This window comes from Saimiri boliviensis, chromosome 7 (assembly GCF_048565385.1).
Source record: "Saimiri boliviensis isolate mSaiBol1 chromosome 7, mSaiBol1.pri, whole genome shotgun sequence".
NCBI lineage: Eukaryota > Metazoa > Chordata > Mammalia > Primates > Cebidae > Saimiri > Saimiri boliviensis.
The window spans coordinates 119616048-120166183 of NC_133455.1; the positions used below are offsets into that span (position 1 = coordinate 119616048).

General features: G+C 45.2%; 9 protein-coding genes, 1 long non-coding RNA gene and 5 pseudogenes across 46 annotated transcripts; 8 read left to right on the forward strand and 7 right to left on the reverse strand.

Annotated features, from left to right (window-relative positions):
* The first annotated feature begins 1303 nt into the window (after positions 1-1303).
* Positions 1304-45009, forward strand: CLEC2A (C-type lectin domain family 2 member A). Of its 4 annotated transcripts, none has more exons than XR_012518604.1 (8): positions 1304-1519; positions 6315-6505; positions 11672-11740; positions 15089-15255; positions 20890-20993; positions 24306-24403; positions 36343-42625; positions 44394-45009. XR_012518604.1 is itself a non-coding variant. In XM_074403303.1 (7 exons), the coding sequence occupies exons 2-7, from the start codon at positions 6451-6453 to the stop codon at positions 44402-44404; spliced, it is 504 nt and encodes a 167-aa protein (XP_074259404.1). In that variant the 5' UTR covers positions 1304-1519; positions 6315-6450; the 3' UTR covers positions 44405-44960. The 4 variants fall into 4 exon arrangements, 1 of the variants encoding a protein (XP_074259404.1); XR_012518605.1 differs by having other exon boundaries at positions 6343-6505; XM_074403303.1 differs by lacking the exon at positions 36343-42625 and having other exon boundaries at positions 44394-44960.
* On the reverse strand, positions 28127-43881 carry KLRF2 (killer cell lectin like receptor F2). The gene is made up of 6 exons (XM_039461775.2): positions 43707-43881; positions 39955-40050; positions 36539-36586; positions 32042-32190; positions 31354-31475; positions 28127-28323 (listed from the first exon to the last, which is right to left on the reverse strand). Exons 1-6 carry the CDS (start codon positions 43774-43776, stop codon positions 28179-28181), a joined length of 630 nt encoding a protein of 209 aa, XP_039317709.1. The 5' UTR covers positions 43777-43881; the 3' UTR covers positions 28127-28178.
* Positions 45010-54874: 9865 nt separating the features above from the next.
* On the forward strand, positions 54875-75832 carry CLEC2B (C-type lectin domain family 2 member B). 3 transcript variants are annotated; one of them, XM_074403304.1, is made up of 7 exons: positions 54876-55372; positions 62750-62822; positions 65931-66050; positions 69287-69364; positions 71388-71551; positions 74539-74642; positions 75634-75832. In XM_074403304.1, exons 4-7 carry the CDS (start codon positions 69292-69294, stop codon positions 75740-75742), a joined length of 450 nt encoding a protein of 149 aa, XP_074259405.1. In that variant the 5' UTR covers positions 54876-55372; positions 62750-62822; positions 65931-66050; positions 69287-69291; the 3' UTR covers positions 75743-75832. The 3 variants fall into 3 exon arrangements, with proteins under 3 accessions (XP_010343377.3, XP_074259405.1, XP_010343378.3); XM_010345075.3 differs by lacking the exon at positions 65931-66050 and having other exon boundaries at positions 54875-55372; XM_010345076.3 differs by lacking the exons at positions 65931-66050; positions 69287-69364 and having other exon boundaries at positions 54882-55372.
* Positions 75833-116299: 40467 nt separating this feature from the next.
* On the reverse strand, positions 116300-134681 carry LOC101031087 (WAS protein family homolog 2). 6 transcript variants are annotated; one of them, XM_039461583.2, is made up of 11 exons: positions 134605-134681; positions 129057-129210; positions 120676-120787; positions 120330-120476; positions 120017-120153; positions 119639-119774; positions 118830-119031; positions 118586-118741; positions 117715-117873; positions 116891-116959; positions 116300-116750 (listed from the first exon to the last, which is right to left on the reverse strand). In XM_039461583.2, exons 2-11 carry the CDS (start codon positions 129203-129205, stop codon positions 116617-116619), a joined length of 1401 nt encoding a protein of 466 aa, XP_039317517.1. In that variant the 5' UTR covers positions 129206-129210; positions 134605-134681; the 3' UTR covers positions 116300-116616. The 6 variants fall into 6 exon arrangements, with proteins under 6 accessions (XP_039317517.1, XP_039317519.1, XP_039317514.1 ...); XM_039461585.2 differs by lacking the exon at positions 134605-134681 and adding an exon at positions 134490-134544; XM_039461580.2 differs by lacking the exon at positions 134605-134681 and adding an exon at positions 133975-134072.
* Positions 134682-154576: 19895 nt separating this feature from the next.
* Positions 154577-161892, reverse strand: LOC141585195 (uncharacterized). Its single transcript, XR_012518608.1, has 3 exons — positions 161568-161892; positions 160213-160323; positions 154577-156651 (listed from the first exon to the last, which is right to left on the reverse strand). It is a non-coding gene; the product is annotated as an uncharacterized LOC141585195 (long non-coding RNA).
* Positions 161893-161896: 4 nt separating this feature from the next.
* IQSEC3 (IQ motif and Sec7 domain ArfGEF 3) lies at positions 161897-272256 on the forward strand. Of its 12 annotated transcripts, none has more exons than XR_005577201.2 (15): positions 161899-162633; positions 195245-195328; positions 222587-222866; positions 235565-236640; positions 238382-238543; positions 253520-253642; positions 254003-254169; positions 258402-258541; positions 259688-259813; positions 261583-261682; positions 261868-262029; positions 265121-265213; positions 267250-267299; positions 267384-268444; positions 270724-270807. XR_005577201.2 is itself a non-coding variant. In XM_010345017.3 (15 exons), exons 1-14 carry the CDS (start codon positions 162080-162082, stop codon positions 267456-267458), a joined length of 3192 nt encoding a protein of 1063 aa, XP_010343319.2. In that variant the 5' UTR covers positions 161899-162079; the 3' UTR covers positions 267459-267463; positions 270724-270806. The 12 variants fall into 12 exon arrangements, 9 of the variants coding, with proteins under 9 accessions (XP_074259406.1, XP_039317692.1, XP_010343319.2 ...); XR_005577202.2 differs by having other exon boundaries at positions 270741-270792; XM_010345017.3 differs by having other exon boundaries at positions 267384-267463; positions 270724-270806.
* An 11869-nt stretch (positions 272257-284125) lies between these two features.
* SLC6A12 (solute carrier family 6 member 12) lies at positions 284126-309430 on the reverse strand. 6 transcript variants are annotated; one of them, XM_039461742.2, is made up of 17 exons: positions 308680-309430; positions 308286-308401; positions 306406-306494; positions 304182-304452; positions 300484-300618; positions 297608-297748; positions 296307-296394; positions 294970-295102; positions 292870-293004; positions 291951-292054; positions 291425-291549; positions 290868-290980; positions 290218-290355; positions 289312-289414; positions 287387-287487; positions 286731-286901; positions 284126-285185 (listed from the first exon to the last, which is right to left on the reverse strand). In XM_039461742.2, exons 4-17 carry the CDS (start codon positions 304393-304395, stop codon positions 285042-285044), a joined length of 1845 nt encoding a protein of 614 aa, XP_039317676.1. In that variant the 5' UTR covers positions 304396-304452; positions 306406-306494; positions 308286-308401; positions 308680-309430; the 3' UTR covers positions 284126-285041. The 6 variants fall into 6 exon arrangements, with proteins under 6 accessions (XP_039317676.1, XP_074259409.1, XP_039317675.1 ...); XM_074403308.1 differs by lacking the exon at positions 308680-309430 and adding an exon at positions 304605-304704 and having other exon boundaries at positions 308286-308650; XM_039461741.2 differs by lacking the exon at positions 308680-309430 and having other exon boundaries at positions 308286-308650.
* Positions 309431-314173: 4743 nt separating this feature from the next.
* On the reverse strand, positions 314174-362204 carry SLC6A13 (solute carrier family 6 member 13). Of its 8 annotated transcripts, none has more exons than XM_003934463.4 (15): positions 362152-362204; positions 349917-350123; positions 333324-333458; positions 332246-332386; positions 328858-328942; positions 328124-328256; positions 327178-327312; positions 321103-321206; positions 319953-320077; positions 317992-318104; positions 317545-317682; positions 316687-316789; positions 316092-316192; positions 314932-315102; positions 314174-314624 (listed from the first exon to the last, which is right to left on the reverse strand). In XM_003934463.4, exons 2-15 carry the CDS (start codon positions 350116-350118, stop codon positions 314502-314504), a joined length of 1809 nt encoding a protein of 602 aa, XP_003934512.1. In that variant the 5' UTR covers positions 350119-350123; positions 362152-362204; the 3' UTR covers positions 314174-314501. The 8 variants fall into 8 exon arrangements, with proteins under 8 accessions (XP_003934512.1, XP_074259411.1, XP_074259412.1 ...); XM_074403310.1 differs by having other exon boundaries at positions 314261-314624; positions 314870-315102; XM_074403311.1 differs by lacking the exon at positions 362152-362204 and adding an exon at positions 355868-355929 and having other exon boundaries at positions 314261-314624; positions 314870-315102.
* On the forward strand, positions 337550-338043 carry LOC104652423 (large ribosomal subunit protein mL43 pseudogene; annotated as a pseudogene).
* LOC101033815 (thioredoxin-related transmembrane protein 2-like) lies at positions 352352-353459 on the forward strand (annotated as a pseudogene).
* Positions 362205-366984: 4780 nt separating the features above from the next.
* On the forward strand, positions 366985-367657 carry LOC101053553 (sodium/potassium-transporting ATPase subunit beta-3 pseudogene; annotated as a pseudogene).
* LOC101034134 (ADP-ribosylation factor 1 pseudogene) lies at positions 367562-368734 on the reverse strand (annotated as a pseudogene).
* Positions 368735-381453: 12719 nt separating this feature from the next.
* KDM5A (lysine demethylase 5A) lies at positions 381454-482730 on the reverse strand. Its single transcript, XM_010345024.3, has 28 exons — positions 482073-482730; positions 478504-478581; positions 476363-476485; positions 461725-461895; positions 456570-456704; positions 451163-451268; positions 449882-449973; positions 449101-449259; positions 447536-447655; positions 443109-443267; positions 434614-434795; positions 433861-434023; positions 432344-432463; positions 428699-428893; positions 421742-421923; positions 421232-421356; positions 420562-420712; positions 419105-419219; positions 415286-415641; positions 409704-409842; positions 405645-405824; positions 404476-404637; positions 401645-402196; positions 401128-401271; positions 397233-397392; positions 395545-395765; positions 392876-393286; positions 381454-385901 (listed from the first exon to the last, which is right to left on the reverse strand). Exons 1-28 carry the CDS (start codon positions 482235-482237, stop codon positions 385695-385697), a joined length of 5073 nt encoding a protein of 1690 aa, XP_010343326.2. The 5' UTR covers positions 482238-482730; the 3' UTR covers positions 381454-385694.
* LOC141585196 (heterogeneous nuclear ribonucleoprotein A3 pseudogene) lies at positions 463340-464571 on the forward strand (annotated as a pseudogene).
* A 13087-nt stretch (positions 482731-495817) lies between the features above and the next one.
* Positions 495818-537543, forward strand: CCDC77 (coiled-coil domain containing 77). Of its 4 annotated transcripts, XM_010345025.3 has the most exons (14): positions 495818-495903; positions 500814-500867; positions 502955-503050; positions 503995-504048; positions 507907-508138; positions 514794-514936; positions 522042-522138; positions 523893-523965; positions 525494-525582; positions 527152-527300; positions 532979-533198; positions 535555-535680; positions 535786-535938; positions 536675-537543. In XM_010345025.3, the coding sequence occupies exons 4-14, from the start codon at positions 504011-504013 to the stop codon at positions 536819-536821; spliced, it is 1467 nt and encodes a 488-aa protein (XP_010343327.3). In that variant the 5' UTR covers positions 495818-495903; positions 500814-500867; positions 502955-503050; positions 503995-504010; the 3' UTR covers positions 536822-537543. The 4 variants fall into 4 exon arrangements, with proteins under 4 accessions (XP_010343327.3, XP_010343330.3, XP_010343331.3 ...); XM_010345028.3 differs by lacking the exon at positions 503995-504048; XM_010345029.3 differs by lacking the exon at positions 535555-535680 and having other exon boundaries at positions 536675-537542.
* The last annotated feature ends 12593 nt before the right edge of the window (positions 537544-550136 follow it).

Below are 550136 nucleotides of genomic sequence, written 5' to 3' on the forward strand. Positions count from 1 at the left end.
TGGAATCGCACCCCTGAAGCCCGTGGCTTGGGTAAAAATACCTGGAGGATCTATGGTTGCTGTTATGTTTGTGTTATTAATTTGTCTTATTTCTCTTTGCGTAGTCTACAGATGCAGATCCTGAATCCTTCAAGAAATAGCTCATCAAGATAAAGCTGTACTTGCTTACCTAGCTTTGCAGAAAAAGAAAGCTGGAACAGGTTAGAGCAAATTCTGATGTGTGTGAGAAATCATATTGTTTGCCGAGAGCAGCAGCAAGGAAAACCTAGTCAGCCCCCCAAAGTGGAAAACTGCCTCTCAAAGCAGAAAATGGCTCAAAGCAGAAAATGGCTCAAAGCATTATAAAACAGTAACCAATATGAATGTGTCTCATGCCAGATGAATTCGTTCTTCAAACACAAGAAATGTGACTCCTTCCTTTGTTCTCTCTAAAGAGTGCTTTCTAGTTTATCTTTAACCTATAGTAATCATCCACTAGCTGCCTGGTTGTTTACCTTTAACCAATGAAAGAACACAGAGCATCTGCTTGTAAAACTTGTCACTGGAAGTAAAGAATAAATACGTGGATCAGAGTCGACTCTGGGCTCTCAGCTGGAAATGCTGTGAGACCCCTGGTGTTCCACTCTGGACCCAACTTTTGCTTCCTATCTCTGTGTCTATTTCTTAATTCCTTCAGCATCGCCTGGGTTAGGGTCTCAACAGCTGAGCTGGTCTCGGCACCTGGGATTATAGTAAATGGTAGAAACACATTTTAAACTCAGCTGGGTCTCACAAACATTACCGACATTCAAGCAATACAGAAAATAATATTGACAAATAGATGTTATGTTTAACATCATCGGAAACAAATGTCACCATCTCTTTATTCTCTCCTGGGCTGAGATTTAATAGTGTATAAATTGTGTTAGCAGGTTAAATGCAGGCTTTGTTAAATTGTAATTTACATGCTGTACAAGAACAATTCAATCCTAATGATGAAATTTTTATCAAACTGTCCTGAAATAAAAATAATATTCAAACGAGTCAGAGTGCCCAGTGAGGAAGATTTGACAGGTAAAGAAGAAAAGAGAAAGGAACAAATAATGGGCTATTGGTTGAAATTTATGAACATGAGGAACAGAAGTTTGAATTTTTTTTTTATGGTGAAAAGATATACATATATTTAGAAATAGCCAGCTGGACTAAGTTTAGATGATCCCAATTTTGTTGGCAATATCCATAGCACAGTCATCAGGAGCCAGTCGAACACATGCCTTGGGTGTTGCAACACCTCGGGGTGTTGCCCTTGATCACATCAGCGTCATAGAGCTTCTTCACAGCCTGTTTGAGCTGGTGCTTGTTGGCTTTAACATCCGCAATGATCACAAGTGTGGTGTTGTCTCCTGTCTTCTTCATGGCGGACTCAGTGGTCAGCGGAAACTTGATGATAGCGTAGTGGTCCAGCTTGTTTCTCCTGAGGGTGCTCTTCCGAGGATATCTGGGCTGCCTCCGGAGTCGCAGTGTCTTGGGCCGCCGGAAGGTGAGTGATGTGCAGATCTTCTTCTTTTGTGTGGCTGTGGACACCTTTCAACACTGCCTTCTTGGCCTTTAAAGCCTTCGCTTTGGCTTGGGCTTTAGGAGGGGCAGGAGCTTCCTTCTTCGCTTTTGGCGCCATCTTGTGAAAAGGAAGAAGTTTGAATATTTTTAAGTATACTTATTGGCTAAATAAGTAGATTTCATCCCCTTCCAATTTATTCTGAGGACAGTACCCAGAATGAACATACTAAATGTGTGTCAGATCACACTACTATTCTACTCAGGATAATTTTCCATCCTCCCTTTTCACTTAGAATATTAGCCAGACACCTCAGAATGGCAAAAACAGAACAACCCTGTCAGTACTTAACTAAAATCTTCTCTCACTACTCTCCTCATCCAGACACAGCTGCCTTCCTCACTCTTTCTGGAATGTGACACACCTGCTTTAGGATATTCTCACAATTCCACCAGGATGATGCTCACCCATATAGCCACATGGGACTTTTCCTCTTCAGAGTTCATTTACAGTTCACCTTTTCAGTAATACTTACCCTGACTACCCTATTAAAATTGCAGCTAACACTCCTCAATCTTGACATTACTAATCAATTTTAACGTGGCTCATCTTTCATCTTTAGCAGAACTTATTATATACTGAAATATCACACCATTTGTTTATCATCTTTAGGCTTTATAGTATATTTAATCTTTCTGGAATGGAAACCCACAAGTAAAGGAACCTCTGTCTATTTTGTTAATAGATGTATCTCAAGCACCCAGAAAAATGCCAAGTAAAAATTAGACACTCTGTAAATGTTGAATAAGAGAATGAAGAGTCAAATGTGTGCATATACATAATTCTAAGGCAGCAGTGATGTGTGTGTGTATATCTCTAAACGTATTCTTAATGTATATTTGAATGCATTTTTGTTTGTTGGTTGAGATGGAGTCTAGCTCTGTCTCCCAGGCTGGAGTGCAATGGCGCGATATCAGCTCACTACAACCTCCACCTCCAGGGTTCAAGTCTCTTGCCTCAGCCTCCCAAGTAGCTGGGATTACAGACACCTGCCATCACGCCAGCTGACTTTTGTATTTTTAGTAGAGACAGAGGTCTCACCATGTTGGCCTAACTTCAAGTGATCCACCTGCCTCCGCCTCCCACAGTGCTGGGATTACAGGCAGGTGTAAGCCACGGCACCCAGCCAACATCTCTATATGGATTCTTGGAGAATAAGAAGTATGAGATCTTTGTCTGATTTCTATGAAAATAGTTTCTTCCCAAAAGACTCCTAGGAGAAAAGGTGACTTATCTGAATAGTGGGTTTAAGTGAGGAATTGGGCCTGGTTCAGCCCCTAGCTCCATCCTACTCCAGATCCACTGTCTGAGTGGAGCATATTCTATTCTGCACGGGCACTGAGTGCATTCTATTTTGCTATCCAACGCCTTCCTTCGGGAGTAATGCCGATTCCTGGGGAGGTAATCTGTCTCATTTGCAGAAACAAAATTGGGAAGCCCATTATTGTGTGCATTTAGGCCATATTCTCCCAACATCAACTTTTTTTTTTTTTTTTTTGAGACCAAGTCTTGCTCTCTTACCCAGGCTGGAGTGTGAGTGGCATGATCTCATCTCACTGCAGCTTCCGCCTTGAGAGATGGAGAAATGCAGGCTAAAATTCAGTCACTGTTTTACTTAAAGTAAAAGAGTTAATTTTTTAGTGAAGCAATTGACTTAATGACTGGCACCTATTATTTTCTACTTTTTTCTACCCCCTTCAAATCTAGACTTCTACATTAAGAAAGAAAAACAAGATAAAACTAAACCTAATGTAAAAAAGAATGAAGTGAAAACAGTGAAATAAAAATGAGAAAACTAAAAGAGAAAATTAATGGAAACAATACCTGATGTTTTGGAAAGATCACCTTTTTTTTTTTTTAAGACAAAATTTCACTTTTGTTCCCCAGGCTGGAGTGTAAAAGCACAATCTCGGCTCACAGCAACCTCTTCCTCCAGGGTTCAAGTGGTTCTCCTGCCTCAGCCTCCCGAGTAGCTGGGATTATAGGCATGCACCACCACGCCTAGCTAATTTTGTATTTTTAGTAGAGACTGGTTTTCTGCACGTTGGTCAGGCTGGTCTCAAATTCCTGACCTCAGGTGATCCACCTGCCTCCACTTTCCAAAGTGCTGGGGTTATAGGCATGAGCCACTGCACCCTATTGGAAAGATCAACTTTTATCCAATTCAAAGATGGATAAACATATAGCCAGATCAGCAATCTACGAATAGAAGAAAACTTCCTCAAGCTGATAAATAGGATCTTCAAAACCCTATACCTGGCATACCTTATGATAGAAGATAATGGTTTTCTCCTAAGACTGGAGACATTGCAAGAAGAGGAAATCTCCCTCTTATAATCAACATTTATGCTGGTGCTAGCAGGTAAATAAGGCAAGAAAAATAAACAGAAGAATATTGATTAGAAAAGAAGTAAAATGGGCCTTATTCACAGTGGCATAAATGTCTCTGCAGGAAATCCAAAGGAATCTACAAAATAGATAAAAGAACAAATAAATGAATAGTTCAGCAAAGTCTAAAGATGCAAACTCAATAAACAAAAATAAATTACATTCCTACATTGTAACAACAGACAATTGGAAATTTAAGTTAAATATATAATACCATTTGCACAGGTATCAAAAAAATAAAATATGTGGGGATAAAATTAATGATGTCTGTGCAAAAGTTCTACACTAAAAACTGTAAAACATTGCTGAGTACAAATTAAAGGAGATTGAATTTTCATCTAAGTGACAAAGTAATTCAAAAAAGAAAGAATCTTTTCAGCAAATGGTTCTGAAACAATGAGATATTCATGTTTTGAAAATTTTATGTTGATTTTTACCTCATCCCATATGCAAAGCTTTTATCAACATAAGCAAGGAACCTAAATATGAGAGCTAAAACTTCAAAATATCTGGGAAGAAATGGGATAATGTTTGTGATCCTGAGACAGGCAAAGGTTTCATAGTGAAGGCACAAAACTCATAAATCATGGAAAAAGTCATACATTTGACTTTCTTTAAAAGGAATACTTATCAGTCGATAATAGAAAACCCAATTAAAAATTGGCAAAGTATTGGACAAGTATGGCACCAGGGAAGACATATGATCAATATGCACATAAAAAGATGCTGAACATGATTAGTCGCTAGAGGAATGTAAGCTGAGATCATATGAGAGATCAATGAATATATAGTAGAATAGCTGAAATTAAAAGATAAACAATAACACGTGGTGTTGATGGAAACCGAAACTCATATACCTACTTTGGAAAACAGTTTGACTGCATTTTTTTTTTTTTTTTTTTTGAGATGAAGTTTTGCTATGTTGCCCAAGCGATAGTTCAGTGGCACAATCTCTGCTCACTGCAACCTCTGCCTCCCAGTTTCAAGTGATTCTCCTATCTCAGCCTCCCAAATAGCTGGGATTACAGGTGCCCATCACCACACCCGGCTAATTTTTTTTATACTTTTACTAGGGCAGGGCTTCGCCATGTTGGCCAGGCTGGTCTCAAACTCCTAACCTCGTGATCTGCCCATGTTGGCCTCTCAACGTGACGGGATTACAGGCATAAGCCACCACGCCCAGTCTTGACACTTTTTTTTTTTTTTTTTTTTTTTTTTGAGACGGAGTTTCGCTCTTGTTGCCCAGGCTGGAGTGCAATGGTGCAATCTCGGCTCACCGCAATCTCCGCCTCCTGGGTTCAGGCAATTCTCCTGCCTCAGCCGCCTGAGTAGCTGGGATTACAGGCACGTGCCACCATGCCCAGCTAATTTTTTGTATTTTTAGTAGAGACAGGGTTTCACCATGTTGACCAGGATGGTCTCCATCTCTTGACCTCGTGATCCACCCGCTTCGGCCTTCCAAAGTGCTGGGATTACAGGCTTGAGCCACCGCGCCCGGCCAACACCTTTTGATAAAGATAAGCATACTTACCTGATGCGGCAATTCAATTTCTGGGAATTTACCCAAGAGAAAACTTGCCCTCACCGGAATGCTTGTGTACAGCAGTTTCATTGATACTAGTCACACCCTAGCAAGAAAAGTCCATTAACTCGTGATGGTATAGACAATTTCTGGTACAACATACAATAGGAATGGCACTCAGAAATAAAAGCGAATGAACTACTTACCTGCACAACAACTTGAGTGAATCTCAAAAGCATTATTATAAATGCAATAAGCTGGAGACAAGACACTACATATGATACCATTCATATAAAATTCTATGAAAGGGGCCAGCTGTGGTGGCTCACACCTGTAATCCCAGCACTTTCGGTGACTGAAGTGGGAGGACCACTTAAGCCCATGAGTTCAAGACCAGTCTGGGTAACATAATGAGACCTAGTCTCTACAAAAAATAAATTAGCAGGGGATGATGGAGCATGACTTTAGCCCCAACTACTTGGATGGGTAGGGCAGGAGGATCACTTGGGAAAAGGAGGTCAAGGTTGCAGTGGGCCCAGTTTTCCCCACTGCACTCCAGCCTGGGCAACAGAGTGGACTCTGTCTCAAAAAAAATAAAAGTTTCATGAAAAGAAAAACTCTGTTGATATAAAGCAAATTAATGCTTGCCAGGGACCAGGGTCAGAAAAGATAATAATTAGAAAAGGGAAAAAAGAAAGATGATGAAAATGTTCCATAGCATGGTTGTCGTGGTGTTTACATGATTGACTGCATGATCCTTTTGTTATGGATGAGTTAATTTTAACATTTTAAATTATTTCCCTAAACCAGTCTGCCTGCTTTTATCTTTGATCTCAAGTGAGTACTGACAGTGCATCCGACAGAAGTGAAGCTTCCTCGGTGCATTCGACAGAAATGAAAACGTTCTATTCCTTTCGCACTGATCTCCATCAGTTAGAACATTGCCATGGTTGAACCAGAGCTACGGGATGGCAGATCTGATGGCCTCATTCGTCGGACAAGTAAGTTGTATTGAGTGAATGAGAAGGAAGTAAAGGAGAGATAAAATAAAATACAGGACAGCTTAAAAATGTGAACTCTTTACTTATGGTGAGTCTACTAATAAGTGAGGCATGGGGGAAGCATTCTGGAGCATTGTGAAAGACTACCAGAGCAAGTAGAGTTTTATTTCTGGAAGAGAGGGTATAAGCTTGTGTATAAGAAGGTTCAGGGGGAGAATTTTATGCTGCGTGTATTGTATCTCAATAAGGATGTTTTCAAAATGTACTTTCACCAAAAAAAAAAAAAAAAAAAAAAAGGTTGCTTAACACTTTTATCCAGAATAAAAAGTAAATGCTTCACTCTGGAAGGAGGCTTGATGATTGTGACTTAACAAGACTGAAATGAGTTAATTAGTAGAATGGAGGCTGATTAAGAATGAGTAAGACCTATGACAGAAAAGAAAATAATATAAAATACAAAATAAAAGCTGAGAGATATGAAAAATAGAAGTAGAAATGCCACCTTTTAGATAACAAAAATCTGAAATGGAAAGAGAGAGTAAAAGAATAGTTGATAGGAAATATTTGAAGAAATAATATTCAAATATTTATTCAGTATCATTTATTTAAATGATATTAAAATAATATCAAAAGTGTGCAAACAAAATAGATTTAAAACATGCATCTTGGAGCAATAGAGTGAAATAAAAATATACAAATTTTAAAAATAGAAGTAATAGGAGAAGTTAATGAAAAAAGAAGAAATGAGAAAGATAAATGGTGACTATTAGAACAGACTAAAGAACTAGATGTCTAAAAGTTTGCAGAAGAAGATACAATAAAGGAAATATCAAAAAACTACAAATAATCCCCAAACCCACAAATATTACAATTAAATAAAACATTATGGAAATAATTAATCAATTATTGTGGGGAAAACTCTGTTTCCTTAAAAATTTATAGATTGAAGCTCTAACCCCCATACCTCAGAATGTGACCTGATTTGGAGACCGTGTCTTTACCAAGTTAAAATGAGGTTAATAGGGTGGGTCCTAATTTAATATTGCTGGTGTTATCATAAAAAGGAAAATTTAGAGACAGACTCATACCCAGGGAGAATGCCATCTTCAAGCCAAGGTGAAAGGCCCGGAACAGATTCTTTCCTCACAGGCCTCACAAGGAACCCATCCTATCAACATCTTAATTTTACACTTCTTGTCTCTAGAACTGTATGACAATACATTCCTGATAATTTTAGCCACCCACTTTGTGACAGCTTGTAATGGCAGCCCTAGCAAACCAAAACACTAATGCATTTATAGATACAAAAAAAAAAGACCATAGATGTCTAAAAAATATAAAATGCCAATATGTAATGAGAATAAAGAATTATAGAATTGTAGAAATTAAAGATAAATAAATTGAAATGGCAGTTAAAATAATCTACCGATCTTTTAAGGAATAGCTAATTTTTCTATTGAACATCCTTCAAAAAATAGCAAAATGAGAACTTTATCTCGATTTAATAGACTTTTTGATTTCTAAACAAGGTCAGAACAAGACAAAAAGAAACAAACTCATTTTCTTATGAAATTAGAAGTACAAATCCCAAGAAAATATTTATTTACTATATACAACAAAGCTGTTAAAAATTGATATTCAAGTGGATTTATCTTAGGAATGCTTTGATTTCAGAAAATCAGTACAAGCTATCTCATTTAAAAGTTTTGAAAGACCACACGATTATTCAGTAAGTGCATTTGATAACCATAAGAAAGCATTTGATAGCATTCAAAGTCTATGTAAGTCCCTCTGGGGAAACAAGGAATAGAAAAACTGTTTCTTAAATTGCTAATGTTATATGTTAAATTTATACAGCATTTTTATAGTGCTTAATAATGAAAATTTAAACATTCCATATATTCTCGCTCATAGGCGGGTGTTGAACAATGAGAACACATGGACACAGGGAGGGGAGCACTACACACTGGGGTCTGTTGGGGGGAAATGGGGGAGGGGCGGGGGGTGGGGAGGTGGGAAGAGATAGCATGGGGAGAAATGACAGATACAGGTGAGGGGACGGAAGGCAGCAAAGCACACTGCCATGTGTGTACCTATGCAACAATCTTGCATGTTCATCACATGTACCCCAAAACCTAAAATGCAATAAAAAAAAAAAAAAAAAAAAAACAAGTAAAAAATGTTGACTGTAACTGCTACTGTTTGGTATAGTGTAGGGCAATGCTAAAGGTGATCACCAGAGATATAAGAAGACAAAAGAAAGTACAGAGGAAAAGGATTGCAATGGAAGAGTTGCATCTGCAATATTTTCAGACAATTTGACTATATAAAAATAAGTACCGGGGAGTGTCATGGAGGCCTACGAGCAGGTCCAAAAGGGACATGCATTTTAATTAAAAATAAAAACTGCTAGAGATTTCCCAAACGCTCGTACATTTTTGTACTTCAACCGGTGGTGTAGGTGTTTCGGTTGCTCTATAGCCTAACGCTTGACACTGTCAATCTTTTTCATTGTAACAATGCACGTGACACAGTCATATTTCATTGTGGTTTTATTTTGCATTTTTCTTGCGACTAATAATATGGAACATCTGTTATGTGCTTCTTGGTCACTTGTGTGTATTCTTTCGTATTCGTTCAAGAATTTGGTTCATTTTTTCATCAAGTTGTTTGTACTCTATCTCTAAATTACAGACCTTTTAACATTTTAGTATACTAGTCTTTTTTGGTACACGTATTACAAATATTTTCTCTCAGTCTGTAACTTACATATTTATATTTATAACAGTATCTTGTAACTTGAAATGAGCAAAAGTTTTAAATCTCTTTTCTTTTTCTTTTTTTTTTTTTTTTTTAATTAATTGAAACAGAATCTAACTCTGTCACCCAGGCTGGAGTAAAGTGGCATGATTTCAATTATTGCTGCCTCCACACCCTGGGTTCAAGGGATTCTTTTTCCTCAGCCTCCCGAGTAGCTGGAATTACAGGTGCCCACCATCACGCCCTGTGAATTTTTCTTATTTTTAGTAGAGATGGGGTGTCACCATGTTGGCCAGGCTAGTCTCAAATTCGTAACCTCAGGTGATCTTTTGGCCTTGGTCTCCCAAACTGCTGGGATTACAGGCGTGAGCCACCATGCCTGGCCCTTAAACTTCAGTTAGGTTCAATTTATCATTTTCTTTTAATTTTATGCAGTATTTTCTCTGCTCTCTCTAAGACATCTTTACTAATTCTCATGGTCACAAACAACTTACTTTGTTTTCTAGAAATTTTATAGTTTTAGGTTTTTATGTTCAAGTCAAAGATACATCTTAACTAACTGTTGTAAAATGATGTTGTACTATGGTAAAGTCTTTTTTTCTGTTATTTTAATAACTTTTGTGTAAGGTGTGGCTTTGCTCATTACATTGCTTTGTTACCCTTGAAAAATTATTTAACAATATATGTGTGTGTCAATTTCTGGACTCTTTATTGCGTTTCATCCATCTATACACCAATCTTTTCCCTCAAAACACATTGTCTTCATTATTGGAGTTTTATATTAAGTGTTACATTACTCTTTTGAGTGTCTGAAATTTGTGCAGTGGATTTTATCTTTTCCTCTTCCTTGTTCTTCATTTTTCTCTAATCTTGAAAACAAAAAAAGAAAATTCATTTTATATTTTCTCTTTAGCTATTGTTTCTCTTGATGTAAGATAAATTACCAAACTCTTCTTCTTATCAAACATTCTCTTTATAAATATCTTAGAATCTGGCTTCTCTCAATCCTTTCTTGCAATTGCTTTGTTACACATTATCTATAGTCTGGTGATCATGAAAACTAATAACTTTTTTAGTTTTCATTCACTAAGGCTGCTTTAGGCTCTGAAGAAACAGAGAAGGCTTATAACTTCTTTTTCAATTTTTCTTTCTTCAAGTCCTCTTTTCTAATATTTGAACATATGTATATATATAGATACATGTGAAGCATATATGCATACAGGCATGCATACGTGTGTGTATATATATGTGTGTATATATATACACAGTATATGTTTATGCACATATACACTATATACATATATAGTCATGCTCTACGGAACAAGGTTTTGGTCAATGACAGATTGCATAATGACAATGGTCCCATAAGATTGTAATGAAGCTGCCCTGTAAAGGTGTTTCATTTTTGATCTTTTATGTGTATTTTTTACTGTACCCTATGTTTAGGTATGCAAGTATTTAACATTGTGTTATAATTGCCTACAGTAATTATTACAATAACATGCTATCCAGGTTTGTAGTCTAGAAGCAACAGTCTGTAATATATAGCTTAGGTGTTAGTAGGCTATACTGTCTAGGTTTGTGTAAGTACACTCTATGATGTTCACACAATGACAAAATCACCTAAAGGCACATTTCCCAAAATATCTCCCCATTGCTAAGCCATGCATATATATGTATATACACATCTATATATACATACATATATATGTACACACTCATTCTTCCTAGATTGTTTCTACATCTACTAATAATGCATCAAATACAATTATTTTATCATTAATAGAATTATTATTTGTTCTTAACCTCATAGCTTTTCCATGAGTGGGAAATCCTGTGTCTTCTCTAATTTTTTCTGCTTACCACAAATAAATAAATTATGGTCTTTATCTTGATAGTCTCTTGCTCAAACACACTGTTTCTTTCTGTCATGGCTTAAAAAATAAAGAAAAAAATATATCATTTAAAATCTTCTGTCATGACCATGTGACTTTTTTTTTACTGTCTTCCATTTTATTGCCTTATATATCTGATATAAACATTTATGCTCATCATGGATCTTTTGATTATCTTTATGCTCTTTTGCTTACAATCCCCCATTCAAACTATTTCCACCTTTTGAGTAACCTTTCCTTTCCTTCCTCATTCCCCTAAGACTAAGTGGTTCTCCACTCACCCTCTCTCCGTTTGAACAGCTATAGCAATCTTTTTTTTTTTTTTTTTTTTTTTTTTAGTACTTACCTTCCTTGCACTTTGTGATGGTTTTCTATTCTTTATGATTTTGAGATGCATATGCTTTTATTGAGGATTTTTTGATTGATAATTATGAGGGAGAAATACACCAGTAATAATATCCAGTCGGTGTTTATTTAGAAATTTTATAATATGTGTTTATTTAATTTGCAGTTTGCAAGATGAAGATTTGCCTTTGTATATGGGCCCTGATTATTATAGTGCCGATTTCTACAATAATAGGTAAGTGGTTTAATTCATACACTTTCTATGGTTCTTCACACCTGAGAGGTCCATTTCTATCTCAAGCTTAACTCCAAATCTCCCAGACCTGGAGTAATTAAAGGGTTTTGTAGTGAACTTGTCCTCAAGTTTTTACCAGTACAACAGGTTTTACCATAATCCTTGCCTCTCCCTAAAACACTCACAGTCTCACAATAGAATTATGTTCTTGACTTTATAGTTCTTCATATTTAAGAAAAATAATCTTAAATTCTCAGATGACCACCTGATGGCAATAGCAATAGCTATGTTACTGAATTGCCCGGGATTCAGTCTGGGTCCCATTGCTCACGGCACAGAAAGCCAATCCCCAAGACGATGACTATTACCAGGGAAAAAGACTTTCTATTTGGGAGATGGCAACACGGAGAATGGGAAATCAGTCTCAAATTCACTTACCCAACTGACTAAAATTAGGGGTTCATACAGCAGGAAAGAAAGGTAACTATGTGTGAGAAAACAAGAGTTAGGGAGCAATAAAAAGGAGGAGTGGGAGTTGATCAATAGGAATTAGGGAGGGGCAGAAAAGAAGAGTGGGTCAACAGCGAGCAGGTGGTCGGTTAGGCAGTCATGACAGTGAGGAGTTGGGCATCTCATTGTCTGGATGTGGTGATCTGGTGACTTTCAGTTTCCTGATACTATCTGGGAGGCCTAAGGGTCAGATTCCTAAAGAAGGAACTCAAATAAGACAAATGTTAAGTTTCAAGCTTTAAGACCAGGAGGATCAATTTCTATATTTATTTTTTTTAACCCCACGTAAACATCAGTTTTATGGACTTGTTACAGCTAATTTTCTTTTTAAGAGTTTGTGAATTTGTAAGCCAATGTTAAATACACTATATTCTGTTAATTGTATTTAATCCTCATTAGACTAGGACACAGATATAAGGAAATCCATTTACAGACAAAAAATATACAGGACAGAATGAGTAAGTTGCCACTCACAAATAATAAATTCCAGACCTAGGATCAAAAACCTTGTTTGTATAACTGTAATGCATGATACATTTTAAAAATCATGCAGCGATACTTCCATCATTGTAGCATTCCTTTAATTTCTTTTAAATCAAAAGTAAGTTATGCCACTAACCGTTGTTCTATAAAACATTTACTTATTTCTATTAGTTGAGAGGCAAAATTTTACCTCTACCCTCTCAGGGTTTTACTGCTGGGCCTGAGAATGAAATTGGGCACAAGATACATCAACTTGGGCAAAACACATGCATTTATTTAATATGAGTTTTACGTGACATGTATGTCTTCCTTATGAAAGCCTAAAGATTCAGTTAGAGTTGAACATTTAGATAATTAAACAAAAGGTAATGAATTATGAAAATGTGGCAAGGAAAGGGGGTTGATCTAGGGTAACTAATTGGGTGGAAAAGTGACCAGAAAGATAAATGTTAGTTTAAACAATGTTGTTTGTACACATTTCTTTTGGTCTCAGCTACCTATCCTTGATTATAAGACTGTTACTTTCCTTCTGGTATAGAGAGGCTATCTTTCACGTAGGTATTTTATCTCCTGCCTGTAAGAAAAGAAGGAAGTTCAGAGTGTTTTGTCTTGCATCTGCTGTTTTGTAAGTGCCTTTAACTCAAAATCGTTTATATGCTAGAGTGACGTATTTCAGGGCATCATGTTCTGAACTCTTTACTATCATATTAAGTTAAATGAAAAAATGAAGAAATAATGGCATATGTGACTTGTTGCAAGATTGTCTCATTGTAGGAGTTGCAATATTTGTAAAAATGAAGTTGTTAAATTTCCTCTGGGTACTACGGGTTTATTTGTGAAGTGGATCCAAAGGTGGAATAGCCCTCAGCACTTGATTTTCAATACGCATGTTTTGCTTAATTTAGCACTTACATTTGGCTCAGTTAGTGCTTAGCACTGCTGATTCTTGTTTGTTTTGTTTCGGTTTGGTTTGGCTTTGGTCATTCTCAAGAATACTGATAGTCTTCTTGTTTATAGTCTCTTCTGTCACTGCAGTATTAGAGCTTAATGTTATTGGTGTCCAAACATCTGGAAGTTAAATGTGGACAAGAGTTTCTACAAGAAGTTTTTTTAATATTCATTTACCTGTTGATTAAAAAGAGCAGAAAGACAAAAGAAGATATTTATGTGGCCAACGAACGTATGAAAAAAAGCTCATCATCACTGGTCATTAGAGAAATGCAAATCAAAACAACAATGAGATACCATCTCAGATCAATCATAATTGTGATTACTAAAAAGTCAGGAAACAATAAATGCTGGCAAGGCTGTGGAGAAATAGGAACACTTTTACACTGTTGGTGGGAGTGTCCATTAGTTCCATCATTGTGGAAGGTAATATGGCGATTCCTCAAGGATCTAGAACCAGAAATACCATTTGACCCAGCAATCCCATTACTGGGTATATACTCAAAGGATTATAAGTCATGCTACTCTAAAGACACATGCACATGCATGTTTACTGCAGCACTGTTTACAATAGCAAAGACTTGGAACCAAGTCAAATGTCCATCAATGACAGACTGGATAAAGAAAATATGACATGTATATACCATGGAACACTATGCAGCCATAAAAAAATTGAGTTCCTTTGCAGGGACATGGATGAAGCTGGAAGCCATCATCCTTAGCAAACTAACGCAGGAACAGAAAACCAAACACCGCATGTTCTTACTCACAAGTGGGAGTTGAATAATGAAAATACATGGACACGGGGAGGGGAACATCACACACCGGGACCTGTGAAAGGGTAGTGGGTAAGGGGAGAGAGAGCATTAGGATAAATAGCTAATACATGCAGGGCTTAAAACTAGATGATGCGTTGATGGGTGCAGCAAACCACCATGGCACGTGTGTAACTATGCAACAAACCTGCACGTTCTGCAGATGTATCCCAGAACTTAAATCAAAAATTTAAATTAAAAAAGGGCACAAAGAAAGAGAGTTGAAACACAATATGTTTTACACCCTGCATAGTGTGTGTATCCACTTCTGAGCACTACAACAACAACAAAAATACATCATGGTGGAGTAGGGAGTGCAGGCTCTGGAGTTTGCCCTACATTTGAGTTTGCCCTACGTGAGTAGCACCATTTCTCAAAATAGAAGCCAGGAAAATAGAAAAAAAAAAAGCATATACTGCTTGATCACTAAATGATCTTCCTTACAGATGGGGGAAATTAATTAATCTTCATTCTAGGGGTGAAGCTAATTTACAGGTCTCAAACCATGGAGGTAAAAAATAAAATTAATACAGTAGAATGAGTAGAAACACTTTTTAACTTATGCTTTATCTTCTTTCTTTCTTTTTTTCAGGCATACGCTCAAACTGTGCTAAACCTGTGGCCTGTTCAGAGGACTGGTTTGGAGTTAGAGATAAGTGCTTCTATTTTTCTAATGATACCAGAAATTGGACAGCCAGTAAAATGTTTTGCAGTTTACAGAAATCAGAACTTGCTCAGATTGATACACAAAAAGATATGGTAAGAAAACAGAAAAGTCTTCAGTAATTTCAGAGATTATGTTTTTATGAAAAGAGAATGAAAGCAATAATAGCTAACACTATAATACAACTGAGCCTTGAACAGTGTGAGTTTGAACAGTGTGGATCCACTTATACATGGATTTTCTTCCCTCTGCCACCCTTGAGACACCAAGAGCAGCCCCTCCTCTTCTTCCCCACTCTTCAGCCTACTCAATATGAAAACAATGGGGATGAAGACACTTAGAATGCTTCACTTTCACCTAATGAATAGTAAATAAATTTTCTCTTCTTTATGATTCCTTAATATCATCTTTTCTCTAGCTTTGTTTTTGGTAAGAATACAGCATATAATTCAAATAACCTACAAAATATGTGTTAATTTGCTTTCATATTATCAGTAAGACTTCCAGTCAACAGTAGGCTACTAGTGGCTATGTTTTCTGTTTTAGTTTTCTTTTTAAGAAAGGGTTTCACTCTGTTGCCTAGGCTGGAGTGCAGTGGTGCAGTCTCAGGTCACTGCAGCATTGAAATCCTGGGCTCAAGCAATCCTCCCACCTGAGCCTCCTGAGTAGTTGGGACTACAGGTGCACACCACACTGGCTAATTTTGTTTATTTTTTGCAGAGATGAGGTCTCACTACATTGCCAAGACTGATTTCAAACTGGGCTTAAGCAAGCCTCCTTCCTCAGCCTCGCAAAGTGCTGTAATTAGCTTGAGCTACCATGCCCAGCATGGTTGACTTTTTGAGGAGTTAAAAGTTATATACGACTTTTGACTGCACAGGGGGTCAGTGCCCCTAACTGCCACATTGTTTAAGTCAACTGTATATGACAATATATGCTAAACAGTGTTCTAAGCACTGAAACTTATGTAATCTTCTAGTAACCCCCATGAAGGAGTTATATAACTCTCCCTACTTTAAAGAGGGGAAAGTGGGTCACAGAAATGTTATGTAACCCAGCCAATGTTACAGCTGTAAATTGTTGAGCTGGGATTTGAACCCAGGCAAGATGACTAGTGATGCCATGTCCTTTACCACAATGCATACTGTTTCTGTATCTAAATGTCTTCATTAAATTTTCTTAGATTATTAAGTAGATTACTTTTTAAACCATTTCAATTTGCATTCTACCAAGCATAGACTGAAAAAAATAAAATACAGCTCTTGAAATTTAGAGACAAGGATATGAAGGAAATATGTGCACTTTGAAGAAGCGAGTGAATTAATGCGTGGACTCTAGGGACATGGAGTAAGAAAACAGACTAGTTAGTTTTTACAGAAAAGCTGGGGATTGGGGAGTGGGCAAGATTGCCGGCTGGAAGTAGTTGGTGTGCACAGCTTTCACGGAGAGGAACTGAAGTGGTAAGTAAATACAGCACTCTCAACTGAAACATCTGGGGTACACGCAATGGAACTCATCATGGAAACCACTCAACCCATGGACAATGGAGAAAAGCCAGGCAGGCAGATGGCCAACCTGGGAATGACACAGAGCCAGGGGAACCTCTCCTTGCCCAGGGAAGTGGTGAGTGAATGTCCAACCCCAGGATCCCATGTTTCTCCCATGGATCTTTGCAACCCTCAGGTCAGGAGATCCCCTTGTGAACCAACTCCACCAGGGCCTTCAGTCTGACGGAGCTACCTGGAGCCTCAGGAGAGCAGTCACTCAGGCACGTGCAGAGACCTGGGAGCCTTAGCCAGGCTTTCCAGGCTTCCTAGCAAAAGTAGTTGCAACTCCAGCAAAGAGGGAGGTTATACACTACCTTACACGTCCCTAGTAAAGGGGCTGAATCCGGGGGGCTGAGCAGCGACATTCTGCAGGACCCACTTCCATGACACCTCACAGGATAGGACTTACTGGCTTGGAATTCTAGCCAGCCATCAATAACAGCATTACACCACCCTAAGACAACTCCTAGAGGGAAATGTGGGCCTCCATCTTTGCTGTTTGGGTGACTTAGCCATCCAGCCTTCAGGCTTTGGAGAGTCCATGTTGACCAGGGGCGGAAGTGGCCCCCCAGTACAGCATAGCTGCTCTGCAAAAAAAGTGACCAGACTGCTTTTGTAAGTGGTTACCCAATCCCATTCCTCCTAACTTGGCAGGGTATCCAATCAGGGTCGCTAGCCACTTCCTTCAGGTGTGTTCCGGCAGGCAATAGGTATGTACCTGCCAGACACAGAGCTCACAGAGGGAGGGGCAGGCCACCATCTTTGCTGTTTTGCAGGCTTCACCATTGGTACCTACAGGTATTGGAAAATCCAAGGTGAATAGGGACTGGAGATGGCCACCACCATGCCACGGCAGCCCCAGGAAAAAGTGGCCAGGCTATTACATGGGTGCCCATCTCCTTGTCTCTTCACTAGGAGGGTCCTCCAGGTTTCAGTCTGCAACCGCCCCTCTCAAGAGCTGTCAAGCCAGTAGCAACTCTGGAATGTCCTGGACAGAGCCTCCAGGGGCAATGAAAACCTCTCTGCCACTGCCTCTGCCCTGGAACCACCCTTGCTGCCCTCAGATTAACGAAGGAGCAGAGACCCTAAGTCTCTTATCCACACCTCCAGTAAGTTGCAGGAGAGGAGGCCAGGCCATCTTCACAGGCTCTGCCCACTCACCTTGACCAGACATGGAGCCCCCAGCTTGGGCCCGCAGCACAGACTCTCCATCCTAGGCTGATTGCACTGAATGATTGCTTACTTGTATCTCTCTGGAGTGAAGCTCCCAGGAGAAAAGCAAAGGACTGTTGGCCTTAACTACTACTAAGGTCCCTTCCATTGCTGCCTCAAAGTTGGGGAGGAAACATAAACACTGAGATCACCCAAGAGCTGCAGTGGGCAGCCTAGGAGTGCCAGGCCACAATCTACAGCCATCACTCACCCCTGTGAAAACATACATGAAAGAGGTCTGTTGACAGTACTAAATATGCACTGCAGTTAAAGTAACACCCACAGAGAGATGAGAGAATTAATGCCAAACTCCAGTAACTCAAATAGCCAGAGTGTCCTGTGTTCTCCAAACAATTGCCTCAGTTCTCCAACAAGAGTTCTAACCGGGCTGAACTGACTGGAGTTGAATGATATTGAAGGATAGAAATTCAATGCTATTCCTATCAAACTACCAATGACATTCTTCACAAAACTAGAAAAAACTATTTTAGAATTCGTATGGAATCATAAAAGCCCCCAAATAGCCAAGGCAATCCTACGCAAAAAGAAGAAAGCTGGGAGCATCATGTTATCTGACTGCAAATTATACTGCAGGGCTTCAGTAACCAAAACAACGTGGTACTGGTACAAAAACAGGCACATAGACCAATGGAACAGAATAGAGAGCCCAGAAATAAGGTCACACACCTGTGACCATCTCATCTTTGACAAAACTGACAAAAACAAGCAATAGGAAAAGAGCTCCCTATTTAATCAATTGTGCTGGATAACTGGCTAGCCATATGCAAAAGATTAGAAGCAGGACTCCTTTCTTATACTATATACAAAAGTCAATTCTACATGTAAAACCCAAAACTATAAAAAGCCTGGAAGAAAACCTAAGCAATACCGTCCTGGACATTGAAACAGGGAAATTTCATGACAATGACAACAAAAGCAATAGTGAAAAAAAAAATTGCAAAAATTGGTAGGTGGTATCTAACTAAATGTAAGAGCTTCTGCACAGCGAAATAAACTATTAACACAGTAAACAAACTGCAGAATAAGAGAAAAATTTTGCAAGCTATGCATCTGCCAAAACAAAGGAACTTAAACAAATTTACAAGAGAAAAACGACCCTATTAAAACTGGGCAAAGGACATAAACAGGCACTTTTTAAGAGAAGACATACATGCCGCCAACAAACATATGGAAAAAAGCTCAGCATCACTGATAATTAGAGAAAAGCAAATCAAAACCACAATGAGATATCATCTCGCACCAGTCAGAATGGATATTAGTAAAAAGCCAAAAAACCACAGATGCTGGCGAGGTTGCAGAAAAAAGAGAACACTTATACACTGTTGGTGGGAGTGAAAATAAGTCCCACTACTGTGGAAAGCAGGGTCGCAATTCCTCAAAGAGCTGAAAGCAGAACCGCAATTGTTGCGGTAGTGTTTACATGATTGACTTTATAATTCTTTTATTATGGATTAATTAATTGTTTTGAATGTCTTCCCTTAACTAATAAGTCTGTCTACTTTTATCTTTGATCTAAAATTACTACTGACAGTTAGGATTATATAAGAGTCACGTTTAATTAGTTAATTGCTTAATACGGAAGTTTGTTCAGTACTTATGTAAATGATGTATGTAAAAAACTTTCTGGTTCTCTCCTGTTGATCTCAATTAGCACATTGCCGTGATTAACCCAGAACTATGTGAGACAGACATGACAGATATAATTATTGGGTAATGGCTCAATACCTGGGTGATGAAATAATCTGTAAAACAAACCTTCATGACACAAGCTCACCCATGTAACAAACCTTCACATATACCCCAGAATCTAAAATACAAGTTAAAGAACAAAAAGCTGATGAAGAGGTTTGTGGTTCAATAGCAAAAAGCTGATAAAGGAATGACTAAACCCATCACTTAATACATTTCTTTCAGTAAATTATATTCATATAGAAGTTAGTTTCATATCTGATTATGTTAAAAATACAGTATCAGTGACATTCATATTATAGTATATCAAAGTAATTCACTGGGTTTTTCTATTCTAATAGTACTTACACTTTCCATTAAACTCCTCCCCCTGCAATCCCTCTTCTATGATTTTTGGAAAAGTACCTGTGCACACAAAAATATATATAAACGTTAGTTCTCTATCATTCTTGAAGAAGATGCTGTATCCAATCTCATAGAATTTGCTAAGGTTTTATATTGTCATCTAGGCAAATTTAACATCCTATTAATTGATAGCCTATGTCATTCAATCTGTGACTAGAACGTATTAATGGTTTAGGAATTTGAACTTGAAGGAAATAAACTCAAATACGGTTTTGTCATTAATTTCCAACTAGAGACATGGAAGTTACCTTTAAAGATATTCAGAGTGTAGCTCAGCATCAATTACCTGATTATAGTCCAACTATTTGAAGATACTTAAGATGCAGAAAAGCAGGCCCGGCGCGGTGGCTCAAGCCTGTAATCCCAGCACTTTGGGAGGCCGAGGCGGGTGGATCACAAGGTCAAGAGATTGAGACCATCCTGGTCAACATGGTGAAACCCCGTCTCTACTAAAAATACAAAAAATTAGCTGGCCATGGTGGCGCACGCCTGTAGTCCCAGCTACTCAGGAGGCTGAGGCAGGAGAATTGCCTGAACCCAGGAGGAGGAGGTTGTGGTGAGCCGAGATCGCACCATTGCACTCCAGCCTGGGCAACAAGAGCGAAATTCCATCTCAAAAAAAAAAAAAAAAAAAAAAAAAAAAAAAAAAAAAAAAAAGATGCAGAAAAGCAAAATGAAAATCTTTCTGATAAAACTAACAAATATCAACGTCTGTGCCGTTTGTTATTTTAGAAGCCTCAGGGAAGACAAATCAGAATGTGAATCCTAAAAGATGGAATAATTGGGGTGTGAAGCATGTTCAGCAATGTACTGTAACATTTTAAGTAATTGATGATTCCCTTTGCTTTGTGAAAGGAATTTTTGAAGAGGTTCGCAGGAACAGATATGCACTGGATTGGACTAAGCAGGAAACCAGAAGATTCTTGGAAATGGACAAATGGCACCACATTCAATAATTGGTGAGTTTCCAATGTATTAGGAATGTTCTTATTCTGATGTTGCATAAAAATGTTTAAACCATTTTCAGTTGTATTAATATAAACAAATCTTTCTCTATTCTATGTGTAGTTAACTTCTCAGTCTTCTATCTATGACATGGGCCCTTTCACATTGAAGCACATGCTGGAGTAAGCCATTTTCTTCTCACCTTGTTAAATAACACACGGTGAAATTTTCCATTTTTATTTTTATTTGTTATTTTATCTTTATTGTCAAGCTCTTGCTTTACAATAAGCTCTTGCTTGACAATAAGTGCTCTTTTGCTAATTCAAATTCAACTATTCTGCCAATTTTAAACCCAAACTCGTATTACTTGTACCTCTTTCCAGCTAATTAAGTTTATATAAGATCTCTTTGTCTTTAAAGACCTTATAATAATTGTCTTTAACATTTCAAATGTCTGCCACAATGAATAGTATTTATTTTTATTTATTTATTGCTTATTTTATTTAATTTCTGTAAACATTTCCTGAGTGAATTAAAATTGTTAAAAGTGTTTCTTGGGATAAAACAGTTTCTTGTCTTTAGCTTTCCAAATGTTCATCATAAACAATATTGTATTTATTTTTTAAGTTTTTGATTTTTTTATTAGTTTACTTTTTTATTTATATATATAACTGTTTCTTAGATACATATGTATTTCTGCCTTATTATTTTAGTTAAGTGCTAGATAAGAAAAACAACCAATAACATAAATATTGAAATATGCAAGACAGGACAAATTGTATTTATAAATAAGTAAAGATTTGGTTATCAACAAAGAAAACTAATTTAAAAACTATATATATATACATATATATAATTTTACTGTAAGTTCTGGGATACAAGTTCAGAATGTGTAGGTTTGTTACATAGGTAAGTATGTGCCGTAGTGGATTGCTGCACCTATCAACCCATCATCCAGTTTTTAAGCCCCACATGCATTAGCTATTTGTCTTAATGCTGTCCCTCCCCTCACCCTCTCAACTCCCTGACAGGCCTGGGTGTGTGTTGTTCCCCTCCAGGTGTCCATGTGTTCTCATTGTTCAACTCCCACTTATGAGTGAGAATATCCAGTGTTTGGTTTTCTGTTCCTGTGTTAGTTTGCAGAGGATGATGACTTCCAGATTTATCCATGTCCCTGCAAAGGACAAGAACTCATTCCTTTTTATGGCTGCATAGTATTCTGTGGTACCACCATGTATCACATTTTCTTTAACTAGTCTATCATTGACAGCCCATTTGGGTTTATTTCATGTCTTTGCTATTGTAAATAGTGCTGCAGTAAATATATGTGTCCGTGTGTCTTTATAATAGAATAATTGTATTCCTTTGGGTATATATCTAGTAATGGGATTGCTGGGTCAAATGGTATTTCTGGTTCACTATGGTTGAGGAATCACCACACTGTTTTCGACAACGGTTGAACTAACTTACATTCCCATAACAGGGTAAAAGCATTCCTATCTCTCCTCATCATCACCAGCATCTATGGTTTCTTGAGTTTTTAATAATTGCCATTCTGACTGGCATGAGATGGCATCTCATTGTGGTTTTGATTTGCATTTCTCTAATCATCAGTGATGCTTAGCTTTTATATATATATGTTTGTTGGCTGTATAAATGTCTTATTTTGAGAAGTGGATGTTTATATCCTTTGCCCACTTTTTGATAGTTTTTTTTCTTGTAAATTTGTTTAAGTTCCTTGTAGATTCTGGATATTAGACCTTTGTCAGATGGGTAGATTACAAAAATTTTCTCCCATTTTGTCAGCTGCCTATTCACTCTGATGATGCTTTCTTTTGCTGTGCAGAGGCTTAGTTTAATTAGATTCCATTTGTCAATTTCAGCTTTTGTTGCAATTGCTTTTGGTGTTTCAGTCATGAAGTCTTTGCCCATGCCTATGTCCTGAATGGTATTGCCTAAGTTTTCTTCTAGGGTTTTTATGGTTTTGGGTTTTACATTTAAGTCTTTAATCCATCTTGAGTTAATTTTTCTGTAAGATGTAAGGAAGGGATTCAGTTTTAGTTTTCTGCATATGGCTAGCCGGTTTTCCCAGCACCATTTATTATACAGGGAATTCTTTTCCCATTTCTTGTTTTTGTCAGGTTTGTCAAAGATCAACTGGTTGTAGATGTGTGGCATTATTCCTGAGGTCTCTGTTGTGTTCCATTGGTCTATATATCTGTTTTGGTACCAGTACCATGTTGTTTTGGTTACTGTAGCCTTGTAGCATAGATTGAAGCCAGGTAATGTATGCCTGCAGCTCATTCTTTTTGTTTAGGATTTTCTTGGCTATATGGCCTCTTTTTTGGTTTTATATAAAATGTAAAGTAATTTTTTTATAATTCTGTCGAGAATGTCAGTGGTAGTTTGATGGAAATTGGATTGAATCTATAAATTACTTTGGACAGTATGGCCATTTTCATGATATTGATTTTTCCTATCCATGAAGATGAAATGTAAAAAAAAAATATTGTAAGCCGTCTCTTAGGTTTCTACTGCAGTATATTTCAAAAGTACCAAATAAATATAAATCTTATTTTTACTTTTTGAAAAAGTACATCTGGGCTGGGTGTGGTGGCTCAAGCCTGTAATCCCAGCACTTTGGGAGGCCGAGGCAGATGGATCACGAGATCAAGAGATCGAGACCATCCTGGTCAACATGGTGAAACCCCGTCTCTACTAAAAATACAAAAAATTAGCTGGGCATGGTGGCGCGTGCCTGTAGTCCCAGCTACTTGGGAGGCTGAGGCAAGAGAATTGCCTGAACCAAGGAGGCGAAGGTTGCAGTGAGCCAAAATCGCGCCATTGCACTCCAGCCTAGGTAACAAGAGTGAAACTCCAAAAAAAAAAAAAAGAAAAAGAAAAGAAAAGAAAAAGTATATCTACTAAAATTAGGCCAGAAAACTGAGTTTTTTAAATTTCAGAGATCTTTGAATTTGGCAGACACTCTCTTTCTTTCCATATAGAGAGGAAGAAAGGAAAGAAGGAAGGAAGGAAGAAAGAAAGGAAACAATGGTTTTGCCCCTGTCTATTATGTGTCTGTCTGCCTATCTACAAATTGTTTTAAATAGGGTTACAGATTTTAACTCCAACAAACACTTAAAACACTTATATTCAGTCTTATTTTTCCTTAGTATGCCAGGTATTTTAATGTAGCATATGAAGATGGGTGGGTATATTTTCTGGGAACTCACTGTTTGGTATATTTCAAATCATTCTACTCTTAACTGTCTTTTTGATTACAGCTGTAAGTGATTTCCAGACTGATTTAGAGTGTTCTTTTTCAGGTTTGAAATTACAGGGAATGGATTCTATGCTTTCCTGAATGTTGATGGAGTCTATAGTTCCAGAGGACTTATTGATATCAAGTGGATTTGCAGCAAACGTAAGTAGTTTTATTTTATTTTAATTTTTATTTCAGTAAAAGTTGTTTTTCTAATTTTTTTTAACTTTAGATTCTGGGGTGCATGTGCAGATCATGCAGGATTGTTGCATATGTATGTACATGGCAATGTAGTTTGCTGCCTCTGTCCCTCATCACCTATATCTGCCATTTCTCCCCATGTTATCCCTCCCCAATCTCCCCACCATCCCCCCATCAAAAAAACTTGAAAATAACTGTCACACTTCTAAAATAAAAAGAAAAGTTACTAGAGGGATTGTTGGCAAGGTAGCCGAATAGGAAAAGCTCCAGTGGGCAGCTCACAGTGAGAGCAGTGCAGAAGGCAGGTGATTGCCGCATTTGCAACTGAAGTGCCTGGTTCATCTCATTGGCACTGGTTAGACAGTGGGTACAGCCCAAGGAGGGTGATCCCAAACAGGGTGGGGCATCACCTCACCTGGGAAGTGGGATGGGTTGGGGAACTCCCTCTTCTAGCCAAGGGAGGCCATTAGGGACTGTCACTAGAATAACCAATGTAGAGAAGAACATAAACCACCTGATGGAGCTGAATAACACAGCATGAGAACTTCATGAAGCATATACAAGTTTCAATCAATCAAGTGGAAGAAAGGATATCAGAGATTGAGATCAACTCAATGAAATAAAGCTAGAAGACACATTAGAGAAAAAAGAGTGAAAAGAAATGAACAGAGCCTCCAAGAAATATGGAATTATGTGAAAAGACCAGCTCTACCTTTGATGGGTGTTCCCAAAAGTGACTGGGAGAATGAAACCAAGTTGGAAAACACTCACTCTTCAGGATATTACCCAGGAGAACTTCCCCAACCTAGCAAGGCAGGCCAACATTAAAATTCAGGAAATACAGAGAACACCACAAAGATACTTCTCAAGAAGAGCAACCCTAAGACATATAAACATCAGATTCACCAGGGTTGAAATGAAGGAAAAAATGGTAAGGGCAGCCAGAGAGAAAGGTTGGGTTACCCACAAAGGAAGCACATCAGGTTCACAGCGGATCTCTCAGCAGAAACCCTACAAGCCAGAAGAGATTGGGGGCCAATATTCAACACTCTTAAAGAAAGGAATTTTCAATCCAGAATTTCATATCCAGCCAAAGTAAGCTTCATAAGCGAATGAGAAATAAAATTCTTTATGGACAAGCAACTGCTCAGAGACTTTGTCACCACCAGGCCTACCTCGTAAGAACTCCTGATGGAAGCACTAAATATGGAAAGGAACAACCAGTACCAACCCCTGCAAAGACATTACAAATTGTAAAGACCGTCAACGCTATGAAGAAACTGCATCAACTGAAGGGCAAAACAACCAGCTAGCATCATGATGGCAGGATCAAATGCACACATAACAATACTAACTTTAAATGTAAATGGAGTAAATGCCCCCAATTAAAAGATACAGTCGATACTCATCAGTGTGCTGTATTCAGGAGACCCATCTCACATGCAAAGCATAGGCTCAAAATAAAGCGATTGAGGAATATTTCCCAAGCAAATGGAAAGCACAAAAAAGCAGGAGTTGCGATCCTAGTCTCTGATAAAACGGACTTTAAATCAAAAAAGATCAAAAGAGACAAAAAAAGGCACTGCATAATGGTAAAGAGATCAATGCAACAAGAAGAGCTAACTATTCTGAATATATACGCACCCAATACGGGAGCACCCAGATACATAAAGCAAGTTCTCGGAGACCTACAAAGAGACTTAGACTCCCACACTATAATAATGGGAGACTTTAACAAAGAAATGGCATAACTATAGTCATGTGCCTGGTCTATTATTCCACCAAATGCTTAGAAGGAGTTAAAATCCAAGGAATAGAAAACACATGTGATAGATGAAGGAGGCAGATAAGGGAGGAGCTTCAGAGAATCTCTGACTCACCCCACAAGTGTTTACATCAGATGCTTTTGTGCAGATGAGGGATCCTGCACAAAATGGACTGGGGGCCTGCTTGCACACTGGGAGAATGGGGTGGAGCTACCAGGAATTCAAACCTTATGCAGGTAGGGGAGCCTGGCCTCTTCGGCTTGCGTGTGTGGTGGCCTAGTATTCAATATGCCAGCTGGGACTGTTGGCAGGATGCCTTCCTACACTTTTTTTTTTTTCCTGAGCGCTTTCTTTTGATAAATTCTGCTCTCCTCACCTTTCAGTGTGTCCACCTACCTAATTTTTCCTTGTGTGACAAGAACCTGGATTTTAGCTCAACTAAGTCGCAAAAATCCTGCATCACATAGAAAAAGTGACAGAATGAGATTAAATTTAATTTTTTAGTATACTGAAAAATAAGGTTTTTTGGTTTTCCATTAAAAATAAAACCCCCAGAAACAGAGAATAACATGCTAGTTTCCAGGAGCTAGAGGGAAAGGGAAATGGGAAATTGTTGCTCCAAGCAGAGAAAGTTTTATTTATGCAAGATGAGTAAGTTCTTTAAGAGGCTGGGCGTGGTGGCTCACGCCTATAATCCCAGCACTTTGAGAGGCAGAGGTGGGCAGATCACTTGAGGTCAGGAGTTTGAGACCAGCCTGGCCAACATGGTGAAACGTTGTCTCTAGTAAAAAATACAAAAATTAGCTGGCCATAGTGGCACATGCCTGTAGTCCCAGCTACTCGGGAGGCTGAGGCATAAGAATTGCTTAAATCTAGGAGGTGGAGGTTGCAGTGAGCTGAGATCACACCACTGCACTCCAACCTGGGCAATAGAGTGAGACTCTATTTCCAAAAAAAGAAAAATTAAGAAATTATATTTCATGTTGTGTTCTTATAAAACTAAAACCAGGTAGACACAAAGACCATAAGGACATATTTGGAGGTGATTAATAGGTTTAGTAGCTTAGCCGTGGCAATGGCATTTCAGGTATATACAAACTCACCAGAAAGTATACATTAAGTATGTGCAATATTTTATATATCAGTTTGACCTCAATAAAGCTTTAAAGAATAAATATATTAAAAATAAAAATGAGTTATTATATTTTTTTAATTTTAAAGCATTACATTAGCATTTTATATTTGGATAGAAAATGAAATAATTTGTATTTCACTAAAGAAAAAAATAGGTACTGTTAACATCCATACATATTTCTTTCAATTCTTTATTTACATGCACAGATTTGTTTTTACTGTTGTTAAAATATTTGGCCACATGACTTTATTTTATTTTATTTGTACAAATTTAAGAGATACAAGTATAATTTTGTTACATAGATATATCACATAGTGGTGAGGTCTGAGCTTTTAGTTTATCCATCACCTGATTAGTTTGCATTATATCAATTAGGTTATTTCTCAGCACCCACTCCCTACCAAACACTTCAGGCTACAATACACAAATGAAAAATTCACAATTATTCCATGCTTCAAATATTATATTTGTACATAAGTTACTTCTTTCTTTCTCATCTAACACACAGCACATATAGTTAAATAACATTCCTTTAAAGTTGTCTTATTCTATGCTATTTTAAATGCAAAAAATATGAAACTGTTAAATAACTATTAGCTTTTTATTTAGCTTTTATTGTACAGCCATGGAAAAGACAAAACAGAAATCCAAGAATGGAGTAAAAGTTCTGTTCAGAAGTTGTCTTGAGAGTCAATTTAGGACAAAATACTTTTCTCCTTTTTAGGTGGTGTCTGTTAGCAGAAACTTTCTTTTAGAAACTTTACCTAAAATACCCAAGTCTTTAAAATCTGGCTCTGCTTTAACATGTAAGGTATTTCTACATTTTGTTGTACATTTACACACTACTGGTTCTATTGTGTGTCAAGATCGCATCTCTCTGGCAAATGCCATTAAATGTGGAGCTACAGTCTTCAGAATACACCTGCTTTCCTGTGATAACAGCACAGCTCCTGTCATCAGTTGGTCCAATCACCGAAAACCTAAGAGATAAAGAATAGATATTTGAGCATCTATCTTAAAATGATGATAGTATCTTTTTTTTTTTTTTTTTTTTTTTTTGGCGTCTGAGCTCACTGCAACCTTCCACTCCCTGGTTCAAGCCATTGTCCTGCCTCAGCCTCCCAAGTAGCTGAGATTACAGGCACTTGCCCCTACACTCAGCTAATTTTTGTATTTTTCATAGACACGGGGTTTCACCATGTTGGCCCAGTTAGTCTCGATCTCCTGACCTCTCAAAGTGCTGGGATTACAGGCATGAGCCACTGTGCCCGGCCCAATGTTGGTATCTTTTAAAGTTTTCTCCAGCCAAACTTTTATAGGTAATTCTTCAGCAGCCAACATTTTGCACATGTTTTAGAATGGAATTTTCATTGTTAATACAGCCTCTTCTCTTTCCTATCTTAGTAACAACGCCATGCAAGCTCAAGCTAGACTAGAAGACATCCCAGCTTCTTCCTTACCTCTCAAACCTCTCATTGTATGTACCTGCAACACCTGAGTATTCTATTTCCAGATTATCCCTGCTATCCATTCACTTCTCCCCGCTTCTCAGTTTAGACTCAAGCTACCGTTATCTCTCCCTCGTCTCTAGTCATAGCCTTCGAACTGACCGTAGTTGCAATTTTGTCTCCCATCTATTCATTTTCCACATAGCAGCATAAATAATTTTGTGTACAGTAAGTAGATGCCAAAATAAATGTTTTCGATAAAAACTACACAATGATAGGGCCGGGTGTGGTGGCTCACGCCTGTAATCCTAGCACTTTGGGAGGCCAGGGTGGGTGGATCACTTGAGGCCAGGAGTTCAAAACCAACCTGGCCATAATGGTGAAACCCCATTTAAAAAAAAAAAAAAAAAAAAAAAAAAACTACGCAATGATAGATGTGCTATAACAATGTGAACTGGGAGGCAGCCAGCCACCCAGGATTTTGTTTAAGTCAAAGTAAAACCTGTTAGATGACTCTTAAATTTCTTATATAACTTCCACAATATAAGGTAGGTCGATGCATGATGTATGAATGGAATGACTGAAGAGAGCTATTTCATGAACTATTTTTTCTAGTTACTAATGATAATTTAAGAAAATATAAACTGAATACTATTATAACCACCTGCATGTGTGTTTTCCTTTAAATGATAAGCTTTTAAAAGGGATATGTTACCTTTATAGTAATACTAGTTTCCAAAAAAGTAAAAAAAAAAAAATTAAAATAGTATGAATTATAATAAAAATTAGTAAGAAATACTACTTATTTTTCAAATATTGTATTAAAAGCAGATCCAGGAAATGTATACAACTTCATATGTTAGTTTTATGTTTATGAAGAATGATAATAAATGTAGAACAGATGTACCTAGAAGTAGATAACTATCAACTGAAATGAACTATCACTCCTCGTTCTTTGCTTTCAGCACATCTCAAATGTTCCAGCAATATGACTGATAAATGAAAGTACAGAAGAAAATGTCTAAATGTGACACTTCCGAATTTGAAAGCACTCTTACATGCAATACCTCATGTTGTTCACAGAACAATGTAAAGAAAGTACCATTGTTCTTTTAATACTGATATACAGGTATCAGGCTGGGAGTGGTGGCTCACACCTGTAATCGCAGCACTTTGGGAGGCTGGGGTGGGTGATAGTTTGGAGCTGGAAACCAGCCTGGGCAACATGGAGAAAACCCGTCTCTACAAAGCACACAAAAAGCCAGAGGCCGGGCGCGGTGGCTCAAGCCTGTAATCCCAGCACTTTGGGAGGCCGAGGCGGGTGGATCACGAGGTCAAGAGATCGAGACCATCCTGGTCAACATGGTGAAACCCCGTCTCTACTAAAAATACAAAAAATTAGCCGGGCATGGTGGCGCGTGTCTGTAATCCCAGCTACTCAGGAGGCTGAGGCAGGAGAATTGCCTGAGCCCAGGAGGCGGAGGTTGCGGTGAGCCGAGATGGCGCCATTGCACTCCAGCCTGGGTAACAAGAGTGAAACTCGGTCTCAAAAAAAAAAAGTTAGCCGGGTGTACTGACACACACCTGTAGTCCTAGCTACTCTGGAGGCTGAGGCGGAAGGGTTGCATTATCAAGTGAGCTATGATCATGCCACTGCACTCCAGCCTGGGCCACAGAGCAAGGCTCTGCTAAAAAAAAGAAAGGAAGGCAGGAAGGAAGGAAGGAAGAAGAAAGGGAGGGAGGGAGGAAGAAAGGAAGGAAGGGGCATCAACATGTTTAGTTGAATTTTTGAAGGCCAAAATTTTTAAATTCATGTTTTCTGATTTCAACTTTAGACCTTTCTACATATTCCAGCTGCTTTTATTTACAGGCGAATTTTGTCTTTGCATTTGCCATATAAAAAGATTTGCATAATATTATTTCAAATGAGATTTAAATCAGTTTAGAAATTTAAAAATTATTATGAAGTTTGGACAATTAAAATGCCAGATGACAAATGCTTTCCATTCCCATTGTTCAAAATCAGTTCATATAAAAGAAGAGAGGAAGCAAAAAAACAAAAGGTAGGGGAAAGGAAAAAAGAAAAGAGAGAGCTAGAAAGGAAAAAAAGAAAACAAAATTAAAGATGAGGGAAAATGGCCGGGCGCGGGGGCTCAAGCCTGTAATCCCAGCACTTTGGGAGACCGAGGCGGGCGAATTACGAGGTGAAGAGATCGAGACCATCCTGGCCAACATGGTGAAACCTCATCTCTACTAAAACTTAAAAAATTAGCTGGGCGTGGTGGCGTGTGCCTGTAATCCCAGCTACTTGGGAGGCTCAGGCGGAAGAATTGCTTGAACCCAGGAGGCGGAGGTTGCAGTGAGCCAAGATTGTGCCACTGCACTCCAGCCTGGCGCCTGGCGACAGAATGAGACTCTGTCTCAAAAAAAAAAAAAAAAAAAAAAAAAGATGAGGGAAAATGGAGAAAGAAGGACAAAAAGAATGGAAAGTAAGGAAGTGTAATTTAAAAAACAATTCTATCAATAAACATTATCACCCCTCCCTTACAAATAACTACTCACAATTGTGGAACTAAAAAGCGTTCATCTATCCACATCCATAGGTTTCCTTGGGATGTAACACGTGTAACATGTAATCCAATCCAACCAAAATGCCCAGGTTTTAAACTCTTCTGTATGAACTTCTGCAGAGAAAATGGTGTATTTATTCATTCATTTGTTTAAACAAATTTTGATGTCTTCTACAGAGTAAATCTCTGTGCCAGGCATTAATAAAATATATTTTTATATACATTAGCATTTTCATAAACAAGAGTAACTACCTTACGGCTAATACATGTTCAAAAGCAATGACAATAAACCTCCCATGCTTCTTCTTTTTTTTTTTTTTTTTGAGACAGAGTCTTGCTCTATCACCAGGCTGGAGTGCAGTGGCGCGATCCCGGCTCACTGCAACTTCCATTTTCCTTTCAAGCAATTCTCCTGCCTCAGCCTCCTGAGTAGCTGGGACTACAGGCACGCACCACCACGCCCGGCTAATTTTTTGTACTTTTAGTACAGACAGGGTTTCACCATGTTGGCCAGGATGGTCTCGATCTCTTGACCTCCTGATCCTCCCGCCTCAGCCTCCCAAAGTGCTGGGATTGCAGGCATGAGCCACCGCGCCAGGCCCCTCCCATGCTTCTTAGACAGTGAACCTGCATCTAGCAAGTTTTTCCTGTGCAGTTAGATCCTGTTTTTGATTTCTCACCAGCTCATCCAAATTTTGAATCACCAGTAAATGCGCCTGTAGCTGTGTGCAGTCACGTTGACTCTCTTTCCACGTTTTAAAAGAAGTTGAAAAATAGTAACATTTCCCTTGGTTCAACAGCCAGTCATTTGGGCACAAATAATTATGACCTGAAGAAAACATAGGGGAAAATTAATTAAACTTTATAGCCAATTGGGAAGATATAAATATTATCAAATATGATTTCTTGGAAAATAGATTTTTCCACCTCATTTTTTTGTCATGAAAGAAGCAGTTCTATAAAATGAGAATAATTTACTAACCTCTCTATTTTCTGGAGTTGGACAGGGTTTTGGAGTAGGTGAGAGCAAAGTTTGTGGATTCTGATCCCCATAATCAGAGGAAGCAAATTATAACACTTTTGACAGTTAATTACCAACTGAAAAAGTAAAAGCTTATTGTTTAATTTCCTCCACTATCTGGTTCTAAGTCCTTTGACATTTCAAGATTGTCTTTGCAACCTTTATTTCATGTCTGTGAGATTACTTACAATTACTGATGCATTGGGTACTTATTCTCCTGTGCTTTTCATTCATACTGTTACCTTAGTCTTGAATAGCCTCCTCTTCCTTCTTTACCTGCTAACTTTTTCTTTAATGTACAATTATATTTCCACCTCAAAAAGGAAGCCTTGAACCAGTCAATTTCTGCTGTCTGTAAAACTCAACACTAGGTATCATAAATGATATATTTGCTAAAGCAAGGGACAAATAGTTTACATCCTAGTCACTTGTAAACATCTCCATATCTTCCACATGACTGAAAAGTTTGTGAGGTGAGACTGTCATATTCATCTCTGAATCTCTTATCATTCAACACTTTGTATATAATAAACAATTGTTGTTGAATGTTGAATGGTTGGACTAAATATTTTAAGTTAAAGCATGTAATATTTTCATTGCTAATATTTTAGTATGTCAACTGTAAGCCTAAAATTTTATTTAAAAATTAATTTTGGAAATTAAATTGTATGTCCAGCCAAGCTTAAAAACGTAACCTGAGTAGGTATAACTTAAAGAAGGTTATTATGACCTAAATTTAGATTTGTGAAACTTCATATATATTCTTAACTCATTAATACATGCTATACCAGGGCAAGTGTTGCCAACGCTGAAAAAAATTATCATTTAAAAAAGTTGTGAAAAGATTGAGGATAACTGAATTGTAATTTCAGTTGTACAAATACATATTTGTTTGCTAAAAGGTATAAAATGACCTCTAATATACCTCTCAAGTTACGATTTGAGAGGGGATATTTATTCATGATTATTAGTGAGAAGGTGTCATTTAGATGAAATAATTTTATTATGTAGATATTGACACACTGGTCAATGAAGTATTACTGCAGTGCTGCAAAACACAATAAAAATACTCCAAATGATCAGTGTAGCATGGTGAGGATGCTAACTGTCCAAAAGAGTTATTGTAGGTAACTCAGCTTTAAGTGTTATTTTCTGTAAGAAGAAATACAGGTTGAAAATAGAGAAAAGTATTTATTGAACAACACTGCATCAATTGCTCTCTTAGAGGCTTTACATAATAATAACAACATGCACATACTGCTGTTGTTGTGGGCCAGGCAGGTTTCTAAGCATCTTATATACATCCAGTTTTTAAAATAACTTTGTAGAGTTAACTGACACCAGAGAAGTATGAAAAGGAAAAATCAGAAGATAAAAAATTATGCCCAACCATGACCTACCTTTTGACAAATAAATGGCAAAGAACAAATAAAAGGAGACAAGGATCTATAAATTAAAAGAGGCATATTCTATAAATGATCTATAAATTCAAGAGGCATATTAACCAAATGCAATTAAAGTCTTTGATTATAATACTTAGAAATCCAATGAAAAGAAAAGAAAGACATTTTGCTATTAGAGGATATCAAGAAGTTACTGCTAATTTTGTTAGGAATTGTGGTAGACAGAATTTCAAAATGGCCCCTTAGATCCAGCCTCTGGTGCACATGACCTTTGTAATTCCTTCGTGACTGTGGGTAAGACTGTGAATATGATGAAATGTCACTCACACAATCAGGTTACATTAGATAGCAAGATGACAGGATTTTGAGAACAAAACAAAAGAAGGGTCCCCAGTCTGTTGATTTTGAGTTAATCTATGGAAAGATTATTCCAAGTAGTCTGACTTAATAAGATGTAAGTCTTTGAAAGAGGGCTGAAGCCTTCCCTGAAGAGAGAGAGAACTCCTGTTGCCTTTAAAGAATTCAGCTTCCATGTTTCAAGAGGGTGTATGAGAGAGACACATGGCAAAGAAATGCAGAGGCCTCCAGAGGCTTAGAGGAGTTATGGCTGAAAGCCAGGAAGAAAGCGATAACCTATATCCTACAACCACATATAATTGTTCCAGCACCATAAGAGAGAGCTTGGAAGAGGAACCTCAGCTCTAGAAAGATGGGTGGTCTGGCCAGCATCACATCTACACCGCACTCCCCGTGAGACCCTGAGCAGAGGACTTAATTAAACTGGGCCGTGACTCCCAACTCATGGGAACTGGGTGGTAACCAGTATATGTTGTTAAACTGCTGCGTGTGTGGTAATTTGTTATATACCGATCAAAAACAAATGCAGGAGTTGCAGTGATACTGTGATTGTGTTATAGCAAAAGACATATTTAGCTATGAGTCACATACAGAAGTATTTAAATATTAAATGGTATGAGATCTAGTCGCTATTTTAATATAATCTAGCTTGGGGATGGGGATGTGATGATGGTGGAGATATAGATGGAAAATACTGATGTGGAGATGGAAAATATTGTACATTTCAAACAGGTACAAGGAGATTTATTATATAATTCACTCTACTTTCATTTATATTTATATAATACAGATTTAAGTATATAATAAAATAAAACCTTATTAAGTAGGTGTCATTATTACTCCCAATTTACTGATGAAGAAATTGAGATATATAGAGATTGTTTAACCCTACGTACTGATACAACATATAAATATCAGAACTGAAATTCTAACACTGCTAGCCTAGTTCTACAGCCTATGTTCTTTTTTTTCTTTTTTAATTACTGTACTTTAAATTCTGGGATATATGTGCAGAAAGTGCAGGTTTGTTACATAGGAATACACGTGTCATGGTGATATGCTGCATCTATCCCCCCATCATCTATTTTAGGTATTTCTCCCAATGTTAGCCTTTCCAAATGCCCCCACCCCCTGCTGTCTTCCCCTAACCCCCCTACCTCCCAACAGGCTCCAGTGTGTGATGTTCCCCTTCCTGTGTCCATGTGTTCTCATTGTTCAACACCCACTTATGAGTGAGAACGTGTGGTGTTTGGCTTTCTGTTCTTGTGTCAGTTCTCTAAGAATGATAGTTTGCAGCTTCATCCATGTCCCTGCAAAGGGCATGAACTCATCCTTTTTTATGTACAGCCTATGTTTTCATCCACTGCACTACACTGCCTCCACACTGTGTTAGTGTATTAGTCAGAGTTCTTCTTAGCCACAGCCAATGGTGTGTGTGTGTGTGTATGCGTGTGTGTGTGTGTGTGTGTGTGTGTATGAGAGAGAGAGAGAGACAGACAGAGACAGAGACAGACAGAGACAGAGACAGAGAGAGATTTAAGGTATTGGCTCATGTAATTGCAGGGGTAGGCAAGTCCAAAATGTATAGAACAGGCCATCAGGTTAAAAACTTGATATTATATCTTCAGTCTGAAAGGAAAAATTGATATTATATCTTCAGCCTGAAGGCAGTCTGGAGGCCAAAATCCTTCTTCCTTTGGGGACCTTAGTAGTTTTTCTAAGACTGAACTGATTGGTTAAAACCAACCTACATTATGGAAGATAATCCATTTCATTCAAAATCTACAAATGTAAAATCCAATTTCATCTAAAGCATATCTTCCCAGTGACATCTAAGCTGGTATTTAACAAACTGTCTGGGTATATGGCCTAGCCCAGTTGACACACAAAATTAATCATCACAGTTTGTTCAATCTACATGAAACATTCTATGATATAGTTATTATTATAATATCCCCATTTGAAAATTTAAAAACTGATGTTTAATTTGCCTAAATTCATGTGATCGGTTGGCTGAAATCTCTTGATTCAAACATAGGTCTATCCCAAGCCCACACGCTTCCCACTACAACCCACAGCCGTTGCACACCGCACCTATCACTGGTTGCTTGATAAATACGTGGCCAGTTAGGTATGGCAGGAAATCCACTATCATCCTGTTGTTGACTCACTAGGAAAACCCCTATTTTCTTCCTTCTAGAAATCACCATAACCCTCCTTCCTTTCAACCATCTGATATGCAGCAGTAGCACTGAGGAAGAGGATGTGCTTTCCAGTCCCAACCTTCTTCACCAGCGCTGTTGGCTTAGTGTGAAACATGAGTGAATGCAGGAAGAGGGAAGTCAAAACTACATTTATCCCTAAGAGTAGCACGTAACAAACAAAAAGAGCATTACCTGATAGACTGCTGATATTTACATTCTGAGAGAAATCCATTTTTTCACCTGTACTCAGTGCAAAGAAAAGATAGGAGAAACATTTAAAAATTAAAAGCACTCTAGATACATGAGAATAAAGTACCAGCACAAAATGGAGGCACGCTAATAAAAACTGTGAGTTTCTCTTCTCCTATGGGTCCACTCCTCTTCTTTCCCAGATTTAACTACTTCTCACCATATCTATTTTTACTCCTTTAAGTGCAAATCGCAATTCTAAATAATATGTGCACTCTTAGACTTCATAAAAGATGTTACATTTTTGTATATTATTTTCCTTTTTTCATGGTCTTTTAAAATGATGTTCTTACAGGCATGAGCTCCAGCACCTAGTCTTGATCTTATTTGTCCTTGTTATGGGCCAAAAAAAAATCTTTTGACCATATCATTAAGTTCCTTCAGCTTCCTAGTTGCATTATTTATAGTGTGTTTTCATATGGATGGAATTCATTGCTGGCTAGGAACACAGAACAGTTGTTAATTTGAAAAGTCTTTTAATTGTGTTCTTGGGCTAGCTTCATTCTATCTAAAATTAGCCACCCATCTCCCATGTTCTTTTTTGCTGTTGTTTTTCCAAAAGAATGACTAGGAAAAATATTTACTTGATTACTCTTGCTTTAAATCTAAGTTAAAATCAAGATTGCTGATAACTTTGAAGGCATTGGTACAGTAGAATGCTTTTAGGTACATTTAAAAATCTGATGCTGGCTGGGAGTGGTGGCTCACGCCTGCAATCCCAACACTTTGGGAGTCCAAGGCAGGTGGATCACCTGAGGTCGGGAGTTCGAGACCAGCCCGACATACACGGAGAAACCCTGTCTCTACTAAAATTACAAAATTAGCCAGCATGGTGGCACATGCCTGTAAGCCTCCTACTCAGGAGGCTGAGGCAGGAGAATCACTTGAACCCTGGAAGCAGAGGTTTCGGTGAGCTGAGATAGCACCATTGCACTCCAGCCTGGGCAACAAGAATGAAACTCTGTCTCAAAAAAAAAAAAATAATAATAATAATAATAATAATAAAACTGATGCTAATTTGCTTTGGGGGAAAACTATTTATGTAAAACCTTCCTTTAGGATTATGTTTTTACTCATAGTGTTCTGAAATTCTCTATCTATCTATCTATCTCATCTCTTTCTATGTATTAGCTACTTTGGTGTCCTGTTCTGAACTTAGTGGGTTCTTATAAGCTGAAAACTCAGTTTTTTTGTTTCCCTTTTACTCTTGAAAAATTGTTTATATTACTTTTTCATTATTTTATGTCTACTTTTTCTTCCCACTTATTTTCTTCTTCTGGAAGCTCGTTAAAAGAGCTATTGACCTCCCTGTATAAACAAGTGAATTTTGGTTTTCTGTCTCAGATAGCCTCATATTTATTTATGGTTTTTTTCCTGACATTTTGCTCTATGCTCTGGGATATTTGGTTAGCTATCATGACTTTTCAGAAGAAAGGGCACAAGAAATAGCCAGGCTACATAGTAGACCTATACACTACTCCCCCCTCTCACTCCAGAACCAAAACAAAGGGTATACATCTTAGTGCACCAACCACCAGTCCATAAATCAGGAGCTAGCTAGCTCTAACTATATATCTCACTGTTTTAGAGAGTTCTTTGATTTTATTTTATTTTTTTATCATTTTTTTTTGCATGATACAGAGGCAAAAGCCACTGTGTAAATGGACCAACAGATTGGCAAAGCACCAATCTAAAAGAGCATGGCTTAGAAAGTCTTTCACTTAATTACTTTGCTTCATTTTTTTTGTTTCAAAGTTTATTTTTAAATTTAATTGCCAATAAGCATTTCATGTATTCAAGAATTACTTTGTTTTAGACCTTCATTTACCCTCTGACTCTCCTCTCTGAAATGGAGCCCTGACTGAGCTTAGCCATGATGAACAGCTTCCGTCTACACTGCAGCTGTCTTTTACGCTTTAACTAAGGTTGTCTCCAATAGCATTATTCTATCCATCTTTCCTTTCCTTTAAAGTTTTCTTCCTTTTCCATTCTATGTGCTTTGATTAATTTATTCTATTTTGTTATCATTTCTTGTTCTACGGATAGATTCTTGGGAGAGAGGAGATATAAATATTCATGGTCAATACTCCATTTTGACTGGAAGACATGGAAAATTTTAAACAGGTCAAAATCCAAGGACAAATTTTATAGAAACACACGTATTGTAATTGTTACTAATTTATTAGAATAAAAAATATGGCTAGAAAAAATATTTTTCTGACTAGTAATTCATCAACATGTCAAATTTTATTGATTTCTTCCCAATAGCATTTCTCTTTAAAAAAAAAAAAAAAGTTGCATCATTTATGTCATTTTACCATTTATACTTTGTCGAAGAGAAACTGATTTACAAGAGAATATGTTGGCCTAAAAAGATCATACTCAGTGTCTAACAAGCAACTATCTACTCCTGAATTTTAGGAGCATTTTTAAAGCCATAATAATTAGAAAAGCTAATTTAACTTCTTAGAATTGCTGGTTAACAGAAAGCAATGCTTACTTAGATAGATTCATAAGAACTAAAAAATAATCGTTTAACATTGAATGTTAAATAAGTGAAAATTTTCCGATTATTAGTAATTGATTTCAATGTAGCATTGAACACATTTGAGGTGTATGATTGATATTCAGAGAAAAAATACATTAAGTAGAATATATATTTGGTCTGAGAACAGTCTGACATCTTTCCTTGTTGTATTAGGAAAAACACAAAATTGCCCAATTGCCCAATACAAAAATACTTCTTACTAAGAAATAAAGAATCTTCTACCCTAAAGAAGTTGCTTTAGGACTCACCTATTTTTGGAAATTTCATCTCAAAAGCCCCTAAAATCTATTTCCTGTCACGTTATACGTAAGACAGTACTTATTTTAGCTCACGAGCTTAAAAGCAAAACAAAAAAAAATCAAAGAAACTATGAATTTCTTTGGTTGTTCAAATAGTATAGCTACAGTATACACATATAAATACTACTTCAGGAAGAAAAAAGTCTGAAAGTCTACCTAAAATGGTTTTCAAAGGGGTCTTAGAAAAGCTATTTAAATACTGACCTCACAAAGCAATACCAATGAGCATATAGTCTTTTAGAAAAAAAAATTACTAAATTTTTATTATAAGATAATAAAGTCAACCTCTATTGGGGGTTCTTTATAAGAAAAGATGCAGAATAAATGCTAATTTTGCATTTAAGCATTTAATTTTTTAATGTAATATAATTTTATAATGTGATATATACCACTGGTCTGTTTAATTTACCAATTTTGGGCTACAATGTATATCTTATCTTGGCATTAAGAAGAATGAAGGATCAATGTTTATCTTCTGAAAATGTTCAAAGAAATAAAAGTTCATTACTCACGCCAGAATAGGTCAGTCATTGTCATAATGAAAATAAGGATCCCAATGCATCCAAATATGAGCAGAAGACAGTAACATTGTAGATATAGGGAGAAATCTGAAATGTTGAATTTTATTTCATGAATTTTAAAATTCTTGTGATTTTTCACTTTATAAACATTTTTCTGTTTCATTTTTATTACAGAGATGATTCATATTCATTTTGGATATGTCATTAGAATTGACGATGAAATGAAAATTTAAAAATAAAAAAGTCAATAATCCCAAACCAAGGAGATACTACTATTATTTAATGTTTTGAGTTGTACTGAAATGGCTTTGTTAATTATTTGGTGGTGCTTTTGAAGACCTAAAAATGATGTCTTGAATTCCATATATATTATAGATACAAATAAATATGATATATAGTTATATAAATTATATATAATCTATTTATTACAACATATTAATATATAAAATATAAACATGCACTGTAAATGTATATAATACATTATTTTATATTTGTAAATTATATAGAAAGAATAACATAGAATATACATATCTATTTCAGGCACAATGATGTGTTTTATTCAATTTAGTGAATCACTGTAAGAAATAAAAGAGGGATGACAGATACAGGTGAGGGGACGGAAGGCAGCAAACCACACTGCCAAGTGTGTACCTATGCAACAATCTTGCATGTTCATCACATGTACCCCAAAACCTAAAATGCAATAAAAAAAAAAAGAAATAAAAGAGGGAAAGAAATATTTATTAAAGTTTTCATATATAACAGTCACTGTACTGGGAATATTCACAGTTTATTTCACCTAATACATGTAATACGTTATATTTTTCTGGATTTGGCTTTCTAGACAGGAATCAGTTTCAGCCTAGGCAGTATTAGATCTCCAATAAATGATACTTATAAGGAATCTATGCTATAGTATTTCATTGCATTAGAGTTGACAAGAATATTTTCCTTACAGATAAATAAACAAGTAACCTCTAGAGAGGGTAAACAGGAACATATATATATATATATTATAATCCTCTTTCAATTTTATCTACTTTCTTCTACATATTAGCACTTTTGAATAAATTAGATGTATACACTTTTTTTCACAAAATTATGACAGGTTCCTTTTACAGGCAGACATCATATGATTAGTATCTCAATCTAGAATTATTCTAGTCAATATGCCAGGCTAGTGGACAAAGAGAAAGCAAAGTAATTTGAGATACTCTGATAATTATTCCCTAGTTTTTATTATTTTATCTATAAGCAAGCCCTTAATTTCATCATCTTGGTTGTACATTTCACAAAAAATGCGTCTTCTAAGTCATAATAAAAGTACTGTTTTTCATATCTAATTACTGTGTGAATGCCTTACTTCAATCGGTTTTATGGATTTACTGCATATATACTGATTATAGTATATACTTAGAGAATTTACTACATGTAGTATACCTTTTGAAATTTACCACTCAGTTCTTTGTATTACTAATTCCAAAATAGTTTGCTTTCTTTTTCCTACCTGTACATATTTCTACTGTTCAAGGAAATATGGAAAGACTTCTACTCAACTGAAAATCATCAAAATACATTTCTGTAATTTTATGAGGAAATACCAATTATAGGTATATGCATCTGCAGTTAACTGGTAATAAAGAACAAGGCCCATTCCATACATGCCAGGGAAGGAGACTTTAAAGTTCTTGCCAAATAAGATATATTAAAAATCTAACAATAGATCAAAAGTTAATATTTTTATGTAAGCCATGATTTACATACTGTATCAAGCCGGTGAGCAGAGAGCTGAGTACCTGACGCTCAGTATCCTGGCCTGTCCTAGCAATGCTTGGCTAGATGCCATTGGCTTACATGGGGCTACATGAAGAAATTGCCCTTCAAAATCTTTTAATGCTACTATTGCAAGAACAATAATTGTATTCTTTTATGTGCTTCATGAGAACTCAGGAAAATATTTTTTTTCTGAATTAGGATCAAGATTAATTATATCTATCTTAAGAAATAGGTGTCACTTTACCTTATACACAATGTGAATTAAACAACTAGTTGAGATAAGGATTCCCTTATCTCAATGAATCTTTCATGGATCTAAATAATCTATCTCAGACAATTTATGACCATTTTTATATTTCTTCTTATGATCAATTTTAAGATGTAAAAAATATTCAAGCTTCTCAACAAGGAAGCTTAGAAGCAAATGTATGGCAAGAACAAACATGCCTACAGTAACCTTTCTGGCCCAATTTATTTTCCCACCCCTATCTTTCATTTATAATTTAAATGGATATTATCTTATATTTTATGTATCAGTACTCAGATTTTAAGTCTCTGTACATATTTTTGTATTAAAAAGTAGTTTATAGATTAAAAATAGTAAATTTAGTTTAACATCCACATAAAAGCATCATTAGGTAGATTTTTCTTATTATAAATCAATGTACTGAGATTTAAGACTAAATGCTTCTTCCCAGAGCTGTACATTTAGTCTGTGGGCTAGAGGGTCTGACTCATTTTTTTTTTTTTTTTTTTTTTTTTTGTGATGGAGTCTCACTCTGTCACCCAGGTTGGTGTGCAGTGGCATGATCTCAGCTCACTGCAACCTCCACTCCCTGGTTCAAGTGATTCTCCTGCTCAGCCTCCCAAGTAGCTGGGATTACAGGTACGTGCCATGACACACAGCTAGTTTTTTGTATTTTTAGTAAAGACAGGGTTCCATCATATTGGCCAGACTGGTCTCAAACCCCTGACCTCAGATGATCCGCCTGCCTCAGCCTCCCAAAGTGCTGGGATTACAGGAATAGCCACTGTGCCTGGCCTGACTCAGTCAATTTAATACCACTGATATTAACTTTTGCTGCATGGAAGTAAGTTACTATTGAAAAAGTAAACATTTGTTTCATGGTGTTAAAACATGGGGGAAGGGGGTTTGCATTTGCTAGATATAAAATGAGATAGTACACCAGAATGTTCGATACATATGGCAGAACTGCCACTGTGGCTGGTAATTCTGATTTTCTGGCCTATGTCATCTTAACTTAGGTTTTGACTATTTCAACAAGATTGTTTTCAAAGTTCCTTTTAGACAAATTGAATTCAGGCACCGGCATGTTGTTCATCAAACTTGTCTATAGAACCTGTAACAGAACTTAAAAAAACAAAAACCAACCACAGAGCAGCCCTAAGGAGCCAAGATTAACCTTTTTTTTTTTTTTTCTCCCTCTTCTCTCATTCCCAGTAGATTGTTCTACCAATCCTATAGAGTTTTTATGAAGATTAAAACCAATATATAGTATGCTTTTTTAAGCTGTAAAACACTACAGGACCACTGTTACTCTCACCACCACCACTAGATCTTACCTTCCAACTGTAATAGGCAACTTCACGAAACATGTTTTCACAGATACCATACCAAGATAAGTGTTTCCATGGACTTTAAGCTTTGTAGGAAGAAGTTTCTGTAAAAACACAATTTTTCAGCCTTTTCTTTGAAAGTTATTCTCTTTCTTATGCTACAACACGCAGGATTAGCATTTCTCTTACCTCATGGCTCTGAAAATGCTGCGTTTTTATTGTTGATGCTTTCATGAATCTAAATAATCTATCTCAGACAATTTATGACCCTTTTCATATTTCTTCTTATGATCAATTTTAAGATGTTAAAAATATTCAAAGATAATTCTCTTCCTAGAAGAATAATGCAATTTTAAACTAAATGGGGGAATGGGGAGCAATATTCCTACCTTTAGATTTCTGCTTGGATTTACAACCATTCTTGAAATTCAGCATCATATACCCATCTTCATTCTCCATCTCTTCAAATGTTTAATATGTTATTATCCAGAAGATAGCACAAAGGAAATGGAAACTAATCTCAATCTTGGATATGTCTCTTTAAGCCCAAGATACCAAAAGAAACTAAAAGGAAGACCAAAACTGGTCAAAATTTATTCAGACTCAGATGTCTAAAACCACACAGGATGTGTTGGTAAATGAAAATGGACATACGCTTGCTAATATCTGGCTATAATTCTGTGTATTTCAAGATAAAGGTAGCTAATACGTACTACTCTTTCCAACAAATGGACTTGTGTGTACCTGCCATTTGCATGTGGTATATTAGAAACTTAATGGTGAACAAGATAGACGTACTTCCTTCCTTCATATTTTTTATAATCAAGTAAGAGAAAAAATAAAATAAACCAAATAATCTCTAACAAAACAAAACCAATTTCTAGGTAAATAAAAATTCAAATTTTAAATTAAAATAGTCATTTTGCTATTTGGGACATATTTGATTCGTAGGGTCCAAATAACAATGGTTGGATGGAACAAAATAGTGAAATAAATGATCAGCAAGTCTCAAGTTAGTGACAATAGGAATCGCTTTAAAAGAATTTAACTTTTTTGTCTGTTTGTTTGTTTTTCAGAAAATGCCTGACAGATTTGCCTTCAGTAGGTGTGACAGTTTACTTTGTGTCAACTTGGCTGAGCTGCAGAGTCCAGATACTTCTGTGAGGGTGTTTTTGGAAGGGATTCATATTTAAATTGGTGGCCTTTGAGTAAAGCAGATTTGCCTTGCTGTGATTGGGCCTCACTGAGTCAATTGACGGCTTGAATAGAGCAAAAAGACTTATCTTCCCTGAATGAGAAAGAATTCTCCAGCAATGGCCTTCAGACTTTTTTTTTTTTTTCAGCGTTCTTTGAAATGTATTTGACACCTCAAAACCTAAGACAATTTGTCACCCCTCCCCCACCATATCAAACATAAAATTAATGACTTTGCCCCAAAACTGATAAGAGCAGTGTTATTTAATGTCTTAGATGAAATAAGAGGGGCTACGAATAGTTATGGATTCTCGGTTAATAAGAGGCTCCTAAGTGGCAACGTTCTTAATACACCTCTTTATCTTGTCAGGAATTTTAATACCTCCAGCTGGAGTCCTGTTGTGCCTCCAGGTAGATCTCACTTGTTCTCACATAATCAAAAGCACCTGGTGCCCTAATTCGTGAGTGAGAGATTGGCACCCAGGAGTTGCCCCCTGGGAAAGAGTTGGCCTTCAGACTTTATCTGCGACATTGGCTTTTCCTGATTCTACAGACAATAAATAGACTTTGCACTTGAATTGAAACACAAGACTTCCTAGGTACCCAGCATGTCCATGCCCACTTGCAGAATTTTGACTTACCAACCTCCATAATCACATTCCTTATTTTATATATATATATATATATATATATATATATATATTTTTTTTTTTACTTAACTCTCACACACACACACACACATACACACACACACACACACACACACACACACACTCACTCACTCACTTACTAATGGTTCTGTTTCTGCTACATGGCCACTCAATGTCAAATCATTGATTAAACACCAGAGTATCTGGGGAAAGTGACTGACTGTTTCCCACAGCACATGCTGTGTCCACCTGATTACTGAGTCTCCTCCTCAACACTGGATGTCACTTGTGAGCATGTACATGGGAATACATATTTACACACTCCATGTCCTTTCTGCATGGTCTCTATATGTACCTCTTAGCTTCTCATTAATTTTTGTATTTTGTTCTTTTTGAGTTTCTGATAAGGCATCTCACCTATTAATTTCTGATGAGACCATTTAGATTACTTCTCTGAGTGCTTATCCTTCCTGTCAGGTGAACAACCAGACATATCACCCAAACTTCAGTTCATTGGGAAGATTTACCTTCACTTCTGTCTTTCACAGTCTTCTTCTGAATGGGATTACAGTATGGCATCTATTTCCAGTTGCCATCTTTCACATATCCACTTCTAAACCTCGTTTTTCAACTACTTCAGTATAAGATCATACAGAACGCTCTTCCCCATCCCCCAACCCGGATCACAGGTATGTTTGAGGTGGAGATGGCAAAGGAATGTGAACGTGTGCCATCGGAGTCTGAGTCACCTGCTCATGCAGTTTACTGAGCTTCTTCGGAGCTGCTCAGGCCTGGCCTCCAAAATGCCACAATTATGTTTATGATAAAAATGCTTCTGTGCAGTTGTAAACTTAGGGTTCATTGGGTCAAAGTGGTCAAGTTGGATCAATTTCATGCTAGTGGACATAATATCTTATAAAAATATGTAGAATATTTACTGCTTACATTTCACCAGGAATAGTTAGCATGATTGCATCAATGTAATGAATCTATTGTATGCAACCAGTTGTGAGGTATATCATGTTGGGAGCTATAGCAAGATGATTTAGTTCTCTCTGGCCATCTTATAACAGAGATCAGGAGTGCTGACATACACCTGGGCAAGGCAGCAAAGAAATATTTGTTATTTTTGTTTGTAAATACAAGCCGGAAACCATCACAGGATCTCAGCATTTCCCCAGTACATAGTTGTTCAAGAAAATGACTGAAGTTTCCTCTGGTTTAGGTGTTGGGGAATAAATGTCATAATTATACCTGTGATCATGTTACAATGTCCTTCACCAAGAGACTCAACCTATCTCCTTTCCAGTTGAGTGGTTCCTGGTCTGGGAAAAGCTTTGCCTACTAACTGCATTGAAGTCTGGGGATTGGGTAAGACACAATGAGTCTCCTCTCTGAGAATATGTGCTAAGTTTCCAACCAACATGCATGGATTTTTCCTTAGCATATCAGCAGCTCCTTAGTGAAATATCCTTTCTTTTTTCTTTTTCTTTTTCTTTTTTTTTTTTTTTATTTCCCAAAACTTCAAAATAAGCTAATCATTGTCACAGATTTCTGTGGCTGAAAACTCTGGCTTATTACCTCTGGCTTATTGTGTCAAATTCAACCCCTTGACCTCTAAAATCAAATTATTACCAGTGATACCAGAAAGCCTGATTTCCGCTATAGCATCTCCCACTACATCTGTAGTCAACAGAGAACAGTTGCCACAACAGATCGTCACCAGTTTCTCTCACCACAGCATTCTCCACCCCTTAAGCTTCCAAAAAATCAACTCACAGAACTGGCCTTGAGGAGAGGAAATCAAAGCCTAGAGGAGACTGTAGAAGGGAGATCAATGACTGCCTAGCCTCCTGACTGTATAAAATGTGGTGACCTTGAAACTGCTCCCCCACACCCATGCTGAACTCCAGACCCCTCAGTTCTACCCCAGGGCCATCAAGTAGCTTCAGAAACTTCTCTTTTCTTTACCTTCTATGCCTGGGCTAATTCTCTCAGTATGAGTCTAATTCTCTCAGTATGGGTCTAACAGATTTGGTGGGATTGAATGCTGAAGTATTTTAGAGTATCAAAACTTAAAGATGTCTAAAATTTACATCTTAATGTTTTTCCCAAACTAGATTTATCCAGTGTTTTCTACATAATTAGTAATGAAATTCTGTCCATTTAACCCCCTGCACATTTCCCTAGTAAATTCATTACTTCCCATTTTAAAAGCCATCATCTTGGCTCAACCACCATGTGGGCTGACACTATTCCTTCATGGCATTTAGTCTCCTTTTGCCCTCTCCCCTTGTCCCATGAAAAACAAAAGAGTATTTTTAAGGGTTGAGATGCTTAATAAATGTGATGCCCAAAAAATCCAAAATAGACATAGAAAATGTGCATCTTTTACAAAGTTCATATCCTCATGTATTAATTGGTTAATAAAAGGAAGTCTTTATTCTCTACAGAAATGTTACAACTTTACACTTCTGAAATTCAGAATTTCCAAGACCTATATGAGATTATTATTTTAGTCTTATATAGGATTTTTTTTTTAAATTGAGACAGGGTCTTGTTCTGTTGCCCAGGCTGGATGCAGTGGTGTGATCATAACTCACTGTAACCTTAAACTCCTGAGCTCAAGTGATTATAGAAACATTTTCAATCTGATAGGCTGTCTTATTGTTTCACTGTATTTTTTATTTTATTTTTGAGACAGTCTCTCACTCTGTCACCCAGGCTGAGTGCAGTGGTGAGATCTCGGTTCACTGTAACCTCTGCCACTGAGTTCAAGCGATTCTCCGATTGCAGCCTCCCAAGTAGCTGGGATTACAGGCACCTGCCATCATGCCCAGCTAATTTTTTGTATTTTTAGTAGAGATGGGGTTTCGCCATCTTGGTCAGGCTGAACTTGAAGTCCTGACCTCGTAATCCACCTGCCTCAACCTCCCAAAAGATTACAGGTGTGAGCCGTCGCGCTCGGCCTGTTTCAGTTTAGATTTCTTGAATTTTCATTCCTTTCAGACAACTTTGGATACATTAACTATGTATGCCTTTTTATGGGTAAACTATTTGTGCCTCTGTTCATTTTCTGTTACTAATGTATTTATGACTATTCCACCATGTATTTTCATTCATATATTAATTCATTCAATAGGACTTTTTGAATATGTTATGCTACAGGCACTATTCTAACTACTGAGAAGACATCAACAAGTAAAACAGAAAAACACCTCTGATTTCGTAGCTTCATGGAGCTTTCATTCCAGTGGCAGAGACACATTACTCACTGCCCAGGAGTTTATGTATGTTTTAAATGTGGGTTACTTTCATTGCTTTATGAATCTCAGTTCGTGGGGCTATAGTGTAACCATAGTTCCTTTAGAGCTTTCATCTGCATCCAGAACAGACCTTCCTAAGAACCAACTCAACTTTATTCCTGGTTTATCAGCAGGTTATAGGAAATATCTTAAACAGCCATAGACATGAGAGGTGCCAGTGAAAGAGTTGGATGGTATTATTTCAGAAGCTTGCCTGTCCTCTCTGGTTGGCATAGGGGCCTTCAGCTTGCCTTTTCATTCAGAATCTGCCTGTGCTGATTCTGGATATACCAATTCATCTTATAATGAATTGCTGCTGGGGGTGCTTGAACTTATTTGGTGAATCTTACAAGTTTCTTTTTCTTTCTTTTCTTCTTTTTTTTTTTTTTTTTTGAGATGGAGTCTCACTCTGTCGCCAGGTTGGAGTGCCATGGTGGAATCTTGGCTCACTGCAACTTCTGCCTCCCAGTTCAAGTGATTCTCCTACCTCAGCCTCCCTAGTAGCTGAGATTACATGCACCTGCTACGAAGCCCATCTATTTTTGTATTTTTAGTAAAGACAAGGTTTTACCATGTTAGCTAAGCTGGTCTTGAACACCTGACCTCAAGTGATCTGCCTCCCTTGGCCTCCCAAAGTGCTGGAATTACAGGCACGAGCCACCATGCCTGGCTGGGTTTCATTTTGTTAATGGCAGTTTGGAACATATGTATGCCTGATGACTCAATTTCTACAAGGTCCAGTAGCATGCCAGGAGCTATTTCACAAAAGCTCTATAAATACTTAGGTATAATTGATCTGGTCTTGCTCTAGGGCTCAAGGGATCAGTAGAAATTGTTTCACCTGTTAGGACTTGGCCATAAATTCCACAGAGTTTTTTCTCACCATTGATACCTCTGGTATCACAGTGTGCGATAAGTTGCATGGCTCCAGTCATAGAGATTCTTCCACTGCAGCGGATTTGTGGAGGAGTCCACACTTACTCTCTGAGCCATGATAGGAGCCTTGCAGCTCTTTATATCCCCAAATATATATGTCAGAATTCTATTCCCAGATATGAACAATGATTCCTCAGTATCCAGTGAGGCCTACCAGACATTGTGTCCTCTGCTTTTTTAAAGAGATGCCCCAGCATGCACCAAGTCCCCGTAAACCTAAAAATTTCACTGATGTGATGCAGCGGCCATTCAATCTTTATTGTATTCACAACTCACTGCAGCGTACGCATCTTACTGCTTTCTCATCTGGTCCAATTTGAATAATGTCATTAGCCTAGTGAACTAGAGTTAAACTTTGTAGGATGTCCAAGCAGTCCAGGTCTCTTCACTGTATTATGATACACAGTGGGAGAATTAACAGATCTAGGGTAAGAATATAATAAGTATTTACTCATATCAGCCCTAAATAAATACCAAATATTTCTGGTACTCATTTCTTAAAGAAATTAAAAATTAATTCTTTTGCCAAATTAGTGACCATATTTTTTGTACCTGAGAGTAGGGTAATTTGATTTAACGAGTATACTACATTTGAATCAGCAGCTACACTTGGAATTATTGTTTGATTGAACTTGCAATAATCAATTGTCATCATCCAGAATCCATAGAGTTTCTGTAAGAGCTACACTGGTGAATAAAATACAGATAAATGGATACCAGCATCCTTGCATCTTTGAGGTATTTATGGGTGGAAATAACCTTTGTCATTAAATCTATAATTCAAAATTAGTTTGGGTTTACTATCATGCCCAGTGGAGGGGAGAACAGTTTCAGGAGCTTTGGTCTTTCTCATCACAGTATGTACCAAGCTGGCCAAGGAACCAATGTAAACTTTATACCAATTCTTAATTATGCAATGCCCAATTACATGTTCAAAGGCCAAAGAATGTCTACTGGGTGAGTCCTTGGGCCTAGTGTGAACCAGACATAAACAAGTACTCTATTACTGGGACTCCATAAGCTTCTACTCTAACAGGAGGGTCATGATCCTTTCTTGAGAATCAATGTCAACCTATCCCTGCATTCTGTAATCCTAGAAATGTATGTCCTAGATTTTTTTCCTAGTTATTCAAATAAATGGCCATGAATCTTGAGAACTGATGTGTGCTCCCATCCAAACACATATGCTGAAGATCTAACTCCCAATGTGACTATATTTTAAGATAGTATCTTTAGGAGGAACCTAAGGTTAAATAAGGTCATAGGGATAAGGCCTTAATCTCATAAGACTGGTGTACATACAGATAGAAGTGAAAATATCCGAGAGCTCTCTTTTTCTGCATATACACAGAGAAAATGTCATGTGAGGACACAGTAAGAAGGCAGTAGTCAGCTCCAGGAAGGGAGACCTCACTGAGCATTAACCTGGCTAACACTTTGATCTTAGGCTTTGAGTCTCCAAAATGATGAAAAATAAGTTCTTGTTGTTTAAGCCACCCAGCCTGTGTTATTTCATTATGGCAGCTTGAGAAGGCTAATGTAAGTCCCACCGGGGATGGACTGGAGGAGTACTTACCATTTACTCTAGTCTGGGTGTTGAAAAGGGCTTCCTTTTAACCATGATTTCTCCCATTATTGGGTCCTCTGTCAGAAAACTGGCTTTGGCCAAACTAGATTGGGGTAATAGTTTATAAGTTTTGAGGACACGATTGCCCTTAGCCTACTAGTCATCTACCTTTGATTTCTTTCCTGTTGTACATGTCCAGGAAAGCCAGTGGCATACTTGCAAGAGCTGATTGTTCAATTTCCGAGGGTTTTTGAGCCCATTGTTAAGCATAGTTATTTTTTTAAATTACGTGATCTAAACTTTCAGTTAATAATATTAAAAGCAAAAACATAAAATATAAAAATAATATTAAAAGGTACTTTTTCACCAACTGTAAGGTACAGGAATGTGCTTTGGTCAAGAAGCAGGCTGAGACAGACATCCAGGCAAATGACTCAGTGAGTCTGGAGCGTAGACATGTAACTCCACGTTGTATAGCCTGTTTGTGTAAGCTCATGCTTGCCTGGAAGCCATGGAATAAATACAACAACCCTGATGATGCTGTACAGTCACTCTTGGGCTTGGCTTGGCTCAGCATTGCATGGCATGGCATGGCATGATACGGCTCACACTGGTGTCCAAAAAGAGAGTAACAGTACTGACCCTTCTAAAGGAGAGCCAGTCGCCTTGAAGGTGAGCAGAGGGGAACCAGGAACTAGCTTGTACCCAAAGGGAAAGAGTTCACTGCTGGTCCCGACAGAGCTGGGCTTGCAGACCAGGGAGTGCTGCTGCAGGTGTGGGAGCAGCAGGAGCCACAGAGCCGGAGCAGACAGCCCAGATAAAGGCAGACTGTGTGAGATGAGAGAGCTGCTAAATAAAACTCCATTTCACCTGCCTATGGCCCCCAAGTGTTCTTTCAGCTATCGTCCATCCACCCACTCCCCCCAGACCTCAGCATGGGCTGGAACCTAACCCGGGCCATGACATTTAGCATAGTTGTGGACCTAACACCAAGCTAATAAAACAATTACTTAGAACCCATCAATTTGTGATGATTTTTAGTGCATTTTGCTGTTATCCACGCATGAAATTGTTAACATCTGTTACATCTGTATAGTGAAAATAATAACTAATGCTGTACTACTGCACGTTAATTTCCAACTCTGTGTTCAATGATATTACCTGGGCACCTTGAAATCAGCAATGATGGGAATAAGCACATCACAGAAATCAGCTGGTGTTACAGACCAGGGCTTGTTGTGTGTGTGTTTTTCTCTGTGCCACCAGTTGTTAAAGAAAAGCACAGAAGTAGAAGCACCTTTTTGCTCTCTGTATTATTTCTGCGAACATTGAGCTTTATCTGACATTGCTATAGCTCTGTGGGTGAGTAATCCCAGCTGCTATTGCAGTTCAACCCTTAGTACCACAATGGGGCCCACCTTGTTTCATAGTGGAGCTCTAACACTTGGCCTTTTCTACTTTAAACCTTGTCATTCCCAATACTTCTCTGAATCCACTTCTGTGGGAACATCTCCTACTGTAATCTTTGGCACGCAGAGGAGAGTCATGCTAAGCTTCTCAGTGATGTTTCAGTAAGTCCTTTTACCAGTGCCTTCCTTATGGTGCTGATGATACCATCCCATAGAACAGAGTCCACTGGTGGATTTCCTGTCTTTATATAGTTTATCCACTGTAGCATGCCCCTTCTCTGTGCATTTTTATCATTTCTTCAGCTGCCTGCCATGGGAAATCTGGAATGTTACTCTACATAACATGAGCCATTGCTTTCTCCAATCTTCTTGGAGTTATTTCAGCAGTGTATCAGCACTGTCCACAGCATGTATCCAAGTTATGAAATTCTATATTGCAACTGAATTCCCCATGTTGATAAAATCTCCCTTATCCAGCTTTATGTTTCCCTTATGATCTAGCCACTCTCAGAATCCAGTCCCATTGTATACACTCCAAGTTGTTGTTATTATATATTAATTAGGTCCAAATTCATTCTTAGTATAGCCTTTTATCTTCCTTATAAGCTTAACACACAACCTTATTATTGGCCTTATGACCAATAACAAAGAAAGGAAAGGAAGGGAGAGTTGTAAGAAGAGTGTGAAGGACGCAATATCTTCTTTAAGTAAGGAGAAAGTCATGACCTCAACGAGGGAGAATATGTAATTTTGTCAGGATTAGAGAGTACAACATTTAAAAGATTCTAGATTTTTTAAATTTTTGAGAAAAACTTTTTGAGAAGGCACTTACAAATGATGGAAAGTATTTTTAATACATTTATCTAAAAATGGAATTTTTCTATATTATTTTACAACCCTTTTTACTTTTTTATATACACATTTTATGTGTATCTATGTTTCTCTCTATATATATTTGCATATATGTACAAATAACCATAAGAAAACAAATAAATCCATAAAATAGGCAAAATATTTAAGTAGGTTATTGAAAAAAGATGTATGAGTTGCCAGTAAGCACATGAGTAAACGCTCAATATAACATCAGAGATGTACAAGTTAAAATCACATTTAGATTCTACTACACACCTATGGATAAATTTAAATGGTTAAATTTAAAAAGATTGGGCATATCTAATGTTGCTATTGTTGTGGGGCAAATAGAACCATTCAATATTAATGTTGGGAATAGCACAACTTTTTGGGAAAATGTATGTTTATAAAATAAAACATATATGTTCTATCTAACTTAGCAGTTTCACCTCTAAATATTTCTTCAAATGATTTTAAAAATGTGTCAACAGAAAGACTTTCACATAAACGTTTATTTTGCCCTTTCTTATGATATCCATGAAATGGAAAAAGCTCAGTGTAGTAATGGATACATTTTATTATAAAACGGATAAAAGTTATTATATGTCTATACAATGAAATACTACTCAGTAATAAAAACTAATTAACTGCTAATCTGAGCAGCAACACGGATAAAACTCAAAAACATTGTGCTCAGTGAAAAACATCAGACTTACCAGAATTGCCAGTTGTATCATTCTATTTACAGAAATGTCTAAAACCAGCAAAGCTTCCTACTTGGCTGCTGCCTGGTTTCAGGGGTGAAAATGAACTGCAAGGCAAGAGCAGAGAACATTTTGCCGTGTTGAAAATGTTTTATATCTTGACTGTTACATCTTGACTGTTTTCCTTTTTGGAACAAAACTAAATTTCACTTAACTATAACTGTGTAACCTCTATATTTTTCTGTACATGCATTTCTAATAGTTCTTTGGAAACAATCTTTTGTTAACAACAAAGGTAGAATATATTCCATTTCCTCAAAAATTTTCTGTCTTTTTTCTGTCCAAAAATGAAAAGAGCAATTTTGTTATCTGTCCTTTCCTTCTGCAGTTTACTTTGCATAATTTCTTTCTGAGAGCTGACGGAAGTGACCAGAGGTATGTGTAAGGACACCCAGAAGTGATTAGACCTTTGTTTCTTATTCTCTTCACATTTTCTTTCTTTTAATTCCTTCATACTACAGTTTCTTCTCTATTCTCATTTCCTTTTTCCTCTTCAAGTTTCTCTCTCAGAACAAATGCAGTGTTAATTCCAAAGCTGCTCATGGGATGCTGGCTGCTTCTCCTCATCTCCTCCCTATTTGTTGAGCAGGAACACAAAATCACTGGAAAACTGATTCGAGCAGATCTGAAAAAAAAAAAAAATGTGGCCTCGTAACTTAGCAAAAGCGTAATAGCCACATGTTGCATGTTGATGATAACATTCTGGGCACTTCGTTACTTCTATTTTGTTTTTCTCCCTGTGTGTGCGTGTGTGTGTGTGTGTTTCCACACCTACATGTGTGACTGTGCAAATATTTGTCTTTGAGAGAGAGAACAGTTTTTGGTTTTCTTTCAGTAGCCAAAGTTTAAAGTATTGCTTTTTCTTTGATTCTATCACTTTTAAGGTGATCTTTCTTAACACAAGACAATAAAGCAATAGTGTCCTAAAGAATGCTGTTGGATTAATCAGTATCAGCCTCTCCTGCAGCTTTGAGTGGATACCAGTTTTGAACCACTAGTGGATGAATCAGAAAACAGCCACTTGAGTAACTTTGTGTTCTGTTGTTCAGATGAAAAAGAAAGTATGTGTTTGTTCTTCAACTTTGAATTTTTATTTCACCAACTTCCTTCCTCTTTGACAAGTCTTTTTGGTCAAGAAGACAGCTGTGATTAACAAGGGTATGACTAATAGATTGTCACATGGTTACTTCTAGTTTGGGAAATGCTGCTTAAACTTTCAGTGACTTTAAAAGTGGTATAACTCTAGTTTTGCATCTGTGCTGTAAAAGCAAGAGTAACATTTTTATATTAAACAAAGTTATAGCTTTTAAGAAAGGTTCTGGAAGATATGACACAAAGCTGCTAGCAGCAAATCAAGAAACGGATTAAAAGAAGAAAGGTAAGAACATTTCTGGTTGTTCAGAATGAGTGTTATTTATCAAAATTGTGATGCATAATGTTAAAGCTTTTGAAGAAAAGAATTAAATTCTGTGCTTTATTATGGGAAACTAGAAAATTCCTTCTTATAACAGGATTGAGATTTGTATATGACTGTTTTGTCTTAATAAATTCACTTACTTTACATTGTCTGCATTATAATGGAGAAGGGTTAACCGTGACTTAAAACTGCTCAAGATTTAGTTTCACTTTCACCAAATATTTTATAAAATACTTGCAAATTTGTTAAATATGATCCTGATACTCATAATTTTCAAAATGTATACATAATATGAAATATTTAGCCAATATTTCTAGTATTTTTAAAGATTGCTTTATTGGATGGTATAAAGACAGACCAGGCTTTAGGAGTACTTAATAGAAAAAATATATCCCTTTCCTACTCTTACTAAGTAATTGCTAGTACTCCGATATCCACGGAGATGTCTTTACCAACCCTAGGAAAGATACGGAAAAAAATGTTCTACAAAATACACTTACAAAACAAGCTAGTAGCACTGGTTTTATTAAATAGCAAGTTCAGATTATGTAAGATCCTAACTAAATCTTTGGGATTTCAACAGGGTTTATTTATGTCGAAATATATGGAGGAGGAACGGCTGAAAATAAGTGCATTCAATACACTATCTATGATTTAGGGACTATGATGAGCTTTAAGCATTTCCCATTTGGCTGAATGTCAACCTACCAGTGTAGGCTACAGTCAAAAAAATTATTGCTGTGGTACGTTAGAACACATACTTTATCCTTCCTCCCTTATTTTAGCCAGTTTTATAATTCTGTCTAAAGTTAAATAAAAGAGGTTTGGGGGTATAAGATCAATATTTCATGGTAGCACAAAATATCATCCTAACCAAAAGCTTTAAGAATGCCTTCCAGCCACTAATAATACTGGTGTAATTTTCTACTTTTAATCAATTGTATAAATTTATACATTGTATATAAATATATTATGTAATATATCTTATATATGAATATATTTTAAGTTACTGAATATAATATATTCAGTATAATATTGTATATATTATATATGTGTATATAATCTGAAATTATGAACATCATTTTAATAGTAGTAATTTAGGGCAGCATAATACAGTTAGTTTTTATATACATTTTAACAGATATTTTATTTGCTCTGCTTATCATAAAAATCATTTATGAATTTTTCTATAGCTATTAGCTAAGAAAAATAATATTTTGTTTGATTTTAAATGCATTGGTCACTCTGTATCTTTCTTATATTTCCTTAGAGATCAGAATCAAACAGAAAATGGTTGAGTCACTGAAACTTCTCTATGGGAAAAACAATTGCAGTCCTTGGCTGTTTAGATTATCAAATTGCATATAGAACTATTTTAGCTACACTGTTAATTAAATCAATTGTTCTTGAACTCTCTGGGGAAGTGTCCTTTTATATATAGCTTCATCAAACATTAAGAAGGCTCAGCAACTTTGAAATTCATGTTTCAATATCAGCTTCAGAGTGGGAGATCACAATTTTTTAGTAGTTTTGAAAGGCAGCTATGCTCACCACATTCTACCAATGCCACTAATTTTTTTCATAACTCATGTAAATAATTGCAGCCTCCTACATAAGTATTGAGAATTCAGTGACAATGAAAACATTCTGGGAAATAATAAAAATAACGGCAGTGAAAACAATTTATACTGAGATTAAAAACTCGATTTCAGAGCTCAGGAATAAATTAAATAGAGAATGAACACATAGCAGGTTTAAATTTGTACCTACATATTCAGAAGTGCAATAATGTTCAATTCATTAGTTATTTAAATAAAATTCATGTCACTTCAAGTCTCCATCTCACTGAGTGGACAGGACAGGTTACTTTCTCTTATTTGGTGGTATTGAGAGTTAGAGGTTTCTTTCAAGTTTATATGAAGTTTCCCAGGTTTTATAAGACACCAAAGTGTTACAATGGTCTTCGGTCATCAGTTTTTACTGATTATCTCTGAGAAGACCATGTTCCAATATCAATGACCTCTTTGGGTCTAGCTCTGCTATTTTGTGCTGCACTTACAACAAAAGCCACACCGTCTCTTTGCCACATTAAAAGTATATCTTTTTTGAAGCTGGGGGTCATCTCTACTTAAGATCTAGCATCTTTGTTGATAGCATCAAGTCCTTATATGCTGATATCTAGCCAACTTTGCAGTGGAAAGGGCTCCTATTTTTCCTTTCCACTGTATTTGTATTTGCAAATTGTGATTTCTCACACGATCAGGATGTGCATTGCCCGTCTTTCTTCCTGTTAGCTCAGAGTTATTTCCTCTTGTTAAAATCCCTCCACAATTCTCAGAAACATTACTTCAATAAGCTAGATTTTTTAAGTTGAAAAGGCCATTGGTTTAGTAAGCAGCTTGGGGTTTTCTTTTCAAAAGTCATTCTGGAAGAAAAAATATCAAAATGGCCTGACTACCTTCTACAAATAAGGGACATGAAACCGACTAAAAAGAAATACTTCTGCTTGCTGCAAATATCAGTAATCTTTACACTCTTAACATACACACCATGATTAAATATTTAAAAACAGGACAACTATAACAAAAGAAAAAAATAGCAAAAGTTACCTTTTATTTAACTAGACTTCCCGTTTTAACTAGACTTTGTAAAAACACAACACATATATGCTCTTTAATTTGGAAAAAATAGAAGTGGATGAAGAGACATAGGATCAAAGGGGGTATGAAAATTCAATTATATGTCACAAATGTTTGATCAAGATTTTAAAATCATGATATCTCTAACATTAATACCCCTCTTTACATTATGCCAATTTATGGGCAGAAAAATTGAAAGACTTATTGACATATTTACTTGATTTGTGGCATGGAAAAGGGGGAACGAGTTCCTGTCTTTTTGATACCTAAGGTTTAAAGAAAATTAATAAATAATTCCTGAAATTAACAAGGTTATATATGAAAGATGATAAAAAACATCATCAGAAAGAGCTTGGACTGAAGTTCTCAACTGAGTCATGTACAATCCCAAAAAAGGATGACCATCATATAAACTTACTCTGTTTCTTCGCTTTCTTGATCATTGCTGTACTAAGATAGGGTGATTACATCTTCAACCTCATTACTCATTATTGTTTCCTTGAGGTTTCCGTTTTCTCATCATTCAATCTTGGTAGATTGTGTTTGTGTAGCAATTTATTCGTATTTTCTAGAATTTCCGATGTTTAGCATATAGTTTTTTATAATAATCTCTAATGATTTTTTGTGTTTGTGTGGTAACAGTTGTTGTTGGTGGTGGTGGTTGTGGTTTGTTTTTAAAAGAGATAGGGTCTTGCTATGTTGCCCAGGCTAGTCTTGAACTCCTGAGCTCAAACAATCCTCCTACTTCAGCCTTCCAAAGTGCTGGGATTACAGGCATGAGCCACCATGCCTGGCCCTATATAATATCAGCTGCTTTGTCTCCATGTTTTTGTTTGTTTGTTTTTGTTTCTGATTTTTTTATTTGAGTTTTTTATATTTTTTCTCTGTCTAGCTAAAGGTTTGTTGATTTTATCTTTTTTATATTTTGTTTATCTTTTCGTAAGACACCAAAGTGTTACAATGGTCTTTGTTCATCCGTTTCTGCTAATTATGTCTGAGAAGACCATGTTCCAATATAAATCACCTCTTTGGGTCTAGCTCTGCGATTTTGTGCTGCACTTACAACAAAAGCCACATCTTTTGTTTTTGTTTCTTTATCTTCTATGTTGTACTTTTAGTCTCATTTCGTTTATTTCTGCTCTGATTTCTATTACTTCTTTTCTTCTACTAATTTAGGTTTTGGTATGTTCTTGCTCTTCTAAATTCTCAGAGGTCATCATTAGGTTATTTATTTGAAGTCTTTCTACCTTTTTTTAAAAAAGCATTTATTACTATAAACTTCCATCTGTGTACTGCTTTTCTGCATACCACAGATTTGGGTTTATTGTGCTTCCATTTTCACTCATTTCAATAAATTTTTAAATTTTTCTTCCTAATTTTGTCATTGACTCTTTGGTTGTTAAGGAGCACGTTATTTAATTCTCATGTATTTGTGTGGTTTCTGAGGTTTCTGAAGTTACTGACTTCTAGTTTTATCCCATTGTGGTAAGAAAAGATATTTGATGTGATTTCTACCCTTTTGAATTTATTGAGACTTTTATTTGGCCTAAAATGTGGTCTATTCTGCAGATCGTCCCATGTACTGATAAAAAGAATGAGTATTCTGCAGCAGCGCTTCTGTACGTGTCATATATTTGGTCAAGCGTGCAGTGTAACTCCAATATTTCCTTGTGATTTCATGTTTAGATGATCTGTCCATTACTGACAGTTAAAGTCTCCTAATATTATTACATTGCAGTCTACCTCTCCCTTTAGATCAATGAATGTTTGCTTTATATACTTGAGAGCTCTGAAGTTGGGTTCATAGATTTTTTAAACTATCATATCCTCTTGCTGAATTGACTCCTCTAGCATTATATAGTGACCTTTGTCTCTTGTTAAAGTAGTCTTCGATTTGTAGTCTATTTTATCTCATATAACTACTCCTGCTTTCATGGTTTCTAGTTGCATGAAATATCTTTGTTCATCCCTTCACTTTCATTCTCTGTGTGCCCTTATAGGTGAAGTGGATTTCTAGTAGGCTGCATACAGTCAGGGTTTTTTTCTTTACCAGTTCAGCCCCTTTATTCCTTTTATAATTTTTATTTTATTTATTTATTTTGTGAGACAGTCTTGCTTTGTTGCCCAGGCTACGGTAAAGTGGCATGATCTTGGTTCACTTCAGCCTCCACCTTTTGGATTCAAGCAATTCTCCTGCCTCAGCCTTCTGTGTAGCCAGGATCGCAGACCTCTACCACCACACATAGCTAAGTTTTGTATTTTTAGTAGAAACAGGGTTTGCTATGTTGGCCAGGCTGGTCTTGAGCTTCTGATCTCAAGTGATCCGCCTCCCTCGGCCTCTCAAAGTTCTGGAATTACAGGCATAAGCCACCTTACCTGGCCTGCATTTTATGCCTTTTAATTGGAGAGTTGACTTCATTTAAATTCAGTGCTATTATTGTTAACTAAGGATTTATTATGGCTATTTCGTTGCTTGTTTTATGGTTGTTTTTAAATTTATCTCTGCTTTCTTTTCTTATGGTCATTCTTTGTGGTCACATAATTTTCTCTGGTAGTATATATTAATTAGGTGCTTTTTATTTTTAGTGACTGTATCATAGGTTTTGTGTTCTGATTACTATGAGGCTTATAAAAACATCTTATAGATATAACAAGTTATTTTAAAGAGATAACAACTTATATAATAAAGAAAAAAATAGAAACAAAACTAACAAATACTTTTACTCCACCCTCATATTTTTTAATATAGTTGTCTCAACTTGCATATTTTTATTGCTTACCTCTTAACAAGTTTCTGCAGCTATTATCGTCTTTGATAGATTTGTCTTCTGATCTTCATACTAGAGATGTGAGTAGATTGTGCATCACAATTATAGTATTAGAGTATTCTGGGTTTGTCTATACATGTAATTTTATCAGCGTATTCTATATACATTCAGCTGTTTTCTTTTTGCATGTTTTTTTCTTCTAGGTTGAAAAACTTTCTTTAGCATTTCTTATAAGATATGACTGGTGGTGGTGAATACTCTCAGTTTTTGCTTGTCTGGGAAAGACCATCTCTTCTTCATATTTGAAGGATGGCTTTGTAGGATACAGTGTTCTTAGATGGCAGGTTTTTATTTTTTTCAGCACTTAGGAAAACATCATCTCTGTTCCTCCTGGCCTGTATGCTTTCCACTGAGAAGTCTGTCGTCAGATAAATTGGAGCTCCTTTAGATGTTATTCGCTTCTCTTGCTGATTTTAGGATCCTCTCTTTGTGCTTGACATTTGAGAGTCGGATTATTTATTATATGCCTAGGGGTAGTCTTGTTTGGGTTGAAATCTGTTTGGTGTTCTCTGACCTTTATCTACCTGAATATCTCCTTCTCAAGATTTGGAATGCTTTCTATTATATTTCTTTGAATAGGTTTTCTACCCCTTGCTCTGGGTGCACTCTCTCTTGAACATCAATAACTCTTAGCCGTGGTCTTTTCCAGTAATTTTTTTATAATAGGTAGGCATTCTTCATTCATCTTTATTCTTTTCTTTCTCCTTTTCTTATATATTTTCCAAAGCCCGTCTTCATGCTCATTATTTCTTCTGCTTTGATCCATTCTCCTGTTGAGAGACCCTAATAAAATTTTCAGTTAAGCAAATGTATTTTTCAGTTCCAATATTTCCTTTTGATATTCAAAAAGTATTTCAATTCCTTTGTTAAATTTCTCTGATAAATTTCTGAATTTTTGTGTGTTATTTTAGAGACCACTGAGTTTTCTTAAAACTACTATTTTGAATGCTTGGTACAAGTGCTCAAATATTGCCATCTCATTAACGTCTGTCTCTGGTTCCAACTTTCTTCATTTGAGAATATCACAGTTCCCTGTTTGCTGTTGTTTCTTATGGGTATGCATCCATATTTTTATGTTGAAGGATTTTATATGGCTTGTTTTGGTTTATAATTGAATATATTTATTTAAGTGTTCCTTGTAATTTACCTGTTGATTGGGGGGGGGGGCTATGTTTCTGCCTCCTTTTTATGACTACATGGTACCTTAACCCATGTTTGCCTTGATCCTAGTAAACAATCAGAGTGCCACCCATACCAAATGGGAGAGGTTCCAAAGGGGTATGCCAGTGGTGTTGGAAGACTGACTAGGATTCCAGCCCACAGGACTTGTGGAACAAACTTCCTATAGCATAATGTTGCTTGGCAGCTCCTCTAAATTGACATCTTCTTTGGCCAAGTAACAGCAGAGTTTCTGGTACTGGGGATGGTAGCCTTGCCCCCCTACTTTGTCTCTGCAGAGATATGTCTCCCTTCAGGGCACCCCTGATTTTCCCAAGTGTTAAGGCAGGTGGGCAAGTTTCCTGCCAGGAAACTCAAGCTGGTGGGGAAGCTGGTTATCCATCTTGATCTCATGTTTTCCAGTATAGAAACAATGTTTCCATGCACTTGGGTACCAGGAAGATTACAGTGAGAGGCATCATAGATATGTCAGTCTAGTTCCCTTATTATCTGTAGGGAGTTTTTGCTTTTTTCACTTTTCTGTGCCTCTAAGGACTGTCTCCTCATATTTGAGTTCTGGGATATTGCTGGTGATAATCACAGCACTGAATTTGTTGTTGTTGCTTTCTGTGGGGGGCATTAAAGCCAATTTGCTTTTATACCATTATTTTGGAACAAGAAGTCTCCTAAATGTTTTTATGTTTATTTTTCAGGTGTTCTGAGCAGACATAAAAAGTATTTTATAATCAGTGCTAATGATATCTAATTATATTGTTGTAATGATCGGTAAGTTATATCCTTTATTGTATTTTTCAGAGCTATCTATATATGATTCTATTCCTTTTTGTCTCAATCATGATCTTTTCTCAGTATCTCATTCTCTTTTCATTATTCATAATAACATTTAATTGGTAACAATTAATCAATTTTGTTAATTACATGACCTACGTAAGGCATCAGGAGATACAAAAATTATTATGGTAAAATTATTTACCATGATAATCTCACTTTTGTTCAACACTTTCTTGTCCATGTTAATGAGTATGTTGACTTCTATGGCTATAGGTTAGTTGTGGCTATTAAAAAACTTTATATAAATATGATCAAAGTTAAATACCTATAAAATACAGTATGCAATTTGCATGAATCATAAATACAAGCACACAATTTGCATGCATCTTTGTATCTTTTTCCTTTTATTCAACATTATGTTGGTGTGATTTTTCAATGTCATAATATATAGCAGAAGTTCATTCTTATAGAAAACATTGAATTTTTTTAATAAAAATGGCCAGATAGTAAATATTTAAGCTTTGTTAGACATACAGCCTCTGCTGCAGCTGCTGAATTCTGCACAGAAACACAGCCATAGAAAATGCATAGACATTGACCATGGCTGTGTGTCAATAAAATTGAACATGGAAATGTAAATATTATAAAATTGTACGTGTCACAAAATATTGTTCCTCTATTAATTATTTTGTTTATTTTTAAAATATAAATTATATTTTTAGCTGGTGGTTGTACAAAAACACAAAGTGAGCTGATTTAGCCTCAGGCTGTATTAGCAGTTGTTTACTATAGTACATTCACTGCTAGGTGTATACCACCATATATTAATCTTTTCACTTGGATGAACATTTGGATTGTGCCACATTTTGACTATTGCAAATTAGATGGTTTTGAACAACTTCATATTTTATATTTGTCTTTTTAATGAATACTGAATATAACTTGAGATATAAGAAGATTTATTAAGCACAGAATATTCATAGATTAACTTAACTATATTTTACCATAAATTGTAGATAATCTCAGCAGAAGTGTATGAGTATGCCAGTTGCTCCATGCCATGTCAATGCCAGAAGTTCTGGACTGAGGCATGGACAATCCCAAAAAGGATGACAGTCATGTATATATATATATATATATATATATATATATATATATATATATTCTGTTTCTTCCCTTTCTTGATCTTTGCTATACTAAAGATAGGAAGATTACATCTTCAACTTCATTACTCATTATTGGTTCATTGAGGTTTTCTGTTTCCTCATGGTTCTATCTTGGTAGATTGTATTTGTGCAGCAATTTATTCATTTTTTCTAGCGTTTCCAATTTTTAACATATAGTTTTTTGTAATAATCTCTGATGATTCTTTGTATTTTTGTGGTATCAGCTGTTGTTGTTCGTGTTGGTGGTATCTTAATAGAGATAGGATCTTGCTATGTTGCCCAGGCTAGTCTTGAACTCCAAGGCTCAAGCAATCCTTCTACCTCAGCCTCCCAAAGTGCTGGGATTACAGGCATGAGCCACCTTGCCTGACCCTATGTGATATAAGCTGTTTTGTCTCCATTTTCTTTTGTTTGATTGTTTTGTTTGTGATTTTATTTATTTCAGTGTTTTTCTATTTTTTCTTCATCTAGTAGAAAGTTTGCTGATTTGTGTATCTTTTTCAAAAAGTGGTTTTTTGTTTTTATTTTCTTGATCTTCTATGCTGTTCTTTTATTCTCATTTTGTTTATTTCTGCTCTGATTTCTATTACTTCTTTTCTTCTACTAATTTGGGTTTTGTTATGTTCTTGCTCTTCTAAATCCTTTGAGGTCATCATTAGGTTATTTATTTGAAGTCTTTCTACCTTTTTTAAAAAAAGCATTTATTACTGTAAACTTCCTTCCATGTACTGCTTTTCTACATACAACAGATTTTGGTTTATTGTGCTTCCATTTTCACTTGTTTCAATAAATTTTTAAAATTTTCTTCTTAATTTCATCATTGACTCTTTGGTTTTTAAGGAGCACGTTATTTAATTTTCATATATTTGTGTAGTTTCTGAGGTTTCTCCAGTTATTGACTTCTAGTTTCATCCCATCGTGGTAGGAAAACATACTTGATATGATTTCTACTTTTTTTTTAAATATATTGAGATCTGTTTTTGGCCTAAAATGTGTGGTCTATTCTGCAGATTGTCCCATGTACTGATAAAAAGAATGAGTATTCTGCAGCAGTGCTTCTGTACGTGTCAGTTGGATATATTTGGTCAAGCGTGCAGTGTAACTCCAATATTTCCTTGGTGATTTCCTGTTTAGATGATCTGTCAGTTACTGAGAGTGGAGTGTTAAAATCTCCTAATATTATTACATTGCAGTCTACCTCTCCCTTTAGATCAGTGAATGTTTGCTTTATATTTTTGGGAGCTCTGGTGTTGGGTCTATAGATTTTTAGAACTGTCATATCTTTTGATGAAATGACCCCTTTAGCATTATATGGTGACCTTTGACTCTTTTTAAAGTAGTCTTTGATTTGTAGTGTATTTTATCTGATATAAGTATAGCTATCCCTGCATTTCTTTTGTTTGTTTGATTTTTGTTTTTTGGGGGTTTTGTTGTTGTTGTTGTTGTTTGGGGTGGGGGACAGTCTTGCTATGTTGCCCAGGCTGGAGTACAGTGACATGATCTTGGCTCACTGCAACCTCCACCTTTTTGATTCAAGCAATTCTCCTCTCTCAGCCTCCTGTGTATCAAGGATTACAGGCATCCACCATCACACCTACCTAAGTTTTGTTTTTTCAGTAGAAACGGGGTTTTGCTATGTTGGCCAGGCTGATCTTGAGCTCTTGACCTCATGTGATCCGTCTGCCTTGGCCTCCCAAAGTTCTAGGATTACAGCCACACGCCACTGTACCCGGCCTGCATTTTATGCCTTTTAATGGGAGAGTTGACTTCATCTAAATTCAGTGTTACTATTGTTAAGTAGGGATTTATTGTGGCTATTTTGTTGCTTGTTTTATGGTTTTTTTTAAATTTATCTCTGTTTTCTTTTCTTATCATTCTTTGTGGTCATATAATTTTCTCTGGCAGTATATATTAATTAGGTGCTTTATATTTTCAGTGACTCTATCATAGGTTTTGTGTTGTGATTACTATGAAGCTTATGAAAACATCTTATAGATATAACAAGTTATTTTAAAGAAATAACAACTTATATCATAAAGAAAAGAATCGAAACAAGGTAACAAATACTTTTACTCCACCCTCACACATTTTTTAATTTAGTTGTCTCAACTTGCATATTTTTATTGCTTACCTCTTAACAGGTTTCTGCAGCTATTATTGTCTTTGATAGATTTGTCTTCCGGTCTTCATACTATAGATGTCAGTAGATGTGCATCACAATTATAGTTTTTAGAGTATTCTGGGTTTGTCCATACATGTAATTTTATCAGTGTATTCTATATATATTCAGCTGTTTTCTTTTTGCATATTTTTTTCTTTCAGGTTGAAAAGCTTTCTTTAGCATTTCTTATAAGATATGACTGGTGGTGGTGAATACTCTCAGTTTTTGCTTGTCTGGGAAAGACTATCTCTTCTTCATATTTAAAGGATAGCTTTGTAAAATACAGTGTTCTTAGATGGCAGGTTTTTATTTTTTTCATCACTTAAGAAAACATCAGGGAGAGAGATCCAAGATGGCTGATCACTAACAGCTCAGGATTGTAGCTCCCAGTGAAAGCACAGAGAACGAGAGGATGCCACACTTTCAGATGAATTTTTGTTGCTCACAAACCAGAAGATTCCCAGCGGAGGAGCCCCTCGGGTCGCCAGTGTGACTCTTGTGGCTGGTGTGGTGGTTTTGCCGGTGCCTGGGCACTGCGGTTCTTGGTGCGGAGTCAGAAAAGCACCATCAATCTTAACACTGCTGTTTTAGCCAGTGTAGTGGGTTGCTCAGATTCCAGCACTGGGAATCAACAAGTTGGTCATCCACTCAGAAACCTATTTAGAAAGTTGGTAATTACAAAGACGACAGACGGATAAATTTATAACAAAGGAAAGAAACCAGCCTAAAAAAGCTGAGAATACCCAAAATCAGAACGCCTCTCCCTCTACAGGGGATCAGAGTTCCTCATCAGCAACGGGACAAGGCCTGATGGAGAACAAGTGTGTTCCATTAACAGAAGTAGGCTTCAAAAGGTGGATAATAAGAAACTTCTGTGAGTTAAAAGAACTTGTTCTAACCCAATGCAAAGAAACTAAGAAATTTGAAAAAAGGTTTGATGAAATGCTAAGGAGAATAGACAATATAGAGAGGAATATAAGTGAATTAATGGAGCTGAAAAACACAACACGAGAACTTCACAAAGTATGCACAAGTTTTAACAGCCAAATTGATCAAGCAGAAGAAAGGATATCAGAGGTCGAAGACCAATTTAATGAAATAAAACAAGAAGACGAGATTAGAGAAAAAAGGATAAAAAGGAACGAGCAAAGTCTCCAAGAAATGTGGGACTATGTGAAAAGACCTAATCTACGTTTGACAGGTGTACCTGAATGTGACAAAGAGAATGAATCCAAGCTGAAAAAATATTCTTCAGGATATTATTCAGGAAACTTTCCCAGCCTAGCAAGGCAGGACAATATTCAACGCCAGGTAATACAGAGAAAGATATTCCACAAAGATATTCCTCAAGAAGACCAACTTCAAGGCACATAATCATCAGATTCACCAGGGTTGAAATGAAGGAGAAAATACTAAGGGCAGCCAGAGAGAAAGGTCAGGTTACCCACAAAGGGAAGCCTATCAGACTCACAGCAGATCTCTAAGCAGAAAGCCTACAAGCCAGAAGAGAGTGGGGACCAATATTCAACATCCTTAAAGAAAAGAACTTTCAACCCAGAATTTCATATCCTGCCAAACTAAGCTTCATAAGTGAAGGAAAAATAAAATCTTTTGTGAACAAGCAAGCACTGAGAGATTTCATCACCACCAGGCCTGCTTTACAAGAGCTTTTAAAAGAACCACTACACATAGAAAGGAACGACCAGTATCAGCCTTTCCAAAAATATACCAAAAAGTAAAGAGCATCAACATAATCAAGAATTTACAACAACTAATGGGCAAAAGAGCCAGCTAACATCAAATGGCAGTATTAAGCTCACATATATTATTATTAATCCTAAATTTAAATCGACTAAATCCCCCAATCAAAAGACAGAGCCAAACCCCATCGGTATGCTGCATCCAGACCCATCTCACATGCAAGGATACAAAAGACTCAAAACAAAGGGATGCAGAAAGATTTACCAACCAAATGGAGAGCACAAATAAATAAATAAATAAAAAGCAGGAGTTGCAATTCTTGCCTCTGATAAAATAGACTTTAAAGCAACAAACATCAAAAGAGGCAAAGAAGGACATTACATAACGGTAAAAGGATCAATGCAACAAGAAGAGCTAACAATCCTAAATATATACACACCCAATACAGGAACACCCATATATATAAGACTTACAAAGAGACTTAGACTCCCACACAATAATAGTGGGACATTTCAACATCAGTATTAGACAGATCAAGACAGAAAATTAACAAGGATATGCAGGACTTGAACTCAGATCTGGAACAAGTAAACTTAATAAACATTTATAGAACTCTCCATTTTAAATACACAAAATACACACTCTTATTAGCAACACATCACACCTACTTACAGGTTTAAATGAAATATTGGTTGGCTGCTTTTTTGTTATTTTCTTCCCTCACTTTTTCCTGTCTCCAATATTAAGGACAATTATTGGTATAAAAGAGGTTTTCAATACCCATTTTTAGACTGCATTCTAGCCTGGACAATAAAGCAACACTTCCATTCTCTCTCCCTCTTCCTCTTCCTCTTTCTTCCTCTCTTTCAGCATGCTGCTGCTCAGTAGCCCCTCTAAGTTGACAACTTCTTTGGCCAAGTAATAGAGCAGAGTTTCTGGTACTGGGGATGGTAGTCCTTCCTCATCACTTTGTCTCTGCTTGTCCTCAGAGGTATATCTCTCTTCAGGCATGCCCGATGTTTCTCAAGAGTTAAGGCAGGGACAAGTTTCCTGCCAGAGAAGTCCAGCTTGTGGGAAAGCTGGTTATCCATCTTAATCTCACATTTTCCAGTATAGAAATGATGTTGCCATGCACTTGGGTACTGGGAAGATTGTGAGGAGGGGCCTCATGGATATGGAAGTCTAGTTCTTTTATTATCCGTACAGAGTTTTTTGTTTGTCTTTTCAGTTTTCTGTGGCTCCAGGAACTGTCTCTTTCTCGTATTTGAATTCTGGGATATTGCTGGTGACAATCCCAGCACTAATTTGTTTTTGTTGTTGTTGTCGTTGTTGTTGTTTTCTGAACGTTGGCTTTCATTAAAGCCAACTTGCTTTTGTGCCATCATTTTGGAGCCAGAAATCTCCTAAATGTCTTTATTTTTATTTTTCAGGTTTTATGAGTAGACATAAAAAGTGTTTCATAATTGGTGCTATTTTAATAATATCTAATGTTATTACTGTACTAATAGGTAAGTTACATTCTTTATTTTGTTTTTCAGGATATTCTATGTGTGATCCTATTCCTTTCTGTCTTAATTATGATCTCTTCTCAGTATCTCATTCTTTTCCCATTATTCATGATAACATTTAATTGGTATCAATGAATATATTTTATTAATTACATGATGAAATGCCAACTAGAAAAACCAGCTTAAAGAAGAATATAAATGACTTGATGGAGCTGAAAAACACAGCATGAGAACTTTGCAAAGCATGCACAAGTTTCAATAGCTGAATCGATCAAACAGAAGAAAGGGTAGCAGAGATTGAACACCAACTAAATGAAATAAAACACAAAGGCAAGATTAGAGAAAAGAGTGAAAAGAAATGAGCAAAGCCTCCAAGAAATATGGGATTATGTGAAAAGACCTAATCTACATTGGATCAGTGTACCTGAATGTTATGGGGAGAATGAATCCAAGCTGGAAAACACTCTTCAGGATATTATCCAGGAGAACTTCACCAAGCTAGGAAGTCAGGCCAAAATTCAAACCCAGGAAATACAGAGAACACCACAAAGATATTCCTCAAGAAGAACAACCCCAAGGCACATAATTGTCAGATTCACCAGGGTTGAAATGAAGGAAAAAATGCTAATGGCAGCCAGAGAGAAAGGTTGGGTTACACAAGGGAAGCCCATCAGACTAACAGTGGATCTCTTGGCAGAAACCCTACAAGCCAGAAGAGAGTGGGGGCCAATATTCAACATCCTTCAAGAAAAGAACTTTCTTTCTTTTTTTGAGATGGAGTTTCGCTCTTGTTACCCAGGCTGGAGTGCAATGGCGCGATCTCGGCTCACCGCAACCTCCGCCTCCTGGGTTCAGGCAATTCTCCTGCCTCAGCCTCCTGAGTAGCTGGGATTACAGGCACGCGCCACCATGCCCAGCTATTTTTTTGTATTTTTAGTAGAGACGGGGTTTCACCATGTTGACCAGGATGGTCTCAATCTCTTGACCTCGTGATCCACCCGCCTTGGCCTCCCAAAGTGCTGGGATTACAGGCTTGAGCCACTGCGCCCGGTTTTTTTTTTTTGTTTTTTTGTTTTTTTTTTTAGAAAATAGGCTTTAAACCAAATCAGCATCCTATTTCTAACTGGTAGCTGGATCAATGCCTTTAGAGTGAATACGGAAAAACTAACACCGTATCTCATCCTCAAGGTCTGTTTCCTTAGAATTATGTTTGGTACCAAAAACTGATTCAGTCTGGGTATGTTCCAGAAAACAAACACATATTATGAGAATAAGGCTTTAATATAGAAATTAGGGATAACATGAATGTGGGAAGATCTGGGACTGATGCATAACTGAAGCCTGGGGCTGTGTAGCTGAAAGAGAAATGATGACTAATAATGTTGACGCAATGCACTAACGCATTTGGAAGAAAGCCTAAGAAGCTAACAAGACTGCAACAGGGGAACACATGGAAAGACCTGTGAAGTTCCTATGCTCATGGTCTACCGAAATTATATCTTCTTCTTTACTTCCAAATCTCATGTGAGTTCCATTCAATGGCTAGCACAAGGCTATACAGCGATGGTGATACCTAGCTGACAACAAACGATTCAACTTACTTTGTATTTTGTTTTATTATTTTTGTTACTTCTTTGTAGATTAGATCATGTATCTAGATTCATTACTGATTAATACAAATTATTATTTGGATTACTCTTAGATAATGCTAGAATTTCATTTTGTTTCATTTACCCAGAAATGGAAAGGGTACCCTACTCAAGTAGAATCATTCTGGTGGCTCCTGGGAAGCCTATATATCACTGAAGTTGAAGTTGAAAGAAATTTAAATGCCGTGATATATCCTAAACTACTGTCATTTGACCTAACAGGACAAGACATAAAATTTTTTCAACCTGTCATGTGATAGTTATACAAATTTCATAGTGACCATAATCTTTTACATTAAAATCCTGTGTCCAGTGATCTCAAAATACATATTATTCTATATAGTCCTTAAGATATATATTTGTCTCATTTCCAGTTAAACCAACTCCAGATTCTCAAAGATTTTGCCCATATGATTGGATTGGTTTCCAAAACAAATGCTATTATTTCTCTAAAGAAGAAGGAGACTGGAATTCAAGTAAATACAACTGTTCCACTCAACATGCTGTCCTAACCAAAATTGACAGCAACGAAGAAATGGTAAGTAATGTACTATACATTCTTTGTGAATTATCTTGAGTTGGAACATTAGAAATATTCAAATACCATTAAAATTTTGCAATCTTTTCCCTCATGCCTACCTATGCACAATATTGAAGGTGTTAATATGCCATGTGACATAAAGGTAAAAAACCTAGTGGTACTTTGAAGAATATAAGACTGACATCAAGTGGTAGACTTAGTAACTATCTTTATTTTAAAGAGTGTACATAGAACACAATGTTTGGAAACCTTTTAAGAGCCAGTACTCCACCAAAAAAGGAAAATTGTTTGAGGAAGGAGAGGCTTCTCCATTCTACTTCCTGAGAGAAACTTTGCTCTGACTTCCCCATTTTGTTTTGCTGCCTGTCTCTGAGGTCCCATGCAGCTTCCATTGGAACACTCTCCACCAGTAATGCAATAAAGAGGAAAATCAAAGTTTCCTCCTACACCAGAGTATAAATTTTCGGTGAGCATGACCATGTCTTCTCTGAAATTTTATACTTATCATTAACTGCACAAAATCAGGTACAAATGAAAAGTCTAACGAATCCTTGTTGAATAAATTTTGATTTACATGACAAAATCTTTATGAGTAAAGAGGTTCTCCAAGAACTTTAAAACGGGATTCTAAAACCACACCTCTGCATTCGTGAAATTTGTTCTTTCCCCTAGTCACTTATATTGTAAACATATATTTTTACTTACCTTTGTTTGGTCTCTTTAAGAATGAAAAGAAAGTATAAGAGGTAATCTAGCTTGATTAAAAATATTTTGTGCAAATAATTGGCTACTGAGAAGTAATTCAGTGAAAAGCAGGATAGCACAAGAGTCCACCTTGTTAAAAGACAGTTGTGTGTTGCCTTTGTGGTAAACAAAGTTTATTTACGCGATCTGCCTGAAGATCGGTTCAAATTTAAAGGCATGTGAATCAGACAGGGCCAGTTTATAGGTCAGTGCAAGGAAACAAAACTATTTTGCAAGAAACAAAAGGTAATAAGATGTTGAAAACTAGATGGATTAGGAGTAAATACTGTAAATCAAGAATTAAAGTGCGCACTTCACGTCATAGGGCTTCTTTAGTTAATAGTATTGCTGCTGAATTTTGCAAGACTTGAAAATGAACATTCTGAGAAATCCTCTGACTGTTCTTTACAGTTCCTCTTGGGGGAAAGAAAAGCTATGCAAGCAGCAAGATGGAAAAATAATGAATGTTAATAAAAGGAAACATGAAGAAATGTAAAGACAATCAATATTAGAATAAGTATATTCACTATAGGAATATTGTCAGTGAAGACTGACTAAATAGTGAGGATCATGAAATGTAAAGACCCGAAGTACATAAAAATAATCTGTTTTAAAGTTAAAAGAAATCTTCAAATGTATCAGGGAATAATGCTTGTATTGTTTGGATGAAGAAAAAACACTGATCATAAAATATCCTAATATATTTTGAAGATCACAGGTTACTACTATGTAATATATACATTGGCAAAATTTAAGTGACAAACAGAATGAAGTAAAGCTGTCTGTGGAGTGGAGAAGAAATTTACATAAGAATAATGGATTATTTAAAAGAGTTTAAATGTATATTTTAATTACAAAATAATATGAGATAAAGTTTGTCTTACAAAATACTTTTATATCTATTTCCACCTATTTAGAATTATTTCAGTTCTAACAAAGGGCTAAAATGGGGCAAGCTTTTACTGAACAAATAATGTTAACATTTTTCATAGAGCAGGCCTGGGAAACACAGCTCCCAGTTCCCTGTCACCAAGACCACTCAAGCTCTCTCCTGAAGCCTTTCCCGAAGTTCCTTCCTGAGTCTAGGCTATGAATTACCCTCTTTTCCTTGGGCATCTGCATTTACATGGAATATTCTACTCCTCTATTGGAGCACATTCTGTATCAAAGTTTCCCTTAAAGACTAATATTTATTTTCTGTAAATTCCAATTTCACATTGTATTCATTACACTCACAACTTCTCCATATCTAGTAGAATATTTTCTAACATTATGTTTACATTATTTTCCTCACTATAAATTAAGGCCTTTGAATGTACGACAGTGTTTTTATTAATCTGTTTATTTGTAAATCCAAACTTAGCCCAACTGATTAATTTTTTTCAAATTGGTTTATGCAATGCTGTGAAGATAGTGTATTAAAATGCCAAAAGCTACAGGCGTCACTGTTGGGGTAGATGGGATTTGACTACAGGATTGTGATTTGGCCTAACTCCTTTATATTTGTCTTAAATTGAAAAGTAGAGTGATACAATGTGAAGCTTATAGTTTCCAAGCCATTTAGCAGCAGAGTAGCCTCAAGGACTTTCTCATATAATTCTATGATTAAAGAAAAATGTCGAGGTTATTAGTAAGTTAAACAATGCATCAGCAAGAGAAATGTCAGGAAAAAACATTGTATTTATTTCTGAATGATGTATTTGGAAATTTAAATGTTTAGCAGAAAAATAAAATTTGATAATTAGATTCTAAAGAAACTGGATATATGAGGGTGTGTGTGTGTATGTGCGTGGAGTGTTTACATATGCAGTTTGTGGAGATAAACTGAAGTAAGAAATAAGACTAAAATGAAGCTACTACTGTTTACTGGGAAGTGGACAAAGAGTATAATAAATATCTGGTAATTAGAAATGCTATGCAAGGACTCAGTTTCAAACCTTGGCTTTCTAGTAGCTTACAGTTTGGAAATTGTGAAGGGATAGATATTCAAATTGAATATTTATCAATTTGGAATCATATCTAAAGAAAATGTATCTCACATATTTTTTTCACAAATCAGAAAACCTAAGGTCAGAGAAAAAACAAAGCAGTTTAAAAAAAAATTCCATAGCTATTTTCTAGTGAAGCCAGGAGTTGAGCTGTTGTTGCCTTGCACGTCGCAACCTACAGAACAGGAGGTACACAATAGGTTGTAGTAAAAATTGACGCGTATGATTTTGAAATTCATTTTGTCTCTAAAGGATTTTCTTAGGCGACACAAATGCAGTTCTGATCACTGGATTGGGCTGAAGATGGCAAAAAATCGAACAGGACAATGGGTAGATGGAGCTAAATTTGAGAATTCGTGAGTTTCTTTCTTTCTGGAATAACTTAAATTTAGATAGTGCAGCCTTCTCTAGGACTTATGCTTTAGCTAAATTTCTCTATAAATTTAGAAATTTGTACATGTTACTAAGATGAAGGAGATATTAAGTATATATTGAGATTTACTTAAGGAATCAACCATGAAGGTTGGAAATTAAGATATAAGGGAACAAATCTCCTAGTTGGCTATTTTGAAAATAAAGACCTGAGATTCATATACACAACTACCTCCACCCCAATTTGAACTTTTGTCTAATTATAAACTTCTTGTCCAATTATATGCCTCTTCTTTAAACTTTTTATTGCCGATTTTCCGATGTCTTTTACAGATCAGTTTCAATTTGATGTTCATTTTAATCTGGTTTCATTTGCAATTTCACTATTACGCAATTTGTCCTGGACTTCACATCTTAGCGTTATAATTTGGAAAATATGTGTACACACCCTAAATGGTGACTCTCAGTCACTTAGCCACTTAGTTTATGTTTCTCAATAGAAACACTACTGACATTTTGTGCTGAATACTTCTCTGTCGTGGAAAAGGGGTACTTTTCTTTGTGCATTGTAGGATGTAGGCAGCATCCCTGGATTCTACCCACCAGATGACAGAAACTATCCACCCTACTCAACCTCTTCCTCCATTTGTAACAATAAAAAAAATCTCCAGATATTGTCAAGTGTTTCTTGGTTTGGAAGCAAAATCACCCCTAACTGAAAACCATTGGTTTATATGAACTGGTAGCTCCACTGATTACATGTAACTAACCTAATGCCAGTTTAACACAGACAAATTCTTGGAAAAGAAACTCTTTTGATCCAAACTAGTATAGGTATCTCAACACTACTAGCAAGAGAGAACTGTGCCATAGCATACCTTTCAGCACTTTAGACAGGGAGAATCTTTGTTTAAGGCTGTCAGTGGGCAAGGAAGAAATCACATGACTACATAATGGCTAATTCCTTTGTTGCAGGTTTGTCGTGAAAGGGAGTGAAGGATGTGCCTACCTCAGTGACGATGGTGCAGCAACAGCTAGATGCTACACAGAAAGAAAATGGATTTGCAGGCAAAAAATACACTAAGTTAATGTCTTAGATAACAGGGAAACAAAAAGTAAGATTATTAAGGATGAAACAAACAAGAATTGTTTTAATTAAACAAAGTTGAAGTTTTGTATCTGTCTGGTTAATTTATTCCTATGAATCAGGCTACACATAAAACCCACTTCAAACACTGGCAAAAATGGTTACAGGTATTCTGCTGAGTTTTTTTTTTTTTTTTTTTTTTTTAACTTTAAGCCTGAAAATGATTTTGGAGCTCAAGGATAGACATGGCACTTTGACAGGACTTTCATATCCAAATCTGAAACAATATGAGTACCAGAATAGGAGATTATAACCTATTAAACAAAATGTAAAACTGAGAGTCCACAAAGATATAACCGGAAAGATGAAGTACCTTCTGACAGAGCAAGAATTGCACTGAACAATGTCACACAGACAATGGCTATTTTATCCAAGACTATTACCACAGGGAAAAGTCTGAACTAAAATTTTAGTTCAGTCTGAACTAAAATCTCTTGACATGCCTTTAAACTTTGAGAATCCATTTGTAACTAAATTTATCTAGGTGATTTTGTTTAATGCCAAATACACAAAAACCAATTAAAACTATTTAGTTCAGTGTGAACTAAAATCTGCCAAAATAAAATGGGGTGGGGCGTTAAGAGTGAAGGTGAGGAGGAGATCATACACATCCACGTTTGCTAATTGGCTTTACCCAAAAGAAAATTAAACTTTCTTTGATCTGCAAAAGCTGATGAAACAAATGAGGTCATTCTTGTCATATGCAACTAAAGCAGAGTAGACTGGCCAGGGGGAAAAAGCACTCAGGGCACATAGCATCGCTTCAGAAATATAATTCTCCACAAACCTAGCTGCTAAATGGCCTGTTGCAGCCTAAAACCAGTTTTATCTAACAGCTACTAAAATAACTTGCTGTGACTGCAAGACTGGTTTTACCCACCACTGTCACACACCAATCAGAACTTGCCAGCTCCTCAAAACTTTACTAGAGCCAGTAAATTTTCTTTCAAAACAATACGTAACTTTCTTTTTTTAATAACACCTCCAATCTTTGTTTTGTTCTTTAGACAAACCAAAGACCCCCTGGTCCCTGCGTTTAGGCCAAATTACAATTCTCACCTCTCTAATAAAACATTTTAAATGCAGAGATCTGTCCCTATATTTTATTTTGATTTTGACCTACTTGGTGTCAAGCTGTGTTCCAAAGCTGATTCAGTTTGGGAGAATCACTGGTCCACAGCGCTAGGGCATGACATACTTAACAGGGACTCACTGACTCCCATGACTCTACTGCTTCTGCAGGTTGCCTCATTTCTCCCTGGTGAGTCTCTTGGACTCAACTCCCAATTTTAGTTGACTTCTGTTTTATTTGGATTTTGGTTGGAGATGTCTTTCTACCTCTGATTGGGAGATCTCCTGTTAGGGAGGACTATCTTCCTCCTCGCAGATTTCAGCTGGGAGGTCTGGGTGACAGGATTTCTCTTTTCAGGTTGAAGCCTCGACAACAGCATTTTTCTTTTTTCCTTCAGTTGGAGAAGGCAGCTGATCTTCCTTCTTGGGTTTATTTGGCCTTTTCATAATCAGTGCTTGCATTTAATTGGCTTTTGTGTATTTGGCATTAAATAAAATCACCTAGATAAATCTAGTTACAAATGGATTCTCAAAGTTTAAAGGCATGCCAACATATTTTCTGGGACTCCAGCTGGTAACATATTCAAATATTGCAGAGACCATTCAACAGTCTATTCTTAAATCTAAACTAAAAGACCACAGCTATAAAATTCTGTACTCCAAATAAGCCTCATATCTTAATTGAGTGCCTTGCTACAAAACACTATCTTAAAGCTAGCTGACATGTTTTCCTCTCCAGGGCTTTCCCTTTCTCTTGTAATTTGTCCTCTTTATCTTTCTCTAAGCTAAACTGTTTTTCCAAGCTCCTCAGATATTCTGGTATACTGGTTATGTACGCAGAAACACTTGGGGCCAGGCACGATGGTTAACACCTGTAATCTCAGCACTTTGGGAGGCCGAGGCGGGCAGATCACGACATCAGGATATCGAGATCATCCTGGCCAACACGGTGAAACCGTCTCTACTAAAAACACAAAAATTAGCCAGGCATAATGGTGCATGCCTGTAGTTCCAGCTACCCGGGAGGCTGAGGCAGGAGAATCACTTGAACCCAGGAGACAGAAGTTGCAGTGAGCTAAGATGGCACCACTGCACTCCAGCCTGGAGACAGATTGAGACTCTGTCTCAAAAATCAAAACAAAACAAAACAAAACAAACCAGAACAAAACAAAAATGCTTGAACACTTGAAAGTCAGAAAAGATAAAATAAAATCATTTTTATTTTTATGCTGTTTCTTAAAAGCAAATGGTGAAATTCCCATGTAAGAGACACTTTTCTTGTACTAAAAGGAATAGCAACATTATTATAACGGAAGACAAGTAGTTGAGACCAAGAAAATACAATATGAACCTTGTTAAAATCTTTTGGGAGCCTCCTCACATGATTGAGTCACATTCTCAAAATTAACTATTCCTTGTCTGATCCAAAATGTTAGTAACCGACTCAACTGTCTGTCTCCAAAATTTAGTTCACGGCCTTTGTAAAATTGCTTCTTGACAAAGCCAAACTAAAAGAAAAACTTAAGATTTAACCTTATCCCATTTTGTCAAAGAAAAAAAAGATTTAGACTCAAATGTTTTTAATCAACTGATGAGTTAATATGTTTTACTATCTTATGACTGAAATCTAAGCTATAAGATCTCTTTCTCTATATAGGTATATGTTTAGAAGTGTTTCTACATATGTACATAAATTACATTATATATTAAGTCTAAATGATAAAATGTGCTGTCGTTGGCCAGAAATTTCTTTAAAAATTTTCTTAGGATAAGTGGGCACGCATATAAAATACATTTTAATTACACAAATGTTTTATTTAGTTCACATGACTTAAATCAACTTCAAATAAATAGATTGTTTTTAAGTTGTTAATAAAATAAAATTCGAAATATTTTCAAAATTGTCAGCATACATTTTTGCCTGAGTTAACTGGTCAGTTTTATAGTTGCCCCTACTAGATATGTTAGTCATAAACCTATAAACCCAGCCTCAAACAAAATAAGGTTTGTATAATTTTTGATAAATAAGATTAATTCAGTAATTGATATTGAATTAATAATTTAGTAGGGTTAGAGTTACATTTAGGCATTAGTAAGTTAAAATTTGATTATTATTAGTTAATAATATATTTAATTAAAAGTTAATTACATTTTAATAAAAATATATTTTCTGAGTTAACAATGAGGTGTACATCCATTTAACTCTAAGCTTCTTACTTAAACATCTGATATTAACTAGCTACAAATTGGTTAATAAAAAGTAACTTAAAATGAGTAGCTCTAATATCTACATTTTCATAAGTAATCCAGATATAATTGTTAATAAATAAGTAAGTTGGATAATTACTAATAAAATAAATGTTTGTGAATGAAGTTTTCATATAACTTAAAATCTTAAAAGTTACCTTATGGTAAGTTAACTATTAGGTACTCATTAAATGTCTGGGTAATACTAGAATACGTTAAAAAATTAAAACAAATTGTTAAGTTTCTTCTAGCATCTTAAATTTTATAAAGTTATTAGACTTTTATAAAAAGATTTATTTCTCTTTTACAAAAAAAGATTAGTCTTCTTTTAAAAAAAGATTTGTTGGTCTTTTATAAAAAGACATAATATCTAGGTTTTTAATGAAAATTTAAATTTTAAAAGGTTATTCTGTATGAAGAAATCTTACTAAGATAAAATGATTGGTTGCCCCAAAAGAAAAAAAAATTATAAGACTAAGACTGGAGGTTTTAAAAACATTATAAAAGGTCTAGACAAGTTGAAGAAGAGTTATGAAAGATGGGTGTTAGATGTTTTTTGTGTGATTGAGTTGAGATTGAAAAAAAAAATTATGTGTTTTTCTAAAAAGTAAACATTGGTATCAAGGGTGCACTGACACCTGACCAGAATCTGATCCTCAACATTTGAAACTACAAGATTTTCTTAAAATATGTATTTGCTCTTCATAAAGTTGCAAGAGGTTTGATTTATAAGCACAAATCATGTGTCTTTAACAGCCTTATTCTTTTTTTTTTCTCTATAAAAGGCAGCTATTTTTTTTTCTTTCTTTTTTTATTGCATTTTAGGTTTTGGGGTACATGTGAAGAACACGCAAGATTGTTGCATAGGTACACACGTGGCAGTGTGATTTGCTGCTGTCCTTCCCTTCACGTATATCTGGCATTTCTCCCCATGCCATCTCTCCCCAACTCTCCACTCGCCACTGTCCCTCCCCTATTTTCCCCAGTGTATAGTGCTCCCCTCCCTGTGTCCATGTGTTCTCATTATTCAACACCCGCCTATGAGTTAGAACATGCAGTGTTTGATTTTCTGCTCTTGTGTCAGTTTGCTGAGAATGATGGTTTCCAGGTTCATCCATGTCCCTACAAAGGACACAAACTCATCGTTTTTGATGGCTGCATAATATTCCATGGTGTATATGTGCCACATTTTCCCTGTCCAGTCTATCATCAATGGGCATTTGGGTCGGTTAACAGCCTTATTCTTAACTACAGTTTCTGTTTCTGCCATTTCTTTCCTGGAAATCTATTCCATTTCCCTCGTTACAGGTTAAAAATGCTTTCGTATTCATTTACCTAATAATTTCACTTATTGAAATAAAAGTTGCATTTCCAAATTTCTCAGATCAATATCCTAGTGGTTGAACTTTTGCTGTATCTCACTGCACGTGATGTGCAGGCATACATCACTACCTTAAGTGTTAATACCATGGAGAAACTTGAAAAGACCTTTTGCCTTTTGTCCACTCCAGCAACTTTCTTCCTCTGGCTCTAACTTTGCTGTTACAGCCTGACAGTAAAATACTTACCATGAAAGACTAGAAAAGCAGTGTTTTTCTCCAATATAATTTGATTTTGTACTCTTTGCTTTTCTTGATATATCTCATTGTTGCACTTATAATGTTAGACACATTTTTTTTCTGTGTTTGATTAAATTCAAGTGTCCTTTTCATCAGGTCCAACTTCCAGATTACCTAAATGAACACTTTATAAGGAGAAACAATTACACTGCAAAAGATATGACTTGACCCTAAGAGTTTACGTTTCATTAAAACAAATTTTGTGTTGCCTTTATTAGGTTCTTAATTACTTAAAAAACTGAGCTTTAAAATGATTAAGATTTTTCCATTCATGTAACTTTCTATATCACTCTGGTTTAATGAGTTACTATTTTACAGTGACCTGTGCTTCTGTTTTAATCAAGTGGTTTTTAAATTTATGCATGATATTTATATACATTTATGAGATACATGTGATATTTTGGTAGATGAATAGAATATATAAGGATTAAGTTAGGGTACTTAGGGTATCCATCCTCTTCAATGTTTATTATTCTTATGTGTTGAGAATATCTCAAATCCTCTCTTTAGATATATTAAAATATACAGTACATTATTGTTAACTATAGTCACCATACTCTGCTATAGAACATTAGAACTGATAATGTTCTTATGTCATTTATTTGAAATGTTTTTACTCAAATGTTTTGTCTTTCAGGTATAAAGAAAGTTTCTCTCTTAAGCTATCTATAATTTACAGTAATTTGATAAAATATATTTTTTTGAAAAAAGATAAAAGCATTTGCTATTTTTTCTCCTTACTTGATTCCTTCAAAATTTTAAAATGTATTTTTTGGTATTCTTATGGCAATATGGTTATTTACATTAAGTTATTTACAGAAGTCCAATAAAATTCTGCTCTATCTTAATAGCAGAATACAATTAAAACATAAGTTACATTACCAAGGCTTTGTCTGAAATGTCATATTTAACAATATCCATAACATGCTTAACTTTGAAGGTTCACAGCCTTACACTGAGTATATAAAAACTGTTACATACTAGGAGTCCCAAAGACCTTAAGACTATAAATAAAATCTAAAGTTTGCCTTAGTTTGGCTTTCTAGCTTCAAGAGTTTTTAAAATCTGATATTTCTGTATAATCAATGTAGAAAAGAAGTTACATTTCTAGAAAAAAACCATAATACATCTGTTGTTAAACTCTGTACATTGTTTCTGAGTTCTTGTTATCCATCTCTAGACTAGACAAAGCCATAAATTATTCTACATTCCTCTAATCCAACTTTTTTGCCTCAAAGTACAAAAATGAGAACTTCTCTGTTCCTAAAGCCCAATAAGCTGAAACTAGACAAATTTTAAAAACACATCTTGTGCCTAATGTATGGATCACACAAAAAGTTTACCAAATCACCGGATGCCATAATCAGAGACATTCAAACTGTAAACAGGGATGAAAAGTTGATTTTTTTCATGCTGTCTTCAGCTTTTCCCAAGATATTGGAACAAACTCCACACCATGAGGAACAAAACGCTACATGTTTTCCTCCTTAAGGTTTTTCATTTGGCAAGATACAATAGTAACTAAAATTCACAATTAGTAACAGTTTTTTAAAAAAAATTTAAGTCTTTAAATGCTGTAAAATTGATACATTTTGCTAATTGATACAATTAGCCGAGTGTGGTGACCTACATCTGTGGTCCCTGCTACGTGATAGGCTAAGCCAGGAGGATCACTTGAGCCCTGGAGGAGGAGGTTGCAGTGAACTGAGATTGTGCCACTGCACTCCAGCCTGAGTCACAGAGTGAAACCTTTTCTCAAAAAAAAAAAAAAAAAAGAAAAGAAAAGAAAAAGAACTGTCTTAATTTGGTGGCTTGGGCTGGATGCAGTGGCTCCCGCCTGTAATCCCAGCACTTTGGGAGGCTGAGGCAGGCGGGTCATCTGAGATCAGGTTCGAGACCACCCTGGCCAACATGGCAAAACCCTGTCTCTAATAAAAATACAAAAACTAGTTGGGCATGGTGGTGCGTGCCTGTAATCCTAGCTACTCGGGAGGCTGAGGCAGGAGAATCACTTGAACCCAGGAGGTAGAGATTGCAGTGAGCCGAGATCACACCACTGCACACTAGCCTGGGAGACAGAGCAGGACTTCTTTCAAAAAAAATTTTTTTTTGATGGCTTGGTGATGGGGACTCTAAGTCTAAATTCAGGGGTATAATTATCTGAGAGGTGATTACAGAAGCTCTCCTGGGAGGTAAAGAGGCAGGAAGGGAAGGGGTCCTGCAGGGGGCGCCGGCGAGCAGGTTCAACGTGGGCAACCAGGAGTGGGTCCCTTCTCAGGGAGGTGGCACAGAACGTACAGAACAGTTGTCCTACCTGAGGGTGGAGGGAACGGAGGCATTTACAGCCAACTCTCCTTCCGTCTGTGATTGAGGACAGCTCTCAAGAGAGCCCTGTGGCCCAGTGATGTGGTCTCCTGTGATCAGAACAGCTGTCAGCCAAGCAATGCAAGTCTCACAGGTGGGACTTGATTGGCCAACCATGGCTGCCTTATTTTCCCCACGACTCTCCCAAAAGTATTCAGTGGCTTTTAAAATTTTACTAGAACCTGCCGGGTGGGCATGGTGCTCATGCTTGCAATCCTAGCACTTTGGGAGGCCAAGGCAGGAGGGTTTCTTGAGCCCAGGCGTTTGAGACCAGTTAGGGACATATGGCAAAACCCTGTCTACCAAAAAAAAAAAAAAAAATAGAAAAATTAGCCAGGTGTGGTGGCATGCACCTGTAGTCCCCAGCTCCTCGGAAGGCTGAGATAGGATGATCACTTGAGCCGAGGATGTGAAGCTGCAGTGAACTGTGATTGCACCCCAGGCTGGGAGGCTGAGCCAGACTCTGTGTCAAAAAAAAAAAAAAAAAAAAAAAAAAAAAAAAAAAAAAAAATTACCATAACCCGCAAGGCCATGTGACCTTAAATGAAGTTTCCTCATGTTATTAAAAAATCATGCTTTAGGCCAGGCACTGTGGCTCACGCCTGTAATCCCAGCACTTTGGGCAGATCACCTGAGGTCAGGAGTTCAAGACCAGCCTGGCCAACATGGTGAAACCTATCTCTACTAAAAATACAAAACTTAGCTGGGCAATAGTGATGCATGCCTATAATCACAGCTACTCAGTGAAGGTGAGGCATGAAAATGGCTTGAACCCAAGAGGCAGAGGTTGCAGTGAGCTGAGTTCATGCCACTACTCTTCAGCCTAGGCAAAAGAGCAAGACTCCACCTCAAAAAAAAAAAAAGTAAAATAAAAAATAAATAAAACAGGTGGGGTGTGGTAGCTCACGCCTATAATCTCAGCAATTTGGAAGGCCAAGGCAGGCACATCACCTGAGGTCAGAAGTTCGAGATCAGCCTGACCAACTTGGAGAAGACCCTTTTCTACTAAAAATACAAAATTAGCCGGTTGTGGTGGCGCATGCCTGTAATCCCAGCTATTTGGGAGGCTGAGGCAGGAGAATTGCTTGAACCCAGGAGGCTGGGGTTGCGGTAATCCAAGATTGTGCCATTGCACTCCAGCCTGGACAACAAGAGCAAAACTCCATCTCAAAAAATAAATAAATAAAATAAAAATAGAGAGGAGGCAGCTAAGGCACAGAGAGGCTGAGGCCCAGGTCCTAGGTCACACAGCTTTGAGGCGTCTTAGCCGGCCTCGATTATCATTTGATGAATTAATGCTTAGAGGTCCATGATGTCCATGCCAGTCCATGTTCCAGCTGCACCCTTAAGTCCTCCCCGGCCCAGCTCATGATCATTACACTTACTTCTTGTCCTGATCGCTGGCTCCAGAGCCCCCAGACCCTTCCAGACTCCCAAGCTTTGTTGAGAGCTTCTGTTGCTTGGCTCAGCCCTCCCCATTCCCCTGGGGGAGACTGGAATCCACTAGCAGGGGACATGTGGGCAGAGGCTTTGTGTGTGTGTGTGTGTGTGTTTGTGTGTGTGTATGTGTGTGTGTGTGTGTATATGTGTGCGTGTAATTTTTATTTTTTAGAGACAGGGTCTCATTCTGTGGCCCAGGTTGGAGTGCAGTGACATGATCACGGCTCACTGCAGCCTCGACCTCCTGGGCCCAAGGGATCCTCCTACCTCAGCCTCCTGAGTAGCTGGGACTACAGGTGCACATCACCCTGCCTAATTAATTAAAACAATTTTTTTTAGGCAGGGCGAGGTGGCTCACACCTGTAATCCCAGCGCTTTGGGAGGCTGAGGCAGGAGGATCATTTGAGCCCAAGAGTTCGGGACCTGCCTGTGCAACATGGTGAAACCCCAACTCTTAAAAAAAAAAATACAAAGAATTAGCCAGGCATGGTGACATGTGCCTGCAGACCTAGCTACTCTGAAGGCTGAGGTGGGAGGATTACCTGAGTCCTAGAAGCCCAGGATGCAGTGAGCTGATTTTGGCATTGCACTCCAGCCAGGGTGTCAGACTGAGATCTTGTCTCAAAAAGAACTTTTTGTTCTTTATTTTAGTCTCAACTATGTTGAGCAGGCTGGTCTTGAACTCCTGAGCTCAAGCAGTCTTCCCAGCTCGACCTCCCAAAGTGCTGGGATTACAGGCATGAGCCACCACACCTGGCCTGGGGGAAGGCTTTGAAACTCCCTGCTCTGCCCCCATGGCTGTCACAGACAGATGGAGGTGGCAGAAAACCAGGAAGGAGGAGGTTGGGGTGGGAGATTTGGGGTCTGGGCAGGTGGTTGGGGAAGAGGGAGGCCAGCTGTTGACCCTGCTCCAGGCTGACCTGACCCCACAGGGCCGGCTGCCTCACTCCCTAGACTGGGGGTTCCTGGGCAGCACCCAAGCTGAGGCCTAGACCAGCTTTGGCATCACCTGCCTCAGGGTGGGCTCTGAGGAACTGGGGTGCTGGGTGGATCTGGTGAGGGGGTGGAACTGAGGCTGGGCACCCCAGGGTACCTCTTGCCCAGCTCTCCATCTTTGTTTCTCAGGAGGCCTCTGGGCTCTCTGAGGATATCTGGGTGGTCTCGATGTCTCTGAATATTTTTTTGTTGTTGAGACAGTCTCACTCTGTTGCCCAGGCTGGAGTATAGTGGTGCAATCTCAGCTCACTACAACCTCCGCCTCCCGGGTTCAAGCGATTCTCCTGCCGAGTAGCTGGGACTACAGGCCCGTGCCACCATGCCCAGCTAATTTGTATTTTTAGTAGAGACAGGGTGTCGCCATGTTGATTAGGCTGGTCGAGAACTCCCGACCTCTCAGGCAAGCCGCCCCCCTCGGCCTCCCAAAGTGCTGGGATTACAGGCATGAGTCACCACGCCCGGCCTGGATGTCTCTGAATGTCTCTGAAAGTCTCTGGAGATCTCTGAGGGTCTCTGAGGGTATTTGGGAATTTGGGGGTTTTGCAAGCGTCTCAAGGTTTCTGTGAGGGTCTTTGGGAGTCCCTGAAGGTCTCTATATATCTCTGAGGGTCTTGGGGGTGTCTGAGGTTTTCTGGGTGTTTCTGAATGTCTATAGGTGTCTCTGCAAGCCTCTGGTGGTCTCTGAGTATTTCTGAGGGTGTCCTGGCATCTCTGAGTATCCCTGGGGGGTAGACTGGTGTCTGTCTGGGGCCATCTCTGGGGGCTGCCTGGGAGTGTTTGTGTGGACTGGCTGGCCCTGCCTGGAACTCTAGCCCGGGACGGTTTCAGGTACATTGTGGGGCAGCAGAGGGACCACAGGGAGGTGGCCTCTGAAAGTTCCAGGCTCCCTTCAGCCAGCGAGGGGACAGTGGAGACTTGAGCTGCCCTGATTCTCAGAAACCTGCGTGTAGCCAGCTGGGGCTGTGTCAGGAAGGTCCAGACTCCAGGGTTCCCAGACCCCAAGACTCTCAGACCTCTGGATCCCAAGACCCCGGGATCCCCAGGACCCCCAGACCCCAGAACCCTCAACATCCTAAGACCCTCAGACCCAATGACTTCAAACCCCAGGGCCCCCAGACTCCAGGACCCCCAGATCCCAAGACTCCCAGACCTCTGGATCCCCAGATTTCAGAACCACCAGACCCCTGGGTCCCCAGTCCCCAAGACTCTCAGATCTCTGGATCCCCAGATCCTGAACCTCCCCCCACACACCCCCACCAAACCTCCATATCCCAAGGACCCTAGCCCTAAGGCTCCCTAGATCCCCAGACTTCAGGACCCCCAGACTCCAGGACCCTTAGATTCTAGGACTCCCAGACCCCAGGATCCCCAGACCTCAGAACCCCCAAAATCTCAGGACCCTCCAAGACCCCAGCTTCCCCAGACCAGTCTCCAAAACTCACTATCCTGGACCCCAGGCCTGCCTGCCTTCACCACCTGCAGCCTCAGATCTGGCACTTCCTCATTTCTTTATTTCCTTCTTTCCTAAGAGGCATCAGAGGTGGACTTCCCTAGTAACCTCCCAGGGCATGGAGGGCGTGCAGCTGCACAAGGCTCACTGCTGGCTGGGCTCCTCCATCCCTCTGGTCCTTAGAGGCCGCAAGAGCTCCCCTGCTCCCTCAGTCTACTGAGGACACAGTGAGAAGAGATCATCTGCAAACCAGGAAGCAATTCTGCTGGTGCCTTGATCTTGACTTCCCAGCTTCCGGAACTTTGAGGAATAAATTTCTGTTGTCTATAAGCCACTCTAGTTTATGGTGGATTTGTTATAGCAGCCTGCACAAACACTTGGAGACATCTGCTCTCTACCCAGGGCTGCTGCCACCCTCCCACTATGGGGCCTTTGTACATGCTGTTCCCACTCCTGGATGCTGTTCCCTACATACCCTTCTCCTTACTCCCTAAGGGCTTCCTTGATTATCCCATTAAAAAATTACTTCTGGCCAGGCGTGGTGGCTCACGCCTGTAATCCCAGCACTTTGGGAGACTGAGGAGGGTGGATCACCTGAGTTCAGGAGTTTAAGACCAGCCTGACCAACATGGAGAAACCCAGTCTCTATTCAAAATACAAAATTAGCCAGGCATGGTGGTGCATGCCTGTAATCTCAGCTACTCAGGAAGCTGAGGCAGGAGAATTACTTGAACCTGGAAGTCGGAGGTTGCAGTGAGCCGAGATCGTGCCATTGCACTCTAGCCTGAGCAACGAGAGCGAAACTCCATCTCTAAATAAAAATAAATGTACCTGCTTATTCCACTGTCACTGGTATCCTGTCTGTGGCAGACAGGCTGGACAAAGCCTCAGCTTCCATTCAAACGCATGCCTAGTGGATGAGGTAGGCAACCAAGGCCCAGAGGGGCAAGCCTCGTCAGCATCATGGTCACCAGAGTCTTTTGAGAATGCCTGGGTCCCCCAGCAACACGGCAGATAGGGGCCTGGGAGGAGTTCCTTCAAGGCCATCTCCCTGTCACTTCTCTAGCTCCCTTGGAAGGCTATCATGAGACTTTTTCACTGCCATCCAGTTGCGGCATTCCACATAAAATTAACTGGAAATTAACCTTTTTTTTTTTTTTTTTTTTTTTTTTTGAGACAGAGTCTTGCTTTGTTGCAAGGCGCCAGGCTGTAGTGCAGTGGCGTAATCTCTGCTCACTGCAACCTCCATCTCCCAGGTTCAAGCAATTCTCCTGCCTCAGCCTCCCGAGTAGCTGGGACTACAGGCATGTACCACCACACCTGGCTAATTTTGTATTTTTAGTAGAGATGGGGTTTCACCATGTCAGACAGGATGGTCTCGATCTCTTGACCTTATGATCCACCCAACTCGGCCTCCCAAAGTGCTGAGATTACAGGCGTGAGCCACCGAGCCCAGCCTAACCTTTTTTTTAGAGACAGTGTCTTCCTCTGTGGCCCAGGCTGGAGTGCGGTGGTACAATCACGGTTCACGATGGCCTTAACCTTCTGGGTTCAAGTGATCCTCCTGTCTCAGCCTTTCAAGTAGCTGAGACTACAGACATGTGCCACCACACCCAGCTAATTTTTTTTTTTTTTTTTTTTTTTGATACAGAGTCTCACTCTGTTGCCCAGGCTGGAGTGCAGTGATACAATTTCGGCTCACCACAACCTCTGCCTCCTGGATTCAAGTGATTCTCCTACCTCAGCCTCCCAGGTAGCTGGGATTACAGGCATGAGACACTGAGCCTGGCCTATCTTTAAATTTCTATTGAGAAATAACTCACATAAAATAAAAAAGACTGATCTTAAGTGTTCAGCTCAGTAAGTGGCTCATGCCTGTAACCCACAAATTTGTAAGGCTGAGGTGGGCAGATCACTTAAGTTCTGCAGCTGGAGACAGCACTGGGCAACATCTCTACGAAAAATACACAAAAATAGCCAGGCATAGTGGTGTGTACCTGTGATTTAAGCTACTGAAGACACTGGTGGGAGGATCGTTTGAGCTCAGGATGTTGAGGCTGCAGCAAGCCATGACCACGCCACTGCACTCCAGCTTAAGTAATAGAGCAAGATATCGCTCTCTCTCTCTCTGCACACACACACACACACACACACACACACACACACACACTGTCTGCACACACACACACTTTCTCTCTCTCTCTATGCACACACACACACACACACACACACACACACACAAATATATGAAAGAAGATAAAATGCTGAGCACAGGTCTATTACTCAGCAATTTGGGAGGCTAAGGTGAGCAGACAGATGACTTGATTCAGGAGTTCGAGACCTAACTGGGCGATATGGCAAAATACCATCTCTACCAAAAATGCAAAAAATTAGCCACGTGTGGTGGTGTATACTTGTGGTTCAAGGTACTCAAGAAAATGAGGGGGGAGGATGGCTTGAGCCCAAGAAGTTGAGGCTACAGCAAGTCATGATCACGTGCGTCACTCCAGCCTACATAAAGAGTGAGACCTAATCTAAAAAAAAAATACGAGAAAGAAGAAAAAAGGGCTGTGCACAGAGGCTCAAGCCTGTAACCCAGCACTTTGGGAGGTTGAAATGGGCAGATGACTTGACTTTAGGAGTTTGAGACGAGACTGAGCAACGTGATGAAACCCCATCTCTACCAAAAATAGAAAACCCTGGCCTAGCATGGTGGTGTGCACCTGTGGTGTGCACACCATGTGTGCACCTGTGGTCTCAGCTATTCAAGAGGCTGAGGTGGGAGAATCACTGAGCCCAGCAGGTTGAGGCTGCAGCAAGCTCTCATCCCGCCACTGCACTTCAGCCTGGGTGAAAGAATGAGATCTAATTTAAAAAGAAGAAGGAGAAGGAAAAGGCCCGGGCACAGTGGCTCACACCCATGCACAGCACTTGGGAGACAAAGGTGGGCGTATCACTTAAGTTCAGAAGTTTGAGACCAGACTGTGCACAGACTCAAACTTCTAAATAAACAGAGCCAGACCTAATCACAAGACCACCATCTCTAGTAAAGCCCCATCTCTGTTACAGATACAAAACACCATGTCTATTAAAAATGCAAAAACTTAGCCAGGCATGGTGGTGGGCACCTGTGGTCTCAGCTATTCAACAGGCTGCAGTGGGAGGATTGCTTGAGCTCAGGAGGTTGAAGCTACAGCAAGCCATGACCACGCCACTGCAGTCCAGCCTGGGCAAAAGAGCGACACCTAATCTCACAGGAAAAAAGAGAAAAGCATAAAGGACTGGGCACAGTGTCTCACACCTGTAGTCCAGCATTTTGGGAGGCCAAGGTAGGCAGATCAACTGAGTTCGGGAGTTTGACACCAGACTGGGCAACATGGGAAAACCCCTTCTCTACCATAAATGCAAAAACAGCCAGGCATGGTGGTGTGCACCTGTGGTCTCAGCTATTCAAGAGGCTGGGGTGGGAGGATCACTTGAGCTAAGGCAGATGAGGCTGCAGCAAGCCGTGATCATGCCGCTGCACAACAGCCTGGGTTATAGAACAAGACCTAATTTCAAAATAATTTTAAAAAGAAAGAAAGGAAAAGAAAAAAGGGCTGTCCATAGTGACTCGTGTCTGTAACCGAGCACTTTGGGAGGCTGAGGTGGACAGATCACTTGAGTTCAGGATTTCAAGACCAAATTGGGCAACATGGCAAAACCTCATCTCTACCAAAAATCCAAATAATTAACCAGGCATGGTGGTGTGCACCTGTGGTCCCAGGTATTCTAAAGGCTATATAGTGGGAGGATCACTTGAGCCCAGGAGGTTGAGGCTGCAACAAGCTGTCATCAAGTCACTGCATTCCAGCTTGGGTAACAAAGTGAGAATGAAAACAAACAAACAAAATGAACAGAAAAGGCTGGGCGCAGTGGCTCAAGCCTGTAAAATGGCATTTCAAAAGGCCGAAGTAGGCTGATCACTTGAATTCAAAAGTTTGAGACCAGAGTGGGAAACATGGCAAAACTTCATCTCTACCCAAAATACAAACAATTAGCCCGGCATGTTGGTGTGCAGCTGTGGTCCCAGCTATTCAAGAGGCTGAGGTGGGAGGATCGCTTGAGCACAAAAGATTGAGGATGCAGCAAGCTGTGACCATGCCACTGCACTCCAGCCTGGGTAACAGAGCAAAACCTAATCTCAAAATAAAAACAGAACAAAGCAAACAATAGGGCTGGGCACAGTGGCTCATGCCTGTAGCACAGCAGTTTGGAATGTCGAGGTGGGCAGGTCACTGAGCTCAGCAGTTGGAGACCAGACTGGGCAACATGGCAAACTCCATCTGCACCAAAAATACCAACAATTAGCCAGGCATATGGTGTGCGCCTCTAGTCCCAGCTATTCATGAGGCTGAGGTGGGAGCATTGCCTATGCCCTGGAGGTTGAGGTTGCAGCAAATCGTGATTGCACACGGCATTCTAGCCTCGGTAAAATAGCAAGACCGAATGTCAATAAAAACAGAAAAAAAATGAAGGAAACAATAGGTCTGAGCACAGCGGCTCACAACTCTAACCCAGCAATTTGGAAAGCTGAGGTGAGGAGATCACTTGTGTTCAGGAGTTTGAGACCAAACTGGGCAACATGGCAAAACCACATTTGTGCCAAAAGTACAAAAAATTAGCCGGGCGTGGTGGTGCACACGTATGTCTCAACTCTTCAGGAGGGTGAGGTGAAAGGACTGCTTGAGCCCACAAGGTTGAAACTGCAGCAAGCTGTCATCACGTCACTGCACTGCCACCTGGGTAGCAGAACGAGTCCTAATCTGAAAAGAAACAGAAAAATGAAAAAATAGGGTGGGGCACAGTGGCTCATGCCTGCAATCCAGCACTTTGGGGTGACAAGGTAGGCAGATCACTTGAGTTAAAGAATTGGTGACCAGACTGGGAAACATGGCAAAATCCCATCTCTACCAAAAATACAAAAAATTAGCCAGACGTGGTGGTGTGCACCTGTGGTCCCAGCTATTCAAGAGGCTGAGGTGTGAGGCTGGCTTGAGCCCGTCAGGCTGAGGCTGCAGCAAGCCGTGATCAGACTACTTCCCTTTAGCTTGGTTGACAAAGCAAAACCTAACTTAAACACACACATGCACACACACACACCCAAAAAAATAAAAGAGGAAGAAAAAGGGCTGGACAGAGTGGCTCATGCCTGTAATCCAGCAATTTGGGAGGCAGAGGTGGGCAGGTCCCTTGGTTTCAGCATTTTGACACCAGACTGGGCAACATGGCCAAACCCCGTTTCTAACAAAAATACAAAAACTTAGCCTGACGTGATGGTGTGTACCTGTAGTCCAAGCTATTCAAGAGGCTGAGGTAAGAGGTCACTTAAATCAAGGAGGTTGAGGCTGCAGCAAGCTGTAATCATGCCACTGTACTCCAGCTAAGTAACAGAGCAAAACCTAATCCCAAAAAAAGGAGGGGCACAGAGGTTCATGCCTGCAACCCAGCACTTTGGGAGTCTGACATGGCCATATCACTTGAGGTCAGGAGTTCAGGACCAGACTGGGCAACATGACAAAACTCCATTCCTACCAAAAATACCAACAATTACCAGGTGTGTTGGTGTGCATCTGTGGTCCCAGCTACTCGAAAGAAAGAAATAGGTGGGAGTTCACTTGAGTGCAGGAAGTTGGGGCTGCAGCAATTTGATCACACCGCTACACTCCAGCCTGGGTTACGGAGTGAGACCGAACATCCAAAGAAAAAAAAAAAAAGATTAAAAAGGGCTTGTCACTGTGGCTCACAACTGTAACCCAGCTCTTTGGAAGGCCAAGGTGGGCAAATCACTTGAGTTCAGGAATTCAAGACCAGACTGGGCAACATGGCAAAACCCCATCTCTGACAACAATACGAAAATATAGCCAGGCTTGCTGGTGTGCACCTATGGTCCCAGCTATTCAAGTAGCTGAGGTGAGAGGATCACTTCAGCCAAGTATTTCGATACTGCAGCAGGCCGTGATCATGCTACTGCTCTTCAGCATGGGTAACAGAGGAAAACCTAATCTGAAAACAAATACGCATATAAAATAAAAATATAAAGGAGAAATAGGGGCTGGGCACAGTGGCTCACACTCGTTACCCAGCAATTTGGGAAGCAAAGGTGGGCAGATCACTTGAGTTCAGGAGTTTGAGACCAGATTGTGTCCACAGTGCGGGGCCGCGGGCGCAGGGCGCTGGGCGCTGAACGACCACCGGCATGGGGCTGAAGCTGGCTCCCGCTGTCCTGCAGCTGAGCAGGGCCCTGGTGTCAGCGGCCTTGGGGACTCAGGCAGGCTCAGAGGTCGCCACGTCTGCCGCCGAGCACCCTGTGCAGGAGGCAGCTGCAGCTGAGCCCACGGTGGAGGCCGGTAGGGCGGTTTTCAGATGGCTCGAGGGTCCGCCAGTGCACCGCCCTCCCACCCTAGGAGCTACTCTGGTTTGGCCTGAGCCCAGAGCTCGGGGATGCAGGCGCCGGGCACCCTGCAGTCACGAGATGGCTGAGAGCTAGTGCTGCCCTCCTGCAGCTGCGGAGACCTCCTGAGGGACACTCCAAGGCGGCCTCGGGCCCTGGGTCCCCAGCTGCTGGTTACGGCAGGCGGAGCTGGGGTTGCCGCCGCTTCTGCCGCGCCGCGTGCTTGTGGCAGCTGCAGTGGAGCCCGCGGCAAAGGGTGGCGGTGCAGGACCCAGACCTGAGTGAGCCCGGAAGGTCGCCGAATACCCCCTCCCACCCTCAGATCCGCTCCTCTTTGGCGACTCCCAGAGTGCTGGGCGGCGGGTCTGGGCACTGTGCGGCCACTGGACTGGGGCTGAGCGCCACTTCCTGCCCTCCTGCAGCTGCGTCTTCACCGCCTCCGTTAGGCCCACGGTGGCGTCTAGCCCCTGGTTCTGCGCTGCTGGCCGCCGCGTGCATGTCCACGGTTGTCACGGCTGCTGCCACGTGGCTGCAGCTGAGCCCATGGCGTCGGCGGGCAGGGCTGGTCCCAGCAGACCGCCCTCCCAGCCTAGGGTCCCTCTTTCTTGGCCGATGCACAGAGCGACGGGTGGCGGTCGCTGGGTGCTGTGCAGCCGCTGGATCCTCGAGGCCAGCTGGTGGGTTCCTGCTTTCCTGCAGCAGCAGGGCTGACCGCCTGTGTGAGGAGCCGCAGAGGCTTCTGGCCCTGGGATCCTCGCTGGGCGGAGCCGGCGGGCAGCGTCGGGAGTTGTCACTGCGGCTGCCGCGTCGCCGCATGCAGGTGGCAGCTGCAGCCGAGCCCACGGCAGAGGCCGGCCCCAGGCGGCCTGAGAGTCGCCCAGTGCACCGCCTAGGATCCATCTTCCCTGGCCCCGCCCAGAGCGCGGGGTTGGGGTGCTGGGCGCTGTGTGGCCTCAGGGATGGGGCTGAGCGCCTGTTCCCGCCCTCCTTCTGGTCCTTTTTGTCCCCGATCCAGTGAGGGTTGCAAAAAGTAGCCACGTGTGCACCTGTGGCCCCAGGTAGTCAAGAGGCTGAGGCCGGAGAATTGCTTAAGCCCAGGAGTTTGACGCTGCAGCAAGCCGTGATCACATCACATCACTTCACTCCAGCCTGGGTGACAGAGGGACACCTAACCAAAAAAAGTAAAAAAGAGGAGAAAAGGGCTGGACACAGTGCCCAAGCCTGCAATCCAGCACTGTGGGAGGCAGATCACTTGAGTTCACGAGTTTGAGACCAGACTGGGCAACATGGCAAAACCCCATCTCTTTCAAAAATACCAAAAAAAAAAAAAGTAGCCAGGTGTGGAGCTGTGTACCTGTGGTTTAGCTATTCAGGAGGCTGAAGTAAGAGGATCACTTGAGTCCAGGAGGTTGAGGCTGCAGCAAGCCGTGATTATGCTGCTGCACAACATCCTGAGTTACAGAGCAAGACCTATTCCATAAAAAATAAGAAGAGAAAAAAGGGCTAGACACAGTGGGTCACACCTATAACCCAGTATTTTGGGATGCCGAGGTGCACAGATCACTTGATTTCAAGAGTTTGAGACCAGACTGAGCAAGATGGCAAAACCCCATTTTTACCAAAAACACAAAAAATTAGCAAGGCATGATGATGTGCACCTGTGGTCCAAGGTATTCAGGAGGCTGAGGTGGGAGGTTCTCTTGAGCCATGAAGGGTTAGGCTGCAGCAAGCTGTGGTCACATTGCTGCACTCCAGCCTGGGTGACAGAGTGAGACCTGATGTCAGAAAACGAGAGAGAGAGAGGGGGAGAGAGAGAGAGAGAGAGAGAGAGAGAGAGAGAGAGAGAGAGAGAGAGAAGACAAAATGGCTTGGCACAGTGGCTCACACCTATAACACAGCATTTTTTGTGGCCTGGGGTGGGTAGATCACTTGAGTTCAGGAGTTCTAGATCAGAATGAGAAACATGGTCAAGCCCCATCTCTATCAAAAATACAAAAACTTAGCCAAGCATCGTGGTGTCCACCTTGGTCCCAGCTACTCAAGAGGCTCAGCAGGAGGGTTGTGTGAGCCCAGGAAGTTAACACGGCTTCAAGCCATGAGCACATCACTCCATTCCAGCCTTGGCGACAGAGAGAGACCTGATCTCAGGAAAGAAAAAAAAAAGAAAGAAAGAAAAGAAAAATGGTCTGGGCACAGTGGCTCATGCTTGTAACCCAGTACTTTGGGAGGCTGAGGTGGGCAGATCATTTGAGTTCACAAGTTTGAGACCAGACTGGGAAACATGGCAAAACCCAACCTCTACCAAAAATACAAAAAAATTAGCCAGGCATGGTAGTGTGCACCTGTGGTCTCAGCTATTCAAGAGGCTAAGGTGGGAGGATCACTTGAGCCTAGGAGGTTGCGCCACAGCACTCCAGCCTGGGTAACAGAGTAGGACCTAATCTCAAACAAAACAAAGAAACAAAAAGAAAAATGGACTGGGCACAGTGGCTCACATTTGTAACCCAGCATTTATGTGTTTTTGTTAAAGATGATGGTCTTTTTCTTTTCTTCTTTTTTTTCTTTCTTTCTTTCTTCTTTCTTTTTCCTTTCCTTTCCTCTTTCTTTCTCTCCTTTCTCTGTTTCTCCCTCTTTTTCTCTTTCTTTCTTTCATTCTGTTTTCTTCTTCTTTTTTTTTTTTTTAGATTAGGTCTCGTTCTGTTACTCGCTGGAGAGCTTTGGCCCTGCTCAGAAACATTCACTGGCTTGGACGACCCCTTCTTAGCGAGAGCTGGGGTTGTATGCAAGGTCCCCCTCTGAGCAGATAACCCAACTTTCTGTCCCAGTATGCCCTTCCCAGCTCATCTGTCAATCCCTAAGGCTATGCAGCAGCCAGCCCCACCAGGCCCTCAGAGCACTGGAGCCTCACCCACCTCCTTAAGGGCAGGACACTGATCCACTTCCACACCTCCAGCAGCTGCTCAGAGTGTGTGGCTGTGGAAAGCCAGGGACAGGGGGGTCAGGGTGGAAGTGAGAGGAGGAAGATGGAGGGACACGATCCGGGTTTGCCTGCTAATCCCCTACTGCCCTGCCCGGTTCACTGCACGACCCAACTTGGCTGCTTGCTTCTGGTCTCTCCCCACCGAAGCACCCTTCACACTGCTTCCTGCTCCATATTTCCAAGACACTGCTTTTGCAATTCCACTTCTCAGTTCCACTCCTGTTTAAAAATGTTTCAGTGACTTGCAACTTGCCTACAGTAATATGAAGTCTAAACTTACTAAATTGTTGTTTAAAACCTTCTACCATCGGACCCTGACTGACCACCAAATGCTGTCACCTTCTATTCCTCCAATGGTGCTTCTTCAAGTGGAGGACTCGTACCCTAGGAGTGCGCATGTGTGGGATGGGGTTTGAAGCAATAAGGTAAAACTTGGTGTATCTTCATTCTAGAGATGTCGATTTACCAGACAACAATTACTTTAAAACATTGTTTTTATGCTAAAACAAACACAGCTGTTATACGGTAGAATGTATCATTTACAATAATTTCAAAATTAAAACTTTAAAGGCCTTCTCAGTTCTGTACATGCACTGACCACCCTGACACTCCAGCAAAACTGAAGTTCTAGGCTGCTCTGGGCTGGAGCAGGTGCCATGAGTGTGCGTCAAAGCAGCTGGACTTACCAGGGAAGGTCAAGGAAGGCTGCCTGGAGGAGCCGATGTTTCTGCCACAATCTTAGAGTTGACTGGGAGCTGGTGACGTGAGGGGAAAGAGAATTACAGGCACAGGACAGCATGTCCAAAGGCCCGAGGTGTAGAGAAAGTCCCTGCTGGGGTCTGAGAGGGATCCAGCTTGCTGCCTGAGGGGCAGGGAGAGGACAGCAGCCCACCATGTCCCCTAACGCTTCCAACTCATAGCTTGGGTTGAGGGTACTGACACCCTTTCTCCTTTCTCTGCACGTTTCCCCATCCACAGACCTGAGCAGCTGTGAGAGACTGGGCCTGGGGTTTGCCTGGGGGAGTTTCTGAAGAAGCAGCACCTGCTGCTTCGGTGGGACCGGCTGCTGGGAACGCCCAGGGCTCATCAAGAGTGCTCAGCAGATGCTCAGATGGTGTTTTGCTAAATTAGCTGAGGGAAGACTGTTTCCTTTCTCTCTCTCTCTCTCTCTCTCTCTCTCTCTCTCTCTCTCTCTCTCTCACACACACACACACACACACACACACACACCCCAACAGATACACAGTGAATGAGGATGAGGATGACCTGAAGGAAGAACATGTAGCTTAGGTAAAATGCATGTCCTGGGCTGGTGCTGTGCTGGGGCCCGTGGCCCCGGACTCTCTACCCCTGGGAAGGAGGCTGGAGTTCTCTGGCCTCTTTGTTCCTATGGATGAAGGAGGAGCTTCCAGCTCATGGTCTCTAGTTGCTCCCTTGGCTGGCTAGCCTGGGCCCTGGGGAGACCTCTCCTGGGAGTGGGACCTGGGCTTGTCACCCCAGGGCATTGAGCAGCAGCTGTTCTGGGCTGGCTTCTGAGTGGTTTCTGTCCCTGATGGGTGGTGGTGGAAGGTACGGGTAGGAGAGGCATGCGTGCCCTGCCCTTTGGGTCTCTCATGGTTCTCCCTTGTCTGTGTTTCCATTTGCATGGAGCGCTGTGGGGTGTATATGATGTGACATTTCTCAAATTTAAACGTATTTGGTTTCATTGATTTATGACTTTTGTTTTCTGTCCGATGTAAGTATTTTCTCTGTATTTTTCTCTTTTCCTTTCCTCATTCTTGTCGTAGAGGAGTAGAGAGAGAGTATTCTGCTCAGCCTCCCTCTTCTCTTTTGTGAGAAACACCCCTACCCTAATGGAATGGGGACTTTTTTCCATGGTAAGAGTCACCATTCGGGAGTTCACACTGTCCCGAGATTGGCAAACCCTCTCAGGCAGTTGATTGGAGGCTGGGTATGACTTGCAGAAGGAGCTGCCTCTAAGACATTCCCTTGAACCTCTAGAGCTGAGGGTGGCTCGGGACCCTTGGGCCCCTTGGTAGATGAAACCTGATGTGGGACATCACTGTCCTGCCTCAGCTTTGTGCACCTGCAGCCACGCTCCCTTTCCCTCAGCCTCTCGGGCCTGGCTTGCCTTGATGTTAGAGAATAGTTTGGGAGTTTTGGTCCCCTCTGTGAAGCCTCTGTCTTTTTCTCTGCCAGGTTTATTACTCCTGTTGGACACACTCCCAGCTGGCCCAGTTTGTGCACAAGGTACAGAAGAGCTCCTTTGGCAAGGACGTCTGGCTGGCCTTTCTCAGTTCCCGACAGGTAAACAGCGGCCGTCCTGCTCCATTCCCCTCGCCTTTGTCTTCCTTGTCCAGGCCTGGAAGACGCTGGGTCTGCGGCAGGCTGAACAGTGCAAGGTGCAGCCCTTCCCTGGTCTGGCAGACAGATCACTGGAAGGAAAGGGATAGGTGGGCAGGACAGGTCCACGTGTGTTGCTTGAATGTCCACACTGTTTTCCATAGCAGCTGTACGAGTTTACATTCCCACCAGCAGTGTAGACGTGTTCCCTGATCACTGCATCCATTATATATATCACATATATTCATATATATATATATATTCATTCCTTTTATGGTCGAGTAGTATTCCATCATACACACACACACACACAATGTATTATTCCATCCAGTAGTATTCTATATGCATATATATGTATATATATATGATATGTGTATATATATATATATATATATATATATATATATATATATATATACATGTATATATATGATGGAATACTACTTAGCCATAAAAAGGAATGAATTAACAGCATTTGCAGTGACCTGGATGAGACTGGAGCTGATTATTCTAAGTGAAGTAACTCAGGAATGGAAAACCAGATGTCATATGTTCTCACTGATGTGTGGGAGCTAAGCTATGAGAATGCAAAGGCATAAGAACGATACGATGGACTTGGGGGAAGAGTGAGGGGGATGAGGGATAAAACACAACAAACGTGGTGGAGCGGATGCTGCTCGTGTGACAGGCGCACCAGGTTCCCACACATCTCCACTAAAGAACTCACTCATGTAACCAAATACCACCTGTACCCCAATAACTTATGGAGAAATAAAATTTTGTCAAAAGGAGTGAGTGATGAAGCCATTCGGTTTTCCAGTTTTTCACTTTCATTTTTTTCTATGAGTATTCTTTCATCTTTCTATGAGTATTCTGGAAACTTTCCTAGCAATAAAATTGCTTTTATTTTTGTTACCCCACCTCCACTCCCTAACCCTCACTTTAGATAGGCGGGGTCAAGCCCATTTTGCAGATGAGGAAACTAAGGGTCAGAGAGGTTATGCAACTCTTCGAGTCACACAGCTGGGAAGTATCAGCTCCATGAGCAGAAGCCAGGCTGCTTCCTGGTGCACCAGCGGTTTTCAGGGTGTTGTGTGGAAACTTGGGGCCCCCCAGGGTCACCTTGGCAGCATGGACAAGGCTAAGCGGGGGTTACCGTCTCACCCAGCCCTGCCCTTGATTCACTCAGGAGTCAGGTCAGCCCCGGTTTCCTGTGTTTCATGTATTTGACTTTCCATGTAAACTCTTCAGGAAAGCATCCATTGCTACAAGCCATCTCCTGAACGTCCCTACACACAGTCCAGGCAGGAAATAGAGGCACTGGCATCAGGAGCTTAGTATTGGGCAGGTGAGGCTGCTACAGGGGAGCCCAGCCCTGCTCAGATCCCCACATCTCCCATCACAGCTGGCAGGGCTGCCCTATCAGATGCTGCTGCAAGCGGCCACCAGTAGGCTGTGGGCATGCAGCTGCAGGCCAGGTGGGGATCACGGATGAGGCGCGCACCCTGATCAGCTCCATCTCAGGCACACACAGTGTGGAGGGCAGTGGCTCCCAGGTACGTGTCTGCCATGGGGCAAAGGGATATGGATGGTTCCTCTAGACACCTGAAACAGGAATTCCTCTGGAGGTGGAGTTTGCTAGGGGGTACACTGAGTCAGGGCAGTGACCTCATTGGGGGCTGACCATGGCTTTCCTGCGCAACCCAGAATGCAGGGAACCCCGCTCCAGCAGAGTGGCTCATTTCCCTGCACCTCACCAGCCCTCATGCTCCGGAGTCCCTCCAGCCCTGGATGCCAGCAGCCAGTTCTGTAAGCCAGGGAGATGGCATGAGCAAGGCAGGAGTCCCTCAGGGTCGGATCTTGTCACTACTGATGTTGCCTAAAGGGGATTGAACAGAACAATGCTGAAGATCAGCGCAGGCCCCACCTGCTGACCTATCACGCGCCATGCATGGCATCATGTCTCTGGTCTTCACACTGACTCTGCCATGGGGGTGGTACTCCTGGTTTACATTGAGAACTTGGAGATTTGGAGATGGTTAAGCCATGTCTTAAGGTCATGCTGCTCGTGAGTGTGGAGTTGGGGTATACTCACTTGTTTCTGACCACGAGACCCCCACGGCATCTCACCAGCTCTACTGACCTGTGCCTGGTTGAATTGAGGCCAGGATGTGGTGGTGACCCTGAACCATCACTCTATTGACTCCAAGTCTCAACCCAGTGGGAAGTGGCAGGGCGGGTCAGGACTTGAGGGAGTCCACCTCTTGCCTTCCTCTAACCCACGGTGGACACTGGAGCAGAGCTTCCCTTCCTTCCCCTCTCTCTCAGCTCCCACCAGCCTACAAGCCACGGAAACCCATGCCTTTTGTCTCCACCCAGCCCCCACTTTTCCCCTTGGTGGCTTCCTGTATGTCTGGGGTCAGCATCTTCTAGGCATGTCTAAGAAGTCAGCAGTACAGCCCTCGGCTGCTCGCCCAAAGCCTGATTTGCGTTCTCTCCCCAGCTCTGCCAGACCCATTCCCAGCTGCTGCAGTACATGGAGTGAAACAGGTAAGATGCAACCCCCTGAGGTACAGGGACAGTCCCTCAGCCTCAGTGGCCCCTGTGTCAGCCTCTGAGAGGCAGCACTTTGGTTCCCCTCTGGCCCGGGCTGCAGTGGGGTGGAGCTGCATGCCATTCGTGTCCTGGGCACATCTTGGTGTGGGCTATGCACAGACCTGGGAGGCTTCGGACTGACCACTGGCTCTGAGGCCTGGGGCCGTGGCAGCCTGCTTTCTGCGAAAAGATTTGTAGTTTGTGACCCAGTTTCAGAAGCACTGGGCAGCAACGTCTCTGCCAGGGCAGATGGGGTGGGTCATCATCGGGGCACCACCTCTTAATGTCCATTGGCTTCTCAGGAAGCATTTGAAGGCCAAGAACCTGATGCACCGGAAGCAGATCCTGTATTTGCTGGAGAAGTTCGTGGTCATGCTTGAGGGGAGACTCCTATCCCCTCCCCCTGCTGACCTGCAGGGCTGCTTTTTACTTGGATGCCCATCAGGACACCTCAGTTCTCTGTGGTTTTGTTTGTTTGTTTGTTTGTTTGTTTTTGGGACAGGATCTTGCTCTCTTGCCCAGGCTGGAGTGCAGTGGCTCAATCTCAGCTCACTGCAACCTCCGTTGCCTCAGCCTCCCAAGTAACTGAGACTACAGGCACGAGCCACCATGCCCAGCTAATTATTTCTATCTTTAGTAGAAACTGTGTTTCACCATGTTGGCCAGGCTGGTCTTGAACTCCTGACCTCAAGTGATCTGCCCTCCTCGGCCTCCCAAAGTGCTGGGATTACAGATATGAGCCACCATGTCCGACCAATTCTCTGTGTTTTTAAGAAGGGCCTTGGTCATTGATTTAACAAATTCTTATACTTTATAGCTTACTTAGGTTGTCTGACTTGAGCTTCTTTAGACCTGTGGGTTCTTTGCCCATGTTCTTTGCCCTTTTTATTTTGCCAGGCCCTGCTCTGTGGGGATAGTAAGGATACAGAGCCAGAAGAATGCACAGCGTTTCCCTGATAGGCGTAGTGCTGTGGGATGTTCAGACCATTTGCAAATGCAGTTTTGCGTGCCCTGTGAGAAAGCAGAGCCAGCATCTGAACCCTCATTGATAGATGCATAAACTAGTGCTCAGAGCAAGGGTTGCTTATGGCTCACAAGCCCAGCATGAGAGTCTGGGATCTTACAGCTCCAGCTCCCATGCCACTGTGCATGTTTCTGCACAGTGCTTCGTTTATCATGGGGCAGCCACTTGGAAGGCATCTGTGCAAACAGAAGCCGCAGAAAGCCTGTGGGAGCTTCTCCTGGCGGGAGCTGGCCTTGCGCTGCTGCTCTGAGCCTCCAGCCCGGCTTTGCCTCAGGCTCACCACGTGGTCTGGCCAGCTCCTGTGTGCTCCCTTGCCCTGCATATGTTGGTCTGGCTGCTGTGTCCTGGCTTCCTGGAGGGAAAGTGAAAAGCATGAACTTACAGGGCTTTCGGTTCCATGTGCAGGTGATACAGACAGGAGACAGGGAAATACTGGATCGAAAAGGGTGGTTCCCTGGCAAAGGCCCCACCCTCAACCCTGAAGACCCATGGCCCTAAACGAGGACAGGCATATCTGGTTTTGTGCCCAAAAAGTTGCCTTTTGGTCCCCTATTCCCTGCATCCTGCCCCCATATAAACCCAAGACCTTCCTGGGCACAGGCAAGTGGCCGAATGTCAAGACCTGCAGACCAGCAATGACAGAATAATGCAGCAGAGAAACGGAGAAGAGGAGGGACATCTGGACACTCAGGGGAGTTTGGCTGGGGGCAGTAGGAGAAGAGTCTTGCCCCTGGGCAGCCCAGCCCCAGGGGAAGACCACCTTCCTACTCCAACCCCTCTTCCGACTCCCCATCCATCTCACTGAGAGCCACCTCCACCACTCAGCAAAACCTTGCACTTATCCTTTGAGCCCATGTGTGATCCAATTTTTTCAGGAAACTGGGCAAGAGTGCAGAATTCAGAAGGCTGTCACACTGGCCCTCTGCCCTTCAAATAAGGCAGAGGGTCGATTGAGCTAATTAACAACACAATTAACAACACAAGCAGCCTGCAGACAGCACACTGAAAGAGCTTTGTAACACATGCCCACTTGGGCTGCAGGAGTCAAAGACACCCAACTCTAGACCCTGCCATGGGCCGAAGCCCAAAAGCGCTTGCCCCAGCCTCTGCACCCGCCCATCTGCATGCTCCCGCTAGGGGTGTGAGCAGTGGGGGCCAGCCAGTAGGTCAGCCACCCCCCTTACACATTCTGCGAGGGGCGTCGGGGAACTCCGTTTCACAGGCGTGTGAGTCAGGTGTGGGAGGCTCCTGGACCGCCTGCCCTCGCAGTGGATCCTTTGTATGCTACAAACAGCAAAGCAAAACTGTTCAATATGGATGCTGTTCTTACGTGATGTGCACAGCATGAAGGGAAAGAAGATAGGGAAGGGGGGCCGGAGGACCACCATGCTGACCTGTTTGGATTCTCTTTTTTGTGGAATATTAAGCAAAAACCCAATACACAGAGCCTCTCACAGGCAAGTAAGAGAGTTGCTGTCGGAGGGGCCAGAGCTGATCTGAGCCGCTTCTGAGCTTCACCCTGGGACTGAAAGCTGAGGGCGCAGAGTGAAGCTCCCAAGGCCCTTCATGTGTTTGCTCGTAGGGATGGAGCTGAATAATCAATGCCTCTCTCTTCCAGAGCCAGATCGACAACATCAACCCGTTCACCTTTCCACATTCCACCTCTGATTTCCTTGTTATCACCACCTGTGCAGAGTACTGTGTTAAGATGATGGACGGAAGAAAAAGCAAATTCCTTCTGTTCTCAAGCCATCTGAGGGTCTAAAACAGACATGTAATTACTTAACCCTTAATGCAGAGTGCCTGCAAGACAAAAGTCACCTTCCTCTAGGGTGAAGGCCACAGGGATGGGTGAGAAAGCCACCCTTCCTGGTGCCCCATAGCACAGATGAGGACCCCAGATCCTCTCCGCCTCCCTCCCTCTGCAAACACAGCCTCCCTTGGGCTTTTGCACAGAACTGGGGTGTTGATTTGTTCTGTGTGACCCATTTCTCATATTCCAACTTGGGCCTTGGGTCTGGCTGCAGCCTCAGACTCTTGTTGACTCCAGGCCTGCGTACCTGGCACTCCCCTGGGGGGAGCGTGGCCACTGGCGCCTAAACCCTAACCTCCTGACTCGACTCAGCCACAGTGGCAGCCCCTGGGGATAGGGTCCGGCCTGTGTTCCAGGTGGTATGCTAGGCACAGTGGTTCTGCACTAGGATATTCTATGGTCCCTGGCAGGGAGAGGAAACTGAGGCCCAGGGAGGTGACTTCAGGAGGATGGCGTGCACAGGCTTCCCATGAGTGAGCCAACAGTGAATGGTGGAGCCAGCCTCCAAACCTGGCTGCGCTGATTCGAGGCCTTGCGTTCCTCCCATCTTGGCTGCCTTTATCCTTGAAGTCAGCTTTCCTCCTGAATTGCCCATATGGGTCATTGTCACTGCCATCATCCCTCTCAGACAGGCTGGATCCAGGTCATCTTTGATGCCTTTCTGCCCTGTGTCCCACGCACCTGTGACAGCCGCCAGGCAGTCCTGCCTCCCCACCCTTCTCCCACTGCGGGGACGTGGGCACAGGTGCTCCTTCCCTCGCCCTCCCTCTGCCCCCCTTGCTTTCCTTCTGCCCACTTCTTCCTATGGGCCTCATCACCCACCATTGTGAGAATCTTTGTCAAAGGCTGTCACTCATTTTAGAAACCTATAAAGGCTCTAAACCTTTCATGTCTGCATCCCAAGCTAAGATCTGTCACCAAACCACACGCATGGGTGCCATTAACTGAACAGCACTGCCCCTGCCCGTGAGCAGGCCCCAGGCTTCACCTCCTCCATGCCTTTGCTCACAGGAGTTCCTTTCTTAAACTCTTACTTTTTCAAGGCCCAGTTTAGATGCTGTCACCTGGAAGGAAAGCCAAGGGGGCATACATTTTCCTGAACAACCTTAGAGAGACTTGAAAGCGGCAGAGACACATTTGAGAAGAGCGTCTCCCCGACTTGGGAGGGCACTGTGCTGTGGGCAGGGGCAGTAGAGAGGAGTGGCATTGGAGAGGGAGGACAGGTTGGCAGCAAGGGGCCCAGGACGCCTTGGAAGGTGGGAGTGGACCGCGCTCCCTGGGTGGTGGAGGTGGAAGTCTTTTTAAAAATTTAGATGACAGCTCACTCTGTCTGCACACATGCCTACAGCTGGGCTGGGGTTTGCAGGGGCAGCGGCACTGTGAGAAGAGCACAGTCAACAGAGAGATGCCTGCTCCACTGTCTTGTGGGCCTGAGCAGGACCCAGCTGCACCCCCACCCCGCTGCCCCTCACATGCATTCCGTCTCTGGCCTTGGGGAACTCCAGAGTCCCCTGCATCCCCACCCTCCTTGGTGCAGCAGGCCTTGCTGGGGTGGCGGGCTGTGGGCTGCAGGCGTCTCAGGCCAGGCAGAGCCTCCAGTTCACTCGGCCTCCCTCTCATGGCTGCTCCTCATTTCTCTCCGCTGCTCTCTCATCCCACCCAGCTATTTGGCTTCACAAAACAGTACGGAGCGGTGCTCTCGCCCAGGGAGCTCAGCATGAAAGGATTCTTTCCTTCTGCACCTTCCCGGGTTAGGAGGAAGCAGGGCAGTGGGCACTGGCCTGCTGTGACTTGGGCAAGCAGTGAAGGCAGACGGGAGGGGACAGAGGGGCTGGGATGGGGATCCTCTCGGGCAAGGGTCCCAGAGAAGCTTGTGTTGGGGGTGACTGGGCTTTGGTTTGGGTCACGGTTTCGTCATCCATGAGCCATGTGACTTGGATAAGTTTCTTTCTCTCTCAACCTCAGTTTCCTCGTGTGAAAAGGGAGCAGATAGTACAGCCCACTTAGCGAGGTGGTTGCCCTGGAGATTAAATGGGATTTAAGTTAAAGAAAAAGTGCTAGTGCTTCTGCGTCAGACACGGACCCACCTGGGACCCCCTTTGCTGCGACAGTAGAAGTGTCTGCTGGGCCTGCCCTCACCTTCTCCCCACAGGCAGCCTCAGTCAGAGGCTCCTGCTCCTGAATCCAGCTGTGCACTTTACCCGCGTGGTGTGGGCACCACCTGGGGGGCACCAGGCAGCCGGCGAGGACACCTGCCCCAGCCTCTTGTGCCCCAGGTGTTGGGATGAGACAGAGCCTAGGGGGAGATGTACCATCGGTCCTGTTCTCTCCTGGGGCCCCGAGCCAGAAACGGTCAGCTCGAGAGGGCCCATTTGTGTCCACTGGGGGGCACTGCTGTCCTGTCTTACTGCCGCGCCTCTTAGGCGTGAGATCGCGCTTCTCCAGAGAAAGCTGTTCTGCGGTTTCAAACTCTCACTGAGGTGGCTCAGTGCCACTCCCTTCCCGCACGCACCGTAGAACTGGCAAACTTCTCTCTCCTGTACACTTAACTTTTAATATCTATTTTTATGAAATTATTCTATTTTCATTGCAGAAAGCACAGATAGTCAAAAACAGAGAAAAAAATCATAATTCCACTTCAAAATGGTTCATGTTGGTATATATCATAATGGTCTTCCTATGCAGAATTTTTATATATGTGGATACATATTTTTAAAATGAAACAAAGTGGTGTTTCCTCCACGTGCTGTTGTTGTGACTTGCTGTTTTCACTCAGCCGCTAAGGGTCATACACGCACCTCACTGCCAGCGAGCACGCGTGTGTTCCGCTGCAGTCCGGCCGCTGGGTTCCAGCTACATGGAGGTGTCGTGTTTCATGTAGCCACCGCTCTTCCGTGAGATCTGCAGGCTGTGTCCAGGTTTTCCTCTGTTTTAAACAACATGGTGATAAACACAACCGCATCTTAGCGCGGCGGCGATTCCATCTGTTGTACTGGACCATCCTCGAATTGCTGTGAAGAAATACCTGACACTGGGTCATTTATGGACAAAAGAGGTTTAATCGGCTCATGGTTCTGCAGGCTGCACAGGAAGCACGGCAGCATCTGCTCGGCCTCTGAGGAAGCTTCCGGAAACTTACAATCACGGTGGAAGGTGAAGGCGGAGTAGGCACAGCTTACGGCCACTCTGGAGCAAGAGAGCAGGGTGGGCAGGATGGCGGTGGTGCTCACACTCGGAAACAGCAGATCTCACAAGAACTCACTATGATGAGGACAGGACGAGAGGATGGTTTGGGTCATTCGTGAGAAGCTGCTCCCATGTTCCAGTCACCTCCCGCCGGGCCCTACCTGCAAGACTGGGGATCACAATGCAGCACGAGATCCGGGGGGACAGAGATCCAAGCCCAAGCCATATCACCATCCTAGCAAAGGGCCTGCGGGATGAAGGGCTGCTGGAAGTCCTGGATCAGCTGCCCGAGTGTTTTATTTTTATGTTTTTGTGTGTATAGACCCATAGTTGTGTTCATCCCGCACGTTAACATTGTTCACAGTCCCTGTTTGCTTCTGACACTCAGGTTGTTTGGACGCTGGTGTGAGAGCCGCTTCCTGCTAGCTCAGCTCCTCCCTGTGGCCCAGCCGGTCTCGCCTCGAGCACAACAGAATGTCCTGGGCTCCCCATGGGCGTCCTTGTCCTCACACTGGACTCGTTTCTCCAAGTTGCCCTGATTTTTTTTTTTTTTTTTTTTGAGACAGAGTTTAGCTCTTGTTGCCCAGGCTGACCCACACTGGACTCATTTCTTCAAGCTGCCCTGATTTATTTATTTATTTTCTTTCTTTTTCTTTCCTTCTTTCTTTCTTTCTTTCCTTTTCTTTGAGACAGAGTTTCCCTCTTGTTGCCCAAGCTGGACTGCAATGGTGCAATCTTGGCTCACTGCAACCTCTGCCTTCCAGGTTCAAGCAATTCTCCTGCCTCAGTCTCTCAAGTAGCTGGGACTACAGGCATGCACCACCATGCCCAGCTAAGTTTTTGTATTTAGTAGAGACGGAGTTTCACCATGTTGGTCAGGCTGGTCTCGAACTCTTCATCTCAGGTGATCCACCCACCTCAGCCTCCCAAAGTGCTGGGATTATAGGCATGAGCTATCGTGCCAGACCACCCTGGTTTCTTTTTAATGGGGAATGATATTTAGAAATCAAGATGTGGGTGCTAGGGTGTTTGTGGTGCTCCTGGGTCATTTCAGTAGACAGATGTAAGAAATGTGTTTTCAGAATGAGTCCATATTGGTATTTTTAAATAAAAATCAAAGAATTCATTTATTTGACCTTATATTGTATTTCTTTTTCTCTTAAGCTAAACATTCGTGGTTTTTTATATTAACGTAATTCTTATCTACTCTATCCCTCAATATACATAAAAGTTTTGAATTCATAACACTAATATTACCTGTAACAATAAACCTGATTGAAGTTGCGTTTCTTTTTTGCTCTTAGAGTGTAACCCACTAAGGATGTGTGGTCCCTGGGCTGTAAAGTCACCTGAAACCAGGCTTTTCTTGGTGTGCTTCTGTTGTTGGTTTGAGAGATAGCTAGGCTGTTTTTGTTTCATTTTGTTTTCAGTTTTAGAATTTGCTTTATTTTTGTTTTTAATTATAGTTTTAAAATATGCAATTAACTTCTGTGGTTCAAAAGTCAAAGCTGGAGAGAGATCCAAGATGGCTGATCACTAGCAGCTCGGGATTGTAGCTCCCACTGAAAACGCAAAGAACGAGAGGACGCCACACCTTCACATGAATTCTTGTTGCTCACGCACCAGGAGATTCCCAGCGGAGGAGCCCCACGGGTCGCCAGCGCGACGCTTGTGACCGGTGAGGCGGTTTTGCCGGCGCCTCGGAGTGTCGGTTCTTGGTGCAGAGTCAGAAAGGCACCATCAATCTTAACGCTGCTGATTAGGTCGGCACAGTGGGTTGCTCAGATTTCGGCGCTGAGAATCAATAAGTTGGACGTCCACTCAGAAACCCAATTACAAAGACGGTAATTATAAAGACCACAGATGGATAAATCTACAACGAAGGGAAGAAAACAGCCAAAAAAGGCTGAGAATACCCAAGATCAGAACGCCTCTCCCTCAGCAGGGGATCCCAGTTCCTCATCAGCAACGAAACAAGGCTTGATGGAGAACGAGTGTGTTCCAATTACAGAAGCAGGCTTCAAAACATGGATAATAAGAAACTCCTGTGAATTAAAAGAACTTGTGCTAACACAATCTAAAGAAACTAAGAACTTTGAAAAAAGGATTGACGAAATGTCAACAAGAATACAAAATTTAGAGAGGAAAATAAGTGAATTGATGGAACTGAAAAACACAATACGAGAACTACGTGAAGTATGCACAAGCTTTAACAGCCAAATTGATCAAGCAGAAGAAAGGATATCAGAGGTCGAAGACCAACTCAATGAAATAAAACTAGAAGACAAGATTAGAGAAAAAAGGATAAAAAGGAACGAGTAAAGTCTCCAAGAAATATGGGACTATGTGAAAAGACCTAATCTATGCTTGATAGGTGTACCTGAATGTGACAAAGAGAATGAATCCAAGCTGGAAAACATGTTTCAGGATATTATTCAGGAAAATTTTCCCAACTTAGTAAGGCAGGATAATATTCAACTCCAGGTAATACAGAGAACACCACAAAGATATTCCTCAAGAAGAGCAACTCCAAGGCACATAATCGTCAGATTCGCCAGGGTTGAAATGAAGGAGAAAATACTAAGGGCAGCCAGAGAGAAAGGTCAGGTTACCCACAAAGGGAAGCCTATCAGACTCACAGCAGATCTCTCAGCAGAAACCCTACAAGCCAGAAGAGAGTGGGGACCAATATTCAACATCCTTAAAGAAAAGAACTTTCAACCAAGAATTTTACATCCAGCCAAACTAAGCTTCATGAGTGAAGGAAAAATAAAGTTTTTTGTGAACAAGCAAGCACTCAGAGATTTCATCACCACCAGGCCTGCTTTACAAGAGCTTCTGAAAGAACCACTATACATAGAAAGGAACAAACAGTATCAGCCTTTCTAAAAAATACCAAAAAGTAAAAAACATCAATATAATGAAGAATTTACATCAACTAATGGGCAAAATAGCCAGCTAATATTAAATGATAGTATTAAACTCACATATATCATTATTAATTCTAAATTTAAATTGACTAAATTCCTCAATTCAAATTCAGGCAATTTGGACAAAAAACTAAAACCCATCAGCATGCTGCACCCAGACCCACCTCACATTCAAGGATACACAAAGACTCAAAACAAAGGATGGAGAGAGACTTACCAACTAACCAGAGAGCAAAAATAAATAAATAAAAAGCAGAAGTTACAATTTTTGCCTTTGATAAAATAGTATTTAAAGCAACAAAGATCAAAAGAAGCAAAGAAGGACATTACATAATGATAAAAGAATCAATGCAACAACAAGAAGAGTTAAAGGTCCTAAATATACACGCACCCAATACAGGAATACCCAGACATACAAGACTTATAAAGAGACTTAGACTCCCACACAATAATAGTGGGAGACTTCAACATTAATATTAGACAGATCAATGAGACAGAAAATTAACAACGATATCCAGGACTTGAACTCAGATCTGGAACAAGTAAACGTAATTAACATTTATAGAACTCTCCACTTTACACAAAATATACACTCTTATCAGTACCACATCATATCAACTTAGAAGTTTAAACGAAATGTTGGTTGGCTCCTTGTTTGTTACTCTCTTCCCTCATTTTCTTTCATGTCTCCATTATTAAGGACAGTTATAGGCATGCCCATATTTAGACTGCATTCTAGCCCGGGCAGCAAAGCAATACCCCCATTCTCTCTCCCTCTTCTTCTTTCTCTTTCTTCCTCTTCTTTATTCTTTTTCTTATTATTCTTTTTCTCAAAAAAAAAAAAAAATACAAAATTAGCCAGGTGTGGTGCTGCATGCCTGTAACCCCAGCTACTCCGGAGGCTGAGGCCAGAGAATTACTGAAAAAAAAAAAAAAAAAAAGTCAAAGCTATATTAAAAAAATCTATTCAGGAAAGTCTCACTCCGACCCTTCTCTTCAGCCTGTTCCCCGTCTCCAGAGAGAATCATCAGTTTCACTAGCTACTGGCCTGTCATTCCAGTATTTCTTTTTTTTTTTTTCCCCAAGAAAAGCATGTATATGTCTTCATTTTTTCCTTTCCTGCTTTATTTATGTTGGGGTGTCCAATCTTTTTGGCTTTCCTGGGCCACACTGGAATAAGAATTGTTTGGGGTCCACATAAAATACACTAACACTAATGACAACTGATGAGATTTTTTAAATTCCAAAATAAAAAATAAAAAATTCATAATGTTTTAAGAAAGTTGATGTCCTGGGCTGCATGCAGCCCATGGCCATGGGTTGGACAAGCTTGATTGATATGGAAGGCATCTTAGCTGCCCAGGCCATTGCTCCCCTAGTGGGCTGCGTGTTCTCCGACAGGCAGATGTAGCAGAGCTCATTCAGCCGGTACCCTCTGGATAGGCAGGCACACGACTACAGGGAAACACGCGGAGCGTATGCTGTTTGGTATTTGTGGCCTGTATCTTCTCAGTAGACTCCTATGGGATTCCTGGGTTTAAACGTGTAAATATGTTTAATTTGTTGACTGCCATCTGATTGCCCTCCACAAGAATTGTTCTGTTCTGTATCCCACCAGCAATGTCCAGGGATGCCTGTTTCTCCGCAGAGTGGTTACTTTTGGATTTTTGCTAGTCTAACAGGTGAAGGGCTGGAGATTCTTATTAGTGGCTGGGGCTGGGGCCTGGCCGTGTGTATGTCTTTACATTTCCACTGACAATTTTGCTGCACGGCCAGGGTTGAGAATGACTGTGCGAATTTGCCGGATTTCCTTTGCTGTTCCTGAGCGTGGTTTAAACGAGGCTGCCTGTACCACGTGTCGTTCACCACGTTTCTGTTAACTTGCCGTCAGCCTTTTCTTTGACCTCTTCTTTCTGTTCACATGTACTTGCTGTACCTTAGCCCAGACTTCCCATTTCCTTTCCCCTGGCCCTTTGGGAGGTCACAGGGTCCTGATGCTGCGCTCTTGGTCTCCAGGTGTCTGCCTTCTGGCAGCAACTGCTAGCCTGTGCTGGGGTGGAAGCTGAACACTGTAGTGGGGTTTTCCTGTGGAGAGGAGCCACGCCCAGGGTGGGACGGGCCAGTGTTCAGGTTCTGGCCCCTTGTCTGCATGTAACCTCATACTGTGACCAGGCACGGGGGCGAAGGAGACCCCGGGATGGGAGCCTCACCCTTCGTGTGTTCATCCAGGCTCTCCTGCTCTGCTCCCTGCTGCCCGCTGCCCAGTATGACAGCGGTGATGGCCAGTGGGTGAGCACCGTCAAGTGCTGCTCCTATGCTGGAAGATGGGGAAATGCCCTTCCTGAACTGTGCCTTGCAAAACACCTGCATCTTCAGCTTCCAGCTCTTCCCAGGGTCTCACCGATCACGTGATCCCTCCAGACAGCATCCTGCCCCTTGCATCTGCAGAAGGATTTCCAATCAGCCTCTGGAATTCACGTTCCAGCAGAGAGAGCTGCCCTAGGTGGTCAGTCCCAGCCAGCTCACCCTGCCAAAGCCTGGGCTCGAGCAGGGAAGGGGTTTCCAGGGCAGGGGCGCTCTGGCACACCCTGAGTATTTTCAGGTGTTTGAGAATCTGCACTAGGACATCCACTACAGAGCCGTACAGGATAAGCAGCGTCAATCTAGATGATTATGGAGGAAAGTGTGAGCTTCCCCACCCCTGAACCCTTAGGCTGCTAAATTTTCTTAAAACCTCCAGGCATCCCCTGAGGATGCCACGCATGAGAAAGCTGCTCATTCCCTTTGGCTCTCTTGCCATAGGCAGGGATGTGGGGACTGGGGGGCATCTCCTGTGGCATGCCTGGGGCATGCAGTGCCTGTCATTGTGGTGCCCATCAGGACCCCAGAGTGAAGAAGGGAGGACTCAGTGCCAGGGCAATAGGAAGGCCCCCCAGGACGCTAGTGCTGTGACGTGTGTCAGAAAGGCACAGTCAGCAGCAGCACCTGGGTGTGTTTGGTGGGAGGTGGCACCTTCGAGTCCTCCCCACTGGCTGCAGTGATGCCCTGGGTCTCTCTCCTCAGTTTTGACCCTCAAGTTAAGATGCCATTTGTGGGTGGCTGAGGGGTTGCTCCGTGGGGGCTCCCTCTCTTCCTTCCTTAGATAGACAAGGTGTGTGTGGCCTCCTCTGTAACTTGTGTGGTGTGGTTCCTGGAGGGTTAGTCTATTTCTTCCCATCCTACGAGTCCCTGCGCCAGGTCCGCTCCCACTGGGAGAACGGCAGCCTGCTGGGCCACCTGGCAGCTAGAAAGAAGGTGAGTGGCCCATCAGCCAGCGCTCTCACTCACAAGGACAGTGCCACCGAGTCCTCTGGGAGCTCTTGTGCTCATCGAGTCAGGACAGGCTTCTAGCTCCTCATCCCCACCGCTCCCAGTTCCTGACTACAGAGGATTTCCCCAAAGCCCCAGGTTGCAAGGCTCTCCTGTCCCCTGGCCAGGAAACACAAAGCTACCAGCAGATCTGAGACCCAGCACCCTGAACCCATCTCTGAAGACGCCCTCTGCCTCCACATATTCCAGGAACCCAAGAGCACACACCAGGTGGAGCAGGTGCCACTCTCGTGTTCCAGGTGCATTCAGGTGCTGGCGTAACTCTGAGGCTTGGGCCTGAGACCTTGGTGGGGAGGCAGCTGGCAACGTTAAGAGTGTCATCTAAGCTTTGGCTCAGCACCTCTGGGCTGGGTGTCTCTTACCAGGCTGTGGCCAGGAGAGAGGCTGGGTGATAGGGGCCCTGCTCCTCTCTGTGGCTGGAGGAAAGATGAGTGAAGGGATCAACTTCTCTGACAACCTAGGCTGGTAAGTAGCGCTCATCTTCTGAGCTGTGATATGTGGCCGACCCTCCTTCCAGCAGCTGGGCCCTTACCTGCCGTCTGCTGCCATCAGAGCCAGGCTGTGACTGCTCAGACTAGCCAGTTAGAGAGAAGGGGCTCAGCAGCTCTGGGTTTGGCCCTGGGAGAACAGGTGGAAAATCAGGCCGGCCATCACTGTAGCAGGACACAAATCCATTGGCCTAGACGGGATCTGTCAGCTAAACCAGCTCTCTCTGAGTGGTAGGTGCAGAGTTGGGAGGGGCAGAGCTGCGAGCACAGATGAGGAAGTGGCAGAACGGAGCAGCTGGTGATGTGTGGGTGACGATCCCAGGCTCCTGTCTCCCCCCAGGTGTGTGGCGATGGCAGGTATGCGCTTCCCCAACATAGGTCTCCAGAGCTGCAGAAGATGATGGCCTACTTGGATCACACCCTTGTGAGTGTCCCCAGTGTTGCAGAGGATAGGACGAGAGTGGGTGGGGGGTGGGAGTGGCATCATTCCTAGCACTGACACAGCTGGGCCTTTCCTGCTGGTCCAGCATCTCCTGTCCCCTCCGGAGGTTCAGATGCCCCTCCACACCCTCTTGATCTTCCCTGTGATGTCATCTGGACCCCTGCTGCTTGCGTTGGCCAACAAAACCTCCGGGTCTGGCTCCAAGGCCTGGCAGGGTCTTTTCCCAGGGAGAGCTCCAGGCAGGCAACAGTCCTCATGGGTCATCCCCTTCACCCCTAGCCCAGAGCCCCAGACCAGGCGTCCCCAGGGAAGGATCTGGTGGAGCAGCTTTGCAAGAAGGCCATCAGCCAGTCCACAGCAAGCCTGGCTGCCTCCAGCTGGCTGGACAGATGGGGGCTGGAGAAGGGGAGAAGAGGAAAGGGGGTTGCCTGCCCTGTCTCCCACCTGAGGCTGAGGAAGGGGAGGGAGATGCCATGGAAACGTGCTGTCAGGAAGGCAGCTGTAACTCAGAGCTCTAGCCTCCTGTCCCATGAGGGCAGGGCCATCGGGCACCAAAGGGATTCTGCCAGCACAGTGCTCCTGGACCAGTGATACGCCCGGCCCCGTCCTGGCCAAGTTGCCAGCCTGGATCCGAGCCTTCATGGAGGTCACAGCGACCTTTGGTTCTGCCATTGCTGCCATGTGGAAGTTCAATCCTCCCTTTTCCTTTCCCGAGAGCCTCCACCGCCCCAAGATCACATTCTCACTGCCTTCTCCCTGCCCAGTTCCACCGGGAGGAGTCGGCCTCTTCCTGATGGGCAGCTGCACCACTGCCTGGCACTGCGCCCTTCCTTTGCCCGGCCTGCTGGAGACTGTGTTTGTCGTGGGCCTGGTCTGCGGGGATCCTACTACAAAGGTGAAAGCCAGGAGTGTGCCGGAGCGCTGCCAGGACCCAGGCACAGGCATTAGTGCCCACAGGTGGAAACAGGTGAATCCTGAAGGAACCTGGGTCCCGGCCACCCTTGAGGTCTTCCCAGGGCAGCTCCCGTCTCTGGAATCGAGTGTCGTCCATCCCATGTGGCCAAGGGCCAGGCTTCTCGCTGGGCCTCTGCAGGAGGCTGTAGGGGCTGCAGCCTCTACTGTGGCATTTCTGTCCTGACCACCTTCTTAAGAGCTGAGATGGAGCAGGCCCATCTGCTTCTGCCCTTTTTATAATAGATGAAGTTAGCTGCCCTGGACTACTCACCATCTAGTCTCAATTTTAAAAGGTCCCCAAGGCCACAGGGCTGCCGCCTGGGGGCTTGTCACCTCCCTCACCTTCTTCCTGAGTCACTCCTTCTGCAGCCCTGCCCGCCCAACGTGCCCCACAGCCCTCCCCGGATTTCTCTCTCCCTGGCTTGGTGCCACTTCCTGCAAGTCGATGGCACCTCACTCCCTCTCAACCACTTGAGCAAACTCCAAGACACCTTCTACCACTGACACCAGCAATGATGCCAAAGGCTACTCGGCTCTCAGCATGACTATTTTTAGAGACCCCGTGTCTGCCACTGAAAGCTTTTTCCTGTGGGAGACTACCCCTCCCCCCTGCAACAGCTGCCCCTGCTGACTGCACCTCTCCTCCTCTGACCCCAGGGAAATGGGTCATGGTCAGCTGAGATCTTCTGCTCCTACTGCCTAGGGACCAACAGGGGCAGGAGGAGAGTCACTGACCCCGAGACGTTTGCATCCTGCACAGCTAGCGGTCCTTTATTAAAAGTGCACTCTTGGTTTCTGCTCAGTTCTTCTTCGATTTGTGCTGTTTTTTCTGGAAGCCTCTTTAGGGAAGAGGAGAACACCCTGGTACAGGCTGGGTGGAGCCGTCCCCCGGTGGAGCACAAGCATACAGAAGCCCCCGCCCCAGCCCTGTGGCCTCAGGCCAGCCTCTTGCTCCCTGAAGGTGGTCCCCGCACAGTCCTGGGACAGTTCCATCACCGCCCCCTCCTAGGGCAGCAGGTCTGAGGAGCTTGTCCTGGCTGTGTCCAGGTTGGAGCAATGGCCCAAGTCTAGGATTCCCAGTCGTCCTCATCCTCCTCTGCCTGGGGCTGCTGTGGTGGTGGCAGAGGAGGGATGGAGTCCGACACGCGGGCGAAGGCTCCTCCGGGTCCCTCACCAGCCCCGGGTCCTTTCCCAGAGATGCCTGGAAGGAAAAGGCTGAGTGAGGGTGGTGGGTGGGAAACGCTGGTTCCCCCAGCCCCCAGAGACTTAAACATAGGAAGACAAAGGCAGGAGAGAATTACAATGTGCCGGCCCAGGGCGGGCAGCGGCCCTGCCTCCTACCCTTGCGCCTCATGACCAGCTTGTTGAAGAGATCGGACATCAAGTCCCCACCTTGGCTCGTGGCTCTCACTGCAATGGGAAAGCCAGAGTGAAGGGTTCAGTCACATGAAACCCCAGCTCCCTGCCCGCACCCTCACGACACTCCCCAGCCCTCCAAGGCCACTGTTTCCCAGTTAGCTCAGAGCTTCGGTCTATCCCTGACCCGACACTGGACACTGATGAGAAAGCGCTTACGTTTGAGGAGCACTCTCCCAGCCACCCTCGGGGACAGGGCCAGGGTAGGCAGCACCGCTGCACAGGTGGGGAAACTGGCCCAGAGAGGGGAGGCAGCTTGCCTGGGGTCACTGAGCAAGGCACAAGCAGCGCTGGGCGCACGCTCAGAACCACAGTGCCCAGGGCACTGCTGCAGCATGCGCAGGCATCACATCACACCAGCGTCTGTGTTCACAGCAGGCGCTACCGGTAGCCTCAGGAGGCCTCAGGTCCATCTCTAAAAATATCTCAGGAGGCCGTGGTGGCTGACCATTGCCTTGGACCAGCCTCGGCAGTCAGGGAAGATTCTCCTTGTCACAGTTGGAGCTGGTTGAGCTTATCGAGAGGACAGCTCCACTAAGGCTCCCAAACCAGGAAGGAGCCATGGCCCAGGCAGGAGGGCTGAGGACCTTGGGCGGTGGCCCGGGGCTTCCAGCATGTGCCCTAGGGGAAGCAGGGGCAGGCTGGCAGGAGCAGGGGCTGGGCAGAAAGCACCCTGTGGACTCTGCCGGACGACAGGCAGAGGCCTTTTGTCCGAGGCCCTCCAACCGCAGGCTCCGGGGCCCGCTCACCTTGCTCCTGCTCCTTCTGCTTCTTCTTCTCCAGCTTTCGCTCCTTCACGCTGCGCAGCTTGGCCTTGCCGATGCCCCCAGCTTGGCGAATGGACTCTAGCAGAGTGGCCCGGCCGCCAGAGGGGTCGACCACTTCCCTGGGAGCTCCCTGGACTGGAGCTGGGAGGTGGGTAACAGGACAAGGAGGAAAGGCTGCTCAGGCAGGGCTGGGGAAGCTTATCATGTCCAAAAGCCCGCTAGGAGGGAGGGCACCTCCCCTCGAATGAGGCGGCCCGTGCTGGGGATGCTGAGCCTTTGGAGACTGTGCGGGGCCTGGGCACACAGGACCTGGGCACTGACTTCTGCAACACCTGAGTGCAGGCGATGTGTGTGCAGACACTCCCTGCCCCTCTCCAGCCCCCACCCTGCAGAGCTGGACCCCCAAGCTAGCCATGCACTGACAGTCTCAGCTGCACACACGAGCCAGCAGAGGGGTTTTGTGCCACTTCTGGATCCTAGAGACAGATGGGAGATATAACGGTAAAGCTGAACTGATGTCATTTCAGGGACACCGAATCATTTGTTGCTGTAGTTTGTTATTAGACCTTCTTTCCATAGTTTGTTACGAGGCCTCTTCTTTCCATTGGTTTAACTCGGAATGGGGAACCCAGAGCCTCACTTGTCCAGCCCCCCTCTGCCCAGGAGGTGAGCATTCCAGAGCTCTACAGTTTGAAAACCACTATTTTGTGAACCAAGTAGAACAAGACATTTGAAATGGGAACTATTAAAAACAATCCAGGATTTCTGACCACTTGACAAACCCACAGACAATCCACCTGAGTGCACCAAGCACACCAGAAACGAGCAGGTGTCCTCAGAGAGCTGCTCCCACCTGAAGGAGGCGCGCCGCTGCCGTCGTCCTGCCTGGCGCCCGGGCCTACGGGGGCCACGGCTGAGGGTGGGAGTGGGGGTGCACTGGCCAGCACCTCAGGAGCTGGGGGAGGTGGTGGGGGCGGTGGGGGTGCTGTGAGCACCCCATCTTCTAGGTCTGAAAGAGAAAGTGTGGGGTGTCTAGGGAAGAAGGTGTCTGAGCAGGGAGGTCCCTGGCCCAGCTCCCATCCCAGCACTCAGCTCACCTGGCTTGAGAGGCTCAGCTACCTCAGTGTGGAAGGTTGGCAGTTCTGGAATGGTGCCAGGGGCAGAGGGGGCAATGCCGGGGCCCAGGTCGGCACTGTACATGAGGTCGTTGGCAATGCCGGGCAGGTCGGGCAGGTAGGATGGCACATCAATCTCAGGTACTTGGCCCAGGTCTGGCACATAGAAGTAGTTCTCTGGAACCTTCAGAATTAGGTAGGGACATGTGAGAGGTGACAGAGACCTGCAGGGGCATCCTGCAAGGCCTTGTGTGCACCCCCAAATGGGTGGAATAAATGGCTCAACAGTCTTGCCTGGAGAGGGGCCCTGGCAGGGCCCCCAGCCACTGCACCTGTCCCCACCCCAGCCAGCCCTGTTCCTCCCACCGCAGCCACTGCACCTGTCCCCACCCAAGCCCTGTTCCTCCCATCTCAGCCACAACTGTCCCCACCCCAGCCCTGTTCCTCCCACCCCAGCCCTGTTCCTCCCACCCCAGCCACCACACCTGTCCCCACCCCAGCCCTGTTCCTCCCACCCCAGCCCTGTTCCTCCCACCTCAGCCACCACAACTGTCCCCACCCCAGCCCTGTTCCTCTCACCCCAGCCACCACAATTGTCCCCACCCCAGCCCTGTTCCTCCCACCCCAGCCTTGTTCCTCCCACCTCAACCACCACACCTGTCCCCACCCCAGCCCTGTTCCTCCCACCCCAGCCCTGTTCCTCCCACCTCAGCCACCACAACTGTCCCCACCCCAGCCTTGTTCCTCCCACCCCAGCCCTGTTCCTCCCACCCCAGCCCTGTTCCTCCCACCTGCTGCTCCAGCTGCTCTCTCTTGCTGATGGACAAGGGGGCATCAAACAGCTTCTCCTCCGTCTCCACCCCCAGCATCACGTGGGTCTTTGTTACAGCACCAGCCAGGGGGTCCAGGAAGACATACTTCTTGTACCTACAGGGGCGACGTGGGGGTCAGGCAAGCTGACACCTGCTGTCCTGAGCCCACATTCCTACCTCTCCCACACCATCAGGGGCACAGTGTGCACAGTGGGGTCTCAGGCCTCCCAAGCCAAGCCACCCAATTACCTCCTGGCTCCCAGCCTCGATGTTGTATCTGTGTCTGATGCCCTCGGTTCCCACTAAGCCAGGCCGGGCCTCCCGCCCACACCCCTCGGCCCTGCCTTCTGGCCATACAAGTTCTCGGTGGTGTTGAAGAGCAGCAAGGAGCTGACAGAGCTGACGTTGCTGGGAAGACCCCCAAGTCCCTCCTCTGCATCATCCTCGGGCTCCGCCTTGGCACTCACGCACACAGGAAAGTACTTCAGCTTCTCCTGGGAGGGCCGGGGGGCCAAGGGATAGTGAGTATTTAGTGCTGGGCCAAATCGGCTCCCACCCGTTCCCAGTCAGCCTCCTCTGCGGGACAGAACCCTATGGCAGCCCCGGCTCGTCCCCAGCATCCAGGCCTCCAGGTGTGTGACAGGCCGTGTGATGTGCCTGGCCAGCAGACCTGCAGGGCCCGCTCGTCCAGGGTGCGGTGCTTGCTCTGGATCCTGTGGCGGGGTCGTCTCTGCAGGCCAGGGTCCTGGGCACCTGTGAAGATGGAGCCATATTCCTGCAGGCGCTCTGGAGCAGGGTACTTGGCACTGGAGAACACCTGTGGACACAGGGACAAGTCTGAGGGGCCCCAAGAGGCTCAGACGGCTAGGCTTGCTTGGCAGGAGAGGGTGGGGTTGGGAGCCTGGGCAGGAGAAAAGCCCAACGTACGGGCAGCAGGGCAGAGACTGGGCAGCCTCAGAGGCACGGAGAAATGGAGGGACAGCCCAGTAGCCTCAGGACACGGGTATGGGGGCTACCTTGATGGCCTTCTTGCTGCCCTTGATCTTCTCAATCTTGGCCTGGGCCAAGGAGACCTTCTCCCCGATGGCCTGCACCTGCCTCCGGCTCTGCTCTACCCGCTGGGAGATCCTGCCATGGAGAAGATCACAGAAGCTGGGACTGCTCCCTACCCCTGCACACCTCCTGCTCCTAACAGCAGACCTGCTAGGCCAGCCCTCAGGCAAGGGCTCTTAAGTCAGGATCACCTGCTTGCCAGGGCCGAACTTGGTGCCATCCAGGAGGCCTCTACAAGGACAATCTGACCTGCAGGATCGAGGAGTTGACAGTACTGAGTTCCCTGCACTCTCGGTAGGGACAGGCAGCCACCTGGTCCTATGCTGGCACCTGCACGTGCTATCTGAAGGACAGCCTCCAGGGCACGCAGAGGATGGTATTTACACACGCACACATGGCTGCTGATGGGGCAAGGCAGTTCACAACCCCTCACGATCACGTGCAGTAGACAAAGTGGCCTCTGCAGAGGGGGAATCGAGACCGGAGGCTGAGAATGGCAAGGCTGGAACTGAGTGTTGTCGCCTAAACGCAGAGGAAGAACTGCCCCTGCACATAGTGAACAGCTCACTGAGCAAGCCCTGGGTCCCGACTGCGGCCACTGGCTCTGCATGGTCTAGCTCCTCACCCGTTTCCATCTCCCCTGGTGCGGGCTGGGCCCAGTGACACTGCTGCCCTGCTGTTCCCCAGATGCGACAAGTGCATTCTCGTGCACTTGCATCTCAGGGAATGCCGTTTCCGCAGACAACCCTGTGGCTGGCTCCCGGTGGGCAAGGCCCAGGTGCCTGATGCTTTAAGGCACATAACCTCACTTATGCTTTTCCACGTTGTTGGGCCACAGCAAGGCCGTTCTCACTGCCAAGTTAACTCTGATGCGCGTGTGACACACCATCCTCCTGCCAGTCACCTCTGTAGCTCCCCTACCCCCAAGAACCCAGCCCTTGCCCACAAGGGCCACACTCCACATTCAAAGAAGCCTCAGCATTCACCTGGCACGAGCGAGCCTGTGTAAGGCACAGGGATGAGACAGCAGAGGCACAACTGGGTTCATGAGGAAAGGGAGGAGGAGGACGTGGGATGGCAAAAGGGTTGCAGACTCTGGGCTAGGGAATGCTGGGATTTCTCTAAAGGTTGGAACGAATGACCTGGAATTGACCCACCAAGCCAAAGCCACTCCCACCAACTTCAGAAGGCCTTGGCCCGAGAGAGCCAATTTCACAATCCAGGGGTCCCCATCTCCTAATGAGTCTGCCCTGATTACTCCAGGGGCTCAGGCATGGCAGGGCTGGGAGTACCAACAGGCACCCAAGCAGCTTAAGTGTTCCATGACAGACCAGTATGAAGGTAGCCACCATTCGGAAAGAAAAAGGAAGAGCATCGTCTCCTCCCAGTGAGGAAGCAGGGCCACCACCCAGCTCCATCTTTTCTGGCTGGGGAGAGGCCATCATCTGCCGTGAGGGGTCCTCCAGCACAAGCTGTTTTAATTCACTCCAGTTCCCACGGCAGCCTCATTCTGTCCCTGGGTGCTGACACAGTCTTCAGTAGTTGCATAAGCTCTGTACTCAAGGTCCACAGGGGTAGTGGGAGGAAACTGGGACTGGGGAGGGACAAAGGTTGCTCCGTCCTGGTGCTGCCATAGAGGAGAGAATGGCTGATCACTCAAAGTTGCAAACTCCAAGCTCAACAATGAGCCCTGGCAAGTTTCTGGAATGGATTATTAAACAGAGAGTCTGTAAGCCCTTAGAAAAGGCAGAGGTGAGTCCCAGGGGCCAGCATTGCTCAAAATGCACAACATTTCTCTTTGTAACAGGGTTATTAGCCTGCTGTGCCCGGGGAAAACTTGTCGCACAGTGCATCTTGAGTCAGCACGGATTTTGACAGCTTCTAACAAAACCTTGTGGACAAGATGGAGCTATGGGGGTTGGAGGAGAGAACATATGGGAAAAATCAGAGCCAAATGAACCACAGCCCCAAAGGGCACTGTTGAACAATGGTCTGATTCCAGCCTTGCATGGAGAAATATGGCAGGGCGCTTCCAATTCATTCAACACCCTAGTTAGAAAACTGGGGCTAGCACAGAGGGGTAAAACGATCTGCACGATGGCATCAAGGCTCAGATAATTTTTAAAGGCCAGAGGGGGGACTGCAATCACCAGGATGACATTTATAGGGAACAAATGTAAAGCTCAACATTTAGGGTTTAAAAATCAAATGCACAAATATAGAAGGTGGAGGGAACTTGGTTTAGACACAGTTCAGGTGAAGAAAGACCTGGAAGCTTCTGTTAACTATAAGCTCAGTAGAAGCTAAAAGCATGTTAATCAGCATAAAAAGGCAGTGAGCTCTTAGGGCTCAGTGTTTGCCCTTCATCCTTCTTCCACTCAGCAGGTACCATGCAGTCTCTTGGAGGCACCACAGAAAACAGGGCCCTGGACTCGTGAACGAGTCTATGCCAGGCACAGTCTCAGCCACAGTCACATCCCTTTAAACTGGATCTACAGACAGAGGACTCTGACCTCCCGTACGGACTGCCCTCTGTCTCATTCACTGCTACGTCGCTAGCACCTGGGACGGGGCCTGATGCGTAACAGCCGCTGGCTGAACAGAAAGTGACAAATGAGCGAACATTTCAAGGAAGGTGATGAGGATGATGATGAGTGAGAAACTGCCGACATATGAAGATAACTGAAGGATGTTCTGGCCAAAGATCAGATGACTTCGAGAATATGATCATTCCTTTCAAGTATCAAAAATATCAAAAGGGCTGTCGGGTGAAGTGAGTAAACTTCTATCAGGAATAGTGGGCAGAGTTGCAAGGAAACAGAGCTCTGTGCTGTTTTTAAAAAAAATGGCAACAACTTTCTAATAAACTGCATCACTTTGAAGAGCAATTAGGCTCCAGCTCACAAGCACCATGCAGGGTGCTCCAAGGGTGAATCCTCCCTGAGGTGGAGGCAGAAGACATGATCCTGGGGCTCTTTCCTTAACCAGAAGCCTATGAGACTAAGGAACGGCATGCTTGCTGACAGAGCTTCCGGACTGTCTATTATCTCATGGTCACAGGCCACGGTGCCGAGGACAAGTGCAGATTCAGGGTCAGAAAGGTTGCAGCATGTCTGCTATCTCTGTGGACTGACAGGATGGTCTGGGAGGCTGTGTTGGGAAGGCCTGTAGGCCTCACTGGGGCCAGGGCATTGATGAACAATGCCAACCATTAGGGTGGGGGAATGGTGCCATGAGAGCCATTTATTTGCCATTCCTGGTGTAGACACCCTTGGCTTGGTGGCTACTTCAAGGTAGGTCAGTTTACAAGCTCAGTGCTGAAGCCATATCCTCTGGCACACTCACCCAGCAAGAGAGAGGAAGCTGCTCTGTGGGCATCAAGGACAGAACTGGCTCACCCAGCCTGCTCTGCGCGTGGTCTCACTAAGGGTCCATCTTCCTCTACCTCCCCTGGAGAGGTCCATCTCCAAGCATCCCTTGATTCCCGTCTCCCAACTCCACCCCTTACTGTTCAGTATCTTGAGTGCATTCCATTTGACAGCACAGTGCTGGGGCCGTGGGAGCCAAAGACGAATCAGACAACATAGATCCACTCCCAAAGAGACTCAGGCCTCTCGGGTAAGAGATAAGCATCAATAACCACAGCACCCCACGGGCCTGGGTTTCACGTCTGTTTAGCAGCAGCGCGACCCTGGGGAGGCCACTCACTGGTCTTTGCCTCAGCTACTTCCACTGAAAAATAGGAATGGTCCCTTCTACATCATGTGATCCCTGTGAAGGTGACAAAGAGCTGATGATGGCCCATCACCATCAGCACACCAGTCCCTAGAGGCTGTGGGGAGGAGGAAGCAGGGAGCACCCTCTACCACTCCAGCTCCCAATTCACTGCTTCTCCTCCCCTGCCTGTCATGACCCCAGGGAAGCAGATCCTGAACCTGTGCTCTTGCCTTTACCTTTATCTTCTCCACTCTGGGATAATTAAGAACGACTTGCTAATTATGCAGTGATCTAGTGCAATGTGTAACCTTGGGGGCCACCAGGTGCCAATCAGTAGAGAGAACAGGGGAGAAGGATGGAGGAAGTGAGGACGAGGGGAACGGGGAAAAGCGGAAGGGGAGAAGACGAGGTGGGGAGAAGGAAAAAGACAGACATGGAGGAAAGGACCCAGAGCTTTGCAGAGAAAATCACGCTTCCCAAGGGAAAGGTGCTGGGCAGTGGCACGGCCTCTTGGGTGAAGAGGTGGGGCAGGGGCTGATCGGCAATGGCAAATGACAGCATCCAAACTTCCACACACAGTCTGTTCCTTCCTCTTCCTCGTGCCATCCCGACTCCCTCCTGCCTTGTCATCTATGTCATGGGAAGCAGGTGACATATCTGGCCCGATATTTTGGGGGCCTGGCTTCTCCCAGGTGAAGAGGGGACAGATGGAGGGGCAGAAAGAGGGGGCAGGAAGGGGCACAGCTAAAGAGAGCCTGGGAGGTGCTTGTCATTCCCTCCAGTCTGCACACTCCCGGCTGCGGCAGAGCAGGAGAGAGCACAGCCTGTAATGCTAATTTGCCAGGCAGTCACCTGCCTGCGCCACTAGGCACACGCACCAGTGAGGCCAGGGACTGGGCTGTGCTGGGGCCTGAGATGGGGTGGGAGGGAGAGAGAGTCTCTCTTCTACCCACCTGTTTCTTCTGTGCAGGAGGGTTCTAAGCAGGAGGAGCATGTCTAAGGGGAGAGATTCAAAGTTGGTCACATCCCCACCAAAAAAGCTCATGAAAAATGAAAAGTCCACATGCTTGTCCAGTGCCACAGAAAAAGGGCAGGTGGAGGAGGGGAGGTGTCAGTGCTCCCCACTCCATTCCCACTCATCATGACTCCTCCCTTTCCTTCATCATCGTTCCCTATCTGTCACCATTTCATGTCGTCCATTTCCTCTGAATGTCTCACCTGGCCCTCCTCAGTAGCAGGTCCCCTGTCTGCAGCCTCATCCCTGCCACATCCTGACTACAGCAACAGCTTCTGGGTGTCCCTGGCATCCACTCTCTCTTCATGCCCCTTCCGTGACGGGTGCCTGATGAACCTTCCCCAACTCTTCTGTCCCACCCCTGCCCTGCTTGAAACCCAGTCACTGCTCCCTAACACTCCTGAATCAACATAAGTCCTCTCCTGAGTACTCCGTGGACCTTAACTCATTCATCCCAACTTTTCACTCATTACTTTGTCCCACACACTGCCAGGGAGCCTCCCATGGCCCCGTGGGGACACGGAGGAACCAAGGCAAAATTCCTCAGCACCATCCAGAGGCCTGGCCCACAGGCTCATGGGAAATCAGCCTCTCATGCCCTGTGAGCTGAGTGCAAGGGAGAGGCAGCACTGCCTGTGCTCCCCTCCAGCCCCTGTGCAGGCCGGCCTTCCCAGCAGACCATCATATACCACGTTCCAAGCCACACTGAGGCTTCTCTCCAAGCCTGTGGCCCCCATTTCTAGACCCCATTAGGGCAACCTGCACGCCTACCTCTCTACCCTGCCTTTCTCCTCCAGGAGCCTGCCCTGTGTGGAGGAGGCACGCGGCTTTCCTCTCCAGCACCTATTTCCCCTTTACTCAAGCAATGGCCCCGTTTCCTCTGGGGAATCTACCTCTCCTGCAGGCTTACACCCTGAGCTTCAAGTGGGTGGTTTGAAGAGCTCCTTGGTCTAAGCCAAGTGGCATGTCATAGTCCCCTGGCCCCAGCAATGGATTCTGGGACAGACACAAGGACCAATCCAGGTGAGTGTGGCCTCTAGAGGAAGTGGGGGACACAGGAGAGCATTTTTTCCTGCTGAAACTGACCCTGCCATGTCGCCTTGCCACCACGAGAGCATGGCCTGTCTGAGAATGCAGCCAGACCCAAAGAAGCAAAATGACAAGGAAGGAAAGCAAAGCCAGGCCCTGATGACGTCATTTTAGCTCTAACTCCAAGGGCTACCCTACTGGTTACTTTTTGCTTAGCTTGCTTTGGGGAGTTCTGACAGGTGTGCCACCAATTCTTACTGATTTCTCTCCCTTCTAGACCTTGAGAAGCCCACATGGTCCATGCTACACAATTAACAATTAATCTCACCCTACATGTTCCCATTCCAGCCTCTAAGCTCTTTGAGGACACAGTGTCTGCCACATAATTGATGTCTCTTAAAGATCCAGCATGATGTGGAGCACATGGTGGAGAGATCGACGCAGTGACCTGGAATGTGGCGTGAGAGAGCCGGGACTCAGGCCCAGTGCTCCTGAGAAGCATCTTCCCCTCCCTGGGCTGTGCCAGCAACTTGAGGGTCCCACACTCAATGAATGCAGCACTCCACTCCCCAGAAGATGCCTTCCTGCCCTCTCCTCATCCCATCCCTGGGCAGGGGACATGCAACTGTCTGCAAGGTGCCAAGTACCAGGACGGGAAAGGAAAGACACCAAAAATCCAAGGCTGCCCTCAGAGAAGGGCAACCATGCAATCCCATCTTGGTGAGGAAACAGAGTTTCTGAGGGAATGGTTTTGGCCTCCATTATAAGCACTGAACATGAAGTAGCCATAATCTGGAGCTGATGGCTCTTTAAGACCTGCATCCTCTTGCCTAGGTGTCCCTTGGGCACATTTATCACAATGATAAGCACAAAAGGTGCATCCAACAATTTCTGTAACTACTGATGACAGGTTCATGAATGGCAACTGAGTCCAGTGGACAGGTCAAGATTATCAACAGGGAAGAGCTAGTATTTCCTCAAATCTTCTTAGGTGCCAGGCACTGTTCCATTCCTTTGCATGTTTTCATTCATTTAGTCTTTAAAATAATTCTACCAGGAAGCTACCATTATTACCACAAGTTCACAGACAGAGGGGTTGAGTTGTCCAGGGTTACAGAGGAAGCAAGCAGGAAAGCCAGATCTGAGCCAAGGCATCAGCTCCAAGGTGACCCCTCAGCCACTGCAGTGCGTGACCCCTTGGTTACAGGGACATTCTTGACAAGCTTGGGGCAAGCCGGTGAGTCAGTGGGGGAGGTCATTCAGGAAGAGGTAAGCTTCCAGTTGGCGACAGAAGAGGAGGCTGCACAGTGAAGGATCAGGCGCTCCAGGTCTGGCAACAACCAGGGAAGGGCAGGGCAGGGGTGACTTGGACCATGTGCGGGACCTGAGTCAGGCAGTCACATGCTTCCCACTGGGGTCCACCATGTGAGGCACTGTGTGGGATCCCGGGAAGAAGACCAAGCCTCATTTCAGGCTGTTCATGGCCAAAGACAGGACCTGTGCATCCAACAACCGCTGGGACCTTTGCCAGGAAACAGCAAACATCACTCACTCACTCATATTAGATAAACACTGAGTGAAAAGTCACCAGAGCCCAAGGACTGTGCGAGGTCAGCGCTGCTGACACAGGAAGCCTCAGCCCTCCAACTCGGCTCGCTCAATGGCCGCTCTGGGCTCCAGCCATGCTGGCTTTCTTTTAGGTCCTCTGCCTCTGGGCTACAGTTCATGTGCTTCCTTCTTTCTGGAATTTTCTTCCTGACCTACCCAACTCAACCCTCAGACTTTACCACAAATGTCATTTCCTCACATCCCCCTTCCCCTGACCCGAGACCAAGCCAGGACGAGCCTCGCAGCACCCCATCTCCCCTCCACAGAGGCGGTAATAACCCACAGAACCTGGGGCCATGATCTGTGGCTTTGAACCCTGGCTCTGTCACTTGGCCAGGTCTCTCAGCCTTTCTGTGCCTCAGTTTCCTCATCTATAAAATGGAGATGACAGCAGTGCCTGCTCATGAAGTGTGGCGAGGGCTAAATGAGTTAATGCACTCAAATCAACGGTGGTGCACGGTTAATGCTATATAAATCACAGTGATTACCAAATATTATCAACAGGCCTTGTCACAACTGTTACTGAAGAACGAATCATGCATTGGTTATTAGGTCCTTCTCTCCTGCCAGCATGTGCGCTCCAGCTGGAGAGGGATGCTGCCTTATCCATGGCTGGATCTACAGAGATTCTTACAATGCCTTGCACACAAACACTATTGGGTAAGTATTTGCTGGATGCAGGAAAAAGTGAAGGAATATGCCCCCCAGATGGGAGGAAGAAAATGAGTCAGGAGAGCAGAGCCACCACAGGAAATCAGGAGGCTAAGTGGGGTGGAGGGGAGTGAGCTCTCAGACTCTCAGGAGCAAAACCTTCCAAGCTGGGCTCTTACCTCAGCCCCTCCCACACAAGGAAGCCAGATGGGTCCCCCAGTACCAGGATCTCCCCTAGGGGGCTGCTCCCAGAGGGTATGTTGCTGGGACTGCCCAGGATAGGGATGGTCCTCTGATCAGGAGGAGGTGGGTGGCAGCACCCACCTGCTGAAGATGTCTCCAGAGACCTTCTGCAGGTACTGCAGGGTGTCCGCCATCTGCTGGACGGCCTCCTCTCGCCGCAGGTCTGGCTGGATGAGGGGTACGGCATACGTCTGACCTGCCAGGGAGTGCTGAGTCTTCACAGGAGTCATGGTGCCTGTGGGTGGGATCCAGAGCATCAGAGCTGCCCATGCCCACCTGCACCCACTCACTCTAATCCAGCCATGAGTACAAGGCTAAGGAGTGACGAGAGCACACACACAATTCTCCTCAGAAAGGAAGGAGAGGCAACACAGCCCTCATCCCAACCATGCACACAGCTTCAGCCTGCACAAACGGGGAGAAGGGGACACAGCATTTGGTGGGAGGCCAGGAGCACACCGATGGGAGTCTGCTGACGCCTGTTGAGTGAATGAGGGAGGGGGAGGGCAGGACCAGGGACTGGGGAATTGGTAGGGCCAACGGAGTTCAGAGAAGGTGCAACATTTCTGACCCCTTACAAGGTGCTTGGTAGCTGCCAGGCACCCTTTCCATACACTGTCTCAGTTCAGCTCCCCACCTTGGATAAATAAGAAAGAAATCTTAGTTGTAGAGAAAAAAAGAGGCTGAAAACCAAGGGATGGAAATGGGGCAGTTGGGGAGATGCCTGATCAACTGCCAAATGGTACCCAGTTCTGGAAAAGCACAAAAAATGTGCACACATGGGTTCTTCTCACTTTAACTCCTGAGAATTTGAGGACTGCTCCTGAAACAGACTGGGCAGTGGCTAGTGACTCTAGGTATAGGGGTGTCCAGCCCTGCTCACCTAGATAAGAGCTTAGGGGGCCTTAGAGGAAGGAGGTGCATGTGGGGGTGGAGGACAGGAAGGAAAAACACTCCTGGAATTGCAAAGTGAGGGCAGAGTCTATTTATATTGGGTTTAATTAACTCTTCTCCCTGGTGCCACTAAAGCAGCAATCACACTGCAGACGGCACTGATTTGATTGGCAAGAGATGCACCAGGCAGAATATTAAGGGACCAGGCCCCTATAAATAGGCCGAATCACAGCCCCTCACTGGAAAACGGTAAGGAAGACATTAATCAGCCCTGGCACTATGCCCGAGACCTGCTCTCCTAAGCACTACAGTGGGGCCTTGGTTGCAACACAAGTGGGTGGGGCTGGTGAGTGTGGCACGAAGGGCCTAGGTTTCATCTGAGTTTAAAATGCTGTGACACTGGGTAAGCTGCCTCCTCTGAATCTGATCCTTTCTATTTTCCATTCTCCAGACTGAGAACCAGCACTGCTGAGATGTGGTTATTCCCAATAATAATTTGTATATTTTACATAATGCACCGCACGAACATCTTCACCCAGCTGAAGCTTACTCCTTTGCTCCCCTGCTGGCTTCCCCAGCCCTTCCTTCTACCCTCCTCAGGCCAGCACTGTTCATGATCTGAGGCGACCATCCTGCTCTTCAGCTTTTTCTCCAGCAGTGAGCTCCTCCTTTGTGTACAGGCTTCCCAGATCTCTACTTGGCTTGAATACTCATCAGGGCCCAGGAGTTACTCCTCACCTCCCACTTCTTTTTCCTCCAATCATATAACTAAAGCATGGCCAGCTGATGCCCAGCCATCTGAGAAGCCTAACCCTCTGAGACCATCACAGCCCTTGCAAGAATGTTCCTCCCTCCCCTTCTTTGTATTTATACTGACGCAAGTTTGCTGGCCATCCTAACTTATTTCTGTGCCTCAGTTCTCCCATGTGTAAGATCACAAAGAGGGTGAAGGTGCAAGATGTTTCCTGTGCGCATCCTAAGATGAATTCCTTGTTTGTGTGTATGCTGTTTGCTCACACACACGTAAGACTACATACACAATTCTCCTCAAAAAGGAAGCAGCAAGCCCGTTAAAGAATGGGACTGAAGGCTGGGCATCGTGGCTCATGCCTGTAATCCCAGCACTTTGGGAGGCCTAGGTGGATAGATCACCTGATGTCAGGAGTTCAAGACCAGCCTGGCCAACATGGTGAAACCCCATCTCTACTAAAAATACAAAAATTAACTGGGCATGGGGGTGCACGTCTGTAGTCCCAGCTACTTGGGAGGCTGAGGCAGGAGAATTGCTTGAACCTGGGAGGCAGAGGTTGCAGTGAGCCAAGATCGTGTCATGGCACTCCAGCCTGGCAACAGGGCAAGACTCCGTCTCAAAAAAAAAATAAAATAAAAAGAAAGAAAGGGACTGAATACACCTGATAAGTGGTTTACTTTCTGTCTGCAAACATCTACTATTATTTATTAGGTACAGGCCATGATCACAACAAAGATGAGTAAGACAGGAAGATAGTCTCAAAAACAATTAAACTCAAATTAAATTCACTCTAATCCAGCCATGAGCACAAGGCTAAGGAGTGACAAATCCCTTTTGGGGTTAGGGGAGTCAGGATAAAGCTCTTAGCAGAATGTGTGCCTCTCAGCCGAGTGCGGTGACTCACGCCTGTAATTCCAGCACTTTGGGAGGCTGAGTTGGGCAGATCACCCGAGTTCAGGAGTTTAAGACGAGCCTGACCAATATGGAGAAACCCGTCTCTACTAAAAATACAAAATTAGCCAGGTGTGATGGCACACACCTGTAATCCCAACTACTCAGGAAGCTGAGGCAGGAGAATCACTTCAACCCAGGAGGCAGAGGGTGCAGTGAGCCAAGATCAGGCCATTTCACTCCAGCCTAGGCAACAAGAGCGAAACTCCATCTCAAAAAAAAAAAAGAAAAGAAAAAGAATGTCTGCCTTTCTACCAGGTACAGGAAAGAAGGTGCAAAGTCAGCATTCCGGGTGAAAGAAACAGCTTGAACAAAAGTGTGTAGGGGAACAGCAAGTGTGGTCTTGAGTGCTGAGGGTACAATCGTCCTTGGGGAAGTACTAGAAGAATGATAAACAGAGGCCAGTTTGTTAAAAAAAAAAAAAAACACTCAAAATTAAGGTTAGGAGTTCAGACCCGTGCCAGGAATGAAATCCTTAGGTCCGTGCTGTCCAGTATGGTAGCCACCAGCCACATGCAGCCACTGGGCACTTTAAATGTGGACCGTCTGAATTGAGATGTGCCGTAAGTGTAAAATATGAACCAAATTTCAAACACTAGGAAAAAAGAATGTGAAATATCTTATTAAAATATTTATTAAAATATTTTATGTTGATTATATGCTAAAATAACCATATTTGGGATATAGTGGATTTAAAAATGTATTACTAATTTCATCTGTTTTTTACTCTTAGAAATCACATATGTGACTTAAACATTTCTTTTCTTTTTCTTTCCTCTCACTCAGTGTCCTGTGAGTCCAAAGAAATGAGTCTCTGTTCTTTTCGGGCAGGAGATATCCTAGAATGAACTCCGACCTAAGCATCAAAATTAATCATCTAACATTATCATTTTATGGTCCCTTCTTCCTATATCTGGTAGCTTTTACATGATCATGAAGATAACCTTATTGTCCCTCTTTCAGCAGATGGCATTTTCTTATGCTACGATATAGCTGCTAATAATACCTGCATATGTCAGAACGGCCGTGATTCCTCAAGAATCTCATTTAACTCTTAATATCAGTGAATTACCATCATCCCCAATTTTAGTTAAGGAAATGGGGTTAGAAAGACCAAATCACATTTTTTTTCAACATCAAAACACTAGCTTGAGATCAAGCCCAGATTGGATTTGTCTGAATTCCAAGCTTTTCGTTATTTATTGACATGTTTTGTTTTCAAAGTATCAAGTCACCTAATCTTGATACTTTGCCTTTATGTAAAGCTAAATTAGATCTGTTTTTGATACTGAGTGAAGAACAAGGGAATCTAACACTAATCAGCCCCTCCTGTGTGGTAAGCACTTTTGTTACTTTAGTATACATCACCCCAATTGTTTTGTCTTCACCACACACTTTAGAAGTAGAAGTGCTATTTTTACAAATGAGAAAGCCCAGGCACAAAAGGGTTAATTGGCAATCACCTTTTGAAAAGCCTGTGGTGCTCATCAGAAAAGGTGACATCACCTCTTATTTAGTGGACAGACAAAAAATACCTGAGAAGAAGGGATTTTGTTGGGGGGAAACGTTGAAAAATTTATCAAAAATCGTCTTGTCTAAGAGAGTTTTATAATGAGACACCCTAGCTCCTCAGTTCCACAGTGGGTAACCAATTCATTCTAGGTCTGTGACATTTCCTGTCTATTTTGTTACTCTTCAATCGATTCCACAAACGCATAAATATTATTTAATAATCGTGTTTTTCTTCCATCTATGTCACGTTCATCAAGTTTTTTCTGATTCTTTTTAAGTGACAAAAGTTGCACATGTGTATCGCACAGTATTTCTAGTGGACAGCACCGCTTTAGAGAATGTGGCGTAGACTGCGCACTCCCAGGAAAATGCACTCACCGCACGGCTCTCTCGGAGCCCTCCCTGCAGACCGTTCTCTCACACCCCACTCCAGGGTCTCTACCCGAGTTACAGGCCTCGCTGTACGCCCCGGGAACCCAAAGCAGTGTCAGAAAAGTGGGATCCCCTACTAGGGCCCAGGCGCTCCGGGCGGGCAGGAGCTGCGAAAGAGCCCCGCAAGGCTTCCCAGAACCCGGCCCGGGAGGGAAGGCGCGGGAGTGGGGAGGCGGAACCGGGACCCCGCAAAGCCCGGGTCCCTGCACCCCGCGGGCCTTGGCCTCTCCGCTAGGGCCAGGCAAGGCCGGGGCGCAGGGGCCGGCTCCAGGGAGGAAGTTCCCGGAAGGGCCCAAGACGCCTCCCAGGCGGTCGGTACCCAGCTACGGAATGCGGAGTGTAGGCGGCAGCCAGGAAGCGGCCGTGGGACACAGGCTCGGCGGGTCCCGGGCCCTCCCACCCACCTCTCTCCGGCCCCTCCGGGTCCCCCACTTCCCGCCGCCCCAGACGCCTCCTCACCTGCGCACCGCAATCCCGGAAGCTCCTGCCACCGCTTCCGCTCCGTCCGAGCCGCCGGGTCCTAGAGCCTCCGGTCTCGGCCTGCCCGCGCCTCCGCCCGCCGCCCGCCCACGCCCCCGGGTCCTAGCGCCGCCGTCACCCTCCGCGGCGCCATCCCCCCTTCACTGGCTGTCCCTGTGCGTGGCTCCGGTACCCGGTCGACCCAGAGCGCTGGCCTGGCCGGCAAAGTCGCGAGCCTCGGCGCGGGACTCACGCGCACTCCGAGCTCCCGACGTGCACACGGCTCCGATCTCTTGTTTTCCCCACGCCAGGCAGCCCCCACCCGTGCCTTCTGCTCTGCAGACCCTCTTCCCAGGGCTCCGTCCTCTGTCCCCTCGCTGCCCTCCCCTCAGGCTCACGCCGGACTATCCGCCAGCCTCGCTCCTCCGGGCAGCCCTCGCCCGGGACAGGACCCCCAGCCCAGGCCCAGGGCCCAACGCCCCGACCGGTTTCGTGCGTCCCCCAGCACACCTGACCTTGTCCTCGCCTCTGTGAGCAGCTCCCTTGTGGTCCACTTAGTTCCCGTCCCCCTTTAAGAATTAAATAGAGAAGCCAGAGGTAAAAGTACAGATATCGGATGGGTCCACCTACGTGAGGTGCCTAGAACGATCAAATTCACGGAGACAGAAGCCGCGGCCGCCAGGGATGGCGGAGCTGGGCAGCTTGTGTTCAACGGGCAGAGTTTCAGGCTGGCATGGTGAAAGAGTGGTGGAAGTGAATGGTGGCGATGGCGGCACAACCATGTCAACCTACTTAATACCACTGAACTGTATGCTTAAAAATGGCTTAGATGGTGAGTTTTAGGTTATGTATGTTTTACCACAATTTTTTAAGAGCTAGTGAAAAGCTGGTTCAAAGAAAGAAAATAGGCTTTTGTTAAAAGTTAAATATATAAAAAGAGCATCAGTCCAGAAGTCCAGCAGTAGTCCCTCCTGGAATCTGCTGGCTTGCCCCAGCATTTTTGGCCCTTGCCTTTTAGGGTTGCCAGATTCAAATACGGGATGCCCAGTTACTTTGAATTTCAGATAAAGAACGAATAATTTCTTAGCACAAATATGTCCCAAGCTTAGTTTGGGACATACTTCTGCTAAAAAATATTATTGGTTGTTTATCTGAAATTCAAAATTAAGCATTTTCTATTTTATTTGCTACCTCTGGCCACCCTACTCTCTTCCTAATGCTCGCTCACTCTCCCAGTTTTGTCCTCCTTCCCTGCCCCCTCATCTGGGGGAGCTGGGTCGAGTGGTAACAAGAACATGCAACTTCTCACTGGCTGCAGCGTGCGGCTCCCCACCAGCAGTAAGGAAGAGATGGGTTCACCCATGTTGTAGACAGAATGTATAAGCCCTCCCCAAATTCTTATGTTGGAGCCCTAACCCCTAATGTGATGGTAGGTGGAAATGGGCTTTTGGTAGGTAATTACGGTTAGATGGGGTTGTGGGGTGAGGCCCTCATTTTGGGTCTGGTTAAAAAAAAGAGAGAGAGAACATTCTCTGCGCCCCCCCAATCCCCGTCTTTCTTTTCTTACCAAGTTACCAAGTGAGGATGCAAAGAGAATGTGGCTGTCTGCAAACCAGGAAGAGAGCCCTCACCAGGAACCAGTCCAGCTACTACCTTGAACTTGGATTCCCAAGCCTCCAGAACTGTGAAGAATAAATGTATGATTTTAAAGTCACCCATTGTGTGGTATTTTGTTTTGATTAATACAACCTGAAAACATTTTCCCCTCACCTCTCCTACCGCCCCCACCCCCACCCCGCCGCCCCGAGCAATATCTGAGTAGCTTAAGGTACTCAGGACACAAGAAAGGAGAAATGTCCCATGCACAATGTGCAGCCCTGCCTGGGTGAAGCAGCCTGGCACAGAGGGAAGCACACAGGCTTGGGGCTCTAATTCAATGAGATTCAATGAGTTAACATATTTGAAGTGCTTAAAATGATGCCTGTGTCCATAGATTAATGATGAAAATGTTTTGGAACTATGTAGAGACACTAGTCTCTAGTAGTGTCATTGTGAAACACTAGTTTGCACAATTGCAAATATACTAAATGCCATTGATTGCTCATTTTAAAATGGCCAAACTGATGTGACCCTGGGCAAGCCATGAATGGGGCTTCAGTCACCCCATTTGTAATGGGGTTGAATTGTGCTTGCCTTGCCTCCTTTTGAAGGCTGCGGAAAAAGGATATCAAAGTATTTTATAATCTGGCTAGGTGTGGTGGTGCATGCCTGTAATCCCAGCACCTTGGTAGGCTGAGACGAAAGGATTGCTCGAGCTCAGGAGTTTGAGACTAGCCTGGGCAATATTATGAGATTCCATCTCTACAAAAATAAGGCCAGGTGCAGTCGCTCACGCCTGTAATCCCAGCATTCTAGGAGGCAGAGGTGGGAGAATCACCTGAAGTCAGGAGTTCGAGACCAGCCTGACCAACATGGAGAAACCCCGTCTCTACTAAAAATACAAAATTAGTTAGACATGGTGGTGCATACCGGTAATCCCAGCTACTCGGGGGGCTGAGGCAGAAGAATGGCTTGAACCTGGGAGTCAGAGGTTGCAGAGAGCGCCACTGCACTCCAGCCTGGGCAACAAGAGCAAGACTCCATCTCAAATAATAATAATAATAAAATAAAATAGCTAGGCATGGTGTCACACACCTGTAGTCCCAGCTACATGGGAGGCTGAGGCAGGAGGATCACTTGAGCTCAGGAGGTCGAGGCTGCAGTGAGCTATGATTGTGCCACTTCACTCAAGGCTAAGTGACAGAGAGAGACCCTGTCTCAGGAAAAAAAGTACTTGATAATCTGTAAGGTTTAGTTCAACACAAAAGGAAAGTATATATGCTCCATGATGCCTGTGAATACACACACACAGCCCATCACATACCAAGCCTGGCTGTGCCTGCTCACAAATGCACTGCTAGGCACCACCCTCAGTTCTAGTACCCCACCAGCCAGTTCACCCTCCAGATGGTTCACCCTCAACTTCATAAAAGTTCTCTACCTAATCTACTACTGACAGGCTCACCCCAGACCTAGTTTTAAAGATTTCCTAGGAGCTGGATTGCAAAGACTTTTACCCTAAGCCCCTGGAGCTGCAGTGGGAATCCCTGACCTCAGCCTAGACAAAGAACAGCTGCAAGTCATTCTCATGCATGGACACGGAAGCCCCGCCTGCCTTTGCTGGCCAGTTGGGCTGAGGGGGCCTAAGGAATGAAAGCTGCAGGGTTGGTCCCTGGAAGTCTTTTTTTTTTTTTTTTTTTTTTTTTTTTTTTTTGAGACGGAGTTTCACTCTTGTTGCCCAGGCTGGAGTGCAAAGGCACGATCTCGGCTCACCGCAACCTCCGCCTCCTGGGTTCAGGCAATTCTCCTGCCTCAGCCTCCTAAGTAGCTGGGATTACAGGCACGCGCCACCACGCCCAGCTAGTTTTTTGTATTTTTAGTAGAGACGGGGTTTCACCATGTTGACCAGGATGGTCTCGATCTCTCGACCTCGTGATCCACCCGCCTCGGCCTCCCAAAGTGCTGGGATTACAGGCTTGAGCCACCACACCCAGCGGTCCCTGGAAGTCTTGCTGAGGCTTGCGAGCATCCCCAGCCTCCTGGATTTCCCAGGATCCATGAACATGATTTTAGGAATTCCTGGTGGAGGGGTGAAGAGCATGCGGCAGGGTGTCCTGAGCCCTGATCTACAGAAAGAAAACTGGAAACAAGTCTGAGGACTTAGTTTAAGTTGTTCCCTACCCAGCCTCTAGCTCTTGTGCCACAGTTCCTGGAACAGACTCCCCTCTCCTGAAAACCACTTTCCTCTCCAGCAGTAAATTTCACCAAGAGGTCTTGCTTTTGGGAAGGGCTAGGAAGTATGCCTGTAGAAAGGAGGATGGAAATATTTCACTCTCTAAACAGATAGATGGATGCAGCCAGACAGAAAATAGTTGCTCTTGCTGAGGTTTCTAACGTATTTGAAAGAGGCCGGGTCTAGAACTCTATCCAGAGAGCTCTGTGCTGTGTAGGCAAAGATAAGAACCTTCCCTGTGGGAGTTCCAGAACCAGTTTTAATAAACACCCATGGACGACTGTGTTCAGACTGAGTTAGTCATTCACACCATCCTGACCTGCCCTGAGTTAGACCTTACATGGTCTTCCTTCTCTAGGAAGCCTCTGCAGCCCAGAAACGTCCCTTCTCTGAAATAAACAGCATTTGAATCTTCACCAGACAGACCAGACAGCTTAGCCCTCTTGTGGTGCTCTTTGAGTGAGGCAGTAGAACACGGTGGTTACTCGGAAGGGAAAGCCTTTGGGACTAGACTGCCTTGGCTGCAGTCCTTATTCTGCTTCATAGCTGTGTGATCCTAGGCATGTAACCTGTGTCTCAGTTTTCACTCTATAAATTTACAATAACTGAATCTGTCTTTGTTGTGAAGATCCAATGAGTTAACATATTTGAAGTGCTTAAAATGATGCCTGTGTCCATAGATTAATGATGAAAATGTTTTGGAACTACGTAGAGATAGTATTTGCACAATTGCAAATGTACTAAATGCCGTTGATTGCTCATTTTAAAATGGTCAAACTGATGTGAATTTCACCTTAATTAAAAAAAAAAATAGACCACACGTGGTGGCTCACACTATAATCCCAACATTTTCGTAAAAGGCAAAAGATGTATATGATCTGAAGAGAACCCAGAGTATAATACCAACACTTTGGGAGGCCGGTGCAGGAGGATCAGTTGAACCCAAGAGTTCAAGACCAGCCTGGGCAACATAATGAGACTTTATTTAATAAATAAATAAATAAATAAATAAATAAATAAATAAATAAAAAGAACTTGTTCAAGGTCAGACAGGCAACCTCTTAATAAGCATATGTATCCTCTATATTATACTACCTCTAATGGAGGGTCTCCTATGTGCCACAAAGAGGCTGAACTTGAAACAGAATATGTTGAAACCTGGGATCATGGCCAGCAGGCTTAGAAGAAGCGATTCCTTTCTCATGCCAAAATGGAGCTCCCACAGATTTGCTCAGGCTTACCTAAAGGCAGCAGCATCGGGGGTCAAGAAGGACTTCATGAGGCCACAAGTGCTTCCTTCTCGGGGCAGCACCCGGCTCTCCCAGGTGAGAGAGGACTCCATTTTCACAGGGAGGGCATGGGAGCTTCAGCACTCATCTCTGAGCCCAGAACGACCCACCTGGAGACCTTAGGGCTTTCCTGCCACCCCCAATTCCTGCCCCTTCTGCAGCCTTGGAAGAGAGTGGAGCTGAGCGGCCTGCCCTCTGTAGGGTGGGAAAAGGAGCCTGGAGCCAGGTGCCCACTGCTGTGGCTGCTCCACATTACAGGAGCCGCGCCCTTCCTTTCCTGGCCCTGAAATCCCACTTGTGTGGGAGCTGGGCACAGGGCCGCAGAACTAATCCTTGGAACAGCTCAGGGAGGATTACCTCAGCCACTGTCAGCAGCCGTGCAGCTGGCTCATTCCCAGATAGGGGAGGCCAGAGCCAGGGGCCTGCCACCAGTGGGAGGGCTGGGGAAGAGGAGGCCAGCAGAGGTGCCCCAGCTGTGTGTGGCTCTGAGGGGTCTCCTCGTGGGTGGGGCTAAATCTCACAAGCAGGATTATGCAAATCAAATCAATTCTAGCCAGAGATCTAGAGCTTGGGGGGAAAAAAGAGCCCAGTTGAAAGAATTTAAATTATAAAAACTTAGAAGTGTGAAATGTGAAATCATCCCTTAGGTGCTTATTTAACAATGATATCCTCCTGACACATAAGCCATACGTGAAAAGTTCTCCTCCCACAAACACATACACCAACAGGCACTCCCCAAATCTTCCCTACCACCCCTGTGCTGGCATCCTCCCTGCCCTGCTTCACCTGAGACACCCCTTATCTCGTAAAATAAGCAACCACGGGTGAGGTGACAAGGAGACAAGGTACGATTTCCTCAGGCCCTGTTCACTGTGGGGAGAAAGCCCCCTGATCTTGAAAGCATGAATTTGACCAGAGCAGACGGAATCAGTATGCAGATTGACTCTCTGGCATGTTAATGTTTATGCATAGATTATGAGGACCAGGTGAAAAGTGGGCCAGGAGAGCCAGATGGGTGTGTGAGTCTTGGGTGGCTGAGATGAAGACAGGAGGGAAACGGGTTCGGAGGCTGCTGGCGATGGGCTGGGGGTGCCGGGAGGAAGGGAGGAAGTTGGGCTGGGGGTGCCGGGAGGAAGGGAGGAAGTTGTTTGAATGTCTGTATGAAAAAGCCGAGGACAGCAGGGTCTGGGTGAATTCAGGCCACCGGACCATGGAGAAAGCCAAAGTTGAGTGGTGGAGCTGAGACCCAGACAGAAGAGGGCAGTCAGTCCTCTGCGGCCCCCAGTCACGTGGGAGCATTGAGCACGTGCAACGTGGCTCCTGTGTGCGACCGAGGACCTGAACTGTTTATTCATTTTTTGACTAATGCAAAGATAAATATAAAAACTGATACTCCACCCAGTTCCCAGAAAACATTTAGGTATGTGCGAGACAACGTGGCTTTGTAAACCCACCTTTTCAGTGTAAATTCAGTGAAATCTAAATACAGATCCCATATTTCCAATAAAAAGGTAACAGCCAAAGTCAGATGTCCTGTGAGTCTAACATACACTAAGATTTTCTAGGACTTAGTATGAAAGGGGATTTTTTTTCAGGTACCTCATTAGTCATTTATAAAATAGGATTGCCTGTTGAAATGACAATCTTTTGGATACACTGGGTTAAGTAAACGTGTTATTAAAGTTAATTTCACTTAAAAATGTTTAATTTGACTACTAGAAATTTTAAAATTATGCATGTTGCTCACTTTATGTTTCTATTGTATGGCTCTCTCTAGACGCAAAGGCATCCAAGAGGGACCTCACTCTGGCCTCAAGAAGAAGAGAGGCGTTAGCGAGGCCAAGCCGAGGCTCCCCAGGGCAGGGCCAAGGGCAGTTTAGTGGGGTGGGAACGGGGTGTGCAGAGACAACTCCAACCCTTAAGAAGGTATTTCCGGCCGGGCGCGGTGGCTCAAGCCTGTAATCCCAGCACTTTGGGAGGCCGAGGAGGGTGGATCACGGGGTCAAGAGATCGAGACCATCCTGGTCAACATGGTGAAACCCCGTCTCTACTAAAAATACAAAAAATTAGCTGGCCATGGTGGCACGTGCCTGTAATCCCAGCTACTCAGGAGGCCGAGGCAGGAGAATTGCCTGAACCCAGGAGGCGGAGGTTGCGGTGAGCCGAGATCGCGCCATTGCACTCCAGCCTGGGTAACAAGAGCGAAACTCCGTCTCAAAAAAAAAAAAAAAAAAAAAAAAAGGTATTTCCTGGAGCAGGCTGTGACCTATCAGTTTATATACTGAGGCTGAGGAGCCTCTTGGACGCCCCCAGATCTGCACTCCTGAATGCCACTGTGCCCCTGCCATCTTTGTTCATGTGCTGCCAGAGTGGTCTCACCTCTGGCGGTGTCACCACCACTGGGCATAAGCTTCTCCAGCACAGCAACTATTTCTATTTCTCCTTGTACTTCCCGTGTTCTCACCATGCTGCGCTCACGGAAGACTCTTTGGTGATAATTTGTGGAGAGAGAGAACAGCAGGCGAAGGAAGAGCTATCTGCAAGAGTGGGTTGAGGTGTGCGGGGGTGCTCCGGAGACCTGAAGGAGGGGAGGCCAGGTCCTGAGTAAAGTTGAAGGGGAGGGGCTGAGGCCTGCTGGTCGAGAAGGCTCATCCCCTGGGGAAGTTCCATGGACCCCTCAGAAGTACAAGGGAACAGTGTCAGTGTTAGTCCAGTAACACACCTCAGACTCTGCCTTCCAGGTGGGTTTGACAGGAGCCTCCTAACTGCTCTTCTGCTTCCATTTTTGCCCTCTCAATCTATTCTCAAAAGGGAAGCCAGAGGCATCCTTAACCGTGTCAGATCATATAGCTCCTCAGCTCCAAGCTTTCATCTCAGAAAGCCCTGGTCCCTTAAAATGGCCCAAGTGGTGACAGACAGACTCCATGGTGAGCAGACTGTTGCTAGAAACCTGGGCTTGGAGGACTCACCAGTGAGGGCTCAAAGGCAGTGAGGATTTTAGCACTAGAGGCTAGAGGAAAGGGATCATTGTTAGGTAGCAGCAGAAAGCCTAGAAAAATGGTTGCCTGCAGTTACGTGAAAAACACATCATGTAAGTGACAAATTGAGTATGCAGTTGAGATTTCCAGGCAAAACATTGAGGGTGCTGCCTGGTTTCTTGCTGCTTATAACACAGTGTGAGAGAAGAGACATAAATTGAGAAAGAGACTGGTTTTTAAACTGTTAAAATTGAATCAGGACTTGATGATTTTGAAAATTGTCAGTCTCCCCACATGGCGAAAGATGCTGAAATTAACAAATGGCTTCTGATCATGTGGCATAGGGTGTGACTGTACAGTCCTTTGTTGATTCTGCATAAAGATCAAAAGATGAGAGTAGCAATGAATTACACAGAGGCCTGTTGCAAAAGATTATAAGGGTGTTCAGTGCAGAACCTCTCAACCAAAGCTTAGGGCCTCTGGGAAGCTTCCGTGAGTTACCCTGGGGACCATCTTGGCAGGAGCTGAAGGTAGAATGGTAGACAAGAGCTTATCTTGAAAAGATTAATGGGTATGGCTCTTGCTAAATTAACTGTGATCCCCATTTAAACTCACAGAAGACAGGCAAAAGGTTTGAGAAAGCTGTTTCAGCCAGAGTGCTGGCAGATTAGTCTGTAAGGGGCAGAGTGCAAAATGAAAGAAGACTGTCAGAGCCCTAAAACTTTGCTGGCAAGAAGGCTGCTAAAATTACTTGTCTGCAAACACATGGATCTTTCATGACGAAAGGATGACCCAGAGAACAGAAGTCCAGAAGGCAGAGCCAAGAGACATGGAATATTCCCATGTCTTAAAACCGAATTAGAAAACACCAGCATTTTTCCAGCTGGATTTCAGAATCACCATGGACCAGTGATTCCTTCATCCCTCCCCAGCTACCTCTTACTCAACAGCAATGTCTCAAGCTTTACCCACCATTGTGTATTGCATATGGTTTTCCAGACCAGAGGAACATCTAAAGAAATCTGTTCTACACCTAAATTCGACTTAGATGAGATTCTGGACTGTGAGCATGAGGGGCTCTTGAGAGAGGTGAATGTATTTTGCATGCACAAGGGACATGAGTCCTGAGGGACAGAGGACATGCTGTGGTGGCAGATACTAAGGTGACTCCCATAACCCCCACCTCTGGCATTCACGCTCTTGAATAATCCCTTTCCCTGGGTGTAAGCAGAACCTGTGGCTTGCTTGTGAAGGTGGTAGTATATATGTGATTCATGTATTGACCGTATTATGTAAGATCATAACTTATCGCGCCGGGGTCTCCCTCTCTCTTGCCACCCTTGAAGAAGTAGGCTGCCATGTTGCAAGCTGCCTCATGCAGGGGGTCAGCTGTGAGAAGCTAAGAGCCCCTCCAATCAACACTCACCAGAAAGCTGAGGTCTTGTGTCCAGCAGCCTGTGTGGAACTGAATGCTGCCATGCAAGCTTGGAAGCAGTACCATCCACACAGCTGAGGCCCAGGTGAGAACCCAGTGCTGGCTGACACTGGCTGAGGACCAGTTAGGTTGTGCCAGCTCCTGACGTGCAGAAACTGGGGGACAGTGGGTTGTATTTGCAGCTGCTGGATTTGTAGGAATTTGTCACAAAGCAATTGGGAGTCACACAGCCTCTGATACCCCAGCAATCCGCACCTCCCCATCTCCCTGCCTTCACTTCCTGCTGCACTGCCCTGACTCCCCCTGCTTTAGCCATGCTGGCCCTCTGCTGTTCTCCAAAGTCATCAGTACTGCATCTGCCTCCTAGCCTTTGCTCTCACTGGCTTCTCCTCCTGGAGAGCCCTTCCTGCATGTAAATGCTTGGCTCACTCCCTTGCCTCCTTCCGATTTTTACTTAAAAATCTCAAAGAAGACTTTCCTGGCTGCCTGCAACCCATGTCCATCCCCATCCCCAACACTCCATCTTTTTCTTCCTTCTTCCTTTCCCCCCCCCCCCAACGGGTTCTTGCTCTGTCACCCAGCCTGGAGTCCAGTGACACGATCTCAGCTCACTGCAACCTCTGCCTCTCCAGGTCAAGCGATCCTTTCTCCTCAGCCTCCCTGATATCTGGGACTACAGGCACACACCACCATACCCAGCTAGTTTTTGTATTTTTTAAAATAGAGATGGGGTTTCACCATGTTACCCAGACTGGTCTTGAACTCCTGGGCTCAAGCAATCCTCCTACCTCAACCTTCCAGGCTTTCTTTGCCTCCAATGTGTTTGCCTGTTTTATTTACTGCTGCATCCACAGGTCATAGGAGGTGCTTACTAAGCACTAACAGAGAAAATGAGTGTGCATGAGGGTTCATGGGTCAGGGATGGTTATGATGATGAACAGGAAGAGACTGGGAGGCTGGAAACCATTTTCTGGCTGGCGGACCTCTGAAGTCAGAACTCTAACACACTTTTCCTTGAAACATCCTTTATGATAGAAAATGTAGTCATGCAGGTGGGGAATAGACTGTGAGCCTATTCCTATGTTCTCTAAAACACCGATGACTGTGGATATACATCTGGTTGCTTTAGGTGTGTGCAGTGACCTGCACAATGCCACACGTAGTAACTGGTCAGTAGTAACAGAAGTGCCTCTCCTTTCCCCATCTTTATACACAAGAATGGCCAGATACAGAGCAGTCGAACTTGACCAAAGTCACCCTTGTCATTTCATTCCAGACCTATGAGCCGGAAAGGGAGCTCTCCTGATGGTAGTCCCCAGTTGGAGAAAGTGACTTGCTACACAAGCATCCCTAGGGGCAGCCAGCATTCTCGGGAATGGAAAGGGAGACAAGAGCTGTGGGTTCAAAGCCAGCTCCACTGGGAAGTGCAGACAGCCGCAGGACAGACCTTCTCCACCCTGAGGAGGAGCCACCATGGTCACCCTGGCTGAATGTGGGTGGAATTTGGATCAGATGGGATGATGAGGAAGCTGCCACTTGCTAGATGCCAGAGGCTCCTGGCTGGCACACGGAAGGGCAGGTGTGGTCTCTGGTCCCAGGGGAGGAAGGTCTTTTGGGCGTTGGCCAGGCAAAGAGGAGACGGAGAACCACAGTGGCCCCACCACTGTGGGGCCTTCCTGCCTCTGGCTCTCCTGTGCGCTCCTCCTCTCCCTTCCCTCCCTCTTCTTGCCTGAATTCCTCTTCCGGCACTGCCCTTCCTTGTTTCTGTCTCCCTCTCTCCTGTTTGTCTTTATCTCCCTGGGTTTATTTTATTTTAAGTTCTAGGATACATGTGCAGGTTTGTTACACAGGTAAACATGTGCCATGGTGGTTTGCTACACCTGTCGACCCGTCACCTAGGTGGTAAGCCCTGCATGCATTAGCTATCTGTCCTGATGCTGTCCCTTCCCTCACTCACCCTAAACAGGCCCTGGTCATGCTCCCCTCCCTGTGTCCATGTGTTCTCATTGTTCAGCTCCCACTTATAAGTGAGAACATGCGGTGTTTGGTTTTCTGTTCCTGTGTTATTTTGCTGAGAATAATGGTTTCCAGCTCGATCCATGTCCCTTCCAAAGGCCATGATCTCATTCCTTTTTATGGTTGCATAGTATTCCATGGTGTATATGTGCCACATTCTCTTTGTCCAGTCTATCATTGATGGACATTTGGGTTGGTTCCATATCTTTGCTATTGTGAATAGTGCTGCAATAAACATACATGTGCATATGTCTGTATAAAAGAATGATTTCCATTCCTTCGGGTATATACCAGTAATGAGATTCTGAGTCAAATGGTATTTCTGGTTCTGGACCCTTGAGGAATTGCCACACTGTCTTCCATAATGGTTGAACTAATTTACATTCCCACCAACAGTGTAAAAGCGTTCCTATTTCTCTGCAGCCTCCCCAGCATCTGTGTTTTTTACTTTTTAATAATTGCTAGTCTGACTGGCGTAAGTGGTATCTGATTGTGGTTTTGATTTGCATTTCTCTAATGATAGTCATGTTGAGCTTTTTTTTTATATGTTTGTTGGCCTAATAAATGTCTTCTTTTAAGAAGTGTCTGTTCATGTCTTTGCCCACTTTTTGATGGGGTTGGGTTTTTTTCTTGTAAATTTGTTTAAGTTCCTTGTAAATTCTGGATATTAGACTTTTGTCAGATGAGTAGATTACGTAAATTTTCTCCCATTCTGTAGGTTGCCTGTTCACTCTGATGACAGTTTCTTTTGCTGTGCAGAAGCTCTTTAGTTTAATTAGATACCATTTGTCAATTTTAGCTTTTGTTGCAGTTGCTTTTGGCAACTTTATCATAAAATCTTTGCCCATGCCTATGTCCTGAATGGTATTGCCTAGATTTTCTTCTAGGGTTTTATGGTTTGGGGTTTTACACTTAAGTCTTTAATCCATCTTGAGTAGATTTTTGTATAAGGTATAAGGAAGCCCCTCTTGAGTCAGATGGGACAGGAGGCAGAGTGAGCCATCTTGAGGCGATTGTAACAATCCTAGGGAGAGATCAGATCACTAGAGCTGGAACAGGTCAATGAGCTGGAAAAGAGCTTTGAATGTAGTTTTCCCCAGTTAATTCTTCTGGAGTTGGAAAGTATGAAGAGCTATGTCAGTGTCGAGATCCCTGGCAGTTTGGGTACGATGTCTCCTCTGGAGTGAATCTTATTGTGACCCTCTGGGTGTCTGGAGGGCCCTGGCAGCATCCCTTACTGTGGCCTGGCATCTTGCTGGTATTCCCATTGAGGACTGCTGGGGAGAATGTGGCTGGCTCAGGACACAGCCATCATCATCATGGCAGTCCCCACGCCTTGCAACCTAAGTGCCTGTGCGATTGGTGATGGGAAAGGAACAGAACATCATTTTCATAGACAAGGAGCAACACACTGTTTTATTCCTTGAAGAGGAGCTGGACCTCCTCCCTGTTTGGCCGTCACCCTCAACCATGTGTCCAGGCCTGGCTGATGGGAGGGGACAAAAAAAACTGTGGGCCTTCTGAGCAGCTGGCTCTGGTTTTGGACCCCAGCTGTGCTACTTAGTAGCTGTGTGATCTTGGGGGAGCCACTTCACTTCTCTGAGCTTCATTTTTCTCCTGTGCGAGATAGAGATAGCAATTCTCTGGTAACTCAACTCTACCCTCATCTTTTAGCGAATCTTACCTAAATTCATGGCTTCCATTTTTAAAAAATTTTTAATTAAGATCAAATTTACTTGCAATGAAATTCATACGTTTTAAGGTGTAGTTTTGCGAGTTTTGACAAATGTGTACAGTTGTGTAACCACATCACAATCAAGACGCAGAGCAGCTCCGTCACTATCCAAAATTCACACCCTCCCCACACCTCCTTATGGTCAGCCACTCCCATCTCTGCCCCAGGCAACCTCAAGTCTGATTCCATCACCAAGGATTAGCTTTCAGTATTCCAGAGTGTCGTATAAATTGCATCATACATATGTACTCTTTTATATCTGACTTCTTTCACTTGTCATGTTGTTACATGGATTTGTAGTTGGTTTCTGTTGAAGAGCTGTATTCCATTGTATAGATGGACCACCATTTGTCATCTATTCACAATCCGTGAACATAGGGTTGTTTCTATTTGAGGATTATAATGACTAGAGCTACAATGAGCATTACTTTGCAGATCTTTCAGTAGACAAATGATATTGTTTCTATTGGGTAAATAGGAATGCAATGGTTGAGTTTTATAGTACGTATATATTGAATTTTTGAAGAAACTGCCTGTTTTCCAAAGCAATTGTGCAATTTTCTATGTCCCCCATAATATATGAGAGTTCTGGTTGTTCTGCATCCTGGGAACATTTAGTGTTGTCAGTCTTTTAACATTTTAGTCGTTCTAGTGTGAAATGGTATCTCACTGTGGTTTTAATTTGCATTTTTCTAATGGCTAATGATGTTGAGTACTTACGCGCTTATTGGTCATTTGGATAATCTATTTTGTGAAGTGCCTGTTCAAGCCTTTTGTGTGTCTGCAGTTTTTGCTAGCGAGTTTATTTCTTCTTATTTAAACCTCACTTCTGGGCTCTGAACAAATATACCAATGGAATTCTTCCTACTGCTGCTTTAGGTTTCTAAGGAACCTCAACTGAACATAAAGGTAAACTTGTAATCTTCCCTCTCACTCTTCCTCTCATGTTCTCAGACCTTGGCCTCTACCACTGACACATTCTCTAGCAGATGACCTCACCATCCATAGAGTGGCACAGACCAAAAACCTAGGCGGCACTCCGGATGCCTCTTCTCCTGTTTCCCTACTCCCATCCAATCCATCGCTTTTCCTCCTACCTATCTCTTGAACTCATTCAGTTCCTCCATCTTCACCACAGCCTAAGCCACCATCATCTCTCACTTGCGTTACTGCATTACTGCAATAGCCTCCTTTCTTCCTTCCTTCCTTCTTTCCTTTCTTTTTTTTTTTTTTAATTTTTCTTAATTTTTTTCTTTTTGAGATGAAGTCTCACTCCGTCACCCAGGCTGGAGTGCAGTGGTGCCATCTCCGCTCACTGCAACCTCTCCAGCCTCAGCTTCCCAAGCAGCTGGGATTATAGGTGCTCACCACCACAACCTGCTAATTTTTGTATTTTTAGTAGAGACAGGGTTTCACCATGTTGGCTAGGCTGGTCTCAAACTCCTGGCCTCAAGTAATCCACCCATCTCAGCCTCCCAAAGTGCTGGGATTAGAATCTGTTTCATTTGTCATGTGTCCTGGGTACCTAACCCAAGCGCCAGCTACATAACATATGAGGCCCAGTGCAAAAGGAAAACGCAGTGTTTCTGTTCAAAAAGCGGGAAAAAGCGTCATTGAAGGTGCTCAAATATACAGCGTTTCCCTTCCTTCTGTATTCTCTCTCACTTGACTGGTCAAGGTATTTTTATTTGCTATTTAATGTCATGCTAAATTAAAAAACAAATTTAAATTATCATGAATTTTCACCATTTGTTTTTATACTGTAGGATGCAAGTTATAAATGAAAATATGAGCATGGACTTCATATGTAGAATCAACACAATTATACAATTCACATTCCATAGCTCATACGTGTGTACGTATTTCATTCTTACCAGAACGGTGGCGGTGCTGCACAAAACCAGCTCAACTGTTTCTCACTTCCTGACACCCGCACACTCCAGCAACACTCTCTACCTCTGGGTCATGGACGCTAAGGAAGGACTGAAAGGAGAGGAGCTATAGGCTGCTCTCTCTTCCCCTTTCTTTGTTCGATGCAAGTACTAACCAGTCCCCGCCCTGCTTAGCTTCTGAGATGAGATCGGGCACCCTCAGGGTACTGAGACCATTGTGTCCTTCCCTGTCCTTTTATGTTATCGCAACGCAGGGGTCGGTTAGCACAGAGAAGTAACTCCAATAAGAGAGGATACAACAGGGTTCCTCAGTCATTTGTGTCTCTTCAAATGTCATTGCCTTCTTTCTGTGTACAAGCACATTCTGGCTTCCGTGGAAACTGAGGCCACTCCAGTCTGTCGGTGCCCTGCTCACTCGGTCACCGACTAACAACCCTAACTCCACTGGCAGCATGGCTCCCCAGGGCTGTGGAGAAGATCACATGAATGGGGCGGCAGCAAGTGGCGGCCACGCACATCATACGCAGCTCCTCTGCTCCTGGGCATGCTCCCTTGTCCTGTAAGACTTTGCTAACAAAACAGAAGCGTAAAGATATCATTATTAATGTGACAGCAGAGTGTTAAAGCAAATATGGGGCACTTCTGAGTGCAAGACACCGTGCAACTAACTTCTCAGGACTCAGACGGTGGCCCCGCCTAATGTATGGCCACATAGTAGATGTTAATCAATATGTGTTAAGTAAATGAATGAAGGATTGTCACCTGATAGAAGATAAGCAGTTCTTCTGGTTTTGATACAAACTAAAGGCCTCCCTCTTCCATCACCTTGGAGATCCCACATAAATGTCAGAGGGTCGCCAGTGCCTGTGATTGCCTCTCTTTCTGGAAAGGAGAGAGACACTTGCTCTCATGTGTCAGAGCAAGAGTGAGAACGAGGGTATGAGCGGGTGGAGAAGCTGACAAGGCCTATCTGTGAATTAATCACTGCACTTTCCACATACTGCAGGTAACACCTGTAGCCTGTGCTCTTAAGACATGGTCCAAGTGTGAACTAAGCTTCATAGCTCACCGCATTCCTCCACCTCCATCTCCACTCCAAAAGAGGGCTCGAGTTGCTACGTCGTTAGCAGAATACCTCTAGGACCCATCCTAGAGGGGTCTGGGAGCAGACAGTGCAGCTTAACCAAGGTCAGAGCCACAGGTTGCTGGATCTTCTCAAATTCCTCATGTACTCCCTTGATTTTCAGCCCACAGTTCAGCATGTGCAGAAAGATCTCCGAGAATCACAAAGCCCAAGATCCAGGAGACCTGTGTCTGAAATCTGGCTTTGTGTGAGCCTAGGCAAGTGATGTCCTCTCTCTGGGTCTCACTATTTGCCCCATTAAATGAAAAAATGAACCAGTTAAGTGGCCTAAAAGCAACGTTTCCCAGGAGCACCAATGTCTCAGGAACTGCGCTGGTTGGGACAGGGTTGATTTTCCCCACAGGGTTGATTCTCCCCAGCTTCAGTCAGCAGTAAAAATAATAATAGGAAACACTTACAGGGCACCCACTGCCCCAGGTGCCACCATAAATGCTTCGCATACATTCACTCATGCAGTAGTCACAATATTCCTATGAGATGGGTTTCAACTTTACGCCCATCATCAGATGAGAAACTGAAGTGTTGCATGTCTAAGTAACTACTCAGGGCCACACAGCTAGTAAATGACAAGGTCAGGAGTCCAGCCTTTGTAGTGTGGCTCTAGGGTATGTCTGCTAAACTACACTATTCTCATTGTTTTACCTCCCTCCCTCCCCACCAACCCATCCATTCACCCATCCATTCATCCAACCATCCACTCAGGCATCCGTCCATCTGCCCATCCACCTATTCATCCATCTCAAGTTTCATGTAAGTGTTTATTTAATAAAGGAATTCTTCTGAAGAATTATAAAATCAAAATAAAAATTTGAAAACTACTGACTATTGCTATTTAGACAGCAAAAGTCCCCAGGGGTGGGGCTCTGTGACTCTCCTCACTTCCTGGGTCATTCTTAGAGACATTTCTGTGGGTGTTGGGGGGAAGAGTGGGTAGCAATCAGAAGAAGAGAAGATTTTAAAACAATTTGTCAAATGTGACAACTCTGTGTGTAGCCAGAGTGATGTAAGAAAGCTTGGGTGGTTTTGATTTGCATATCTCTAATGACCAATGATGATGAGCTTTTTCTCATATGTTTGTTGACTGCATAAATGTCTTCTTTTGAAAAGTGTCTGCATAGGGAGGGGAACATCATACACCAGGGCCTGTCAGCGGGTGGGAAGGTTAGGGGAGGGATAGCAGGGGGTAGGGGAATTGGGGAGGGATAGCATTAGGAGAAATGCCTAATGTAGATGATGGGGAGATGGATGCAACAAGCCACCATGGCACGTGTATACCTGTATAACAAACCTGCACGTTCTGCACATGTACCCCAGAACTTAAAGTATAATAAAAATAAATTAATTAATGAAGTAATTTTTTGAAAAAGAAAGAAAGCAAGCTTGGATGGCTTGGAATATGGCTTCCTTCTTGCTTCCCTCCTTCTTGTCTCCCTCCTCTCCCCCAAGGAAGGCAGAACTAGAAGGGGTTTGAAGGATTAACTTGTCTAATGAGACTTCAGAGAGCTGGACTCAGGCCAGTGGGTGAAAGACAAAGGAAGGTTGATCACAGCTCAACCTAAGGAAAATCTTTCTAGCCATCTTGTCATCCTAAAATTGAATAATCATCTGGTGATGCAGAGAGTTGTTGTCCTGGGAAATTTTGGGCAGAGACTGCTGATCAGGGATGGTGTGGTGGGTGCCTGATGGGGTGGAAGGGCATCTTAGAGTGGGTGAGCTCCGCAGTCAGTTCTTCCTCCCAGATCATGTGATTCCATCTCCACCTGGCTTCACTGTGGGACTTTCAAGGCCCAGGGAAAGGCAGAGCATGGTCCCAGATCACAAGGAGTGGGCGCAGCGAGGACAGGTTAGAGCAGTAGCCAGGATTCTCTGACGTATACCTCCAGCTACTCAATTCCCTGACGTCATGCCATCCTCAAAGCCAGCATTGAAGAAGGAGGAGACCAGGCTCAGTGGCTCATATCTATAATCCCAGCACTTTTGGAGGCCAAGGCAGGAGGGTCACTTGAGCCCAGAAGTTCAAGACCAGACTGGGCAACACAGGGAGACCCTGTCTCTGTAAAAAATACAATAATTATCTGGGCATGTTGGCACATGTATGTGATCCCAGCAACTTGGAAGGCTGAAGTAGCATCACTTGAGCCCAGGAGGTCAAGGTTGCAATGAACTGTGATCATGCCACTGCACTTCAGCCTGGGTGACAGAGCAAGTCTGTGTCTCAAAAAAAAAAGGAGGAAGATTCTTTCTGTGCCTTTCTCACAGCAGGGCTTGCTGGATTGTTTAACATGTCTGTCATGGAATCCTCTAACCTTCTCCAAATTCAAGGCAGGTGATTTGCTGGGGCCGTGGAGGTGGGGCTCTAAAGGGGGAGAGATTTCCCACCTGTAGCTGAGCCCAAAATTTAGATCTGGGCTCACTCCCCAAACAATTTGTCTACCACTTTCCTGTTCACGTAGAATTTACAGGTGTAAGCTCAGGGTATACCAACACAGACCATGTTCACAGATGAGGATGGGGAAGCTCAGAGAGAGAAAAAACTCACCCCGGGTACCATGACCAGAGGGGCAAACTCAATCTTCTGGCTCCAGGAAAACTTTCACCGCCGCTACTGAACACTAAAACCTAATAAGCATGTACTCTGTGCCAGACATTATGCTCCCACAACAACTCCATTCTACCCATTGTACAGGGGAGGAAACTGAGTCTCAGAGAAGTTAAATAACTTCCCCAAGACCACAGCACTGGGAAGAGGCAGAATGAGGGTTCAAGCCCATGCCTGCCTTTTCCAGAATGCATATTCTTTTCCACAATTTTATTCCACTCCTAAATCCAGAGAAGCTCCAAAAAATTAGTGTCCTGGGAAAAGGAGTGAGGGCCTGGGCGCTCCAGATGGCTCAGTGCCTGGCAGGACTGGCTGCACCCATCAGGCAGGCATCAGAGGAGAGTGGGGTTTTTCTAGCTCAGAATGCAACTGTGACTATAGCAGGGACCCAGAGATGCCCTCCCATTCCTAAGCTGTATGCTGCATCCCCTCAATTGACTGTTGCTATGTGAAATGCAAAGACAATCGTGCCTCAGGCTGAATTTAAGAGAACCCTTGGCTGAGAAAATGCAGGGCAACCTGGTCTGAGTGGGGTTTCTGGCTCTGCTATATACTAGCTTTGAGCAAGCCACTTGATTTCTGTGTGCCTCTGTTCCCGTTGCATACTTGGCATCACATCATCAAGCATTTATTTTCAGGGTCATTGCTAACTCCCTGCCCCAGGCACTCTCTCCACATCGGATGTCCTCATGTGTGGTGCAGAGAAATAGAGGCAGGGGCTTAAAGTAGGAAACATAGGTTTCAGCCCCAGTTGTGCCTCCATTGGCCATGTCACTTCAAGCAAGTCACCTGCTATATCTGAGCATCGCTGGCCATATCTGAGAAACAGGAATAATAACTGTGCACATCTTGTGTATCACTGACTGCAAATCAAATGAAAAGAGTATGCACTAACATGCATTGTTTATCTTTACGGTAACCTATGATGTGGATTCAGTTATTGTCCCCATTCCATGGTTGAGGAAACCAAGATTCAGATAAATTGAGAACCATAAAGTAATATACGAATGCTGGCTGGCTTAGATTATCATCCCTATTTCGATATACTAATAAAGCAAACACCTATGAAAACAGTTCCAAAAGGTCACAAGGAAAGACTGTATTTGCTTTATTTCCCTGCAGGATAATGACCTGATTGATCTCAAGTCCAGCCACAGAACACATAAGAAGTATACGTGAGCCAGAAGCAATAACCGCACAGGTGTGCCTGAGTGGTTACAGCAAGGTTAGCTGCTGTTCTGCCCAGAGGCAGAGGGCTAGACGAAATGGCCCTGCACACCCTCTCTAGTCACCCAGGATTCATCAGAATGTCTGGGCAGGAGCAGATGTCCCTTCCCCAACCCCCTGCCCATCTAGAGTGCTGTCCAGCCTGAGCTGGGTGGGAAACCAGGCCTTTTGTGCTTAAGTAGGAGAAAGTCCCCCTGGGGTAATGCAGCTCCTTTGCAGGGAGGCTGTGTCTTCCACCCTTGTCAGGTGGTCGAGGGAGAGGAAAGCACTGAATTAGTACATGGGACAGAAAAACCAAATGCCTTGCCATTCCTGCAGGTGATCTTTGAACATTAAAGCCTGCATCAATAGCCCTTCTGTTCCCATCAAGTTAGTCTGAAATTATGATCTTAAAAAGTACATGTCAGAGCTAAAAAAGGAAATCTAGAGATGGACTCGTTCTATAATCTCAATTTTGAAACATTTTATTGTTGATTATACACATATGTGGAAAAAGTTATGTAATATATATAACATATGTACATGTAATATAGACATATATACAAACACATACACAGAATTCAATCAAATATCTTACACTACCACGTAAAAAGTGAGCCCTCCAAGCCACAGGGGAAAAGTGCCCTTTTCTAGGGCTGTTGTCTGTCCCAACCACTAAACGTAGTTGCTTGTCATTCTCTCTCATCCCTCCCCACCACTTCCTTACTTTTTCATGAATCGCGTATTCTTTGAACGCCCATTGTGCTCAAGGCCTCAGACAGTACAGATTGGAGTGTGGGGTAAGTGCTTTAATTCTTTCCCTCAAGGATTTTACAGTCTTGGAGGGGATCACAACTACACCAATAACTACACAACAAAGACAGTGGTAAAGATCAAAGAAGGATATAGGTGAGGCGCTATGAGAATCACAGGACAGAAAATGGAAGCGACCATTGGCATCGTGGCATTGATGCAGAGCCTTGATGGGACAGGACTTGGGCAGGCAGGGGTTCAGGATGAGGAAACCACTTTACACAGAGTGGAGAGCAAGAGAAAGACAGCTGTGGTGCGGGAGGAGGAAATGGCCTGGCTGGAGCCTAATATTCATTAGGACAGTGGTGGGACAGGATGTGGCAAGAGAGGCTGGGTGCAGAGGACCAGAAGGCAGACCCAGCATGGGCCCAGCAAAGCAAACCTGCATGGTGTGGCTCAGGGGGGAAGAACCCCACACTCGCTTCTGGCCTGGCCTTCTGGGGATCCCCACTTCTCTCACTGCAGAGATGAGTCCAGCATCAGGGTGTGAAGACTGGAGTTCCAGCTGCAGTAGCCCTGCTTACCAGCTGTCCTTCCTCAGGGAAGTTATGACTCCCCTGGGCCTCAGATTTTGTGTCCTAAGAGGGGGATAATAACCCTTTTCTTGCCTTGCTCAGAGGTGGGTGTGAGGATTAAATGGTCATGAACATGAAGATGTCTCTGAACTCGAACGTGTGGCACAAATGCAACGTGTTACTTTTATTGCCTTCTAGCCCCAGGAGTTCTCCACATTTCAGGTGCACCAGAGTCACCTGAAAAATCAAGTGTTTTGGCTTTTGGCTGTGAAAAACTGTCTGGAAGCCAAAAGTTGAAACTGCACTTGCCCACTTGCCCTTCTATCAATGCCAAGAAAATGGCTCCACTCAATCTACATATGTACTTAAAAACCAACGTTTGATGAGCAGCACAGGACCATGATTTCAGAGAAAAGACAAAAACACCAGGAGAGCCCCTCGATCGACTTGGCCCTCTGCCTGCAGAAACTTCCAAGATGGCAGTGCAGGAAAGGGGAGCAAAGCACAGCGTGATGGTCTCTCTGAGTTGAGGACACAGTGAGTGGAGTTTGGGGAGGCTGAGGTGGCTGGAATTCAGAGTGCAGAGTGCCAGCAAGTTATGTAGAGAAAGGCCTCCAGAAATCAGGCCGGGCCCTCCTTGAATCCATGGCTGACCACTAAGCTGCACATGTATATGGAGACATTCCACGAGACTGATCAAACGAGGACTGGAGGCTGCAAGCTGGACAATGGGCAGGGCTCACACAAGGCTTCTGACCAGCCAGAGTGAAGAGACCTCCATGGCATTCAAACAGATGACAGATGATCACACCTTATAGTAGGAATAAACTCGCCCTGGAGTAGCAAATGCTCTAGATTTGCCCCACACAAGCTTCAGCACAGGTCTTGAAAGGATCAAGCTGATCCCAAGAACAAAGTCCAACACTTTCTCTTTCTTTCTTTCTTTTTCTTTTCTTTCTTTTTTCTTTTCTTTCCCTTTCTTTCTTTTTCTCTCTCTCTCTCTCTTTCTTTTTCTTTGTTTCTTCTTTTTCTTTTTTTTCAGGATCTCGTTCTGTCACCAAGGCTAGAGTACAATGGTGCAATCATAGTTCACTGTAGACTTTACCTCCCAGGCTCAAGGCATTCTCTCACCTCAGCCTCCCAAAGGTGTGAGCTACCCAGCACAGCCAGGGACATTCTTCTTAAGTATTAGAAGAAATAAAACTCAACCTAGAATTCAATATCTGTGAAAAAGAAACCAACAATTCAGGAGAAATAAATATTTTTTCAGACAAAAATAAATGATAAAATTTGTCACCAACAGACCTGACTATAAAAAATGTTAAAGTTCTTCAGGTGGAAGGAAAAATGATGCCAAATGGAAACTTGGATCCTCAAAGAAATGAAAGTGACAGAAATGGGATTGATGTGGGTAAATATAAGAGATCTTTTTCCAATTTTAAAATTTCTTGAAAATATATTTGGCTCTAATAAAAAAATGAAAGCAATGCATTGTTGAACTCATATTTAGAAGTAAATCTGTGACAATAACAGCATAGAGGAGAAGGGGATGGAAATAAACTGTGGGAAGGTTTTTACATTATATGTGAAATATTATGTATTATTTGAAAGTGGACAGTGAGAGGCCAGGCGCGGTGGCTCACGCCTGTAATCCCAGCATTTTGGGAGGCCGAGGTCGGTGGATCACAAGGTCAAGAGATCGAGACCATCCTGGTCAACATGGTGAAACCCTGTCTCTACTAAAAATACAAAAACTAGCTGGGCATGGTGGCACACGCCTGTAGTCCCAGCTACTCAGGAGGCTGAGGCAGGAGAATTGCTTGAACCCAGGAGGCAGAGGTTGTGGTGAGCCGAGATCGCACCATTGCACTCCAGCCTGGGTAACAAAAGTGAAACTCTGTCTCAAAAAAAAAAGAAAGAAAGTGGACAGTGAGAAGTTAATAACAAATACTATAAACCCTAGAGCACAGCTAAATAAATAAACAAACAGGTAGTGTCAATAAGTCAATCGTGAAGATGAAATGGAATGCCAAAAAATACTCAATCTGAAAGAAGTCAGGGCCAGACACAGGGGCTCACATCTGTAATCTCAACACTTCGGAAGCCAAGGCAGGAGAATTGCTTGAGCCCAGGAGTTTGAGACCATCCTGGACAATATAGGGGGAGACCCCATCCCTACAAAAAAAATTAAAAATTAGCTGGGCATGGTGGCATGCAGCTGTAGTCTCAGCTACTTGGGAGGCTGAGGTGGGATGATCACTTAAGCCTGGGAGATCAAGGCTGCAGTGAGTCATGATCATGCCACTGTACTCCATCCTGGGCAACAGAGTGAGATTGTCTCAAAAAAAAAATTTTTTTTTAATTAAAAAAAAGGAAGTCCAGGCGTGGTGGCTCACGCCTGTAATCCCAGCACTTTGGGAGGCTCAGGTGGGTGGATCATGAGGTCAAGAGATCGAGACCATCCTGGTCATCATTAGTGAGATTAACCAAGGAAAAAAAGGAGAAGATCCAAATAAGCTCAGTTAGAAATGAAACAAGAGATATTACAGCTAATGACATAGAAATACAAAAGATCACTCAAAGCTACTATGAACACCTTTACAAGCATAAACTAGAAAACCTAGAGGAGAAAGATAAATTCCTGGAAACATACAAACTTACAAACATACAAACTAGATTAAACCAGAAAGAAGCAGAAACCCTGAACAGACTAATAACAAGCAGTGAAATTGAAACTGTAATTTAAAAATTGCCAACAAAAGAAAGTCCAGGACCAGATGAATTCACAACTAAATTATATCAGACATTCAAAGAAGAATTCTCACCAATTCTACTGAAACTATTCCAAAAGACAGAGAATGAGGAAATCCTCCTTAAATCATTCCATGAAGCCAGTATCACCTTAATAGCCAAACCAGGAAAGAACTTAACAAAAAAAGAAAACTATCAGACCAATGTCGCTGATGAACATAGATACAAAAATCCTCAACAAAATACTAGCTAACCAAATCCAACAGCACATGAAAAAGACGATCCACCATGATCAAGTGGGTTTCATACCAGGGATAGAGGGATGGTTTAACATCCATAAGTCAATAAATGACACCACATAAACAGAATTAAAAACAAAAATCACATTATCATCTCAATAGATACCGAAAAACCATTGGACAAGATCCAGCATCCCTTTATGATTAAAGCCCTCAGCAAAATCGACATAGAAAAAACATGCCTTAAGATAATAAAAGCTATCCATAGACAAACCCACAACCAACATTATACTGAAGGGGGAAAACTGAAAGCATTCCCCCTGAGAAATGGAACAACAGAAGTGCCCCCTTTCACCACTTCTATTCAACATAGTCCTGGAGGTCCCGGCCAGAGCAAACAAACAAGAGAAAGAAAGAAAGGGCATCTAACTAGGTAATGAGGAAGTGAAACTGCTGCTCTTTGCCGATGATATGATTGTACACCTGGAACACCCTAAGCACTCCTCCAAAAAGCTCCCGGATCTGATAAATGAATTCAGTAGTTTCAGAATACAAAATCGATGTACACAAATCAGTAGCACTGCTATACACCAACAGCAACCAAGCTGAGGATTGAAACAATAACACAATCTCTTTTACAATAAGTGCAAAAAGTAAAATGAAATACTTAGAAATATACCTAACCGAGGAGGTGAAAATATGTACAAGGAAAACTACAAAACGATGCTGAAAGAAATCATAGATGACACAAACAAATGAAAACACACTCCATGCTCACGGATGGATAGAATCGATATTATGAAAGTGACCCTACTGCCAAAAGCAATCTACAAATTCAATGCAATTCCCATCAAACTACCATTATCCGTCTTCATAAAACTCAAAAAAAATCCCTTAAATTCATATGGAACCAAAGAGCCCACATAGCCAAACGAAGACTAAGCAAAAAGAACAAATCTGGAGGCATCACATTACCTGATTTCAAACTAAACTACCAAGCTATAGTCACAAAAACAGCAAGGTACTGGTATAAAAATAGGCACAGGGACCAATGGAACAGAATAGAGAACCCAGAAATAAAGCCAAATACTTACATCCAACTGATCTTTGACAAAGCAAACAAAAATATAAAGTGGGGAAAGGACACTCTGTTCAACAAATGGTGCTGGGATAATTGGCTAGCCACATGTAGAAGAATGAATCTGCATCCTCGTCTCTCACCTTATACAAAAATCAATTCAAGGTGAATCAAATACTTAAATCTAAGTCCTGAAATCATAAAAATTCTAACAGATAACATCGGAAAAACTCTTCTCTAGACATTAGGCAAAGAGTTTATGACCAAGAACCTAAAAGCAAATGCAACAAAGATAAACAGATGGACTTAATTAAACTAAAAAGCTTGGGCACAGTAAAAGAAATAATCAGCAGAGAAAGTTCGCTATGAAGATAAATGGAAGAAAAGCAAAGTAAAAACACATCACAAATACAGATAAACCAATGTATTTGCAGAGCACAGCTTCCTTCTCATAAGGTTATTCAAGTCTGGCACCACTTGGTGAGGGGTGGCGCAGCTCACTGGGCTCATGATACCCATAAATATGCCTACCCTGGGAGAATGGAAAGTTGGCAGAGTGCCTGACGGACATGCGTGTGAAGAGCAGAACAGCACAACAAACATGCAAAGAGCACCCATAACCCTGCCTCCTTCTCATCCCATTCCAATACAAGAGGAAAGGACAAGTCATTCTCATTTCCTTTGCCGGGCATGGTGGTATGCATCTGTAATCTCACCTACTCAAGAAGTTGAGACTAGAGGATTGCTTGATCCCAGGAGGTCAAGTATGCAGTAAGCCATGATCCTGCCAGTGAACTCCAGCCCAGCCTGGATGACAGAGTAAGACCCTGTCTCAAAAAAAAAAAAAAAGAAAGAAAGAAAGAAAGAAAAAGAGAGAGAGAAAGAAAAAGAAAAAAGAAAGAAAGAAAAGAAAAGAAAAAGGGTCATTTCCCTGTCAAATTAATTTAAACCAAGTGTTATTTTTCCATTGCTTAACTTTTTCCCTGCTGCCTGATATATCTTTCTCATCTCTGGCCCCCTGTTCTGCCTACCTGTTGAAATATTTCCCCTTCTTCACGGCCCAACTTGAATAACACCTCTATCAGAACTCATCAGATCAAAACAGTCAAATGAAACCTCTCCCTCCCCTGAACTCTATGGCACTTGGCTTGAAGAGCTCTTACAGAAATCTTGACTTGTGTTTTGCCAGTTCATGTGCATGTCGTATCTACTCTACGAGATTGGAATCAACTTGATTATAGAAATGATAACTTATTATCTATGCTAAATGTGGCCTGCATAGATTCTGGTACATTACTTTGCACCTAGTGGGTGTTTTACATATGATTATTGTAAACATGAATGAATGATTCCATCGATGCTGATTAATGTCTCTGAGCCTTTGTTCATGTTGCCCTCCCTTTCTGAGAAACCCTTGCCACACCTAGGGTCACTTCCTCCAAGAATCCTTCCTGGATCTCTAAGCTGCTGGCTCCTATAGCACTCTGGGCAAACCTCTACCTGATCACTCACCACCACCACCATACGTCAAAGTTAATTATGACCAATTTCACCCACTTATTTATAAGCATTAAGAAGCCCAAGATTCTATTCTAATCATCTTTCTCTTACCACCATCTAGCGCAGCGTTTGGTAACAGCGGGCATTTTCTAACTATTTGTCAAATAGAATGATCTGTTCAGAAGTTTCTGGAAGCATTAGCCCTTGCCACAGAGGACCTGGTTTATTTAGCTTGTGTTTGTATCAGGAACTGCCAAAACTGTCTTGAGGTCTCACTCCCAGGGAAAACCCAGCATGAACAGCCTTCCCACCCCAAGTTTCTTCATTGCTGAAAGAAGGAGCAGGGTCAGATACTCTTCAGGGTCCCTTAGAGCCCCGGAATCTTTGTGTGCCAGGGAATTCCCCCGCAGAATAGACTGCTGCGAGCAAAAGCGGCGAGTGTGGCCTCTCCTCCGCAGGTATCTAGATGGACCCTAGGCCCTGGAAGAGCTGGACCTGGGAAAAGAATTCGCGCCCCTTCAGGGCCCCACGCCTTCCTCTCCTCCAGCTCATTTCTCTTTATTTGTCCCACCTCCCCTTTTTCTGCTTCCTCTCCGCCAGCCTCTCCCCTTCTCTTCCTTCCTTTTCTGCTTCTCTTCTGCAGGTCCCACCGCACCTTCCCAGGATCGCTTCTTTCCCTTCGCCTACTTCCCGTTCTGGCCAGTCAGATTCACCGTCCTTCTCGGGTCGCCTGCGTTTCCTGCTTCCCACCCACGCCCGGCCACAGGCTCCCTTTCTCTGGCCTCCTCCCTTTCCTCTCTGCCCTGCAGGCAGCAGAGCCTCCTATGACGCTAAGAGGCAGAGAGGTGGGGAGATGAGGGGTTCGGGAGGCCGGGAGGTAGCGGGTGGGGCCCTGCGCCGCGGCCCCGCCCAGCGATGCGTGTGTGAAGGTCGGGGTGGCGGTGACGCGGCGCCGGCGGCGGCAGGGAGGCTGGGCCAGTGGGCGAGGGAGGCGAGCCGACCACTGGGCTGTTGGGCTCCCGCGCCCTCGCGTTCCCCGCCGCCAGCCCAGGCGCAGGCAGGGCGCAGGCGGCGGCGGGCGGCATGGAGAGCCTGCTGGAGAACCCGGTGCGCGCTGTGCTCTACCTGAAGGAGCTCACAGCCATCGTGCAGAACCAGCAGAGCCTCATCCACACCCAGCGAGAGCGCATCGACGAGCTGGAGCGGCGGCTGGACGAGCTGAGCGCTGAGAACCGCAGCCTGTGGGAGCACCAGCAGCTGCTGCAAGCCCAGCCTCCGCCCGGGCTCATCCCTCCGTCATCGGCCCAGCCGCCGGCTGCTCCAGCCACCGCTCCCGCCGCCGCCGCCAGGGCCCAAGAACCTCTCCAAGACCAGGGACAGCGCTCAGCCGCCGCGCCGCAGTCCGCGCCCGAGCAGCAGCCGCTTCAGCACCACGGACAGCTCCTGGAGCAGCCGCCGCGGGGCCCTGGCAGCAGGGCTCACACACCCCAGTCGCCCCACAAGCATCTGGGGACACAGGGAGCCGTGACTGACAAGGAGAAGGAACGTCCCCCGAGTTGCTGCGCTGCTGCCGGAGCCCTCCTTCAGCACAAATCCCCCTCCACCCTCGGCAAGGGCGTCCTGAGCAGGAGACCTGAGTGAGCGGGGAAGAGGGAGATGGGCACTGTTGTGGTGGGAGCAAGGGAAGCAAGTGGGTGTGAAGGAGAGACAGGGACATTGGGTGCGTGGGAGTCTAAAAGACCGGGGTGACGTGGCCTGAAGGGGCCAGAAGTGTGTCAAGGAGATCTGGGGAAAATGAGGGAACGATACCCATGCCTGAGACGGTTTTGAGGAATGTTGGAGCAAAAAGGAGTAACCAAAGTATCAGTAAGGGCAAAGGAGGAAAGAAGTGGGTTTTAAGCGATTGGGAATAATAGTAATTGACAGCATTTACAGGGGGTTAGACTGGGATGAAGTTCGAGTGAAGATTCAACTGTAGAAGAGAACCATTGAAGGTATCTTTTTAAGTGAGAAAAAATTTGGAAGGAAGTTTGGGTAGTAAAAGTATTTGAATGGAGACTGAGATGAAGGCTTGGAAAGAGGCATGTGAAGAACTTTAAGAAAGCTGAGGCCCAGGAAGAGTAGGACTGGGATAGAGGGAAAATCAGGAGACTGAGGGCAAACCTGAAAGGCAGGAGTGACGTGGGAAAGCACGGGAGCTGGAGGCAGATGAAGAGAAGATGCGGCTCTTCACCTGGTGAAGTGGGAGTCATAGCCAGGAAAGGCTCATTTGGGAAAGGATTCTCTGCTCTGAATTCCCATAGAGCTGAAAAAGGCACAAGGGACCATCCTATCAAACCGATGGAGGACTCAGGCATGGCTCGAGGACTCAGTCTGGTTACAGATTTTTCCTCCAACTCAAGGAGGGTTCTTCCTACAGGGTGTTTGGTCATTGCTGAAAGGGGAACAATGACATGGGGGACAGTAGGCAGATGGAGTTGATATTCGGATGCTATGCCTGTTTAAATCTCCCCATTAAGGCCAGCAACTGCAAACCTTATTTCCCCTGGTTATTTGGTGACCACCGAAATCTTGTCTTGGGTCCTAAGAGAAATGTTAATCTCTCAGCACCTAGAACCTCAAGCTCTTTCTTCACTCATGAGGTCCATAAACTAGGAATATGGGAAGAAGACATGAAAGCATTTGGGATATTCTCTTTTCTGTACTGGGAAGGCTGTGGCCATGTCAGCTTCTTTTCTCTGATTAGACAAGTGATGGAGAACTAAATAAGAACAGCTCAAGGGAAATTGTACCTGGTCAGCACCTGACCTTGAAAATAGTGATGCTAAAGGGGATAAGGAGGAAGAAAGTAGAGCTGGGAGTCTCATCTTCATCCAGTTGCACATGTGCTTTGAGTCTGAGAGATCCTTGTGAAGATTTGCTGTATTCCTTCAAAACTCACTTTGTTTTCCCATCTGTTGTAGAGTTAGAGAAGTTGGGTTAGGGCAGGGTAGTTCACAGGGTACATGGATCAGAACCAAGAGGTCTACCATGATCTGGCTTGGCTGACTTAAAACCCTTGATTCAAACCCCAATAAGATAGAGTTTTCTACCTCAACTCCCTCAATAGCCCATTTGGACTTCCCTCAGTCTCGCATTTTTATTTTTGGTTTTTCCTTATCTGGCATAAAAAGCAGAAAGTCATTTTCCCTCAATGCCCAAGGTTCACCAAAAGGCAACACTGTTCCAAGATACTAAGTGGTCTCTTCCCCAGGTAGGGGGGAAGAATTTTTCCAGTCCCTTTCCCTGAGGGCAGCCACAGCTACCTGGTCATTATGATTTCTCTCCTCATGACTTTTGGTGTTTCCCTTCTCTCCTACTGCATCTCCACTTTCTTTGCATCTCTCCAGGGGACTGTGTGGCAAAAAGTTGAGGAAAGATCATTTTTCTTAGACAAAGACATTGCTGTGGCCTTCAGAGTGATCTACAGTGCCTAAACCCTTTCACTCAGTTGGTCCTGCTAGGAATCCTGAGATTTAGGAATTATCTGGGTTCCTGTCCAGCCTCACATGTCAATTCCAGAGAGGAATTGTGACATCCTCATCCTTTCTTCTCACCTATCCCGCTTTTGCCTCTCAAAGGAATAGAACAAAAATAAGAAATAATTATCATGGTGGGGGAGAGTGGAAGTTATTGGAATCCTTCACTTAGAAAGTTGGCCCTGGCACTTAACAGTAGTGCCTTCCTTTCTCCAGAGCCTCCAGCTTTTTCCCCTGCTCCCTGAGCCTGCACATCCAGAGACATAGAGACCATGGATGTGCCTGCCTCCCCTCCTCCCTGCAGCTCTCTTTCCTTGAATGTGAAAACATGGTCATCTTGACTGGTTGAATATCTTCTGGACCACTCATTTCTTTCCCCATAGTTGCCCAACTTCAACCCAAGTTTCCCCACAGAACCTCAGGAAGGAATCATCACTGCTAATTTCATGTTTGGTCTTACCCTGCTCTCTGCCCATGGTCTGTTTTATATGTCTGTTCTCTGCCCATACCTGTCTATGGTGCAGGAGTAGATGGAGCTAGCAGTCAGAGAGGTATCTCCAAGGATAGGGAGAGGTGAGGAGGAAGAGAGCAGAGTCAGCAGCCCCCTCTCTGATATTGCTCCTGGGGAGCTCACTGCAGAATCGGTTCTCTACCGGGAGTGCTGAAGCGGGAGGAAGAGATGGCAGAGCAGGTCTTCTGATCATGTGTTTCCTGTGAATCTTCTCTCATTCCTCCTCTGGCCTCGTTCCAGTGAGAACACTGCCCCAGTGAGGTGGTTGAAGAGTGGGTGAGGGTTTCCAGAAGCCAGGCACTCCGGTAGGTGCATTATGTCCTCACACAGTTTGACTCTTAATCCCAGAACCCCTCTTCCTACCCAATTCCAGGAGAGGCAGAAGCCCTAGAAAACCTTGGACTGGGAAATAATGAAACATTTAATTGCCATTTTATCTGCATTAATATGTAATCTGGCCTCTCTCCCTCCTTCAGCTGAGGGAGACACAAAGGTGGTGGTGGTGGTATTGGAGGTCAGTGCAAGAAAGCAGCAATCTGTGAGTGGGTGAGTGCAGAGATACTATGGAAGAAAAACATTTGAAGGGTTAAAATTCTTTCTCTGCGTGCTTCTTGATTCTTGCTAAGCTCTGACCCCCACTGCTTTTGCCTCTTAATGAAAGCAGCACACATAGCTTCCTCCTCTTTATTTTTTCAATCAAGGCTCACAGCATCTACAGAATTTATTATTATCCCTTTCCTGGCTGGCACCAGAAACCCAACTTGACCTGACAAATCCTCTTGCCATGGAAGCACATGAACTTATCTGAAGCTGCTGGCCTCAGTGGCATCTGAGCACATTTTCCCACCCACCAGTCATGCATTTACTGCCTCGGATGGCAGGGCTTGTCCATGTCTCCAAGGCCACACGCAGATGATTGCTGGAGGATAGATTCTTGCGTTCCAATTCAAATTCAGCTCCTACGCCAAGCTCCCCACCTCAATGTGACTATGAAGTCTGAAGGGCTCCACAGCTCCTGTCTTCTCTCTGTTATATCCTTTCTTTATTCCTTTCACATCCCTCCTCTCCTTCACTCCTTTCCTCCCTTTTTCCTTCTTTCTCTTCTCCCTTTCTTCCTCTCCCTCAAACACTTTCTCTCGCCCATCTTCTCTTCCTCCTATCCTTCCTCCACATAAGCTACACAGGGAAATCTCTTTCCTCTCTACCCACATCCTTTAAACATGAAATAAGTCTTGAGTATCTTCTGAGCTCCCTGTTCTCATACTGACTGGAGGCTGGGTATGGCTAGAAGATTCCTGGATGTGCTTTTTAGCCTGAGTTGTCTAAGATGCTGATTGTAACTGGGGTCTCTGGTCCTATTGAGTCAGGGTTGCATGCTTGAAGGTGATAGCTCACAGCTGGCCCATCCTAGAAGAAATTAAGAAAGAAAGTATAAAGGTCTATCGGTCAACTGTATGTATCAAGTGTCCAGTCTGTTCAAAACCCTGCACTCAGTTCTGTAGAAAGATTGGAAAGAAACAAATGGTCCTTGCTCAAAATATATGAGACACATATCTAGAAATGTCTAAACAAGTGCAAGCATGTTGCAGCTGCTTAGAGTAATCTTCTATCAGAACAGCACAAGGTGAAAAGGGTGAGTATACAAATCACGTTAAGAGCCAGAGAGCAGGTTTTCTTCATTGAGCTCAAAGGTTTATGTCGGAATAGCAAGAGGCAAGGAGAGCTGGAAAGGGAACAAAAGGCAGAAAATTCAATCCGTGGAGATACCTGTTTTGCATGTGCATCTCATTCCATCCTCTGATGATGCAGCCCCCCTCTTCCCACCCTAATCCCCTCCCTATGAGGCTAAACCCTATCACTAGGTGAGGACAGTTTCAACACACAGGGACCTTGTCTACCTTGTGCCTGGTTGCTGAGGAAGCATCGCAGGGCCCATGCTCACCAATCTCCCTATCCGCTAGTTCTTCCCCTATCCCCAGCAGGGAGAGAGCTTCTAGTCTAAGAAACGGGGCCAGCTTGAAGGCCCACTTTGGGGAGGGAGTGTGCGTCTTTTTGTTTATATCAGGAAGCTGGCATAGAGTGGCCACTTGCAAAGATGTGCGGCCCTTTGCCTTTCTGAGCACCTAGACCACCGCTCTTCCCTTCCTTCCATCCAAAAGGAATGCATTTAAGAGAGCCAAGTCATCCTCTGGTCTCTGGGAAACACTGGTTGTCTCCCTCCTCCTTACCAGCCTCCATGAGTTCCACACCAGCTCCCTCCTTCCTCATTCCCAAGCTCTTCCCAGACGCACACAATGAACGCCATAGGGCCTCACAAAGGCATCCTGGCACATTTTCCCACTGGCCCAAAACTAAGCAAGAGAAACAGCAGTTGGTCCTGCTGATTCAGCAAATCTCTGTGCAGCCTGAGTTTCAAAGGTCACTTACGAGAAAAGGTAGCTGGGGCCAGGGCTGGGTGAAGAGGGAATGGAAGGGAGGGTAACACGAAAAAAGATTGTGGGGCTCACAATCTGAAAAAAGACTCAACTCCAGAGTTTATGTCCCATGTAAAGATTTTTAGACAAGCTGCCTTATTGGAAAGCCTGAACTTTTTTTTCCACTGGGGCCTAAGAATATCTCAGTGGCCCTGGGCACAGGGCAACAGCAGCTTAGTAAGGGGTTTCTCAGTAAGAGGCCCTGGGGACACTCTCACTGCATCTGGCAGATTCTCAAATGTGAGGCCGTTTGGCAGGATTTCCAAGGCTTGGGCCACTGCAGCAACTTCCTCCTCTGCTTCTGGAAAAGCACGAAAGGCAGGTTCCCGCAAAGGCTGCAAAGGGTAGCTTATTTTCATGGAAAAACGGAATGGTCATCTTTATTCCAGTCAATAAGGGCATTAACAAAAAGAAAGGGAATCAGGAGTAAGGCAAGGGCAAAGCTAAATCTTTCAGGCTAAAAGGAACTTCAGGTAGCCACTGGATAACACAGTGTCCAAGATCTAGGTGATTGAGAACATGAGCTTTGGACAGGCATACCTGGGGGGAAATCCTGGTGCCCCCACATCTGTGAGACCTCACCTTCACTGTTTACTTTCTTTTAGCCTCTCTTTTTCTTATAAAATGAGGAAAACATCTACTGTAAAGACTGGTTGTAAAGTTTTTAAAATTACATAATATCATTTATTTGTACTGTTTGGGGCACACAGTAAGTGTTCAATACATTACAGTATTTCCAAAGATAAAGAGACCAGGACGGGCAGATCAGTTGAGGTCAGGCGTTCAAGACCAGCGTGGCCAACATGGTGAAACCCTGTCCCTACTAAAAATACAAAATTAGTTGGGTGTGGTGGCTTGTAGTCCCAGCTACTCAAGAGGCCGAGGCAGGAGAATCGCTTGAATCAGGGAAGCAGAGGTTGCAATGAGCTGAGATTGTGCCGTTGCACTCCAGTCTGGGCGACATAGCAAGACTCCATCCACCCCTGACCCAAAAAAGAAAAAGAAACCAGGGTCCAAGAAAGATTAGAGGTTCATCTGTTGTCAGATGACAATGACAGACTAGAATTCAGGGTTTCTTCTACACTGCCAGACCACCTTTCTACACGTGCACCTTTCTCATTTACCCTCTGCCTCTGGCCATGTGCATCCAAGCCATTCCAGTCACCAGAGTGTTGAGCTTACCTTGAAAAGCAGCCAGGCAGGACCAATGCACCATCCCTCAGTGATCTGCAATGCTGTCTCACAACTTTCTAGCTGGCAAAGGCTTCCTTCAGCCCAACTTAAACCTCTTCTGTTGCATTTTAAGATTATTTGCGCTTCTCTTAAGGACATCAAAGAGATCTGAGTTATCACCTGATGCCCCACAGTGAGAGCATCATCCCTATTTCCTAATTAAGAAAATTACAGTCTCATCTAGGAGAAGGTACACTGACTTGTCAAGGACAAAAATGGAGTGAAGGAAATGGCGTTTGAATCCAGGAAGTGCTTCTCACTTCTATGGAATGGAGGCTCAATCCATTTCTCCAAATTTTTCCTTCCTGGGGATGGAAGACAGACCTTCACTTTTCAGGACTCTGAGGTCAGAAAGCTGAAAGGAACAGCAGGGAGGGACGAAGAGGCCCGATGCGTGGTTATTGGTTTTCTTCTCTTAAAGACTTTTCTTAGATGAGATATCTTCCAGGAAAACCAAAACGAATGAAAAAGAAAAGATGGTGGACTTCTAAAATTCTCTCCCAGGATGTTTGTGACTATGAGGCCACCACAGGCAAAGACTGCTGGTGTGTGTGTGTGTGCGGGGGTGGGGGTGGATGACAGTTTTGCTGCTGCTCTTGGGTTGGAATAAGGGTTCTGCGTGGGTTATGTAACTCTTCAAGACCGGTGTGTGTGCTGAGTGGCACCTTGCCTCCCTGGCAGGCAGGCTGCTGTGGACAGAGGGCATATGGGCAGCCTGTCCCACTCCCTGCCCAGAGAAGGGCCGCATGCTCCATGCTGACATCAGACCATTCCTTCCAAGCCAAAGCTTCAGGGGCTAGAGGCCTTTAGGAGCTGGGCCAGGGTCCCAGGCCCCTTCGGGGAGTTAAGCAAACGTCAGAGCTAGAAGGATTCTTTAAGGTTCAAACTTCTCATTTGGCAAATGAGAAAACTAAGGCCTAAGAAAGAAGTGACTGCTGCTTCCAAACTAGTTAGTGGTAGAATTAGGTTTAGAGCTCAAATTCTTTTAACCCTTCGTTCACTGCTCTCGACATTATGTGATGACGGACCAAAAAAGCCGGTCAGGGCTGCTTCACGGGTGTGCAGGGCCAAACCTACAGCTAGTCCTGTAACTCCAGGGGTAGCAGATATTCTGCCTTTCAGAATATCTCAACTATGCCAACAATTCCACAATCAGAGATTACTTTGGGTCTCCTCCTTGTTTAAAGGCAAATTCTCCTAGGACAGGAAAAAAATCAACACATTTAGCCTTCTCAGTATTTTATACGTTTAGTGTGAAAGAGTTTATTTGAGCAATTCCCAGAGCAGGATTTGGTAAGAGGGGAGGATATTTGGTAGCACTGGTTAACTAAAGGCCAGGGCACTACGCCGCTAAGGAGTTGAAGGGCTCACGAGGGAGGCCCTCCAGAGTCTAAATGCATTTTTAGCTCCACTAAATTTTGCAGAGAATTGGAATTGCCTTGTTCGGCCCTGATAAGGAAAGGGAAGGGACACTGGGCACTTCCGCTCACTTGTCACGAAAGTAGTAAGTATTTGGGCTGTAGAAGGGATACTTTCCCAATGAACTTCACGTGTGGAAGTCATAAAGCAAGAAGTCAAAGAGCATCATGATGTGTGATAAGCTTGTTTGCTCCTTTCTAGGATCTTAAATAATGTTTTGGATGGTGAAATGTCACATGACTCTGTTGGGGTTTGCTATGGGGCAGGAAGCTGTGGGCAGGAAGAGCCGGCAGGCAGAGGTTGGTGTCTCACGAGCCTGCAGGGAATGGAAGATGACAGTCAAACTCAATACCTCGAAGGTGCATGATAAATACTGGTTGAATAAATAAACCCTCAGTCTGTAGGGTCCAGGCAGGCTCATGGATTGTTGAGTGGAGGTGAGTTGTGTTATCAGGGCTGAGGAAGAGCTGGGCAGAAGGGAGGCCCCTGGGGAGCTGTTCTTGGGCCCAACAGCACAGCTCACTGTCCTGCAGCTGAGCCCACGTGGAAAGCTGGACTCAGGCTCAGGTCTTCAGGCTGATTGGGGTGTGAGACAGATGAGGGGTAGGGGGAAGACTGCCCCCGGCAACTAAGAGGACCCATCCCAATCCTAGTCATGAGCAGGGAGAGCCCTCTACTCCCTCTGCCCACAGCCCCTGACCAGTCTGTCAGCCTGGGAAGCTGCCTTAAGAACAAAACTCTGGAGTGACAATTTCATCTGAGACACACACACACACACACACACACACACACACACACACACCCAGCCTTGTCAACAGGCAAAGTGAGAAATGGGGAATGGGCTTATGAAGGCAGGAGGGAAAGGAAGCTTGCATTTTGGCCATGTCTCTGCGGGAAAAGAGAGGAAAGAGCTGGATTCTGGGATCATGAACCAGCACCTAGGTTCCAGGCCCCTTACTCCTATTTCTCAACCAGGCAGGATCAGCTCTGTTCAGGGAAGTGTCAATACCCTGACAAGAGGGTGAGCAGGTGGTGCGGAGGTGTTTGTGGGCCTGAGTGGGCACAACTCTGCATGGGCAACTGTGTGTTACTGACAGGCTAGGGGAGTTGGAGGACAACCCACATCATACTAAAGACGCACAGGCCTCACAGCAAAGCTCAGAATAGCTTGATTTCTGTATCTCCCAGTGCCCCCTGGCCTGGTCACATCATCAGCACTCCCGGTTCCTTTTCCTTTTTCTGCATGAAGCGTTTCATTCCCATTGGCTAGCCAGATCCTCCTGGGTCTTCCCCTCTGTAGAACAGAGCAAGTCTACCACACCTCCATACCCACTCCATCAGGAGCATGCAGGAGACCAGGCCCCTGAGCAGCGAACTCCTGGAAAGAAGGTTGTGTGGAAGGGGAGAGGTGCAGGGATGGAAGCCCAGGTATGGGGCAGTGAGACACACAGAAAGCTGTCGTGTGATTTTCCCTGAAGGGTATCTTAGCCTAGACGCGGCCAGGGCCTGGCGCCAACGACCTCCCAGGGCTTTGGATGCACCAGGTCAAACCAGCCAACCACCAGCCTCCAATCAGGAATGCATTCCCCATCCCAGGCAGAGAGACAAGGGAATTCCACAATTTCTTCCTTGTTGATTGATTCTTATCTACCACAATTTTCATTCAATGCATCAATTCAACCAATGATTATTTAAAAACAGCAGCAACAAAAACTCTGCAAAGCTGGTGGGAATTTCCTGCTTGGGTCCAGCCTCTGTGTTTCCTGTGCATAACCTGGTCTTTACCCTGGATGCTTCCTAATGGGCATCATCTGGCGTCTCTGACATTCTCGATGCTACTTAAGATATACGAATCCATCAGGAAAGGCCAGAGGGATTTCCAGAGACGCGGAGGCACTGCGCCCGGCAGCACTAGGGAGGAATACTATCTTTTCAAGCCGCTGGATTCTAACCTAGAAGCCAGAACTCCTGAGTCCTGAGGTCAGCATCTCTCTCACATACCCCAACTATAAGCTTGGGGCAAACCCCTCCCGTTCTCTGGGCCTCGATTTCCCCTCCTGCTCAGTGGGGACATTCTTGATCCTCCTTCTTGCTCCCTCTACCAGAGGGCCAAGTCTGGCAAAGCAGAGCCGTCTGGGGGTTACTGGTTCAGGAAGGACCTAGCTTAGATATGAAGAAAGGCTTCTAAATGACAAGAGCCACAGAAAGGACTCTCAGGATATGAGGCGCTGTCCCTTTCAAGAACAAAAGGTGGCAGAGCCCCGGGGGCACTGGGGCAGAACGAGGTGAATTCTGCAAGGATTTCCAGATCTAAGACACTAGAAATCTCCATCGGGCTCCCTCCGGCCATGAATGTGTAAAACCCGAGAGCGGCAGGAGGGGAGGGCTTGGGTGCAGCTGCCCTCCCTCGGGTGTCCCCTCAGTCCCTCCGCCCCCAACCCTCGCCGTGCCAGCCTGGGGAAAGCCCTTCCTCCTCTGCGCGCGCTCCCCCGGCTCCTCGGTGGGAAGGGAACGCGGAGTCGGGATCTCGGCTGCGTGGGCGGGTTGGCTAGCAGCCCGCAGGCGGGAAGGAATCTCCCGGCCCACGTGCCCCCCTCCCAGCGCCCAGACCCGCACTTTCTCGCAGGGGCGGTGGCGAGGACCGGCACCCCTGCGCCGGGAAGCCACGTGCCCCAGCCGCCCCATGCGCCCCCGCCGCCCCACGCGCCCGGCGTCGCCGCGCCGCCGGCCCAGTTGAGGAAGGCGGCTGCTGAGTCACCAGCTAAGGGAAGCGCAGCCCGGGAGCCCCTCCTCCCAGCGCCGTGGTGCCCCCCCACCTCCCGTCACCCCACGCGGGGCGCTCCCTACCGCCGCTGCCCGCTCCCACGCAGCCTGGCTGCGCAGAGCCGCCCACCCACGGCATCTGGGGCCTCTCTGCGCAGGGCGCCGTCTCCTCCCGGGTTTCCAGCCCAAAGGGGCGCAGAGGGGGCTTCCGTGCTGCGGCACCTCCCGCCATCGCTGCTCCACCTCCCGCTGCCGCTGCTCCTGCAGCCGCCAGCTCGGGAAGCAGCCGGATTCTGGGGGTTCCCCCGGCCCTCGGGCTTGGTGCTGGATGCTGGATGTGCGCCCCTCCCCGGCCTCTGTGGGCCGCAGCCCGGGCTAGTGTGATGGTGTGAGTAGACTCCCTTGAAGAAGAAGGGGACATTGAGGCGGAGGCGGCTAAGAGGGGTCAGGGATGAGGAGTGTGTCACCGAGGTCCAGACTCTACTCAGCATCCACCTTTTCTGGTCTTCCTTGTACCCAAGACACCTCTACAGAAAAAGAAAAAAAGAAAAAAAATTAAAAACTCCCAGCCTTAGCCGAGAGCGGTGGCTCAAGCCTGTAATCCCAGCACTTTGGGAGGCTGAGGCAGGCGGATCATAAGGTCAGTGATTCGAGACCAGCCTGACCAACATGGTGAACCCCCGTCTCTACCTAAAAATACAAAAATTAGTCAGGCGGGGTGGCGCCCACCTGTAATCCCAGCTACTTGGGAGCTGAGGCAGGAGAATCACTCGAATCTGGGAAATGAGCACGCCATTGCACTCCAGCCTGTGCGACAGATCGAGACTCCGTCTAAAAAGAAAAACAAAATTCCCAGCCTTATCTTAGCCTTCTCATGTTTATATTTGTATTTTATGGAATCGCAGTCTTAGAATTCCCAGGGCTGTAGATCTCCTCAGCCTGCGGTGCAGCATAATAGTTCCGAGTAGGTCCCTGGGTTTGAATCTCGACTCGGTCGTTGCTGTGTGATGTTGAGCAGTGACAGCCTCAGGTTTCTCGTTTGTAAAACAGGGAATACGAATAGTACCAGCCTCCTGGGATTGCTGGGAAAATTCAGAGGTAATGCCAGTAAAGTGCCAGGCAAGCCACGTGCCTGGTATGCAGTGAGGGCTCAACCCTTCCAGTGGCAGAAAATGCTTTTTGAAGGTGAGAGATCTTACGACCCAGGCATCTTCTGGGGGCTCGGAACAGGACTCCTTCCCTCTTTGATTTGACAGCCTTTCAAATATTCGAAGGCAGATATCCATCATTCCCTTCCCTTGGCTTCCTATCCACTCACACCCCTCCCCTATCTGCTTTCAGGAGAGCATACCTGATCCTGGCATTTCGTGCTCCTCATGGTTCTGCAAGTGGTTTTGCGTCACTGCTCTCCTAGAATACAGGAGCTGGGAGTGAGCCCTGCAGCACAGGGGCTGTGGCCAGACCGGCTTTGGGCACAGGGAGGCTCTCCCCCTGCTGTCTAGCTTTAGATGGTGGCTAGGGACCCACTGGTTTTCTCAGTCCCAGTCGCAGATGGGGCCTGTCACACATGAGGTCAGCTAGAGCCTCAGGCCTCTTTCACTTGAAGGACTCTGGCTTCTGGCCACCTGTACTTGTGCAGGTGGCTTTTAACACACATGAAAAATTGCTAATGAAATTTGCTTTTAATGTAATTCACCTTTTCCTTTCTTTCTTTTTTTTTTTTTTGAGATGAAGTCTCACTCCTGTATCCCAGGCCAGAGTGCAATGGCACTATGTTGGCTCATTGCAACATCTGTCTCCCTGGTTCAAGTGATCCTCCTGCCTCAGCCTCCCGAGTAGCTAGGATTACAGGCACCTGCCTGGCTAATTTTTGTATTTTTAGTAGAGACGGCGTTTCACCATGTTGGCCAGGCTGGTCTCAAACTCCTGACCTTAAGTGATCTGCCCACCTCTGCCTCTCAAAGTGCTGGGATTACAGGCATAAGCCACTACACCCAGCCAACCTTTTCCTTTCTTTAAGAGATGGGGTCTCGCTCTGTCACCCAGGCTGAAGTACAGTGGCGCAATCATTGCTCACCGCAGCCTCAAACTCCTGGGCTCAAGTGATCCTCCCACCTCAGCCTCCCAAGTAGCTGGGACTACAGGCATGCACCAGGACACCTGGATAATTTTTTTGTTTTTGTACAGATGAAGGACTCCCTATGTTGCCCAAGCTGGTCTCGAACTCCTGGCCTCAAGCAATGTTCCCAATTCAACCTCCAGAGTAGCTTGATGTCTCTTCAAATAGACAATACATTGACATAGTACTAGATTTAAAAGAAAAGAGTTTACAGTAAAAAGTATCTCCCCCATCCTTGTTTCCTAACCATTCAAATTCCTCCCCACCCCACACCTTTCGGCAACCGCTGTTAGCATTTTCTCATGTCTTTCCAGCGATATTATATGTACATTCAGGTAAAGTGTGCATTTCTTTTTACAGAGATGCTAGTATACTATGCGCTGTTCTGCAACATGAGTTTTGTTCCCTGATCATGTATCTTCGTGATCTCTCCATATTAAGTATTAAAAGAGCTCCTGCATTGTTTGTTAATAGCTGCAAAATATTCCACTGTATAGCTGTGAACCTGGGTCCTTTCTGCTGAGAGTTTTGGAAGGCAAGTAATGGGTAGCCTGTCTCTGTGTCATTATTTAAGGTGGGCTTTCTGAGGGCCAGAGAGGAGAGGAAGCAGATCTTACTGAGCAGCTCCATTTGAACTTGCTCCTCGGGCTGACATGCTGCTGCAGCCTCCTACAGACATGGGTCAATTGCAGCAGAAATGCGATTCAGCGAGTGTGCTTCTCAGTCTGAAAACTAGCTTGACTCACTCTGGTTCCCTGGGTCTCCCTTTGTTGTCAGTACTCATCAAGTTTGGCGGAACCATCAGAGTGTTATAATCTGGTTGAAAACCAGATTTTGAGGTGAAGGGGAGTCCTAAAACCCCACCAATTTCAGGAAGCCTTCCTGAACCAATCTGATAAATAAATAGATGTTCCTATAGCCTCACCTCCTACTTTCCACCCTAGGCTGAGCAGACACCAGTCCTTGCTAAGAACAAAATTAATTCTTTATTCTTGTGGCTTACAGAAGCTTGTTTTCTTCTCTCTGTAAGTATATATTTTCCTGGCATCTGTATTCTTCCTTTCACTTAATGAATATTTATTGTCTTCTGTGTGCCAGTTACCATTCTAGGCCCTGGGGTACAGCAGTGAACAAAAAAGTCCCCAATTCCTCCATGAAGCTTACAGACAAACAAGATCACTAATGAAAACTTAGAGTGCACTGATGAGATAAGTGCTCTGAAGGAAAATAAAGCAGAGAATAGACCCGGAGTACAGGAATCTTCACTTTCAAACCAGGTGCTCTGGGGAGAGGGCACCTGAGCAAAGTTCTGGAGGAGGAAGGGAGTTCTGCAGCTGTCTGGGGACGAGCGTTCCTGGCAGAAGGAATAGCTAGCATAGAAGTCAAGGGTGGAACCATGCCAGGTTGTTCAAGTAAAACAAGAGCCTGGGGAGCACAGGGAGAGGAGTCTGAGGCAAAATCAGAGAGACAGGTGGGGCGTGGGGAGGATAGGAGAGTTCAGGGGAGTAGCAGATCTTGGAAGAGATTCTGAGCTGGAAGAGATTCTGAGCTGGGATTTCCAGGGCCACTAGGCAGCATGTGTATGGACATCTTAGTTGTCACAATGGCTGGTGGGGCTTGGGTGAGGGAGGTTGCTGTTCTATGGCATGCAGTGGGTGAGGGCCATGTCAGACATCTTGTAGTGCATGGGACAGACCACACAGTGAAGAGTTTTCCTGCCAAAAATGCCAGTGTTTCTTGTTGAGGGCATTGGAGTCCTTTAAGAAGTGTTTGGCTTTTACCTTCAGAAAAACTAGGAACCAGTGGAAGACTTTGAGCAGAGGATGCTTAAAAGGAACTCTGGATACTGGCTTGAGAATAGACTGAAGAGAAAAGAAAGACTGAAGCAGGGAGTTCAGGTAGGAGGTTATTACACAGCCCAGGTAAAAGATGCTAGTAGCTTGGACCAGTGTAGAAGCAATGAAAGTATGATCTGCAGCCAAGACAACGTCCTTCCTGAGGGGTCAGTGTGGGGTGTGGGACGAAGAGGGGTTGAGGATGAGTTCAAGGTTTCGGGCCAAAGCTATTAGGAGGATGGGATAAAGACGTCCATGGGGGATGAGTAAGGGCTGAGCATTTGACAAATGGTGTTTGAGACAGCTGCTAGACATTTGAGAGGGGACGCACAGAAGGCATTTGGTGTGGCCTGAAAGTATAACTTAGGGACGCTTTTAAAGCCTTGAGACTGGGCCACCCACCAAGGAGTGTGACCAGAAGATGAAGGAGGCCCAGGGCAGATCTGTGGTGCACGCAGTGCTAAAAGGTGGGCATGGGAGCTGAGAAGGAGCACCCAGAGGGAGGAGAACAGCCAGGAGAAGCACCGAGTGGTCTGGCGAAGAGCGTTTCAACAGCTGCTGAGACATGGAGGATGCAGACTGAAAATTGTCCGTTCACTTTAGCATCATTCAGGTAATTGGTGACCTTGAAAAGTGGTCTTGGCAGTGCAGTGGGTGTGGAGGCTTGATAGTGGGTCTGAGAGAGAAGAGAGAAGAGACTTTAGAGACAAATCAACCAGATGTAACGTGTGGACCCTGGATCAGCCTTGATTTAGACAAAGCAATTGGAACTAGACATTTTTAAGACAGTTGGGGAAACTTGAACATAAAATATTAGGTGATGTTAGAGAATTGTTAATTCAGTTAATTCAGTTGTTAATTCAGTTAGTTGTGATGATGATACTCATATCTCTTTAAAGTTCTTACTTGTTAGAGGGATACGTTGTGGGTGAAATGATATTTCTGAGGCATGCTTTATAATACTCTGGCAAAAAAGTTGGGAAGGAGAAGACTGGCAAAATATATGTTTGAAAATTTTCCTAATAAAATGTGTAAAAGATGACAGAATAGGAAGAATTGTAGCAAGTGAGTCAGTCTATACTTCTATTCTGATGAGTTTTGCTACAAAGAGAAGCCAAGAAATGGGGTGACAGCCGGAGGGATCAAGTTGGGTTCAAGAGGATTGTTCTTTCAGATGGGCGAGGTCACAGCATGTTTGTTTCAGCAGCATGTCAGCTGACTACACATGTTGACCATTCGCCACAGCAAAGGCCCCGTCCTAACCCTTATAGGGAAACTGAGAAGGCCCACATCACTCCTGGAGGAAAGTCATCATTTAATGAAAGCTAACATTGACCATGCACTTACTATGAGTGAAGCACTGTGTTAAGCACTTCGCAAACTTTCTCTCAATGTGTCCTAATAACAGCTTCCTGAGCTAGGCTCTATTCTACATTCCAAGCAACATGAGGCTGCTTGTACAGATTCACACTCAGCCAGAGTGACCCTGGCAGGTAGTACTCCTAGCCGCTATTCTCCATGGCTTTCCTGCAGACAACTGCAGTAACATGCATCCAAATCTCCAGAAGTCTTTTCCAAATCCACTTGGCCCAGCCTCAGCACTGGAGACTTGTTCAGCAGGGTTTAGGGGAAAGAAGGCAGCCACAGATGCTTGCAGTGAGGCTCTCAGGAGGTTCTGAGGCAGCTCCCTGCTGGAAAACCATTAGGATAGAGCAATCTGGGCACACTCACTCATCAGCACGTCCGCCAGCGTTCATACCAGTGCTGTGAGTCATTAGGCTGGCTGAGGCGAGGCTGGGAAAAAAAATTAAAATGTGTTGAGCTGGGCTGTGCAGGAGAAAGGAGAGGAGAGGAGCAGAGTGTGGCATCGTCATTTAGGGATGGGAAATTTTGTTTAGGTTCCTCAAGGGCAAGAGTCATGTGTATACATTTATTTTGCAAGTATTTGTTGAGCACCTACTGCATGTCAGGCTCTGCTGTAGGCGCAGGGATTCGCAGTGAACAAGCCAAACAAAGCCCCGGCCGTCACGGAGCTCCCATTCAAGAGGAGAAGGCAGATACGTAACAAGAAAATTCACACATGTGTAACAGAAATTCCCAGGGACTAGAAGAAAAGTAAGGGGGTGGCTCAGGGGGACAGCTCTGAAGAGAAGTCCTCACTTAGGGTGTGGCATCTGAGCAGAGAGATGAAATAAAACAGAGCACATGAAGACCTCAGAGGGGAAAGCCTTCCGTGTAAAGGCCCTGGGGCTGGAAGAAAGGCAGAAAGGCATGTGTTCAAAGAACAGAAGATGATGGGAAGGGTGGCCAGAGGAGAGCAAGAGAGGGAGGAGAGAGACAGGGAGTGGAGATGGCATCACAATGGGCGTTCTGAGGGAGTTTGTGGAGGAGGTTGACGGCAAGGCAGGGTGGGGGGCCTTGGAGCAGTGGAATGATATAATCTATGATAGAAAACCGAGTCTGGGGGTTCAAAGGGTAGAGAAAGGAGAGCAGTTCAGCAGCAAGTCCTGGAGCGCGGTGCACATTGATTCCGTGTGCACTCGTCGGTCCTGGAGCGCGGTGCACATTGATTCCGTGTGCACTCGTTTGTCCAGCCTTCCTTTCACCATCCACGTACTTGATTTCTGCTGTGTGCTCGGCATTCATGTGCATTTGTTACCTATCTCATTTATCCACATGATACTGATGGGAAGGTATTACAATCCCTACCTCACAGAGGCAGTAACTGAGGCTCAGAGAGGTTGAGGGATCCATCCAAGGTCACACAGCTAAAGTGACATCTTCAGGATTCATGTGCAAGCCTTTACACCCTGGCATAGCTGTCCTCCCTATAAGAGGAGTCCCCTGTGGTATGGGAAGTGCTTCCCCCAGGCAAAGCCTAATCTGGGACAGAGACAATTGTTCAGGAACAGAAAGGCTGGTGGCGTCATGCCCATATGACAGTTGTTCGTGTTGTTGCAGCTCTGAATTTGGCCCGTGGCCCACTCATCTCAGTACCCAGCCTGGCAGCACTGGGTTTGATGACTGGCAGAGTACCACCCACGTGTAGCTACAAGATGGATGGTTTACAGGTCCCCATGGACATCACATCCCTGCATGGCCCGTATGGTCAGGAGGGTTCATATAGCAGATAAAATATTCTTGTTCTCAGCTCTGCGTGTGTGTGTATGCATGCACTCGTGTGCACAGGCAAGGTTGTATGTAGGAATATGTATGTGTGTATGTACGCATTTACGAATCCAGGAGTGTGTGTGCAGGATGGTGTGTGCGTGAGTTTGGGGAGTTTATTTAGGACCTAAGGGCATTGTTATAAGAGCTCTGAATGAGTGCATGAAGTGAAGCATGCATGTATATGTATATGCACCAAGAGGCACGGGTGTATGTGTGTGTACACATCTTTGTGCACCCAAGCAGGTGTGTATGGGTAGGTTGAGAATTTGGATTTAGCGGATTCACCAGAAGCACACAGCTGTTTTTGTGGGTCTGTGAATCGGATACTGAGCAGTCTATGCTAGATCAGTTGAGGCTCTGGGAATAGAGATTGGCTGGGTAGGTTTTGATGTTTCTGTCAAACTTTAAGATCTGACTGCGCTACAAAGGGCAAGATCAAGTCTCTTCCACTCACAGCCCAGAGGCCACCTCCTCTGCAGATGCTGGGGGCCACAGAGTGCAGTGAGAATGGGTGCCAGAAGCAGCGTGCAGCAATGAAGATCAGACCTCCCTTAGCCTCAAATGGCATGAATAATAATAGTGACATTAATTAGCACTAGTATTCTATTTTTCCATGGGATTACTCTTAGGATGTTCAGAAATGTTTTATAAATCAGAAACATGCATAAATGCAGTGTTGCTATTGGCCAGGAGTTGCCTTCACCATTCCCGGAGAAGCACTGCGTGCTCACAGCTGACTTAGGCTGGGCTAGGAATGCTGTGGAGTTGTGCTGCCCTGGCGCTGTGAGGCAGGACTTGATGCAGAGCAGCCTCAGAGACTGGCAGAGGCCCGATGGCCTTGATCCGTCCTCTCAAGCTGGCTTTGTCTAGCTGCCAGGCACCCATCTGCCAGGTAATACAGAGATCTCTTGTGAGGGAAGCTGGCAGGTTGCAGCCACGGGCCTGGCTCTACAATTCATGCTGTACTGCCACGCCTGGCACTGGGAGCCCTCTTGGCTCCCTGCAAAGTCTGCTGGAGTTCAAAGAGCTGGGCCTGGAGCTGGGCAGCCAAATGGCTCTGGCATTGCTGGCAGTGCCACCCTGCTGGGCAGGAAGAGAGAGGGTGGCATGGAGCTCGAGGACCGAGAGGAAGCTCCCGCTGTTCCGTGGCTGGGCTGATTGGGAGGGTGAGCACAGCCGAAAAGAAGGATAGGGCCTCCTGGTTTGCTCCAGTTACAGCCTGGGTTCCCTGTTCTGAGTTGAGCTCCCCCAAGTCTGCCAGGTAGATGCTGAGGCTGTGATACTGAGCAAATATCTTAGACTCTCTGAGCCTCCTCATTTGTAAAATGAGGATCAAGTAGTGGTGTTATACTGCCTTGAGCGTGTGTTGATAGTGATGAGTAGGTCTGTGTCTCTAGCATGTCTTTGTGCTTTTGTTTCCATGCATGGGCATGTTTCATATATGTGCATGCTTAATCTCCCATTTCTCCCCAGCGCCCTTAGGCATCGGGATTTATTCACACATTCAGTCAACAGACCATTTCTGCTCTAAGCCATGTGCCAGGCTATGTTCTGTACTGGATGTGGAGATGAATTGGTCACAGGCCTGGCTCTGGAAAACTCATTCTAGTACAGGAAAATACAACATGCATATAAACATCAATGATACAGCGTGGAAAACACTGACGCTGAGTTCCGCTGGTGTCTCCGGGAAGTTGTCAAAGGAACTCAGAGGTGGGCACTTGTGGCCTAGGCGGAGCTGAGGCCAGCAGGGCTGGGGATGAGCACAAAACGAACAAGGGAAAGCTTTGTGGGAGAAATGTCTTTGGCACTGGACTGCGAAGGCTGGGCAGATTCTGGGTGTCTGGATTTCGGAGAAGCCTGGGATCTCTGCCTGAGATGGCCATCACCTTTAGACTGTTCCCTAACTGTAACACGGTGGCACGGATACAGGCTTTGCTGTCCCCATGGCATGGCTGTGAGGCTTTCGAGAGTGCAGTGATCGGGTCTGGGACAGTGAGGGCATACTAACTGGGCCAGGCTCAGAGCTAAGCATTTCAGATCTCTCAGCTCATTTACTCGTCACAATAAGCCTTCAAGATAGATGCTATCAGTATCTTATTTTATAGGCAAGGAAACTGAGGCTCAGGCAGGCCAAGATATTAACAGGAAAATAGCAAAGATGGACTTTGAACTCCAGACAGCTCTTGGCTGTCTCATATCACTGCATGGCCTAGGACAAGCATTTTCTTTTGTGCCTGCTCTGTGCCAGGTATTGTACTAAGCACACACAGGTATCTTGTTTGACCGTCACAACAAACTGGTAAGGTCGTTTCTTGTATGACCTCGCTTTTACAGTTTAGGAGCCCGAGGCTGAAGAATATCAAATAATCTGCCTGTGGTTCCACAGCCATCTCTTAGAAAGGCAAGGATGCCATGCAGGCCTTCCCAGATCCTTAGATCCTTAGATTTGGGAAGACCTGCTGGCTCTCCATGAAATCGTGTTCTCTCCTGTGGTCTGAGAAGGGGCCTCCATGAAATTCCTTCCTGTGGGTATTTGTGGCTCACTCTCAGCTCCATGCAGGCTCACTCCTAGGACAAGTAACCGACAACATGCCCCGAGAGCTACCTCAAAACTTACAATAACAAAACAGGTCTTGGTTTTGCTCAGAAATGTACAATTTTGGCAGAACTTATTGGGGACAGCTTTTTTCTTTTCTGCATGGTATCTGCTAGAGGAGCTCAGAGGCTGGAGGTTCATTTTCAGGATGGTCATCAAGCTGCTGTCAAGCTGGGGCTGGCTGTTAGTTCCTTTCCATGAATGCGTCTCCATGGAGTCATTTGGGCTTCCTCCCAGCATGAAGGCTGATTTCCTCTCATCACCATGCAAAAAGAGTACCAGGAAAACCAGGGCAGAACACTTCTCTGAAAGTCAAAGGAGGGAGTATTTCAAATAGGAGATTTGGGCCAATGTATACTACAGAAAAGTGAAGTCAGTTAGACAGTGAGAAGTTCTTAGATTTGGCAGCCAGGAGATCACTAGGGACCTCCCTAGGCAAAATTCTGCTAGGCCTCTGGGGGAAGAACCCAGATGACAGCAAGTTGGCAAGAGATCAAGGTGAAAGGAAGCTCACGTAAGCAGACAACTCTTTCTGGAAGACTGGCTGCAGAAAGAAAGAAAATTGTAACCAGTGGAGAAGAGTTGTAGGGAATAATCATGATTGTAGGATGAGAGATTTGAGCCTGTTTGTATGCTGAAGATAAAAGGCCTGTGAAAGTAATGGCACTGAGGACCAGTGGGGGAGGAAAGGGGATAAAGACTGATAAGCCTTGGAGAGAAGGCAAATACCTCTTCCCTTAGATCAAAGGTGTCAGAAGTAGGACACATTCACAACAGCTACCACATATTAAGCCATGTTCTGTTGTGAGGGCTTTAGATGTGTTTTAACTCATTTTATCCTTATACAGTCCTTGAAAGAAGTTTTGCTGTATAAGTGCAGTTAGGTAGTAGGATTCCCAGGAAAGATTCCCACAGGCTTTGTAAAAAGGAGCACTAAGGTGGGCCCTCGCAGGGAGGGGCAGGCAGCGCCTCTCTAAGGCCAGCACGACTGGGCATGGCAGAGCTGGCCTCAGTAGTTGCAGGAGGGCTTCAGGCTAGAAGCATGTTTTCTCAACTGTTTCTTAAAAAAAGAAACTTATTTTTTCAAAATTAAACCTAACAGGCATTCCTAAGACATAAAGCTGCCCAAATCAGAGCTTCGTTAGTTGAATGGAAGGTTCTATGCTCTGTCTTCTCCATTTTCCTCTTGACTTTAATATGGTCCCTGCAGCAGCCAGTGGGGCGCTGGGGCTCTTTGGAGTGCTGGGTTACTTCATGACCAAACTCATACTCTTTGTATGAACATCTGAAGAACGTGCAGTGTGTTTTCAGGAAAAACCTCACTGAATTAAAAAAAGGCAGGTCACTGTTTCCCTAGGACTCTGTTATCCTTCTTTTCCTTGATGGCAGAGGCATGGACTAGAAAACCTTCAAAGCGCCCCCAAAGGAAAGTGAGCAGAAAATCAAATCAAAGAGAAGCAAGTCCTGGAGAGTAGGAGGTCCTCGTGGAGATTACAGCCTCCGGCAGGCTTGGGGCAGAACCTGAACGTGGTTGGCTGGCCTTCGTCTGGATACCAACAGGCCAATATTTTCTGTTGCCTTTGGCCCTGGCTGTTGAAACAGCTGTACTTCCTTGCCTTATTAATATTTTCCCAAAGCTCTCTGTGGAAGACTGTGCAGTGGTAGCTTGCACCAATGAGCAAAGAAAATACCACTCCCTCCACAGCCCCCAGGCCTGGAGGAAAAAGTGGGGACCAGAAAGAAGGAAGTCAAGACAGCACCCTGGTAGGGCTCTATTTGCAAGACAATTGTGGTTGCTGAGTTTCTCAGTAGCAGAGACTAATAATATCAGTAATGTTCATTATAAGATTTTTGGGTCTGTGCAGGGTTTATTATGTTTCTCTCAAGGCAGTTTCATATTCAAGTCTAACTTGAATATGAATCCCCACGGTTCAGTAAAATAAACAAGGCAGGTGTAGGAGCCTTGTTTACCATGACCTGACCCTCCCAAAGGCGAGCAGAGAGTTGGGGCTGGGTCTGCATCTCCAGCCCAGAGCTGTTTCCATCACGCTTTCCGCGGACTCTCAGATCTTAGGCTCAGGCCCCAAGTTTCCCCCATTCAACCATCCCCACCCCACATTTTCTCATTGCCCCAGTCTCTGGCCCCCTGGACTCCTTTGGCTCAGTGATGAACCATCTACTCTCTGAAAATACAATCTAACAGTTGAAAAGAAGGAAAAATATCGTGTCTTTTTCCGCTCCTTGGAAGGGGATTCATCATTAGGTGATCTGGGGGAAATGAGTGAAGGGAAATTAGGAAGGAAATTATTCTAAAGCCTCTTGATAAAGTAGCAAGAAATGAGAAGGAAGAGAAAAAGATTTTGGTCTTTTTTCTTTTTAAAAGTCAGTTGGATTAAGCTAAAATTAGATACAATAAAATTCAGCCATTTTAGATGTATAACTCGATGAGTTTTGAAAAAATCACAGTTGTGTAACAGCTGTCTCAATCAAGATACAGAACATTTTCATTACCCAAGGGACCCTTTGCTCCCTTTTACAGTTAATCCCTTCCTTCCTGCATTGCTGAACTTACTTCTTTCTGTCAATATAGTTGTGCCTTTTCTAGAATATTATTTAAGTGGACTCATACAATATGGAGTCTTTTGTGTCTCGTTTCCTTCATTTAATACAATGTTTGTGAAATTCATCCATGTTGGTTGATGTATCAGTAACCTTGTTCCTTTTTATTGCTGAATAGTACTATGTTGTATGGACATACCATCATTTGCTTATCCATTTGCCTGTTAGTGGACATTTACATTACTTGTTTTTTTGTTTTTTTTTTTTAAAGATGGGGTTTCACTATGATGGCCAGGCTGGTCTTGAACTCCTGACCTCAGGTGATCCACCCACCTCAGCCTCCCAAAGTGCTAGGATTACAGGCATGAGCCACCATGCCTGGACTATTTCTGTTTTGTTTTGTTTTGTTTTGTTTTGTTTTTAATATATGAATAATTTTCTGTTACTGTAACTTTTTATTTATCTTGAGTAAATAGCTAGGATTGCAATTGGAAGGGCATATGATAAATGTATGTTTAACTTTAGAAGAAACTGCAAGACTGTTTTCCAAAGCATGGCACTATTTGCATTCTTTTCAGAGGTATATGAGAGTTCTAGGTGCTCTGTGCCCTTGTCAACACTTGATACTGTCAGACATAAGTTTTAGTCATTCTAGCGTGTGTGTAATGATATCTCCTTGTGGCTTTAATATTCCCTAATGACTAGTGATGTTGAGCATCTGCATGTGCTTATTTGTCATTTAGTATGTTTCCTTTGGTGAAGTGTCTGTTCAAATCTCTTGTACATTTTCCTGTCAGGTTGTTTGTCTTTTATTATTGAGTTGTAAAGGTTTTTCATTTTCTTGACAGTATCTGCCAAAGAGAAAAATTGATGTACTTTTTTCATTTTGATGAAGTCTAACTTAGCAATTTTTTTCTTTCATGGTTTGTGCTTTCTGGTTCTATCTAAGAAATCTTTGCATATCCTAAAGCCACATATTACCTTCTGTGTTTTCTTTGAGAAGTGTTACAGTTTTATCTGTTATTTTAGGTCTATGATCTATTTTATTAATTTTTATGTATGAGCTTGAAGTCCATTTTTTTGCATCTGGATATCCAGTTGTTTCGGCATTATCTGTTAAAAAGTTTTATCATTCCTTCCGGGTGCAGTAGCATATACCTGTAGTCCCAGCTACTCGGGAGGCTGAGGTGGGAGGATCACTTGAGCCCAGGAGTTCTGGGCTGTAGTGCACTATGCCAGTCGGGTGTCTGCACTAAGTTCAGCATCAATATGGTGACCTCCCGGGAGCGGGGGACCACCAGGTGGCCTAAGGAGGGGTGAACCGGCCCAGGTCAGAAACGGAGCAGGTCAAAACTCCCGTGCTGATCAGTAGTGGGATCACGCCTGTGAATAGCCATTGCACTCCAGCCTGGGCAACATAGCGAGACCCGGTCTCTTAAAAAAATAAAATAAAATAGAAAAGTTTATCATTCCTTTTTGAATGATCGTGGTACTTTTACCAAGGGTCAATTCATGATATGTGTATGGATCTATTTCTAGCTTCTCTTTTTGTTCAGTCAATCTGTATGTCTATTCTTATGCTACCGCTGCACTGTCTTAATTGTGGTAGCTTTATTTTCAGTCTTGAAAGCACCCACTGAAGTCCCACAACTTTTTTTTTTTAAGTTGTTTTGGCTCTCCCCTCCCCTTCCCCCCAAGGAATCGGAGAGATTTCTGAAAAAAATAAGAGTTTCTTTGCTTCCCAATTATTAAGTTTCGATAGAAAAGCCTCTTTGGAGGAGGAGGTGAAAAATTAAGAGAAAGTGGAAAAAAAGAAACCCATTCTTTAGGCTCCACCAGCAGTAGTGATGGTGGTATCAAGATGGGTGGGGACAGGGCAGGTGACCAGAAGCAATTTTATTTCTCCCTTTTCCTGGAGAGCAAAGCAGCTCCTTTACAGAGGTTCCTTGGCTGCTTCCTTCTGAAGGCTGGGGATTCAGTCTGCTGTCTTCAGCTTGGTGAAGGGAAGGGGATCCTCCTTCACAGTTGCCCCCTGGGGCTTCCGGCTTGGCCTCCTTTATTCTCCTGCTGGAGGCCCCCCTGCTCAAGCCCTCACCTGCTTCTCCCACTGTGGTACTGCACTCTTCATCAGTTCTTCTAAACCACTCAACTGTTTTTATTTTTTAATAATTGGGAAGCAAAGAAACCTTTATTTTTTTTCAGCATGGCCATGCAGTGGAATCCTGAGTCTCAAACTAAACGTAGACGTGGGAAGTTATAGCGCGCAGCCTCCTGTAACCCTGCGAGCCTGGCCTTGGCGGCAGCCCTCATCAGCCCCTTGCTGCACCTGCTGCTCCTTCCCCGTCTGGCCGGCTGGTCCTGGCTGTGGCTCCCCTGCTAGCACTACTCATTCATCATCCTGGTTCTTTAAGAAACAGGGAGGCCCAGCACGGTGGCTCATGCCTGAAATCCCAGCATCCTTGTCCCAGCACTTTGGGAGGCCAAGGCAAATGGATCACTGGAGACCCAGGAGTTTCATGAAACCCTGTCTCTACAAAAGCATCAAAAAGAAATTATCCAGGTGTGGTGGTGCATGCCTATGGTCCCAGCTACTTGGGAGGCAGAGCAGGGAGGAATGCTTGAGTCTGGGAGATGGAGATTGCAGTGAGCCGAGATCGCACCATGGCACTCCAGCCGGGGCAATGGAGTGAGACCCTGTCTCAAAACAAACAAACAAACAAAAAAAAAAAAAAGAAAGAAAAGAAAGGAACAGGGTTCTTTCCTGACTGAGCCCTAGCTTCCCCTCTTTCTTCAGGTCCGTGCTGCCTCCTGTGCAGGCCCTTGACTCCCATCTTGCTTGGGAGAGGTCTTGGAATTCCCTGAGTTGGCCATTCTTGCTGACCAAGAAACACAGCCTCCTGCCCTGCTCCAGTGTCATTCCCAGAGTGCTGCAAGCTCCCGCCCAGCCCCACCTCACAGCATCACAGGGGATACTCAACACATACGAATCCTCATTCTGGGCCCATAGACCGCCGCATGTTTCGGTTTCACCACATCCATCCGCAGGTCAGCTGCCCCATCAGTGCTCATCAACACGGGAGATTGGAGATGGCTAAAGCCACAGGGGACTGAATTCTGCTTCAACCCATTGGCCCTGGAATTAAGAGTCCAAGAAAGAAGCTTTTGGCTGGGCGTCTGTACGCTGCCCTCAACATAGCTTCCCTCGAGGAACATAGCGCATACTCAATCCTTGGCCTTTGGAAAAGAAAAAGCCAAGGACTGGGAATGGGCTGAGTTCCTTTTTCGGAGAGGTCCTTCCATGGCCAGTTTCCTTCAGCCCTGCCAGCCACAGAACTCCCAGGGCCACAGCCTTGGGCTGTGGCTCCCACAACCACAATGTGAACCATGCCCCTGACTTGTGCGCCAAAGGGGCTCCGAGAAAGCCCCTCCCAGGCCCATGCTGTGAGGCAGGTTGGGGTCTGTCTGGTTCCAAGGCCTAAGGCAGTTGAATGCCTCCCCCCTGCTGCCCCCACCCCAAGTTTGAGGATTGCACTCAGGCCCAGGGGGACGTCTCCTTTCTTTACTTCTCCAGCGGGGATGGGGAGCAGCCGAGACCCGAATCCTGGGTCCTCTCCCTAAAGGCTCCACATCTCAGGGATTTGCTCAGCCTGCTGGGTGCCCGTCTCACTCTGCAGTAGGCCTGAGTTTCTACCACAATGAAATAGGAATGCAGAGATGCTGCGCGTCACCGTCTGCCCTGGTGTGATGAATCAGGTACAGAGAGCTGAGCATGTTGAGTGTGGGGCCCCTGGGAAGCAGGTTCTGAGGACAGCTGGTTCTTGCTGTATTGAGGGGACATTTTCTGTGTCTTGGTGCTCACAAAATGCAGCACTGGTTGATTTCAAGGACTCAAGAAGCATTATCTGAGGAAGAAATACTGCCTTTCTTTCTGTCATTTGCACAGATGAAATGAAAGGGCTGGGTCAGGAGGGTGAATGAATAAAAGGTGCTTTTGTGTGGCCTTTGCCTTTGTGATGTGCCTCGCCATTTGCTGTCGTATTTGCTCACCTAAAAGCCCTGCAAGGTGCAGGAGCTACTATCATCCTAGCTTTACTGGCAAGAAAACTGAAGCTTTGAGAAATAAAGGACTTAAATGAACACACAGAGGGATTGTGATCCACTTGTGAAAAACTGGTGCATCTGGCGTGGACCCCCAAAAGCTTCACTGGGGTGTGAGAGTGGTGGCGGGAACTCAAGCCAACCCTCCTGAGGGGAAAAAGCCTTCCTCTGGGGTCTGTGGACAGAAGTAGGTTGTGCCCGTGGCCCCCTGCCTCCCAGGTGGACAGATTGTTATGGGCCATCCTAGAAACAACCTCAGGTTGGTGCCACCAAGGGATCCTGTCCCTTCCCTCCTGTGTCCTGCTCCCCTTCCCAGCCTCTGGTGCCCAGTGTCCATCTGCTATGGTTCCAGGGAGTACGGGAAGAGAGCAAGGCAGAGAGAGAGAGAAAGGTCGTGGTCTGAAGACTAAGGATTCAGAAAGAAGCTTGAGGGCAGTGTCAGAGGATGACCCAGGCAATGAGCCCTCTGTCCACAGTCCCAGTGCGGCTCCTTGCCAGCTACAACCAAACAGGAACCTTGGCCTTTCTTGATGTGAATGTTCTCTGCTATGGTTTAAATGTTTGTCCCCTCTCAACCTCGTGAGGAAATTGAGTCCCAGAATTGGAGGTGAGGCCTAACTAGAGGTATCTGGGTCATGGGAGTGACTTCCTCATGAATAGATTATCGCCCTCTCTAGGGAGTTGTGGGTGAGTGAGTTCTCACTCTGTTCGTTCCCTTGAGAGCTGGCACTTCCCTCCCCTCTCTGTTTTGCTTCCTCTCTTGCCATGTCATCTCTGTATACACTGGCTCCCCTTCCCCCTCCACCGTGAATGGAAGCAGCCTGAGGCCTCACCAGGAGCAGATGCTGGAGCCATGCCTCTTGTTCAGCCTGCAGAACCGTGAGCCAAATAAATCTTTTCTTTGTAAGTTACCCAGCCTCAGATATTCTTTTATAGCAACACAAACAGACTAGGGCATTCTCTTAGCTGGTGAGCTGCCTGAGGCAGAGACTGCTGTGATGCTTCTTTGCATAATCAAGCATTAAGTGCCAGCAGTATACCAGGCACTGAGCTAGGCACTAGGAACTCCCTGCCCAGGCTTGGGAAATGAACACATGAATGCCCACTGGCCAAAAACCCTCTGACGAAGTCAAAGGCTCCTTGACAGGAGCCTGCTTGGGGTTTAGGCTCTGCTACTAACTAGCTGTGTGATCCTAGGAAACTTAAGCTAAGACCTGCCCACATCAGGAAACAGACCATGATCTTGGGCAGGGTGGGTGGCCAGGCTGGTCGAAGGCAGGCAAAGCAAGACTTATAATTTAGCATGAGCTAAACCTCAAAAGAAGACGAGAAGGGTTCTGACCTAGGCTGAGAGGCCTCAGGAGCAGGAGGTGGATGGAGGAGCTCAGAGGCAGAACTGGAAGACAAGCTCCCCACTTGGCTGAACTGTCCCTAGGGACCCCACTGGCAGAAGCCCTAACAGCACTGCCAGCCCAAGCCCAAGGTGCTGAAGGACTTGGGGACATTCATATGTCACTGCAGCTGAGTCTGGGGACCTTGGAGGACCATCAGGTGCCCTCCCTCAGTGTCTGGACAGAGGAGTGGCTCCCAACCTTGGGAGGAAGCCTCAGGGAAACAGAGGTAAGATCAGAAGAGAGTCCCCCCAGGTACCACCGTGCCAGCCTGCAGGTGGGTGAGCTTTCCTTCCTGAAATGCCAGTGCTGTGGGTAGTGAACAAGCAATGCTTCTTTGCCTATGCTCTTGATGGCTTTTGTCAGGAATTCCAAACCTGCCCTGGGACCCAGGAGCAGCTGGAGGCCTCGAACTGGCAGTACAGACTCTCCACTGCACTGCACACCTGGGTCCACCTGCCCTGCATTGTCTGGGCTCCGGGCCCTTCTGGCTCCTGCTCCATCTCCCCATTCCATTTTCTCCTTTTCTTCAGGCCAGGAAACCTTGGGTGCTCACAAAAGATCTTTAGGTTTCAGACAGTTCTCTAACGTCTTCAATTTGGCCCGGGAGTGAACCTAGGGCTGGGAGACTGACCGGAAATTCTGTCCCGGGAATCACTGTAGACAAATCACTTCTCCACTCAGCCTCAATTTTCTCATCTGTAAAATGAGGACTCAGATTCAATTATTTTCTTTATTGCCCATTTAAAAATTATATTTGTTACATTAATTATTAGTCTATGGCCTATCGATTATATATCATCTGTAACAAAAAATGTATTAAATGAACAAAAGTTCAAGATAAAAATTTTCCATGATCTATTCTGTGAAATGACATCAGTATATGTGTTGGTTTCTGGCATCTTCCACCTCTGATCCAGGTTCATATTCAGTTTTAATGGCTTTACAGTAATATCACACATGGGAATTTATATTTAACATTTTCAGTCAACATTTTACCCTAAGCATTACTTTTCCTTCTCTTTTTCCTACCTCGGTCTTTTTTCCCGGCTCTCGTCCGCTGAGGTAGCCAATGTTAATAGTTTAGTTTGCATTCATATATAAATAGAGTACGCACGCATAGAATTTGCATTTGGTGAGAGGAGTCATTGTTTATTTTATAAAATTGGAATCACTCTTCATATATTTCGCTGCAACTTGCTTTTCTCATTTAACAATATGTTGTGGAAATCCATCCGGACTGAGAGATAGAGTGCTAACTAGTTCTTTTTTAATAGGTGGCATCATTGCATGCTATGGTTGAACGTATTACAGTGTATTCAACCATTTTCTGATTGATGGGGATGGGGCTGTTTCCATTATTCCCCCTCCACCACCATCACACTAAAAGCAATGCTTCTGTTGAAGAGTCAGACTCTACTGTAAAGTATTTGGAGAGATTTATTCTGAACCAAATATGATCGACCATGGCCTGCAGCACAGTCTCAAGAGGGCCTAAGAACATGTGACCAAAGCAGTTGGGCTGCAGCTTGGTTTTACACATTTTAGGAAGACATGAGACATCTGTCACCTATATAAGTGAGACTGAACCAAGGTGTACATTGGTTCAATCTGGAAAGGTGGGACAACTTGGAATATGGTCGGAGCTTCCAGGTCATAGGTAGATTCAAACATTTTCTGATTGGCAATTTGTTGAAAAGAGTTGTTATTATCGACCTGCAATCAGTAGAAGGGAGTGTCTGGGTTAAAATAAGGATGTGGAAACCAAGATTCTTCTTGTGCAGATGAAGCCTCCAGGTACTGGCTTCAGAGAGAGTAGGTTGTAAATTTTTCTTACCAGAATTAAAAAGGTGCCAGACTCTTAACTGATTTTCTCCTGGATCAGGAAAAAGACTTGGAAAGGGAAGAGGATTCGCTACAGCATGTAGATTTTCCTCCCAAGAGACAGCTTTACGGGGCCATTTCAAAATATACACAAGAAATATATTTTGCTGTGAAATACTTCCATTTCTTTCAAGGCCTGCTGTCATGTGATGCTCTGCTAGAGTCAGGTTGGAATTTGCTAGAAATTGTGTCTTATTGCTACAAAGAGTCTGTTTCATCACTCTTAAGATCTCTGTTTTAACGTTAATATTGGTCAGCTGTGCCTGAATTCCTACGGGAAGAGGGGATAAGGAGGCAGGTCCTGCCCCCACTGCCCATCAAGGCCTGAGCTAGTTTTTCAAGTTTCTTTGGAATGCCCTTGGCTAAGAAGGGGGTCCATTCAGTCAACTGGGGGCTTAGAATTTTATTTTTGGTTTACATTTCCGTAAACATTTCATAATTCACATCTACACAGATAATGGTTCAGGGCACCCCCTCCCCACATCCTCACAGCACTCATAGTTAGAAGTCTTTTTAATGTGTACCAACCAGTCTGATAAATGAGAAATGGCATCCCAGCGTGACTTTAATTTGCATTTTCCTATTTACTAGTAAGCATCTTTCCATTGGCTATGAACTTGTTCTTAACGTGAGTTTGTGTGGCAGAATTGTATCGATGAGGTAAGGCCTATTTGTTGGCTCTTTAGATTTCTCATTGCTATCCCTATCCTTTGCTTGTTTTTTTCTGCTGGGTTTGTCTTTGCACTATGAATGTGCTGGAGCTCAGGGCAGGGTATTAACTTGCCTTCTGTCATACGTTTTGCACATATATTTTCCTAGTCTATCATTCGCCTTTTGATGTCCTAGAGTATTTGTTTTCATACAGACTTTTTTTTCATTTTAATGTAGTCAGACATGTTTCTCTTTCTTTTTAATGGCTTTTCAGTTTCCTGTTTTGTTTTTTAAATCTCCCCAATACATAAGGTATATTACTGTTTCCTTCTGATTTTTTCCTTTTCATTTTTCTCATTTAAACATATAACCTTTCTGAATTTATTTTTGTCAAATTAAGGTTGGCTCAGACAGGTGTGATGGGTCACACCTGTAATCCCAGTGCTTTAGGAGGCCAAGGTGGGAGGATTGCTTGAGGCCAGGAGTTCGAGGCCAGACTGGACAACATACTGAGACTTCTGTCTCTACAAAGTTTTTCTATAATTAGCTGGGACTGGTGGCACATACCTGTAGCTGAGACAGGAGGATTGCTTGAGCCAGAAGGCTGAGGTTACAGTGAGCTATGATCACACCACCGCACTCCAGCCTGGGCAATAGAGTGAAGCTCTGTCTCTGAAAAAAAAAAACAACACAAAAATTAAGATAGCCTCCCGTGTTACTTTCCTCCGTGCAGATAGCCAAATTCAGCATTTCCCATCTACACTCTCAGACCCTGGGCTCCCCAGAGGTGCCTGGGAGGGGGCTACCAAATTCAGGACGAGGAGGTCTGGGAAGTGGCACAAATGCCCCGTCCCCCAGCCATGGAGCTGTTCTGCTTTTGTTGTTTTACAAAATAGGCTTCCAGTAAGGATTTGGTTTGGACAAAGTGTTCTGAAGCTGAAGGAATTTTGAAAATCCCTTTCAGATGATCTCTGGGGGCCCTTCCAAGTTTGACATTCTCTGACTCGATAATGCCCAGGATGGCAACTGCTTATTAAGGAAGAGAAGGCAAAGGGTCGGTGTATCGTTATCCAAAAGTAATTTCAATATTAAATCCCAGGTTGGCTCAAAGTGGATTTTAGAATCACAGCATTTTAGAGGTGGAAGGGACGTTGGAAATCCTCTAGTCTAGTGCCTCTCAATCCTGGCTGCCTGTAGAATCACCTGGGAGGTTTTTTTTTTTTTTTTTTTTTTTTAAGTCCTAGTACCCTGGACTCACGCCAGACCACGTAATTCAGAGTCCCTGGGGGAAGGGAGGGCCCAGCCATACATTTTTTTTAAAAATCTCCCCGTAATTCTAATATACAGTGGGGCTGAGAACGACTTCTCTAGTTCAACTCCCTTATTTCATCAGTAAGTCAGCTGAAGGTGAGCCATGTCTGACACAGCTGGCTAACTGTAGGGTCGGGACTGTTACCCAGATCGCTGCCTCTGGGGTTGCCTTTTTCATCTACACCAAACACCTCATCGAGCACCACTCCTCGGATTTTCAGCTGGCAACACCAAAGTCCCTGTATGAATGTTTCGTATCTTTGCATATGATCAGCTTAAAAGTCTTCACTGCATGCAATTCTGTGCATCCTAAACAAACAGACCGAGTTCTGCGTTGCAGGACCTTGGTGGAGAACAGGATCATAAAGAACAAACTATGATTTAAAAAAGCAGGACTTTTGCTCTAGACACGTGAAAGAGCCTGCTGCAGGGAGCGGGTGAAGAAGTAGTTGCCAAGGAGGTCAAGGAGGCTTCACACAGGAAGTGGCGTTTGAATTGGGCCTAATGGTTGATTGAAGAGGACTTTGATGGACAGAGAATCAGCGCTGCACTCTTGCCCATAGCAGTGACTGGCTGCCTGAGTGTTACACGGGGGGCTTAAAAGGGCAGGGATGGGGGCAGCAAGGTTTCAGGGCAGAAACGCTTTGCTTCCAGGTGGGACGGGGGCCCAGTCTGTTTCAGGCGCTCTGATCTCCCTCTGCTCTGCCCGCAGGAATGAGACCGTGCTGCATCAGTTCTGCTGCCCAGCCGCCGATGCCGAGCAGAAGCCTGCCTGCTCCGACCTGGCCTCCCAAAGGTGGGAACTGTGGCCCTTCCTCCCTTCTGCACCCCCACCTTCCTTCCTAATAGAGCAAAGCACGCACCACTGCACTGGGTATTGGGCCTCCGCCTCTTGAGTCTCATGTGGGGTTGTTTGCTTTCACCTCCTCGGGCTTCCGTTTCTCTCTGCTGCCTCTGGACCCCAGATGGGCCATTTCCAACTTTTAAGGTCATCATACCCTATCGTTCTCATCCCAAACTTACGCTCCTTTCTTCTAAATGGCCCGTGAAAAATCTAATTTTCTAAGCAGCCAGGGAAATTGATTTGATTGAGGATATTCATGTCTCACATAGTAGGGTGCCTGGCACACAGCGGTGTGCACTCAGCCCAGGCATAGTGCCCGGCCTTCCTCTTACATCAAGGATTCATACTTCTCTTTCTAGTTGCTCTTCTTCCACTCAGCCCAGGTGCCTGACTTTAAGCGTAAGGATCTCTCAGCCCTGGCTGCATTAGCTGATAGGCTTGGGATGGGATGAGAGTGTTGAGAAGTCAGGTTTTAGAGCAGGCGTCCCCAAAGTTTTTACACAGGGGGCCAGTTTACTGTCGCTCGGACCGTTGGAGGGCTGCCACATACTGTGCTCCTCTCACTGACCACCAATGAAAGAGGTGCCCCTTCCTGAAGTGCAGCGGGGGGCCGAATAAATGGCCTCAGGGGGCCGCATGCGGCCCACCGGCCGGGCAGTAGTTTGGGGACACCTGTTTTAGAGCCACCCTCCTGAGCTTTCTCCTCTGTTTTTTCCTGGGTTATCCACCCGCCCTCTGCCTCCCTGTCCCCTTCCTGGTGCTCTCCCTCCATCCTGTGATCAGCCTCCTCCCTCTGTACCTGCCCTGTCTCTCTGCCCTGGGGTTTCTCCTCTTCTGTGCCCACACCGTGTTCCCCACCTGCCCTCCGATCTGTGTGCTGTCAGTCTCTCTTGCTCTTTTCTCTTTTCCACCAGTTTGTCTGTCTGCATTCTGCACGTTTCTCTTCTCTTGACTTGTTCCTTACTCTACTTGGATTCTGGCCTGAAATTTGCCTGGTCTCTCAGTGTCCCGTTATGGAGTGAATTTGGGCGAGGTACTCCACTCCCCTGGGCCTCAGTTTCCTCACCTGGATAGTGAAGGGCTTGGTCTGTCTCAAAAGTGGCATTCACCTATCATTCCTTCAAGCCTCTCAGCTGCTCAGTGGGGCCAGACTAAGCAGGTCTTCCTGTCCCTGAAAGATAAGAGGAGGGTATGGCCGAGTGCTGTGGCTCACGCCTATAATCCTAGCACTTTGGGAGGCCGAGGTGGGTGGATCACCTGAGGTCAGGAGTTCAAGACCAGCCTGGCCATCATGGTGAAACCCCACCTAAAAAAAAAAAAAAGAGGAGGGTAAGGGTCGGAGGACCCAGAGACTTGTCCACAGTCACAGAGCAAGGACCAGCACAGCCACGGGAAGCTTAGGGCATCAGACTCCTCATGCGCACTAGTTCCAGATTTAAGATCCAATTATTCTGTAATCTTTCCCCCTTTATCCTCTGGGAAATAACTAGACAGTGATCAGAAGTGGTGGCTAGAGACCTCGGGGCACAGACAAACACCCCAGGAAAGGCATTGCTTGTAGAAGAGTTCAGAGAAAGAGGCAGGGCTCCGAGGAGGACTCAGAGAGGCCAGACACCTTAAGGGACCTTAAATCCAGAGCTGAGGGAGGGGTGGGAGTTCCTGAGGCCAGCCATGTTGAAGATGGGAGGCTGATGCTTGGGGTGTCCTCTGTGACAAGTTTTTGGCCAGGCCTGGGGACATAGAGCCACATAAGGCCAACTTGGACCCTTGAGAAGTTCTCCATGCAGTGGGACATTAGGATGCCCTCAAAGGGAACACGGCTCACCTGGAAATCAGGAGGAAGAAGAGAAATGGGAGACTGAAATAGTCAAGAGAGAAAGGAAGAGCGGAGCATGGTGATGTGGAAGACGCCAGGGCGAGGTGCAGGAAAACCCTGAGAGCCCTGGCCCCTTCCCACGGGCCCTCACTGTTCAGACACATGACCCGGGCCTCCTTCCTAGAAACTGCCTTCCTTGGTAGGGGAGAAGAGAGAAAAGCTCTCGGGCCTGCCTCCAGCCCCACCAATTCGACTCAATTCAGTGAGCATTGTATTGATACTAACCAAGCACCAGGCCTCAGTGAGGATAGATGGCACACCCTTGATAAGCCCAGGCCTGGCAGGGGCGGGCAAGAGAGACTGTCCCTTGGGTTTGCTGTGGTCTCTCCTCCCATCCACTCACAGCCTGCATGCCCACTTATGCCCCAGCACTCCCTTGCTGGCTGCGTGGTGCCCACCTGCAGCCCCAGCTCCAGGTGGGAAGGAATGGAAAAGAGGTGGTCCAGCGGCACCCCAGAAGGTAGGTAGGCGTGGGCAGGGGAGGGTTGCTGCCCTCTCAAGGGGCTAGGGCTCCAAGGGAATAGGGTCATTTTCCAGGGTTTGAGGTAGATGGTAGGAAACCCATGATCTTAGTTTCCAAGAGGTTTGCTGTTCACCTTGTTCACCTTCCCCTGGGAGGTGTGGGCTTTGAGGCTGGGGACTGGTGGTGCTCTGGGGAGGGAGGGTGGGAGGTGGGAGATTCTCTTGACTGTTGGTTCATGGAGGGGCCTATACACCCTGCCTATGGGGGCCCTCCCCCTGGGTGGGGGCAGGGAGACTTTCCCCACCCCCCAGATGGTCTGGCTCCCAGTTATTGCAGGTTGTCCTGTCTGTCTGTCTGCTTTGTAGTATCCTAGAGCCATTTTTGTCTGTCTGTCTGTCTGTCTGATGTGACTTTCTTGGCTTCTCTGGGAGGAGCCCCTCTGCATGTTTTCTGGACAGCCCAACAGTGTATGTGGTTCGCTTTTGGCTTCTTGGGGGAATTCTATCCCAAGATAAGTTTTCCATGATCAGACTCTCAGCCTCCCTACTCCCAACCCTATCACGACTCCTTCACCACCTCTCATCCCTTCCCCTAGACCAGCTGTCCCACCTCCAGAGCATAGCCTCAACTTCCCGGCGATCTCCTCTAGTGGAATGTGTTACAGTCAGAGGCCGGCCTGTGGGGCTGGCACAGGCGGTGGGTCTCGAGCCCTCTGAGGGCACCTGCTACGGGACTCTGGAGCTCTGAGACAAGCCAGGCTCCTCCCCCTATGTCTGGCTCCTCCTCCGTCAGTCTGGCTTCTTCCCTGTCAGTCTGGTTTCCCACTAGCTCAGCCAGTCTGCAGCCGAATCATGGTCTCCTGAGGGTTTCTACCATCAGCAGTTGGCCTCTACAGGAGACCCCAGTAAGGAATCCAAAGCCAGTGAATCAGGTGTCAGGGTCTTTGCTGTGTGGACTCAGCCAGCCACAGGAGCTCCCTGGCCATCCTCCTCTGCACTATGGCTGAGGCCGGCCCCCACTCCAGCTGAGCTGAGCAAGGGTCCCTTTCCTTGAGCTGCCAGGGCCCTCGCTGGGGTGCTGCAGTGGCCAGTCATCTATCTGATCAGCAACGTAGAGACGCTGCTCAGCCCAGGGGAAAGTCTGCTCCCTCCTAGAAAGATCCCAGGGCTGGAAGACAGCCTCGCCCCTGCCGAAAAGGCAGAGAAGCCTCAGCCCTACCGAGGCCAGGACAGCCTTCTCCAGCCACCTGCAGAGGAGCATCTGGTGGCTGGTGTCGGGAAAACTCTTGTCTTGGGGCTGGGAGCCTGCCAGGGAGTGATTGTCCCAGGAGTGGGAAGACTTGAAATTGAGCATGTCTGGAAGCTTGACTGTCTGCAAAGGGAGGCTGAAGGGTGGGCGTCAGTGGTTTGGGGTACAGTGGAGCAGCTATAGGGCTGGCAAAGCCCTCTGAAGCTGGATGACCAGATAGAGTTATTACGGGTTCTGCTGTTCCCTGGTTCCCCACGCCGCCCTAGGAAGACAATCTATGTCTGCCAGGGTAATTAGGAGGTGGGAGCTGGGGATGGTGCCCCCTCCCAGCAGCCAGCCAGGGGGTAGCAACTGTATGCCAGTCTCTTTCTCCCCAGAAAAGATTGCCCCCTGGTCATTGCCCCTACCGATCTCCTCTCTGCTGCCAGCTAATGACAGGGTTTTATTCTGGGGCACTGAATAGGCCAGTAATTGCAGCCCTACTTTCGATCCTGCGGGCTCCCCTCCCTTTCAGGCTCTCAGTGACATTCAGAACAAAACCCGGTAGCTGGCCAGCTGCCTCCCAGCAGAGAGCCCATTTGTCTCCGAGGGTGATAATGGGGCCAAGATGAGGAAGATGGGTTTCTATGAGTGTAATGGGAGGAGGCAGCTGTGGGAGAGAGTGGGGCTCAGGAGAGGGAGGTGCGGCTAAGGCAGCGGAGGCTGGTTTCTTGGGGGAGAAGCGGGCTCAAGACGGGGAGGTGGGCTCAGGAGGGGGGAGGGGGAGGTGGGGCTCAGGAGGAAAGGCGGGGCTCCGGAGGAGAGGCGGAGTTCAGGATGGGGAGGCGGGGCTCAAAGAGGAGGCCGGGCTCAGGGGGGAAGGCGGGCTCAGGAGGGAAGGTGCTAGGGAGGAAACAGAACAAGTCCTAGGCCTCCGGAGCAAGAAGGGATCTGAGTAGGGATCTGGGGCGCTGTGAACCTCTGCCAACTGAAGTGACTCACTCCTAGTCCTTGCTCCTTCCTTTTCAACCCACCCCACTCCGAGACGGAGGACACCAATATTTATTGAATGTATGATTTATTGAACATGCCAGGGACATTCTCCTGGGCATTCTTGATATTTTATCTCACGTAATTCTGTGAGATAGGTGTTATTCCCATTTACACATAAGGAATCTAGAATGGAGAGAAGTTAGGTATCTTGACCGAGGGACCACTGCTAATTATTTCCGGAGCTGGACGGTGAACCCAGGTCCAACTGCAATACGCAACCTCTTTTTTCAGAGCTGCTGCTAGAATTCTTTTTTAAGAGCTCAAGAGAAATCCTTCCAGCCATTTCACTGGATCTTAAATAACATCTATTTTCTCTGATTATAGTTGTTGGAAACGTGAAAAATACAGAATATAAAGAAGAAAATATAAATGGGACTTCATCATGTAGAATTAACTGATGTTAATATTTTAGTGTGCAGCCTCCCAGTGTTTTATTTTCTATGCGTTGGGTTCCACATCCTCCCCACGCCCATTTAAAAAAAAAAAAAAATGTTCTGTAGTCTGCATTTCCCACCTGGCGTAGCGTACTGCGCGCCTGCAGAGGGCCTCCTCCCCGACCAGTCCCCCACGCGGGGTGCCTTGGAGGAAGGGGCACCGGTCCGAGAACGCCTGCAGGGAGCGCCCTGCGTTAGCATAGCCGGAGCATCTCCGCGTCTCCTGCCTCTTTCCATCCGCCGTGATGGGGGCTGAAGCCTGATCGGTGGACCAGCCAGTGTTTACCCAGCGATTACAGAGCAATTAAATTCTCAATCGATACAGTTTAGTTTTCAAACAGCTAGGCCCGGGCGCGAGGCCTCACGTGCCTGTTCTAGGCTGCCGGGAAACCGGCACCAGCCACTGGTGGCTTAGGGCGGCAGCGTGGGCCAGGCAAGCGGTACAGCTCCGTCCTCCTTCCCTGGAGAGGGGTAGAAAAGCCCACCCTGCCTGCCTGGCCCCAAGCTCCGGGTGTCTGCCTCCCGCCCCAGGATGGCAATGGCGGCAGGGGAGGTTAAGGGAAATTTTCTCTGTCTCCTTCAGGGTTCGCTGGTTGGTTGGGAGAGGACTTCCGAGGGGTTGGGATGGGATGAAAATCCCCACAAGCCCCCTGCAGTGGCGGGGAGCATTGCCTGCTGGCAGGGACAGGGTTGGGGAGGGCGATATTCCTGGGGTTTGAAGACTGGGCTCTGGGGTGGGACCCAGCGGTCCCTGCACAGAAGCGAGCAGCCTGGGGAGAGGACCCTGCTCCTGTGGTTTGGGCTTTGAGAGCAGGTGTGATCGTGGGTGGTCTGAGGAGCTCCGTGTAGCTAGAGGAGAATCCAGTTGGCGTGGGCTCCATGCCCAGGAAGACGGCTGCATTCCGTCCTGGAGCTACAGGAATCTGCCCTAAGGAACTGTGTGACCTGTCACTTTACCACCCTGTGCCTTTTTGTCCCATTCGAGTCCCTCGCCAGGTTCAGGAGGGATAATAAACCAAAACAGAGGTCAAAGTACTTGGACACTTTGGGAGGGGGTATAAATATATCCCAGAGAGTATTAGGAACGTTTTGTCTTGTCCTTGACTTTTGACTTTCTGTTCAGGGGGCGCTCCTCAGCTGGGATGTGAAACTCCCATTGAGAGTCAACTGTTTGCTCAGGCTAATTTCCTTGTGTAATTTTCCTTCCCAGGCCTCGAGCCATCCTCTGAGACTGACCCCTTCATGTGACCTAGGCTGTCACCAGAGGGCGCTTGGGAAACTTGTGATGCTGTGCTGGGGCTGCCCTCAAATAGCTGCTCCTTAAGGCAGGTGACTTTTTGTCAGGAACATCTTTAGAGATGACTGGAGGAGAACTCCCCCTAACCCTATGTTTGTTTGGTGTCTCCCACCCATGACGGAGAGGAAGCAAATACTGGCCACCATGTGCTGAGTGCTAGCTATGTGCTTTGCAAGAATTATCTTATTTAACCCCTAATAGAAGCTGGTGAAATATTACTCCCATTTTACAGACAGGGAAACTGAGGATCAGACACAACGAATGACTTGACCCGGGGCCATGTAGCTGGTGAATAGCAGAGCTAGGTTTTGCACCAGGTGCTTGTCAGTTGCAGCCTGTAGCCACCAGGGCAGGAGGACAGCAGGAGGCAGGCGTTGTCAAGTGTGGGAAGTGAAAGTGTGGCAGGAAGGTGACAGCTGCTTCCCATGTCTCCAGCCACAGCCAGCGGGTGGCTGAGAGCACATAGGTTATTGTTCAGGGCCTCAAAAGGCCTGGCCTCTCTGCCCTGCCCCTTCACCCTGTCCCTTGAGGCTGTGTGTGGCCATCAGGTAAATGCACCAGAGCAACCAAACTGAAGATAGGAGTGACCCAGAGAATATTTTTAGGGAATAGAAACAGAAACAACAACAATGCTGGTTTTATTATTAAGGAAATACACATAACTAAGGATAATACTTCCAGGACAACAAGCAAAAGACGCACAAGGAACATCTATGCTTTCCCTAGTCCAGGGTATTTGGTAATGCAGTTTTACCTAGTTTTCTGGGAAACAGGTTTTGTTTCATTTGCTGGAAACTTCTTGTTGGAATCTTTTGGATCGTCTTTTTTCACTTCTGGGAAGAGTAACCTCTGTAGGCGTAGAGATTTTTCTAATCTCACTATTTCCTGTGCTTTTGTTTTGTTTTGTCTTCTGAAAGGTCTTTGCCCATTCACTTATCTTCTGAGCAATAACCTAACAACAAAAATGACTTATAATTTCAAGAATTGTATCTGATGTATGACAAAAAGGGTTTTTAATTTGTTTCATTGAACCAAAAAAGAAGGAATCTATAGCAAGAGTGATTTGATCAGATATGGCATTCTTAAGACCAGGCGTCCCCAGACTTTTTACACAGGGGGCCAGTTCACTGTCCCTCAGACCGTTGAAGGGCCGCCACATACTGTGCTCCTCTCACTGACCACCAAGAAAGAGGTGCCCCTTCCTGAAGTGCAGTGGGGGGCCGGATAAATGGCCTCAGGGGGCCGCATGCGGCCCGCGGGCCGTAGTTTGGGGACGCCTGCTTAAGACTTCTTACTGCCATTGAGAGGCCTTGGAATGGCCTCAAGAAGGTGATTTTGGCTGGGTGTGGTGGCTCACGCCTGTAATCCCAGAACTTTGGGAGGCTGAAGTGGTGGATCACGAGGTCAGGAGATCGAGACCATCCTGGCCAACATGGTGAAACCCCATCTCTACTAAAATACAAACAATTAGCCGGGTGTGGTGGTGCAAGCCTGTAGTCCCAGCTACTTGGGAGGCTGAAGCAGGAGAATCGCTTGAACACAGGAGGCGGAGGTTGCAATGAGCCAAGATCGCACCACTGCACTCCAGCCTGGTGACAGACTCAAACTCTGTCTCAAAAAAAAAAAAAAAAAAGGAGGTTTTTAGAGATTTCTTTTGTGATGATTAAAAAAACGAAACAGTAAAGACAGCTGCCTATGAAGGAAGACTGGAGTGTGTTGCTGTCTCCAGCAGGGAGACTTTCCGTCATTCCCCTTAGCACCCTCTAGGTGAAGTGGCTCCCATTGTCTGAGGCCACATCTGGGTATCATTTGTTCTAAGATTATTTTGACGGCATTCCCAGCAGTGGCAGTTGGGAGGGGGAAGGTCTCCACCCAGCTGGGGAGGTGGTCCACTATTACCAGTAGATACTTCAGGCTCCTTATTTTGGACATTTCTGTTAAATCTACTTGAATGCTCTGAAATGGCCTTCACCCAGGAGGTCTCCCTCCCGTAGTCTGTTTTCTAACTGCCTTTTTGTTGATTCTCTGGCAGGTCACACAACCCTCACACTCTCGTTTAACAAGGGTATAAATCCCTGCACACCCAAAACTCTTGAGTATTGCATCACACATGGCCTGGGGACCCCAGCGACTTCCCTTATGCAGTATGTCAGTTCCCTCATTATGGGTTTGCTTATCATTTCTGTCCCATCAGGGAGCACCCAGCTCCCATTCTCAGTTTGAGTGGCCCTATCTTGCCCCGCTCTTCCCCTTTAGAAAATTGCTACTCAGGAGGCTGAGGCAGGAGAATCGCTTGAACCCAGGAGGCGGAGGTTGCGGTGAGCCGAGATCGCGCCATTGCACTCCAGCCTGGGTAACAAGAGCGAAACTCCGTCTCAAAAAAAAAAAAAAAGAAAGAAAATTGCGGTTTTAACGCCACCTTAGGGGTATCTGGGATTCGGCTAAACAGTTTCACTTCCTTCTCCAGGGAGGCTTGCTTAGCAGCTCCGTCCACAAGCCCATTCCCTTCAGCTCCTGCAGTGTTTCCTTTCTCAGGGCCATTTACGTGAACTATGGCCACCTCTGCTGGAAGCGGGAGGCTTTCTACAACTTGTCTGACCAGTCTCCCATGTACCAGTTCTTTCCCCTGCTATTTATTAGGCCTGGCTTTGTCCACATCTTTCCAGAGTGTGTATTACTCCGTAGGGATACTTGGAATTAGCATATATTGTGCCTTCTTGGCCTTGCAGGAGCTTCAGGGCCTGGTTAACAGCATGTAAATTCACAGGTTTGGGCTGACAATTATTGGGTGATCTACCTTGTTCTCATACAATTTGTTTGTTTCCATCAATGACAGCACAGGCATTGTGTCTTTTACTTTCTATCACTTGGGATGGCCCATCCACAAACAGCTTCGTTCCATCGTGTAGCAGAGTTTCTTTAAGGTCTCGTCTCACTTTAGTTTGATATTCTGTAATATCTAAACAGCTACGGTCTGCTACCTTCTTCTTCTCCTCTCCTTTCCGTAAGAAACTGGCTGGAGTTAGGTTAGGCACCTCTCCAGGGCCTACTGACCCCAGGAAGAACTTGCGGAGGCAAGAGACTGAGCAGCTGGCCTCCCAGGGTGCCTGTGGCCTGGCTCTGCTGGGTCTGCTGTTTGGAAGAGCTGCCAGCCTATGGCTCCTTCCCTGACAGGCAGTCTCATCAGCAAGGGCACCCCTGGCTCCTTCTTTGTTTTGAAGACACCATTCGTCTCCCTGGCAGCCCAAGAGCTGCACTGTTCATATTCCACGCCACCCCGGCTGGTGACCCAGCAACTGCGAAGGGTCCAGGTTTGTCCTGCTCTGAAAGGGGACTCAGTGGATTTTCTTCCTCCTCAGTTGCAAGGATGCTCTTCTCGCCCAGCCTGGCTCTGGGAAACAGAATTTTCATATAACCGACCTCAAAAGATCCCGGCAGACCTCTCCGCAGCACGAGCTCTCTCTACTTCTGGGACGGCAAACTGGCATTTTCTCTCAGCTGTATTGGGTTTTTAAGTTTTTAGAACTGATCGCCAGCATAAAAATCCTATTTCACCTAAAAAGTCAGAATTCTGGCCTCTGACAAAGCAATCTGGCAACACAGGGCCGGCACCGTAAGAACAGCTCAGCAGCTGCTGCCCCTTTAACAGGGATGCCCTCTTCAGGTAGCCACAGCCCCCCCCAGCCCTGCAGCCCTCCTCACCTTTGCTGGCCCTGTAGTCCTTTGAGTTTACAACCCTAGTTCCTCCCTCAGGTAGCCCCCAAGCCCTTCTGCAGCCGCCCCTGTGGACTTACAGCCTCTCAGTGAAACAACTAAACCTTAATGGCCATCTCATCCATTTACCCTTCCATACCTAACCTGAATCCTTTCCACCACCTGACAAACAGCCATGCCGTCTTTGCTGCAGGCAACCCCCTGCTCCTCCAGCAGCCTGATCCTAAACTCTCCTCCACATCCCCAGGTCCCGGGCCCTGTCCCTCCCCAGTGGCCGAACCCTTTCCCGGCACCGCCTTGTTGCTTGAGCCTCTAGAACCTTCCCCAGCCCTGCCGACCTCTCCACATCCTCCTGCTTCCTCTTGTACTCTTTCTTCCTTTTATGTTATTTTTCTCCCCAGTATCACTGTCTGCGTCTGTCTTTGATCTCTGTCGTTTCCAGTCTCTTTTTCCTTTTCTGTCTCTCTCTGTCATCCCGTTTCCTTTTTCCCCTCACACTTAGTTTCTTCCTTTCTCTCTCTCTCTCTCTCTCTCTCTCTCTGTCTCTCTCTCTCTTTCTTCCTCCCTTGGCACAAGATAAGCTGTGCTGGGCCCTGTGCCCCCAACCCCCCGCCCTACCTTCCATCTGTAAAGATGAACAGCTCTGCCAAAATGACAAAGATTCAGCAGTAGCATTTTTTTTTTTTTTTTTGAGACAGGGTTTCACTTTTGTTGCCCAGGCTATAGTGCAGTGGCACGATCTCAGCTCACCACAACCTCCTTCTCCCAGCTTCAAGCAATTCTCCTGCCTCAGCCTCCCAAGTAGCTGGGATTATAGGCATGCGCCACCACATCTGGCCAATTTTGTATTTTTAGTAGAGATGGGATTTCTCCATGTTGGTCAGGTTGGTCTCGAACTCCTGAACTCAGGTGATCCACCTGCCTCGGCCTCCAAAAGTGCTGGGATTACAGGTGTGAACCACTTTTATCAACAGCTTTCAGCAGCAACTTCCACACACAGTTGTGTGGCCAGCTCCCCCTTGCCTTCAGGATCAACAGCTTAACTCTCTCTCTCTCTCTCTCTCTCTTGCTCTGACTCTCTGTCTCTCTCTGTTTCTCTCTCTCACTCAGTCTCTCTCTCTCTTACTCTGTCTCTCTCTCTCTCTCTTGTTCTGTCTCTCACTCTGTCTCTCACTCTGTCTCTCTTGCTCTGTCTCTCACTCTGTCTCTCTCTCTTGCTCTCTCTCGCTCTCTCTCTGTCTCTCTCACTCTCTCTCGCTCTCTTGCTCTGTCTCTCTCTCTCTCTTGCTCTGACTCTCTGTCTCTCTCTGTTTCTCTCTCTCACTCAGTCTCTCTCTCTCTTACTCTGTCTCTCTCTCTCTCTCTCTCTCTCTCGTTCTGTCTCTCACTCTGTCTCTCACTCTGTCTCTCTCTCTTGCTCTGTCTCTCACTCTGTCTTTCTCTCCTGCTCTCTCTCTCTCTCTGTCTGTCTCTCTCACTCTCTCTCGCTCTCTTGCTCTCTCTCTCTCTCTCTCTCTCTCTCTCTCTCTCTCTCTGACCCTCTGAGTTTGCCATTTCCTCCCCTTTCTCTTTCCAATTTTCTTTTTTTACTTCTCTTTCTCCCTATCCCAGTTTCTCTTTTCTTTCTTCTTATAAAAACCTTCGGAGCTACCCTCAGTAATTCCTTATTTGGGTTTTCATTCCATCCATAAATCTGTTGCAGTATCAGGCCAACTTTTAGTTACAAAATTAACTTTTAAAAGGCCTTGCCCTGCTGGGTCCTCTGGGCCTAATCCTGAATATTTTCCTATTTGATCTCTGAGCCTCTGCAGAAATGCAGAGGGAGTCTCCGCTTTTTCTTGCTGGATCTCAAATGCTTTCAAGACATTTGTGTTCTAAAAGTGGACTTTTTAATCCCTTTAGTCATTAGCTTCCTTGGGTTCCGCATTTGGGCCTCATCTCTGGGGTCACTGTTATCCCTTCTGGGATTTGCATTTAGGAATTTCTGCTCAGCTGGCAGGACTCCTTCCCTGGAGGATGGGGTCTCTCCCAAATGGTCATGGCTGCCTTTAAAATCATTCCCCTTTCTTCCGCAGTAAATACTCGTGATTGACATTATCTTAGCTCAAACATAAAAATTAGGTCCTAAAAATTGATCTAGCTGCTCTGCTGAACCCAGGGGGTCTTCCCAGAGTGGGCTCATTTCCTTTTTAAAATTCCTAACCCAAGTACTTGTTAGAGGTGCACTCACAAACCCAACTCCCCCCTGCCCCATAGAGACTTCTCTAAGAGGGTGTCTGTTAGACGTCTGCTGTTTAGAAGGAATCGGGAAGTTCTCAACGCGCTTCTTACATTGTTCTCATTCTTTCCTCAAGTTTGGGTAAGAATTTAAGGGAGCATGACCCCCAGATTCCTCCTGGTGCAGCCTTCCTGTTGCCCCCCATCTCCCTGTCTTCTACTTCGTGAGATGTAGGGGAGGGCAAGCGTGTTAGAGGATCCCAGGGCTTTATACTACGGTCTTTTTCTTCTTTTCTTAAGGGTGAACGACGGGGCTAATTCACTAATCTAACAAAGAGCATAACCTGTTTCCTCTTGTGAGGATGGGGTTTGATTATTCACATAGAGAATTAAAACTTGGCACATCCAATCCTCATCTGAGCCAAACTTAGGCCAAAAGACCGAAGGTTGATGAATGGGGTCTTTGGGCCAGATAAAACAGCAAGACTTTATGATTTTTTGCTTTTCATTGTCCTTGGTTTGCGGATTACCCCTTCAGACCTGCAACATTCTCCCCAATGGACTATTTGGGGGAAAGTCAGAAGAATTGCCTTTAGTGCCCTCTTTCCTCTGTTCCCTGGGCCTAGAATTCTTGTTTCCCATTTTCAGTTGGTCTCTGTGTCTGAGCTGTTCCCTGTGTACTCAGCCCCCGTTACTGGAGGTTTCTTGCACACCCCAAGACCTCTGAAGAGGCCCAACCACCAAGCAGTACTTAGAGTTTAATTTTCCGACCTTGGCTCACACACGAGGTGGCCTGGTTGCCGCGGTGCCTGCTTCTCTCCCTGTGTCACTTTCACTGTCTCCTGAATAAACAGTTTCAGGTTTGTCTACGGCCTCTACGGAAGCTGAGACATTCGGACAGAGTGGGCCACATAAATCAAGTGGGACTCGTCTCCCCTCTCGGCTGGAGTCTCACTCCACGCAGGCACGGAGATCCCCGTATGGGCCACCAGGTCATGAGAAACAAACTCACCCGTCCAAACCCAAAGAATGGACTCAGAGACCCGGAGAACAGCAAAAGTGAGACTTTTAATGACAGTCTTGCAAGATCAGGTGTCTGATGAGCAGGCACACCCAGCACAGTTTCAACAGGCAATTTATCCCCCAGTGCGCAGGCCCCTCCCCTGGTTCCTCAGAGGCTGAGTACTGTGGGGGCACAGTCTTCCAGAAGGTTGCCTAGTGATCATTGGGTAGGGGCTTTAGGTGTTGTCTTTAGGGTGGTTTTGCTGCATTTTGTTGCAGCCCACAATGCATTGCAATCTTAGTTAGCTCAGGGGCTCTTAAAATATTTGATTTGTGACTGGAGTAGCTGGGCAGGCTGATAAGAAAAAACAAAATGAGCTATTTTGTAGGCTGGTAAACTTTCATCTTAGACTCAACTGCTTTGGTTCGGGTGAGGGCAACTAAGGGGTGGGGAAGTGGGAGAGGCCGACAAGCAGGCATCAGCTATCCAAGCAGGGGCCGAGGATACCTGTTTCTTCTGTAGTTTTCTGACCTAAGCCGGTTCAAGGCACTTTGTCTTAGACATGGACCACTGTATACATTATTTCCATCAAAGAGCCAGGGGAGTAAGAGTAAGGGTCGGGTGACCTACGGCCTTGGGATTTGGAAGGGAGCCGAGGAGAAGGGGCAGACCAGGGCAGCACTGGGGCTTCCGGAAGAAGCTGGTGCTTCCTCCATGCTGACGTAGACAAGGCACCCCCACTTCTCTGGACCCCAGTTTTCTCAACCGTAGCATGAAGGGGTGCACTGTCTAATCCCCAAGGCCCTCTGCCCAGAATTCTATAAAAAGGCCCTCTGCATGGCCAGGGATGGGACCTGCTCATGGAGAGACCCGGGCATTACAAAGCCAAACAAATGGCGGGTGGTGGGGTGCAAATGTTGACCCTCTGGAGAAATGCAGTGTTGGAGCAGAAGAGCATGGAAAGAGGAGCCCTCGGTAGGCCGGTGTACTGTTTTATTTTTCTTTCTACATTTCATTTATTATTATTAAAATATTATAACATTATGATAATATTTTTATAACACTCCAAGGACATAAATGATGGGATTGATGAGAATTTTAACAACTAGCATGGATACGGCCCTTTCCAAGTTACGGAACTCCTTCTGTCCTTTGCTCACTTGATTCTCACCACAAGGATCCTCAGCGTTTGACCTTGTGAACGGTCAGAAGGGCAAGAATCACTGCGTCCATTTTACAGCTGAGGAAATACTCAGCGAGGAGCAATTTGCTCAAGTTACAAAGGTAGAAACAGGCCGAGGCTGAGCCCAGAGCCCACACCAAGAGAACACAACAGTGGAACAGAGGCTTAAACCTGCTTCTTCCTTCTTTCTGTTGGAATGTGTTACCTTGCTCACTCCCCAGGTGCCACCACCCACACAGATTCGTGAGATCTCGGTGTGGTCACCATGTTTCATGTTTATACTCAAGCTCTGCAGGCTTGGAGAATCAATTTGGCTGCCACGAGTCCTCACACCTTTCAAGAGTCAGGGGAACTGACTCATCAGAAACAAACTTATAAGGGACTGATATATTAGTATGAATTTACAATTTATAATGAGAAATTATCCTGACAAACAGGATACTCATGTTTACTGATTACAAAGAACTTAAAAATAGTTGAGGCTCCTTCTCTACCCAGATGCAGAGGAGTAAACACCAAATGGTTTTGTGGATTCCTTTCTAGTTTGGAAAGAGAGAGAGGTGAGGAAGTGGGAAAGGAGTTCCCTGGACTAGAAGATGAGTTCAGGACTTCAGGAAATCACTGTAATGTGCAGCAGTTGAAATCATAAACCAGATAATTGAAATCTAGGTTCAAGTCCTGGCTTGGCCACTCACAAACTCTATGACCTTGGTTAAATTCTGTAAGCTTTCTAACCCGAGTTTACTGTAAAATGGGCATAGCACTTACTTCTTAGGGCGTTTGGGAGGACTAAACATGAAACCCAGAAATGCGTCCAGCATCTAGTAAGGACTGTGCTCGCTATGTTAAAGCTGGATTTTCGAGGGCAGAGAGGGAGAACTCAAACAAGATTTAAGGTCTAGAAACTCAGATGTGACTAGGGAATGTTTAGAAAGTAGAGGCCGCATGCCTCATGGGATGAACCCCCTGTGTAGCAAGCATGTTGTTCAGACACAGCTCAGGAACGTCAACAACATGCTCGCCATACCAGGGCCTCTGGCAAGGTCTGGTCCATCCCATGGGATAGCAGGTGATGGGCGTGGAGAAGAGGCAGTCTTTCAGATGTTTGTGTTCAGGCCCAGCCCCTGACACGGAGTAGTGGCAAAATAGAGCCCAATATTCAAAAAGAGAGAAAGAGAGAGATTCAGAACTGAGGGACCAATTTGGGGAAGAGATCGACGAAGCTAAAGACCCAGATGAGCCAGGCGCGATGGCTCACGCCTATAATCCCAGCACTTTGGGAGGCCGAGGCGGGTGGATTATGAGGTCAAGAGATCAAGACCATCCTGGTCAACATGGTGAAACCCTGTCTCTACTAAAAATACAAAAATTAGCTGGGTATGGTGGCACATGCCTGCAGTCCCAGCTACTCGGGAGGCTGAGGCAGGAGAATTGCCTGAACCCAGGAGGCGGAGGTTGCCGTAAGCCAAGATCGCGCCATTGCACTCCAGCCTGGGTAACAAGAGCGAACCTCTGTCTCAAAAAAAATAAAAGACCCAGATGAAGGCCAATCAAGTGGGGCCAACAGGCTGAGAGAGGAGATTTTCTAGACATCAGGGCAGGAGAGGAGATGATTTAGCCCGGAACAGGCTGCCACAGTGAAGGCTGGGATGGGATTAAGAGCGGAAGCATTTATTTTATCAGGAAAGTCTTCTTGCCAGCCGACAGTTTGACTGCCTGTTCTCCTGAGAGAAGATTCTTTATCTCAACAGGGAAGGGCTCATGGCCTGGCACTGTCCCCTGGCCTGCCCACAGGGATATTCCCCAAGCCAGGATCTCTAAGACTTCTCCCCAAAGTGTGTTCTGCAGAGAGAGTGAGCAGATATTCCATTGTCATGTATACTGCAGGATTGTAGCACGTCCCTTCGTCTTAACACTTGTAGAGATAATGCATGAAAGCCGCAAGGCATGCAAGAAGCAGTGTGGCCAATCTGACATGTGCAACATCAAAGACTGAAGCTAGATATCAGGTAGGACTTCCAGTAGGAACATTAAAGGAAGTTAACTGCAGGGAAACAAGAGGGGAATTTTGCTCCCTGGTAACTAGGTAAATGTCCAGAGGAATGTCCTGCCCTATCAGTAATTCTGCCGTTTCCATTTCTTGGGTCACAAAACTCCTGTTTTCAGCAAGAATGCACTTGACCTCCACAGACACCTGTAGGTCATCAGATTTCCTCTGGCATGTGGTGAACTTGAGCCTGTGAGGAGATGTCCTTCCCTGGAAATAGCTCAGGACCAAAGAAGCCTGTGCTCTGCTGGGGTGAAGCGGGGTTGGAATAGAAGGAAGATGAAAGGAAGGGGCTTTAGGGCCAAAAGAATATGAAACACCCAGGCATGGCCTCATGCCTGCCTCTGTTCTGTGCTTTGTGCACACATGATTTGTGTAGGTCATCACAAATAATAGTAATTAGGGGTAGTCATAGTAATTATGTCACCACACACACATACACAGGCCCTGCAAGGGAGCTAGAAAGAATGAGACAAGATCCCTGCCCTCCAGGGAGCAATTGGCTCATGAACCGGAAGCTGGGGATGCATGAGGGGCCCAGATTAGGGGAGAAAAGCTACAGTTACCCTGCATCAAGTGTCATTATTTCACTCCCTCTCACAGCAAAATTATGTAGCAGGTATCCCTACTTTACACATGAGCAAATGGGCTCAGAGAGGTTAAGGAACTAGCCCAGTGCCACACAGCTAGTGAGTGGTGGGATTTTAACCACAGTCAGTCTGTCCGATTCTAAATCTCATACTTACCCCACTCTGTGGCCTCCCAGCCCTTGTTACCTTCTGGTAAGCTGCCCTCGGCATCATCTGCAACTCGGAGTGTCACCAGTTACACCACACAGAAAAGTCCAGCCCATCTCCATTCAGAAGACTGTAGCACAAGACACCAATAAGAAACTGATACTGCAAGCCAAAGGATCGTCCTTTATTCTGAAATTAGATTCTTCCTATTTTTCATATTCTTTTATCATATTATAGGAAAAATGAGTGATACTTTGGCTTTTGCTTTTCTTATTTGACAAAATAAAACATAGGAAGTCCCAAAAGAGAAAAAGATCGTTGCTACGTACATGGGGCTTGCTGACCATTGTACGTTTATTATCCTTTCCCTCTTGGGACACCTCCATTCACGGGACGTTGAGGTACAGGCCACACTGCAGGTGACTGGTGGAGCAGGCATTCAAACCCTGGTGGCCTGGTTCGTGGCTGCACTACAACTAGAGGCTGTGACTCTCCCCCAGTTGCAGGTCGGCTGACCCTGGCTGCAGCCTCATGTACTCCCTCCTTTCAAGGACCCCGAAGGCACTCGCCCCTGGGACCTGGCCCCCAGCTGCTGCTCCTGTAGAGTAGCTCTGCTGACATCACCAGGCGTTTCCATGAGCCACTCTTTTGTGGTTCCTGACGGTCACCGCAGTCCATTTGGAACTTATCACTTACTCGGGCCACAAAGCGCCAGGGTGTGGGGGGTTAAGGGATAACTCCGTTTCATTTTCTAAAAGTCTTCCTTGCTGAATACTGGGGTCCAAGACTGTGAGGCCCAGCCCGGCTGTGATCAGATTCCTGCCATCTTTCCATTGTTGTCAGCGTGGAGCTGCAGGGCCAGCCACCTGGGAGGCACTTCCCCGACCCTTCGGGGTCTGCAAGACCCTGGTTGCTCCCGAGACTCCCACAAGGCATGCTGTGCAATCCTGGCACTCACGCGAGGCTGCAGCGCTGGTTATGTAAAGATCAGAGGATGTTTGCCCGTAGGGAAGAGCTAGGGAAGGATCAATGCAAATTCAGGGCAGGGATTCTTCTGAGGAGGGGAGAGGAATAGGTCAGCCATCAGAGGCTTTCAGCGTGCTCTTTCTTGAGCTGGGTACATGTGGATATTTTTCTGTACGCTTCACCTCTGTGTTACCTATATTTGCATATATAAAGTAGTTCGTAAGAAAAGAAAAAAAATCAGTAAAATCTGGAGTTCACTAGGCTTCACTGAAGCCACCGGGAGATGACTTTGGGTTGCGGCCAGGGAAGGATGAAGAGACTGGTCCTGCAGCCTCATCCTGAGGCCGGGTGAGATGAGAATGTTGGGAGATGGGAGCTGTCTTCTCCTGGGGCAATGACAGGAGCAGGCATGAAAGGTGAGAAAACCAAGGTGTACGGCGAGCTGGCTGCCCAGGCCAGCGAGACACATGCCTGTGTGAAACTGTGTGTCACGTATGGGGAGGGGGCAGGGAGGGTGTGGTCAGAGCTTGACATTGCCACTGGAACCACGCCTGTTTATGAGAATGTAAAATGCTTAAAGATTGTAGGATGCCAGGGACAGTAAGATGGCACTCATCAGTACAGCCCAGCCTGGGAGGCTGTGAGGGAGGCAGTGTCCTGAGGAGGTTTGAGGAAGCTTCCAGAAGAGACCTTCCTGTGGGGTGGGCTGAGCCGGGGTGGGTGGGGTTCCACACCGGCCCATGGGGATAGTCTGCAGGAGTCACCCCGTCCCACGTTAAGAGAGGAACTGGGTATTCTGGCCTAGGTGAGGGGAGGCTGAGCCCAGAGCAGTGGCTGTGATTCGCTTGACAGGAACCCTCTAGAGACCAGCCAGCCCCCACCCACACCTTTCGGAGCAGTTCTGAGACCAGCAACGAAGAGAGAAAGAACTTCTTCTCCCAGGGCCCTTGGGCGCCTCTTTCACACCCAATGAGGTCAGGGCAACCTCTGGAAGCAGAAGAGAGCCAGGACAGTGACATCTGCCCTCCTGCAGGAGCTTCTGGCCCGGATGACAACAATCAAGGGGCCATGGCAGGGGAGGCTGATGCCTGTCACTGGGAGCTGAAGTTCATCTGATTAGCAGGAGCAGGGGTCGGGCAACGATGGAGCAGGTGTGGCCACAGCCCAAGCACATTGCAAGTGGGGAGGGAGGGAGCTGAGCCTCTCCTTCCTGCCTGTTGCCAAAGCATCTTGTCCAAGCTGCCCTCTTACAGTGAGGATACAGAGCCCAGAGAGGGGGAGTGATTTGCCCATGGTTATACCGAGCATGCTGCAGGCTGGGGTGGGATTTCCTCCTGACTCCTGGCCCAGTGCCCTCTCCATACCTCAGGAAGGACCTTCCAGCTCATGCTTTGAATCAACACGAAATGAATTGATTTCTTGTCTTGTCACTGACACTGGCCTTCTGTTCACCTCCACCCCTCCCTCATGCCATCTGGGACCCCAAAAGACACTTAGCTTTCTCTGCTTAGTGCCTTTATTCTGCCCATCTGAAATTACTGTATTGATTCAAAGAAAGGAGAAAAAGAAACGTTTTAGAAAAGGCTGAAAAATCTTGAGGGGATCTGAGGCACGTTGTTAGCTTTTGTCTGGAAAATGCTTCATACCTTCATCACAGAAGAGCTTTAAGAATGGCTGGCAGAGTCTGGGATAATCTAGTGCAATTGACGAGGCCGTCTGGAGGAGCCTTTGTGCCCAAGGAGTCCATCAGCCTTCAGAACGCTCCTAGCAAAGGCTCTGGTAATTACTGTGCTAGTCATTGTCGAGATGGGAGAACAGCCCTCAAGCTCCTGCTCCGGAAAGCCAGCCCCACAGTCAGCAGCAGAATCCCCGGGGGCTCAGCCTGCAGGTGCCTCCTCATTCCAGCCGCTCTGGTTGGTGGGCCTCGGTCAGCACCTTCCTTCTCTCCTCCTCTCCTGGCTCTCACTTCAGTTACTCCGGTCCCCTTAGCTCCTAGCAGTGGGCAATGTGGCTGCCAGGGCCCACCTGGGAGCCCAGAAGGACACTCACTATCCCGAGCCAGCTCCCTGGCAGGGTCTGGGTGAGCACAAAAGCTGGGGCACTGTAGGTATTCTCGTTTTTCACTCATTCTTGGGTGGAAAGCTGTATTTCCCACAGTAGAGGGTGTGCTGACCTATGGAGTCATTTCATCTTCGTCACTCTCCTGGAATGGAGGCATCTGCACCCCTGTTTTGCAGATGAGAAAACCATGAGGCAGAGAAGTTGGGTATGGCACTTAAGATCTCCTGGCCAGTAGTTACAGAGCCCAGGGCCTCACTCCACTCAAGCTCTCTTCCCTTTGCACGAGGAGTCCATCAGTGCCAAGGATGAAGATGACCAGGCTCTGAAAACCCATGTGGTGTTTGGTGCCCAGATTATTTTCTCTGTGTGAACAGAGAGCTGCCTGTATCCTTTGGCATACTTCTCAGCATATGGAAAACACTCCATGATTTTCTCTCCTAATAGTGTGCTTAGCCTGGGGCCTACAGAGTCTGTAAAGCCCCTGATGTGAAGGTAAAATTTGGCATGTGTGAGATCAGGTGCCTTTTTCTGAGCCATGAGCCCTTAGCCAAGGTGTCTGGAACCCAGAAAAGTTCTGTATGTCTGGGGGCAGAGACACTGGTAATCCTGGCTAGCAAGAGAAAAAAGGAGAAAGGCACAGGCTCCAAGGGGGCTTCGGTTCTCAGGGAAGGAGACTCGAGCTCAGGGTGTTGACTTTTCATCAGGGGATGCACTTGGGGTCAACACAGAGAGGAGGGACACAGCATGGGGCAAAGTCTACTGCAGAAGCCCCACCAGAGCGAAGGCCAATCCCATGGGAACCATCAACCTCAGCCCATGTTGGGTAAGAATGATGAGCCTTTGTATCTCCACTGAAATTGGTCCCTGGATGTGGACAACCCTTGGAAGGAAGTGACTTTGAGCCAGGTAGCTCTCTGTAGCTGACCCCATTTTTGATGGGGCTGACAGCTAAGGGCATTCTTCAACAGGGCTCCCAGCAGCTGAGAGAGAAGTCCTCCCTTGAAGGAGGGTCTGGGTGGTGCATCACCAAGCCCAGCCCAGCATTTCTGCCCTTGGAAAAGTAGTGGGGAATAAAGGATATCCACCTACCCATCTATCCATCTACCCATTTAACACTGATTAAACACATCTTATGAACCAACCACTGGTGATAAGCACCTGTGATAAAAGGGTGCACATGGCACGGTCTGGTGGAGGAGAGAGACACATCAGTGAATAATTGAAGCACAAAGTGGTCATTGCTGAAATCGAGGCAAGTGCCAAGACTTGTTAGAGCATAGAGGAGGGTGGGACTAACTCCTGGGAAAATGCGTGATTCCTGAAAGAGGTGACGAGGTAGAGAAAGGAGTGGATGGAAGGCATTTCCAGCAGAAGCACAAAGTGGTCATTGCTGAAATCGAGGCAAGTGCCAAGACTTGTTAGAGCATAGAGGAGGGTGGGACTAACTCCTGGGAAAATGCGTGATTCCTGAAAGAGGTGACGAGGTAGAGAAAGGAGTGGATGGAAGGCATTTCCAGCAGAAGGAGGTCATGGAGCAGGATGGTGGCCCAAGAGGGCTTGGCAGACCTGGTGAGAATATCAGTATGGACACAGTGGATGGGTCACTCAGTGGGAATGAGGGTAGAAAGGGATATTGGGGTGAGACTATGAATAGACTTTATCCTGCCAGTATTGTGGAGTCACTGGTGGGCTTGGGCAGAGGGTTGGCATTAAAGCATCTGTAGTTTCAGAAATCAGCTCTGATGATGGAGATAACAGTCTGGGGTTGTCACTGAAACCCCAGGACATCATCTCTGTGCCAGGACCAGGCATGCACAGCTGGAGCCAAGCATCCCCCTAAGCACAAGCCAGCTTCCCCTTAAGTGACCTTCGGATATGATGTTAATTCTGCTCTTGGACACATGGGATATTCCTCTGAGAATGAGCGATGGCTTATTTCCCTAATTTCTCAAAGATGTTCACTTCCCATACTCAAATCCTGCTCTCATGCGTGGAGTGACTCCTGAGGCACTGGCCTTGTGCGTATCAGCCTAATGTCATGTGAACGTATCAAAGCTTTCTCAGGACCCCTTCATCTTGGTGCCACTCACATTCTACTTTTAGCTTCTCAACTGGGTGTCCCAACCCAGGGAGTAACCCTGTGACCAGCGTCACTCGTATACCAGTAGTGGCCCCACTTTTTCTCCTGGCTAGTGCACTGCCACTCAAGGAATGTTTCTGCGGCAGGATGAGGAGCCTAAGAGAGCGGAGATCTCCAGGATCCCCCTCCAGTGCTCTGGGAGGGCATTATAAGAAGCTGTTCAGGTCCCAGAGAGAATCCCATACACATACTTCCTTCCAGTGCAAGGGCCAGGCTGCCTGAAATCTGACCCACTAGGGATAGCAGCTGCAAACTGTGGAAGCTGAAGAGACGTCGCCTGTGTCTTGGAAGGAGAGGAAAGATGTTCTGGGAGCTAGAGCAATGGGTTTCCAGTTCTGTAAGAGACTGGAAGTAGATGCCCTTCAATAAACAGATGGTCCTTCCAGCTATGACAGCTTAAGATGAAAATTCCAACCTCTTCCTCAGACCTTTTTCATAGATGGAGTGCAAAGAGGAAAACAGAGGCTGAGGACATGCCGTTGATGCTCAGCCACCAGAGAGCGTGTAAGGACTTGGGCCTCTGCTGTGCCCTGGCAAAGCACCAAAGCCCAAATCCACATGACGGGCACTGGACAAATGCCCACCCAGGAATCCCCCATCATGTTGGGTACAGCCAAGGGCCCTGCCTGTAGGTGGTGACTGCACACAGATTCCCCAGGGAACATGGGTCCCCTGTGTTGGTGACAGCCAAGACCAAGTCCCCTTCGCTGTTTGCTGCTCCAGTGGCTGAAACAGGGTGGGAGGAGGCCTCCAGAAAGCCCGTCCATCTGGAAGGCTAGGGAAGGCCACAGGGAACGGTGGGGAAACCCTGCTGTTTCAGTTCCGTGAAGGTTGACAAGGGGGCTAAATGTTGAGAACGCCTCCCCCGCGGCAGAATTCTTCATGACATTTTCCTGGGGATTTCTTTGGGACTCCATGCCATGGGATTCTAGCTCAGAAAATGGCCACCATCACTGTCACCCTGTATTAGAGACAGCTGTGTGCCAGCCGCTGTCCTAGGTGCTGTGCATGCTTTATTTCTGTTCTGACAGTCACCCTGCGAAGCTGTTGTTAGGATGTCCGTTTTGCAGATGAGGAAATAGAGCCACAAAAATTGTGGCTCTATTGATGCCTATTGATGGCTCTATTGTGGCTCTATTGATGACTATTGTGGCTCTATTGATGACTTGCCCAAGTGGCATAGTCAGTAGCAAAGCCAGGATTCTAACCCCGGTCTCCCTGACACCAAAGCCATGGATGTTCTTTGGCCTCCGCTATGTGACCTTCAACGTTGCTGCACTGAGAACAGTCCAGGGGTTTTGTGGCCACCTTCCACCCCACGGTCTTATAGGCAAATCTAAGGGAGGAAGGCAAGGGTAGGGGTTTCCTTTCCAACGCTTTTTCATCATGTACCTGGGAGGGCCCCAGTCCCTCAGGTCCCCGAGCACAGAGATGGACAAGGTGGAGCTGGGTCCACCGGCTAGAGAGTCTGGAGTCTGGGCCCGTGAGCCTTGGCGGACCAGCCTCTGCACTGGGACCCAAGCTCCTGGAGTGTCTAAGCAGGAAGGGTCCCTAGAGAAGATCAAGCTCCCTCCATGGGACAGATGAGGAAACTGGCCCAGGAAGAGGACATAAATTGCCCAAAGCCACAGAAGCATTGTGTGTGCATGAGTGTGTGTGTACCTGAGTGTATGTGAGAGAGAGAGAGAGAGTGAGAGAGAGAGAGAGAGACAGAGAGAGCGCGTGCACGTGTGTGTATGTGTGAGGGATGGCCCGTGAACAAAGGCCCACAACAAGCTATTTTTAAAATTTTGTTTTAGTACAAGTAGTTTATTTCGGACAAGGTGACCCCAGGAAGGAGCTGAAGTGGAGTGGGGAAGTGAAACACAGAAGAGAATGAAGCCATGGCAGGGTTCATTCATGAGCAAGTTACTGCTTTGGGCTACTGGGGCTCGATCCCACTGGGGATTTAGGGAGAGGGTATAGGATGTGCCTCAGAGCTGTCCCGTGCAAGGGACAGGGAAGCTGGAGTATTTGTGCAGCAACCCCATTGTCATTGGCCGAGTGCTGTCATCAAGGGACACTGGCTCCGCAGCACCTCCTGCCAAGCATATTCTGGCAATCAACGAAAGCAAAGGGCTGGTATTAAAGGTGTCTGGACCCTTGAGGAGCCACCAGTTCCCTAAAGAGCCTTGAAAACCTTTTAGGCTAGAGAGATCCTGGGCATCGGTGCCAAGGACAGTCTGGAGGAGAGAAGCGTAACACGGCACGCTGCCCTGCAGGCTCTGGACACAGGCTGTGCTGTGGTGGGAAGGGGCTATTTCCACATGCTCCAGGGGAAGAGAGGTCAGCTAATACAGCAAGAGGGGTTGAATTTAGTGCTTAAAAAGAACTTCCCAGTGACACAGTGAAAACATAAAGATGTCTAGAGGCTGTGCACGCTGGCTCAGGCCTGCAATCCCGGCACTTTGGGAGGCTGAGACTGGACAACCATTTGAGCCCAGGAGTTCAAGACTAGACTGGGCAACATGGTGGGACCCTGTCTCTACAAAACAATCAACAATTTAGCCTGGTATGGTGGTGCGGACCTGTAGTCCCAGCTACTCAGTAGGCTGAGGTGAGAAGATTGCTTGAGCCCAGGAGATTGAGGCTGCAGTGAGCTGTGATTGAGCCACTGCACTCCAGCCTGGGTTACAGGGTAAGACCCTGTCTCAAAAATAAATAAATAATATTTTTTAAAAAGGTATCCGGAGATACATTGAGCCATGCAGCTTTATTGGTAGCGGTAGGAGAAACGGTGGACATAGAAAAAGACAGCAGCAGTGAGGGTTTCCCACGGCCAGGGCCAGCCAGCGAGCGCTCCTTTATCTGTCAGAGGTGCAAGGGAGTGCTGGGAGGACAGGTGGAGATTGACAGAAGGGAGATTCTCCACCCACCTCTTGGCTGGGAGGAAGCACCAGAAGGAACCCCTCTCTGCACCCTGAGGTCCAGCGGAAGCTGCAGGAAGCAGTCTCTCCTCTGGTGTGATCTGGCCCATCTTTCACGGTGGCACAGTCTTGGAAGAAATCAGTCCTTAGGTCGCAGCTGTCCTGCACCAGGGTCATCCCACCATTAGATGACCTTGAGGTCCCTTCCAGTCCTGACTTTCTGTCACTGTTCTCTGTAAAGGCTATCCCTGTGGCTCCTGGGTTCCCCTCAGTTCACCCATCAACAACAAGTGTTGACTAAGCACTCAGCATCTGCCCAGCATCAAGCGGGTGGCGGACACAATCAAATAACACATAGGCCCTGGCTTCTAGGAAGGGATGGGTGGGGAAATAAGAGTTTATTTACTGGGCCGGGTGCGATGGCTCACGCCTATAATCCTAGCACTTTAGGGGACTGAGGCCGGTGGATCACGTGAGGTCAGGAGTTCAAGACCAGCCTGGCCAACATGGTGAAACCCTGTCTCTGCTAAAAATACAAAAAACTAGCCAGGCGTGGTGGTGGGTGCCTGTAATTCCAGTAACTAGGGAGGCTGAGGCAGGAGAATGGCTTGAACCTGGGAGGTGGAGGTTGCAGTGAGCTGAGATCACATCATTGCACTCCAGCCCGGGCAACAAAAGTGAAACTCTATCTCAAAAAAAAAAAAAAAAAAAAAAAAAAAAAAAAAAAAAAAGCTTATTTACTGAGCACATACTCTGTGCTAAGCACCTGATCCCTGCTGCCTCCTTTCTTCCTCACTATAACCCCCTGAGGTAGGGACTAGGACCTCCATTATACAGACAAAGGAACCAAGGCTCAGAGGAAAAGCCAGCTGCCCAAAGCCACACAGTGGTAGAGCTTGGATTTGAGCCCACACTGTTAACTACGATGACTCTCCTCTGCAAAGTGGGCAGTGACTCTAAGGACAGTTCCTAGTGTTCTAGGAGACAGAGCAGTGAAAGCTGCAGTCACCAGAAAGGCCTCGTGGAGGAGGTGGCTCAGCACTGGGCCTCAAGGGAGGGGCAGAACTTGAAGGCTAGTGCAACCCGGGGGAACCAATTCCACAGGGCAGGCTGGAGCGTGGCTGCTCCAGGCAGCGAGGTGTCTTCTTGGAGCGGGCGGGAGGGCTGCAGACGTGGCTCAGCCTGCTGTGGCTCCACGGGAGCAGAGGAGGGGCCGGGAAGGAAGGTGTTTTCTAAACACAGCAGGGCAGGAAGCCCACCCCGCTGGAAGGGCTTATGCCCAAGCCAGGCCAGGCACCCTCCCTCCCCCAGACTCATTCAGTCTAAAGATGAGCTGGCTCAGTGTGGCTCAGCTTCCCCAGCCACCTGAGCCTGTGCCTAACGAGCCAGGCCACTGATAATTAGATAGATAACTTGGGATCCAATCCATGTAGCAGTTGCCACGAGTCAGGAGCAGCTCAAAGAGTTTTAAGTGACTTAAGCCTTCCGGCATCCCTATCAGGTAGGTACTGTTACTGTGCCCATTTTATAGATGGGGAAACAGAGGTGCAATCAGGCTGAGTGACCTGCTCAGGGTCACACAGCTAATAAGAGGCAGAGCCCAGATGTGCTGCTCTACTGTACTGCCTCTAAGCAAAGGTTCTTGAGCCCTGGCCATAGCCGCCCCTTCCCTCCGTCTGAGATGCTCCCCAGCTTCAGGTCTTCTCCCTGCCCAGGGCTCGCCCTGCCATGATAGCCCCTCCCTAAAGAAGACTGAAAGACACACCCTCCAGTCCCTGCCACCAGAAAGCCAGGCCAGAGTGCCCAGCTGCTCTCCCCCCACCCCACATCCACACGCACCCTGTCGCCCTCTCCCCCAACCGAGCACCGTTGCCTTTTGTTCGCAGTGACGGCTCCTGCGCCCAGGCCAGTGGGGGCATGGAGGACTCCGTGGTGGCAGCGGCGGCGGTGGCAGCCGGCAGACCCAGTGCCCATGCCCCGAAGGCTCAAGCCCAGGAGCTGCAGGAGGAGGAGGAGCGGCCGGGGGCGGGGGCTGCCTCCCCGAGGGCTGGCCCCCAGCACGTGGCCTCCCCCGGCCGGCAGCAGCCTGCCCCGGCGACGGCGCTGTGCTCCCACGCCCCTGCCGCCTCCGATTACGAACTCTCCCTTGACCTAAAGAATAAACAGGTACCCAGGGCCTCCTAGGGGGGTGGGGAGGGTGGTGAAGGGGCCCTGCCTTTGCTCACTGTCCAGGGTACCAGGCTTCTCCCCGCTGGGCCCCCTCTGCTACAGGCACACCTCTTTTGCCTTAGTTCTCCCACATTGAGCGACCTAATTTGCCCTTCCCTCGACCAGCCACAGGCCTCTGCCTTCTTCTATGGCAAGGCTCATATCCTTACAATGCAAGACCCTTGGGCAGCAAGTCCAGGGGCTCTGCTCCTCGCGCAGTACTCAGCAAGCCTCCATTGTCCCACAGACCACTAGGCAAGGGGCCCATTGTTCTCTGGGGAAGTCTCCACCTCCACCTGCTGCTTAGAGGCCATAGTCCAGCTTCCATGCCCACAAAGGGAGCCGATGCTAGGCACCCACAGGCTCAAACGAGGCACAGAGACAGTGGTCTCCTCAAGGCAGACAGGATTCTCAGGATCAATCCAGACTAGGGGAGCCCAAAGCTCCCCTATTGGAGAAGGAATCGCATGGAGGGATCTGGGCCCCCATCTTCCATTCAGGAAGAGAAGGTGGCCTGTTGTGGGGCCCCCAGTGAACCCCCAAAAAAGATAATTCCTCACTTTTTTGTCTTGGTGGACAAGAGTCCTGATGGAAGGGGTGTGTGTGTGTGTGTGTGTGTGTGCGTGTGCACACGCGCGCCCGTGAGCACTTAGAGAAAGGTGTGATGATGTGATACCGTTAAAGAGCTTTGAACTTGGGATCCAATCCTTGCTCTTCCTCCTAAATGAACTCTGTGACTTTGGGAGTGCCAGTTAAGCCTCTGGGCATTGGTTTCCTCATCTGCAAAAATGGGAATTAATTTTGAATCGCCTCCAAGTTTCCTTCTGCCTCAAAATATGTAGGTTCTAAAGAACAATTTTTCAACAAAATAGACAAGGTATCTTCAGAAAGGAAGCCGGTAGGAAGGCCATTAAGACTGAATCAAGCCAAACTGAGCTCCTTCCTCTCTTGGCATTGATGCCAAGCTCATGTTCTGGCTCAGGAACAGCTGTAGGCAGCACATCAGTAAAGCGTTTGACCAAAATCCCCCAAGATATCTAGTGGAGATGCTAGAAATGTGTGGATTCCTGACAATATAGTAAGGGGGGTTGTTCCCCAACTGAATTATCCAAAAAATGTTAATCAGAAAAATTCCCGGGGAGTTGGAGTGTAAGCACTATCCAGGTCGACCATTAGACAAGGCACCAAATTGAGGCAAACAAGTTACATTTACCTGGCTTTCTGATGGCATAAAGCTGAAAGAGAACAGCTAATACCTTGGTGATAGCACCCCAGACTTTGTTAAAAACCTCATCAGGGCAGAAGGATGGTTTTAATTTAAAAAAAAAAAAAAAAAGCAGACGAAATATGGAAAACACTAAAATTCTGCTCCTCACTGAAAAACCCCCAGCACTAACGTCAGACGTGCGCAGGTTCCAGCCTGAGAGACAGGCTGAGGGTTTCCTGTGACTGTAAGCTCAAGGCGAACCAGGAGCAGAGAAGTGGCTGCGGAGCAGGGAGGGCAGGTTTCACACCCTTCAGGGAGGCCCACGCTGCCCCGCAGAAGGGAGGCACCCGCGGCAGCCCCATACTGCTGATGGTCAGGGACCCTCGAGATCCAGGGCTTGGTTCTGGAGGCTGCATTTACAGGAGGAAACGAGGACCCTGAGGTTCCTGATGAGCAGGAGGATGGACTGGGGTTATATGGAGAGATTGTAGACAGGAAAACAAGTTTTAGATATGGAAGGGCTGCATGTGAAAAATGATTCGATGTATTTTCTACCATTCCAGCCAAAAATCGTGGTACTAATATATGAAAGCTATAGAAGGGGACGTTTGGGTTTTTTTGTTTGTTTGTTTTTGAGACGCAGTCTTGCTCTGTCGCCACGCTGGAGTGCAGTGGCACGATCTCGGCTCATTGCAACCTCTGCCTTCCTGGTTCAAGTGATTCTCCTGCCTCAGCCTCCCAAGTAGCTGGGATCAACAGGCATGCGCCACCACACCCAGCTGATTGTTGTATTTTTAGTAGAGACGGGGTTTCACCATGTTGGCCAGGATGATCTTGATCTCTTGACCTCGTGATTCGCCCGCCTCAGCCTCCCAAAGTGCTGCTATTACAGGTGTGAGCCACCGCGCCTGGCAGGTGGGGAAGATTTTAACTTAACAATTAAGACTGTTAAAAATGTGGAATGCCCTGCCTGTGAGGTAGAGAGTTCTTTGTCTCTGCGAGTGCCCAGGCAGGGCTGGGTAACTATCCACCTGTGACATATGGGGGCCACTTGGCCAGATGAGAGGTCCTCTGCTTCTTGAGGCCAGAGACCATTTTGTATCCATTTTGGCGCCTTCCCCAGCATCCAGCAGAGTGTGCTGGACATAGTAAGAGCTCACTGGGTGAGTATCTTTTTAAAATAACTATCCTGTGTAAAGCAACAAGGGAGTAGGTACCAAGAAACAAACAACAACAACAAAAAACATGCACCCTACCTGCCCCTGAAAGAGATGACAGTTCCACTTAAGGAGTATCCGGTCAGTAACACCAGAGGAAGCATATGTGTTGGCTTAGGCAGATGGGTTAATTTGGTTTTGCCTGGGTGTGATATCGGGGGTAACGTAGGATTCTGGTCGGCACTGTGGACTTTTTCTGTGGGGGCATAATTCTAATAGGCGGCTTTTGCATGTTGGCCGTATTGAGTGAGGTGAGATGAGGACTGGCAGGGGGTGCAACAGGGCCCTCTCCCAAGTATTCTCAGCCTAGGAGAATAGCTGGGGTCCCCTGACCTGTGTATCCCTTTAGACCAAGCGTAGGCTGGGGATTGGGGGAAGGGGACAAGTGAGGCTTGGGAAGGCTAGAGCAAGGTTCTTGGAAACATGGCACTCATTTACACGAGACTGACCTCTACTCTTCTCTCTTCTGCCGTGAGCTGTATGGCCTTGGGCAAGTCGCTTGACTTCTCTGGCCTCAGCTGCCTCCCATCCCTGGGACTCTTCCCTCGGCCTCAATCTCTGAAGTTTCTTCTCCCCTCCACACCCCTGCACTGGCCTTCTCTTGCTTTAGGACTTGCTTTAGGTGCCTCTTCCTCCTCTCCGGCAGCTTGCCCTGCCTCCCAAGCCTGCACTGGGTGCCCCTTCTCCGTGATCCCACAGCACCAAGCTGTCTCGGTCACAGCCCTTCAGCCCTGTGTCAGCACATCCTGTTTGCTTGACCCCCCTCCTTGAAAAGCAGGTGCATGACCTGTTCCTCATTATATTCTCAGTGCTTGGTGCAGTGCCTGGCGAAGAAGCTGCTGGAAGGATGAGGAAGGGGAAATGATCGCTTAGTGACATAAAGGGGGATGGGAATACAGCCTGGGGCCAGGGCCTGACTCTGCCTTAGGTCTCTTTGAGATCTAAGACTTGGTATTCCGACGCAGTGATTCCACCAGCCACAGCCTGTGTTCCATGGCCTGGGAGAAGCGCTGGACCATCTTATCTCCTCAGCCCACCGACCCGCCAGGCCTCCTCTGTCAGCCAGGCCAGACCCCCAGGAGCGTTTTCCTTGGCTCTTGGCTCTTCTCCCTCCTTCACCTCTGCTTAGCCCCAAGCCCCACTGATGCTGCCTCTCAACAGTTCTCAAATCCCACCCTCTCTTGCCTCCCCCACTGCCCCTGCCTGAGGAGGCTGGCCCTCCTCCCTCTTGCCTGCGCCCCTGGGGACACCTCCTGTGCTTCCCCGGCTTTGATCCGTGCCTCTTCCAGTCTCACCTCCACACTGCAGCTGAGCCGTCTTCCTAAAGTGCACCTCCGACCATGCTGATCCACGGGCCAGCCTCTGATGGCTCTCACGGTGTGCAAGACAGAGGCCTCTCCGAGCGGCCCTGCCACAGGCCCAGCCCCACGGGGGTTCCAGCCATTCCATTTGCTGTCCTGAATCTCCAGCCATCCTCACCTCTGGGCCTTCGTGTGTTTTTCGTTTCCTCTCCTGGGGATACTCCCTGCCTGTCCCCCACCTTGCCTGCTACACCTGGGGCACCTCTGCTCATGCTTCAGGTCACAGGCAAGGCACATGCTTTTCCCCATTGCCTGGTGCCTCCTCTGTGCTACCTGGGAGTGGGAGCTGTCCCCTCAAAAGCACAGACCATGTCTCAGGGCTGTGTGGAGTTGAGCAGGACCCCTGCAGGGTGCTGCATGGTCCGCGTGAAGAGCCAGCGCTCCTGGAGCCATGCTCTGGGCACTGCCCTGCTCTCGCCCACCTTTGCCACCCTGCACCCTGCACAGTCCTGGGTGCCTCGGAAATGCTCAGCAGGGAAGGAACATACAACCAAAGGCACAAGCAAGCGAATGAGTGAACAAGGCCTGCCCTCCAGCTTCCTGTTCTCCCTGTTGGCCCGGTCCCCAGCCCCTGATCTGCGTTGTGCAGCAAGACGGTCCTCCCACCAACTCTTCTCCCCTCCTCCCTCTGCCTTCGACCCTCTCACCCTACCCCAGCAGTCCTGGGGGATACAACCTAGGGCAGAGTAAGGAGGGAGCATGTGGGTCCCTTTGGGGAGCCCTCTAGGAAAGTAGCCGTGGCCAGGAAATAGCGGGCCCAGGTGTGGTTTGGAAATTCCCCCAAGCCCTCTAGGGAATTTGTATCCTGTCGGTGCCCTTCGTGGCCATCTGAACTGCAGAGCTCTCTGCCCAGTCCAGGGGGCTGTGGAGTTGTGGTCAGTAAAATCTGGGCCCCACTTCTGGAGCCAGGTCTTGGACAGAGCCATGTTCTGCTGAAGAGCAGCCCCTCCCCACAGATCCCCATACCCCAAGCCTCAGGCTCTAGCCTCGCCATCCCGCACCTCTCCAGGGAGATGTGGTGGCTGTGTTTCTAAGTCACTTTCCCCCTTTGGGCCTTGGTTTCCTCATGTGTGAACCAAGGGTTGTACCAGAGGACCTCCTGGCCCCTTCCACGCTGAAGGTGAGATTTCTACCATGGCCACAGAAGGCACTGGGGCACCAGGCTTCAGAGGATGGTGGTGAAGACAGGGCACTCCAGGGGTTGTCCCTCCACCCGGTTCATCCAGTTCAGGGAACAGCACTGCACAGCTGCTCTGTCCCAGGCCCTGTGCTAGGCCTTGACGCTGTGATGCAAAAGACACAGGCTTAGTCATCAGGGTGCCCATAGCCCAGCGGCAGGCAGGTGTAGGGCTGGCACCAGTGTACTACCTGAGCACTAGCTCTGTCAGGCCCGTGCTCACAATTGCCATGTGTTACCGCCTTGGGTCTGCACAATGTCCCTGCAAGGTCGGCACCTTTACTGTCCCCATTTCTGGAATGGGAAGATTAAGAATGAGTGATGTTAACTGACTTGCCCCAGGAAGTCCTGCAGCCAAGACGTGGACTCCGCAGCCCATGTGCCTTCCGCCAGCTCTTGGCATTACAGTGAGGACCACGCCCCATGGAACCAGCACACAGGGTCTGTGGAGCATGAGGAGGGCAGGTAGCCCAACCTGAGTCCAGAGCCAGCTCCTGGGGCAGCTCCACTGGAGGGTCTCATGACCTCACTACTAGCGGAGTCATAGCGCGTCCCTCATGCCCACCTAGCTGCCCACTCCCAGGAAGGCTGCAGTGCCCTGCGTGCCAAACACTTGCTATATTCCAGACAGCAGGCTAGGAGGAGGGCACACAGAGCAGGAGTGTGTGGAGGATTGTAGGAGGCCTGCATTGTAGGAGGCCACAGCCCTGCCCAGTACAGAGCCGAGGCTTCCATGGGCCTCTCTGAACGCCCCCAAAGCACCAGCCTCCCTAGTCTCTCTGCTCCTCAGCCTCACACCAGGGCTCACCTGCCAAGTCCTGGAGGCTCACAACATGCTATGCTTTCCTGGTCTCAACTGGGAAGTCTTGGATGGGAGTAAACCTTGCTCACATTGGGAAGCCCCCCAACACCTGGCGGGCACTCCTCAGCACTGCCCCCCGGCTAGCGGCTCTCCACCATCTCTCAGCGGCCTCATCGGGCTCAGCTGTCGCAGCAACCTGTAAAGAGGGAGCATGCTCTGATTAACACTGAGAGGCTCATTAGAGAGACGGAGCCCCCCTGCGGTCCCCGCCGCTGCTTCTTCTGGCAGAAGCTGAGAAATTGCTCTCTTGAGAGGAGGCAAGGCCATCGTTCCTCATGATTCATGGGGTCTAAAGGGAAGTGAGCAGAGCTGCTTCCTGGCCAGTGGGCCCAGAGACCCCTCCCTCCCAGGGCTGCCTCCCCTCCCACACCTCTCTGCTCTCGGACCTGACCCCCGTTCAGAATGGGATTGGGGTAGATGCGAGGGGCTTGCTGTCGTGATTGGAGCTGACCTGGGCCATTAGTGAGTCCCCAGGTCCTGCGAGGATGCAGGGGCTAGGAGGAAGGATGGAGTCCTGGGTTTCAAGCCCAGACCTGGATGAGAGTCTGGATTTTTATTTGCCGGGGGTCTCAGGAGAGAGTTCAGTTTAGTTCATGTCTGCAAACACTTATTCAGCTCACCCACAGGTCTGGCACGGCACTAGGCACAAGAGATGCAGAGATGGATGTCTTGCCTGTGATGGGCAGTCCACTGTGAGAGCTCTGAGCAGGGTGTGGCACTGAGCATGGAGGGTGGGTATTGAAAAATGTGCGGTTTGAATGAAGAGACCTTCCAAACAGGCTCTGTGTGAGCACCATGGCTGTTTATTCACCTGGCTGCAGGTGGGCTAAGGCCAAAAAGGGCATTAGCAAAGGACAGTGGGATAGGAGTTGGTTTTATAGGTTTGAGTAGTTTTTTGCGGGGGCGGGGGTGCTACAGAGTAAGTTCAGTTACAGTGGTGGGGTTAGGGGCAAGGAGTATGCTGACCACAGGTTCAGTCACAGTGGTAGGCTTGGGCGAGAGGTATTTACATTATCATACGAACAGTTAAGATGGCAGGCAGAGTTGGGTGAGGGGCTCGTGCAGGGAAGCTCTGCTGGGCGATCAGGGACAATGGAGAACGCAGGTGATGGTGGGAGACATCAGCAGAGGCCAGCGGAACTTCCGACTTTCAGGCTCCAGGCTTGCATATGACAATGGGGAGGAAGGCGTAGGGGACAGTGCAGGTTGGGGGCACCACAGGACCAAGTCTGGGGTTACTGGGAGATGGTTGTTAAGCGGGTTGGGACACATGATGGTGAGCCCAGAACTGAATTCCAGCGTTACTCGGGGAAGAGTTGCTCCATGCCAGTTACGGTGCTGGGTGCTGAACAGGATGACTAAGACATATTTGATGCCATGAATAATTTATGCTCTGTTGGAGCCTGGGGGAGGGAAAAGGAGGGAAGGAGGGATTGGAGAAAGGCCACAAAGATTAGTGGAGAAAGAAGGCTGAATGTCAAAGAGAAGTTGGGGCCCGAGGCTGGGAGACCCTGTCTGTTCAGGACATTGAGAGGGCTGCATGGACCAGGCACATTTGAGATAGGTCTCGAGGAAGAGGACATTTCTACCTGGAGGAAAGGGGAGGCTGGGAGTTGAGGTTGGAGAGAGCATTGCAGGCTGGGAGAAAACGCTAATGAGTGCCCAAGCCGGGGGCATTGTTGGGGTTGGGAGGGGAGAGCAGACAGGAACTAGTGAACGATGTGGACTTTCTGGAGTAGGACTTTGTGACCCAGCCAGATTGTTAGGGTTGGAAAACCAGCAAGAAGTGTTTTTACCTGTTTGGGGTAATGGTTCTCAAACAAAGAAAAGCCTGTGTTGACACCTGCTCTGTGAGAGCTTGGCGCTGGTTCTGCAGTGTAAGGTCACAGTGGGAGTCATGAGGATGCTGCTGGCGTGGTCCAAGTGGGAAGCCCAAGAGCCCTACGTGGTGACATTCTGGAAGGAAGATCATGGATGATTGCAAAAGGTATGGGGAGGCGGCGCTGGGCAGGAGCTACGTAGTGGACAGGGCAAACGAGAGCCCAGGACAAGGCAAGCTTCCAGGCTGGGTGCTCGTCAGGCCGATAAGGAAGTCAGCAAGAGCTGGTTTGGGTGAGGTCGGAAAACAGTGGCTGAGTCTGGATGGACAGAGGATCCGCAGGCTGTTGGAAATGCGGGTCTAGGATCAAGGCTAGGAATGGAGGCTTGGGAGTCATTCCCATCATTATCACTGTCACTTTAAAAAGCTACCACTTATTAAGCTCCTGCTCTGTGCTGGGTGCTGCATGAAATAATTTAATGCTCACAAGAAGATACAGGGTCGGCAGGATAAACCCCACTTAATAGATATGAAAACTGAGAGTCTGAGATGTGAAATTCATCCAAGGCCAGTTAGCAGGGATCTGGGGCTGGGCATTCCCCTTATTTGCCACCTGCTCATCAGCCCATCCAAGTACAGTGAAGTTAAGAGAGTGGACCAGGTCCTCAGAGGGAAGGCAGATGGGGCTGAGAAAGTATCAGCCTGGGCAGCGCATTTACAGTGGCCCAGAAGGCTCTGCCTGACACAGTTCCCCTCTTAATTCATTGTTAATTATCACTTGTCACGGGCTCCTCTGAAGACGTCCAACACAGAAGCCATGGACGAGGTCCAGAGTGTATGGGGAAAATTAAAACGCGTGTGAGACTGGCAGTACTATCCATGTGACTTGTAATCAGCGCATGTAGGGGTTTTATGGCCAGAACACAGGATGAAGGGGTTGTAGGGAGACAGGACAACCAGGATAGACTGAGTCATGGACGCTCAGGAGAGTTGCAGAAAGGAGTGGGGAGGGAGTCTGAGGAGGGCTGTGGGACTGAGCGGCAAGCCCTAGATCTGTCTCTTCCCTGCTGGTTGGCCTCAGATGAACGTGTCTCGTCCTGAGCACCCTTGGAGTGCAGTGGCACGATCTTAGCTCACCACAACCTCCGCCTCCCGAGTTCAAGCGATTCTCCTGCCTCAGCCTCCTGAGTAGCTGGGATTACAGATACCCAACACTGTGCCTGGCTAATTTTTCTATTTTTTTAGTAGAGACTGGTTTTTGCTATGTTGACCAGGCTGGTCTTGAACTCATGACCTCCGGTGATCCACCCGCCTCAGCCTCCCAAAGTGCTGGGATTACAGGTGTGAGCCACCGGGCCTGGCCAGAGTTCACAGGAGCAGGAGCCAGGCAACAGGGCTCAGAGCAGCCAGGTTGGGTCAGTATCTGGCATTTGCTCCTGGTGTGAGGCAGAGGGTAGTGTTCCATGAGGTTCGGTGGGAAATAGGAAGAAAGGGAATGGGCTAGTACCCCAGAGGCAGGGGAGTCCGCAGAGTCACTTTGTGGCCTGGGGAGATCTGGGAGGATCTGCCGGCAGGTGCAAAGCTGCAGACGAGAAGAAGGAAATGGGACTAAAAAGAGCACCTGGAGGGTGCGCTGAACACACAAAGGAACCAGGAGTGGGAGAGCACCGGCTGTGGGTCAGATTAGGAAGGTTTTTGAGAGTCACAAATATAACTTTGGAATTAATTTGTCGAATACATACTCGTTGGAGGCCTACTATGTGCTGGGTACTGTCCAAGCGCTGGAGGAGACAGCAGTGACCATGGCAGGCAAAACCTGCCCTAGTGGGGCTTGATGTCTAGTGGAGGACGTGATGGGACAGATTCAAGAATTTTAAATCTGGTATTCTTCCCTGCTTGAGTGAAGCATAGACATTGCCCATAAGTAGACGGAGCCTCCTAGGGTTACGTCAGCCAGTGTTCTGCCTCCAAGCGGGATGACGCCATGTCAAGGGCGCGGACCCCATCACCACTTTGGAAGCATCTCAAGCAATGGATTTCATACCTTCCCTGTGTTGCCAATAGCATCTTATGCCAAAAAAAGAATGCTCTTGGGCCTGGGGTTTCCCTAGAGGTACAGATAGGCCAGGTGGGAAAGAAATGTGAACTCTGGCCAGGCACGGTGGCTCATGCCTGTAATCCCAGCACTTTGGGGGGCTGAGGTGGGTGGATCACCGGAGGTCATGAGTTCAAGACCAGCCCGGTCAACATAGCAAAAACCAGTCTCTACTAAAAAAATAGAAAAATTAGCCAGGCACAGTGTTGGGTATCTGTAATCCCAGCTACTCAGGAGGCTGAGGCAGGAGAATCGCTTGAACTCAGGAGGTGGACGTTGTGGTGAGCTAAGATCGTGCCACTGCACTCCAGCCTGGGCAACAGGGCGAGACTCCGTCTCAAAAAAAAAAAAAAAAAAAAAAAGAAAAAAAGAAATGTGAAATCTATCAGTTTCTCATGGTGCTTGAGTAGGGGTGACAGAAATTGACAAAGGAGATAGTTTGGTGATCAATTCCCTTCCTCTCTGTATTTTCCCTTGGGGGAAGGACTTTCCTGCCTAAACCAAGGCCAAGTCCCCATTCCAGGCCTCAGGGAACGTGTCAAAGTTCAGTAGGGAGAATGAGCAAACTACATTATTTCTGCAGGAGCAGGAAGAGAATGCCTCTGAAGTAAGCATCTATTTCTCTTACGGGTGCGTGAGGTCATACCGAGTAAAGATCAAGTGGGCAACTGTCCAATTCATACCATGGGCAGAATTCTAAGATGGAGTCCCCTCCACACTGGTGCACACATCCTGTGTAATCCCCTTCCCTTGAGTATGGGCAGGATGAGTGAACATGATGGTTACCAATCGGTTGATTTTGAGTTAATAAAAAGAAGCATCATCCAGGGTGAGTCTGAGGTAATAGATTAGCCCTATAAATGAAGTGGAAGCCCCAGAGAGACACTATCCTGTTGGCCTCGAAGGAGTGAGGTACCAGGTTATGGAGAGGGCCACATGGCAGGGAACAGCAGGCAGTCTCCAGTGACTGAGGGCCTAAGTCCTGTGATTGCAAGGAACTGAATTGTGCCAAAAAGAGTGAGCTCGATGGAGGACCCCACACCTTAGATGCTATTGCAGCCTCTACTGACATCCTGGTTTCGGTCTGGTGAGATCTTGAGCAGAGAACCCAGATGAGCTGTACCCAGACTAGACTCACCGAGCTATGACAAATAAACAGGTGTTGCTTCAAGTGGCTGGATTGGTGGTAATGTGTTACACAGCACTAGATGAGGAATACACTTGGTGTGGTTTAGAGCACCTTGAAGAGCCCTCCAACAGGGGGATTGTGACAGCACCAAGAGCTTCCTCCTGCTCGGGGCCTTTTCCCTTGTGAAACGCAAGCACCTTTGGGAGAAACCATATAGGAAGCCTTAGTCGCCATTCGCACATTAATCTGCATAAGTTCCAACAACTCCGAGGGTAAGGTTGGATGTCAGGGAAGACAGCAGCTTCCCAGTCCTTTCCTGAGGGATTTCAATAGGGAGGAAAAGTGAAAGCATAGCAACCAGAGAGGAGAAAGCCCATGGACAGGAGGACAGAGCTGAGAGGAGGCACACTGGCCCCCTGACAGAAGTTTTCTTAGGATCAGATCTGGCCAGGTGAGGTGCCATGCCCCCAAGCTCACCCCACCCAGCCCTGCCCTGCTTGGACAGCTCCCATCAAAAGAACAGAGGTGACTCAACTTGGAGAACTCTTGATAATGGTGGCCTGGAAGGACCCCCATTCTTGGGACATCCAGTCAACTTTTTAGCAAATCCACATTCATTGAGCACCTACTATGTACCGGGAAAAGGGAGACAGTCCAACCCCAATCTCAACCCTTCTAATGTTCACAGGGAAAGAGAACCACCCCAATGCAGAGACATGGTTGCTAGGGAGGAGTGGGGGAACAGGAGGGGCCGTGAAGGTTTTTTTTTTTAGCATTTCTGTTTTTCATTGTTTATTATTTTTAAAGTTTTCACAAAAGTAGAAACAACAGTGTTATAATTCCCATCATCGAGCTCTAACCATTTTATTATTTATTAATATTAATATTGTGTCATCTAACTGTTCCACATTTTTGACAGAATACAAATTCAAGATACCATGCATTGCACCCAGAAGTACTTCTGTATGCATCTCTGACATGAACTTAAAAAAAAAATAGACACAAAATCTCGCTCTTCCGGCGAGGCTAGAGTGCTGTAGTGCAATCATAGCTCACTGCGACCTCCAACTCTTGGGGCTCAAGCAGTCCTCCCACCTCAGGCTTCCCAGTAGCTGAGGACCACAGGTGTGCACCAGGACACCCAGTTAATTTTCTTTTTTAGAGAGACAAGGTCTAGCTATGTTGCCTAGGCTGGTCTCAAACTCCGGAGCTCAAGCAATCCTCTCTCCTCAGCCTCCCAAGATGCTAGGATTACAGGCCTGCGCTAGTGTGCCAGGCCGTGAACATTTTGTAATACCCGCCACAGCATCAAAATCTGACCACCATACACAGCACCTCTCTCTGGCCCTTGGGACATTACCAGTCCCCAGAACCGAAGCCTCCATCCTACACCTCTAGGAGTCTTACCAAGCACCTGGGCCCTGTGGCCATGACACCCTAGGCAGTTCAGGCTTGAGCTGCCCCGGAGCCCTGCGCTGTGCATTCTGGAGCCTCGCACTGTGCATTCCGGACCCCCATGCACTGTGTATTCTGGGGTCTGCCCCCCGCACTGTGCATTCCGGAGCAGCGTGCATTCCGGAGCCCGCCTCCGCAGTGTGCATTCCGGAACCCCCCCGCCCCCGCCACCCCGTACTGTGCATTCCTGTGCCCCCGAACCGTGCAGTCCGGAGCCCAGCTCTGTGCATCTTAAGCTCCGCCCAATTTTGGCCGGGTGACTTTGCCACCCCTCAGAAGGGTTGACCACCCTTCCCTTCTGAGCCCTTCCTCCTCTCTGTCCTTGTTCTTGCAGATTGAAATGCTAGAACACAAGTACGGGGGCCACCTCGTGTCCCGGCGCGCCGCTTGCACCATCCAAACCGCCTTCCGCCAATACCAGCTCAGCAAGAACTTCGAGAAAATCCGCAATTCACTCCTGGAGAGCCGCCTGCCACGGCGGATCTCCCTGCGCAAGGTGCGGGCACCCACCGCTGAGAGCCTGGCGGCGGAGAAAGCGCTCATGGAAGGCTACGGCCTCATGGGACTGCCCCTGGTGCGTTCGCCGTCCTTGCCGCCCACCTTCGCGGGTACCCTCACTGAGCTGGAGGACTCTTTCACCGAGCAGGTGCAATCCCTGGCCAAGTCCATCGATGACGCGCTCAGCACCTGGAGCCTCAAGACCATGTGCTCCCTGCAGGAGAGCGGCGCTTACCAGCTCCACCAGGCCCTGCAGGCGGCCGCGGGGACCTCAGGCCTGGAGGCAGAGATGCGGGAGCCGGAGAGCGCAGGCCCCGGGCCTGGGGATGAGGCCACGGAGACCCCCGGCCTGCCCCCGGGCCACGGTGGCACCCTCATGATGGCTTTCCGGGACGTCACGGTACAGATCGCCAACCAGAACATCTCCGTTTCCTCCTCCACGGCTCTGTCCGTAGCCAACTGCCTGGGCGCACAGACGGCCCAGACCACAGCAGAGCCCGCCGCAGGCAAGGCTGAGCAGGGCGAGACCCCGGAGCAGGAGGCCCTGGAAGCCCACGCCCTGGGCCAGGGGGACGTGTCAGCGGAGGACACGGGCACAGAGGCTGGGGCTAGTGGGGTGGTGGATGAAGCCACAGCAGCCAAAGCAGAGGAGGAGGAGGCAACAGAGGTGGGGAAAGGGGCTGAGGCTGAGGCAGGTGACTTGGAGCAGCTGAGCAGCAGCAGCATGCCCACCAAGTCTGCCAAGTCGGGCTCGGAGGTGTCGGCCTCCGCCTCCAAAGAGGCCCTGCAGGCCATGATCCTGAGCTTGCCGCGCTACCACTGCGAGAACCCAGCCAGCTGCAAGTCGCCCACGCTCTCCACCGACACCCTGCGCAAGCGCCTTTATCGCATTGGCCTCAACCTCTTCAACATGTAAGTGAGCCCTGGCCTCAGCGTCCTGGGAGGGAGGGAAAGAGGAGGGGCACCTCCCCTCCACCAAGCAGGGCGCCAGATAACTTCCCACAGCATCCCAGGGTCCTCCAGGCTCATCTGTGCGGTGCCTGATACCCGAGGTCATGTTTAGGAAGTACGCATTTTATTTTTAACCATTCTGAGTTTATTTTAAAAGTAAGATTAAAGGAAAAGATAACACATCTAACACATGCTTTCACAACTTACAGTTTAACATGCAGAAAATGTAAAAGAAAAGACAGTACTAAGTAAATAACAGTCCAGGCAGTTTGAGGATTGGGCAGCAATCATTCGGGTGGAATAGGAAGCCAGGGAAACCGCATTAGCTCCCTGGGTTGATGAAATGCGGGGCTGGGTCGGGGAGGGAGGAAAGGCCCCTTGTAAAGAATGCCAGCAGAGAGCAGGATGAGGGTTGGGGGGAGTGGGGCGGTGGGGGGGTGGGGGGGCGGGGAGGTTTGAGGGGGTGGCTACGTGGAAGAGAGAGTGTGAAGCAGGCAGAGGCAGAGTAGAAAGAGAACCGGGGAGAAATGACTGACTGCCATAGCTCAGAGACCACAACGAGACCGGGACAGGTCCTGCCCCAAATGTGTACAGAGGTAAGGAAGCATACCTGCCCCTCCTGTGGAAATGTAAAGTCCAGGAGGCACTGGTCTCCATCCTCCACTCACTTCCTTCATACGCTGAAGCCAAGAGCACATCTCTGCTGCCTCAATGGTTGGTCATTCATTCATTCAGCTGTTATTTATTGGGTGCCAGGCACTGTGACCACAGAGGTAAGTAGGACACATCCCCTGGCCTCAAGGGGCTCCTAGTCTAGGAAAAGTAGCTACTGTTCATAGCTCGCCTTACGTAAAGCATCCGTAATCTTCCCAACAGTATCTAACAGAGGCATTACCGTGCTGTTAACTCACACCAGTAAGGCGAGTTGCACACAATGAGATAGCTAGTAATCCACAGACCAAGGGGAAGGCGGATCTGACTCCAAACCATGCCCCTCCATAGTGGCACTTCTGCACGCACGTGAAAATTCATGCAGATACTCATCTCCCTCAAGACAGTCGTTCTTCAACTATCCATAATGCACGACCAGTTTCGTTCCCCCACACCCTCCTGAAAATACATTGTGGGCTAATACTTTTGTAAATCGCAATAAAAATGGGTTGCTAGAAAAACAATCACATGCCTCGTTGTCCCGGAAATGTCAAAGCGTTATGAGAGGTTCTGAGCACTAGGCTGTGTTTCTGTGCTTATCTCCTAGACCAGTGAGAAACAGCTCAGGGAGCAGCATGGCCGCAAAGCTTGAAAGGGAAGACGGGGTGTGGTGGAGAGCTCACCTCTGTTTCTTCCACCCTCTCTCCAGGGTCAGGGAGTCTGCAGTGGGGACCTGCATACTGACAACAGGATATGGGTAGGGGGAGGGGCAGGCCCGGGGTAAGACCCAGGAAGCAGGTACAGAGAAGGGCATTTCTCCTCCACCTGCTCTGGGATTCATTTTGCTTCCAGATCTACCCCGTCCTCTTTCTGGTCACACACCATCCTCTATGTGAGGACGTTCAGGGGGTTGAGGCTTTGGTGAGAGATGCTTCCAATAGGGAACTGGATTTCCAAGAGTCTCTGGGCACTTCTGTGGGTGGAAGATGGAAGAAAGAGTCATGGATGGCTTCAGCTCACTCTCTACTGCTTCTCCCCACCCCACCTGCAGAAATCCAGACAAGGGCATCCAGTTCCTCATCTCCCGCGGCTTCATCCCTGACACCCCCATTGGTGTGGCCCATTTCCTCCTCCAGCGAAAGGGCCTCAGCCGCCAGATGATTGGAGAGTTCCTGGGCAACAGCAAGAAGCAGTTCAACCGTGACGTGCTGGAGTGAGTACCCCGCGCTCCAGGCTGCCCCCACTCCTTTCCACGCCCCACCTGCCCCAGCTCTCTCTGTGAGCTCCCTGGTGAAATCCTCACTCCAGTTCTAACAGCTTCCAGCTTCCAGATTGGCCACAGGAACCAGAATCCCCTCTTTAGCACATCACCCCAGTGGGACAGAGCCCTGTGTCCCCTTGGAGTCATTGATTGAGTTCGCTCCAGGCTCCAGATGAGGCACCAGGGGTACAGAAATGGTCCAACGAGGCACAAAGCCTTTTCTCCCTGCCGCCCTCCAGGGTAAGAGAAACCAGGAAAAGGAAGGGGCTTGTGTCAGCACTGGGGTTCATCTCTGCCTAGTGAAGAGCCCCTCAGCCTCCTTCCCCCAGGGCCTTCCCATTCCCCAAGTTTATTTTCACATCACTGGAGGCAAAATGTGAGGCAGAAAAAAGAAGGGGCTAGACTGAGGGTTTTAGATCAAGGAAATACTACAATTCCATACAGAGAAATCAATCAACAAAATCGTGACCAAAGAAAAACTCTTTTAAAGGCAGGGTGGGGTCCTCAAGGGGGTGCCTTTGCCCCCACTCAGCTCTGATTGTGTGGACAGGCAAGAGTCTCTTCACACTCACGCCTTGTCCTGAGTGACTCCTCCCCTGGGACATCTGCTTCGGCCCGTACCATGCCCCCAGTTCTTTCTGCCTTCCAGTAGTCCCCTAGACTGGCTTCCTTCTTGACGGTCACCATGCTGCAGGTATCCTCCCTCTTTTCTCTTCCCGCTTTCTCCTTGGGGACAGTCAGCAGACGTGTCTCCCCGGAGGCCCTGGGAGAGGCTCTTCCTTTTGTACTCACCCCTGGAGCAGCAAGGGACTGCCAGAGAGGGTTGGGACCCTCAGGGAGTCACCCACCCAGTGGTCAGCGTCCCTGGAGTGGGACCTCAGAGATTTAGCTTCCATTTATGGAGCCATCTTGGTGCTGTGTGCCCACGCGGAGAAGCCCCGGTCCTCTGGGCCTGCGTTTCCATTTCTGCAGAGCGGTGCTGGGTTATGAAGGCTGGACCCGTTGCACTGTGAAATCTCCATCACATTTCTAAATCCCCCGACGTGGCTGTTGTCTGACAGTGCATTAAGAAGCGCGAGGACTGGCGTCTGTGTGGGGACCTTGAAATCCCTGCATTGCCCTCAGCTGGGCAGACTGAGTTCTTGACTCTTGGTGGCTTTTGACAATGTACATCCCTCCTAGAGCTGCCGGTGGAGATGCTCTGCGCACCTCAAAGAGGAAAGAGAGCCAATCATAGGCAGTGCCTCCCTTTCACCTCCTTTCTCTTCACCCTCCAGCTTCCCTTCCCTTCCCCGGCACTGCTGTGAGGGCCTGTGGAGGTGATACAGGAATCCAGGGCACATCCAGGTCGTAGAAGGGGAAAGATGGCATTTCCTCATGCCCTTCCTTTTCTGTGTCCCCTCGCTGGCTCATCTCTCTGGCTTTCATGCACTGCTGTCTGGTCCATTCCTCCCGAAGCCAGGGTGAGGTACTGGCCCGGTTGCCCCAGGGCTCCCTGCTATGTCTCTCTGGCTTCACCCACAGGCCCTGACTGTTGTCTGTTTTCTTTCCCGGTCCCCATTTGGCCTGCACCCTGAATTCTAACCTGTGGGGCCCACATTGATCTGAAGGGCTGGGAACACAGTTTTCCTCCAGCCCTGGTGATGCTGAGTGCACAATGAAAACTAATTGCCCTCCTCCCTGGGAGACGGGGTGTGTGGGCTGTGGGCTGGAGGCTTGGAGCAGTGGCTGCAGCCTGTGCTGAGGAGGGGAGCCAGGCTGGGGGCTGGGCTAACCCCCTTCGGCAGGGATCAGCCTTGGGATGGCTACGGGCCAGACACCCACCTTGGTGCACTCTTCCAGTGAGAAGAGGCAGCATGGTGAGATAGGAGAAATGGCTGGGCTCAGGCTCTGCTCTTCTGTGCTGTATAGCTTTGGCAGGTCACCTCTCTAGGCCTCGGTTTCCTCATCTGTAAAATGAGAGCGTTGGGCAATGTGCTTGTGAAGGTTCCTCCAAGTCCTGTGAATCTCCCACCTTTTCCATCTCTTAGTGCATTGGTACCACTGCCCTAAACACTGGGGCAGGCTTTGTCATCTGCCAGAGCAGCCCGCAGGTGCCAGGGCAGTGCCGGGGTGTCAGGGATCATGGGGGAATGAGTTGGTAGTTTGTTATTCATTCAACAAACATTGAATAGCTGTTGTGTGTTGAGAAAGGGGCCACGCTGGGCACCCGTGTTAGTGTGTATGTGTGTGCGAAGAGGCATGGCTCACAGTCTCAGGGAACTTATGGACCCAGGTGTGCATGGGGAGAGGTGAGGAGGAGCATGGAAAGAGAGTGGAGACAGGGGTCTCAAGCCACAGGGTTGAGTGCAGAGCTGAGCCCCGATGCACACCAGTGAAAGCCGCAATCCCTCATGCTTGATTCTGTGGCCCTGCAGGCTGGGTCCTGGAGGCCCTAGCATGCTGACTCAGCGCCACAGAAAGGAGCCCCTGCCCAAAGTCCATAGGCCGCTGACTGCCTGGCTTCTCTCCGAGGTGGAGAGGGCTCTCTCCTGCAAAGGAGAAGGAGAAACAGGAAGCAGCAGGCACGAGCAGGGGAGGTGGGCCACGATGGCCAGCCAGCCTGGATTTTAGAATCACTGTCTCTTCCTCACTCCCGCCAGAGAAAACACCACACTGAGTCGCCAGGTGCCATTTGGCCCAGGCCTGGAAGGCTTCATTGGGATTCTGTACGGCTCCCCTGCCCCCGCCTGCTGACATTTAGCAAGTGGCATTCGTTCTATAGAAAGCTGTTTGCTGAATAAAAGGTTATAAATCACCCATCCCCTTGGAGACGCAAACAGCCCAAACCACAGCACTCTCCCGGGAAGCAGCCAATAAGGAAGTGGGGAGGCAGGAAGCCGCTCGGAGGGGAAGGGTGGGCTCCCAGCGCTGGCTCAGGCCTGCGGGGAAAGAGGAGGAGGGAGGGAGCAGCTTCCGCTTCGGCTGCTGGCCCGGGTCTGGGCATCATGGATGCGGTGACATTTGCTTCCAGAATGTGGCCCTCAGCACTCTTGAAGCTGACATCTCCACCCTTTTGTGTCTTATTTCCACAGAAGACACATTCCAAGAAGGAATCTATTCTTACCAGGCCTTATCAAATGATAATTTAATAGAAGGCGTTCTGAGCTCAAAGAGCCACACTCATTCCAGTATTTACCTGCAAAGATTTTGCTTTTGGTTTTTTTTGAGACAGAGTCATGCTCTGTTGCCCAGGCTGGAGTGCAGTGGTGTGATCATGGCTCGCTGCAGCCTCAAACTCCTGGCCTCAAGAGAACCTCCTGCCCCAGCCTCCTGAGTAGCTGGCACCACTGGCATGCGCCACCATGCTGGCTAATTTTTTAAGTATTTTTGTAGAGATGGGGTCTCACTATGTTGCCCAGGCTGGTTTCAAACTCCTGGCTTCACACAATACTCCCACCTCAGCCTCCCGAAATACTGGGATTACAGGCATGAGCCACTGTGCCCAGCCTGTTTGTTTGTTTTTAAAGGAGAAATCAGCCTCAGTTTCTTCATTGGTAAAATGCTGGTAAGAGTCCCTGTCTCATATGAATTAAATGTTTTCAATGTACATAAAGTGCCTGAGGCTTAGTAAGTTATCTGTGTTAGCTATTTCTTTTCTTTTCTTTTTTTTTTTTTTAATTAGAGACAGTATCTCTCTTTGTCACCAGGGCTAGCTAGAGCGCAGTGGCTTGATCAAAGCTCACTGCAACTTGAACTCCTGGGCCCACGTGATCCTCCTGAGTAGCTGGGACTACAAGCTAAAAGTTAGCTATTTCCATTAATAACTTTCCTAGCTGAAAGCACAGACATTAGAACCCTCAGTCCCATTCCCCATGCACAAGAGAATCCTCAAACATGGCTCAGAGGCAGGTCTACCAGGCAGACGACAAGAACTTGCTGGAACTTGCTGGGCTTTGCTGGGAAGCAGGTCAGTTCAATCTGGGGGCATCCCGCAGCCTGAGGAAGCCCAGTCCAGAGGCTGAGAGTCATGTGGTGGCAGGCCAGCAGCAGGAGCCAGCCGGGGTTAGGGTCCTCTGGGGCTGAAAGCCTCTCCCTCTCGGTTTTCACATGGCTGGGGAATTTGGCTCTGCTCTATTTCCTTTCTGAAATGTTCGCTTCAGCAGGTTTGAAAGCCAGCGGATGGGGAATGCTCCATGTTAGCTGTGAGTGGCCTCTTTCTGGCCTGGACTATTTTTTCCGGTGTGGATTCCATGCACATGGGGAGCATCGGGGTCTACCGTCTACGTGAAATGCAGGAACGTAGCTTCTGGTTGAGCTACCAGAAGAAAGTTTCCTGGGTGTTCCTTCCCTCCACTGCGTCTGCTCCATCCTTTGTTAAATTCCAAGACATATCAGGGTTTGACATTTGGGTCAGATTTCATTATTTCACTTCCATGGAAGTGTGTTGGCCAGAGTATAACAGGTTTGTTCTTCTTAGGGGACATTTAGAAGTGAAGACAGATTGTCTGTCAACTTCGACAGTCTGAAAGGTTCTGCCCTTTCATTGCTGGAAGAAATTATTTGAGAATGTCCTGCCCATATTGCTATGTATAATCTCAGTTATCTGATTCCTGAGGAATTCCCATGAGGAAGGGGAGAGCAGTCTGGGGCCCAGGTAGACCTTATGTGTCTGGAGGAGATAAAAGGAGGTCCAGGCAGGCGTTGTGGCTCACACTTGCGGTCCCAGCACTTTGGAGACCAAGGCAGCAGGATCCCTTGAACCTAGGAGGTTAGGGATGCCGTGAAATGTGAGGGCACCACTGCACCCCAGCCTAAGCAACAGAAACCTCATCTCTACAAAAAAAGAAATTAATAGCCAGGTGTGGTGGCAGGCACCTGAGGTCCCAGCTCCTCAGGAGGCCAAAGCAGGGAAATCACTGGAGCCCAGGAAATGGAAGCTGTGGTGAGTTGTGATCACACCACTGCATTCCAGCCTGGACAACAGAGTAAGAGTGAAAGAAAGAGAGAAAGAGAGGAAGGAAAGGAGGGAGGGAGGGAGGGACGGACGGACGGATGGAGGGACGGAGGGAGGGGCCCAGTACAGGCAGGAATAGAAGATTTAGGGTCATTTCCACTGCTTTGAAAATGTTACGCTGCCGCACCAGAGGGATGGAAGGAGAATATCTTCAAAAGTGGTGTCTTTGGGGTTCTGGCCTTGATCCTTCACCTCTCCACTTTCCCCCGCCCCGCTCCCCACCACAGATCGACAAGGGATTCTCCTAAATAGTCAACAGTCGTGAGACTCCAAGACCTACTTACTCCTGTAGCTGGAGATATTGGGATCCCCCAGTCTAGGACTGAGACTCCCTTTGGCTTGGTCACTTTGGCATAGGAATCGGACTTCTATATGAAAATGGACCTACCTGACACCCAGTCCTTGCCTGACTACTCAGGCCTTTGCTGTGGAGGAGTCCGTCTCCATCTCTGTGTGATAGCTGTGGCTGCAACAGGCCACTCTGACGTGGGCCTTCTAGGAGGGGCTTCCAGGGCGTTGCTGTCTCCTGGGCAGAGCTGTCATGTCTTCAGGAGGGCCATTTGTGAGCAAGCAGGCCATGAAACATGGTAACAACTCACATAGACCAGCATGTGCTGTGTACCACAGGTGCTGTTCTGAGAACCTTACATGCAAAACTTTCCATCTTCACAACGTATGGGAGGGAAATGCGGCTAATCTGTACCAAATGAAGGCACAGAACAGAGAGGTTAGGGAGCTTGCCCATAGTCACACAGCTAATCAGTGGCTGAGGTCTGAAGCCAGGTACAATGACTCTATCACCTGAGCCCTTAACCCTGCACCATCCAGCCTCTGTGAGTCGCTCCGAGACCCATGTAGTCTGGTTGCTTTTTCAGTTCTTGTCAGTCCCCAGTCATGAATCATAATGCTGAAGACCCCTTAGACAGTCAGCCAGTCCAGCCCTCTCATTTTACCCTGGCAGAAACTGAGGCTCTGGGGAAAAGAAATGGCTAGTCTCCTGGCCAGCGGCAGAGAAATCGAACAGAATCAGGTACTATCCCACCTCTTGCCTTGGCTTTATTTGCTATACCCTGATCTTCTCATTTGGGAAGAAAGCAGAGCTGAGAAACTGATTTGCAAGTCTCAAGAGATCTGAGCCAGATTCAGCTTCCTCTCTCTGGTTGTGTATGTATCTTAAAGGGCCGATGGATGGCTATCTAATGATGTCATTTCAGGCAGAATCAGTTGGTGGAGCAGGGAGAGGTCCTGGCCATTGACAGGCATGTCAGCCCATACCTGGGCTGCCAGTACGTAATGAAAATGGTCATTCATTAAGCCCTGTTGTATACCAGGAACTTCATACCGACTGCCTCTTTGAAAACTCCTGAAAACCCTGCCCAGTAGATATTCTTGGTGGTGTCTCCACTCTCAAGGTGAGGAAATGAGGCAGCAAGAGGCTGCGTGACTTGAACTAACAGCTCCATGGCCTCTTCTCATTCCACCCACTGTTATTGGCATAAAGCAGTGCTTCTAAAAGGGTGGTCCCTCGACCAGCAGCATCAGCTTTACCTAGAAGCTTGTTAGCGATGCAGACTCTGTTTCTGCTCCTGGCCCACTGAATCAGACTCTGGGCGTGGGGCCCAGTAAAAAACCACCATGCAATCCCAATGCATGCCTCAGTTTGAGACCCACCAGCAAACGGGGATGCTGCTCAGTCCAGCAAATGAAAAATTAGCTCAGGGCTTCCGAATCGTAAGTGCAGTTCGAAATTAGTTCTTTTGGTATCTGAGCCTCAAGGTGTGAATGGCAGCCAGCCCTGCCCAGGCCTCCTGCAAAGAGAGTCTCTTCATTCCCATGACATCACCAGGAACGCCAGCAGTCCTGAATCAATTTCCTCCTCTTCTGTTTTCTTAGCCACGTTGCACTTTTCCAAAACACCTTGACCTTTGTTGAGAATGTTATGAGTTCTGATGAACAAAATAACTTTCTGGAGGATGGGACTATTTTTAATTGAATTGTATAAGCCAAGAGCTGCCAAATAAACCCGGGGTTTCTACATCCCGTGGCAACAGGTGGTTTTGTTTTCCTTCCTAATCCTGGACCTGGGCTTAGTCTCAGCTAGGAGCGCAAGCTCACACACTTCCTCCCAGATCTTCATGTCTCTTCCAGCCAGTTAAAAACCCTGCTGCTACCGTTACCTATTTTCAGCTCCCAACTAGTTCCTTTGTCTGCCAGACACTGTCTTGCTATCATTTAAAAAAAAAAAAGAAGAAGGTTGAGATGATGAAATTCGTTTTGATCACAGGCCTGTAGGATGCTTCATTTCCCTGCAGCACAAACTGATTCCACACACAGATCAATGTTAACAAGTAATTTTATGCAAGATTGTACCTGTTTCTACAGAGGCAGGAAACATTCATCCTTCTTCCCCAGCTCTTGTGAGGTATTTGCCACAGACCCCGCAGAAGCTCACAGGAAAGAGGGGGAAGCCTAAGCAAAAACAGTTCCACGCATGATCCACACGCCAGTCAGCAGCACCTCCTGAGACAGGTCCAGACGTGCTTGGCTGGAAGCAGTTTGATCAGTGCCAGCGTGCTCTAGTTCTCATCCCTCACTCACTTGCCTATGCAGCAGGAGGAAGAGGGGGCCTGTGCCTTCCACACTGCCTCACTACCTGTAGTCTGGAATCCTCGGGGCCACTTCCAAGTCCATCACAGGTCTAGGTGTCAGCTCCGAATAACCTTGGCAGCAAAGAAGGCTGAGTAATCCTAGGCTGCTGAGGAGAACTTCCAAAGGCACAGGCCACTGAGGCTCCTTCTCCAGCTGCCAGCATGCCCGAGGTCATTCCTGGTCATCTCTCACTCATTCATTCATCCCCCAAAACAGTGACTGGGTGTCTGTATACCAGGGATGCAAGAGATTAAAAGAACTGCCTGATCTTAAAGGAGGCTGTGGCCTCGTGGGGAGGACAGGCAGCAAATGTTATGACAGGGAGATAAACGCAAAAGGTGGGGCAGCGGAGGTCAGGGAAGACTCCTAGAGAGGTTGAGAGCTAAACAGAGATCTGCAAGGGTGGGACTGGGTGACAGGAGGAAATAACAGCCTGCACCAAAGTGGGGGCGTGAGAGCAGGACTGCAGGAGGGACCACGCTGGGGAAGAGGCGAAAGCAGCTGGAAGCGGACAGGGCCTTGTTTGCTTTGCTGAGGGACTTGCGCTTCACACTAGGGATGTAGGAAGCCCTGGAAGATACATGAGCAGGGCATAAGTCAGGGACCAGTTGAGCCTAGAAGGACACTAGGACGATGGTTGGGCTAGGATGCCTTGGCCCAAGCCCCATTATCTCTAATAGTAAGGCTGGTGAGGAGGCTACTGCTGTTAACAGCCATGGTGAGAAAGGCCGAAGCCCTAAGTCGCAGCTGTGGGCGTGGAAGGGGAGAGGTCAGCAGAGCCCAGGGTCGTGGAGAAGCGGCAGGGCCGTGGCCAGTGTGGGAGGAGCCAGGAGGCCAGCGCACAGCCAGTGGTGTCCGAGCTGATGAGCATGCAGAATACGCATGTGCTTCAGGCCCCCTGTTTTGGTGCTCCATCTGCTAAATAAACAGGCACAGATTTTCCATTTCAGGGGCAGGGAGATGCTGGGTTCTGGGACATTTCATCTGAAAAAAATCTATCAAACTAGACATGGTCAAATATTTACTCAAGCAAGTTAAACTGTTAGATATCTAGAGCCGCTAGAATGGGGGCAGCCACCTGCACAGTGATTGTTGAGAGGGGGATAGGACCCAGTTTCAGGTCAGTGAGGAGGGGATGCTGCAATGGATGAGGGGCGTCTCCGGAGGAAAGAGCCCACCTGGGGAGGGAGGGCGATGGAAGTCAAGAAGCGGGTGTTTCCAGAAGGGAGCAATTAACCATGTCGATGCTGCAAAGGGGCTAGGGCGAGGCCGGAGAGGGGCCGTTGGATTTGGCAACAGGGCAGCCAGCAGCAGCCGTGGCAGGGAAGTGTTAACGGGGTCCTGGGGCTGGACTGTGAGTGGAGCAGGTTGAAGAGTGAATGGAGATGAGGAGGTGGAGACCGAAAAGAGGAGAGAAAAGGGGCAGCGGCTGGAGAGCCATGAGGGCCCAAGGCAGGGTTTTAATTTGTAAGATGAAAAAGACAAGCACTTGGGTGCTCCTGAGAATGAGTTAGGACAGGGGGAGGCATGGTGGCTATCTAAAAGAACACCTCGAACTTCATGGGCCCCAAGCTGAAGACTCCATCTCCCCTCCAGCACGTGTGCCTGCACCACCATACACTCACCCTAGAGAACGGAACCTCCAGCCCCCTGGGTGCTCCAGCCAGAGCTCCGGGATGCAGCATTGACACCTTCCTTCCCTCACTTCCCACATTCCCTGCATTTCGAGTCCCATCTGTTCTTCCTCCAAGATGCAGCTAGATCGTTCATTCAGTTTGTGTCCACTGCTCTTGCCTTAGCCCAGGCCCCATTACCTCTAGCTTGGACCTCCGCAACAGCGTCCTAACTGGGCCCTGCTTCTGTCTTGTTCCCCGTCCGACTCCATTCATTTTCCCACCAACAGCCAGAGAAATCTTCTTAGAACAAACAGGATCCTGTCACTCCTCTGATCATTCCCTCTGTTATGTCCCAGTGCGTTCAGGATAAACTCCCAAATCCTTCTTATGACCCTCACAGCTAACAGATGGAGCCCCTGCCTGCCTGCCTGCCTCACGGTCACCATCCTCCCCATTACTGTCTGCGTTGCAACCTTCCGGGCCCTTCCCAGCTCCTTGAAAGCTCCGCCCTGCTGTGAGCCTTTGCCTGTGCCTCCTCCCTTAGCCCACTTGAAAGCTCTCCCCCTCCCCTTCCTTGGGCCACCTCCTACTCATCTTTCAAGTCTCAGCTCAAATGCCACGTCCCCAAAGAGGACTTTCGAGACCTACAATATAAAATACATCTCCTCTGTCCTCTTCTGGGACCTTGTCTTTTCCCTTCATAGAATTTGTCATGACTGTAGATAAAGAATCATTTTTGACTGTGTTTAATGCCTGTCTCTCCTCGCACCAAGACAGAGACTGTTGCTTGCCACTTACACCGGATTCCCTAGCACAGCCATGCACACCCGAGCCGCTCAGAGCATGTTGCTGAAAGAGTCAGCCAGCCACTGCCACGGGGCACAGAAAGCACCAGAAAGGGGAAGGCAGGAGGTCAGGGATGTGGGCCCCTGCTGTGGGCTCCAGGCACCCAGGCCAGCTCTGAACCTGCAGGGTGACCACAGAGCCCCGTGCTGACTGCCCACGCACGCACCAATAAGCACGCCTGTGTAACTGCGTCCACGTGCTTCCCCTCGGCCTCTCGCAGGTCCCCACCAAGCCATCTGGGTAAGCTCACAGCCCCTAGGAAGACATGCATTAGCGCCAGCCACTGAGCAGCAGAGAGCCGGGGTGGGGGGAGAGGAGGGCACAGGGGGCCACCTGGTCCAGGAGATGCCAGCAAGGAATGAGATGTGTGCAGTCCGCCTGCGGGGCTGCCTCTCTTGTGTACTTCAGTCTTGTATGTAATTAAAAAACATACTGGGATAATGGTTCATATTGCATAGGCTTGAGAAGATGAAGTCATTGCGTGCTTAGTGAAGCACTTAGAGCCATACTCAGTAAGGTGCTCGGAGGGAGCGTCCCCCACTGGAATGAGGGACCCCTTGCTGCCCCATGCACACACAGGAGTGGAGAGGAGAGAGCCCAGTGGGGCAGGGACAGGCCTCCCAAGACGAGGAAGCCGAAAGCCTAGCTGTGGGAGTGTGGAGCAAGCCCTCTGGGGCCTTAGTTTTGTCTTCTGTAAAATGAGGAGATGATACACCAGGAAAGACCCCGCCGGGAATGTGTGGTACTCTTTACCTTAAAGATGACCAGCGAGGAGAGAGGACTGCGGGCTGTGCTGGGTGGGGGCCGCAGGGTGGATTTGGTAAACTGTCCACACTCAGCTCCCCATGAGGATTCCAGGGCAGCAAAGAAGGCTGGAAGGCAGGGATTAGGAGTGCTGGTAGACACTGCAAGAGAAGAGAGCAGCAGGACAGAGAATGAGAGAGGGGAGTGAGAAAAAGAGGGGACGGTGCAGGCAGAAGCTTGTGCTCAGGGAGTGAACAGAGGCTCGTGCTGGAGAGGGCCGAGGTTTATGGGTGCTTCCAGGGGGATGGGGACCCTGGAGTCAGCAGGGCTTATGGTAGACAGCACAGTCCCACCCCAGCCACCTTCCCCAGGATGACACAGGCCCCATCAGGAAGGCAAACAGTGATCAGTGATCCCCCTGGAGGAGGGTTGGACCGAAGCCGCCAGCCAGCCAGAAGTGCTGCTGTGGCTGTCTGCCCCTGCCGTTGGGAGCATCTGGTTAGAAATGGTGGGTGCCTCTGGGTCCCAGTCCTGAGAGGTCACCTGGTCCAAACCCCAGCTCTCTAGCGAGGAAGTGGCCTCCTCATGCAGGAGGGTAGAGTGTCTCACCACTCAGCACAGCTTCCTCCCCTCAAGCTGGGGCTTTCGCAGCCAGAACCTGTCAGCTTTTTCCCCCAGGGTCTGAGAAACCCAGGATAACATCTGTTCACAAAACGCAGATGCCCTGTGGTGGCAAATGCAGGGAGGGGAGGAAGGCAACACAGCGGGATGCACAGCCAGGGGAAGAACCACCTCTGTTTATGCCTCCATCCACCCCTCCCTCACCACCCCTGCTGGAAAAGCAGCCCCGATAGCTGGGGGGGGGGGGGGGCACATACTCCTGAGGACTGCTGCCTGGTGGCCCCTGAGCAGCTACACTTGCACTTTAAAAGCCTGCAGTGAGGCCTGCCCTTGCACTCAGCTCAGTTGTTGATTTCACAATTTTGGAACAACCTAGAGATCTTGCAGAGAATGCTGATTCCCAGGCTTCGCCTCCAAATATTCTAATTTGCTGGATCTGGGGTGGGGCCCAGCGATCTGCGTTTTAACAAACCACCTTATGACTCTGCTATGGGGTTCTGAGAGCACACACTGCAAGATGTTGGATGAGAGGCCCCGCCAGCTCAGAAGCCCAAGTGTCCACCCCTGCAGCCCAAGAGGGGTGTGTTCAGCTCTCACTCTGTGGGCCAGCCTTTCCACCTGGCTGCCTCTCCTGCCCCGGCCCTTGGCTTTCAGGCTCCCGGCTCATTACTTGGGCTTTCAGCCGCAGCCCTGAGCAAGCAAGCGGCTACTTGTCACCTGAGTGAACGGCTGGAAACTGGGCCATCGTGCTTGGCTGGGCAGATCCCACCCTCGCCAGCTGCTCCCGCCGCCTCCGATGGAAGCCTGCCCCCACAGTGCCTGGGGCCTCCTGGCACCCCCACCATTGCAGGGTGAGACCTAGTCCGTAGCTCTGGGGCAGAAACTACACACAGAGACTGTGGGAGGAAGGTGGATGTGGGAGGCCGGGTGCCGGAACCTCAGCATTCAGAAACAGGGAAGGGGCAGGGTACAGAACAGATGGGGGCAAGTCCTGGGGAGCAGCAGGATGCCACTCAGAGGGACCAAGGGCCATTCTGGGGCCCTGTGAGGACCCAGGCCTCTTCCTTGGCCTCCCAAGAGGCAGCGCCCCTAGGCGGAGAGGGTGGGATGTGGCCGCCCCACGCCGTCCCACCAATCAGCAGCACACTTCACGTCTTTATCTTTGCTGGTCTTTCTCTGTCTCTTCTTCTTCCCCTCCTGTCTCTTTCTCTCCTCGTGTCTCTCTCTGTCTCCCCCCTTTCTCCCTCTGTCTCTGTTGTTCGCTTGTTCTTTGTCTCACCCTCCAGTCTTGCTCCTTTTGGGATCTTGCTTCTGACGTTTCGTCCTTGCCTGTGACTGCCTCTCTTTCCCTCCTTGCTCTCTCTGTCTCTCATTAGACTTTCCTTGTCCCTCACTGCCCAGCTCCATCTCCCTGGCCTGCACGCTGACTCCCGTGCTGCGTGACCTCACTGGTTCACTTCCTCCAGACTCTGCCTCCGTACCCGTCGGACCACAGCCTCTTGGTCACCAGCCCTGGGCAGTGTCACTGTGTGGCTCCGTTGTACCCAGTGCTGACTCCTGATGGGGTGGGCTATGGGGACACAAGAATGTGGCCGCACAGGGCCTTTGGAGCTCACGTGCGGTTGCAGAGCATGCAGGGTGGCGGTGATGAGGGCCACCGGGAAATCAGAGTAGCCTCTCACCTGGCTGGCCCTGGAGGCCCCTGCTCCCCAGCCATTCACCTCAAACGCCCTGACCCTGGAGCTGCCAAGTCTCATGCTTGGGCAAGATGCTCGCCTCCACCGCTAACCCCACCCTCACTTGCCCTCCATCCCAGCTGGCAAGCCTGAGAGGAGCTGGCATTGACTAAGCCAAGGACAGCCTGCAGCCTGAAGATGGCCATGGGCCCTGCTTCGGGAGGCAGGAAAGAAGAAAGAGAAGGAGAGATTCCCAGCTCCTTCTCGGCACCCCTCCCTTTCTGCGAGTCTTCAGTGATGCTTTCCTCCTTGTGCTCCCCAGAAAACTATGGGAGAGGCAGAGGCCGTGGACCACCAAGCCCTGACCACCGTCGCTGTGGCATCTGCCCTTGTTTTCTCCTAAAAACTGGCAGCAGAGTTGGGGTCTCCATGTCTTCTAGGCAGTGGGTACAGAATGGAAGCTGAGGTCATAGAGGAAGTGGGTCCTGCTCAGAGTTCATGCCACCATCACAGGGCCACTCAGCAGGCGCTTCCTGTGCCCTTGGTGTGCTGGGCAGGCGGACCAAGGGACTGTGGGAGCAGAGAGGGGCTGCGCGCCGGCAGTGGGCAGTGTCGGGGGCAGTGTGCAGGGGCCGTGCCACAGCCAGTGGGAGGAGACCAAGGAGAGTGGGTGCAGAGTGGGCAAACATCAGTTCTGAGAGTGCATCTCATCTAATGCACGTGGTCTGCTTCTCCCAAAGGGAAAGCAATGCCCAGGGGGCACTGGGTCCCTTGCTTTGCCGGGCTTGGACTCCTTCCTCGCTGTACATGGCCTTGGGGACAGAGCACCCCAAAGGGAGGTGAGGCAGGATGAGGGTGCTGGGAGGGTTCGCCCTCGAGCCCTGCAGTGGAGAGCCCCCTGGATCGCGCTAGACCAGAGGAAGGCGCCTGCTTAGCTGCGGGAACTGACATGTGACCCCACACACTCACACTGAAGCTGCCGACATTCAGAGGCAAACCCCCTAGGGCTGGAGGCAGCATTTCAGAGGTAGCAAGGCCCTTGGGGAGCAGGGACTCCAGCATCCTCCCTTTTCGGAAGGTCGCATGGAGGCCCCAGGAGTGAGGGGGCGAGCCAGAGTCACATCAAGTTCGCAAGAGGGCCGGGACCAGAATCCGGCCCTGTGTGTCCGACTGTGTCCTCACGTTAAGCGCATTTGTCATTTACTTTTCAGAGGCCACGCCTCCCACCACAGCCTCCCCTGAGCACTGGGGCAGTTGGAGGAGGCTGGGCTGCAGAGAGTCCCAGGGGCTTGAGGGGCTCTAGTCCTCACCATTCAGCCTATGGCAGAGGGGACCCAAGGGAGGGCCCAGCCGCCTCAAGACCCAAATGAGAAAGTGAAATTTAAACCAGGGAGAAACACAGGCTCCCAGCAGTTCTCTGAAGGGACAGAAGAGCGAATGTGTTCACTGTATTATTTATGTTGAAAGCTTTGCTTGAGCTACTCTGAGGTTAAGGAGGAAGGAACTAGGATTTGGAGTGGGAACACCGAAGTTCGGCCTCCCTCCACCCCTGTGTCCTGGACCACTGAAGCCTCTCCTGGCCTCAGGGTTCGGGCTCTGGAAGGTCTACTATGGGAGGTGGGAGGAGATAGTCCTCTTGGGGCATTAAAGGGAGACCCCTGGGGGTGAGTAGCCTTGGGGGCCCTGCACCCATCCTGGCTGGGAACAGAGGCCAGCAGGAATGGGTGTTAGGGGTGCTTCGGGGTCTGCCTGGCCTCACGCGCTCCCTGCCTGCCCTCAGTTGCGTGGTGGATGAGATGGACTTCTCCAGCATGGAGCTGGACGAGGCCCTGCGTAAGTTCCAGGCACACATCCGTGTGCAGGGGGAGGCCCAGAAGGTGGAACGGCTCATCGAGGCCTTCAGGTAGGGCCACTCCCCAGCTCCACTCCCCAGCAGACCCCAGGGTGGGGAAGCCGGGCCTCTGTAAGACAAGACGCACTATCAGGTGGTTTGGGCAGGGGCCAGAAACATCCCTTCTGGTGTGGGCAGGAGGATGGGCTGGGGAGACAGAAGTGAAGAAAAGAATAGGGACTGAGCCCTCAAGCTCCCCAGGCTGGAAACGTGGGGCATTTGGGGGTATGGGGAAGACCAGGATATGGTAGAGGATGGTCTCCTGGACCTAAGGAGAGCTGGGACACTCCCTGGACACTCCCCTCCTTTGCTGGGGCCTGAGGGACGGTGGGCGGGGTCTCAGCATCGCTCTGCCTCTCACCCTCCCCGCAGCCAGCGCTACTGCATGTGCAACCCCGAAGTGGTGCAGCAGTTCCACAACCCCGACACCATCTTCATCCTCGCCTTCGCCATCATCCTCCTCAACACCGACATGTACAGCCCCAATATCAAGCCTGACCGGAAGATGATGCTGGAAGACTTCATCCGAAACCTTCGAGGTGAGGAGATGGGCACAGGGCCAGGAGAGGCAAGGCCACGGTGCAGGCCCCGTTCTGTGCAGCCTGCATTCTATGAGTGTGCGGCCCTACCACAGAGTGTCACCGGCTCTCTGTGCCTGGTCACCCACAGCAGGCTGGGAACATTGCTTGTGTGCCAGGCGGCTGGGGACTTTCCACCAGAGCAACAAGCACCTTGGGCAGTGCCTCTTGCCCTCTGTGGAACATGGTTGGCTCTAGGCCCCTGACATCAGACTGGTGGCTCAGTGGTGCCAGCCCTTCCCCTCCACAACTTATGAGGAAGGAGCCAGGAACAGAGCCTTGAGGTCCTGGGTCCATTCGAGTCAGCCCGGCAGATAACTCTCTGGCACCGGCCGGCAGGTCCTTCTCACTGGTGCAGCACACTGCCTGCCAGGAGCACACCAGGACTGGCAAAGTGCGATGTGTGCTCAAGTGATGTTTTAGCCTTTAAAAGAATCAGTCATACGCGCACATAATTTAATAAAGTCAAATAATCCTACAGGCTTACCACAGGAAAAAAAATAGTCCCTGCCCCTCTCCTACTCACCTTCTTCAGGGGCAACCATTTTGGACGTTTTTAGCGATTTACATTTCTTCTGTATGGCTAAACCACATGCTTCCGCTTCTTTGTTTTTTCCTATGTCTTTTTGTAACTGGCATGAAGTCCATACTGTGAGTGTGTAAGCCACAAGCTGGGCGAGCGTTTATGTGCGTGTGCACTGTGTCCTCACACCCGGATTCCGATCTGGGTCATTTTCACCTGCCCAGAATGTTTTCTCCTGTCCCGTCCCAGTCCATACCTTTGCCCAAGAGTAACAACTATTCTGCCTTCTGTTACCATTGACGAGTCCTACCAGTCCTTGAACTTCATCTAAATAGGGATATACAGTATTTATGCTTTGGTATCTGGTCTCTTTTATACACTGCTCCTTGTTAATTATTATTTCTGTTGCCGAGGCTTCAGTGCAGTGGTGCAATCTCAGCTCACTGCAACCTCCACGTCCCAGGTTCAAGCACTTGTGCCTCAGCCTCCCACGTAGCTGGGATTACAGGCATGCACCAGCACACCCAGCTGATTTTTTGTATTTTTAGTAGAGATGAGGTTTCACCATGTTGACCAGGCTGGTTTCGAACTCCGGACCTCAGGTGATCTGCCCGCCTCGGCCTCCCAAAGTGCTGGGATTACAGGCGTGGGCCACCGTGTTGAGCCCTTGTTAATTATTTTTATTTTAAGCATTATCTATGAATTCCTCTTTATAGAAAGTAAGGGTTTAGCCCTCTTTCATTCACCTTCCCCGACCCATCCCAGTCACGTCAGTGTTCATGTTATTAAGGCTCTGCTCACACTCCAAAGCTGAGTCTGCAAGTGCAGAATGATTGCAACTCCTTTCTGTCTCTACCTCTCCTTGGAGTTAATGCTTCTCTTTCCATACACTGAACTCTCAGTGTGCCTCCTCTGGTTCATCCCCAGCTTCCCACCCTACTCGTCAAGCTCCTCTCCGTACATCCAGGCCCAGGAGGTGCTGCAGGAGCGTCATCTTCCGGGAGCCTCTGGTCCTGCTCCGGCATGGACGGTGGCTGGGCCAGGGACAGCCGGCATCCCAGGCCTCCTTTCCTCGCTCTCGTGTTAGATTCCCGGCTCCCGCATGTCAGCGCTTCCTCATTTTTAGTTTACTTCCAGAGAAAAGGCCATTTTTGAGAACTTGCATTTCTGAATCTGTCTTCTTCTGTCTTTGCCCTTGGTTGGGAGTTTGGCTGGGGATAGAATTGCAGCCTGAAAACATGCTGATCGGGATTTCAAAGGTATTCCTCCACTGTCTTTTAGCTGCCAATGCTGCTCCGCCATCCCCACTGCTGGCCTCCTGTCTAATACTCTTTCTCTCTCTCTCGCTCTCTCGCTCTCCCGCTCTCTCGCTCTCTCTCGCTCTCTCTCGCTCTCTCTCTCTCTCTCTGTCTCTCTCTCTCAAGCTTGCAGTTTCTGCTGTCTGCCCTTTGTGTTCTGGATTTTCACGGACTGGTACAGTTCTTTCCTCCATCATGCCCAGGGCTAGATTGGTCCTTTCCATCTAGAAACTCATGCCCTCCAGTCACGGGAAGTTTTCTTCAATGCTGTGTTGATCATTTCTGCCCTCCATTTTCCCTGGACTCTCTCTCCTGATCTGCTGTTATTCTGTTGGTGAATCTCCTAGTCTGATCCTCTAACGTCTGTGGTTTTCTATCTGCCATCTTTGTTGACTTCCTTCAGTAAACATGTCCTCAGCGCTGTCTTTCAGGTCTCCTACCAAGTGTTTCATTCCTGCTGTCGTGTTTTTCATTCTCAATAGCTCTCTTTTGTCCTCTCAATGTTTCTCTTTTATCGCATTTAATTCTGGCTTTGCAGATGCAATATCTTCTCCCATCTCTGTGAAGATATTAATATTGGTTCGTTTGTTTGCTTGCGTTTCTCCCTGCTTGCCTCTATTTCTTCTGGAGTCCTTCTGTCCCCCCACCCCATATTTCTTTCTCTTTCATGGCATAGACTTTCTGAATACAGTTGATGAAATCTGGCTGCTCATTAATATTTAAGAGCGAACTGCCCGAAAGCTGATGAACACCTCTGTGAGCACGGGGGGAGGCTGCTCGTTGGTAGACTTTCTCGTAGGGTGATTTAGTTAAGCCATTTCATTGGGAGACCCCCACTGCAGTATCATGAGATATTTTTTTCTCATTCTGGCTGATACCCGGAAGATAAATGTCCAATCTGTTGCCCAAAATGTATGATTCTGGCTGCCAGGGTTCTGAGATCTTTAACTGGGAAGTGGGGTTGAGGATTAATATATAGATATCAACTTCATCCCCCAGTTTTCAGCAGACTCCCACCTTACCCTGGGTGTAGACTTCCTCAGCCCAGAGTTCTAGAGAATGGACCCCCAGTCTTCTGCTGGAGTGAGGAGGGGATAGGGAAGCCCAGCAGCTTTCTAACCCATTTTCAACCTGTTTTCCTATTTCCAGCCCACCTTCACCTTCGCCCTTTGGGGGCTATGTGGTGTTCGCATGGCTTCTAGCCTCTCTGCTGGTCTGGGTTTCAGCTTTCTCGGGTTTGCTAATCCATGCACGCACCTGTCGACTTTCTAGGTCGTGGGGTGCCTGCGTCTTTGCTCCTGTTCTCTGTCTTTGTCGGTTTATGCCTTTCTAAAAGATTCCTTTCTCCTGAGTATTCAGAAGCAACAGAGGCATGCAGCCTGCCATCCTGAACTGGAGGCATCCATGTACTCAGGCTTTCTCCCTGCTTTTTCTTACCGGCAGCCTGATTTCTTTCAGTCCCCCGGCTCTGCATGGCTCATTTGCCTGACTTGAAGAACCAAGATCAGATGTGGAAGAAGCCAGACCAGGCAGGGAGCTGTGCATAGAAGGCACGGTATCCTCTCAGTAGCTGGGAACGCTCCTTTGAGAGATGCTTGCCAAAGTTGTTTTATTTTTAATTTTTCCCTCTTATAAAAGAAGCATATAGTCATTAAAGAAAGATGTGGAAATAGTAGAAAGAAGATATTTTAATTGCCTGTTTCTCCAAAAGAAATGTGTTTGCCTGTTGGCATGTTCTTTGCCAGTGTTTTTTTGTTGCCAGAGTTTAATCATTACTACGAAGCAGGAGGCAGGATGGGGTGTCCTCGCCTGCTTTGCCATAGGGTCTGCCTGCTCTCCCCTGCTGCCAGGGAGGGAGGAATCTCTTCATAAACGAATCCCTCTACACCTCGCTCCCTACTGGAGGGGAGGGGAGGCCCAGGAGGAGGAAGATCCCAAAGAGTACAAGACGGGACCTTGCCAGGATGCTGGAGTATCAGGGTGGAGAAGCGGGGTGAGACAAACACAAGCAAGATGGTAGGACCGCAGAGGCACAGAGGGTCAGCAGGAACACGGAGGCTGTATTTGGCCATCAGGAAAGAGACCTGGGAGGTGGGCACGAAGACTCTGGTTGAGGAACATCGGGAGATGAGACAGGAAATGTGCGTTGGGGCCATATCATATTGTTAGTTTCGGTGCCCGGCTAAGGAGCTTGTTCTTAATTTAATGGGTCTGAGGCACCAGCCATTGAAGGCTTTGAAATGCAGCATGGTGAAAATCAAGGCCACCCCCTAGGTGCTGCAGGCTGGGTGGGGGTCTCTTCTGTCTGTCTCCGGGGCTCTCACACCCCCCGCCCAACTCCACCGCCGCCCCTGCCCGCTCCACGTTGTTAGGTGTGGATGATGGCGCTGACATCCCCCGGGAGCTGGTGGTAGGCATCTACGAGAGGATACAGCAGAAGGAGCTCAAGTCCAATGAGGACCACGTCACGTACGTCACCAAGGTGGAGAAGTCCATCGTGGGCATGAAGACGGTGAGTGTCCACAAGTCACCCGTCTCCTGTCTCTCCTTTCTTCCTGAACTCCCTTTCCATTCTCCTCCTTACATTTCCAAAACTCTTTCTTCACATTCGTTCACGTCGGAGTTACCGAGTACCTACTGTGTGCCGGACACTGCATCTCTTTTTTTTTTTCTTGCCTCATTTCCTCATTGCTTCTTGCCACCAGATACTGCAGCAAGAGAGAGTGAGATGCGATGTCAAGAAGGACTGCCCAGTGGTCTAGGGTGGAAGCATCTGGGTGGCCAGATGCGATTCAGGATCCCTTTCCTGGGACAGCATGGATACCAGGCATTCCTGGATGGTTCTGATGAGTAGAAGGCAGGAGTGGGCTCAATAGGCTCTAGGCTGTGGCATCACCATTGACGTTCCCCATTGGTAGTGACCTGGGTCCCCGGCAGCATGTTCCAAGCCTGCAGTGATATTTAAAGTGGGCCTCCTCTGTAGGCTGCTCCACTTTATGCTATAAATATAAAGGATGTCTTGGGGGTTCCAATTCTTCCTCCTTAAATTGCTGGTTCGGGGGCAGTTTGGAGTTTGCAGACCTCTTTTGAGCTGGGCTCCCTCTACCCAGTCTGTGCAGGGACAGTCTCTTCTGCTTTGAGAGCCTTTATTGCTGAGATCTTAGCATCTGTCTGGTTGCAAGCAACTGGCTTGTCTTACATGCTGGAGTAGATGCCAGGTGTCCCTGTGATCCCCTCATTCTTGCACACTTGCATCTGTGCAATAGACAAGGGGTGAAAGTGTCATATCTGCAGGCCACAGCCTGGGACAGGGGATGCCCTCAAGGTCATAGAGGGAAGCAGGTTGACAGTGGCTGGATCAGAACAGCCTGAAAGCTCTTCTCAATTTCCTGTTCCTGTCCCTCTGTCACCTCATTTACTCGGACTTAGTGAACCCCTTCTCCTCTGGCCCCGCTCCCCAGGAGACATGATGAGCATGAGCCCTGTGGACAGGGTGTGAGCATTTGAGGAAAAGAGCCTCAGACAAGGAGAGAGGAGGGGGGAGAGTCACGTCCGCCCCTCTCCCCGAGCCCCATCTCCTCTTCTGGAAGGTGGGCGCTATGAGTGGGGAGGCCTCGAGGCCTCTGCTGTCCCACTGAGAGCCACGCCCTGTGCACAGGTGCTGTCCGTGCCCCACCGCCGCCTGGTGTGCTGCAGCCGGCTCTTTGAGGTGACAGATGTGAACAAGCTGCAGAAGCAGGCGGCGCATCAGAGGGAGGTGTTCCTCTTCAACGACCTGCTGGTGGTGAGTGGCCCCCGCTCCAGGGCAGGGCTGGTGGGGGCTGCCTGCGGCCCTGAGCAGCCTGCGCGGGGTTGCAGAAGTGGACAGGAAAGGACACCCAGGGGTTTCAGACAGAACACCTGCTCCGTGGGACTGATCTGCCTTCCCGGTGCTTTCACGCTGTGGGCGTGAGGGGGCTCAGGCAGACGTGCTAATTTCTACTCATAAGTGGTGACACCACGCAGACGTCAGATGATCGACTCATGGTTGCACAAACTGTTAATGAGCTCAATCCCAGTATGACCTCTCCACGCTCCAGGAAGCCCTGGGCAGGGAACACACAGGGATGTATGTGCCTCACACCCCAGAGCCTGGGAGGAACAGGGCCTCGGCGGAGTGTGTTCTGTCCCTGGGCCTAGGCAAGGCTGGTGTATCTGTGTGTGTGTGTGTGTGTGTGTGTGTGTGTGTGTGCACGCACCCATGCACACGCACACATCTGTAGCCATAGATACTCTTTCTTTGCTGTTTGAAAACAGATATCCATTCAACAAGTATTTAATAAGTGCTGGCCATGCGCTGGCCTCGTTGTAGGTCTGGGAAACAGTGAGCAGGACTAATTCAGGTCTGTCTCTCTCTCGCACCGGCCGTCTCAATCTATCAGCCACATTGGCACTGCCTCTAAAATGATCACAAGCCTCAACGACCTCCCACCACACTGCTACAGTCTTAGTGCATGCCTAGTAGGTTCAGCGACACACCTGGCAACCCACACCAGCCTCCACATGGCTCTCCCCACCTCTAGGGTTCACCCCCCCTCCCCAGAGAGCAGCAGTGTGATCTCTCTGGAGTGCACATTAGGCCCCATGGCCCCTTCCCGTGACCTGCCTCCCCGCCCTCTCCTCAGCCCCGTGAGCCACCTCCCTCCTGCGGGCCAGGCCTTTTTTCTTGCTGCTCCTTCTTGCAAAGCTCCTCCAGACCTTGCACCCTCCTCTTGCCTTCCTGGCCTCCTTCTTTTCATTCAAGTCTCAAATCAAATGTCACCTCCTCCGGGAGGCCCTCCCTGCCTACCTAGTGAGGTGGCCTGCCCAGTCACATTCTATTCCTTACCCTATTTCATTCTCTTCAAAACACTGAGCATCTTGGTTTTGGCTTTTTGCTATTAGGCTTTATTGTTTCATCACCTGATGGGCACTCTGACTGTCTTCCTCCACATCCCATAAACCGTAGGTGAGGGAGATAGAAAATAATTAAGAAAACAGACAAGATATTGTCAGATTGGGGGGAAGGTGCTATGAAGGCCGCAAACCAGGTGACAGCAGGGAGAGTGACTGGGGCAGGTTTGGGTTTTAGAGGGGATGGTCCAGGAAGGCATCTCTAAGGAGACAGCGTTTGGCACCTAAGTAATGAGAGTCATGCAGCCATGCAGAAAGCTTCTGGGAGAGCGTGGAGTGGGAACAGCGTGTGCGAGGGGCCTGCGGTGGAACTCAGCTTGCCCTTCTCAAGCTACAGAAGGGAGGACACCGTGGCTTGCGCAGATGGCCAGCATAAGGCAGGGACCATGTCAGATGGGTTTTACAGGCCAGCTCAGGCCCCGGAGGGTTTTGTGCAGTGAGGAAGCACATTTTGGTGTAGTGTGTGTCTGTGTATGTGCATGTGTGTCTGTACGTGCACGTTCATCATGGCGTGTTTCCCTGTGTGCTCATGTGTCCCCCCTGGGTGTCTGTGCATTCATGTGTGCACACGCGTGTTTCCATGAGTGTCCGCACATCGGCGCCTGTCTGTCTCCTGAACAGATTCTCAAACTTTGTCCAAAGAAGAAGAGCGCCTCCACGTATACCTTCTGCAAGTCAGTCGGCCTGCTGGGCATGCAGTTCCACCTCTTTGAGAACGAGTGTAAGTCTTTTTGAGAATGAATGAATGAATGAAGTGGCTGGGGCGAGCTGAGGGAGAAGGGCTGGACAGTAGGGTGGATGGAGGCATGAGTGCCCCAAAAGCCCCGTGCCCTCCTCATGTCTGGCTGGCTCCAGCCCTCAGCTGCTGCTGCTCACAGCCCACTGGGGCCTGGGTCTGCTTTCCAGTTTACTCCCATGGCATCACACTGGTGACTCCGCTCTCGGGCTCCGAGAAGAAGCAGGTGCTGCATTTCTGCGCCCTGGGCTCGGATGAGATGCAGAAGTTTGTAGAGGACCTGAAGGAGTCCATTGCTGAGGTGACAGAGCTGGAGCAGATCCGGATAGAGTGTAAGGATGTGGACTCCCCAAGGCAGCTGGTGGGGGCTCCCATTCAGCAAGGGACAGGGGCAGCTTGAGACAGACACCCCTGATTCCAGGGAGCAGCGTGGCCCTGCCCTGACCCCACTTCAGACCCTCTCCATCTCCAGGCTCCCCCGCATCATGCTGGCTGCCAGTCACACACAGCCCGGTGGGAGCACCACTTTTCATGTTTCTTCACGATTTAAGTGAGGCATGCTGGAGTGCACACACGTGTGTACACAGATCAGCAGGCACGTGGGGCTGCGTGTGGGCCTCTTGGAATAGTGTTCTGCTGCGTTTTCCCAGGATGACCGAGCGAGCTGGCCAGGCAGGTCCACGGGGCTCCAGTGCTTTTTCTTCCCACCAAACCTTCTGCTGAAGCCTCCCCCACTGCAGCCCAAGTCTGTGCATTGCATCTGGTTAGCCTCATTTCTTCACTCTCTTTTAATCTTGGATCATCTTTCTGCTTTATTTTTTTACAGCATTGTCCTTTTGAAGAATCTAGGCTGCCTTCTTACTACCCTCATAGAAGTCTCTCTGTTCCTCCAAGGAAGGCCTAGATTCTAGATTATTCCCATCGGGCATTTTAGAGAATATGCGGATCTCTTCCTGCGGCCGGGTGGTTTATTGGCCACTTTGGGGTTAAGGGAAGAGCGGCGAGCGCTTGCGACTGATACCCACGTGCAAGCTTGTACTTATCGCAGCAGCTCCAGATAGCCTTTAAGGGAAAACTAAATAAGAACGGAGACAGAAACTGAAACAGAAAATGAAAACAGGCTTCAGGCCTGCCTAGATGGTCACTTAATTAAAAGTGTTTCTAAATTAATATCTATCCATCAGGCACTAGGAAAGGTAGTGGGAGTTTTTGAGCAGGGGATCAATGTGACAGGCTGGTGCTTTTGAATCACCATTTTTGAGGCACCTACTATGTGCTTAGCAGTTTATTTCTATGCTGTGGGTCCTCATGGTGATGCTGAAAGGTAGGTGCATTGATCCACGGGACAGCTGAGGCTCGGAGGAGTTAAGCCGTGTGTCCAGGTCTCCCGTGTTAGAAGCGGAGGAGTTGTCAGTTTTATTTTCATTTGATTCTGTACTTTCCACTCTGAGAGTGAGAGAAGATGTTCGTTTATTTTTTCTAAGGAAACAATCTAAATCAGGGTAAACTGAGATCCATTAGACCAGACTCTGGAACTCAGGTAACTGCTTGATGGGGAGGGGTGCATGTCAACTCGCTTTCTTCAATCTGTTAGCTTATTTGAATTCAGTGGTGAAACAGATTCTTTTCAAGGGCTGGACTGGATGCCCAGAGAGGCTGCTTCTGCTGTTGTTCTGAAGCATTTTCAAGAAGGCACCTTCACTTCTCTCATTGTCTAACTGTCCCAGATGGCTCTGAACTGCCCTGAGGGGCCAGCACACCAAGTGGCACCAGCGTTGCTCGGAGAGGCACCTTCCCCCATCAGCCCAGGAACAGCATGTCCCCAGCTTCACAAAGTCACAGAGGAGCAGATAGTGTCAGAATCTGTTATGTCGGGAGGTGAATATCCTCTCCTGCCGCCTCAAGGGTAGAAGAGCAAGAAGAAAGGCTTATCACTGGCTCTCAGCCTTCAGCTGGAGACAAAGGGAAGGAACACCTGAGGAAAGAGGAAGGGCAGGACAGGGAGGAACGAAAGCCAGGGGAAAAAAAAGAAGAAAGAAAATGAGCCAGGCTCAGTGGTTCCTGCCTATAATCCTAGCACTTTGGGAAGCTCAGGAGGGAGGATTACTTGAGCCCAGAAGCTCAGGAACAGCCGGGGCAACACAGCAAGGCCTCATCTCTAGAAAAAAGAAAATGAAAAACAGTATCAGCTACCGTTCACTGAGGACTTATATTCCGGGCACTGGGCTGACTAATGGGCACAATAGGTTTCCATAGTGGGTATTATTTTCCTCATTTTACAAATAAGGGAACAGGCTAAAAGTCTAGGGAAGCTGTCCAAGTTCCCAGGCAGTGACACAACAAGGTTTGCATCCAGTGGCCCAGGACTTCTCACTTGTAATTATGATGCTAATTTCTCCAAAGCCAAGAGAGCCCCTCTGGGAGGAGAGAAACAACTTTAGCATTGATCGATGGTGTGATCTAGGCAATCAGGACAAATTGCTCTGGTTTGGGGCCTGCAGTTCAGTGTCTTTGGTTTCTACACAACCAGAGAGACTGAAAGTGGAGCCCAGGAGAGTAGCTTTAATAAAAGGAACTTGAGTTATGTCTCCCGGAAAAGAGAAGCCGGAGGAGTGATTTAATAATGATGTCAAATCTCCAAGGATGACAGCTGGCAGTTCCATAACTCCACTGAGAGAAGAACAAGAAGAAACAGGTTTCTGGTCCAGTGAGAGGAGTTAAAGTTGAGTACCCAGGAGATGTCCTGGCACCACAGGCTTGCAGCTTCCATACCCTGGGTGTGGAATTTCCTCCTTGGGAGAGCTTTGAACACCTTGTGGAGGCTCAGCCGGCCAGGCAGGCTGCGTCGTCCCAGGTGCCAGGTGGAGAGCTGTGCTGGACCAGGTGCTTCTCACACACTGTAACAAAACTGATATAGGTTGGTGCGAAAGTCATTGCGGTTTTTGCCATTACTTTCACACGAACCTTAATACTTACAAGGAACTAGCCAGGCCTTGTCCTCAGTGCTTTACATGTATTTCTCCACGCGGTCCTCTTAATGACACCTTGAAGTGGGCACAGCTGTCCCCTCAAGTGAGGCGTGGAGAGTTTGGGTAACTTGCCTAAAGCCACATAGCCAGGGAGCATCAGAACCAGGATTCACACCCAGGCAGTTCACCTCCCTCACATCATCAGCCTCTTCTGTGCCTCTCTGACGTTCAAGCAGATATGATCATCCCCACATACAGATGAGGAGACCGCGGCTCTGAGGGGGTGTTTGACTCGATATTCGGTGGTGGGGCCCGACCTGAGGTGTGTGTTTCACAGCAGGTACTGGGACCCCTCCTCTGCTTCCTTCCCTTCCCACTTGCCCCTCATTTCCTCCCTCACCTCTGTCAGTTGAGCTTAGCGTTTCTCTTGCTCACGGGTCTCTCCGTTCCTTAGGGGAGCTGGAGGAGCAGCAGGGAACAAAGACACTCTCCTTCAAGCCCAGTGGAGCCCAGGGGGACCCGCAGTCAAAGCAAGGATCGCCGACAGGTGAGCCTGGGCTCTGCCCCGGGCACCAACCCACATGGAGGCCACTCAGGGACCCTGGGTGTGGATCCTGGGGAACCTTTGGGGAGAGCTGCCCGTTCCCATGGCTGTTTTTTTTCTGCTGAGGAGCGCCAGGCTTGCCTTATTTAATCTCATGGGCTTTAGTGGTGGGAGTGAGGAGGAAGGCGAGAGAGAAATGTGTCTGTCCATTTTGCAAACTGCACCAGAGTTCTAGAGTCCATGTGAGATGTCAGCGTCTGCCCTGGTGGAGTCAGGCAAGAGTCCTGGCAGCCCACCCCCAGCAGGGGGCCTTCCCTCCGCAGTCAGGCTCCCTTGGCAGGCGAGGTCAAGAGAAACCCCATGAGGAAAACTCTCCAGCCAGGCAGGGTGAGAAGGCAGGGTGACCAGAAGGGTCTGGATCTTGCTCTTCTCTATGCAGTCCCTTCACTAACCCGCCACAAGCACCCCTAATCCCTGGCCCAGGTCAGCCCACCCCAAATCCAGACAGACCCTCGAACTCCACTTCTCTAATGGTTTCTCCAGTTCAATTGTTCACTCCAGCTGAGTCGAGTTGGCTCCAGAGGTGGCACCTCCTTTGGCTAGGTTCCCTAGACCTGCGCCCTCTGCCCCCCAAGGTGCCCTACCTTCCACCTCCTACCCCAAGCTCACCCTCACCTGCAGAGGGCCAGGCAAGGTTTCTACCATCTCCCCTCCTCCAGCCCCAAATAAAGAGAATGAAGAGAGATGCATCCAGTCTCATTCCCGTGAAATCCCAGCAAGCCATCCACAATCGTGGACCAGTTAGTCAACTCAATCACTCTCTCACCCTCAACAAACGCTTCTGGAGTGCCTGCTGCCCTGTGCAGAGCACTGGAAGAGCAGGGTCCCAGTGGGAGGCCAGCTTGAGCTGAGAAACTGCAGTGGGCTCCGTGCGGTTCGTGGCCCGCCACAGTTGGCCCTGACACCTGACTTGCAGCAGACAGCGTAGGGACCGAGATTCACTCTCCAGGCAGGACATGGGGCTCTTCTCGCTACATGGAGATTCGCACTGTGATGGAATCTTCCCTCTGTGGGTTTGACCTGCCATGATGCGTCCATAATTCTCCTTGCTGCCTGATTTCAGTCGGGCTCTTCCTGTCCATAAGGTCATAGGACACGGGTCGCTGCTTGTTTTCTCAGCTGTGAAACCCCAGAGCCAGCCCTCAGCTGCGTGTCATTCCCTGCCATCACCTCCTGCCTCTCTTCTGGAAGCGGGCACGCCCTGGTTAGGCCCAGATGCCTGTTCCCAGGGACGTTTCCCTTAGTCCCCTCCACAGCAGGGTGTTTCTCATTCCCAAACAATGGTGCAGCTCCCTCTAGTGCTGCAGGAAGCGGAGGCTGTGCACAGCAGGAGGAAACTGGCACCCCGGGGGAGTTGGGAAATGAGTGGGGCTCCCTCTGGTGTGGGGGTGGAAGCCAGGAGTGACTCAGCTAAAAAGAGCCAAGGAGCTGTCTGTGGGGTTCCACAGGGTCCCTGCTGCTGTGCCAGGCCAGTCAGGAGGCCCTGGGAGTAATTACAGAGCCATTATGAGCTCTTATTGTGCCAGGCACTGCTGTGAGTGCCATGTAGGACTCAGCCCATTCGGTCCTCCCCACTCAGCCAGTCTGCAGAGGTGGGAGCAAAGCAGTGTGGCCCACACTCAAGGAGCCCGTGACCCACGGAGGCTGATGAACGTGGTACCCACAGCCCGGGCCCCTCCAAGCCAGCTTTCATAGTCTGCACTGGGAAGGCTTCGACTGTGGGTAAATCAGATTCCACAATGCCAGCCTCGGAAAGAAGAGCAGAGAGCTTCTAGTCTGTGGTGGTCCAGGGAGATGCAGCCTGTAGCTCCCAAGGTCACACAGCTCCTAAGTGGCAGAGTGGGGCTCCCAACCTCCACCTCAGTGGGGAGCAGTATGACCCTGAGTCTTAGCTGCAGAGGTACTTGAGGGGCGCCAGGGAGGGGCAGGGGCTTGGCTCAGCCAGTGGAGAATGAGCCCTGTGCTCTTTGCATTCAAAGCCAAAAGGGAAGCCACGCTCAGGGAGAAGCCCGCGGAGAGCACGGTGGAGGTAAGTGGAGCCCTGGTTGCCCAGGTGAGTGACTCCCTGCCCCCTTGTCCTCCTTCTCACGGTCTCTGTTGTTTCTCTTCTCAGGTATTAATCAATGCCTCCCCAGCCCGACTCACCATTTTACCAATTTCAAGAGATACAGTTAAAAGTTACTGCTAGCATGGGTAACGCCGCTGTTCCCGCGCCTAATTAAGCCGCGAGCTCTTTCTCCCCATTCCCCAGCCCACGGCCCTCCGAGGCCGAGCTCCCAGACTAACACAGTGGAGACAGAGCCCACGACACCCTAGGGCCATCCTTCCGGTGTGCCCCCAAATCTACCTCCCCAGCAAATGCCCACTGCTCACTGCTCCGCCAGTACTTGCTGTATCAGAGGACCCCACATCGCCTTCCCCGGGGTCCTCCCACCCTCCATAGCAGGGAGCCTCGGCTCCCTCCGGAGAGAGGTCAGGCCCCAAGCGAAGCACTCACTTCTGGGGCAGACCCCGCCCTTTTGGACACCTGGGGCTAGGCTGGAGAATTGCAACTTGGGGGCAGCTGGGAGAGGGAGCTCTTCCCTGGAACTGCTGGTCCTTCTGGAAAGCTGGCCACAGCGTAGGGATGTGTCTAAAAGAAATTGAGACAGAGTAGGGTGGGGATGCCTCGGGGGCTTCCCTGAGGGGAGAGGATTAACCCTGAAGACTGTCCGTGGTTGGAGGGGAGGCTGCCCATCTCCATGCCACATAGCAAGAGACTGTAGAGGAGCCAGCAGCAGGGGTCCCTGCTAAGCGCCCACAGTGCCACCTATAGGAGGAGCATGCAGGTGGCCCTACATGCCTCGTGAGCCCCACCCCTCTCCCACTGGTTCCTCTTGCACCCCAGTAGCCCCAGCTACACTCCTTTTCTGTCAGGCCTCCCAGGGCCACCAGCTGCTCATACAGACACCTCCCTTCCCCACCCCTACTTCCAGCCAGAGGGGCCCCCATTAGGTGTCTTAGGAAGACGCCCTACTCACCGGTCTGACTACGCCCTGGGAAGCAGCAGGATACCCCAGGGGAGCTCAGTGTCTTCTCTCTCTCCCACGGCCCCCACCCCCCACACACCCGTGTCTGGAGGAGGCACCTTTACAAGGAGGAGCTTCCTGCCCCAGCAGCTGACAAGCCCCCAGGGTGGGTATTCCATTCCCCGGCCCCTCCGCTCCCCATCCTCTGCAGCTGCCCATTCTTGAGCCTTGCAGATAAGCACAAACGTGCCCAGCTCTCCGTTCTGTTCTGCCAGCCCTGCCCTGCCCTAGCCTGAGCTACCCAGGGAGGACAACCAGGCTGACGCACTCCTCCCTCCTGCCCTGCCTAAGGGCATGTGGCTATCTGCAAGGCTGCCACCCTCAGCTAGCTCCAGGGCCCCGCCAGCCTCTGCTCTCCCGCACAGAGGGCAGCCTCGCCACCCATGGCCTCAGCTGGACCCCAAGCTCTCTCTCCTCTGCCCTCTCTGCCGTTGCTGACCAAGCCCCTCTGGCAGGCGCTTCTCCATCTTCTCTGAGCTGTTCTGACCTGCTGCTCATGTTACATCCTCTGTCTCCCGGCTCCCTTCATTCTTTCTTTCATGAGCAGGGAGGTGAGAAGGGGATCAGATGAGAGAGCCTTTTGCTGTCACTTCCTGCTTTTCACTTACTGACCACTAAAGAGAAAGGATCGAAACTGGGATGGGGATGGGGGTGCAGTGGAGGGACCAGAGCACGGGAGGTGAATGGGAGGTGCAGGCTATGGCCCCGAGCAGGTGCTGTGCAGGGAGCTTCAGAGGGAAGGACGGCTCAGTGGGTCTGGACTGGAACAGCCAGAAATTCACCTGGGAAGGGGCCGCTGCGAGGTCCCCGCAGAGGAAGGCAGATGAGCACAAGCCTGTCCTGGCTCCTGGGGAGGAATTCAGAATACAAGCAGGAGGGGAGAGGAGCCCGTGCCCTCCAGCGGCTTCTGCCTGAGTGAGGACCCTGGAGGGCTCCCCGGAGGGAGGGGGGCCCCAGCCATGCTCTCTGCCTGCCATGTCTCAGGACACTGAGGGGCTCAGGGCCCCTTTCGTTTGTGTAGCAGGACCTCAGGCCTGGAAAATGTGCCGAGGTTGGAGGCTGAGAAGGAAGAATAAAGCCTGCAACATGCCGAGTGTGGCAGAGGGCTCGTGAATATTGGGGGCTCGGGAGGGAAGCCGTCCCTAGGAGTGCACAGGTCCGGGAAAGGGATTCCCTGAATTGCACCTGTAGCCAATAGGATGAGGAAATGCTGCTTTAGGGCGCCGGGACAGTTTTGGGCTGGGCCAGCTGGGTCTAGGCCTGGGCGAGGTACCTCCTCAGCAACTTCCATTTCCCACTCTGTGCACTGAGCACCAGCCCAAGGTGCTGCTGCCTGAGGACAGATGGCAGTCCAACAGGAAAATCGTCAGAGAGGAGGGGGGTCTCAGCCTCCCCCACAGGACCCAGGTGTCTGGAGTGGGGTGCGCGGCGTCCTCGCCATGGGCAGGACAGCTTGGGGTGGAACAGTGTGAGGAGTTAAATCCCTCTCCCCCCGGAATCCTCTAGCCTCCTTTCCACCCATCTCCTCCCCCTCCCCCTGCTAGTAAGGGGAGGCCAGGCTAGTTCATAGTGACCTCCACGGTCTGAGGGAGGGGGCTCATGAGCGCCATCTGGGCCACGTCCTCCTGCCCTGCCTTGGGGATCAAGGTTAGAGCCCTCTCTGGGGATAGCCTCCTGCAGCCAAGCAAGTTAACCAGGACCCAGCTTGGGCCAGAATGGCAGCTGGGGAGCTGGCTCTGCCCTCGGTTGTCTGGGCTGCTCTCCAACTGCAGGGTCATGGCCTTGGGGAGTCTGGGAGGACAGGTAGGTCCAGATCACCCCTTCAGGGGTCCCTGGCATTCTGGGGTTTAAGCCTTTATGATGTTAAAGATGCCAAAGAGGCTTCCTCTGTAACAAGACTGGAGGGAACAGAGGGACATGAACGGCTCCAAAATGCTTGGCTCTATCTCTGGGTCTGACCTCCTTTGCCTCAACACACTCCTGGAGGGTGGGGAGGGGCAAAGACCATGACCCCGGCTTTCAAGCTCAGAGAGTGGTGGAAAAGGAGGTGGAGAGGAGTTTTCCCATGGCCCAGAGACACCCAGCAGGTCCATGAAGTCAGGTGCAGAGCTATGCAGAGCCCACCTCACAGATGAGGAGACTGAGGCCGCAGAGGGACGCCGCTCACGGTCAGTGGCAGAACATGCCAGCCTCTTGACTCCTCTTTCCCTCCTAGGCAAAAGCCAGGGTCAGAAGCCAGTCTTCCTACAGATGGAGAGATGGGGAGAGGGTCGGAGTGAGGGCTGAGAGTGGGAGGGAGGCCAGGGGAGGCTCAGGGCAGCCTGTCCTAGCAGCTGGGAATTAGTCCTGTAACATTTCATGCTTCTCTGGCTGTTTCTAAACTAGGTGTCAATTCACAACAGGCTTCAAACGTCCCAGCACAACTCCGGGCTGGGGGCCGAGAAGGGAGCGCCGGCACTGCCGCCAGACCTGCAGCCTAGCCCCCTGAGACAGCAGCCCCCACCGCCGCTGCCGCCGCCGCCGCCACCCACACCCCCGGGCACCCTGGTACAGTGCCAGCAAATTGTCAAGGTCATTGTCCTGGACAAGCCCTGCCTGGCCCGCATGGAGCCCCTGCTGAGCCAGGCTCTCTCCTGCTACACCTCGTCCTCCTCCGACTCCTGCGGCTCCACACCCCTGGGCGGCCCCGGCTCCCCGGTCAAGGTCATCCACCAGCCCCCGCTGCCCCCGCCCCCACCCCCCTACAATCACCCTCACCAGTTCTGTCCACCAGGCTCCCTGCTGCACCGACGCCGCTACTCCAGTGGCTCAAGGAGCCTGGTGTAGACTCTGCCCCACTACCCTGCTGTCCGGGGAGGGCTGGCCACCGCGGGGCCTGCACTGCCGCTCCGCTGCTCCCCATACCCTGGCACGATGCGTTCCTGGTCACTGATCGCCATCATTTTGGGAAAAGAATCCCAACCCCTGGCACCTGGGTTTGCCTCATCCAACCATCCTTCCCTTTCTCAGCTGCACCCCACCTCCAGATCTGGAGATACCACCTCACTCTCCTGGGCCACCACTTCCCCTGGCCGCCACTTTCCTCCGTTGGACCATGGAATGAAGAAAACTGGAGCCGAGGGGTTAACTAGCTGGCAGGCTTTGAGTCTGTTAGTGCCGGGGGTGGGGGCCTCAGGCCACGGGGCGGCAGCGGAACACTAGACAGAAGGCCTCTGGCTCACAGCCCACGACAAGCGCCTCTGTGGCTATGCTGAGGGGAGGAGGGTTGCTCCCGCTCCCTGGAAGGTGCGAGGAGTGAGGAGGGGGACTTTTTCTGCTGGCCCCACTCCCCAAGCCTGGCACTCTCAGGAGGCTATTCCTTGGTCCCCAGGGACATTGGCTTTCCTGACCGTGTTCTTCCCCCTCTTCGCAGGACCTCTGCTTCCTCAGGAGCTGCCCAGACCCCAGAAAAGCTTAGAGAGAGGGAGGAGGGAAGGGGAGCACTTTTAGCTCTCTGTCGGTCGGTTCAACAGGGCCATGGGATTGTGAGGTCATGTATCTGCAAATGCACCTTTTTAAAGAGTTTCCTAGCTCCCTAGCCCCAGCTAGTACCCAGCCAGTGCCATGTGCTCAGAGGCACGTGCACACGAACATGCATGAGAACCAGGTCCACTTCTTCCATTGTGGAAGCAGAAGTGGAGGCGGGGTTTGGTCCAGGTCAGGGGTCCCTCTTGCATGAGTCTGTGGCCTCCAGAGGTAAGCAAGAAAAACAGGGGCTCCAAAGGCATATGCATTTCCCCTGTGCCCCTCAGCCTTTAAATATTTCCCCCTCCTGAAAGGTTCTAGACACCTCCTCCAGCAAGGGTGCCCAAGAGTCCCTGGACCCTCAAAATTGCAAAGGAGAGCCAAGCAGGGCTCACTGACCTCCCAGGGCCCAGATCACCCCTTCAGGATGGGACAGCCAGCCTCAGGCGGCTCCACAAACCCAAGCCTGAGGAAGGGCCCCTCCCTGGCCAGAGGAGAGGCAGCTGCCCCAGAGACCACAGGAGCCGTACCATGGCCTTCTCAGTCAGGCCCTATCAGGTCGAATCTGTCCCAAGCCCGGCCAGGCTCCAGCCCTGTGCCAGCAGCTCACTGCTGTCCTGTGTGCAGGTCCCCCTGCAACTTGGAGCCTGTGGTTAAGGCCTCCTGGGAGAGGCAGTGAACACGAATCAAGTCTAACATGGACTTGCATCTCCCCACCCCCGCCCAGCCCCACCTGCAGTAGCCGGGGCCAGGTAGGAGGCAAGGCTTGTTCCCTGCTCTCAGAGATTCCAGATGACCTAGTTTTGTTTCGTGTGTGGGGGGGTGGGTGTGTGTGTGGTCACCCGGACGTCACTGTGATGTCACCCAGTGAGTCTATTTCTGGCCCTGTCTTTGTCGGCCCCGTTTCTATAACTTGCAGCCAATTCGCCCTCTCCCCTGCAGCAGCCAGCCCGTCTGCTCCTCCCTTTCCTTGCTGCCCTGGCCCTCCTCTGTTTTCCGTAACAGAGCGGCTCCAGTCATTGCCTTTCGGAAGGGAGCAGCTGGCAGATGTGGTGCACAAATTCAGACACCTCTGATGCCCTTGGCCAGGGCAGGGATTGCCCTTAAAGTGAAGGCCTGCAGAAGAGGTGTCAGGGACTTGGGAGGAGGTGGGGTTGTGAGGATGGCAGTGGAGGAATCTTAAAATGAGGGAAGCTGAAAATAGAGTGAAAACAATGACGAAGAGGCAGGAGTATGAGGTACGGGGGAAGAGGAGCTATGAGACTGGCTAAATATACTCTTGGGGTGGGGGCCGTGGGGGCCCGGGACACTGCTCCAGATAGCCCCGGCCCGACAGGCAGGACCCCGTCCCCTGCTCACGTAGCTCTTCAAGCTTACAAAGTGCCCTCTCCCCTATTGAGGGGCACAGCAACCCCAGGCCCTCCCTCTCACTTCAGCCGAAGCCCCAGCCTTCCAAATTGGAACTAGCAAAAGTCTTAGGGCTGGCTCACATGCGGGCCTCTATCTGAGACCCTGGACTATCGGGCACCTCAAGGCCCCTGCCCCAGGGCAGAGGCCCACCCCTTGGGTTGGTGCAGTGGCTGCCCTGGGCCCCACTGGCAGCACAGGGAGTCTGCCTATGAAGCAGCCCAGCCTCGGGTCAGTACCCTGGGGAGCCAGTCCTGAGCTAGGAGGGGCATTTAACCCTTGAGGGCCTGGGGTAGGACAGAGCTGGCCCTCCTTATTGTCAGGGGAAAGCCTCAGTAACCTCCCTTCCCTGCTCAGTCCCCAGGCCAAGGTTGGGGCCCCTCTCTGTCCCCGTCCCCAGGGCCTAGACCTCAGGGACCTGGGAAAAGCCTCCTGCTCCCTCCCCAGGACAGCAGGCAGGGCAGGGCCTCCAGCCCTGGCAGAGGCCTGGCTGCAGGTGCCCTTGGGCCTTCCTGCTCTTCCAAGGTTGCAGGAAGAGTAGGGGGCTGACTGAGCCCCAGACCCAATCACCCCAAGATGGCCCCACTCCATCCACTCCCTAGACCTTAGGGAAACCTGGGCCCCTCTCCTGATTTGATCCATTTGGCCCCAACTCCAGTCTGGAATGGAGATGAAACTAGTTTTCCGCCCACTTTTAAGGGAAATCCCACTCCTAGATCTGAAAGGGGGCCTGCTGGCAGCTTGTCCTGGAAGCCTGCCTGCCTATCTCCACAGCTGCTTGCCTGCCTCCACAGTGTCTGATCCAGCACACGCTGATCAGCTCTGCGTCTTCGGGCCCCTGCCACCAGCCCCCGTGGCCAGCCAGGAGTCTCTTTGTACCTACTAGGCGTCCCTGAGGACCATCTGTCCGTCCGTCCCTGTGTCTGCTGTACATACCTCCCGCTGCACCCTCTCCCCGCACACCCTTCGCCCATCAGAGAGAAACCTCTCTAGGGAAAGGCAGGGTGGCTGCCCCCAGCAACTAATCCAAATGGCAAATATTTTGTAACGAAATAGCCCAGAGGTATTTTATCTGTTCAATTCATAGAGTTTTAGAGATTATATTGAAAGATGTCACTTGAGCAAACCGTGTCGCGCCGCTTCTTTTGCTCTCCCAGCAGGGAGGGCTCACCTTAGATCAGAGCCTCTCCTCGGTGAGGATTTGAGAACACTGGTGCCCTCAGCCCCTCGAGCTGCTCTCCCCTGGCCACAGCAGCATCATTCCTTTCCCCAGAATAATGCACTCGTGTGCCATGGTTAGGAAGCCCTGTCTTCTTAAAGGGCATGTGGGTGTGGGACGCGCGAGTGAGTCATCCGACGCGTGGGCACTGGGAGCTGTGGGTGCAGAGCTAGGAAACTGACCACGTGTGCGGGCCTGACCCCTCTAATACATAGATACATGCATACACCCGCTCACTCCACCTCCCTGACCACATACACACAAAGCTTTCAGCTGGTCCAGAAAGCAGGTTACGACAGAGATCAAAGGCTGCTTTGGAGGGAGAAGGTCCCCGACAGCCCATAGGCCCCCAGTGGGGAGATGAAGACCACCTCTGGCCTGCTTGGCTTTCTTCAGTGAAGAGTGAGGGTATGTCAGGGTGTGGGGAAGGCCATCCCATAGGTCATGCCAGACATCAGCTCCGAAGGCCTGACTTCAGAGACAGGGTCTAGTTTGTCTGGCCCCTGGGTCCAATCTTCCTGAAATGCAGAAGCAATGGGCCCCGTGAAAGGATGAGGGGAAGACTGTTGGGGACAGCGCACAAAGCCACAGACAGCAATTCAGCAAACGTATCGTGAACCCCAGTACGCCAGGTGCCCTACTGGGAGCCGGAAGGGATGCCAAGATTCTGGGAAGAATATGGATGTGACAGTAGCCCAGTGGCTGTAAGGAAGCAGGGAAGGCTGACATGAGGACTGGGAGAGATGCAGGGACTCGGCCAGGTGTTCACAGTCGGGGCAGTGCTCAGCTCAGCTCCACGGGGGCTCGAGATAGGGCAGTTCTCCAGGAACACTGAGGCATCAGAGGAGGAGAGTGATTGGCTGGGCCCGATGCCCCAGGACACCTGCAGATAGGGCACCCAGCTCTCCTAGTGACCAGAACTCTGAACACCTAGAAATCCCGACAGCTCCAGCACACCTTCCCCAGGCTGGATCCTATTGTTCTCAGCCAAAGATAAAGGAAACTTGACCTCACCCTCTTCCCAGGAAATGGGAAATTCCAGAATGAGCCAGAAGCCAGCTATGACCTGTCCCATCCTGGGAATTCTCTGACCTGGGAAGCTGAGGACTGGCCCCTTGAGAGCACTCTGCAGGGACCCAGCTCAGCCAGGGCCTGGGAGAGGGCCAAGGGGCAAGACGGCCCTGCTGCTCTCTGTGCCGGATGCAGGCCAACGGCACCATTCTCCAAATCTCGGGCCCCTGAGGTCATCTAGGATGAATCCTTGTCTCTCCAGTGAGCGGGGGGCCATCCTGTTCTGATACAGCCCATCCGGTGGTCCAGGCCCCTCTGGGCCCGTCTGCCATAGGGATGGAGAGCCACAGTCAATGCATCTCCCTCCATAATGACCCTTTGCAGATGGGAGAATGTCAAACTCATCAGTCACTGACGTAGGATGTTCCTGGAAAGGGGTCCCAGGATGTACCGGTTTCTAATGGCCGAGAGCAGTGGCCCAGAACAAGTCCTGGAAATCAGGGTGAACTGAACTCTAAGCTTGTGACCACCTGCCGAGAGCTGTTCTAGGTGCTGGGGGTATGCAGTGAAGGGGACAGGTGAAGTTCACACTGCGGGGGAGAGGGGAATCAACCGCTTTCATGAGGGTGACCCAGCTGTGGTGATGGGGAGAGACTGTTTTAGGGTGAACATTCAAGGAAGGCCTCTCCAAGGAGGACAATTCAACACGGTCAAGGTCCAGTCTGAGGGCAGGTGAACAGTTCAGAGACCGTCACTCCAGGTCGAATGACCACATATTTATGAGGCAGAAACCAAGACAATTTGTCAAAGAACTGTTTCCTGATACATCCATTTACTTACATGAAAAAAACTTATGAAAGTATAAACATGAATTTCAAAACATCTTTACTGAGGAAAGCAAAATCGGCCTTCTAGAAAATCTAGAACAGACAATCACCATGGTCACAGGCCAGAAGAGGAAGTACTTAAGAGTGGGCAGTCAGGCTCTCCGGCCAGGCAGGGGCAGGGCTGGGGGTGAGGCAGCGCTAAGGCCACGTGGGCAGCCAGCACCACATGAAGAGCAGGCCACCAAAGCAGACCCCAGGAAACACACATCAGCGACACTGAAGCCAAGCTACCCTGAGCCGGGGCAGCTGCTGCTCAGAGCAAGCCCGTGCTTGTGTGACCCTGCACACTGACGGGGAGGCGGCCATGCCAGGCCAGGGTAGCCTGCAGGCAGCCTGCTGTCCACCTCCTCCTCTGTCACCTCAAATCAAGAGGGCTCAGGTTTGCCGTTTGTAAATTTTTCATTTATTTATGTTTCAAAGAAGGAGACCAGGCTGGAGGGCATTGGTAAGATTACAGCTCACTGCAGCCTTCAACTCCTGGGCTGAAACCTTCTCATGACTCAGCTTCCCAAGGGGCCCAGACGGCAACTGCATGCCGCCATGCCCTGCTCATTTTTAAATGATTATTATTGTAGAGATGGGGGTCTCTCTGCAGCCTGGCCAACATGGTGAAACCTCGTCTCTACTAAAAATACAAATATTAGCCAGGCGTGGTGGCATGCGCCTGTAATCACAGCTACCTGGGAGGCTGAGGCATGAAAATCACTTGAACCCAGGAGGCAGAGGTTGCAGTAAACCAAAATCATGCCACTGCACTCCAGCCTGGGTGACAGTGAGACTCTGTCTCAAAAAAAAAAAAAAAATGATGAGGATCTCTCTATATTGCCCAAGTTAGTCTTGCACTCCTGGGCTCAAGGGATCCTATCACCTCAGCCTCCAGAGTAAACTGAGACTACAGGCATGCACCTTTATGCTTGGCTAATTTTTTTTTTTTTTTTTTTTTTTTTTTTTGTAGAGAGAGTCTCGCTATGTTGCGCAGGCTGCACTCAAACTTCTGGCCTCAAGGAATCCATCCACCTCTGCCTAGGCTTGCCATTTTTAAATACTAGAATGGACTCCATGGCCTATTGCCTAGAAGTTCCAGGGAGTCCAGGGGCTGACAGCCTTTCACATCTCAGCATGAACCCTAAAGAACTGAAGTGAAATTGATTTCTCTCCTTCAGGGGCTGACACTACATGGTTGTGGCTCCTGGCATGCCTCCTTCCATCCCAGCTCTGACAGATGTGGCCAATTGATCACTGCTTTCCGGGAGTCACCATCGATCCACATGTGCTGACTCCAGGATGAAATGAACTTGCCAGCCACCCTGTGGTGTCCTCATGTAGCCACCTGGAAGGAAGGCATTTTGACAGGAAGTAGCTTAGAGCAGGGGCAGCGGGCTGGTGGGGTGGCTTTCCTAGTGCCACTGCTCTCAGGTCGCTCATGGACAGCGGCTCTGCGGGTGCTGGCTTTGGCTCCTTGGCTCTGCCTCTGAGGGGCTCAGGCTGCTTCCTGCCATGACTCCTCACTACTCAGCAATCCATCGACTACCCTGTGCACCAGGTCTCCTCACTCACCTTCTTCAGGGCAAGCCACATGGCCACCGGGGTCACAAGAAGAACGCTCCAAACAGGGCAAAGCCTTGAGAGCAAAGGCAGACCCTGTGAAGGGCAGGGGAGGTGCTCCCTTCAGGAGAACGTGAGGCCCAGCCAGAGTCCAGTGGCCGGGAGCCAGAGGCTAAGTTCTGATCTGCCCCCCTTCCCTTCCCAGGACAGTAGCCAGACCCCAAGATAGACCTAAGCCCCTGTCACCGTCAGGGAGGTTAAATGAGGGTGCAGGACTAGGGGGTGGAGACAGACAGGTCCAGAAGTAGTTCTGCCAGAACTCCTTCTGGACAGCTCAGCGGGTGGGCAGGATGGAGCACTCTCCTCCCCTGCGCCCTCCCTCCCTTGCCCCTGCAGGTCTGGGTGGCTTCCCTCCCTAGGGAACCAGGCTGCCTAACCCACTAGCCGGCCCCTAGCACCTCAGCATTTCCTGCTCCCAACACCCTAAGGACTAAGTGACCTCAGGCCTGGCTCTGGAAGAACTGTGGGAACCAGCTGCAGGGAAGACAACCCAGCTGTCATTCCCATGTTTCCAACTGCCTAGACAGACCTGCTTTGCCCTCCTTTCCTCAAGAAACCCTAATGCCCTTTCTTTCTGAGACATCTGGGCTCGGCACTGGCCTCCCTCCCTATGCCCTCAGAGGAAATCAAAGACAGGGGAGTCACAGAGCCCACAGGGCCAGGCCTGCAGGCTGCAGTCACCTGCAGGCAGGACAGTCATCCTTCTATGGCCAAGGGGGGTACTTCACTTAACAGGTTTAAAAAGAGCAACAGAATAAGCCCAAAGGAAAGAAATAACAAAGACACAACCAGAAGTATAGAAAACATATATGCAATAGAAAAGATTAACGAAACCGAAAGTTCTAAGAAATGACTAATAAAGTTGACAAACCTCTGATAAGACTGATCATGAAGAGAGACAGCACAAATCAATAACCCAAGGACCAACAGGAAGAACATAACTACGGATGCTGCAGAGATTTTTTAAATAAAATACTATAATAAACTATAAACCTATGGCAATAATTTTGAAACCCTCCACAGAACACTGTCCTAGAAAAATATCTTACCAAATCTTCCTCAAGAACAAATAGAGAATTGGGGATGTATAACCATTAAATCAAGTAGAATAGGTAGTTACAAGTCTTAGAGCCAGGAATCTCAGCACTTTAGGAGGCCAAGGCAGGAGGATCACGTGAAGCCAGGAGTTGAAGACCAGCCTGGGCAGCATAGTGAGACCTCCACCGATACACACACTTTAAAAATAAGCAAAGTATATGCAACTGCAGTCCCAGCTCCTGAGGTGGGAGGATCACTTGAGCCCAGGAGGTTGCACCACTGAACTCCCATCTGGGCAACAGAGCCAGACCCTGTTTCAAAAAAAAAAAAAAAGAAAGAAAGACAGGACCAGATATGGTGGCTCAAGCCTATATTCCCAGCACTTTGCGAGGCCAAGGTGGGCAGATCACTTGAGTTCCGGGGTTCGAGACCAGCCTGAGCAACATCGTGAAACCTCATCTCTACCAAAAATACAAAAAATTAACATCACTACACTCCAGCCTGGGTGACAGAGTGAGACTGTCTCAAAAAAAATAAAAAAGAAGTAAAGTTTATTCACCACCGCCCATCCCCCACCCCCAAGAAAAATCACACACACAACTCCAGGCCAGATGATTTTTCAAAATTCTACTACACTTCAAGGAACAGATAGTTCCAATAGCATGCTAACTCGTTCAGAAAAGAGAAACAACTCCAAACTCCTTTTTATGAGCCTAGTATAAACTTAAAAACAAAAACTAAAGCAGACAAGGACGATATGAGAAGAGAAGACTACCAACTATCTTGCTTATGAGCATAAACACAGAAATCCTAAACAAAACCTCAGCAAACTGAACCTAGTACTGAATGACAAAAAAGATATGCCATAACCAAGTAGGGTTTGCCCCAAGAATGAAAAGATGATTAAATATTAGAAAAATCTAATAATAGAATTTGTTACTTTAACAAATTAAAGGAGAAAACCAATATGATCAGCTCAATAGATGCAGAAAAAGCAATCCATAAAATTCAACCCCTACTATTGATTTGGAAAAAAAAACTATAGAACTTGGAATGGAAGAAAACTTCACAGACTAATAAATGGTATCTGTAAGAAATCATCAGCTGGCCACCTGTAATCCCAGCACTTCGGGAGGCCAAGGCTGGAGGATCACTTGAGGTCAGGAGTTCGAGACCAGCTTGGCCAACACGGTGAAACCTCTTCTCTACTAGCCAGTCATGGTGGTTTATGCCTGTAATTCAGCTACTGGGGAGGCTGAGGCATGAGAATCGCTTGAACCTGGGAGTCAGTGAGCCAAGATCATGACACTGTACTCCAGCCTGGGGGACAAAGTGAAACCATGTCTCAAAAAAAAAAAAAAAGAAAGAAAGAAAGAAAAGAAAGAAAGAAAAAAAATCACCAACCATCCCATCACACGTACTAGTGAAATGTTAGGCTTCCTGTCAAAACCAGGAAGGAATGAAGGATGGCTGCTGCCGCCGCTTCTAGCTACCAAGTGAAGGAAAACACGAAAAAGAAAAAAAATCATGATCAGAGAAATAAAACTGTCACTGTTTCCAGACAGTCTGATTGTCTATGTAAGACAAGCTAAGGAACCAAGAGGAAAAAAATAAAAAACAACGATTATAATTAACCCAGAGAAAAAGGCTGAGCTGTCCAGGTCTCTGGACAGCTGGCCAGGTAAGGCTGCTCCCGGCAGCCCCACCTGCCATCATGGCTGCTCCCTGTCCTGCTGCCCCGGTACCCTCCTCTCAATGGCAGACCCAAATTCCACTTGCACCTGTTGAGGACCCACTCTGGCTACTTTTGCTTGCTCCTTGTGCCTGGGGTCTTACTGAGGTGGGGACTGAGTCTTGCTCTAGGAGGGATTTGCCCACTTGGAGTCCCACGTGCCGGCGTGCAGCCTCAGAGTTCTGGCATCGGGGTCAGGGCATTTTGGATGCGACTGCCACCCTCCATGTGTTAATGAGATGTGCTTGGGCAGAAAAAGCCTCAGAATGTGATTGCACTGGAAGTTTGAGCTGGACTCTTGTTATAGCCGTGGGTTGCCTGCAAGGGCTCAGCCTTGGCAGGGAGCAAGCTCCCCTCTCTCTGTCTGTGGCATCACCTGGCAACTTGGGCTCGCCTCCCTGACCAGTCACTTCCCCATCACGTGCCAGCAGGCTCCTCAGACCCAACCAGTGATCTGCCCCTGCTGTGGCCAGACTGGAAGCAGAGGGCACTGGAATACGGAACACCAGGCCCAGGGCACAGACCCATCTCAACCCTGTGCCACCTGCGAGGTTTGGCTCTCATCTCTCCTCATCTCCCGCACACACATCCTCCCCTGGCCGCTGCATCACTGGGTGGTTAACAAGCTTCTCCTCCCTGTCAGCCCTTGTTACTTCACTAAGCAGCAGAACCCACAGGGAAGCCGTGTGGGCTGGGTCACCAGGGAGCTGGGCACGTGAGCATGGGGGTGGCAGGGACAGAGGCAGCCAGTCCTCACCGCCTCACAGCAAGGAGAGGGTGAGCCCAGGCTCAGGGGAGGGATCTGGAGGGGTCAGAAGAGGTGAGGCTGTGAGAGAAAGGCAGGGGGCAGAGGCAGGAAGGGCACCAGGGGGCTAAGGGACACCTCTGACAAGGGGCCACACCTGACCTTCCAAGTGGGTGACCCGTGCACTCTGGGAAGTGGCCACAGCAGCACCCACATGCCAGAGTGCACACTAAAGCTCAACTGTCCAGGAGCACACTCGACCCAACAGAGCCCCCCATGGAAAGAGCCTGAGGCCTCCCACCGGTGGCCACCAGCCACTGTCAGCCAAGCGAAGGAACTGCATGCAAGTGGGTCCAAGGGTGGGTATTAGTTACTTACTGCTATGTAAAAAATCACCTCCAAACTTACCCTGTCAAACAACCATGTGCATTTCTCACCTCTCACTGGGGTCAGACATTGGAGGCCCACTTGGCTGGGCATTTCTGCCTCAGGGCCTCTGAGGCTGTAGTCCCCATCTCAGCCAGGGCTGCTGCCACTTGAAGGCTTGGCTGGTTGAGGGGATCCAGTTCCACGCAGTGTATTCACCTTGCAGCAAGCTCCTGCTATCGGCCATTGGCAGGAAACCTCGGTTCCACATGGCCTCTCTATTGGGTCAGCTGTCCCCCCAGACACTTGAGCTCTGGTGTACATTCTGCCACATGGGCACCACTGTGGCCTGCCACTTGAGGAGCTCTGAAATTAGAGGTAGCCACTACCCTTCTCTGGGAGAGGGACTTGACCCAAGATGAATGAATAGCATCAAAGGGTGTGAGATCCACACAGGAGCAGGCTGGAGCCTGTGACCCTCCTGCTACTACCCCTTCTGAGGCACCAGGACTCGAGACCACTGCCCTCTGCTGTCCCTTGCATCGCACCCAAGTGCTCCTGTTCCCTCCCAGCCCAAAGTTTTCACTTCCTCCGCGAGGGCACAGGTTATGAATTCAAATGCCCGAAAACACGAATATGTGAAAAAGCCAGGTGTGACAGGAACTGGGGAGCCTGGGGCAGACCAAAGAATGCCTGAAGGCATTTGCTGCAAAATCCATTTTTTCATGCCATACTGGCCAAACAAATCATAGCTGCCAGATTTGGCCTCTGTCCGCCAGTGTGCAACTCACACACTACAGGAGATGAGATGAAGCAAACCCAGATCACGACCCCACAGCTGCTGCTTACGCACGCACGTCGTGTGCACACCCACACGCACAGGCGCACGCACTCACGTGCACACACAGGCACAAACACACACACCTGTACTGGTTCTCTGGGCAGGCTGGAGAGTGAAACAATTGCTCCACGCCCAGGTTGTGGAGCCCTTATGGCTGGGTCCCCGTGAGCCGCGAGCTTGGCCCGAAGTCCCTTTCCTCACCCCCTGTTCCCTCCGTCCCGACCCCCATCCAGGTCCCTTTGACTCATCCAGAGAATGGGAGCGATGGAGGGAGGAGCTGTGGGCGCTCTCAGCCAGGGCAGAGCGCTCGCGGGACAGGCTGTGCGCCGAAGCCAGGGGGTCTGGGGCAGCCGAGAGGATGGCGCATTGGTGCAGGGCGAGGGAAGCTGGAAGAGGGCGGTGTGGTCCGCAGAGAGCGAGGCTCCGGAGCCGGAGCCGGAGCCAGAGCGTCCCCACCAGGGTGCTGCCCCGCAGGGTGCCGCGGCGTTTGCAGGCGGGGAGAAGGCGGCAGGAAGGCCTGGACTAGCTGCGGGTGGGGGCGGACGGCGGGGAGGGGAGGCGCCCGCCCGCGTGCGAGGGGCCCCGGGAGAGGGCGGCGGGGACACGGCGCGGCTCCGCTCTGCCACCGGGCGGCTGCAGACGGCGCTGCGCCGGCCTCGCCTTGGTTTTCCGTCAGATCCTGCCTCATAACTGAGAGCATTTGGCTGAAGCCGTTGCTCTCCGTCTCTTTCCCCTGGGTCTCCAGGAGCGAAGGCACAGGTGGACAGAGCAGTCCGGAGCGAGACAGGAGGGGCGGTCAGAAGCTAAGGTCCTTGAGATGGCCTGGGGCTGTCGAGGACGGAACTCAGCCCAGCCAGACCTGATTTTTCCTGCAGCCACTGGACAGGGGCTCCAGGTAACATCTATATACGAATCATCCCCTCATCCCGGGTGGCTTCCCTGAAGTTCCCACCCCAGTCCCAGTCTCTCTCCTCCCTTCGCTTCTGAACACAAGAGCATTTAGCTTATCCAACCCTGCCTTCCTCCTCCAGGAAGCCTTCCAGCCAGGGAAGAAGCTGGTGGGATTTGACAGGAGTGTGGGGAGAGGAGAGGATGAGAAAGGGGTGGAGCCATGTGTGGCTCCATGTGGCGCTAAGGAGAGCACCCCCCGACACACACACCCGCTCACTGGGAGACTCTGACAGACTCCATGCACTCCCTGGGGAAGAAGAGGTGGCAAGGGGCGAGAATAAGAGTCTGGGAGGGCCTTGGGAGGGACGATGGGTGGGGAGAGCTCCTCACCACCTCCAGCAGAGGGGCCTCTTTGCCCCCACCCCAAGAGGCATAGGCTCAACAGAAACGGAGCAAGGCCAAGGAGACCAGCACACGCGGCAGGCGATCCATACGCACTTGCTAACTAGGGCAGGGGGTTAGTGGGAAGACACTGGCCGGAGCAGAAGGAGACCAGGTTTTATTCATATCTCTGGCCCCCAAGAAGCTGTGTGAACTTGAAAAAGTCACTTCATCTCTTTGGTCTCCAGGTTCCTTATCTGTGAAGTCAGGAGTTTGCATTAGAAGCAGGCTGGCAAGTGGGGCTGCCTGGAGCACATTTGGAAGGATTGTGAGGTGGGAAAGAATCTGTGATAATTTAGCAACGCCAGCCTTGGGCAGAGGAACGGACAGTACAGGGAGGCATGCCGTGTGTGTGTGTGTGAAGTCTGGGCAGCATCTCTAACCCCTTCCATTCCAACGCTCCAGGGGTTAATGACGACACTGCAAGAAAAGCGTGGAACTAGGGCAGGAGCTGGAGATGCCGTGAGACTCCGAGGAAACTCCAAACTGACGGGCTGTGAAGGCTTGCTCGTCGTTACGCCTAATAAAGGACCCCCTAACAGAACCTCCGATCCAACATGGTGGGCTCAGTTGTCACTTCCAGCAGAGTGCATCCCATCGTGCTCTCCACATCGGACGGCAGTGTGTATTCCAATGATAGCTCCTCTCCCCCGTGTACAAATGCAGTAAGCTCTAACAAGAGGCATCCCCACAGCGGAGTCCTCAGAACTCGAGGTGCTACAGTCAGATGGCAGCCTCCAAAGAGACCCCTCCTTTATAAAAATGATGGTGCCTTCCTGCAAGGAGTGGCTTCCCAGCATGGCATGTCCCAGTGGTGGTATTATCAGCACAGGGGAAGGAGCTGCGCCAGCGAGCACAGGAGAGGAGTCTGGCCTCCAGCTGGGGGTGCCTGTGGCTCCCCAGAGGTTCCCAGCAGGCTTGTGGCAGGAGACAGAGGCAGAGGCTGGCTGCTGGGAATGGAAGGTGGTCCTGACCTAAGCTCCCAGCTGAGGAGCTGCCTGGCCGCTAGCCACACCCTACAAGTGGGTCTCCTTCTCCCCAGCCATCAGTCCCTCCTTTGTTGGGGAGGGTCCAAAGTCCTGGCCGGCGCCGCCGTCCACATACAGGCGTTGCTTGGGCTGTGGCAGACTGGAGTCAGGGGTGACGAGCTGACGCAGGCGCTGTGGAGAGAAAAGGCGAGCAGGGCAGCTGTTGGTGAGGGAGGCACAGAAGGTTCCTCATGTGTGCCTCCCCAGGACCCAGCCCAGGGCGGAGCACATGGCCAGCACAGCACACTATGAGTGAGTAAATGAATGAACCATTTGAGGTAAGAAGGGAGGCAATAATACCGTGACGACGAGTGTGCACTGCCAGGGTTTCATCATGGCTCTGCTACCGACCTGTGCCATCTAAGGCCACTCCCTTAACCCCTCTGTTAATTTAATTCTCCATTTTCTCATCTGTAAATTGAGACTAATAGTAGAATACACCTCACAGAACAGTGTTTGGCACAGGGTAAGTAATCGATATCTATTTTTGTTATTATTATGTACTCAGTAAGTATTATTTTTCTTTTATCAGTGGCACTACTATAACTATTGTTATTGTTGGTGGTGGTGGTGGTGCCATCTCCTCCCTCCTTCTTCTTGCCTTGAATGCAGATGTGATGACTGGAATAAGGACAGCCTTCTTGTGACCATGAGGTGATAAACATGATGATGAATAAAACAGCATGCTCAGGATGGAAGTGCAGAAATACGAGAAGAGTCTGATCCCTAATGGCCTCTTTAAGCAGCTGAGCCCAATGCCAGCAGCCCTAATATCTGACCTTCTTGAAATGTAAAAAACAAGCCTATTTGCTAAAACTGTTGTAGGCTGGGTTTTCTAGACAGAGTTCTCCCTTTGTGGGTCATTGACTATAGCTCCTTCCAGGAGGTCATGTCCCAAATTCAAAACAGGGAGCCTTTTTGCATGTGTCCCTAGGCAGGGTTAAGATAAGAAAAGAAGCCAGGAGCCTGTGTGTGGAGTGAACCCTGATGGCTGCGTATCTGTTTTCCGAGGGCAAGGAATCTATGGTCTGTAAACCTTCTGTGTCTGAGCACCTTTCTGCTGATGTTTGTGGCTTAGCTTTCCCCTGGACCTTTTGGCAGTTTGCCCTTAGTTAGCCTGCCCAGATCATCCACAGGAGGTCAGATTCTGCAGGTCTAGGACTCTAGGGCTTTTCGGAACATTTCTGAAAAGCCACTAGACTGGTCTTCAAAGTTCGTCTCATTAAGATTCCGTGAGACTGGGCCAGGCACGGTGGCTCACCCCTGAAATCCCAGCACTTTGGGAGGCCAAGGCAGGTGGATCACGAGGTCAAGAGATCAAGACCATCCTGGCCAACATGGTGAAACCCCGTCTCTACTAAAAATACAAAAAAAAAAAATTAGCTGGGCATGGTGGTGCATGCCTGTAATCCCAGCTACTCGGGAGGCTGAGGCAGGAGAATTGCCTGAACCCAGGAGGCGGAGGTTGCGGTGAGCCGAGATCGCGCCATTGCACTCCAGCCTGGGTAACAAGAGCGAAACTCTGTCTCAAAAAAAAAAAAAAAGATTCCGTGAGACTGAAGGGCTGCCTCACTCTCCGAGTGTGTGTCTGCTCCCTAGTCCCCGCTGTGTGTCCTGCCTCAAGCCCAGCATCTCTCAGTGCCTTCCTTTAAGAGATCACTCCCCTCCCCCACCTACCTTCTTGAAAGAACCCTGAGTCTTCAGGAGGGTGAGGACGATGAAGAGTGGGACGCAGACCATGGAGGATAGAGCCAGGAACCAGCCAATGGAGTATCCCCAGGGTGGGTACACATAGACATTGTTGTACTTGAGGGGCGTGTACTTGCTCAAGGAGAAGAAGAAAGTGGCCTGGAAGGAGGAAGAGCAGCCGTGGGTGAGAGAGAGGGTGACCACAAGGGTGCAACTACGTACAGTCAAGGACAAAGGACAGGTGCACTGCAGCGCATCTGCAGGGTGGAAGAGTGAAGGCCCCCTCGGATCTCAGGCCAAAGCCCCACTCACGTCACAGACGGTGATAGGAGGCGATACAAGGAAGAGAGGAACTCAGAAGAGAAGTGAAGCCAGACAGAAGATCAGCCATTGAGAAATCAGGCAGAAGCAGGAGGCACTGTGAGGAAGGGATGGAGCAGGAAGTAGAATAAATTCCTACTTATGGATGGATGAGATGGCCTCAGAAAGAAAGGCAGGAGAGCCAGCATAGAACAGGAATGGGCCAGACTCCAGGGTAAACCAGGCAGGTGGGAAAAGAGCCCACACGTTAACCAGCCTTTCCCTCATTTCTAGAGTCTTCTGGGGACAGGAAGGAATAGAGGGACCGCTGGATGGGCACATACCAGGCAAAGTCCAGGGGTCAGGAAGAGCCAGGAGATCTTCACCAGGGGCCACGGCCGGTAGCCAATCATGTCCTCAATGTTGTCATAGAAACGGTCCGCCCCTGACCAGGTATGGTGGGGGAGAGTGTGAGAGCCAGAGGGTGAGAACAGCTTCCTGGTGTTTGGGAAAGACCCACCTGGCTCTGAGCTCTTCCCTAACCCCCGTCCTGGGCAGGGAAACTGGAACAGGGCACGTGAGTGAGACGCATCCCTGACACCCGCGTCCCTGCCTGAGGTGCGTCCCGGTCACCAGGCAGGGAGTGCAGAGCGGGCAGGGGCGCCCCAACATGCTGGTGCTGACACCTCTTGCCTCCTGGTCTTAGGATGGAGACCCCACCATTCTAACCACAGAGGAGTGGTATGAGCCCACAACGGGGCTCGATGGTTAGACAAATGCCTGTTTACCTGGGGAGCTGAGAAGGATTTGGTTCAAGTCAAAACGGTGAAACAAACATTCGCTGTTCAAGCATATAGAAAACTCATAGAGGCCAGAAGGCTGCTGGGAACAGAACAGCGGTCTAGAGTCCACACTCCAGAGGAACCACCTCTGAGTTCCCAAAGAAGCATGGGAAGAAGGTTAATTTGTGTTTAGTGAAAACGTGGACTGGCTTTATTTTGTTTTGTTTCATTCCTGAGGTTTCCACATTCGCTGTAGTTCTAGGCAGAGCCAGGCCTCTAAGAAGAATCACTGGTAAAGCTACTTCAAGGGCCTCTCTACTTCCCGCCCAAAATACCTTCCCACTGACCCCTGACGCATGAAATCACACCATTAAAGAGTCATTCCTTTGACTGTGAAAAGCCAAAGTTAAAAGCCAGTTATTGCCGGGTGAGCAAACCCTGTTAAGACATATCAGCCACGTGCACCTCAAATCGTGATCAAGTGTAGCGGGTCCTCTCGGAGAACAAGATTTGAAAAGGGGGTGGGGAACATCAGAAGGCATCAGATGCCGGAGGTGAGAAGGAAGGGACATCTTCTCGGGGAGGAAAGGCCCCAGTAGGAAGGCTTAGGGTAGCAAAATAAAATCTTTTCTACTCTTGGCTTTTCCTGAGGCCCTACTATGTGACACCCACTTGACCTCTGTCCTGAGCCTTGTGACATTGGCACTGTGTTCCCCCAACGGGCTACAGTGGAGCCAGAGGGACCTGAGGTAAGATGACGGCTTCTCCGCTTGCCACGTGCGCTTAGGCAAGAGACTGAACCCATCTGAGCCTCGCTCTCCCCCTACGCAGATTGTAAGTGCAGAAGAACCACCAGCATGGTGCTTGGCAGACAGTCGTGGGAAGACTCAGTGAATCGGGTTTCTTCCCCTTCCTTGGTAGGACATAGTCACCAGCTGGCCGTGGCCGCGTTCGGTATGGCTGGGTAGCTATCTCAGCCCGAGGGGCCGGCTGCTGGCGGTGAAAGGCTGAACTCGCCTCAGTATAGGATAGAAATGCATACTTGGAAAAGGTTACCTCAAAAACACAGGAATGAGCTCCCTGTCCATGGAAGCACTCAAACAAAGTCTGGACGACCGCCTAGTTGTTGGACAGGCAGCGTGGGAGTTTGTGGAGATGGAGCTAAGGGGTGATAAATGTCCCTTCTGACTAAGATTCCCACTGACAAAGGGCCTCTGGCCGCCTCCGTATCGAGGAAACTGCACTGTTATTGATCATTCTCTCACTGTTGAAGGAAATCCATTTTGTCATCATTACAGCTCTGCCTGCTGCCATGAAAATGCCAGGCTTCCCAGCCACGGGTAAACTTCCCAGCAGGAAGAAGCAGGGCAGCAGTGCAAGAAACCAGAAGGCCCAGAGAACTGCCTCCCCCGGGCAAAGCCTGCCCCTGGCTGGCCTGGAGGATCTTCCTCCCACCCTGCTTGTCCATGGCACTCCACCCCACTCACCATATACCCAGCTGATGCAGACCACTTCAAACACCGACAGGAACAGCAGGCAAATGCCACTGGAGGCATAGTAGTCAAACAGCTGGAAGATGTACATCCCTCCCTGCGGGGAAAGCGGGGAGCTGGGGCCATGGCCGGTGCAGGGCTGGGACACGTTCCGCCCCTCCGTGAGATAGCAAATGTCCATGTGGGGTGCACTCCTGCTCGGCCCGTGGAACGCCATTCCTTGCATCTAAAAGGAGCTTGCCCTGTCTTCAGGCCCCCGATCAACATAGGACAACAATCTCCGACAAGGGCCTGGGAGACTGTGGTGGACACACATCGTTTTGTCTGTCCAGCATCTCCTCTCTGGAAAGCGACACCCCTCATTCTGTGTTCCTTTCAGACTGGGGCATCCCTCTCTCACTACTCCAGGCTTGAATAAGAATTACAGCCTGGACGTTTGCTGCACTCTCAGGAAAATGACCCTCTCTTTCCTCCGGGGTTGGCTGACAGTAACACGTAAGCCTAAAGCCCTGTGTCCATCCCTAACGTCACAGGAGGAAAACCTGCCTCTGAGTGCAGTTACAGGAGACCCAGGAACACTCCTGACACTGTCACAAGAGCAGCTGGATCCAACCGTGCCGAAACCCAAACATCTCTAGATTTTTCAGCTACCTGACCCAGTACACTCCCCTTTCTGCTTAAGCCAAATGTGTTGGTTTCTGTCACCTGCAACCAAAAGAGACCTCACAAATGCAGGTAGATTCTCTTGTGTGGTCTGTACAACCTCACTGTGGAAAGGCAAGGCGGATATCCACACCCCTTGTCAGCAGATAAGGAAAGTGTGGCTCTGAGAAGGGTCAGCAGTGTTCCCCGTGGCTCCCTCCCTGGGGGCCTGGCCTGCAGGCACCAGCCGCAGCTCACCTCAGTGACCAGGAAGAGCCCTATCAGGTAGCACATGACTGCGATGGTGAGGATGAGGAGCTCACGCCGCCCGCTCTTCCGGAGCTGCCTGGGGAACATGTCCATGGAGGCTGTCACCAGGCACTCCACACAGACAAACTGTAGGCCAGGAGGGGAACTGGGTGAGAGGGTGTGGGGCAGGCTGCTAGCCACTGGCCTGGCCTCCACTTCCCCAGCTCATCCTCACCAACGCACAGGGGTGCAGGGAGCAGCACAAAGAGAAGAAATGGGGGTGCTCTGGGGTGAACTAGCCCTGCCCTTGACTACAACTCCATGACAAAGTCTCAGCAGTGAGGGTTAGAGGGGGCGTATGTTTTGTCCCCAGGGCTCGGGGACTGGGGCTGGGCAGCTCTGGCTGGAGGAACATCTGGGAGGAAGCATCCATGCATGCGGAGGCTCAAGCCTGGGAGCGCAAAGCCAGTGGCCCCTTCACAGCAGAGGGTCTCCAGGCTTGGGGCCACACCACCAACCCCAAGGAAAAGTGCTGGGCAGCAGAGGGGGCCTCAGGTTTATGACCAGTGGAGCGGGAGTGAGGGGAAAGTAGTGCCAGGACAAGCAGAGGCTGGCAAGAGGGTCACCAGGACAGGGCAGCCTGGGCTGCAGTGACATACCTGGCTGTCCAGCCCTAGGAATATGAGCATGATAAAGAACAGGCAGGACCACAGCTGGGATAAGGGCATCATAGTCACGGCCTTGGGGAAGGCGATGAAGGCCAGCCCAGGACCTGCCAGGCACACAGCACAGTCAGAGGGGTCCAGGGCATGTGCTGCCCCCGGGGAAGAGGCGTCTCTCTGAGCACTATGTGTGTGTGCGCACGTGCCTGTGCACATACTTTAAGAGGAAAGGATGATTCCATCTACTATTCTTCTCTTCCCAGGCATGGAGAACATACCAGTCATCCATCCATCCATCCATCCATCCAATGTTGGTCCATCCATCCATCCATCCAATGTTGGTCCATCCACCATCCATCACCCTCCCCCTCCTCTTTCCCATGGTAATGAAAGCCCTGCTTTGTGCTAAGCACTGCCCTGATGCTAAAATTAAATCCTGTTACCTATACATAGATCATGCTGCCAGCTTCTGGGACTGATGCCTTTCAGCAAGACAGAAGAATGTTCTCTGTCTCTCCTTCCCCTCAGGCCCCAGACAGCAAAGTGGCACCTACCTGACTCGGCCACTTCAGAAATGGGCACCCCCTGCTCTTGGGACATAAAGCCCAGGATGGAGAAGACAACAAACCCAGCCACAAAGCTGGTGGCACTGTTCAGGAAGCAGAGGGCGATGCAGTCCCTGTGGGAGTGGGGCAAGGGCAGACCAGAACGGGGAAGAAAGAGAGGAGTAGCAGAGAGAGAGCTCAATCCCAGGAGGCGAGATCAAAAGACAGTAAGAGGGGTCCAAGGAGAGAGAAGCAGGAGGCAAGGGAGGCACAGAGGAGGGGAGGAAGGGAAGAGAGCACAGAAAGCAGGCGAGAGAAGAAAACAATGAAAATTGGACGGCCGACAGCAAAGAGGGAAGTGAGAGAGAAAAGGGAGAAGAAAGACGTTTAGTCTGGGAAATGAACCCACAAGATCATTTGACACGACTTAACAATGAATAGGAAAAACCTGGGCCCAGAGACTATGGGTTTTGGTTCCGAGCCAGCCCCCAGGCCCCTCGCCCTCCTTCGCCCTGCCCGGCCACGCTGTTCTCACCTGTAGCAGTTGTTGTGGTACTTGTTGTAGCTGCCCAGGGCTGTCAGACACCCCTGGCAGATGGCAAAGGAGAAGAAGATCTGGGTGCCCGCATCCATCCACACCTACGCAAAACCCCAAGAGAGCGACAGAGGAAGCCCCCAGGGCCTGGAGCCAGGGTGACCCAAGGTCCAGACCCACCCCCTGCAGCTCAGCCTGGCCCGTCAGTGCTCCCCAAGCACTTCCCTCTTGCATCCCAACTCCCCCCGAGCGCGTCCTCCTGTCTCCACAGTGATCTCCTCCCTAGTAGGGCCCAGTTTTGATTTGGTTCTGTAGGCACTTAGTGAGCACCAAATACATGTGTGTGCTTGAATTTCTCCAAGGGAATCTGCAAACCTTGGCTGTGCCCAAGGTCTAGCTGCAGCACACAGCCAGGAGTCACTTGCCTCATTCAACTAAGATCTCTATACATAGTGCCTTAAGCAACTATGATCTGAAGGCAAAGAGGCCTCGTCATTAAGATATCAAGATAACATGCCCAGGAACCAGGGCTCATGCCTGTAGTCCCAGCTGCTCAGGAGGCTGAGGTGGGAGGATGGCTTGAGCCCAGGAGGTTGAGGCTGCAGTGAGCTATGATAGCACCACTGCACTCCAGCCTGGGGGCCAGTGCCAGACCCTGTCTCTAAAAAGAAAAAAAAAAAATTTTAAGAAAAAAATGTTGGAATTAAATATACTAAAATGTTAACAAGTTATATTTGAGTGGTGAAATTACAAGAGACTTTTACTTTTTTTATATAGCTTTCTTCCACATTTTCTAATTTTTCTCCACTGGGCATCTATTGCTTTTAAACCAAGGAAAAAGCAATACAAGAATTTCAAAAATACAGACCTGGTTGGATGGGGAAGGCATCTGGAGAAGCGGTCCCAGCGCAGAACCTACCTGAGGGTCCTGGAGGCGGAGCAAATCTGGCTTCAGGTAATAGATGATTCCCTGGTAGGCTCCGGGAAGGGTCACTCCTCGAATCAGCAGAATGACAAGCATCAGGTAGGGAAACGTGGCTGTGAAATACACCACCTGGAAGTAGGGGGCAGGCCAAGGTCACTCCTGGTGGGGACACAGTGGCCCTCCAGCCACGCCCCACAGGCAGCACAAATCACTTGGAGCTTAACCCCAGCCTCAGAGACAGCTAAGAGGGGGTAAGCACAGGAAACTTTCCACACCTCCCTTTACACATTCCAGTGGGTCTGCGCTCCCTACAGGGTGTGAGATATACATCAGCAGGGGAAGGGTGGGGAGGGGAGGAGGAAGACAGGGAGGGAGTCAGGGTACAGGTTTCCAGCCGGTAACCTTTCCAAGACCATTTTTTTCCTCGTATTTTAGTCAACATGTAATAATCGTACATTTTTACGAAAAAGAGTGGTATTTCCTTACATGTATCTAGTGCGTAATGATCATATCAGGGCAGAGACTAATTTAAAATCCAGAATCGGTTCTTTCTTAGTCCCTTATCCTGGCTGTTCTCTCCTTGCCCCCTGGTGAGAGTGGGACTCAGCAGGGGAAGAAGGGTGACCAGAGCTGCACAGTGATCTGTGGGGAAATTGAGACTGTACTTTTCCAGGCTAACGGCTGGGGGAGCAGCGGTGGCCGGAGCTCCGGGGTGTTCCACTCTGCCGCTGAGCAAACTCAGCTCCTTCCCTGGGGGACAGCGGTGGCACTGCCTGTGCTCTTGTTGCTACAATGACCACTTTCATCATCACTATTACCAACTTGTTAGAATTCAGGGAAGGGAGCCGTGTGCGGTGGCTCAAGCCTGTAATCCCAGCACTTTGGGAGGCCGAAAGGGGTGGATCACGAGGTCAAGAGATCGAGACCATCCTGGTCAACATGGTGAAACCCCGTCTCTACTAAAAATACAAAAAATTAGCTGGGCATCATGGCGCATGCCTGTAATCCCAGCTACTCAGGAGGCTGAGGCAGGAGAATTGCCTGAACCCAGGAGGCGGAGGTTGCAGTGAGCCGAGATCGTGCCATTGCACTCCAGCCTGGGTAACAAGAGCGAAACTCCATCTCAAAAAAAAAAAAAAAAAAGAATTCAGAGAAGGGAAAGGCTGCTGCAGGAACAGACTGAGTATATGGCCAAGCAGAGAAGTCAGTATTCTGCCCATTCCTGGCTTTAAAAAGGCATGAGGCACAGTCTCGGGATCTCTGGCTTGGAAATAATACTCAAATCTGAATACTTTCTATGTGACAAGCCCATCGTTGCTCATTCTTTGTAAGAACCCCTTCAATGACTGGAAACTCACCTCCTCAAAGACAGTTCTGTTTGCTAATTCAAACTCAAAATTATCTTGCTATGTTGTTAAATACAACAAGTGAGTCATAAGAGCGTGTGACCCTAATGATGTCATATCCACACATAATGGATACAGACACACACACATACATATGAGAGACACCAGAAGGCAGCACAGCCAAAATGAGCAGGGATTGGCCGTGCCGACCTGCCAGCAGTGACTACCTTCAACAGCGGGGCGTCCTGTTTCTTATTTGCCCTGAATATTCTTATGTAAACTTGACTTTTAAAGTCATATCGAAAAAGAAAGACTTTCTTGCATTGAGCTTAGCTCTGTCTTCCTGTGACTTCCCCTGATCTCATTATGCATCACCCCTGCACTACTCAGGAAGCATACTTTTTTATTTTTTTTCAGATGGAGTCTCACTCTGTCACTCAGGCTGGAGTGCAACTGCATGTCTCCACTCACTACAACCTCCGCCTCCCAGGTTCAAGCAATTCTCCTGCCTCAGCCTCCCAATTAGCTGGGACTACAGGCACATGCCACCACATCCAGCTAATTTTTGTATTTTTAGTAGAGACGGGGTTTCACTATGTTGGCAAGGCCGGTCTCAAATTCCTCATGAGCCACCCATCTCAGCATAGTTTCTTAATAAAAAGAAATCAGTTCTCCAGAGGGTCCCCCTCGAGTGTTCCTGGGGACTCTAGGGGCCACAGGGAGCTTCCCAGGAGCCAGGACAACTCACCTTGCCTGTGGACTTGACCCCCTTCCAGATGCAGAAGTAGCAGATGACCCAGGCGAGCAGGAGGCACAGGGCCAGCTCCCAGCGCAGGGCCCCCAGGTCATGGATGCCTGAGGTGATGCCCAGAACACGTCTCCTGGAAGATTGGGAAATATAAGTAACCAGGGAAAAGGCTAACAGGGATGACAGTTTGCCTCTGTCAGCAAGTCTCCTGATTCTCAGAGCTGACCCCACAGATCTCATATTCCAAGACTTCTCCTCCCCATCCCACAGTTGTGCCATGTTCTGAAGACCAAACTACTACCATCATCCCATAGGCATCTTTGTCTTTCTAACTCATGGAGACTTTTCTGTTGTACAGAAAGATGGGGGGGGGGGAGGAAGGGAGAGAGAGAGAGAGACAGAGAGAGAGAGAGAGAGAGAGAGGTGAGGAACGTATAAACGAGCATTTAGAGAATAGATATTTATACATGTAGGTTGACGGGCAAGTGCATGGGCACCCCAGGGAGGGGCTGAATGTGTGTTAGCATCTAAACTGTGGTGGGGTGCTGGAGCTGCGTGTGTGGGTGTGAGAGTTCGGTACTGTGAGGGCATGCATGTATGAGGGCATTGGTGCCTATGTGGGGGTTACATCAGTGTGAGAGAGTACAAGCCGCCTTGCATGGGAATGTAGGTGGACGAGTGCGGGCACAGGTGATGTGAAGCTGTAAGCTGTCATGTGAGAGGGTGAGTTTGTGAGTGGAGGGTGTGCCCATGCGTTGATGTGAGCACTCATGCCTTGAGCGATTTCAAGCTACCAACGTGACACTGCCAAACACGGCACTGGGAAGAGACACGCACACTCAGCTCTCCTAAGGCTGTGAAGACTCCGTCCAGCACCCCACTGGACATGTGGACAGACATATGCATGTGGGGGTGAAGGTGGATGTGATGAATAAATGTGGGTCTACGTGGACCCATGTGGGCAGATGTGAGAGTGTTCTCCCCTGCCTCTGTGATGTGTGGGGTTGGAGTGGGGCGATGGAGGAAGTGTTGGAAAGCACACAGAGAGTCTTAAACTTGCACCCCAGATATCCAGACTTGCACCCCAGGCATCCAGACTTGTAACCAGACATCCAGACTTGCAGCCCAGACATCCAGACTTGCACCCCAGACATCCAGACTTGCACCCCAGACATCCAGACTTGTAACCAGACATCCAGACTTGCACCCCAGACATCCAGACTTGCACCCCAGACATCCAGACTTGCACCGCAGACATACAGACTTGCACAGCTCAGACATGCAGATTTCCTCTGCTCAGACTCTCTTAACACATGGCAAATGGGCCCAGCACCTACTCCCAGAATTCCATGACAGGTGAGGTCAAATTCTCAGATGGAGTCGCTGTGCCAGCTCCCGAGTGGTTCAGAAAGTCCATGCAATGCTCTGTTGGAGAAAGGTTAGGGAGGAAACGGAGAGAGATGCGCTCATACCCTAGTCACCCCTGGCCCTCTGGCCTTGCAGCATAGTGGTCCTAACCACTCCTAGCAGCAGGAGCTTCTTTTGGAGTCCTCACTCTCAAAGAATCAGGAAGTTCATGGGGCCAGCTCTTCCTCCCCCTGCTCTTGTTCCCTGTGAATCTGGCTGCTCACCTGGCCGCCCTGCCAACCTCAGACACCATCCAGACTTCAGATCCACTCACCGCCCCCCCCGCCCCCCGCCCACCCAGGGGCGGCTGGTATGGAAAGCACTCTACCCTCTGGCCCGATCTGACTTCCTGTCTCTCCACTTGGCGGACCAAGGGACTGAGGCCCTGTGCTTGCTCTTCCCCCCGAGTGGAATGCTGTTCACATGCTGGGCTCCTTCTCACTTCTGGCCTCAGATGACACTTCTCCCTCCCATTGTTCTGTGGTTTCTGCAGTTGTGTTCACCCATCACAATTTGTAGTGGGTGCGCTTATTTTTTTTTTTTTTTTTTTTTTTTTTTTTTTTTTGAGACAAGAGTTTTGCTCTTGTTACCCAGGCTGGAGTACAATGACGTGATCTCAGCTCACTGCAACCTCCACCTCCCAGGTTCAGGCAATTCTCCTGCCTCAGCCTCCTGAGTAGCTGGGATTACAGGCACGCGCCACCATGCCCAGCTAATTTTTTATATTTTTAGTAGAGACAGGGTTTCACCATGTTGACCAGGATGGTCTCGATCTCTCGACCTTGTGATCCACCCGCCTCGGCCTCCCAAAGTGCTGGGATTACAGGCCTGAGCCACCGCGGCCCCAGTGGGTGCGCTTATTTGTCTGTTTCTACCACCAGATTGCAAACACAGTGCAGGCTGGGTCCCTCTTGCTTTTGCTCAGCCTTGGCCCCATCTCCAACCCTTGGCACCATGTTTAGCACACAGTAGGTGTCCAGAAAGTGCTTGTTAAGTGCACGGGTGAGTGATTGTTGATAACCCTTGTAGTTGTTTAATACAGTCCCACACTGACTTGTCCTATGGCTGGTCTGAGGGCCACAGAAGGCCCAGGCAGCAGAGCTGGCCCCGGAGCCCACGTAGCTTGGCTGTGAGGCAAATTCTGCCACACACTCTATCGCTGCTTAGACATCACCAGCAGCCGAAGCCCAGCCCCTATTAGGCAACACCCTGGGGGCTGAAATGATGGTACCTGTGTTCCAAAAGTTGCTGCAGGTCGTCCAGGGCAACTCAGAGGTGAAGGAGCTGAAGAGGTAGAAGAGAGCCCAGGCGAGGACGATGATGTAGTAGACATTCAAATATGACTCAATGACCACGGACGCCAGACCAATGCCTTCCAGAGCAGGGGGAGGTGGGGAGGGACAAGAGAGATTAATGTCACCAAAAACATCACAGAGAAGCTGCCAGTTGACATTACAAGGGTATTGGGAGCTACACAAAGAGAACCACTAGGGGTTTATCTGCATGAGAAGCTGTTCACAGCATCTTTTTTTTTCTTCTTTTTCTTTTCTTTTTTTAAAGCCACCTCACCCAGCCCACAGCATATTTTTCTAAGGAAGAAAAGCAGGTCACAGGACATAACCTTACGCATTCTCCCATTTTTGTAATATATATTTGAACTTTTTTTTTTTTTCATGAGAAAAGCTCTGGAAGGATTTTCACCCCAAAATTAACAAGTGATTCTCTAGGTGGTAAGATTTCAGATAACATCTTCAAGTTTCTGGTTTTCTGTTTGTTTGTTTGTTTTTGTTTTTTGGGGTTTTTTGCTATCTGCATTTTCTAGTTCTTCTATGACAACCATGTATCAGTTGTAAAATGAAAAGGGGCTGGAAGATGGAAGGAGTAAGTAGGAAAAGTTGTTAAGAATGGGCCTCAGGGCCAGGCACAGTGGCTCACACCTGTAATCCTAACACTCTGAGAGGCCAAGGTGAGCAGATCACTTGAGGCCAGGAGTTCGAGACTAGTCTGGCCAACATGGCGAAACTTCATCTCTACTAAAAATACAAAAATTAGCCTGGTGTGGTGGTGCACGCCTGTCATCCCAGCTACTTGGGTGGCTGAGGCAAAGGTTGCAGTGAGCCCAGATCACACCACTGCACTCCAGCCTGGGTGACAGAGGGGTCTCAGGATAAGAGCAAAAGGAAGAAACCAGTGAGGAGGAAAGAAATGTTGCCTCTGTCAGGAGCCTAAGACAACACCTAGTGCCATCTCACCAGGGGCCAGCAGCAAGACCGCCAGCAAAGGCAGAGACCTCGCTGCTATTTTAACACTTGTGAAAGCTTGTGGTTAGCTGGATGCACTTGGTCCCCAGGCAGTGTATTTGGGGCGGGAGGGGGTGGAGAGGGTGGGGAAATGGGGGTGTTTACACACACCTCCCCAGCCCACGTCTACAAAGTGGAATCTTTTCCACAGTCATTTTAAAACGCAGGCTGCCAGGTGGCTCCGGAGTCCTGCAGAGAGGGGCTGGGGCGGGGTTCCAGGTGAGAGAACTCCTCACTGCTTGCTTCCCTGCCTGGTTAGCCCTCTTTTAGTCTTTCGTGGATGCTCAATAACCACTTTTTTTTTTTTTTTTTTTTTTTTTTTTTTTTGGTGACAGAGTCCAGGCTGGAGCTCAGTGGTGTGATCCTGGCTCACTGCAGCCTCCAACTCCCGGGTTCAAGCTATCCTCCCACCTCCGCATCCCAAGTAGCTGGGACCACCAGCAGACCTGGCTAATTTTTCAAATTTTTTTGTACAGAAGGGGGAAGGCGGGGGCCTCACTATGCTGCCCAGGCTGATCTCGAACTCCTGGGCTCAGGGGATCCTCCTGCCTCCACCTCCCCAAGTGCTCACTACTTAATGAAGGGCTGTGGGCCTTTCAGAACAGCCTGGCTGAAAAATCAATGCTGACTGGGAACAAAACCACGCCTTTGGGGCCAGGCGAGCCCACCCTGGCAAGGACCGGTTCTGCGGCGGTCTCCACTGAGCAACGGCGTTGGCGCGGCCCGGGCGGGTGTCCGCCGCGGGGGTGGGCGTGGCGCTGCGCGGGAGGGGACCCGCAGATGGCAGAGGGTCCCTAGGGAGCGGGCGAGGTGTTCAGAGCGCGCACACAGACACCCACACAAACAAACAAGCGGCCACTGTGCCGCCGCAGAACGCGCTGTGCTCGCGGCCGCCCTCCCACCTGGCAGGCAGGGTCACCCCGGGGACGGCCGAGCGGGGGGGGGGGGGGGCGGGCGATTCTGGTGGGGCCAGCGGGGAGCGGGGGCAAGGGCGGGCCCCATCCGTGAGAGAGAGCGGGAGTGGCGTCGGGTGGAGAGGCGGCCACCGTGTGACTTATGGAGGGAGCGCGTGGGTGAAGGCAGGGCCGAGCCTTGAGCCAGGGCGCGGTGGGCGGTGGGGCAGGCAGACGGCGGGGAGAGCAGCCAGGACTCCCAGCGGCAGGGGTGCACACACCTCCCTCTGAGATCCCAGGCCTGGGGGTCTCTTTGACTTGGAAAAGAAGGAAAGAGCCACGATCTCCCCTCCTCTCCCATTCCAGTGCTCCGTTTGCTCACCCTGACCATGGCACCCCCATAAGCTGTCTGTGTGTTCCAGAGAGCCCAACCCTGCGCCTGCTGTCCATGCGCTACTTGGACCTTAGGGATAGGACCCCACTGGATGGGACGTTTACACTACTGCTGGGATCGAGGGCAGAACAGCGGCAAACTGCTCTGGCTGAGGCACGGCACCCCCGGAGCACCCAGAACCTGTGAGTAGAAGCATGGGTGAGCCAAGCTGCACTCGGTCCCAGCCCCTCACTGCTGCCCCTTCAGGGGTCCTATCGTTGCCCCAAGAGGCATCAGCATCAAAACGGCCTTCCCCACCTCACCCCCCAGTCTGTGGCGAGGGTCCCAGCTTACTCCAGAGCCAGTGTTTCTCCACCAGGCTCACCTCTCTGCAGCCCACGCATGAGGCCTGATTCTGCACTTGGCGCAGGATGAGAGTAAGTGAATGAATGAAGCAGTGGATGGGTAGGAAGGGAGACACCACGGGGCATGCAGGCAAGGTTGTGGCCCCATGAATAGGAAGGTGGGGGAGGATACATACCCTGGAAGAGGGGGCAGATCTTCCTCCAGGCTGTGACACTCCCTTGACTGGTGTATTGGCCCAATGCCACCTCCAGGAAGAACACCGGGATGCCGCAGGTGAAGAAGAAGATGAAGTAGGGGATGAAGAAGGCTCCTGCAGAAGAGGGAAAGGCAGGGCTGAGCCACATCCCGGCTCTTCCTCAGCCTCACTGCTTTCAGATTTCCTCACCCCCTGCCAAACAAACACAGCCTCCACCAATCTAATCTTTTTTTTTTTTTTTTTTCTAGACAGAGTCTCGCCCTGTCACCCAGGCTGGGGTGCAGTGGCACAATCTTGGCTCACTGCAACCTCCATCTCCCGGATTCAAGCCATTCTCCCGCCTCAGCCTCCAGAGTGGCTGGGATTACAGGTACATGCCACCATGCCCAGCTAATTTTTTGTATCTTTAGTAGAGCCGGGGTTTCACCATGTTGGCCAGGCTGGTCTTGAACTCCTGACCTCATGATTCACCCACCTCAACCTCCCAAAGTGTTGGGATAACAGGCGTGAGCCACTGTGCACAGCTCACCATCCTATTCTTAATCTCCCTTCTGGCCCAACTCAGCTTCCTCCTATCTGCATTCAGTTGTGAGTGTTAGGCAGATACAGGTTGGAATGGTCTGATCCGAACCCTACACAGAATAAAAAAGACCTTGGAAGCAAAATTAATGAAATCGTAGGTGGAAATTCTAATATATACACTATTTATTTTCTTAGTGTGCTTTACAAATCTAGGTAATAGATTATTTTTGGAATAAACACGTCTTCTGTATAACTTGATATGCTTATTAAACTTTTGGTACATTTTAGGGAAAAACAAACAAAAACACCTCAGGAGCATTATTTTCCCACTAAAAATTTTCAGGGTGTCTGTTCCCGCCACCCCATTCTGATATGACCTGGGCTTCCAGCAGAGAAGGCCATCACGTGATTAGGTGCTGACCTACAGGTGCCAAATGGAGGCCAGGCCTAACAGACATCCAGCAGTCTGGACCTTCCGGGGGCAAATGAAGAGGTGGTTCTGGATCATGTAGAGGGCCTCCTCTCCCCTTGGCTTTCTCCTTGGGTTTCTAGAAGGCTAACACTGCCAACACCCTCCCCTCAAATGACCTTATCAGCACCTGGCTTTGGAAGACTGCCCTGGTTCGTGTCTCCTTGGTGTCAGCCCAGGCTATGGGCATGGGCAGCCCAATGGCGTCCCGCAGGGACAGAATGCGCTGAAGCCTGTGGTTGGCTGCAGCGCCTCTAAGTTGCGCCTTACCGCTGCTACGTGCTCTTCCCTGAAGCACTCACACCCAGACAATGGGAATGCCCTAAAGTTCTCTTTCGTGGTGAACGATTTCTTAAGGGTCATCTAATTCAGCGGCCACCCTCTTTTTCATAACCAAAGACCTCATGAGACCGATAGTTCCATTACTCTTTTTGTCTCTTTTGAAATATTTTTTGCTACAGAACTATGTTTACTAATTAATAATTAATAAATTTCCCTGCATATATTAATAAAAATCCTATTTAACTGCCAATCAGGCCTTATGGTCAGCTCGATATAAACTTTATTATCACTATGAGTTAGTACAGTTCAGTCTAAAGCAAAAAAATATAAGACATTTGAACTAGTCTGTGACATCCTGTTTTCACATCTATCCATCATTAGATTGCTGGAAATGAGAAAATGCATTACTGGCCCTTCTTTACTACCTTTCTAGACTGCCAAGGACCAGTGACTCCAGATTGGGACCCCCCAAACTCATTTGGCCCTCTTATGTTGATGATGAAAGAAAGGGTGTGTTTCCCAAGAGTTAGGCTGGGACGGAGGTATCCCGGCTCCGACATTCCATGATGTTACCAGGGATACTTATCTTTCTCTCCAGCCCGCCCCACAGCCAGGACCGAGACCACAGCCACAGCAGAAGCCAGTGGCAGGACAGAGGCAGGGTGGGCATCCGATGCTGGGGGCCCTGCCTCCCAAGCTCTGGTTCTCTGTCCCTCCCAGATGGCTGGGTGAGGAGACATGCGCCATGACACAGGAACCAGCCAGCCTGGTTCCAAGGCCCTCTGGGGTCCTGGGCTAATCCTCCTCCACCAAAGGAGGGCTCGGCCTGGGCCACCTCCAGCTCCAACCCTAACATCCTATATGCCATGAGATGGTGGCCCTGGATGAAGAACAGAATCACCACCCTGCCCCTTCATCCTGCCTCCCCTGACTTTCTGGGTCAGCCTCCCCTCTCCGCCTCAGCTTCATAGACTGAGCCAGCCCTTGAAAGCCCACTGCTATTTCTTAGAAGTCATCAGTTCAAGCAGCTTGTGATGATAGCCATAAGCTTTAAAACACATAGCAAGATGCATAGTAGACACTCCGTAAATATTGGCCAGATTTAATATAAATAGTGTTTAGGAGGATTTTCTGAACAATGGTTATCTCTAAATGTGAGTGATCCTTTCTACCTTCCTGAAATGTTTCTAATATTTGCAATAAACATATACCGTTTCCACAAGAAGAATAAAGGTGATTTCAAAAGCAAAAAATGAATCTGGCCACTCACAAAGGACTACACATTTAACGATTCTATTCCTATGAAATATCCCTAATAGGAATCCGTAAAGGCAGGCAGCACATCTGTCTTTACGTTGCCAAGGGCTGGCAAAGAGAGGGAATGAGGAGCGACTGCTAATGAATACAGGATCTCTTTTGGGGATGATGAAAATGTTCTAAATGGGTGTACAGTTCTGTGATTATACTAAAAACCACTGAATTGTACACTTAGAAAAAGGAATCTGGCCCCTCCTCACCAAGACCCTGCTAATTTTTACACCAGTACTGAAAAATAATAAAATGTTTCTTTAATTTGAAAAAAAAAAAACTCAAAGGCAAGATATTCCTCCGAGCAAAATTGTTTCAGTGGCTCCCATCTCACTCAGAACAGAGCCTCAGTGGCCCCTGCGACCTCTCTGACCTCACCCCATTATTCTCTCCTCTCATTCTGCCGCAGCCACATCGGGCCCGCACTGCTCCTCAGACAGGCCTGCTCTTCCACCCCCAGGACTCTGACACTTGCTGTCCCCTCTGTCAGGAGTGTTCTCCATCCAGGATCCATCCATGGCACTGACGGCTTCACCTCCTTCAAGTCTGCTGAAATGTCACCTTCCCCTCTGCACACCCAGCGCTTCCTATCCCTCTTCCCTGCTTCACACCTCACCCCTCCACTCGCCACCATTTGCCATAGACCATGCTGAACTGCTTGTCTGCAATCTGCCAGGGACACAGGACAACCCCTCAGAATCCCTCCGCGGCATGTAGCACGCGGAATGCGTTCTGTTCTGCACCTAGTACGGATCTGGCACGCGAAGGGCCTGCAACCATATTCGTGAATGAATGACTGAATTCTATCAGCAACCGACCTTCACATAGTCATAAAGGAGCTTGTTAAAAAACAGAATTTCTTGGTCCTGCCCATCGCCTAATTTCATCTTCACCGTCGTCCTGTGAGGTATTGTCCCCATTTCACAGATGGGGACGCTGAGGCTAGTGATGGAGCTGGAAGCAAACTCAAGTCCTCCAACTCCAAAATAGCCCTCCTTTTATAAGCCACACTGCCTAGGAAGGAGGGCCCAGGTAGGCATTGCCCAGCTGCCAGGGCACAGCTCTCCCCACCACGCCTACCTCAAAGTGAACTCACCACCTCCATTTTTGTAGCAGAGATAGGGGAACCTCCAGACATTGCCCAGCCCAATGATCTCCCCGGCCACTGACAGCACAAACTCCATCTTGTTGTTCCAGTGGCCCCGCTCCTTCACCTGGTCCTCGTCTTCCGGGTCCAACTTCTCTCCCTCCTCGGGGACCCAGGAGACTGCAGGAGGCCCGTGCTCATGGACTGCCACTTTCCCATCCATGGCCGCCTGGTGGATCAGGAGGCCCCGCTGGGTGGGCAGGATGACGAGGGCCAAGGCCTGGTGGGAAGAGAAGAAACGAGCTGTAAAACCCGACGTGCACCCGCCAGCCGCGCTTCCCCATCCGGGTCTCTGCTGTCAGCATATTGCTGCCCTTCCCAAGTGCTCCGTGGCATCTACCCCTAAAGTCACCCTTCAGTCTCACAACTCACAGAGCAAATAAGGAGCAAATCTTAGTTTTCTGAGTTTGCAGATGAGGAAATCCAGGCCTTGACAGATGAAATGACTTGCCCAAGACCACTCAGGAGCGGACTGTGAAGAAACACAGGCCTGGACTTGTTATTCTGTGTCAGGTCACCTGCCCAGCCAGCCCATCGGCCCAGGTCTTTGGGCCGCTGAGTGACCTCAGCCTAGCTTCTGGCCTCCAGGCCAGAAGGGATCAAAGGCTGTGGAGGTAGCAAGGGTCAAAGGGCAGGTGTGGCCGAAGTGACTGCAGGGCTCTCTCCTAGCCAGTTGTGTGCTAAGGGGATCGATCAGCTCGGAGTAAACAGGGGAGCCGGCAGCTCTGGGCAGCTGATTGGGAGGAAAAGAGAAGGTGGGGCCTCTGAACAAGGCCGGATGACAAGCAGGATTGGCACCAGGGGCAAGTGTAAGCCTTCGAGGAAGCCCCAGCTCCTCTTCTCTCAGTTGCATCTCTGTCCTGAGAAGAAGTGGGGGCCTTGGTGCCAGTCGGAGTCACCAGACCAGTTCTCGCTTGGCTGGCAATCATCTCCAGATGACCCCCAAGATGACCAAATGACTGACCCCTGAAGAAGGAGGCCCAGCAGTGGCTGCCCACCCCAGCGGGTCACTGCCCTTCCCTTCTCCCTGCCCTCCTAGAAGGCCCAAAGCTCCCTAGCCCTCCAGAAAAACGACATGGGCCATTCTCAGTTCTACTCTCTGTCCCTTGGCCTGATTGTCAGCTGCCAGGAGATAAAGCCAATACTGTCAGGGTATATCTCCAATCTATGTTTGCCTTCTCCTCCCTCTCATACACACAAACAATTGCCCTGAGGCCAGCTCTGCCTTTATTCCCAGGGAATTGCCAAGAGGAGGTACCCCAGACTGTGGAGGGGGTCACCCGTCCCGCAGCCCCTCGCCTCTGAGGAGCGCTGGGGGAAGTAAAGTGACCAGGTCTGCCAATGCCCCATGCTTCTCCAGGGCTCTAGGGAAGCACAGGGACTCTTTTTATTAAGGAAGAGTCTGTGTTTATTTGTTGGTCCTTTTATCCCAGGCAACAGCCCAAGCCCAAGTCAGTTAGAAAGGCGTGGGCAGGAGCCATTTGAGGTTATGGAAATTTTTGAAGGTGACTTGGAGGGTGCAGGTTATCCCAGGAATGGAAAAGCGTGTCAGAGTGAAATTCTGGTATTGGGACCTACTCACGGCAAGCTCAGCCCAGGAGGGAGGATGAGGATAGTCACCCAGTGGAAATCAAAGACCACAAGTCTCTGATATAAGGGAGAAGGCAAGGGAAAGCGAGGAGGAAAGAGAGCTTCCAGGTTCGGAGGATGTGAGCAGACCCATGCGGGCTTTGGGCACTGGAGCCTTGGGTTGAAAGAATGGGGAGTTTGCCTCCAGGGGAGCAGTTGGTAACAGCTGAACCCAAATGTGGATGTTGCTACAGAATTAGGATCGAGGCACCCTGAGAAATGACCCTGGAATCGTCACCAAACAAATTCACAACCTAGTGAATGAGCTTGAAAACACTGATGTAAAAGCACCAGACAGGAAACCCAAGTTCTAATCCAGATCTAACTGTTTGTAGCAGTAGGTTAACATGTGAGTAAGCACTCTATTAAAAGCAGGCACTCTGTATGCATTACTGAAGTGCATCCTCGTAAGAATCTTTAAAGTAGGTATTACTCTTAGCTCCACTTTATGTGCAAGGGAAGTGAAGCTCCAAGAGATTAGGGAACCGTGTCTGGTACCTGCAGGGGCTCGGGACCCTATTCTCAAATGCCAGAATAAACTTACCGAGACGGTGAGTAGAGGAGCCGGGTCTCTCTCTAACTTGCTGTGTGACCTCAGGCAGATCACACCTCCTCTCTGAACTTTAAGTCTCCCTGGAAGAGAAAATGACTGCTGCCCAACAGGCATTTTTGGAAAGTGAGGGGCTAAAAATGAGACTCGATAAAGAGAAGGAGAACTGACTGCCTTTGCTACCAGGCCGTAGGGTTGCTCATCTCAGGGCCAGCCCCATGCGCAAGGGCTCCTAGGGCAGTGGTCAGAAACGAGCCTTACTGTTCCCAGACCACAGGCAGCTACTGCAGGACCAAGGTGGTCTCAAGAGTCGGAGGAGTGGAGACTTGCTGGGGAGAAGGAGTAAATGAAGGGAAAGCCGGAGGGGAGCAGGGGCAGGGAAGCAAACCACAGTACCCAGTTTGGGCCCAGGATTTGGGTTTTGTCAGAAACAGGGGAAGAGAAAAAAGAGAACATGAACTGATTAACTGACCCTGACATGTGATTTTTAAAAAAAAATGAAAGGTAATTGGGAGGAGAATAACTTATGTTTAAGAATGGAAATCCAGAATGGCAGAATGAAAGCAAGAGCAAGTGAAAAGGAAAGCTGGCCCCGAGCCACGGTAAGTCAAGGGGAAACAGGCTTAGACTGCAGCAAGAGGGATTTAAGTTAGACTCAAGGAAGAAATGGCCCAGAGGATGTTAGACACCAAAACAAGCTGTACCGGCTTCTCCTTTCTGGGCTACTTTTAAAAGGCAAAGGACTGCACCCCCCACCCCCGCTGTGCCCTTCCACCTCCAGCTTCGGCTGGCTGCCTCTCCAGCCCCTCGAGTCTCCTCCCCAGGGGGCCCCACTACTTGGCTAAGCTGTTGCAGAGGGAGAGGGATGGGGAACAGGCCTCATCATACTTCAGTGCCCTCCAGAAGCAAACACATCAATTCCCACACTGGGCTTGGTGCTGCCAAGAGGAAACCTTCAAGAGACTAGAAAGTCCAAAGTTAACTCTGTTTTCAGGAGCTGAGCATGTAGCCAGAGGCCCGGTTGGGCTAGCAGAGGAGCAGACAAGACCAGAAAGGGCTGCTGCCCATGTGCTGCTGGGGTCCCAGCTCCGTCCCCTTTGCTCCCCAGTCCAGCATAGAAACAGCTGAGCCCCTGCACATGGGGGTATGGGACACCCCAGCCCCTGCTTCAGCCCACACCCACATACCAACACCCCTTCCCGTACACATACTGGTACCATTGCCCGTCACGTCCTTTTGCACACACATACCTGTGTGCATGGCACCAAAACCTGGCTCTGTCTGTAGTCCTTCACACCCCGTGAGCTCCTTGTCTCAGCTGGTGGCGGCCAGCAACTCCCTCAGTGCCCCCTTCAGGCACAAGCACACCTATTCCACCCACCGCCCAAAACCAAGACAGCTTCCTCCTGGGAGATGCCTGGCATCCAGCTCATCAGGCTCAGCCGGTAGGCAGAGGGCAGGAGCCCCTCACCTGTGACCATCCATTGCAGTTCCTGGGCCCTGAGGAATGCCCTGAGGTTTCTCCTGTCCACTCTTCCTTCCACCTCACTGGGCACCGTCTGCTTCCCCTCCCTTCAGTCAGATGACCACCCCTGCTTTCACCACTGCTGTGACCAGCTCCCCATCAGTGGACTTTCCTGCTCCACAGGCTAATCTCTGAGCGCTCCCACGCTGGATGGGGTGGAGCTAGGGGGCACCCCTTGTCCTGAGAGTCACAAGCGTCAGACTGGCCCTCTGGCCCGAGATTATTGCAAGTTCTGCCTCCCACCGCAGACATGCACAGTTCCACAGAGTCTCCAGGGCTCTCCCTCCAGCCCCTCTGAGCAGCAGTGGGAGACTGCGAAGACCCAGCCAGCCCTCCACTTCCTTCTCACCTCAGTGCCCCGCGCTGGCTCCTGTGGTCAGCTCAGCTGCGGGCATCAGGTCTCCAGGAGAGTCCCAGGGCAGCTGCTTACGGGAAACCCAAGAGAGCCGGAACCTGAAAGAGAAACTGTTCTCCACATTCACGCTTTGTCCTGTCCTGTGCAGAATCCCATCTGACTTGTCCAGGGACTCCCAGACAGAAAGAAGCTGTGTGTGTGTGTGTGTGTGTGTGTGTGTGTGTGTGTGTACACATATTGGGAAGTGAAGGGACAGAGAAATACCAGGAGCAACAGGAGGGACTGAGGCCAAACGTTTGTGAACCAAGATTACAACATCCAACCTCAGGAAGTCAAGTTCTCTGTTCCCAGCACTCCCACCCCCATCCCACTCCCACTGTGAACCTACTGCCTCCAGACGGGTGTCCTCCAGTGGGCATGGTCCTATGATGACCCCTCCAGAGCTGGGCCGAGCTGCTCCGTTGGGCAGGGGAAGGGGCTCAGAGACTCACACCCTGACCTCATCTTCCCTCCTCCCTCTCCTTGCCATTCCCCCTTCCCCCTTTTCCCCTGTCCTCCTCCAGAATCATCTCCTTCCTGAGGAAGACGAGATGGGGGTGTGCAGGGCAGGGGACAGCCCTCTCTTACCAGAGACTCCAGGCTGGAAACTGACAACTTGGGAAGGGAGTCGACCTCACCGACGAGGGCAAGGGAGGAGGGTGAATCACATGCTGGACTTTTCCACCAAGTACCTGCCCTCTGTGGCTTCCAGGCAGGGCTCGGGACCTTCACAACCGCTACCCATATCCTTGGGATTTTCCTAGAGAAAGCACCCAGAGCATACCTCAAGAATGTAGAAAGGACCCAGGCTTGGAACCAGGGACAGACCTGAGTTTCTCTTCCTCCTCTATCATGTATCAGCCACGACACCTAGGCAAGGGTCAGCCTCGGTTTCCCAGTCTGTCAAAGGTAGGTAACAATACAATATCCACTTTGCAGGTTGCTGTGAGGGTCCCAGGATATCTGTCATAGGTGCTTGAGGGGAGGTGTGGGTGTTGGTTGTGGGTCGTCTGGAAGCAGAGGCTGGGATGGTGCGGGGTCTGGTCCCAGGCCGCTCTGGTCACCTCACAGCACCAGGCAGCTGGCTAGGATTTGTCTGGAGTAGTCTGGCAGCTATCAGTGGGGAAGGGTGATTTTTAAATACATGTGCGCTGTGCTATGAGCCCAGTGAGCTCCTCCAGAACAGTGTTCTCATCGCGTCCCTGAGCACGCCCACCTGGTGCTGGTTACAGCACTGTCCCACCGCTCTTCATTCAGACTAGCTGCTGCCTCCTTCAAGACAAAGGAGATGCTTCTTCAGCTCCAGGTGGTGCGAAGGCAGCGGAAATTGTGGGGAGAAAGGGAAATTTCCTTTTACATGTGCTTCCTCTTTGTATTTTAGAACTTCCCAGCCGGGGTGGGTGTGAAGTGAGACTATCAGCCTGTAGTTTTCCATCAAGCACCCCCACTCTGTGTCTCTCAGGCCCCTCTCAGCATCTCCTGTGGGGTTCCACATGAAGAGGAAGGCAGAGCAGGTCTCAGTTCTCAGACCCATTGCCTCTGTGAAGTCAGAAACCAGGCTGGGGGTCAGCTGTGGCACAGTAGGACATGGCCCAGCCAGAATCCATACTTGAGCTACCCCGGTGCTCAAGTGTGATCTGTCCCTGCATGTCAGGTCCTCCGTGGATTGACTACAGAGCTCTTGCAGGGGGGACATCCAAGTCCATGAGATCACCTAGCTGCTGCTACTCCAGAATGAAACACAAGCCTCTCCATAAAGAGGAGAAAGAGGGGAGAGGATCAGGCTGGCCAAGAGGGTGAATTTCCTTGTTGATTCCCTCAAAAATTATATTTCATGCCTACAGTGTGACGTGCTTTCTGTAAGGGTGACCTGCAACAGGCCAGCAGTCCGTCACCTCTCCTCTACCTTGTCGGAGGACAGCCGCCTGGTTGGCCTGACCCAGGGAGCGCAGTTGGACTTTCTGCAAAAAGAGCTGCCCAGTCCCTTCCTGTTTTCATCTGACTGCCTCTGGCCTTAGTCCCACCATCTTCAGGTTGAGCCCTTCCTTACTCAAGTTCACCCCAATTCTCCTAGCCCCCAAGATCCACTTGGTATTCAGACCAGTTAGTAAACTCCTGAGGCCAGAGACCCTCATCTTTGAAATGATAGGCATCCTGGAAAGCCTAGCTGAGACCAGGCTATTTCCACACTGAGAAGAGTGAAGACGACAGGTGGCTAGATGAATCTACTACCTGGCTGCAGTAGGAACCACTGGACACCACGGAATGTCCTCCCCACCCTCATATTCTAACCCCAGGCATACTTTTAGAGGACCTGGAATAGGGCTTATTTCCTGAGCATCTAACTCAGACAAGGAGTTTTACATGTTAGCTCATTTTATCACCTTAAGAATCTTGAAAGGTCAAAATTATTAGCCCCATTTTACAGACAGAAGACAGGTGAACAAACAGAAGATAAGTGATTTGTCCTAAGGCCATGCATAAGCAAATTATGGTGCTGGGATTTGAACTTGGGCCTCTTGGCTCCAAAAATCTGTGCTTGTTTCACTGTAGCATACTGTTCCCCTGACCATGAATATCTATAAGGCAGGGGTCTCATTTCATAATTCTTTATTTCTGCCTATATCATATAATACAATGCTGCCTTAGAATAGGCACTCAGTGTTTATTGGATGGAGAATGGATGGTTGGATGGATAGATGGATGGATGATGCATGGATGGATAGATGGATAGATGGATGGATGGAGGATGGATGGATGGATGGATGGATGGACGGATGGATGGATGGAGGATGGATGGATGGATGATGGATGGATGGATGGATAGATGGATGAATGGATGGATGGATGGATGGATGATGGATGGATGGATGGAGGATGGATGGATGGATGGATGGATGGATGGAGGATGGATGGTTGGAAGATGGATGGAGGATGGATGGATGGATGATGGAAGATGGATGGATGGATGCAGCTTAAAGGGGGAAAAATGATTACAGTTTTCCCAGAATCAGAAGGCTTGGATGACTCAGGTCCTGCTTGTCTTGGGCAATGCTACTGTGCAGAGCAGCACCCTTAGGCCACAGGACACAGGATTATTTTAGGACTACCTCTCCTTTGCCTCCTAGTAAAAATGCTTAGCTCAATAAATGTGTGATCTCCTTCCTGGAGGCCAGTGCAACCTAGTCTGAGACTGGGGACCGCAGGGACGTCTCTAAACTCTTCCTGAGCTTTTCTGTGATGCTAACAGCCCCATGTGGTGGGGCTGGGGCTATGGGAAATAGGATGGATCTGCCTGAATGTGTCCCCAGGGCAGCTGTCCCTATAGCATCTGCTGGAATCTAACAACACTGTTGTGAGTAGTACTATTCCTGTTTTATGGAGAAGAAAACTAAGGATCAGAGAGGTTAACTTGCCCAGGGTCACACCGTTAGTAGTAGTAAAAGGTACAGGATCCAAGCCAGGCCTGTAAGCCCCTCTAAAGAAGCAAGCTCAGCTGGCTGTGGTGTCTCTGAGTTTGCACATGTGCACATGTCTCTGAGACTGCAGAGGGGCTGTGCCTGCATGCCCGTGTATGGATCTGAGACCTGGGTGTCCACGTGGCAAGGGCTGAGGCCCCACGCAGCCTGGTGGGCTCAGGGCCTAACAAGCTGCTTCCCCACAGACCTGGATGGAGTCTGCAACTCTCCTGCTACCTCTGCTTCTGCTCTCCCTGTTCAGCTTGCCTCCAGGCTCTCACCACCGTCCTTTCTTCTCTAACAAGTGTGGTCTCCAGTTAAGAGAAGGCTCCCTTCCTTCAGGGTCTTCTCCTCTGGGAACTGCAAGATACAGGGCCCTCCCTTCCAGACTGGGGAAGCAGGTGGTACTGACTCAGCAGCCCTCTGCCCCATGCTCGTCTCTTCAGCCCCATTGGCTCAGGCCGAGGAACTCCTGCTTCCTCCCCTTCACTCTGACCCCTGACCCAAGGCAGCAGCATTCTCACATCTCTGTCTGCCAGCCCCACCTGTCCTGTTAGAGCCTCACCCCTCAACCACCTCTAGTGTGATGAGCTCACATCTGTGGCACCAAGTGACTCTAAGGATCTCACACCCATTACCTCCTTTGAGCCCGACAGCAAGCCTGTTTGTAGGAGTGCATAGCGCTGCCTGCAACTGCAAAGCCGAGAACTTGAGTTCCAAGTGACTGCACAGAGACACACAGCAAGTTCTGCAACCACACCTCCTGATTCTTATGCTAATAGGTGACTTTCGCACCATGTTCTGCCATCAGGAAGCTCCTAGATGTGACTGGGAGCACCATGACTGCACATCCACCTTCCCACTGAGGTTCCTAGTTCTGGCAACTTTGGTCAGATGGATGGATAGAGAGACAGGCATTACACCCTCAGAACCCAACCTGCACATGAGGTCCTGCCCTACCCCAGCCACTATTTTCCACAGCTCTTTGCTCTTTTCTGTCACTGTATCTGTCACTCATGGCTTAAGAAATTGTATCTGTTTTTGCTCCTGGCATATCACGAGCACAGCGCAGCACCGCGCAGGAGTTGTTCTGTCAATAGCATCCGACGGTGGAGCTGCCGGGCTGGGAGCACCTCGAGTTCCGGCCTGCCTCTCCAGCAGGTGTATTTCTCCCCCGGTAAGACTGAGATTGAGCCCGGCACCCTCCGGGAATGCCCAAGCAGTCATACTCCAGGAAGGGGCAGCCAGGGCTGACACACAGTAGGACTGCTGTCGTTCATCTTCACCAACTCTTCCAGTGACAAAAGTCAAAAATTGAAGACTAGAAAATATTTCAGCATATTTTTTCACTAACGGACATGTGAAGAGCTAAGATCACCCAGGGAAGCCTGTGCACCCTTAGACTGCAGCTCTAAGAATCATAGGACACGCCAGAGGCAGCACCAGGAGACCCATCTGAACAAAGGTGGGCACATGGGCAGACGCCCAAGCCTGCGCATAGGCAGAGAGAGATGTAGCTGTGTGTTCAGCCACTTCCAAAACCACACACACAGCAACAGCCAGAAATACATGGGCCCCAGCTCCATGCCTATACCCAGAGGTAAGGCTGCAGAGACACACCTGTGGGATCCTCGGGGGGCCCCCCATCCCCACTGATCCTGAGGGGGAAGGGACTTCCTTCCACCTGGATCCTCTTTGCAGCCTCACCCTCACTCTAAGAGCTCCTCCCTGCAGCTCAGGCCCTGACAAGTAGATCTGTGGCCATGGCAGTACCACCCTCTTGTGGCCACATCTGGTGGTGCCCAGGTATCTGGTGTCTCCCATCCTCAGAAGAGCAAACGGGTGCTGAGGAAGTGACATCCCTCTGCTGGCTGAGCCAGGAGTGCCCTCCTCTGCCAAGGCTGCCCGCACCGGCCTCCTGGGGGCTGCAGTCACAGCTGGTCCTCTCTCGCGTCCCCTGCACCCGGCCTTGGTGGGCACACACAGGCACAGTTTTGGCCGCTAGGGGCAGGCGAGGACAGAGCAGGGAAAGCGGGCAGGAAGAAGCTGCCACCAGCCTTTCCCTTTCCTTTGGCTAGGACTCAGGTCTCCTTCATGTGTCCCTCAATTTCCTTTCTCATTCCACAGGACAAAGGAGAAGGAATGAAGCTGGGGACGCATAGAGAGAGGCGGGGCAGCCTCCTCTGGTCCAGATGCCTGATGATGGAGGCTCTCAGCCTGGACCCACCACCCGCACCCCTCATCACTGTGCTGAATGGGCCCCAGGGAGAACTCAGTGGGGGAGGGCAGGATGAGGAGGGGCAGGGTCCTAAAGCCACATCTGTAACATAGGGAAGGGTTAAGGCAGCCAGACAGAGGGGCAGAAATCAGACGGAAGCACCAGCAGTCAGTGGGAAGAATGTGGATTTAATGGAATGAAGGGTGAGAGGATCCAAAGCTAGGAACAGTCTCGCCCCACCCACCAGCCCCCACCCGGCCTCCCAAGGGTCTCAGAGGGACACTCTTGGCACTGGCCTTTCACATCTGTTCAACCACCCCTGAGCAGAAATGTTGGAGTGGGAGGCGCCCAGCTCAGCAGGTGGATTCCAAAACACCCCTGTTGTCTTATCCACTCCAGGTGAGGGGCAAGGAAGCACACGGGCTGCTTCTGCACTGTTTCCTCTGCAGCCGTCCCCACGGCCAGGCTCACAGGCACCATCTGAGGGCCTGCCCCTTAGCAGTGAGACTCTAGCTCTGTGAGTCTGAGCAGTGAGGTCCTGGGGGTGGCAGGAGCCGAGGGCCCTGCTGGGTTCCACTGGGGTAGGTCCTCAGCTGGGCACACAAGCTGACGGATTCTCTGCAGGGAGAGCGGAGGTGGCTGTCAGGTGGCAGAGCGGGGGCAGGTCTGCCAGCTTCCCTTGTCACCAACATCTACCCACCTCCCCACACACAAACCTGCCCTCCTTGTCACCACAGTGCATGCCTGGGAGTCACCCTGTCTCTTCCTGAGACTTCTCAGAAGCCTCTCTATTGCTCCCTGACACCCAGGCCAGATTCACTGGCCTCTCCATACAACTGCGTGCACCCTGGCTGGCAACCCACCTGTTGGCACCTATGAAGGCTCCCAGCCCCTCTGGTTGCTCTCCTGCCCACAAAAGCACTACCTCTCTGAAGGGGCCCTTGAGGGTGCCGAGTCTGTAGAGGCTCCAGGCGGGAATGCAGACCATGGAGGACAGAGCCAGGAGCCAGCCCAGGGCATCGCCCCACCATGGGTACGTGTACTTCTTGTTGTAGGTCAGTGGAGTGTACTTGATCAGGGAGAAGAGGAAGGTGGCCTGGGAGAGAGCAGATGAGAAAGAGGTTGGGGGGTGGGGTCCCTGTGCCCTCAGCTCCCCCTCCCCCAGCAGCCTGGCAGAAACCACACTCCAAGCCTGGATTCACCTCTAGGCTATTCTGGGCCAATCAGTCTCCAATCTTCTCCAGCCACACTCTGCCCAAAACCACGCCTTCCAGCAGTATACCCTGTCACTCCAGGGCCCCTGTACCCCTGGGCACCTCCGCATGCAGCTGACTCCCAGTTAGGATGCAATCACATGCCTACTGCGTGCTGTAGGGTATTTACGACCTCCCCTGCACCACGAGTTTGGGATATGAGTGCCTCAAGGGTAGAGGCCATGCCTCGTTCTCCCTCTGCTCTTCAGTTAGGTCCTGCACACAGTGGGGACTCAGTAACAGCTGACACAAAGAGATAAAGCCAAAGGAAGCTGCACATTGTGGCTGCAGGCTTAGACTCTGGAGCCAGGTTGCATGGGTTTGAATCCCAGTTCTCGGCAACTTTCTAGCTTGGGCAAATGGCTTAACAATCTCTTCAACCTCAGTTTCATCTGTAGCACCAGTGTAACAACAGCGCTCACTTTATGGGGCTCTTGTGAGGATTAAATGAGTTAATACATGTTAAAGCACCTCATGCCCAGCACAAAGGAAGTGCTGTGTCCCGGCTGCCATGGTGACTGCTGTGGCTATTAGTGTTATTCTGAGCAGCCCAATCTACCCGGGCTTCAGTCCTGGCCTGTGACGTTAGACTCACACTGTGGTGTTGGTCAAACCATCTGACAGCTCTGGACCCCAGTTTATCCTTCTGTGAAATGGAAAGGAAGAATCTATCTTGCTGTAGTTTTCTAGAATCCAAAAGGAGGATGAGTGAAAATCTGAGATAATTTTCAGTTCCTAGGGAGAAGTCCATTGCAGGGCTAACGGCTTCTCTACCCTGCTAGCCCCCATGTCTCCCTCCCTTTGTCTGGCTTCGTCCCTGAGATGATCTTACTGTGCACACAGCTGGTGTGATGAAGAGCCAACAATATTTGATGAGTGGCCACGGCCTGTACCCAATCATGTCTTCAATGTTGTCGTAGAAGCGCCTGGCTCCTGCCATGCAGAAAGGAAAGAAGGGGGAGAAAGTCATACTTCCGCACCCAGAACATCAGGATGGGGTCACGCACAGACCAGAAGGGGCAGGGACCCACAAAGAGATGACATCACAGCTGTCTGTTGAAGTGGTGGCTGGGAGAAAGCTCTTCCCTGGCACTCATAGGCATCAACAGCAGCCAGCAGGGCTCGGCCTGGGTTATAGGCAGTCACTTCCTGATGATCGAGATTGTCAAAAGCTGAGAACATTTGGACAGGGCAGGATATGGGCCCACCTGAGGCGGTCTGGGTGTAGCTATAATCAAGACTGTGGGCCAGGCGCTTCTGGAGGGCCTTCCAACAGCAGGAACTTGGGATTTGCAAGATTTTTGAGGATGAGCAGGAGGCAGCCGGGAAAAGGCAAGTGTGAGCAGGAGGTGTCTGTTTCTTGTCTAAGGGCCCCAAGACCCTCACACAAGAAGATGATGCCGGGACCTAGGGGAGGGGTCACTCACCGTAAACCCAAGCCACACAGAGGGACTCAAAGATGGCCACGAACAGGAGGCACATGCCGCTGGCGGCATAGTAGTCAAAGAGCTGGAACACGTACATGCCACCCTGCATGGGAGGAGAGTACTTTAAACAGAACTTTATCCGGTGGAAACCAACAGATTCACTCCTGCGCCCTTTAGTTTCACACCGCGGGGGCACAGAGCAGAGTTGGTGAGGACCACAGGAGACAGATCATAAAAGAGAAGTAATTCGTAAGCCATAAAGCACTAGGCAGATAAGAGACACTAATTATTTTTATTATTGTTTTGGAAGAGAAGATGGATGAAATAAGACAGCTATTGTTAGGTAATCTCTGAAAACACTTAGGAACTGGCCCCAAAGGCCAAGACACAGAGCGTACTCTGGGGAAAGAATCAGGAAAAGGGCTGTCACTGATACGGTCAAGCTGACAAGCTCCGTCTCCCTCTCTCTCCCTTGAGACAGCACACCGAATGTTACCCAGCCCCAGAATTCTCTTTCTTGCTCTGAAGTTTGTACATAGAACTCGGTTCGGCTGCCTGGGAAATCACCAGATCTTGCTGGAGAGGCAGCTTCTCCCAGTGCAGTGCTTTGCATACTTCTTCACTTACTGTGGAGCCAAATGGCTCCTCACCCATCCCTGGAGGTGGGTGGTCCATGCCCAAAGGCCAGAGGACAGACCTGCCTACTTTGTCGTTCCTGGGGTGGGAAAAGAGGGAGTCCTCATGCCCGGATGCCCAGACGACCTGCCCTGTCCCGAAACCATGGTATCTGCCTCCCTGACAGGTAGCAGCCATCACTTGGCTCCTCCTCCCCAGCCTCCCCCTCCCCCAGGCCCTCACCTCTGTGAGCATGACCAGCCCCACAAGGAAGGAGACGACAGACACTGCAAGGATGAGGACTTCTCTCCGGTTCTTCTTGCGAAACATGCGGGGGTACATGTCCACCAGCGCCGTCACCAGGCTTTCTACGCACACGAACTGGACGACAGGGCAAAGGGATTGGAGGGAAGGAGAGCTCCCGAGATGCCCCGTCCACGAGCGCTGGCTTCTCGCTCCCAGGGGCAGCCCTGCCAGCCTCACTGCCTCAGGTCTCTAGAACTATTGTCCTTGCCTGGTTAGGTCTGGACTCACCCTCAAGCTCCCCTGTGTCCCCAAAAGGGCATCCACTTCTGACAGTCACCCAGTCTGCAGCTATTTTAAGGGCCTTTGGGGCATAAGACTCAACCACATGCCCACTGCTCCCCCTCCCGAGCATCTCTCAGCCTCTGAGTGGCTGCCTCTTGATACCTGGCTATCCAGTCCCAGGAGAACGACCATGAAGAAGAAACAGCAGGCCCAGAGAGGAGAGAATGGCAGCATCACCACAGCCCGCGGGTAGGCGATGAAAGCCAGACCAGGACCTACGGCAAGGAGCAGAGGAACACGGACCAGTGCCCGGCCACGCCAGCCACGTGTGACCCATGGCTTCTCAGGGTGAGGCCACGGAATAACAGGAGCTAGAGGACACTTCACCCCACAGTTACTATCACCACCACCGCCTTCACCAGGAAGAAGCCACCCCAACCTCTACCTGGTTGTCAGATTTCCAAGGTACCTCTCACTGTATTCTCCTTGGCAAGAACAGAATCTAGAGATGGCAGGTGTAAAGGGCTGCGAGTCTAAGGGGACTCCAGATCTCCAGATCTGTGGCACAGACCTGGGGGTTTAAGTCTAGAATGAGCTCAGAAGCCAGCAGGCCATAGAAATCTGTGAAGCAGACCCGGCGTAAAACACAAGGAAGTGGCAGGGTCTGGTGAGAAGTGGAGCCATCGCGCCCCAGCTGCTAGAGATGTTTTTTGTATTTTGTAAGGAATGTAGATGCCACCAAAGAAAGTTGCTCTAAGGCTAGATTTGGCCTGGGGCCTCCAGTTTACCACCTCTGCACCTGGATCCCTTTCTGTCACCCTACAATGAGTACCCTGGCACTGATTTCAGAATGCTGTTGACACACATCCTCACAGCACATGAACGCTTCTCTCAGCTGACTCACATCACAGGAAGAAATGCACATGATAGAGCCTGGGTCTACCCATGGGAAGTTTCCTCCGAAAAATGAAGAGCACGGCTGTGACCTTGGAGGTCTTTTGCTCCCACATTGCCGAGGTGGGGGTCGTGCAGGGCCTGCCCCCCAGGTTTCCCTTGCATGGTACAAGCAGAGTGCCTCATCCAGAGCCTGGCATACAGTAAACACTTAATGAAAGTGAGACATGGGCCAGGCATGGCAGCTCACGCCTATAATCCCAGCACTTTGGGAGGCTGAGATGGGTGGATCACTTGAGGCCAGGGGTTCAAGACCAGCCTGGCCAACAGGGTGGAAACCTGTCTCTACCAAAAATACAAAAATCAGCTGGGCATGGTGGCACACACCTGTAATCCCAGCTACTCAGGAGGCTGAAGCACAAGAATCACTTCGAGAATCACTTGAACCAGGAGGCAGAGGTTACAGTGAGCTGCGATGATGTCATTGCACTCCAACCTGGGTGACAGAGCAAGACTCCGTCTCAAAAAAATAAAAAAAATAAAAAAAATAGAGAGAGAGACACTATCATTCTTAATGAGAATTGGAGACTTCCGCTGCCCAGAGCTGGGCACCCTGTGTGGCCCAGGTACGCTTCTGGATGCCATGGGAAGAAATCATCTTATTAAGAGTGAACAAGCAAGAGAAACACTGCACAGCTTATCCAGATCAGGCAACAACAGCACTGCTGTTGTGGTGGAAAGGCGGTCACTTGCAAAAGGGAAACTCTATACGCTGATAGAAACATCTCCTTTGGATGCATTTTAAAGTGAACAAAATGAGGCCAGGTGCAGAACAGTGTATATAGGATACTATCATTTGGTTTTTAAGAAGAAGGCAAGAAATAGAAGTAGTACTATGTATTGCATGTATATGTCTGTATATGCATTTTTTCTCCTATATGTCTAAACTGTTTCTGGAAGGATAAACATGAAATAGATAACATTGGCTGCCTCCAGGGTAAGGAACTGGAATCCAAGGGTGGGAAAAAAAAAAGTGTTCACTCTACGCCAACTCTTTAAAGCTGGAATGACTGTTTCAATTTTCCTCCAAGCCTTCCCAGAACACACCCACTGAATGATGGCCATAGCTCACCCAGAGTACAGGTGACACAATAGGAACGCCTCTGGACCCTGGCTGCCAGAGGTGTGAACCAGGCTCACTGCCTCCAGGCCTCCCCACCAACACTCACCTGACTCAGCCACCTCAGAAATGGGCACGCCCTGCTCCTGTGACATGAAGCCCAGGATGGAGAAGATGGCAAACCCAGCCACAAAGCTGGTGCCGCTGTTGAGGAAGCAGAGGGCAATGCAGTCCCTGTGGGGCAGGGGTGAGGAGAGGGTGGAAGGGCAGGATCAGAACAGGGCTGCAACCTCACCCGCTTCCTGTCCAGAAGCACAGCCCCTTCACAGAAGCTGAAGCAGGGCTGCCTGGCGGAATTCAGAGGACCAGGCAAAGCACTGGCTCTGCTCCAACACTCCTCAGCCCCACCAGCCCAGACGTGGAATAAATCAAGGTAGTCCTAAAAGAATGAGGCTCCAGGGAAGTAAAACACGAATCTAGATGTGACAGCCACCCTCTCTGCCATATTGGTCCACACCTCATGGGACACGATCACTCTGCCATCATCTCATTTGGCATGCTAACACAGGGGCAGAGACATGGGTAATCCCAAACGACATATAACCCTTAGTCACCCAAATTCGATTTTGAGATGCACAACGTGATTTCGTTTCAGCTACTTTTCAGCTCTTATTAAAATTGGCTTAAATTCTCTGAGCACAAACCAGATAGGCAAGGGGAGAACAACCAGGACAGGACGTGAAGTGAGGGAGATGGTGTGAAAAACGGGTAAGGATGCAACGTTTTCCGGACGGAGACCCGGGTGCAATGCATGACGTTGCTAATCACGGTAGGACCTCCTCACTCATCGTCGATGCATTCTTGCAAATTGCAATTTTAAGCAAACCAACCTCTATGGAAACCAGTTTCTTCTTCTCATCAAAGGTATAAGGAAACGACATTATTCAAGGACCTGTGGTGCTTCTCGGGCTTGCTTACCCAGCACTCCTGAGCCCACTAACCTCTACATCAGCCCGGAGGCAAGGTCCTCCTGCTGGGGTCTCCCAGCCAATCACAACTATCCCACCCTTTCCGACGCAAGTCTCTGCACGTCTTGCAGTTGGCTCCTTGCAGCTCCAGGTAGCTCTGGGGTGTTGGAAACGGGGGTGTAGGCAGGGGGACAAATCCAGGAGCTAAAGCACCCTCCAACTCACCCCTCATCTAGCGTGGCTGGAGGGACAGTAGCAGGTGTGTGGCTCAGGCCCCACGCCCCCAATCACCTGTAGCAGTTGTTGTGGTATTTGTTGTAGCTGCCCAGGGCTGTCAGGCACCCAAGACAGATGGCGAAAGAGAAGAAGATCTGGGTGCCCGCATCCATCCACACCTACAAGGGGAAAAGGTAAGAAAGGTGGACTCCCAGGAAAGCCAGGCCGTTCGAGCCACGGGAGGACGCAGGCACGTGGCTCGGCCAGACGCTGGCTACAGATGGTGAGAAAGCTGTTTGCAGCCAACGCTGGCACCCTGCTACCCCTGCTCACCCAGTGGGCTCTACTCCCTGGACTCCTACATGAAGTTTCTTGGGCACTGCTAGGATAGAACAGGCATCAGGCATTCAAAGAAAATCAAAAAAACTAAAAGCCCCATGGTGGAAGCATGCAGGAGGGTGGGACGGGGCTCCAGGACAACGCTAGGTCTCCTGTCAGGTTTTGATCCTAGGTTCTGCCCCAACTTCTTCCTAGGACCAGTGTGGAAAGAATCCAGGCATAGGATCTCCAGAAACACTGTCCTTAGTATCAGAGCCACCACCAGTAATGTAGCTTTGCCCCTCATGTCTCAGCACCCTCTGTCTGAAGACAGGGAGAGAAATTCTTGGCTCCTAAAAAGGCAAGAGGATGAACAGAAACACCTCTGAAAAGGCTTTGTACTCCTCGGGAGGGGAAACTCACTGTCCGGCTAAACATAGGGTTCCGCTGTTACTGTTATTATCGCAGCTGGCTGGCCCAGCCTGCGCATGTTATGATTTGGATCTAACAGCTAGAATAACATCCCAGACAGAAAGAACATCAAGGCAACAGGACCGAGCGATCCCACAGCTCTGCAGAGCCCTCCCCAGGCGCTCCTGCCTCTGGCGACGTGAGCACCGCCAGGGAGCATCCCGCTCTGGATGCAGACATGCAAGCAGGTGTTCCCCACGTGTCTGTGTTCCTAAGGGAAAGGGCACCAGATGACCTGCCCATGTCATTTGCTCAGCCTTGTTCCAGTACCCCCCCAAGCAGGCCCCCGCTTTCCATAAAACCCTCTATCCTTTCGCTGCTCCCTTCTGCTAATATCAGGCCTCCAATTCCTCAGTCCCTTCCCGGTCTTTGTCTATCTCTCTAGGCATGGCCGCCACCCTCAGCCCCTACCCCTTGCTCTCTCCTTTCACACTCACCCCTACCAAAGTGGCCACATTCCTCAGCAGTGTAGGGGCCCAAGGGACCCATCGACAGGCTGACCACCTCAGAATCATGCTGATTCCTCAGCCAGCATCCCCAGTTGAGACACTGAATCCCTAGGCCTGAAGGAGAACCCTGAACGCGTATCCTTTTGGAGCTTCCCACGTGATCCTAATGATGACCAGGTAGGGGACACTGTCCTCTGGCCCTTGAGAGCAGGCATCAAGGGTACACCAAGGGCACCCATCCTCGAGTCGTGTTTCCATTCTGCAGGGCCAGAGACAGAGCAGGGAAGACAGTGGGGGAAGGAAGAGTGTCTGCAGCCTCCCATTCTTGAGTTCCAGGGAATCCTGTCCCGAGACAGGAGGTGCCACGAGGCACAAAGAGTCAGCAGCAAGAAGCACAGAGGAAGATTCAGAGGAGCTGGAGCCAGTGAGGAAATCGCACAGAGAAATAAATGGTGGGTGTGAAATGCTAGGGAAGGAAAGAGTGGGAATGAGACAAACCGTGAGGACAGGCAAGGGGGGTGCTTGCAAATTTCAGTGTCTCACTTCTCTCAGTAATAATTTTGTTAAAAATTTCAGTGTGATGCCATGCCAAGTTTGAGGAGATGCCTTGGCCAGTCTCTTTGCTCCTTCAAGATGTTCCAAATCCTTTTCTCTTCTAAAACTCTGCCACATCGAGCCTGCAAAGGTAATCATCTCAGGAAAACTCACTGACTTTGGCATGAAAGTCTCTCCATTCTACCTCATTCCTGCTTTGCCGGCTGTTATTCGCAGCTTCAAGAGCAGGACCTTGTGGCTAAAGGCCCTGAGCTGTAGAGAAGGTGTTGAAGGTGTTTCCTCAGGGTCGGAGGTGTAAGGGGTCAGGACCCATGCACGTCTCCCGAGACCCACAGGCACTGCCCCTTCATGAGGTTGGGTGTCCCCTACCAAACAGGCCATTCGGGATGTGGCCTGAGAGCCTCGTGCCCTGGACATTCGCTCCCGGGCCTGACAGTGCACTGAGTACAGAGTGGGCCACGAGTCACCAAGGAGACCCACTGCGGCTGCCCACACGCAGGCAGGGGCACACGCCTGTGACGGGCAGCTTTGTGAACTTGTGCTTCGGGAGGAATACTAAGAGCAATCGTGACTTGGCCGTTCACCACGCCTTGGCGGGGGTGGGAGGTGGAAGTGGGGTCAGATGGAGGCTGAGTTGGGCGAGAGGTTAATGAGAACCGAGGAGAATGCAGCAGGAGGGCTGAAAACCCAGAGCGCAGGGGTCAGTGCGCTTTTTGACCAAAGCCTTTGACCAAAGCCCCCTCGCTGGGAGCTTGGCAAGCCCAGCTCCCCACACAGCTGCTGCCCAACAAGCCTGCTGGGACGGGAAAGGGAACAGGGTCAGAAGCGGGGCTGAGGGACAAGCAGAGCAAGCTGTTCCGTTCCCACCACCACAGGCAGCCACTCCTTGCCCATTCCCGGAGCCCTGGTTCCTGAAACAAAACTCCGATATGTCTTTGGCCAGGGCAGAAGGCCGACCAAGGGAAAAACAAGTGTGAAAAATTCTTGGTGGAGCACAGGTAAAAGAGGTCTTTGGGGGAAAGAGGAGGAGAGAGGACTCTAGAGGGTCCAGGAAAGATGTTTTCAGCCTCACGTCCAACCCCCGGGATTATTAATCTCTATCTGCTATTTTTAGGAAGGCAATTTTATGTAATGGAAAAGTACAGGCTTTGAAGCTCCATTAATCTGGTCTCAATCCTGACTTCATTAATTACCAGCTGTGTGACCTTAGACAAGTCACTCAACCTACCTGAACCTCCGTTTTCTCATTAGGAAAATGGGTATAATAACAAAACTAATGTATATAAAATGCCTAACACACAAATAAATATTAGTTCCCTGTTTCATCTAGAATAATAAAAAGCGGCTCTTAAAACTCTCAAGTAATTCATATTCTTTGGGAAATACCTATCATGGTAAGTAAGCCAGCAGTCATCAAAAGACTACCTGAGATGAAAGCCCAGCTGCCCTACATGCTAGTTTCGTGATTCTGGGCAAGTTTCTTGCGTTTTCTAAGCCTCTGTTTCTTCATCTGCAAGATGAGACTGACCCCAAACTCACAAGGCTGAACTGTGTCAAACACTCAGCAAAGGGCCTGGTAAATAAGAAGCGCATAATAAGTTAGCCTTGGCCACTGTTTGCTGTTGCTATTATTTTAAAAAGCAACTCATCTTTCAGCGATAATGAGGTGGCATATTGGATTTCAATACTAAAATAAAGACTAGTTCTAATCCGTGATTTCAACTTTCTTTCTAAACAAACCTTTCCTTAGAGTGGCTTAACATAGGAATTTATTGATGTATTTAATTTTTTTGAGATGGAGCCTTGCTCCGTCACCAGGCTGGAGTACAGTGATGCGACGTCGGCCCACTGCAATCTCCGCCTCCTGGGTTGAAGCCATTCTCCTGCCTCAGCCTCCTGAGTAGCGGGGACTACAGGCACGTACCACCACGCCCAGCTAATTTTTGTATTTTTAGTAGAGACGGGGTTTCACCATATTGGCCAGGATGGTCTCGATCTCTTGACCTTGTGATCCACCTGCCTCGGCCTCCCAAAGGGCTGGGATTACAGGCATGTGTCACTGTGCCCAGCCAACATAGGAATTTAGAATGTTCCACGAGGGCTCTTTGGATGCCCTCCTCCCATCCCTCTCTCAGCAATCTCCGGCAGTGCAGTGGAAAAGGCACAGGGCCAGCACCCGGGAAAGAAACAAGTGGTCTGAATAAAGCGCACACTCCAGCAGAGCCCTGGGTCTCCATTCCCCAGGGGGATAGAACAAGGCCTGGGAACACTAGGCACGGCAGCAACCTGCCCCCCAAACAGCAAGCCTGGCAGAAGAAGGGGAGCAGTCAAGAGGGAGCACTGCTTCGTCTCTGCCTGGCTCCCAGCAACCGGCCTCAGGGCTTGGCAGAGAAAGATGTCTTTGTTCTGTGTGTCAGGGAGAAGAAATTTTGCTCCTTTCCCAAGTGCCAGACAAATGCCAGTTAGAATGATCACACTTCCTGGGGAGTGCCAACCAGATTCAATTAGGGCTCTGGCAGAGCACCCCGGCCCTGCAGGCGTTGCTTTGCCCACAGTGGCTCTCTCTTGTCTGGGGGATCCAAGCCAAACTATTCACCCAGCCTCCAAAGCCTCCCCTCCACTCAGCTTCCCCCTACGACTCCTGCTTGCCACCTGCTGGCCGTCACAGCCCTTTGTCCCAGATGAGTCAAAGGGCTTACGAGTCACAAAACAAAGATACCAGGTCTGCCATAGTTTCTGGCTGCTCAACCTTAGGCCATGGTGTGCTCATCTTGCAACGGGGAACATGCACCGGGGCCCTTCTAGGACCCCCATACTGTGCTTCTACAGTTTGGCTCCAAGGCCTGACGGCAGCTCTCATGCCCTGCATGGACATGAGGCCGTAGCAATCCGTGTCTCTATACTGTCTGAGAAATGGGGGAAGGGAAGGATACGCTCCTATCCCACCAGAAGATGATTCAGAAACACCCAGGACCAGGGCTACTTGACTCTACAGGGAGGTTTCTGAATCGCAGTGGTCCGGCTGCTTCTGGAAGCCACAGCATCCCAGTACAGCTCAGGATGGAAGGATGAAAACCTGCGAAGGGTTCGGCCTCTGGATCGCCTGACATTCTGCACGGGGGGAGCCATTGCCGCTGTGTGCATGGAGCTCCCAAGCCTCAGTGTGTCTCCTTCGTCCTGCTCCCTGTCAGCAGTGTCAGTGCGTAAGTTGGTGCCCCACCATTTTAAAATGTTTGGAAAGCCATCCCAGTGTCTACGTGCTGGGAGCCAGCTGCCCTCGTGTCTCCTTGGGACTTCTTTCATAGACATAGAGAGGCTCTTCCAGCAAAAGAGGAGGATCTCTAGGTTGCACACTCGCTCCCCCCGGGAGGTGGCCTCTGCAGCCGGGAGGCGGAGGTGTGGCCTAACCGGGTAACAACATTTCAGGGCCTTTGGGACAGAGCTTACCCACCCAGCCCTCCGGCCCTCAACACCTCCTACCTTTGCCAGCTTTCAAATGGCTAGTTAAGAGACCTGTCAGAAGCAGGAGCGGCCCATTCCAGACCTTGCTTTCCGAGCCCCTTCCGGCAGGCAACACCGCCCCTCCCTACCTGGGCAGTAAAGAAGCCAGGCTGTAGCAGGGGAAGTGCAGACCACGAAGGAAAGGTGGGAGGGGACCCAGAGCCTCTGGACGACTGAGAGGGAAACAACACCAGCCGAGCTGGCCGAGGGCAGGGCCGGAGACCTGAGACCTAGGCATGGATCACATGGGCAAAGGGAGGGAACCGGGCGGCAGGCTGAGGGGTAAGAATTAGAGAGGAAGCTCAGTAGAACATGAGATCCTAAGAGAGACATGCAGGAAGCGGGTGGGGAGAAGGACACCCTTGAGTAGTAAGGGCTGTGAGTGACACTAGTGGCCCTTGAGAGATATTACTAGAAATATTACCTAGTAATATTTGCCTGGGTTCCCTGGCAGCTGTGAACCCAAGAAGGGACAGTATCACACACTTTATGACCACAAACAGCTGCTAACATGTCAAAGGCAGTTGAACCAGAGCAACTCCAGCTTGCATAGGGGCCGGTAAAATAAAACTGACATGCTGGGCCACATTCCCTGGAGGTTAGGCATTCTGTCACAGGATGAGACTGGGGGTTGTCATAAGATGCAGGTCATAAAGACCTTTCAGTAAGGAAGCCAAAACCCGCCCAAACCAAGATGGTCAAGGAATTGACCTCTGGTCTTCCTCACCATTCAGTCTATGCAAATTCTTACGCATTAGCATGCTGAAAGACACTCCCACCAGTGCCACGACAGTTTACAAATGCCACGGCGACATCAGGGAGTTAACCGTGAGTGCTCCTGTCTGTGGCTTCTTACCTGGGGATCCCACAGACGCGTGAGGTTTGGGTACAGGTAAAACTGAATTCCTTGGGCTGCCCCGGGCAGCGTCACCCCTCGAATTAACAGGACCACCAGCATGAGGTAAGGAAATGTGGCTGTGAAGTACACCACCTGGCCACGGGCAAATGGGAGACAAGGAGCTCATGAGTGAGGCAGCAGCAGAGGCAGGAGGCAGGGCAGGAGCTCCTCGAAAAGGTCAAGGGAGTGAGGGCTCCTCCTGCTCCCAGCTCGCCCGCAGCGCCCCTAGCCCTGAGCCACAGCCTACCCCCTCCCTTCCTCCTCCAGCTTTTAAGCCCCCGCCTCCCCTGACACATATTCAGTCAATATTTGTTGAGTGACTGAGTGACATTTGGCATTCTCCCAATAAGTGTGCTCGGCATTCGTGGCAAGGGTTGTCAGATATGAAAAGATTTGTGACATGTGACCCCTGTCCTCACAGAGCTTCCTAGCTTAGCACAGCCAGGCAGCCAGATTAAGAGAGGCCCCCAGGGCAAGAGCTCCAAAGAATTCAGAATGCTCTCTTTGCTCCAGGGCAAAGTCTCCCGGAATTCTTGAGTTGGTTAAGAATCATTTTGAGATGAAGAGTCTTCACGGACTTCTTTTCCCAAAGATCTGTTGTATAAATTAAGGAACCATGACTTATGTTCATTTTGCAACATGCCCTCACACGTGGTCAGTTCCAAGAACAAATGACCCTGCAGATGTCCTTCCTGCCTTTCTCACTGTCTTCCAGTTAACGTCCCGAAAAGCAGATGTATGTGAATCCAAGGGCGGCACAGAATCAAAGACGAGAGCAGCAAGTCCTTCCTGGCTCATCCCCTCCCATTCCTGATGGGGCCGGGGCTTAGAGAGCTCCTGGGTGACAGCCCCAGTGAGGGCAGGGAGTCCTGGGATGGGAGGGGCGGGAGCTCCCCACACGAACCTTGCCTGTGGACTTGACCCCCTTCCAGATGCAAAAGTAGCAGATGACCCAGGCCAGCAGGAGGCACAGGGCCAGCTCCCAGCGCAGGGCCCCCAGGTGCTGGATCCCATCAGAGATCTTCAAGACCCGCCGCCTGGGGAGAGAGGGGATGCACCTGGCTTACTGTTTCTGCCAGCCTCAGTTTTGTGGCCCATGTGCCTGGGACAGAGGAGCCGTGGCTCCAGGCTCTTGTCCAAAGGCTCCTTTGCTCTCTTCACTGGGACCCAGGAGGCCACCCTTTGCCCAGAGCTGGAGGTGGACATAAAGGTGGAGAATGGAGACTCTTCCAAGTAAGTTTGCTCTGAGTGCCTTGTGTGTTCCCAACCAGGGTTTCAGGACTTTTTGACAGCAGGACTCATGCCCTGAATAATATCAGTACTGGGGGGAGGGGTGGGTCAGAGTCCACACACTTGCATCCGCAGGGAGGAGGGAGTGCGGAGTGGGAGCACATGCACTCTTTGACGTGGGGCAGGGGTGCAGGCTAGGAAGGCCAGACACAGCCCCAGGAGAACTGCAAAAGTCTCATCTCTGAAACCAGTCCTGCAATAACCACAAACACAGGCACCACAGAAAAAAGCCACTTAGTGGAAATTCTTCCCTCGCCATCCATTGAGAGTGACCTTGGCGTGAACCCCTCCCCGCATCCTTCTTCTGAATACATAGCCCACACTGGGTGGGGAAGGGGCCTCACTTACTCCCAGAACTCGATGACAGGGGAGGTGGCGTTCTCAGAGGTACCATTCAGGGAGCCGTTGGTCTTCTGGAACCCCACACAGTGTTCTACCCATGAGTCACAAAGAGGAAAGAAAGAGAAAAATCATCAGCCAGCATATGACTCAACTAGAGAGTGGGGTGAAATTCCAGGAGCATGGGAGGGAAGGTCTTCAGCAGGAGCCGGGCTAAGGTTATCTGTACAAAACATCTTCCCACGCATAATCACCTCGACAAATGCAGCTCACGCTCTCCCACACACTTGGACATGTGGGTGCGTAGATGCTTGGTATACATTGTCCTCAGGCATGATTAGTTGACACCAGTAGAGATGCTCACCAGGCCAGCTGCTTCAAAGCATTGCTAAGCATTTCTAGGTAAGTGCCCTGTGCAAAGTCACTGCCTTCGAGGAATAATAAGAATGCCTTCTAGGGAAGTGATGTGTCAAAGTGGCTAAGGGCACAGGCTGGAAAGCTCTGGCTTGAATGCTGACCTCCTGGGTATGAACTGTGTGGTCGTGGGTAAGTTATAACTCAGCTCTATGTGTTTAATTAATAAATGTATATGTAAATTATAATAAATGTATATAAATAAATTCTTTAGCTATATATATAACTAAAGAATTATAATAAATGTATTCTTCCTTTTTATTTATTTTTTTAAATATCTATGTTTACTGAATATATATATATAGCTAAAGAATTATAATACTAGCTGGGCATGGTGGCGCGTGCCTGTAATCCCAGCTACTCGGGAGGCTGAGGCAGGAGAATTGCCTGAACCCAGGAGGCGGAGGTTGCGGTGAGCTGAGATCGCGCCATTGCACTCCAGCCTGGGTAACAAGAGCGAAACTCCGTCTCAAAAAAAAAAAAAGAATTATAATACATTATAATAAATGTATAGACACACACGCACACACACACACACACACACACACACATATATATATATATAGCTAAAGAATTATAATAAAACAGATTTTTTTGGAGACAAATGTTTCTCTATTACCCAGGCTTGAGTGTAGTGGCATAATCTTGGCTCACTGCAACCTCCATCTCCCAAACTCAAGCAATCCTCCTGTCTCAGCCTCCCAAGTAGCTAGGCACAGGCGTGCATCACCACCCCTGGCAAATTTTTTGTATTTTTAGTAGAGATGGGGTTTTACTGTCTTGCCCAAGGTGTTCTCAAAGTCCTGAGCTCAAGCAACCCACCAGCTTCGGCCTCCCAAAGGGCGGGGATTATAGGCATGAACCAGTACGCCCGGATCAATTATAATAAAACAGATCTTTAAACCTTGATTCATTCAATAAATATCTTTGAGTGCTTATGATAGAGCCAGCACCATGCTAGGCACAGAGGCTTTGGAGATGAAGACACCTTTCCTGCCCTCAAGATCTTCCTGACTAGCGGGAAACCAAGTTAACAAATAGACGGAAAGTGAAGGAAGTGGCGTGGTAGGGCCGGGCCAGTGAAGGTGCCACGAGACATATTTGAGAAGAACCTAATGCAATCTTGGGGTTCAGAGGAGGTACCCCCAAGGTTTACTTTCCCTTTGAAAAGTAATGGTGGAATGGAGGTAGCGGCAGTGATGCGTACAGAAGTGCCTGGAAGGGGAGCCTAAAGCACAAGGCGAGAGAGCTGACGGTGAAGTGATGACGCAGACAGGAGCCAGGTCATGAAGGATAAAGAATACCACACTAGCCATGCAAAAATGCTTTTCCTGGCAAGTGAAGGATTCAAACTCCACTTCAGAACTGAGTAAGTCATCTGAGCAAGAAAGAATCCATCATGGTTAGCCCACTTCAAAGGGGTAGGGCCTCGTTGATTGGCACTGGGAGATACTCAGACAAGGAGAGCAGGACGTGCCAAGAATCCGAGCAGAACCGTGTCCACGCTGCTCTCCAGCCACGCCTTCCAGTAGGGCAGCCACGAGCCACCTGTGGCTGTTTGAGTTAATAATCAATGCAAATGTTAAGGTTCTGTGCCTCGGACCACTTGCCACGTTTCAGGTGCTCAGGAACCACATGCAAGAGTCACTCCGAACCTACACTGGCTCGGTGGGACTGCCCATAAAAAGCAAATAAATAAATACTCACATGTAGCTACCATATTGGATAGTGCAAAGAACATTTTCCTCATTACAGAAAGTTCTTTTTTTTTTTTTTTTTTTTTTTGAGACGGAGTTTTGCTCTTGTTACCCAGGCTGGAGTGCAATGGCGCAATCTCGGCTCACTGCAACCCCCGCCTCCTGGGTTCAGGCAATTCTCCTGCCTCAGCCTCCTGAGTAGCTGGGATTACAGGCACGTGCCACCACGCCCAGCTAATTTTTTGTATTTTTAGTAGAGATGGGGTTTCACCATGTTGACCAGGATGGTCTCGATCTCTTGACCTCGTGATCCACCCGCCTCGGCCTCCCAAAGTGCTGGGATTACAGGCGTGAGCCACCGCGCCTGGCCAGAATGTTCTTTTGGACAGTATTGCCCTAGATGTTTTTGTCATTGCTGTTACTTTCTGCACATTAGACTCAGGAGTACTAGTGCCATGGGTGGCTCAGGTAGTCTTAGAAGCACAGGAGAAACTGCAGATAAGCAGTACATGCCAACATTTCAGTCAACAGGATCACATATATATGGCAGTGTTCCCACAGGATTCTAAAATACTGCATGTTTACTGTACCTTTTCTATATTTCATTATGTTTAGATACACAAAACTTACCATTGTGCCTCCAGCGTTCAGTAGAGTATTACAGCATACAGCCCAGGTGTGTGGCAGGCTGTGCCATCTACATCTGTGTAACTGCACTCTGTCATGTTCGTACAAGGACGACATTGCCAACAATGCATTTCTCAGCATGTATCCCTGTCATTAAGTGGCACGTGACTATAATTGCTATTATAAATCACAGCGGACCCTTGAACAACATGGATCTGATCTGTGCGGGTCCACTTATACGTGGCTTTTCTCCCGCCTCTGACACCCCTGACAAGCAAGTCCAGATGAATTGTAAGTTTGAAAGACCTAAAATGGTATCAGAAAGAAGATATGAGAACAAATGAATGAACAAAAATATATCAATATATTAAACTAACCATATTTCAAATTGATTTAAGTAAATGGCTAAATGACATAAAAAGGTGGTCAGTTCTAGTTGCCTAACAGGTTAATTGAATATATTAATTTTTTCTTTAAAAAGTTCATGACATTTTGCTGTGAGACTGGTGAATTCTTGGTCTTATTCTTGACGTAAGCTCTCCATGATCTACTTGGGTGATTTCTGGTGTGTCCGTGGTAAGCTGGCGTATAGGGACAATCCCACTTCCAGGTAATGTGGCAGAACAGAAAAGGAGTGGACCCTCAGGTGATGAGCGTACCTGTGTTCCACTCATGGTGGCAGCTGCCCCAGGGCAGGTCGATGGTGAAGCTGCTGAAGAGGTAGAAGAGGGCCCAGGCCAGCACAATGATGTAGTAGACGTTGAGAAGGATGACGATCATCTGGGAGGCATAGCCAATGCCTGTGGGGAAACTGCGGGATTGGGCTAGGGACAGCGGACGGTGGTGGCACATGCCTATAATCTCAGCTATAGTGGGACGCTGAGGTGGGAGGGCTGTCTGAGGCCGGGAGTTCAATTTACCATCGAGGAAAACAACTATTTTTGTAACTTCCTGTGAATCTGTAATTATTTCAAAATAAAAATGTAAAGAAAATCCTACATATGGAGAAATCATGAAATTCAATACTGTAAATTTTAAATCCTTGTGTCAAGATAGAACTTTTATTTTTTTAATTTTTTTATTTTTTTAAGATGGAGTTTCCCTCTTGTCGCCCAGGCTGGAGTGCAGTGGCATGATCTCAGCTCACTGCAACTCTGCCCCCCGGGTTCAAGCAATCCTCCTGCTTCAGCCTCCTGAGTAGCTGAGATTACAGGCACCCGCCATCGTACCTGGCTAACTTTTTGTATTTTTAGTAGAGACAGGGTTTCACCATGTTGGTCAAGCTGGTCTTGAACTCCTGACCTCAGGTGATCCACCCGCCTCAACCTCCCAAAGTGCTGGGATTACAGGCATGAGCCACCACACCCGGCCTAGATAGAACTATTAATGAAATAATTTTTTCTTATTTAAGGTTATCTTTTAAAATGCTTTATAATTGATTTAAATGTGTCTTAAAATACAAAGACATTGTTATGTATTGCAAACATATAGCTAAAGTAGCTTTGCACTCTACTTAACTAACCTAAATCCTTTGCCCCATGCTTACTGCTGTTTCTCTCCCATTCTTTGATGGAACAGCTGACTAGCTCGGTATGCAGCCCACACAAACCAAGGGTTTAATATAGAGACTTGTGATCTTATCCTAACCTCGGAACTGCTGCTAATCACTCCAGTCATTCCAGAAAGGTTTATAACCACTAATGAAGACGCCTTAGAATCAGGCACAGAGCTACTCACCCTCAAAGATGGGGCAGATCTTCCTCCAGGCTGTGATGCCTCCCTGGCTAGTGTACTGGCCTAGTGCTGTCTCCAGAAGGAAGACAGGAATGCCACAGGTAAACAGGAAGATGAGGTAGGGGATGAAGAAGGCACCTGTGGTTAGAAAACAGGCTGTTCATTTCCTGGGACTATCCTCCTTATCATCCGCATTCACCTCCTCCCACTACCAACCCACACTGCCGGTCAGAACCTCGGAGGTAGAGAACACGCACAGCTGCAGGAGACAGCCGTCGAGATGCCTGGAACCATGACAGAGATCAAGAGTCACCATGTTACCTAAGGAATGCACAGTCTCTTGTGTTTCTTTACTGCAGAGTTCCAGTCTGCACCTATTAAAGTCTGCTCCCCACTGAACAATCACTGCCTAATACATAACTTGTGGCAATAACAAGGAGCTTATTAAATAATGGATGCCTAGGAGCACTAGCCCAGCCCAAGGTCTAGAATTCTTTTCAAAGAACTCATTGCTGCTGATGTCAGGTAGTCTTTCAGCAGGCTGAAATCAGATTTCAGTCATTGTTACGATCTGAATGCATCCCCTAAAGTTTGTGTGTTGGGAACTTAATTCCCAACGCAACAGTGTTGAGATGTGGAGCCTAACCAGATGTGAGCAAGTCACGAGGGCTCTGCCCTCCTGAATGGATTAATGTTATTACTGTGAGAATGTGTTTGTTAGTAAAGCGTTTGGGCCAGGCACGCTGGCTCACACCTCTAATCCCAGCACTTTGGGAGGCTGAGGTGGGAGGATCACTTGAGCCCAGGAGTTCGAGACCAGCATGGACAACATGGCAAAACTCCATCTCTAAAGAAAAAACAAAAAATTAGCTGGCCATGGCCATGCATGCCTGTAATCCCAGCTACTCAGGAGGCTCAAGTGGCAGGATTGAATAAACCTGGGAGCTCGAGGATACAGTGAGCTGTGATTGTGCCACTGCCCTCCCTCCAGCCTGGGTGACAGAGCAAGACCCTGTCTCAAAAAAAAAAAAAAAAAAAAAAAAAAAAAGGTGTATTTGGCTCTCTGTCTTTTGCATGCATACTCTCTTGCCTTTCTGCCTTCTGCCATGGGATGACACACAAAAAATTTTTTACCAGAGATGGACTCCTTGCCCTGGATTTCCCAACCTCCAAAACTGTAAGAAATAAATCTCGGCTTCTTATAAATTACCCATCTCAGGTGTTTTGTTGTGGTAACACAAAATGAACTAAGCCAGTAGTCTGTGTCCCTCTGTTTTTATAAGCATTGGCAGAGACAAGACTACTGATGCCAGATATTCTCATATTTTCGCTACCATGGACCTCTCATCTGCTGGCAAAGCTGACAGGCAAGTTCATAGGATATAGATTACCAGAGAAGAGAGAACTGGACAGAGATGAAAATCTGCTTATCTGCAGAAGGTTCCCCTCAAGCTTCAACTGAGTACTAGTCAGTGCATATGTGTGAGAACACTGAGGTGAGGGAAAGAACCATTCAAAATGATCGACAGTAATGGTGCTGACATACTGGGACAATAATCTCAAGATTCACCAGGCATTAGGCAGAGTATGCAGAAGGGCATTTCCTCAGTAATGGGAAATAATTATCCCTAGACTGAGCACACTTCTGGTCCTACCTAACAAATCTTTTATTTTTTTTTTAATATATTTTTTATTTTACTTTTTTCTTTTTTTTTATTGCATTTTAGGTTTTGGGGTACATGTGAAGAACATGCAAGATTGTTGCATAGGTACACACATGGCAGTGTGATTTGCTGCCTTCCTCCCCTTCACCTATATCTGGCATTTCTCCCCATGCTATCTCTCCCCAACTCCCCACCCCCCACTGTCCCTCCCCTGTTTCCCCCTAACAGACCCCAGTGTGTGATGCTCCCCTCCCTGTGTCCATGTGTTCTCATCCTACCTAACAAATCTTAAAAGCAAGACATAAAAAGATCAAGTAACTTCACTGGTCCCAGAACAGAGCTCAAGAATATTCATAGAAATATGAAATTGGCTTGGTGTGGTGGCTCACACCTGTAATCCCAGCACTTTGGGAGGCCAAGGCAGGCAGATCACAAGATCAGGAGTTCAAGACCAGCCTGGCCAACAGCGTAAAACCCTGTCTCTACTAAAAATACAAAAATTAGCCAGGCATGATGGCACAGGAGGCTGAGGCAGGAGAATCACTTGAACCCGGGAGGTGGAGGTCATGGTGAGTTGAAATCACATCACTGCACTCCAGCCTGGGCAACAGAGCAAGAATTCATGTCAAAAAAATAAATAAATAATAATAATAAGAAGAAATATGAAATTATCCAGCAACCCATAAAGCAAAAATATTACCAGGTCTGGTATTCAATCAAAAATTACCAGGAGAGCAAAGAATCAGGAAAATGTTACTCATAACAAGGAGATTAATACATCAATTGAACCTTACCCATAATTTACACAGATGTTAGAATTAGTAGATGAGGATATTTAAAAATTATTATAACTGTATTGCCTGTGTTCCAAAAGTTAGGGACATAAAAGATATTGAAAAAGACCCAAATAAAACTTCTGGACATGAGCACTACAATGTGTGAGATATTTTAAAAATACATTGAATGGAATTAATGTTAGTAGGCAGAGCAAAAGAAAAAATTAGTGAACTTTAACTATAGTAGAAACTATCCAAAATAAAAACACAGAGAGAAAAAAGAAATCTTTTGCCTGGTGCAGTGGCTCATGCCTGTAATACCAGCACTTTGGGAGACCGAGGTGGGTGGGTTGCCTGAGGTCAGAAGTTCAGGACCAGCCTAGCCAACATGGTGAAACCCTGTCTCTACTAAAAGTACAAAAATTAACTGGGTGTGGTGAGTGCCTGTAATCCCAGCTACTTGGGAGGCTGAGGCAGGAGTATCACTTGAACTTGGGAGGTAGAAGTTGCAGTGAGCTGAGATTGTGCCACTGCACTCCAGCCTGGGTGACAGAGTGAGACTCCATTTCAAAAAAAGAAAAGAAAAGAAAATTATAAAAAAAAAAAAAAAAAAAAAAAAAAAAAAAAAGAACAGGTATGCATAAGCGGTGAGACAGTGTCAAACAGCTTAATGTAATTGGAGTCTGTAAAAGAAATAAAAGGGTGAGAAAAAGCTTGAAGAAATAATGGCTAAAAAATTTACAAATTTTATGAAAACTATCGACCTACAGAGCCAATAAGTTCAACAACACCAAGACAAAAGAAAAAGAAAAAGAAAAAAACTAGTCCAACGCACATCATAATCACATTACTTAAACCAAAATGTCGAGTTTTTAAGGGAAAATCCTTAAAAGTCATCAGAGAAAAAGGACACATGTACAAACAAACAAAGATAAAAATAACATCAAATGTCTTATTTAAAACAATGCAGAAGAGAAGATAGTGATAAGGAAGCACATTTGTTAAAGTACTAAAGGGCAGGGGGGAAAAAGCTGTCAACATGGAATTCTATACCCAACAATAATACTGTTCAAAAATGAAATCACTACTTCTTAAGACACGTGAAACCTGAAAGGATCCGTAACAAGCATACTGAACTATAAGAAATGTTAAAGAAACTCCTTCAGGGAAAGTGAAATGACGTCACCAGATAGAAATGTGAATCTACACAAAGTAATAAAGAACTTTAGAACTAGTAATTACATAGGTAAACAGATAGAATGTTTTTCTTATTATTCAAATATTTTTAAAAGATAATTGACTGGCTAAACAAAAATAAAAACAATGTAATATGGATTTTGTAACGTATAAAAAATGTACAATGAGAGCACAAAGGTCAGGAGGAGAAAAATGAATTTGTAACATTTTAAGGTTCTTATCTATAAAGCGGTACACTCTCCTTGAAGATAAATTGTGTTAAGTTAAAGATGTATACTACAAAGTTTAAAACAATCACTAAAATATCACAACAAAGTTACAGCTAATACGGCAACAAAAAAGAAGAAAACTAGCAATGGAATAATAAAACATATTCAGTTATTCCAAAAGAAAGCAGGAGGAAAGAAAAGGGGGAAAACAAGTAACTGAGAAGACAAATAGAAAAAAATAATAATAAGATGATAGAGTTAAACCTAATTATATGGATAATTGTATTAAATTCAGACAATCTAAATATCCCAAATAAAAGGCAGGGATTATTAGATTGGCTTTTAAAACATGGACAAGACCCAACTATATGCTGTCTCTAAAAATGCACTTCGAGCTCTCCTCGCCGCTCCGGCTCCGCTGCCTCTTAGCGGCAGCTGTGACTGCGCGCGGGACTCCGAGCCGCTTCTTGGCCAGTGTCCCCACCACGGACTGGGTCGCGCTATGCGCAGCAGCTGCCGCGGCGGCGCCAGGGAGTTCGTGGAACGGGAGGTGATCGACTTCGCCCGACAGAACCCAGGGGTCGTAATATATGTGAACCCGCGTCCGTGCTGCGTGCCCAGAGTAGTGGGCACCTTAACCCGGCCGTGCGCAAGGAGAGCATCCACTGCAGATTGGTAGAGGAGATCTCGGCGCTGGTGCAGAAGCGGACCACCCAGTCGGGCTTGGATGTGATCCGCATCCGCAAGCCCTTCCACACCGACAAACCTAGCATCCAGGGCCAGTGGCACCCCTTCAACCAACAAATCGACCACGTTCCACGGGCTACGCCCCCGAGAGGTCCAGGATCCTACCGCAGCCCAGCTGCAAGCACAGTGAAGAGTTGCGCCACCAGCTCCAACCTCAGGCTTTGGTCTAGTTCTCCAGTAGAGGTGGTTCTTCCTCTCTGGGAGTCAAGCCCAGGTAGACAAACGGAACCCATTAGTGGGGAAGCTGACACAGGTTCTGCTTGGGATAAAGAAGAGCTGCCTATTTCCAGTGCCTGCTTCTGGGGGCAGTGACCGTTGTGAACCTTAATTTTTAGCCAAGTGGCATCCCTAAAACCTGAGATGAGGAAGACTTCAAAGTGTTTTCCAGGGCCCTTGTTTTTGAAGTCCAAATTGATAATAATGATCTCAAAATACAATGCGAGGTCTCAAGGCAGGCTTCTGAGGAATCCCTGATATCTTCTTGGTACAACAGCTGAGCTATAGAGAGCTTTTCTCTGTTGTGATGGACTAGGCACTTAATATCTGTGTGAATGTTTGTTTAAGGATTTATAAAACCGAGGTTAATAAACTTACCTAAGGTCATTTCAGGTCTTACTTCAAAATGTGTGCATATGTTAAGCCCAGGCCCCAAATTTCATTGTTTAAAAATAGAGGCAGAACATATAACAACCATCAGGGTGGTTAGTATCAAAGGCCATGTGGTTAATATAGGCCTGACTCCTGAATGGGAGAAGGGAGTGATTCTCAGCCCAAGCCCTGGGTAACAAGCTTTCTCTGGTCTTAGCTATATACGTCTCCTTCCCCCAGGGCCCCGCTTGGTGCAGAAATAAAATCTATGTCCCTTGAGCCAGCTGGTAGCGGGGTGCTGAGAACCATGGGCAAGGGCAGGAAGGCTGACTAGTGAGTATTTTCTAGGCTTAGATTTTTTTCATTTTTTACTTTTAAAGAGGGGAATGGTGGGGAAATGAAAGGAAATAAAAATCTAGAAACGCTTGTAAAAAAAAATGCACTTCAAATAAAAAAGATATGAACAGGTTAAAAGTAAAAGGATAGAAAAGATATACCATGCTAATACTACTCAAAATAAATCTGGAGAGTTTATCTTAATGTCACACAAAGTAAATTTCAGAGCAAAGAATATTTCCAAGGGTAAAGAAGGTAATTTCATAATGATTAAAGGGTCAATTAATCAATCAGTATTTTAAATGCATATTTACTTAATAACAAAGCTTCAAAATACATGAAGCAAAAACTGGCAGAACTACAAAGAGAAATATATAAGTTAATTCCTGATAAATGTTAAAGATTTTAATAGCCCTCTCTTAATAATTTATAGAATAAATATACAGAAAATCAGTAAGGATATAAAAGATTTGAAAATCCTATCAACCAATTCAACTTAGTTAACATTTATTGAATATTCTATCCAACAGTCCAACAGCAGAATATACATGAGTTTCAAGTGAACATAAAATATTCTACCAAGATAGGCCCATATCCTAGACCACAGAACAAATCTCAGTAAGTTTAAAAGGATCCAAGTCACAAAAAATTGATTCTCTGACTAAATAGAAATCTTTTAGAGAAAGACATTAGGAAAATTTCCACATATTTGGAAATTAGGTAACACATTCCTAAATAGCCTATGAGTCTATTGAAGTAATCAAAAGAGAAATTAGAAAGTATCTTGAATGGAGTGAAATGAGTATCAAAATTTGTGGGACGCTGCTAAAGCAGTACTTAAGACATTTATTAAATTATAAAAGAAAAAGGTTTCAAATCAATTTCCTCAGTTTCCACCTTAAGAAGTGAGAAATTAGGCTGCTCTCAGTGACTCGTGTCTGTAATCCCAGCACTTTGGGAGGCTGAGGCGGGTGGATCACCTGAGGTCAGGAGTTCGAGACCAGCCTGGCCACCATGGTGAAACCCCGTCTCTACTAAAAATACAAAAATTAGCCAGGCATGGTGGCAGGCACCTGTAAGCCCACCTACTCAGGAGGCTGAGGCAGAAGAATTCCTGGCACCTAGGAGGCGGAGGTTGCAGTGAGCCGAGATAGTGCCACTGCACTCCAGTCTGGAAAACAGAAAGAGACTCTGTCTCAAAAAAAAAAAAAAAAAGAGAAATTGTTGCTGAAATGAGGATATGGTTTAAAAAAAAAAAAGATAGAAACAAATGAGAAGGATAAGAGCAAATAAAAGCCAGAGTAAGTCAAAGGAAATAAAAATCAGAGTGGAAATCAATAGAATAGAAAACAGAAAAACATTAGAGAAAAATCAATGAACCAAAAGCTGGTTCTTTGAGATAATAAAGTTGATAAAATTTTAGAAGATACAAATTATCAGCATGACAAATGAGCTGTATCATCAGTAAAGGTATTAAAACAATAATACGAAAATATATGAAGAACTTTATGCCAGTAAGTGCAATGATTTAGGTAAAATGAAAAAATGTCTCAAAAAAACACTAACTAACAGAGTCCACTAAAACGAAATAGATAATCTGAATAGCCCTATAGGTATTAAGGAAAATTAGGAATAAACAACCATAAAATAAAATGTGGGAAATAATGCCATTATAATAGCCTCAAAAATATGAAATACTTAGGCATACATCTGGCAAAAGTTGTGAAAGATAAAAGGTACAGTCACAACTACAAAACATTGCTGGGAGAAATTAATGAAGAACAAAATAAATCCATATTCAAGATCAGAAGACTAAATATCCAAAATGTCAATCCTTTCCAAATTGATCGACAGATTTACTACAATCCTAATCAAAAACAAAACAGGCTTTTTTTGTAGAAATTCTCTCAAAAATTCATCTGAAAATGCTAAGGACCCAAAATAGCAACAGAGTGAGATCCCATCTCAAAAAAAGAAAAGGAAAATTGCAAGACACAGAATAAAAAAAAAGTATTTGTGAAATGCATTTCTGATAAAGGAGTTGTATGTTAGAATATATGAAGACGGCCAGGCACAGTGGCTCACGCCTGTAATCCCAGCACTTTGGGAGCCTGAGGTAGGTGGATCATGAGGTCAAGAGATCAAGACCATCCTGGCCAACTTGGTGAAACCCCGTCTCTACTAAAAGTACAAAAAATTAGCCAGGCATGGTGGTGCGTGCCTGTAGTCCCAGCTACTCAGGAAGCTGAGGCAGGAGAATTGCTTGAAATGGGAAAACAGAAGTGGCAGTGAGCCGGGATCGAGCCACTGCACTCCAGCCTGGCGATTGAGCTAGACTCTGTCTCAAAAAAAAAAAAAAAGAAAGAAAGAAAGAAAATAGAATATATGAAGACATCTCAATAACAAGGGATAAACTACTGATACACAAAAACTATAATCGCAAAATAATTATGCTGTATCATAATCATCAACATACTGTATGATTCCATTTATATAATATTCTAAGAAATGCAAACTTATGCATAGTGGTATCACAATTATCATAATTATCAACATACTGTATGATTCCTTTTATATAATATTCTAAGAAATGCAAACTAGTCTAGTTTAAGTGTAATTCTCGGTTGCACTGGCATGCGATGGCCGCAGTGAAGTTGGGAGGAAGAATTAGAGACAGGAGAGACAGTTTTGGGGGTGACGGACATGTTCATTATCTCAGTTTTGGCAGTGGTTTCATGGGCATACACATATGTCAAAATTTATCAAAGTATACACTTTATGTGTGGTTTATTGTAAGTTAATGGGGAACCCAGTTCTCCAGTTCTTCACTTTCCACTTCTCAAGGTTGTAATCTACACATCTATAATTCAGGCACTAAGGGGACACTCGATTACAAGGACAAAGAAGGAAAGGTAGCAAATAATTCAGCCCAAGAGGTCCATAAATCAATCCAAGATTTGCTGAGCAGGAGGTAAAACAGAAAAGAGCTAACCCAGCAGCTGACGGGAACAGTCACTGTGGAGCCCCAAGTCCAGAAAGAAACAGCTATGGGCCCAGCCCAAGCCCCTCCCCATGTTCATGCTGCCTGTTCTTTCTCCATAAACCAGGCCAATGTTTAACTGCACTGGACCCATGGTCAGCTTCTCCCGCCTCCTCTGCCTCGCTGAGCATCTTGACAGCCTGCCAAGAGGGACAAAGTCCATACCTGCAAGGAGAAATTACTGGCCCTATAAGTATGAGAGGGGTCGGGGTGGGAGGGAGCCCAAGATGGGCTAGGTACAGACTGGGGAGTCCTGAAGAACATTCTGCCTCTTCCCCTCCCCAGGCACCACCATCAAAGATGAATTTAGTCCTTGGGTGGGAAGTGGAGTTCACAGTTACCTGCACCCGCATATTATCTATACTAGTCTCCTCAAAATTCTAAAACGTGCTAGCATTTTCTCCGTGAGTTGCCAGAGACCACATCCCTCTCCCGGAAAGGAATCACTCCCAGCCCGCTTTCTCAAAAGGAGCATGCTCTGTGGTGTCCCTTGTAATGTTCCAGCCAATTTCTTAAGGCGTAAGCTGACGGTCTTCCGCTTGAGCAACAGAAGAGTGAGAAGCATCCGTGAGGAGTTCTGTGCTGTCCTCGGCATGAACCTGTCCCACAGTGGGCCTGAGTCATTAACTGCACTTGGTAGCACGTTGTCACGTCCCGCTACACTAACCATTGCTTTTATATGAACAAAAGAAAAGTGCTTCTTATTTCTCCTGATTCTCTATTATCTATCGACAGCATAGGGCTGATGGCTTTCCTTGCTGCCAAGGGAATCCTCTTTGCGTGGGCATCCCCGTGCACCCTCTTTACAGGCTGGAACTGAGGCATCCTTCCCCTCCAGGCCCTTCTGAGAGTTCCTGCTGTGTACCTCCGGCCATGGCCTCACATGGGGACTCCAGTGCCAGACATTCTGGGTGTTGAGCAAGCCGGTCTGCCAGCAGCCAGGGTCCAGGCAGTTGGAGAGGTCTGAGCTGAAGGCCCGTGTTCTGAAGCACCCAGGACCCGGGTATTGGAAGACCGAGGCTCTGAAGAGGAGTTGGAGGAGACAGGGAGGAAGAGAGGGCCTGTCCTCACAAACGGTGGTGTCCAGCTGGTGTCCTGAGACTAGCAGAAAAAGCAAAGCTTCTTGGCATAGGTAACTTCTGCCCCTAGTGACATTTCAGCAACCTGGACTTCGAAATTAACTGAAAATGTTGGCAGTTTTCTCATCTGGGCTGAGATAGGTGGGAAGGTGATTTGAACTCCCTGCTGGCTGTGGAGAGTCCCATCACCAGATCCTCTCCCGCCACCTTCTTCCCACGTCACGCCTCCTGCATTATCCAGCATCTCCTCGTCCCACGACTGGAGCTTTAGGTGGGCAGGCCCTAACAGAAGGCCCTATTTGCTTTCCCTCCTGGCAGGTGAGGGGGGAGGGCTGGAGGAGTAGTTCAAATGTACAGCTTCTTCAGCCGCCTCTCCAGCTCAGGGCCTCATCCCCGAGGCTGCCGTGCCACTGGGCACACTGTTACTTCTACTCGGGGCTCACAGGGGCCTCCCCCCGCCCAGGAGGGAAATACCCAAGGAAGGGGTGGATTTTACCTACTCCCACATTTTGCCCCAATAACCCACATTTACTATTTCCAATTCTTTTCTCCCCATCTCCCTCATTATCTTAAATCCATTTCAATCAGTCGTTGCCCCCAGCCCTCCACTGTAACCACCCTTATCAAGGTTGCCAATGACTTCCAAGCTGCTAAAACCAACCATCAATTTCCTTTCCTCATTTTCTTAACCCGTCTGCAGCCTTTGCTGTGGTTCATCTCTCGCTCCTCCCTGATATAATTTTATCACTTGGCTTTCCAAAATCCTTCCTTCTCTTGCTTTTCATCCTACTTTACCAGCTTCTCATTCTCTGTCTCCTCTGCTGGTTTCTCGTCTTCTCCCAGACCCACCAGAGGTCCGTCCTTTCTTTTCTCATACCATCAAAATGCTAATGATGCCCAAATACACACCTCCAGCCAGATCTCGCTCACAAACTCCAAACTCACATTCTATCGCCTAGTTGCCATTTCTACTTGAACATCTAATAGAAACCTCAGCTCAACATTCCAAAATCCACCCCCTTATTTTCCCTTCAAAACCTGCTCCTAGGAGAGAGATCCAAGATGGCTGATCACTAGCAGCTCGGGATTGTAACTCCCAGTGAAAGCACAAAGAACGAGAGGACGCCACACCTTCACATGAATTCTTGTTGCTCACGCACCAGGAGATTCCCAGCGGAGGAGCCCCACGGGTCGCCAGCGCGACTCTTGTGACCGGCGAGGCGGTTTTGCCGGCGCCTCGGAGCGTCGGTTCTTGGTGCAGAGTCAGAAAAGCACCATCAATCTTAATGCCGCTGATTTAGTCGGTGAAGTGGGTTGCTCAGATTTCGGCGCTGAGAATCAATAAGTTGGACGTCCACTCAGAAAACCAATTACAAAGACGGTAAATACAAAGACCACAGATGGATAAATTTATAATGAAGGGAAGAAAACAGCTAAAAAAGGCTGAGAATACCCAAGATCAGAACGCCTCTCCCTCAGCGGGGGATCACGGTTCCTCATCAGCAACGGAACAAGGCTTGATGGAGAACGAGTGTGTTCCAATTACAGAAGCAGGCTTCAAAATGTGGATAATGAGAAACTTCTGTGAATTAAAAGAACTTGTTTTAACCCAATCTAAAGTAACTAAGAACTTTGAAAAAAGACTTGACGAAATGTTAACAAGAATACACAATTTAGAGAGGAATATAAGTGAATTGATGGAGTTGAAAAACACAATAGGAGAACTTCGTGAAGTATGCACAAGTTTTAACAGCCGAATTGATCAAGCAGAAGAAAGGATATCAGAGGTCGAAGACCAACTCAGTGAAATAAAACAAGAAGACAAGATTAGAGAAAAAAGGATAAAAAGGAACGCGCAAAGTCTCCAAGAAATATGGGACTACGTGAAAAGACCTAATCTATGCTTGATAGGTGTACCTGAATGTGACGAAGAGAATGAATCCAAGCTGGAAAATACGCTTCAGGACATTATTCAGGAAAATTTTCCCAGCCTAGTAAGGCAGGATAATATTCAACTCCAGGTAATACAGAGAACACCACAGAGATATTCCTCAAGAAGAGCAACTCCAAGGCACATAATCGTCAGATTCACCAGGGTTGAAATGAAGGAGAAAATACTAAGGGCAGCCAGAGAGAAAGGTCAGGTTACCCACAAAGGGAAGCCTATCAGACTTACAGCAGATCTCTCAGCAGAAACCCTACAAGCCAGAAGAGAGTGGGGGCCAATATTCAACATCCTTAAAGAAAAGAACTTTCAACCCAGAATTTCACATCCAGCCAAACTAAGCTTCACAAGTGAAGGAAAAATAAAGTTTTTTGTGAATAAGCAAGCACTCAGAGATTTCATCATCACCAGGCCTGCTTTACAAGAGCTTCTGAAAGAACCACTGCACATAGAAAGGAACAAACAGTATCAGCCTTTCTAAAAAAATTATCAAAAAGAGCATCGATATAATGAACAATTTACATCAACTAATGCACAAAATAGCCAGCTAATATTAAATGGCAGTATTAAACTCACATATATTATTATTAATTCTAAATTTAAATTGACTAAATCCCCCAATCCAAAGACAGACAGGCAATTTGAATAAAAAGCTAAAACCCATCAGTATGCTGCATCCAGACCCATCTCACATTCAAGGATACACAAAGACTCCAAACAAGGGATGGAGAAGGATTTACCAACCATACAGAGAGCTAAAATAAATAAATAAAAAGCAGAAGTTACAATTAAGCAACAAAGATCAAAAGAAGCAAAGAAGGACATTATATAATGATAAAAGGATCAATGCAACAACAAGAAGAGCTAAAGATCCTAAATATATATGCACCCAATACAGGAATACGCAGACATACAAGACTTATAATGAGACTTAGACTCCCACATAATAATAGTGGGAGACTTCAACATTAATATTAGACAAATCAGTGAAACAGAAAATTAACAACGATATCCAGGACTTGAACTTAGATCTGGAACAAGTAAATGTAATTAACATTTATAGAACTCTCCACTTTAAATACACAAAATATACACTCTTATGAGTACCACATCATATCAACTTAGAAGTTTAAACGAAATCTTGGTTGGCTCCTTGTTTGTTATTCTCTTCCCTCATTTTCTTTTATATCTCCATTATTAAGGACAATTATAGGCATACCCATATTTAGATTGCATTCTAGCCCGGGCAATAAAGCAATACCCCCATCCTCTCTCCCTCTTCCTCTTCTTTATTCTTTTTTGAAAAAAAAAAAAAAAAAAAAAAAAAAAAAAAAAAAAAAAAAAAAAAAAACCTGCTCCTCTAGGGCTAGGCACAGTGGCTCATGCCTGTGCCTTTGGGAGGCTGAGGTGGGCAGATCACTTGAGGCCAAGAGTTTGAGACCAGCCTAGCCAACATGGTGAAACCCCGTCTCTATGTAAAAATAATAAAACAACAACCACAAAAAACCCTCGTGGCCTCTCATGGCTTCCACACCTCAGCAAATGGCAACTCCTTCCTTCCAGTCTCTCGGGTGAAAACTCTTGGTTTGTTTAGATGGGTGATAGCCGTGGAGGGGCTGAGAAGTGATCGGATTCTGCACATCTTGTGGGGGGACTCTAGTCCCAGGCATTCTGAGTGCTAAGTTACTCACTCTGCCAGCAACCAGGGTCCAGGGAGCTTCAAGGACCTGGATGTTTGGGTAGAGTCAGTTCTTATGAGAGCTGGAGAGACTTAAGGATGACCCCAAGATTTTTGCCTGATAACTGGTCACCTTCTGTCCTCACTCCCCTATACTGAGCTCTCAACATAGCAGCTAGAGAGATTATTTTAAAATGTAAGATTACTGCTGCTCAAAACCCTGCCCTGCATCTGAATGTCACTAGAGTAAGAGCTGAAGTCTGAGAGTGGCCGATCTGCCATACCTGATCTGCCCCTCCCTGTCCCCAGCCCATTTGCTTCGCTGACCTCCCTTTCTGTTCACTTGCCCAGCTCCAGCCTTGAGTTCTCCTCAAACAAGCCAGCCAGGCTCTGGCTTTGTTTAAACTTCTGTTTCCTCTGCCTGGAGAAAAGCACTCCCCCCCGGACCCCCGCCCAACAGCAGTCACATGGCCAGTTCTGTCACTCCTGGCAAGCCTTTGCTCAAATGCTCTTAATGGCCACCCTTTTAAAAACTGCCACCACCCACACCCCAGATTCTGTATCTCCTTTACCCAGCTCTCCTGGTTCTTTTCCGGTAGCACTCCCTAGTTCTGGAATGCCATCTAATTTACTTATTTATCCCATTTACTGTTTGGTGTTGGTCTCCCTCCTCTAGAATGTATGCCCTGTGAGGACAGGGATTTGGTCTGTTTTGTTTCTAGATGTATCCCAACCACCTGGAATGATTCCTGGCATAAGCTACGTACTCAGTAAGTATTTGTTGGTGAACAATACAGTCAGGCTCAGGGCTTGGCTGGGTATACACAGAGGCAACTGAAAGAGACTGGAAATTCAGTAGGATGAAGCACCTGCTTGGGGGTGGATCAGCCACAGGTCCTGGACAGCAGGGAGATTACTTACCTGGGAGACAACGGAGGTGGGCACCCCTCTCACTCACCTCCCTAGAAGCCTCCCTGTTGCTTCTGATTTCAGATGGGCTTCTTCGGATCACTTTCTCAGCTTCCCTGCCTTTTGACTATGGTTTTCAACTGTTTGTCCGTGTTCTATCATAGCCTTGCCTCAGCCCTTTCCCTGCTCTGGAACTTGCTTCAAATTAGATCTACCAAATGTTGATGCTGGAGGAAACCAAAGAAGATGTCACTTATATTTTTAGTTTGGAACTAAAATCATGCTTTGAGGACTTCTTCATCCCTGAGCTTCTCACTAAACAAATACTACTACAGTCAAATTCCTTGACTACCCTCCCCTTTCCACCAAGCACAAAACCAGCTACTCGGAGCTGTGAATTTAAAGAAAGGGCCCAGAAGTAGGATACATTGCCGGAGGACAGCCCACCCTGGAGTACCCCAGCATCCTCTCCAGGGCTTGCTCAGAACACTCTTCCCATGCAGAGCCCAGGCCCTAATCTGAGAACAGCGAGTTCAAATAAAAGCACTAAACCAGGAGGAAAGGGGTGGAAGCGATCTACAGGGTCTCTCCATTCTCCCCAGCCTTCTTCCCACATCAGCAGCAAAGGGTTCTCTCGGGAACAGGCAAAGAGACAGGAAGATGAAGTTTAAGGGCGCAGTCTCTGTAGGAGTTTGCTTTGCCTGGGAAGTGAGAGGAGTTAACTGACGGCAGAAAGGTTAAACTGCTGGGAACGCCAAAAGAAAAAACAGAAAAATAGGCAGGTCTAGGTTCCTCTACTGACCACACACATTCTTCATCAGCCCACTTCCCTCTGCAGGGGAGCTGTTTCACTAACCCAGCCGGTGGCCCTGGGTGACTCATGCCCTCCAGAGCAAACCTGGGCCCCTGCCTGCAGCTCCCCAGTCCTCAGGACACTCCCCTCCGGCTGCTGTCATCCATCAGCGAACGGAAGAGGAGTGCTCAGGCCCTGCACTCCATAAGGGAAGAAGTCACGGGTAGGTGGTGTAAGAGTTAAACAGAGAGAACTTGACTGGATGGCAGGACTCCCAGACTTGCCGGGACCCTCCACTGGAATCAGCGTGCTGGAAGGCAGGCTCTACCCGCAGAGAAGGAGACCGCAGCCGCCACCCTGCTGCTCCACCTCCCCACACAGGACCCACATGAACAACCAAGGGCCGTGAGCGCTCTTTTCCCACACAAGACACAGTCAGCACATTCCCAGGCCCACACAGACTCACCAAGGAGCCCTGGGACCCAAACATTGCCAGACAAAGGACTGGGAGAGCCCCTTATCCCCCATGCTCCAGTCACTGCTCCCCTCCACTTTCCCCTGCCAGCCAGTGGTTTGCATGAGACCTGGAAGGCACTCGCTCCCACCTCTTCGTGCCATTCCTGCTAATTCTCAGGCCAACCTTTACCCAATTCCAGAGAGGCTTGGGGAAAGCTGCTCACCTCCTAATCTCTCCACCACGTGAGGAGCTAAGCTGGTTACTAGGTTCCAGACCTAGAGTCCAAATGCCAGCTTAGTCCCCAAGTCTCCTGCTTTTGCCCTGGGCCGGCTCTGTCTCTCCTGATTCTCCAAAGGGAGGGTGCTCAAGCCTAAATTCCTTAACAAGCCTGTGGAACATCCAGCACTAGATAAAAAGTGAGTAGACCTTCCCTCTTCCCTCACAGTGCAAACTGAGCAAAGTCCTGTGATTTCAGGCCACCGGCCAGAAATTCCTAGGAAGAAGGGACACATCAGCTCATTCCCATCCTTCTGGAAACATTCAAGTGAACCTCCAACGCAGGGCCAATCCCCAGTTGCCACAGACCTGGGACCCAGACTCCATGGGCCCGGGGCATCTCTCTTGTGTTCTCCCCCGGCCCCAACCCCTCCACTCTGTATTGAAGGCTTTCTGTCTCCAAAATCATGGTGAGACTGAAGCTGGATGCATTCAGCAGCTCCTACTCACCTACAGAAGGGTTGGTGTTGCATTAAAGGGCCTCAAGTCCTGTGGCCCACGAACTTGCCACTCCTCTCATCATTTCCCCTGGTGACCTACCTCTGTCTTCCACATTCCTCCAGGTGCCATGCGGTCTCACTACAAAATCAGACCTGGGAGACCCAGCCCCATAAGCTTTACCCATCAGCAAGGGGATATTCCTAACCCACTGGCCATCATACAAATACGAGCGGAAAGCTTCTGCTCATATTTCTACGATACCATGTTAAAACAGAAAGAGCCCTGGGCTAGTCATGTAACCTCTCTTGGTCTTAGTCTCTTACAGAGAGTCCTTAATGACCTCTAAGGGTCCCTCTAACTCCAGAATTCTATGCATCTATGAAAGTCCCAGAGGGGCCATAAGCACAGGAGATGAAAGTATCTTCCTTCCGGGGTGGGTGGGGTGGCAAGAGGGCTCTCACCTCCCCCATTTTTGTAGCAGAGATAGGGAAACCTCCAGACGTTGCCTAAGCCAATGATCTCCCCGGCCACTGACAGCACAAACTCAATCTTGTTGTTCCAGTGCCCCCGCTCCAGGGTGCCATCTTCCTCCTTCTTTTCCATGACTGGATACGCTGGTTTTGTCTCTCCATTACTGGTTGTGCCTGAGACCCTGCTATCCATCCCACCTGGAAAACAAGTGGGATGCTCTGTTACTGTTGGGAACCCCAGAAGGAAAGCCCTCCTCCTCCTCCTCCTTTTACCAACAAATTCTTAAGGGAATGAATGCACTGGAAGAGGTGAATTTCCACTCGCTTCCCTGTAGACCCAGGCCCTCCTTAGCACCTCTCACTGGTAAAACTGGGTGACAGCCGCTACTGAGAATATATATTCCTTTCCTGTTTCAGGAAGAAAGGGTTGGTGCTGAAGGACAGCCTTTGCTTCCACTCTAAGGCCCTCTTGGGTTGAGGTTTGTGGACATGGAGGATCCTGTTCACCGGCCCCTGTGCTAAGTTCTCCCTGGCGCCCTGCGGTCAGCCTCGTCGGGATTCGCATGTGCTCCGGTCTCTTCCCTCTGTGTGCTGGGGAACGCTGAAAGGATGGGATATTACATGTCCTTAAAGCCACCAATTTCCCTTGCAGGAATTTACCCTAAGGAAATAACTGTGACTGTGAGTGAAAGGTGTAGCATTAGGATATTTATTGTTTACAACAGCGAAAAATCGGAAAGTACATAAAGGGTCAAAAATGACAGGTGTATTGATAAATTATGGCACACTCACATAACGGACATACAATCATTAAAACCTGTGTTACAGAAACAGGTATATCAACACAAAAGGAGGTTCACAATATATAGTAAAAGCAGTACATACAATATGATCTTGACAAACATTTTATATGTTTGTCAAATGCTTGACAAACATTTTATAAAGTCTGTATAGGCACGGAATGATTGCGATATCCACCAAAATGTTTCTCTTTCAGCAGCTGGATTACAGGAACATTTCCTTATCTATGTTTTCTACATTAACATCAAAGAATATGTTTTACTTTTGTCATATAAAAATGAAAGCCAGTTTTTTAAAGAATCCCGTCAAGGGATTGGGAGAGGTTGAGTGGAAAGAGGAATTGTGAAGAAGACGAGGTGATATGTCTAAGCACTCCTTCCATGTCTTTCTGAAATCAACATAAGGGAGGGATGAGCCATGTGCTCTTTTTCTTTTCTGGTGATGACAAATGCAGGAGTCTGTGACGGTAGAGAAGATGACATAAAATAAAAAGTCACAGTTTCAACCATTCACTCTCAGAAATGGCCCATTCCAGACCACTCCTGGGAGTGAGGATGGCTGGATGTGGCTCACATTAAGTCAGCAACTACTATAAACTAGGCACTTCACATACATTCATTTCATTTCATTCTCACTACAACCCTGAGATGTAAGCATTATTACCTCCACTTTATTAATAAGGAGGTTGCAGCTCAGAGAGGTTAAATAACGTGACTGCTGCTGCCACGTAGCTAGTAAATTGCACAGCCAGGACTTCCACCCACTCTGCCCCTGCTCTTTCAGTTCCACCCCTTTGACTATGTCGGCTGCCTCGTTTCATTGGCGTGTCTACTCTAAACATCTTCTAATGACTCTGCCTTGATTTTGCACAGTGGCCTCTTTTCTGGAGAAGTAGGCAGATGAACTTTTGTCTAAGCCTCAAGTATAGTTCATGTTAGCACAACTTTCTCAGCAGTAACTTCTTCTGGCCACAGACTCTCCTGTGGCTTGGACCCAGAAAGTTAGAAAGTCAGAGAACAGCAGGTATTATGTTTATTTGATAAATTAGGGAATGAGCTCCAAAGATTGTGGACTGGAAAGGAGAAACCCAAGTAACTGGTTCCAAGAAGGCTCCTTGGTCCTTTTGGAAAGGGTGTCTAAGGTGCTGATTGTGCTGGCCTCCCCTCCCTTTACCAGCTGACGGAACTCTCCCAGTGATGGAAAGCCTTCCCTTCTCCATCCTCCCAGACCCTACAAGAAACAGTAGCCCTTTTCTGGCTCCCTCAGCCTCATTAGAGCTGCTTCTCAGAGGTAGCATGTTGTGTCTGAAAGGCCATGAGCAGATGAGGCCAGGTTCAAACTTTAGTTTTTCTCGTACCAATGCCTGACTTCAGGGACATTAATGAATGACTCTGAGCCTTAGTTTGCTCATCTATAAAAGTGGGGATGATAGATAGGATATACTTAGATATAAGAATTAAATGAGGAAATGTACATATATATATACATATGCACTTAATAGAATAACAGGTACCCAAATTTTCATTTTCTTTCAGTCCCGTCAAAGAGTTGATCATTGTCTGATTTCTCAGAGAAGAAAGACTTTGTTGCTACAATGCCAATGAGCCCCAGCCCTAACAGCCGAAAAGATGGTGGTCCTGGCACCTCTAATTGCTCTGGTGTATTCTGTGCCGCAACTTTCACGATGGCTGGCCCAACCTTACTACCTTCTGTCAGCCCTGCTCTCTGCTGCCTTCCTGCTCATGAGGAAACTGCCACCACTCTGCAACGGTCTGCCCACCCAACGCAAAGATGACAATCTGTGTGACTTTGACTGGAGAGAAGTGGAGATCCTGATGTTCCTCAGTGCCATTGTGATGATGAAGAACCGCAGACCCATCACCGTGGAGCAATATATAGTCAACATTTTCATGTTTAGTAAAGTGGCCAATGCAATTCTTTTCTTCCACTTGGACATTCGCATGGGCCTTCTTTACGTCACACTCTGCATAGTGTTCCGGATGATGTGCAAACCCCCACTATATATGGGCCCTGAGAATATCAAGTACTTCAATGACAAAACCATTGATGAGGAACTAGAATGGGACAAAAAGGTCACTTGGATTGTGGAGTTCTTTGCCAATTGGCCTAATGACTGCCAATCATTTGCTCCTATCTATGCTGACCTCTCTCAAGTACAACTGCACAGGGATAAACTTTGGGAAGGTGGATGTTGGACACCATGCTGATGTTAGTACAGGGTACAAAGTGAGCACATCACCCCTCACCAAACAACTCCCTTCGCTGATCCTGTTCCAAGGTGGCAAGGAGTTAATGCAGCAGCCACAGATGGAAAAGAAGGGACGAGCTGTCTCAGACCATCTCTGAGGATAACGTGATCCGAGAATTTAACTTAAATGAGCTATACCAGCAGGCCAAGAAGCTGTCAAAGGCTGGAGACAATATCCCTGAGGAGCAGCCTGTGGCCCCAAGCCCCACCAGCATGTCAGATGGGGAAAGCAAGAAGGACAAATAAGACCCTCACCTTGGCAGTGCTTCCTGTCAATTCCAGGCTCCTTCCATAACCACAAGCCTGAGGCTACAGCCTTTTATTTATGTTTTCCATTTAGCTGTGACTGGGTGGGGCAGGGTGCTGCTTCTGATTTTTAAAGAGGCATCTAGGGAATTGTCAGGCACCCTACTAGAAAGCCTGCCATGCTGTGGGCCAACTGTTTCACTGGAGCAAGAAAGAGGTCTCATGGTGGAGGAGGAAATGGTTTCCCCCCAAGATTGGGCCAGTGTGTTAACTGCTTATCAATGATTCAGACACCTCCATGGTTTCTCCATGAAACTGTGGTTTTGAAGAGGGAGACCCAGGCATCTCGGATCAACTTCCAATTTTCATATGTGATTTCTAATACTGTAAACTGAAACCTTTTCATATGTAATTCCTGAGACTGTAAACCAAAACCCTTTTCATATGTAATTCCTGAGACTGTAAACCAAAACCCTTTTCATATGTAATTCCTGAGACTGTAAACCAAAACCCTTTTCATATGTAAAGCTATAAACCTAAGATTCTTCCACGTGTAACATCTGAAGTATAAGCCTATATAAAGGCAGAACCTTCCTTTGTTAGAGGAGCTTGGCTGTTGTGCAACTATGCCACCTTGCTCCCGGCCAAGTAAACCCTCCTTCCTCCTGTATTTGGTGTCTGAGAGATCCGTTTCCCACGGCCGCTCCTGCTACATTTTTGGTGCGTTGGCTGGGAAGCGAGTCTTGGATAGCAGACGGTGGGAAAAAGTCTCTTAGGTGGTTTGCCTAGCTCTGTGGAGCATCCCTGCAGGGGGACTACTGCCCGCTGGGGTGACATGACGCATCCTGAGAGTGCTCCTGGGCAGGTATTTGCCTGGTGGAAAAGCCTTGCCAGAGCAGAGCAGGGAGGCCCTGTAGTGTGGATCCACCCAGTGGCTGAACACTGAGGAGGAACAAGTATTGGGGGAAGTCCGGACCACTGAATTTGGTAAGATTGAACCTGGGAAAATAGCCCACCCCATTCTGGGTGGAAGCATGGCCTGACCACCCACGGGTGCCAGATCGGCACTTTTGAAGGTAGCTCTCTCTGTAGCTAACCTTGGAAGCTTTTTGCTTATGGTTTTGAATTGGAAGGAGAGCAACTGGATGTGTGTCTGTCTGTGTAGATGTGTCCACCGGACTCATCAGTCATAAAAGGTACCGGGCCCTTTAGGAAGGGCCTCATGCCTTGAGCAATTTGTAAGAATTAGAGACAGCCACATAAGGCTGAGTGAAGAAGCCTCTGGGCATTGTGAAAGGATTGAAGTGAATGTAAATCGGAGAGTGCTCTGTGCTGCATCTTGCTAGGCGGAAATGGGAACTGCTGTGAGTGAACTAACACTCTCCTAACTGTGGGAATTGTTTCTTTGAAGTGTTAATATGGGTCACTCCCATAACAAGGCCACCCCTTTAGAAACCATGCTGAAAATTTTCAAGAAGGGATTTAATGGGAATTATAAAGTAACTATGATACCAGAGAAATTAAGGGTTTTATGTAGGGAAGACTGGCCAGCATTTGAGGTTGGTTGGCCCCCAGAGGGGACCCTAGACAGGTCCCTTGTCTCCAAAGTAAGGCAGGAGGTTATATACAGTGAACTAGAACACCTCTATCAATTTCCATACATAGACTCGTGGTTGCAGTTAGTTTTAAACCCTCCGAAGTGGCTAAGAAAGCAGGCAGTGACTGTTTTAGTAGCCAAGGGACAGACTGCTAGAAACCACCATCCCCCTCGCCGCTGAGAGATGGGACTCCTAAGGTCCAGGCAGATTCAGCGGCAGGAACAACTCCCAAGGTTTTGGTCGACCCAGCATCAGAAGAGTTTTTGTCGATAATGCCGCCTCCTCCTCCTCCTCCTCCTCCTCCTCCTCCTCCTCCTCCTCCTCCTCCTCCTCAAGGACTCCTGCCCCAGGGCCGGAAGCCTTGGCATCCCCACCAGAGCTGCACACAGCTAAATCCCCCAGAGTAGATAAAAGAGAGTGTGGAAAAACTCCACCCATTGCTGCCCGCTTCCCAGAGGGAACTCCCCCTCTGGCAGCCCATCTGCTACCCAAGGCTGGGGTGCAGATGCCTTTGAGCGAGCGGAGGTACGCGGGAGTGGACGAGGACGGCCACATGGTAGAAAGGCGTGTTTTCACGTACCTGCCGTTCACCTCGGCTGATCTTATCAATTGGAAAAATAGCAACCTGTCTTATACCAAGAAACCCCAAGCTCTCATTGATCTACTGCAAACTATTTTATTCAGACTCATAACCCCATTTGGACTGATTGCCATCAGCTGCTTATGCATCTTTTTAACACGAATGAAAGGTGGAGAATACTCCAAGCCACTTCTAATTGGCTGGAGAAGCATGTTCCTGCAGATTACCAGAACCCCCAAGAGTATGTCAGGGTCCAGTTACCAGGAACCGATCCCCAGTGGGATCCAAACACCCAGAGAGCATGCAAAGGCTAATCCGGTACAGAGAAGCCTTGCTGGAAGGATTTTAAAAAGGGGCCCAGAGAGTTACAAACAATAAAGTCTCTGAGGTTCTTCAAGGAAAAGAGGAAAGCCCTAACCAATTCTATGAAAGACTGTGTGAAGCTTACCGCATGTACACTCCTTTTGATCCTGAAAGTCTGGAAAACCGGCATATGATAAATATGGCCTAAGTTAGTCCATGTGCAGAGGACATTAGACGAAAATTGCAGAAACAGGCAGGATTTGCATGCATGAATACCTCACAGTTATTAGAAATAGCTAACCAGGTGTTTGCAAACCGAGAAACGGTGAGCCAGACGGAAAGTCGTAAAGAAAGGGAGCACCAGCCTCGGCGGGATGCTGACTTGATAGCTGCCACTATTAAAGGAGCGCCCCCAAGAGGCCGGGAAGAGAGGGGTTCCTGGAAGGCCTCCCAGTCTGCGTGTCCATGCCTGCAACGCGACCAGTGTGCTTTTTATTGGGAAATAGGACATTGGAAGGAAAAATGTCCATGGTTAATGGGAAAACAGGGAGACCCTGAGCATGAGGCTTCAGACAAAAGCAAAGGGTCTCTATTCAATCTAATGGAAGGAACACTGGACTGAAGGGGACCGGGCTCCATTGCCCCCAAGGAGCCCACGGTCAGGATGACAGTAGGGGGCAAGGCCATTGACTTCCTCATCAACACAGGCGCTGAATATTCAGTGGCAACCACCCCTGTGGCTCCCCTATCGAAGAAGACAACCGACATTGTTGGAGCTACTGGGGTGTCAGAAAAACAGTCTTTTTGTTTGCCTCGGACTTGTGAGCCGGGGAGGGGCACGAGGTGATTCACCAGTTCTTATACATGCCTGATTGCCCCTTGCCCCTGCTAGGAAGGGATCTGCTCAATCAGCTACAGGCGACCCTAACCTTCACAGAGAATGGCATCTTACGGTTGGCATTACCTAAAACTGGGGTCATAATGGTCCTCAGGGTGCCTCGTGAGGAAGAGTGGAGACTCTTCTTAACCAAACCAGACCAGGAAATAGAGCCTGAGTTAGCAAAACCATGGCCTAAGGTCTGGGCGGAGGACAATCCACCTGGGCTGGCAATTAACCAGGCCCCTGTGCTCATGGAAGTCAAGCCTGGGGCTCAGCCGGTAGACAAAAGCAGTATCCAGTTCCCCGAGAGGCGCTAGCAGGCATTCAGCTCCCTCCAAAATGCTTAGAGGACTACGGAATTACAGTTCCCTGCCAGTCTCCACGGAACACTCCCCTCTTGCCTGTTCTCAAACCAGGGACCAACGACTACAGGCCAGCACAAGACTTGCGCCTGGTCAATCAGGCCACAGTGACTTTGCACCCAACTGTGCCTAATCCATACACACTGCTGGGATTATTGCCAGCAGAGGATGGTTGGTTCACCTGCTTGGACTTAAAGGATGCTTTCTGTTGCATCAGGCTGGCTTTTGAAAATCTAAAACTATTTTGCATTTTAACGGGAGAAACCCAGAAGCAGATGTAACCACTCAATACACCTGGACCCAGCTTCCCAGGGGCTCAAAAACTCTCTCATCATCCTTGGGGAGGCATCAGCCCGTGACCGCCCCCGAGAAGCTTCTTGCTTGCATGCTGCCCCCGTATGCTGATAACCTTCTATTGGGACACCCCACGGCAGTCGGGTGCCCAAACAAATGCCTTGCTTGGACATCTGGAGGACTGTGAGTATAAAATGTCTAGAAGGAAAGCCCGGGTTTGCCAAAAAGCAAATACAGTATCTGAGGCTTACCATTCAGAAGGGGGAACGCAGCCTACAAGCAGAGAGGAAGCAAGCCGCTTGCACAGTGACAACCTGAGACTAAAAGGCAGGCGAGAGAGCTCCTGGGAGTGGTGGGTTTTGTAAATTGTGGATTTCCAAACTTCACAGTACTAGCCAAACTCCTCTATGATGTGACAAAGTGGGGAGACAAGGAACCCTTTGAATGGGGATCCCAGCCCCGTCAGGCCTATCAGGAACTGAAAATGAAACTAATGTCAGCTCCAGCTTTGGGGCTGCCTGATTTAACAAAGCCCTTCATATTATATGTGGCAGAAAGAGGAAAAAGTGGCAGTTGGGGTCCTAGTCCAAACAGTAGGACCTTGGCCCAGGCCTGTAGCTTACCTCTCCAAACAGCTGGATAGTTTCCAAAGGATGGCCCCATGCTTAAGGGCCCTGGCAGCAACTGCTCTAAATGAATACCAGAGGACACCACTGGTTATCAAATATTAAGCTGACCAGATACCAGGGCCTGCAATGTGAAAATCCCCACATCACCATTGAAGTCTGCAACACCTTAAACCGAACGGCTGGGCCGGGCGTGGTGGCTCATGCCTGTAATCCCAGCACTTTGGGAGGCCGAGGTGGGTGGATCACGAGGTCGAGAGATCGAGACCATCCTGGTCAACATGGTGAAACCCCGTCTCTACTAAAAATACGAAAAATTAGCTGGGCATGGTGGCGCGTGCCTGTAATCCCAGCTACTCAGGAGGCTGAGGCAGGAGAATTGCCTGAACCCAGGAGGCGGAGGTTGCGGTGAGCCGAGATCGCGCCATTGCACTCCAGCCTGGGTAACAAGAGCGAAACTCCGTCTCAAACAAACAAACAAAAAAACAAACAAAAAAACCCACCGCTTTGCTCCCAATGTCAGAGGGTCCGGTTGAACACAGCTGTGTTGAATTCCTGGACACAGTTGATTCCAACAGGCCTGATCTTCGGGATCAGCCATGGACAGTAGTAGACTGGGAGGGGTAGGTGCATGGGAGCAGCTTTGTCAATCCACGAGGGGAAAGATGTGCAGGCTACACCGTGCTAACTCTGGACACTGTAATCGAGGCCAAATCCCTGCCTCAAGACACCTCAGCTCAGAAGGCTGAACTCATTGCTTTAACTCAAGCCTTAAAGCTGAGTAAAGATAAGGTTGTAAACATTTACGCTGACTCTCAATATGCCTTCCTGACCCTCCAAGTACATGGAGCACTGTGCAAAGAGAGAGGCCTGTTAACTTCAGGGGGAAAAGAAATAAAGTATCAGCATGAAATTTTGCAGCTGTTAGAAGCTGAATGGAAGCCCCGGAGGGTGGCGGTCATGCATTGCCGAGGACATCAGCAGGCCCACACCTCCGTGGCCCTGGGAGATTCCCGAGCTGATTCAGCAGCTTGTAAGGCAGCATCTGCCCCCTACCAAATAGCAGTTACAGCCCCTCTGATTCCCCAGATCTCTGATCTCATACCTACTTACTCTAAGGAGGAAAGAGACTTTCTCCAGACAGAAGCGGGGGCAACTGATTAAGGAAGGATGGATCCAATGGCCAGATGGAAGAATAGCAGCACCACAGCTGCTGGGGGCCGCAGTTGTACAAGGTGTACATGAGACCACTCATTTAGGTCAAGAGTCGCTTGAAAAGATGGTGGACCGGTACTTTTACATCTCACACTTAGCATCCTTAACAAAAACTGGCACAGCGATGCATTACATGACGGCAACACAATGCGAGACAGGGTCCAACTATTCCCCCTGGAATTCAAGCTTATGGAGCAGCTCCATTTGAAGATCTCCAGGTCCACTTTATTGAAATGTCCAAGTGTGGAGGACATAAGTATTTGCTGGTCCTGGTGTGCACATACTCTGGATGGGACTGAAAGAGCCCATGAAGTAACCCGTGTGCTGCTTCGAGATCTTACCCCTAGGTTTGGACTGCCACTGCACATCGGAGCAGACAGTGGACCAGCATTTGTGGCAGATTTAGTCTGGAAAACAGCAACAGCCTTGGGTATCACCTGGAAACTGCACACTGCCTACTGACCTCAGAGTTCCAGAAAAGTGGAAAAAATGAACCAGAGCATCAAAAACAGCTTAGGGAAAGTGTTCAGGAAACAAGATTAGAGTGGGTGCAGGCACTTCCCTTGGGGTTATTCAAAATTAGAGTCACCCCCTTTAGGAAAAACAGAATATTCCCCTATGAAGTCTTATATCATAGGCCCCCTCCCTTACTTTGGGCACTCCTGGGAACTCCTCGGGAGTGGGGAGAGATTGAGTTAGGATGCTAGTTACCAGCTCTGAGGAGAATCACTTAGGATACTTCAACCTGAGTAAATAACAAATGTCCTGTAAGCCTTTTTCTCCCCAGTTCACCCTTTCTCACTAGGTAATCACGTGTGGATAAAGGACGGGAGCACAGCCCCTCTAAAGCCACAATGGAAAGGACCTCAGACCTGATCCTGACCAATCCCACAGCCATGAAGGTAGAGGGAATCCCAGCCTGAATCCACCACAGCCGCGTAAAAACCAGCTACAGCTGCAACTTAAACCAAGGAAAGAACTGCAGAATCACCTTAAAAAGGACAACGAGCTTTGCTCCAGCCACATCCTGGAAGCTGGCTGGTCCACGCTCAGCCAAAGCATGAGGAAATTCATCGTGGGACTTGTTCTTCTTAATATTTAGACTTGTACAGTAGGAGCATTAACTAATTTTAAAGAATGCCCTCAGTATGTACGTCAGGTAGGGCATAAAAGTTACTGCCATTCTTTTGTCCTGCAGTTTTTATAAATGTACAGGGACACAGAAGGGAACCTGTTTATATAATGGTCCTCAACATAAGGTGCATAATCCATGAGACGGACAGGTAGCTGTGTCATAGGCATCATTAAGCCCTCTTTCTTCCTATTATCTGTTAAGACAGGTGGGCTGTTAATGTATTCAGTCTACTCCACTAGGAAGAAAAGAAACCTAAAAATAGAAGATTGGACAAACGGTAAGTGGCCACCAGAGAAAATCATTGAGTATTATGGGCCAGCTACATGGGTGGAGAATGGCTCATGGGGATACCAGACCCCTATTTACAGGCTAAACTGGATAATCCGATTGCAGACTGTTTTGGAAATACTCACTAATGAAACAGGCAAAGCTCTGTCCCTCTTGGCCTGACAAGAAACTCAAATGAGAAATGCAATTTATCAGAACCTGCTGGCCCTAGATTATTTGCTAGCAGCCGAAGGGGGAGTCTGTGGAAAATTCAATCTAACCAACTGCTGTCTGCACATAGATGACCAGGGTCAAGCAGTAGAAGATATTGTGCGAGACATGATCAAACTGGCACACATACCTGAACAGGTGTGGCACGGATTTAACCCTGAGTCCTTATTTGGAGGTTGGTTCTCATCCTTGAGAGGATTCAAAACCCTCATCATAAGTGTTATAATAATAATAGGTGTTTGTTTGCTGCTCCCTTATCTACTCCCCCTGTTCCTTCAGATGATTAGGGGATTCATCACTACTGTAGTTAGCCAAAAAGTGACATCACAAGTGTATTATATGAAACATTATCAGTCAGTTTCTTTAGAAAATCTGGAAAGTCCGAAGGAAAGTGGGAATGAAAGTAAGACCTCTCATTAATATTATAAAGTGGTGAGGGTCTCAAAAGCGGGGGTGAAGAGGGATACCCAGGCATCTCAGATCAACTTCCAATTTTCATATGTGATTCCTGAGACTGTAAACCAAAACCCTTTTCATATGTAAAGCTATAAACCTAAGATTCTTCCACGTGTAACATCTAAAGTATAAACCTATATAAAGGCAGACCCTTCCCTTTGTTAGGGGAGCTTGGCTGTTAGGCAACTATGCCACCTTGCTCCCAGCCGAATAAACCCTCCTTCCTCCTGTATTCGGTGTCCAAGAGATCCATTTCCCACGGCCGCTCCTGCTACAGTTTCATTATTCCATCTTAGCCGACCTGCACAGCTTAGTTAGACCTAGATTTAACCCGAAGGTAAGATGCTGGGGTATAGAACACTAAGAATTTTCCCTCGAGGACCCTGGCTTGTTTATGGCCTTCATTAAAAGTATAAGCCTAACTTTGTCACTAGTCCTAAGGGGAAATCTTTAACCACAAGTTTTTAATCATTGAAGACAATATTGAACAACCCCCTATTTTGCAGGGATTGAGAAAGGGTGACTAGAGGCTTGACATCCCTTTGTGTGGTAGGACTTGGAGGAGAAATCCACTGGACTTTAACCACTCTGACAAGCTCCCCACACCCAGTTAATGGTTTTCCATAATAAAAAGATTGGGATTTCCTTTTGAGAAAAAAAAAAAAAAAAGAAAGACTTTGTTTTCTGGGAGTTAAATCCAGTTGTCTTTCCTCTCAATTTAGGATTCTCTATTTCCAAATCACATTGTCCCTTAAGTCAATAGCCACCAAAGTTTCAGAGTCAAGAAAATAGCATATAATCTTTGCATTTGCACACATAAATGTCAGAAGCATATTTTCTAGGAGAGGATTAAAAAAAAAAGTCCTTTGGTTGTAAGTCCTATGGACCCCACCAACCTGCAGTCTGAGACCCAGAAACAGAAAAAAAAAAAAAAAAAAAAAAAGAGAAGAAAACATTTCGAACCTTAGTTGAAGTTTCTGCCAGAGGTCCAGTCAGGGGAGAAGAATTATCTAAGGGGGAAGGGGAAGGTGCTGGCTATTTAAAGTGTGGTTCCACAACGCCTCTGTGGCACTTGTAATTCTAAACTTGGCCCAACCCACATTCCACCCTTGTGCCTCCCCTTTCCCTTTTCTGCCCTCCCCTCGGCCACTGGACAATGCGCACAGGAGTGATTTCGAAGTCTGGGGAGTGTGCACACCCCGGCAGGTCCGGCCAGCTGCTGCTGAGCTTATGAAGCATGCTCTCTTCCCCCGAACTCATGTGCTCTTCCCACTTGGTGACCTCAGGGTCTCTCTGGAGGGCTCCTGCTCCCACCCCTGTCTCCAACACAAGTGCTCCTCTCAGTCCATCAAGAATAGGTGTCCCTTTGGTCAGGTCCTGTGTGGATTAATTTAAAAATACATTTACCTTACCGTTTTGCAGCTTGCAATGTGGAATGGACAATGATTTGGGAAAAAGAGACATAGATTGCAGAACTCTGAGATGTCAGAAAAACTTCCCAAACACACACATTTATGCACATATGGAAAAAGTCTGAAAAAACATCTTCACTAAACAGTTAATAGTAGTTTCATTTGCAGAGTGGAACTGAGATCAGGAGACGGCAGTAAGGGAGATATTTTTCTCCACTCTATCAATATTGTTCGAATTTTAAAATAATATGCTTGCATTTTAAAATATTTGTAACTCAATAGAGAAAAGTTAAGTGCCAACGTTTAAAATAAAGCAAAGCCCTAAATCTGTCATAAGTGAAGGAGCTGGCAGTGAGCACGAGGCAGAGGTCATTCAGGGAGCTTCGTTTTTCTGCAGGAACAGCCCATGGAGCAGCTGTGAGAGCAGTTCATTCAGGCTGGAGTCTAGCACAGGGCAGAGTCCCAGCTCAGACACATGCACAGTGCGTGTGGTGGAAACTTGCTCATGCTTGACAATGGAGAGGGTGGGGTCTGAGTCCTGCATATGTCACTTCCTTGCTTGAGATTTCAGGAGATGATGAGTAACTGTAAATCAGAGCTCTTATTCACCCTTAAGGGATTATTCACAGTGAGCAGGGAAGTCTTCTTGAAGGAGACAGGACTGAGAGACCCCTGAGCAAAGCTGGGCTCTGGCCAGACTGTGAGAATGAGTTGGGTAGGGGATGTGGCAATGAGTGAGTGAGGTCATAGAGACATCTGAGTTGAGAGAGAGGTGAGGAAAGGAAGATGCATCAGGGAGTCTAAGGTAGTTTCCATTTTCTTGATCCCTTCTCTAACTCTATGGCATGGGGTAGGGGCAGGGAAACACTGCATTGTAATACCTGGAGAGCTTCCCAGAAGCTTCTTGGAAATTATTATTCTTATGTTTCAGCTGCCCCTGTTCCTCTCCCCTTGCAGCCTTTCATCTGTTAGATTGAGCTGTGTAAAGCAATAAACCAAAAGCATCCAGAGACAGGCTACAAGCCTATGTAAAAAAAAAAAAAAAGACCATCTTCAAAGCAATTCTACTGACTTCCATTTTTACTTATCATTGAGTGGTACTTACTAATGGCCTACAAAGCATTATAAACTTTGGCATTTGTAATCTAAAATCACCAGATACCTGGTGTTTTCTCAGATACCATTCAGCCTTTGGCAATGTTGCTCAGCCCTTCTATGTCCTCACATACGCAAACAGTTGCAATTTCCAGTTTTTAGGAAACTCTGTCAGTGATACGGACTTCATCAGGCTTATCCTGAGTTGGCTGTGAGTTGCCGCTCTTGCATTAAGGAACGTTGGCTTTGCTTACCAACCCTTTTGTTTTTACGTAACTGCTGCCATGTTACCATTTTGACTGCTACTTTATTCCCCTCCAAATATTTGTTATCCTCAACTTCTTTTCCCCCTATAAAGTGGGAATGGCTTTGGTAGGTTTTTTGTCCTGCTTAGGTTGACAAAAGTTAAAGAAAGAAAAAAAAAAGCTTCAGAACCACTGGTAGATAAATGTTGGTGACGGTCCCTCACAGCTTCCTGTCTGGGGTTCAGCACAAATCAGGCATGACTAGCCTTGCATCTACCACATGTTGCCACCGTCCTTTGGTCTGCTGGGTGCAAAGTCAAGAACCCTGAAAACAGGTAACACCACAATCAGTATTTAAGAGTTATTACTCAAGAGGTTGCATACATTTTAAGACTCACCAGAGACTGTTAGTGAGGATGACTGAAGGCTGTGCTTCCAGGACTGTATAAAACAAAGTGAATCGTGCAAAAAGCAGGTCTAGGAAGTCCTGATCTGTACCAAGTTGATCCCGGGTATATTTAAATGATAGTACACCATGATATACTCTCCCAAAACATTTTTTATTCTACTAGGAGTGGAATAAGAACAAATAAAATGTATGTAGTTTGACATTTCACAGAAACAAATTTTAAAAGGAGCATTCTTTGTTTCAAGAAATAATATTTCTGAGCAACATCAAGGTGGCAAAGGAAGTGGTGGGTTCTCCTCTGGAGACCTTTCAATTAAGAGACGTAGTTCTGTTGAGCCATAGGAGTCAAAAACCTGTTGACTTTTTGGATCCCTTTTCAAATAGCACACTGAAAGAAAAGAGCAAGTAGAATAAACAAAAAAATTATGCCTTGCTATAACTGAAATAATTTGAACAACAAAATTAATAATGATTGTATTGGATTGTAGCCCAAAGAACAAAGTTCACTAATAAGTTCATGCTGATACAAATAACGAATAATTTAGTAAGTGGGGAAGAGAGGATTGCTATTCCTTACAGTAGAATTTCAATTAATAAATGTAGAAGGATGCAGAGCATGGTGGCATGCACCTGAAACCCCAGTTACTCAGAGAGGCTGAGGTGGGAGGATTACTTCAGCTCAGGAATTTGAGGCAAGCCTGAACAAGACCCCATCTCAAAGAGAAAGAAGTATTAATAAATGTAGAAGGAAAGAGAGAAACAGAAAATCACCACTAGACAAACACCACTATAATAATTGTTGCAGACAAGACCCACCAATGAATGCTAAAATGAGTGGGTGCAGGCTCAAGGAGGAATAGAATTTTTACAATCTCAAAATATGTCCCCCAAGATATTTATTAACTACAAAGGGAAAAAAGAATAATGTTGAAGTAGAGAAGCCAAGCAGAAACCACCTTAACCAAATGGCTAAGGTCAACCTCACCTGTAATAAGACAGCAATATCTATATCATGAACCATGGGTATAATGTACCAAGAGGGACACAACGTTTCTGTGGTATTCTTTCCAAAAATGTGGTTCAATGACAAGAAACATAAGACAAACCCAAAGTGAGGGGCGTTTGACAAAATAACTGATCACTACTCTTCCAAAGTGCTGAAGTGTCACGAAAGACAAGATAGACGAGAAAGACTGAGGAACTGTTTCAGGCTGCAGAAGACTAACGAAAAATAACAACTAAAGGCAGTAACAACTAAATAATAACAACTAGAATGGGATCCTACATAGGACCCTGGAATAAAAAAGGACATCAATGTAAAAACTGGTGGAAGCTGCATAAGGCCTTGAGTTTAATGGTACTCTCTCAATGTTAATTTCCTCGTTCTAACGATTGTACTCTGGTTGTGAAAGATGCTAACATTAGGGGAAGCTGAGTGAAAGACAGATGGACACTCTCTGTGCTATTTTTGCGATTTTTCTGTAAGTCTAAAATTAGCGTAAAATCAAGTTTTTTAGTTTCTGGTTTTTTCTTTTTAAGACTTTTGTTTACACTCTATTACAGCCCAAGTACTTGACCCTGCTGTGAAAAGCTCTGGGATGTTACATGCAGGAACCAGAGGTGTCACTGAAAACTTTGAAGACTTTTCTGTTTGCTCCCAGATGGGATAACTCACCTCAATTCTGTAAGCTCCCATTTGTTTTCTTCCTCCCTTCCCTTCTTTCTTCCTCCCTTCCCTTCTGTCTCTTTCTTTCCTTCCTTCCCTTCCTCGCTCCCTTTTTTCCCTCCATTCCCCTTCCCTTCCTTTTCTTTCTTCCAGATGAGCACCTCACTCTATCGCCCAAGCTGGAGTGCAGTGGTACAATCATAGCTCACTGAAGCCTCAACCACCCAGGCTCAAAGATCTGCAAAACTCAGTCTCCCCAGTAGCTGGGACTATAGGTTTGGGACTAGCAAGGGGTTTAACTATCTCTTTCATGACCACCATGCCTAGCTAATTATTTTTTAACGTTTTATAGAGATGGAGTCTTGCTATGTTGTCCAGGCTGGCCTTAAACTCCGAGCCTCAAGCAATCCTTCTGCCTCAGCCTCCCAAAGCACTGGCATTATAGACATGAGCCACCATGCCAGATCCAAGATCTGAAAGAAATGAGACTTACGACAAAGAATATTAATAACATCAATCGTTACCATTACTAACGTTTGTTGTGCATTTCAAACGTGCCAGGCATGGTGCTAAGTGCTATACAGGCACCTTCTCACTTTATCCTCAGAACAAATCTATGACTCAAGAATTACGGACATAACCATTTTGAAGATAGGAAAACAAAGGCTTAGAGATAATTAAATCACTTGCTAGGCCACATAACTAGTAAATGGTAGACCCAGGATTTGAACTCAGATTTGTAGAATTCTAAAGTCCATTATTTATTTATAGCTACCATGCTCTACTTTTAATTGTAGTGTGGGGGGAGACAAGAAAAACACTAAAATGCACAACTCTAGTACTGTGTATTTTGGCTATTGCTGGCCCGTGGGATTAAACATAATTTTCTTGGCAGTCGGCTTGAGTACTCCCTTAACGAAGAGGTGTTCTCAGCTGTCCCACCCTCCCCTAGCCGTCCTCGCCCACACCATGACGAAGAACGAGAAGTCCCTCAACCAGTGCCTGGCCGAGTGGAAGCTCTTCATCTACAACCCGACCACGGGAGAGTTCCTGGGGCGCACCGCCAAGAGCTGGGGTTTGATCTTGCTCTTCTACCTAGTTTTTTATGGGTTCCTGGCCGTACTCTTCTCACTCACGATGTGGGTTATGCTTCAGACTCTCAACGATGAGGTTTCAAAATATTGTGACCAGATTCCTAGCCCAGGACTTACGGTTTTTCCAAAACCAGTGACTGCATTGCAATATACATTCAGTGTGTCTGACCCAACTTCCTATGCAGGGTACATTGCAGACCTTAAGAAGTTTCTAAAACCATATACTTTAGAAGAAAAGAAGAACCTCACAACCCATCCTGACCGAGCACTTTTTAAACAGAAGGGTCCAGTTTATGTTGCATGTCAGTTTCCTCTTTAGTTACTTCAAGCAGGCAGTGGTATAAGTGATCCTGATTTTGGCTACTCTAAAGGAAAACCTTGTATTCTTGTGAAAATTAACAGAATAATTGGATTAAAGCCTGAAGGAGTGCCAAGGATTGATTGTGTTTTCAAGAACGAAGATCAAACAAATATAACAACATCCTCATAATGGAATTATAGACTTAAAATATTTCTCATATCATGGGGAAAAACTGCATGTGTGCTGAATGATGTACAGAGTCTAGAAGAAAAAAGCCCAAGTCTTGTGCACATTTAAATCATGTACCTAGGTATTTCCGTATTTCAGTAGATAAAGCAGACATTAAATAGCATTGTTCACATAAAAAAAAAAAAAAAAAAAAAAAAAAAAAAAAAGCTGAGTAATATTGCATAGAAGTACCAGAAACTGCCTCGTTGGAAACAAAAACTATTTACAATAAATAAAAAGCCTGGCCGCAGGCTGGGTCTGCCACATTTACAGCATGGTGCGATGCACACGGTGACCAAACCACGGAGGCAGCTTCTGGCACTCACACCACGAGCCGCACGTTTGCCACATGAGAGTAAAGCAGAGGGTGAGAGGAGAGAGAGGGAGGGGGGTCACATTCACTTCTGGCGTCGGAGTTGATAGGACAACCAGTCCAGTCCTTCATAGAGCCCGTCGCCGCTGATGGCGCAGGTGGCCTGAATGTACCAGTTCCTGTGGCGTAGGGAGTGCAGCCCCAGCTTGTCTGTGATCCCGGCCGCATTCATGGCGTTGGGGAGGTCCTGCTTGTTGGGGAACACCAGGAGGACAGCATCCCGGAGCTCGTCCTCAGCCAGCATCCTCATGAGCTCCTTACGCGCCTTGTTCCCGTGCTCTCTGTCATTGCGGTCCACCACGCAGATCAGGCTTTGTGTGTTCTGGAAGTAGTGGCGCCACAGAGGCCGGATCTTGTCCCGGCCGCCCACGTCCCACACAGGGAAGCTGATGTTCTTGTACTACACGGTTTCCACATTGAAGCCTATGGTGGGAGTGGTGGTCACGATCTCGCCCAGCTTTAGCTCCTACAGGACCGTGGTCTTCCCCGCAGCAGCCAGGCCCGCCATGAGGATGTGCATTTCCTTTTTGCCAAAAAGGCCCTTGAAGAGGTTGGCTAAGATGTTCCCCATGCTTGTGGGCAGGTGGAAGGACACTGACCAGGGACACCTCAGCGGCTGCTGCTCCAAGCCAGTCCTTGGTTTCCCTCCCACAAGATGGCAGCTCTGACGGAGGCCAATTAGTGAGCTTTTATCTTGGCCCTTAATCCTATGGTTCTCCATGTCGGCTACCCTGGGAAACATTAAGGAAATTACCGATGTTTAACGCCCACTCTTAAAGAGAAGATTCTGATTTAATTGTTCTGAGGTGAAGCTTGAACACTGGTATTTTTTAAAAAGCTCTCTGGATGTCTCTAATAGGCAGCTAAGTTTGAAAACCTCTGTAGCCTAATTGCTGCTGTTAGCTAATTTCTTAGTCTATCCTCAGGGAAGATACACTACAGCTGCTGGTATATCTGAAACTCCTTTTCAAAGCCACCCTCAGCTTTCTCTTCTCCAAGATAAATAATCTGAAACCCTTTTTATCTTTCCTGAGAGTTCTTCCTTCTCACTCCCACTCACTGTTTTCACTGCTCTCCTCTGGAAGCTCTCCAGGTTCTGAACATCCCTGTCAAGTTCTGGTGACCAAAGCTCCCTCATGGCCCGTCTGTGCTGCCTGCCTGCTGGCTGCTAGTGCTGCTTGCCTACACAGCTCTGCAGTGTCAACTGAACCCTTGGTTTCCACCAACGGAGAAACTCAGCAACGGAGAGAGCTCTATCTGCATGTCAGACCAAGAGGCAGAAGCCTAAAGAAGGTCCTGCAGCCTGACTGTTGGACAGGGTGGCCTTCCATAGAGTTCTGCTAGGTGGACAGTGGAGAAGGAAATCTGAAGAAAGGGCATAAATGGAGAATGAGTTGAGAGCAAACCGTGATGAAAAAAATGTATAACCTGGGAAGCAGAACTCCAACATTCTAGTCCAGGTTATGACCCGAAACAGCCACATAATCTTGGGTTATCCATTTTGCCTTTCTAGGACTCGTTTTTATGCATAAAACAAGACAGTAAGACTGGGTCATCCCTGGGTTTCACTTCAGTTCTGAGTCTTCTGCAGCTGATCTCAGGCTTGGAAAGAAAGAGATTGCTGGTCTGATCATCCCCCTTCTAACTGCTCTGGCCTCAGTTCTTTCCCCCAGCAACTCTAGTTATTCCAAGAGTTCCGCCAGCCAATGATTATAGCCCAGACCTACCACCACTAGTCTGTAAGCTTCCTGAAGACGGTACAGGGCCATCTACCATCTCCTGAATACAGACAAAAGCCTAGGAGCACTCAGCTCACACAGCAGACACTTGAAACATTTCCTAAATCTCCAGGAATCAGAGCTCCAAACAATAATGACAGAATAATAGATACTCACTTTTCATCAACAATCATACCTACCAAAACTTAGCACCCCATAAAGTCATCCGTAATAGCAGTCATGGCACGTACAAGGCACCTTCACATACATTCTCTCATTTAGTCTTTACTGACAAGCCAGAAAGACTGGCATTATCCCTATTTTATAGGTAAGAAATTGAGCTTCACAGCAAAGAAAGCTAAATTGCCCAAGATGTCAAAGCTATGAAGTGACACAGTCAGGATTTGGATGTCTGTCTGCCCCGGATGCTTCTGCTCCACTCAAGCAGATTTACCTTGCAGATAATACAAGCTTCAAGGCCCCTCCCTTGCATGGGTGCCTTCTAGTCCCTTGTACCTAGTTTTGAGTTCTTAATTTTTGTGCCATTTTCCATAAAGAGGACCCTCCGCAAATTGTCTAAGCTTCAAGACCTAAAAAATCTAGATCCGCCCCCGAAATGAGCTTTTCATGTTAACAGAACCACCACTTTCTTGTTGAGTAATTTCAGTCTGAGGATATTTTTCAAACATGAATTCAAGAGGAATCCTTGCCAGTTTCTGCTCTGGGAACCTATGCTGCTTCTTTAAAGAAACTCTAGAGTATGGCTTTGCCTTGAGCCATGTGGACGTGGGTCACTCACTATTCTGTCTTCCCACTTACTCTGTGCCCAGGGTACTCTTCTCCTCACCAGTCTGTGGATTTTCACTCTCCCTCACAACAGGCCTTCCTGAGTCTCGCTTTAGCCTTGTAGCATGCCTTTCCATGCTGGTTGTCATAGGTCACTTTATTCTGTACTCTGTGGTAATGACTCTGTTCTACCCCTCCTGCTGCTTCTTTTGGTTTGCACTTTGGACTGGAGCCTGTTGCTGCTTTGGGATTGAGCCTCAGCTGCTTTCTGTAGCCAAACAAGCAGTGCTGTTGTTCACTTGGAGAGGAGTGACTTGAAAAGTTGGGAAAAAGGGGGATTGCTGTATATTTCAATTTCTGTTAGGTAGGCTTGAATATCAGAATTCAACTTCTTCTATAACCTCTCGTATTTACCCATCAAAATATTCTAACACTATTTTTTGTCCACTATTCCTTCCCTATATCTTGACCTTAGTTATCAGATCTCTCTTCTTTAGATTTTATATGTACAAAATTTCCCTCTTTTGTCCCCTCTCTGCAAATCAGAGAGGGTGCAGATACAACTTTGGAAAAACACAGTTTAGCGAAGAAATAGCTTGGGAGCTGGGGCTTTCAGGTGAGCTCAGCACACCATTTCTTTTTCTCTCTGGTCTGTCCACTTGCCATCTCCTATAGCTTTAATACCTCCCACATAGCTACAACCATCTGACAAATGAGAAAAATCTTTGCTCAGTACACAAATTATTTATCGTATAATGGTAACTTAATTTGTAATATTAGAAAAACCAGGATAGAACTAGGCAATTTATACATAATATTTCCAAAATACATTTTCCATCAAGGCATTAGCCATCTTTTAGAAATGTTTTCTGTTTGTTTTTGAGATGGAGTCTCGCTCTGTCGCCCAGGCTGGAGTGCAGTGGCACAATCTTGGCTCACTGCAACCTCTGCCTCCCAGGTTCAAGCAATTCTCCTGCCTCAGCCTCCCAAGTAGTTTGGATTACAGGCACCTGCCACTATGCCAGGCTATTTTCTGTACTTTTAGTAGAGACGGGGTTTCAACCTGTTGACCAGGCTTGTCTTGAACCCCTGACCTCAGGTAATCCGCCTGCCTCAGCCTCCCAAAGTGCTTGGATTATATGCATGAGCCACCGTGCCCAGACTCTTTTTTAGAAATGTTTAGATATGGCCAGGTGCAGTGGCTCATGCCTGTAATCCTAACACATTGGGAGGCCGAGGCGGGTGGATCACCTGAAGTCAGGAGTTTGAGACCAGCCTGGCCAACATGGCGAAACCCGATCTCTACCAAAAATACAAAAATTAGCCAGGCATGGTGGCAGGAGCCTGTAATCCTAGCTACTCAGGAGGCTGAGACAGGAGAATTGCTTGAACCCAGGTTGCAGTGACCTGAGATCGCGCCATTGCACTCCAGCCTGGGTGAAAGAGTGAAACTCTGTCTCAAAAAAAAAAAAAAAAAAAAGAAAGAAAGAAATGTTTAGATACTATCCTAGTGGTAACAGAAGCATAGAAAAGTTGACAATAGGATACCTGAGAATCTCGGAGCCATGTAATTCTAAGACATGTCTTAGGATGCATATGTATTAATCCACAGAACCTACAGCAGTTAGAATGTTAAATATTTTCCAGACAAGAACTGCAAAACACACAAAGCCAGCACACACCCATGCCCCTGCTGAGTTGTAAATGAGTCTGAGGAGTCACCTGTCAGTAGCAGCATGGCAATCCCATTAGCTAGGAAAGAAATCACTGTTTACTACTGACAAACTTGTGATGAGATACTTTAAAACTCTGAATTCTGCTTTCAGTTTCTTCTCTTGCCTCGTACGTTTTCATACTACACATGCTACCAATTTACAAAACCCCCAATGTATCCATACCTAGGAACAAAATAAAAATTCTTGTGATGCACAGGCAAGGACAATTTTCAGTGATGAGGAAATCCTTACATTTCCATTTCTGAAGAGAAATTACACGAATTTTTGCTGACAGCTTCTGAAAGCACAGACTGGAGAAGAGAAAAAAAATGTATGGAGAGGAAACTAAATATACTTAACCATACATACTGTGAATACTCTAAATTTTGAAATTCAAGATCTGATTCCTTCAGACAGAATTTTTGAAGGCTAAAAGCATGCTTTGTATAGATATTAAAAGGGATATGAACAATTTGGAGGCTGTTCAGAGGAGAATCAGTAGAGTTAAGGAACACAGTTGACAAAATTTGAAGATTTCTATTTTCCTAAGAAGTACATTTGTTCTACTGAATACAGGATATTGGCTAAAGGGCAGTTATAAATACTTCAAACTGCAGCAGTCTTTTAAATGTTGGCCCAAGTATAAAAAGTTACTGCTTTTCTTCTCATGAACATTAAAAAACAAAGACATTACACTTACCTTTTTCCATCTAACTTGAATAGGAAAGTATGGATAGGGTGAATTTTATGGGTTGGTGCAGAAGTAACTGCAGTCTTTGCCATTGACCGCAATTACTTTTGCACCAGGCTATATTAAGCCTGCAAAAGTTAGCTTCCGCTCTCAGGCACTTCAGTCTGTGTATAATGCAGCAAATTCTGTGTGAGTATAGCAGACTCAGAGGTGGCCTCCCATAATCCCTGCCCCCTGGTGTTCACATCCTTCTGTGATTGTCTCTCAGCATGGGCAGCAGCTGGGACTTGCTTCTCACCAATAGCATAGGGCAATGGTGGCAGGATGGATGTGATTATACATACACGTTTACATTACACAGGACTGTAACCTGGTCTTGCTAGCTTTGAGGAGGCGAGTAGCCACGCTGGGAAAGCACAGGGGCCAAGAAACTGAAGCTGGCCTCTGGCCAGTGGCCAAACACAAAACTTAAGGCCTTCAGTCTGACAACCCAAAAGGAACTAAAGGCTGCCAACAACCACATGAGCTCAGAAGCAGATTCTTCCTCAAACTTCAGATATGACACAGCCTTAAACACCACCATGATTACAGCCTTGTGAGACCCTGAAGCAGGGCACCAGCAAAGTTGTGCCCTGACTCCTGACATAGCAATTGTGAGACAATAAATGTGTGTTGCTTTAAGCTGCTAAGTCTGTGGTAATACTGTTAGACGCAGCAGTAAATAACAAATACAGTAAATACACACATTTGTAAAGTTGTGTTTGCTATTAGAGGTTTTGGAATGACTATATGTACATATGCATAGAAATGCAAAGCATTTAAGAAACTTAAGAAATGTAGTCAACAGAGAAATAAAGAAATTTGGCATTCCTCACACCAATCAATTCAAAATGTAACAAAGTTAATAACATAAAGAATAAGACTATGAAAGTTTTAAGCAAAATCATGGAGGTATTTTTATTATCTTGTAATGGGGAAGGTCATTCTAAGCACATCAGGAAAACCAGGAATTATAAAATAAAGATATTAAGTTTACATCATAAAACTTAACTTTTATAATAAAAAAAAACCTATAAATAAGGTTAAAAGACTAATAACAATGTGGTCAAAAATTTGCAACACAAGGCAAAGAAATAATGTCCTCAATATACATAGCTCTTTAACATCAAGTTTCAGTATAATGCAAAACTATACAGCCATTAAAAACAATACAAATCTATATCTATGGTCATGTACAAATGTTCTCATTATTAAGTGAAAGAAGCAAGTTACAAAGCAGTACATGGAGTGTGCTCTCATTTACGCAGAGGTGTACACAGTCGTATATATGCATACAGGAATATGCAGAGTTGCCTGAAAGTAAATCTTAACTGGTCATTTTGGGATAGATTACTTTTTCATTATTTCTTTTTTTTTTAATAAAAACAACTGTGCATGCACTATTTGCTTTTTTAAAGAAAAAAGAAATATAGTTTCAAAAAAAAGTTTTAGAAATGTTTGTGTACCTACGAAGCAAAAGTAACATTTATTTGGCAGAGAAGTGAATCAGACAGCAAAACCTCTAGTGAGGAAACACCAATGTGAAAGAGTAAGGAAAGTAGCCTCCAGGAAGGAATCAACACCAATATATGCAAGCATTACTGAAGACATCATCTCGGGGAGAATGTTCCTGAGGTATCTCCCAGCGAAAGGGGGAAGAAAAGCAGACTGGAGATATTTTTAAATAACTTGGTGAGAGAATGGTAGGCCATTTTGAATATGACACTAAAATGTATTAAAAGGAAAATAACAGAATGGTCTATTAAGTTCCATTATCAAATTAATGATCTTTGTCTTACTGGTGATAGATCCATACACTGTATGGATGGGAGCCATAAATATGAAAATATGTAAAATATACATAATTCTTAAAAATCATTATGATTTCTCATAATGCATTTAGAACTATGGTTCTCAACTCTGGCTACATATTAAAAATCTGCTGAGAGCTTACAAACAAAATCCTGATGTTTAGGTCTAGAAAAGGCAACGAGAGAGATTCGGATTAATGGTTACTTAAGGTTGGGAGCAGAAACAGGGACTGACTGAATAGACATGAAGTTTCTTTTTGGGTGATGGAAACATTCTAAAGTTTGTATGATGTGGTAAGGGTTGTACAATTCTGTAAGCCTACTAAAACCATGTATTAAAATAAGTAGATTTTGTGGTACACAGATTATACTTCCATCAAGCTGTTAAAAAAAAAATACTGATATTTCAGCTCCCTGTGAGATACTCGCAATTAGATTGGTCTAGGATGGGGAGTGGCAGGTATGGTTTGTTTTTGAGGCAATCTCCTCCTGTCTCCAGGCTGGAGTGCAGTGATCCGAGTGCCATCTCGGTTCACTGCAACCTCCGCCTCCCAGGTTCAAGCAATTCTTGTACCTCAGCCTCCCGAGTAGCTAGGATTACATGCCTGTGCCACCACGCCCGGCTAATTTTTGTATTTTCAGTAGAGACAGGGCTTTACCACGTTGGCCATGCAGGTCTTGAACTCCTGATGTCAAGCAATCCCCCTACCTCGGCCTCCCAAAGTGCTAGGATTACAGATGTGAGCCACTCTGCCTGGCCAAGGTATGGTTTGTATAAGCCTGGGACCACCGATTCAGTTACCTGAAACCATTTTACAGAATTACATTACAAAGGCCAAACTCTTTGAAATAGACAATTTACAAAGCTTTTGAACACCTTTGGTTTCCACTGTACACCTCTGACTGTAAAAATGGAATTCTAACCATGTTCAATGTGAACTCTGTCTTGCTGGGGTGATTATAGGCATGCACAGTTGCACCTTTCAGAATTGTAGGTTAAAAGCTAAAAGGATATTTTGAATATATATTTAAGATGGATACAAAGTTGAAATTGTCCAGATAAACCCAATGAGGAAGGTGAAGGGATTCAAAATTATAGCACATGAGAAAAAAAAAAATATATTAAATCAGAGGAATTGGGGATGAGAGGTAGAGAAGTAGAGATAATCACTATCCTTAAACGTTGTAAGGTTGCCTAAGAGATGCAACTGAACTAGTTCTTCAGATTTTCTCAAAAGAACCAGGATTGATGAGGCTACAGGAAGATGGATTTCAGGTCTTTATCAGGAAGATCTTCACGATAATCTTGTTCTAGGCATTGTGTCAGATCCTGGAGATATATCCTATAGTGACTATGCTCTAGTGGTCCTCAAACTTTGGCGTGCATCACAATGACCTGCAGGACTTGTTAACAACGTAAGTTGCTGGTCCCACTCCCAGAGTTTCTGATTCAGGAGGTTTAGGGTAGGATCTCACAATTTGCATTTCTAACGAATTCCCAGATGATGGTGATGCTGTCCATGCAGAAATGTCACTCTTGAGAACCAGTGTCTAGAGCTCCATGAGAGGACACCTAATTCAGATTTCATGTAGAGGAGTAACACGGACTTCTCAAAGGAATTTGGAAGGCAGTAAGGAGAAAAGCTAGTGAAGTTATGGCACTCCAAACACAGAGAACAATAGGGGAGCAATAATGTATAGGAAGGAACAAAGGCATGAAACAACATTCCTTCAAGTTCTGTTGAAAGTTTATGCAGAGTATTGTTCTAGTTGCCGTGTACGGAGAGACAGAGGAAACAAAACCTCTGCTCTCATCGAACTTTTACACAAATATGCCATATACAGCAAAGTCTCCTAATGGACTAGAACAGGCCATTGCGAGAGAGGACATGGGAGTCTCTGAAGAGGTAGCATTTAAGCCGACATCTTAAGAATCCACTGAGACTGTTGAGAGATGCTGGCGAAAATAACCAGGAAACCACGAGCCTCCAGCCCAGCTGTCAAACCACCACCCACCAATACCAAAGAGGTAAGGAAGAAAAAGACCCTGTCTCAACCTAAAAGCACTATCAGGGTTTCCAAGAAAATCTCTAAAGGAAAAGGAGTCCCCTCCAGGGGAGCTGCAGAAAAAAAGCCTCTACAAAAAAGCAGTATCAAAGTTCCCAAGACAACCTTGAAAAGAAAAGGAGCCCTCCGGGGGAGTTCCAGAACAAAAGCCTCTACAAATAAAGACCACTACTTCAAGAAAACTTAAGGGAGCAGGTCACACTATCCAGCCACTGTGACCAGCCGAATAAGGAACTCAATCAAAGTGAGTCACAGGAGGACCCAAAGAGTGAGAACCTCCACCATCTCCAGCATCTCCCTGAGAAACCAGTAATTTGGGGGCAAGGCCAGAGTCCTCGGATCTGAAAAGTCTCCAGACGTCTAACTCCAGATAAACAGCCAACAGGGTCTAGAGTACATTTAACACCCAGCAGGGTATGCCCATGGTGATGAAAATAAGACTGATACAATGGACTCTGGTGACTTGGGGGAAAGGGTGGGAGAGAGGTGAGAGATAAAAGACTACATATTCAATGCAGTGTGCACTTCTTAGGTAATGGGTGCACCAAAATCTCAGAAATCAGCAGTAAAGAACTCATCCGTGTAACCAAACACCACCTGTTCCCCAAAAACCTACTGAAATACATTTAATAGATTTAAAAAAAATACAAGTGGAAATGTTTGACAGACAGTTGATTACAAGAGCTCAGAAACAAACCATGGGCAGGTGACACTAAGCTGAGAATCATTTGAATGAAAGTAACTGGGAGTGGACTAGGACATCCATGTTATATAGAGAAAAGCCCGGATTATACCATTTCAAAGGGTAAAGAGAAAAGGAGGCTGATTGAAGAGTAGCTAAACAGAATAAAAATTAGGAAAAGGTAGTGGCCAAGAATCCAATGGAGGGGGTTTTAAAATGAAGTGGACAACAATTTCAAATACTAAAGAGAAGTCAAGTAAAAATGAGGTGTCCACTGGGTCTAGCAATGTGGAGTTCACTGACTTCAGGAGGGGAACTTTCAGTGAAATAAGGGTAGAATCCAGATTACAACTGGCTGAGGAGTGAAAGCTAAATATAGAGAAAAGATGGGGCTTGGCTACAAAGTAGAAAAAGAGAACAGGAAAGAGACACAGGTTCAAGGGAAAATATAGAGGACAGAGTTAAGCTCTCCTATTCAGTACAGAGCTTGAAACTATATGCTAAATAAGAAAGAGGAGATACTGAAGATAAAGGGCTGATAGAACAAGGTCTCTAAGGAGTTACAATGGATAAGATTCACTGATTCGCTCATTCACCTATATTTTCATAGTATTGACCAGATGACAGATACCTCTTCTGGGACAGACAAGGATGATACAGGTAACTAAGGAGAAAGCTTAGAAGCTCTCCTGTTAGCTTCAATTTACCCGTTAGGAGGTCTGGCCTCTGCTGAGGCAGCAGAGGTGACAGGCCAAGTATTTGACAAGAGATAAAAATCTGAAATAGTGTTTAAGAATGGAAGAGGTTGCTGGAGCACCAGGGCTGCTAACCTGCAAGAGCCTGCCTCTACTTGAGTCAATCTGTGGTGCTACCAACCAAAGGTATATACTCAGTAGTATGCAGCAGCCCATGAAAGCAAAAAAGTCAGATGGTCAAACTGATGCAGGGATAAGGTTCTGCAGAGCCAGAGTGACAGGTCACAGCGTCTATGCTAAATGGGGAAGTGGTAAAGCCAGAATAAACTGACAAATAGGAAAAAAAAAAAAAAAAAAAAAAGGGTGGCTAAGGAAGTGGAGGAGGTTTCTTGAGGTCAAAGAGTAAGTATACTTAGAGGAAGAGATTAAAGGACAAGACATTAAAATCACAGTACATCATATATTTCAGAAAATAAATTTCTGATGAGTCTGAAGTGTGGCCTTACAATTGGTTTGCAAAATGGAGTGAAAATGACTAGTGGAGATGGAGGTCCTGAAATTGTTAAGGCCAGCCATGACCAATGAGATTGCCCAGAATGATGGTAGCACTGGGGAAAGAGATGCCCATCAACCATCAAAGTCCCCTCCATGAATGAAGAGGAGTAACCAGAGATGACAGTGAGGACAGATGGTGCAGCTGAACAGCAGATGCCTCAAAGTGGAAGAACAATAGTATAGCAATGGCAGTCAAGAATACAGGGGCAACGGACCCTGTAATCCATCTATTTACTCACAGTAAAGTGGGAAAAAAAAAATGAACTCTCCACTTGAAATAGTCCTAAGGTAAGTATGACTGAGGGAGGGTCAATTTCTAGTTAATGAAAAAGCAGAAAAGTGTTATTTACCAAGGAATAGGGAATGAAAATCTCTATAATGCAAAGAACTGGCAAGGATAGCAGCAATGGTAAAATGAATTGAGGAAAGCAGGTAACAATTGGAGAGGCCTGATGACTGGATGGGCTTCTATTTCAGCCAGCAGCAATGCATTACAGGGATGAGAAGCAAAGTGAATCAAATCAGTCTCTCAACGTTTCAACTGAACTCTGGAATGAGATGTTTCTATGACAAAACAAGTCCTGGGCAGTGACCAAGATGAGATGAGTTTGAATTGTTATTCAAGGTTCCAAAGAGAACAAGAGCGATAGGCTGTTTTGTGTCTCAATGAAGTTTAGCCCGCTTAGAGAGGATGGTAGGGCTAGGCTAGAAAGCGGCCAGTGCCCAGGTGGCCTACTGGTCTCAACAGAGCAGCATTACTTGCAGAGGGAAGGAGCCCATAGATGACTGGGGCCAGGTACCCATTCAGAACAGGAACAGGTAGGCTATGTTTGTCAAAATGTGTCCGACACTCTCACCTTAACCTTCATGGAGTTAGGCACTGAATGGAATAGAAATGCAGACATGCCTAAGTCAAAATGCTTGACAAATGCTGCAAAATTCAGACCCTACCAGAGGGAAGACTACAGGTAAGCTCCAATATGTGGTGGTGACCAATACTTAGATTTTTCTAACAGATAGTACACTGTATGTTGCCTCCTCAGGGGTGCCAAATCAATTTTTCTCTCATTAAATGGGGATGTGGACTACATAGCCTCTAGTGTTGTCTTTAAATTCTATAACCTTTTTAGGAAGAATCATCCTTAGAAGTCATCTATGTTCTTACCCTGTTGAGGTAAGGGGCCATAACTTAAGTTTCTTTGTGACTAATCTGCATATGGTAGGAAACCAAGGTCCGTAATAGCTACGCAACATAAGGGACCAGAGAGCTAAAACGCAGATTATTTGATTCCTAAATCCAGTGTTCTTTACATTATGTAATTCTAGGGTTCTCATCTGGGCTTTTGAAAATCTTTTTTAAAACTAAAGAACATTCTGATTTCATCCTACGTCCCTGACAACTTCAAAAGGGTTCCTTAATACAAGGTTTACCAGGTGGGGCCACTGAGCCATTTCTAAAACTTCTTGGTGGTGCCTTTCTTTCCCCCACTGACAAGATACAACCTAGCTCCAGTGATAAGGATAGGGAAAAGCTTCACCTAATAAAGAAATTTCACAGAACTTTACTAGATAGAAATATCAAATCAAGTGTTTCTTCCTACCAAAGTAGAGTAGAAATACACTTTAAAGAACAAACAAGTGAAAAGGGGTGAAGAGAGTCAAATTCCACAATCACTGTAGTTTATTCATATAATATAGTATTTGATTGCATTCTTTTGTATTGTTCCCTACTTTCATAATGTGTAAAATGTTTCATCATATTCCACTAATGGTTAAACTTTAAATGAAAGTATTCTGAATCTTCCATTTATTGTTATCAACCACAATGTCAAGATCCCCCAAGGAACACTTGATTTAAACTGGAAGGGTCCTACACATTTTTTTTTTTAATGGACTTGCCACCTTAAGAAACTTCAGGTGTCTCTTTTTGTTGGCAAGAAAATGATTTCCCCAGAGATAATCAGATTTCCCCCACCACCCCTGCTCTTTCAACCAACCCTCCTCCTAACATACATAGTTACATATTTCATGAAACTGTTTGAGACCAAGTTCACTGCAAGCAGAGTCTTAACATTTTCAGAAATGATCTGTCCTTCATACCTGCATAAGCTGGGATCTTTGGCAATGGGAAAAAGGTGCCATTTGCTTCTCTGAAGTAACTTCGGGTCTGCGAGCTTTAAGAAGCCAAAGAGAAAACGAAAGCATTTCCTTGTTTTCCCTATTAATGGTTTGTTGCAAAGAGATAAATTTCTCAAGAACCAAAGGTGAGGAAATGTGTTGGTCATCACAGGATTCTTGCTGGAAACAGACCAGGTGAAATCTTCAGGAATCACTTCACACTCCAAAAACCCTATTCTCAGCAATGATAATAGGCTAATCATACCACTGAGCAAATTATTTCAGCTCAGTTCTTTATTTTATAGAGAGCAAATGAAATTAGAAACTGCTTTGGCACAGGTTAAAGGTGGCTCCCATATACTCACTAGTTTTCCTCAGGATTATCAACACTCATTATCAAAATGTCCCTTTACTTGGTTACCATTTAAAGTTGCCACCAACGAAAATGACAGGGGTAGGGGTTAGGTGGGGAACCTGAGCATACACAAAATGTTTTAAATCTTTTAGATGTAATTAACCATATCTCATATGCTTTCAGAAAACAAAAGAAACACAAAACATGGTCAAAGATCAAGAAATCAGGTTATATTTTTTGGAAGGCACCACCAATTACCCTGATAAATTGTAAATATGTAAGGGAATAATCAATGGGGAATCTTGAAGTTTACAAGACATTGCTGTTTAGACCACTTGGAGTACTGCAAAAGAAAGAACAAGCAAAGATACAGCTTTAATAACCCATCATATCCTTGCCCAGTGCACATCATTTGTTGCATAGTGGTGACTGGCTATGATCCAGGCCAAGAGAAGACGAAAATTCAAAAAATACATTAACATCCATTCTTTCTCTCTCATACTACAGTATGAGATACCACCTGGCACATTCATATCCAAAGAAGTAATGATATGCTTTAATTGAAAAGAAAAAAAAAAGGAGGAATTTCAAATTGAGTATTTAAGGACCTACTTAACTGTAAAAGCAACCTTCTATACACATATGAAGCTAATTCACATGTGACACTTTATTGAACCTGGTTATACGTGGGACTTCAACGGCTCAATTTTTCCACAGTTTACACTTTTCAAATCCCACTCCAAATTGTCACTTTCTCCCTTAAAAAGTGGCTAATGCCATCCTTTGAGAGGTTTTCTCAGTTTTTCTCTTCATCCTCCTACTGTAAGCACTGGCTGATATTCACACAAATGTACTACAGAATTAAAATACTGACAAGCAAGGCGTTTCTTTACATGCACTGAATTGCACCCAGAATCCAAAAATGAAGAAACACAAAAGAACAGAGATTTTTTTTGGACACCTGCTAAAGACAATAGTAGAGAAGAACAGTGGTAAAGCACAGGTAAAATAATGCTAATCTTACAAGTCTGTCAGCCTTTTTTTTTTTTTTAGAGAGAGAGAGAGAGAGAGAGGGAGAGGGAGGGAGGGAGACAGACAGAGAGACAGAGAGAGAGAGAGAGAGAGAGAGAAAGAGAGAAACAGAGAGAGACAGACTGACTTGCTGTTGCCCAGGATGGACTCAAACTCCCAGGTTCCAGCGATCTTCCCACTTCAGCCTCCTGACTACAGGTGCACTCCACTGTACCTGGCTGCCATGTTTTTTTTATTATTAAAGTACACTGTGGGCAATCAAAGGTTTAATGTTTGCCTTTTCAATTATTCAAAGTATGACATGCAGTAATTTGAATCATGCAGGCAAAGCTCGTGTGCAGCAGCTTAGTGAGGAAGTCCCACATCTACACGTCAACATGGCTTTGTTGCAGTACCTATCAGGAAGCAAAATAAACATCTGTGGGAGGAAAATGTCCTATCTTCTCCCCCAGCTAGAAAGCTAACTACTAGTGCTATACTTGTACTTCTAAACGTGGGGATCTTAAAGGCTAATGACTTCGCCTTTAAGAATATCGAAGGCCTACCATTTTTCCATTTTTCTTTCTGTATACCTTTGCCAAGATAATTTATAATGAAGAGTAGTGAGAAACACCTTTGAAATAATTAAACATGGAAGTTAAAATACTAACGGTGAAGAATTGCAACTCCAGTTGCACTTTAGAGGAGATAAGAAGGGTAGAAATACATTTTAAATCACGTCTTAATACAAAATATTACAATACAGAAGAAGGGAGCAAGTTGTAAATAAGTAATTTCCTCTAAGTGAAAATAATGCTATATATTAGAACACCAACATTTCTTTAAATAGACGAATCTCTTTTAGTTAATTCCAAAACTACAGATTTGTGTGTTTTTTGTTCTGCCATTAATTTCTCCCTTCTGTTCTTCTCAGCCTTGGTCTAAACCTGTCAAGTCAGACCAAATCCTCCATGACTTTCAAGTAAATACAGAAAATCCCACAGTATCAATGAAAAGATGTATTTAAGTTTCGAAATGTCAGAAAGTAACAGGAAGTTATTCATACTTTCTCAGCACCCTCATTAACTCTCCACCGATGGTGGAATACTTAATGGAAGACTTGGAAGGAAAAATAAAAATTTTAAATTGTATTCCAGGCATCCATCACTTAAAATTACATTCAATTTTTAACCCACAAGTATCTGAAGACTTTTACAAAGAAGACCAAAAGGCAAAAAATATTGTGCTTTCTTGTATAAAATCAACCAGATGAAATTCTTAATCGATAATCTTTAGTTTGACAAAATAAAAACTTACGAAATTGGTGAATTAGTTACCTTGCAATATTCACTGAAATCTTGGATCATACACACACTTGAGATGAGACCTCAAGATGCATGCACAGTAATACTAACAAACCTCTGAACAAGTCAAACGTTATACAATATTAAGAAAAGAATGACTAAAAAGTAGGTAGTATGAACCACAGAGAAAACATTACAGGAATTGGATTTTATAAGAAAACATCTGCTTTTTTTTTTTTTGTCATAAGATGCCTTTTGAGTTAAATCTCATACCCACTCAAACTGTAACTGGACAGTACATTTCACTTCTAGTTACTAGAAGACAGTTCTTTAAAAGAGATTGGGGCAAAAAGGGAAGAGACTATAAGCTGTTGCTAGGTCCACCCCAATCCCCCCTTAAACAGATCAATTTAAGTCAAACCACAGATTTTTAAACCAAAATAAAGATACCAGACAATAAAGACAAAACACTATTTTTAGTCTTTTTTTTTTTTTTTTTTTGTCCTTTAAAAAAATTAGTCCCCTTCTAATAAGAGTTTACATACAGCTTACCTAATACCTTAAGAAGAACAGAGAACATAACAGGAGGGAAGAGGACACAGCACCATAGTTTCAAACATTCACACACAAAAGAAAAACAGCCAGCACAGACTAGAGTGAGACCAAGTTTCCCAGCAGACAAGGACAAGTCCCAACACACAAAGGAAATACAATTATCTATTTGAACAAAAGCAAAACGGAAGATCTGGTCAGGCTGAGATGGAGGAGGGAGTGCTAATTCCTTCTACTACAAGGAAGGAATGGGATTTCTTTTTTTTTTTTTTAAGCAAAAAAGAAAAAGCAAGCCCCCAAATGGATTTTTGATGTTGAAACTCTGTCATATGCTGCTGGTAACAGTAAATATATATATTTATATATTCATATATGTATATTAAAAAAGGAAAAATAATCTATTTATAGAACAGTCAGTAGTCAGAGACATTTAGAAAAAAGTAAAAACAAGTCCTTTTTTTTTTTTTTTTTTTTTCTTTTTAAAAATGGATTTACTAAAACAACTTCATCACCCAGAGGTACTACAACCACCATCCTCTGATGAAGCCATGGTGTTATTCAACAGCATCTGCTGTGGGCCATAGTTAGAAATTGCCAGTGTTGGAAACAGCAGACATTGGGGTCAGGGCTGCAAGGCAAAAAGCTGTTATTTGCTGGTCTTGCTCATGGCCATGCCTGAAGCCTGGTGTCTGGAATACTTGTGAATGAAGTTCTCCCCAAAAAGCATGCATCGCTGTAGCTCAGTAAGATAGCATGACTCAGCATCGTCGGCGTCGTTTCTTTTTTGGCAGAAGCCTGGATCCATGTACCTGCTCTTTTCCTAAAATGTAGACCCAAGACAGCAAGATTTTTCAAAGCCACAAAAAGGCTCCTTGCCTTGTAGTAGGTTCTTCCCCCCAGAATCCAATCTAATCAGATTTCTGAATTAGATGACATCCTTATCCGTACAAAGATAAGGTGACCTGCCCCAGATGGTAAGAGGTTCTCCTCCTATTTGGGGTATTCTTCTAGCACAAACAAGCACAAATATCTGAGGTCAATAGACTGATATCATTCCTTGATGTCTAACAGAAATAACTTTGGCCCTGTTACTCCTAGTTGTATCTTTAGGGCATTAAGTACCAGGTAATAATGGAAAACCCTCTCCAACTATCCCAGTGAAGGAGATCCAAGCAATGAGCACCTTCAGGTGGTGCTGCTCCTAAGTTGTAAGCCTCTAAGTAATATCAACTGGACATAAGCCACATCCTACATGCCCTGTTAGCACACCAGTGTATTAATACCAACCAGCCACTGTAGAGCTCAATCAAGCATCTGGCCTTAATGCAATAAACCACACTCAAAGGAGACATGAGTTGAAATACTGGCTGCTGTACCAAAGAAGACACCCTCTGCAAAGATATGTTGATAGAGAATGTAACCCACAGAGTCCATGCAAAGAGGAAGCCAGCACTAAGAGGACTTTCTCTGAAGGCCATTCATCTTTGGAAGCAACATTTCAAGTGGATATAAACCACTCTACTTGATGACTAAGGTGTCAATGTGGTCCATTTCCCCCCATGTCCCAAACTAACCAAGCATCTGCTAACTGGTCTCTTTAAGATCCTCCACTGGTAGTTTGTAGCTCATTATGAAGGAAGGAGGTGTTGCTTGACCTGGGCTATCTGGCCCCTGCTTCTTTGCACAGTTTATACAGATGTAATCTTCATTTTCAGCCATTTCTGGAGATACACCCACACAAACTTGATGAAACCACTCATCACAGCCACCATCACATTGTACCCAGTCTACCTGTAGGAAACAAGATTGGGGAATGTTTAGGTTACATAAACATTAAGCCTAGAATAAAAGCAAACCAAAGAGCTTTCTTGGCTTAAATGATAGCAAATAACTGGGATGTCTAGAGATAGGCAATGACTTCTTATGGGGTTATTTTTTAAAGAAAGAAGCTGAGAAGTTAATACCCCAAAATTATATTTTACCATAATGTGTCCATAAAATTAGGCCTCTCAGGTACTCTGTTACCTCATGAATACCTGGGGTTCCTTGCGAGGCAGAAACATGTTTGAGAAAAATTTGACAAAAAGGGTACTTCTAATAGAGCAGCCAAGTAGTTTTAGCTAATATTAACAATTTCTAGGCTCTAAGACAATGCAATTAATTATCAATCAAGAAAGGAAGAGTACAACAATGTGAAGGCAATCCTGTGTATTAGCTTTATTTCAAAGAGATAAGCCAAAGTACTAAGAGCATTAAATACCTTTTTAGAAAAGCAGTCACATAGGCCACTTTTAAAACTAATATTTTTTATTCTTCTCTTCTTCCGTTACAAATACAACTCCCTATAAAAAGTTAGCAAATATCAGATGTCAAATCTTACAAATTAACCAATTATAACAGTCAAAGACACAGGTCAATAGATCACTCTGGGGTTTAAAATTAAAATCTGGAAAACTGATAGGTCAGTGGCAGGTGCCAAGCAAACTCTGACCCTTTTGATGACAGTATGGTTACAGGAGGCTAGGGAGGGACTGTAATTTGGTGACTTTAAGCCTTGGACTTAGAGTTAACAATAAAGTGACTTTTGCCTTTTATATTTGAAGGCTGGTTGTGGTAGTTTTTACAGCTAATGTAATGGCAAATGAGAACATTTAAGATGAAAAGAGCTACTCTCCCTCACCTCAATACAAAGGTTGATCTTTTCATTGGCATAAGAAGCCACTTAAAACCATGAGCTTTATCAGGTATCAAAGTAAGGAGTAGAAAGGGATCAAAGAAGTACCTCAATACAACTTATGAGAAAGAACAGAGGAAGGAGGTTTTGGCTAGATAAATGAGTTTCATTCCTAGAAAGTGAGTGGTTTTCAAAATTAGTTTCCACGTCCTATTAAAAAATTGTCAAAACCACAGTAGTCATGTCAGTAGTTACAGGTTTATAAGGGGTGGGAAAAATAATTTATCAAAATAATATTTTACTTTAATTGTTCGTATTCTAAAGTTCTAGCTCTTAAGAGACAATATTGTTTAATATAAAGATTACTCAACTCAGAAGTTCTGAGTTCCAGTATGTATAATTTCAGGCAAGTCATTTAGCCTCATTGAGTGATTCAATTTCCTTATCTGAAAAACGGAGATGACATTAATTACGAGATTACCGAGAGGATCCAATGAAATAATATACAGCAAAACAACTAGTTCACAGCCTAGGATGCCGGAGGCACTTCCCAGTCATGGTCTCATGGCCCTACTCATTATCCTACACTATACAAAACATTTTACACCTTTTTGTAACTCTCTGCAGCACTACTTTTCAAAGTGTATAGACCACTGGCATCAGAATCATCTATTATGTTTGTTAAAAATGTAGCTGGAACCCATCATCCTATGAACTCAGAATATCTGGGGAGTACAAGCCAGAAGTTTACATTTTTACTCAGCTCCCAAGTGATTTTCTCATATATTTTAAATTTGATCACTGCTGGTAAATTCAGAGCAACTTAATACCTTCCTAAACTGATTTCTGTCTGTTCTGTAATTGTTTATTTAGCTTCTGAAGTCTGTGCAATTAATAAAAAAATAATAAAAAATAAACCTCATCAAACTGTTCCTATGGTAGCAAACTAATCAGAGACTACAAGAAAGGGAAATAATGGTGGCATCTGCACAAAATGTAAAAATTAAAGTACTGCAAGCAGGTGAAGACTTATAAAATGCTAGCTGTAGAGCAGCTGCACTCACAATGAGTGTTTTGGCTGTCTGGGACTGGTAAAGAGAACTGGAAGGATAAACTGTGGTTCTCTGTGCTGCCCAGGTTTGAGATACTATGCTGTTTGCAATGGTACCCCTGAACCAACAGACACCTTTACCCTTACCTCCAACCCTCTTAATCCAGTCTAGTACCCATTCATGCTAACCCATTGGATAAGAAAGTTATCAGTGTATCAGTATTTGCTACAAAAAAAAAGTGTCCTATGTCTCTTTAAATCTAACTTTTGCACTATACTCATTGGCTTACAATTTCCCAAAATTCTCTTGCAAATAAGACAATACTTTCCCTTTTGTGATTTTTGACTAAAAGTCCCCTCCTAAGCCTAGCTCTTCTACCATTTCAAAAGAGTATACAACGTTCCTTGAGTTACTGGTACACAAATTCTAACCCAGACTACAGGTTATGTAACAATTTAGCCTGATAATATGATGAGCAAAAAATAGTCCTTCTCTTACCAATATCTTTTTATCATGTTCATCTACTAATAATCAAATTTGAGTTCTACTTTTGCGTGAAAAGCCCACAGGATTATAAAGCAAACTAAATAAAGTCTGGGATGTCGACTGACTCCAAAGATGATTTTGACACAGGGGCAACATACTATGTAGTATCTGGAAACTCAAGAACACAGAATTTGGATAACTGTATAAATTGTCATCTCCCGTTTCATTATTTCTAGGAGACATGTTTAGTGAATCCAAAAAATAATTCTTAAACTTCACAGCTATGAGCTGTTCAAATACTGAATAAGAGATTTTACATTATAGAACATGTTTAGTGAATCAAAAAAAATAATTCTTAAACTTCACAGCTATGAGCTGTTCAAATATGGAATGGTAAAAGATTTTACATTACAGTACAAATAGGTTACTATGTTCAGATCTGGGGTAAATGTCTGCTTTAAAGAGGAATACATTAAAGAGAGAAAATAATTTACTATTCATGTTTTGCTGTATGGTTTCATATTTACACTTAAGAAAAAAATACTTGGTATAGTATATTTTGTTCATTTCTTAGAGAACAGTACTGCACTGGGAAAAAAGAAAATCTGGTAATTTAGTGACGTTCTTAGCTTAGTAACTGAGTTTTTGTTATTTTGGCATTTAATATCTTTTGCACCAAATTTCCTTGCAAAAAGCAGATTTGAAAAAGGAAAATAATTCACTTAGCGAACTACAGCATAAGTTCAGAATCCTTGTGTATATTTTCTTGGTGCCCTTGATATTCAGTGACCAACCCTCCCAATTTGCCAAGGAATGAAAGAATTCTCAGTATGTGGGGATTTCAGTGCTAAAACTGGAAAAGTGCCAGGGAAACTGGGACAGCTGGTTACTCTAGCTCAAAATCATGTTATGTGTGTGTGCGTGTGTGTGTGTGTTAGTTATACACATTTAGGTAACTTAACCTTTGATTATCTATGCTAAAAGGAGATATAAACTAGTACAACCACTGAAAATGCAAATACCTTGACTGAGGCAACACCCCCATGAAAATCTTTAAAATCAGAGTGGTTAATAAATAGTTAAAGTGAGAGTTCATAAATTCAGTCTCTTAATTTACCACCCCAAACTTCTTATAGAAGTAAGAATGGTTAAGAAAAAGGCCAACAATAAGAGGGTAAAAAAAGTGAAGGGAAAAAGAAGACTATTTTCATAAGTAAAATTATTAAATATTTATTCTAATACAGAAGAAAAATGTTACTTAAATTACTAGCCTGAAATAATTTGGTCTTTTTCCAGTTAACTTGTTTTATCTGTGGTACCAGTAAGACTGAATAAAGAGTTCAAAGAGAAAGAGATTCTGAACTTTAAAATTAATTTTTAAAAAATAGTTCATTATTGTTTTCAGCTTGACATTAATTTAATAATCAGAGGAAGAATTTTTTCAAAATATTTTACATTATTCTGATATTGTCTTTCCTTTTCTAAAACATCTTGAAATTGAGGCTAGGCACATTTAACTAGCCGCCTTTAATCCTTCTTTTAATTTTTAAAGACATTGCTCAAATTAGCTGGGCATGGTGGCATGTACCTGTAGTCCCAGCTATTCAGGAGGCTGAGGGAGGAGGGCTGCTGGAGCACAGCAGATCAAGGATGCAGCGAGCTATGATCACACCACTGTACTCCAGCCTGGGCAACAGAATAAGACCCTGTCTCCAAAAAAAAGAGTATTTCTCAATCTGCACATTTTAGGGGGAAAGTAACCGTAATTATTGGCTAGAGAAATAATAGTAATTACTGGTGAGAGAATTCACCTAAAAACAAGTGAACCCTAGAAGTTATTTTTTGCTGCACGGTATTTTAAAGAACAAACTGCTCTTGAAAGCATCAATTTTTTTTCTTTCTCTTCTTTCTTTTTTTTTTAAACATTATCTTGCCAATCTTTTTCTTTTTGAGACAGGGTCTCCCTGCATAGCCCAGGCTGGAGTGCAGTGGTGCAAACACAGGCACAATCATAGCACATTAACTACAGCCTTGAACTTCTGGACTCAAGCAATCCTCCTGTTTGAACCTTCTGAATAGCTGGGACTACAGGCATGTGTCACTGCACCTGGCAAAAGCATACTTTTCTTATTTTGTTCTATAAATGTGTGCTGTACATTAGTTAAGTTTTCTTAGAGAAAACTTAACACTAACACTAAACACTGAGAAACTTTTAACATCCTTTACAGAAGCTTTTATAGAAATATAACTTTTATTTAGTAAAATCAGTGTCAGGAACAAACATATAGAACCATAAAAACTGCAAAATAGCAAAAACAAGGAAAACATCTATAATCTGAAATAATTTCTGCTTAAAACGAAACACATTATAGAAAGGTAACACTGTTGCACTGGCATGGATGTCCAAAAGTGTAAAAAAAAAAAAAAAAAAAAGAAAAAAAGAAAAAAAAAAGAAATATAACACTGTTTTAGGTAAACTAACAACATAGGGTAGGGTACACATTGCTCACCTTTATGTATTTTAACAGTTCAAAATAGACATTTTCTCTGAGCACTCAGCCAAATCTCCTTTTGCTCCATCAAAATGTAGATGATAACTCTAGATTTTGTTTTAAAAATACCTATAGTATAGTAGGAGCAAATCTCATGGTTCTTCCAAAAATAATGATCACATCTTAGCACTTAGGTTGCATTTTTGGTTAACAAGTGCTTTCACAGAGATTGTTTCATCTTATGATCATAACTCTTTGACTAAGCAGGGCACCTGTTACTTTGACAATTTCATAGCAAATGAAAAAAAAAAAACGCCTATAATGTTTACGCTGCTCTAAGAAGACAATAGGAATAATGGATGAACTGAATCATATTTAAACGCTGAGCGAAGAGGGAGGAAAGATTAAGTGATAAGGAGAAAAAGAGTACAAAAATAAAAGGCTTATGATAAATATAAACATTATAGAAAGAATGACAGGAAAGTTTAAAAAAGAAACATCCTATCTTGCTGCTAGTCTTGAAACTACCATAAAATTAAAGGAGAAAGGAAAGGGAGAAGGTTCTGCCAATACTGAACTGCTAACACTTTGGTACCCAAAGAGAAAGTTAACTCTGCATCAGCCTCTTTAATAAACAAATTAAATGAAAATGAATTCAAAATTAAATATAAAAATAATATTCACATTATGATGTACTAAAATGCTTTAAAATGTTTATAATATAGGAGAATACTTATAAAATGAATAAATGCAAGTCAATAAACAGTCTGACCATCACATAAAACAAATCCCATAAAAAATTTGAAAGGAAACACTAAAATATTTATAGCTGTCTGCCTTGGAAGATTAAACTACAGGATATATATTTTACTATACACAGTATTCATTTTCCAAAAATAAATAGAATACCTCTAATACATCTCATTTATTTAAATATGTATAATTTAGTCTGGAATGTGTTTCTGTACTTACATCTCAATTATCAATGGGGTAGAGTGTTAGTGGAGAGAATCTGGTCTGAGAGCCAGGGATCTAGGGTTCTACTTTCGGTTTTGCTACTTATTAGCTCCGTAACTTTGGTCACATAATTGATCTTCCCTGAGTCCTTGTTGCATCATTTGTAAAATGAGCAGCCTGAACAAGGTGACCTCTTGGTCTCTTCAAGCTCTAGAAATGCTTAAGTATTTCACCGAAGAAATAAGTCAGGGCATAACCCATAGGGAATAGTGATGCAGTTTTATTTGCTGTTTATATTTTCAAACTGAGGCACTATTTGAATTCTAAATATCAAGTAGTGTAATAAGCATAATAAAATTAAAACTACAGATATATCAATATTCTTGACAAGAACCATAACAGGTGCCTCCAACCATTTAAACAACTGGAATTTTTCACAAAGTCTGATTATTTCTCAGAAGTTCATACTGTCAACATTATATGTAAAGAACGGCCATCACAGAATTACTATACTTAAAATTTAGGGTTGAAATTTTTAAAATAAAATTTACTTTATTTATTCACAGGTTTGAATTATTTCTTGTAAAAGATGTGAAGAAAATCATATTCCATTCAGGAGAGTGCTCATAGGTCTCAGCATGAGTAAGATATGGACCAAAAGTTTCAAGTCTTTGGAATACAATCTTAATGCAATTTGCCGCAGCTCTTAAAATACTGGCCCAGGATTTTTTTCAGGCCACTGTGGCTAACTGACAAGGTATTTAGTTCCCTTAGTCACCTTACAGAAAAGGCACAAGACCATTCTGAAACTTGTTATGCCCACTGCATACGAAATGCACTGTTTGCCAGGGATTGGCACATAGCTTCTCTCTGCTCCTGTCTCATTATGTTCACTAAGTATATGATTTTAAAATACAACACTTCTACTAGGCACACTAAGGGCCTCATTATTCGAAAACAGTTCACAGAAATTATACAAAAGATATTATGTTGGAAGTCCAAATCCTAGAATCAAAAACATACTTAACACTGGTATCAAACATGTATCTCCACAACTGTTGTTCCTTGACCCCTCACACTTGACTATAAACAGTAGGAACTCACCTTGTCCTTGCAGGGCCTTTGGCAGTTTTGTGCTGCACATACAGCATTCTCATCATCAGACTCCTCTGCTCCTGACCAGTCATACTTTGAGGGGATGTCCAGCACTTTTTTCTCTCTCTTCTTCTCAGTGCTCTCTTTCACAAGTTCAACTTTGGCTGCAGCAGCCTTCTCTTTCTTTTTCTTTCTCTCTTCTTCTTTTGCTAGTTTCTTGGCCAGTTTATTCAGCTCCTTTGATTTGTCTGCACTTAATTTTAATTTCTTCTTTTTAGGTTTGTCCATTTTCTTTAACTCCTTGGACTTCTGTTTTCCTTCTCCAAAAAGTTGCTCTACCTTTTCTAGCTTCCGCTTCCGTTTCTTCTCTGAAGAGTCCTTTCCTTTCACTTTCAGTGGTTTCTCTTCCATGCTGTCATCCTTCAAAAATATAAAATTAGGGACAACTTTAAAGCAAGGCAGTTAAAAAACAGTGTTACTCTCTTTTATGAGACACCTAGAATACACATTCAGAGAGACAGAAAGTCAAACAGAGGTTATCGGAGGCTGAAGAGAAGAAGAAATGGAGATTGGTTAAGTGGGTATAGTTTCTGTTACGGATAACAAAAAAATTCTGGAAAAGAAGAGTGGTGACAGTTGTTCCAACTGAATTGTCTACCTAAAAAGGGCTAAATGGTAAATTGTATGTATGGATATTATGCTACAATAAAAAAAGATTTACGGGCCGGGTGTGGTGATTCACGCCTATAATCCCACCACTTTGGGAGGCTGAGGCGGTTGGATTACTTGAAATCAGGATTTTGAGACCAGCCTGGCCAACATGGTGAAACCCTATCTCTACTAATAAAAATTAGCTGGGTGTGGTAGCACATGCCTGTACTCCTAGTTACTTGGAAGACTGAGGCAGAAGAATGGCTTGACCATAGGAGGTAGCAATTGCAGTGAGCCAAGATCAAGCCATTGCACTCCAGCCTGGGCAACAGAGAGAGACTCTGTCTCAAAAAAAAAGAATTATGTTATTCTGAAGATATTTAAAAGACATTTTAAGAAGGCAAGTACGCTATTCAATGGAGATAACAGAAAATAATGACAAGTCTGAAATGAAATATTTAACTTATTTTCAGCTTAGTAGGAGAAAAAGGGCACAAAAAAATTTCAGTGTTAACATAACATTAACACAGTCTGTAGCATCTCTGTTAGATATGAAAACATACACAAAAAGCCAACTGAACTAAATTTTGTAGTAACTTTCGGGGTCTTCAATTTATTACTTATAAACTATTAACCCAATTAATAAAATTATTGGTGGTTATTTTTTGAAGTCAGAAAAACATAAAGCTGTATTCACAATCTCATTACAAAGAATATATAGTGACTTTGCCAAGGGCCAGAAAACAGCTCATGTGACCAAGCAAAAAAAAAAAAAAAAATTGTCATTTTTGTTTTCAGCGTTTTAATATTGCTGCTAGTATGTGCCAATGTAATAAACATTTAAAATTTTCACGGTAAAAGTGTACCTAGTAACAGAAAGAATGGGAGGAGGCATCAGAGAAAGAAATACTGAAGAAACAGAAAATAAACTTAGTAAATTCCTTAAGAAAAAACATTTGAGAATTCACTTTTCTGTAGATTTGAGACTTGAAAATCTTTGAAAGGAACCTAAGAATCAACAGAATCCAAAAGAAGACTGGATTATAAGTGTTTTAACTCTATTACATCTTGAACAAGATATTTAACCTCTTAATACTTTGTGCTTCCTAATCTGTAAAGAGGATTGCGTAAGATAATGAATGAGAAGAAAATGCTTTGCAGACTGGAAAACACTATCTAAATTAGGCTACCTAGATCTGACTTCCAAAACAATAACAACCTATAGCATGCTGAATGTATCTATCTCAACTATTGGTGATATGGTACCATTCCATTACACGGAAACAAGGAAACTAATGAAAAGAATACTAGGAGTCAAATGGCAAAGTTAGAATCCAGGTCTCTATTTTTACTGAAGGTGTGACTTTAATTTTCTACCTCTCATACTTACTTTCTTCATATGCAGAATGGGTAAAATACTTGCTCCGTCTCTCCCTCCCCTACCTATCCCTCTTCAAGACAGTGGTAAGGACCAAATGGATATGGTATCATCATCGCATCAAATGAGCTCATGGAACTGCTAAAGTAAGTGTGATATATGAATGTGGACTTTCTCTCCTACCCAGTCTACTTTTGTTTAACCATCCCTGTGCTTCTTTTTTATAGCCACTATATATTCTCCCCTCACTTTGGGCCCTCCAATAATGGGAGTCTGGGCTAGGGAGGTTGTTCTAAACTGGAAGGTTATCAAATCATGCCGTTTCCCGTCCCCTTCTTTTTAGCAGAAATGGCCTTTTTTCAATTTAGATACTACATAAAAGCTCAATAAAGAAAACCATAAGTCAGATCTCTGGTGTTTAACAACAAAAAAGACAGAAAGAAAGAAAGAGAGGGAGAGAAAGGGAAGGGGAAAGGGAAGGAAACGAAACAGCAAGATAGCACAATTTCTTTGGCTGAAGTGGAAAAGTAAGCCAGCCAGATTACTGCTGTCAGCCATCCCTTTGCTAACATTTATGATACTGATACCTCTGAGAAACCCAGGCATTCTAGTTTTAAAATGACTATTTAAATAAGCATAAAATCCACACCTCCATGATATGTAAGAATCTGTCTTCGGAGGGTGGGTGTGTGGCCTGCAAAATCCGCCATATGTGTTGAGTCTCATCCAGAGATACTTCCAGGAGATCTCCAACCATCATAAGTTCTTCCAGTTGGGCCTTAGCTCCAGGTGACAACTCCAGCACTGGAGGTTCCAAACTGCGGGGCACCAAAGGGCTCTTCCGAGGTTGTTTCCTTGGGGTGCTAGAACCTATCCCAAAAAATACCATAAAACAAAGGAAAAAAAAAATCAAACTAAGGAAAAACATGTTTTCAAAGTAAATACTTAAAATAGCCCCCCATTCCTCAATACTAACTTCAGATATATGGATTCATTGTATCAGTATGAAAATGTAAACAGAATTAGAAACAAATACGGACCAAAAAGATGAACAATTCCAAGCCCTACTCTTAAAAAATGGTTTAGGGTTATTTAAAAAAAAGCAGTTCTTTCAGCTGGATGCAGTGGCTCTCACACCTGTAATTCCAGCACTTTGGGAGACCAAGGTAGGCGGATCACCTGAGATCAGGAGTTCGAAACCAGCCTGACCAACCTCTACTAAAAATACAAAAATTAGCAGAGCGTGGTGGGGCATGCCTGTAATCCCCCCTGCTCAGGAGACTGAGGTCAGAGAATTGCTTCAACCCAGGATGGGGAGGATGCAATGAGCCAAGATCTCGCCATTGTACTCCAGCCTGGGCAACAATAGAGAAACTCCATCTCAAAAAAAAAAAAAAAAAAAAAAAAAAAAACCAAACAGTGGTTCTTTATCCTGAATGTTAATCTCTATTGAGTCTTTATCATGTGGCAAGAGGAGCAGGGAACCAGAATCTCTTCATTTTAGAGTATACCAAAAGATTAAGCAATTAAAAAAGCATTTGGCTGCCATATATATATGGTTATCTTTCTAATGAACAGACAATAATATATGGTTATCTTTCTAATGAACAAACAATAATACACAGTTCCATAAAATCCTGAATTCTATTATAAAGAGATAAACACCCTCCATCTTCCAGAGCTATGACCTAAAGCAGGTGTCCCCAAACTTTTTACACAGGGGGCCAGTTCACTGTCCCTCAGACTGTTGGAGGGCCGCCACATACTGTGCTCCTCTCACTGACCACCAATGAAGAGGTGCCCCTTCCTCAAGTGCGGTGGGGGGCCAGATAAATGGCATGCGGCCCGTGGGCCGTAGTTTGGGGACGCCTGGCCTAAAGTAATGTGACTTGTTTTCGGTGAGGGAGAGAAAAATGAACATCATAGAGAAAACCACCCTCCAAGGAAATGAAGAACTTTCTAACAATTAAAGGTATCCAAAACCAGAATAAATATTCTTAAAAAGCAGTATTTACTCGACCCCTGATAATGACCAAATAGAAGGTAAAGGACTATCTACCCAGAATTTTCTAGAACTGAGGCCTGGGACTAGACAGCCCCTAAAGTTCTAATTAGGACTCTATAATTCCATGTACGTTTTCAGGTTGTGATGACAGAAAATGCAAATAGGAGACCGGTTTTTCCTAAGGAAAATAGCATTTTCAGGTTCCATTAGCATTTCATGGCCGAGCACTGTATTCCACTCAAAAGGGATTCACAAACTGTCTTGATTAACATAATGTTTTTCCTCACCGGTTTTAGGTTTATCTTCCCCACAGTTTTTTAAAGGAGTAATACCTTGAGAACAACTCTTAGAAGCAGAAGAATAAGCATGCTCTGCACAAAATGAAGGGGCTGTCCACATGTGAGTCACCACCTCCTCCGATTTGATGGGAATTTCTTCATCACAAAAAAGATTGGGTTCAAGACTACTAGAGGACTTCACACTGGCTGTGTCCTGAAGAAGCAGCAAAGAGAAGTATTCAGAATTAGAGTCATTTAACTTATTTTACGACAAGTCCCAAAATGGAGGCTTTCAAGTTAAAGCTTCTAATATACTAAATATGAGATTTAAATCAAGTATCTGATGTTAAATAAGATAGAAAATGTCAACTAGGGAGAAAAATGGTAATTGTGGCAGGCCAGGTCTCCATTAGTAACCAGAGAAGTTTCCACTAACACATTACCATAATTCTGATGAATGTGTAAGTTAAACAGGAATGATTGCAAAAACCTGACAACAAACCCATTAAGCTATCACCTGGGTTTTCTCAGACCCTAAAGCCTGGTAAAATTATGAAGGCATCCTTACACACACTTTGTACCAGGGTCCACTTAAGATTAAGAAGTTTTTCCAAATCTCTAGAGAAAGCTTTCCAGAGCCTGGACCCTACCCAAAGAAGCGATACAGTTTGAATGACAAACTCTCGCTTGTAGGTGCACTCCCACACATAGGCATAGAGTTTAGAATGAATACAAGCACTGAAAAAGACTTGTAACTTTGGTTACAAGTCTGGTGAGTTACTCCATAACCAGCTGCAGAAATAAATTCCCTTCTTTCTCAGTCAGTCTGCATCTCCTTACTGGACTGTGAGAACAAGCAGCTGGACCTCGTTCTGTCCAGGAACATAATGACTACAGATTCAAGCTAAAAGAGAGCGTTAAAGTCAAAAACAACCCATAAAGATAATAAACCTACAAAAAAATTACTATTAAGTAATTTACCTTCTATAGTCTACAACCTGAAAAACTCCTATACCAACAAGTTAAGGAGTGGAAGATAAATTTAGATGTGACAGCTTAAGGACACAAACCATTTACTCCTCTCTAAGGGTTTTCAAACCTAGAATCTTGCCAATAGCTCTTACTTAATACAAGTATAAGTCTGACTGACAATATACAGATTATAATAAGTCTTCATGTAATGCCATCAGTAGATTCTTGACTTTAAGCAAAAGGAAGCACAGCAGCAGGTCCTTGAATAAAGCAGGTCCTTGTTTTCATTTCAACAATGATGGGGGTAAAAATCATTTCAGCTTACAGATCAGCACGGTGCACTGCTCGTTAATCTCACTGTTTCTCACTTAAAGTCTTTGGAATGTTAAGTGAGCTCTGATTAGGTCTCAGATGATTCTCCTTGAAGTTAGTTTCCCACAACCTCACCTACACAGACACAATCCCAAAAAATCAAGGACAGACTTTGCTTCATTAAATATCTACCTCGTAAGTAATAATTTTCTGGATGATAACTAAGATAAAACGGCTGATTTTAGCTTACTAATTAATTACTTACTCCTCTTCCTAAACCAAGAGGGGGCTCTCTTCCTCAAGCAAAATATACTAAGTTCGAAGTATTTTAAGTATGAATTTATGGTCACAAAAAAGGGCATCACGCAAAGGAAAAAACCACCAAGCCAAATGCAAATAAACTGGCAAATAAAATTTTCATTATACAATAATCGCTTGCTCTATGGGAAAATGCTCAAGAGTATAGGTTTTGTTTTGTTTTGTTTTCATTCAAAGATATCAACATCAAAGTAAATTTTGGGGGGTACAGCTCAGTGGTAGAACACTTGACTGCAAAGTAAACCTGACCTTGAATTACTGTTAAGTCTTTACACCATTCTTCTCTTCTCAGCTGTCAAATACATTGTTAACACTAGATAATCCATAATCTTATTTTCCTACCCTGTCAACACCTACTACCAAAGAGACAGTAAGCTAAGATTCTCATATAAATTCTGCCAAAAAAAGGACTACTCCATACAACCATATAAAACTACAGTTGTGATCCCTAGCCCTGAAAATCATGGAATACTCGTGATGTTTTCATAGGTTACGTCTGCTTTCGAGCAAAGCCCATCATGTTAAGCAATTCTAGAGGAGTGGCTGATACTTAATGTGCTAGAAAGTAACCACCAAAAATATCAAAAGCCTCTAACTAGGGTAAACGGGTAATTCTAGTATTCAAGCAAAACATTATGCTTGGCATGGGTTCCATTCTTTTTCAGCTGCTCCTAGTCATCCTATATACAACTTCGTAAACAAAGACGGTCATTAACTTCTGGATAACAAGGTGCTTAAGAAGATTATTTGAACAGGCTAATTCACGTTGCAAACATTCTCAAGTCTTTCCCCTGGATCCCTTTTTATCTTCAGAAAGAATATTTTCCTGCAGAAGAATCTACAAGTGTCTATGACGGATGGTTTTCATTGTACATCCAGGAGTTTTAATGCTGATGAGATTAATGAGCACTACCCAGCTGATCTGCAAGCTAAAGAGACAAAAGATAGCGACAGGGTAGGGAAAGGATCTCCCCTTGTTCTTTGGAAGCACCATTTTATATCAGAGTAGGAGGAATTCTCAGGTTACAAGCATAGATTCTAAACAAAGCAACTAAGAATTATATAAAACAAATCAATGGATTGACTGTAATCTGGCAGGGTCTCTGCCTAGATCACGTTATTACTAGGTTAAAAAGCAAAGGACTTGCCCCTGACACAAAGTGATAACAAAAGGCCAACTGGATCCAACACAAAACAAACTCGTCAAAACCTTCTCTTCACCACCAATGAGGTGTCATTACCAAAATAATCACATTGATAGTAAACAGTTTGTTGTATCTGCAACCGCAACTCAGCAAATTCTAACCTGGGCCCAAGTATTATATTACCCATCTCTGAATATAACATTCTATCTAGCACCATCCAGACAAGAAAGCAGAGCAAAAGACTCATAGTCTAGCTAGAATGGAATTTTTTTTTTTTTTTTTTTTTTAATACAAGGTCTTGTTCTGCTGCCCAGGCTGGTGTGTAATCACAGCTCACTGCAGCCTCAGCCTCCTATGCTCAAAGCAATCCTCCCACTTTAGCCTCCCAAGTAGCTGGGACTACAGGCACATGCTACCACACCCAATTAATTTTTGTATTTTTTATAGAGATGGAGGTCTCACTATGTTGCCCAGGCTGGTCTCAACGATACTCCCACCTCAGTCTCCCCTAAAGCGTTGGGAGTACAGGCATGAGTCTTCAGACCAAGCCTAGAATGGAATTCTTAAAATTTAACTGTATACAGACTTTAACAACTCAAAGAATTAAAAAAACCTGAAATTGACCATGAAGCTTTCCATAACTTAATGCATTGTTTTTCTAGTTCCTCTATGTGATAAGGAATTATAAGATGAGGGAAACAAATACAGATCTTTTTAAAATTCTAATTTCTAAAAACTGTTGTTGCAGGCCAGGTGCAGTGGTTCACGCCTGTAATCCCAGCATTTTGGGAGGCTGAGGCAGGCAGATCACTTCATCAGGTCAGGAGTTCAAGACCAGCCTGGCCAACATGGTGAAACCCCATATCTACTAAAAATACAAAAATTAGCCAGGCAGTGGTGGTGCACACCTGTAATCCCAGCTACTTAGGAGGCTGAGGCACAAGAATTGCTTGAACCCAGGAGGTGGAGGTTGTAGTGAGCGGAGATTGCGCTGCTACATTCCAAAAAAAAAAAAAAAAGTTTCAACAACCTGTATTTTTTTGAGTTTTGAAAAAAATGCTATGACTATAAACTCAGAATAGATGTCTAGTTTTCTCTTTCATTTTCAGGCCTCAAACATTGCCATTCAATAGCTTTTTTTTTTTTTTTTTAACAAGCCCAATGATCAGGTATGTACCCACACAGCCTGTCCGTGTAATTACCTTCATGTCATAGCCATATGTCTCTCGAATGTCTTCATCAGAATCTGTTTCTTCGTCATCATAGTCCATTGTTTGTCGAGGAGAAGATGACACACTGCTTACCACCCGGTTAAAAGCAGACTGCTGGAAACTAGGTAAGTGTCCCTAAACAACAAATAATTCCAGGATGAACAGCATGACATGCTAAACAAACAGGATAATTAAAGCGTGCTTAAGTTCACTAAAATGTAGTGAATAAACAAAGTGGCTAACAGAGTTCTGCAACAGTTAGTAGAAATCAAATTATTTGATTATGATGCCAAAGTCCACCTGGATGACAGTCCCAGAAATATTTGACCAAGTATGTATCCCAAAAAAAGTGCTATGGTGTTTGCTGAAGGAGAATGCAATGGATAATATAATTGCTGACAAGTTACTGTTATTTTCCTAATCAAATAGTAAGACAGGTTCGATTTACTATTTACACACTGACGTATTATCCCATGAAACAGAAAAAGAATGTAAACCCTGAACTTGCCTGTAAGTCTGGATTGGCAGCTGCTTTTTGGAGTTCTGCACTGATGATCTTTTCAGTTTTTTCTCGAGCTGCCTGTTCCACCATACGCTGGCTCAACACAGACAGTTTGGCCAGGGCAGAGGATAGTTCATCTGTGGCTAGAGCCTGCCGTGCTCTATCTTGCCAACTCATAGCACGTTCTGTCAAACACTGTAGGGCCTCTCCTTCAGGCAACCGTACAGGCAACTTCTGAAGAGATACCAGGAGTGACAGAATAGTCTCTAGCCTGGGCCTTCGAGACCGCATACAAAGAGGGCAAAGGAATTTTACTTCTTTAGCTTGCCAGCTGGATCCTTTTTTTTGGGAACTTGATTTAGGGAGAGGAACACAGCTGTTATGGAACCAGTCTTTGCAGAGCTCACACTGTAGCATAAACCCACTGGCGGTCTTACGGCAAATGCAAAATTTTACTTCTTCTATGCGGTCCACCATGGTCATCTTGGCTAGGTTGACTGCTCTGAGGGAATGCATGGCTTCAATCTCTTTTTGCTCCCGTTCTTTAAAAACTGCCACCTGTACAAGACAAACATTTAATTAAAAAGAGTCACTGCAATATATTCCCAAAATACCAGATCCTCAAGGCTGTGGGATCTTTCTCCAAGTTATCAGTTATAAACAGTTTCCTAAAATGTGGGGCCCCTGGCAGTTTCCATGCAAACATTCCTCAGCTGTGAAATGGGCAAAGTGCTATCATATTTGATCATGTACATTAGTACAGTACTTTGGCCTCTTCTGTAGGGTGCAGTAGAAAGACAGGATGCCTTGAAATCAAGCAACCTGAGCACAAAGCCTGGCTCTTGTACTTTTAGACTGTTAATATGGGAAACGAGTTTCAGAAACTCTTGTTTTCTGAAAAATAAGGATACTACCAACCGTATTTTGCTGTTTTACGGATTAAATAAGATAACCTATGAAAATGCCTAACCTGATACCTTGTACAAGGTAAACACTCAATAAAGTATTAGTTTCCCATCCCCTCATAATTCATTCCCTGGGGCAAGTCCTATATAAATTAATTTATTTTCTCTATAGAAGTCCTCTTCATGTGTGAGTAGAATAGCAAAACCTGATGGTCAACTATAACAATAGAGTTTTATGAAACTCATTTTAACAAAGTAAATAAAGGCAAACAAATTTAATCAATTATCAATACTGTCAGTACAATTTTTTTCTTAAACTCCTAACAGCTTTGAAACAAGTTTGAAATAATGTCCAGTCCCACTTGTCTAGCAAGACTGACTTGTTAGGCAGGCTCTCTAATCAGAGATCATTTTCACTGGCTTCAAAATAGGATCATTTGTATGCTATACAGAAAGAGCTATATCATATGCAATTCCCTACTTTTATCTGTTGTCCAGATTCATACTTATTCGCTCTCTACTTTCTCAGGCTCCTAGTAATCTTAACACATTCCTCCTATCCTCCAAAAAAGTGCACCAACTACAAATATTTTAATACTCATTAAGAGAAGGAAATCAGTAACCTTGTATAATTCCTTCGAAAGGCACAATAGTAGTAAGAGTCACAAAATGCTTATATTAAATTCTAACCCAGTAATTATATTCTAAGAGTCAAGTCCAGGAAATTTAAAAGAAGGAAAAGGTGGCCAGGTGTGGTGGCTCACGCCTGTAATCTCAGCACTTTGGGAGGTCGAGGTGGGTGGATCACAAGGTCAGGAGTTCAAGATAAGCCTGGCCAATATGGTGAAACCTCGTCTCTACTAAAAATACAAAACAAATAACCAGGCGTGATAGTGTACGCCTGTGGTCCCAGCTACTCTGGAGGCTGAGGCAGGAGAGTCGCTTGAACCTGGAAGGTGAAGGTTGCAGTGTGCCAAGATCGCACCACTGCACCCCAGCCTGGCACACAGCGAGACTCTGTCTCAAAAAAAAAAGAAGGATAAAGTTAAACAAAGAAGTTCATTTTATTACTTATAAGAAACTTCGTAACAGGCAAAATGCTCAAAATTAGAAAACTACAGCAGGTCCTCAAATAATATCTTTACGTTCGGTGTGATTTCATTTTAACATTGATGAGGAAAAAAAAAATCAATTCCTGGCCAATGCCATTGTCACTCACTAATTTACCAAAAATTGGATAATTATCTTATTTTTATTACTCTTTTTTAAATGTATGTTTAGCTCAAATTTCTTCAATGTTTAATGTCAGAAGTGTTTGGGGTCTTTATTTAAAAGTCTGATGTTTTTGTGACCAGAAATATGCTGCAGAAACTTAACTCTTGTTTATCTCAATCTGTAGTAAAATTGGTTTCATTATACATTGCTTTGCTTAAAGTTGCAGTGCAAAAAGCTGTTGATTGAGGACTTACTGTACTCAGCAAACTACGGACAACAACTTGATGGAACAGTAGACAACAATTAAAACAACAATAAAGAACAGAGGTATGGAAAAGACAATTTTGGTAAAAGAGCAGAATACTGAACTTTTTGTATACCTTGGTGATAAATATCTTTAATGTGAAATATATATAAAATCATAAAGCCGAAGTATATAAAAATAAAAAGTTAAAAACATAAAAACAGTGAGTCTGCTAATATCATTACAGTTTTGTATTCACCAAGCAAACTCAAGACACTAAGTAATTTCTTTTTCTTTTTTTTTTTTAAATTGCATTTTAGGTTTTGGGGTACATGTGAAGAACATGCAAGACTGTTGCATAGGTACACACGTGGCAGTGTGATGTGCTGCCTTCTTCCCCCTCACCTACATCTGGCATTTCTCCCCATGCTATCTCTCCCCAACTCCCCACCCCCCACTAAGTAAATTCTTACCACCATGGCTGTATCTCTTGTTTCCTCCAATCCTTCCTCCAGATCACTCAGAGGCTCCAGGTCCAGATCCTTTTCTTTTTCTTTTTCTATTAGTTCTTTCACTTTTTTCCTCCTATTTTTGCCACTCCCATATACGCCAATGTCAGTCCGGGGGCTCAGCACCTACAAAAATTAAACCAACATTATATACTCTGGCTTTTTAAAAATCTTAAAAGCAAAAATAATAAAGGAACCATTTACTGACCATTCAACCGTGTCCCAGGCACTTTCTTAAGAAATTTATACACATGTGGTCTAATTCATTCCTCACAACAACCCTATGTAGTAGCCATTGGTATCTACATTTTATAAACAAGAGAAACTGACGATAAACAACAGCAACTGACGCTCTCAAAGGAAATAACTTGCCCAAGAACACAGGGTTAGCAATTAAGGAATCTGTTCTCAAACCTGGAAGGATCTTTATTCCAAAGCCTTTGCTCTTAACTACTATGTTAAACTGCTCAAGATGAAAGGAATGATGTATAAATTTGTGCTTTGGAGAATTAAGATCTTTCAACAATAGGCTGGATGTGTGTATTTGGAGAATTAAGATCTTTCAACAATAGGCTCACCCGTGTAAGCCACTCCCAGCACTTTGGGAGACTGAGGCAGGCAGATCACTTGAACCCAAGGGAGTTTGAGACCAGCCCGGGTAACATGGCGAAATCCCATCTCCACCAAAAATACAAAAAATCAGCCAGGCATGGTGGTGCACACCTGTAGTCCCAGATACTTGGGAGGGTGAGGTGGGAGGATCACTTGAGCCCAGGACGCAGTGAGCCGAGACTGCAGCGAGCCGAGATTGTGCCACTGAACTCCAGTCTGGGTGACAGGGCAAGACCCTGTCTCAAAAAAACAAAATAAAAAAAAGAACAAACAAAAAGAAAAAAAAAGGTTTCAATAACTATAGAGTCCAATAACAATCCAAAGCCAACTGCTTTTTGTAGGGCCAGCACAAGATTAACTAGAAATGAATCTGTTCAAGGCTCCAGATTCAAGTAAACATCTGATATTACCTAATGAGAATCACTTGTATAATGGCAATCAAATAAACTGAAAATAACCCTCATCAATACTATTACTACTTAAATTATCAGCTGCTTATGAGAATGTTGAAGCTCACGTACCTGTAACAACGTATGGCTAGAATTCTTCTTAAGAAAGGTCCGCCCAGTCCGTTCTCTCCATGCTCGTGCTGCTGCTACCTGTGATTCCACTTGCGGCAGTGCTTCAAGACGCACAGGGATAGGGCGCCCTTTCGCAGACAAGCTCTCAAGCTGCTCCAAATAAGCATAGTTGCTGCCACTCTGAAAAACCAAAGTAAATTCTCACAATTTGAGTTCTCTTATGGGGTCTGGCAATATACTGTTGAAAGATCTTACAAAGTTTAGTGTTAGCTCTTTTATTAAATATAATTCTTTAAATGTAATTCCATCTCTTGAATTAATATAACTTCCAATGCCCTATTTTTTAAAGTTTATCTAAATTCTTTTTTTAATCAACATGTCATCAATAATTTTATTTATTAATTAATGAGAGAAACGGTAGATATAAAAACCACTCCAAAGGACAATCTAAAGCACAGACATATGTAAATGCAGTTAGCAAGCCAGGTGTGGTGGCTCACACCTGTAATCCCAGCACTCTGGGAGGCTGAGGTGGGCAGATCACCTGAGGTCAGGAGATCAAGACAAGCCTGGCCAACGTGGTGATATCCTATCTCTACTAAAAATATAAAAATTAGCCGGGTATAGTGGCAAATGCCTGTAATCCCAGCTACTCGAGAGGCTGAGGCAGTAGAACTGCTTGAACCCGGGAGGCAGAGATTACAGTGAGCCAGTATCATGCCACCGCACTCCAGCCTGGGCAGCTGAGCAAGACTGTGTCTCAAAAATAAATAGATAGATAAATAAATAAATAAATAAACACAAAGGAATAAGAAAATACATTTACTAATAAAGTGTTTAATATCATACAGGAAAATGGAATCTTTTTCTACAATGTGTAAATCATACAAATTTAATTGCTTTTCTATGAACATCATGTATTTGCATTGCTATCTTTTTCTTTTTAAACAACTGGGTAGAGTTGTAAAATAGGCTGGCCAAAGAAAATCTGAGGCACACATCCCTAGAATCAGATAATCCTGGAGAGTTCACTAGACAACATCCAATATTCCACTGAAAGGATACTTAGAGTAATCTTTTTGCCAATTTCAAAGTCTTTCACAATTTTTCCAACTAAAAGCAATATTTCAGTTCTGGTAACCACCTCCATTTTATCTTATATAAACAGAAATAAGAATAAATATTTTCCTTCCAAGTCCACAATGTTTTAATTTTCCATGTAATGAAATCATTATTATTTATAGAACATTTACACTGTATTCCAGTGTAAGGATATTCCCAACGTATTAACTGACACATTTGCCTATAAATTCATTTTGAAAGATATACTGAACCATGGCAAAAAATAAACATGCAAGGAGCTTATGAATTTTTGGTTGAGTGCAGTGGCTTATGCCTATAACCTCCGCCCTCTGGGAGGAAATCAGAAGTCAAGACCAACCTGGCCAACATGGCAACACCTTGTCTCTACTAAAAAATACAAAAATCACCCAGGCATAGTGGTGCACACCCGTAATCTCAGCTACTCAGGAGGCTGAGGCATGAGAACAGCTTGAACCCAGGAGGAGGAGGAAGTTGCAGTGAGCTAAGATCTAACCTGGGCAACAGAGCAAGACTTTGTTCCCCCTACCCCCGCCAAAAAAGAAAAAAACCTATGCATGTTTAAAGAGGGTAAGGAAGTGGCTCTAGTCCTATAAGATATTAAAATGATATAATTAAGCTACTACAATACCAAGATAAAAACAGATAACTAAGTAGAATAGAAAATAAGCTCATATAAAGAAATATGACATTTACTATTATTCTTTCTTGTGGCCCATTATAGCCACTTGACTACAGAACACCTGGCTAAGCCTTGACATAGCCTGCTCCCAAGCCATGCAGCCTAAAGAAAAGTCTGCCAAACAACAAAACCTGTCCACTTACTTACAGCCTACAAGTCAGTATTCCCACTGAAGGGAAGTGCCTGGTAGAGAAACAGCCCTTTAAAATTACAGAGGAAACACATGATAGCTACCTATACTTGTTGACTTAGTCCTTCAATCGTAAATAAAGCAGTCAATTAAAGATTCTCAGACATTTGAAGACAACAACTACTGCCTGAACCAGGTCAAAGACACAACAAACACGGAAGCTGTCCTGATAAAGACAAATAATTTGGCCAGGCGTGGTGGTTCACACATGTAATTCCACCACCTTGGGAGGCTGAGACAGGTGGATCACCTGAGGTCAGGAGTTTGAGACCCAGCCTGGCCAACAGAATGAAACCTCATCTTTACTAAAAATACAAAAAATTAGCCAGGTGTCGTGGTGGATGCCTGTAATCCCAGCTGCTGGGGACGCTGAGGCAGGAGAATCGCTTGAACTTGGAAGATGGAGCTTGCAATGAGCCGAGATCATGCCACTGCACTCCAGCCTGGACAACAAGACCAAAATTCCGTCTCAAAAAATAAAAGAATTTAAAAAAATCAAACAGAAGAGAAACAGTGGCAGCTAAGCAGGTCCCAGAAAAAGTCAACTGAAAAGACAGTAAAAGTCATTAGAACTTGACACCAACGCCAGGCACCGTGGCTCACACCTGTAATCCCAACATTTTGGGAGGCTGAGGCAGGCGATCATCTGAGGTCAGGAGTTCAAGACCAGCCTGGCCAACATGGGGAAACCCCATCTTTACTAAAATACAAAAATTAGCTGGGCTTGGTGGTGTACACTTGTAGTCTTAGGTACTTGGGAAGCCAAGGCAGAAGAATTGCTTGTACCCAGGAGGCAGAGGTTGCAGTGAGCTGAGATCATATCACTGCATTCCAGCCTGAGCGACAGAGCAAGACTCCATCTCAAAAAAAAGAGATTCAAGTACACTTTTATCTCTACCTAGCACTTACTTCATTCTGTTTTAAATTACAGATGTGTACAATATGTCTCTCCAACTAGAAAATATGTATTTGGAAGACTCTAGTTTTATACCCTATTTTATACCACAAGTCCTATTTTTATACCCTTTCCTTACATGCCTGCTCCCAAACACATAGAACAGTACCAAGAGTACTGTGGTGCTCAGTAAATGTTAATTTCATTTTCTTTTTGTGCCTCTTATTTTAAAAGTAATTCATGCACATGGAAAAAAATTTTGAAGAATACAGTAGGTAACAAATTCCCTACTGCCAAAGAGTTAAATAACTAATTCCATTTTTCATAGCAAAGAGTCAATAAAAACAAGTAATATTGGCCAGGCACAGTGGTGGCTCACGCCTGTAATCCCAACATTTGTGATCCAAGATGGGCGGATCACAAGGTCAGGAAATCGAGACCATCCTGGCCAACATGGTGAAACCCGTCTCTACTAAAAATACAAAAATTAGCTGGGCGTGGTGGCATGTGCCTGTAATCCCAGCTACTTGAGGGCTGAGGCAGATGAATCGCAGGAACCAGGGAGTGGGAGGTTGCAGTGAGCCGAGGTTGTACCACTGCACTCCAGCCTGGCAACAGTGTGAGACTTCATCTCAAAAAAAAAAAAAAACAACAGAACAACCAAAAAAAAAAAGTAAAATTTAAGAAGGTAATAATTATTTTGATTTATAAAATCACATAAAGAAGTAAGTAAACTTCACTAGAATTATATGTGCTCCTCAACTTACAATGGAGTTATGTCCCCATAGTAAGTTGAAAATATCATAAGTTGAAAATGCATTTAATAAAATTAACATACCAAACACAGCTTAGCCTAGCCCACCTTAAAGGTGCTCAAAACACTTACATCAGCATGGCTGACTGGGAGCTGCGGCTCAATGCTGCTGCCCAGCACTGTGAGAGAGTGTCATACCACATATTGCTAGCCTGGCAAAAGATCAAAATTCAAAATTCAAAACACAATTTCTACTAAATGTGTATCACTTTCACACCATCATAAAGTAAAAAAAAAAAAAAAAAAAAAAAAATCACAAGTCAATCTATATTAGGGAACATTTGTATTATGATTATTCTATTCTAAAAAATTACAAGTTTAGTAATCTATGAAACAGGCATTAGCTGATAGGTGGGATAATCCAAGAGCCTCCTTACCTGAATAGCTTCCACTTTAGCTGTCCATTCTCGAGCCTTTTGTAAGGCTTCTTTCAAGGACAACACATTGGGTAGAAAGGCTGGAATGTTCTTGGCTTCATTCACAATGCTTTCTAAACTTGCCACACTGTGCCGTGGTCTAAAAGAGCAATAAAAACAGAGTGGGATGCATGAGAAATTAACATTTAAATAACATTTCAGAATGTGTAGAGAATTTCATATACATGATTTCCCTGAAATCTTACCACAATCCTACAAGAGAGGCAAAACAGCTAGTATATCTTTCTTTTCCATCTTATAGACAAGAAAACTTTATAGATATGAAAATGTATAAACATAAGTTTATAATAAAATAAAATATAAACATTTTACAGATAAGAAAACTTTAAATCAAAGAAGGTAAGTTATTTTCCCCTGCCAGTTAGTGTAATAAAGGACACATCAGAAATACTAATTCAGAATGAAGGTCAGATCCATGCTCCTTTTACTACACTAGACTGCCTGTACTTCTCTATAGTATCTGAAACTGTCAGAGATGCACATTTGATAGCAATGTAGAAAACAATACACTAGAAATCCATTAATGCTGACAACATACATTTACTTAAACTACATTCATTAGCACTAGTTACACAAAGATGAATGAAGCATAGACCTTATTCTCAATGAATCACAATAAAAGATAAGAATTATACTTCTACTGGGAACTAATACCAAAGAACTATAAACTCACTGTTCTGGGAGGCAGTGATTAATTCTGCCCAGGAGAGTTGAGAAAGGCTTTGAAGTAGGCCTTAAATTAGTATGATTCTGTCAAATGAAAAGTTAAATAAGTAAAAGAAACCAGGAATATAATCAACAAAGGCATGGAGACACACTTAAAAAGCAGTTCCTAGTTCAATTTGCAATTAGAGGGTGATGTGGAGGATTGGAGGCAGGGGATGCGTGGACAAAGAGTGGGGCAGGAAAAAGGAATTTGTTAGGAAGAAAGATGCAGAGTCCCAAGAGCCATGGACTTCATTATGCAAAGCAATGAGAAGCTACTGAAGTGGGAATCATTCATCATCCACGAATCCTACTATGTGTTAGGCACTGTTCTAGGTCCTGTAAATTGCTCATGAGCAAGAGTGATAGTCCTTGTCTCAAGAAACCTTTCATTTATTTATTTTTTTAGTCTTGCTGTCACCCAGGCTCAAGTGCAGTGACACAATCTCAGCTCACCGCAACCTCTGCCTCCTGGGTTCAAACAACTCTCATGTCTCAGCCTCCCTAGTAGCTGGGACTACAGGCACGCACCACCTTGCCCAGCTAATTTTTTGTATTTTTAGTAGAGATGTGGTTTTGCCATGTTGGCCAGGCTGGTCTTGAGCTCCTAGGCTCAAGCAATCCACCCTCTTCAACCTCCCAAAATGTGATTACAGGCGTGAGCCACTGTGCCCAGCCTCAGGAAACTTTTTAATCTTATGAAGATTATTAATAAAAAGTTTATGATGCACTGTGATTAGTGTAATGACAAAGGAAAGTAAAGGCGCTATTAGAATATATAGTAGAAGAGGCTGGGCGCCGTGGCTCATGCCTGCAATCCTAGCACTTTGGGAGGTCAAGGTGGGTGGATCACAAGGTCAAGAGATCGAGACCATCCTGGTCAACATGGTGAAATCCCGTCTCTATTAAAACTACAAAACTTAGCTGGGTTTGGTGGCACATGCCTGTAGTCCCAGCTACTCCGGAGGCTAAGGCGGAAGGATCACTTGAACCCAGGAAGTAGAAGCTGCAGTGAGCTGAGACTGAGCCACTGCACTCCAGCCTAGCGACAGAGCAAGACTCTGTCTCAAAAATGAAAAAAAAAATTATATATATATAGTAGGAGAACCTAATTTACTTAGAGGGAAAGAAGACTTCCCAAATGTGACGTCTAAGCTTTCTCATCCTTTCTAAGTAAAGCTGGGGCTAGGGGCAGGGTAGGGTTGGTGAAGGTACACAGGGGATGGGCTGAAATAAGAGTGCTCCACAGGAGAATATAATAAACATGCACAAAGATGCAGAGAAAGAACACAGATGTTTGAGGAACTGGGAGGAAAGATCACATTTTGAACACAGAATACAAAAGGAAGAATGGCAAGAGATATGACTAGATACATAATTAAGTAAGAGGCTAGATGACAGAGAGCCTTACAAATCAGGTTAGGGAATTTGGACTTCATCCTGAGGGAGTAAGGGAGTGAAAGTTACACCTGTATTTTAACAAAATACTAGTGGTAGTATAGAAAATGAATTACCGAGGGGTAAGACCAGACAGAATCTGCTGCTCTGATCTAGGCTAGCTACAATGCAGTCTGAGTGGAATAAGAGAAAAAGAAGAAACAATCCTACAAGCAGTCCAAGTGAAAACTCTTTTCAAAACAGCAGAGAGCATGATATGTCCAAAGTACTAAGATAAAATAATCGTCAACCAGTAATTTTATACCTATGCAAAAAGGTCCTTCAGGAATGAGGGTAAGGCCAGGTGTGATGGCTCACACTGTAATCCCAGGACTCTGGGAGGCCAATCATGAGGTCAGGAATTCCAGACCAGCCTGGTCAACATGGTGAAACCCTGTCTCTACTAAAAATACAAAAAATTAACTGGACATGGTGGTGAGCGCCTGTAATCCTAGCTACTTGGGAGGCTGAGGCAGGAAAATCACCTGAACCTGGGAGGTGGAGGTTTCAGTGAGCCAAGATCACGCCACTGCACTCCAGCCCGGGCAACAGTGTGTGACTCTGTCTCAAGAAAAAAAATAATAATAATGAATGAGGGTAAAAGGCTAGGCACAGTGACTCAGGCCTGTAATCCCAGCACTTTGGGAGGCACAGGCAGGCAGATTGCTTGAGGTCAGGAGCTTAAGACCAGCCTGGCCAAAATAAAACCCCGTCTTTACAAAAAATAAAAAAATTAGCTGGGCATGGTGGCACATGCCTGTAATCCCAGCTACTCGGGAGGCTGAGGCATGAGAATTGCTTGAGCCTTGGGAAGTGGAGGTTGCCATGAGACAAGATGGTGCCACTGCACACCCCAACCTGGGCAACAGAGCAAGTCTCTGTCTCAAAAAATAAACGAAAAAAAAAAAAAAAAAAAAAAGAATGAGTATAACATATATTCAAGTGCAAACTTAAAAAAAAAAGAAAATGAGCAGCACTGGGGAAATATAATCAGCATGACTAAGTTTGAGGATAAAGAAAAAGAAAGGAGTCAAGACTAACTACCGAAGTACCTGCTTGTTCAAATGAGTAAAAGATAGTATAATTTAAAGAACAAAGAAACAAAAAAGGAGGATATGGGAAGACATTAATGAGTCCAATTTTGGACACAGAGAATTTCAGGTAACTGTGGGACATCCCTTGGAATTATCTAACAGGCAGATAACAGTCATGAAAGCAATCTATATTTTAAACGAAGATCTAGGAGTTATTCAGTATAAAAAAGGCAAACGCAGCCAATAAATTAGATGAAATTTCCAGAGAGACTGTACACAGTGAGGAAAGAAAGGCATCTATGCCAGAATCTAGAGGAAAACCATTATTTTAGAGGTAAAGAGAAGGCCAAAGGCAAAGAAAAAATCTCAAGAAAATAATGGTAAGCAGTTAATAACCAATACTAAGAGATCAACAAGATTAAGGTTGTGTTTCAAAAAGATAATTCTGACAGAAGTTAGAAAAGAGTCTAACTCCCACTATTTCCACCAATCACATTATCCTCTATTTCTTTACCAATTTTACTTTTTTCATCACTAATTACTTGAATTTCATTTCTCTCTCTCCCCCCGCTAGAATGGTAGCCCCTTGAGAGGAGAGGAGAGACCTTTGTGTATCTTGTTCACTACTGTCTCCACAGCATTTAGAAATAGTAGCTGGCATGTAGTAGGTACTCCATCAATACTGACCAAACTCAAATATCAAGGTAAAATATAAGAGGACTACAACTAGGTCAGTGACAATGAATTTGACAGACAGATATGAAAGACATTTTGGAGGCAAAATCATCAGAACCTGGTGACTGATTAAATATAGGCGACCAGGAAAAGAAAGTTTTTAACTATTATTACCAACAAAATTTCATTTGGTTGACTACTACCAGTTGCATCAGGCATATCAAAATCATAGTTTTACATTCTAAAGTTATTTAGCTTTGTCCACTTAATATGTTCCCACCTCCTGGAACTGTCATTACTCTGAAGATACAGAGTAATATGAATAGTTCAGAGAGAAAAAGCTCTGAATAAATTTTAGTATGTATTCTGCTTGGCATCTGGATAGCAAAACATCCAGTATACACGGAGGCTTCTCAGAGCTGTGCTAATTAAGTCACCTAAAGATTTTCTTATCAAAATGCATCCAAAGTAAGTGTCTGGTGAAGTAGTTAAGTACACAGAGATACTGAAATGAAGTGGAAGATGCTTTAAATCTCAGTTGTGTCACTCAGTAACACATGATCTCTCTATGCACCCCAGTTTCCACATTCTTACAACAGAAATTACATAAATATTAATCTTAGCTGCTAAATGCTTTCACAAAGAATGCCACTATTAATTATCAGCCAAATTTGCTAATATACAGTGAAATATAAACACTTTATTTAAATCTCATTAAGTCCAATGGGGTGCTGATACTAATACAGTCTCAACATTCTCCTCCTGCCTGATTCTCATCTCCCAACACTTTCCGGCATAATTCCTGCACTCCAAGGAAATCCACTTATTTTCTGTCACCTGAACACACCCTACATACTCCTTAAACTCAAGTTTCTGACATTTCTCTTACCTCCCTTCCTCTTCAAACCTACTGATTCCTAAGTTCTTATTTTTCTCTCAAACTTCTCTACTGACCACCCAAGCTCACCCTGACCTTCTCCTCTGAATCTCTATAACATTTTCCCACAACTTTCAGTTAAAATTAGTAACATACTATAATGAGCTTTATAATCTTAGTTCCTAACTATAACATCACTAATCATAGGCCCTAAACAAAATACTACTATAACATGAAGTATCTAACAAAGTACTCTGCATAATAGTTTGCACATATTTGAAACTATCTACATGTAGTTCCATTTGATAACTTAGTGATTGGCCAGGGAAGGCACAAAACATTTAATTAAATATTTAATGTCATCACAATAAATCAGTTGTTGCAGACAGACACAGGAGAACCCACTCCCTGGCACTGGCACCCCATTCTTGGGTCCAGACATGATGAAGTGATCTGAGGGCTGAAGAAGGTGTGGCCTGTAGACATTCCTGCCCAGCAAGAAACTCTCCAGCTTGTCTGTACTCATTACCACCCACCTGCACCTTTCCAGGAGCTGCCTGCCAAAGCAGGAAGAGAGGAGAATCTCCCCCTTCCTTCAAGCCCTGGATCATCAAGAAATGCCTTTCCCACCCTACACAACTTGACTAATGCTACTTACACATTAAAATCCTAAAAGCAAAAAAACAAACAAACCATTTAAGGAAATAAGCAGCCCTTAAGTTCCCTTCCTTCTTCCCATTCTACCTTCTGACTTGGTCGTTAAAGAGGCAACAGTCACAAAAATACATGTTCACCTTGCCTGTAGGCAGACCTTAGCCTTTTCTTCCCATCGTTCAGACACTGTAAGGAGCTCCTGTAGCTCAGCCATTGCTTTCTCCACAGCATGGTGGGGTGCCAACCCTACCCCAGAGTCTATTAGTTTCTTCATGACATCCAAAGTGACTTGTTGTGGATCTGATAGGGTCAGTCTTACTTCGTCCAACCATCGAGCCTGTTGTAGCTCTTGCTTCAGTCGTGGTAATTCAGGGAGTTCCACATAGAGACTAGAGCCCATATCTATCAACATCTGGAGTTTGGAAGAATCTGGGGTTTCATCCATCATGGCCTCCTGAGCACGTTCATGAAACTCTTCCACATCATCTAGCAGATTCTGAAATGGTCAAAAGAATAAAAATTAGGAAACAAATTTAAAAGATACAAAAGAGTATGAAATAGTCAGAGTCAAGGCAAATTATCAATTCTAGCCTCTTATACTCTCACCATTATAACTAATCAAATAGACAAGATAGCTAAATTAATAAATATGCTTTTGTGTAATTACTTCTAGCTATACTCCTACTTTTAAAATAGTTGATTCATTCAATAAATATTTAATGACTGCTGACTTAGATGCAGGCACTGTTCTAGGCACACAGTATTGAAGAGGCCATAAAAAGTCCCTGTCTTCTCAAAACATCCATTCTAATGCAGATGACCAGTTAACATATGAATAAAACGTTTCAGTTAGTGTCAGGTGCTCTTAAAATAAAATATGGCAACACAACAGAGAATAACCAGAGTGGGAAGGGACATATTACTTTGCAATGTCATAGTGCTCACAGAACACAAACTGAAACTAAATTGAGAGTGGGGAGGAAGGAACTACAAGAGGATCTGAAGAAAGAACAGTTTGGGAAGGGCTAATAATAACTGCAAAAGCTTTTAAAGAAGAATGAGCTTGGTGTGTTGCTCCAAGTAGATGATGATGGAGAAATATGTGGTTAAAAAATAAGCAAAGATCAGATTACATAGTACCTTCTAGGTTACAATGAGTTTGAATTTCATTCAAATGGCTTTAGGGAACCACTGGAAAATTTTTAACCATATGAAAATGATGTGATTTGATTTAAAGTTTAGATTATCATTCTGGCTACCAAACAAAAAATAAAATGTCAGACAAGCAGAAGAAGAGAAAGCAACTGAAAGGCTGTTGGGAGTAATCCAAGGGGAACATTCCAGTGGTGCAGGGCATAGTTTAAGCAAAGGAGAGGAGAATAAATGGTTTGCTTTGGGATATATTTTGGAGGTAACAGCAGCCAGCACTTGTTTAAATATTGAACCAGGGGTATAAAGGAAATAAATAAATCAAGAAGTTTGATTCACTTGATTCATTAATAGGCTTTTAAGGCCAGGTGTGGTGGCTCATGTCTGTAATCCCAGCACTTTGGAAGGCCAAAGCAAGAGGACTGCTTGAGCTCAGGTTTGAGACCAGCCTGGGCAACATGGCAAAACCTCATCTCTACAAAACATAAAATGAGCCAGGTGTGGTAGTGTGCACCTACAGTCCTAGCAACTTGGGAGGCTGAGGTGGGAGGATTGCTTGAGCCTGGGAAGCGGAAGTTACAGTGAGCCAAGACCATACTACTATACTCCAGCCTGGGTGACAGAGCCAGATCCTGTCTCAAAAAAAAGAAAGGCCTTTAAGATGCCTTTTAGTCTACCCAATGGAAATGCAGAGTATGCAGTTGGACATACAAGACTGTAGGAAAAAATGTGCTAGAGATGTGGGAATCAACAGGATATAGGTGATATTTAATGTCACTGAGCAAATAAGGTATCAGAAGTGGGTGCACCTGAAGAAAGGGCCGAGAATCCTAATATACTCCAACACTTAGAAGTCAAGCGAAAACAAGCAGCAAAGATGACTTAAGAGAAGAACTGTCAATGAGCTAAGAAAAAACCCAGAAAGTGTGGTGTCACAGAGGCTTCAAGAACAGAAAGAGTAGTCAACTACCAAAATGCTCTTATGAAATGGAATAAGACAAGAACACAACTGACACTAGATTTTACAAGTTGATAACCTTGATAAAAACTATTTTAGGGCCGGGCGCGGTGGCTCAAGCTTGTAATCCCAGCACTTTGGGAGGCCGAGGCGGGTGGATCACGAGGTCGAGAGATCGAGACCATCCTGGTCAACATGGTGAAACCCCGTCTCTACTAAAAATACAAAAAAAGTAGCTGGGCATGGTGGCACGTGCCTGTAATCCCAGCTACTCGGGAGGCTGAGGCAGGAGAATTGCCTGAACCCAGGAGGCGGAGGTTGCCGTGAGCTGAGATCGCGCCATTGCACTCCAGCCTGGGTAACAAGAGCGAAACTCCGTCTCAAAAAAAAAAAAAAAAAAAAAAACAAAAACAAACAAACAAAAAAAATTATTTTAGGCGGCCGGGCACATGGCTCATGCCTGTAATCCCAGTACTTTGGGAGGCCGGGGCGGGCAGATCACCTGAGGTCAGGAGTTTGAGATCAGCCTGACCAAGATGGAGAAACCCCATCTCTACTAAAAACACAAAATTAGCCAGGTGTGGTGGTGCATGAATGTAATCCCAGCTACTCAGTAGGCCGAGGCAGGAGAATTGCTTGAATCCGGAAGGCAGAGGTTGCGGTAAGCCAAGATCGCGCCACTGCATTCTAGTCTGGGCAACGAGAGCGAAACTCTGTCTCAAAAAAAAAAAAAAAAAAGGCCGGGCGCGGTGGCTCAAGCCTGTAATCCCAGCACTTTGGGAGGCCGAGGCGGGTGGATCACGAGGTCGAGAGATCAAGACCATCCCGGTCAACATAGTGAAACCCCGTCTCTACTAAAAATACAGAAAATTAGCTGGGCATGGTGGCGCGTGCCTGTAATCCCAGCTACTCAGGAGGCTGAGGCAGGAGAATTGCCTGAGCCCAGGAGGCGGAGGTTGCTGTGAGCCGAGATCGCGCCATTGCACTCCAGCCTGGGTAACAAGAGCGAAACTCCGTCTCAAAAAAAAAAAAAAAAAAAAAACCAACAACTATTGTAGGCTGGGTGTGATGGTTCCTGTCTGTAATCCCAGCACTTTGGGAGGCTGAGGTAGGCAGATCATTTCAGGTCAGGAGTTTAAGACCAGCCTGGCTAACATGGCAAAACCCTGTCTCTACTAAAAATACAAAAATTCGTTGGGCATAGTGGCACATTCCTTTAATTCCAGCTACTCGGGAGGCTGAGACAGGAGAATCACTTGAACCCAGGAGGCAGAGGTTGCAATGAGCCTAGATTGTGCCATTGCACTTCAGCCTGGGCGACAGAGTAAGACTCCCAGCTCCAAAAAAAAAAAAAGAAAGAAAACTATTTTAGACTTCCTACCCACCCCCAAAACACAAAAACACCCCAAACTATCAAAAGATCATTAACTATGCAGATTAATATATTTGATACATAGTTTTAAGATTTTACATATTCATTAAGACATCAGGGTGCTTGTAATTTCAGAGCTCTGCATTTTTAAAAGCTCACATATTAACACTGATACATGCAGATTATTTTAACTAATTTTTTGCATTTCAATTATATCCATGTTAAATGGGGGTTCTAAACTAAAATTAATAGAGAAAAAAGTAATTTTATACCAGCCTTACTTCCAGAATTTTAAATGGGGGATATGGCTAAGAACAAAACCAAAAAACTGCCTACTGAAAAACCTCAAATAGCAGCATACATGTGAGAAAAAAAAAAAATCAAAGCAAAAAACTAGTTTAGACATACCATTCTGTGAAACCCAGAACAGTAGCCCATGTCACAAAGGACATTACCCAAAAAAAGCATGTAATACTCCACCTTCACTTGCCGAGCTTGGCTGATGACACACGGAAGACTAAAAAGTTGTTGGACAAAGGCCTTCAATTCTTCCACTGTCAGTTTGGTCCGAGTCCTCCCACTATCTGGGCTCTGTCTGATGTGAAATAATATTGAGATATAAGTAAGAAAAATTTAGTCATTCTGATATCAAAAGGGTTCCTAGTCTCTTCAGAATTCAAACCCAAGCAATCCTAGAATCCTAGTGTTTGAGGGATTATACCACAATGGTGACCACTTCAAAACAGTTTTTAAGTTCTTCAGTTAATGACCCAAAGATTCAACTCTCCAAGTTACAGTTCCTTCGATCTACAAGTATTAAACATTTTCAAGCATGACATAAACTCCTCATAGTTGGAATATTAAGTTTATTGATAAAACTGAATCCTGTCTCTCAAGAAGGTTAAAATGTGAAACATGAGCCTTTAACCTGCCTTAGGTAACAATGAACCCTCTGAAAGTGTTTCAAAATTTTGTGTGTATATGATTTTTCTAATAGGGATCTTAAATTTTTACTAGGTTTTCCAAGTGGGGACACTGACCCAGTGACAAGTTAAGGGCCACTGATCAATGTCTCTAAGAAAAGTTCTCTAACAAAATGGTAGATTAAAAATCTACAAAGTAATTTAAAAACCCAATGTAAACTGCTATAGACAAGCCATTCAGACAAAAAAAAAAATGTACTGGAGTCACTACAACAAATTTAAACAGAAAATTTAATACTTATGAATTACATTATATCAAGGGTGCATACTTCTATGCTCCTTAACAACCTCCTCAGCATCCATCAAGGTTACCCTTTGCTGCCACCTGCCTTCAGCCTATAGTTTCCATTTATTTATTTATAAATATTTATTGCACAACTATGTGTCAGGCATTGTTCTAAGAACAAGAAATATGGCAATGAAAAAAAAATTCCCTGATATTCTAATATTGTGTACATTCTAGTGGGGGATAAGGAAGAAAAGAGAAGACAGATAATAAATAAAATAAGTAGATTAGTATATCAGAAGGTGATAAAGCTAGGAGAAAAACAAAGCATGAAAGAAAGGTAAGAGGACTGAAATTTTATAAAGGCTTGTAAGAAAAGCCTTCTCCAACAAAGTGACATTTGAAAACAAAGGCTTCAAAGAGGTAAGGGAACAAACAAGCCACCTGGATATGATGGGAAGATAACAAGCAGAGTAAATAGAGAGGGTGAAGTCCTAAGCAAAAATGTGCCTGCTATGTATGAACAGCAAGAGAAAGAACACTGCAGGCTGGAGCAAGAAAGAAGGGAGAATAGCAGGAGATAAAACTGGAGCATTATCGGGGAATCAAGAGACATGGCCACAAGAGGTCAAAGATAATGTTAGGCTTCAGAGACCAAATAAAATTTTGGCTTTTACTCTGAAAGAAACAAGAAAACACTGGATAATTAAACTCTTCTTAGGTTTTACCTGTGTTTCTGCTTTTTGCTCAGAAGCAGCTGAGCCACAGAAGCACAGGTCTCAGCTTCTTTTACAGCATCCCTGAGTTTTCGAAAGAGATCATTCTCTGGGTATTTCCTATCCTCAGCATCTTCCAGCATTACTCGCAATTCAATCAAATCTGTAAAAATAAATAAAAAGCCATATACTATGACCATAAACACAAAAAGCCATTCTAAAATCTTTAGCAATCTCGCTCAAGTGAGTCACCAACCTACTAGAAACATGATAATTAGTAAAAACAAACCACTGTGAAAATCTCACCAACACAATAAAAGCTAATGACCAGGTGCCCATTTATAGTCCCTATAAACAGTTTTTCTCAGAAACTAAAAAAGAAAATAAATTTCTCTTTCCAAAGAAGTCTTTGTGGTTAGTCTCACCGATAATAGTGGGTTCCCAACATATATGATAAATTTACTGCAAGTTAGATGTCTGTCCCATTTTATGTCAGCTTTTTTATTTAAAAGAAGATTCTCAAATAGAAAATTAAGTCTATATTCAACAAAGCCATTAGTCTCAAATCTCAAAGGAAGCCTAGGATTTTTCTTCTATGGAGGGAAAAAACGTAAAACTAAACAAGGCCTCGTTTAAAGTGACAATCATTTCAGTATATGCATACAAAAAAAGGAAATTTAACCTTTTTTGTGGCTGAAGTTAGCAGACAATGCTTCTGTAACACGACTGACCCAAGTGTCATAGGACTGTGCCCTGACTTTTACACCATACAGCAGAGAAGGGAGGTCTTCTAATGGGTAGCGATATCTACAAAAACAAAAACAAAAACACAAACACACAGAAATAAAAACCTCAAAAACCAACAATAACTTGAAAATAAAGTTTTAAATAAAATCAGCTTAAGGAAAATACAATGGCCAAGGGAATGGGATCTTAGTTCACATAAAGAGAAAATCAAAGCAGCCCACAGCTTTTAATGCAGGGAGACAAGGAACATGTGAAATCAACTGATTATCTAATTTCAGTTGCCAGGTTTAAGGCCAACTTTAAAGGACTGGTCTTCAAGCCTAGAAGTAGACAGAGAAGTTGAAAAGTCCAGAGAAAAGGAAGGGAATAAGTAAAAACAACATTAAGACTTGGTTTAAAAAAAAAAAAAAAGGTAACGAAAGTTTTACAAGGTACTTTTGGATACCTAAGACATTTCTTCTGCATGGGGCAGGGGCACAGGTCAGTTGGATGGTAGAGACATACAAGCCGCTCAGGATTACAGGAACATGTGAGGGCAGAGAGAAAACATGTGGTTCTGCATGCTGAACACTGTCGCTCATCATCAGGAACAAGTTCAAACACTTCTTCTTCTGACATCAGGACACCCTGAAATATAATTTATTTCACTAGATCAAGTGTTTCTAGTCTTCAAAGCATAAAAAAACTTAAGTTACTACATTTTTTTCTACAGACAAATCTCTGACTTAAGGTATAAACATGAAAGGTACAATGGCACAAAATCAAAACACTTCCTAAAAGCAATCATTACTAAATTGTATTCAATGGGCAAGATTAAAGTTTGGTATCTAAGGATGAACATTTGAGTGACAAAAACTATAATGAAATGTGGGCTGGGTGCAGTGCCTCATGGCTATAATCCCAGCATTTTAGGAGGCCGAGGTGGAAGGATTGCTTAAAGCCAGGGATTTGAGACCAGCCAGGGAAACAAAGTGAGACTCCATCCCTACAAAAAAAGTTTTAAACATTAGCCAGGCATGGTGGTTCAAGCCTGTAGTCCTAGTTACTCAGGAGGCTAAGGAGGGAAGACTTGAGGCCAGGCTGCAGTGAGCTGTGATAGTATCGCTACACTCCAAGCCCAGGTGACACTGCAAGACCTTGTCTCTAAAAAAAAGAAACGTGATTGCCACAAAAGTCAGGACGGTTTCTTGAGAGGAGGGAAGAAAATTGTAATTGGGAGGCATTTTTGGGGTGGCTGGCTGCACTCCGAAAGTTCCTCCCAATTACATCCTTGAGCAAAATAAATTAGTATCTATGATCCGAAAGTGTACATTGACACACACAAACATATGTAAGGACAAAGAACTATAAAGTAACTTGCACAAATCAAAACATAACATCAGCATGACATCAAAAAGAAAGTTAAGACAAATTCAGTACGCCAGTTTAAGAATGTAAGAGCAGGCCAAGCGTGGTGGCTCACGCCTGTAATCCTAACACTTTGGAAAGCCAAGGTGAGCAGGCCATTTGAGGTCAGGAGTTCAAGATCAGCCTGGCCAACGTGGCAAAACCCTGTCTCTACTAAAAATACAAAAACTAGCCAGGTGTGGTGGTGCACACCTATAGTCCCAGCTACTCAGGAGGCTGAGGCAGGAGAATGGCTTGAGCCCAGGAGGCAAAGGTTGCAGTGAGCTGAGATCATGCCATTGCATTCTAGCCTGAGTGACAGAGCAAAACTCGGTCTCAAAAAAAAAAAAAAAAAAAGAATGTAAAAGCATATGAAGTACATTTTACCCATCACCTCCATTTATTATATAACTTCAGTTTCTGCTTACTTGATTGAGCAAGTTACTTGTAAACCCAATTCTGTAATAAGAGCAAACTCTCTTCATTTAAACAAGGTAGGAACCTCATAATTTATTCACTGGCAGACACAATTCTTTCATCATACATTGTTTTTCACATCAGTTTAATCTAAATGTCTGCTGGCCATATTCTCATATCTTTCCATTTTCTCATATTGGCGTTTAATATGTTCTTTAAAAATTATTTTAAAGTAAAAATAGTATCAAAATGCATTGCACATATTTCTTAGTTTACAAGAATTTACTCAGCTTCAGAACAACTAGCAATGCTGTTCTGAAGGGAAATGCTAATGTGGCCGCTGAGAAAGTTCTGGCTGCTTCAAGAAATTTTACACAATTTCCCAACGTGTACTCCAAAGATCAGAGATCCTAAAAGATACTCCGGAAAAAATAAATTTCTTCGTTCCAGGTGTAATGGCTCACACCTGTAATCTGAGCACTTTGGGAAACTGAGGTGGGAGGATTGCTTGGGCCAACAAGTTCAAGACCAACCTGGAAGATAGTCTCTACCAAAAAAAAAAAAAAAAAATTAGGGGAAATTTTTTTTTGAAACTGCTATGGATTATATCCCTCCCACTTTAGAGATTAACAATGAACACCAGCATATTAAAGAATCAGAAGTCTTGCAGTAAAGATCTCATTTATCTTTCTTTTTCTTGGCCTATATGTTTTTTATTAATTTTTACCATTAATTTTCCTATACCTTTCAAGTAATTTTAAAATCCTGAAAACTGGAAAAGTACATATTTCACATTATTTTAGGTCCCCTTATTTTTTGTACCCAAACTAGAATTCATCATTTTTTTACTTTTCCAGTCTTAAATGAAGCTAACATCAATATTTTAAATACATCCATTTATCTTAGCCTGCCATTTTCTAAACTTTTCTAGACACAAAATGATTTTTTCTTATAATACCTTCTAAAATATTACAAAGCTTACATTCCTGAGAATATACTTTAAAAAATCATAAATAAGCAGGGAATGGAGAGAAGAAAAAAGCCAGAAATACAAATTAAAAGGTTGAGGCCAAGCGTGGTGGCTCATACCTATAATCCCAGCACTTTGGGAGGCCAAGGTGGATGAATCACTTAAGGCCAGGAGTTCGAGACCAGCTTACAGTGATCTCAGCCAACATAGTGAAACCCTGTATCTACTAAAAATACAAAAAATTAGCTGGGAGTAGTAGCACACACCTTTAGTCCCAGCTACTCGGGAGGCTGAGGCAGGGGAATCACTCGAATCCAGGAAGCAGAGGCTGCAGTGAGGTAAGACTGCGCCACTACACTCCAGCCTAGGTAGCAGAGCAAAACTCAGTCCCAAAAAAGCAAAAACCAAAAAAGTCTATTTGAAATAAGCCAGGTGAGAAAATTAAGGAATGGAACAGGATGGTGTAGCAGTAAGGAAAAAAGGGGGCAAGGGAGAGTGATGAGAGACAGTGCTAAAGAAAAACTTAAAACTCGGTAATAGGTCTGGTGTGGTGGCTCATACCTGTAATCCCACCACTCTAGGAAGCTGAGGTAGGTGGATCACCTCAGGTCAGGAGTTCAAGATCAGCCTGGTCAACATGGTTAAATCTTGTCTCTACTAAAAACACAAAAATTAGCCAAGTGTGGTGGCACACGCTTGTAACCCTAACTAATCAGGAGGCTGACGCAGAATCGCTTGAACCGGAGACTTAGAGACTGCAGTGAGCCACAATCACGCCACTGCACTGCAACTTGGGCGACAGAGCGAGACTCTGTCTCAAATAAATAAACAAACAAATAAGTAAAACAAAAAAATAGGTAACAAATAACTATGAAGGAAATGAGGCTGAGATCGTGTCACTGCACTCCAGGTTGGGTGACAGAGTGAGATTCTGTCTCAAATAAATAAATAGTACAAAAAAACTAAGTAATAGATAATTATGAAGGAAATGAAGACAGGTGTGATAGCTCACACCTATAATCCCAGCATTTTGGGAGGCTGAGGCAGGTGGATCACTTGAGGTCAGAAGTTCAAGACTAGCCTGGCCAACATGGTGAAACCCTGTCTCTACTAAAAATACAAAAATTAGCTGGGCAAGGTGGTGCATGCCTGTAATCCCAGCTACTCAGGAAACTAAGGTGGGAGAATTGCTTGAACTCAGGAGGCGGAGGTTGCAGTGAGCTGAGATCATGCCACTGCACTCCAGCCTGGGTGGCAGAGGGAGACTCCGGCCCCCGACAAAAAAAGGAAACAGCTAAGTCAAGATCACACTAAGTTTTTACATGAGGTCACTGTGCTAACTTAGATGAGGCAATTAGGAAAGAAAAGTGGTTTGTGAAAGGTGGAAAGGAAAGAGATTTTCTGTTTCAGATGCTGAAACTGAGATGATAAAAATCTAAATAGTATTGTGCAATGCACATGTTGGAAACACAGATTACACATGAGTGGCTGGATACAGCCTCTTTCAAAGAGACAATAATTCCTGTGTATTCATATAATAGGAGGAATCTTCAAGAAGAACTGAAACCACAGGGTAAAAGCTGAAAGACTTAAGACTCTAAGAACAGATGAGAGAATTCCTAGATAAATAGAACAAAATAACAACAATAAACGGTGAAAAGCTGAACTCTGCACACACTGTTGGGGAGATAAGGAGAATAAACTAGAAATGATGGGCAAATATAATCAAAGAGACTGAAAAAACAGTAGAGCAAATGTTAGGGAAAGAAACCAAAGCAGCAACATACAATGCAATAAGGTCATAGGGATGGAAGACATGGAAAGAAACCAATGAATTTGGCAACAAAATATGTCACTGGTGAACTCAGACTTTCAAAAGTATGATGGAAACAGAATGACAATGATAATGAAGGAAGAAAGAGGACATTAGAGTGCTGACCATGGGAAAACCATCGAAGATTTTCAGTAAAAGATAAAATGAAAACTTTTCTTAAAATAGAAAAGACAAATCCATAACACAGAGAGGGCAAGGATAAGTAACTGAACAAGGGCACAGGCAGAAAGTATGTTATTTGATCAAGGTATCACAAAAAAACATGGTAGAGAATCAGGAGATGTGGCATTCAAATTATCAAAGGGCAAGAAAAATAATACCCCATTCAGATTAAATCTGAAATACTGAGGACTTATCACAAAACCGTATTTCATGAATCTCCACCAATGTACTTAAAATTTCAAAATTCAAAAGAAAGACTCTAAGAAAAGGAATCCCATTTTAAATAAACATATAATCAATATAAGGCTTTTAAGAATACAAGTATAGGCCAGGCACAGTGGCTCATGCCTGTAATCCCAACACTCTGGGAGGCCAAGGCAGGAGGATCACTTGAGGTCAAGAGCTCAAGACCATCCTGGCCAACATGGTGAAACCCCATCTCTACTAAAAATACAAAATTAGCCAGGCAACGTGGCACATGCCTGTAATCCCAGCTACTTGGGAGGTTGAGGCAGGGGAATCGATTGAACCTGGGAGGTGGAGGTTGCAATGAGCCAAGATCGTGCCACTGCACTCCAGTCTGAGGAACAGAGTAAGACTCCGTCTCAAAAACAAACAAACAAACAAAGAATACAAGTATAAAGTGGGAATATTAAATAATAAAATACCACTATAACCTTATTAGAATGTCTAAAGTTGAAAAGACTAACTATACCAAGTGTGGGTGAGGATGTAAGGCAACAAACTCTCTTATACACTGCTGGTGCAAATGTAAAATGGTACAACCATTTTGGAATACAGTTTCATAGTTTTAGAAATATTAAACATATACATATTATATGATCCGATCATTCCACTCCTAGTATTTACTCAAGATAAATGAAAGCATATGTTCATGCAAAAAGCCGTACACAAATGTCCAGAGAAATTTAATTTCTAACAGCCAAAAAATGTAAACAATCCAAATGTCCATCCACAAGTGAAAGGATAAACAAATTGTGGTATATCTATTCAAAGGAAAACTAGTGAGCAATAACAAGGAATAAAGTATTAGTACATGCAGGCTGGGTGCAGTGGCAATCCCAGCACTTTGGGAGGCCGAGGCATGTGGATCACTTCAGGTCAGGAGTTCAAGACAAGACAAGCCAATGTGGTTAAAACCCCAACTCTTCTAAAAATACAAAAATCAGCTGGGCATAGTAGCACATTCCTGTAATTCCAGCTACTTGGGAGGCTGAGGCAGGAGAATCGCTTGAACCCAGGAGGCAGAGGTTGCAATGAGCCGAGATTGTGCCACTGCATTCCAGCCTGGGTGACAGAATAAGACTCCGTCTCAAAAAAAAAAAAAAAAAAAAAACAGTATTAGTACATGCAACAATATGGATGAGTCTCAAAGTAATTATGCTGACTGAAAGAAATTAGACCATAAAAGTATAAGCTGCATCATTCAATCTGAATAAAATTCTCCAAAAAATAAGCAAAGAAAGAATAGTGGTTTCCTGGGGATTCAGGGCAACAGAAGAAGGTGGCACAGGGTGGCCAGGCATGGTGGCTCATGCCTGTAATCCCTACACTTTGGGATGCCAAGGCAGGAGGACCACTTGAAGCCAGGAGTTTGAGACCAGCCTAGGTAACAAAGCAAGGTTCCACCTCTACAAAAAATTTAAAAAATTAGACAGACATGGTAACAAGCACCTGCAGCCCCAACTACTCCAGAGGCTGAGGTGAAAAGATTGAGACCAGGAGTTTGAGGCTGCAGTGAGCTATGATTGTGCCACTGCACTCCAGCCTGGGCGACATAGAGAGAACCCATCTTTCATAAAGATGGTACAGAGCAAGAAGGAAGGACCACATACAGGCATAAAAAAACTTTTGGGGGTGATATAGTCATTATCTTGATTGTACCAATGGTTTCATGGGTATATACAGAGTCAAAACTTATCAAATTGTATAAACACATGTAGTTTATTACAGGTCAATTATGCTTCAACAAAGCTATTTTAAAAACACAGAATATAAGGCAGAGAGGGAGGAAGGACATGATACAAAAACAGGAGGAAGCATGGTGTAAACCTAATGAAGCTAGCTAGTTACATAGGAAATATTAGAGGGAACAGCCCAAGATGATGCTGAAGACACACATTTTCTCATATATTTCCCAGTTCAATGTAATGATGCTCAGTTCATTCTAAGCATTCAAAACCCCAACTCTTGGTTATTCCATCCTTCCTATTCTTCAAATTACTTAAAGGGGAGGGAAAAAGATTAATTCAAACTGACAGTCTGTAATTGCCAGAAACATAACTTATTCAACACAAAGCTCAGAGGAAAAAACAATTTAAATTTTCTTGTTTAAACAATTAATACTGTATGTAGAAGATTTAAAAGGTAAATATGTACCTAAGAAATTCTGATTAAGACTTCCGTTTTAAAAATCTAGAGATGATAAAATTCCTAAAACATTTTAATTTGAAGAAACCAATATGGCAATTATAAAAATACAAAATCTTCTCCAAATAAGTGATTTTTATGTTCAACTCCTAGGGGATCAGAGATGAAAATTCTAACTATAGGTTTATTTAGTATATCACATAAGTAGTATCAAACATAGAAAATGTGCTCAGTAAACTCACCATCTGTACAACAGACTCTCTTAATCGTGTTTCTTCTTCAGTCATGAGAGTCAATTCTTTGCAGACCATGGCAGCCAGCCCCACATCTAAGCATTCTGGATCTGCTGCCATCTTGAAAATAAGTTCCTCGTGTGAAAAGACACAATGGCGCCTTAGGCGACGGTAATGATTTACACACTGACGTCCAATGGGCAACTGAAAATGAGATTTCCAAATTAAATATCTCGCTTATAACAAATCCAGCAACAGAACCACTACTTGCCCTCCAGGTCCTCCCTTTTATTAGAAAGAAGGCAGAACAACAAATCCATTTAAATATAACAACAAATCCATTTAAATATAAGAGGCAATATTATATTAATTGTAAATATTAATCCTGTATGACACAGCCAGAATTTCAAAGGTTTTCCTACAGAAAATTCCCATAATCTGAGATGCTAAATTTCTGGCCTAAACTGCTAATTTTCAGTTTATGGTACCTCAAGAAGAAGGAGTTCTTTGGTATATAAATGAGGCAGCAAACTCTTTTAGAGAAGTTTAACATGAGCCTGCCCTTACAAAGAAAAGAAAAATATTGTAAAAATAAATAATTAAATAAGTTCAGGCCAAAAAGGGTTAAGTAGAAGTATTCAGCACTCAAATTTCCACAGAACAAAAAGAACAGAAGTTATTAGAAGAAAAAGAAAGAAAGATAAGGAGAGGGAAAAGGGAGAAAGTAGTAAGTAATCCACACTGGCTGACTTTTAATTTTTTTGCAAAAATCAAAACAAAAGATGATTTAGATTTTAGCATCTAGAAATTATTTTAAATAACAAGCCTGATAGAAAGATAATTCAAAGAAGTAAAATTATAAAATTATATACTTGGGCCGGGCGTGGTGGCTCATGCCTGTAATCCCAGCACTTTGGGAGGCCGAGGTGGGTGGATCATGAGGTCAAGAGATCGAGACCATCCTGGTCAACATGGTGAAACCCCGTCTCTACTAAAAATACAAAAAATTAGCTGGGCATGGCAGCATGTGCCTGTAATCCCAGCTACTCAGGAGGCTGAGGCAGAAGAATTGCCTGAACCCGGGAGGCGGAGGTTGCGGTGAGCCGAGATCGCGCCATTGCACTCCAGCCTGGGTAACAAGAGTGAAACTCTGTTTCAAAAAAAAAACAATTATATACTTTATTTTCCTAACAATGAAATGACAAAATGATCACTTTTCGTATATGAACAGATGCAGCCTTTAAAATAAATTTTGAAAATTTCCATAATTAGCAAGCTACAAGCCAAATTATGACAATAGCAATGCTCTACACTTAGATACAGACTCCAACTTCAATTTCTTTCCTATGCTCAGTCACAATAACTTAGATAGCTAAAGGGTTTTGTTTGGATTTGTAATATAAAGGAGAAAAAATAAGAAAATGGGTCTTTAAGAACTGTAGAATTCATCTATAGTTTGAGAAAGGCAGAAAGGAATCAGAGGAATCACAGAAAATAAAAGGCTATCTCTGCATTATGCAGTGTTTCCACACTCATCAAAGAAAAAACTTTCTCAAGGAAAAAGTATACATATATATAAAATAATATAATATATAATACATATTGAACTTATGATTCACAACAATTTTGTCTATTAACACATAACTCTTTCATATCTTAAATATGTACTCTTTAAACATTTCTCACACAGCCTCAATAGAGAAATAAGTAGAAGAAAAAAATCATACTTTGGAATTTACAGTTCTTAATTATAGTAATATGTGAGGAAGCCACATAAAAGAGAACTGATTACCCATTGTAACTTATAAAAATCAGTCCCATTAATTTATTCCAGAGATAAAACTGCTATAACTTATAATTTATATTATACCCTTCTTCTAAAGAGTCTCAAGGGCTTCCACACGCATCCTCTAACTTGCCTGAGGTTATTAAATGAATCTATTAGCATCTTTACATACCGGCTAAATAAAAAACTTAGGCCCAGTGAAATTTGAAAAGCTGCCCAAGGTCAAACATCAGTAATAGTAAGAATGGGAACAGCAGAAACTATCTCCGCCTCCTATCTAAATCCTCCCATTGTCTACCCTACACCTAGCCAATTAAGATGTAAATCACAAACAGTCAATAAATGTTGGCTGAATTTTTAGAAACAGAGCTCAAGCTCAAGGCAAAAATCCTAAGCCTAGTCTTGTTCTTGCTAAATTATGCTGTTTCCAAAGCCTAATAGGAAAAAACTTCAAAATTACTTTATCAAATAAGACTATTGGTGGGAGACTATTTGTTGTATCATTTTACTCATTAGCAAAGGAAACAAAAACAATCTCTATATGGTTAATCATGGAATTTAATAAATTACAGTGCCTGCAGAAAACATAAGATCCAATATTATTAAAGAATTTCCCCAAAATGTTAACAGAAGCAACAAAAACTGCACCAATACAAGAAAATAGTCAGTGTGTATCATAAATATACTGTATAATCTTCTCCCATGCAACTTAACCGGCCACTAAATATTTATTATCTACTTCATACAAAAGCAAAAGAGCAATTACCTAGCATTATCATTTACATACAAGTATACAGTGCAGAGATCTCAATATTATACGCTTTTAAAATTAAAAAAGGAACAGAAGAAACATAAAATGGCAAGACTAGTAAAGTCATCTATCAGAAAAAAAAAATGAAGGAATATTATAAAAATCACAGAGCTACATATCTGAAAATATGGTAAAATTAATACTCAAAATTATCTCTATAAGCTTGGTCACCTCACTCCCAAAAATACTGAGAAAGCAAAGGCTAGAAAAATTACAGGTTGGTGCAAGAAAAAAAAAAAAATCCATAGGTTTCACAAAGGTGGTACAGAGCAAGAAGGAAGGACCACATAAGGGCATAAAAAAACTTTTGAACTTTTGCACTGACCTGTATCTTCAATGGCAAAAGCCGCTATTACTTTTGCACCAACCTGTATCTCGCCTTAGAAAAGAAGGATTCAGAAAGAATCAACGGACCATTTACAAATTCAAATCATCTCTCTCCTCTGAGCACCTGACCAGTAGGGAGACAAAGTAAAGAAAAGAAGGAAAGCAAAGGAGAGAAGGAAAGGAAGGAAAGAAGGAAATGGGGGAAAGGAAAGAGAAGTATGGAAATGAAGGAAGCAAGATCAAACAATGAGGAAAATCATAAATGTGTAAGAAGAGCTATAAAATCTTGGCCCGGGGTGGTGGCTCACGCCTGTAATCCCAGCACAGCACTTTGGGAGGCCAAGGCAAGTGGATCATCTGCGGTCAGGAGTTCGAGACCAGCCTAGCCAACATGATGAAACCCTGTCTCTATTATAAATACAAAAATTAGCCGGGTGTGGTGGCAGACACCTGTAATCCCAGCTTCTCAGGAGGCAGAGGTTGAAGTGAGCTGAGATCGCACCATTGCACTCCAGCCTGGGCGACAAGAGCAAAACTCTGTCTCAAAGAAAAAAAAAAAAAAAAAAAAACTGTGATGGAACTCTACTTCTTAGCTTTCTAAACTACAACAGCCACGCCAGTCTCCACTGAAATACTGATGAACCCTAAGCAAGCAAACATAGCAACTAAGCTGCATTATATTTATAGGGCGGTTAGTAGACGTACAACAGCCACTTGCTATAGAACAGACCCAGTCAGCAGTACAGAAGTTCACAGCTTCAGCAAAGTTGTAGCCCTGGTTAAATCCAGAGTGATAGGCACGAGGAAATGTCACAACAAACTCTCCAGCACACTGATTGGTCCTGTACACCTAAAGGCAAATTGGGAACAGGGATACAAAATAAATAATAAAAAGTAAAAACAAGGAAAAAGGAAGACAGATTTTTATTAGACAATTTCAGATGCATTTTCTAAAACTGAAAACAATAAAGCATTAACTTACACATACCAGAAAATGATATCAGAAGTAGCCAGAATTCTACCTTCTTAAAATAATCACTGATAATAGATTATAATTCACAACATCAATTAGTAGCCAAAAGAAATGCTCAAAGAAAAAACATTACTCTCAATGAGCTACAAGTTTCCTAAACTGATACAATTTTTACAATTAAGTTATTTTATTCTTGTATCATAAATAGTGGCAAAGAATAGAATTTCTTACAACTTTTGGATAATTTTTGGGAAACTAACTAAATTGATTAACTCACATAGCATGAGACATCCCCAATGAGATGTCCCAAAAATCAGTTTTCCTGAATCTCACTTTATTTTACAATAATACTATATGTCTCTTGAAAAGTCTCAGATTCTGGCATAAATTTATTCTTTAAAAACAAAGTAACATTATAAATGTTAATCTACTTTCTCTTTAAGGTTATGATGAATATTTGATTACACTAAACTTTTTTAAATTTATAACTTTATCAGGTATTAGCTCGAATTTGAGAAACATCTTCAAAATTAGGTTGAAAAGTGAAAAAGGTATTTGCAGTATATTTTTATTTCATTATCTCATGTATTAAAAGCTAAGAAATCTTTATATGAGAAAATTAGGATAAGCATTAGTTATTAGAGCCACCACTTAAAATACCTCTGCTTTGGTACATAGGGATAACAAAGAATATGAGATTTTTGTTCAAAGTAGGATATAATATTTACTGAAAATAGAAGGTTATGTCAATAGGTAGCTGTACATAAAGTATGATTCATACTTCAGTACTTCCCTTCTTAATTAGATAAAAGTTGTTCCCTTCAGAGGGTAAATTCTAATTTGGCTAGAAGATGATGACTCATTTCTAGTTACAAAACAAAACATATGTTGTGATTCTATCTAATCAAAAGCTAAAGTAACTTTAAATTAAAAATACTGGCTGGGTGCAGTGATTCACGCCTGTAATCCCAACACTTTGGGAGAGTGAGGTGGGAGAACTGCTTGAGCTCAGGAGTTCAAGACTAGCCTGGGTGACACAGTAAGACCTCATCTCTATAAATACAACAAATTAGCCGGGCATGGTGGTGTGCTCCTGTAGTCCCAGCTTCTCAATTAGGCTGAGGAAGGAGAACTGCTCGAGCTGAGCAGGTTGAGGCTGCAATGAGCAATCATCACGCCACTGCACTGCAGCCTAGGCAACAGAGCAAGACCCTGTCTCAAAAAAAAAAAAAAAAAAAAAAAAAAGCACTAAAGGAAGACACCAAAAGACTCACAGGCACACCATGCTCCATTAGCACATTGGGGTTCATGATGGTGACTAATTGATGGAGAAGATCAGGCTGGGATTCAAATAACTCAGGGGCCAGTTCTCTCATCACCTCCTCCAGTTGTTCTGCAGCATGAGATGGCACACCATACCATGTCTTTGGCTCCCCCCTAGCAAAAGAAATAACTGTTTAGCTAGCCAGAACATGGTACCAATGAGGATAGGGTATCTGATTCAAATCCACCAAATTATAATTAACTTTTCTTATTCCCTGGTCAGATCATATGCCCTGAATTCTAGCAATCATCTCATAAACCTGTGCTGTCATTCACAATAGGAGGTAAGTAACTAGCTGTATGTATAGGTAGATACAAACTTATCACTACAATTAGAAAAGCAACTCAGCACATGAACTCTGTAAGGTGGATCAGTGAAAACACCTTCAAATAGGAAAGACACTATATGAAAAGTAAGCACTGTCCCAAAGGATGCTGACAAATGACCTTGATTCACAGGTCCATGTGAATAATGGACATTTCAATTATCCCAACAAGGATGGAAGTAAGTCAATGCTCTCCAGAATACCTCTAAACAGTTTCACTGAGTTCAATTTTACTACCCAAAGAAATAGGCCAAGGCTAGAAAATATTGAAACCTTGAATATACTTGTCTATAAACCTTAAAAGATCAAAAACCTGGCATCATTAATCCACTAGACTTTAGTAGAGTTCATGTATGCTGTACTGAAGACTGTACATACCAGTGCAAGTAGTTGATGGAATAACTCCAGTGATCTTCAATGTGCCAGCAAAAAGAAGAGAAACACATTCCCACATAGAGCCATGGCACTTTCATACCAGAGATGTCCACATTAATATGTGCAAGAACAGACTGTTCCAGGACAGGCATGTTATTCAAATTCCAACCAGAAAGTGCATATTCCTGTAAGATTGAAAAAAGCTGTAAATGAAAGATGAGAAATGAAAAGTGCCCAATAGAAACATCAAGGGAGTCTTCCCAGAAAAGTAAAAAATTTTATAATATTTATAATTAATCTAGCGCATATAATCTGCACTCTTTGTTCTCCACTACATGTAACTCATATAACCAAATACTTAATCCTACCTTCTGTGTAGGTTCTATTTAGAATTCCCTTTATTTCAGATACCTCTGGTTTACTCCAAAGCACATGAGCAATTCTTGTTATTCTCCAGCCTATCAGGAAAATAGTATGAGACCCAATTTTTTTTTTATTATACTTTAAGTTTTGGGGTACATGAGCAGAATGTGCAGGTTTATTGCACCCATCAACCTGTCATCTACATTAGGTATGAGATCCATCTTAATACAACATTATTATTTCTACTTTATTCCCAGTAGCATAATTTCCCAAAATGTTTATTACTATATTGATAGAATGGTGCTAGATATTGACAAAACGTAGTAAAACACATAATCCTGAATTTGTGACAACAATGAAGACTGACAAGATGCAGAAAGTCACAGCCATCACTCCTAACCATTATACAAACACACCTAGAAATACAGGATAAACTCTAACAATAACCAGAAAAACTTCATAGCTGAACTCAAAAGAAAAGGGAATTCCCAGTTTCTGGAAACAGAGCAGAAGTAAAGCAAGAATGAAAAAGGAAGCTGTTGCAAGACATTTCACAGGGGCTTCTAACTGGATATAGGCACTGGAGAGTGACTTTTAAACATCCATCCCTGAAGCCATGTAAGGTTGTCACTTAAAGTGCTTATCAACCTTATGGAGAGCAGTTTTCAAAATGGAATCTAGAGGACCCACTAAGTCAGACTATTTTCATAATAATTCTAAGACATTATTTGCCTTTTCACTTACATTCTGGGAGTATAATGTCAGTTTTCTGGAGGAAAGATGATATGTGCTATCATGACAGACTGAATGGACACAGATATGAGAATCTGCCATTAAAAAGTTGATAACTGAACTTGGATGTCAGAAACTGCAGGGGTGGGGTAGCTTCATTATTGTGTTTACTGCTTAGAAGTTTCTATAATACAAGTTCAAAAAAAAAAAAACACCTCAAGGTAAGAAGTTAATGAGCCAATGACAAAGCTAAAGAGAATTTGTGAACTAGAAGACAGATTTGAGGAAATTCTCTATAATGCAGCACAGAAATATATAAACTATCAAACTATAATTAAAAGTCACAAAGAGGGGGGCCAGGCGAGGCGGCTCACGCCTGTAATCCCAGCACTTTGGGAGGCAAAGGTGGGTGGATCACCTGAGGTCAAGAGTTTGAGACGAGCCTGGCCAACATAACGAAACCCCATCTCTACAAAAAACACAAAAATTAGCCAGGCGTGGTGGCGTGCACCTGTGGTTCCAGCTACTTGGGAGGCTGAGGTAGAAGGATCCCCTGAGCCAGGGAGGTCGAGGCTGTGAGTGGAGATCACACCGCTGCACTCCAACCTGACAGAGTGAGAACCTCTCAAAAAAAAAAGTCACAGAGGATAGAATAACAAAGTCCAATTATAGGTTTAACTTACATTCCAATAAGAAGTAACAAAGAGATCTATTCCTAAAATTCAACAGGCTAACAAAAAAAGGAAATAAAAGAATATCAACAGGTATTATTGAGTATGTTTTTTGACTGGTCAGCTGGTTGGCTGAAAAAATAGTGAATTTTATTGAAGAGACAAGATCTACAAACAAAAAGTTACAACACTAGGAGACCAAGGCAGGTGGATCACTTGAGGTCAGGAGTTTGAAACTAGACTGGCCAACACAGTGAATCCCCTCTCTAGTAAAATCATAAAAATCAGCTGAGCATGGTGGCATGTGCCTGTGGTCCCAGCTACTCAGGAGGCTGAGGCAAAATTCCTTGAACCCAGGAGGGAGAGGTTGCAGTGAGTTGAGATTGCGTCACTGTACTCCAGCCTGGGCAACAGAGTGAGATTTCAGATCAAAAAAAAAAAGATACGACACAAGGTAACATATATTAAATTCCAAATATAGATAAAAGAAAAACAGTTCTTCAGAGGACAACAAAACAGTGAACATCATGGGTTCGGACTGTGGTATGGTTTGGATTTGTGTCCCTACCCAAAACTCATGTTGCATTGTAATCCTCGGTGTTGGAGGAGCGGCCTGGTGGAAGGTGACTACATCATGGGGGCAGATTTCACCCTTGCTGTTCTCACGATAGAGAGTCCTCACGAGATTTGGTTGTTTAAAAGTGTGTAGCATCTTCAGCTTCTCTCTCTTCCTCCTGCTCTGGCCACTGTCTGCTATAATTGAAAGTTTACTGAGGCCTCCTCAGCCATGCTACCTGTACAGCCTATGGAATGTATACAGCCTCTTTTCTTTATAAATTACCCAGCTTCCGCTATTTATTTACAGCAGTATAAGAATGAACTAATAAAGACTGTTAGGAAAACTTTACAACAAAACAAGAAATTGTGTTGAGCTTTGAAGGACAGATAAGATTTGAATAAACATTCTAGGAGGAAGAGCCACAAGAATGTATAAGGTAAATTACAGGGAGAATATATTAGTCTAGCTAGTGAAGAGGCAGAGTCATATTCAAAAATACAGGAAATAACACTAGAAAAAAAGATTAGATCTTTAATCTTAAATTTTGGACTGAGAAGCTGAGATTTAGCCTATATTCAAAAGGGAAATAAAAGTTTTGAAAAATGAAACAATATGATAAACACAGAATCAAATATTTCTAAACTTCTTTTTTTGAAACACAGTCTCACTCTGTTGCCAAGGCTGGAACCTCCCCTTCCTGGGTTCAAGCGATTCCCCTGCTTCAGCCTCCTGAGTAGCTAGGATTACAGGCACCTGCCACCATGCCTGACTAATTTTTGTATTTTCAGTAGAGACAGGGTTTCATCACGTTGGCCAGGCTGGTCTCAAACTCCTGACATCAAGTGATCTGCCCGTCTCAACCTCCCAAAGTGCTGAGATTATAGGCATGAGCTATCAAGCCTGCCCTATTACTAAACTTTTATTTATGCAAAATTTCAAATATAAACAAAAGTAGACAAAAATTACATAATGAATTCCCACTGACCTAGCAAACTTAAATGTCAAGTAAAAGCAATATATTAGAGAGACTGCAGAGAGCAGCAGCATGCACAAAGAAATAAAAACAGCAGGCCTAAGACTGCTGTCCTGTGAAAAGCCTGCTTAAAGTTTTGGCCTTTGGCTGGCATCTAGAAACTTGAATGGTAACAATGCCCTACACTAAAATAAAACTTCCCCTAAATGGTTAAGAGTGGCTCACAGTGCCCCAGACTATTTCGACAATGTCATTTATGCTGAAAACATGCTTTCCTTCTGGGAGTTTGGAATTTTGTTACGTATTTCACAAAGGGTGCTCATGTCACAAGGCCCCAGTAAAAGCCTTGGGCACTGAGTATCTATAAGCTTTCCTGGTATGCGACACTTCAGATGTGTTGCCATAATTTGATACTGGAATGATTAAGCACATTCTAGCTAATCTCATTGAGAAGAAAACTCTTGGAAGCCTGTGCCTGCTTTCCTTTGGACTTTGCCCGTGCATTGTTTCCCTTTGCTGATTTGTCTTTAAATTATTTCACTGTAATAAATCATGGGCATGAGTCCTCCTTGAATATCACTGAAGCTGGAGATGGTCTTAGAGACAGCAAAAACAAGATGATATTGTAGGCATACAACAGTGATGTACAATCACAGTATCATCTCAACATGTGATAAGGACCTAAAGAACAATGGCTGTAGTGGGAATGGAAAGACTTCTATCCTATACGAAACTTTAAAAATTAATTTAGTCATCGCCGGGCGCGGTGGCTCAAGCCTGTAATCCCAACACTTTGGGAGGCCGAGGTGGGTGGATCACGAGGTCAAGAGATCGAGACCATCCTGGTCAACATGGTGAAACCCCGTCTCTACTAAAAATACAAAAATTAGCTGGGCATGGTGGCACGTGCCTGTAATCCCAGCTACTCAGGAGGCTGAGGCAGGAGAATTGCCTGAACCCAGGAGGCGGAGGTTGCAGAGAGCCGAGATCGTGCCATTGCACTCCAGCCTGGGTAATAAGAGCGAAACTCCATCTCAAAAAAAAAAAAAAAAAAAAATTAATTTAGTCAATGACAATATGGAACAAGGAGGACAAGCAGAAAAAAAAATCTTCCCAACATTTCAAGTCCTATACCTACTTTTATTTCTCAGAAGCCCTGTTTGTAGAGCACACTATCTTCATAAGACACAACTTCAGAAGTACTTTTCCACTACACTAAGATACCAGAGTCCAAATACAGTGGCTCATGCCTGTAATCCCTGCATTTTGGGAGGCCAAGGTGGGTGGATCACCTGAGGTCAGGAGTTCAGACTAGTCTGACCAACATGGTGAAACCCTGTCTCTACTAAAAATACAAAATTAGCAGGGCATGGTGGTACATGCCTGTAATCCCAGCTACTTGGGAGCCTGAGGCAGAAGAATTGCTTGAACCTGGGAGGCGGAGGTTGTGGTGAGCGGACGTTGTGGTGAGCCGAGATCGCGTCACTGCACTCCAGCCAGGGTAAGAAAAGCGAAACTTCATCTCAAAAAAAAAAAAAAATACCAGAAAGGAGGTGTGTTATCAGACACCAAGGGGATAACTCATATTACAGAAGTTCAATACAAACGTATAATTCCCAGTGGAAAGCTGGTAGTTATCTGCTATTTTAACAAAGTAACTTTCAGAGAGTACTAAATTTATATAAAGTATAAAAAGTTTAAAAATTTCAAACACATTGTCTAGTTAGTCCCTAAAATCATTTTGTCATAAATGGGTTCTCTCATATCATCTGGGTTTTTTTTTGTTTTGTTTTGTTTTTTAAATAAAGACAGGGTTTCAGCATGTTGGTCAGGCTGGTCTTGAACTCCCAACCTCAGGTGATCCACCCGCCTTGGCTTCCAAAGTGCCTGGATTACAGGCGTGAGCAACCACGCCCGGTCTCATACCATCTTATAACAAAAACAGAGTCCTGAGTAAAACAAAAGAAAATAGGGCCAGGCGCGGTGGCTCAAGCCTGTAATCCCAGCACTTTGGGAGGCCGAGGTGGGTGGATCACGAGGTCAAGAGATCGAGACCATCCTGGTCAACATGGTGAAACCCCGTCTCTACTAAAAATACAAAAAAATAGCTGGGCATGGTGGTGCGTGCCTGTAATCCCAGCTACTCAGGAGGCTGAGGCAGGAGAATTGCCTGAACCCAGGAGGCGGAGGTTGCGGTGAGCCGAGATCGCGCCATTGCACTCCAGCCTGGGTAACAGGAGCGAAACTCTGTCTCAAAAAAAAAAAAAAAAAAAAACACACAAAAGAAAATAAATAGTAAATCTGCGACCCAGTCAAGAAAAAAGGCTTTATTGCCTGTCTCTTCATAATCTGGTTGATGTCTTAATGCCCAGGAATCAATGTTTCGAACTATTTAAAACTAAAAAGAGAAGTTTTAAACTTAGGACATTTAGCAAAATGATTCCAACCAGTTAATCCAAAAATTACTTAATGCAAAGAGTCACAGCTGGCAGACAAATAAGTCACACTAGGCTAGCTGTGCAACCACCTGCTACATAAAATATAATAAAAGCAGCCAGCTAATACACCCCTCAACACCAATGATTCTCATCTCCTGAAATTCAGAACTTTGTATAACCCCCATCTACACTGAACAGGACTCACCCATGTAACCAATAAGATATTGCGGATATTATGAAGTCTGATTTTTTTCTTTTTTTTTTTTTTTTTTTAGACAGGATCTCACTCTGCTGCCTAGGCTGGGTGCAGTGGCACAATCATAGCTCACTGCAGCTTCAACCTCCCCAGGCTCAAGTGATCCTCCCACCTCAACCTTATAAGTAGCTGGGACTACAGGTGTGTGCCACCACGTCCAGCTAATTTTTACATTTTTTGTAGGGACAGGGTTTCGCCATGTTGTCCAGGATGGTCTCGTACTCCTAGACTCAAAAGAGCCACCTGCCTCAGCCTCCTAAAGTGCTAGGATTATGGGTATGAGCCACAGCACCTGGCCAAAAAGTCTGACTTCCAAAGTTAGTTTATAAAAGAAACTGCAACTCCATATGGCTCTCAAGTAGCCCTATGGAGAGGCCTACATAGCTAGAATCTGAGGCCTCCTGGCAACAACTATGTAAGTGAGCCACTTTGAAAGCAAACCCACTAGCCCCAGCCAAGCCTTAAAGAGACTACAGTCCCATAGCAACCTCATGAGAGACTCCAAGCTAGAAGCATCCTTAAAAAAACGATCATTATCACAAATGCTTGACCCACAGAAATTATGAGATAATGAATATTTTGTATTAAGCCACTAAGGTTAAAAATAACATGCTACTCAACAACAGAAAACATCAAACAGCCCAAGTAGCTGGGATTCCCAGCCCATCTAATAATCACTATTAAGGACAAAAGCTGCTCCTAACAAACACACAGCTGGAAGCCTGCATATCTCCACATTCTTACATGAAGTTAGAATAAAAGCAGAAATAGATAAATGATTATGTGTTCATAAAATTCATACGAAACTCAATAGTGGGGTCAGGACTAGTATTTACATTCTTAATATTAGTTACTTAGGGTTGATATAAAATAATCTTTAAAAATTATGTGATCTGGAGGAGCACGGTGGCTCATGCCTGTAATCCCAGAAATTTGGAAGGCCAAGGTGGGCGGATCACGAGGTCAGGAGTTCAAGACCAGCCTGGCCAACAAGGTGAAAACCCGTCTCTACTAAAAACACAAAAAAAATTAGCTGGGCATGATGGTGTGTGCCTGTAGTCCCAGCTAGTTGGGAGGCTGGGGCAGGAGAATCACTTGAACCTGGAGAGGCGGAAGTTGCAGTGAGCCAAGATCGTGCCACTGCACTCCAGCCTGGGCGACAGAGTGAGACTCCATCTCCAAAAAAAACAGTAATAATTCTGTGATCTGTAAAAGCTTAGAAAATATAAATATATGCTCAAGAACAATTTAAAAATTCAGAACAGAAACAAAATTCAGAAAAAGGCAAAGGCTAAAAAATGAAATCTCTAATAATGAAATCACTACCTTCCATTTGCCAATGAAAGAGTGTGAAGACAATCAGATTGATGCATTTCTTTACAGATACTTATACAAAGAGACTTAAAATTCAGTGACATTAAACATGTATACATTCCAACATGGAACTTTTCCCATAAAAACCATCCCTATATAATCTGGGTTATCCATTTTGTTATAATCATTCTCTTTCTCCCTTGGTAAAACCCGAAGTTTATTCTCTAATCGATATTATCCTAACCTTGTTACCTTGTTATCCTAACTTGTGGTTTACCATGACACAAGGGGGAAAAAAAATCAGTAAGGTGAGAATGTAATAGAAGTAACACTAAAAACTAACTCTCTCTCTCTCACACACATACACACACACACACACACACACACAAACAGAGGAATTAGACTGTTACAACTAAAAATAGCTAACAACAAAAGGTGGCCATAAAAGAGAAATGGAAACTGGGCATGGCGGCTCACGCCTCTAATCCCTTTGCACCTGAGGGCAGAAATTCGAGACCAGCCTGGCCAACGTGATAAAACCTCATCTCTACTAAAAATGTAAAAATTCAATAGGCATGGTGGTGGGCGCCTACAATACCAACTACTCAGGAGGCTGAGGCAGAAGAACTGCTCGAACCCAGAAAGGCGGAGGTTGCAGTGAGCCGAGATCACGCCACTACACTCCACTCTGGGCCACAGAGTTAATGGCCAGGTGTGGTGGCTAACATCTGTAATCCCAGCACTTTGGGAGGCTAAGGCAGGCGGATCACATGAGGTCAGGAGTTCAAGACCAACCTAGCCAACATAGTGAAACCGTGTTTCTACAAAAATACAAAAATTAGCCGGGCATGATGGCAAATGCCTTTAATCCCAGACACTTGCGAGGCTGAGGCAGGAGAATCACTTGAACACAGGAGGTGGAGGGGTTGCAGTGAGCTAAGTTCACGCCATTGCACTCCAGCTTGGGAGACAGTGCACAATTCCTTCTCAATAAATAAATAAATAAATGCAGAGTTAAATAATTTTTAAAAGTATTCTGAATTCATTGTTTTTAAAACTGAAGATTTATACTGTCAAATCCTGCATATTTAATATTTTAAGTTAATGAGGTCCCTTAAGATAAAGAAATGCAGCTTTCTATGCAAGAGCTAAATCAGCTTGGGTATAAGCAGAAGTTTGCATAAATCTACACCTCTTCTTCTGGCAGCATCTTTCTCCGCCCATCCTTCACTGGAAATCCACTTCCAAAGTCTTTTGAGGAGATATCTGCTCCATATTCCACAATAACATCTTCTTCAATGCTGCTTACCAGCCGCCAAAATTCCTTTTCTACTAGTTCTGTGGGAACCATCTACATAGGGAAAACAAAGATGACAAATTATTAAACTGCTATAACTATAACCCACTATAATACAATACACAGGTCAAGTAAACACAAGCCCATGACGAGATTAAAAATCTCATTCCCTAGAGCAGAGAAGGCTGAGATCCTAGAATGTCTAAGTTGTCTCACCTTTTTCCCTTTTCCACTGAGAAAAGGAAAAAGCTCAGACAACTTAGACATTCAGAAAACCATAATGAACTGTGCTGCCCTTTTCTGAAAGAAACTGCTTCCCAAGTAAGGACAAAGACGAACGAGGAAATCAAGGAGGAATAAGGAATGGAAATAGCAGACTAAAATTTCTTTAAGAGCTTCTATTTTATGCCTTTTATTATTTTAACACAAAATTGCATTTTGTTTTTATTATACTTTTTAAGTTCTAGGATACATGAGAAGAATGAGCAGGTTTGTACATAGGTATACAGGTGCCATGGTGGTTTGGTGCACCCATCAACCCATTATCTATATTAGGTATTTCTCCTAATGCTACCCCTCCCCTAGTCCCCACTCCTTGACAGGCCCTGGTGAGTGATGTTCCCCTCCCTTTGTCCATGTGTTCTCATTGTTCAACTCCCACTTATGAGTGAGAACATGTGGTGTTTGGTTTTTTGTTCCTGTGTTAGTTTGCTGAGAATGATGGTTTCCAACTTCATCCATGTCCCTGCAAAGGGCATGAACTCATCTTTTTTATGGCTGCATAGTATTCCATGGTGTATATGTGTCACTTTTTTTTTTTTTTTTTTTTTAAACAAAGAAGGAGAAAGAAAAAGGGGGAGAGAGAACAGGATTCTTGCTCTATTGCCCAGGCTGGAATGCGATCTTAAAAAGGTATTAAAAACCTCTTTTATGCCAATAATTGTACTTAACAACAGACACAGGAAGGAATAAGGGAAGAAAATAACAAACAGCCAACCAATATTTCACTTAAGTCTGTGAGATGCTATGCAAATACTGAAGAGTAATTTAATTCCAATTATGTAGTCACTTTCTGAATAGGTGTAATATGATACTGAGAAAAATGTATGTTCTATAGACCTGGGGTGGAGAATTCTATAAATATTCACTGAGTTTACTTATTCCAGGTCTAAATTCAAATCACAGATGTCCCTATTAATTTTCTATCTGATTTTTCCATCGAATATTAACAATGAGATGTCAAAATCTCCTGCCATTATTGTGTGGGAGTCCAAATCTCTTTATAAGTCAGTAAGAACTTGTCTTATGTATCTGGGTACTCCTATATTGGGTACGTATATATTTATGATCATTAACTCCTGTTGTTGCATGATCCTTTTACCACTATGTGTCCTTCTTTGTTTCTTTTGGTCTTTGTTACTATTAAAGTCTATTTTGTCGGAGACAAAATTACAACTCCTGTTTTTTTGTTTTTTTGTTTTTTTTTTGCTCTCCATTTAATTGGTAAATCTTCCTCCATCCCTTTATTTTCAGTCTTTGTGTGCCCTTGAGTTAGATCTGGATACAATGTACCAATAGATTTTAACTTTTTATTCAATTTGCCTGTGTCTTTAACTGGGGCATTGAATCCATTTAAATTTAGGATTAATATTAATATCTGTGAGTTCAATATTGTAATTTAATGCTAGCTGGCTATTTTGCCCATTAGTTGATGTAAATTCTTCATTATGGAGATACTCTTTACGTTTTGGTAAATTTTTGAAATGACTGATAGTGACTGTTCCTTTGTTTGTAGTGCTTCTTTCAGAAGGTCTTGTAAAGCAGGCCTGGTGGTGATGACATCTCTGAGTGCTTGTTTGTTCGTGAAAAATTTTATTTTTCCTTCATTTATGAAGCTCAGTTTGGCTGGATATGAGATTCTGGGTTGAAAATTATTTTTTTTTGAGGATATCGAATATTGACCCCCACTCTCCTAGATTGTAGGGTTTCTGCTGAGAGGTCTGCTGTATAAGTCTGATAGGCTTCCCTTTATGGGTAACCTGACCTTTCTCTCTAGCTGCCCTCAGAATTTTCTCCTTTATTTCAACCCTAGTGAATCTAGCGATTATGTGTCTTGGAGTTGCTCTACTTGAGGAATATCTTTGTGGTGTTCTCTGGATTACCTGGAGTTGAGTATTGCCCTGCCTTACTATGTTAGGAAAGTTTTCCTGAATAATATCCTGAAAAATATTTTCCAACTTGGATTCATTCTCTTCATGACATTCAGGTACACTTATCAGTCGTAAATTAGGTCTTTTCACATAGTTCCATATTTCTTGGAGACTTTGCTCATTCCTTTTTACTCTTTCTTCTCTCATCTTGTCTTCTCGTTTCATTTCATTAAGTAGGTCTTCGACCTCTGATATCCTTTCTTCCGCTTGACCAATCTGACTGTTAAAACCTGTGCATACTTCACAAAGTTCTCATATTGTATTCTTCAGTTCCATTAATTCACTTATTTTCATTTCTAAATTGTCTATTCTCATTAGCATTTCATCAAACCTTTTTTCAAAGTTCTAGTTTCTTTACACTGGGTTAGAACATGTTCTTTTAGCTCACAAAAGTTCCTTATTATCCACCTTCTGAAGCCTAAATCTGTTAATGGAATGCACTCATTCTCCATTGGGCCTTGTTCCCTTGATGATGTGGAATTGTGATCCCCTATAGAAGGAGAGGCATTCTGATTCTGGGTATTCTCAACCTTTTTACCCTGGTTTCTTCCCATCATTGTGAGTTTATCCACCTGTTGTCTTTGTGATTGTCAACTTCCAAATTAGGTCTCTGAGTGGACGTCCAACTTCTTGATTCCCAGCACCGACATCTGAGCAACCCACTGCGCAAGCTAAAACAGCAGCATTAAGATGCATGGTGCTTTTCTGCTTGGGAATCTCCGGTTTGGCTTCCCTCTTGAATCCTTATTCAATCAGGTAAATGGGTGACTCTGCCTTCCTGGAGCTCCAAACATTGATCAAAAGGGGACCGACCCAGTCCTGTTTAGCCTGCACCGAGAACCGCCACACTGAAGCGCCGGCAAAACTGCCGCACCGGCCACAAGAGTCGCGCTGGCAACCCGTGGGGCTCCTCTGCTGGGAATCTCCTAGTCCGTGGGCAACAAAAATTCTGAAAGTGTGGTGTCCTCTCTTTCTGTGCACTTTCTCTGGGAGCTACAATACTAAGCTGCTGGTAATCAGCCATCTTGGATCTCTCTCTATGTGTCACATTTTCTTCATCCAGTCTATCACTGATTGGCACTTGGGTTGGTTTCAAGTCTTTACCGCAAGACTAAATTTTAATAACTACAGCAAATTTTTTTGACAGGGACTAAAAAAGCCTAAGATACCCTAGGAAAAGAAGCAAACTCTGAAGTACAAATAACTAAAGAAAAGCAACAACTGCCCAATACTTTATGCTTTTCTGTAAAGAATTACTCATAGAGAACCAATATAACAATTAAAGAATCAAAATAGAGTTTGCAGCTGGATGCAGTGCTTCATGCCTATAATCCCAGAACTTTGGGAGGCCGAGGTGGGCAGATCACTTGAGGTCAGGAGCTCAAGACCAGCCTGGGTGACATGGTAAAACACCATCTCTATTAAAAATACAAAAATTGCCAGTGCAGTGGCTCACAACTGTAATCCCAGCATTTTGGGAGGCTGAGGCAGGTGGATCACTTGAGGTCAGGAGTTCAAGACGAGCCTGACCAAGATGGTGAAACCCCATTTCTGCTAAAAATACAAAAATTAGCTGGGCATGGTGGTATATGCCTATAGTCCCAGCTACTTGGGAGGCTGAGACAGGAGAATTGCTTGAACCCAGGTGGCGGAGGTTGCAGTGAGCCGAAATGTGGCCACTGCACTCCAGCCTGGGCGACAGAGCGAGACTCTGGTACCTCAAAAAAAAGAAAAATACAAAACTTAGCAGAGCATAGTGGCATTGTGCCTGTAGTCCCAGTGACTCAGTAGGCTGAGGCAGGAGAATCACTTGAACCCAGGAGGAGGCTGCAGTAAGCCAAGATCATGCCACTATACTCCAGCCTAGGTGACAGAGTAAGACTCCACCTCAAAAAAAAAGATAGATTTTACAACAAGGAGTACAAACTGCCATATTAGACAGTGAAAGAAAAAGAATTAGATATCGGGGCCCTGATTTTAAGATGTAGTGTTCTGTCATCTTTTTCATGCTGTCCCTGTTTTCTACAAAATAATAAAAGAGGAAACTGAAGGCTTTGGACTCAGATAAATCTTTGTACCTCCCCAGACTGACCTAAAAGATAGATTACTCACATGAACTGGCATATTAAAATAATCAGACTTAAAATTATCTGCCATTTCTCCAAAGCTCTGAAGTGTATACTCTCTAACAGCTTGTTCAAATCCAAAGGCTTCTCGAGGCTTGTTACATTCCTGGAAAGAAAAAAATATCTAAGATGAACTCACTAAAACTGAACTGAAGAAAGGTTTAAAGCTCTTAGTTACTATGTTCTTTCATCATTTCCCTAGGTAAAGCAAATCCAATCAACCCTAGACAACAAAACAAGTATTAGCTACTTCCAATATAGTATCAGGAAGTTATTTTCTAGAGCCTCAACCTCACTGTCACAGCCTTCCAATAGGAAGGTGGTACTAAGACAGCTTTAGATCCAGAGGTAACATTAAGTTCTGGCACTACAAGCACCTAAAGGACTACTGACTTGGAATCAAGCCTAGGGATGCCTAATATTCTTAGTATATCGGTGGTTTTGGCCATGGAGAAAATAAATGTTCATGGAGGAAGGAAAGGTAATGGATAACGAGACAGCCACTGGATCGTGAGGGTATCAGACTAAGAGAATACTTTATTCACACTATCAGTCACCATGACCAACGTCTTAACACAAATAACTCACTTAGAGTAGAATTGCCTCTGAATTCTTTAACCTTGAGAATAGTAAATAAGTAGTAATTCTAAGGCCCTAAAAGACCTTTGAATGCATCTAGATACACCCAACAAACTCCTTCTCTTTAATGTCCTATAACAGCATTTTGTTAAAATAAGTAAACAGACTAGGCATTTTATGACAAGGACAATACTACAATTTTTCACTAAGAAAAATTTAGTAAAATCAAGTCAAAATTTGGGCAAGCTAAAAGATACCATCAGGGCCCAGCACAAGGTCCACATCTGTAATCCCAGCACTTTGGGAGATCAAGGCAGGTAGACCACTTGAGCCCAAGAATTTGAGACCATCCTGGGCAACATGGTAAAACTTTTATCTCTACAAAAAATACAAAAATTATCTGGGCATGGTGGCATACATCTGTAAGGAGGCTGAGCTGAGAGTATCACCTGAGCCCAGAAGCCAGAGACTGCACTGAACTGAGATCACCCCACTGCATTGTAGCCTGGCTGAGAGGCTGTAGACCCTGTCTCAAAAAAGTAAATAAACAGTAAGTAAATAAAAGATACCTTCAGTTTATTTAATAGCATGAAACTGGATGCATAAATCCCAAGTTCTATACCTTCATGTCTGGTTATACTTTTTTTTAATTAATAGAGAAAAAACAATCTATGCTTTTTTTCATTTTTGTGGTCTAGCAATATAAATATTCTGAGTAGTCTCATTATCTGCAGCAATAAGCAGAATGACCTAACCATCAGTCAGAAAAAGAATTTGACAGGTAAGCTACCACAATACAATTGTTACATTTCCATTCACTATAGCTTTTTTAAGTCCTGGAAATTTTAAACACTATATAATGAAGAGAGAATGAGAAAAGGAAACATATTTGGGAACATGTTTATATGTATGTATATATGCATGCATTACTGTTTTTAGTTAAAAAAGGATTCATAAAGGTTAGGCTTGTACCTCAGCGACACATTTAGGACACCTCCAGTCTCCTTTGGGCACATCAGGTAGTGGAGGAATGAGACAAAATGTATGATAGCTGTCATCACATCCATCACACAAAAGCAATTTATCTTCATTGTTTCCCCGACCACAAAACATACAAACATAGAGATCAACCTGTTAAAAAAATAAATAAATAAATAAAAGTCTACTTTCTATAATAAATAATACTAAATTTTTACCAGGAACTCCTTAGCTGAAGCAAACAAAATAATGTAACTGAAAAGTAAACACAACTTAAACCCTAAATGTCCATCAAATAATGATATTTAAACAGCTTTTCATAAAACTCCCTAAATTTCCTTCCAGAGTTTTTACAAGCAAGCTAACAAAAGTGTTATCAAGTTGCCAGAATAAAGAAAGACTACAAATCTCGGGTATCTAAAAATCAATTTATATGTATTTTTTAAATACCATGTAATTCTTCCCATATACAAACACTCTTTGATAGAGAATGAATACTGAGACTGTCAGTAACAGAACTCAATAATTTATACAGATTCATTTTCATGCTCTCACTTGGTTACGCACAAGGTATATGACTTAGAGGAAGCAGCCTACATATGTAGGACAAAGCAAGGTTAATAACATAAACAAAAGCTGTAACTTCATAGATCTGCCATCAAGTCTTCTAACCAAATGAACTAACTAAACATATACCAAGATATACCAGGATAAAAATTACAAAACCATAATAAAAATAGATGCTCTCCCTCCTGACAGACCCCAAAACACTTACAAAGTTAACAGAGAGAGTGCCTTTCCGTTGTCTCATTTGCATGTTAAATGCGTCTGACCTGTTGGTAACTTTTCGTCTTCGGGTGACCTCATCTTGAAATAAAAAGTTATACAATAATAGTAAAACCTAATGTTGAGAGCTTACTATGAACCAGATACTATTTAAAATTACTTAAAATAGTTAAAATCGTCTAACTGTTTATCTAGAGGTAGATAAACTATTTATTATCTCTCACTGAAGATGAAGAACCTGAGGTACAGCAAAGTTAGTAACTTGCTCAAAATCACACAGCCAGGCAGATTTACAATTCTAATCCAGTCACGTAAGTTCCGGAGAGCTTACCAATTAATGCTATATTTGTATGCAGTACGTACTACATACAACCTGTATGTATTACTTGGAGGACTCCCAAATTAGTCAGGGACTAATTTCTAAGACTGTTGCCAACCAATACTGTAATTACAAGAATAACAAAAGGTATTTAATTCTTAAAAAGGAAATGTTATCATTGTTATAATGTATTCAATAAGTCTTATTACATGGGATGTTTTGAGAGAGATGGAACAATATTATTTAATCGTCTAGAGTTCAGTCCACAATCTGAATTGTACTGACTTAACCACACAAGTAAGTACATGGTAATTAATATTTGTGACTGTAGCATTTCATTACGTTCTTATATAGTCAAAACATATCCAGCCTAATCTTTGTTAAACAGTTTTAAAATTGACATTACATAGAGAGAACAGTGGAACTTGATCTTTGCATGAGCAGTTCTACCCACAAAAAGCTTTCCAACATGTGAAGCTGAGAGTACTAGACTTAACGAAGAAAACAGTTTATTCAAATGAACAGTCATAATGTAACAAGGACAATTATTTCAAAAATCAAAATTATGGTTAGAATTTTAAAATTCTAAGTATCCCCCAGTATATGTTGATACTAAGAGTTAAAAGCTTTAGATCACTAGGAAAGAACCATCAATTCCACTATTCTCTCATAAATCAGCCTTTAGAAACTGCAATACATTTCTGTATCATATACTTGACATAAAGAAGAAAAATTATCTCTTCCAAAATCATAAAAATTCAACATAATATTGCTCTTCACATCTTAAATTTAAGACATCTGGCATTTAAAAGGCGATTTGCCTAGAAACCACACTACAACTTTATAATTCTTAAGAATTTCCCAGCACAGACGGCAATTCAAGTATCATTTGAATCTTTTTACAACCATATTGAACCTTATCTCTTTTCATGACCAAATAACAAATTTTACCTTCTTTATCTTTTGTTCCCATTGCCAGGCCCACAACCTTGGGCCCAGCACCAAAAATCTGAAGCTTCTTCAGTTCTGTGTTTCTATTCACATCTCCAGATTCTGACTAAAAAAATAAGCAAAATTCACATTAGCATCATTATGCTAATTCAGGCATTTATTTTTGCTACCCAAGAAAAGTTTCAGGATCATCTTCAAAACAAAAGAACAAATTATTGGATTTATTTTCTGTAAATCCACTCACTGCCTCATTACCAGTCAAAAACAGTCACCAAAACACTGTGCAACACTCAGATTCTTTTCCACAAAATAAAATTCATCTATAACTCATAAAAGTATAGTTGTCAAGCTGACTAAAGACAGACACTGCTGGTTATCACACAAGAGAAATCCCCACTTCTAACTTGCTACTGGGCACCTGTATTTGATTAGAGGGCATCTCAGGACATGAACTCTGACTGTCCTAAGCCAATCATGCTAACCTCATTTTTCTTTGTTGGTGGTGACCAACAAAGAGGTGAGAATGTGATCCAGTTCTAGCCTGTGAGACATTAAAAATTGTACTGGAATCCCCCTGGAAAGACTGTCATAAATAAACAGAAAATTGCCAGGCACAGTGGCTCACAACTGTAATCCCAACACTTTGGGAGGCCAAGGCAGGTGGATCATTTGAGCTCAGGAGTTACAGACCAGCTGGGCAACATAGGGAGATCCCATCTCTACAAAAAGTACAAAATTAGCCAGACACCGTGGTGTGCACCTGTAGCTCCAGCTACTCAGGAGGCTAAGGTTGGAGGATCACTTCAGTTTGAGAGGCTGAGGCAGTGAGGCAAGATCATACCGCTGCACTCCACCTTGGGTGACAGATGAGTGAGACACTGAATCAATCAATCAATGGGAAACCTTCTCCCAGCCTGGGCAACATAGTGACCCCACCTCTACCAAAAAAAAAAATTAAAATTAAAAATTAAAAATTAGCTGGGCAAGGTGGCACACACCTGAAGTCCTAGCTACCCAGAAGACTGTGGCAGGAGGATCACTTGAGCCCAGGAGTTCAAGACTGCAGTGAGCCGTGATTGTCCTACTACACTCCAGCCTGGGTGACAGAAAAAGACCCTGTCTTAAAAAAAAAAAAAAAAGAGGAAACCATCTTAAAGAGTAAGCCCTTTTGCCCCAACTCCCTTCCTTCCTGCTAAGGGACTCAGTCTGGTGAAAACATGGTGCTGGACTCTGCAGCAGCCATACTACAACTGAGAGGAAATTTATCACCCACACACTGAAGAAAGCAAGGCAGAAAGATGGAAAGAGCCTGGGTCCTTAACCAATCCTAGAACTACTTACCTCTGAAAATCTTAGATAAAAGTGTGTTCTTACGTGAAAAATTAGTTATTAATGTTTAAGCTACTATCATCTGCATTCTAATACTTGAAAGTGAGAGCATCCTGACAGATACTAGTATCAAGTCTTGAATTAAGATTAACCATAATCTCTGAATGTAGACTAAGTAAACAGCCAAATTTTATTTTAAGTGTATAAATAAAGAATAAGCATAAACATAAACCAGGATAAAATACAGACTACTTTATAAGTCTGTGGTTACCTAACAAACGATATATGCAATCTAGAGTAATAAAAGATCATATAAGTACAAAACCTAATGTCATTTCAACGTCTATCTTTAAACTTTTGTAGATTTGGTTATTCTAACCAACCCCTACTATTAGTCCAACAATAAATGTAACATTACACATTCTTTACCACTATTAAAGCAGAGTACATAATAAACAGTAAAATTAATATATGTTGAGTAAATAGTATGCGCCATAGCTAAGTACTTTAATCCATTAATCCATTAGTCCTTACAATAACCTTTTCAGAAAAGCAATAAAGTTCCAAAAAGTAGAAAACAACATTCTTTGATCTAAAACCCAAAAAAAAAAAAAAAATTAAAAAGGTCCTTCTACCTGAACATTTTAACTCTCTACTTAAAAAAATAACAGTAAAAAGACTATATATTAGATGTCTAGAACAAATTAAAGCAGTGATCACATGAAATTTTATAGTCTTAAACATTTCAATAAAAACAAAAGAATAAAATTAAATTCTCAACTCAAAACACTAGGAAAAAACTAGAAGATAAACCAAAAGAACTGTGGTGCTAGATTAGAAATTGAATTATTAGTAGGAATGCAAAATTATCAAGTCACAATTTTTTTTAATTGTGTTTTCTAGCTCTGACCATTTAAAAGAGCCTAGAAGCAATGACATCCCAGTGGAAACAAGCACACCGTGTGCTCAGATCATGGTTTCTAATACATAAATTCATTTCAAATACATAAATAAACCAGGATCCCTAAGAGAAATTTTGGAGATAATAGCAGCCAGCACTTGTTTAAAGAATGAACATGGCTTATAAGGAAATAAAGAAATCAAGGAGTTTGATTCATTTGATTCATTCAAAGGCTTTTAAGTCTAGGCACAATGGCTCATGCCTGCAATCCCAACACTCTGGAAGGCCAAGGCAGGCAGATCACTTGAACTCAGGAGTTTGAAACCAACCTGGGCAACATGGCAAAACTCTGTCTCTATAAACACACAAAAATTAGCTGGATGGTGGTGTGCCCCTATGGTCCCAGCTACATGGGAGACAAAGGTGGGAGGATGACTTTAGCCTGGGAGGCAGAAGTTGCAATGAGCCAAGACTGTGCCACTGTACTCCAGCCTGGGTGAGGGAGCCACAACTGTCTCCAAAAAACAGGAGGGGAGGGGAGAGGAGGGGAGAAGGGAAAAGAGAGAATAAGGTAGGAGAGAGAGAAGGGAGGGGAGGACAGAAGAGAGAGGAGGGGAGAAGGGAGGGAGGATACATTATCTTTCACATGTATTGAATTTGGCATACCCAATGCTATAGCCAATAAGGAGTACACATGTATACATACACACACAACCCTGGTGAAAAGAAAAGAAGGATGGATGTTAAGACAGATTTGGGCCGGGTGTGGTGGCTCACACCTATAATCCTAATACTTTGGGAGGCTGAGGAAAGCAGATCGCTTGAGGCCAAGAGTTCGACATCAGCCTGGCCAAAACTGTGAAACCCTGTCTCTACTAAAATTACAAAAAATAAGCCAGGCATAGAGGCACATGCCTGTGAGCAGAGCTACTCAGGAGGCTGAGGAAAGAGAATCACTTGAACCTGGGAGACAGAGGTTGCAGTGAGCCAAGATTATGCCACTGCACTCCAGCCTGGGAGATACAACAAGACTCTGTCTTAAAAAAAGGAGATTTGAGCATTACAAGTAGCATTTGAAATCACACACAGATGAGACAGCTAAGGGGAGTGAAGACAGAAAAGAATCAAAGATATAAAATAAAGGGCAGAGAGGAGATAACCAAAATGACTAAGGAGTGGTCAGAATATAAGGAGGAAGGCCAGGTCTAGTGGCTCACACCTGTAATCCCAGCACTTTGGGAGGCCGAGGCAGGCAGATCACAAGGTCAAGAGTTCGAGATCAGCCTGGCCAATACGGTGAAACCCCATCTCTACTAAAAATACAAAAATTAGCCAGGCGTGGTGGTGGGCACCTGTACTCCCAGCTACTCAGGAGGCTGAGGCAGGAAAATCGCTTGAACCCTGAAGGCAGAGGTTGCAGTGAGCCGAGACAGCCTGGGCAACAGAGCAAGACTACGTCTCAAAAAAAAAAAAAAAAAAAAAAAAAAAAAAATATATATATATATATATATATATATATATATATGGAGGAAAACCAAAAAGAGAGGTATTACACAAATGAAAGAAAAATCAAGTTAATCAAAGTTCAAGGACAGGAGTCAACAACCACATTAAACGTATACATGACCAGAGATCAATTAAGATATGAAATGAAAAGGGGAACCGCAGAAACTGACAATTAAAAACTGATTGATAACTTGGATGGTGCCATTTCAACAAAACTATTTAGCTCAAAGTTAGATTACAGAGTGTAAAAACTAAAAAGATGTTGAGGAAACTGAAGACAATAAAGACTATTTTTCAAGAAACTTCTCTGTGAAAAGAGGCAAGGATAAGGCATTATGTAAGAAGAGGGCTTTTATGTTTATGATAGAGACTTAAACACATATTCGGAGGAGTGGAATTTAACAGACAGAGGAGGTGGGAGACAAAGATTTCTCAGTATGTTGCAATCACTAAAGACGTCAGAAGGGATGAAGTGGAGGGGTGATCTTTGCAGAGAAAGGTACACTTTGCCCATAGATATGGACAAGGACTAAGTGTGAATAACAGTAGTTTTGTGTATGGGGCAAGAAGCTGAAGTTCTCCCAGAGTGCCTTTATTTTCTTTCTGAAACAGAAAACCAGGAATGAGCAGCAGACTTTCAACAGAGTAATTAAGTACAAATCGTAGAAAAGCAAAATGAAGTATTAATACTCTGCCTCTCCAGTGATAGGACTCTACACAACCCCAGATTGAGTGTCTCTTATTAACAGCCGTTTTATCCTGCTTCTCTGATGCTATTCATCCCCATTTCTATAATACATTGTTTCCTTAAATGTTAAAATCTATGATTAGGATTCAGTGAAGTTGCTTTTCCTGTCCATCTATATGTTAACTTACATAGATTAAATCTTAGGAGTTCTAAGCGCACCTCACTGTCTCAGCATCCACATTTGTCTTTACCAAAAACCTTAAAAGACCCTAGAGAAAAGGAAATGGGTTTGAAAGAGAAGCAAAGCTTAGGAAAAATAAAGAAAGATAGAAATAAGTGAAGGGTGGAATCAGACAAAAAATAAATTAGGGTATTTTTCTTCTGAGGTATTAGGCTTTGAAATTATTTTAGGTTAGTTACATGAACATCATAGTAGTTAAACTGGAATGGCTCAGACACTAAGAAATTTATTACACTCTGGTTTTTAAAGGAATGGTGGATAAAAAAATAAAACCAAAATTTCTTATTCATCTCACTTCTGCTAATCATTTAAATAAAATGTACTAGAATTCATCAGCATGTCTATAAAATTGGCACCACAGCATCTGGGGTCACCCTTTGATTTGTCATCCCCATCAAAAACCACTAAAAAATTAACAAAGAACTTTCTAAATCAAATTACACCACATTCCACAATTTATTCTCCATTCACCTCCTGCATAAATGAAAAATAAGGTGCAAGTTTTAAAGAACAAGAGTATATGAGTGGCCTCCGATAACCAGATAACTGTTCCACACAGTTAATGCACTTAAAACTCCTGGCCCATAATCCTGGTACAGTAGCGCACACCAAGTAGCATTACTCAAGAGACTGAGGCAAGAAGATCACTTGAGCTGAGGAGTTCAAGGCTAGCCTGAGTAACATCGTGAAACTACATCTTTATTTAAAAAAAAAAAAAAAAAAAAGCCCTAGACTTTGATACCTGAGACTTCACACGTCTTGTTCTCTTTGGCAGAATGTTCATTCTTGTGCCCGGCTCTGGGGAAGTGTGGGTATCAGTGCTGAGAACCTCAGGCTCCACTTTGTCTTTAAGATCTAAATTAGGCATCTGTACACCCTAAAAGATCAGAGAACAGAAAGAGAGCAGGTTCACTGATAAGAAATCATGCTTCAGAATCAGTAGATAAATAATAAATTACCAACGAATCCCTAAAACTACTAAAACAAGATTGCAATTATCTCTCAAACTGACCTACAGCTATCCCTATCAAAATCCTGGCAAGCTTTTTTTGTTGAAATTGAAAGCTGATCCTAAAATCTATGTGCAAATGTCAATTGTTTAGAAATTTTGTAAAAAAACAAAAAACTTACATTACTGAATATCAAAATTTACCATAAAGCTGTAGTACTCAAGACAATGTAGTACTGGTGTTAGGGTAGACATATAATCAATGCAACGAAACAGAGCCCAGAAATAAACCCATACATCTATGGCCAACTGATTTCTAACAAAGGTGGTAAGTTAAATCAGTGGGAAAAGGATAGCCTTTTAAACAAATGGTGCTGGTACAACTCAATATTCATATATTCCCTTCCCCACCAAAAAATAAACTTAACATCTTCACCTCACACTACACACACCAAAAAAAAAAGCCTCAAAATGCATCACTGATCAAAATATGAAAGCCAAAACTAAGAAATTTCTATATTAAAGCAAAGAAGAAAATCTTTGTGACCTTGGAAAAAATTTCTTAAATATGAAACCAAAAGTACAATCCACGAAAGGAATAAAGAAATAAATGGTTCTTCAAAAAGTCACCATTACAAAAATGAAAAGATAAACCACAGAGTAGGAGAAAAGATCTACAAATCATTTACCTGATAAACAACTTGTACACAAACTGTAAACAAACTTACAAGTATAAGAAGTCAAACAATACAATTTTAAAAAAAAGATCTGATCAAGAACAAACTGCCATTCACAATTGCTACAAAGAGAATAAAATACCTAGGAATTCAACTAACAAAGGCTGTAAAGGACCTCTTCAAGGAGAACTACAAACCAATGCTCAACAAAATAAGAGAGGACACAAACAGATGGAGAAACATTCCATGCTCATGGTTAGAAAGAATCAATATCGTGAAAATGGCCATACTGCCCAAAGTAATTTATAGATTCAACGCTATCTCCATCAAGCTACCAATGACCTTCTTCACAGAACTGGAAAAAACCACCTTAAACTTCATATGGAACCAAAAGAGAGCCCGCATAGCCAAGACAATTCTAAGTAAAAAGAACAAAGCTGGAGGCATCACGCTGCCTGACTTCAAACTACACTACAAGGCTACAGTAATCAAAACAATATGGTACTGGTACCAAAACAGAGATATAGACCAATGGAACAGAACAAAGGCCTCAGAGGCAACGCCACACATCTACAACCATCTGATCTTTGACAAAACTGACAAAAAGAAGCAATGGGAAAAGGATTCCCTGTTTAATAAATGGTGTTGGGAAAACTGGCTAGCTATGTGCCCAAAGCAGAAACTGGACCCCTTCCTGACACCTTACACTAAAATTAACTCTAGATGGATTAAAGACTTAAACATAAGACCTAGCACTATAAAAACTCTATAAGAAAACCTAGGCAAAATCATTCAGGACACAGGCATAAGCAAGGACTTCATGACTAAAACATGAGAAGCATTGGCAACAAAAGCCAAAATACACAAATAGGATCTAATTAAACTCCAAAGCTTCTGCACAGCAAAAGAAACAATCATTAGAGTGAACCAGCAACCAAGAGAATGGGAAAAAATTTTTGCAATCTACCATCTGACAAAGGACTTATATCCAAAATCTACAAAGAACTAAAACAGATTTACAAGAAAAAAAAAAAAACCCCATTCAAAAGTGGGCAAAGGATATGAACAGATACTTTTCAAAAGAAGACATATATGAAGCCAACAAACATATGAAAAAATGCTCATCACTGGTCATTAGGGAAATGCAAATCAAAACCACATTGAGATACCATCTCATGCCAGTTAGAATGGCAATCATTAAAAAATCTGGAGACAACAGATGCTGGAGAGGATGTGGAGAAATAGGAACACTTTTACACTGTTCGTGGGAGTGTAAATTAGTTCAACCATTGTGGAATACAGTGTGGTGATAACTCAAGGACCTGGAAATAGAAATTCCATTTGACCCAGCAATCCCATTACTGGGTATATATCCAGAGGATTATAAATCGTTCTATTATAAGGACATATGCACATATATGTTCATTGCAGCACTGTTTACAATAGCAAAGACTTGTAACCAATCCAAATGCCCATCAATGATAGACTGGACAGGGAAAATGTAGCACATATACACCATGGAATACTATGCAGCCATAAAAAAACGATGAGTTTGTGTCCTTTGTAGGAACATGGATGAACCTGGAAACCATCATTCTCAGCAAACTGACATAGGACAGAAAAATCAAACACCACATGTTCTCACTCACAGGCAGGTGTTGAACAATAAGAACAGATGGACACAGGGAGAGGAGCATCACACACTGAGGTCTGTAGCGGGCACTAGGGGAGGGACAGCGTGGGGTAGGGAGTTGGGGAGGGATAACACAGGGAGAAATCCCATATATAGGCGATGGGATGGAGGCAGCAAACCACATTGCCATGTATGTACCTATGCAACAATCCTGCATGTTCTTCACATGTACCCCAGAACCTAAAATGCAATAAAATATATATATATATATACACACACACATACATAATTTAAAAAAAAAAATCTGTTCTGGAGGAAAGTATACTAGAAAAAAAAAATCTGAACAGACACTTCACCAAGAAATACAAATGGCTAATATGAATATGAAAATATGCGGCCAGGTGCAGTGGCTCATGCCTGTAATCCCAGCACTTTGGGAGGCAGAGGCGGGCAGATTACAAGGTCAGGAGTTCAAGACCAGCCTGACCAAAATGATGGTGATACCGTGTCTCTACTAAAAATACAAAAATTAGTCAGGCATGGAGGCACACGTCTGTAATCCCAGCTACTCGGGAGGCTGAGGCAGGAGAACTGCTTGAACCGAGGAGGTGGAGGTTGCAGTAAGCAGAGATCTCGCCACTTGCACTCCAGACTGGGCAACAGAGCAGACTCTGTCTCAAGAAAAAGAAAAAAGAAGATATGCACATCACTAGTCATTTGAGAAACGCAAATTTAAACCACAATAAGATATCAGTATACAACTAACCAGAATGACTATAATTTTAAAAACTGACAATACCAAGTGTTCACAAGGATGTAGAAAAACTTTAATCTATATTACTGGTGGGAAAGTAAATGATTCAGCTACTTTGGAAAACAAATTGGCAGTTCTTAAAAATTTACACACACCAGGCAGTGGCTCACGTCTATAATCCCAGCACTTTGGGAGACAAAGGTGGGTGGACTGCTTGAGGTCAAGAGTTCCAGACAAGCCTTGCCAACATGGTGAAACACTGTCTCTACTAAAAATACAAAAATTAGCTGGGCATGGTGGCATGCACCTGTAGTACCAACTACTCTACTCAGGAGGCTAAGGTAGGAGAATCGCTTGAACCCAGAAGGCAGAGGTTGCAGCGAGCCAAGATTGCACCACTGCACTCCAGCCTGGGCAATAGAGCAAGACTCTGTCTCAAAAAAAAAAAATTTTACACATAAACTTAACATATAACCCAGAGATTCCACTTCCAAGAGAAATAAAAACATATGCCCACACAAAGACTTGTATATGAATATTCACAGTATTCATAATAGGCATAAACTGGAAACAATTTAAATATCCTGGTTAAGTGGATAAACAAAATATGGCATATCCATGCAGTGGAATATTACTCAGCCATAAAAATGAAGTACTGACACATGCAATAATGTGGCTGAATTTTTTTTTTTTTTGAGACAGAGTCTTACTCTGTCACCCAGGCTGGAGTGCAGTGGCACAATCTCAGCTTACTGCAACCTCTGTCTCTCAGGCTGAAGCAATCCTCACTGCAACCTCTGTCTCTCAGGCTGAAGCAATCCTCCCACCTCAGTCTCTGGAGTAGCTGGGTCCACAGGTGCACACCACATCTGGCTAATTTTTTAAACTTTTAGTAGAGACAGGGTTTCACCATGATGCCCAGACTGGCCTCAAACTCCTGGCCTCAAGCAATCCACCCACCTCAGCCTCCCACAGTGCTGGCGTTAAAGGTATTAGCCGACACAGCTGAACTCTGAAAACATTAGGCTAAGTGAAAAAGCCAGACACAAAATCATATTGTATGATTACACCTTGGTGAAATTTATAGAAAAGGCAAAACTATAGAGCCAGAAAAACAGGTTAGGAATTGCCTGTGTGTGGGAGTGGAACAGAAACCAACTACAAATGAACAATACAATTCTGGGGGCTAGTGGAAGTGCTCTAAAATTGGATCATAGTGATTGCTGCATAAATGTAGACATTTCTTAAAGCTTACTGACTGTGCACCCACAAAGGGTGAATTCTATGGTATATAAATTACACCTAATAAAGCTGTTTTTAAAAAATACATGAAACAGCCGGGCGTGGTGGCTCAAGCCTGTAATCCCAGCACTTTGGGAGGCCGAGGTGGGTGGATCACGAGGTCAACACATCGAGACCATCCTGGTCAACATGGTGAAACCCCGTCTCTACTAAAAATACTGAAAATTAGCTGGGCATGGTGGCACGTGCCTGTAATCCCAGCTACTCAGGAGGCTGAGGCAGGAGAATTGCCTGAACCCAGGAGGCGGAGGCTGCGGTGAGCCAAGATCGCGCCATTGCACTCCAGCCTGGGTAGCAAGAGCGAAACTCCATCTCAAAAAAAAAAATACATGAAACAAACAGGAGGACTTTTTCAAAAACTTTCAGTCATAAAGGTTTATTTTAAATAAGTAAAAAAACATTCTTCATTCCCATTATTCTTTAACTTGCAAACCACCAAAAATAGCTTGATTTTTACACTATGACATACACTTTGCTTCCCCAAATTTTGGTGCCTGCTAACTTGGGTTAAACATAGTGTAAAGTTTATACTTGAGCGAACTGGATTTATCAACTTTTTCTAAAAAGAATGATGCATCTCACCATAAGGCTCACACCAGATTGGAAAAGTTCATATGGGTAGAGAATTCTTTCATAATGTGACTTCAAAAGAGATCCAGTTCCTTTTCCTGGCAGATATCCCAAGCGACTACCCACTTTAGACCATTTCTTCTCTTTGGTGACCATTTCAAAACCTCCTTTGCTGGCAACAATCTGAAAAGCAAGTAAAAAGTTTCTTAGAGAAAATAAGTAGATTCAAGCATCCTGACTCTAAGTCTGTCTACTAAATAGAAAAATAATTCTGGGCTTAAATTTCAAATTTTCCTTTCAATGAGTATCTAAACCAAACTGACATCTGTCAACATTTAGAGTAAGAAATAGAAACAATGATTTACAGAGGTTTAAAACTTAATTAATATTATTATGTCTACCTTCAAACCAAGTATTTAAAAATATTTAATGAATTAATACTTTGTATAGTATGCACTGTGAGAAAACTAAACACACGTGTGAGACTTATGTACTCAAGGAACTCACAATATGAAATAAGAATAAAAACAGACAAAAAATACACATGAAAATGTTATATAATAGAAAATAAACATAAATCCTGAAATTAGAAATATCAAGTAACTTACAGAACTTAACAAAAATGTCAATCAAACCATGAATATAAAGAACAGTTTTGAAAAACAGGCTATAATTTTTCAAAAGGACAAGAGTTTTATATGGAAGATTATGAAGGAACACTGAGGAAAGGTTAGGCTGAAGTAGATTTACTGATATGGAGTACAGAATATATTAAGGTAAAAAATGAGATAAATTGGCTAACTTGGCTGAATGTTCACATCAAGCTAGGCACTATACGGAACACGTTTCCAAGCTTCTTAACGTCCAGAAGCTGTTATTATACATCTTACATTCTAAAATACCATCATGCACTGCATAACATTTTGGTCAAATATAGACCACATATACAACAGTGCTCCCATAAGATTATACTACCATATTATTACCACACCTTTGTGTTCAGATGCATACACAAATGTATTACCATTGTGTTACACTGCCTACAGTATTTGTACAGTAAAAGGGTGTACAGCTTTGTAGCCTAGGAACAACAGGCCCACATAGCCTAGGTGTACAGTAGGCCATACCATCTAGGTTTGTATAAGTACCTTCAATGATGTTTGCACAATAATGAAATGGCCATGTTTTTCAGAACATATCCCTACCATTAAGTGACACAATTGTACAGGCAGTTTTCAATTTCACTGAGAATAAAGGAGACTCTGACAAAGTATTTGAACTCAGTTTCTCCTATTTGAGTATATGCTATTGTATCTTACTACATAAAAAAAGTTAAAGCCAGGCACAGTGGCTCATATCTGTAATTCTAGCACTTTGGGAGGCCAAGACAGGAGAATCGCTTGAGCCCAGGAGTTCCAAACCAGCCTGGGTCATATAGTAAGACCCCCAACTCTACAAAAATAAAAATAAAAATTAGCTGAGCAGGTTAGGCAGGGTGGCTCATGCCTGTAATCCAGGACTTTGGAAGGCAGAGGTGGGCAAACAGCCTGAGGTCAGGAGTTCAAGACCAGCCTGGGCAACATAGTGAAACCCCATCTCTTAAAAAAAAAAAAAAAAGATATTGAACTCGAGTTGGAAGAGGCGAGTCCGGTCTCAAAATGGAAGTAAAACTGCCGCCCAGTCACCCCCAGCCCGACTCCAGCCATCGCCGCCGGGGGGAAGAGGACCATAACCAAAAGGAACCAGAGCAGTTGAGAAAACTGTTTATTTTTGGTCTGAGCTTTGAAACTACAGATGATAGTTTAAGAGAACATTTTGAGAAATGAGGCACACTTAAAGATTGCGTAGTAATGAGAGATCCCCAAACCAAACATTCCAGGGGCTTTGGTTTTGTGACTTATTTTTGTGTTGAAGAGATGGATGCAGCAATGTGTGCTCGACCACACAAGGTTGATGGGCACGTAGTGGAACCAACGAGAGCTGTTTCTAGAGAGGATTCTGTGAAGCCTGACGCCTATCTAACAGTGAAGAAATTTTTTGTTGGTGGTATAAAAGAAGATACAGAAGAGTATAATTTGAGAGACTACTTTGAAAAGTATGACAAGATTGAAACCATAGAAGTTATGGAAAACAGGCGGAGTGGAAAAAAGAGAGGATTTGCTTTTGTAACTTTCAACGATCATGACACAGTTGATAAAATTATTGTTCAGAAACACCAAACTATTAATGGGCATAATTGTGAAGTGAAAAAGGCCCTTTCTAAAGAAGAGATGCAGTCTGCTGGATCACAGAGAGGTCATGGAGGTGGATCTGGCAATTTTATGGGTCGCGGAGGAAACTTTGGAGATGTAATTTTGGCTGTGGTGGAAACTTCGGTGGAAGAGGAGGTTATGGTGGTGGAGGTGGTGGCAGCAGAGGTAGTTATGGAGGAAGTGATGGTGGATATAACGGATTTGGTGCTAGCGGCAACTATGGCAGGGGTCCTGGTTATAGTAGCAGAAGGGGCTATGTTGGTGGTGGACCAGGATATGGAAACCAAGGTGGTGGATATGGTGGCGGTGGTGGAGGATATGATGGTTACAATGAAGGAGGAAATTTTGGCGGTGGTAACTATGGTGGTGGTGGGAACTAATGATTTTGGAAATTATAGTGGACAAGTATATAACAGCAAATTATGGACCCATGGAAGGGGGCAGTTTTGGTGGAAGAAACTCAGGCAGTCCCTATGGTGGTGGTTATGGATCTGGTGGTGGAAGTGGTGGATATGGTAGCAGAAGGTTCTAAAAGGAGCAGAAAAGGGCTCCAGTTCTTAGCAGGAGAGGGAGCAAGGAGTTGTCAGGAAAGCTGCAGGTTACTTTGAAACAGTCGTCCCAAATGCATTAAAGGAACTGTAAAAATCTTCCACAGAAGATTTTTAGATGATCCATAGTCAGAAAAGTTACTGCAGCTTAAACAAGAAACACTTCTTGTTCAGGACTGTCATAGCCACGGTTTGCAAAAAGTGCAGCTATTGATTAATGCAATGCAGTGTCAATTAAATGTACATTCCTGAGGTCTTTTATCTGTTGTAGCTTTCTCTTTTTCTTTTTCTTTTCATTACATCAGGTATATTGCCCTGTAAATTATGATAGTGGTGCCAGGAATAAAAAATTAAGAAATTTTTAACTTTTCAAAAAAAAATACAAAAAATTAGCCAGGCATGGTGGCACACACCTATAATCCCACCTACTCAGGAGGCTGAGGCCCAAGAATCACTTCAACCCAGGAGACAGAGGCTGTAGTGAGCTGAGAATGTCCCATGCACCCTAGTATGGGCAACAGAGTGGGACTCCATCTCCAAAAAAAAAGAAAAAAGTGCACCTGTAGATCCAGCTACCTGGGAGGCCGAGGCACAGGAGAGCACAGGAGATCAAGGCTACAGTGAGCCATGATCATACTACTGCACTCCAGTCTGGGTAACCCTGTCTCAAGTGACCCTGTCCCAAAAAAACAGAAAAAAAAAAAAAAAAAAACAGTTAAAAGTTTAAATAAAATTACTGTATGATCCTGCAATTTCACTTCTAGGTATACACTCAAAGAACTGAAAGGAGGGACTCAAACAGATTCTTACACACCAATGTTCACAGCAACATTATTCTTGAGAGTCAAAACAGAACTAACCCAAAAGTTTATCAACAGATAAGTGAATAAACAAAATGTAGTATAATAAACATACAATGGAATATTATTCTGCCTTAAAGAGAAAATTCTGATACATGCCAAACATGAATGAATTGTGAAAATATTGTAAGTAAAATAAGCCAGACACAAAATGATGACTACTGTATAATTCCATTTATATAAGATACATAGAGTAAGCAAATTCATAGAGACAGAAAGCATAACAGAAGTTACCAGGGGTGGTGGAAGGAAGGAAGTCCTGAAACTACATAGTGGTGATAACTGTACAACCCTGTAAGTATACTTAACGCCACTGAACTGTGTATTTTTAAATGTTGATGTTATATGTACTACAATTTTTTTAAAAAGGACTTCGAGGGCCAGGCGCGGTGGCTCATGCCTGTAATCCCAGCACTTTAGGAGGCCAAGGCAGGCAGATCATGAGGTCAAGAGATCAAGACCATCCTGGCCAACTTGGTGAAACCCCGTCTCTACTAAAAGTACAAAAAATTAGCCAGGCATGGTGGTGCATGCCTGTAGTCCCAGCTACTCGGAGGCTGAGGCAGAAGCAGAAGAATTGCTTGAAACTGGAAAACAGAAGTTGCAGTGAGCCGGGATCGCTCCACTGCACTGCAGCCTGGCAATAGAGAGAGACTCTGTCTTTAAAAAAAAAAAAAAAAAAAAAAAAAAGACTACGAGAAGACTCTGGAGCCAGACTTGCTAGTATTCAAATTCTAGTTCTGTCACTTAGTAGTTATATGACCGTGGTCAGGCGTGGTGGGGCTCATGTCTGTAATCCCAGAACTTTGGGAAGCTGAGGCAGGCAGATCACCTGAGGTCAGGAGTTTGAGACCAGTCCGGTCAACAAAGTGAAACCTCGCCTCTACTAAAAATAGCAAAAATTAGCCAAGGGTAGTGGTGCGCTCCTGTAGTCCCAGCTACTAAGGAGGCTGAGGAAGGAGAACTGTTTGAACCTGGGAGGAGGCGGCTGCCGTGAGCCAGATCATGCCACTGAACTCCAGCCCGGGCAAAAGCAAGACCATGTCTCAATAAAAAAAAAAAAAAATAGTTATATGACCTTTGCAAAGTTACATAATTTGCAATTCAATTTCCTCACCATCATTAAAATGGTTAACAACAGTGCCTACACCTCCTTACGAGGCTATTGTGAGGACAAATAAATAAAACATGAAAAGCACCAAGATAAAGTACTATACCAATATTGCTGTTATTATAAATGTCTATGAGTGTGGACAAATGGAGGGAGAGGGTACATGTACTGAAATTAAGCAAAGAAAATGTTTTAACTCTTGTGTTGGGATATTATAAACAAAAACGAACCTATGGCCAAAGTACAATTTTCCTCTAGTGAACTATCTGAAAGCTTGGTAGAAACACTAATTCATATGCATGAGAGTGGAACACATGTCTTTAGTTCTTTAGCTCCTCTTATCGCATCCTCAGAGAAGCCCTCTCTGTTCAAAGAATCGACCAGGGGAAAATTATACAGAGAAAAAAATTATTTTTCAAAGCTAATAGTAAAGAGAAAGACACAATGAAAGTAGTTTCAATAGAGGGCTATCTAGAAGCAACTGGATAGATTAGAGTGCCTTTAATTCAACAGGTATCTTTCCAATGCTCCTATACTGCCAGCTACTATTCTAGGTACCTCAGATACATTTATAAATAAAACAAAGATCTTTGTCTTCACAGAGGTTACATTCTAGTGTTGGAAGACAGACAACAAACAATGAACATAATATATAAATTTTGAAGTAACATTGAAGAAGAAATTAAAAAGCAGTCAAGGGGCCTCCAAGTAACAGAGTAAGTGTAAATTAAAGTATTAAACAATCACAAAAAGGCTTATTATAAGGATGAAATTTGAGCAAAGTCTTGAAGGGAGTGAAGTAGTTAACCAGCAGATATAAAGCGAATAGACAAAGCAAAGGCTCTAAGTCAGAAGCATACCAAGAGTGTTTGAGAAAAATAAGGAAGCCAGGGTGGCTGAAGCAAAGAGAACAAAGGAGGAGGAGAAATAAAGGAACTCAGGGAGGCAAAAGAAGCCTTAATAATCTATACTATCTCATACAATAATCACTTTTACATAATAGACTGCTTTGTATTGAAAGCATTTCAAGCTCAATTTCCATTAGTTATGATATATCTGCATGGATCCAGTCATGATGTCCCACTCAGTTCCGGTGATTAGCAGCATCCAGGATATGGCCATGACAAAGGAATAAACTATCTCACATAAACAAAACCATTACTTAGGCTCCATGTATACAATACTCTAACAATCTAACCAAAAAACATGCAAAACCTTATACCTGTTTTTCTTCAGCTGACAGATTCAAGGATTATCATGCATAATTTTAAAATACAAACCAGGGCACGGTGGCTCATGCCTATAATCCCAGCACACTGGGAGGCTGTCACGGGTGGATCACCTGAGGTCAGGAGTTCAAAACCAGCTTGGCCAACATGGTGAAACCCTGTATCTACTAAAAGTACAAAAATTAGTCAGGCATGGCACCTGTAATCCCAGTTACTTGGGAGGCTAAAGCAGGAGAATCACTTGAACCTGGGAGGCGGGGATTGCTGTGAGCTGGGATCAGGCAAATGCATTCCAGCCTGGGCAACAGAGTGAGACTCTGTCTCAAAAACAAATAAATAAAAATAAAAAATAAAATACAAACCATTTATTCCAAACATTTGCCATGTACTGTATCACAGCATTGTCACCAGAAATATCACTATGAACCTGCTCTATAAAAAGACATACGGCATGCACTTGAACTGAACACAATGAAGACAAGCCCTTTATCAAAACTTGACCAAAAAGTAATATTGCTCAAGACCAAAATGACTGGGAATAGAGACAGTTTTAACATACCTAAAGAACAGTCTTCTACTTAAAAGATCCCTTTAAAAACCCCAGTAGAAAGACCAGAAAGAAACAAAAAGGCATCCTCTCAAGCAGTCAAATAGACCAAGAAAGGAACCAAATACAAACAAATGTAAACAATATTTTGAAGCTAGTGATATCTAACAAGCCAAAACAATAACAAAAACAGACAAACCCGGTGTACTTTTAAACTACAAGTTTAAAACGAACTGCCCTGCAACAGAGAAAAGCCAGAGAAGCTTTTGCAATATAGAACCTGGAAAGGCTTAAGAGGACGCCCTTCCTCCCTTTTCTAAAAAAAGAAAAAAAAAGGCTTAAGTAGTCAAAGCATCAGTACCCCTAAAATTAAGGGTGGCAACGCAGCAAGAATGAGATTGCGAAGACCTGTGTAAAAGCAGTTAGACCTCCTCCAGGTAACTATCCCTCTCTAGCCCCAGCAGAAAACTGGAGACTTACTCTCAGCAAAGTTTGAACAGAAGGGATGCTGAACTAAGAAAGCAATAGGTAAGTAAATTAGAGGACCAGCCTAACAAGTCTAACATCTAACTAATGAAGAGTCCAGAAGAAGAGAAAAAATAATAAACTTATCAAAGACTGCAGGAAAAATTAGAAGAACTGGAAGAAATGAGTTATCAGATAAGAAAAGTCATTGAGAGTCATAAAAACAGTGAATGAAAATAAACAATTACCAATAAATATCACTGTGAAATTTCAAAGCCCTAGGAATAAAGATAAAATCCTAAATCCTCAGGGAAAAAAAAAGTCACCAAAAAAAAAAAAAAACCAAGAATTAATATAGCATCGTTCTCACCAAGACAATGGAGTAAAAGCTTTTCAAATACTACAGTAAAATGACTTACAATCTAGACTTTTCAACTCCACCAAACTACTAATAAAGTATAAGGGCAGAACATTTTTACACAAGCAAGAAGTCCTAAAAAAATTTACATCCCACTACTATCTGTCTCATGAAACTAGCAGAAGAAATGTTTCATCAAAATGAGAGTAAACCAAGTAAAAGGAAGACCTGCAACAAGAGGCCACGCAATTCCCAGAATGACGACAATAAAAGGAAGTTCCAGACTGACAGCTGAACTTTAAAAAACAACCAGTCAAGATTTGAGGTAAAAAAGACTCCAGGAAGAATGGCTCCAAGAAAATAAAGCTGACAGATTATCTGATGGGTAAAAGCATAATGAACAATGTATACTTCTGCTGGAAAGTTTGAAAATATGTTTTTCACAATATTAATTTTAGATTAATAAAAAATTAATGTAACTACACTAGAAGGGGAGAAGAACATAAAGTATGTGAGGACTTAAGATCTCTTACACCCATTCTCCATATTTAACAGTAGGAAATCAGTATACAATATTTAAAGCTGAGAAAAGAAAAAAATAGCATAATGAGTATATTGTTCAGAAATATGAAGATCAAAATCAGTAACCACTAAAAGAACTGAAAGTGATTGGTTCTGAGGAGTGGGAATGGGGGTGGAGATGAAGGGAGATGCTGATTTTCATTTTGAGCTGCCTTCTTTTTTCACTTTTTTTTTTTTTAAGAAACAGGGTCTTACTCTGTCGCCCAGGTGGTGCAATCAGAGGTATCATAGCCTCAAACTCCTGGACTCAAGCAATCCCCCAGCTTCAGCTTCTTGAGTAGGTGCGACTACAGGCATGTGCCACCACAATCAGGTAATCTTTTAAAAATTTTTTGTAGAGACACGGTCTCCCTATGTCTAGACCAGGAGGTTGGTCTAGAACTCCTGTACTCAAATGATCCTCCTGCCTTGGCCTCCCAAAGTGCTCGGATTACAAGTGTGAGCCCACCATACCCAGCCAAAGCCTTGTTTTTTAAAAGTGTACTACTTTGACAAGAATAAAAACGTTTTAAAGAGAAGGGCTAGACTGAATGCTTCTTGCTGAAGTGGTTATAACAACAGTAATTAGTAATATAGAAGTCCATTAAATTACAGGAATTCCAAGTAATACTTTTTTTTTTTGAGAAGGAGTCTCACTCTGTCACCAGGCTGGAGTGCAGTAGTGCGATCTAGGCTCACCGAAACCTCCACCTCCAGGATTCAAGCAATTCTCCTGCCTCAGCCTCCTGAGTAGCTGGTATCACAGGCACAAGTCACCACACCTAGCTAATTTTTGTATTTTTAGTAGAAATGGGTTTTCACCATATTGGCCAGTTCAAGATTATAATCTTGAACTCGTGATCCACCCCCCTCAGCCTCCCAAAGTGCTGGGATTACAGGCATGAGCCACCGTGCCTGGCCTAGTAGTACTTTTTATTATCAAAAATAATAGGGAGAAAGATGTGATTTAATCAAAACAGGAAACCATCACATTGATGACTGAATGACTCAGAAGACTGAAAATGTGGTTCCCATTAAAATGCAATGGGAATCATAGTATTTTCAAATCATATCTATAAAAAACAAACTCAATAGATGCCAATAAACTGTCAGCCAGAAATAAACTTTTTTAAAAAAAAGAAAGGACACCACTAACAATCTTAAAACATACAAACTCTCGGTATTTTCTGCAGTTTTCAGCCCAAGCCTCTTGCCAGAATAAAATGTCATGTTAATGAAATAAATAGTGACCCATTGATAACAGTCAAAAAAATTACTTTTGTGAAGTATTGACTGGGAGGGAGATGAAATAACCCACTAGAGTGCTATAAAAATGTTTTGTGGCCAGGCACGGTGGCTCAAGCCTGTAATCCCAGCACTTTGGGAGGCCGAGGGGGGTGGATCACGAGGTCAAGAGATCGAGACCATCCTAGTCAACATGGTAAAACCCTGTCTCTACTAAAAATACAAAAAATTAGCTGGGCATGGTGGCACGTGCCTGTAATCCCAGCTACTCAGGAGGCTGAGGCAGAAGAATTGCCTGAACCCAGGAGGCGGAGGTTGCGGTGAGCCGAGATTGCACCATTGCACTCCAGCCTGGGTAACAAGAGCGAAACTCCGTCTAAAAAAATAAATAAATAAAAATAAAATTTTGTATCGGTCGGGTGCAGTGGCTCACGCCTGTAATCCCAGCACTTTGGAAGGTCGAGGCAGGTGGATCACAAGATCAGGAGTTCAAGACCAGCCTGGCCAACATGGTGAAACCCTGTCCCTACTAAATAGAAAAAGTAGCCGGGTGTGGTGAAGAATCCCAGCTACTTTGGAGGCTGAAGCAGGAGAATCGCCTGAACCCTGGAGGCAGAGGCTGCAGTGAGCTGAGACCATGCCATTGCACTCCAGCCTGGGTGACAGAGCAAGACTCCGTCTCAAAAATAAAAAAAAAAGTTATGTATCTTGATCTGGGTGATGGCTACAAAACAGGTGTATACATACATGAAGATTTATTGAACTGTACACTTAAAATTTGTGCATTCCACTGTAAGTTACACCTCAATATAAAAGAAAAAAGTTAATGTGAGAAGCAGAAATCTCACAATGACATTTAGGGAACAAAAGTATTATAAACAAAATAACTACAAATCGAAGTTTGTCTGCCTTTTAGCTTTATCTGTTTTGCAAACGTTCTCACAGGTTAGGGGAAAGAGATGTCCATGAGGACTTTAAAAACCCCACAAGACAGGACTCCAACAAACCCTCAGATAAGCACACTTAACCTTTAATCACAACATATTTTCAGTAAGTTTTCCGAATATTTCATTTTTTTTTTTTTTTAAAGATGGGGTTTTACCATGTTGACCAGGCTGGTCTTGAACTCCTGACCTCAGGTGATCCACCCACCTCAGCCTCCCAAAGTGCTAGGATTACAGGCATGAGCCACCATGCCCGGGTTTTTTTTCCGAATATTTCAATAAAGTGTACTTTATTAGTAGTATGAACCTTAAAATGAAATGGGATTCTCAAGATGGTGTTAAACAGTCTGAATGACAAATGTTGTAAGCAGAATTGTGAACAACTTAGTATTCAGAGTAGGTTACTTCTAAAAGCCCTTTCCTGATTTTGAAATTCTATAACTTTAGAAAACCAGAAAAATGTGGCCGGGCTCAGTGGTTCATGCCTGTAATCCCAGCACTTTGAAAGGGTGAGATGGGCAATCACTTGAGGTCAGGAGTTCTTGACCAGCTTGGCCAACATGGTGAAACCCTATCTCTACTAAAAATACAAAAATTAGCCAGGCATGGCGGCACATGCTTGTAGTCCCAGCTGCTACAGAGGCTGAGTCAGGAGAATCGCTTGAACCCAGGAGACAGGAGGTTGCAGTAAGCTGAGATCGTGCTACTGCACTCTAGCCTGGGCAACAGTGGAAGACACTGTCTCAAAACAAAAAAAAAAAGAAAAAAAAGAAAGGAAAAGAAAACCAAATAATACAATTTAACTTACCATCAGATTAAACCTGAGGTTTATCTTTTAATTGAAAAATCACCGATACCAAAAGTTTCAATTTAATAGATTACTACTTACACAATTAATAAATACTCTAGTAAATTCCTTAGAGTATTTATGAAAATAAGAAATAAAAATGTGGCTGGCACAGTGGCTCGCACCTGTAATGCCAACACTTTGGGAGGCCAAGGTGGGTAGATAATTTGAGGTCAGGAGTTCAAGACCAGCCTGGCCAATTTGGTAAAACCCCATCTCTACTAAAAACACAAACATTAGCCAGGTGTGGTGGCATGCACCTGTAATCCCAGCCCCATCTACTCAGGAAGCTGAAGTATGAAAACCACTTGAATCTGGGAGGTGGAGGTTGCAGTGAGCCAAGATTGTGCCACTGCACTCCAATCTGGGCAACAAAGTGAGACTCTTTCTAAAAAAAAAAAAAAAACAAAAGTGGAAAGAACTTCATTAAAGAGTACCACAACACATTGCTATTAATGATAAAATAAATTTTGAGGGCCAGGCATGGTGGCTGACTCCTGTGATCCCAGCACTTTGGGAAGCTGAGGCGGGCATATCAACTGAGGTTGGGAGTTCGAGACCAGCCTGACCAACATCAAGAAACCCCATCTCTACTAAAAATACAAAATTAGCCAGGCATGGTGGGACATGCCTGTAATCCCAGCTACTCGGGGGGCTGAGGCAGGAGAATCGCTTGAACCCAGAAGGCGGAGGTTGCAGTGAGCTGAGATTGTGCCATTGCACTCTATCCCGGGCAACAAGAGTGAAACTCCAACTCAAAAAAATAAAAAATAATAGTAATTTTTGAAAAACACATTTTTTTTTGAGACAGAGTATCACTTTTGTTGCCCAGCTGGAGTGCAGTGGTGCTATCTCAAGCCCACTGCAATCTCTACCTCCTGGTTTCAAGCACTTCCTGCTTGAAACTTCCGAGTAGCTGGGATTACAGATGCCTACCACCACACCCAGCTAATTTTTGTATCTTTAGTAGAGAAAAGTTTTCACCATGTTGGCCAGGCTGGTCTTGAACTCTTGACCTCAGGTGATCCACCCACCTCAGCCTTCCAAAGTGCTGGGATTACAGGTGTAAGCCACTGCCCCTGGCCAATTTTTGAATTTTTTGTATTTTATTCAAGTAACAGTCAAACACATTCAGAACCTTAAACAGCATCATACAGGCCGGGCGTAGTGGCTCAAGCCTGTAATCCCAGCACTTTGGGAGGCCGAGGCGGGTGGATCACGAGGTCAAGAGATCGAGACCATCCTAGTCAACATGGTGAAACCCCGTCTCTACTAAAAATACAAAAAATTAGCTGGGCATGGTGGCGCATGCCTGTAATCCCAACTACTCAGGAGGCTGAGGCAGGAGAATTGCTTGAACCCAGGAGGCGGAGGTTGTGGTGAGCCAAGATCGTGCCATTGCACTCCAGCCTGGGTAACAAGAGTGAAACTCCATCTCAAAAAAAAAAAAACAGCATCATACAGCAGAATGTAACAGGTAAGTTCTGACTGAATAAAAACGTCAAAATAGGCCGGGCGCGGTGGCTCAAGCCTGTAATCCCAGCACTTTGGGAGGCCGAGGCGGGTGGATCACGAGGTCGAGAGATCAAGACCATCCTGGTCAACATGGTGAAACCCCGTCTCTACCAAAAATACAAAAAATTAGCTGGGCATGGTGGCACATGCCTGTAATCCCAGCTACTCAGGAGGCTGAGGCAGGAGAATTGCCTGAGCCCAGGAGGCGGAGGTTGCGGTGAGCCGAGATCGCGCCATTGCACTCCAGCCTGGGTAACAAGAGCGAAACTCCGTCTCAAAAAAAAAAAAAAAAAAAAAAAAAAAAGTCAAAATAAAGTTCTTAAAACAAATTTTTATCCTAATGGTTCCCTAAAAGAAACCCACCCCTCAAATTTAGCATAATTTGTTCTTGAGTACCATAGGTTTTCATATAACTACAATAGACCACGCTTGGCACAGTGCTTACTAACATCATTACCTAAGTCTCAAGCTGTATTTTAGCATTAGACCATACTTCCCAGATTTTTTAGCAAGATAATTCTGACCTGACACTAATTTTAAAACGTATCATAAAAGATAACTTAAATATGATCATTCTAACTTTTTTTTTTTGGAGACAGGGTCTTGCTCTGTCACCCAGGCTAAAATGCAGTAGACTGACGATGGTTCACCACAGTCTTGACCTCCCAGCTCAAGAGATCCTCCTGCCTTAGCCTCCTGATTAGCTAGAACTATAAAAGTCCACCACCATGCCCAGATCATTTATTTTTTAATTTTTTTGTAGAGACATAGTCTCACTATGTTGCCCAGGCTGGTCTCGAACTCCTAGGTTCAAGCAATCCTTCCACTTCAGCCTCCCCAAGTGCTGGGATTATAGGCATGAACCACCACACATGGCTGATTACTTTTACTTTTTTCCTTGAAAGTGAAATCTTCCAAAATTAACTCTGCAATTTAAATGAGAATAAATTTCTATTTCAAAATAGTATATAAATTGTAAGATATGGAAGGCCACAAAAAGAAGCTGTTTTGCAAAATCTCTCAGATAATTAAGCAATAACAAATGTGTATTATTGTATTAGCAAAACATATTTCAATGCTATTATAATCTCAGCTTGCAAGTCAGTTAGTTTTCTTCACATTAGGGAATATAATGTTAAAAAGTTTACACAATTTGGGCGAAAACTTATCTAAACTCTTCACCCTTAAGTTTCTGAGCTATTGTTCATTCTACCCAACAATGCTGGCCTCAATTAGCCATTAACGCTACATATAGTTATTAACAAAACTAATATATGCTACACATAAGAATGGTGAGTAGCGTGCGTCCCTTTATTTATTTTTATTTATTTTTATTTTTTTTTGTGAGACAGAGTCTCACTCCGTCACCAGGCGCCAGGCTGCAGTGTAGTGACATAATCACAGCTCACTGCAGCCTTGACTTTCTGGACTCATGTGATCCTCCCACCTTAGCCTCCTGAGTGGTTGAGACTACAGGTGTGCACCACCATGCCCAGTTAACTTTTTCGTATTTTTAGCAGAGTCAGGGTTTCGCCATGTCGCCAGGCTAGTCTCTTAACTCCTAGGCTCAAGTGATCCTCCCACCTCAACCTCCTAAAGTGCTCAGACAACAGGCATGAGCCACTGTGCCTGGCCCAAATTTTCAATTAAGTAACAACAACAACAACAACAACAACAAAAGATGACAAGCTCAACGCAGAACACTGTACACTCAGCACTATATAATATTAGCAGGCTATAGTCATTTATTTTGCATATTGTCTATCACAAAGCCTGATAAATATTCGTGTTTAGTGATTAAATACTAATCTCATTAACAAATATAAAGTAACTTTTAAAGATAACTTTGAGGTCTGTCATTTCCATTTATTCAAATGTGCATTTCTTTTTTTTTTTTTTTTTTTTTTGAGATGGAGTTTCACTCTTATTGACCAGGCTGGAGTGCAATGGCATGATCTCAGCTCACCTCAACCTCCGCCTCCCAGGTTCAAGCAATTCTCCTGCCTCAGCCATCTGAGTAGCTGGGATTGTAGGCACGTGCCACCATGACCAGCTAGGGCATCTGTCAAACAAATCCTCCATTGGAAGCAATGTTTCCCACCAAATTCATTTTAAATTCCTAAATTCACAAGCCTCTGCTCTAATTTCTAAACCAGTGTAAGCCTCACCTTGCTCAAAGCATACAGATCCAGGATTTTTCTCTCTACCACAGGAATCTTCAGAGTAGATCCCTGAAGTTCCCAAAATTTTGCTAGTTGATCCAAGAAATCCAGTCTCACTCTGGTCATTGCCTAAAATTATTAAAATACAGAAATAGAACTAAGTTATGATTGAAAGGAATGAGTATAACAGATCAGGGGTCCCCAAACCCTGGGCTGTGGACTGGTACCCATCAGTGGCCTGTTAGGAATCCAGCCGCACAGCAGGAGGTGAGCAGCAGCGGTGGGCAGGCAAGCAGGCAAGCATTCCCACAAACCCTACTGTGAACTAACTGCGTATGCAAGGGATTTAGGTGGTGCGCTCCTTATGAGAATCTAACTAATGTCTGATGACCTGACGTGGAACAGTTTCATCCCAAAACCATCATACCCCCATCCATCTGTGGGTAAACTGTCTGCTATGAAACCAGTCCCTGGTGCCAAAAACGTTGGGGACCACTGTAATAGAGGTACTCATTTCTCTAAAGAAATTCAAAGACTTTTCATTATTGCTTAGTCCAACCCTATAAAACCAGCCAATAATAAAGATGCAAAAGACTTCTAACAAACTTTATTCATTCAGGCAAAAAAGTTACTACTCTGATTTATTTTAAAAGTTATACTGGCAACCAGTAACAGTTTTTTTAAGTTTGTTCAACTTTATGCTGACCAGAAAATTCAGTAAATCGGAACCTCCTCAGTCTCTAACATTCTGTCATTTCATCCACAGGTAAATATGCACACTTTTGGTGCATCAACCCTCTACCTCACTTATATTAAGATGCTTCATCAAGTATCTAATTACAAGAGACTGAAAAGAAAAAATATGTATTGTGGCCAGGCACCATGGCTCACTCCTATAATCCCAGCACTGTGGGAGGCTAAGGCGGGTGGATCACCTGAGGTCTGGAGTTCCAGACCAGCCTGGCCAAAATGGCAAAACTCCGTTTCTACTAAAAATACAAAAATTAGCCAGGCACGGTGGCTGTAATCCCAGCTACTAGGGAGGCTTAGTCAGGAGAATGGTTTGAACCTGAGAGGTAGAGGTTGCAGTGAGCCAAGATCACACCACTACACTCTCGTCTGGGTGACAAAGCAATACTCTGTCTCAAAAAAAAAAAAAAAAAAGTATGTAGTAAACTCTCAGAAATGTTTTGAGGGAAAACAAAACAAAACAAAAAACTCAGAATGACATAATAAACCTTTGCTATCAATGATTTTCCTTCTGTACTCCAAAAGTTTTCATATCACAATAAAGAACCTTCTAAAAATCAGCAGACAAGAAAAACAGCAATACATAGTCTTCTATTTAGAAAATGTAAGATAAATTAGTAACATTTAGAGGAAGACCTTTTTTTGTGTGTGAAACGGAGTCTCACTCTGTTGCCCAGCTGAGTACAATGGTGCAATCTCAGCTCACTGCAACCTCCGCCTCCTGGGTTCAAGCAATTCTCCTGCCTCAGCCTCCCGAGTAGCTGGGACTACAGGGGCCCACCACTACACCCAGCTAATTTTTGTATTTTTAGTAGAAACGGGGTTTCACCATATTGGCCAGGGTAGTCTCAAACTCCTGACCTTGTGATCCACCCACCTTGGCGTCCCAAAGTGCTGGGATCACAGGCGTGAGCCACTGCACCCAGCCAAAGGAAGATCTTAATAAATCAGATTAACAGTCCTGACAAAGTTGCATTAAAACCAAAACCAAAACAAAAGAAAAAAAAACTTTGAAAACTAGGGTTTTAAAATAGGATTTAAAAATCCATTTTCCAAGAACCAAGGGAGACACAATCTTCCGAGATTAACAAAAATTTTAATAGAGTAAGAAACACTGGAGAAAGTAGAATTTAGGAATTCTAAAGTCTATGAAGCTAAGCATTGAACATTTCCACTAGAAAAACAGAGCTACAGATAGTTTCTCATGATCTCAGTTAAATGGAAAAACCATAACTACTTTGCACAATGTTTTTAAAAAGCATACTCTTCCTCCAAACATCGAGTAACTATTCCAGTCAGTATCAATTAACACAACTCTAGGCTATGCAAAGTTCTCTACCTACAGCCCTAACAATAAAGAATGAATTAGGAAAAAGAAATGGTGACATAACACTTACCTCAAGTTCATTCAGGCGCTGGACTCTTGGAGTGAAACGAAAGCTTTTTACTTCACAGGCGAATGGAGGCTGCCAGTCCTAAATATAAAGTTTTTTTTTCAAAACACAGTGATATGTAAGCAAGGAATGCGTTATTTATTCCTTTAAAGGGGGGTTTTGCCACTAATCATGGTGATAATAGACTAACTTATAAGTCTTCTTTATTATAGAAACAAAATGAGCAAATTTTTTAGATAAAATAATTTTAACACAGGTTGAGTATCCCTTATATGAAATGCTTGGGATGAGAAGTGTTTTAGATTTCACTTTCCATATTTTGGAATATCTGCATATACATAATGAGATATATTGGAGATGAGACCCAAGTCTAAATACAAAAATCTTTTTTTTTGAGACGGAGTTTCACTCTTGTTACCCAGGCTGGAGTGCAATGCCACGATCTCGGCTCACTGCAACCTCCGCCTCCTGGGTTCAGGCAATTCTTCTGCCTCAACCTCCTGAGTAGCTGGGATTACAGGCACGCACCACTATGCCCAGCTAATGTTTTGTATTTTTAGTAGAGACAGGGTTTCACCATGTTGACCAGGATGGTCTCGGTCTCTTGACCTTGTGATCCACCTGCCTCGGCCTCCCAAAGTGCTGGGATTACAGGCTTGAGCCACCGTGCCCGGCAAATACAAAATTCTTTTATTTCACATAAAGTTATACATGTAGTCTAAAGGAAATTTTATACAATATGTTTAATAATTGGTACATAATGCATGAGTACACTGGACCATCAGAAAGGAAAGGTGTCACTATCTCAGCCACCCGTGTGGACAATCTGTGGTTGTCTGGCATCACCATCATTTCTGACTCTGCATTTACAAGCTACCAATAAACAATTATTTCCTTACACTTATTTCCACATAAGTAGTTAACAGGAAAAATATAACATACCATTAATACACCATTAATACAATGAAAAAAATAATCTGTTCAAGCTATGCTCAGTAGCTCACACCTACAATCCCAACACATTGGGAGGCTGAAGTAGGAGAATCACTTGAGCCGAGGAGCTTGAGACCAGCCCAAGCAACAGAGTGAGAACCTGTCTCTATAAAAGAAAAAGAATAATAATGTTTCAGGGTAACCTGGTTTCAGATTTTGGAGCATTTTGGATTTGGAATTTTTTTTTTTTTAATTTGCTCATTATGAATCTACTGTAAGGGGGTGGATCTGGAATTTTTAAAGTAGGGACACTCAACCTGTATTGCTCAGAGAAGCAATCCTCTTCAAACCAGTCCCACTATTTATATTCCACAATTATGCTTTCCCAAGTTACTCAAGTGAAATTCACTGAGGTCATGTACCACAAAGCAGTGTCTAGTAAACATACAGGTTTACCAAAATGAAAAAAAAAATTTTTTTTTAAACAAAAAAGGGGGCAGGGTGCAGTGGCTCACACCTGTAATCCCAGCACTTTGAGAGGCCAAGGCCAGCAGATCACCTAGATCAGGAGTTGGAGACCAGCCTGACCAACATGGAGAAGCCGAGTCTCCACTAAAAATACATAATTAGCCAGGCATGGTGGTGCATGCCTGTAATCCCAGCTACCTGGGAGGCTGAGGCAGAACTGCTTGAACCCAGGAGTCAGGAGGTTGTAGTAAGCCAAGATCACATCATTGTGCTCCAGCCTGGGCAACAAGAGTGAAATTCTATCGCAAAGAAAAAAAATATTTTTAAAAAAGGGTAAAATTAAAGATTAAACTTTGAAAAAGAACTTATTCATTTAAACAATGTTTTAAATCTATGTGTAATGTGACAGAGCACCTTATGTTACACAGATGTTTTGTTCAAAGCCCACCTCCTGGAAATCCAAATATTTAATTAAAAAAAAAAAAAAAAGTAAGCGAACACACAAAACAAGGACAATTTTCAGATTGTGATACAACTAAAATGAGATAGCATATTTCACATGGGGTCTAAAAAACTAAGTTTGATTTGGCCTAAATAGTAGTAAACCTATTTTAAAAAGTGAGTAGTAGAAAGAAAAAAAAAAAAAAAAAAAACCTTACCTTGGAAACTAAAGAATCTACCAATACTAAAATTAAATTCCGAGTGTAAACAAGATTTATTTTCAACAGCGTAAACAAGATTTATTTTCAACAATGTGACATAAAAAGAGAAAGCATTATTTCAGCTTCCAGCATTTTTTAAGTTTAAAAAAAAAACTTTTTTTTTTAAATCTAATAACCTTGAACAGAATTTCTAATGAATAAATTCAAGAGTAGATTGAAACATGATTTAGGAAAACCTTCAATGCTTAAGATGTTAACATTAGGTCATCATGATAGAAAAAGGATTAAATGGAAGTTTTTGGAGGATGGCATTGCATATCATCACAGCAATTATTTGTTAATCCTCTGCTTGAAAGGAATAGCCTATAACCTTAAACAAATTCATTCAACATAGTGAGAGCATTACATCTGTTTTAGAATCAGAAAAACTGATTTAGGTTCAAAGTATACTTTGCCACTTGCCCAAGATTTCACAATTGCTGTTTTAACTTATCCAGGCTTGCAAACATAAAGCAAAATGTCTTCAAGAAGCAATGACTAAAGCAATGGTTCAAAAACCTCAACTTTTATGAAGAATCATCTAAGATTAGTTGCCAGAAAAGCAGAAACCTGGAGCCTAGAAATCTGCATTTAAACAAGCATCCAGTTGACCCTGGTACAAGTGGTCCAGCAACATCATTTAAAAAGCGCTTGGTCTAATGGGTACAGAAAAACACCTTTTGACCTTGAGCACTTTGACTCAACCTCTTGGGGCATTAATTCCCTCCACACAAGGGATAGTGTCTGCTTTCCTTACCTCAAAGGCGAGATTATAATTAACCTTACAGGCAAACCTAATTATCTGCAATAACTGATTCTAAAAATCGTTGATGTTTAGTTCCCTGTGTCAAGAGATTTCAACATTTCCTTCCCCCTCCATTATAGACCAATTCTTCCTAAACCTCTAAATTTTAGAATAATTGCTGCTCCTTCTCTTCCCCCCGGTAAGACTTTTCGCTGCAGCCATAATTAGTCTGGAGTTCTTGTCTAGCGATATCATCCTGGGGGACTAGAGCTCAGATTACCTCTTGAGAAACCCTAACCCTGAGATAAGGCCTGCAATTTGTTTGATCCAAGCAGGTCTTCAATAAAGAGATAGCCGACTATCAAACCATAATCAAGATGCGTGACGGAAGAATATGTCATGCCATAATACTGTACTTTAAACACCACATTGCTCAACGAAAGGCCTAAAGCCTTTCGTTACCCTTGCCCACAGCTGAGAAAAGTATCAGTTCCCAAGTTCTAGGCGGAAGAGGCCCCAGAAACACCACTTTCTCGCGTTCAGATGTGTCTACATAAGACCACAAAAGAAACCGAGGCAAAAACATCCAGAAACAGCCTCCGGTTGTCGCAAAACAGGGACAGTACATATAAAAGAACAGAAGGACCAAGAAAAGTAAGGCTAAACCCAGGATATGGACTCCCCCATTCTTCCTTCTCCCGCTCTCTCTTCACAGACGGAGGTACCTTAGGCGGCCGAATTTTGCAGATGCCGGTTTTCTCCGCCAAAGGCCGGATGCGACCGATAAAGCTGAGAGGATCTGTGAACTCCTCCCAGCTCGGCTCAAAGACAGGGCACTCTGGGGGTGGCACGAACTCCGCCGCGTAGCCCCCTGGCCCCACGCCCGCCATTGCAACGGCCGGGGAGGGGGGTCCCCGTGGGGAACAGGTGGAGAGAAGCTGGCTGAAGCCCACTGAGTTTGTTCACGTCCCCTGACACGGGCCGAAGCGCATCTTCGCGGACGAGAACCGTTCAACACAGAAACCCCAGAATCGCTTCCTCCTCCCGTTTGTTATTGTTTCTCGCAGGGCTTTTCCTCTGAGGTTCAGGACTTTTCCGGAAGTTACCGTGCTGTCAAATCCCTCCGCCCCCTGCAGGAAACAGAATCCTTCCGCAGGGGCGCGAAGCCTGTGTGTCTGACCCTTCCTTCTTCCTTTCTTGCCCAGCAGCCCGGTGTGGCTGTTTCCCTCCTTGCCTGCCAAAATTCAGCCCAGTCCAACGACTCCACGCGGCTCGCTCTTGGTGGGAGGTTGGGGAGGGGCACGATCTCTCCTTTACGAGTGGTACGGATAGAGGGAAGGCGACTGGGCTGGGCGAGGCGAGGCGCGGCGCGGCGCGACGCGACGCGTTCTTCCGGCGCGGAGGAATGTGTAATGCCCCAGAGGGCAGAGGTTGTGCTTCCGGTGAGGCGGAGCCTTTTCCCTTTTGTGTATGTGTGCGCTCGGAAACACGCCGCGTTTAACCTCAGCCAGCTGGTCTGGCCGCCTGTGCTTCGTGATTTGTTTTAACGTGCCCGGCTGCGTTTATAACAAGTAGCCTTTCCAGCATTTTCTCTCTTTTTTTAGCCCTTTGAATCCAGATATTTTACAGTAATCTCACCCTGCCACTTTATACCCGCCTCTTCTCCATGAAAACAAGTGCAGGTCTAACCCATCCCCTAAATCCTGCCATCTGGCTTTAGACATCATCCAGGAATAGCTTTTCCTTTTACACAGGACGCGCAGCTCTCCTGAGTTACAAGCCAGTATGTCTAGATACCTAGAGAACATCTCACTTTGATAACTCAAATTGTTCTCCACTATTTCTTCAGTGTTCCTGGTTTCTATTAAGGATTTCATCTACTCAGTTGCCTGAGCAAAAAGAAAATCAAGAAATAATCCTAATTCTTTTCCTCTCACTTCCTAAGTATAATCATATGTCTCTCCATCCTCATTACCAGTATCCTCATTTAAATACTCTGAACTGACAGCAGCTCATTTCTTTTCTCCTCTCAAATCCTTCTCCATTCACAAGTTGGATTGCTTTTGTCTAAAATCCAGAATTTATCTTGTCACTTTTCAGCTCCAAACTAAAGAACTGCAAACCTTTTTAATTGCTGATTTGCTGCCTCACTCTCCAGCTTCTTCTCTCCTGCCTCCCCATATAACCTACAGAAGTTTTTGTAGTGACTTTAGTACACCATGATTTTTCTCACCTCTGAGCTTTCACATATATTTCCTCTGTCCGAATATTTTAGAACTCTCCCGACCCAAACCCATTGTACAGTTTCATATGTCCCCTTCCTGACTAAATTTCTACTCATCCTTCATTTAAATAAATATGAAGGATTAAATATCACTTCTAGATAGCCTTTCCTAATCCCAAAAATTGGTGTAGTCAGCAGCAACTTGTACTTCCTTGTCAAACTCTTTGAAATTGCTTATTTAATTGCCTTTTTCCTCAAACTGTAAGTTACACAAAGGCAGGGACAGTGTCTGTCTTGTTTTCTCAGCTTCTAGAATAGTGCTTGGTATATAGGAGGTGTGCGGGAAATATCTGCTAAATGAATGAGTAAATAAATAAATGGATTCACAAACCAGTTCGCCTTGTGTGTGTCACTGCCTCATCCTACACTTATGTATACAACATTTTGTTTGACACTGTACTTGAATGTGACATACACAATATTCTTCCACTTGATTATAGCATCCACAAAAGTTAATGCCCACTTACTCATAACCCCCACCCTAAACCCACAGACACTTTCAGAGGTAGTTCTGTTTCAGTTACCCTTTGTTATGTAACATATCACCTTATAACTTAGTGGCGAAAATAAAAACAACTTACAGCAATTCTGTGGGTTAGCCATCTGGTGTTTTTCATGGTCTCACCTGGGGTCATTCATTCAATTACAATAATCTGACAGCTCAACTGGTATGACGGTTAATTTTATGTGTCAATTTGACTGGGCCATGGTGCCCAGATACATGGTCAAACATTCTGCTGTTTCTGTTAGGGTTTGTTGCAATGAGATTAACAAATCAGTGGACTTTGAATAACTCGGATTGACCTCCATCATGTGAGTAGGCCTTATCCAATCACCTGAAGGCCTGAGTAGAACAAAACACTGACCTTTCGTGAGCAAGGAAGAATTTTGCCAGTAGATGGCTCTCAGACTTGAACTGAAGCATCAGCTTTTCCCTGGTCTCCAGCCTACCAACCCACCCTACAGATTTTGGACTTGAAAGCTCTATAATCAAGTCGGCCAAGTCCTTAAAATAAATCTCTTTATAAAACACACACACACGCACGCACGCACGCGCATCCATGCACACGCACACATCCCATTGGTTCTGTTTCTCTGGAGAACCCTAAATACATCTAGGGTTGGAAGGTTCAAGATGGCCTCACTCACATGTCTGGCAGTTGGTGTCAGCTATTGCCTGGGAAGCCTTAGTTCCCCACGTGGCTTCTCATCTCGTTGTGGTAGGTTGAGCTTTTCCATAGCATGGTGGTCTTAGCATTCCAAGATAAGAGTGGGAGCAAATTCCTAAAGCCTAGACTCTAAAATGTACAAGATTACTCCATCATATTCAGTTGATCAAAAAAAGTCATAAGATCATCCCAGATTCAAGAGGTGGTAAAATAAACTCCAATTTTTGATGCGCAGAGTGACAATGTCACATTACAAAGGGGTGTGGACACAGGAAGCTGTGATTCATAATAATTGCATACAATTACTATAATGATTTACAGTCAGGCATGATGGCTCACACCTGTAATCCCAGCACTTCCGAAGGCCAAGGCAGGCGGATCACCTGAGGTCAAGAGTTCGAGACCAACCTGACCAACACGGAGAAACCCTGTCTCTACTAAAAATACAAAAATTGGCCTGGCGTAGTGGTGAGCACCTGTCATCCCAGCTACTGGGAGGCTGAAGCTGGAGAATCACTTGAACCCGGCGGGGTGGAGGTTGCAGTGAGCCAAGATTACACCATTGCACTCCAGCCTAGGCAACAAGAGCAAAACCCTGTCTTGGAAAAAGAAAAAAAGATTTACAACAAAGTTTTTGACTTTTACTACTTAAATCTGGAAAACTATATTATTCAGAAAAAGAAATAATGGAATTCCAAATAAAACAAGTCACTGAAATAATTCATTTTTTTAAACATTCAATTAAAATATAATGGTTTTGCTTTCAAATTAGTAGAGGGGGAGAACCTGATAGAATCTCAGTATAAGCACAAATCCTTAAAAGTTTTGATTGGTTCTATTTATTTCCTGTTATTTTCTTTTTTCATTCTTTCTTTTCTTTTCTTTTTCTTTTTCTTTTTTTTTCCTGAGACACAGTCTCGCTCTGTCACCAGGCTAGACTGCGGTGGCCCCATCTCATCTCACTGCAGCCTCCCACTCCTGGGTTCAAGTGATTCTCCTGCCTCAGCCTCCCAAGTAGCTGGCATTACAGGCACCCACCACCACGCCCAGCTAATTTTTGTATTTTTAGCAGAGACGGGGTTTCACCATGTTGGCCAGGATGGTCTCGATCTCCTGACCTCATAATCCGCCCAACCCCACCTCCCAAAGTGCTGGGATTACAGGCGTGAGCCACTGCGCCCGGCCTATTTCCTGTTATTTTCCTCAGGAAAATTATTATTATTATTTTATTTTAAACTGTTTCTCTAGTAGAATAGAAAATTGTAGAGTAATGATTCTCAATCATTTTTATTTGCCACAGTACTTCTGAGAAATCTGTAGTGGTTGCTTACAACAGCAGAAAGTCTGTAAGAGAAGACAATGAATAGAAGGGCAGTAAATATTAATATATCTGGTGCGGACAGAAGAAACTTCTCTAGTTACGTCCACCTCACATTTTGATGCTCCCCTCAGGGAGGGTAGGTGAACCCCATTCCCACCTCTCATGCCTACCCCTTTGAAAATCACTGTTGTAAAAATCCAAATTGTGTTTTATCAGCTTCTCTGAGGACATTTTGCGCACATGACGTTAAACTGACTGTCAAAAGTATTTGAGTTTCTGGGAAGAACAGTGGAGTATAACTGTAGTTTAAAAGTATTGCTTGCATTATTTAAGCCATCCTTGAAAGTAACTTTTCAGGAAAATTAAATAATATTAGTGTATTAAGTATTGATCTGAAATATATTATCCTGAGTGTTAGAATAAACTAAAATGAATCCTAGATCTGATAATCATTTGGCTAGAGTGTGGTCCCTGAATTTTTAAAAAATGCAATAACACCTCACAAAATCAGATTAAGGGAGGGTTAGTTTCAGAGAGGGAAAAGTCAAAATTACTGAATTTTTAAAGAAATGCCATTTTACTTCAAGAATAATTTCCACCAGTGTTTCTCAAACTGTTTTGATCTCAGGACCCTTTTGCACTCTTAAAAATTGTTGAGGCTGGGCACAGTGGCTTATACCTGTAATCCCAGCACTTTGGGAGGCTGGGGCGGGCAGATCACTTGAGGTCAGGAGTTCAAGACCAGCCTGGCCAAAATGGCAAAACCCCATCTCTACTAAAAACGCAAAAGTTAGCCGGGTGTAGTGGCGGGCACCTGTAATCCCAGGTACTCAGGAGGCTAAGGCAGGAGGATCGCTTGAACCTGGGAGGCAGAAGTTGTAGTGAGCCAAGATCGAGCTACTGTACTCTAGCCTGGGCAACAGAGTAAGACTGTCTCAAAAAAAATAAATTGAGAACCCCTAAAGTTCTTGTTTACATGTATAACATACATTGATGTTTACTATTGTTAGAAATTAGACCTAAGATGTTTAAGCTATTTTATTCATTTAAATATAAAGGTAATCAACTTTTTTATTTAAATGTATTTTTAAAATAATAACTATATTTTCAAAAACAAAAAAATATAGTGAAAAGAGTGGCATTGGTTTACATTTTTTGTACATTTTTTAAACATTTGACTTAGCAGGACCAAGGTGGATTCTCACGTTTCTGCATTCAAACTGTTGCAATATGTTGTTTTGGTTGGAATATATGAAGAAAAGCCAGCACCACACAAATATGCAGTTGGGAAACAGAGATCATTTTATTTATTTATTTATTTATTTATTTATTTATTATTTTTATAGACACAGGATCTCACTCTGTTGCCCAGCTAGAGTGCAGCAGCACAATCCCAGCTTACTATAGATTCCTGGGCTCAGGCAGTCCTCCTGCCTCAGCCTCCCAAGTAGCTAGGACCACAGATGTGCATCATTATGACCAGCTAATTGAAAGAAAACCTTTTTTTATATACATGGGGTCTTGCTATGTTGCCCAGACTGAAATCAAACTCCTGGGCTTAGGGATCCTCCCACCTTGGCCTCCTAAAGTGCTGCAATTACAGGCATGGGCCACCGTGCTTGGTGGGGAGAAGCATTTTAATCGCCTTCTCAGATAACTGTAATTTCTTAAAGACTAACACTATGGAATCTAAAACTTTATCGGTTAACTTTTTGTACTCTGTTACATTAAAATGGTAGTCAATCTTGTCCTTTTTTTTTTTTTTTTTTTTTTTTTTTTGACAGAGTCTTACCCTGTCCCCCAGGCTGGAGTGCAGTGGTATGATCTCAACTCACTGCAACCTCTGCCTCCTGGGTTCAAGCAATTCTCCTGCCTGGGATTACAGGTGCCCACCACCATGACTGGCTTATTTTTTGTAGAGACGGGGTTTCGCCATTTTGGCCAGCCTGGCCTCGAACTCCTGACTTCAGGTGATCCACTCGCCTCAGCCTCTCAAAGTGCTGGGATTAGAGGCGTGAGCCACCATGCACAGCCAATCTTGTCCTTTCATGCACTTTTTTTACCCAGTCATGCTTTTGCAACATCATGCATTCATCATTTAGAAAATACTAATTCACTGAGTTATACAGCTCTCCCAAATGTCAAAACATTATTATATAACATGAAAAAATTTGCAAAAATATCACCATCAATCTTATCAGGCAGTTGGGAAGCTATCAAACTCATAATGACAGAAACAAGCTTTCCAAAATTATAATTTTCACTTAAAAGCCCAAATTTTATTATTGCCAACAAATACCATTCGTTGTTTTTATGGAAGAAATTGGCTCACCTTGTTCATTTTCTTTTCTTTTTTTTTTTTAAAGACAGGTTTCACCATATTGGTCAGGCTGGTCTCAAACTCCTAACCTCAGGTGATCCGCCCGCCTCAGCCTCCCAAAGTGCTGGGATTACAGGCACGAGCCACCGTGCCAGGCTCACCTTGTTCATTTTCAAGAAAAGACCTGCCATAGCTAAATCTGAATAACCATAGTTTGTCTGTTAGTCCTTCTGGTGTTCTATGAAAAAAGTGGCTAGTTGAGCTGGTATTATTCCCTTGAGAAAACCCTCTGTATGCAACCGAATGTGCTATGTGTACTTCTTACTTCATCATACAGACAAAAAACATATTTAAAGGTCAAGATTTATTAAAATTAATAATTTTTACTCCTTTCTCAATGGCATTCTTAAATGAAACTGGCTTTCCCCCATGAGTATATGTAATGGAGGCAATGACTACAAGTATGGTTTGGCGTCACTGCCATGATTCATGCTAAGGGACCAGAATTTTACTCACTGTTGCTTTTGTACCATCCATGCAAATGTCAACAATGAAAATGGCAAATACCGTCTTAGTATTACCATGGTCAACGCTGCTCTTGTTTAGGCCCTTTCCCTCATATGAATTTCTGCTGTGGCCTTCCAGTGACCTTCAAGCATTGTTCTCATTTGATCCTTTGCCACCAGTGTGTTTTTTAAAAAATTATCAGGCCGGGCGCGGTGGCTCAAGCCTGTAATCCCAGCACTTTGGGAGGCCGAGGCGGGTGGATCACGAGGTCGAGAGATCGAGACCATCCTGGTCAACATGGTGAAACCCCGTCTCTACTAAAAATACAAAAAAATTAGCTGGGCATGGTGGCACGTGCCTGTAATCCCAGCTACTCAGGAAGCTGAGGCAGGAGAATTGCCTGAACCCAGGAGGCGGAGGTTGCGGTGAGCCGAGATCGCGCCATTGCACTCCAGCCTGGGTAACAAGAGCGAAACTCCATCTCAAAAAAAAAAAAAAAAAAAAAAAAAAAATTATCAATTTGATGTTGTGTGATTTTGAGAGAGTGGTGAATTGGAGAATGACTCTTTGGCATTATAATGAATGATGATGCATTAATTTAGTTATCGAATGGAAGAATAGCAAGCTAACGGAGGGGAGCAGCACACCTGTAGGGAGGAGCATTATATGTGCATTCAACATTTATTGCAGGTCTCTATGTGCCAGGCACTCTTCCAGATGTTGGATCTATGACAGTGAACAATGAAAAAAGACAAAGTTTCTGCTCTCATAGAGCTCACATTCTAGTGGAAATGGAAAACTAAAGAATAAGTACAAACTAATAAATATATACTATTTTATGTGATGATCAGATCTTTTTTAAAGTAGAGAAAGTAAGGGAGATTGCATGAGCATCAAAGGGCTCACAGATTGGTGACATTTGTTTTGTTTTTTGTTTTCTGAGGCAGGGTTTTATTCTGTCACCTAGGTTGGAGTGCAATGGCACCATCTTGGCTCACTGTAACCTCAAACTTCTGAGTTCTAGCGATCTTCCTGCCTCAGCTTCCTGAGTAGCTGGGACTACAGGCCTGGGTAAATTTTTTTTTTAATTTTTCTATTTTCTATAGAGATAGGCTGTATTGCCCAGGTTAGTTTCAAACTTCTGAGCTCCAGCGATCCTACTGCCTTGGCCTCCCAAAGTGGCCGAATTATAGGTATGAGCCACTGCACCCAGCCAGATTGGTGACATTTGAATGGATGCTACTTTATGAAAATAAAAGGACAAATTGCTCAATGAATATCCAGTCAGGAGGGATTACAGCTAGCCTTCCATATCTATGAGTTCCTCATTTAGAGAGGCAGTATCTAAAGACCCAACCAACTCCAGAAAATATTTGGGGAAAAAACAATAAATATACCATAAGCAATAAGATAACATAGATTAAAAAATAGAACAGGCTTACACCTGAACTTCCAGAACTTTGGGAGCCTGAGGTGGATGGATCAGTTGAGGTCAGAAGTTTGACGCCAGACTGGCCAACATGGCAAAGCCCCATTTCTACTAAAAATACAAAAATTAGCTGGGCATGGTGATGCACGCCTATAGTCCCAGCTACTTGTGAGGCTAAGGCAAGAGAATCGCTTGAACTCGGGAGGCAGAGGTTGCAGTGAACTGAGGTCTTGCTACTGCACTCCAGCCTGGGTGACAGAGTGAGACTCCGTCTCAAAATAAATACATACATAAATAAATAATAAATATAAAACAATACAGTAAATCAAGTACAGTGGCATGCATCTGTATTCCCAGCTACTCAGGAGGTTGAGTCAGGAGGATTGCTTGAGCCCAGGAGTTCGAGTCCAGTCTGAGCAATATAGCAAGACCTTGTCTTTAAAAAAGGAAAAAGAAAAGAAAATTAAATAAATTTTGAAATTAAAAAAAATACACTATAACAACTATTTATCTACACAGGAAGCTAAGGTGGGAGGATGACTTGAGCTCAGGAGTTTGAGACCAGCCTGAACAAAATGGGGAGACTCAGAGTTCAAAAAAATAAAATAAAATAATTAACTAAATTTAAAAAAGAAAAACAAGGGTGGGCGCAGTGGCTCATGCCTGTAATTCCAGCACTTTGGAAGGTCGAGGCAAGTGGATCACCTGAGGTCAGGAGTTTGAGACCAGCCTGGCCAACGTGGTAAAACCCCATCTCTACTAAAAATACAGAAATTAGCCAGGTGTGGTGGCGGGCGCCTGTAATCCCAGCTACTGGGGAGGTTGAGGCAGGAGAATTGAACCTGGGAAGTGGAGGTTGCAGTGAGCTGAAACTGTGCCACTATACTCCAGCCTGGGCATAAAAAAGTTATGTGTTTACACTATACTGTAGTCTATTAAGCGTGCATTATTTCTTTAAAAAATGTACATCCTTAATTTAAAATACCTTTTTTTTTTTTTTTTTTTTTTTTTGAGATGTTGTCTTGCTCTGTTGCCTAGGCTGGAGTGCAGTGGTGATCTCAGCTCACTGCAACCTCTGCCTCCCAAGTTTAAGTAATTCTCCTGCCTCCACCTCCTGAGTAGCTGGGATTACAGGCGCGTGCCGCCATGCCCAGCTAGTTTTTTGTACTTTACGGGGTTTCGCTGTGTTAGCCAGGATGGTCTCAATCTCCTGACCTCATGATCCGTCCACCTCAGCCTCCTAAAGTGCTGAGATTACAGGTGTGAGCCACAGTACCCTGCCTTAATACAATTTATTGCTAAAAATGCTAATGATCATCTAAGCCAAATCATAATCTTTCACTGGTGAAGGGTCTAGCCTTGATGTTGATGGCTGCTGACTGATCATGGTAGTGGTTGCTAAAGGCTGGAGTGGCTGTGACAATTTCTTTTACCTTTTATTTATTTATTTTTTTTGAGAGGGAGTCTCACTCTGTCACCTAGGCTGGAGTACAGTGGCATGATCTCGGCTCACTGCAACCTCCACCCCCCGGGTTCAAGCAATTCTCCTGCCTCAACCTCCTGAGTAGCTGAGATTACAGTCCTGTGCTACCACGCCCAGCTAATTTTTTTTTATTTTTTATTTTTAGTTGAGATGGGGTTTCACCATATTGGCCAGGCTGGTCTCGAACTCCTGACCTCAGGCGATCCACCTGCCTCGGCCTCCCAAAGTGCTGGGATTACAGGTATAAGCCACCGCGCCCAGCGGGCAATTTCTTTTCTTTTTTTTTTTTTTTCTTTTTTTTTTTTTTTTGAGATGGAGTTTTGCTCTTGTTACCCAGGCTGGAGTGCAGCAGTGTGATCTTGGCTCACTGCAACCTCCGCCTCCTGGGTTCAGGCAATTCTCCTGTCTCAGCCTCCTGAGTAGCTGGGATTACAGACACGCACCACCATGCCCAGCTAATTTTTTTGTGTACTTTTAGTAGAGACAGGGTCTCACCATGTTGACCAGGATGCTCTCGATCTCTTGACCTCATGATCCACCCACCTCAGCCTCCCAAAGTGCTGGAATTACAGGCTTGAGCCACCGCGCCTGGTCCAGCGGGCAATTTCTTAAAATAAGACAACAGTGAAGTTGTTTTGATTCTTCCTTTCATTATATTGATTGATTCTTCTTTTCATGAAAAATTTCTCTGTAGCATGCAATGCTGTTTGATTGCATTTTACACACAGTAGAATATCTTTCAAAGTTGAAGCCAATCCTCTCAAACCCTGCCACTGCTTTATCAACTAAGTTTATGTAATATTCTAAACCCTTTGTTGTCATTTCAGCAACGTTCACAGCATTTTCACCAGGAGTAGATTCCATCTCAAGAAACCACTTTCTTTGTTTATTCATAAGAAGCAACTCTTCAATCATACAGACTGCAGCAATTCCATCACAGTTTCAGGCTCCACTTCTAATTCTAGTTCTCTTGCTACTTCCACAGCATCTGCAATTATTTCCTCCATGAAGTCTTGAACCCCTCAAAGATATCCAAGAGGGTTGACATTAACTTCTTCCAAACTCCTGTTATTACTGATATTCTGACCTCCTCCCGTAAGTCACAAATGTGTCCTTTTTTAAAATTTCTTCATTAAATATACTTTTACTTTTTTTTTTTTTTGAGACATGGTCTTGCTCTGTCACCCAGGCTGAAGTGCAGTGACACAATTTTGGCTCACTTCAACCTCGGTCTCCCAGACTCAAGCAATCTTCCCACCTCAGCCTCCCAAGTACCTAGGTGCATACCACCACACCTGGCTAGTTTTTGTATTTTGTGTGTGTGTGTAGAGACAAGGTTTTCCCATGTTTTCCAGGCTTGTCACACACTCCTTAAGTGAGCCACCTACGTTGGCCTTCCAAAGTGCTGCGTTTACAGGTGTGAGCCACCTCACCAGACCAAATCACACATGTTCTGAAGGACATCTAGAATAGAAGTTATTCAATTTACTTTGCACAGATCCATCAGAGAAATCACTATCTCTGGCAGCTATAGCCTTATGAAATATAGTTCTTTTTTTGTGTGTATGAGAGATGGAGTTTCACTCTTGTTGCCCAGGCTGGAGTGCAATGGCGCGATCTCGGCTTACCACAACCTCTTCCTCCCTGGTTCAAGCAATTCTCCTGCCTCAGCCTCCCAAGTAGCTGGGATTACAGGCACACGACAGCACAACTGGCTAATTTTGTATTTTTAGTAGGGACGGGGTTTCTCCATGTTGGTCAGGCTGGTCTCAAACTCCGGATCTCAGGTGATCTGCCTGCCTCAGCCTCTCAAGGTGCTGGGATTATAGGTGTGAGCCACCACGTCTGGCCTGAAATATATTTCTTAGTAAGATCTGAAAGTCAAAATGACTCCTTGATCCATGAGTGGCAGAATGTGTGTTGTGTTTGCAAGCATGAAAGCAACATTCACCTGTTTGCACATCTCCACCAGAGCTCTTGGGTGACCAGGTATATTGTGAGTGAGAAGTAATATTTTGAAAGAAATTACTTTTTTCCTAAGCAGTAGGACTTAAAATAAAACAGTAGACTTAAAATATTCAGTTAACCATGCCATAAACATATATGCTGTCATCGAGGTTTTGTTGTTCCATTTATAGAGCACAGGCAGACATTATCCAGCATAATTCTTAAGGGCTCTAGGATTTTGGGGAGGTAAATGAGCACTGGCTTCAACTTAGAGTGACCAGCTGCATTAGCCCCTAACATGAGAGTTTGTTCTTAGAAGCTGTGAAGCCAGGCATTGACTTCTCTCTAGCTATGAAAAGTACTAGCATCTTCTTCCAGTAAAAGGCTGTTTCATATACATTGAAAGTTTGTTGTTTAGTGTAGCCACCTTAATCAATTACCTTAGTTAGGTCTTCTGAATAACTTGCTGCAGCATCTACAACAGCACTTGCTGCTTCAGCTTGCACTTTTAAGTTATGGAAATAGCTCCTTACCTTAAACCTCAATAGCTTCCACCTTTTTTTTTCTGCAGCTGCCTCACCAGTCTCAATCTTCATTTTTTTTGAAGAGTCAGGGCTCCACTTTAGGCTTTGACTTGAGGGAATGTTGTGGCTGGTTTGATCTATGCAGATCACTCAGACTTTCTCTATATCAGCAATGTCTGTTTCACTTTCTTATCGTTTGTGTGTATACTGGAGTAGCACTTTTAATTTCCTTCAAAAACTTTTCCTTTGCATTCACAACTTAGCTGTTTGGTGCAAGAAGACTGGCTTTCATCCTGTCTCGGCTTTCAACATGCCTTCTTCACTGAGCTTAATCATTTTCAGCTTTTTATTTAAAGTAAGAGATGTGTGACTCTTCCTTCCACTTGAACCCCACTGTAGGGTTGCTAATTAATCTAATTGCAATATTGTTGTATCACAGGAATAAGGAGGCAGGAAGAGAAGGAGAAAAACAGGGAGACTGCCGGTCTGTGGAGCAGTCAAAACATCCACAACATTTATGAATTAAGTTTGCCATCTTATATGGGCATGGTTTATAGTGCTCCTAAACAATTGCAATAGTAATAAACAGATAACAGATCAGCATAACATACACAATAATTATGAAAAAGTTTGAAATAGTGTGAAAATTACCCAAATGTGGTACAGAGACACATAGTAAGCCTGGGCTGTAGGAAAAATGTCACAGATTTGGTTCTATGCAGTGGCCGTGAACCTTCCATTTGTAAAAACAGTTGTCTGTGAAGCGCAATAAAGGAAAGCGAGCCTGTAGCAGATGCACGTTTCATTTAGACATCTTTAGGACTCATATTAGTGAAGGGCCCCAGCTTTTCCATACCAGTAACTGCAATTCTGAGACGAAAATGCCTCTTCCCAGACCTTTACACCTTGCTTTCTGGAAAGATGAGACCATAATGGATTTTGAACTTGCTTTGATGATTAAAGCCCATTGTCTTACATATCTCCGGAAAAGGAAGCAGTGGTCTGCTATGGAACAAACAGTAGAATTTCAATACATAATCCCCTGACCGTAGAAACTGAACCTCAGGTCCTATCCTGGCTCTAGACCACCAGGTCATGAAAGAAGAAACTTTTCTTAGAATCTTCATCTTCTTGACAAGCTTGTAAATTACAACATACATGCACCATAAACGAGGAAGTACCTGAGCTCAAAGCAGTTGAGCAATCTTAAGTGGGGGTGACCAGAAGTGGTGCCTTCTGACTTCAAACATCACACTACCCGTACCTGGAGGAGCGGGTTGCAGCCCCGCTGCATCGCCCCGCGCCGAGCAGCAAGCAGAAGAAAAACTACATTTCCCAGAAACCACTGCGCGGCGAGCCCCCCCCCCCCCGGACCTTCCCCCGCGAGGAGGGGCGATATGGGGGGCGGTGTTGGTCTCTGTGTGAAGGCCCTTCCCATTGGTGCGTAGGCTAAAGGGCCGTGTAAGCTGCTGCGCGATTGGACAGATTCAGGGACGTTCAGTAGCGCCGCGACGCTCCTTGGTTTGACTTATTTTTCAGTTGAGTTCCCTGACTCGGAGACTTAAGTGTGTCGTGAGTATATAGAGTTTCGGGTTTGGGGTGAAGGGGTTAGGGAAGAGGCCTTGGGAAGAAAATCTGGTGAGGGAGAAATAACTGCGGAAGCAGTGCGGAGGAGAGGGACGTGGGCCTGGAATCTGGGGTCTGTGGAGGGGCTGGGGACGGGGAGAGGAAAGTTCGAATCTCCAAAGGGAGAGACCTCGCGGGTGCTGGAGGGTTGGGACCTGGAGCAGTGAGGGAGTCGAGAGTGGGATGAATTGGAAAAAGGAGTACAAGATTCGGACGTCCTGGAGGTGGGTTCCTGTATACGATCACCCTACGCTGGTCTAAGCTTCAATTTCCTCATTTACAAATAAGGGATAATAAAAATACTTAACAGTTGTGGGAATAAATCAAATAAATTCCACAGGTTGTTACATGGCTAAAAGAAAAAAATTTAAAGTGCTACGCAAATGTTAATTGTTAATAGACAAGTTATAAGACTGTACCCTAAGCAAGGATATCAGAGATAGGTGCATAGAAGCTAGCTGAAACCCGTTAATTTACCTATGAACAAGGGCATTGTTTTGGGAGAGGCAATGAAGAGTAACACAGTTTCTTTTTTTTTTTTTTTTTTTTGAGACGGAGTTTCACTCTTGTTACCCAGGCTGGAGTGCAATGGCTCGATCTTGGCTCACCGCAACCTCCGCCTCCTGGGTTCAGGCAATTCTCCTGCCTCAGCCTCCTGAGTAGCTGGGATTACAGGCACACGCCACCATGCCCAGCAAATTTTTGTATTTTTAGTAGAGACGGGGTTTCACCATGTTGACCAGGATGGTCTCGATCTCTTGACCTCGTGATCCACCCGCCTCAGCCTCCCAAAGTGCTGGGATTACAGGCGTGAGCCACCGCGCCCGGCCCTAATAACACGGTTTCTATCTGCAGGGAACGCACGCCATCCTGGGAGAAATGATAGCAATAAAGAACTCTAAAATGTTTAATTGTAGAGAATTTCAAAGGCAGTTCTTTTGCAGGTAGATCATTTTTGCTAAATCATTTTGAATGGAGAGACTCAGGAAGGAGATAAAAGAGGTGGTATTTAAGATGAGTTTTCGTTTATACCTAAACAAAGGTATAGAGGCGGGGAAGTTATCTGGAAACGGTACATTTAGGGGAGTAAAGGGAAATAAGGCAGGAAAGATAGGTTTGACCCTTATGTAGAAAGCCATGAATTTTAGGCTAACAAGTTTGATTTAATGCTTTAGGCTATGAGGTGCTACTGATGAATTTTAGGTCAAGAGATCGAGACCATCCTGGTCAACATGGTGAAACCCCATCTCTACTAAAAATACAAACAATTAGCTGGGCATGGTGGCGCATGTCTGTAATTTCAGCTACTCAGGACGCTGAGGCGGGAGAATTGCCTGAATCCAGGAGGCGAGGTTGCAGTGAGCCGAGATCGCACAATTGCACTCCAGCCTGGATAACAAGAGCAAAACTCCGTCTCAAAAAAAAAAAAAAGAAAAAAGAAAAAAGAAAAAGAAAAAGAAAAGAAAAAGAAAATGGTCCAGGAGAGGCAAGGAGTAGGTTGAACCATTAGTTAAGCTATTGTAGTGGTGTGGGTAGAAGTATTGAGGTTCTGAATTAACATGGTCATTTTGCAGATAAAATATATAAGATATTCATATGGTCAGACAAGAGGTTCAGGAGAATGAGTAATCAAATGATGAATTTAAGTTGCCAGCTCCAGGTTGCTTGGAAACACTGAATTAGTAACTAAAATAGGAAAGTAGAAGGGGCACATTTGGATGAAAAAGATGATGTGTTAGGTTTAGGAAATGTTAGCTTTGAGGTGCTAAAAAAAAATCTGAGTGATTTGTTTTTTAAGTTAAACATTTCATGCACTAGTGAGACTATAGGTGAAAATGTCCAGTATGTTTTTGTTAATTCAAATTAAGAGCTTGAAAAAGATGGCATTTATTTATTCAACATGTAATTGTTGCTTACTCTAGTGTTTTAGATGATAGAATTAATAGGCCAGCAAGGTGGCTCATGCCTGTAAGTAATAACAGCACTTTGGGAGGCTGAGGCGGGCAGATTGTGAGATCAGGAGTTCGAGATCACTTTGGCCAACATGGTGAAACCCCATCTCTACTAAAAAAAAAAATACAAAAATTAGCCAGGCATAGTAGCATGTGCTTATAGTCCCAGCTACTTGGGAGACCGAGGCAGAAATTGCTTGGAAGGGAACCCTGGAGGGGAGGTTGCAGTGAGCCCAGGTCATGCCACTGCACTCCAGCCTGGGCTACAGAGCGAGACTCCGTCTCAAAAAAAAAAAAAAAAAGTGATAGAGTTAGTCATAAAAACAGGAGAAATAATGATGTTCCCAAATAAATGATTAGAGGAATTGGTAAAGTTGAAGACAACCTTTTGAATCAAGAGAGTAAAATTGTCAATAATAATAGTCTGCCTTTATTGAGTGCTTATATATGTGTCAAACACTGTCACTTGGCTCTATATTCATTATGTCATTTAATACTTACACCAACCTATGACAAAGAAGTAACTGAAATTTAGAGAGTATAACTTGCCTGAGGTACACCACTAATAAGAGCGGGGCTTTGACCCAATCCCTAGTCTGATTTCAGAGCCCACTGTCTCAACTACAAAGCAATATTTATTATTATTATTATGATTATTTTCAGAAACGATCTCATTCTGTTGCCCAGGCTGGAGACCAGTGGAACAATCTCAGCCCAGTGCAGCCTCTGCCTCCCAAGCTCAAGCAATACTCCTGTGTCAGACTCCTGAATAGCTGGGGCTACAGGCACATGCCACCACATCTAGCTAGTTCTGTAATTTTTGTAGAGACAGGGTTTCACCATGTTGCCCAGGCTACTCTTGAACTCCTGACCTCTAGTGATCCACTCATGTTGGCCTCCAAAGTGCTGAGATTACAGGCATAAGCCACCATACCCAGCCTATTTTAATTTTTTTTGAGACAGGGCCTTGCTCTGTTGTCCAGGGTAGACTGCAGTGGCACAATCGCTGCTCACTGCAGCCTTAAACCCCTAAGCTGAAGTGATCCTCACACCAAGCAGCTGGGGCTACAGACGTGCCACAGTGCCCTGCTAATTTTTAAATTTTTTATAGCGATGGGTGAGGGTTCTTGCCATGTTGCCCAGGCTTAACGCCTGGGCTAAAGCAATCTGCTGGCCTTGGCCTGCCAAAGTGTTCAGATTACAAACAGGCCCAGCCAAAGCAATGTATTTTTAAAGGGTAGTTGGCACTACCAGGCACAGTGACTCACACCTGTAATCCCAACACTTTGGGAGGCAGAGGCAGGTTAGATCATCTGATGTCAGGAGTTCAAGACCAGCCTGGCCAACATACCGAAACCCTGTCTTTACTAAAAATACAAAAAATTAGCCAGCTGTGGTGGCAGGCACCTGTAATCCCAGCTAAGTCAGGAGAATCCCAGCTGAACCTGGGAGGTGGAGGTTACAGTGAGCCAAGATCATGCCACTGAACTCTAGTCTGGGCAAGAGAGTAAGACTCCATCTCAATAAATAAATTAATTAATTAATTAATTAATTAAGGGTAGTTGGCACTATTGAATTAAGCATACAAGTGAAGGAGTAACTGTTGGCTGAAGGAGGATAGAAACAGAAAAGAGCAATTGAATTTATTAATTTGGATGTCTGCTGACCAATAAGAGTTCGGTTAGATGTCATAGTAGAAGCCCGAGGCCTGGCTCAGTGGCTCATGCCTGTAATCTCAGCACTTTGGAAGGCCGAGGCAGGAGGATTGTTTGAGTCCAGGAGTTCAAGGCCAGCCTAGGCAACATAGCAAGGCCCCGTCTTGCAGCCAGAGAGGTGACTGTAGACCAGGCGTCCCCAAACTTTTTACACAAGGGGCCAGTTCACTGTCCCTCAGACCGTTGGAGGGCTGCCACATACTGTGCTCCTCTCACTGACCACCAATGAAAGGGGTGCCCCTTCCTGAAGTGCAGCGGGGGGCGGATAAATGGCCTCAGGGGGCCGCAGTTTGCGGATGCCTGCTGTAGACGGCTTTATTTGTGGACGTGTACAATAGTGAGCACAGTCACTATGAAGTAGAAGAGGGCTGCAGGTTGTTAGAAGACTTTTTAAAGTTCCAAATCACTCTTTTTTTTTTTTTTGAGACACAGTCTCGCTTTGTGGCCTAGGCTGGAGTGCAGTGGTGCAATCTTGGCTCACTGCAACCTCCGCTTCCTGGATTCTTGCAGTTCTCCTGCCTCAGCCTTCTGAGTAGCTGGGACTACAGGTGCACGCCACCACGCCTGGCTAATTTTTTGTATTTTAGTGGAGACGGGGTTTCACTGTGTTGCCCAGACTGGTCTCAAACTCCTGAGCTCAGGCAATCTGCCCACCTCGGCCTCCCAAAGTGCTGGGATTACAGGCGTGAGCCACCGCACCCAGCCTCAAATTACTTTTAAACGGTTTTGGAACAGTGAAATTTAGCTTTAAGTTGTCATCCATATCCATACAATGGAATTTTATTCAGCCACAAAAAGAGATGAAGTACTGATACATGGTGCAACATAGTTGAACCTTGAAAACATTATGCTAAGTGAAAGAAGCCAGTCACAAAAGACCGTATACTAAATGATTCAATTTATAGGAAGTCCAGAATAGGGACATCTGTAGAGACAGTAGATTAGTGGTTGCTTAGGGCTGGGAGACTGGGGTGATAGCTGAAGGACACAGGGTTTTTTCTTGAAGTGTTGAAACTTCTGAAATGCACTCTGGTGATAGGTGCACATATCTGTGAATATACTAAAAATCATTGAATTGTATACTTTGAATGAATTTAATGGTATATACAAATTAAATTTCCACAAAGCTATTTTAAAAAAAAGTTACCCATAATCCTACCATGCCAATCCAATAATTTTTATTTTCTAGGGTATTTTGACAACAGGCAAATTGGCCCAATCTGGAGAAGTATTTTGGAAGAAGGTGGGTTTGGAGGAGAAGAGTAATCATTTTAAAGGAGAGAATTAGAAGAATAAAGATGGCATATTTGAAGGGTTGGCTGTAGAAGAAAGCAGATGGGATGAGAGAACCAGAAACAGATTTTTTAGCTAGATTGAGTAGACTGGCCAGCAGAAGAAACGGATGTTTAATAGTCTTTCAGATTCATATTGAGAATTAACGTGTGTGCGTGTGTGTGTGTGTGTGCGCGCGCGTGTGTGTGTGTGCGTGTGTGTGTATGTATGTATGTGTGTGTGTTCAGTAAATATTTATTAAGTACTTATTATGAGCCAGGCACTATTTGTTACTAGGGGTACAGCAGTAAACATAATAGATAAAAACCCCTGCCCTTAGTGAGTTTGCATATTACAGTGTGGAGAGACAGACATTAAATATTAGATAGATGGTTATAAGTGTTTTTTTCTTCTCTGTCACCCAAGCTAGACTGCAGTGGCATACTTACGGCTCACTGCAGCTTTGGCCTCCCAGTGCAGGCGATCCTCCTACCACAGCCTCCTGTTTAACTGGGACTACAGGGACATTCCACCACATCTGGCTAATTTTCTGTAGAGACAGGGTTTTGCCATGTTGCCCGGGCTGGTCTCAAACTCCTGGACTCAAGCAGTCTGTCTGCCTTGGCCTCCCAAAGTGCTGAGATTACAGGAGTGAGCCACTTCACCCAGCCAAGGTTATAAGTGTTACAGAGAAAAGTAAAGCAGAGAAGATGGATGAGGGTGGTGGAGTGGTCAGGAAAGACTTCATCAAGAAAGTGACATTTTAGCTCTGAAGGAGGGGAAGGGAGTAAGCCATATAGATAAATGAGGAAAGAACATCATAGCAAAGAGAACTACACGGGTATCGGGACTCTGAGGTAGAAGTGTGCCTGTGTTTGAAGAACAGCAAAGATGCCAGTGTTTTTGCAGCAGTAAACAAGAAGAGTAGTAGGTGAGGTCACAGAAGTAACGGGGTTGGCCAGATCGTATAGGACCTTGTAGCCAATTTTGAAGACCTTGACTTTCTGAGTAAGATGGAGGCTTTTGGGCAGGGGAGTTTTCTGTTTTGATATATATATTAATGTGTTGAGAATATACTCTAAGGGATAAGGTTGAAAGTGGAATGGGGGCAGAGTGTGGTGACTCACACCTGTAATCCCAGCACTTTGAGAGACCGAGGTGGGTGAGTTACCTGAGGTCAGGAGTTCAAGACCAGCCTAACCAACATGGTGAAACCCCATCTCTACTAAAAATACAAAAATTACTGGGGCTTGGTGGCCTGTGCCTGTAATCCCGGCTACTCCAGAGGGAGGCTGAAGCAGGAGAATCACTTGAACTCCGAGGGGAGGGGGCGGTGGAGGTGGCAGTGAGTCAAGATTGCACCATTGGGTGTCAACCATTGGGTGCCACCATTGGGTGGCAACGTGGGTGTCAGAGCAAGACCCTGTATATAAAAAAAAAAATGCAAAAAACGGCTGAACCAGGGCAATGAGGGCATAGGTGATAAGTAGTTGTCAGATTCTAGAGGTTTTGATGTGCTAGCTAGTAGGATTTGCTAATGGGTGTGTGTGGCATGGAAGACAAAGAGGAGTAAAATTTCTCCAACCACATGTGTTTGTTTGTCATAAACAACCGGCAGCGTAGAATTAGTATTTACTGGAATGTAGAATTCTAAGAGAAGAGCAAGTTTTGATGGTGGGAGGTAGGTATCAGGAGCTCAGTTTTACACTTGGCAAGCTTGGGAAACCTGCTAGACATCCATGTGGAGAGACGGAGTAGGCAGTTAGGTGTGTGAGTCTAGAGCAGAGGGCAGAGTAAGGACTGAGGCATCAATTTGAAAACCATTAATGCGTATATGCTATTTAAAGCCGCGAGACTTCAGGAGATCACCAAAGCAATGAGTAATGACCAGTAAGGAAAGGGGACAACCAGGAAGAAGTCCCCTGGAAGCCAAGCAAAGAAAACTTTGAAGGAATCAGGGAGAGAGGCACTGTGGGGTTCTGAGTAGGAAAATGGTGTATGGAAGTAACAATGGCGATAACCTCTTTTGATACTTTTTCACAAAATTCTTTCCCAAAGGACTGAAGATTTTAAGCAGATTATACCAGGTAGAAGAACATAACAGAACATCATCTGACTTGCTCAGAATCAGAAGGGATTGACAGAGCATGCTTGGTAAGAAAGCTTTCACCAAAGCAATAAAAAATCAGCCTCTCTTCCCCCCACCCCCACCTCGGTCAATCATGTAACATGGTATGATACTCCGTTTCCAGCCGTGAGGTTTACATTCCTGAAAATTTCTTTTTTTTTTTTAATTTATTTATTTTACTTCAGATACACACTATATCTGGCATTTCTCCCCATGTTATCCCTCCCCACGAAAATTTCTGTAATAAGGTTGTTTAAAGTACAGGAGCTCAAGATCTTGCATTATGAATTGAGGTGGAGATTGTGAAGAGACTTTTAAAGTTTATAAGTAATTTTTTTCCTTTTGCTCAAGGTGCTAGAGAAAGCATGTGAAATAAAGATAGCATCAATGGCTTTGTATTCGTTTTAAATTCGATATAGTGTGTACTCTACCTTAATTTCCATTTACTACTTCCTTCTTTGGAGAGGGGAGTGGAGCAGGGGAAGTCAATATGTTGCTTAGGCTAGCCTCGAACCCTTGGGCTCAAATGATCTTCCCTCCTCAGCCTCATGAGTAGCAGGGACTATAGGTGTGGACCACTGCACCGGACTGTATGATTCTGTTTGCTTATTAGAGACTTCTCTGCATCTCCCTCTCCTATCCTATAACTTCGAGGAAAAGATTGTAGATTTGTTTTTCATTGTTGCAGGTAACAGGGAGACCTTTTTTCCTTTGTATGCTTATCCATTTAAATATTTAATACCATTCTGATTTTTATTTGAAAATAATTATGAGGAGTACCTTTTGAAAATTCAAAAGGCATGAATTTCAGGATTTGGAGACACTTTAAAGAAAACTACATTTTAAAACATTAAGTTCTTTCCAAGATGCAAATATGATGATGTTGAAGAGGGAAATAGTCTATACATCCTGTACTGTTTTTATTTCTCTGTTCTTGGCCCCTCATTATGAATTTTTGTGTATTTGATAGGTGTGAAAAAGACAGCATGAACTTTACCCCAACACACACGCCTGTCTGCAGAAAGTAAGACATTTGCTTATTTTCAACTTGTTAAAGTAAGAAATCAAGACTTGTATAGCCTTAGTCTTAGTTAGCATAGGAACTGGGAAGATATTGGAAACGTACTTCCTAAAGTTTTTTTTTTTTTCTTTTTCTTTTTTTTTTTTTTTTGAGACAGAGTCTCACTCTGTTGCCCAGGTTGGAGTGCAGTGGTGCAATCATAGCTCATTGCAGTTTTGACCTCCTGGGCTCAAGCAGTCCTCCTACCTCAGCTTCCCAAAGTGTTTGGATTACAGGCATAAGCCACTGCTCCCAGCCTGAGACAACCCCTTTTAGAAAATATGAAATGTTGGCTGGGTACAGTGGCTCACACCTATAATCCCTGTATTTTGGGAGGTCAAGATGGGTGGATCACTTGAGATCAAGAGTTCAAGACTGGCCTGGCCAACATGGTGAAACCCTACATCTACTAAAAATACAAAAATTAGCCAGGTGTGGTCGCAGGCACCTGTAATCCAAGCTACTCGGGAGGCTGAGGCAGGAGAATCACTTAAACCCAGGAGGTGAACGTTGCAGTGAGCCTAGATCGTGCCACTGCACTCAGCCTGGGTGACAGAGCAAGACTTCATTTCAAAAAAAAAAAAGAAAATATGAACTGTTAAGTAGGCCGAGCACTGTGGCTCACGCCTGTAATCCCAGCACTTTGAGAGGCTGAGGCGGGCAGATCACAGGGTCAGGTGTTGGAGATTAACCAACATGGTGAAACCCTGTCTCTACCAAAAAAATACAAAAATTAGCCAGGCATGGTGGCTTGCGCCTGAAATCCCAGCTATTCGGAAGGCTGAGGCAGGAGAATTGCTTAAACTCAGGAGGCAGAGGTTGCAGAGCTGAGATCACACCATTGCACTCCAGCCTGGGCAACAGAGCAAGACTCCACCTCAAAAAAAAAAAAAAAAAAGTTAAGTAAAATAGTATTTCTCTCACAAGTTTTTAATGATTGGGAAAATGTCTAAGGTTTTCTTCATACAAGTTGACTAATTTTAACATCTTCATGCTTATTTATTAGAAGTAAGCACATATATTAACTACAACTCAGAGCTTCTGGTATAGTTTCTTCACTCTGCTGTCTGTTTTGTTATGTTGTAACTTGCAGACAACCAAGCTGGATTTATTTTCAAATGAGGGTTACTCTTCTTCTGTACTATTTGTTTTCTTACTTCCATTGTTTTAGCTCAAGTCTTGTTTGCTAGAAGCAAACAAACAAAAATTTCATGTCCACCCTTTTTTTTTTTTGAGACCTAGTTTTGCTCTTGTTGCCCAGGCTGGAGTGCAGTGGCATGATCTCGCCTCAACCTCCAACTCCCAGGTTCAGGCGATTCTCCTGCCTCAGCCTCCTGAGTAGCTGTGACAACAGGCACATGCCATCACATCCGGCTAATTTTTGTATTTTTAGTAGAGACGGGGTTTCACCATGTTAGTCAGGCTGATCTCAAGCTCTTGACCTCATTATCTGCCCACTTTGGCCTCCCAGAATGCTGGGATTACAAGCATGAGCCACCATGCATGGCCTTTTTTTTTTTTTTTTTTTTTTTTTTTTTTTTTTTTTTTTGAGGTGGAGTTTCACTCTTGTTGTCCAGGCTGGAGTGTAATGGCGCAATCTTGGCTCACTGCAACCTCCATCTCCCAGGTTCACATGATTCTCCTGCCTCAGCCTCCCGAGTAGCTGGGCTTACAGGCATGCACCACTAAGCCCTGCTAATTTTGTATTTTTAGTAGAGATGGGGTTTCACCATGCTGGTCAGGCTAGTTTTTAGCTCCTGACCTCAGGTGATCCACCTGCCTCAGCCTCCCAAAATGCCAGGATTATAGGCATGAGCCACCATGCCTGGCCATGTCCAGCCTTTGATCAGAGTCTTTTGCCACTTAAAACATCTAGTTCTAGTCTGTGCAATTCAAGTGTCTCTGATGTTAGATATTAGCATCTGATGTGATTGTTTCCATTGCAGTATGTTTGTTTCTTTTTTCTTTCTTTTTTTTTTTTTTGAGACAGGGTCTCCCTATTTTGCCCAGGCTGGAGGGCAGTAGTGCAGTCTCGGCTCACTGCAACCTCCACCTCCCAGGTTCAAGCGATTCTCCTGCCTTGGCCTCCCAAGTAGCTGAGATTACAGGCATGCACCACCACACCTGGCTACTTTTTATACTTTTAGTAGAGATGGGGTTTCACCATGTTGGTCAGGCTGGTCTCAAACTTCTGATCTCAGGCCATCCACCAGCCTTAGCCTCCCAAAGTGCTGATTACAGGCATGAGCCACTGCATCTGGCCTGCAATTTGCCTTTTTTTGTTTTTTGTTTTTTCTTTTCTTTTCTTTCTTTTTTTTTTGAGATGGAGTTTCGCTCTTGTTACCCAGGCTGGAGTGCAATGGCGCGATCTCGGCTCACCGCAACCTCCGCCTCCTGGGTTCAGGCAATTCTCCTGCCTCAGCCTCCTGAGTAGCTGGGATTACAGGCACGCGCCACCATGCCCAGCTAATGTTTTGTATTTTTAGTAGAGATGGGGTTTCACCATGTTGACCAGGATGGTCTCGATCTCTTGACCTCGTAATCCACCCGCCTCGGCCTCCCAAAGGGCTGGGATTACAGGCTTGAGCCACCGCACCCGGCTGTTTTTTCTTTATTTTGTTTTTTGAGACAGAGTCTCACTCTGTCACCCAAGCTGGAGTGCAGTGGTGCAATCTCGGCTCACTGCAATCTCTGCCTCCTGGGTTCAAGCAACTCTCCTGCCTCAGCTTCCCAAGTAGCTGGAATTACAGGCATGCGCCACCACGCCCAGCTAATTTTTGTATTTTTAGTAGAGACTGGGTTTCACTCTGTTGGCCAGGCTGGTCTTGAACTCCTGACCTCAAGTAATCTGCCTGCCTTGACCTCCCAAAGTGGTGGGATTACAGGCATGAGCCACTGTGCCCGGCCTGCAGTGTGTCTTATAATACTGGATTTTCTAATTGTTACTACATGGTCTCACTTAGTTTATATATATATACATATTTTTTTTTTTTTTGAGACAGTGTATTGTTCTGTCGCCAGGCTGAAGTGCCATGGCGTGATCTTGGCTTACTGCAACCTCTGCTCCAGGGTTCAAGCGATTCTCCTGACTCAGCCTCCAACAGGGATTACAGGCACATGCCACCATGCTCAGCTAGTTTTTGTATTTTTAGTAGAGACAGGGTTTCACGATGTTGACCAGACTGGTCTCGAACTCCTGACGTCATAATCCGACCACCTCGGCCTCCCATAGTGTGGGTATTACAGGCGTGAGCCACAACACCCGGGCCTGTATTTTATTTTTTAAAATTATTTCTTTAGTCTCTAATGTATTTTACTTTTACTTTTTTAGAGACAGGGTCTTGCTGTGTTGTCCGGGTTGGACTGGAACTCCTGGGCTCAAGCTGTTCTCCCACCTCAGCCCTCTGAATAGTTGGAACTGCTCAGCTACTCAGCTGTGCCACCATTTCTGGTTCTAACATGTATTTTGAATTTAGCTTTAAACCAGTAGTACTTGGAAGATAATTAATAAAATAATTTACTATCTTGTAATATCAAACTTTCAAGATTTTTTTTTTTTTTTTTTTTTTTAAATAGAGACAGGGTTTTTCACTGTATTTCTCAGGCTGGTCTTTAACTCCTGGGCTCAAGTGATTCTCCCACTGTGGCCTCCTAAAGTGCTGGGATTACAGGCATGAGCCACTCTGCCTGGCCAAACTTTCAAATTTATGAGCACCTTAATTACAAGCACTTTAGGAACACAGAACCCCCTTTTATTTAGAAGGTTATAACTCATAAACTTTCAGGGAGTATGATAAATATTTCCTTTCTAATTTCACATAGGCGAACAGTTGTCTCCAAACGTGGTGTTGCCATCAGTGATTCCACCAAGAGGAGGGGAATGGCAGATTCACTGGAGTCAACCCCCTTGCCTTCCCTAGAAGATCGCCTGGCCAAACTCTGTCCTTCTAAGGAGCTCTTTGAATATTATCAAAAGAAGATGGCTGAGTGTGAGGCAGAAAATGAGGACTTATTGAAGAAACTGCAACTCTACAAAGAAACTTGTGAAATACAGGTAAAGAGACAATGCACACGTTTTTAGAACTCTAATGAAGTCTTCATTAATTAGAGATGCTATAGAAGTACCAGCTTGTATCATAAGCAGATGGTTTATAAAAACACTCCCTTTTAATTCCCCAGCCCAGCTACCTGCCCTTCAGGCCCTCCTTGGATCATAACCCCCAAAACTGCTCTTCTTCTAAAATCTTAAATTCTGATATCTTCATATTTCTTATACTTGTAATTCTTTCATCTTATACCTGACTAGTCGTTAACTTCTTTGTTACCTTCGTAGCTTCCCGACTTTTCGGTTTTCTAAGTGCCACATACAGCTCTGACATCACGTCCTTCAAACCTAAACCCCATGATGCTTTACTTTGGTAGTAACTGCACTGCCTGTAAATGACCCCTTGCTCAGTTATTCTTTTGCTCCACCTGTATAGCAAAAACCTAGCTGTGGGGTCATCCAGTTTTCTGCCACCTTTTCTCCTATAGCAGGATTTCTTGACCTCAGCATTATTGACATTTTGGCCTGGATGATTCTTTGTTGTGAAGGGTTGTCCTGTGCATGACAGGATGTTTAGCAGCATCCCTGGCCTCAACCCACTAGACGCCAGTAGCACAACACCCCCAGCTGCGACCATCAAGAATGTCTCTAGGCTGGTCATGGTGGCTCATGCCTGTAATCCCTGCACTGTGGGAGGCCAAGGCGGGTGGATCACAAGGTCAAGAGATCGAGACCATTCTGGCCAACATGGTGAAACCCCGTCTCTACTAAAACTATAAAAATCAGCCTGGTGTGGTGGCACGCGCTTGTAGTCCCAGCTACTCGGGAGGCTGAGGCAGAAGGATCACTTGATCTGGGAGGCAGAGGTTTCAGTGAGCTGAGACTGTGCCACTGCGCTCCAGCCTGGTGACAGAGCAAGACTCTGTCTCAAAAAAAAAAAAAAAAAAAATTCTCCAGACTTTGCCAGATATTTCTGGAATGGGTGTATGTATGTGCAAAGTCACTCCTGATTGAGAACATTATTGTAGAAAGGTCACAAAACAATCAGTATGTAAACAAATTCAGCTGTACCTTCAACCACTATCTAAGAGTTTTCTTACCTGTCCGTACTGGGTTTCCTCTCCTTCTACATCTGTGTCGTACCCTCACCTCCAGCCTGCAACCCCTTAGTGCTCCTCCCTCAGCATCCTTCCGGCTCGTCTACACACAGTTAGTCCCTCCATATCCATCTTCTTCTTTCCTTTCTTTTTTCTCTGGTTGGTTTTTGTTTGGTTGGTTTTTTGCTTTTTGAGACAGGGTCTTGCCCTGTCACCCAGGCTGGAGGGCAGTGGCACAATCATGGCTCACTGCAGCCTTTAACTTCTGGGCACAAGTGATCCTCCCGCACTCAGCCTCCTGAGCAGCTGGGACTACAGGCACACGCCACCATGCCCCACTAATTTTTAAAAACTTTGTTGTAGAGGCTGGGCACAGTGGCTCATGCCTGTAATCCCAGCACTTTGGGAGGCTGAGGTGGGCGCATCATGAGGTCAGGAGATTAGATCATCCTGGCTAACATGGTGAGACCCCGCCTCTACTAAATATAGAAAAAAATTAGCCAGGCATGGTGGCGGGTGCCTGTGGTCTCAGCTACTCAGGAGGCTGAGGCCAGAGAATCGCTTGAACCTGGGAGGCAGAAGTTGCAGTGAGCTGAGATCACGCCACTGCACTCCAGCCTGGGTGACAGATTGAAACCCTGTCTCAAAAAAAAAAGAAATGTGTTGTAGAGACGTGATCTTGCTTTGTTGCCCAGGCTGGTCTTGAACCCGTGGGCTCAAGCAATCCTCCCACCTCAGCCTAACAAGGTGCTGGGATTACAGGAGTTAGCCATGGCGCCTGGCCTGTAGTCGCCTTTCTGGCATCTTCTTATTGCTTCAGGAACAAGGCATCTTTGCCTATTTGAGCTGAATTGATCCCATGCCTACTGTAAGCCTTCATCCCTTTTTCCTCCTGAGAAACCCTGCTCCATCATTTTTCTCCACTTTCTGTTATATTTTTAACTTCTTGCTTGACGTTAGCTTTCTCTTCTCAGTATATAAACATATTCGTTTTATCCAACTTAAAAGAAAAATTAAAAACTCTTCCTTCATTGTGCTTCTCTCTCTATCTACTCTTTTTATATAAATGGCTCTTTCTTTTCCCAGTCACACTTCCAGAATCACTTAACTTTCCCGTTCGCTGAATGGGAAATTTCTCGACTGCAGTTTCATCGCTGTCCTCACCACGCCACAAAACTGTGCCTTCTGTTTTAGAAGGTCTCCAAGTACCTCTTTGCCAAACTCATCTCTTCTTTTTTTGCCCTTTGCAGGGTTTGTCACTTTTGACCTCTCCTTTTCTAAAATTTTCTTCCTTTCTTGATTTCTGTGTCATTTTTCTTTCACGATTTCTATCTGACCTCTCTGATCAGCTCATCCTCGTGTCTATGAACAACTCTCCTTCCTTACTCTTAAATGTCAGAGTTCTTCCAGATTCGACTGTAAACGATCTTGTATATTACACTACTACATATGTGATGATGACTGTTAAGTCACTAACCCTGACTCACTTTTCTCCTGAGCTTCCTTTCTCTACCCTCCCTTCCCCACCCACACATGTACTGCCTTCATTCCTCATTCCTTAACTTTTTCTTTATTCTTTGTCTTGGTAAGTGGCATCATTGCCTCCAGTTCTGCCAAGCCCCCTACACTGAAATCATTTGGCAAGTCCTATTGATTCTACTTTCTAAATATTACTTAATCCATTCCCACACCTACATCACTCTTGCCACGATGCTCATGCAGCCTCTAGAATTGCATTTAAACTGAGACAGTATCTTCCTTGCCAATACCTGCTCTGGCCTCTTACATCCCCATTTGGCCTCACACTTTTCACTCTAGCAGTACTGAAACATTTGTAGTTGTCCAAATTTATTAGGCTTTTTTTTTTGGACATTTACTTGTCATTTTTACAATGTTATGTATGTATACAATGAACTACATTGTAGTTCATTCCATTTGGGCTCCTGAATAGCTTCAAGATGAGGGCTGGTTGCCAGATAGCAGTGATGCAGCATGTCTAATATATTTACTGGGACTCGAGGTGAGCCACCATGCCTAGCCTAATTTGTTTTGCAGATTCTACAAAAAAAGTGTTTCCAACCTTGTAAGTTCCACTGTGGACCTGCATGCTGTCCCTTTCTCCAAATCAGTTATTAATATTTATTTGTCATTTTTATCACCTTATGTATGTATCTGTGGACTTCTGGGTTTTTTGTTTTTTTTGAGTCAAGGTCTTGCTCTGTTGCCCGGGCAGGAGTACAGTGGTGCGGTCATAGCTCACTGCAGCCTTAAAGTCCTGGACGCAAGCAATCCTCCTGCCTCAGCCTCACAAGCAGCTGGGATTACAGGCATGTACTACCATGCCAGCTATTTATTTATTTATTTACTTACTATTTATTTAGAGACAGAGTCTAGTTCTGTCACCAGGCTGGAGTTCAGTGGTGCAATCTCAGCTCACTGCAATCTCTACCTCCCAGATTCAAGCAATTCTCCTGCCTCAGCCTTCCGAGTAGCTGGGATTACAGGCGCATGCTGCCACGCCCAGCTACTTTTTGTAGTTTTGGTAGAAACGGGGTTTCACCTTACTGGCCAGGATGGTCTTAGTTTATGACCTCGTGATCTGCCCACCTCGGCCTCCCAAAGTGCTGGGATTACAGGCGTGAGCCACCACACTTGGCTTGCTTATTTATTTATTTATTTTGAGACAAAGTGTTGCTCTTGTCACCCAAGCTGGAGTGCAGTGGTGTGATCTCGGCTCACTGCAACCTCTACCTACCAGGTTCAGGCAATTCTGCCTCAGCCTCCTGAGTAGCTGGGATTATAGGTGCCTGCCACCACACCAAGCTAATTTTTATATTTTTAGTAGAGACTGGATTTCACCATGTTGGCCAGGCTGGTCTCCAACTCCTGACCTCAGATGGCCCACCCACCTTGGCCTTCCAAGGTGCTGGGATTACAGGTGTAAGCCACTACGCCTGGCCCAGATTTTTTATTTTTTTGCAGAGACAGAATCTCACTCTATAGTCTAGGATGGTTGTGAACCCTTGGGCTCAAGCCATCCTCCTACCTTAACTTCCCAAAGTGTTGGGATTACAGGAGTGAGTCACTGTGCCCAGCCTTCTTTTTTTTTTTAATTGCATTTTAGGTTTTGGGGTACATGTGAAGAACATGCAAGATTGTTGCATAGGTACACACATGGCAGTGTGGTTTGCTGTCTTCCGTCCCCTCACCTGTATCTGTCATTTCTCCCCACGCTATCTCTTCTTACCTCCCCACCCCCCCGTCCTTCCCCCGTTTCCCCCCAATGGACCCCATGACACCTTACAGCCTTCTTTATAAAATTATTTTTAATGACCTTAATCAATTTTAAGTGTTCAGTTCAGTAATGTTAAGTGTGTGTGCATGTGTGTGTGTGTGTGTGTGCGTATACACACACATGCACTTTTTTTTTTTTTTTTTTTTTTTTGAGACTGAGTCTTGCTCTTTCACCCAGGCTAGAGTGCAGTGGTGCAATCTCAGCTCACTACAACTTCGGCCTCCTGGGTTTTAGTGATTCCTGTGCCTCAGCCTCCCAAGTAGCTGTTATTATAGGGTGTGCTATGCCACCACGCCCAGCTAATTTTTGTTTTTTCCATAGAGATGGGGTTTCACCATGTTGGCCAGGCTGGTCTTGAACTCCTGGCCTCAAGTGATCTGCCATGCCTGGTGTGTTAAATATATTCACATTGTTGTGCAGCTGATCTCCAGAACCTTTTTCATCTTAAAAAACCAAAACTCCATCCCATTAAACAGATCCTCATTTCTCCCCACACCCTCTGTAACCACTATTTTACTTGCTATTTCTATGGATTGGAAGTAGAGCAATATTTGCCAGGCATGGTGGCTCACACCTGTAATCCTAACACTTTGGGAGGCTGAGGTTGAGGGGGATCAGCTGAGGTCAGAAGTTCGAGACCAGCCTGGCCAACATGGTGAAGCCCTGTCTCTATTAAAAATACAAAAATTAGCTCAGCATAGTGGCATGTGCCTGTAGTCCCAGCTACTCAGGAGGCTAAGGAAGGAGAATCGCCCCGGAGGTGGAGGTTGCAGTGAGCCGAGATTACACCACTGCATTCCAGCCTCGGCGACAGAGCAAGAGTCTGTCTCAGAAAAAAAAAAAAAAAGAAAAAGAGAAGAAATAGAGCAGGATTTATACAGAATAGAGTGAAATCGTCTGTAGTTTTTCTTTTTGTGACTGGCTTACTTCACTTAGCATAACGTCTTCAGGTTTTGTCCATGTTGTAGCATGTGACGAGATTTTCTTCCTTTCTAACAACATCAGGCTCTGTCATGGTTCTTATTTCCTGCTGTCTTTTCTTAGAGTACCAACTGTCTGCTTTTCCCTCTACTAGTCTTCTGTTCCTCTGTCAAGTGTCAGCTCTTTGGTGATAGTGCTTTGACTTCCCAAACAGATTTTAGAATTTTATTCCCGCCACACTTTCCCCCACACCATTCCACCATGCATGCTTTCATTAAGTAGTTATTTTATTTTAATTATTTGCCTCTCTCCCCATGAATTTCCTTAGCTCTGTAGACAGGAATCATATCTTTTCATCTTTGTTTTCCTACATCTAATAATAATGCTATGATATAGGAAACATTACCAAAAAAGTGTGGATAGGCCAGGTGTGGCTCACACCTATAATCACAGCACTTTGGGAGGCCAAAGTGAGTGGATTGCCTGAGCTCAGGAGTTCAAGCCAGCCTGACCAATGTGGCAAAACCCCATCTCTACTAAAAATACAAAAATTAGCTGGACGTGGTGGGGCACACCTATAATCCCAGCTACTTGGGAGGCTGAGGCAGAAGAATCACTTCAGCCTGGGAGGCGGAGGTTGCAGTGAGCTGAGATCATCTTACCACACTCCAGCCTGGGCGACAGAACAAGACTCTGTCTCAAAAAAAAAAAAAAAAGAAAAAGTATAGATAGAATAGGTGAATCATACGGCATTCTGGATTCTATAGTCCATAAAAGGAAGATGTGAGAGCTTTGATGGTAAGTGCAAACTTCACACTCAAACTGTAGCCTTTAAATGCCAGTCAAGGCCGTGCACGGTGGCTCATGCTTATAATCCCAGCACTTTGGGAGGCTGAGGTGGGAGGATCACTTGAAGTCAGGAGCTTGAAAATAGCCTTAGCTAACATGGCGAAACCCTGTCTCTACTAAAAATACAAAAATTAGCTGGGCATGGTGGCATGCACCTGTAATTCCAGCTACTCGGGAGGCTGAGGCACGAGAATCACCTGGGAGGTGGAGGTTGCAGTGAGCTGAGATGGTGCCATTGCACTCCAGCCTGGGCAACAGAGTGAGACTTGGTATATATGTATGTATGTATGTATATATGAATAAATAAACAAATAAGACTTGGTCTCAATAAATAAATAAACTCCAATCTATATATACGTGCCTATTGCTGTCATTTGAATTCTGTATTGGTGAAATTATTTACTTCAGAATATTTCTACATTAATAGACTGCTCCCTGTCCCCTAAGAGATACTCCATTGAAACCCAGTATCTTTCAAGTATCTTACTGTGTTTTTTTGCAGCATAAACTTGAATGTGATTTACAGCAGAGAGAGGAAGAGATTGCTGAATTGCAGAAAGCTCTAAGTGATATGCAGGTCTGCCTCTTCCAAGAACGGGAACATGTTTTACGCCTCTACTCAGAAAATGACCGACTGAGAATCAGGTACCAAGTAGGAGAGGGGAAAGGTTGGAATTATAACTTTAAATTACTTTATTTATTTATTTTTGAGACAGCCTCACTTTGTTGCCCAGGCTAGAGTGCAGTGGCGCAATTTCGGCTGACTGCAGCCTCTGCCTCCTGGTTCAAGCAATTCTCATGCCTCAGCCTCTTGAGTAGCTGGGATTACAGGTGTGCACTGCAATGCCTAGCTAATTTTTGTATTTTTAATAGAGATGGCGTTTTGCCCTGTCAGCCAGGCTGGTCTCCAACTCCTGGCCTCAAGTGATCCACCCACCTCAGCCTCCCAAAGTGCTGGGATTACAAGCGTGAGCCACCATGCTCAGCCCTTTAAATTATTTTTAAAAAGATAAATTTCTCCACATTAATTCTCTTAGGTTGTAGTCCATAGGAAGCAGACTCTAAGATGGAGATTTGCCTTCAGGGCAGTTATGGAAGAAGCTCTCTGTGATAATAGCTAAGCGCAGATTTGGGCAGAGATAGAATAGGAACAGATACAATGGTAACAGAGGCCTTAGCCAGCCCCATAGCACTAAGGATAGGGTGGCCTTTCGGTGCAAAGGACTCAAACTTTTGTGTCCCCACATTGACCAGTCATAGGGTGCAGGCTGTCCCCAAGAGGGTGTGTAGACTTGGGATAGGAAGCCCCCTTGAGCCAAGTGAAATTTTTAGAGAAGAACTGAGCTCCTGGGAGATGAATGTCTTGGTCCTGAGGGCGAATCTGAGCAGTACGCTACATGTTCCACTACAGTACACTTCTGTGTGTGTGTGCTGGGAGTGGGGGGCGGGGGGTAAAATATACGTAGCATAAAGTTTGCCACTTTAACCATCTGAAGTGTACAGTTCAGTGGCATTAAGTATGTTCACATTGTTACACAACTGTCACCCCCATTCATTTCTAGAACATATTCATATTCCTAAACTGAAATTGTGTACCCATTCAGCAGTAGCTCCCGCACCCCGTTACCCCGGTCCCTGGGACACACACCATTCTACTTTTCATCTCTATGAATTTGACTATTCTAGGTACCTCATGTAAATGGAGTCATGAGGGGTCATGGAGTCATATCGGGCTTATTTCACTTAGCATAACATCTTCAGAGTTCATCCATGTTGTAGCATCTGTCAGAATTTTCCTCATTTTTAAGACTGAACAACGTTCCATTATATGTATGTACCACATTTTGTTTATCCATTCACCCACCAGTGTATCTCAGCTCACTGCAACCTCTGCCTCCCGAACTCAAGCGATCTGCCCACCTTAGCCTCCTGAGTAGCTGGGACTACAGGTGTGCCAACATGCCTGGCTAATTTTTTCTGTAATTTTTATAGAAACAGGGTTTTGCCATGTTACCCAGGCTAGTCTCCAACTCTCAAGCCCAGGTGATCTGCCTGTCTCAGCCTCCCCAAGTGCTGGAATTACAGGTGTGTGCTACTGTGCCTGGTCGAAGCCTTGCTTTTAATTCTTTTGTGTATCTACCCAGAAGTAGATTATATGGTAATTCTGTTTTTATTTTTTTGAGTAACTGCCATACTGTTTTCTATACTGGCTATACTGTTTTATATTCCCACCAGCAGTGCACAAGAGTTTCAGTTACTCCACATCCTTGCCAATACCTGTTATTTTCTTTTTTTTTTAAGCTTTTTTTTTTTTTTTTTTTTTTTTTTTTGAGGCAGGGTCTTGCTCTGTCACCCAGACTGGAGTGCAGTGGCATGATCTTGGCTCACTGCAGCCTTTACCTCCCAGGCTCAGGTGATCTCACACTTCAGCCTCCAAGTAGCTGGGACAAATGCATGTACTACCATGCCCAGCTAATTTTATATATGTATATATTTTTTTGTAGAGACGAGGTTTTACCATGTTTTCCAGACTGGTCTCAAATTCCTGAGCTCAAGCAATCTTCCTGCCTCAGCCTCCGAAATTGCTGGGATTATAGTCATGAGCCACTGTGCCTGGCCAACACTGGTTATTTTCTGGGGTTTTTTTTTTTTTTTGGAGATTGGGTCTTGCTCAGTCACCCAGGCTGGAGTGCAGTGGCAGGACCACAGCTCACAGCAGCCTTGACCTCCCAGACTCAGATGATCCTCCCACCTCAGCCTCCCAATTAGTTTGGGGCCATGAGTGTGCACCACTATGCTTGGCTAATTTTTGAAGAGATGAGGTTTCACAGTGTTGCCCAGGCTAGTCTCAAACTCCTGAGCTGAAGTGATTTGCCCACCTTGGCCTCCCAAAGTGTTAGGATTACAGTTGTGAGCCACTGTGCCCAGACTTATTTTCTGTTTATTTGATAGTAACCATCTTAATGCGTGTGAGGGAGTCTCACTGTGGTTTTGATTTGCATTTTAAAATGTTGAGCATTTTTCTTGTGCCATTTGTATATCTTCTTTGGGAAAATGTCTATTCAAATCTTTTGCCCATTTTAATAATTGGGTTGATTTTGTTGTTGTTGAGTTGTAGAAGTGCTTTATTGTTGTTGTTGAGACAGGGTCTCGCTCTGTCACCCAGGCTAGAGTGCAGTGGCATGATCACGGCTCACTGCTTCCTCTGTCTGCTGGGCTCAAGCTGTCCTCCCATGTTAGTCTCCCGAGTAGCTGGGACTACAGGTATGTGCCACCAGGCCTGGCTAATTTTTGTGTTTTTGGTAGAGTCAGAGTTTTGCTATGCTGCCCATGCTGGTCTCAAACTCCTGAGCTCAAGTGACCCACCCACCTATTACAGGTGTGAGCCACCGTGCCTGGCCATAGAAGTTCTTTATATATTCTAGATATTAAACCTTTATTAGATATACTGATATATGCAAATATTTTCTCCCATTCCATAGATTGCCTTTTTATTTTCTCCTTTTTTTTTTTTTTTTGTATTTTAGAGACAGAGTATCACTGTCAGCCAGGATGATCCTCCTGCCTAAGCCTCTGGAGTAGCTGGGACTACAGGCATGTGCCACTGTGCCTGGCTAATTTGTAGTGACGGGGAGTCTCACTATATTGCTCAGGCTGGTCTTAAACTTCTGGCTTCAAGTGATCCTCCTGCTTCAGCCTACCAAAGTGCTAGGATTACAGGAATGAGTCACTCTGTCCAGCCAGGAGTTTTTAATTTTTATGAAGTTCAATTTATGTATTTTTTTCTTTTGTTGCTTCTGCTTTTGGTATCACATCTAAGAAAATTGCCAAATTCATTGTCAGGAAGCTTTTCTTCTATGTTTTCTTTGAAAAGCTTTTTGTTTTTCGTTTTCTTTTTTGAGTTGGAGTTTCACTCTTGTTGCTCAGGCTGGAATGCAATGGCGATTCTCCTGCCTCAGCCTCCTGAGTAGCTGTGATTACAGGTATGTGCCACCACACCTAGTTAATTTTGTATTTTTAGTAGAGAGGGTTTCTCCATGTTGGTCAGGGTGGTCTTGAACTCCCGACCTCAGGTGATCTGCTCGCCTCAGCCTCCCAAAGTGCTGGGATTATAGATGTGAGCCATCACTTCCTTCGTCTTTTAAAAGTTTTAATTATTTTAGCTCTTATGTTTAAGACTTTAATCCATTTGAGGTTTTTTTTTTTTTTCTTTGAGATGGAATCTTGCCCTGTCACCAGGCTGGAGTGCAGTGGCGCAATCTCGGCTTACTGCAACCTCTGCCTCTCGGGTTCAAACGATTCTCCTACCTCAGCCTCCTGAGTAGCTGGGACTACAGGCACCCATCACCATGCCCAGCTAATTTTCATATTTTTAGTAGAGATGGGGTTTCACCGTGTTGGCCAGAATGGTCTCAATTTCTTGACCTCATGATCCACCCACCTCGGCCTCCCAAAGTGCTGGGATTACAGGCATGAGCCACCACACCCAGCCTTGAGTTAATTTTTGTATATAGCATTAGGTAAAGTTCCAACTTCCTTCTTTTGCATGTGGATGTCCAGTTTTCTCAACATCATTTGTTGAAAAGACCTAGCTACATGGTTTATTTTTATTTTTATTTTGAGACAGGGTCTCCCTTTGTCACCCAGGCTGGAATGTTGTGGCACGATCTTGGTTCACTGCAACTTCTGCCTCCCACACTCAAGTGATCCTCCTGCCTCATCTTCCCAAGTAGTTAGGACTACAGGCACAAGCCAGCATACCTGACTAATTTTTGTATGTTTGTAGAGACAGGGTTTTTCCATGTTGCCCGGGCTGGTCTCGAACTCCTGAGCTCAAGCGATTAGCCCTCCTCAGCCTCCCAAAGTGCTGGGATTTCAAGTGTGAGCCACCACGCCCAGCCTCGCCACATAGTTTTTTGATGTCCCGTGGTCAGGTGCTCCATTTCTGGCAGGATCTAGTAGCATGGCAGAAGCTGGTTTTCAAATGTCTTGTCATTCTCCGCTGTAGACAGCAGTCTTGCTGCAGATTCTCAGAGGGTCTGTTACGATTCTCGTAATGGTGCTTGCTGTAAACTCCACTTGGTCACCACAGATACCACAGGATCTGCCAAGTCATATGTCCCAAGCAGTAGAGCCTCCTTTCAACTCAGGGCCACACTGAAAGCTCACCTTCCATGTCAGTTGATATATGGGTCAGAGCAGTATCCCAAAATACGGAATGTGTTGTTTACAGAACCTGGAGACGCCTTTCAGGCATTATGCTTCCTTCTTGGTGGTAGCATGTACTAGATAAAATAATTTGATCTTTACTTCGGAGGGAGTATCCTGATATACCTAGATCACACCCTTAAAAACTTTACTGATGTGCTTTGTAAGGTTCATCTCCAACCCTTTGGAGCACACGTATCTTACCAAGGGTTCCAGTGCACGTGCTGTTTCTTGTTCATGGAGTGTGATTTAATGTGATATCATCAGTAGTGAGCTCCTGGTGATCTGTGAAGTAGCCAGATCCGGATTCCTTTTTTGTTTTTTGAGACAGAGTCTCACTCTGTCACCCAGGCTGGAGTGCCATGGCACAATCTTGGCAGACTGCAACCTCACCTCCTGGGTTCAGGCAGTTCTCCCGCTTCAGCCTCCTGAGTAGGTGGAACTACAGGCATGTACCATTACGCCTAGCTAATTTTTGTATTTTTTATTAGAGACGGAGTTTCACCGTATTGGACAGGCTGGTCTTGAACTCCTGACCTCGTGATCCTCCTGCCTTGGCCTCGAAAAGTGCTGGGATTAGAGGTGGGAGCCACCTTGCCCAGCCCAAATTCTTTTATAGTGTATTGACAGAGAATAAAAGCATTAACATGGCCCTGGGGGAAGACTCTAAAAGTACACCATTGTAGATATCACATGATATAAACTGCCTCTGGTCTTTTGAGGGGTAGAAAAGAATGCTTTTGCCTAATTAGTGGCCACATACCATATGCCTGAGACCAAGTAATTCTGTTCTAGCAAAGATACTACACCTGACACAATGACTGAAATTGGGACCTACTTGCTAGTAGTCTACTGTTATCCTCCAAAGTCCATCTGGTTTTGTATAGGTTGTACTGAGGAATGAAATGAGGCTTTGATAAGGACCTCCGCCCCTGCCTTCTTTAGGGCTTTATTGATCATCCTGAGTGGGTAGGGAGGGACAGTTTCAGCGGCTTTTACTTAGCTTACCCCAGAAGCCAAGAAGCTAGTTTGGAGGTACTGCCACCTACCCAGTATGACCGTTTTAATCATTTGGGAACCGAAGACATGCCCATTGATTTGGTGGATCCAGTAGACCTGCTGTGAGCTAGACGTGAGCCAAAATTCCATTTATTCTTTGGTGCCCACATGCCCCAGTGCCATGATGATGCTCCAGGTTTTCTGGTATCAGTGTCAGCTTAGACCCTGCATCCAGCAATCCTTAAAATGCCCAGGTCTGTCTTTTCCCCCAGTGTACAGTTACTTGAATAAATGGCTATAGGCCCTTTGGAGGATGTGGGAAATCAGCCATGAACATCTACCCTGTGGTGTCTCAGGGTCTTACCTCCTGGGAGTTCTACCCTCTTTAGGCAATAGTCTCGGGGACATATAAAACTGACTTGGGCCTGGAAAATGAGTCAGAGATTGTGATTTTGCATGGGATGCAGCCCTCAGCCTCTTTTCCATCTTTGATTTACCATTTATTGTTTAGGCTATACTCTGTTGACTACCCATTTACCTTGCTGTGAGAAATGTCATGTTCTGTAAACCATCTCGGTATCACTGGCTCTGAAATCCCTTTTTATGTTTTTTGTTTTTTTTTTTCAGACAGAGTCACACTGTTTCCCAGGCTGGAGTGCAGTGGCGCAGTCTCGGCTCACTGCAGCCTCCACCTCCCAGGTTTAAGAGATTCTCCTGTCTCAGCCTCCTGAGCAGCTGGAATTACAGGCACACGCCACCACACCTGGCCAATTTTTGTATTTTTAGTAGAGAACTCCTGACTTCAGCCTCTCAAAGTGCTGGGATTGCAGTCGTGAGCCACCACACCCAGCCTGCAAACCCTTTTCAGCATTTGCCTCCTTGGTCCAGTCCAGACCTGAGCTATCTTAGGTTGGGTTCTCTGGGAAACAGACTGTGCCATGGAGATTTGCTTGCAGGAATTTTATTGGGAAGTAAGGCAACTTAAACTGGGATTCAGTTGCAGCAAGCTTCAGCCAACACCACAGGGGTCTCTGAAGCTGGGATGGCTCTTCAAAGATAGCCTGAACTGAGGCAAGGAGATTGGATTTTTGTGTCCTCCTCATTGACCAGGCACTGGATATGAGCTGTCCCCAAGGAATGAGAGGCATAAACTTGGCTGAGGCAGTTCCTTTGGCTGGAGATTCAACTACAAGCTGTCAGCAGACAGCATTCCTGGCAGGTGGCAGAATGAGCCCATAAGCCAAGGAAAAGAAGATCTGAGCAGTGCCCCTCAGCAGCCACTACAGTTCCCTTTTAGAATCAGCACAAAATGTCCTGGCCCATTCTCTCTGAATGGAAATACCTGATGTTTTACAAAGTAGAGCTAAAGTCTAGATACATCCTATTAAGTTTTAATTTGAGGTTACTATTTTAATTTGAGGTTTAATTTTAATTTGAGGTTACTATTGTTTAAAAAAAAAATAGAAGGAAGATCCTTTAAACAGAAAAGGTTACTTACTTGGGACATATAATAATGTGTGCTTGCTTTCTTTGAGAATTGCAGGGAACTAGAAGACAAGAAAAAGATCCAGAGTCTCTTGGCTCTTGTGGGAACAGACGCTGGAGAAGTGACCTATTTTTGTAAGGAGCCTCCTCACAAAGTAAGTAATCTTTGGTGGAGCATGGTGAGTGTGGCTTTACAAATCACAGGCTAGGGCCCATCATCAGAACAACTTTAGCATTTGCTAGACAAGGCGGATGGAGAATTAGCCATCATAATGCCATGTTTGCCTGAGTTTTGAAAGCCTTTTTGTTCGAAAACCTTGGGAAGTAGCATTGTTTACCCCATTTCACTGTTTAGAAACCTGAAGCCCAGAGGGGTGGCTGTTTTAGTTGAGATAGAGAGGAAAGCAGGAGCAGACTGTGTGTGGGAGACAGTTTTGGTACTTAAGTTGCTTTTTAAATCTTTGTTATGCTGATTGCAAATGTAATCCATGGTCTTCATTAAAAACAAACACAGAGTATAGTAATGTATCATATGAAAATGGCAGGTTCTCATAATCCTATACCACAGAGATAATTCATTATTAATAGTTTGGTATATATACTTCCATCTCTTTTTCCATTCCTATAGAAATAGTTATGTGTCTTTGTATACTATTTCATTTTTTTCACTTATATGAACAGTTTCTGAGCATTTTTATACATATCTATATATGTATATATCCATTTCCTAAGGGTCTTTGGTCAAGAGCTGCTTTTTTTTTTTTTTTTTTTTGAGACAAAGTCTCACTCTGTTACACAGGTTGGAGTGCAATGCACAATCTTGGCTCACTGCAACCTCCGCCCCCCAGGCTCAAGCAATCCTTTCACCTCAGCCCAAGCAGCTGTGACTACAGGTGTACACCACCATGCCCAGCTAATTTTTGTATTTTTTGTAGAGATAGGGTTTCACCATGTTGCCCAGGCTGGTCTCAAAACTCCTGAGCTCAAGCAATCTGCCTGCCTTGCCCTCCCAAAGTGTGGGGATTACAGGCATAAACTACCACATCCACCAAAGAGCCGCTTTTTTTTTCTGGACGGAGTTTCGCTCTTGTTACCCAGGCTGGAGTGCAATGGCGCAATCTCGGCTCACCGCAACCTCCGCCTCCTGGGTTCAGGCAATTCTCCTGCCTCAGCCTCCTGAGTAGCTGGGATTACAGGCATGTGCCACCATGCCCAGCTAATTTTTTGTATTTTTAGTAGAGATGGGGTTTCACCATTTTGACCAGGATGGTCTTGATCTCTTGACCGCGTGATCCACCCACCTCGGCCTCCCAAAGTGCTGGGATTAAAGGAGTGAGCCACTGCGCCTGGTAAGAGCCGCTTTTTAAAAACTTAAAAAAAATTTTTTTGAGAGCTGAGGTCTTGCTCTGTTGCCCGGGGTAGACTCACACTTCTGGGCTTAAGTACCATCCTTCCAGCTACAGTCGTGCATCACTGTGCCCCAAGCTATTTTTGTTTTTGTTTGTAATCATGTATTACTAAATAGCCTTGCAATTTTATTTAGGTATTTATTTTATTTTTTCTAGAAACAAGGTCTTACTCCGTTGCCCAGGTTGGAGAGCAGTGGAGTGATCATAGCTCACTGCAGCCTTGAGCTCCTGGGCTCAAGTGATCCTCCTACCTCAGCCTCCTGAGTAGTGGGGACCAAAGGCACATGCCACCAGACCTGGCTAACTTTAAGTTAATGTCATCAACACAGGGTTTTATCCAATTTGTTACTTTGCCTGTGTGGCCTCTCATAAGCATGACATCCTTATATAATATCAATTTCGACAAATTTAACTTAGACTGATCTGCAGAACTAAGGCTGAAAACTAAAATATTACGTTTATAGGAAGGCTACTTCTATACCAGTTTTTTGCTTCTTCAGGTCACCATTCTCCAAAAGACTATCCAGGCTGTGGGTAAATGTGAGCAGAATGAATCTTCAGCTTTCAAAGCAGGTAACAACCATATAACCTATTAGAAATTCTCATTGATGCAGAATTGAAAATCATAGTGCAGGCTGGGCACGGTGTCTTACACCTGTAACCCCAGCACTTTGGGAGTCTGAAGTGGGCAGATCACCTGAGGTCAGGAGTTTGAGACCAGCCTAGCCAACATGGTGAAACCCCATCTCTACTAAAAATACAAAAAATTAGCTGGTGTGTTGGTAGGTGCCTGTAATCCCAGCTACTTTGGAGGCTGAGGCAGGAGAATTGCTTGAACCCAGGAGGCAGAGGTTGCAGTGAGCAGAGATCATACCATTGCACAACAGAGCAAGTCTCTCTTTTTTTTTTTTTTTTTTAATTTTTGAGGTGGAGTCTTGCTCGTTGCCAGGCTGGAGTACAGTGGCATGATCTCAGCTCACTTCACTGCAACCTCCACCTCCCAGGTTCAAGAAATTCCCCTGCCTCAGCCTCCTGAGTAGCTGGGACTACAGGTGCGTGCTACCACGCCCAGGTAATTTGTGTTTTTTTGTTTTGTTTTGTTTTTCTTTTGTATTTTAGTAGAGATGTGGTTTCACCATGTTGGCCAGGATGGTCTGGACCTCCTGACCTTGTGATCTGCCCGCCTTGGCCTCCAAAAATGCTGGAATTACAGCCATGAGCTACCACACCTGGCCAACTCTGTTTAAAAAAAATAAAAAAGAAAAAAAGAAAAGAAAATCGCAATGCAGACAACTGGAAATGTTTTCCTACTGTACATTGATAATTGACATTCATGATGATGCCTTTGGTGATCTAATGTCTTAATGAGCTTTTCAAATCATCCAAGAAATTAACTTTTGCTCAGTTTAATTTTTAGTGTTCCTTATTTTTTTAAATAACCTTGTCTTTTGAAAATTGTGTGATGTGTCATAACCAAAATGTTTAAGTTTTGTTTTTCTTATTCTGTTTGTTGATTGATTGGTTGATTGAGACAGACAGGTTCTGTCACCCAGCCTGGAGTACAGTGGTGCAATCATGGTTTACTTGAACTTCTGGACTCAAGTGACCCTCCCACCTCAGCCTCCTGAGTAGCCGGGACGATAGGGATGCGCCACCACACGTGGCTAATTTATTTTGTTTCGTGTAGAGGGGGTTCTCACTCTGTCACTCAAGCTGGCCTTGAACTCCTGGCCTCAAGTGATTGTCCTGCTTTGTCCTCCCAAAGCACTGGTATTATAGGCATGAGCCACAGCGCCTGGCCTTATTCTGATTAAATAGAATTTTATTTTATTAAGAAATAGGCACAACTATTTTAGTGTTTTATTCTAAGGAAAAGTTAGTGGTTGATTGTGCCAGAAGATGACTATGATTATTTAGGTGACATCCTGCAGAGTTCCCTTATAGAGATTCCTATCTGAAAAGTTACAATGTTTCCCTTTTTCCTCCTTTCCTTCCCTTACAGGTAAATGAATCGGAACTCCTCTGCACAGGAAATGCTGATATTTCAATAGCAGACAGAAGAGCTGGGTAAAATCTTGATTGATTTTGTTTTCTATTTTAGATCCTAAAATAAGCAAAAGAAGACCATCAAGAGAGAGAGAAGAAAGTTCTGGGCATTATCAAAGAGACATTCAGACGCTGATCCTACAGGTAAAGAATGTATTTTGGCAGACCAAGCTGGCTTTTATCCACAAGTTGAACTTTATATAACATACCTTCAGTGTCATGTGATAAGTATCTCACTGCGCACAGGTTACATTTAAGCATCATGTGATTAAGAAAATTGTGGTTGTCCCTAATTTCCAAGAGCTTATATTTATAAACCATCCTTTTCTATTGGAACATTCTAAAAGCGCCACTCTGAACCTTTAATTCAATATGCTAAGCCCCACCCACCAAAACCATTATAAAGTAAGAATTCACTGGCTTAGGGGTATACAGAGAGTTGCAGAAGGAAGCTTGTCTGTGCTGATATATCAACATTTGGTGGTACATTCATTTATTTAGTGCATGGGTTCTAAGGTCTAGGAAAGTAATGAACTATTAACCTCCTGGTTATTATGCGTCATTTGGAACCATGATTTTTCATGTAATTGCACTAAAGTTTCGGTCCTCATTAGGATAAGTCTCTTGATTTAAATGACAGTTTGTCCCTTTGGCCAGTGTCTCCATGTGGAGTCATGACAGCCAGACACCGAGAAGGAAACATTATATTCATTTTGCTCTACTTGTGAAAACCAAAAACTAAGAAAAGAGTCATTCTGTTTCTGCGTAGCTAGGGTGTCTTAAAAGGGACTGTCAAGGGAGATAGCGAAAAGGCAAAAATCATAGGGTCGAGGAAATTGAATTTTGTAGCTTTGTGTAATGTTGATGCTGGGTTTCGTGTGGACAAAGAATCTACTCTTGTGTAGCCTAACCCCATTTGTAAGACTAACATTAAGAGGAGGCCAGGCAAGGTGGCTCATGCCTGTAATCCCAGCACTTTGGGAGGCTGAGGCAAGTGGATCACAAGGTCAGGAGATCAAGGCCATCCTAGCCAACATGGTGAAACCTCGTCTCTACTAGAAATACAAAAATTAGCTGGGTGTGGTGGCACGTGCCTATAATGCCAGCTACACAGGAGGCTGAGGCAGGAGAATTGCTTGAACCAGGGAGTTGGAGGTTGCAGTGAGCCAAGATCGTGCCACTGCACTCCAGCCTGGTGACAGAGCAAGCCTCAGTCTCAAAAAAAAAAAAAAAAAGACAATTAAGAGGAATTGGGCCGGGCATGGTAATGCCTATGATCTCAGCACTTTGGGAGGCCAAGGAGGGATGATTACTTGAGCCCAAAAGTTTGAGGCCAGCCTGGACAACATAGTAAGACCCCATCTCTACAACCCGAGACCAGCCTGGACAACATAGTGAGACCCCCATCTCTACAAAAAATAAAAATAAAATTAGCTGGGTGTGGTGGTACACACACCTGTAGCCCTGGAGACTGAGGCAGGGAGGACCGCTTGAGCCCAGGAGATTGAGGCTGCAGTGGGCTATGGTCACGCCACTGCACTCCAGCCTGGGTGACAGAGCAAGACCTTGTCTCAAAACAAAGAAGAGGATTAGAATTGAGCCTTTTTGTTTGTGTTTGTTTTTTTAATTTTTCTGGAGAGAGGCTCACTTTTCCTAGAGGTATGAAGTAAGTGGAAGTAGGGCTGGATTGCTCACACTTTTTGGCCTGTCTAGGTGGAAGCACTGCAGGCTCAGCTGGGAGAACAGACCAGACTTTCTCGAGACCAAATGGAAGGGCTCATGGAGGACAGACGGATTCGCCTCGAGGAAATACAAGTTCAGCACCAGAGAAATCAGGACAAAATCAAAGAACTAACCAGAAAGTGAGTGTCTAAGCAAGCTGTGTCTAACAGGTGTTTTATTTTTCTGAGTGGCTTGAAAGTTAACATTTTGTACTTGAGCAACAGCAGGTCATAAAACGGAAGGCAACCTTGAAAAAATTGTCTTCTTCAGAAGCACCTGCCTCTAGGTAGATGAGTGTCTCGCTTTTCTAGGCATGCTGTTAGAGAGCTGATGAGTTTTTCACATACTCCTTTAAATCCATTTTAGCGTTTTAGCTTGCTTCTGGTGGTTAAGAAGTTCTTCATCTGGGTGCAGTGGCTCACGCCTAGGCGACAGAATGAGACCCTGTCTCAAAAAAATAAAAAGTGTTATTTTATCCACTGATGTACTGTCTGACTCAATGTACTAGGGCCCTTTTCTTTTGTGTGCCCCTTCATGAATATGGAAAAGATGAGTTTACATATCTGTACCAAAAAACCTGCACACTCAGTATTTTAATCAGAACTCTGCCAGTGCTTTTTTCTAGAGACGTGTCATCATTTTTGTCTTCTAAGAAATTTTTGACCCAAGAAAGGCAGGATTATATTTTTTTCAAACAAACTGAGTTGGTATAGTGTATTCTTGGTTTTCAAAATACTCAAATAGCTTTGGGATTTTGAATTGGTAAATATCTATGATGTGTGAAACAGCATGATACATTCTGTGCAATCTCAGTCCCTTAAAATTGGATGTTGTGTCTACACACATGCAAGACTTAGAACGTCCTATAAACTTTACAGTTTACAAACTGTAAAGTGCCTCTGATTGTGGATGACCTTATTTTTTGTTTCTCGTGTGTTTCAGTTTCCTATAATGTACATACTTTTTAAAAATTACAGGCTGGGCGTGGTGGCTCACACCTGTAATCCTAGCACTTTGGGAGGCTGAGGCGGGAGGATCACGTGGTCAGGAGTTCAAGACCAGCCTGGCCAACATGGTGAAACCTATCTCTACTAAAGATGCAAAAAGTTAGCTAGGTGTGGTGGCGTGCTCCTGTAATCCCAGCTACACAGGAGGCTGAGGCAGAATCCCCGGAACCCAGAAGGCGGAGGTTGCAGTGAGCCAAGATCGTACCATTGCACTCCAGCCTGGGGAACAGGACAAGATTCCATCTCAAAAAAAAAAAAAAATCTAAACAAATAAAAGCAAGAAATGGCAAACTCTGTCCTCATGGTTTTTGTTCCCGACCTGCTTGTCTTTCTTTACTTTTCTGCAGTCTGATTTCATCCCCACCATTTTATTAAGCATGCCCTTTCTGGGATCATCATTGACCTCTTAACTTTTTTTTTTTTTTTTTTTTTTTGAGACCAAGTCTCACTCAGTTGCCCAGGCTGGAGTGCAGTGGCGCCATCCTGGCTCACTGCAACCTCCACCTCCCAAGTTGAAGCAATTCTACTTCCTCAGCCTCCCAAGTAGCTTGCATTACAGGGGCACGCCACCACATCCCACTAATTTTGTATATCTAGTGGAGATGGGTTTTTGTGCTGGCTCATGGCAACCTCCGCCTCCGGGGTTCAAGCAGTTCTCCTGTCTCAGCTTCCCAAGTAGCTTGCATTACAGGGGCATGCCACCACGCTCCACTAATTTTGTATATCTAGTATAGATGGGGTTTCACCATGTTAGCCAGTCTGGTCTTGAACTCCTGACCTCTGGTGATCCATCTACCTTGGCTTCCCAAAGTTCTGGGATTACAGGCATGAGCCACTGCACCCGGCCGTCCTCTTAACTTCTAAGACCAGTTATATCTCTGTTCAGTCCTTATTATACTTAGTATCTTCCTGTATATTTGCCATCACTGATCAGCCCCTCCTTGAAATTCATTTTTCCTGATTTCTGCAGCACCTGTCTTTCTTGGTTCTTCTACCTGTCTAACCGCTTCACCCTTTTGTCTGGTTCTAGTGGCTAGACCTATGCCATAAGGACATCCTCAGTTGAAAGTGTTTGAGCCTATCAAATTTACCATTACTGAAACCACACTGTTTGTCTCTTCCAACAAATACCCACATCCCCATCTCAGACCTACTACTTTTTGTTTAGTTTCATGGTATCACATGTATTCAGTTTCCCAAGCTTGAAACCATAAGATCATCTTCAACTCTTAAACTTGTTCCTTAATTCCAAACCCTATGGACTGTAAGCCTAAAACCCTCTTAAGTCCATTCTCTGCTCTCTCATTGTTTTATTTTGTTTTTTCCAGTAAAGACAGGGTCTGTTGCCCAGAGTATGAGTGCGGTGGCATGATCATAGCTCATTGCAGCCTTGGACTTCTAGGCTCTTGCAATCCTCCTGCCTCAGCCCTCCAAGTAGCTAAGATTACAGGTGCATGCCACCAGGCCTGGCTTATTTTTATTATTTTTTTGTAGAGATGGGGTCTCGCTATATTGCCCAGGCTAGTCTCAAACTCCTGGCTTCAAGCAATCCTCTCACCTCAGCCTCCTGAAGCACTGGGATTACAGTCATGAGCCACTATGCCCAGCCCTGCATTCTTATTCTTACTACATTAATTCAAGCTCTATTCCTTTGTTTAATTGTTGCAGTAATCTACCTGTTCTTCCTGTCTCTGATCCTTTGTATTATAGTCCTCCTGATTACTATGATTAGTTCCTCTATTAGGAATTATCAATTGCTTAAAAATATTTGATAGTCTCCCTTTACCTTATGATTAAGTCCTGATACCTTAGCATCAATTTTTAGGGACATCATCATCTGACATCAAATAAACCTTCAGCCTCAGCTCCTCCCCTGTTGCTGTAGTTCGTCTTGTGCTTCAGCCAGACTAATTATAATAACTGTTGTTTATGGGACACTTGTGTGGCAGCACCTTCCGTCACCTCCTTCTTTGACGACTTCTCTAGGCCAGCTTAAGTTCTTCCTTCTCCGTATTCCCATGTTTAGCTTGCCTCTGTGGTGACACTTATCACCAGGTATTTTAATGCTGCCTTTGTTCCCAGAGTCTTGCTATGTGGCCTCTGCCCTGCTCTCTGTGCACAATAGACACACAGTAAATGTTTTTTGAATACTTAACAGTCCTTATGAAATTGTACCTTCCGGCCCGGGTGCGGTGGCTCAAGCCTGTAATCCCAGCACTTTGGGAGGCCGAGGCGGGTGGATCACGAGGTCAAGAGATTGAGACCATCCTGGTCAACATGGTGAAACCCCGTCTCTACTAAAAATACAAAAAATTAGCTGGGCATGGTGGCACGTGCCTGTAATCCCAGCTACTCGGGAGGCTGAGGCAGGAGAATTGCCTGAACCCAGGAGGCAGAGGTTGCGGTGAGCCGAGATTGCGCCATTGCACTCCAGCCTGGGTAACAAGAGCGAAACTCCACCTCAAAAAAAAAAAAAAAGAAAGAAAGAAATTGTACCTTCCTATCACTTTTGTGCATTAAACATCCTACATTTTAAAATATTTTCTCATGTTACATTCTTCATTCTTTTATCATTTTCTTACTGTCTTCCCAAACTTTTCTGGTGTCTATTTCTCCATTGTCAATTGTGGTGATTAAAATTGGACATGATATTCAAATTAGGATCTCTGAAAATTGCAGGGTAGAAAATGTCTTCTGGCCCTTACAAGCTATGTTTCTTTTCTTTTCTGTTTTTTTTTTTTTTTTTTTTTGAGATGGAGTATCACTCTGTTGCCCAGGCTAGAGTGTGGCTCACTGCAACCTCCACCTCCCAGGTTCAAGCAATTCTTCTGCCTCAGCCTCCCGAGTAGCTGAGATTACAGGCACCCGCAACAACGCCCAGCTGATTTTTGTGTTTTTAGTAGAGACAGAGTTTCACCATGTTGACCAGGCTGGTCTTGAACTCCTGACCTCAGGCGATCTGCCCACCTCAGCCTCCCAAAGGGCTGGGATTACAGGCGTGAGCCACCACACCTGGTCTGCTATGTTTCTTTTAACATAGTGTAATGTGTTTGCATTTGGCCAGTATTTCTCCATCTTCATTTTTATTTTTAGTATTTTTGCACTTAAGTATAGCATCTTGACTTTTCATTGGGTTTTGTTTCTAAGGGACAGATGTTTTAAAATTGTCACAGTAATTTTTAATTTTTTAATCTGTTTTCCAGAATATCAATAACTTTCCTTGTTTAGCATTATCTTCACATCTAAGCACGTGATCGGTTCCTTCCATTAGATAGATCTTCCTAAGAATGGCATAAAATCCAAGGCCATTAATGACTGCTCTTTGGGTGTCACTTTCAAGCTACTTGTATTTTAACAACCCCATACTTTCTCGGTTTGTAATTGAGAACATAATATAAGACAGAATAAAATAACTCACTGAAAGTGGGGGAGATTCGTGTGGTAACGGAATCAGTCTCTCTCTCTTTATCGCATGCATACATACCTGACTGCATATATTCATCTTGTGACATTTACTCTACTCTGTGCTTGGCACTATGCTGTCACTTTCCTCTTATCTGTTACTTAGGAAAATAACTAAATGGATCTGACATTATTGTTCAGTAGAAAACTATAGCGATTGCTTCATGATATTTAATACTCTTGCAAGCAGTTAGATCATTTGATATAGCATTTTTCTAGGTGTCGATGTTAAACTGATGAGTTGCTAACTTCCGGGGATATTGTTTTTTAGAGACGGAGACATTGTCTAGCCCCAAATTTCAGGAAATAGTCATCAAGAATCTGGAGTTTACTATCTGTGTATGTCTAGTAGTTAGTATCATCCTTGACAATTTCATGGCATTGGGGCAAAAATAAGTGATAAATAAAGTATATGCTTTCACTCAGGCTGGGAAAAGGTGCATGTTGACAGATGAGCAAGTGTTGGATTATAAGACAAGGGAACATTAACACTGTTACGGAATTTCAGAGAATGGAGGAACTAAAACAGGCTAACGTTGTTGAAAATGACTTCATACAGGAAGCTGATTTTTTAAAAAGGAAGCTAGGTGTGGTGGCTCACACTTGTAATCCCAGCATTTTGGGAGGCTGAGGTGAGAGGATTGTATGAGCCCAGGAGTTCCAGACTAGACCCGCCTAGGCAACATGGCAAGACCCTGTCTCCTTACACACAAACGTTTTTTTAATGAGCTGGCACGCCCCCTGGGAGGTGATCCCAGCTGCTTAGGAAGCTGAGACAAGGATTGCTTGAGCCCAGGGGGTCAGGGCTGCTGTGAGCCATGATTGTGCCACTGCACTTCAACCTAGGTGACAGAGCAAGACGCTGTCTCAAAAAAAAAAAGAAGTTATTTTTAAAATAAAAAAGGATAAGATTTTGATACAGGCAGTTCCTCATGGAACACAACATACACAAAAGCAAAGCTGTTTTTGATACTTTTGAATTTGTGTTCATTTGTCAGAAACCATGATTTAGTTCTTCCTTGTCTTATTCCTAGGAATGGTTCATACTCATGCAGCCTATGTGTAAATACCCCCGTGGTCCTTCTAATCATCTAACCTGAAATTAGCACTCAGGAAAATATCTGTAAAGACCAGTCTGTGAACCAGTGAGCATGGGTAGACACATTATACTTTGCCCAGCAAAACATGGAAGATTGCCAGTGATCAGATTTTTAAAACTGCCAATATTTTACAAAATTTATATATTATACAATTTTATAATAACTGCTCTCTTCCATTTTGGAATAATCCTTGCTTTCAAGTGTGCTGTGGGTGCATCCTCGTGTCTGCATTTATACTTTCTTTCCTAGTCTTCACCATACCCAAGAACTGCTCTATGAGAGCACCAAAGATTTTCTGCAACTCAGATCTGAAAACCAAAATAAAGAGAAGTCATGGATGCTTGAAAAAGATCATTTGATGTCAACGATTAAGCAATACAGGATGCAGTGTAAGAAGAAAGAAGATAAAGTTGGAAAAGTGTTGCCTGTTACGCATGAGAGTCATCATGCCCAAAGTGAATATATTAAGGTAATGTCCTTATGTCTTTTTTTTTTTTTTTGAGACGGAGTTTCGCTCTTGTTTCCCAGGCTGGAGTGCAATGGCACGATCTCGGCTCACCGCAACCTCCGCCTCCCGGGTTCAGGCAATTCTCCTGCCTCAGCCTTCTGAGTGACTGGGATTACAGGCACGCACCACCATGCCCAGCTGATTTTTTGTATTTTTAGTAGAGACGGGGTTTCACCATGTTGACCAGGACGGTCTCGATCTGTTGACCTCGTGATCCACCCGCCTCGGCCTCCCAAAGTGCTGGGATTACAGGCTTGAGCCACCGCGCCCGGCTGTCCTTATGTCTTAAAGAAGTTATTTATTTTTCCGGAAGAGTTGAAGGAATTCCAAATAACCTACAATTTGTAATATAAGATCCATGCAGTCCAGGAAGCTATTGGAGCAGCTACAAGAGCTTCCTCAAGAACTAGGTTTCGAAGAACAGCTGATCATTACAGTGTTTGAGGATTTAAAATATTCGACTTGTTGATTCATTCATTCAACAAATATTTATTGCACTCCTGTTATGGATTAGGCTCCAGAGTTACAGTAATAAATAATCTAAACAAGGTCTGCCCTCATGGTGTTTATACTTTAATGGGTGAGAAAAAAACAGAAACATTAACAAATAACTAAGAAAATTGTAGATTAGGCCGGGTGTCATGGCTCACATCTGTAATCCTAGAACTTTGGGAGGCTGAGGTGGGTGGGTCACCTGAGGTTAGGAGTTCGAGACCAGCCTGACCAACATGGTGTGAAACCCCGTCTCTACTGAAAATACAAAAATTAGCTAGGCATGGTGGCAGGTTCCTGTAATCCTAGCTACTTGGAAGGCTGAGGCAGGAGAATCACTTGAACCCAGGAGGCAGAGTTTGTAGTGAGCCGAGATAATGCCATTGCATTCTGTCTTGGGCGATAGAGTGAGACTGTGTCTCAAAAAGGAAAAAAAAAAAAAAAAAGACTTTGGGAGACTGAGGAGGGTGGATCATGAGGTCAGGAGATCAAGACCAGCCTGGCCAACATAGTGAAACCCCATCTCTACTAAAAATACAAAAAATTAGTCAGGCATGGTAGCGGGCACCTGTAATCCCAGCTACTTGGGAGGCTGAGGCAGGAGAATCTCTTGAACCAGGGAGGCAGAGGTTGCAGTGAGCCAAGATCGCCCACTGCACTCCAGCCTGGGTGACAGAGCAAGCCTCTGTTTCAAAAAAAAAAAAAAAAAGTGGTATTCAGGGAATAAAAGAATTACATGAAGACTATATGAAGTTGCTGGAAGTCAATTGTATTAACAGAAGGAACGCACAGGGACACTCTCTTATATCTAGTGTTTTTGTTCAGACCTGAAAAATGGGACTAAGCTTGCCATACAGACCTTGAGGAAGAGCATTCCTGGCAGAGGGAAAAGCAAATTTATAGGCCTGGAGTATGTTCAAGGAAATGGAAGGCTGGTGTCACGGTTGTAGAGGAATAAGTAAGGAGGAAGTGGTATGCTCTTTAAGAAGGCAGGGTCAGCAGCAGCCCATCGTGGAGGGCCTTGTGCATCATGGTACGAAGTGTGAATTTAGCTCTCAGAAGTGTTATGTCCTTGAAGGATTGTGTGAAAGAAGTAACATGGGCCAGGTGTGGTGGCTCCTGCCTGTAATCCCAGCACTTTGAGGGCCGAGGCAGGCGGATCACAAGGTTAGGAGTTCAAGACCAGCCTAGCCAACATAGTGAAACCCTGCCTCTACTAAAAATACAAAAATTAGCTGGGCATGGTGACGCACACCTGTAGTCCTAGCTACTCAGGAGGCTGAGGCAGGAAAATCACTTCAACCTGGAAGGCAGGGGTTGTGGTGAGCCGTAACACCACTGCACTCTAGCCTTGGCAACAGAATGAGACTCCATCTCAAAAAAAAAAAAAAAAAAAAAAAAAAGTAACATGATCTAATTTGGGTTTTTAAAAGATCATTTTAACTGCTCAATAGAGCATGTATAGTAAGTGTTGTTGCTGTTCATACTTCTTCCTTTTTAAAGAAGAAGTTTAGAAATGTAGCCCAAAACATATATTGTAATGTCTTACTTGGGACAGCTTCTGAGCTCCATTGTCTGACTCTTTTCAGAGCCAAAAATATTTGTTTGAATTTCTACTGTGTACGTTTTCAAATAAGGGCTTAAGAGACTAGTCTCGAAGTAGGAGATTTTCAGATGTTCCTCAAAGTTCTTGTCATCTGGTTCCTTAACACGTTTTGTACCTTTGGAAATCTCTTGTTTTTCTTTCTTTCTTTATCTAAGTGCTATTTGAATTACCTAAATTGTAGAACTGATTATTAATGGTTTTTGTCACTTTGGCTTGCAGTCCCTAAAAGATAAGTTAGTACAAGAGAAAAAGCTGTCCAGTATGTACCAAGAGCAGTGCATTTCCTTAGAAGAAGAACTTGCCCGAATTCGTGAGGAAGAGGGAATGAGGAGAGAGATCTTCAAGGTACAAAATTGTCTGCCACTGATAATGGAGTAGGAAGTGCAGATGGCTTGGGAAAGCGCTTCCGTCACCTTCATAATTAAGTGCCTTCCCATTCCCCGTATTTAGGATCGCACGAACAAGATGGGGAAGCGTTTACAGATAATGACAAAACGCTACGAAGCATTGGAGCAGCGACGTATCTTGGAAGTCGAAGGCTTTAAGACAGATGTTAAGGTTCTCCGACAGAAACTGAAAGGCTTGGAGCAAATGTTGTATAAGGTAACCGTTTATCCTGAACTGCCACAAGGGAGAAAAGAGGTGGAAGTGAGGGAACATTGGGTCACGAGTGTTCCTTAAAAGAAGGATGTGCTGTTTCCCTGCTGGTAGACACTAACAGATCACCATCTTTAAGCCTCCCTGAAAATTAGTTCAACAAGTACATGCTAGAGAGAAAATAAAAATACCCTGAAATCATTAAATGACTGCATCATGAATACTTCCATGTAAGCTAAACTTAACAGAAATTGTCATCCCTCCTAATTCAAGAAGTAGATTAAAGAATCATGTCTGTTTTACAGTTGGGGAAAGTGAGTAATTGAGTGATAGAGTAATTTTTTCCAGCAGACACAGCTTTTTAGAATACAAGTTGCCTCAAGAGCCTTCTTAATGAGATTTAGCCAGTTAGCCTGTGTTCCAAGCAAGGTTCGTTACAGAAAAGAGGAGATGCCTGCTTTCATTCTTTGACAAATTTACCAGTAGTGTTGCTTATTCTGGTCTCTTACTCCTCCATTGTTCATCGATCTCTATTTCAAGGCTCCTTTATTGTATGGGAAGGAGTTTCACGAGATTTCTGCCTTAATTCTACATTTTCTCTCTTTAGTTAGCCACTGAACAAACTAAGGATGGAATTTATCTTATGTACTCAAAATCTCATAAAAAGGAGCCAGCACAGCTGTCTTTTTGACTGATATCTCTGCCCATGTCTTCTTCTTCTTTTTTTTAATCAAATCCCTAGGTAACAGTTAATACCCTGGCAAATCAGGATCTCGCCATTCTGTGTGAAGTCCGTGACAGCAATAGACGGGCACATAAGATACAAGGAGAATTGAAGAATCTTAAGTCCAAAGTGTTTGGTCTGGAGAATGAACTTAGAGTCTGTTGATGTCTCCGTTTGGAAGTGGCCCCCATTTGGAAGAGGTGGGCTTCTTGAAACCTGAGGACAAGGTCATCTGCTGCCAGAAAATGTAGACCTGAGCTGACTAGAGTGGTGGCATTCATTACTATAGAGACAGGGTGAAGAATCAGGGACCACTAGGAAAGCTTTTCTTGCATACTCAGCTTGCTTTATCACTTTTGCTGTCCTTTTAACATTTGTGAGGCGTGGGGGCCTGGTCCCAAATGACTGAGAAGCTTTCATTATTTATCCCATCTGTATTGACAGGTTTTTGGGGTTTTTTAGAAGACAGTGATGATGAAAGCTTAGGAAGAAGGTATTTTGCAATCAGCTTGGCTGAGTGGCCGTGGGAAGAACACTTTTCCTAAAGAGAGAGAAGCCCTCACGGAGGCTGCCTTTCTCCCGAGCTCAGGGAGAAGTCAGCACATCACAGCTGGTCACATTGGAGTGGGCTCTCATTCTATTTCGCCTTCTGTCATGCGCAGAACCTCAATTACATTTTTGGGCAATTTCATGGTGTTTCACTAGAGGGCGCTAGAGACTCTACGCGAACAAAATGTCCATCTGGAAAAACAAAGGAGACGCTGGCAAGGGTGAATGAAACAAATGATCCTTACATGGAAAGTTTGATACTTTATCAGTAACATGGCTTTTTAAAAATGATGTATCTATTTTAAATTAACTATTTTCAATAAAATATTTCATTCAAAGGATTCTATTTGAGTTTTCTGTACCTTCTTCTCAATGCTATGTTTATGCTTTGTTAATGACTCACACAGCTCAGTCTCCTCTCTTGTTCTATGGCCTCTGCTGTACAAGTTTGTTTTTTGTTTTTTGTTTGTTTGTTTGTTTTGAGATAGGGTTTTGCTCTTGTTGCCCAGGCTGGAGTGCAGTGGTGCAATCTTGGCTCACTGCAAACTCCGCCTCCCAAGTCAAGTGATTCTCCTGCCTCAGTCTCCCAAGTAGCTGGAATTACAGGCACTCACCACCACACCCACCTAATTTTTTTTTTTTTTTTTTTTTTTTTTTTTTTTTTTTTTTAGTAAAGACAGGGTTTCACCATGTTGGCCAGGCTGGTCTTGTACACCTGACCTCAGGTGATCTACCCGCCTCGGCCTCCTCTCTAATTCCAAAAATTAGAGAATTTGGGAGTAAGAAAGAACTTTAATTTTTCTTCTTTTTTTATGTTTTATTTTTTATTTTATTTTTTTAATAGAGATAGGGTTTCACCATGTTGGTCAGGCTGATCTTGAACTCCTGACCTCGTGATCCCACCCACCTCAGCCTCCCAAAGTGCTGGGATTACAGGCGTGAGCCACCACGCCTGGCCAAACCTTAAATATTATATACTCCAACTTACTTAAAAATAATTGAGACCTACTACCAGTGACCTCAGCAATCAGTTGATAATGTTTCTGACATCCTGGTCTCAATTCTAATGACATTCATCTTTATATTAACCACCCACTGGTGTGGCCACTCTTTAAATCTCACAATCAGTTAAAACTATCACCAAGAAGCAGCATAAAATAGAGGAAAGGGTACAGGCTTTGGAGAACCACGGGTCTAGATTGAGTCACACCTCTTACTAAAATTCTCCAGGCTCTACTCTCTTTGTCTGTAAAAGAGACAAAAAGCTACCTGTTTCAGCAGGGAGATTGTGAGGATTAGGAAGGAAAATCTAGTATCCAGAGTATATAAAGAGCTCTTACAACTCAATTAAAAACAAACACACAATTTTAAAATGCGCCAGGGATCTGCACAGACATTTCTCCAAAAAAGATACACAGATGGCCAATTCGTACATGGAAAGATGCTTAACATTAAGGAAATGGAAACTAATGCTCACTAGGATGGCTCTGATCAAAAAGTCCGTAACAAGGGTGGATAAGGATGTGGAGAAACGAGGCCTCATAGATTGCTGGTGAGATTGTAAAATGGTGCTTCCCCTTCGAAAAACAGTCTGGCAGTTCCTCGAAAAGTTAAGCATAGAGTTACCATATGACCCAGCAATTCCACTCCTTAAGTATATACCCAAGATAAGTAAAAAATACACCCACACAGCAGGGCACAGTGACTCACACTTTGGGAGGCTGAGGTGGGTGGGTCACCTGAGGTCAGGAGTTCAAGACCAGCCTGGCCATCATGGTGAAACCTCATCTTTAAAAAAAAACACCCCCACAAAATCTTGTGCATAGATGTTCATAGCAGTATTATTAATAATAGGCCCAAAGTGGAAACCATCCAAATCTCCATAAGCTGGTGAATGGATAAACAGAATGCGGTATACCCATATAATGGAGTATAATCAGCCATGGGAAGGAATGACATAGTGATACATACTATTACATGGGGAACCTTGCAACATTCTGCTAAGAAGGCAGAAATCGAAGGCCACGTATTATGTGATTCCCATATACATGAAACATCCAGAATAGGCAAATCCATGAGGAAAGTAGATTAGTGGTTGCCAAGGGCTGAGAAGAGTGGGCAATAAGGAGTGACTGCTAATGGGTACGTGGTTTCTTTTTAAAGTGTTGAAAATATTCTAGAATTAGTGATGATGGTTGTCAAACTGTGAAGATACTTTAAAAACCACTGAATTGAATGCTTTAAAAAGGTGAATTTTATGGTATGTGGGTTATATATCAATTTTTTTTGAGATGTGGTCTCGCTGTCATCCAGGCTGGAGTCCAGTGGCTCAATCTTGACTCACTGCAGCCTCAACCTCACAGGCTTAAGCTATTCTTCAACCTCTGCTCCCTCAGTAGCTGGGACTACAGGCACGTGCCACCATGCTCAGCTAACTTTTGTATTTTTTTTGTTAAGGGGATTTGCTATGTTGCCCAACCTGGTCTTGAACTCCTGGGCTCAAGCAATCCTGCCCTGGCCTCCCAAAGTGCTGGGATTATAGGCATGAGCCCCCACACCCAGCCTATATCAATTTAAAAACAAAGCAAAACAAAACAAAAAACCTCCATGAGATGGCTTAGTCTGGTGCCTAGTATATAGTAGGCATTCAGTTACAATTAGCTATTACCTGTATTTTGGCTTCAATTGACTTATCAATTGCTCACCCACTGCCAATCGGATCCCATGATGTATTTAATGCAATTCATTTCTTCATTCAGTAATTTATTTCTTAAGTGCTATTTATTTTGTTTTGTTTTTCAAGAAACAGTGTCTTGCTCTGTTGCCCAGGCTGGAGGGCAGTGGTACAATCAAAACCCACGCCATTTTGAACTCCTGGGCTCAAGCAATCCTCCCACTTCAGCTTCCCAAGTAGCTAGGACAACAGGTGCATGCCACTACACCTGGCTAATTAAAAAAAAAAAAAAAATGTACAGGTAGAGTCTCACTCTGTTCCCAGGCTGGTCTCGAGCTCCTAACCTCAAGCAGTCCTCCTGCCTCAAACTCCGAAAATGCTGGGATTACAAGCATCCCACTGTACCTGGCCCCTTAAGTGCTTTTTATGTTCTAGAAATTATGCTAGATCTTAAATTTACAGAGAACATTATAACACTTGTCCTCCAAAGGTTGGTGGAGAAGATAAACATAGAAAAACCTCAGTAATGAAGTGCAGTGCTATTGGTGCTCTCTATAGAAAGCAACAGAGAAGGTGACTCACAGAAGTTGCATGTGAACTGAACTTCAAAAGTGAATTGACAGAAGCTGGACCTTGTAGGCAGAGGGACAACATGTATGAAGACATTGAAGAACAGAATGTTTGGGGAAATGCAAGTGCAGGAGACAGAGCTGTGTAATATTAGACATAAGAAATGGCGTGAAATTTCATTTAATACAATTATGCAAACCTGTTAAATATTCCAAGATGCTTTGAATCAATTGAAAATGTTTGGGTTTACTTAAAACTAGAGAAAAACAACTTAATAAGAATCTGAAATGTTTTGTGATATAAAGTCATGCATAAAAATAATTTGAAGTGCAAACTCATTTCTTAAAAAATTAGGGGCAAGGGAGTCAGGGTGTGGTGGCTCACGTCAGTAATTTAGTAATCCCAACAGTTTGGGAGGCCGAGGCTTGCTAGAGCCCAGGAGGTCCACGCCTGTCTGGGCAACATGGCAAAAACCCATCTACAAAAACTACAAAAGTTAGCTGGGTGTGGTGGCGCACATCTGTAATCCCAGCTACTTGGGAGGCTGAGGCAGGAGGATCATTTGAACCTGGGGGGGTTGAGGCTGCAGTGAGCCATGTTTGCACCTCTGCTACAAAACAAGACTCTCTCAAAGCAGGCGAGGGGGTAAGAAGTACCATGAAAGAATAAATATATGAAATGTTTATTTCCTGGTAAATCTTTGTAAATTTCAGATTAAGCTAAGGCACAATCACTTAATTCTAGGATTTATTGCAGTATCTGCAGGAACAAATCAAAGGATAGTGGAAAGGATCTTTGAAAAGCACCATCATCATTTGCTCTGCCTTTTAAACTTTGTATTTTAACCACATATGTGAGTAACTTGGTAATAAGTCACCTTTTTATCCATATAAATTATGTGATTTCTCACAACATAAAATAGCCTCTGGCTATGTTATTTTTGGTCCAGTCTTATGATTCTCACTGCCTCTCCACCCACTCCACATTAGTTGGGCTACTAAGACTTAACGGTAATATTTGCAACATAGCAGATTGCACTATTATCACTCACTGTATCTAGGAACAGAAGGAAAAAGATAGCGCTGTCCTCATCCAGAAGAGAAATTCAGGGTCTAAGCCAGGCGTCCCCAAACTACGGCCCGCGGGCCGCATGCGGCCCCCTGAGGCCGTTTATCCGGCCCCCCGCCACACTTCAGGAAGGGGCACCTCTTTCACTGGTGGTCAGTGAGAGGAGCACAGTATGTGGCGGCCCTCCAACGGTCTGAGGGACAGTGAACTGGCCCCCTGTGTAAAAAGTTTGGGGACGCCTGGTCTAAGCTAAAGGGAGACATTGAGAGGAAAGAAGAAGGGACAGATTTGCAATCATTTAGAGGTAGAATGGTCATCCTATCTTTGTGATGGATGAGATGTGAGTCAGGGAAGAGTTAAGGAGGTGGGAAGATAGCTTGAGCCCAGAAAACTCGGGGACTGAGACCAATCTGGGTAACACAATGAGACCTTGTCTCAACAACAACAAAATTAGGCAGGCATAGTGTCGCGCACCTGTAGTCCTAGCTACTCAGGAGGCCAAGGAGGGAAGAGTGCTTGAGTCCAGGACTTTGAGGTTGCAGTGAGTTATGATCATGCCACTGAACATCAGCCTGGGCAACAGAGGGAGACTGTATCTCAAAGGAAAAAAAAAGGGATAATTCTCTAACTTCAAAGTTTCTGGCTTGAAGTGCCACATGTCCAGTGACACCATTAAGTGAGCTTCAATGTAAAGGACAAGCAGCCTGTTTCTAGTAAACGAGGGAATACAGATCTGGAAGGTAAGTTAGGATTAAAGATTTGGAATTCTAACAGATAGAAGGTAATTGGATGTGGATGAGATCCGAGATGAAAAGCATAAAGAGAAGAGAAGAGAGTCAAAGAGGGGAAACCTTAATAGTAAGAGGAGGGGTGGCCAGTAAGAAAGGAAAGGTCTGAATAACAAGAACATAGTGTTCTGGAAACTCAGGGACTGAGAACTTCAACAAGCCAGTGGTTGGGAGCATTGTCAAATGCTCTAGAAGAATCATGTAAATTAGAATTGAGGTTTGGGATTTAGCAGCAGGTGAATTTAGAGCAATTTCTTTGAAGTAGAGATGAAAGTTGGCTTACATTAGGTTGAGGGATGAGGCCAGAAGGAAAACGGGAAATAGCTTCAGAGTTGATAAAGCCAAAAAGAGTTTTGATAGTTTTAGGCTGGGGAAGACTTCATCATATTTGCAGGCTAAAAGGGAAAATCCAGAGGAAGGAACTGAAGACAGAAGAGTGAGAAGGGTTGCTAAGTAAGAGGCTAGGGGGGAATGAGCACTGGTACTGATGCGTGCATTAAGAGCGTATGAGTTAGCATAAAAACTCTAAAGGGGTAACTACCCTGTTTTCACAGAGGAAATAAAGTCAAGTCCTCCACTGAAAGCAAGATAGGGCGTTGATGTGATGGGGAGCTTGAGGAGAAGAGCGAACATTGGAAAGATTGAAGGGAGCTGGCAGGGGACGAATGATAGAGTTGTCAGGAGTAGGTCTTGATGAACGATTTATTGCGTTGAACTGCCTCCCAGGGAAAAAGTGTCTAGGATCGCAGCGAGTCACAGTCTGCTTCATCTGCCCTTCTAACTCCCTAAGTAGGTAAGGGCACAGAGCCAAAACAGAGCTAGAATAGGCAGAGCAGCAGAAAAAAAGGCAGGTGAAGAGATAGAGCTGGAAGGAGGGTTTGGCTGCGAAGTGAAAGGAAGCTCTGCAAAGAAAACATTTTGGAAGGGCGTTTTAAATCTCTCTTCGTGAAATCATTGCTTTATGAGCTTAAGCTGTGAAATAGTCCACTCCTGGGCTGGTTGGAAGCTTATTTTCAAGTTAGCCATACAAAAAGCAACTGTGAACACAACCTAGACTTCTAGAGATTAATTACATAATTGCCTCACATTTAAGATGACATCACAGCGCACCCGTGTTATTGTCTGTAGGAAATCCCTCATTTCGGAGATGATGCCCTTCTTGGGGAAACTACTAGATGAGAATATTCACATCCTAAGTGAATGCAGGCACCTATGTAGGTGCCTGTGGAGTCAGCTTGTCACTGAGAAACCCACCATTCTTGCCAGAACAGCCTTCTGGGAACTCGACCTCCAAGTAGCAGCTATGATTGCTTGTGTTTGCAGATCTTAGCTCTCTCTTTGCCTCTTCAGCTACCTGGCCTATTTTTTTCGAGCTGAGCCAGCCACTCCATTTTTTAAAAAATTAAGGCTGGGCACAGTGGCTCTTGTCTGTAATCCCAGCACTTTGAGAGGTCAAGGCAGGAAGATCATTTGAAGCCAGAAGTTTGAGACCAGCCTAGGGACATAGTGGGACTCCACCTCTACAAAAAACAGAAAAAACTATCTTGGTATTGTGGTGCACACCTACGGCCCCAGCTATGTGGGAGGCTGAGGCAGGGGGATCGCTTGAGCCCAGGAGGTTGAAGCTGCAGTGAGCTATGATCAGGCTACTGCACTCTAGCCAGGGCTACAGAGTGAAACCCCATCTCTTAAAAAAAAGTTTTAAAAAATAATTAATTAAATAACTTGTGTTGACACATGAACAGAATAGACTCATATATGTATGAGTCAATATAATAGATACGTCTTGAGTTGTTCTGCTAAACATCTATTTTTTTCAGTTTGGATAAATATTTATTTTCTTCTCCTTGATGATTCAGCTCATCTTTCTATTTTTTTAGATAATTGTAGATTCACATGAGGTTCTAAGAAATAGTACAGTGATCTTCTGCACACTTTGCCCAGTTTACCCCCAATCAATGACTCCCTCCTTTTCTCCTAGTCTGCAGCTAGTGAGTCCTGGTAGTTCTGGACTGGACCACAACGTTTGTGATTAGCCTTGTGTTGCCTTGTGACATTTTCCTCCCCTTGGGCTCACAGTTGTCATATCCTCAGAGTTTAACAACAGCAGTGCTGATTTGAATTCATTTTTTATTTTTTATTTTTTTTGAGATGGAGTTTCGCTCTTGTTACCCAGGCTGGAGTGCAATGGCGCGATCTCGGCTCACCGCAACCTCCGCCTCCTGGGTTCAAGCAATTCTCTTGCCTCAGCCTCCCAAGTAGCTGGGACTACAGGTGTGTGCCACCATGCCCAGCTAATTTTTGTATTTTTAGTAGAGACGGGGTTTTACCATGTTGACCAGGATGGTCTCGATCTCTTGACCTCGTGATCCACCCGTCTCGGCCTCCCAAAGTGCTGGGATAATAGGTGTGAGCCACCGCGCCCGGCCCAGCAGTGCTGATTTTAAATGAACAATTTCAATATTGCTTACGTTGACTCTTCCAGAGTCTCTTAATTGGCAGCCTTGCCTTGGCATTTGGGGAGGATAACTAACATTAAACACAGGGATCCAAATTAGGAATAAACCTAAGTAGTATTGTCATTCACATTTTTGTAGGATTTCATTTGGCCCAAAGCTCAGTAATCAGTGCAGACTGAACCGGTGTGCCTGAGGTTTTTTTTTACTTAAATTAGAGAGATGGAGAAATAACATTCCTCATGCTAGCCTCATCTCTTGTGTCACTCCCCAGGCTGGGCCAGCACCTGATAAACTTCTGTGGAAAACAGCTGTGTTCTCTGTGTGCAGACAGGTTCTCTTGCTTGTTTCATGTCAAAGCAATGAACTCCTTCCCCAAAAAAATGACCTTAGGAAACTCTTCTTTCTCTACGTGTTCTCTGCTCATTTCCTAAAGCCAGACTCTTTTGTCCTCATCTTTGAGATTCAATATTTCTTCCCCTACCCTTTTTGTTTGTTTGTTTGTTTGTTTGAGATGGAGTTTCACTCTTGTTGCCCAGGCTGGAGTGCAAAGGCACAATCTTGGCTCACCACAACCTCCACCTCCCAGGTTCAAGCAATTCTCCTGTGTCAGCCTCCCGAGTAGCTGGGATTACAGGCGCCCACCGCCACACCTGGCTAATTTTGTATTTTTAGTAAAGATGGGGTTTCTCCGTGTTGGTCAGGCTGGTCTCAAACTCCCAACCTCAGGTGATCTGCTTGCTTGGGCCTCCCAAAGTGCTGGAATTACAGGCATGAGCCACCACACCCGACCCCCACTTTTAGTTCTTTATTGATGTTAAAACTTTACATCGAGATGGAGCCTCACTGTATTGACCAGGCTGGTCTCAAATTCTTGGCCTCGAGTGATTTTCCTGCCTCAACTTCCCAAAGTGCTGGGATTACAGGCATGAGCCGTGGCACCAGGCTGGATTCTGTATTTCACCTTGAGTCAGTCGGACTCACCTCTCTCCTATTTGGGTGCTTCCCACCCAGCCTCCTGCCCTTGCCTCCTGAGTGTTGATCATGAGCCGGCTGCCTGTCCATCCATGCACTGGCACTGCCTCTGGCTCTCCCTGCTTCTTAGGTCTCTGTCCTAGTCTGACTTCTGTGCCTGCTGCACTTGCCTGCTCCTGGCCTCTGATTCCGCTTCTGCTTGTCCCACCAGTTTTGGTTTTTCCAGGAGTTTGACTCGGGGCTCTTTTCACAAGGCACCCCTATCCTCTCCTGAGGTGTTGGCATTCCTCTCCATGATGCTACCTGTGACTCTCCTTTACAGTGAGAATGCTGCGGGGTTTCCTTTCCTATAGGTCTCTAAAGGCTGGAGAAATCTCCCTTGAGAATAGTGTGGCATTTAAAGGAAAACCTTTCTGAAAGCAATATACTCATCTTAGAAAGCTGACATAACACTAGGATCTGAAAATGTAGAGCAAAGGACATCTGACCTAGATTATGAAAATAATTCAGAAACTGATGTGAAGTCTCTGAGGTCACTTTCTACATTCTCTGAAGGAAAACTCAGAGTGTGAAATATCTCCTGTAAACACCTGGATAACACCTGGAATGCCACAATGCAAGGCTTTACCAGGCACATCTCCTACTGGCCTGCTCTGGCAGCCCTCTTTTGAGGGTAAGACACCTGGCTGAAGAGCAGAATCCTCATCAAGGAAGAAGAATCTTTGTTATGTAATTAATTTTTGATACAGGGTCTCACTCCGTCACCCAGGCTGGAGTGCAGTGCAGATCACTGCTCACTGCAGACTCTACCTTCTGGGGTCAAGCAACCAGCTCACCTCAGCCTCCCAAAGTGTTGGGATTACAGGCATGAATTCAATGCCCTGGGGCGTCTAAAAGATTCTTCTGCCTTGGCAGGGTGTAGTGGCTCATGTCTGTAACCCTAGCACTTTGGGAGGCTGAAGTGGGAAAATTGCTTGAGCCCAGGAGTTTGAGACCAGCCTGGGCAACATAGCAAGACCCCATCTCTACAAAAAATTAAAGTTAAAAATATGTCACCAAGGACTAGGCACAGTGGCTCACATCTATAATTCCAGCATTTGGGAGGCCAAGGCAGGCAAATCACTTGAGGCCAGGAGTTTGAGACCAACCTGGCCAACATGGCAAAATTCCATTTCTACTAAAAATACAAAATATTAGCCAGGTGTGGTGATGCACACCTGTAGTCTCAGCTACTTGGAAGGCTGAGGCACGAGAGTTGCTTGAACCCAGAAGGCAGAGGTTGCAGTGAGCCAAGATTGCACCACTGCACTCCAGCCTGGGTGACAGAGCAAGACCACGTCTCGAAAAAAGAGGGAAAAAAAATTTAGCCAGGCATAGTGGTACATGCTTGTAGTCCGAGCCGCTCAGGAGGCTGAAGGAGGGAAAAACGCTTGAGCCTAGAAGGTTGAGGCTGGAGAGAGCCACAGATTGTGCCACTGCACTCCAGCCTGCATGACAGAGAAAAAAAAAAAAAAACCACAAAACAAAACAAATACACCTGTCTTGACCACCTCCACCACCACCCACACACCGTGTAAGTGGCAAACATATGCGAGACTAGGAAAACAAAATAGAAAACTTCACCCCATGACTGTGTAGTTTCACCAACTGCCTTGTCCCAAATCGCTAAACTGGGTTCGTCTTCTTTCTTTATAGCTTAGCCAGTGAGGATGTTCTGTTTCAACCAGTTCTTGCAAACGGACTTTATTTTATTTTATTTTGTTTATTTTCTGTAGAGACGGGATCTTGCTATGTTGCCCACGCTGGTCTGAAACTAGTGGGGTCAGCCTCCCAAAGTGCTGGAATTACAGGCGTGAGCCACCGCGCTAGCCACCAAACTGACTTTAAATCAGACTCCTTCGCTCGGAGTTTTTAACCTAGGAATGAGATGGGAGCCTGCACCGCTGCCGAAGGGTTCGGAAGTTATTTTTGTCCTCACCCTAACCCGTTCCCAATCCTGGACCAGCTCGGCTGTCATGGGGCTTGCCGCCTGCAGAGGGCGCTGAGGTAGAGGAGCAATGCTGCTCTTTTAATTTTCCCTCTCCAGGGCCAAGTTAAATTCCAGAGAGCCACATACAGTGGGGATTTTTGTTTTCTTTCTTCCATCCCCAGTCCGGGTGGCGGCAGAGCTCAAAGAGGAGTCTGTTCTGGGGAAAAGACGGCGTCTGCCTCTCTCTTGAACCAGCCCTGATCAAATCCCAAGCAGCCGGTCCTTAGATAACACGGCTGAGAAACCTGAAACCAGCAGCTCTGCCTCTCATCAGCGCCCAGCATCACCGTCTGGAAACTGAGACGCGCCGCTGAGATGCCACAGTGATTGAGTGTTAAGTGGCAGGGCCGGGGTTCCCGCAGCAGAGTTTATAGGCCTGGACCTATGAACTTACACAAAGAAGGTTTTCAGGAAGTCTGTCTGGGGCTTGAGCACTTGAGCTGTTTTGAGGCGCTCAGCACATGTACCCGGCTTTAGGACCATGGTTCCTCCCAAGCCAAGCCATGAGGTAGGTTAATACAGCCGTGCGCTCCACTTACCTGGGCTGCGGCGCTCCCCGCTGTGGATTCAACCGTGTTCGAGGCAAGGGGAGAAGAACATCCACGCCTCGTTTCTGTGTTCTTAGGGGAAGCATCCTTAAGTGAGTGGGCTTTCAAGTTGACAGAGCCTCGAATGAATGGGGAGTAAGGACATTCTAGATTACTACAGAGTATTGATTGAATGGCTTCTGGGCCAGAGCCTATAAAAGGAGTACAGATTATCAAATGCAGAAAAGGTGTGGTCATTGAAAAGCCATGTTAGGGGTTGGAGAAACTGTGAAGTCAGGAGTGAGGGGTGCATATGAGTTTCTTTCTTCAGGAGGAAAGAATAGTGGTAGGAAATCCAGCTTCACTGAGAGTCCTAGGGACCTATGCCTTGTTCTGAAAATGCTGAGACACACATCTGTGTGTGCTCAGACACCTGTATGTGTGTTGCTCAAAGTTTTAGGGAGGGACCAAGCCTGTGGGATGTGTCCTTGGGAGAAGAGAAGGAAAGACTAAGACTTCACTCAGAGGGATGGCACTACCCTGGCACCTTGGTGAGCCACACAGCTTCCAGGCATTAAACATGTGCCATGACTTGGGAGTGGGGACGAAGCTACTCAGAGCTGTGGGTCATTATGCCTTAGCTTCAGCTACAAATCCCCTCACTAGTATCTGTAGCAGAAGACTGCAGAGTGCAGACAGGAGAGTGCCTTTATAGAGAAGGGTGAGAGAATGTCTTTCTAGTGGAGTTTAGTGGTCAGAGAGAGGGGAGGTGGAGCTTTGGGGAGGCTCGTGTAAATGGTCTCAGCACCAACTAATGAGCAACCAAGAGCCCTGTTCACACTATCTCCTTCTGGGTGTGTCAGCAACAAAGAAAACCTTAGTGGTAGGAAAGAATTGATATTGCTCAGTTGAAAAGCCTGAAGAAGACAAAGATAATTTTTTTGACCTGAATGATTGTCTCTTGACTTGCTGGGGAATTCTCTCCCTGAGGGAGGAGGGCAGAAAGAGACATCGGAACAATTTGGAGGCATTCATAATGCAGATTGGAAGAGGAAGCAAGGCCCAGCCATAGATGCCAAACTTAGAACTTCAAAGCACATAGTTCTGGTTTGGGTCGCCCCTCAAGGTTTGCTGAGGATGATATTAACAACTCACATGCTTGGGAGTGAGATGAAGTCAGAGGCTCTTAGTATGTGAATTGCCTGGGATTTTCCCCAGCGGATAAGCTTTATTTTGATCCTCAGCATAACATCTCTGCCCTCTCTTCATCTTTTCTTTGACTCCCCTCATCTGATTCCTTTGACTCTTTACCATGCAATCTTGAACGTGTTCTTCTATAGGGATGCTTCTATAGCAATATTCATCTGTTTCCCAGTCTAGTTTGCAAAATTACTTAGGACCACAGATGGAGAAACTGAGGCTTGAAATTTTGCCAGAGCTCATACCATTCTTTCCGTCAACTGAAGGGAAGAGCCCAACTGCTTGGAAAAGCAGAAGTGGCCAAAAAGAAGCATTCAGTGGGGATTTCCATCCTCTTCTGGGATTAGCCTCCATAATAGCAAACCGTGCAGAAAGATCTGTGAAAGACGGACTCATGGAAGGAGGGCTAGGAAAAAGGATCTCTTCTATAAAGAGCAGGGCAGGCAGCATCGGTGAGGGTGGGAAGGGGGAAGTTGAGAAGAATGATCATGTGGCTGAGTGAGTTATGGATGTGCTGAAGGTGAGCTCAGAGTTTCCGGAGTGAATACACTGCTGCAGGGGAACTTCTAGGGGCATGTGCAAAGGGAAAAAAGCCCTGGATCTGAAGTTAGAAAGCCTGAGTCTGAGCCCTAAGAGACTGGTCA

Bases quoted from the DNA above. Each gene is read 5' to 3' on its own strand.
- SLC6A12 (XM_039461738.2), bottom strand. The intron at 304,453-306,405 runs GTAAGTTTATTC...TCTTCCCACCAG, and splicing joins CTCCTCTACTCACCGTCTCG to GCCTTGGCCCTCGTCATCCT. The intron at 292,055-292,869 runs GTAGGTTCTGCG...GGTTTTGCGTAG, and splicing joins TCCGCCTCCAGGACCCTCAG to GTGTGGATGGATGCGGGCAC.
- KDM5A (XM_010345024.3), bottom strand. From the start codon at position 482,237: ATGGCGGGCGTGGGGCCAGGGGGCTACGCGGCGGAGTTCGTGCCACCC. The intron at 449,974-451,162 runs GTAAAATTTGTT...TTTTATTTCAAG, and splicing joins GGGAACAAAAGATAAAGAAG to ATGAGGTCACCCGAAGACGA. The intron at 432,464-433,860 runs GTGAGTCTTTTG...ATTTGCCTTTAG, and splicing joins TAATGGAGCATGGTGTGCCT to GTGTACAGGACCAATCAGTG.
- CCDC77 (XM_010345025.3), top strand. From the start codon at position 504,011: ATGAACTTTACCCCAACACACACGCCTGTCTGCAGAAA. The intron at 523,966-525,493 runs GTAACAACCATA...TTTCTATTTTAG, and splicing joins ATCTTCAGCTTTCAAAGCAG to ATCCTAAAATAAGCAAAAGA. The intron at 535,939-536,674 runs GTAACCGTTTAT...TCAAATCCCTAG, and splicing joins TGGAGCAAATGTTGTATAAG to GTAACAGTTAATACCCTGGC.
- IQSEC3 (XM_039461758.2), top strand. From the start codon at position 162,080: ATGGAGAGCCTGCTGGAGAACCCGGTGCGCGCTGTGCTCTACCTGAAG. The intron at 162,634-195,244 runs GTGAGCGGGGAA...CTCTGCCCGCAG, and splicing joins GTCCTGAGCAGGAGACCTGA to GAATGAGACCGTGCTGCATC. The intron at 258,542-259,687 runs GTGAGTGTCCAC...CCCTGTGCACAG, and splicing joins CCATCGTGGGCATGAAGACG to GTGCTGTCCGTGCCCCACCG.
- CLEC2B (XM_010345075.3), top strand. From the start codon at position 62,792: ATGATATCTAATTATATTGTTGTAATGATCG. The intron at 69,365-71,387 runs GTAAGTTACATT...TCTCATTTCCAG, and splicing joins TGTTATTACTGTACTAATAG to TTAAACCAACTCCAGATTCT. The intron at 71,552-74,538 runs GTAAGTAATGTA...TTGTCTCTAAAG, and splicing joins TTGACAGCAACGAAGAAATG to GATTTTCTTAGGCGACACAA.
- SLC6A13 (XM_074403310.1), bottom strand. From the start codon at position 350,118: ATGGATAGCAGGGTCTCAGGCACAACCAGTAATGGAGAGACAAAACCA. The intron at 333,459-349,916 runs GTGAGAGCCCTC...TTCTAACCACAG, and splicing joins CTGCTACAAAAATGGGGGAG to GTGCCTTCTTCATCCCCTAC. The intron at 332,387-333,323 runs GTGAGTAGCTCT...GTTTCCCCACAG, and splicing joins GATCTGCCCCATCTTTGAGG to GCATTGGCTATGCCTCCCAG.
- LOC101031087 (XM_039461583.2), bottom strand. From the start codon at position 129,205: ATGACTCCTGTGAAGACTCAGCACTCCCTGGCAGGTCAGACGTATGCC. The intron at 120,477-120,675 runs GTAGCCCCCATA...CTGTGTCCACAG, and splicing joins GCAGCAAGAAGGCCATCAAG to GTGTTCTCCAGTGCCAAGTA. The intron at 116,751-116,890 runs GTAGGAGGCAGG...TTTTCCTTCCAG, and splicing joins GCTGGTCATGAGGCGCAAGG to GCATCTCTGGGAAAGGACCC.
- KLRF2 (XM_039461775.2), bottom strand. From the start codon at position 43,776: ATGGAGAATGAAGATGGGTATATGATGCTGAATTTCAAGAATGGTTGT. The intron at 40,051-43,706 runs GTAGGAATATTG...TCAACATTTCAG, and splicing joins ATCCAAGCAGAAATCTAAAG to ATTTCTCCCTATATCTACAA. The intron at 36,587-39,954 runs GTGAGTAATGAA...CACTGAGTACAG, and splicing joins AATGACTGACCTATTCTGGC to GTGAAAAAATGGATTTCTCT.
- CLEC2A (XM_074403303.1), top strand. From the start codon at position 6,451: ATGGTTGAACCAGAGCTACGGGATGGCAGATCTGATGGCCTCATTCGT. The intron at 6,506-11,671 runs GTAAGTTGTATT...TTTAATTTGCAG, and splicing joins TGGCCTCATTCGTCGGACAA to TTTGCAAGATGAAGATTTGC. The intron at 15,256-20,889 runs GTAAGAAAACAG...GCTTTGTGAAAG, and splicing joins TTGATACACAAAAAGATATG to GAATTTTTGAAGAGGTTCGC.